This window comes from Dicentrarchus labrax, unplaced genomic scaffold (assembly GCF_905237075.1).
Source record: "Dicentrarchus labrax unplaced genomic scaffold, dlabrax2021, whole genome shotgun sequence".
Classification (NCBI taxonomy): domain Eukaryota; kingdom Metazoa; phylum Chordata; class Actinopteri; family Moronidae; genus Dicentrarchus; species Dicentrarchus labrax.
Genome location: NW_026136704.1, coordinates 24,737,822 through 25,264,384, shown reverse-complemented (window position 1 = coordinate 25,264,384; position 526,563 = coordinate 24,737,822). Strand labels below are relative to the sequence as shown.

Here is a 526,563-nt window from a genome sequence, read left to right as displayed (position 1 = left end):
AAGTATTGTTTTCTTACAAAATGATAGTTTGTTTCAAGATATTACCAGTCATTTCTAGAGGCTGTCTTCCTGCGTGGTGCTATATATAAACCTATGACTTATTCAGAACAGTCTTTTGTAGTAAGAATATATCGGAAGCTAGGGGATTTTACAACTAACTTCTGGAACAATATCTGATTCATTGTGGAGGACAACATCAAGCTGAGCTCTGGAGAAGCTGCCCACCTGAATAACCAGGCGGCTCATCATCAACAACCTTTTTGGATGCAGCTCAGTTCAGTGGCCTACAGTCAACAGAGCCTCGACTTGATGTTTTGTCACAGGATTTGGATCAATCTGAACTCAACCCACCAGCAGAGCAAATTATGAGTTTGTCACTTCAAAATCAGCTTGCTCATCTAATTTCTAACATGTAGTAGGCTGTAATCCTGTTTATGTAAAACGTTTCTAAAATCAGCTGCAGAATCACACCCATTAAACACATGCACTGGGATGATTGCCGTCTACAAATGTTGGTGCATAAATTCTTGGTAAAATATTACCAGAAGCTGATTGTGGCGGGTAACATGTGGTACCCTGCGGGTCATGTGCTCAACTGGACAAGCGTCGGGTAAAGTAGAATATAATAGGAGGGTGTGGCGATGAATTATTGTCTTCTCAGTTGTCTCACTCATACATTTTAAACAGCTTGGAAAAACACAATGGCGCGACACAAATGGCTTACCAAAATTGAAAGCTGAGCTCAGACCAGATTCTTCATTAATGTTGTCTGGAAGTAGATTGTCACATTCGTGCATTTTGATTAGTTAGATATATTGGCTAATATTGTTAAATATGTAGAAATGGATGCAGTAGCCTTACTCATAAGTTGCGACTGCATGTGTCACATTTTGGCTAATAGAAATATAGATAGATGGCTGACAACCAGTATCTGTCTAGCCTGGTGATCTAAAAAGTGCCTTTTAATCATTTAGAAAATGCCACACATTAATGCTATTCAAAAATCTTCAGACTTATGTATATCTGTTGATAATCTCTCACGATTAAAGAGGAAGTTTCTTTTTTCCCCCTTATGTCAAAGGAAAAAAGGACAAAAGATTCTATTTGGCTTCAAAATTGAATTTCTATATTGATGCATTTATGTATTCCATCATCCTCTTCAATCAGTCCATCAATTCATGCATTATGCTTTCCATTTCTTTTTCTCCCTGTTTGGCTATTCAATGCTAAGCCATTTTGCACTCCAGTGTTTATTTTATTTTTTTTACAATCTCATGTATTTCTATAAGGGTAAATACGGATGTAACCTCTCCCCCTGTCAATCATTGCTGAGGCTGGCTTTTTAGAAATGGATTGAGCAGACATTCAGGCTGCTCCTCTCCTCTCCCTGCATCTTAACAGGCCTGTCTGGTGTGGCCAGAGAGGTCATGTCCAGAGGGAATGGAGGACGCCAATCAGTCCTAATTCTACCCACGAACTCATAATCCCACACACGGACCTTTAGTAACCTCATCATCTGCAGGTTGCATATGGTGTCTGTTAGGCAGGAGTGCCAACTGGGTTGGTGTTTCATGTCTAAATCGATTTAAATGCATCAAAGCGATAAGAAGTGCTGTCGGTTCAGTTGTTTAATAACAATTATGCTTCATTATATTTTAGGGTAATTAGTTTCAAGGTCCTTGTTTGGAGGTTAACATGACAAATGGATGTCAATATTGAATTGGACAACTGCGTACTGCTAAAGTGAAGTGGTTTATTACCAACATCTCACCAATGAGCAGCACAGGTGTAAACAGTGCTAATAGGAGAACTGCTTTGGGTCTACTGAGTCAATATCCACTAAGTTTATAAAGAAAACTCTCTAACAACCAAATGTTTTCCTGCATTCTTCATTTAGTGTTTTACTTTTATTCTTGTGTGAAAAAGACAGCCCAATATACATTCCAGCTCCATAAACCTGTAAACTTGAACTGAATTGCTGTGAATACTGGATAGATTCTTTGTTTATATTATTTCTTTTTGGGTGTTCACTAAAACCTGGATTAGACATACATACAACATCATTTTGTTGGACATTTGTGATAAATTAGTGAAAAGATTGGTGGTAAAGTTATAAATTAAATCAAATTGTTAATACTAAATTGTTGCATGTTGAAGGTAGGAGGATAGACTCATGTCTAAAATCTCTTCATATCTTTCTCCTGGTAACTTGCCCAACTAACAATGGTTACATACTAAATTGTCCATTCAGCACTTCCTGGACTTAAAGTTGCATTAGCTGATTGTTTTGGCCTCTTGGGGGACAAGCTGAAAACACAACCTTACACAGCATTATCACCCTATTAAGTCATTACAGAGGCACATAGCATTAACCTGATGAATGCAAATCCATAATTCACTCTTTTTGGTCTCCAGTTACCACTGAGGTAAATGTTTGACTGTTTATCTGCTAAATGGTCCACTATGTTCAGCAGCTAGTTTTGGGGTTAGTGTTCAGTGGGTTTCTCAAAGCTTTTCACTTAAATAACTACTGCCTACTGCATCTAGAAATCTGGTTTAAGAGAATTGCAAGCTGGATAACCAAAACAATAAACTAAAAGAAGCTAAAATGTTCCATAGAACTGAGGGGAACTTCAGGGGTTGAGTGATATTTTTTAGTATGTCAGTAATAAAGTAGGTAGGAGAATATATGTTTTATAAAACACATTTTAGATTAATTTCCATTAAGAATTTAATTTCTGTTGAAGTTGTTGCATGAATTTTGGATCCATGCAGCGTCATTTCTTTTGTCAGTGACATGCCATCATCAGGTCCTGCAATATGTCAGAATGTGATGTTGAGAGGCAGCTAAAGTTCAAGTCCATTTACATTCACTTTGTGTGCCTGGATGGAGAAGAAAACTGAGGAGTCAGCTGCTGAAAAGATGCTTGATATGCAGGATAAGCGCCTACATCTGCAACTTGTTAATCATATAAAACCATGAAAGCAATGACACACAATAAGGTCAAGTATACATCTTGAATAGGAGAATAATACTCCATGATCTTTTATTCATTTTTTGTTTAAGCACACAGGTGCTGCTGCAGAGAAAAGCTATGTATGATTCAGGCATTTAGCATGTATGAATATTAACATATGGCAGATTTAATACTGTGGTTATAATATCTGTTTTTGAGAGTAAGGAAAGCTGCTGATAGTTAGCATGATAGCTTTGGCAAACCACTGTCTCTCACATTGTGTTGGGCTGGTGGTGTGGCAGCTGGTAGGTGGGAGAGTGCGAGATTAAACTTTTCACTGATTCTAGCAGCAATCTGATCATGGCATCTATTCTTTTATGTTCTTTGAAGATGATACACCATCAACCATAAGTGCCGTCAGCATACTAAAGGTCTGAATTTCACAGGTACTTGATGAAATGATGAATGAAGAATGTTATGCTTTTCAGTTCAGCTACCTTGCAGCAATACTTCTGAAGAAATGTGTGCATGAGCGTGTGTATGTGTGTGAAGGTACGACAGATGGAGAGAAGGCAGAAGCAGTTGCAGATGGGCAATGGTTGACTTGAACATTAACTTGTAGATAGACCGACACAGGTCAGCTTTCCAGGAAGACTGCCACATGTTCAGTTTAACCAGCCAGAAATATCATGCTGCTACTCCAATGCAAAAACACTTCAATGCGCACGCGTCACACACACACACACACACACACACACACACACACACACACACACACACTCTAATGAGAGCATTGCACAGATGTACCTCAGCATCCCTATATTGTACTCAAGTCTGAAGTCAGTACTTCTATATATGACTTTATAACATGCATGGATTGATCTTACAAGACATTTCAATGAGAACAAATCTCATTGCAGCAGTAAGAGTTGCAATACCTGCTGGGCAAAGGGCGATAAGAGGAGAGAAGTCAGACTTGGGAGATAGAAACGGACTCTACGTATGTGAAATGTAACTTCTCTGAGGAGTAAGGAGCCAAAGCTGGTGCAGTCAGTTGAAAAGTACCTATTAGATCTAGTTGGACTCACTTTTGTTTACCGCCTCAGCTCACATTAGGGGGTGGTCTCTTTTCTTGTTAAGACATGTCCAAGGTGTGATGTTTTGGACAAATTTGGCAGTACTCAAAGTTGTTTCTAGTTGTGGTGAGAAAAACTCTGTTGTATGTGCACATCAGAAATCACTGGGAAACTCTTTTTAATCTCTGATAAAGGTATTATTAAAATACAAGAAGTTCTATTATACAGAATACATTGTAAGATAATCCTCAGTACAGTACATCATATTTGTGTAAATATTGAATAAAAAGCAGGAATCAGCCCTATAGTGTACGTATTCACTGCATTATAAAGATCTTTCAGTTTCAAAGGGTTTTGTAGACAGTTCAGATTTAACAGCATCAAGGTGCATGGAGTCTCTTCAAAGGCAAATGGCCATAAACTGGCAAGAATATGAATTACAAGGAAGCAAAACAGAAAGAAATACTTCTTCCTCAAAGTATCAACAACCCTAGAACTGATAACAAAACACTGTATCACAACACAATACCCAGCTTACGTGGTGACAGTGGGAGGAGTGCTGGATGCAGATGTGCTGCCCAAATAAGATACTCTATGCACACTTCTAACAGATTGCATTTTAATGTATGTACACTTACATCAGTGTATTTGCATATATTGTTGAGAATAGAGTTATACGAGTTCTGCTTCAGAAAATGCAATGCAGTGCTAGTTGCATGACAAGTAAAGCCAAGGATGAATTTGTCTTATATGAATCAGACTACATGCAGGAGAAATATATTTGTACCTATTGTGTGTAAATGCAAAGCAATGTTTGTATTGGAATGCAACTATAGCATACTATTCTGGTAGCCTAACCTCATTAATACTTAATACATAACAGGGTTTATTGCTATTAAAAAGTGGCATCAATTGGTATAGTTGCAGACTGCAACTTACTAACTTCACTACGGTGGCCAGGAAACATGCAAAAAAACATGAACGCTCTTATCTAGATCCATTCTTTGGTTTGTTTGTTACGAGCTATGGTAGAAACATGGCGGTTCAACATGGCAGCTGCCAAGGAAGGTGACCCTCTGCATCTATATATAGAAGCTATTCTTATATTCAGGTGATTGTACACTAATGAAAAAATACCTGTGAATATAATATTACATTTCTGCCAATAGATTCCCCTAAATGTTACACACTGGGCCTTTCAAGGTCAGTCTAAGGCCTGTTGAAGTGGTTCTGTGGAGACATGAGTGAGCTAAGTGGATCCTTGTTAATCTGCTCTAACATTGAAGTTAAACTTCAACTGTCAGCCATCCATTGTCTAAGGTTATGTCACATCTGTTGTTCGTACATAATCGTATGGCACCTTTGTTCAAGACTCTTAATGTACTCATTTTATGTCACAGATATAACAGGCAGTCAATCTTTATACCACATTTCTCTTACTGTCCTTAACTGCACCTCTGAGCTGTAAAAAGGACACAGCTCAGATGAAAGCGGAGCTCTTTGAAATGCCTGCTGGCTTGGTGCTCAGTGGGATAAAGACATGAAAAACAGTATGTGTCGGAGGTTTTCATCTACCATCCCCTCTTTTTTAAGCAGTGTGTAGTTGTGCTATGAATCCTGTCCTGGGGTGGTCTCCTCTCCTATCTGACTGGGGTGGATGGAGAAGAGAAAGTCATGCTCTGTCCTAGTCTTTAGGCTCACATGATCTTCTGTCACAATGCGAGGCCTCTGAGCTGATTTCCAACTCCCTCGCTTCTTCCTGCAGTCCTAATTGCTTGGCCCACTTATGACTGTGACGCTGTCATCTCACCTCACGACAGCCTCCAGCGAGCCAGCATCTGGCATAGCATGACAAAAATGCTTTTTTTCCCTCAACCGCCAACTCCAAATAAAAGACCCGGCCTCCTATCCCAATGCCATGTTTACAAAGGAACTGAAGTAGTTGTCACAAATTGATCACAGAGTTGACAGCATTGTGTTTATGTGTTATTTCCACTTCTTCCTGGCTGTGTATGTCTGGAGCCCTGCAGTGGAAACTGCCTCGTTTGTTCAATAACTATTGTGGCTTTACAAAATGTGTGCTATCATTAACAGTTAACAGACATCCCACAGTATAAAGTAAAAAAAAAAAAATCCTTGTATTAGCATACAGCTAACAAACAGGTCAACCAGGAGAATTACTCCTTAACAATATACAAACATACATTTGAGATAATGTAATAAAGAAGGCATTGAGTTGTGCCTTGAGCTAAACATTAACTTGATCTTAATGAAAATGTTGGTGTTTAGCATATATAACATTTACCATATTCACCATCTCAGTTTAGTGTGTAAGCATGATAACATCTGCTAATCAAGCTTAAACACATACAGCTTAGGCAGATGTGAATGCCATTCATTTTGCACGTATTTGACCAGATACAATTTTGTCCTGATGATGGTGATAAATATAGAGTTCAGGGATCAGAAAAGTTATTAAAATTCATCCCAGAGGGGGATATTAATGTCTGAACCAAATTTCAGGACAATCAACTGAATGGTTTTTGAGAAATTTCACTCAAAAACACAAAAGTGAATCTCACTAAATGAGAACTCAGGGGATCGGCAAACCCATATAGGATTCATCCACTGGACACAATGAATGTCTGCACAACATTTTATATCCATCCAAAAATCGAAATTTCCATCCCTTGAAACATGAAAGGAGCACAGTGTGAACAAAAAATAAGAAAGTAGGGTTATAAAATGAGCCTGGAATCCTCTGGTGCAGTTAATACCATTAATACTGTTGGTATTACAATTATTGGAGGGTTGTTTGTATTCTTTATCCCTGGAATTATGTGCCAGGCCCCTACAAGGACGCATTCAGTAAAACAAGTAAAATTCTGAGAAAGCACAGGGACAAATACAGTAGCAGTGGGAGGTCCAAGATGCATTAGAAGGGCATAGCTGACAATGAAGTTGCTCTTTATTCTCCTCGTTGAGAAAATATTTTAATATACAGGATTGCATTGGTAACAAAATTTGGCCCTGCACTTGTTTTACAGTATAGTTAGCCTATTGACAATTTTGGGACTATATAACCTCCTATCATATGGACTGTTCCAACATCAAGGACATTTTTTCCCCCCATATAGCTGGTGGTTCCATTATAGGGAAAATGCATTTGCCAGAATTGCTAAGCCTCGATGTTGAGGTAAAATATTTGTTTTCCTCGATAATTTCTGACCATAGACCTTTCTTCTGGCAGATATTTTGTCTCTGCAAACACAGGTGTAGAAAATAACATTAACAATGGCTGCATTCCATTTATCTGTGCCAGTGCAAAGTGCCCAGGCCCCAGTATTGTCCATGCTGGCTCACTGGTATGGCCACTGAAATGGAAGAGAGCCATCATTAATATTACACCTGTGCTTTTCCTGTTATGACAAGTCAAGAAGTCTGCTGTGAAACATTATTCAGTTCATAAACAGTATTTTAAAATTTAGCAGTATTTTTTTAGCTAGATAAAATCACAGCCAAGTCTCACCACGAAGCAGTTTGCAGTCTTCATATCATTAACAGCAAATGCAGTAAAGCAAAAGGCATGCTGGGAGAATGAATTGTACTCAATTCTATAGTGACAGATTCTCCGCAAAAGTTTAGATTGGATTTTTATTATGGTTTCTGAAGTGCACAAAATCCATAAGCATTGGGTATTTTATAGGTGAGCATCAAAGTTTTACCATTCACCTGGGATGGCCACAGCAGCACAGGGGGATACCCTACCAATCGCCATCTCCCCAGCAAATAGCTTCTTGTATTGGAAGTTAATTCTGCCATGGAATTAAATTATAAACCATGTCCAAACAAATTAACGTCAAGCCGCAAGCAGGTGCGTTTTTTTTTCTTTTTTTGACAGGTTGAGGGCATTAGTAATCTAACGCATGAGCCCTCTCTCCTCTTAGCTCAGGGGGCCCCAGCTTCGAGGTAATACACCCACTGCCCCCGCCCCTCCAATTCCCATTTCAGAAGCCATCGGTTTGGAGGCACACGTGGGAGAGAGGTACTACACTGCAGAGGTATAGATTAATGTGCCATCTGAATGTGGATCTATAGAGAGCTGGTTTCATCCCTGTCCCAAAAGTCAAAGCAGAAAATATTATCCAACACATCTCACTGGGGCATTTACCTGTTAAAACATTTATTTTCACTTTCAATTACAATTTGGTTTCTCATCACAGAGAGAAGAAAATTACCATGTATGATATTGTCATGGGATATAGAGATAAATTGAGCTTGATATTCAGTTTGATATTGCTAAGCAAATAATCCTGATACGAGCAAAAATGTTCAGTGTGCTTTTTCCAGTCTTACAGTATTGAGTTAAAGCTTGGTGCGAGAGAGCTACATGACGAAAGTGGATTGATAGCAAGGCTTTACTCCATAGTTCAGTGGTAGACAGACATACCACCAGCCCCTGTGTCTGCTCCTCCTCTGGGACATTGCGCTCCTCAGACACCAACTATTGATCTAGCAGGTTGAAATCAGGGGGAATAAGTGTTTAACTGACTCAATGGAAGAAGATTCCCAGGGATTCTTACGCAAGTCACTTGAATGCAATGTTTTAACTACACATACATGTTAATGTGCAGGTTGCTCGTTTTGCACAATTAATAAAATATGCATGCTCTGCTGACTGCTTCCTCATTACATTGATAATGTACCCAATATATTCACAACAGTTGACAAATAACCTAGATATTTAACTCTAATGTTCCGTTTGTCTGCCTACACCCTCTCAAAAAAGTGTATTTACACATATTAAAAACTTTATGCAACAAATTACAACAGGATGTGAAGGAGAATTGCCGAAACACCCTCCGGGGGCTTGAAAAGTGGCAATATATTACAAAAAATAATTACAGCAATGTAAGAATCAAGAATCAAGAGCACACATTCATAACACTGAAACTTAACTCAACTTAAAATTAGGACAAGTCAGTATCAAGCGGGCAAAACATGTTATGGGAATTGCATATGCAGTCTGTCATTGTAGTAAGCAATTTACAAAAAGTAATTGACCACAGATGAACAAAGAAAGTGAGTATACTGTATATGTGTTGATGCTATAACCTTGTTTGGTGTAATAACAAGGCTTTCATTTCTATATTTTGTAACCTTAATCAAATATGCAAGCCCAGTTTGTGGCAAAAGGCAAGGTCACCATTTTATTACTTTTCTGCATGCTGGGTATTTTAATAAGATCAGAAGAAATAATGACTTATTATCAACCTTGCTACTACTATTTTTATACATACAGCAGTGGAGTCTGTGGGACCCCAAACAATGGGGAGGTAAAGCTACTCTCAACAAAACACAAGGGTTAACTACATCATATTCTCCTGCATGTGGTCTGAGTCCGATCATGCCTTTTTCTTTGCAGAGGAATATTCCAAGAACACACCAGTTAAGAGTGATTTCATGAGAAAAGCCCAACCTTGACTTCACTTGTCATGCAGCAACTGCAGGTTACTTTTCACTAAAAAGCAAAAGGCCAAGTGTTGAGAGCCACATGAATGTTGAAAGAGGCTCTTGTTGAAACAGTTCATTGAAGGGGTGGGGAAAGGTCAATGAAGGCTTTTTAATTATGATGAACTAAGCACAGCTTGTTAAGTAAATAAAACACAATGAATGTGGAAAAGGGACATTCCCCTGTGGCCTGTGGATTCTTGATCTGACTCCATTTCTGCTCTTGGAGAGTTTCAATATTTTTGTCAGACTAATTAGTGTGTTTGGTAAAAGTTTTCAGACTAATTCATTAGCAGTCAATAGCCACAATAGGAGGAGATGAAATTTAACATCTGTCTTGTTATTCTAAACATGATTTATTTGGTATTTCTCACAGCTCAGCCCCTCTTCTTCAAACAAAAGCGACTTGTTTGCTCTGCCTCACTGTGATCTTCCATGTAAATAACGTTGCCGGCTAAGCTCGAGCACATTTGCATTCTCACATCTCTCCAACATGTGGCCCACAACATGCACAAGAACCCCGCGTAGACTTTGAACTTCATACAGTTGCAGGGGAGAGACTGAGGCAGGAAGAGAAGACAGAGGCAGAGAGTACATAAGGAACATAAACCCTGAGCCCTCCTCCTGGTTGAGAAGCAGGCCAGCAGACATAATGTACAGTCGGAGGAGGTTAGCAGACACTGAGGGGAGGAGAAGATTGAACCAGTCAAGGCTTGAACAGGTGGTTATCTGTGGCAGAATCACTTGTGAAAGGAGCTTTTGCCCTTTGATAGAGAGAAGATGAAGGGTGGGGATAAGAAATGGTTATTGATCGATGGTCGCTTTATCTGCTTCAACCCTGATGACCAGACAATGCAATCTAACTTGGTCCAGAAAGGTGCAAAGGTGCTGATGGGTTTTCAAAGTGCCTTATTCTCATTTGTACAGTTTATATCATCTCAATTTTGTTATCTTCCGTCAGAGGCATTCCACATCATGACTGTTCTTGCTTTGTAACTGGACTTAACAATAAATGGTAAATGGACTGCACTGCCTTTCTAGTCTTCCGACCACTCAAAGTGCTTTACACTACATGTCACGTTCACCAATTCATGCGAGGTTGCTCATCGGAAACTAGGAGCAATGTGGGGTTCAGTATCTCGCCCAAGGACACTTCGACATGCAGAGGGAGAAGCCAGATTGAACCACCAACCTTCTGATTAGTGGATGAGCCGCTCTACCGCGTGAGCCGCAGATGCCGCCTAGATTGTTGACATTCCCTGCGATCATTAAGCTGCACTTACCAACATTTTTATATTTACAAAAAGACCACAGATAATCGCCACAATTCTGCAGCTCCCCTTAGCTCTACGTAGCATTTTCGCATGCTTAAGTTCATTGTTTTGCATTTATAATTTATAACTTAACTGTTTTCTGTGAAAAAGCTCTGATAAACACACTGTACACTGCCTGTTCAGCAGCAAATAGCAGACAGACAAAGTTAATCACTAGCTGTGAGCACAGTGTGACATTTAGCAGCTAAAGACTCAGATATTTGCTTCAGCCGAGTAAGCTGTAAACACAACACACATCCAGCTGTTACAGAGCAACATTATAATGAATCATCGTTCATTTGGAGTCATTTTTCTGGCCACCTGATGACAATGGACAGTATTCACTCTCTTTTAGCTCTGTTTTAGTCTCTATTCACTCCTGAGAGAAATATCTGGCTCTTTAGCTGCTAAATGCTCCACTGTGTTCACCAGTTAGTTGCTTACTTCATCTGTCTGCTGCTTGGTGTTAAGCAGGTGTACAGTAGGTAGAGAAAAAAAAATTAAGCTATGAGAGTGGTGAGAGTGAACCAAAACAGTTAAGTTATGTGCTTGAAAACCAAATCAATGAGGTGAAAGATGCTGCAACACAGCTGAGTGGAACTGCAAGCAACCCCCCATCACATACAAGGACTGATATTGTATAATCCTTTATTACTATAAAAATATAGATTATACCGGCTTTAATATTGTATATCTTCCATGGCTGTTTGTTTATTGCAGCACCCAGAACATCTCGGGACATCCAGTGCATTCATACATATTTTCTGTTTCAGGAATGTACTTTAGTTTAGCTTCACTGATCCAACCTGAATCAAAAAACATCCATATTGCCTGGCTGCACTCAACTATAGCTTATTAAGTGTGATTGCTTGGGCAAAATGCATGGGGCGGATTGCATTTGCATCTTCTAACACATTACCATTCAATAAATAGAAAGCATTGGTATCATGGGAGATGTGTGGTTTATAATGAGGAGCCACATTGCTGTTCTCAAATGTCCCATAGCACACAAAATACACAAATCCAGATATATACAATCAAGCAGGGTACACACACACACACACACACACACACACACACACTATAAAGTCAATGAGTGCGCTCCAATAAAAAGACTCCACTCTCACTTCTCCTCTCTACAAGCAAAGATCATTTTGGGAACACTGATGGAATATGGTGAGCCCATGTGGCTCAGGGTGGATATCAATTAAAATGATGTATGGCCCCAGTGTTTTCTAATTGGGACATGGCGATGTATTTAATAACACACATTAGAACCCTAATTAGAAGTAAATTGAGCTGCATTCCATTGTCTACTAATCAACATAGTAGATTGGGTGGATAAATAACCTCACTTGGAGGGTCTCTGTGCTTTAAAATGCTTACATTTCAAGAGACATCTATTCGTTTTCTCTGGCTCACTTTGTGCAGCTTGTGTTCCAGCAGTTATTGAGCCCCAGGTTGAGTAATTTGTTAGTCACCAAATAATAATGTTGCATCCTTTGCTCCCTTTTGATGATAAAACTTTAAATGGGATACTTTAAATCACGCTCATCTGTTAAGAAATAAATAAGAATATTTTTGATAGATGCTGAAATAGATGAATCATGATTAATCACAACACTTTGTCAGTAATGAAGCTTAAACGCAATTATCCTCTAATGATTCGGCATGCTGGACTTCTCAGCAAACGAAAAATAGTAAAAAAGATAAAGAAAAGGAAAAGTTCTCCTGATTATTATCTCCCTGAAAATGACCGCCCCTTGTGTAACTAGGTGATTGCCAATTATGACCTCATCTCAGAGTGAAAAACAACAAAGTTAAATCAATCACAGTTTGAGTCCCAATAAAGCTACAAAACCTTTTCATTTGGCAGGAGGTGCCTTCCATCACAGATAATTGGTATGAAAAGGATGTAAAGCAAAAAGGACCACATGACCTTTCCAGTGAATTATTAGTACATGTGCTATTTGAACAAAGGCAGCCTTGTAGAATTAATGTGGAAACCTGACATTGTATGTCTTTCATATTGGGATAAACATAACCTTTTGTGTTGAATTTTTCTCCACTAATGCTCAACATTAAATATTATTCTGAGGAGGAAAACGCCCAGGTAAAATAAATATCTGTATCACAGGTTGTTGGATGAAAAAATGTCTTTTGTGCTGTTACAGTATGACTGTTTCTCTGGGAGGTCAGCATACTGTAAATAGTAGTCATACATCCATGCTGACTCCAGCGTAAAACCCCTCTGAGCACATTTTATGGATTGGAGAAACGTCTGACAAGCTCTCTGCTACCGGATGTGTCAGTATAAAGGATTATGTGTTTTATGGGTTCTGGTCTGAGCAGCCGATCGGCTCCTATAAACATGCACTACAATTTAGCCCAAGGTGCGCACTGGAAAGGTTATCCAATCACCCCTTTGAAAGTGCCTCTCAAAATGAGTGAATGTTTTTGGCCGATAGAACACAGTGCTACTGTAACAGCAAAACACAAAGCGATCTTCCATCCGCTGCTTGAAAACTGGTGGAACTTTTACCTTAAAATATTCCAGTATTCTTTATTTCTCTGCCTTCTTACACTGTTTTTCCATAAACAAGCACAACAACTCTTTCTGCATTTTCTCACTTCTTCACAAATGGGAGGAAGCACACCCACGTATTGATCGCAAACTCACTTGTACTGTATTGGTTATCTATATGGTAATGAAGGCCTGCATGTCTCATTTTATTATTTCATCTTTCTCTGCCTCCTCATTACAACAGTGAAAACCGTCTGCGTATCTAGATAAGGCCATTTGAATGGATAACACATTCTCCTCAACATACAAAGGGTTATCTTTAAAAGAGCAAGCCCACCTGCTCCAACAAAGCCATTCATCATTGTACCTCTGTACTCCTTTGTCTTGGGTGGATAATTAGCATAACTTTACAAAGCATCCCTTATTTAGAGGGAGAACGATAGATGATAGATGGATATTATTTGTTGGACAAGCAAAATCTCAGAAACAATATCATCACCAGATATGTTTTAAAGAACCACTTAAACACAGAACCACATAACGGGGGGCCTTTTTGACTTTGGCGCAATCTTCAATCGAAGAAATGGGGGGTTTGCCATGTAATGTGCTGACATTCTGCAGTGGAATCACAGCTCAAATATTCACTGGATGCTTTCTCCAATCTCTGATCGCCCTCCAGATTCTGCCTTCTTTTTTGTGCAAATGAATAAATCTCCAGCACACCCCAAACAAAGTCCGAAGGGACCTATAACAGCCTCACTATAAACAGATTTGTGAGTATAGACTTGAAAGGTGGCTGTAAAAAAAGGTTTGTGGTTTGCTTCTTCACTTGAAACAGAGGCTGTGCTCAGTTAGCATTAGATTAGAGACCACAGTGAAATAAACTATCAAAATGTCATTAGACACTTCTCAAACAACTCCTGCAGCATAATCCACTTCTTCAGTGTCCATCTGTGTACTCATTATGTTCCATACTGTTATATTTTTGTAAACTTTCTTGGCTATGCTGCTTCTGTCACAATTCTTGCATTGCCAGTCAATATCCAAACCTGTTTATATACTTCTAATTTCCAAAGCCAAATACATACAAGAGATAACATAATGCCACCTAAATTAAATTTTTTCTTCAACAGTCGACATTACTACAGTGGCGTCTCACTACAATACGTGCACGTTTGAATGCAAGCTGTCCTAAGAAGAGTACAATTTTCTCCTTTTCGCTTTATGTTACATTACGTTTACAATGATGCCTAGGAAATAGGGAAGAAGCTGTCATCAGCTGCTCCAACAGTAGTGGCAAAAACTGAATGCGAAACACACAAGCCTTTACTTCATGAAGAGTGCCGCACACACTTTACATATCATTCCCTGGGTAAGCAGAGGACCAATATGTTTTTATAAATTTTTTACTAATATAACTGGTATGTGATGATTAAATGCAACTCTAACCACTTTATCCAAGCTTACAGAAGTGCAGTTTACCCACTTACTCCTGCATATGTTAGTACCTACTGTAGGTTTTACACTAGAGAAGTTGATTTTGGTGCAGTGGCAACTACTGGGCACTAGGTGTGACGCAGCGAGAAGACACAGTTCGTTAAATAATAATGGCGGCCGCAGAAATGCAGCTAGCATCAGTTATATCAGAAGAGAACAACACTCAGTGCTTTTCTTGATGGTAAATGGTTTTCTCTTTTCACTCAGTTTGACTCTGGTTCATTGATCTGATTGGTTGAAGTTCGCCCATGTCAAACTGTGATAGACAGATGGTTCACCTCCCAAGTTTTTTTTTTTTTTAAAGTGGCTGCCCTCCAAACACTATCCAACAATGACTTTCCACATGGTTCTGTGCAACAAACCATCTGCTGCAGTCAGGTTACTCCATCGACAATGAAACTGACCACTTCCTCCATTCTTACATCCCTTTCAAGCTCAGAATTTTAGGAGTTGCATTGCTCTAACTAATCTTTTTCTATGAAGCAGTATTGACAATGGCAGCAGGGGACTGTAGCACTTTGAATTTATTCACTGGAATAATTTCCCTGCTTCTTTGAACAAAGACACAGCGGTGAACATCCGTCCCTCTGCACATTTCTATATTTTGTGTTCATCCTTAGATTTGCTCGTGGTCAGATGAACGTAATGAGGAGGCAGGTGTAATTACTGAGTTGTGACAAAGTCAGTCTTTCCGTGCTTCAGGCCTTGTGCTGGCGGCTGTAAATATAGCTAATTACATCCTCTGCTCCACAGCCTCTTTATCTATACTCAGCAAGACACAGACCTGCCCACCCAGCACTTCATTACTGTGAACCAACCTAATAGGGACCTGATGTTTTTAACCACCCTCACAAATTGCTTTAACTGTCAGCAGCATTTAAGAAAATGCGACTGATCTACCCTATTTTTACAGACTCATAAATTATACATATAATGAAGATACAAAATACTGTCGTATGCTACAATTTTTTGTTGATCTTAAAATCGTAACATCATAAATGCTTTCTAAAACGTGATTGTTTCAAAATGACTCGCATTATATGATCTGCTTCCTCTGTGATTGAAGAGTTCGGTTTAGACAATTAATTTTACTTGGTTAAAGTTAGGGCTAGTGTCCATCTGAACTATTGTAAGAGGACAGTCACTAATCACATAAGAGCAACTCTGTCTCCTAGAAATTACGTTTGAGTATTACTAAATTGTTTAAAATTGTGGTGACAATGTGATACATGACTGGATAATGTTCAGAGACAACATTTTTTGAAACATTACATTCATGTTATGCTACAACAAGGTGGAAGTACAAAGTGCAGGACTGTCACACCACAGTCAGGGTTTGCATCCAGACTCCTTCAACAAAAGCACTTTAGCTAAGGTTAGGGAAAGATTGGGATCTTAGTTAAATGTAAATGCCTATTTTGGTGGCAAAATACATTGTCAGTGAACATTTACGTTCAGTATCACCATTTTTGTGACTTGCAAGGTATGTTAATTGAAAAAGTAATTTGGTAGACATTACATTTCTCTCAAACATATTTGAGAGAAATGTTGTTGTACATAGTTGTTGTACATAGTTGCATACAAACAATTTCTACGGGTTAGAGCTGACAAGAGGTTGCTTGTCAGAACATAAACACGACAGGTGAATCTGTCATAAAGCATTTAGACGAATGACTGATGCTGTTGTTTTTCTGCAAAGACAATTATGAACATGACATTTGAAATATCTACATTTCTAAATCAAGAATGCTCATTTATTCTGCAAATTCAAACACAATTCAAAATGTAACATAAAGACTTGCAATGGAAAGCACAAGTTGTTTAGTTGACATACCTTGATTAAATACTTATTTGCTTTACCTTAAGTATTTACATTGGATATAAATCAATGAAACTGACCTGAACTGAAACTCAAACGTTTAGTTTTGATCATTGCTTTCAGTTTTGAACCATTTAATTAGAAACACAACTGTTTAAACCCTGCCATTGACGCCGTTAGTGGTCAAACTGTTCTTCCTACCTGAACTCTAAAGTGTCACAGTGTGATTATAAAGATATTCCTTAAAATGAAGTCCAACATATTCCCCTAACATTGCTTTGCTTAATTTGTTTTTTGGCTGACATCACTGGACTCAAGAAAAGAAAGGGGGGGGGGTGTCTGACAGGAAATGAATGAAAAGGAAAAAGTCGTGTCTGCCGTCAGCTCTTTTACAGCCAGTCCCGCAAGGTCAATAGTTCTGCACATGAGGGAGAGCAAGAAAGAGAGGGAGCGAGCAAGAAGGACTGGATTTCACACAGTTCAACTTCTTCATTTTGGATCACATTATACTGCATGAAAGGAGGATCATCAGGATGACACGGAATTCATTCCCCATAATTCCTCTGTCATATCTGTGATAGAGTACATCTCATTTACAGTAGCTGAGAGAATTAATTTCCATCTTCATTCAAACCCGGCCAATGCCTATTTCACACACTTGACTTTTCACCTGAGCACGAATATACACAGACTGGCATTTAATTAAATGGCAATCCAGTACATATGAATTTGTAATGTATATTCAGATTAATCATAAAACTCTCACATACTTTATTTTCCATTACTCTTGTAAGCAATAAACCATTAATCACATTATTACAGCAATCTAATTATATGTGACAGATGCGTGCAAAGTGTAAATTCAGCAGCTCGGAGGTGTGTTTAAAGGTCAGATGTAAACCCAACGCCTACTGGGCGCTAATGCAAGATTTTTGCTACTAAACAGCAACTTTCACAGACAAAATGTGCTGTACAGTACACAGCGTCAGGCCACTCAAACATGCACTCATGTCATGTTAATGTCAGCATGTTTGACAGGTCAGGTTGTACCGACTGAGCAGCTCATCGATCGCACTGCAGACACGTCTGTGTGCCGAGAAGTCCACAGATGTGAAGGCTGAGAAGACATTTGAGCGGTAAACAGGTCCACAGACAAACAGCGCTCACTGAGCAGATGGAAAGAAGCGGAGCAATAATGAATGGGTGCATTTGTAGTCATTGTGTGAAACATCCTCATTTTCACATTCCAGCACACACACACACACACACACACACACACACACACACACACACACACACACACACACACACACACACACACACACACACACACACACACACACACACACACACACACACACACACACACACACACACACAGCTGTATCCCTGCTCTTCTCATTTTCTCCCTCAGCCCTGCCTGATTCCCCGCGGAAACTGGAGGTCATTGGTGTTGGGAGGGAGAGCTGCAAGTTTCAAATGAAAGAAAGGAAAAGGAAGAGTTACAGGTTCTAACCTCTTAGAAGCTCATATAGCCTCGTACTGAATAGCCTTCACATCAACATACAGCCTTGAGGGTTGCCTTACACATGTCAGCTGAAGCATATAATGGAAATGCTATCATTGCATAATGAAAGAGTGAGCATTACAATTGAGTATCCATCCATATGCAGCTCTGCCTCCTATACTAATTTGCTTAATGTCAAGGAAACGTTATTTCGGTTGGAATTACATCCAGTGATCCAGGAAGTGTGTATGGTGGTCAAGAGAGCTTAATACAACTTCACAAAACACAACAAAATAGACAAAGCATTTTGATGTTTACTTTAACAGAGCCTCTGTTAAAGTTTTGGTGGTGGCAGTGTGCTCAAAAGCAATGGTTGCATTCTGCCATAAAACAGAGAGAAGTAGCTATACACGGCTGATAACAATGGACTAGCCAGAAGGGAATTTTTTTCTCAAAAAGTCTCAAAACCAAGTTTCACATTCCTTTTCAGCACTGTTTTAGGTCATGGCTCAGTGTTGGACAATTTTACAATGTTAACATATAGTATGGATAGGTCCAAAATCTTCAAATCTCCAAAAAAGTTTTGCTCAATGAGGGTCCTGTAAGAGTAATCCTTTATGTTAAAGATGTGATTTCGACTGTCAAATCTTGTGTTTATGCATGTAGAGGTTGTTAGAGACCAACATATGTTCTTGTTTTCAGTCAGCTTTCATAACATAGTTGATGATGTACATGGTTTTTAAAAAACATTCCACAACACAGATATGTAGAATATGTTTTGTGTAGAAAGTTTTGAACATAAGCAGAAATACTGCTGAGACACGAGCTATTAAGGGGGTTTATAAATTAATAAGAATTAATTAATTTATAACTGAGGTGAATAGGTACCACATGCACATTTAAAGAGAATGAAAGAGTGAATCATGCCTACGTGTGTTGACTCAGCAGGGATAGCTTTAAATAAGAAAAGCTGATCTAGGAGAAAGCAGAGCCTTATATTGCATTATATTTTGAAATGTCACCTAGTGCCTGAATTTTGTGTTTTCCTTTCATAAATAGACATTTAAACCCTAAATTAATGTAGAAAACATACAAATTATGGCATAAAAATTGAACCAGAAGGCAGGAAATTAGTTGTTTGACACTTAAATCTCCCAAATCAGTATTATGTGTGTTATACATTATGATGTATATTACATATTCATGTTATTATGAGTGTGATAGAAAATAGTGAATCAAGTTGGTAAAGCCAAAATGTTAAGAACCTCTCAGTTCTTTCAAAAATGCTGTCATTTTTCTTAATTGTATGCTATCAGTGAAACCAAACATCCTCTGCTCATTTCACACTCAGAGATCTACATCATTTTATGCTGTGCAATTGCTACCAAGGAGCACAATGAGTTTGCTTTCCACTCAAGCGAACATAGATCGACTTCCTTTACTATTTATTATGTTTTCACTACGCTTTTCCCTCTCTCTCTCCCCACACAGTCGCAGTGGTCCCTTTCTCATCTTCATTTGGATCTGCCTGTTTGGAAATAAATCACATTCATAGAACACCTGAGCTGGCGATGGGAGCTGGGTGGGATCAGGGTCCCAGATGGACCAATTCAAATAGCATTCAGTTCTTGCGCTGGAAACACACACACACACACACACACACACACACACACACACACACACACACACACACACAAAACAAAGGTTATGGTCAATCAAACCCCATGTCCTCATGGGTCACACATACAAACAAGCCGCTGCACACACATACATATTCTCTGTCTCACTTCTTTGTTTTGTTTTTGTGTGTCTCTCTCTCTCTCTCTCTCTCTGTCACGCACACACAGTCTCTCACTTTCTCTCCACCATTCATTAACTGACAGCTCGAGACTCTCCCAGGTGGAATTGTTGGGAGGTGGAGGATTTGCATTTGTATTTTTCCAATATCTCCTCTGGACGGAGGATCATGGGCTTACCATGGGAGAGAAAAGAAGCAGGCAGGACTGCAGCAGACTGACATTTGTTAAAGACATTCATCTCCCCTCATCTTGTTCTTTTTAGAATTTGAGAGAGGGCCCCTCGACCTGTTGTCAGTGGCTGTTGGGAAGGGCATTGTTGTTGAGAAGATGATGGGTTTGCTCTACTGCGTTGCATACTGGGAGGAAAGACACAGTTTGAACCTGAGGTAGCACAAACGTGACTATAGCTGTCCTCGTTAGCTGGAGCTCACCAGAGACAAAGGCCTGCTGCTGTCAGCCTGTTGCTGTCTGACTAAGATCTCATAGATGCTGGAATTTCTGGTTTGGGAAAAAGATTAAATGAACGTGATCTTCTGTCTGCTTAGTCATAGTCTGGAGAGCAAGTCAACCCCGAGCGAAACAAAACTTAAAAGACAGATGTTGCACAGGAGGCTGATCTTTATTTTGATCCTCTCTTGCAGAGTTCCTGTCATGTTTTTCTCCTCAGTAAAATCCCCTGGACATTGATCAGAGTGAAACAGCAGCCATTGCCTTCAGCAGGTTATACAACCTCTCAACTTTTGTTAGTTTTCAATTTCTGTCGATCCTTTTTGAGAGAGTGTACAACTAGAACTGAGAGTGCACACACTCAATTAGATCATGGTAAATGATCAAAATCCACTTGACAAAGCAATATCACATGACCTTACATAAGACACAAGGTCAATCACCCACATGACCAGCACGGCAGTGCAGTAAAAGGGCACACTATATATATGTTGTTTGTTTATTTCAATCCCTGTTAGCTGCTGTATCACATACACATAGTGACAAATCAATTACATAATGACATTGGAAATTCAGCACGCAACAGCTACACTCATATCAGAAAGTCCACCAAATTAAACAGCAAAATACCCCCATCAATCCCCTCTAGAATGACAAGAAAACTGAATCCATGTTATGATGAGAAAAGGCTATGTGTAAGGTTTGGTTAGGTTTAGGCACAAAAACCAGCCTGGTTAGGTTTAAGGACACATTGTGGTATGGATTACAATTATTACTTCCTCATACAATAATAAACACTTTTTTGGTTAGGGAACAATTGTGTCATTAAAAAGAAAACAAACAGGAGTCTGCCATGTTAGTCCAACATTTTGTTGGCGCATCAATCCACCCTGATCCTCCTCCCCCTACAGACTTTGTGGCACTATAACAAAATCACACTATTTCCTCCCTTGCACAGATAACATCCACTAAAGGGTTTTGTCTCTTGAATGTAAACAAGTATCGTTTTGGGGGCATTTGCTAAAATGAATGTTGATGTCGTCATGCCCATATAGAATGGCATGATATCCATTACATACAATATCATATTACATAAAAAAAAAAAGACTGAAGAGAGACAAAGACAAGCCCTAAAAAAATTTAAAACAAGTCATTATCTTGAATAATCTGCTGAGGGATCGAATTTCCTACACTGAATTGATTGAAAGAGTTGTCTGTAATATAAAGTGCTCTCATGCTGCTAGTGATAGTATGTGTAATCAATACTAAAAATTACATTTTGTACAAAGTGTTTGGGATCTTTACAATAATACTAATGCTAATACTAACACTAATAACCAGCTAGGAGACTGCAAAGAACCAATGCGAGCTGTAGTGAAACAATGTAAGAATACCAATCATTGCTGCTGTAAGTCAGACAATTATGTGCAAACACACACACACGCATCATTTATGTCAACACCTGCAAGGCTCTAAACAATAAAAACAGACTTTGCGGGGCTTGGCAGTTCAATTTGCATTCACTGTGTGTGCATACTAAAAAAAAAATAATCAAGGTTACAGAAACATTATCTCTCTTTCACAGTCCAGCTGCGTAAAATAATTCATACTGCGCCTTACTATTGGTGGCCTCGCTCCACCACAAATCCATCATCGCCTGTTGTATATTCTACCTACTATGAGCCCTGACATTATCTGAGCTCCTTCTTCAAATCAAAAGTAACACCCAGTTCTTAAAGTGAGCGTACTGTTGGAGTAATGTAGAGAGGAAATGACAGAATGAGAATGAGCATTTTTAGTAGTAAGATGACACATCATTTGGTGAATTAGAGAACAGTTATGGTGCACATACCAGTAGATATCAAAAACTTTTGAAATGTGAAATCATGTGCGACTTAGAGCATAAGACGACTTATCTATTCATAGTGAATGCAGGGAGCAATAGGAAAACCGGAAAGATTTGGCTTTTATGCTGGAGGCTGGAGATAAGGTAATCTCATTCATAGTTTGATTTTTGTGCAGAACAGAACAGTGCAGAGACAAATAGCCTGTGGTCAGAAACGTACAAAGAGCAGCCAGGAGTTAAATAGGAATTTTGCAGTTGGAGGATCCATTCTTGATTATACAATGAGCTCTACTGGACTGATCCATTCTGTCTGGCACAGGTACAGGGGCTCAAACCCTACTGTAGGTGCCAGAGCTCAGTAACAAGTGTCCTTAATGCTGACGTAACTCCATCAAGTGACTGGTGTCAGTGTATGGTGTAGTAAGATGGTTTATTATTCCAATTAGACCAATAAGGGGTTTCATTGAGGAGTATGGATTAGTTAGTCGCCACTGGGGGACATTCACTGTTCCACAGTCTGAGCGTATCAACTTCAGATTAATTGCAGCCCTGCACCATAGCACAGTTTTGTCATTTACATCAGCTGCAATGAGGCCAAACACTAAACTGATCAGAATCTCTGGTTTGATGATTTAAGCAAATGATGGAAGACCTGCAGCTAAAGTTTGACATTCCCATTATAGGACATATAGCACAGTTTTATAAGTGATGCATAAGCCAAGTTTACACCCATTTGTAGCTCAAAATGTAACCAAATTTCTGGAAAATCAGAAAAAGAAAATTAACAGCATGTATTAGTATTAATGTGTGTCCATGTTGTGTGAATATTAAGAGTCGGTTCATTGAGACAAAAAGCTGGTGGTGCTAATCCTCCAGTTGAGTGCCATTAAACCCTTACAGAAGAAGAGTGCAATACGATAATATAATTAAAAAAGCGGTCAAACCTCAACTGATGGAAAACATATTTTCAGCGTCTTCAACGGAAGATTCAACTGCGATAATCCAAAAGCACCTACCCACCTTGGTATGACATAGATATTAGACTAGATATTGCCTGGGATTTTGTTTATTACAGTAAATCCTTAAATGTTGCCTTTCTTGACCTTGAAGTTTCAGTACAGTTATGTGATGTATTTTTCTGAACTTTCTGAACAGTGAGTATCTGCCTGCTTCTCCTCTATCCACATTACTTTTTTCTTTTTTTTGCCTCAGATACCATAACAACCACCCTGGATATTGTGTGAAAGCATCAATAGTCATACCCCAAAATAGCCTCAACTATCAACATTGAGGTATTGAGTCAAATATGTTGTGTGATATTTGATTCTGTCTTCATCACCCAGCTCTACTTACTGAAATGAAGACAGCCTGTCTCATTCTCCTCCTCCTCCTGCACAGAAACAGAAACATAAGAGAATAGGTGTTGCACCATTCGATGCAACAGAGCTGACTTCTCTCAAAAAAGGCATTTACAGTGTGAGAATATTGTTAATCTGTGTCATCCACACTGACCAGTACACTGCAAAAAAGAAATATCAATAAAAGTAAAAAAAAAATGCCTTATTATTATTATCATTATATTTTTTGTCTATGCTAAAAATAAGAATGCTTCTGGTTCCTTAATTACACTAATTCTGATTATGCTGTTTGAAGGAATTGTGTCTGAGTTTTCATTAATCACACAACTTGCTTAAATATTTGGCATTTATATGTTTAAGGCCCATTACAGTATTTCAGTGGCTAGATTTTTCTAGCCAAGTACAATTGGCTTACCCCATTGGCAGACTTTTTTTCTCAATACAAGAAAACTTTATTATAATACATACTATTTGGTTTGTTTAAAGAAAGGCTGTTTTTGCAGTGTATACAGTTAAAGCTTATTAATATGGTTACACTGACACTGCACTAACTGACAGCCAACACTAACTATGAACATTCAGGGGATACAAAAGAAATGTATTCATACATTTTAAACAAATTTATTCTTACAGGCATCAAACAGGTCCACATGAAACATGTGTTCAGTTAAAAAGGGGCAAGAAACTCTCTTATAGTGAATATATAGATTTGTAGCTGTAAAAACACCATGCTACTATTGCCTTTGCAGATGGCTTATTCACACAGCCACTAGATGTAGTTTGTCAGGTATTATTGTTATTATAGAGTGCTGCAGGGACTTAGCATCGTCCTGGTTCTTTTGATGAAAAGCCAATGGGATTTTTACATCGGATTTCAGATTATTGCAGAAAATAAGCACTGTGGAAAATAAAGTTACATACATTTTGTTAAGCAAGATAATCTTCACAAATGAAGACCACTTTAATGATTTGTGCATGAATAGTTTGCAAGAGTGTATAAACACTATGAGGCTTTAAAGGCGGACTAGTGAGTAGTTGTTCGGCATGCTTTAATGTCACCGACAACCTCCCATTTAGCCAGTCATTAGCAACCACCTTTTTTTAAGACATGTTAAGCTTAAAAATTTGGGGTGTTATACTGAAATAAGAGCTAATAAAGGAAGTTATTGTCAGTTGCAACTAAATAAACAAACTGGGAAACAATGTCTGTAGGAAGGACTAAGCTGTGCTGTGGCCAGAGGCAATTTCAACACTTTAGGAGTGTTGAAGTCGTTCATTGACAGGGACGAGGCGGCATCTGTTAGGTCGTGCAACTTTCCGAGACGTGTTAATGTCCAGGACTTGTTTTCTAACATAGTGTTTATGTATTATAATCAGTCTGCCTGTGCAAATGCATGCCCAAACAAAATGTGCTGTCAACCATACTATTGTGGTGAAATTACCAATTTGAGTAAAATACTTTCACAACTCAGTTCTGACTAAACGTTACTGCGAACATTGTGTTTACTTAACTTGCTTCATTTCAGTTGCCTGACAGACAGGACATTAAAGAAAACTGTAAATTCTTCCTGCTGGTCCTTTTATCTGGGGTCAGTACAAAAGAAAATGCCACAGTAAAGATTCAAGGCTTTGCTGAAAACATTTAAGGCTTAAGCCCTGTAAGGCCACCACTGGCAATGCATATACTTGGAAGGACAGTCTGAAAGGTGTAGTTGTATTCTTAGAGCATACAGTGTATCATCCACAGCTGCTAACACCCTCATCACTGACAGGAGTATAGAAGGTCTACACTGCAGGAGGATTTTCCAAACTGTGGGTAAGAGGGGGAAAAACAGAAAAAAGCACACTGATTTTCTCATTATTGAAAAGTACTGTAGTTTGTACTTTTGAAGGCTAATGGAAGGGCTGCACACAAATTGCAAGAAGAGCACATGAATTCATGAAGAGGCAGCCACAACTCCTCAATCTGAATCTTTAAATATCTTCAAAAATGTCAATCAACAGCTACATTGCAATGGTACCAATTGTATACAATCTGTGAACAACTGGTCCTGAAGAGTCAGACATGTTGATTTACTTGTTGCTTTGTGCTCACATCTGCACAAACAAAGAACAGAATAGCTGAAGCATGGACAAATTTCAGTACCTCCACACAGAGACACAATAGGAATATGTGTCCTCTTCAGTTTATTGCAGTCTTTTGTAATTTTGGGGATTCTGTGAAGGGTGAACTCTCAGAAATGGATTCCTGGAGACACAGACAAAACAATCCACTCGAATCTGTGTGTTCGCTGTCCTTTTCTCCCCTAATTTTAGTTGTACTTTGTTTGACTACGTTCAAAGTTGTATTGAGTTGTAATACAGCCATCCACAACCACATTACCAGCATGAAGAAGCTGGGAGGAGAGAGGCTATTGATTGTGTCACCTTTCCACAGGCTCCAGGCTGTGAGGGCTCTTTGTGGGTCTGGCTCTCAGTGGAGGACTCAGGCACTTGTACATGAAAAGATTCAGTGTATAAAAGCAGCTGGGGCTGAAGGGGAAAGCTGCACAGGGCTACAAACTCCTCTTATGTCCTGCTGTCTCTCTCTCTCTCTCTGCATGTCTTACTCTCTCTGTCACTCCTGCCTCCGTCTTACTCATTCTCCTCTGTCTCCTCTACTCACTCTAACAACCTTCAAGGGTTTTACTGGGTCAGGCCAACAATATCCTATCCTTTTTTTTTTTAATTCTTTAATTTGGCAATTCTTCTGAGAAATGTTGTCTCCACTCACGCGTCGGTGGTCATGTAACAGAATAGATAGTGTGTTTTTGGCAATAATGCGGAAGGTAGCTGTCTTTTTTTTTTCTGGGAAGTATTCAGATATGAAGGTGGTGGTTGGCGCTGGTTTCTGTGGCAACAGCAGTGCAGCCGTTACTGGCCAGATGGCTTCAATGGAGCTGTTTTACTCTGAACAGAGGCGCTTAAGTGGTGCACTCTCACTTTAATTTGCTTTAGGATTGGACCTGTATTGTAAAAAGAATTCCTTTTGTCTATTTCGCTATTATGCTGTTGTCAGAGAGGCTAATTAGCTCACTCGAAAATGTTTTACAGAAGCCAGGCAGGTGCTTTTAGAAAAAATGAGACGAAGCCTGTGAGGCCATGTTTATCTCGCTGAGGCTGGAGTCATCTGCATTAAAGGCCAGCAATCAGCCTGCAATTACAGTGTAACCTCAGCTAATGGTTCTGAAGAGTCCACTCAAATTCTGTTTACACTGTACACACACTCAGTCAGGTGCTGTGATGTCCGGGTCAAGTTCAGTTTTGATAGAAAAAAATTAAAATACCAAAACAACCAATCAGACGCCGGTAGGTAAACAATTCAAAACACACAAACACAATGCTATAACAAGCATCGTGTTTGTTTTGTTTGGTCTAAAATTATGCAATTACAACCTACTTGGGATGGAAAATGACTTTAGTGGGAATGTATTGTACCATGTAACTGATTTAAAAAGAGTTGTCTGAAGTAAACAGTAAAATTGTTCATGTTTTGATTAACCAAATGGAATGCCTCTCCTCAAACATCACAGATCTGCCTTCAAATGCACAACCTATTTTTTTTCCACTTGAGATCTCAACGTTTCCAAAGACACCAAATATGTCATGTCAAAAACTAGGGAAATGTTGCAAATTATGCAAAAGACACCTCTCCATTTGATGGAATATTTCACTCAGTGTAAACATAATTTAATTTCAGTGAAAGGCTGGAGAAAGCTACAGAACATATACTGTATGTGACACTATCAGTTAATGTGGAAAATATATTTTTTCCAACCTTTAAAGCTATTTAATGGAGAAAATTTGTGGTAAAATTGTAAAGAAAACTTCTAGAAACATTCTCTGTCTAGTCATCCTTCATTCTAAGGTCTGAAGGAGAAGCACTGGATTAATGGAGGAAATTGCAAAGCAAAAGTCTAAACCTGCTTGTTAATGAAGGAGATGCATGTTAATCCTGGATGAATTCATTCTGATGAACTAATTGGAAATGTAGAAATAACATCACAGACATACATGATCAAGGCCCCGTGGTTTATTCTTAGCAATGCTGGACCCACAGTTCAATTACTAATTATCTCACCACCTGCTGTAGTTGTACAGTATTTACACCTTTTTCTTGTACAGCTTTATCAGTCTCTGAATCAGACTATGTCTCAGCAGAGGACTCTCACTCCTACTGTGCTGATAAGGATTATATTTATCACAGCAATGGATAGCTCATTAATTTCTCCAGAAATGCCATCTGGGGACAACATCAGACTGCAGTGCTAGTTGAACAAGGCCAACACACCATAAACTTCCTAATCAACCCAGCGTACACACATCCCACAAAAAAAACAAACCATCCTGCATGCTTCTCTCCCTGTGTGAGTGACGACGTGAACTCACAAAGCCACTTAAAGTCACAGAGGAAAAGGTCAAGCTGATTGAAGGGAAAACGACCTGGCTCAATGGTACGTGGCTGCGGTAACAAGCGCATTCGCCTGTCTTCTGAGCATGCTGAATTGCATTAGCCACCTTGTCAGGTTGGAGACAGTCAGTCCACCCACTGACCTGTTGTGTGAGATGTAATTATCTGCTGCAGTTCTTCTGCTGCGTTACAGGTAATTGATGCTTATTTCTTCAGGAAGGGTTGAAATCTGTATTGATTGTCAACTTAAATAGGCCAAGTTTATCACCCGGCCCTCTTCCTCCTCCTGAAGGAATCAATACAAATTTCACCCAACAACCTCCTTCACCCATCTTCACCATCCTAAGAACTGAAGGTCCCACTCATGCTTATCTACTCTGTAATTCACAATGCCTTCATAGCACAGTGCCACGCCACAAAGCTCTGCTTTAGCCTCTTAACTCCCTGCTCATGAAATCTAATTACAGCCTCACTCACTAATCTGGAATTAATTCACTTTAGATGAAGGTGATTGATAACGGTCCATGGAAAAGTCACCTAGGTCGCCCGTCAACAGTCTGACTTCACAGTGAATAAAGGAGTTGAACTTGAATGATCAGGGCTTATCCAGAGGACAGTGCATCTATGGGAATGACTGTTGTCAGCATGTATTTATATTTCAGCCATGTTAAAGCAAACGTTTGACAATTTGGGAAACAGACTTATTTGCTGAGAGTTAGATGAGAAGATCAATACCATGATCGTGTTTGTATGCTAAATATGAGGCTACCTCTAGCAGCAGGATAACTTAGCTTAGCATAAAGACTGATGACAAGGGTAAGCAGCTTGCCTGGCTTTGCTTGGCCAGGACTAGTTGTCAGGAAATTAATGAAAACTCTGAAAAAGTTACTGGTACCAGCTAAGAAATAGCCAGGAAGCTACACAACACTCCACAAAATGGCCATTCCACTTTTTTTTTTGTACAGATTAAACAAACAAGATGTAATGTGTTAATTTGTGAGCTTTAGAGATGCTACTAGGTGGATTTCATTACCTTTGGACAGAGCCAGGCTAGCTTTTTTCAAGTCTTTATGCTAAGCTAAGTTAGCTGCCAAATGGCTGCAGCTTCATACAGTATTTAATGCACAGACATGGCAGAGGTATTGATCAAGTGTTGTTGTGAATCCCAGCCATCCCAATACAACAGCTCCTACCTGGTTTTAGCAGCTAGACAGCTCTTCCCATCAGTGACTTATAGTGACAGAGATACAGTGGAACACACTGAACAATGATATGGGCCATATCCTTCCATAGAGCTGACAACAATCTAAGATGGAGTCTGTGCCTGATGAACACCTCCTCCCCTGTAGAGTAATAACGTGCGCCGAGCCAGAACCTCAGAGGGAAAAAGCTGCAGGGGTGGAGGGTTGAGCATCCCTGCTCTCCCTCTCTAGAATAGAGGCTCACGAACTGGCTCCAGGGGACAGACTGAGAGCTAAATTATGAGGTGAGGATAGCTGGCCTCTGCTTTGCTATTCTCTACAACATATAATGCATCCTTTTAAATGGTCAGTTCATCCAAATTGCTGTAAAAAAAACAAGAAAAAAAAAAAAAAACAATGATAGATTCCTGTACATTTACAAAATAACACCAAATATCTCCAGCTCCATTATTCTGGATAATTACAGATAATAACTGGGGTGACACTGGAAATTAAATGACAAAACACAAAATATATTGTCAGTTTCTGACTCCATATCGGCAGGGCGACATCTTTTTTCAATGTCTTCCAAACCGATTTCTGAACTGACACCATTAAGGTCTGGTTAGGTTAAAATAACGGTGTAACCTGCGGTCGTGGTTAAAGGAAATCTGTGTTGACTGTCCGAAGACCACTAGGAAGCAAATAGCAAAGTCCAACGTTTTGTTGACCCTTCCAACCATCCTTCCTCCGTATAAAGACTCGTGTCACTCTATAACACCGTCCCATGACTCACGCCTTTGCCGACTTTGTAACGTAATTAATTATTTTTCTTAAGAGGACAGTCTCATGTTATTTTGTAGCGTAAGAAACAGGATGAGTTTCCTTTAAAAAAACAAACCTACCTGCATGGACAGATACTATCTTATAAAAACTAATCTTATTCAGCTAAACTTCCTACGTAATAGTATATTTTGTTATGGCTCGAACTATACCTGAACTCTGTCAGTCAACAGAGACCCTGAAGGCTGGAATTCAGGAACTCAGCATTACTAAGGGCATATGCAGCCATAGAGGAAGATTTTACCTGGAGGCCAAATAACAAATACATGAAGTAAGACACCCTGGTTTCATCCTTCCCTTATTCAAATGTGCAGATATATACACATTTTACAGTCCGACAAGATACCACACTGGTGTAATAGAATACCATATCCAGATGACCAACGAGCTCTTCACTTAAGATCAGCTCAGGCATGAGAACAGAAAAAAATGACAAAGATAGAAAGATAATGGGCGAAAGGCAAAGCATCACACTTCAGATTTAATGGACTCTAATGACTCCATTTAGACACTTCATTTTGCCTCGTTCAATGAATAAAACGCAAACTATTTTGGTAAGAGCTTTGACTAAAGGAGACAAAGCCCAATTATGGCCCAAAACAGAGCAGTAACTTCATGACAGTAGAATTACTTTAAAGAGGGAAATGACACTAAAGCAGATGCTAGTGAGGCTAATATCTTTGTACTGATGTCACTGAACAATTTTCTGGATATTATTGTGCGTCCATGAATGTATTATATCATATAGTAAATGCTATTTTGTATAGACTTTGACTGTTATAGGTTAGCAACGTAATGGATGGATGTTTTAAGTGTATAATTCAATCGAAAGACAGAAGCTGTGATGTTGGCACACACAGGTTACTTTCAGCTGTTCATTCGGGCCTGACAAGCATTTGTATTTTTCATCTCTAAAAACAAAGCTTTGCACTCAATCTCAGGTGTCCTGTGTGGGAATGAGTCAGAATCACTCTCTGTCTACTCTGGCTGTGGAAAAAAAAGGAAACAAAGGAGGAGAACAAAGCCAGGAGTCAGGTTTAGCGTGTGGAAGAGTCATACATCTGTGAGATAATAGTGATGTTGAGGTATTTTTGATGTATCAAATTACCGTCATGTAACTTTGTAGAAAATTAATGAGTTATGAAGCATGCACACAAAGAAAACCTCTTTGGAAACTAATACAGCATCCCATGCTGAGCAGCACTGCCATGCCTTACATGCTTCACTATTCATACGCCTGTGATAAATATGTCTCGTTTCGCTTTCTTCTTCTCCTCAGGAGTGTTGGAGCAATCTCTTTGCGAAAAATAAATTGTGTCTGATTATTCATCCATGAAACATTTTGTTCTTAATCAGCAGACGTACTTAACAGTCTTTTTCTAATAATCCCTGTGTGGTAGATCCATGATGAAAACTTTCTAACAAGAGTGGGCATCAGAAATAGCATACTGAGTATGAAACATTCCCGTTTTGGGTTGTTTGTGAATTATTATATAACTATATAAAGTTATGCATAATTGAGAGTCTGGCTGCTTTGAGTGACAGCGAAAATCCATCTTAGCAAAAAGCAAAAATAAGAAATTAATGGAGATATAATTTAAGAATTTAAATCAATATGCAAAACAATGATCAACACAAACAGGCACTATATGTTTATCTAGCAACCAAGCACTGAGTCTTCTGTCACTCCGGTACATGAACCGATCTGGCGAGCCCCAAAGCACCCGTAGCAGTTTTGTCAGAATTCTGTAGTTTGGTATGTGTGGTTCAATATAGCACTGATGCAATACTGAGTTAACTTTACCCAGTATCCATGGGTAGAAAACCATCTGTCCACCAGTCAAACACACAACAGTTTGGATTAAGCCAGTGTTAGTATCATTTTTTTTACTATTATTACTGTTGAGTTATTTACCCACAATAATAGAGTAGGGTTGCAATCTGTTATATTGCTCATCCAGTAACAATAATAATGCTCTCTTTTACAAAGAAATAATTAATTTGTGACAGTTTTAAGGATAAAACCTTTTGTTGTGTTGTGAGTTTGTTGTGCCTAACACTGGGTCAACAACCCAGCAACTCTGTTAATCCAGTATTGAGTCTGTGTGGATTTTTTTGATGAATATGTTGGAAGGAGAAGATGAAAGCCTTTGTCATGTTGGATTTGGAGTGCAAGGCTGTGGCTATTGCCTGGAAGCAGTACGTACCAGACCTCATATGTACCAAATTTTAAGAAAGTCTCAATACGAAAGTCTTATCTGTTAACACTAGACCATAAGACTGTGAGAGATGCTGATTACCACTGGAGAGAAGTTCTGCTGACTGTGCAGCTCAGTGTTTATCTGTTTATTTAATCTTTAAATCTGCAAGAGAACCAGAAGCTTACCAACATTTTATTTACACAGTGTAATCTGTATGAGAGGTGGCTACCCTGGGACCTGCAGGGGGTTGAATGATTGAGGAGCTCCCTGCTCTCGCCTCTTTTTGCCAGTAATGAAGCAAGGGACTTGTCGAGCTGGCAGCCCACTCAGGGTGCGCTGGTGGGCAGGCACCCTTTGATGGCTACTGATGAGTGGGGAGCGTCCCCAGCCACTGGGGTGAGAGTTGGCAGGATGCAGGGTCTGTCCAGATGGGGTCTCATCTGGCCCTTGCCTCCCCCACCCCTCTGCAGACCAGCTTCACGCACACAATGGGACAGACCGGCAACGGACTCTCCATCTCAAATCACACCAAATGAAGATGAGAGGTGTCTGGTACATCAAAAGTATCCCTGATTGCCAGGCATCTCAGAGAGAGATCCATCACTGACATTTAGAGTTTGTCTGATGGCCAGAGATGGAAAGGTTAGATTTTAGATGTCTGATGCTGAACTGCACAGCATGGGTGCAGCAGACATGGGAGGGAAAGTAGAATATAAATTGGTGAATATCAATAGATGAGAAAAGGAGCAAAGAAGGACTGAATTCACAAAAAAGCAATGAAAAAGTGATATTGTAGGAGGACAGCGAGATACTAATAGGATTTTTCTTTCTCTCCTGAGCACGAAATAGTCTGTTTCCTTATCAGTACCTTTTAAATCCACAAGCTGAGGGTGGAGCTTAAAATGTTGGAAAAAGTAGATGGAATTCCACAACTATAGCCAGCAGCAAACCATTTTCCTCATCTGGCTGGAGAATAATAAACCACAGAATAGAAAAAAAATCTTCAAACCTGATTTGTAAGTCGCTCCTCAGACTGGGCTCCTATTTTGCACATGATAACGTCGCCAAACAACGTCTGTTTCTGTTTATCAAATTGAGTTTTCTTCTCATAGAATGAAAGGAAAACATCCTCTTCCCATGGACACTATAATTTCAGAATACGGCGTTCGACTAAAAGCAATTATTGAAATGTAAATGCTTTGACCAGTCACAGTAATTGAAATCACATTTCACAGTAGCAGTGTTTCCTTTTATCATGTACAGTTTTATAGATACAGATGTCTGAACCGTGGGTTCAACAGCTGCCGTCAGAGTAAAGTTGAAAAAGTTTGTTTAAAAAGAAACACCACAACTTTCAGTGTAAATCTACATCTAGTTATTGGGAATTGTGATTTCTCATTTTGAGCATGGCCCTAATCATACATGTGTCATACATCGCTTAGAGATTAGGTACATTTCCAGATGCCCTATATATAAAGAACTAATGTTTAATTGAAAGGACATTTTTAATAGAGGTGCACCACAAAACAAACCTTCATGACATGATCCATCCATGCCCTTCCCCACCCACCGTGTTTACAAATCAGCATTGCTCCTGTCCACTGGGAACAGCGAGCAGCAATGATTTCCAATGCATAGCAGATCCCTCCAGCATCCCGCCTTTGAAAGCCCACACTAATTCCCCTTCCCTGTGCACACTGAGCTAAGCAGGGTTCCCAATAGACCAGGTCCGTGCAGAGCAGCGTTGCAGCTGAGGTGACTGGCCAAGCATGGGAGTCAATCGATGCAAATCATTGAGAAACCTCCATGAAGAACAATAGGGGAAATGCAATCGTAACAGCAGTATGTGCTTGACTATTTTTCCAACCAGTTCAACCAGTTCATCACTCATCAATGCACTGCAATCCTCAATTTTAACCACTGAGGTCACAGAATCACTGATTGTAAAATCGGCTCATGTTTAGCACATGATATAGCATGTGTTGTGATGGTAAAAGTGCCCAAGTAGTCGACATGCCACTTGTGGATAACAGAACCTCATTATGTTATTCACACAAGTAATGACACAAGTCCACAGTGTTGCGGAACTGAGCTCACACAATTAACCTGCTGCCAGAGAATGAAAGTAATCAACCCCAGCGAATCAAAATGTATAATTAAAATGCAAATCCTCAGGGCTCTCTACAACTCTAAATGGATTATTTCAAATTACCTGTCATAAAAAAGTGCCATTAATATTGCATCCACTGCTAAAAGTTCTGAGATAGTTGGGAGTATGAGTAAGTAAATATTAGACTCTGGAGGAGAACTGTGGATTTCTGGAAGTGATGTTTGTGTAGTATATCAATGAATTTATGAATTGGTGCCTATGTGATCTGAATCTGCTATATTTAGTCAATTATTTACTTGCTCTGATTGAGACTTCTACCCCTGGAAGTTAGAGTATTTAGGACTGAATAATATCTGAATAAAAACTCCAGGACTCACTCGTGGACCGATTATCCATCCAATCCAACTTTATTTGTTAAGCACTTTAAAAACAACCAAAGTTGACCAAAGTGCTGATATGAGACAATGGTCCCCATAAGACACAAATTGAAAGAGAGACCCATTTCGTGTTTCTTTGTGTGAGTTTTATTTATTTTTTGCATCTCTTTGTAGTTGTTTTGCATATCTTCGTGGTGACTTGTGCGCATGTATACTGGTTTATTGGACTTTCCAACAAGAAATGTGAATGGTCACATCAGACAGAGGTTCTGACCTAGGGGCCTGTGTCCAATCAGCCCATTTGTTAATGCCTTCATGTATGTACTACATGATAATTCAACTGCAACAGATACAACTTGACCTAGAATATGGTGCTTTTATAAGCACATAAAACTTAAAAAACAAACAAGCCTTTCAGCAGCCAAAACACTGATCATTCCACGCTTTGTGTCCCCTCTCATAATGAAAACTAAACAGCACATTAAGTCAGTGGTAGACTTCTCGGCCATCTGCTGGCGCTGCAAGTGAATCTGCAGTTTAAACAGAGCAGTGTGGTAAAGCCCATGTGTCTGTTGTTTCACTGTCTCATGGTGAGGATGGGGGAGGACTGTCTCTTGTCTCATCACTGTCACCGGCGAATTCAAATGAAGCGTGTCTCGGCTGTTAGGGGGGTGGCAGAAAGATCGGGGCATTGCTCATTTTGCTTAGCAGATTACCGAAGGGGGGGGCGTTGGAAGGTATTATGAAGAGTGATGAGCAGGAGTAGGAGGATCACTAAGATGTAAAGTGCTTCATCTTGTGCCTCACTGAGCAGTGAAGAGATGGGGGCCAAACAGGTGGTAGAAATCTCCATCAGAGACTTCACACAGTCTGAGCATCTTGACTCAAGGCACTCAATTCAAACTGTGTGGGCAAGCATGTATCCACTGATTAGTTCCACTTGTTCTGTCCGTCCTGAACATGAGATCTTGGAAAAATAATATTGATATTGCTCATATGAATTATTTATTACTTTGGACAGCAGATATCTCCTTTAGGGTAAGATTGCAGAGAATGAAAGAATATTTCATTGGAGGAGCGGGTTTAATAAGTTCTTAGATGTGTTGTTATTCTCTGTTGAATGATAGTAATAATAGTGAAATAATATCCAGCTCATTATTCATATTATCTTTGTCAAGAATGCATTAGAAAACCTATCTGCAGAGGTCTTGTGAGACAGCCACTGTCATCGCAAGTCAAAGCATGAGAGCAGGAGTTTTGTTTGGTATGGTATGAGTACTATACCTGCAACCAAAGGAAGGATACACAGGGCCCTATCTTGCCGATCTGAAACGCAAGTATCAAACGCAAAACGCAAGTAGCTTTGTGGGAGGATCTCAGCGCTGTTGCTATTATGCCGGCGGGGTCCGTGTATCTTTTGGTCATTGGATTTTCCTTTCAGAAACGGGTATTAAAAAACAGGAAACGAGTGGTTATTTGATTTTCGTTTTAAAATACAAAAATTAAAATTGAAATACAAGGCGTTTTTCTTTTTCATTGTCAAAAAGGGATGAGCGAAATATAAAAAAATATTCGATTTTCATTTTCTATTTCATATAATAAAAATTAAAATCACTAGAAAACAGAAACGGAAAAAAGGCCTGTTGTTTCATATTCTGAGACCGGATGTTGTCATTTACAGGACGGTGCTGTGTAGAAGAAACAGTAGGCTAGTAGACTGCGGTCAATCCAGCCGTGAGTCCGATCTCCGTGGTCAAATCAGCCGCACTTAAATTTCAAGTGTACAAGTATTCTCAGCATTATGGTAAATGCGGAGAAACGGCGTATTTACTTCCGGTTTTCAAAATAAAGGTATTTAGAACAGTAAGCTATAATTCGAACCTAACATTACATTTAAAATAAAATATGTTACATTAAAGTGTTTCATGCGCCCAAGATGAATAAAAAACACTTTATATCAAGTATCTTTACTGCACCAGTGTGGAGAAATGCCAAAATAAAAGTCTCATATTTATGCCTCCAGAGATTGCATATTTGACCATATTTGAGGTACTGTAAATACATATTGCTCAATAATTCCTAACTATGGATGGTATATCTGACTTCTACACATCTAAGACTACACACACACTCAATATCAAGCATTTTTACTGCAGCAATTTGGAGAAATTTAAGAATAAAAGTCCCATCTTTATACCTCTAGATTCCATAATTCTTATATTTGAGCTACTGTAAAAACATATTGCTCAATAATTCCTGGTTATGGGTGAAGCATTTTCATTATACTTCAATAATGCTGCAGTAATCATGACAAAATTTCACACTACTGTACTATACAGTTTCTGTTTTCTAGTGATTTTATTTTTTGTTATATGAAATAGAAAATGAAAATCGAACAATTTTTTTAATTTCTCTCATCCCTTTCTGACCATGAAAAAGAAAAACGCCTTGTATTTCAATTTTCATTTTTGTATTTTAAAATGAAAATCAAATAACCACTCGTTTTCAGTTTTTTAATACCCGTTTCTGAAAGGAAAATCCAATGACCAAAACATACACGGACCCGGCGGGATAAATGACTCTTGCGCCCGGCGCAAATCTAAAATGGGTTGGTCTGAAGTAGCTACATTAGTCATAGGTGTGGTTTGGGCGTAACATGCAATAAACCAATCAGTCATCTCACATTCCCTTTAAAAGCAGGCACGCTATGGAGAGAATTTTGTTCCTTTATTATTAAATCAAATAGAATAGATTTGAAACCAAAAAAGAGATTTGAGAGCAATAAAGAGTAAGTGGCAAAAAAAAAAAAAAATGTTTGAGATCGAAACAGAACAGGTTGCAATTGAAAAGAAAATATGAGAGAGCATATTTCTTCAACTTCAATCAAAACTAATGTTTGTAAGTAAAAACATACGACCATTTTGCGTCCTCTTTGCTTGCAAGTTCTAAAGTTTTGTTTGCAAATCAGTCCTCTTTGCTTGCAAATTCAAAAGTTTTGCTTGCGAATTCAACTGCACTTGATGGGCGGGGCCTACGCTGGTGGACAAGAGAAGAGTTTCTATTGGTTGGTTTGACCTGGCTACGTCTTCCACATTACACCCACTTCTCCCTTGTGCTGTGCTGCTTGGAGAAGCCTGTTGCTCTTGAAACGTTTCCCATAAGTAATGAATTGCGCTATATATCGTTGGCTACAGCCTGCCGTACATTCACAACAACAACAACACAAGTAATGAATTATAATGCCCTTCTGCTGCAAGCAGACTGATTAGCAGCAACATGGTTGTCTCTGCTAGTACCGGCCTGAGCAGAGTAGCCTAATGAGTGAGGGAATTACAGGGAGGCGTATACAACGTAGGGCTGTGATTTAAACATTTAGTGTTGCATGGTACTCGCGGTGCCAAAACATCACAGGTCCTACACAACAGTAACCATGGATTACTAAACTCTCTAATCTCTTTTTTGGTTTCAATTCTATTCTATTTGATTGAATAATAAAGGAATAAAAATTCTCTCCATAGCGCGCTTGTTCCATGGCGTATTGCTATTATAACGACGGATTGGCCAGGCGCACACCAGGAGCGGTTCACAGCTGAGGAGACCGACGTTCTCGTCAGGGCCGTGAAATACCGAGAAGTGACATTATTGACATGAAATAAATGTAACACAGCCATACAATAAATCAAAACAATGTAACGCAGCTTGTAGAAAGAAGACCCTGGCCTCGGGAACAGTGCGCACGGGCCGAGCAGTGTGCAAGGGCCAGCTGAGGAGGGAGCAGCGCAAACACCAAGGTGCAGAGGATCCAGACCCACTACACGCCGGAGGACCACCCGTTCCTGCAGCAAACCGGGTTTGACATGCTGGAGCGGGAGCTGTCCGGGATGCGGCAAAGTATTAATGCCCGTCTTGAGTGGGTGGCGATGTTGCTGCTGCCTCTCAGGCGCATCCTTCTCAAGTCTGCGCCCTTAAAATAGCATCTGAATAAGCGCCACTGACTTTAGACTATGTTTTTCCTGGTCTGTGGCGGAATTGTTTTCTGAAACAGCAAAATAGCACCAGGGAACGTTTGCGCCGGAACACGCCTCCTCTTTTCGCTGAACCGCCCCCCCGGAGCGCAAGTTCATTCCCTAATTTAAGGGCGTGCGTCGGTGGAGGGAAAATTCCAATGTGCGTCGAGTGCAAAATAGGAATTATACAAGCGCCAGTGTACAAAGTCAATTGCGCTGAGTGCAAGATAGAGCCCACAGTGCAGTAACATACATTGTAAATGCTAGGGCTGTAGTCTGAGCCCACTGGATACAACTTAGTGAATCCATGGTTGTATTGTGAACGATCAATATTAATTGTCAATTGTCAGAGCCCTACAGTGTAGATTCGAGTGTACAATCATTTTTTAAAAAATGCGATAGGGCTAGTATCTCTGTGTGAATATTTAGCAATGCTACCTTGAGGGCAAAGGAGCATTATGTTGCAACTCATAACACAATGTTAGTTAGAAAATTGGAAAAAGTTACAACATCTTTGGTTATCTCACATGAAAGACCTCTGTGTTGTTTCTTTCTTTTCTGTTGTTTGTTTTTTTGTCTATGCTCCTCTCACTGGTTTGAAGTAGGCAGATCTCAGTTGGACGAACGTGATTTCACATATTTCTGTGCACCAGCTGGGTTTAGGCAACATTTGAATTACAGTTTTATTGTGTGTTTGAAGCAAGGTCACTGTTATTCAAATCAGACCAAACAAAAACACACAGTCCTGATGAATTTAGCTTATAATTATCATGGAATATCAGGTACATTTACTGCCAAGGTACATCAGTAATTGTTTTGTATCTTTGTTTTAGCACCTGAAATGAATATTGAATAAAATCTAGATTCCCAGCCCTAATTAAACATTTAAAATAAAATAATCTGATCTTGTTGGTGCTGCAAGAATTGTTTATTAAAACCCAAATGTATGGGATTTGTTAAATTGCTTGTGGTAGCATCAAAAAAACACTGTGAAGACAGCAACGCATGCCATGTACAAGCGTGTACCAATTTTTCTTTTTTATACAGACAAAAGCTTATAACATCAGAATCAGATGTTATCAAAGGGACTATCTACAAATGGGAGCTTCACAGAGATAAATTATTATTAGGATCAAGTTGAGTCATCCGTGGACTCTCACTGTCTCACTGCAGTATTATATGAGAGAGTTGTCTCCTGATGTCTTCTTCGAGTTCCATACAATAATCTCATGCCCTCTTTAATTACTAACCTGCCAGGTACAGAACCATGCTAAAGCATTTCTCATGCCAATCATTATTCCTACCTAAATCCACTGGCATTTTAAAGTGCCAGCAGTAATTGCCAAGACAGCTCTTGAAATAAAATGAATAAATATAGCTACTGTATGAGTCGACCTGAGAAAGTCTAAGGCTGACAGAGTGCAGAATTAACCAGTGGCAACACTTTGAGTCACACTAACAATTCGACGTCCTCAAGCGAATTGGAATGACTGAAAGAATGACTTATCTATGTATGAGCACGGCTCTCATACCTCAGGGAAGTGATTCTGCATTAAATTGCTAGTTGTGATTGAAAATAATGCAGCTACTGCAGGACACATCACCCTGGACAGATGGGCTTTTCTTCATCAAAGCCTGCAAGCCACTGCCAAGCAAAGAAGAGAGACATTGTGTACCGTTTGTCTCGCAATGTGTTGTATCTTGTAGAGTTGAAAGGGCACATTTTGTCGTAAGGGGAGGCAGACATGTGTACAGATAAACAGTCAGGCATGGGTGCTAAAATGAGTCTCCTCCAGGCTCTCTAGTGTGGATTAAAAGTGGGGATGCTATCTCGCTGATGTCTAGACAGGTGGCAAGCAAAGCCCAGAGTTACACAGCCAGCCACCTCTCAGCCACCTGCCTGCTTTCTGTACTTCTACAGCCTGAGGCAGACTCGAGGACAATGGGCACTTAAGAGCCTGACAGTAACCTGCAGCGCTATTTGACGACAGCAATGAACGCACACACACACACACACACACACACACACACACACACACACACACACACACACGTAAGTAAACAACAACAACAACCTCAAGGTCAGTGGCCTTATCTTTCTGAGAGAAGAGCTGTCTATCTGGGTCCGGCTGTGACGTTATTTGTCAAGCATTTACTGCTGCTCATGTGTTATACTGATGTCTGCATGTATGTTTCATCAACTCCCCTCCCCCACACACCTTCCTCTATTCGCCCCTATGGGAGCAAAACTACGTAAAAGACCCGCACTGCTTATGCTGAAAGCTGTTTTACTTTGCATTCACAGTGATGTTCTCTGACATTGGATTAGCTGCCTGAACAGATTGCCTCAACATGGTGATTGAAACAGCCAACAGTTGGAGATTGCTTCAGCTTTTTACAGATTTTTTTGTACAAAAATGTTTCTCCATGCTGTTACCCATTTCTGGTTGAAAATAGGCTTTAAACTGCGATAATGAAGGTCCTGAGGGACAGTTGGAGTTTGACCCTCTGTGGGGTAATATATGCAGACGATCACTCAGCCACACTAAAGTAAGGTAGGGGGGGAGCCGGTATGTGCAGCTCATGTGTGCATGTCCCACTGCTAGACTTTCCTCCAGCTGAATCACTTCCATGGTACTGCTCACATGAAAGTGCTTGCTGCCGGGCTGGCAGTAAAGATTATGTTATTACACTGTGTTGATCATTAGTAACAGAGAAGCAGGAGTAACATAAATTAACTAAAGGCTGTAAAATGGATTGAGCATGCTGCTGTGTAGTGATATATGTGCAAGGTTTTAATGAGTTGTATAGATTATCATAATACCGTTATGAGAGTAGTTTTGTTGTAATTAATATATGATCAAGGGTTGAACAAGTATTACTTGTGAGAATGTTAGACAAGCAAACAAGGGTGAAATAAATAAGGATAAAATAGTATACTGAGTAGAAGTTATACTGAAACAAAAGTGGAAAAATAATACATGTAAAGTTATATTGGCTAAATCTGTCCAAACGTGTACCTGGGGTTTACTGGCTTTATTCTTAGATACTGCAAATTAGCATTCAGAACCTGTTCAGCACCATTAATTAGTTAGCATAGAGAAAACTACAGCTCCCATGTACATTTCCAAACTCTGGCAGCACAAGTACATGCTTGATTGAAACCTTTTTTTTCTCCCTTTTTTCCCCCCTCAATATATCCATGACATCCGCTCTCGTCTCATGCAATTAGAAAGTACAAATACTTAATCTGTACTTTACTGAAGTATTTATTTTTCTGAAAAATTGTTACTTTTACTCCCTACATTTTTACATAAAAAAATCAACACTTTCTACTCCTTACACTTTTCCATTATACTTTTGCATCATTGCACACATTCCCAACATCAAGGCCGTTGTATATTACGCATGACAGAGGTAATATGAAGAAAACAATGTAAAAGACGTAATGACGTAACAAGTCGAAATAGAGAAGAGAGGACGACTCGACCCTGTTTGAAGTCGGAAGAAAGGTCCTTCAGAGAAACCAAGAGAGTACTTTCTACTTTTGTACATTTTGGAGCTTGTATGTTTCACTTTTACTTTTAGATTAATCTACTTCTACTTTTGAGTCTTTTTCTAACTCAAGTATCTTCTTCTATTTGAGTAAAGAATGGGTGTACTTTTGACACCTCCGCAGGTCGCATATCTCTTACGAGTTGTGAATGTTGTCTGCACAGATTCTTTCATTTTTACAGTTTTTTGAGACTTAAAGAAGTAAAACTCTCCAGTGTTGAGTCGTGAAGAGATGAACTGAACAAACTGTCCAACATTGCTGTGTAACTTCATGTTCCAGGGCTGTAATCTTAATAAGTTCACTTATTACAAACATCAATGTGATTGTGAGTTTTCTTACTCCTGGAACAGAAAGTGGAAGTTACAATTTCACCGCTTCTCACACAGCAGACCACCCTTCAAGAAACAGGTGTATCTTTTATCTAATACAGACAGTCTATTTGGCTGACCAAAATGAAATAGTAACTCCCTATTTTAAATGTCAGTGAAGCAAAAATCCACATTTGTGCAGTGACTGGCTCTTAACTACTGCAAAAATAACCTACTGGATATTATTCCGCCAGCCTCTTCAATCTGCACATGACCAGAGGTTACATTATATGGATTAAAGCCTGCAAGCCACTAGATGCACTCACACATGACACTTTCCTTCACTGCTCTGCATCCACCTGTAGGTTCTGCTCCCCATGTGGGAGAGTTTATTATCGTCACAGCCTTGATGCCAAATATAAACTCTGTGCATACTCTGTATTCACTTAAAATTACATCTTTTCCACTTGAGTTAGAAGTAGAAAAGAGGCACAATTACCTCCAAATTTTCAACAGTCCTCAGTATAACTCATGTATTTAATTTGTGTTATTAAAGTGAACAGGAGCTACAGTATTTTTTTTAGTAAAACCAGTGCCTTTGCAGCTGAATGTTTCTAGAACTACATATACCCATGAAAAGATATGTGAAGCAACTGTGAGGAGAGAGCAGAGGAGGAGAGACATCTGTATTTCCTGCACTGTTATTGTAACCTGCAGGGTGACTTTTTAATACGAACGGTCTTCTGCAGTGGATCAGTGGAGATCAAAGGGAAATCTATTAGAATGGGAGCCTAAGAGCAGCCGAAAGAGCCCCTGATCAGGACCAGGATCTGAATTATCTTTACTTGACAAGTATATTTGCACTGGAAACAGCCGCCTTATCAGAGGCGGTCACCTTTATTCCTGAAGAATGTTAATTTTCAGTTTGTGCAGAGGGAGAGAGTGGAACAGCAGTTTAGTTTGATGAAACAAATGGTTTACTAATAACAAAAATATATCATAAAATAATGATATTTGGGTTGTATCAAGGACCATTTTAGCATTTTGGACCAGAATGTGACTGTGCTGAGGGGAAGGGTGTGATCACAGGGATGAATGCAGCCACAGGAATGTAATCTAAGGTAAAAGTTTTGAGGCAGCAATTTATCTTTCTTACAATGTTTTTTTGTCACAAGAATGACTTTTGATACAAGTGTTTACTGTGGTGGGCAGGGCTGCTGCCAATTCACCCTGCTGTGACTCATGATTGTCAGATTTCCTCACTCTCTGCAGCTCTTTACTGCAGAACACCTGATAGGTAGTTGCCCTGACTCTTTTGTCAGTCAACATTTTCTGCTGTGATTTTTCAACACATTTTGAGGTAATAGCCCCCAATACTCCATTGCCACATTTGCAGGCATGTTGTTGATTTTCATGTTAGATCTGGAAACAAATAAAAAACCAAAACAAACCAGTATTAGTGAAGACTATGTGAAAAATGTTTAGAAAAATAATTAAATAGCAAATGAATAAATGCACATTAAGTACCTTAATGTAAAAATTAAAAGTACCTTGTTTATCTCCTAAGTGGGAGTCAAATAGAGTCCATAAGGTTTTGGGGAAAGGGGTGATCAAATTTAAAGCAGAAGATATAAGTCAGATATATCCTCACATTTTTTAGTATGAGTCAAGCCCTGAATATGGTGCATCCTTCACTTCCCATAATGCAACTTGATGGCCTATTTTCGCTCCACACTCTCAGCTTGCAATGAACACTGTTATAAATTTGAAGTCTTGAGGCGAAACTGAGATAACCCTGATGACACCACATGGGTTATTTTCTCCTTCATAGCCACAGGAAACTTTATACAACTCTTCACAGGTTGTGTAGTTCGGTGATTCTTAAACTGGGGTCCCAGGGGTTCTTAAGGGGGCTAAAGTAAGTCCCCAGAAGAATGGGTAGCATTTTAATTACACAATTATTTTATCGACTAGAAGTTATCCCAATGAGAGAATGTATAAAAATGGCTGTTCCTTTTCATAGGTTTCACACTCTTCATTGTTAATCTGCCAGTCTACAGTATAGACAGTTATGGAGTAACAAAATCTTATCAGACTGGGATCCCTGAGACTACAGCTTATCAAATATGGGTCCATGGCCTGATGGGAATCAATTTCCTTGACACCCAAATGGTTGACAGTTCTCTTCATGACGAATAAGTACAAATGAGTCCATGATGTCGAATGGTGTGCCCCTTAAAGTGAATATTAGTCAAAATGTCACCACATCATAAGGTCATGCATAAATACATGTGACCTATTCATGCGTGACTTGTATCTTTGCCAAATGGAGTGGCGACAGGTATTAAAGGGAGATCAGGTGGAGAGTCGTTCAGAAGGTTTAGCATTAGACATTCAATTAAAACAGCTGTTTAAATGTTCTTAGTTTAATCACATGCAATGTTATCTAGCAGCACCCCCGAGGTTGGTATCCATCATTTGCAAACAGCACTTAAAGATAGACTGAAGAGACAGATATAGGCCAATATTCTACCGATTGTTCACTGAATCTATTTCTATTTCTCAAGTTAGACGAATATTATTCTGTTTCTGTCCTTGAAGTTTATAGTCTGTCTAGGCACAGAGAGAATAACTGCAGAGACTCACTGGTTTAAAAGGAAAAAAAGAACACATGGAGAAAAGTGTAAATAAATCATAACTCCTGTTTTGTTCATATTTCATTAAATAAGAGGCTATCAGTCATGAGCAAGGAAAGCAGCAGAATGGAGTCTCAGCTACTGAAAGTCTACCATAACATGATATGAAGCCCTACTTTTCCACATAAAAGGAGCAGACAAACCTCAAAAGACTGCAGAGCTGAAGTGCGCACAGAAAAACTGTGACAACTGCATCAGACATTTTCCTCTTCAACCAGACACTGCTGTTTGTCTTTAAAATGGCAACTTAATATTGGAAGAACAGACTGTCACATAAGACACAACTCAGATGATGAAATCAGTTACTTTCTTGTTATTAATTTATTTTACTATCTGTACTAACAGCCAGAAATGTAATATAGTATCACATTCTCTGTAACAACCTTCAATGGTAGAAGAACTGTAGAAAAACATGGATGCAACCAATCGTATTCTGAAGGGTCTTTTGTATTTTATTTATTCAAAATAAATGTACTGCATTAGTGATCAAGACACATTTTGCATTTTCTCAACGCAAACATTTTACTTGAATAAATGATGAAGAACTCTGAAACTGCTAAATCTAGTTATTGAAGTAACAGTGTTAACATAACCTTCAAAACAAGCCACAACTTAACTATGAGTGTGCATGCATGACCGTGCTGTCATAGATTCAGTGCAGTACTTAAAAGATCCAGTGTGTAGGATTTAGTGGCTTTTAGCAGTGAAGCTGCAGATTGCAATTAACTGACTCACATCTGTGTTTGATGACGTTGGAATGAGAACAGGCTGTGACACTTGTAGAATAAACTACGATTGGCTGCGAAACCTGCAAAAAAACACAGACACTATATACAGCTGTGTTTGGTTTGTCTGTTATGGGTTACTGTAAGCGTTATTTGGCAGTTCATCATGGCGGACTCCATGGAAGGTAACCCGTGGCCAGGTCCACTCTAAAACAATTATATGTGAGTTAAGTCACTCAAATATTCCCTTTACGAGAGACCAGTGATTTTAGGACACTCAGACATTTCCTAAGGGAATAGTATTTCTCCTTATAAAGTTTACTTTGTACTAAGAACAGGCGATTAATTTAAACCCTTTTTTGTTTTCATCTACAAGTAGGAGTCAGTAGTGTGTGTGTGTGTGTGTGTGTGTGTGTGTGTGTGTGTGTGTGTGTGTGTGTGTGTGTGTGTGTGTGTGTGTGAGTGTGTGTGTGTGTGTGTGTGTGTTGTGTGTGTGTGCGCGCGCGCACGCACAAAGGATAAGAAACATGAGTAAATTTCAGGATTACACTTCCTACCACATTTTGAAACCCACTGTTACTGGCATCAACCCCAAATGAACCCTACACTCCATAGGTCTGATTTAATTGGAGCTGACTGAAAGTACGTCACCCTAAGTTTTTTTGGCTGAGTAAAAGATTTTCGATTTTTTCTTCATTTAGCCCTAAAAAAAGTTCTGCTTATCTGCCACTGAAGTCAAAGTCTTAGGGTTGTCAGGTTCAACTTAAGTGTTTGAGAGTCAGCATATAGCTGTGATAAGGTAATGATACACTGTATAATAATAAAACAAAGTCAAAAAGTAGTTGTGTTGTAAATGTGAGATGCTTATTGCTAATGCTTGAAGTTAGTCATGCAATATAATGTCAATCAAACTATTTTATTTGCTACTCATGGCACACTAGTGGAGCTTCAACAGATTAGGCCCCATAAACTAAAATCTGTCATTATAATGGAGGACTTTATGTGTTAATTGTTATCAGGTTACTGATGTGACTGTAAGTTATGGGGGTGTGGTAATGAATGGATGTTTCTCTTTACAGGTTTAATTTAGCCCCCCCTAAAACTAGAAGGGTCATTAAGTCTGAGATCAGGGCAGCGGTCATTAAAGTCATGGGAGCTATTAAAGTGGAGAAAGAACCTTTATCAGAATCTCCTTCTCCGCCCTCCCTACTTCTTCTGCGTGCTCAATGCAGCATGAAGGGAAAACACCGCTTTATGTGAGCAGCAAGGGCGGCATCATGCATCCTTGCCTTCCATGGACCTTTTTACGGCAACTTCCCCAATTAACTTTAATGGCCAATAATATCATTTTATGCTTTTCACTCTATTCTCTCAATTCAAACTCCTCCATGAATCCATATTATACTCCCCCGTGCCCTCGGCCTCCCGTCCTGCACAGCCAGCCTCCTCCGCCTCCATTCTTTTCCTCCTTTTTCACCTCTCCAGACCTGCAGTCAATGGTTTAAACGGATTGCTCACACAGCCAGTTAACCTTCTCATCCCATAAAAAGTATAATTGGTTTACTATAGAAAGGAGCCTTTTCCATGGTAGGGATAATCCCTCAGCTTGATTAATGCTTCTCTAATCAATTGGTGTCTGGGAGACCCGCCTCTTCAGTCACATCCTGTAAAGGGGAACAGCTGGCCTTTCTAAAGGTCATGGAGAGGGGGGTCACTTGGGGTCAGAAGGGACTGATGGATCAAGCAGAGGGTGTCAAACCACTTACACACATTAACAAAACTCCTGGGTTATTTTTAGGGAGTCATAAAAGAGTGTGTAAAATAATCGCAGGGTTTATGTTGCATTTCTGTGTACGTGTGTGTCTGTGTGTGTGTGTGTGTGTGTGTGTCTACGTGTGTGGTCATGCATGTGCATGTTTTCACCAGATTTTGACTAAAAATGGCTCAATGAAAAGCAGCCATTTTTCCGAAAGATTCTGATTACAAGGGAAGCGGTTATATTTTTAAGCTGTAGGGATTTAACAGAACGGCTTTGAATTTGAAATGAGCTCATGAAGGGTAAAGGTTAAGTTTAGGTGTAGCGATGGGGGTGAAGGTTAAGGTCACAAGGTCAAGGATTGTAACAGGATCTCCCTAAAAGTATATTGCAAGTGTGCATCTATGTGTGTATATTTCATGCACGTGTCGCACTGCACAAATCTACTCAATCTGAATATGTGGCACAAAAAAACAAAGACATGAAGGAAAACACTTCATTTGGATGAAATTGCTCCAAGATGTCTTGTGCATTGACATCGCGCAGAATGAGAAAAGATCCCCGGGTGTATTGCTCTTGTAATTTTCTCTTCAAACAGGACGGGCTATCATCCTCGCAGCCAGTGCTGCTGAGGGGGGTTTGCGCTCCATTCAGAACAGATTTGAATAAGACTTGGAAATTGACACAGAGCCTGCTGCGATGTATGAATATCAATGTCACCTCTGACAGACTAGAATGGCAGACTGGGAAATATCAATTCATTATGAGTTTTGGATTGGGACAAACTATTTCACTTTGAACATACCTGATGTGTTTTTCCCCTCTATGAATAGTCTGCATATTCTCTGTGAAACCAGCCTGGTGACAATGAAGTTATCTTCACAAAACATTGTAATCAATATACAATGTTGCTACTGACACACACTTAAAGATGACCATGCTGAACAAGATGTCACCCCTGAGGACATTGAATAGTAAATAATGAATCACTACAATACTACAATGTCTGTTGTATACATTAGCATTCAAAGTGGACATCTAAATTACTTTGAATCTATACGTGTCGCTTGTCACCCTGAGAAGATGTATGCTTTTGTCTCGACGTGATCCTCGTGACTTAGAAGAGGCGAAATAACTGACCTCACTTACTCTGTGTGAGCTTACATAGACTGGTAGGAAAACCTAGAAATGAATGGTGCATTTATCTCTCAGATACGTTGATGCTAATAATTGTAGACTCATGCAACAGAGGGCAGTGATGAATTATCTCACCAATCATTTGCTAAAGATGTTTTGTAGCCATCAGTTTACCAGCTCTCTCTCTCTTATCTTCTGCCTTTCCCCCTTTTCCAGCCCTTCAACTTTCCACGGGGTGTCACAGCTGATCGGCTGGTGATTTAGTTAAACTTGTAAACAACAGCAGCCATCTGTCTCCATCAACTTTAATAACAGCTCAATGCTTATTCCCTTATTTATAAGAATCTAGAGCGCAAGGCAGCAGGCGCTCAGTGTTGGCATAGGGGGAAATCACAGCGCAGCCCGTGTTAGTATGCACATACATGCCTCTCCTACACACAGACTCACTGCGACAACACTGCAGTGAGAGATGGGGGAGATGGTGAAAAGGGAGTGGGGGATGGATGGGGGGGGGGGTAAGGGGAATAAGAAGGGAGATCTGTTTCTGAATACTCTCAGCATCTCCTTGAGGTCAGTTTGGACTCTTACATACAGGGAGAGATGTGGCGAGGCACACAGCAGATCTTTAATTGGAGCACAGCAAGGTGTACAGAATAAATATTTCACAAAAGGAAAACACAATTGATTTGTAATGGATCTGCAGTGAACTAGTTCGCGAGCCCCTCATTGTGTTGTTTTATTATTAATACTCTTGAGCCAATGGGCTGTGGAATATGCATCGAGTGACCTGCCCTTCCCTCTTCTTATGCTAATCGTCATTGACATTTCCTGCACACAGCGCACCCTTCCTGGCCCCTCTGCAGTGGACCAGAAAACCACCGAACATTAGCAACAATAAAATCCCTCAAATGGTGCAATAATCCACCTTGAGACATTACCATACTGGAATTACTGCCGTCCATATGGTGCGATGTTGACCCCCATATCTCTGAAAAGATTTTGTTGTCATCTCAAAAGGCTTGACGGTCAGGTTTGCTTTTGTATGTGAAAGACTACAGCATTTATCTTCTTCCCATTTATCATTCCTGTCTACTTTTCTCCAGTCCTCCATTCATCTATCCGTCCATTCATCTCTCCATCCATCAGTTCATATCGCCTTTGTTCCACATGTGGATCCATCTGTCATGGCCTCTGTGATGCCTGTGCTTTTATATATAGACATCTCAGTCCAACCGTCCAGCTTTTTTTTTTTTAATTGCTTAAAATGCACAGTTTTGGCTCAGAGGTTGTTGTTTTTTTGTTGTCAGGTTAAATTTTTTTCATAGGAGATTATTTTGTCACTATGACAAAAAACAAGTGGAAAGCAATTTATGCTCCATGGCGTGCAATTCATGTAATTCCTTTGATTGTATTCGCAGTATACTTTGGCACCATGAGTGTAGTCATGAGTGAGTTCAACTGAGGAGCCACATTATGTCCTTCAGATCGCGTGTGGTATTATTTCACCTGCATCACCAGGAAGCCAGTATCCTCTGCGGGGAGAGAAAAAGCAGGATCATGCTGGAGAGGTGAGGAACGGTGATTTTCTGGTTCAGAGAATCCACTCCCATTCCAAGCCACCCCTGCTCCTTTCCCCCCCTCCCACTTTGCTGCCAGCTCGATCTTTTTCTTTAGTTAAAACTTTTAACAGACTAAAATTGGCCTTCGTCTGAGATTTAAACACATTAAAAGTGAATTCAAACCAAGGTGCTAAGGAAACAAAAACGTGCTTGGCTTCTACAATGTCAAGGTTTCTCTGCGACAAGTAACACAGCTGCCACTGTGTCTTTCTTGATCTTATTTGTAAAAACTATTATTTTGTGATCAAAACAAGTGGATCAATGAGTAGATGGAGATGGAATAACAACTCAGCTAATTGTATTTCCTGGCTCCAATACAAGCCAATTAACCTTACACTGAGGCAATTAACAGTGAATGGAGTGGTTCAATATCACAAAAGTGAGGCCCCCAGAAGTTATTTGCAGAATAGTTTATCTCTATTGAACTGCATGGTGCCGGTCTTGTAGCAGGCAATCTACTCAGCCTAAGCTGTAACCACCTCTGTACTAACCGGTAAATGTGACCCCATGCCATGTCATCTTTTAATGATGATTCATGCCGGGCTTTCTGCCCCTGCAGTTGGATACTCCTAACCTCTCTGCATGTTAATGATGACTTTCCTTTTCGACTGGGTGCTGCAGGTTCATCCAGGACAAAGAGTGGTGCAAGGGTTTGTACATGCCTCACCAGAGACCCACCGCAGACCTCACTGTGATAAACACATGATTAGGGAGACAAATGATATTAGGGCCAATCATCTCCCGCCCACTGTGGTCATTAAAACACCACACAGCAACAATAGATCAGTACTAATTGGATGCAGAATATGACCATAACAACACATTACTCCCATCAATCACTGAGTCTGTCTTTGAGGAGAACTTGAGTTGACCTAATGATTTACATTGTTGTTGCTATTTTTTCTTTTTATTCATGAGTGCAGCCCTAAAAGTCAGACAGTGGTGAAGATTGCTTCTGTTGTTCTGACAAAAGATCTGTTGTTGTTGTTGTTTACATGGCATTATATCTCGATTATCTCCACTCTGTGGTTCATATCATACTAAGTGGTGTCTAATGCATCACAGCTTTGTTGGAAAATCATGTGAAAGAAAATATGTTCTTCTGGTTTGAAATTCGGTTTGCTTCTTCGATAGTTTGATAATTTCTATGTTGACAGCTTTTTGTTTTTTAAGGTATTTACTTGATATTTCCTGAAACAATTGTCTCCACTATTTTTTAAGAGATACAGATACAAAATGCATTGAAGGAATGCGTCATGTGACAAACAAGGAACACTGTGGCCAGAAAGAGAAAATATGCATTTCCCAAAATATGTAGCAATTCTTTAACCCTAACATGAACATTATGTAACTTTTCTACCTTAAAATAACAGCTTCACCATCCTCCCACTCTGCACCCCGTACATCTGTTCTTGCACTACGTATCTTTTGGCTCCAGGTTGCAACAAGTGCATAACACTTTACAGCAGTAAGTCACACACCAACAATCTGGTTTTCCCTTTGATGTCCTCTAAATCCCAGAGACTTGAGGTGGAGCAGCTAGATTGCCAAATGGCAAAAATACCAAATACATAGTGACGCTTTAACATGTACGATTAATTTTTCTTCAAGGTTATGAACACATTCCCAGTTTGAATAAGACTTACACTCTTACACTCATCTACCTCCCTCGTCCCCTATTTGTACTTTTCTTGTTGAGAAGTTAACAATAATCACTTATTTGCTGATATAACCAGTTGTTTTCTTTTCTATCTCATTTCAAGGATGTTTTTATGAATTATTGTAAGGCTAACTGTCTCAGGTGTTTGAGATTTGACTCCCCTGTTCCATTGGTTGTTACTGCCTGTGGCGTTGTAACTATGTGCTGTTTCACATTGTAAATTTAATGCCTGTGAAGGTCCACATCTGAAGCCTTGTCTCTCTAATAATGTCAGTGCTGACAGTGTGCGGGGATTCAACCTTTTTTCCTCACCTCACATTATCATAAAAATACATTTTAAAACCCCATAAAAATATTGAAAAATATACAGTGTTGGGCTTTCCAAAAGGATCTGACTATGTAGGCGCCTTTGGCAAATCCATCTGTAATCTCTTTCACAATGTGCTGCCTCTCATTAATAACATATCATTTATCACAACACCTCTGTTGATCAACATGGGATGCACTCCTTCTGGACCGAGAGGAGACATGCAGTCTGCTTCCTCTGCAACGCAGCTTTTTTCGTTTTCTACAGTCAATAAGCTTATTTCTTAGAAAATCAATTTAGGCATGCTTGCCACAGTTCAAGCCAACCCAAGGTGAAAATGGAAATAAGCAAATGATTTATTACTAACTGCATATTAATAACACTGTATGATACATATTATTCAATGCTTGCTTTAAAACAGAATTAACTAATTATGGGCAAACGCTGACATGTATTTATAGTATCCTTAGATCCTTTTACATAAGCTGCTAAACCTTCTAGCCTTGTAATCAGTTGTTACAGTTCTTCTAACACTCCCACCAGGAAGGTGTTCCTGGAAGAACACTGATTTTGCATCAAAGGAAATCACACTTTTAGATATTTTGGGTAATGATAAGGCTAGAATTGGTTCCCAGGACATTATCAATAAATGGGGCGGGCATTCTCTCACCCCTAAATGACCTCCTGTCCTAATGGCACTGCCCGCATACCTGCCTCCATATCATCAGGTCACAGGTAGACAACCAATCACCTGTCAAATGGAATTGACCAGTGCAAAAAGTATGGGAATTCAATGGCAATGCATTGTGATGATTGTGTTTCCACAATTCTGTCAAAAACCTGACAGTCAATTGGGCAGAATCCAATAAAGGTTGAGTCAAGGATGCACTGCTTCAGGGGTCAAATAATAAGTCAAAGTTCCGAGACAGAGGGATTAAAACCTGGATGTGTCTGAAGTTGAAACAAATTGCCAACAGATTATTGACAGGAAAGGCAAAGGTTTTCGTATGATTGCTTTGGTGGTTGAGGATGGACTAGTCGTTTCAGACTGCTGAGAGAAAAGAAAAGACAGGAAACAAAAAAGCATCAGACGGAGAGTTCCTCTGTGATCACTGACTAACAGCTCTTATAGGAAGGAGTTACGAAGTAGGACTGATTGCCTTTACAGCAAAGATGTGATCTCAGGTTTCACATTTTTTAAAGACAAAAGTAACCAGATTTCTAAAATAAAGTGTACAATCACTCTAAAATGTGTCAATTATAATAAATGTGACATGAGTCATATTTTTTTGGTATGTTATGTTACAATAATGCTTTAGCTGTCTATTACTGACCATCATAAACTAAAAGAGTCACAGAGTGATTGGTTGGTTAGCATACCTGCCTAAGGCCTTATTGCCTGAGGCCCATATTATATGGCTCATTTATGTATATTTTATATGTAAATTACATTCTTACAATGTCTATCTTGTTTCTTTTGTTTCTAGGCAAATCTTTGTATTTTATCAGGAATCAGGTAGTTTAAGAAAGAGGGATTTTTTTATTTCTATTTCTGTCAAATTATATGTAATAATAATAATAATAATAATAATAATATTTTATTATATCCCCCCTTTTTTATGTTTCATTTAGTCCATAAAATACTGAAACAAAATATCCGTCACAAATTTCCCAGAGCTGATTGCAATGTTCCCAAATTCCTTGTTTTATATGACAAATAGTCCAAAACCCAAACATTTTTCATTTACAATTATATGAAAAAGAGAAAAGCAACAAATACTGACATTTGAAAAGCTGGAACCAGTGAGAGATTTGATTTTTTTGTTTGACAAATGACTTAAATGATTAATCGATTAACAAAATTGTTGGAAAATAATTGAAAATATACATTTTCAGATGATAATGTCAAATCAGTTACTTAACTAATAATTTCTGCATGATACCTTTCAGAACAGATGAACTATGAGTCTAATTAAAAAAAGTCGATTGGCCATTAATTCACATGACCCAATATAATCCAGCAGGATATATTTTCTTTAAAAAAAAAAAAAAAAAAAAAAAAAGCAGCAACAACTCAGAGAAAAATTGGAGACGTCCAGATTGAAAAGCCTGAGTGTGGAACGGTTCACGGTGCAAACAGGATGACGGATAGGACCTCTGAAGGTATGGGGTAAAATTAGATTGGAAGTGTCCATTAATTTGTATGACAGAAAGCTCTCCTGGATTGTCAGCATGATCTCACCTGTTAGATGACCCACATGAAAATGGCTGACAGGGGTTGGTTCTCTCTTCCATTAACAACGGTGTCATATTGTAGTTATACTGGTAAACTCTCTCAGGCTGGAGCGCAGACTACCTCAAAGGGCTCATATGTTCATGAAATCTTGTAAAAAAAATCCCTAAAAAGTCTGGCATTCAGAAGTGCTGATCTGTGTTCAGTGATGGCTGCCAAACACATCCGTCACCATGCCAAGTCACAATCAAGCCAAGAGACATAATGTACAAACGGCTTAGTTAAAGGCAAATTAAAAGACCATGCTGGGGTTTACCCTTGTTTTAGACAATTAACTACTAAGTTACCATTAGTGCAGAGCGTTTTCCAAAACAGGGAGTTTTTAGCTTTCAGGCAGCTACTGGTTTTATTTCATTTTATTAGGGCAAAGATGGTAGAGATACAGTGCCAACAGTAAACAAGCCGCTGTTTGTTTCGAGCACATGCAGTTGCAAGCAGGAATGTTTCCCCTTGTGGCTGCATTGGCTCTTTTAATATGACATGACACACTTTAAAGGTCATTTATTGAGTCATATAGTAGAGCATGTAATCAAATCTATATGTCACATTTTTATAATAAGTATGAGATTGATGTGGGTTTTTTGTTTGTTTTTTTTAGGGCTGTCTCCTAATAGTTGAGTAGACAAAAAACGGTGTAAAATCTTTCTCTTGTAACATAGCACTGTACTAGCTGCTGCCACTAGCTAGTTAGTGGGCCTCCTATTAGCTGACTGTAGCCAGACCTCGAGCTCAAAGTACCTGGGGGAGGTTTGTTTACACTATTGGCATAGGAGCCTTGGACTGCCGGGAGGAGGAGCGGAGCGGAGCGGAGCAGAATGAGAGAATAGAAGAAGAATGGGGTGAGCGGTTAACAGGCTCATCAGCGTCCCAGTGACCACGGCCGGCACCGAACACAGCCGGCGCCATTAGAGGCCAGATGATTTACAACGGACTAGGCACAGAGGGTTCAGGTGAAAATAGGAGAAGCATTAAGGGAGAGGAACAAGTTTGCTGCGAGTTGATTTGCTAAGTAAGGTTATACATCACCTATCATATCAATAAGCACGCAGGTATTTGTTTTTGTGAAGTTATTTAGTTTTGAACAACGAGACTTGCTTGATGTTACACTGTGTTGAAATGAATGAACTGAATTAGTCTCCTTGCTGGTTGTTCAGCAAGGATTCAGAGTCACTACCGTTTTTTCTGTTATTATCAATCATCAGCGGGGTGTTAAAATACGTACGTAAAATAATTAATTTATATCATTAATGTTCGACGACCAGGTGACATTGAGTTTTAACTAACAACTACTAGTCAACTAGGAAGCTCTTTAGTCGGAGGACAGCCCTATTTTTTATATATATTTTCATCCTGATGTCACTCTTTTAAAGATCAGATGTTTCCAGTTACTGACTTGTATCTCTCTCCTCTGAACAGTGAGCTGTTCAAAGTACAAGGAGGATGAGGTAGGTCAAGTCTAAAAGAGAGTTTCTGAAACCCAGAAATCCCAGCTGCGAGGAAAGTAACTGCTGAGTCACTGGTGACAACATTATCAAATCCCTGATGATTTATTACAGCCATTTGTGCTATGGGCCAGTAAAATCTTACTTAATGCACCTTTAAGGTACAATGGTGCTGTAAAAATGCCTTAGGGCGATGTTAAATCTTTTATGTGTGTGATTGGGGCACATCCAGCCTCTCCTTTTTCCCTTTACTTCTCTCAGTCTAACCTTCTGCAGCTATGATTGTGATGACCGTTGTTGAAGGGCACTCTCGATGAGTTTATTAGAAAGTATCATCAAATGGCACTCAGCTTCAACATCTGACAACTCACAGGTGAGTAACTCCCTTTAAAATAATAGTTTGTCCTTCAAAAACTAAGGCTAAAGGCAGAGATATAGTGCGTTATAGTCCGGTGGCATAAAATGTTTTAGCACCCTTCATAAAACAGCACTTTCTTCTGTGTCCCTCTTTGAAACATCTATTTTTCTCTGGGATCTAATGGGTCTCGTTGGAACTCCTAATTGGCAGTCACTGTACCCACTGTCCTTTGAGCTGCAGTTGCTATATGGGGGCTTTGGAGCGTTCAAACCAGCTTTGAAGTCCTCAAAAGTGAATTCTCTCTTCACTGCTGTGGCAGCAGAAACAGCAATGACCAGATGGGATCGTAATTGAATGGGAGAGGTATAAATGGTGCCAGTGTCGTAAGTCTACAACACTGCGCCGCAAGTCCACAGGAGTGGCTTCTCATTATTACCGTGGCTAAACTGGCGCCAGAGCCTCCACAAAGGCCTCCCATGTTCACTCAGCTCCTATTCCATATGGACCTTCATGCCTCTGTTGGTGTGTCAGAGGACTTGATGTTCAGAGAGAGAGAGGAGGGCCTTTCATGTCTTCCTTTCCCACTTCCTTTAAACAAACTCAAATTGTTAATTGCTTCTTTTTTTAAGCTCCACTGGACCACCGTCACAAGTCCAACAATACATTTCCTTTAACCTTCCAGATTTTCTTTGTGCACAGGTCTCCCAAGTGACCTGATAAGCCAATGTTTAAAGATGAGATCAGCGTGTCAATTACCATTTTTGGCTTTGATAGGTTTTTTTGTTTTAGTTTTTTTGGTATTCTAATTTCAATGAATTGTGTTGTTGTAAAACCAATAGAGCTTCACTTAAATAATTACATTTTGTGTTGCTCTTTGGTCAAAAACCTGTTTAATAGCTGCTTAATGCGGTTTTCCAAAGGCTACATTCCAGCTGCAATCTGCACGTGTTCAGTTATCTCTGGATTTCATCAAAGAATTTATTTTATTTTTATGTTCAAATATTTTAAGTAATCTCATACAATTTACAGATTATAAGGTACAACTATTTCAAACAAATGCAGTACATTACAACTTAGCGATTAAATAAAACAATACATTTTAATTTTAAGTGTTGAATTAATTTGATTGCAATTTTGGAGGCTGTAGTTTGCGGTGCTGTTAAATTGTACTTACTTATACTGAGAGGTGTTCCTAATATGCTGAATGGATAGAAACAAGGTAAGAAACTATGTGAATTATTTTTGAAAGTGCCTGCCCTTTTCAGCTTCCAACAGGAACTTCCCAGATGGTTCGGTGTAACAAACCATCGCAGTCAGGTTCCGACTAAATACAAAATCAATGGAAAGACGCAATTAAATACAAATTTTGCCGGAGCAGCGCACAATGACTCTAAGATGCGTCCGCATGAGTTGTTACAGCTTGAGCCGAAAAACGTGCTGTATTGCTTTGTATTCTGTCTGAACACACATTCAGACGGCATTGATTTTAGCTTGTACCTAATAAACTGAAACTGAGGGCACATAAATCAGTTTTGCACTCTGTAAAAAATCTTTATTCCAATTTCTATACCCTCTTTGTTTCTTTTATTTTGGAACTAATGTATCAGAATATATATATATATATATATATATATATATATATATATATATATATATATATATATATAAGAGAGAGAGAGAGAGAGAGAGAGAGAGAGAGAGAGAGAGAGAAAATGCAGAGAGCATAAAGTGATAATGCTCAGTGCCTGGTATCCACTGCACATTTCTCGAGTACATGACAGCAAAATATGCTCAGGATTACTGTTATTATCAAGGGTCAACGTGCAAACAAAGCATATTCAACCACAAATGTTCTATTTAATGCTATCAACAAAAACCCTCACATTCCTCTGCTCTCTACAAGATGAATCCATTGACCCTGTCTCTCTCTGGCTCCTGCAGGAGTAGGTCTTAGAGTCTGAGAAACAATAGCAGAGGCATAGATGGTGGTTCAGCAGATAGGATTAGGCTTTAAGTCTTCAAAGAAGTCCCTCTCCGCTAAAGCTGCTCACTTCAGTAATGCTAATGCTGTTTATCTTTTCTTATCCGTTTTGTGTGTCTCCCTCTCTTTCTCTCCCTCACCTGCCAGTGGCGAGGAGGGGTAAAACATTATTTCAAGACTAACACTTCAGAAAACACACTGACAGGCACATATTTACAGAGGGGGTGTTTAATACTGACCCTGAGAGTGGGCCAGCTTTAATGCAGCATCTTCGCCTGAGGCGAGGCCAAGGGACCCTCATTCTGACAGTGAACCCCTCCTCTCTGCCTGCAATACAGGTTTTTTTTCTCCATTTCATTTGGGCTTTTATGCTGATAAACTACCTCTCCCTCGCTCTCCTTTGCCCTCTCACTGTCTCTCATATGAACACGTGCTCATACAGGACTCCAGGGGAAATAAACATTTAATCAAAACCTTTTTTTAAAGGCCATTTTATGCCAGTGCTGTCCTTATGAAGTGTTCAGGGAGCTGTTGTCATTCAATCAGTCAAATGTGCCCTCTATCAAAATAAATGTAAGGTAGTTTTATACATATATTATTACACTGCATCTGTCTAAAGAGCAGATCTACCAGGTGAAAATCAGTATGAAAGATATTGATCTGGGTAGTTAATGTTTTAGCATGTGTTAGAAAATTAATCAACTAACAGTACTGTAACTCACTCACTTAAGAGTGCAGTTTGGGCAGCGAAGTTTCCAGTTAGTCCACAGAGCTGTCGGGCATGGAGAATTGAATGCAAGGCAGCTGACAAGTAATTAATATCAATTACAGGAGGAAAGTGTGTGAATGTGACTTCACCAGACGACTGTAGTTTCTACGTCTATACGTTAGAAAACCACACAGCCTTGCTGGCAAATGGATCCCATATATAATCCAATGCACTGTATTTCACACTCCACTAAAGGCGCTTAAAAGCAGGATTTAAGAGTCTCGAAGCCAAGAGTCCCAGCGCAAAAAGCCATCATGGCTGCCACTGCTATTGCTCTCCTCATAAATGCACTCGTGAACTTTTCTCTTTCACAGTGAATGGTGAGAGTGACTGGCTTTGTGCACACCGTCTGATAACGGCAACAAAGGGAGGGGAAGCAGCCGAGTGAACAAAGCATTATGTAATCAATATCGCTGGTCAGTTGGAACAGAGAGGGGTGTTGATCTGTTGACTGAAGTACTGTTTACATAGATTTTCTTTTCTCATGCTGCACGTCAAAGGAAAAACTGAGCCAGGAGAGCAAAAAGGAAGCACCTCACAGAAAAATGAGAAGTATAGTCCAAAGAAAACCCTGAGCTGATTGAAGGAACCTTGGAAGGTGCAGGGGCAGCGATCCATGTCAGAGCAGAGCAAGGTCAAGGCCAAGCTTGCTTATCTCTGTAAATTAAAACTGTCGTCTTGAACAATGGACGGATGATTTCAATTAAATTGTGGAGTGCATGTGGGCAAGATCTCAGGAGTCACTGAAGAACAAACACTATAGCTTTATTGCCGTCACATTATTCCCTGCTGCGACTTAAACCTTTGATGGTCCCTACGGGTCGAGCTGATGCCCTCCGGGCAAATACAAGTGTGTCAATGGAATTTGCCACATTAGATATAGTTTTAATTATGTTAAAAATGTAAGAGAACAAGCTGCTACATAGTTTTCCTCATATGTTAAATAACAGGTTGGTTTCACATGCAATCTCAATTAGGGGTGAAAAACCCTGAGTGTTCCTGTCTTTGTCATCACTTGTACAATAGTTCTATATTCTGTGAATTCATGTCAATTGTATTTCACAGAAAAATTTAAGAAACGAGCTGAAGCATACGGCAGCCCTAAATTATATTCAAATTAACAAAAATGTAATGTGAGAAAATGTCAGAATTAGATTTAATTTATTTTTGAATTAAATAGCCTCACTCTAACCTAATTAAACCACTAACCTCATTAAAGAAATTAAACTTCAAAACTGATTATAGTTTCATTTAAACTATTGCAATTATCTACCTAAAGTACCTAAAAACATGGATAAAAGTTTGTATTTCACTTTTATCAATCAGTAATCACAAATTTTAACAAACAAATACTAGACACATTTTGTGTTATTACATTGTAATCGTAAATTTTGTATGCATTTACTGTAGGGTATCAATAATGTCAATATACAATATACAAAATGTGCATGACAAAATTATCCATTAATGACATTAATCAATGGCCTTGATCTAAAATCTGATTGTTTTTCTGATTTTATTTGAATTGAGCGTACTGACATTGATCCCTATAGTCAAATGTCCCAAAGAACTGTCCTGAGTGATTCAGCAGGCATCACAGCGCTCTTCATACTTTGTTGACATTATATTATTAATTTCTGTGATTAATACTGACGCTTTCGTCCTCCTTGCCATGAGAGAGATATCTGTATTGACACACAGAGATACAGAAAACGTGTCAACAGAATTTAATTTTTCATGTTGGCAGTAATGATGCGGTTTGCAAACATTTGGAGATGAAAATGAAAATTGGATTGCTGAATTTAAACATTGTAATACATTATGTGCACAAATGTGGGGAATGAAATTACAATTTGTTGAACAACTTCAATGGAATAATGACTGCTTTGGATTTAATAACTTAGGATGTGTTAAAGATGCAAGACATGATTTGTGTGACTATGCTTGTCATGAAAAATACAATTTCTTGTACCAAAACCCGCTCACACACAGATTGGCTTAATGAACATTTCTCAGGAAAAAAAGGCTTGAAACATTTGGTGTGCAAACATGCATATCAATGTGTGTGCATGTCTGCAATTATTACTGGCGATATCCAAGAGCGGACATCTAATGGTGTGATCTGACTGACTGACCTTTGTTCAAAAAGTGGCAGCTGTCACTCTGTCCGAACATCAGTAACTATCTGACCTTCACAAGATGTCTGTTGTTTAACCACCAGCACTCTGCTGCTGAGGGCTTTTACTCTGAAGTTGTCCACTAGCTTTTTTTAAATCAACTTTAATTTAAAAGTGTGAATTGATCCAAAGTTATTTTTACTCTTAAAACAAACGTTTAAGTAGCCTTTCCCAGTTGCATTTGTTAGGGTTTAAATTACTGTAAAGGTGAATGGTTTGTTTTCATCACCATTAGGGTCCAATGTGTCTAGAGACACCAATGGATTGTCAGCTGGTCTAATTAAAACGATTTCATGGTTGCCACATTTTGGGGGGATTTAATCTGAAATGCTCCACTGTTCTTATGCAAACCCTCAAAATTAAAAGCACATCCCTTAAAATTAGCTTAATTTGGTTTTTCTCCCCCAACATTGAAAGCCTTGCCTTAGGTAAACTGATGTGCCACCCTCTAGTGGAGCTGAACGTTAGCATTTATTCTTCATAATCATTTGGTTAAAACCTAATTGGCAGAGGCAAGGAGGCATACATTGAGGGACAACATAAGCTACAACAAATATAAGTAGATCAATATTAGCAAATCAGAAATGCATTTAAAATAGAATGAGAGAAAAAAATGCACAAACAATAAGCAAGATAAACAACCGGACAAAGAGGAAACACCCCCTTAAGTGTCCCGCCCTTATGTTGCATGGAATAATACGTTATATGCCGAGACAAGAAGCAGCTCCCATGAAGCATTGCACTTCAGGCTCCTTCCCTCCCATCGCAATTAGAGTCTAGCACATCAGTTAACCTGCATACATATTCATATCCCATCATGAGGCAGATCCATGACTGGGTGCAGCTCTGCAGTCTCTGTGCAGCACAAAAGACTGAGTTCCTCCAGTGGGGAGGCTGAAAGGCTGCGGGCCTCACACCCTGCAACCACCGCCTGGACTGAGGAGGAAGAAGTGTTGGAGGAGCTTAAGGCTCATTTAAGATATCCCGGATTTCTGATGGGTGTCACCTTTGTCTCCATTCAACATCACCAAGGCCCCTTTTAATGAAACTGGATTGCTTGTTCTGCTCAGCAAGCCCTTTGATATTGTCCACAGGAGCCTTATACAATAGCTTGATGTTAATTATGACTAATAAATCCACCTTTTCTCCCCCCCTTTGCTTCCTCCTCCGTCCGCCATCTCATACCGAGGCCTGATCGGTGCCTGGAACGGCTTGGATCGCTGCCAGGGAGCAGAGACGCAGTGGTGTAATGAAAAAGCACAGTGGCAGACACACACTCACACATTCATGTTAATTATTTGTTTAATAAATATGCAATAACTAAAGCTCCTGGGGCGATGACAGATCCAATCTCAGTGGTGCATGTCTCCACAACAGTCAGACTAAGGGAGTGGGCTTTTCAGTGATACTTTCCTTGAAACTTCTGCAGTGGTTATGTTCTCCACTGACTGGATGTTCACATTTGTTACAGACTCTGAGGGAAAGTTGGTCTCTTTTTCTGTATTGTTTTGTGGGGAAGCTTAATCCTGATTAGGCATGTCCACACATCGCACTGGAGACGAGACACACGCCCTCTTTCCTGGTCCGTCTGCTCCACAAATAGCTCCGTTTTTATCGCCCAAGTCTTTAATCACCCACAAGAGCTCAGATCAAGGGTTTTACAAGGGTGATTATGAAAGTTGTGAGCAAAAGTTCTCCAAAGATGACAGAGATCCAGTATATTCATGAGCCTCTATTATAGTGCACCAAGGCTATTAAATTCATATTTAGTATCTGTTGGTGGATGACATCAACAAATATGACTAAATTAAAGAGTGAAACTGTTGCAATCCATTAATATGATTGTCCCTCAGTGTTTGTAGCTTAGATTTAAATGAGAGTGCACAAGTAGTATAGGGCTGTTGGCTACCATTTAAGGAACTCAAATGGTTCAGATAATGAATAATGAGCTGACTTATATAAAGTTCATTGCCAGTTGGCCCTTGTACAAAATCCTGAATCCCCTCTAAACCCCCCTTAGCGATTTACTGCATGCTTTAAATTAAGTGCTGATTTGAATGTCGGTAACATCTGATAGCTCTTTTCCCAATTGCTGAATTGTCGAGGATGTAGCCACATCCGGAGTCTTCCTACATCGTCTGCAGACATTTATACATGTGCATATGTGTGAAAATGAACAGGGTTTCAAATACTCTTATGCTCGTTCCTTGTTACTTTCAGCTCCAGCTTAGGTTACAATGGAGAGTTGTCAGTAGAACATTTACATTATTTTCCCCCTATCTAGAACCAGTGTTCATTTTGTCCACTCTGGGCTACTGTAGAAACACGGTGCTTTAACATGGTGGCGTCTGTGGATATAAAAGTCTCATTCTAATGTAACAAAAAGATAATGATGTAATAGGAATATACATTAATAAAAACATACCTATGGATATTACATTACATTTTTGCCAATAGAGACTCCTAAATGTTACACACTGAACCACACACACACACACACACAGTTTGCCTCACTGTAAATTGTTGGTAAAAACGTCCTCAGCACTTCTTGCAGCTGCTTCACAGTTAAACATCTTTCAGCTGGGGATTGTAATAAATTCCCAACTTAAATCCCTTTTTTAACATGTTTCATTGGTTTAGACATCCAAATAAAACCTAACCAAAGTAATGAAGCATACATGGAGATGTCACTGGTGTATTAGTACTGTGAAGCTGCTACAGGAAATGTTTTTTCACGCTCCCGCAGTTGATCTAGCATTAGACAGCAAGTATTGCTATAAAGGCCCAGTATAAAACATTCAGAAGGATCTATTGGCAGAACATATATCACCTGAATAAAGTAATCGTTATGTTTTTGTTACCTTAGAATGAGCTATTTTAACTTACAGATGTCGCAGGTTGCCTTCCTAATGTTCATCAGGAAGGCTTGTGCAGTAGAGTGTGTCCCCCTGAGTTTGTGCACATAAGCTACACAATTAAAAGTGATCTAATTCTGTATTTTGATATTTTTTACTAACACTAACTTGATGCAAAAAACTCCTCTATGACAGCTTTTCATCCTGACTACAAGATTAGCAGGTGCTATAAAGGTATGAACAACTCGGCACATGACACATTCATTTTAAATCACGCAGGACCCATCCAGTTCACAGCACTCTGTGAACTCATCTTAGAGAGGCTCATTCTTCCCTCTGCTCAGAAGGCCATGAGCAGTTCCGAAAGGTTGAACCTTTCAAATGTCAATACTGTGTCTGAATTCAGTCTCTTGAATCACAGGTCACATACTAATACAGTGCAACACAGTCCTGGCCATGTTTGAGATGCACTCGGTATAGACTCCACCAGATAACTTCTTGTTTGAGAATCCCTGAATTGTATTCACCCTCACAGTTCTCCACCTTCAAATGGACACCCTGTGGGTTTATATTTTCTACTGTCAGATGCTGCCTAAGGTTATGGTTTGCCCTCCGTCTTAGAAGATCCTACACCACAGACCTTCATGCAGTTCTTTGTCACAGCGTGATCGAAGAAAATATTTGGGATTTTTCACATTCTTTTTTCAGCTTTTTTTTTTTTTTCCTTTGGCCGTCAACCCCTATCCAATAACTCCCTATTTTTGTGAAGCTCAAACAACCTGAGACTGAGTGCCTGGAGCACTAACTCATCTGGAGTCAAGCCAGAGAGAAGGTGAGAGACAGAGAGAAAGGGAAGAGGAGACAGAAAGGCAAAGAGATGAAGACAGACGGAGGGAGTCAAGAGAGAGAAAGACTTACAGATTTATTGTCCATTCCCTTTTTTAGAGGAGCAATTGGGACTGAACCAACCTGTTTCACAGTCTTTGTCCATCCTAGTTTTGCAGTGCCTCCTAGTGCAGAAAACCAGATTGCCAACGAGAAAGGCAACGACAGGGAGACAGAGAGAGAAACATTACTTGGTGTATACTCCTGATACTTTTGATTACTTTTAGTTTGCTTGTCATGGTTAATACAAAAATACAGCAAAAGATGATATTTTATAAAATAGTGTGCATCCAACATTGTGTCAACAGTTTGAGGAAGGTTCTTCTCCCATTTCAACATGACCATACCTCCATGTACAAAGTCAGGTCAATTAAGAAATTGTTTTCCGAACTTGACTGACCCGCACATAGCCCTGGCCTCAACTGCACCCAGCACCCTTTGGGATGAACTGAAACATCAAGCCGGGCCTCATCAACAAACATCAGTGGTCGACCTCACTAGTGCTGTTGTGGAAGAATGCGAGCAGATTACTGTGTCAACATCTTGTGGAAAGTTGTTACAGAAGCATATTATGGTTTTGAAATGAGATGCACATATAAGTGTAATATTTGGGTAAGTTGTCTGGGTGTCCACATACTTTGGACAATATAGTGTGCATAAATAAAGACAAAGTCTAATTTACATGTGTAGAGGTTCTTAGATTCATCACTGTATTACAAAGAAACAGTCCGTTACTGAGTAAATCCCCTGTAATTGTTCCAGAAACTAATGTGATAGTTGACTGCGAAAGAAAATGTCACTATAAACTTCTTACCACATTCTCATCAACATTTTTCTAGATTAAATGTGACAAGCTAATTCTTGTCCATAACTGTTGTTTGACCTTCTGAATCATAGACAATTACAGTAAATTATCTGTGATTTCTGAGAAAATTTGATTAGTTACAGTTCTAATAATTTGAGTCCAAATTAAAAAAAAAGTATTTATCAGGTAAATTTAATTGCATCATTTTAAATGCCACAAAGGTTTGTGTGTAAACTGCTGCAACGTCTAACAATTAAATTACAGAATGATTCAATTTTGGGAAACTTTGATACCCTATACTGGAGTTAGAGAAGACAGCATCTTTCTCCTTGCCCTAGACGAGTTGCTGCTGCAGGCAAACAGAATCTCAGGTTATCTGAGCTAAAGAAAAGAAAACAGGGGTGGTATTAGAGAGGGGTAAGAACAACCTGAGAGAAGAAGAAAAGAAAGAGGTATGTATGTGAGACCCCCAGATATTTTCTTCACTCATGCTGTGACAGAAAGCTGCATGAGGGTCAGTGGTGTAACACCTTCTAAGGCAGAGGGCAAACAGAAACGCAGGGCAACCTTGGACAATGTCTGACAGAAGAAAACACAAAACCACGGGGTGTCTCTTTGAAGCGGGAGGAAAGTCAGGACAAATAAGAGTGCAGAAAAAATAATGGAGCTGGTTTATTTTGGACTGAGTTAGGCTCAGGTGTGGGCAGAGTTACACTACAGGTCCAAACAAAAAGGAGCAGATGTTTGAATATTACCAGGTAATGCTCCCGATTAAAAGCACTATGAGCACAATTTGAATTCTGCCCCACTAGTAGTATCAAAGAAGACAATGTGGCAGACAGAAATGCCTGCCACTCCCCAAAGATCAGACCAGGAGACACAGGACGAATGGGTGTAGAGGGACACATGAAGATCAGTACTATTCTGCCTATAAAAACGGGTTGTATAATGTCCTCTGTGGCTCAGTATGGCCCGTAAAGTTTGACAAGATGACCTAGGTTTTTACAGAAAGCCTGTATTGCATGCTGAGGTCTGGAGAAAGGCAAGGTCTAATGTAAGACATTGAGTTTCATTAAGGGAATAATAGGATACTTTTTGGATCTTGACCCATACTGGGATTCATTCTTGACTTGTTAAGAAATGTACAGGCGTCGCTCAGGTAGGTGGTGTGGTCCAGGTGCAAGGGGCACGTCGCCTCGGGTAACAAAACAAGTTGTTGAACAATTAGACGACCCCTGCCTGAGGACCTCAGGCTGCGCTGTGGCTCATAAAGGGATTAAATCTGTCTCCTGACTTTCTGGAAGTGCAGTACTAAATCACTGGAGTAGGCCTTTAAAGAAACACATACAGTAGACTGCACCAATTTTCACTGGGAATGTCAAATGTTTCAACAAATGCAAACTTTTCAGTTTTCACTATGATGGCATAAAGTATGAAATAGGCTAATAAAACTCTGCACATAGTGGCTTTAGAGGACATTTATTGCATATCCTCCTTTTTCTTTCCTTCCCTTTCTTTGCTATAAAAGTTAAAATAAAGTCCAAGGCAACATTTAAGCTTGACTATTCTATTACTTTGGACATCAGGCCCTGTATATAGTAGACTGTATGTCCCACATTGCATGATAGCAACTAAATATGATCAATAATGACACTGTCAATGGAAGATCATGTTTTTTGCTAGCGCACAGATAAACAACCAACACTTTTCACTCTCCTTCCAAGCTTACAGACACTGATGGGACAGAGTGAGTATGAAATTCAAAAGGTCATTGTCACTCATAGCCTCAAGGCCCTGCAGTTCTAGGACTCCCTACATGGACTCTGATTTAAATGCAACTTTCTCTGTTTAAGTTCATCTGAGAGGAAGAAGTTAAACTTTACACAGGCAGAAAGAAAGGTCCTAAGCATCATTGACTTTTTGCTTAAATTCAGGCTGTGGCACCAAACTTCCATTGTTCAGTTGCTGTTTAAAAATCACTCATAAATCATACACTGTAATTTTGTGAAATGCATTTTCTCCCTTTAGAATTTGTGATATATATTTATATTTGTCTTGACACACATAAATATTTATGTTTTTTCCAGATTTAAAAATGTTAGACCATGTGTTTAAGCTGCAGTAAAAGAAAAACTGCATTTCAATTTTTTTTTCATTGCTTTGATTTATGTGACCCTCTGGACATTATTGGAAATCAATTGTTACAGGGAGGGGACAAAAAAACAATGAATCCTCAACAAAATTAGCATTGAATAATTTTAATTAAGACACAGCAATTATTCCATTTATTTGATTGGCAGCCTCTCATTAAACAGCACTTAGGACAAACCATTTCATCTGCATGGAAAGGATCTGTATTTCTTTCTTTCTCTCTGCACACAGCAGCTCTTTTTCATTCCGGTAAGTGATCACAGCATGCAGTCATTCACTGACACGAGCCACAGAAGAACACTCTCACTGACAAACTGCACCACAACCTTTTACCTCTGCATGTAATTATGCCACTGGACATGCAACACATTCACTTACCCTTATTGGAGAACAACAGAAACCAATTGTGCCCTCGTACTCTGAGAAGTGCAATCTTACTTTCTTTCCACAAATATTCTACAATGTGTTGAAGGGTAAAGTAGCTGTTTTCCTTTGGTCTGCTGTTGCATTTTGTCAGACTTGTGGCGTCAGCTAATCCTCCTCGCTGTTCCAGACACTGTCATCACAAGAATAAAACAAGTGGCATTTCTGTCGGCTCCAAAAGCTGGATTACAGTAACAAGAAGATTACCCTTCCAACAACTCCAACAAGCACAAAAACAAAGCTATCACAATGCCTCTCAACATGTGGTGATTAATATTCTCTTCTACACTCATATTAATACAGTCTTATGGTTTACATACCCGAATAACAAAGAATCCCTGTAGTGCAAATTAAGAATAATGTTTAGAATACAGTTTACGATTATTTGTTTTCCCCATCAAATTTCACTGTCTGCTCCAAACACAGATCTTATGCACATACAACTGTTGTTTCTTCAGGGTGGTGCTGTAATGGTGTGATAGAGGACTGAGCACACAGAGGTAGCTTGTCTGTCTAACAAACCCGTGGCTGAAGCCCTCTGAGGTGGTGAGAGTGATCGGCTGCTGCTTTCTTCCTCCAGCCACTCATAAATCAAATAATTACATTGTGGTTCTTGAGGGAGGAGAAAAGTTTTCCCATTAACCAGCACTCATTAACCCACTTCCAAAATGTGCAAATGACTAACTTGAGGGGGGCTGCGCTGTTATTTCCTTCTCACACAGCCTATTCAAATGCAATACATATTCACCAAAAGCTTGGTTTACATGCATAACACGAGATCCTGCTCACTCTGAGCAGTAAGTGATCATTTTGTTATCAATATTTTATGACATACATCAATTAACCTTGAACTGTCTGCGAACGGCAGAAAAACGCTCCCTGGCGACTGTGTCAGAGGAAGCTCTGTCAGGTCCAGCACACGCTGTGCTGCTGTGATTGACAGCATTTTTAAGAGCTGCTTTTGAGGGATGGATCCTACTCTTCTTTTACAGAAACACTAAACGTCGCTCATTTTATAGATGTCTGTAGCCTGTAATCCAGTCTGCAAAGGCTTTTACCAAAGCCCTGAAAAAGACTGGGAGTCGCAGTAAAGGGTCTGCCATATAATAATGATGATCAGTTTTTTTTGCCATCTATTTTATGGCTTTGTTCATGTGATGTGTCTTTAAGGCTATCCTTCTAAGTAAAAGCTCATACTTGTGCATATTGAAATAAGTTGATATTAAAATGAGATCTGGCTGTAAAATCCTAAGGCCAACAGAGTCGAGGCACTTTAATCTTTCATCCCCCTCATTTGAAAGCCATTGCTAAGGAAAGCCAGAGGGTATGAGGCGCATGAAGTGGTCGCTCGTAGGTCTAACTCCTCAATTTCAAAGATAAATATCACACTGGGACAAAGCCCTCGTCTCTGCCCTGCCATCACAGGACTGTCAGAAATGACAGAAGGAATACTTTGGTCCTGTTTGACATGAGACGAGGACAAGACAGGCGGGTGTCTCTGATCACATCACACTGCTGATTACTGAGGAAGGCAGAGGGATAAGAGCAAAGCCAATGGTCCCATTGATCACACAGATGCATTATGGGATGGTAAGAGCAAGCAGGGACAGTATAGCTCCTTTATCTGCTGCTACATACAGGCAGCACAGCCTGGTTTATCTCAAACACTGCCTGAGGGCTACACCTCAGGTGCCCCACTCTCACTATCTTACTGTATGAATTACCTCAAGTCTCACAAAAGCTCTTAAATCAGTATAACTTTGGCACCCAATTTAGTTTTAGTCTTAGTTTGTTCACAGAAATGTACATTAGTTTTAATTATATTTTAGTCATTTGATCATTGTTAGTTGTATGCAACAAAAACCCCTCCCTGAGGATCCTTTTTAATTTCATTGTTGCAGATGAAGCTGCAGCCTGCTTATCCATGGACAGATAATTCATGATGTTATTGTAAAGATCAGCTGTACATGTGATTAGAAATGAGCAGAGTTAATGGATGGGAACTGTGGGAATAATCCCAGTGATGCACAAAGTGGTACCGGGTGTAGGCATACGCATACTGGAGATAATGAGTTGCTCCAACTTCTAAAACAAAATCCCCCTATTCACTCCATCTGAAAGACAACTATTTGGCTGGGAGGGCTGAACAAAGAGAAATGCGGTTTACAAAGAGGTGTGGTATTCCACCAACATGGACAGTACCGTTGATTTAAAATTAAAGAACGACCTGCTGATATTTAAGAATTACTTTGATAGACTATTTCAGATCAAGTATTAAAAAAATACAATACAGATACAAAACTGGCGTGCATTCAGCGATTCATGTTCAGTGATGCTGGATGTCCATACAGCCTCACAGCCATATAGCCTACACAGTCAAGCCTCATAGTCAACACACACACAGGACAAGTGTGCAAGCAATGTGTGTCCCTGCCATTGCTCCAGCAGACCCAGCGGTCTACAACAAAAGCAGTAACAAACAACGCTATTTTTGGCCAACTAGTCAAACATGCCGGATAGCCTGCATCTTCGACCGCCTGTCATCACAAATAACAGATATGAAACAACTTACCAATGATGTTTTCATCCAGTAGCTGTCAGTTTAAATCCAATCAAGCAACAATTACGTGAATCGACTGCAGCCTATATGACATGTTCAAACACTCCCAACACACTAAACATCAAACATCAAACTCACAAGTGTATTCCACCATAATCATCATCATCATCATCATCATCATCATCATCACAGTTGACCTGCAAGGAGTGAGCTGCTGCTCCTTGCTAACATTTTCACCTGCTCGGCTAGTACAGCTAACAAACACATTGAGGGTTGAGTTGAACACAGGTGGCCACTTTTTAAAACATGCTTTTTGAGCTGTAAACTCAATTATAAGACTATACTGTATTTTGTGGCTTAAAAATGGCTCAACACACACGCCCTCTACGTTTTTTTTTTTTTTTGTTGTACATTCAAGGACAAATGCTGAGACAACTATTTGGGGCGATTCTATGCAACAACATTCGTATAGAAAAACTGTGTTATAGGCCTCTAATCAGAGGCAACCTCTGCTGTGAGTGGGAGTCTGACGAAATCGCTGTGCTCATTTTCAAACTTATAGGGATCGAGACACATCATTCACAGGAGTTTATGCTAGTTTTTGCTAACCCTCTACTAAGTATTTTTCTTTTCTGGTGCAGTGGTTCAGACTTATGCTTTAGAGGTCTATAGAAGCACCATCAGACTGCAATCTTTACCTTGATCTCGCGCACTGAGAGTGTTTCAGAAGCGGCGTTTCTTCAGAGCGTGTTGCCTGCCATACATTGTTTACTTGTGTATTTTTTCCTTAAAAAGGAAACAAACAGTGTGTTTCAGTGCGTTTCTCAGCTTAAAATCTCCTCTAACCTGCCACTGTCTGATTGCCTTCTGGTCTGGTGCCACAATGTTTATCTAGTGTGAAATTCGATACGCAGTCTGCACACGCAATTTTATTGTGAAAAAAGGCTGGGTTTTCTATTCTATTTCTGCGTCTGACTTCCTGCCAGTGCAATCTGCTCTGTGCTGCTTGACACCAGTGGGTCGTGTTGTTTTTTTTTCTGGGCTTCATTTGCAAAGCAGTGGACACCATCAGCCGTTTCAAGGCCAGGCACGTGTACCCTCAGTGGGAACCTCAGTCCCAGTCACAGAGCTGGAACTTCAGGTACAACACATTTTGTTCAGAGACAGATATTGTCTGTCATGGAATATATGTAATATATGCCATACAAATATAGCAAAACTCAACAGAATTCATCACAGATGATTTATTTGTAATTTCAGGAGACAGTCCATAGACACTGCACACAGTCATATACAAGATACAGAAATGTAACATTTACATACATCATTTATTATTTATGTAACAATTTCCGTTAAGTATTAGGTGCATACCAACAGAATTCAGCATAAATCTTTTACATTCACAGAAGATTGAGGTGGAGTCAACAGGCACTGCGTAATGGAGAGAAGTGCAGTAAAGTAGATTTTGAAAAATGACTGGAAACTGATATTACTTACCTACACATCCCCCTGCCCGTTACTAACTGAACACAATATCATCTGACATGTTGATCAAGGCAACACACACGTACTATACTACAGGGACATCAATGGTCATCCAGGATGTGAAATCTACGCTTCAGGACGCCGATCACGCATTCTGTAAAATACCAATTAGTCTTTTTAGACTCTTTGTGAGCATAAAACATGAGCTCACAAAGCACTGTTATGTGCTATGTTATTGTTATAGCACTGTTATACAAATGGCTACAGTTGTACTCTGTGCTGTGTTGTTTAATTTTAATTAAACATAAGGGATTCAATGGAATTATTAATCATGTGCCTTCAAATTGATAATATTAAATGCTGGTCTAAGACAAATAAATATACTTTACAATATGCATCCAAACTTTTGATTTCATTCTGGACTTTTCACGATAGGCCTATTGCATTTAGTGTTTGTGGTGAAACACTAATCTGATGAATAGTATATGTGCACTGTATGTAGGCTGCTACATTACAGCAGGTACAGTGGTGAAATGAAGCCTCACTACCTTAACATCAGATGCTCTTCTTCTCCAGCCTTTGGACAAGTGGGTGATGCATGACTGCAGGACTACACACTAAATATTTAGTGGTGGTCCACTTTTTGTTACTGGAGTCAGATTTGCTATGTGGGAAAAAAAAAAAAAAAAAAAAAAAAAAAAAAACACAGTTAACATTCAAAAGCTACCTGGCCAAGTAATTATAAATTACATATTCTTTGGCATCTTTACCTGGCTTTAAGGTCCTTTGGATGTTGCGATTTCAAAGCAATCACTAATTTACGTGCAAACAGAGAAGCTGGTCCTCGGTAGACAGAATAACCTGGGTGGGTGGTGATTGATGAACTGAACAAGGTAACGATGAAGACCGTCAAATGCTGCAAAGCTAAGCCCATTCATGGCCCTGCCTGTACACACTGTTGTTGAATCAAACACCATCACAATCACTCCCAGTTCTGCAGTGCAGCATCTTGTTCTCTTCTGGCCTCATCTCTCTCAGTCGAAGGTCTAAAGACAGAGGGTGTTGTATGTTGTACAGATTTTAAAGCCTCCTGAGGCAAATGTAAAGGCTATGTAAACACTCTCCCTTCTTGCCTCATCTCACTCTCTTGCTATGGAGTTTGGCTACCTCTGTGGCAACTGCAACCTGCTACCTGTGTGAAACTGGCCCATTGCTCCGTGCACCATCTTCAGTGGGAGAGGATTCTGTAGGTACCCTTGCTCGCCTTCTTTTGGCTGACAGGAGGTCATTATCAACAGCAGCCTCTCTTATCCTGGCATTTTTGTGGTGTCATAACCTCACTGTAACCCTCTGTCAATTGCTAGCGATGTGGAAAATATGGGACATAATCCGGATGCTTGCAGTCATTCACATGGAAGCCTGAAACTGGTGAATCCAAATGGAGATGCTGCAAATGGCTTTCAAAGCTGTATGAGGGTGTAGTTGCTCACAGCCACTAGCAAGGCTGTACTCTTAGTCTTGTTCCTCAGTGCACAAATTTGAATGTGGGTATGTGTTTGTTACATAATAAAATAAACTAATTTACTTTCATATTTTGGCTAGTTTATATTCCTTCAAATTAACTCAGGGTAAAATTCATCTGCTTCATCTGAAAGTAAGGCCCTAGTTCTTTAAGTTGAATCTGAACAATGACTCCTCACATTTTTTGTGATCTATAAAGCAGAATCCAAACAGCAAAAAAACCCACACACAACAGCTTGATTAATATCATCAAACTTGTGTGGTTGTAGATTCAGTGAGTCAGCAAAGGTCCAGAGAAGAACACCAAATTCTTGGCCAGAAGAAATTAACAGAAGAGCGACTAAGAGAAGTGATATTTCTTAAAGCTTTGAACCCTTTCCAATAACACTGAATTCATGTGACCTTTTCTAGTTGGGGAATAGTTTGCCAAACGTTCACACGGATTAAGCACAAAATCATTAAAATAGCAATGCAGGCAGACAGACTGGACACATCAAAATGAGAGCCAAATGTTACAGCACCTTATGGAGTGTGAAAGGTTAACAGGGGAAGGAGCGCAGAGAGGAAAACCCAAGCCAGAAAACAAGGAGTGAGACATATATTCAGTATTACACTTGTATTGCAATTCAGTTTCTGCATTTATTGTTGACTATTGGTGTATTAGAAGTCAAATGAACAGTATATCCATCTTTGATTATTATCCAGACTTACTTAAAACATATTTTCTTTATTAAATGACATTAAATTTATAAAAGCACCTGTGGCTACGGAGATATTTCACAGGCAGTGAATTATGTCCCACTAAACTTTCTGCCTTTCATCTCCACCTGCCGCCTCCAATGGGAAGTGACTCGGGTTGCACGTCTGCGGTCTTGCATCCTGTTTTCCTTGTGGTGAAGTCAGGGAGCAGGTCCAGATGGTGGCTCCATTAGTCAGAGCAGCGGAGCCACTCTGGCAATGTAAATACCCATGTCACATGCCCAATAATTGATATGGATGATTACAAACCCTCTCTCACTCATTGGCTCCCAGGAAGAAGAACCAGAAATACTCCTCTAATTGTCAGTGAAAGATGCAAACTGGCTGCAGGTCAGTTTTGAGTATTTCCCCGTAGCTTCCTGAGCTACAAACTACCCCGTCAGCCCTGGAAACTGGGGTTAATACCAGTGTACTGATCTGGACAGCTCCCGGCACCGCTGTCTATTTCTCAAATAGTACTATTGATGAGTAATTCCGTGCCAAGGCTACGAGCCTCAGCTGCATCCCAGTGTTAAGCAGAGATCTTCGATTTGACCAGAAAAATCGTAAATTGCCAGTTTATTTTAATGCAGAAATAATAAATAGAACAATGTGAGATGAAGGGAAAAGGATCAAAACGTTTGTGCATTTTAATTACCGAGTTGGAAGTAGGCACACTGTAGCACAGTCAGGACTTTAATATGCTCCACAAATACATAAAACTTCTAAACTGTCCAAACTTTAAGATGACTCGTGTGGTTCTCTCTCTCTCTCTCTCTCTCTCTCTCTCTGCCACCCACCTCTTTAAAGGAAGTTTTTTCTTGCCGCTATCGCCAAGTGCTTGTTCATGGTGGGAACTGTTGGGTCTCTGTAAATAATTTTATAAAAGAGTACGGTCTAGACCTTCTCTATTTGAAAAGTGTCCTGAGATAACTTCTGTTATGAATTGGCGCTATACAAATAAATTGAATTGAATTCCATTCAGATTGCACAGGATAACAAGACGCATATACACCAACTTACTGTTCCAGAGCCATTATTTTTGTTCACTATGTTCAATTTGTATGAGGTAATCGTTTAAGATATTTTAGATAGACTAGATCAAATTTCAATCAAATATTGCTTCTAGATGTGACCGATGTAAGCAAAAAATTCACTCACTCTCATATGACCTGGATTTGCTTAATTGAAGTCAAAATGAAAATTTAATTCTTCTTACTATTTGAGGAAATATCAATTTTAAAGTTGCTGCACCTATTGTGCACATGCTTCCATTTTTCAAGATATAAAACCCTTATCGGCCACATTTGTGGAAACAGTAAACACACTGGTTTCTACACACTGGACATAATGCATCCCAAATTGCAGTAAAGCTACATAACCAGCAGGAAAATCAAGACTTTGTTTAGAGATAATATCATTTTCACATCAAAATAAGGTTTTATAAGTAGCTACTGTTTTTTTTCTTTTTTTTTGTGTATGATAATATATCCTTTTATTAATCCCCTGTAGGAGAAATTCAAATTACACACAGCAGCATTGGGGAATATAGTGCAGTAAAAAGAGTTCAGTGTACATCTTATCACAATAAGATAGAAATTATAAAACTATGAATAAAAAATATATACACTTATGCAATGTGCAAGTACAACAGTGTGCACAATATTTTAAGCAGCTTGACAAAAAAACTAAACTGTACATGCACAATTTAAGATAAATAATATAAGTTTGGCTGAATTAAAACCAGTCTTAGTCAGCGGGGGTGGGAGGTACTGGCTGCTGTGGCATTGTGGAGTCTGATAGCTGATGGTACAAACGCCTCCAAACCGCTTTGAGGCTCGAGGCTGGATCCGTCTGTGGCTGAAAGTGCTCTTGAGGGCACACTTACCAAAATACATTGTAAATCTGTTTTTTTAAAACGAGGCCCTACATGTATCACATGTCCACTTGCTCAGCAAATTCCTGTGTTGGAAGTATTGAAAATTCACCTTCTATACTATAGCTCAATTTCTGTTGCTCAAACCACTAAACCTTTATTTGTCAGCCAATTATCAGCCAGTCCTTTGTGACTTATACTTCCTGAATACAACCTCTAACCTTTAACAAATATAACCATTCTGAAAAAAAGAGAGAAACTGTTGCGCATAGCAACTACTGTTGGTGTTCCCATAATTGGGCTCAGTAAGCAGTACCGTATAACATATAAGCCAATACAACTAGTACTTCTCATGCACATGCAGCCTGATTGCTCATCAGACTCAGAAACCAGCCTCACACAATTATGCAGGCTTTCTGACAGAATTCAACACATTTTAAATTCAAATCAATGCTTAATACTTCTGCCAAATATGTTGATGAAATACTTAGCCAAGATAATTCTGCTTAGTGACGGATGTTTGCCAGCTTTAACCCACCTCGTTCTCTGAGCAAGCACTGCACATGATTATGCAAAGTTTTTAACCTTCAGTGACGTCTTCAGCTTCACTGTTGGCCATATGCTCCATCTGTTTACAATCATCACTCTGTTGCCTGTATACGATTGCTTTGCCTGTTGTGTTTTGTTTGTTAAATTGTCTGTTATTTTACTTGGTGCCTTCTGTTGATTATTTGCATAATCATCTCTTTACTAAGTTGTAATTTAAATAATAATCTACAGCTATACATTATATTTACCTCTTTTTTCTTTTTAAAAGGCACTCTATGGTAACATTTTGTAAGCAGCATCACAAACTGAGCATAAAATAAAAAACACCCAGGAAATCCATTTAAAAATACATTTTTATGCTTTAGTTGGAATATGTTGGGCACAACTTCTGCTCTTTGCAGAAGTTTTTAATCGTGGGTCAAATGGTTGTTTTATGAAGCATAAAAATAGGCTGTTTATTCAAGCTAAATGACTTACATTTCTGTTTTAAGTTCTTATCATTTGGCATGTTTTGGCTCCCAGAGCAGCTAAAATCCAGTCATCCTGCATATTGCTGATGTATTGAGGACAAGGGGCCATTAATCCCAACAGAACCTGTCGAGATAAAGCAGAGCTCTGGTGGATTGTGCGCTCCTAAAACTACAGATTTATTGTTATGGTAGTGATTACTCCCCATGAATCTATTTGCTCATTACTTTGAAAGTCAGTTTATGTAGTTCTACCAGCTTTTGCAGTCGATATGCTCAATGCTGTGCTGCCCACTCCTAACTAGGACAATGAAATACATTTTATCTTCCAAAGTCTGTAAATAGATATTGGAAACTAAGACAACATCTTCACTAAAGGTCAGGGAGACTGTGAGAAAGAATTTATCTATGTTAATATTTTAATGTTTATATTAAAGGGGACCTATTATTCTCCTTAGTTTCTTGCAGAAAGTGCTGTTTGCAAAGTGAAGTTACATATGGTCTACAGCTCCTATACTAGAGACAGTTACATTAAACACCAACACTACTCTGATGCTCTGAGCACCCACTCCGGCTGCACAGCATACAGCAACTACAGTTTGCTGCATGTCACCCCCCTTTCTCTTCCCCTTTCCTGTCTTTCTTCACCTGTCTTATCTAATAAAGGCACAGCAAAAGGAAAAAAAACAGTTGTGTGAAGAATAAGAAAAAGAGAGAACCCTGTGTATCTTCACACCTCTGTACACCTGGTCAGTCAGTACGTTAAGACAGTGTGACTGCCAGTTTCAGAAAGTCACGCAAATTGTTGGAGGCAGCCCACCAAATTCAGCCCTCAAGAGGGGCGTTCCAGATGCTGTTGACAAGCACTTTGTTGTTAGGGGCATACTGAGGCTTGAAGGGTCCCTATTACTACTTAAATTGGGTCTGTATTTGCAGGCTTCAAAGAGACACCAAAATATTGTACTCTGGAAGAAACATTTTTACTTAATTATTGTTAAAATGCCCTCTGGAGCTTTTTTGTAAACAACACACACAAGTTATGTTTGCATTCAGTCTTCCTCACCAAAACACACTGCCTGCATCCTTAAGGGTCTAACAAACAGATTGAATGCATTCTTTTCTCATGAAACCTTTGCAAGTTTTAAGTATTTTAAAAATGATGTTCTTGTTTTATCCATGTTCACTAGCTTGCAGTCTTCTTCTTTGTTAGCTTTGTTAGTGCATTGCTGCATATCTTGGCATGATACCGCCACCTATAGATAAGTGTGAAACTATTTGCAGGAATATATGTGTGTGCATCCTCACGTGTACATGAGATAACCACAAAAACAACCCCATAGCGCTACTAGAGGTCAAAAACTGCACTTCAAAACTAGATTTTGCTGATTGAATTAAAAAAAAAAAAAACTACAAGTAAAGCCAGACTCATTACTCTTTCACTCAAGGTTCACCATGAGTCCCTGATAAAATGCTGACAAAAGAGCCAACAAAATATGTACTTAATGATGTGATTAAATAAAGCAAAGTACAATATTTACGTCAAAATATTTTGAATTACTAAACATATAAAACTACTGTTACAGAAAAAACTACATTGTAGTCGATAAGTATTTCCACGTTTGCTCGTTGTTGTACGATCCCTGACATCTTTGCATACCTGTACCTTTAAGTGTTAAACCACCTGGACTTGTATGAAATTGCATGGTGCTGGGCGAAAGCAGCAGTCCGATTTGCCCTTTTCAAGAATGTGAGTAGCAATCCCTCTGCATGACCCCAGCTTAGAAAGATCCCTGGACTGGGATTTGTTACCTTGGATACCTGAGCGCACACACCCACATATTAGATCCACTTCTTGCTGCATGCATTCAGTGTTACGTACCATGTAGTCAAAGATCTGTGTTGCAGATTATATATCGAGACAGAATGCAGCTAAAAGCCATTGTTCTAGCTGTTATATAATCATCCATGAATCTGTTTATCTATGCATCATTATGCTGCTTCATAGGATAATTGAGATGGTTCCCAGCCCATCCACAGCCTTCTGTAGCTGTGATCAAAGTGGCCACAGTGGTGAGGTATTGTGCGCTTTGGGTTAGGGTCTCTTTGTTCTGCCCTCTTCTCCTCCGAGCTCCTCTTCTCCATTTGAATCCATGCTCCTCATCCCTGATACCTCTCACAGTCAATGACTCCATCAAAGGCCTGACAAAATACAGACAGCCCCCTCTCCATCACGCTCTGCTGTGGTGAAATGAGCTCTGGATCCGTTTGTTCAAGGCGAAGGGGCTTCATGGGCAGTGATGGGACAGCTGGGCCTGTCCCCAGAAACAAATGGCTCGCAACACACCTCATTTTCTTGTCTTTTTTTAGTATTATTGAGATTTCTTACACATAAGACAGCCATCAATCATTGTCAACGCTGCATATTTTTTCTCTATGCCTGTCAGCTTCACAGTCCAAACTAGTTGGCAGTCCAATAATATCCCCAAGATTTTAATGATTTCTGTAGACTAGCCTTCCAAGACAAACTGCAGCACATATGTTTACGTTTAAGTGACTAAGCCCTCTAGCTCCTCTACCTCTATAAAAATCACTTCTGTCTGTGCGGAGCTAAGGAGGAAACCGTGTGAAAAATGCAACTCTGATACAGGAAACCACTGAGTGTTTCCACATTTTTTACTGACATCGGTTTCTTTTTTGTTTTTACCATGACCACAATATTTCCCTACACTTAAAGCTACTGTAAACAATATTTTTATATTGACCGTGGATCACAATACTACTTGTAGGGGCAGCTCCTGCAGCTCTCAGCTCATTGTTTTGGTTTTCCAGACCAGAACTCTTCTCATAATATCGTTTTCAGATGCGGCAAGCAAAGGAAAAAACACTGACTATAATGTACCAAACAAAACCAGAGGTAAAAGAAGAGTGAATATTGGACGCAACAGCTGGATGTGTAAACTCTTTGCGGATGAGTTCACCCTATCATCTTTAAAGAGTTAGTCTACCCTAAAATGTGTAAAAACTAAATGACAATGCTGTCATCAAGCACATCAATGCTGGTATTAAAAACAGACATTAACAAATTAATGAATCTGCATACAACACAGCCGCTACCCTAGCTTGTTTCTATTTTTGTCTAAATTTGTTGGACATAATCCAGTATCGCATTTCCTTCATAGGCAATGTTTATATTTCTTTCTACTTTCAAATTTTTTTTCCCATGCAAGAGTCTCATGTCTCTTTCTTCTGAAAACTAAACCGGAAGCTTATGTAAGATATTGACACTTCACAAATGCCAACAAGCATGCTTTCTCAGCATGTCACAGTGCTGCTAGAAGCTCTCAAACATCTATACTGTAACTCAGTAAAGATTTCACCCTGGACTGAACCACTTACATTATTCTGTTTGTTTGTCATATTGTGTGCACGGTTGAGCGACCAGCTGGAAAAGATTCAGCTCCTGTTGGGGTCCAGAGAATGGATTATCAAGATTTTGCTTCAAAAGATGAGACCATTTCTCACTCCAACAGAATTACCTAGCCACTCCATGGAAAATACTACAACAAAGCACAGAGACTTCAAATATACTGATAGCTCACTTGGCCACTCACTGTCTCTACTTCATTTTTTAAAAGGTGGAAATGCAAAATGCACTAATGTTTACTTACCAAATTACAATAGCCACAACTCCATGCAGGCACTTAAACTGAAAAGTGTGACGTTAATTGCAATTTAAATGGCCTCTTTTTCGTGCTAAATTGTTAGGACTGCCTATATTCTCTTTAACAAGATTGGTAGTTTGGGAAAGCAGAAATGAATTCACGGTGAGATGCTGCTAAGATAGAGAAAAGGGCACAATTAGTTTCCCGATCAATTTGCCAGGAAGGGGAGGGGGGGGTAAAGAAATCAATACTCTGATTACGCATGAGGACGTCATCCGCTTACATTGTGATCAAAGCGTCAATGATCTGAGCTGAAGCAACCAGAGATCCATTTATACATGATCCATAAGTCATGTGTGGAGAGGAGAGGACGACGGTGAGAACGGCTGACACGTATACAAAAGGGTAACATTGAAACAAGATATGTAAATGGTGATATCTTTACCCCAGAGCATATGAAATGATGCAGGCTTTTATTATCTCATTTGTAATCAATAATGTGGAAATTCTCTGTGGGAGCACTTAGAGGTGTCCTCCGGGAGTTCCCGTTTGAATAAAAAAAAAAAAAAAAAAAAAGCAAAGACAAGAGGGAGGGGTCAGGTTTTATCTAAACGACTGGGGGTTAATGGGCAGGATCAAAAGGCGACTGGTTATAGTGATGAAGTCCTGAAACTGGCAGTGAACTTGGCAATGCTGTATATTTCCTGGACAGTCAGGAGGGGATTCAGGCTCTGAGCGAAAAGCCACACAACACTAACATTTACACTTGCTGCAAGAAATCAAAAGGCAGTGACAGATATTCAAATATTTATGAGTTTGAGCCTTTTCTATTCTCCTTTGGAGGTCAGAGGATTAAGATGGAGCCGTAAGATGTTTCTCATATCTCTGGACTGTTATTGTTACTCATATGTGTGGCATTCAAAGGCAGAACAATAAACCTGTGAAAATCTGTCTGGTTGGGTTTTTTTTTTTATTTTATTTTTTAAACACACTACATACCACAGTTAAAATCATTCACTGCCTCCTGAATGGAGTATCTGAAATCGAGTGAGTCTTGTAAATTATGGAGTGTGCCTGAATGGGGCACATTGTTATGTCCCTTTACAGAGAATGGGAAGCAGCAGACAGATAAGTAAGTGAGATGAAAGAGCGGTTGCACCTGGCAGGTCCACGCTCAAACATCTTTGATCCGCTGAGGCAAACATCAAAGACTCTGTTGGCGGCTTTGTGCGGACGCCAGCCCGAGAAGCACTCACCACTTTAAGTACCAATCTGCGGCGTAAAGTGCAACTCACCAAGAGGGGAGGCTTAAGAAAGATGGTTTTTCAGCGGCTGAAATTACAACAATTGTGCAGTCTCTCCAACACCAAAGTAACTCAGACATGATCAATCCGGTGATAATAGGAGTGACATTTCAGTGCAATTACTGTCAGAGGAAGTGTTTGTGGGAACATAAAATACCCATCAAGTGTGTGTGATGTGTTTACGGTTTGCTGGAGGCCTACAAACTCCAAATGGACAAATAGATGAGTATTACTGGGCACTCATGTCCACGTGGATGAGCGAAACATGGAAAACCTGATCACTCTCCACATACTTAATGCACGTCTGGCTCGGTGGTGTCCAAACTTAGCTTGTGACCTTTTCTAGTGAAGCTATACCTACTTATTACCTCCTGTTAGAGGTCTCTGAGTTACAGTGTGTGCAGTCTAAGCAGTGTTACTTTCCAGAAGTTTTATTAGATTACCTTATTCTAATCATTTTTATTGTCTCGAAGAAGTAAAGCCCTTTTTTCTCTCTCGCTAAGAAAAAAAAAGCGAGGATTTTAGAAAAGTCAGGAAAAAATAAACTGTCGTCTTCTTCTGCTTATCCTGTTAATCATCTTGCGACCTCACCAGATTTATCTTGTGATCCTCCAGGTTTTGAACTGTTCTAAGCAGGGATTCAGACTGAAAGCAGCCCTGGGTTAAAAACAGCACAGGGAGGAAGGAAGGTAGGAGGGGAGCGTGTTGTTTAAGTTACCGGTGAGACAATGAAATACGATCCACAAAATCCGCTGAGAGTAACTGATGAATGCGTTTAAAGGCAGGATTTTACAACTCTGGAACTTTCATTGCAGCAATAACATGTTTTTAAAATTAATAAAATGTGTTGAAATTTATTAGCATTTGACTTCAAACTACGTTTTTAGAGCTACTGTTAGTCTGAACGCATCTTAACTTAGTATGAAAGAATATACAGATGAGACCATTTGTGTTTATTGCCACAACAAGAAAACTTATTTTTCCTTAAAATGAACACTTCTGAAAACGTATTTGATGTAATCAAGCAACATAAGCAATTAGGTCCACAGTTGTTGCTAAATCCTTTGTTAGCACAGAAGTACGTGGCATCGCCTTGTTCAAACAGAGTCCTGCCAAACGAGTGAGCGCAGACAAAAACATCTAAATGTGAAATTAATAAAACCGTTCCAGCTTTGTCAGATAATCGTGCTTTCATGTAGGATCCCATCACTTAAAGTAAGACGCTGATTGAGAAAATATGTTTTTAGGGTCTTTAAAGCCAAAATTGACATATTCACAGAAGCTGTCCATACTCTGCTATTGAGAGACTTTCCACTGCCAAGAAAGTCTGCTCAAAATAGAGTCAATACTCTGAAGAGATGCCTTCATGCTTCAAAAATCAACAGCACTGATCAGCCTTCACGACTTGGCACATCTTTTAGTTTTTGCAATGACTCTTTCAAAAAAAATTAATGAAAATGGTACCAGAGAACAGCTCTGCCATCTTTGCTATAAGCAGGAAACGTCATCTCAATGGCCGTACCTCTCACTGCTGGAAAAAAGCAACAGTTCATCTGCCCATGAGATTGTAGGAAGTTGCCTAAATGCTTTTGCTTGCCAACTAAGTGGTCGTATATAACTGCTGATCATTATGTCACATTGAACAGTTGAAGCGAGAAGAGATGTGAGCAGAGTTGTTATAGTTTTGTATTTTACATTAGTTTTTATTTCTATTGGGGTTTTTTTTAATTTGTGTTTTCAATTCAGTTTACTTTCAGTTAGTTTCCAGAGTGCTTTTGCTCATTTCAGGTTATTATTATTTTTGTTTAAAAATGTGTATTAGTTTCAGTTAGGTTTTATTAGAGTTTTTATTATTAATACGTGATTTGAGGTTTGTCTTGGACAAGATTTAAGAAGTTAAGAACAGGCATTACAATACAGACACTGTATAACAGTTATGTTGGCATCCCAGTCTCAATTAACATGTCCACTAGTGCTTCCTCATGCTTGTGGTGTTCACAAATTTGACCAAACTTACTAAAACTAAAGCTATTCCCTGTACATTTATATTTTAGTTAGTATTATAAGTACACAATATAGTTTCAATAGTAAGGTCTAGTTTTTATTTTTATCTCAGTTAAGTAGTTCTGGTTTAACTATAATACTCTGGGTTGTGAGTGTGCTCTTATGGTAAGTTCATCACACAGTTCATGTTTGAAAGCAGTGAGCTCTGCAGAACACAGTGCATCTATTTATGTAGTTTACAACTTGTAGTGAAGTTGCAGATGTACCCGAAGCAAAATGAGCCTTTTATTGTGTAGCGAGCAGCTGTCCGTATGAGGCAGACAGATGTGCTTTATCAAAAGAAATATAGTGCTCACAAGAAAATGAACTAATTAGATCATGCACCGAGTAGATTGGCAAGATGTCTGACAAGAGATGTAAGAAATCCAGATTTTTACGACAGCAATAATGACTTAAAGTTTTCAAAATTAAAATTTTAATTGTCGGAGGCATCTCTCCGTCAACAAGTGTCCATTTATCTTAGGATAAAATTCACATAAATCCTTGAGTATTAAGTTTGTTTGTTTCACTGCAGCCATTTTTTGTGGTTAATGTGACCACTGAGCAGATAATGAAGGTGCAGGTTCTACCCGAGGTTTATCTGCCATGTTCTGTTTAATTTATTCAAATGGTTCTTTTCAATTTGTTTGTAATTTTACATTGTTTTCCCATCAGTGTGATTTAATTAGCTGTGGGAGAACAGGTTCACTCAGTGAGCGGCTGGTATACTGGCTGTGTTGGGGGAATAGTTTGGCTAGATGTAATTAAACTACTAAATTTGCATTAAATTGTATAGTCCTCTGGTGGTTGTTCAACTAAATTATGATTTAAATTGTGTTAATATTTTTCATTTCATTTCCTTTAACCACATCCTTTAACCACATACTGTTTCTGCTAATGAACAATTAATGACTGATTAATTGAACAGATTTTTTAGCTATGTATATTGTACATATACAGTATAGCAAACAGTAGCATGTATGTATACAGAAAACTGACAGAATGTTTGAGATGATGATAGGTACAGTATGAGAATCAATACAGTTGTCTGTGATAAATACATTTTTAATTTTCAATCAACATCAAAATGTGGTCAAAACTTCAAACTACTAAGATATAGTTGAAATCATCTTTTTGAATAAATTAGTTTGGAGACGGGTTGCTTATGAACAGGGTTTGGACCACAGCTTGTTGAACATGTAAACTGTCAAAAAACAACTTCAGGAAATTGTAGGGACAATATAAAGTTAAATTATCCTTTATTAATCCCTGCAGGGAAATTCATTCCCATCATTTGAACCATCCTAAGCACTGGGAGCAGTGGGCAGCGCCCAGGGACCAACTCCAGTTCTGAGCTTTGGTCAAGGGCACTGACTGGAGAATTAACCTAACATACATGTTTTGATGGGAAAGCAGAGCACCCAGGGGACACACACACACAAACACGGGGAGAACTGGCAAACCACAGAAAGGACAATCAAACCCAGTGACTTCTTGCTGTGAGGCGGCAGTGCTAACCACTGAGCCACGGTGGAAAAGTACGGTTTTATATAAACAACACTGCCAAATTGTGACAAAATGGCTTCTAATGGATATAAGACATTGCCACTTTTAAGTTATTTCAAGTGTATTAACCCTTAGATGCACAGGTTATTGGAACCTACACTCATACATAGGTTGGTCAAAAAAAACTTTTGTTTGTAAGGGTTTATTTCTTCATGTTTATCATCAAAGTATCAAGCTTGCAAAATTATTGAAGTGTAACTGAATATGCAACTTAGCTAGCTAGCAGAACTACAAATCGACTTACTAACAACTACGGTAACGTTAGCTGGTTAGACACCATTAACAGCAAAAAATAAAACATTACTCATGTATCAAATGTTACATTGATTTTCTGTGTATGTAGGTGAGTGGTGGTGAGATGTTGTTCCACATTAAATACTTCCAAAAGCCACTCAAAGCAAGAAAAAATGACTATCAATTTCCATAGAACATGCATGCAGGTCATTTGGGACCCTGTTATGGAAAGGTTAAAAGGCCCAGTGTGTAACATGTAGGAGGATCTATTGGCAGAAATGGAATAGAATATAAATAAGTTTGTTTTCATAATGTATAACCACCTGAAAATAAGAATCATGTTTTCGGTACCTGAGAATGAGCCGCTCATGTCTACAGAGGGAGCGGGTCCTATTCAATTCAATGAAGGTACTGAATATCTTCCTTCCACATAGAACAAATTTTCAAATTAGTGTTAGATTCAGACAGTGGAGGATGTAAATGAGGGGCAAGCCAACCCAGTGGTAGATCAACTCATGAGGACACCCCACTGATGGGCTGCTCATTGAGCTGCAGAGTGAAAAGGGCTGACGACTGTCTCCAGTGTAATTGGACAAATGAATCAATTACATCAATAGCAAATTACAACATTCATAATAGATCCTTGAACAAATGCAGTATAGATCATCCCGTTGTTCGATAGCTATACCACAATATTCATGTTACACTGAGCATCTTCAGGAACTAATTAAATCTCAAAGGAGAGGATCAATGTTTGAAGTAGCATGAGAGAACTATTGATCGTAGAACCGCGATCTCTTATACCAGTGATTTAAACTGCATGACATGACACAAGCATTTGTTTTGATTAATTTGTTATATCCTCTCCAGGAAATAATATTTACATAGCAACAAGAGACCACAGCAGTAAGGTTAAAATAGCATATGAAATAATGTCATGTCACATGTATAAGCTATATGAAAACAAATCTCCTGCATCCTTACAGTAACTTTTCATATAAGTTGTATTAACTATAAAACTGCATTTAGGTACTGGATGGGCACTAAGCACAGCATTGAAGCTTTTCAAGAGCCTTCACAGCACTTACAAAAAGAATGTGGTTGTCAGCATGAGAGTTCACTTGACGAATCAATACCACAGACAGCAGGATAAATGCTAATGTCTGGATGCAGGGACAGAACATTTCTGCCTGAAACACAGTAGTTATGAGGCTGCTTTCTGGTTGCTCTCATCACGATAACATGTTTTTGTATCCAACAGCAGATAAATGGCCCTGCTTACTTCTAAAGCCCACCATCGTACAATATTCATATTTTTGTGACGAGGCTTCAGAAGTTGATTGCTTATTATATTACACTGTCGTAATTTCCTTTTTCCCCCCCGTACAACAGCCACAGTCTCCACAATCATGTCCTAGAAAGGCGGAGAGCAGTAACTACAGAGGCAGTGAAGTTGTGAAAAAGAAAAGTTTAAGTTAAAGTTTACAGGCCGACTGGGAAACTGCTTAACAAATAAAAAAAAATGTTTTAATGCCCTGTGCTTTTATAGGATGGTTATTTCACACAAAAAAATCATTGCCATAGAATACAGCCTTTAGATAATCTTCACAGAAAGCAAGGGGGAAATATAGAATCTAACAGCTTCTTTTTAGCTTGTGGTATTTAAAAATATCTTAATCACATCAAATCATGTGAATCATTTCCAATACAGTCAAAAGCTAAAATGGCAGCTAGCTTTTAGCAGGTGCTAGTTGGATGTTTTTCTCCATAATGACTGAATTTAGCGAATACATTATTTAGTTACTTGAAATAAACTGAATTATCAAGATGATAGTTCTGACACCTAGGTAAAAATCAATAGCCTAAGGGGACCTAAGTTTAGCTTTACCATTGTTTCCTGCTACGGAGGAGTCGAAACGGCACAGCCAATGAGAGGGGGTCAACTCGCAGTACGTCACATCCGCTGGCTCCGACAAACGGTCATGGTTCTCCACAAAGCAGTGGGTGATGCCATGATAGGTTCACACTTAACACGGTGGTATTACAACATAACAGTTAACACCAGCACGTCACGCATTTCTTTACAGTATCTTTCAGTCTACAGTATATAGTAATATAGTTTTAAAATTATTATTAGGTAAATATAGCCAAAACTAATTCAGTTTAATGCAACAGCCCTGAAATAAATAAATCCTACCTTCTACCAGTGTTTATTCAACTTATGTCCAACCCACAATAAGGGTATAATAGAAAACTGTTTCAACAAAACACATTATGACCTTCATGAAGATCTCTTGTAGGACTGTTGCATTAGACTGCATTAGTTTTACTTAGCTGTAATAAACTGGCAACTGAGTGTATATAGCCTTGTAAAAAAAAAAAAAAAAAAAAATTCACATTCAGGTCTAGACTCAATTTTAGAGCGTTCTGCCTTTTGCAGGGCAGAAGAATTACTAAGTAGCATCAAGGTTCATCTCCCACAATGGGAAAAGGTTAAAATCCATTTACAGCTGAAATATTAGTCGTGTCATTTAAAAGCAGCGCTTCCGTTCCATTCTCCTCTCCGCTGCTGACCTTTTTCTACTGTCCACGTCTCCGTGCCGGTGGAGAGTATTTTGGCCACACTCCATCTCTTCCCAAATGAGGCCAACCGAGGAAGTGAATCAATGTGTTTTTCCCCTAGTCATAGGAAACAGCTGTCATGCTGTCGTCTGGTACAGAGCTGGGCTGACTTAATGCCAGAACCGGCTGGGAGAGTCAGCGGGGAGGAGAGAGCTCCCCCTCTGCATCCGCTCGTACTAAACCCATCACCTGAGCGAATTCCACTTGCCATGCCTCCCAGCTACACTCAAAGCACAGAGATACAAACAAAGAACCAGCTATGCTCCAGCAGGGTACCTTCCTGGCACTGCTGCTGTATTTCAGAATATCTGTCCTAATTAACTGAGTATCACACTTGTCCTTGGGATCATTTTAACTTACATTCATGCAAATGTTGAAGGTTAATGGTTGCAGGTGAGTGATCTGATATGATTAAAACAGTACAAGCGTGTCTGCTCATATAACTGCAAAGACAGTAGAGGTGGTTGCATGTGAAGTTATATCATGGAGAGAAAAGAAATGTTTCATAAAAAAAATGAGAAGTTGAGAGGGGAGGTTTTCCATGCAAACCTTAAGCATGCGTTTCATTAGCAGGACCTGACCTTATCTCCCAGGACCAAACCTTATCTCCCACAGATACCGCCAGCATGCATAATAGGAGTAGGCCCTTTGCGCCAAATGCTGCGGGGCAGAGCCCATACCCCTCTCCTGGTACAGATCTCCCCCCCTTTTTGCTTTCAAGCCACAGCTGTACACACAAATATGCAGACACTCAGGGATGCAGAAAAGCATACACAGAAAAGACACTCACCTCCCCCTGTGTTCAACACCTCCTTCATGTTGCTCTTTGCTGTTTTACCCCCCAGAAGCTGCCTTGTTATGAGTCAGGAGGTGATTGTAACCAGGCTTACATCCTGTAAAGAGACACAGTGAGGTTTTATTTTTACCAGGAAGCAAGAAAGGAATCTCTGTCAATCATGGAAATGATGCATGCACGTCACAAAACCTACTGTAATTGTTTTAATTAAAAAGAAAGGGAGTGTGCATGTATGTGTGTATATACATGAGCCTCAGTCTGTACGTGCATTATGTGGGTGTGTTTGTGTGTGCGCAGAATACAGGACCAGCATCTGTGCAAATCTCAGACGAGCAGAGGCTACCTGCTCCATATTTATGTGCTTCCCCATATGTGACCCTCCACTGTAAACAAAGAATATTAAACACGGATACTCAGAGGCAGCCTAATGAACACATACACATTTTACTCACAGCGTAATGAATCGATAGAAGTTCCTCTTTCATCAAATATTTATTGAAGTAATATTCCGGAGCCCTTCAAACTGAAACGACTGTGCTGTCTGCAGTTTAACAGCAGACCTGTGCGGCCTGAACATGGCGACTCATTACGAGAGAAATATAAATCCTTGACTTAATGAAATATATTAAGTCCATCAATCATCCCCCGGCCAGGTGAATCAAATCATTACAAAACTAATATTTAGAGGGAGCACTGTTTCCTTCCATCTCACTGTGGAGATTTTGCAATATTAGTGAAATATACATTGCAGTCTTCTACTTTAAAAACCTGTTTACCTTGATATGGATCAAATATTTGAGTCTCATCATCTTCAAATTATCTGTCACAATCAACACACAATCTCATTAATCTTTAGAGGATGTGTAAAGAGCCACCTTACAACTATTGTGTACTTGGAGTCTAGGACACCAGCAGAGCGTGACGGCATCGTCGGGTAACCACACAAAGACTGAAGTAATAGAAAAGCGTGCTGTCCCCCCGAGACCCTTCATCTATTTTTCTGGAGCTGAAGCAAACCAGCTGACAGGTTCCTATGGCTGCCTGGAAACCTCTGGAAGGCTCTGAGAGCTAAAACACCTTGAAAAAGTGACGGACCACAGCTGTCTCACAATCCACACACACACACACACACACCCCCTTCACCACCCATCTGCTGGGACACCATTTCAAAGCTCTCCACCTGGCTTTCAGTGCTTCCTCACAAAGGCCAGCAAATAGATTCTAGTTAGTGTGTGTCAGAGAGCCTGAGCTATACAATTAATTCTTTTAAATAACTGAATGTCTATCTGCGTCTCACTTGATGACCTTTACCGTTAATTTGGGTTTTATTAATTCAATATTAAACCATTCTACATGTAAACAAACTGCAGTGGTACCCCCTTGCCCCGTCTCAGCTTAGGGACAAATAGCTATTGGGCTCCCTCTATTGGCCTTTGTGTATCTATCTGCATCTGTCCAGCAGCAGGTTAAAAGGGTGAAAGGGCCAGTGACTGACTTTATAGGCCAAGATTTACACTGGACTATCTCCCAGGTATTCCTTGTAACATCTACACTATAGGATTTGGTATGCATGCAAGAAACAAAGAGTTTTTTTAAATAAGTGAGTTCATGCTGAAGATTAGGGCTTTTCATTATCATATTATATCATATATGTTGATTAAAATTACACTATGAAATTTCTCAGAGCCCAAAGTGACCGCTTCAGGATGTCTTGTTTTATCTGACCAGCAGTCCAAAACTTAAATATATTAAATTTACAATCATATTTATATATAACAGCATTTTTGTTTAGAAAATTACCCTAATGATAATTATAACCAACATTTTCTGTCAATCTACTAACTTCCTCCCAGTCTACATGGTCTGTCACATCAACACAAAGCACAAGCCCTTAGCCGCAAGCCCAAAGTTGTTCAGTAATGTTATTGTTCTCCTCTCAAGTGGATAATAAAATCAAGCCAAAAAGCTGCCACATTAGATGCTTCTTTAGGCCTTTTTCCCCCCTGAGTGCAAAATAAGACATGCAGCGTACAACCTCTTTAATTTTATAAGCTAATGTTTGTTTGACACGCGCTGGTCTTTGCAGGGACCAGGTAACACCGTGCTCGGCTGATTAGCATCGTTGTATCACCTGAACTGACTGCGGCGTCCTGTTTTAATTAGATAACAACTATCCCTAACAATTTCCTAAGTCATTATTGTTGCCAAGGAGCCAAGTTCTGAAACACAATCTCCTAGTGATGAATTATTCATGGTCTAAAGCAGCAAAGCCCCAGTCATCTATCAACATCAGGGGTAAATACATAAACAAAATCATTCACAGAAAGTCCGCCCTAAATCTTAGTTTAGTCGTTTAGTGTGCAGCCTGTAACGCAGGACACTTACTATTCCCCTTTCAAAGAGGTTGTGAAGCAACTAATATGGATTTAGCCAATTTACCTGGGGCTCAAGGAAGTCAAATCATTTTCTGGACAAGTACAGGAATGTGAGAAGTGGTAGTACTGAATAAGACTTTTATTGGAAGTCACTTATAAAGGCTGTCATGGCCTCATTGCAGAAAGTTTGTGCATTTGCTGTAGCTGCAGAATCTAACTTTCTAAGTAGGAAAGTGAAGCCAGGGTTCAACTAATAATAACACTGGATGGAGCTAACTCGTGCTGCATGTCTATCTCAGAGATACCTTTCAAAAGACACCTGGTTATTTTCAACCCTCTCCGACCGTCTTTGACCACATCCACATCCCTCCAGACAGCAGACACACTTTATAAAGCTGCTCAAGTGTGGTTAACACAGTCTACTGTCTCAAGCTGTCACTCCAAACAGGAAGATTATTTGCACTCCCTGAAGACCCGAAAAGCAAAATTCCAGGGCCACTTTTAGACCTTGACACAAAATCTATAGAGTCCAACATTATGAGTAGATTGGATGTCAGGCTGAGTATTTGATTCTTATGACAGGCCAGAGCCACTCTGCATCCAGCACTGACTTGTGGTGAATTGGTTTCTTTCATTCTCTCAAGCATGCGAGACACCTGGATGAACAAACCAATCGTGTGCGAGAACACATTCAGGGCAGACACTTTCATGTCGGGCCAGGAGATTAAACAACACCCATAATAGAGTCCCGCATCCCACACAAAGTGGTCTGGTGCTTTGTCAAGAGCGTGCTGCCCACTGGAGGGGCCAGTGACATTTCAGATGGGACATATGTTAACCCCCAACATCCATCGTCTCAAATATTTATGGTATATATATGTGGGGGAAACCAAAAAGGAAGCGGGGAAGACGCTGTTTGTAGACTTCATAAATAATTGGACTTGGAAAGGTTACATTTAGCATCAGCTGGACAGACAAAGATGTATAAATTTGGCAGGGGGACATTTATAACCACAACCATGAAGACCCCACAGATATTTGTACTGATGCTTTGTCTTTATGCGCTCTCACACACTTGCACAAGAGAATTACACATAGATTTACATGGATTTTGAGACAAGAGTGTACATTTGCTAGTTTGCTAAACCATAAAATGAAGCTACTATGTTTTTCTTTACCGTCATTTTGTAGATGGGTTCTTTCTTAAACAAAATGACAGTATGCATAGTTTTATTTCTGTGCAAAGCAAGTACACTTTATTCTACACTTCATAAGTACAAATAAAATGACAGTATGTGCTCTAGTGATGAAAATAAATACTGGAATATAAAATGCTAAAATAACCTGTTAAAAACCACATACATGCCTGAATTATTTTATAAAGCATCTGAGATGGTGTAATCTCCGAGTTAATTATTTCACTATATTCTGAGCACTGAGAGAAGACACTTGGGAATCTTTTGCTCAAACTAGCCTCATTTAAAAGCAGCTCAAACCTGGCTCATTTATCTGTTGAAATTATTCAATGGTGCATGCCTCATTAATACAAAAAAGATGACTGCATTCACTTTACTTGCAGGGTAGCAGCACACCATTTAAACACTGTTGCCATACGTACTCTTCTGCTTTGTATTTTCCATTGCCTCTTCTTAACTGTGCTGCCATATTTGTTTGCTTATTTATGATTCATTATATAAAAAAACAAGCCGATTCCAACAAGCAGAATTCTCTTTGGACACTCAAAAATGAGAGAAAGAAATGTGGAGCAGCCTTTATTCTATATAGTCATAAGATGACTATAGGAGGGACGCCAGAGGGACAGGCAGCCATCTCCAACACTTTTCTTTGTTTGACCTTTCCTGCCAAGATGAGGAGGGTCTTTTAAAAGAAATGAAAAGGCGGGAGCTGATGGAGCGATGTCTTTAATGAGGTATGCTGGGGCTGTTGTCTCTCCATTTAATTAGACAATTATGCAGCCTCCTACGGAAGAGGGAGCATTCGGGGTCACAGGGGAGGGGGGGCGGGCGATGCCACAATGGCACCTCATCACATACAGAAGTAAGGAGGCTAAATCACAGGTGAGTCCCTCTGGGGCGAGCACAGACCCGACTCTCCATTTGGGAGCCATTATAGGCTCATCCTATTTAAATTCTGTTCAACTGTCTTTGTCCATCTTCATTCTGTTTTTGATTAGTCTGGTAATTACCATTCCACAAAGACACTGGCAGACACCAACATCGCTGCAGTCCGATGGTGCTAAATGGCCTCTCTTTCGACATTTGAACTCTTCAGCAGACACTGCGGACAAGAAACCTGCACCTCAAAGAAACTGGGGAACTAGGATGACTGCTGAACCGTCTGCCGAATAAACAAAGAGTTTTGCAAGCAGGATATTTAAAGCAAGATTTCATTCCACCAGTCCCTCATTTTGCACCAGAGAATTGTAATTACAGATTCACTGCCATCTGGTATCCATGCTTGTCTCTGCCCATTTTTCACCGGTGCCAAAGCAGGCTCCAGTTTCTTCCATGGTGAATTGCTTTAACCTCATGTCTGCTGTCCCAATGGATGTGTCACTACACTACACGCTCAGACGAGCAAAACCAAAAGCACAACACACAGTAGGTTTAAGACATACAAGTGAGGTGAAGGTTGAGGTAGCACCGAATTCACTTCCAAAGAGGGGCCATAACTCACATAGATGAATGGTCGGAAATCTCAGCAAATGATGAGACAAAATTCATTTTGGTGATGTATGGAACTCTTCTCTGAGCGGTGGTTTTTGTACATATGTCAGCACAACTGAATGTCCACCATTTCCTTTGTTTTAGCTTTTTTCCTCCTCTGTAGTGATAAGCAGAGATCAAGGGATCAATGTTTCACTAAAACTATTACTGTTGTGATATACTCGACATTTTGTAAAATACTCTTACCTGCTTTCTTGCAGTTCTACATACACACACACACACACACACAGTAAAAAATACACCTATAGGCACCTCTAAAGCTCACTATTTAACAGGTACATTGTCATTATGCTAAGCTAAGCGACTGCTGGCTGTAGCCTTATATTTACCACAGATATGAAACTAACTCTGGCAAATAAGCATATTTCCAAAAATAAACTGTTCCTTTAAATAAACAATCTCAAAAGATCTCAATTTCGCTCTCTTTGGCTGCACCTATGTCGGTAACCGGTAAATGCAGGACCAAATAATGACGCATGTGTGACGTCAGCCAGTTAGCACATTTTTTTTTTTTAGGTTTCCTGGTCGGTGGTCATCTTTTCTTTGTTTGTTCGGGCACAGTAACCATTTACCGAAATAACAGCACGCCACTTCACACAGTTTAGGAACAAGTCTGGGTTAGCTCCACCTACCCTCTTCTGGCGGACCAACCACTGCTGGGTGATAGAAAACACGTCACTAACTGTGCGTTGTTTATGATTCTACCAAGGAATCTTTCTCTAGTTTGTAATACTGCAATTGTAAGGGACATAGGCTAAATCACCACTGTGTTACCTTATTTAGCAATAGATGGTGCCTAAGACATTTAGTTAACTGAAAATCTCTGAGACTGTTACTGTAATGCCACAAAACTATTTACAATGCGTGTCTTCACCTTGTGAGAGTATTATTAGGAAGAGGCATCAAAGTCACAGAAAGCTCTTTAGAGTCAACAAAAAAGTGTTAGGCAAAGTGGAAACCTGCTGCATCTTTACACATTTACTTCTACGTCTCGGATAATCACAGCTGCAGCTTCCCAGTTGACCATAAATCATCATCAGCCTCCAATCTTTCCCCGCACGTATTCATATGCAATTCAGAAAATGAGCGACATCTCCCAGGGAAGTAATCGCCCAGCAAAGAGCCTGACTGTACATCATTCCTCACTGCTATCAGTGTAGTTAGAGAGTAACAGACAGAGGAAGAAAACAGTGTCCCGCACAATATCCCAGCATGAAAAACACTTGTTCTGTGATGACTAGAAGCTGCTTTCTAAGACAATTAATCCATCATTACTGCTGGTTCACCCCTAATTCGGGCTCAAGACTGATGATAGTGTACAATCTCAGTATGGTCTGTCTATAAGTGAGTTGGTTAAAACATACTGTGGGGAATTTCCTCCATGTGCCAGGGCTCCAAAAGCACATATTTAAATAGACACAGTGCGGTGGTGGTATCACTTAGTCGGAGCATTATGGTGGCACTAGATCAGTGCGATTGCTCAGCAGCTGTTTTAATAAATAGCCACAGAAGTAAAAGTGAAGAGATTAAGCAACATGATATGAGGTGGCGTTTCATTTAAAAGATGGATCTCTCCAATCTCTTCCTTTAAAGGATTATAACATCTAGTGGGTGTGTGAGAGGCATTGTAAGCATGTAGCTGCTGTTCAGGGTGAATCATTTGAACATTTAATAGAAGAAAAAAAATTAAAAGATACTTGAAGCAGAAACTGGCAAAGCACTCTTTACCCAAACAGGAGAAGAATGGCCAAGTGGACAGTGAAACCTTATTAAGAGTCCAGAGAGGAGAGGTTTTTAAATGTTACTCTTAACCTCTTACACCCTGCAACTGAGGTGTGTCAGTGTTTCTGGCTTCAAGATTTACAAACATAGTTTAAAAGACAAACTTACTTTTGAAGGACAATCTGGATGCAAGCATCTCCACAGGCTCCTCTGTAGACGGGGAAAAACAATCTGTTCCATACTCAGATGCTGGTTGATGTTTTCCCAAACAATGAATGAGCTCTGCTTTGTCTTTTATGTATCTATCTATAACATCTCATCATATCTAAACCAGACGGTGTTGTTGTCGAAGGCCAATAAAAATGAGAAAACACTCTCACTAAGAACAGCAGTGCAGCCACACACTAGCAGCTACTCGCTAACTGCAAAGCATGGTGGTTGGTGAGGGTCAGACAGAGTTTCCTGATTTTCTAATTGGGATTCACAACACCTGTGGAGGCCAGCAGAAATCCAAAATGGAGTTCATACATGTGTGACCATGATTCACTAGAAAAACTAATATTGTTTTAACCATTTGAGCCTAACTGTGCCCAAAAAGGACTTTAAAGGAACAACTGTCAACATTATGTTGATATTATTGGTCAAATCTTAAATCTGCAGCCTTAATCTCAGTAATCTTGTGTTAATGAGTTAAGTTTCAGTGGTGGATGGGGTGATTTTATGTAAACTAAAGCCTCTAATTTCTTGTTTCCTGTTTTTTAGACACTGCATTTGGTTGTTTTTACAGATATTAGTGCTGGATGATTATTATTTTTTTTAATTATATATCTCTTTTTATTTCAAATAACACAAACCCCTCCCAGATGGCAGACAGTAACTCCAGGGAAAATAACCAGCTGTAAGTGTTGTACACAGGTAAAATAAAAAATAAAAACCACCAGCTCAAAGTTTTTAGAACCTGTATGTCAGTTTAAAAAATATATTATTATATTGTCCCCTAATAAAAATGTTTTGTTGCAAGTTTTTATTATATGATTTATGAATTTTATTATATTTTATGTCCTACTGGATGTTCAAGTCTGTCAGTGTGTGTCTTGTGTTTCACCTGGCTGCAGTTTTTGGCTATTACAATAAAGTTAAATCAAAGTTGAGAAGTTGAAGTGTCATTTTTCCACCGATAGTGGGTGCATTAAAATGGTGTTTTGGCAGAACATTTGCACTAATGACAAGTCTGGTTAGATTAGAGTCTTCAGAGTTTGATAAAACATAGCAAACTGTATTTCTGTGTCTTTTACAGAGTTTTTATTCATGCACAATTCAACCTGATATATGGTGTGAAACTTGGCATTTTGACTAGGATTTAAAATGGAGTTCTGTAGGTGTTAACCATCAGCCAGTGTCAAGTTTTACCTGCCAAAGGCTCTGTGGGGGATTGAAAATGTTAAATTTGGATGCTCCTTAAAGGAGCTTTTGCTAAATTTCTCATATTAGTGAAGGACCATTTAATATATATGCACAGAGCGTACAAACACAGCTCAAGCAGCTCCTCTAAAACATCTAGTCTACAAAGCGGTTGAAATTGAAGAAAAGCACAGGTCTTTTTCTCAGGTTGGTATTAGTGTCAATCCAGCAGGACTGGTTCCGAATAATGATTGAGTCCAGTTGGAATCACATGTATTTTTAAAGCAGTCCATCAGTCTCCTCTTAGATAGTGGTGTTGTTATTCCACTCACGTATAATTCAAAGATTCATGTCCCACAGGCTTTGTGTTGGATACTTTGTGTAGTTTCTGAGTTTGCAGCATTATTTTATAAACCACACACACACATACATCTTAGCTGCAGGATAAAACAAGAGATTATGGATCTCATGTGCTCAAATTAATCATAACCAGACACACACATACATACACAAGAGCATTTAACCACTGGATTGTTATAATAGTAATTAATAATGAAAATTCAAATCTTTAGCATTGGACCAAACCTTTTGTTGCATATGAAATACTGCATTCATGAATATCAATTAAAGGCAGACATGATAAAACACTAATTTGTTTATCTCTCACTGGTGCACTGCAATATCCTGGGCTTTCACAGTAATTCATATGGGGCTCCATCTAATCCATTTTGAGCAAAACACCATATGCCAATGAGAGCACACATACGCGGGGCACAGGGGCCTGTGAGCCCACGTCCAGACTCAATGGATTTGTGTTGATTTCTTCTCTGCTCACGGCTCAAGGTCATGATTCTCTGTGACTCTGCATGGCCTCGCGATTCCTGCTGCACACTGTGTTCTCACTGAAGGCCGTGCTGTCTCAGCTTTCTGTCCCACAATCTGCAAATGCTGCCCTTGCCCTCTCGACCTCCCAGAGCTCAACCTGTCAGTGCGCACACCCCCAGAACCCTGCTGCAGTGCAGCATAGTGGGGGGAGTGGAGGTGGAGAAGATATAAAAATGGAAGAAAGAGGGAAAGAAAGATTAAGAAAAAAATGAGGGATGCAGGAATGGGCTGTAGAGCAAAAGACAGAATACAATTTAGAGCGGTAAGAATGGGAAAAGCTGAAGCGCTGGAGATTGAAAGGCCTCTTCCTCTAATTTGCACCGTATTCATCACCTCAGAGGGCAGACACCCTCATATCGCTTTCCATTCACTTGCTCACCCTTGGTTGCAGGTCAAAGGAAAAGGCAATTTCCCCTCAGCCCATGTACAAGCTGCTCCATTCCTCATGGATAAACTGTACTTTTGAAACACGTAGAAGTGAGGGCATTCATCACCAAGCCACGTCTGCCCCCCTCCTCCTCCCCCTCCTCTGCAGGAAAAGCTGGAAGAAGCAAACACATCTGATTAATAACTTTCTCCTTGTGCAGTTAAAGACCGCTCGGCAGGGCCACTGTCAGTCAAGAGGGCGTACTGCCCACCTAATTCGCTTACTGAGCACTGGGCAGCGTGCCCACCTACTGAAGACGCAGAGCAGACTGACTCAGGCTGTCAGACTTTCATCTTGGAGATCCACCATGCTGGGCCTGCCAATGAAGACACCAGGAGTCTGTTACAAATCCGCTCTAACACTCTCCCACACATCTTCAGCTGGGAAAAGAGAAGGCATAATGGCAAATGAAAGTCAACAGAACCGATAAAAAACACATCTAGGATTTAACCAGATGTCAGAAGGACATACTTATATCTATTTGAAGGCAAACAGCGATACAGTGTGTACTGTACCGCTTTATTTAGCTATTAATGTAAAGAAAAACTGTACAAATAACATCCCTGTCAAGGTGGCGGCCAGTGTGCTTCAAAAGCAAAAACAAACAGTCACGTGCGAACACAGTACAACCCTTCTTCTCTGCTATCGCACCAAATTTCCATCTCTCGCTCACATGCCGAATTCCTCTCTAAAACATCACTTCTACTTCAGAGAGATGGAGAGAGGGGAGCGAGGGCTGGAAGTAGATGGATGATGATTATTCAGGCACACTCTCTCTACTCTTCCTCCTCTCTCCATTGATCCCGTCCCATCAGAGAGGCTATAAATATTAATAGGAGGGCTTTGTTTTAGCAACCTGTGTGAAGATCAGAGCACAGAACAATAGAAGTATCTGGACATGTTTTTTTTTTTTTTTTTTTTTGCAGGCAGACAGGCAGGCAACCTGCCGAGTGTCCTTGGGGGAGGGGAGCCCGGGGGGGGGAGCCCAGCCCTCAGCCCAGTGCCTCAGGCTCAGTGCGTTCAAGTCAAGGGCAGCTCAAGGGGAACTGCTAATGTGGGAGACCTGAGTGTGGTTCAAAATTAGCTCTTCACAGGCTGACTCGTGGTGCATGAAAGAGTAGACAAACATACATTATGGTGCGTAGAAGATTCAAAACATTTATGTATTTGTGTCCGATTTTTAATGCAAAAGCATTTGTACCACAACAAATTAAACTGAAATGTTATTTTTTAACCTGTACAAATAGTGTACATGGGTTTGAGTACGTAACACCCGTAAAATGGTGATTGTCATTTTGACATTTCGGTTTATATATGGGCTAAGGAAACAAGATATATTGAATTAATTAGTGAGCTTTACAGGTGCTGGTAGTTGCATTTTGTAACAATCACACTGAGCCTGGCTAGCTGTTTCCAGACTTTATGCCAAGCTAAGCTGACCACCTGCTAGCTGTAGGTTCATATTTACCTATTTGATCTACATAAGTGGCAAACAAGTCCATCAGCGAGAAGATCAGCTATCTCTATATAGTTTTTCTTAATGCCTGCCACCAGCATATATAATAGAGATATTGATCTTCTTATCAAACCCTCCACTGTATTTTTAATGGATTTTCCCAAAATGTCAAACTATTTCTCTAAGTTTGCATCAGATATTTCCTAATAGAATGTGGATATCTTACTTTACTTAATTATTAATTCATTGGTATTACTCTTAATGCCACACAACCATTATCTCTTTTAATCTGATTTCTTTAAATGATTTAGAGAACTAAATCTGAACTGACTCTTTAGTTCTTAGTTTCTAATAATAACGTCAGATTGAATGTCTCCATCTCGAGGTTGGCAGACTGTAAACACCAGGACAACGATGAGAATAAGTCCAGTATTGCTTTTTCTCCTACATGTAAGTCTGATATGTTGTGATTTCATAAATATATTTGATTGTTGACAATTAAACAAACCAAGAAAAGATTTTGGGGACCAAAGCTATCTTCATGGATATCACTAGCGAGTTTAATTTGATTTGAGTGAATTGACCCTTTAACTTAATCAAAGGAAAACAATACAGAGATGAAATGGGACAAATATGAGCATAAGTGGATTTGACCCTCCCTCTCTCTCTGTGTCATTTAGTGTCTTGGAATAATATGTGTTTGTGTGTTATGTGACCTCCATTTTCTCATCCTGACCTGAATGATAGTGTGAGCGTGTGGGGTCACGGTGCCCCTCCACTTGGTTAAACATTTTAATGTTGTACCTGACATCATTGTGTTCACAAACCAGAGTCCTCCCTCTGATGGTGGAGACAGTGATGGAGGGTCTGGCCTGCTGAGGTTGCAAAAATAAAAAAAAAAAAAAATGAAACCAGGACAATGCTATGACCCAGGACAAAGAAAGAGGGAGCTGGTGTCTGGTGGCAGAATGGATCCCTCTGGTTAATGGGAGTGTATGATTTACAGCAGATGTTGGCTAACTCCTTTTCAATCTAGAAACAATATGTGTGACATGGGGCCCATTTCTAGAAGGGGACGAATCGATGCTACAGAATGGTGTGGATTTTATGAGAAGTTGTGTTGGCCTGGCTGTGGGGGTATGACTGATGCAAGCCATCCAAGCTGATCCACAGAGCACACAGGGGCTGCCTTTGTGATGTGTGGAGGCAAAGTGAGGCAGGAGGCTGGGTTAGCCACAGTTTGTGCCACTCATGTATTACCATTACATTGAAGTCACAAAGCTAAGTCAAGGGGGGGAGGCTATTATATGGAACTTTTTCAAACCTTGAACCTTTTTTTTTATTTTTGAGAAAAACTAAATAAAAAGACTTGACAGAGACAGAGCTAAGCATCAGATTTTCTGAAAAATAAATACCCTACGATCTTTGAAAAACCCAGAAGGTCATTTAACGACACTTACCATTTTTCTGAAGGTATTTCCATCATTTTTAAAGATTCTTCAAATGCCTGGATGACAAATTATTCTGTCTGTTGCACGATAATAAAAAAAATGTTTTAACTCGTTTTGTCCTTCCTATATAAACAAAATATTTATTTATTTCTTGCTATTTTGTATGAAACATTGAAAAGAAACATCTATATATACTAATATAACCAGATAACATTTTCAATTTTGCAATGGTAATAAGTGTGTCAACAGCTGAGGAATGATTTAATTTCTTTCAGGTTTTGGAGTCAACTGGATTGGCTCTCCCTGTCTCGTGAAACACGTATTACCTCTTCTTTTTCTTGTGTTGTTTAACTACAGATTGCATCCAATTAAATGTTGCGTTACCACTGTTCATCCTTTTTGCTGATTTATTTGCCTTTGATGCAGACATAAAGTTTAGTGAATTGATACAACACTGCCTCTCATGTAAATGTGCAATCAGAAAGGGTGAGCGTTGCCTTCAAGTACAAAAGGAAAAAACAGGGAAGCAAACAAAAGAGTCCTGTGGTGTATTTGATGAATTCTGCCTCTTATTTTCAAAAGAAAGTTTGTTTTTAATGTTCATCAGCATGACTTGTATGATGAAAGAGGATTTATTCACACAGTTGAAATGAAATGCACGGCCTTGATTTTATACCCAGTGCAGAAAAAATGTAAAATGTGTATGACAATAGCAGTGGGAGGAAATAATCAGGGCTCATTAGAATGTTATGAGAGAGAAGGAAACTGAAGCCTTAAATCAGCAACTAGAATTAAGAACAGTGGGGTGTGCTGTTGACGGTGAACCTGTCCAAAAGTTTGAGAAATGATGTGACATGAATCTTGCAGGGCGAGCAACAACAAAAAAAGGCAATTTTGGTACCGAAGATTCGATTGTAAGAGCTAAATAGAGGAGGTGGAAGAGGAGTGCAGCTCTTATTCAAAAGGCAAGAATCACTAGAGAGCAGAAGATGCACAAAGAAATCAAGAGCGCCATGTCCTCCTCTATTGTTCAGACCATGGGGTCACAACACCAGCCACAGCCAATCGGAGGCTGACTTTACAGTAATGTATGTACACTTGACCGGTTTGGCTATATGAGGCTTTTTCTCTGCTCCCTCTTAAAGCCCCATTGAGGGAACCAGCAAGGTGTGTTCTTGCATTTCATTTACTGCAAGTAACTTGAGAGTCTCCAGTATGTCCTGTAAACAGGTTACTCTGCATCCCAGCCAGCGGTGTGCCAGTGTCGCCTGTCTGCAACAGTGCCGAGCCAAGCGTCGCCCATGTCACGCTCCGATAGCTCAATTTAAATGGAAATTGGATGAACTGCTTGGAAGTGATCCAGCCATCCAGAACAATTAACCCATATTACTGGCAGGCCTTGAAGGAGTAATTTGACTTTGAATGAGAATGGGGAGGGAAGCCAGTGGTATTAAATACAACTGGAAACAAAATAGCCTCAAGTTCAGAAAAGAGCATGTTTGCTGCTATTAGCACCAGAGATTCAATGATTTAATGCCAAACATTGTCTTTAAATCTTTTTATATAAAATGATGCTAACAGTTATCCATTGTCAGAGTAAAAGTACTTCACCAAATAGGATTTAAATGAATGATATTTTTCACTAGACTATTTCATTCTGGGCAATAATAATAAAACTTGGTTTAAAAGTGGTTTCTGTTACTGCTACACTGGATAAAAGGAAGCTAACATGCTTATCTGCAAAAGTCACTACTTCGCCGCTGTCTTTAACTGAAATTTACAACCAGTATTAAAAGAGAACAGTGCCCAAACAGAGCTATGGTAACTGTCTCTTATTGTCAACAAATCTCATTAAAAGACCAAAAACAAAACAATCTATGAGTCCGTTTCTTTCATCTTCTCCATTCTGTGTTGTCTGCGGCACTCAGCTCCAAGCACAGTGGCTCCTACTAAAGATGTATACATTACATTTGTAGTACATTTGGAAAACAGGTCACAAATATATACACTTACATTTTTTTAAAAAGCTCATTAATTACCAGTGTAGCCCGTTTTTTAGCTAACATTACTCAAACAGGGGTAAAGAGAGCCTATATGGGACTATTTTCAGCTGCGAAAGAACACACATTTGGTGCTGTAGTGAATTATAGCAGGTGTATGTCAACTCAAATCGTAATAAAGGAACACGCCATCCAGTGACAACAGCCTGGCTCATTGATGTGTTTTTAATATTTTTCAGACAACAATAAAGCTCTGTGGCACAGAGGAATAAGCTAGTTGTCATTTGTCGTTTTGATTGGTTGCTATCAAGCAAGCAGACGCCAAAGCAGAAGGAGAGTATGACAGATGATGAATGATAACCTTCATCCCTAAACTCAGGGCCATTTTTAGGCACACAAAGCTGTTTTCTGGTACAGCTGTAAGGCTTAGCAATAATTAATTCCCTCTTCCTACCACGCAGATCCTCACACTGTCCACGTGGCGTTAATATCTTTTAGCGTATGAGCGAAGGTCCACCTCCTGAAAATCTGTGACCAACTGGACTATATGACGGCTAGAAAATGTAACTGGACGCTGGTTTGATGCATTGTAGGTGTGTACGGTATTCCCCATCCCTGGTCCTGTTCTTATTAAGCTGTCGCACATATCATTGTTTTTTGACTTTTTCTTGTTTTTCAGCCAAATACAAACAAATGAGCTCTTCTTCTTCTTGCTGTCATGAACTCGCTTTGTTTTCTAGTGCACATTCGGATGTATGTAATTCCAGGATGGCAGTTTGTATCAAAAACGTGTGTGCCTGGTCTATAGTGAGATGTTTTATAAATAGCAGAAAGGCCAGTATTGTAAAAAAAACAATTTCATTCACTTCCATTTTATTGGGGTGGCAGCAGATATCTCAGATACAGATATCTCACAACCTGGCTAGATAAAAGAACAACTAACTGCAAGATGAGATACCAGTAGTGGTAAGAAAATATGCTTTTTGTAGTTTGGGTGATCCAAACTTTCAGCTCTACAAATAGAGTCACTTGGAGTTGTTTCGAGGACAGAAATTGTTCAAGGATTAGATTGTTTTCAGACTAAATACTGTTTAATTCAAAAAATAAAACACAGGTCAAAGGCAGCACATCATATCCATGTGAGATCTGGTTTTACTTTTATTTTTCCTACTCATCCCTTTATCTCTTCACATTGCTCATTTTCAAAATAGGGGCAGATTGAGTATGTAAAATTTGACTTAAAATGTGGGCACGACATTCTGCAATCTCACTCTGAAGACTGGAAAGTACTGTAACATTAGCAAAATGTCCTTTTTGTAGACTTTTTAGACCCTTTGGCATTGATTGCATAATCAAAGTCCCACAATATAATACTGTAATTACCGTAAGTATAGCCTTTAAAATTCAGTGATTTGAGATTAAACATGCAGTCACAACAACTTAAACTCATTTTTACACAAAGCACATCACTGTTGTAGTCTTAAAAAATGGAGTTTGAGATTTCCCATGTCCCCCTGTGGTGTTGACAAGAGAGAGTTAGATGAAAGGCAAAAGGAGGGGGAGAAGAATGGCAAAAGCAGTTGAAATCACAGCACTCTGTATGCAGGGGACTCAGGCGTGTTGGACTTTTGAGTCAGTCAGGTAATGGGTGAAATTGCGTCTGCTGCACAGCTTATAAATCGCAGTGCTGGCAGTATTTATCTATGTCTCAGACAATCCTGCTGGGAGATGGGAACGGTGAAATGAGAATCAACAGCCTGCTTCTCCACCCCTCAGCTCCCGTCAGGTCATTTCACCCCCCAACCCTCCTCTCGAATGCAACGTGTGAGGAGAAACTGATAAATATAAAGCAAGCTGAGAGCTGCCTGTCTCTGCCCCTCTGCATTTTGCCACAATTCCTGAGGTCATTTTGATGTATTTTGTCCAAACCTAAAGGGAACTCGACTAAGCCGCCTCTCTTTTGCCGAAATTCCTTGCAAAGATATGCTATGATGAAGTATTTATTCCTCTTTTAAAGCACTCCCTGTCTACCGCTACTACATTAAAGGCCATCAAGTCTAATCCTCCATAACATTTCTACTCCAACTTTGCATATTTCATCTCCTAAATCAGGGTTTTTTTACACTCTGGTGATGGCAGGTGTGCTCTGTAATAAAAGATGGGGCAGGAGCTATTTCCAGTCTCCCATCCTAGACAATTGCCCTTTGGCTTTGTCTCCAACAGTCACACCTTGTTACCACATCTCCGAAGGATAGAATAGAGGGGACAGACGTGGGCATGAGGAAAAGGTTGGATGGAGAAAGAGGACAGGAACACAGGGAGGTAACAATAGCACGCAATTTCAGGCTTCATTGTAATTCCGCTCTCATCTCGGTCCCAAGTGACAAGCGGCGAGCCGCCCAGGATTCTAATCATTCCTGTTGTCAGATCGGTACCCCAAGTGAGATTGAGTTGATTGCTTGAACAAATTTGCAAAGTAACGATGCAATTTGCTGCAGAATGCCTTGGGAGGGTTTGGGCCGTCAGATTGGTGGTCTGTGGAGAGGCTCACGCGAGATAAGGCTGGGAAGTTGTTGTCTTCTTAGAGGGACTTGTCTGCAAATAAATTAATCTCACTTTTAATCATTACACCTGTAAGACAATTAGCTGTTTTATTACTGCATGGGCCTGACTGCAGCAACACAGAGCTACAGAGAAGCAAAGGATATTTTTGACATTTTGGGAAGTACACTTATTCAGAAGATTGATACCACTCTCCTATCTGTCCATTTAATACAAGAGCTACAGCCAGAAGGCGGTTAGCATAGCTTAGCTCAAAGACTGAAAACGGGGGAGACAGCTAGCCTGGGTCTATTCAAAGCTGTCAAAATCTAAAGCTTCATTCATACTTCTGTGGTAAGGTGTTACAGCGTACATGCACCGCCTACATGCTTATAGATGATAGCTACACCGCAGCATCTATCATAAATCCAGTTTAAAACTCACCAAATAACACGTAGTATGTTGTTTATTTAAGATGTACAAAGAAGTACAATATTTAAGACAATTTTAAGGGGATTATGTGCTGTAACATTTCTTGGCCAAATGCAGTGACTTCTCCTAAAAATACTCACTTTGTAACAGATTATTAAAACAACATACAACATGCTAATTAGTGAGCTTTAGAGGTGCTGGTAGGTGGATTTTATTACCTTCAGTCAGTTGTTTCCCCCTGTTTCCTGTGTTAAGTTAATAGCCTGCTGCCGGCTGTAGCTTCACATTTAAAGTACAAATATGAAAGTGGTATCAATCGTCTCATCATCTAACACTCAGCAAGAACTAAGAGTATTTCCCAAAATGGCAAACTACTCATTTGAAGCTCAGAAGATTTGTGTGAAATGTTTTATTATTTGACAATCAGGGAATGAGGAAACATTCAAAACGCTGTGTCTCTAACAACCTCTGTAACACTGTTGGAATGTTTCATCCTCATGTATAATAAGACATGTCATTTTCCACTAACTCCAATCATTGAACATTACAGCCTGACAAACCCCCAATCATCACACAGTATGAATATGAATTGGTTGTCTGTCATCTCAAGTTTAATGATTAAAGATTCCAGTGACATGTCAGTGCACCAAATATAAAGACCATTAATTTCCAGTTTGTCAGTTGCTATTCTTCATAGCCATTACTCTATTATGGAATTTGACAAATTTTAATAGAAATGACTGATTGGAGGTGGGAGAGAGGCGGCCAAGGTCCGTCAGAGAAGTATATTTGTCTTGGAACAAAGGGACTTGTCAGTGAGTCATATTGAGATCTTGGCGACATTTCCATTCATGCATTTCTTGCAAAAACGAGTCTGTGACCAGCTCTAAAAAGATTAATTCAAACGCAACTGGTGGGAAGATCCGTTGAATATTTGTCAAACAGGTACATTTTCCCCCACAATGCATCTCTCTTTTCTCTCTCAAGAATGCAATTTTAAAATAATATCTAACATCCCAAAACTGCAGAGAAAATGTTCATAGCCAAAGTCAGCCTTCAGAGCTTTCATCGCAAGCAAAAATTAGGGCCACCTGAAAAGCAGCAGGTAAAACTGAGTATTCAAGAGGGTCGCACTTTTATTGTTGTTGCTCCTCGACATTGGAAAAGCCTCACGCAGGGAAGCCAAATCTGTGCCCAAGCATCTTTATATTCCCTTGTTTTCGTTCTGCTTTTCTGTCTGTAAGAAAAGTGGAAAGTCAAGTGTGTTATTTTTTTCCAATTCCATACACTGTACCATCCATAAATGTATAATAGTTTGCTCTCAAAATAAGATCCAGTGGGTATAAGGGAAATAAAAAATACCTACTGTAGCACATCGCAGGTCTGTACTTTCACATATGGATGCAGGATTTCAACCTGTAATTGATTATTTTTACACTGTTTACTGTCACTCAAGTAAAGGAGCTAAATACTTCTTTCTCTACAGGAAATAACTGATATAACTCTCTGTGTGTGTGCTGGAGTGAATCTATAATGTATGGTATCTTGGTTTACACTGTCGTGGCTGCATGCTACAGAACAGCAGAGTCAGTAAAGACAGTGCCTCCTCTCAGATTGGGATGTGTACTGAACTGCTACTTAACCGCCACTGAGCTGCTGGAATCGCTGGAGGACCACTGGAGAAACGATTACTCAGACACCAGTGGGCTGCTGGCTGCTCCCACTGGCAAAGCAATCACTGTGTTATTTGGGAGAGAATGAATTACTGAACATTTTGAGATTAGACAGCTTAATCCCCAAATGAATGCCTCGGGGTGTTAATAGAGATTATACCAACATTTGTGTCTTGTAGTATTCTCTATCACCTGTCATTCCATGTTTTTTTAATGTGTCTCATATTATGGATTTTATAAGACTGTGGAAGCAGGAATTGTTTTCTTATAACACTCCCCACAGTGGCAGCAGAGAAAGCATTATCCTCTCCTTTGTAGTTGATCCAATTCTGTGCCTTCACACATCTCCTGTGGCCGTGTTTGATTTGCTGTGGCCCTGACCATAGCTCAGCACTCGGTGGTGTCATCCCCGATTACCAAGAAGCACAGATCTCTGCAGAACCAAGAAGTGGGCAAAACACACACACACACACACACACACACACACACACACACACAAAAAAGCAGCAGAAATCATAATGGGTAAGCACTGTTGAAATAAAGGCTGCAGAGGATATGAGAATCCATGTTCAAAGAGGTGATTCTTGCAATATGAATCAGTGGGAAAAGGCCCTACAGGGATTTCCATCAGACCTTGATACCAGGTTGAAGATGGAGCTTGCACCAGCTCCTTTTATCTAGCCTGAGATTGGTGATTAGATTGAAGAGCCCAGCAGAGGAAACACAAGTCCTCTCCTCCAGACTGAGAGCAAAAGCAATGTTCCACAAGACTACACATTCATTACTCAAAATAAATCTCCATTAAACAAATGCCATATGCATAATTAGGCTATAGGAATAATTATAATTGTGATTCGTTTCTCCATGAGCAGACCTATGTAAATTGTGATTGACACCCGGCGAAAAAAGAGTGCATAAATCTGGTTACAGAGATACACGGACACACACTGCAGCACAATAACAAGAATCAGAATACAGAGGCGACAGGGATTTAGGGCATGGGTGGCTGTAAACATGCCACCACCACAGTCATAATCCAAGCTATACAAACAAGACAACCACTGTATGTTTATTGTATAAGGGATAAAGAGTCAAAGAACACCTGGACCTACTAATACAGTCTAATTCAACAGTCCCGCAATAAATCGTGCTTTGATGTAGGTTATATCCAGTTTTTGTTGAAGCTGTTTGTATTCTCCTATTCATATGAATAGCCCAACAACAAAACACAAAGGAACAAAACAGTGGTTGATAAAAACAGATTATGTTGGTGAGACTTAGACAAGACTCAAGCTGTGTCCCAATTTCACACCACATACAGGACTGTACATACAAAGCTCAAACAGCCAGCCCTCCATCCTACCTCCCTCCGGCCTGCGATCCAGCCTGTAAGAACCTGCTACCCCTTCATATACAAATAAAAGAAGAACACAATTCTATTTTAAAAATGTATTTCGATTGGTGCATACACTGTGTTCCAAATTATTATGCAGATACTGTTTGTGTTCTTTTTCTTACTAAATAGTTGATATAATTGGCAGTCAATAGGATTTTTTATTCCTCAACAATTATGTCGTAATCTGGATTTATCAAACACAATTACCGATTAATGATGACAATGGCATTTTTTTCGCAAAAAATAACTGAAAATGCAGTGTTCCAAATTATTATGCAAAACAGAGTTTCAAAACACTCAATAGTTTCTAAAGGATTGAAAACCAAAATCTGTTGTATTTTTTGCATTAGAGGGGGTAGTTTTTCTTAAATCAAAGCGATTTCATCATCTTTCCTCCATTGAACTTGTCCATGTACAGTTTCTGCCTGGATTTCCTTTGAGGATGCCAGAGTTGCCTCCCAGAGCTGGACCATCCAGTGTAGCACGGCATACATCAGTGAATAAAACTGTTAGACAGTTAGTCTTTCACCCCCACCCCTTGTAGCTTTTTACATCTCATTGGACCATCCAGTGTAGACGAAAGGAAAAAAATTTAGAATTTTTTTTCTGAACCCACTGCAATCATGTCTCCTTGTGGGCATTGTTTAAGGGTGGCCGAAATACAGCTTTATGCACATCAGCAAGCCTCTGGAGGATCTTGCGTCGAGAGGATCCTGGGACTCCAGAGGCACCAGCAACTTCAAATACCTTTTTTACTACTCATCAGTGGCTTTTTCACAGCTGCTCACTTAATACGATGAATTAGCCTTACAGAAACTTTCCTTAACACGCCTTTACCTGAACAAACCCGCCTGCGCTCTGAATCAGACACAAATCTTTTCATAGGACGATGATCTCTCTTAATATTATGTAAAATATCCAGTGGTTTCATATCTATTGAAAGATACTGCACTATTTCACGCTTTTCTGTGACTTGCCCAATAATGTGGAACAACATCCTTAAGTAGTTTCCCATTAATTAGGCTCATCTGGCAAACTAATAAAGACAAACCTGTCTGAGTTTGATGTCAGTGATCTAAACAGACATGGGAAGCAGCACAATTGAAAACTTTCATTGAAAAACAAAAAATCTAATGTTTTTTTAATTGAAATCATATTTGCATAATAATTTGGAACACAGCGTAATAATGGCAAATGTGAGCAAGGCTTGAGCAAAGGATTGAAAAGAAGAGAGCAGGTCTCGGGCCATCATTTGGAGTTTGCCTGCCAACAACAAAGATGATATAAAAATGTATTGTAACTGTTGTTTGCAGTATGATGTCTGTAGTGCTTTCTTGTAGAACTTGAATGTTGAAATATATATAATATCAGCAGTGGCCCTAAGCCAATTTCAGTTTGAAACTCCTGTTTTATAGTGTTTTGTTTTGCAGTTAGTATACAAGAAATGTATGATGGCAGAGGGAAACATTTATTAAAAAGTGACAAATTAATTTCAACAATTAAGCATTATAACTTTCATAAAAGTAGGCTTTATTTCAGGGCTGTTGTATTAGACTGCATTAGTTATAGCTACTGACAATAATCTGACAACTGAGTGTAAATATGAACTATAATCTGCCAAGAGATGGTAGAAATTCACAGGCACATTGTGGCGTAAACGTGGGCAATACGTTGGCCTTGTATTAAAGGAGCCACCATTCTTATTGTACACCACTGATGCAACAGGACAGACTTTAGCAGCGGGCTTTGATGATACGTTTCATTTATACAAACAGAAGTCAATAAGTCACCTGGCACAGAGGTCCCAGTCTAGCCCTTCAAAAGGAAGCGATTATAGCCAGAGCCTTGATCTGTCCCCACTGCCCCGGGATCCCACTGGCAGGGCAGTCCTGATATTTGTGTGGAGATGCTGAAGCCAATTATTGCCAGTCTGCAGCTGCTGTGGATTCCACTTGATGTGCACCTTTCATCTCCAAAAGCCATCTCTTAGGGAAACAATAAGCTGTTCTCCCCATCCTTTTGAACTCACCAGGTGGGGGCAGCAGTGCTGATATGAACTGAACAGGTGACTCGAGGGTGGGTTGCGTATTGCTTTTTTTTTTTTTCTTCGCACACACAGTGCAGCTGGTCTGTCAATACATATGATAAAACCCGTGTCAGCAGGTTTAATGCATATGCAAAAAGCCCAGACAGGTTGTGTGGGGCTTCTTTTACATTTTAATGGAAACGCTGGGAATGACAGATAAAGCCATTAATAGAAAATGGAAGGAAAAAATGTCCATGCCTCCACAACCACACACCAAAGGAGACATTTTCAGGCTCGAGGATCCAGACCTGCCCTTTGGAAGACAATCAGACCCACTTGGCTTCACACAACCGAGGTATTAAAAGACCACAAGATAAACAGGTATGATATGTTCACATTTATTGTGCAGTGACTTTTATATACATACATTTTATACACCTAATTTACATGAACAGAAATAAATTAATCTGCTAATGTTCTTTAACTCGTCTGGCTTTAGTGTTGCCACTGACTGGACACATCAAACTTTGAAGGAGAATAAGCAAAATAGTTCCAAGTGACACATGAGTGACAAGGCAGTAACATGAGTCAATGTAGTCTAATTTTCATTAGTGTTATATTTTACACATATAAAGAAGCAGTTGGTAAGAGTTTTAGTGTTTGATAACTTCTAAAATGTTAAAAATCTAAATCTATAGGAATCTATGAATCAAAGTTTGAGAAAGGCCAGTCATCACAAAGCACTGCTTTGCTTTCAAAATCGGCTGACAAGGTCGTTCAATGAGGTCAGACAGCAGAACAGACTCCACGACAGCTTTAGAGTTGGAAATCTGTCTGAAACAGTGTCACACTTCTCTATAATCACATGGGATTCATTTCTAATCCATTTGTTTCAAACATTATATATTTTTGTGGCTATATATTTTACAAGTGCCAAACTTCTTTCAGCACTCTTTTGAGGACACGTCAGATTTCAGCTTTTTGCAATGTAGAAAAAATATCAAAGATGAGACATCTAGAAAGTTAAAAGATAAAAACAAATTCTGAAGTAGTGAACAACTCAATGCAGCTAAATGAGACCAGAGACCATTCTGCACCAGTTATATGACATGAAGTCTCACTTTTTAGTATCACCATGATATAGTCAATCACGCTTTATGTGTATTTCTTGTTTTTGTAAATACAAAGTTGTATTTGTTATACGTGTATACATTCCTTTTTACAATATTTAATTGTAATTTTACTGAATAACAATCATTGCTCTAAAATAATCTTTAATTTCTAAGAAGACACATTCTGATGTGGTTCTGTCTTTTTATGTAGACATATTTGTATCTTTATGCAGTGGAGTCAGATAGCCTGAGGATACTCTTAAGTAGCTACCAATGTCTCCAAACAAATGCCCTGCAGAGGTCAAAAAAATCTTACAAACTGCATCTTTAATATTAGAGATGACTATTACTATTGTGCTACATACAGTATTGATCACTGACAGACACAAAGATAAAATTCAACTTGGCTAATTAGTGTGTTCTTTATAAAAAGTAAATCTAACGAGCTAATGTGAAAAGCATCTTAAATTGTGTACATTGTAGTGTGTGAAAACAATAAAAAATACATTAAGTGGAGTGGCCGGGGCCCACACATCTCAAAATGTGGCCATGGAAAGAAAAAGAAAATAAAAAACACTGGAGAATGTATCTCTAGGTTTCCCATATACACAAACTGTAAATACAAACATTAACCTGCTCTCATCTTTTCAGTCTGAAGTAACTGACAGGAAGTCTAACTTTCTACTGCTAGCTTATGATAAACACTGACACTAACTAGAGTGACATGCCTATGAAACACGAAACAACACATCAACTCCAGCCTCCTCTTACCATACAGAAACACAGTAAGAATTTACAGGATACATTGATGGGTCTTAAGCACTAAACCGCTGCAAGCAGCAAGAACTCTAAGCTATCAAAACATGCAGCTTGTGGTGAGTTTCTACAGTACTATTCAGTAGTTGTTGGTGGTAAACGGCTGTGTGAAAACCCAGAGTTTGTATTTTTTATTACTATTATTTCTATCACACAATAATGATTTTTAACATGGCTCTGTTGTTCCATTAGCCTCGCACTCATCTAGCCAGACTCTCTCATTAAAGTGAACAAATAATCACATGGCAGCCATCGTATCACCACACCATACAGGAACATCTGATTATTGCACACTAGCACTGAACTTGCAAATGTTCATGCAGAATGTATGAGAAACACACTACACTCAAATCAGTGGTTGCTCACTATGTGACAGATGACCATACAGTTCTTTGGAAGACTACATTGTTCGGGAGGGTCGGGGACATATAACTACGTGGCACACTACTGAGACGCCTACAGCGCTTGTATTACAACCTAAGGTGGTAGAGAGAGGGGTGCAATGATGTTTTAGAAAATCAATATTAGGATACTTGACACCAACGACTGTGTTACAGTACCTTTGTTAAAAGTAGAAAAAGAGGAGCGTTAGAGATGAGAATTGCACCGAGGAAAATAAGGGAACGAGACCATTTCTGTGAGAGGATCTAGCAACGTCTTTTTCAAGCAAATTCTAGCGTCTGCATGTAAAATATATTACATCCATATCCAACATTCATAGCATTTGTTTCTGTTAAAACACAAAAATAGTTAAGACTCACAGAAAGAATCCCAGCAAAGACAATACAGATGCCAGGGATTCATCTGTTTAAAGATGGGAGTTTAAAATTGTTGTATAAAGTAACAGCCAAAACAAAAAAGGAAATATATGCAATCTTTTCAGACACACATTTTCCCCACAAACTACTCCACACACTAGACTAGTGACTAGACAAGTGAAATGGTCGTAAGGCGAAACTGTGGCCGAAGGATGATAGGAGGAGGAGGAGGAGGAGGAGTGAGATTGAGAAAGGGGCTGTGATGATGGACCTTGTGTTTAATGGACTGTGGATCATCTTCATTCCAACTCAGGGGGATTGGGAGCCTGACCTGTAGCTCTTAAAGCTGCCTAGCAGACTCTGCACCCCCTTTTTGACCCGTCGAGCCACCGAGTCAGCAGGAGGAGTGGGCAGGCAGGAGGCTAGACTGGGCGGACGTGCATCCAAACATTTCTGGTAGCGAAGCTATGAAATGAAAACATGCGTTAGAAATGGTGTTTACAGACGCAAAACTCAAACACTTGCGCATATAAAAAAGGTCCAGCGTGGATAGATAGATATCATGTATTTGTTTACGACTCACCATGCAGGCAGCCTGTACAGCCTCACTCAGACTGGCAGCGTTGGGTTCGCACCAGAACATGTGGCAGGTGAAATCTTGGGGACCCTCTGCCATGATGAAAGCGAAGGTGTGGACGTCCTTCCCCACACCCATGAAAGACAGGAAGCGCACCCTGCACTCTGACAGCACCTCCTCATTCTGGGGTTAGAAATAAAAATGTCAATACAATATTTAAAAGTATAACTGAAATACTGAATAGTTCAATTTATATTCACAAATCTTAAAAAAAAAGGAAAAGGACAAACTAAATAGTCTTTTTGTACTTTTATCATCACAATGAAACTCTAGCCCTTCAATTAAAATCACCATATCACCTTCTCGTGTGTCTATGTCATGTTCAGTTTGTTGTCTGTTACCTGTTTTGAGAGTATTGTAAGGGTGGCCGGTGCGACATTCACAGACACAGGAGTCCACTCATTTTTATCTTTGCGATTCACTGCTGCCTCTAGTTGGTCATTGATTATATCCATACCTGAGAAGAGAAATACACACAGAAAACATGAGGCAATACATCAACCTTACTATAGAAAAATCTTTAAAAAAATGTTTAAATAAACTATTTCATACTTGAAGGTGTTTTCTTACCAACTGGCTTAGCCACAGCCTCACAACCAAGATAATAAACATGGAAGTGCTGGAAGAGTTCATTTTTTGGAGCAGGAAACTCTGTAAGGAAAGGAGGAAATATTAAGTGACTGTATCCACACTTTATATATATAGGATATAAAAAGTGTGGAAGATCCTAAAGGTACTTCAGCTTTACCTTCAACAGGGATGACCACAGGGTTATTCGGGTCAGAGTTGAGCCTGCTCACCCCTGGTTTGGTTGCCTTTCTCTCCATCATTATCTTCAGTCAAATCATGAGAAGAAAACAGAAATAGAATTTCAAGTAAGAAATCCATGGTCGACTATGAGCCAAGAAACTGCACCAAATTAACAGTGAAACTAAATTAAATCAAACAGTAGCTGACCTTTGAGCACATCTCATGTAAGCTGGTGGCTATGTTCTTGGCAGGTGAGTCACAGCGGAAAACATGACACTTCAGTACTTGGGTCAGGTTGTCTCGAGCCACATAAGCAAAATCCCTGCAGGTGAAATTAGATGGAAAAAGCCACATTCACATATTAGCACAGCATAACTGTGTGAGCCAATTTGAAAAATTATATGCTTAAGTGCAAATAAAGCAGTAGGCATATAGGTTAAGAACAGCACAAAACAATAATTTTATAGAACTTTTAAAATAATAATCATTGATGTATACCTTTCCCTGTTCATGATGGAAAATGCAGCATGAAAGAAAAAACACGATTGTTAGAATTCAGTGAGACAAGAAGCAGGCAGAAACAGTCAGGGTTATCTTTATCTGCAATGTTCTCAACTATCCAGCAGAGGGCAGCAGCATACAATTAAAAAAAAAAGAGCACACACACACAAGAGTACTATGTGCTCCTCATGACAGATTTCCTAAGGAACACCAAGGCTCTGAGTCATAAATGAGTAATGACTTCAGGAGGCTGTACATTATTTTAAAGGGGAATCAACCGCTTCATGCAGACTGAACAGGATAATGGCAGAACGTCCAAATGAGTGAGAACAGGGTTGTCTGTCATAAGTCAGTAAGAATATCTAACACTGTAAATTAATAATAATGCAACTACTACAAGGAAAAGTCACAGGTCGGTTAATTGTGAGCAAAATTTAGAGATTTTTTGAAAGTGAGCTCACTAGAAACATGTTTTACAATCACAAAAGAAATACAACTGACCAATGATCAAACAAAGTCTTTCTAAAGCATGGCTTGTTTAAAGCAAATCTAATAAGTTAGATAAATAAATCATGCAGTTCTGCCATCTTCATTTTGGCTTTGTAATGTGGATACTGACCGCCCGTTGTCTCTGCCAACACCCCAAACACGGATGCTGCCAATTGGCTGAGCATGAAGCAGAGTCTGGCCCAGTGGGTCGATCAAGTTCATAGTGTCGTTCTTCAGGACCATCAGCATGTCCTTACCCTGTTGAGACACATACTCTTAGTATGAGCAGCGTGGCTTAAAAACAATTCACCTATCACAGTAATTTGTGTGCTATTAAGTTAAGATATTTATGCATGTATTAGTACACAGTAGGGGTGCACGATAATAATCGGGGCGATAACAGGAAATTATTACGTCATTCCGATAAGTCCGATATCATGACGAATAACCCCGATAACATATAGAATTTTGTCAGCACGGCAGTGCCCCGCTCTCACTATGAGACCTGAATGGCCTGCAGTGAATGCTGCATTCAAGTGACGTTGGCATAATCAGAAAAACTCTTTCTGACTGGGAAAATTCAAGAATACTCCCTCATGTCGGATAAGAACTCGGTCATAATTTTGGTAGTTGCTGACTTGAATTGATATCCACAGTATTTTTCCACGTTACACATAAACAATAGAAACATGAACTTAAAAAGGCCGAAAGAACGACTAGCAAACGTGGGAACAGGGAATTTCTGTCACACCGTGAATGCAGCACAGCGTGCTTACGTTTGAAAACAGACAACATGGTGTCGATTGTGTGGGACTTTTTCAAAGTTTCTGAAGAAGACAGGTCGCTTGTTATTTGTAACAAATGTTCCAAGCAAGTTCCATGAGGAGGTAAAAGTAGCACGAGCTTCAATACATCAAACCTGATAAGTCACCTGAAACATAGCCATCGCTTCGACGGAGTTTTGAAAGCATATGAGGACGCCCGGGCTACTAAAGACGCTAGCAACTTAAAGCCAGCCGCAAAGAAGCCACAGGGACTTCACACATCGGTGAGGCTTTCAAAAAATCAAAGAAATTTGCCAGAAATAATCCCGATGCATGTATTTGAATCAGTTCAAGGGGCCTTTATTTTTTTTGAGAGGCTTGCCAATAGTTTTTCATTGGAAAAAATAAATATCTCCATTTAAAGCGTCAAAAGTGTTTTTGGGTTTGTTCATAGTATTAATGTCATGATCATAGGTCATGATCATATATATGTATATGTGTGTGTGTTATCGGTATCGGCCTTTAGGAGCTGAAAGTTATCGGTATCGTTTTTTTTAAAAAGCTATCATGCATCCCTAGTACACAGCCATAGAAACGTTTCTGAACAGCTTTAATGTACCTAAAAATACATTCACATCTTCTCGATGGCAGTAGTAATGTGATTTTGACAAATAAACAGCATTTTCAAATGTATCTACATTAAAGTGGACATTACAGGAATTGTTACAGGAAAGATGTCTGAGTCTCCTCACCTCTCCCCAGATACCAGCGGTGTCATGAAGGTTGTGTTTGTGATAAGAGAGCTGCCTGATGCAGTTGTTGACCGCAACACTGCTCTTGCCCGGTGCCATGTCCTCCTCAGACATCTCAACCCAGCCCAGAGAACGCACTGCAAAACACTGACAGAACAAAGATGCAGCACCACATTAGCACAAAAGAAGACTGCACAGGGAAGGTGAACAACAATAAGTATTGGGTCCTCTATGATCTGGACCGGGACACACCGTTGCTGCACTGCTGCATCTCACACGCCTGTGGTGTCCGCACACAGAGGGTTTCTGCTGCTGCCAGCCCTGTCTTTCTACACTGAGTTTGCCTTTGACAAATACAATTCAATGAAAGCCTTGATAACAAATGGATGCTGACCACAGAAAAGCTAGAGGGCTTTTAATCTGAAACTGATACACAAGGTGTTAAGTTAAAAACTATATATTTTTTACTGTCTGTGACACATTCTACAGATATAAACATTGAAACTGTAATGAAAAGGTGTATATGTTGCTGGTATAATGTTGACTTGAGACACGTTGCTCAAGCAGGCAGTGTTGCTCTAACTTGTTATTATGGGTATTGAAATAAAAGAAAGCAGCAGGCAGTATTTCCCAGCTGTTAATGCTACTTATTTCCCTCCTTTGATGCTCATTTAGCTGTATTGGTTACTCCATATGTGAAAACAAATCTTACAACAATAAAAAAACGTCATCATTTACTACTCAACGTGTCCAAAGAAGTATAAAAATGCCAATTGAAATACACTTATCCATATGTCCAAGTTGGAGAAAATAACGAATACTAACACATTTGGAAAAACATTTAAGGTATTCTCAATGTTTTAGTTTTCAGCCACTGTGCAGCGTCATGGATCAGTCTTTTGTCTCAGTAACAATAACAGTATTCTTGACACATCTTGGTTTTAAGACCCTAATTAACTCTCAACACAGTGGATAAATCCAAGATAAAACACTGATTTACCTTAGTTTCTAAATCTGTGCAGAGTGGAGCGAGCTTCTCTTCTTCCTCAGACTGGGAGCAATTGTAACTGCAATGACAAGAGAGAGAAAGAGATCAGGATAAGCTACATTAAGAGAATAAGAACAGATGTACTAAATACTAACTACTAACTCATAAAAAAGCTTTAACTGCACATACTTCAGGTTGATGGATGCATAGCGTAGAGTTGCTCCTTCAAACTCCTTCAGACTTTGGTCAGATGCAACCTCTCCCTCCTCCTGAAGAAACAGAACACAGTTAACAGTGGAAATTTAAACTTATCCCAATCAAAGGTTGTTAACTTGACAGACAACATTTACTTCTTCTAATATTATATATTATTATAATAATGATTTTCAGCATCGGGAGAGCGAGGTATTTAAAGTTATATCCATTCAGTGAACGATTAATATAGCTGAGTGAATATGCTCAGAATGAATCCAGAACGACTTATTGTCGCCAAAATGTGAAAATATTTACAAACTCATCTGCCATGTATTTTGAGCACACTCAATTACATTCCTGCCACGACTTACCCTCCACAGTTCCCCTTCACCAACTCCTTCATCTGTGCTGGAAAGCTGAGCCCAGGATTCCTGGCAAATATAACAGAAGATATTAGACTCTACATATTTACATGCCATTGCTTCTATGCAAGCAAAATGCATGTTAGACCTCACCTCATGCTCCTCACAGGGTGTAGTCTCAAGGGACATAGTCGAGGACATCATGGAGTCACCAACTTTACCCAGGGGTGAAGGAGGCTCCCACTGGGTGGTACCTGTGGGGATGTGCCAGTAGTATGTGCCCGATGTATCTCGCACCCTCATCCATCCTGAAGGCAGGTCTGTGTCTGTCTCAAAAGCACTGGAATCCCAAAAGGACTCTGAAAGGCAGAAGGCAAAGTGGAAACAGAGGAAAGGACAAATGTTTAATTTCTGTTTGAAAAAGAAAAAAACAACACTCTGACCATGTAGGAAGGAAAAAAAAGGGACAAAACAAAGATTCTGCAAAATGTCAATGTCAACAACAGACAATGGGATTAGATTATGACTACAGTTAACTTCATTGCTATATTTAACTACTATACGTCTCTATATACTTTAACAGTACTGAATACGGATTTATTTTTAAAACAGACTGCACTGGCATCACCACCTGACTACTAATACACAAGATTTAGTGTTTCATCCCACTCCACCACACAGATCAATATAATAACAATAAAATGAATTAGAAAACATTCCAGATTTAGCTTGAATTAGTTTTAAGATTATTCAATGTAGTCAAGGGCCTTGGGCTCATTCTATAGGCCAAAAGGACTTGAATCTTAAGTATAAAAGAAACGAGTACAATTAAGGCCCACGACCCTTAACACCACGTATGGTACAAGATAAAGAGAAAGATTTGCTGCACAGAAAAGTTCATCTTCCATACATGCCAGCTCTTATCTTTTAACATCTTACTTTAACCCCCATTTACCATTGATAAGCAGTATACAACCACTTGATAAAAAGTTTATAACACACCCTTATGTATAGCTATAAGGACATTTTAAACTTTAGTAATCTACAGTATCTGTCACCAATTATAAATCCTCCTGCGAAGGCATATTTGATATGATTACAACTGTGTTTTATTTTATTGTCATTCATTCTCCGTCTATACAGCAGCCTCCAGTTATGGGTGCTCATGAACACAACTACATCATAGTGTGTTAGAAACCAGTAGTTTTTCTTATTTTTCTACAATGTCCTCTCCATCTACAAGAGTATGTTGTTTTGTGCAGCATTTTTTATTTTCTGAATGCCGGTTGTCTTCTACCATAAATGTGAGGCCTAAAGGTCAACTCTATGTACTTCTCTTTACCTCTGTTGCCATTGGGAGAGCTGTCGGCTGCGTTGTCCTGAGACACTGCCGGCCAGCTGGACTCTTCCTCATTTGGTGACCCGTTCATGTTGGAGAACAGGAGGCAGGCATTTCTCCCCACAACACTGCCCTCCCTCTGAGACTCCACGTTGCTCTGTTCCTCTGCCACTCCTCTGGTATCACCTGATGTCTCTTCATCATCCTCTGATGTCTTTTCCTTCTCTTTGCCATCTTCCTCTCTCTCTTTATCTTTCTCTTCTGTAGACTCCAGAGTGTCAATGAGTAGCGGCTCATTAAGGATGTTCTTGGACTCCTCCTGACTGAGACCAGGGGTCATTGCTATTTTGGGAGACTTGGTCTGCTCCTCGTTTCCCTGTTGTTCTTCCTGAGTGGTGGTCTGTTGAGGGAAGTCTTCCTTGTTCCCATTCTGGCTGATATTGCAGTTGTGGTCCTGGTCCTGTTGGTTCTCGGACACTTTCCGCAGCTGGTTCTGGCCTTCTTTGAGCCACTTGGCATTATTGCCAGTTGACTCCTGGTCGCACCAGTGGCTGCTGTCATTCAGCTTGTTCTTCAGCTCTTCATCTTGTTTTTGTTTATTTACAACATACGACATATCTTCATCATCATGGCCACCCATGGTAACTTTCCATGTAACTGCTCTATTGGGAGAGAGAGAGAGAGAGAGAGAGAGGTTGGTTAGCATTGCCGTTAGCATGCTAGCTAACAGGCTAGCGATTGATATTGGTGAGATTAAGTCGAGTTTTTCTTTAGAAAACGATAAAACGTGCAGTGGCGGCTGGCTACGACTATACCCAGACGTGATAACGATGTCAATATCGCTATAAAATGCAAAAAGTGACATTCAGTGTTAAAGCTACTAGCATCATTACGATCCAAAAATTGAAGTCAGGTTCGTGTTCGATATTCCGGGTTGTCCATGACTACGGTTACTTTCACGGTTGGATTTTTCGGACGAACATGAAGCGTACTTCAGCAGCTTCACCTTACATTTGCCAACACGACCTTTTTTTTTTTTTTCCTCCTTTAGATCCTGAGCTCAATGTGGAGCCCGTCCGGAGCGAGTCGGCTCTGAACTACAACACAATGCTTAAAAAAGGTAACACTAAGCATACTGAGATACAGCGACGTGAATCGGGTTGCCCCCGCCGCAGCTGCACATAACGGGAGACCCATCCGCCATCATCACCGTCGTCATTTTGGCTAGGCTAACGTTAGCTCCTCGGCTAAGCTGGCTAGCGTTTCCAAAACACAGTAAAAATGCAAAAAACAAGCGCACTGACAGCGATTCACCAAACGTGTGCTAAGAAATTCGACTTACCAGCTTCCACTAAGCTTCCCCCCTTTTTTTGTTGTTGTCGAAATCGTCTGAATTGTGCGAACTAACTACATATTTCCATGAATCGTGCGGGCTCGCTCCGTTTCTAGGCGGTGTTTGCTGCCTGCGGGCTCGGCTGCTGATGGAGGGCGAACCTGCGTCACGGATCAACGTCACGGCCCCCACTGCGAGACAGGAAACTTGTGTAAGTAAAAACGACTTGTGCTACTGTTTTTGGACATATTGATCCGGTGCTGCACGTTTTACAGCTTCTTTCGCCGGTAGAATTATGTAAAATATGATATTTGATAGATATTAAGGTTAATGCAAAGGTTCTGTACCAACAGGAATATCTACTCCCAAAATAGCCTCTGGAAAACAGCTGCAGGGCATCTGGATCAGATCCCATTTACTATTCATGTACATTTTAAAGTATTTCATAACTGCTTACTTAAGTTTATTATTCAGAATTGACATTTATAACAGAAGATGACTCACTAACTTTGGCAGATGGCTCATTAGAAACCAGTGACACTTGTTTAATATTTTTATTTTTTAGACTTAATACCTTATTAGAAATTAAGAAACTATTAGTGGCTCACCAGCTAGAGATTTTTCACAACCTGGCTGTTGAAAAATTGTTCTTTATTCATCATATATGCAGGGTGACTACTTTCTTACTTTTTTTAATAGACGTGCCCAAAAGGGAAATGATAAAGTAACAGTAACAAGGTATAAAAGGTTATTTCTGGAATTTATTATTTAATTAATTCATTATTTTTTAGATTAATTTATATGTTTTAAGATGAGTAACCTAAACGCACTCATAAATACATAGAAAATAGATTAGGAATACACATTTATGTATGAAATATTGAGCTGAGATAATAATAATAATTTAGCTTGGGTATTCTAAAAATAATATATAAAAGGTGCTCTACTGTTTCAGTATTTGAAAATGTAATTTAATTTAATAAATCTTATTGATTAAAGGGATCATTTTCATTCACTTTAAAATGCCTCTCGCTTTAGAGCTAATGATGGTTAAGTAAGATGTCTATTATAAGATATTCTTATCCATCACTTCACTGAATATTTAACTTTTCAAAATTAAAATAAGCTGCTGGATAATATTCAATACTATTCAAAGGCCAGGATGAGCCTCCACATAAAGTTATTATTAAATTATTGTTCTTGCGTATTGCCATTAGTCAGTGATTGAATGACATTGGCCTGATATTGATGTTGCTTTGTAATGCTGATGTTTCACATCTCATAAAATTACTCATTTGGATTTCCAAATGATCCAATAATGTCCAACCCCCACCATAAATTCACACATTCAAGTTGCCCATATTTGTCCTTTTTAATATACTTATATATAAATACATACATTTGTATAAGTCATTCTTGATTTTGGCTTCAATCTGTGATTCTGCACAAACAAGCAAAGCTGGTGGAGGCACAGAAACAATGCACGTAGAAGTGACAACCCATGAGATTGATATAAAGTCAGAAGTCATCTAGAGGATCAAAACAACAAAGTGAGAAAATAATGACAGTTAGCAGGATGTGAATGCCATCCCCCTTAATGTCCCAGTCACCTTCTGCTGGCAGCAGCTTCTGATGTAGCCATAAACTTGAGGAAAAGCAGTCCCAATGCTTGAGAAGAAAACAATTATAGCCGTCCATGAATAAATTACAGTCTGGGTTGCAGTTGCAGACACTACAAAGTATTACATGTTGCATTACATAGATCGTCCATATTCAACATGAAAATAACACTTGAGAGTTAAGCAAACTGTTAAACATGATAAGACAAGATTTGAAGAGAAAATAATGAAAATAAACTAGATTACAGGAATACACTTGAGTAATCTAGTTAATGACATATTATTAAAATTATGAGGAGAAAATCAGCAATCTTGCAATGCATTTTTTTAAGTAATCCTCACAAAATTGCAATGATCAACACTGACATGTTTGCTGCATCAAACAAAAAGTTTCTATGGCCAGTTTTACATCATGGTCAGCAGGTTGAACAGGATACAAATCAGGAGCCAATGCCCAAGACAGGTCAAGCTCTACACATCACTACACAGCCAAGCTGAATGGTACAGCACTGCTAAGTACTCTCATTGGGAACACTCATTCATATACATTTTCTTAATCTTACATGTTTAAATGCTCGGTTTCAGACACTTGTCATGCTTGCCCATTTGCATACAGTTTGTTGCTGACACAACAAGCAAACTTTTCCCCACAAGACAAGCTTTGAGTTAATATGCTATTTGTTTTATTAGGAGCCACCTATATTTTTCCTTACAGGGTGACTTTTTAATAGTAAGCCCACTCCAGTTACAAAATAAGGCCTTAAATCCACTGAAGCATCGCAGCAGACTGTCATGCTGACCTCCACAGGTTATTCAGTTGAAGAAGATTGTACTCAGTCCACCTGATTACAGGTTAGAAGATGAACAGTCAATATTAAGCTCCTGCAGAGCCAGCATCAGGGGATCACTGACAAAGATGAAGACACAAATAAAATTTTATATCACATTGAAAAAAGAAAAAAAAAAAACAATATAAAAGAAGTGACTGCTGCTGAATTCATCTCAGAAGCAGAAGCTACAGTGGCGTCGAATGCAGCGGCAGAGTTTAAGGCAATACTGGTAAGCACCACACCACCATCTGGGGTAAAGATATCTGGTTCAGGAGGGCAGAGGAGGATTTTCACTTGTCCTGCATTTTTTCCAGGATTGGCACAATCATGTCAAATTTAGGCCTCTTTGCTGGGTCTTCGTTCATGCAGATCTTCATGAGCTTGCAAATGTGGGGTGAAATGCCGGGGGGGATAGTGGGCCTCAAACCTTCCAAGGCAACCTGAGAGCAAAAACAGACAGACGTTTGGTACTGTAGAAAAGATATTCCTGAATGCATTAAAGCTATGAAACAGATGATTTGCAAACATTTGCTACTCTGTTGGTAATCTAATGAGCCAAAGATAGCTCCGCTAACCTTCATGCCAATTTCCATGTTTGACAGGTCAGCATACGGCACTTCTCTGGTCACCAACTCCCACAGCAGGATAGCGAAGCTCCACATGTCTGCTGACCGACGGTTGATCTCTTCGGGCTTTTTCTGCAGGGCTGGAAATCACAAAGAGCAACAAGTGAAAGTCATGCAGAGCAAACACAATGAACTCCACCCAGGGGTTCCCAAGCTTTTCCGAGCCAAGGTCCTCCAAAAAGCATTAGTTTATGGCCGGGGTCCCCCTTTAGTAAAGTAAAAGTAAGGCCTAAACTTTGAAAAACCCTGAACTACACCTACTACCTTCTGCAAAAAAAACACTTCTGTTCAAGTACAAGTTTTCATTATTATGCAGTTATTCTATGTGTGGTCAAATATTCATCGATTGACAACCAGGGAACTGAACCTGTGGAACAAAATTATCACAAAACACAAAATCCTTCACATCATATACTTCAGTAATCATCAATTCTCCATGAGTGGTATCATAATCATAATACAGCGTGATCATGAGGAACTGCCTTTACAGTTTGCATTTGCTTTAGTAAACTGTGGTAAAATGTGACACTTGGCTGAAGAGGAGACGATGTAAAAGTGCTTGGTAACCATAGCATCCTCAGTAGAGTCCCTTAGGCTATATAGAAATAGATGGCGGTAAAGTGAAGTAACTTATCTCCGCTATGATGCAACTAATTTCACAAAAACAGCAGGTTTATAGCAGATAGCAGGAAACGGAGAAAAGTGGACAAGAGAAATGGAAATAGACTTATCAAATAAACCTTTTTCTATTTATCTCCTAAAATGTAATGTCACCTTGAATATATTTACTCAGTCTCCCTTTTTCTATATGAATCAACACAATGAAGTGAAAATATTCTATTGTGAGGGCTTGGCTAAATGAAAAAGAAAACAATGATAAAAAAAAAACTAGGGCTGTCATAGAAAAGTACTTTAGAAATTCCTCTGTAAGAAACCGGTTGTGGTTTGTTTTGTTAACAAAATCATATTTCATGAGTTAAGATACTATATTAAGATATAAAGATAAATATTATCATACTGTCCCAGCAATACCAGTGATTGACAACCCTCAGTGTCTGTGTATCCAAATTCAATCTAAAGCTCCTTTTTTTCCCACATGATTTAGGGATTTCCATCTCTTCCAATAGAAATAGTTTATACATAAATCTTGACATGACAACATACATTTATAGTTTAAATATTACAGAGAAATCCTTGCTGAAGATTTGAAGGCGTATTGTAATTCACCATAGCAAAATCTGTACGTTTGTGCCTTATCAATAGCAACGCTCTCTGTTTTCACTACCCACGCTCACTACCCACTATATGTATTACTGTATGGTTGTTTCTATGGTAACTGGTAAGCTGTATCCCACACAGTCCCGCCATTCTGCTTTATACACAACTTAAAACCCTTTCTGTGGGTTGCTGTTACTGTTTGCATCCCTGCTGCAAAGGTTCCCTGGTTATTTTCATATTCTGTAACCAGCTTATGTTTCAGACTTGCTCTGATTTTACTGTATCTCAAAGGGAAATCAGCTGCAGATTAAATTTAGTTCAGAGACAGTGCAGAGTCCCTGCATCCATCATTCACGCTGGAGCTTGAGTGGTTCCAGCTGTCACTGTGGATCTGTGCTGTATGAGTGATGCCTACCCTCGGGGGCTACCCAAGCAGGCGAGTACATCCTGCCAGGACACTGGAAGGAGAACTTGACGTCTGCCATGCTGATCCTGGCTGTCATATCTTCATCTATCTGTGGAGACAAGGAACACTGACTGAGATGGGAACGAACATCACTTTCATTTTCTGCAGTTTTCTTTTTAGGCGACACAATTTTCTTTGATCCTTATGATCCTGAAAGCTATGCTGAAACCACACTTCTTCTTACCATGACGCTCTTGCTGTTGAGATAGTGGCGAGGGATCATGGGTTCAAGTGTGTGTAAGAAGGCCATTCCACAAGCAATGTCCAGAGCAAACTTCACCGCCTGCGTCTGGTCCACTACAAAGTCTGACAGCAGGATGAGTGACAAATCAAAACAGGTTTCAGCCACCCGTACTTTCACCACATAACAGGATGACAGTTGCTGTACAAAAAGTGATGGCAACATAATGACAAATGCATAAGTGCAATAAATCACAAATCCCTGCAAGTACGGGCTTTGTGACCAGAGTAGAAGTACTCACTGGTGCCTTCATGCAGCACGTTGTAGAGGGAGCCATAAGGCATCCAGTGTGTGATGATGATGGGGTGAGGGGCGGGAGGAGACTGACATGCTCCCAACATGGGTAGGACATTCGGGTGGGAAAATATCCTGGGATGTGGCCAGAGGGAGGGAGGGAGGAACAGGAAAGAGAGACAGACAGACAGACAAAAAGAGGCAAACCCACAGAGGATTTGACATAAACAAACGGCTTGTGTGAGATGCAACACCCCCAAAAAGAAAGAATACGTAAAGTTTGGTTCAACACAATGCAAACAGACAAATGAGTGATCACGACAGCGCAGAGCATAGAGGCTGTAGAAAAGTCGGGATTAGATAATAACCTGAGTTTGGGATACTCCTCATTGAAGTCTCGGCTTTTCCTTGTGGTCCAGTCACGGACTTTTAGCACCTTAACAACAACTTCATTTCCTTGCCAGCGCCCTTGCCACAGCTACCGATGAGAAAGACATATAGAAAAAGTGAAGTGAACGACCTTCAACGGAGAATCGGCAGAATGGGAAAAAAAGAAAACAAGAATATAAAGTACCTCTCCAGACTGGTTCTCATTTACTTTAGCCAGGAGAGAGAGCTGTTTGTAGTCAATTCCTGCATGTTTGTTCAAAGTGCCATTACCTAAAAACACAAGATTGAGACAAACATCAGTGACAAGTTAAAGCTCAGACAAAAGCTGCATTATTCTGTGAAATTCAGCACAACAGCATGCAGATGGAAAAGCAGTGGAAATTTCAAACGCTACATTAGGACTGGTTGGGAGACCAGCATGGAATATTTTTCCCTTTCAAGCAGCACTCTAACTGATGGAAACTGGTCAGCTAATAAAGCTTTATGTGTTTGAGGGACTCACGGGGTCGAGTTCTGGTGGTGCCTTTCCAGAACGTGTCCTTGAAGGGAATTTTAGCTAAACTCTGTCCCATTTTCTCAGCTTTGTCTGTGCGGTGGAGGGACAAAGAGAATTCAATGAGAAAACTGAACACAAAGATAAAATACATTTGAACCTGCTGGAATGAGGTGAGAGGTAATGGAGAGTCAGGATACCTCTGAGGAGTTCACGCAGGTGGGGTTTGGCTTTGTCCATGGGAGTTTCCCCATATTTGTTGCAGATGCTCACCTGAGCCCCATTAGTCACGAGGTCCTGAGAAAAAGACAGATTGTTTACAGCCACATTTTTAACAGTTTGTCGAGATGGGAACTTGTCTCAGCGTTATCACCACCAGGGGGTGCACTAACCTCAGCCACTTGGTCTTGGCCCCAGAAGCAGGCATAATGCAGTGGTGTGTTCCCATGTTCATTGGCTGCATTAGTGTCTGCTTTGCACTGGATCAGCTAAAAGAGAAGCAAAAACAAAGGATTACATGCAAAACAAGACTGGCCAGATCTTGTTTGGGCTGTATACAGGGATGAGTGTTAATGCTGCCAACAAAAATCATGGAGGTTCGTCTTGCCTGTGGATACATACCAGAGGTATTGAGACATGCCTATCATTAAACTCAATAGCTGCCTGGCAGCTATTCTAAATCAGACACCCTCGAGCACAAGCCTCACATTATGGCAAACTCATAGATACAAGATATCCTTGCATTTTATCAGAGACCAAAATTAAACAAATACTATAATTTGACTGGTAACTTTCAGTGTTTTTACCTTCAGTGTCTTACCAACCAGACCTGCTGTTTTACAAAATCTACTATAATACTTTTGCAGCCACATGCAGCTCCACACAGCACAGTGCATGTTGCAACTCCAAACGTATACCTTACAGAGCCTTTAAACAGGACATACAGTGTGCCCATGTGATGAATCTTAAAAGGCTGAGGTGGAATCCTGCAGGTGCAGACACTATGCATGAACGAATCCCTGTATTTCTGGTTGCACTGCAGCTATTGATTGTTTTCTGCTTTCTGTGAAGTTTGAACTTATTTTGGTGTCCTGTTTGCTAACCTCTTTAGGATATCCATGTAAAAAGAACAAATGGTGGTACTTAAAATAAAGCCTCTATGCAGATATAATTGATATCTATATCTTGAGCAAAATAACTACTTCTTACATTGCTTGTTCTTTACAACTATAATAGTAAGCACGTTTTATAATCATACTTGCAGCCATTACCTTACACTTTCCCTCGACACTGACAAATTGCTCTCCCTTCGTTTTAAAATTGCTGATGGAGAAACTACAAGAACAGACAAGACCTTTGTCTTTATAATTCATGTTCAGGTGACATCATTTCAGGTTTCATAATATCCTGCATGTATGAAGTAAACTTGAAGTGATACACCATTTTTCTCAGTGAGATTTGTGTGTGCAAAGAAGGAATGTGTGTCTGTTTCACAGCCCTGGTGTCAGTTTTTGACTTGATTTCTTTGGAGGAGAACATGTTTAACGTTAATACAAGATCTAATCTGACAAATAGACTATAGAGAGAGTGTCAGTTAGTGGATGACCACAGGAACCAGGAAGGAACCTCTTCCAGCAACACTGTGTGCATGTGTTTACACAAATCATACCTTTCCCACAATGTCTCGATGTCCATGGCTGGCGGCCAGATGCAGAGGAGTGTCGTCTCCACGGTTCATGACGTTAATGCGAGCCCCTCTCATGATGAGCATGTCCACCACGCTGGAGCGGCCCTCCCTGCATGCCCAGTGGAGAGGGCTAAAGCCGTGGTCGTCCCTACAGCGAGAGAGGAGCATTCATATTCAGCACAGGTTTCACTAAGACCTTCAGCACAGCAAGGACTTAGAAGAACCGCAGGACAGGCAGGAAAAGTTTATGACTCGAGGGAGAAAAAAAGTACACCAGCAACTTCAGACCCTGGGCTATCCAAATTAAAATTTTCCCCGCAAACAACTCTGTGGTTTACTTGGCACAAGGCCAAGAGGTACAGAGTGGGACTGTTTTTTGGAGCATATGGGTTTTGCTTTGACAATCAAAATACCACTTTTCAAATAAAGACAACAAGTGTGCATTCCAGAGAAAAACTGGGTGGTCAACATAGAAAATACATATTGGTTCAATAAGCTGTATTGTTTATGGCCTATTATATATAATCTGTTTATAAGGCTTAAAAATAGCCTCTGTTGCCAGTTTACGGGGTACACCTATCCAACTAATGCAGTCTAATGCAAGAGTCCTGTAACACTGCACTTAATAAACTGACAACTGAGTGCACTTAATCTGAAACTGCAGCATTAAGTTGCTTTAGGCTGTTCAGCATAATAGGAATTTGTTCATTTATACTTCTGTCATCTTCCTCTAAAAAAGAAAAAGGAAGTTGATGCAACTCAGACTGAGACAACAGCTAATAGGCCTCTGGCACTCATCATTCCTCTTTGTCTCTGTGACACTGGCAGTGACACATGTAGGACAGTGGCCTCGATTACATGACAGAGTGACTGATGGTGTACCTCCTCAGAAAAGAAGAGATAAAGACTGAGAGATTAAGATGCAGTAAGTGACAGAGAGTCAATCAGAAAAAGAAAAAAAAGGCTCAGCATTCGCTGCAGCCCTTATAAGGCCTAGCGAGACTTCCTCCAGCAGCACTGCACACGCATTAACTCCAGCTGTTGTGCGCGATTGTGTCATTCTTTATTTCTCTACCCTCTCTGCCTGGCTGTGGTCACCTCCTCCTCTCTTACAAAGTTCCTTCCCTCATCAGAGTCTCTCCCCTCCCTCGTCCTCTCATTCAAATCCTTCCTCCCCCTCTAAGTTCCACTATTGGACTGTATTGATGATACATTCCACTTTCCATACACTTTCCTTTTCCATGTGGGCTTTACTGTTCGTCAAGACACAGAACAATCCTCCAGATAATGAAGTTATGCACTTGCTCTGAAATTATGAGTAGGCAGACAGAATAAAAATGTGATCTGGGAACTGAGAGAGTATTATGAATCTGCAGGAATCTGAACCCTCTGCCCGACCCGCGATCAATTCACTGGCTTGTATTCGCACATCCTGCAGAGCTCTGCTCAAAACAGCATCAAGAGCCCCACAGAGACCCTCAGTCCCACAACACACTTCTATCTGTGCATCTGGGTGACCTGCTGCAGTCACAGCAGATCTGCTCTCAGAGGCAATTTCCTCTAAGACCAAAAGGCCAAATCTTACAAGTTAATTAGCTTAAGTTTACAAGAGAAAAGCTCCCAACAGACTCACCTCTATGATTTTATTAGTTTTCTGTGTTAAGCTTGAGTCTGTTTCGGGGAGCAAGCAGAGTTGTGAAGTCAATGGCTGTATCCTTTAAAGCATGTGTGCACAAATAAATGTATGAATGTATGTAAACTGTATGAGATTAGATTCACTGTTTGCAAATAACTAGAGCTCAAACAGTCAGTTCATTGATTGCCAATCCACATAACTATTGCACTATTTTTAAGTTGATTAATTGTTTAAGTCTTTCATCTATACACTGTTAACTGACTTTAAGCTTTGAACTGCTGGTTGGACAAAAAAACACATTTAAAAGACTTGGATGTTCATTTGTTCACAATCTGACATTTTGTAGAATGTGTATATATATATACATATATATATCATATATATATATAATATAAAATATATACATATATATATATACATATATTATAAAATATATATATATATATATATATATATATATATATATATATATATATATATATATATATAATATAAAATATATACATATATATAATATAAAATATATACATATATATAATATAAAATATATACATATATATAATATATATATATATATATATATTATATTATATATATATATATATATAATATAAAAATATATATATATATATATATATATATATATATAATATATATATATATATATATATATATATATATATATATATATATATATATATATTTATATATATATATATATATATATATATATATAATATAAAAGACATCAATCGATGAAGACAATAATCATTACTTGCCGACATGGACCAAAAACACATCAGGTACTTTCTTTCTCTCATTCTGTTTTTCATCAGAAAATATGTATTTAGATTTTTGGGGTTTTTTAATTAATCCTTTTTGTATATCAACAAAAATAGTGCATTGTTGTTTTTCTAATATCATTCAGACCTAATTGGTAACAGACTTTTTAAAGATCTTTAAACAAAACAAGCCTAAAATGTACTACTTACAAGCCTCAAGTGAGGCCCAGGCCTCTGTTTCTGTGTGTGTATTTCTTTTTGGGGGTCCTTTTTATAGGATAGATTTTCCCTTTAAGCTAACTTCATCCCCGCAACCCAAAGGCACTTGAGTGCCAGGGTTTTTCTCCTGCTCACCCCCTCCACACTGGCTGCGGTAATTTATTTCAGGCACTTCCACCTGCCAACAGTGCTCAGTCTGGCAGACGGAAAAGCCCGAGGAAGAGCGCCTGTCTGCACCCTGTATGTCTCTGCCCCGACATCCCCGCCAGGTCATACAACAAGCCTCAGATGAGGAAAAAGGAATTCACAGAAACATCTAACAAAGGAAAAGAACCTCCACAGAAGAGGAATGAACAACATTCCCAAGATTTTGTGTTTATGTAGTAGGACTGACTCTTGCTGTCATTAAAGTGGTTGGTGCAACAATGTTTTTACATTGGAGAAAATGAGTCTTTGCTTCTCGTCTGTCACCATCATGAAACACTTATGGTTCTTTAAAATAATGTCGAACATACAGCACATAAAAAGAGCAGAATTTATGGCACTGAGGGCTAGAAACTACCAACAATATCTGCTCTAACTACAACTACCACAGCCCACAGGGATGGACAACTTTTATATTTTAATGGCTCAGTATTGGCTAAAATAACAGTGATCAAATTCTCATTCTTTCTTTACTGTACTGTGTTTTGGACATTTGTTATTTGTATAAGACTACGTGGACTACAGCAATTAGTTCAATGTGTCAGACACCTACCGCTATTTAATTAATATTTAAGTAAATATAAGTATCAGACACAATGGATCTGTGGCTAATACATTACCCTCAGATAATCTGCTAATGGAATTCTAGCTGACAATTAAGTCTGACAATTTAGAGCCTTTTCTGCAATAGCTGCAGACTAGAAGGACTGATCCTGAGAGTATTAAGTAGAAATCTTCTGTCAGGACTGTAGAAACCAGTGAATGAGATTAGCAAAGCAGAAAACATGGTTTGGGGCGTAATTTAAGGTTCCTTATGAAATTCTATATCGGTACATTTCTAATGATCCATTCAGAACATAGCCGAGCCGCGACAGACCGTGTTAGACACAATAATTTGTGCTGCCTCATTCACAAAAGCTTCTTCTTCTAAAACCATTGCTTCCTGCTTCAACAAGCCTCTACACCACTGGCTGCTTGTAATAGTAACCATTGCAGGGCAACAGGCTCATACTGCTGGCCCCCACCACAGAGGTTATATATATAAAATGAGTATTCACACTGTCAATCTACCTCCTTCCCAAACAAGGAGGCTAGACCCTAACAACATGGTGAACTCTATAAAAATAATTGCCATAACAATCATGAGTGGAAGTGGTCAAACTGTCATTCACACATGCACAGGGCTTCTTTTGGATGTACATTTTAATGAGGCCAAATACAGATAGCCATCAAAGCCACAATAACACACTCACAGGCCAAAGAAAACACAATACTGAACTCGGTCTTCTGTTTCAGACCAAATAACACAAATAGGGCAATGTGAGGAATGGAGAGCGGCACAGGGCCTCGTAACCCATACATTTGTAATGAACAATATTTTTATGCAACCAGGGCTGTAACAAACTATTTTTATTTATTAATGTGGCAACTATTCTCAGTTCTCAGTTAAGCGTTTGTTTTATAAAACATTAAGAACAGAATCACAATTTCCTAGAGCCCAAAACGACAACATTTGTTTGGACTTTGTCTGACCGACAGTCTAAAGCCTATAGATATACGGTATTCAATTTATTATTATATTACGTAAGACAACAAAAGGCAACTAGAAACACACAACTTAAACCATCAAAGCTGCAGTAGGTAACTTTAACAATTTACTTTCACTATATCCTGACAGTAGTACATGAAACAGATAATCATCTTTAATCAATTGTTAAAATATTGGCATTTTATGCTAATTTATTAATTTGAGCTGAAACAATTATTAGATTAATTGATTACTCAACCGTGAGAACATTTTACTGTAGCTGTTTAATAATAATTATAATTGTTTATCATTTTAGTCCTTTTTACAATCACAAATTCCACACATCTTCTATATATTTAAGCTTTAAAGCTTTGTGATATGTGATTTAAGTATTTCTGATTCTGATAGCGTAGCCGAATGAGAAAGTAAGAAAGAAAAGTAAAAGCTCTACATATAACCTGAATTTAATTTCAAAACCAAATAGTTCTAAAATGGTACAAAACCACAGGTTAGCCTCACACCCACAAAACTATGACTCACACTATGGAGCAACAAGCGCAGTGACAGTGTAACACACATTCAGGAAGGACCAGAGATGATGAGTATATAGTAAACACTTAGGAGAGTTTGCTTTAAACTTTGCAATTAACTCTTCTGAGCTTGGAGGAAATGTTGAGGGTAAATGAGTGGAGCTATTTAATACCACTGGGAGACAAATACCGGAAACACATAAGTGGAGGAGGGGAAGGTTATGTGCTCTGCTACAGCCTACTGTGCATTTTTCTGTTGAAAAACTCACTATTTGGCCACACACACACACACACACACACACACACACACACACACACACACACACACACACACACACACACACAAAGATTCTCTGTCTCCTCACACATAACTCTTTCAGTCCTGCCCGACTACAATAATCTCCTCTCCTCCCCCCTCCCTCTGAGTTTTGGTAGGTGGTAGACGATCCCCTTGAGGCCTGTGTGTTATTCCTTGTAAGGAGATTCAGCATTCCACTACTACTCTTAGTCTGGGCGTTATATCAGTGTAAACACACTGTCATCGAGGAGCACAGAAAACATACTCTGACAGGCTGAGATATAGTGGGTTTACTGGAACATAGGCAAAGTTCTGTAAGGGAATGAAAAGGCAAAAATAAGTGTGTTTCACCCACTGGGGGAGATATATCATCCGGAAAAGGGAACTTGACATGCAATCAGCTAATGGACGAGTCACATGTAGGGGTGCATGTATCCACCCTGGCCGGATGCAATCATTCAGCCAAGCCACAATGAGAAAATGTAAACTAATGAAAGAGCACAAAACTGCTATAAAAACACTATTTAGTATCCTGCATGTGCTTACTTACTTACTATACTTTGAAAATTATAATATTGTAATATAAAAAGGTATGAATCCGTTTTATCTATACAGCAAATATAAAATGTACCTAGAGACATCTCTCTGCCTCAGAAGGCAACAAATCAATTCTGTTTTCATATCCTCTCCTATTGTTAATCGCATTATTACTAGGTTAAAATTAACTACCTCACTTCTGGATGTTATCACACCTCTTAAACAAATCCATGAATCATTTTCTCACATTACACAGGAAATTAGATGGTTGACACATTACTAGTTGTATATCTTTATATTCAACTTTGCAACAGTAATTAAAGAAAATGAAAAAAGGCAAATTAAGTGTTTCTTTGAAACTTCTAAAACTTGACAACTACATCCTTAGCAAACAGATTATAACACAATCCAACTAGTTGTTACTGTGCTCCGCATTCTTACCATAAATGTACTAAAAGAAATCATGGGAGAAAAAGACAAAACGAGAGCAGAGCTCCAAGGCACACAGTCATCATATTAAACAGATAAATTAATTCTCTCTTTGCTTGCTCTGAAAACAAACAGCAGTAGTCTAAATCTAGGACAGAAAGGTCCAAAAGAGAAACTTCCCGGGTGGTCATCACTACTTGACTGGCAACCTCTGCCAAGTTTTTCTTTACGGTGTCAGCTGAGGATACAGAAGCTTCTCCACGCTGACTGATGATCTGTAACTATCAGATATTTTGTATAATAAACATGTCAAATCTTACAGTAGCCTGTACTATTCTCTGCATGTATGTGCTTTTTTAAAATGTAATTTCTTCAAGTTCTAAATTTAATTGCAGCCACAACTGAAAGTGGAACTAACTCTGCCATCACAGAAGGTTTCCTGTCCAAAATCGCACTGTTGAATTATTCTGCTGGCATTCTGGACATAAACATGTGCCCACAAGGAAATGGGTTCAATCACAGGCCACGATCTCGCTAGGGAATGAAAAGGCGGGCTTTCATCCTGCACCAGAAACTGGGCTTGAGAATGCAACATTTAAAAGTCAGACACTGCAGTGTAACTCATATTTTCATATGAGATTCTGATTCACCTTATCTAGCATCACAAATTCATGTTGTGGCAAGTCTTGTGCAGATTAAAGTACAATTGTGCAAAAGGAATCATTGACTGAACAGTGAAGACACAGCAGAGATAACCCCCCCCCCCCTTCGGGCATCTCAAAACACCAAGATAGTGTCTGATCTTCAGTCTGTAAAGATATTTTGTTTAAAAAGAATACAATCAATTTTTTGTGTGATATCATTACTGACTAAAAGCAGCAAAAGGAGATTATTTTGGCAAGTTAAAACACATTCTTAATGACAGCAAGAGACTTCTGGACACGAGTTACCAGTCATGCTTAGGGGTGTAGGCTATTTTAATATTGCATTTAAGAGTTCATTTTGTAGTGCGTTTCGATCAGCATTTGATTAGCCATGGATAGAAGTGATATATGACATCGTCCTGACAAGACAATACACAAATAAAGAAACCTTGGCTCACCCTTGATTGAGGTCATTCTCTGTATTGTCCAACCATAAGCGAACTGCCACTGCATTGCCTTCCCGGCACTGTGTAAAGATATCATCCATTCTGGCCTGTGTGTTCTTCTTCTCTTAAGGAGTAGATGCGAAACTGAAGTGGGATCGATGAGCGAGGCGACCCGAGGGGTTCAGCAGGGTCCTGGCCAGCATCAGTTCCTCATTTGGGACAATGAGGGACACAGTCAGAGGGGCTCAGCGGCACTCACACAACGCCTGAAAGAAAGGACAGAAAAGGGGGCGGGTCCTCTGTTAACACATTTTTCAATCAGTCCAAACCTTCAGGTGAATCCACTCTGGTACAATTCTGTTGTACAAACCTAGAAAAAAGAAAGCTAAGCAACCAAGAAACCCAGTGTTGAGTAATCTTATCCTCCTTAGTAATACTGGGTGGGTATGCAGTTTACAGCATTGTGACTCACAACAGTTGGCTGTGAATAGCACCCTGTGAACCAGGGTAGATAAATATTCCTATCCGTTGTCATGCTAAATTCTGTACTTCCTTAATATTTTAATTAGTATTGAATAGGGCTGCCACTAATGATTATTCCTATTATTTTCTGGATTTATCACCTAGTCTATAAAATGTCTGGAACAAAAGTTTGTTTCGTCAGTCCACAACCCAAATATATTCAGTTTAATATAATATAAAACAGAGAAAAGCAAGAAATCTCCATATTTAAGAGGCTGATTACAGCATTTTCTGTCATTATTGCATTAAAAAGAAATATTCTGAGGATTTACTGCTTTTTCTCTGACACGTTTAATAGTAAAACAGAAAATAACCTTGGATCAAACACTTGAAGATGTCATCTTGACATTTTACAGACCAAACCATTAACCAAGAGACAAACCAGCAGATTAACCGACAGCTCAAATCTGATTATCAAGCTGTAAAATGGCATTTTAATAAACACAAGAGAGACAGGGAGGGAAAGTAGATGAAATATGCATAAGTCACACAGCCTGAGCTGTGATTAAACGACTTGTTGGCTAAATAAAAAGCATAATTGCAAGTCATTACTTTAGCAAACAGATAAACAATTCATTACAACCACATCTTAACCTGACAGTCTGAATAAACCAAGCACTCAAACTATAAAAGGTAAAAGTTACAACAACTACAGCTGCAGTTCAACCTAACATTAATGCCATTAAAGCGTGACTTTAACTACAATCAGCCTTGGAGGTTGACTTTGTGGTTTAGTGGGATTTTATTCATGTTATAAACACTGCAGCACCCTGGTGTCACAGTAATGACTTCACCGTGAACAGCAGCCTCTCTAGCTGCACTGCTATCCAGCTAACGGAGGAGGGAGAGGAGGGAGAGGAGGGAGGAAGAAAAGCTAATTTAAGTTACCTAACTTAGCGGAATATCCCTTCCACTGCTGGCGGTACAAAAATGCTCCTTCACGGCACTCTTATTAACTCAAAGTGACTCGATTAGCTGCACACATTGGCTAGCATCCTCTGCTTGAGCAAATGAGACACAGGCACAGGTTTTGGCTAGCAGGCTAACTAACTAACTAACCAACCCTCCGCCGCGTCTCCGTTTTTTCTCTCCCTTGACGCCGACTTGAGATGAACGCTAATAAAAACAAGTCGTGGGTTTAAACAGATCAAACTGCAGACTCGTTTGCCGATAAACTTACCAGGTATATTGGCCTGTTGCCGTGTAAAAGCACAGAGCAGAAGTTATTAGCGGCGTTGTGTTGTCTCCGGTAGATTGAATGCTGTGGGACGTCCACACCCTCGCCGCCGCCGTACGTACGTAAGTTACGTACGTGGTAACGTCGAGGCGCGGAAGAGAGCGCCCCGCCCCCTACAGGCGGCAGGGAGAACTGCAGGCGGTCAAAATATTCACAGCCTCAGGTCATAGTTTTTTTAAAGCGTCAATAAAACATTAATTACATTAATGTCCGTGGTCTAACCACAGTTTATATTATGGTATTATGTCCTGTGATTTGATATGATGCGTGTGGTTTTGAATTGGACATTAAAGTGAGGATGTACAAACATAAAAAGTCCCCAGGCCACTCACTAATGTCACACAAAATGTGTTTTGTGTTTATTTATTTATATTTTTTCCCGCTTGTGTAGTGGAGTTGAAGGAGAAAGTGGCATGGAAATTAAAGACTCAAGTAAATGTGCACGTATTTATTAAGGCCTTTTTGTACATTCCACCATTGTCCTCAGCTGAAAAGTTTTTTCAAGTTTATGATTAGGCCTAAAAAAAAAATGTTGTCAAAAAATATTTTGTCTTCAATACCACAGGTTAATTATAAAACATAAAAGCATCAATAACAAAAACATATGACATGAAGCGCATATACTATAGAATATAAAGATTACTGTATAAATACACTTATGCAAGTATAAAGTAGCAATACAACCTGATGTAAGATGCTTAGGTGAGTGTGTTTATCATTGACAGTATATGTGAGTGTGTGTGTGTGTGTGTGTGTGGGTGTGTGTGTGTGCGTTTATGGTATGTTTTATTTGATTGGGTAATTACATCTAAATGAGTTTTATTTAAGGTTGGATCTTTTTTGAGAATAGTTATAATATCCCAATATATATATTTCTTTTGTTTTGTTTATAAATCTGTGGGGGAATGTTGGAAAATTATGGTTTATAAACGATTATTATTATTATTATTATTATTATTATTATTATTATTATTATTATTATTATATGTATTGTTATTATTATTATTATTATTATATGTATTGTTATTATTATTATTATTATATGTATTATTATTATTATTAGTAGTAGTAGTAGTATTATTATTATATGTATTATTATGATTATTATTATATGTATTGTTATTATTATTATTATTATTATTATTATATGTATTATTATTATTATTATTAGTAGTAGTAGTAGTATTATTATATGTATTATTATGATTATTATTATGATTATTATTATATGTATTGTTATTATTATTATTATTATTTTTATTATATGTATTATTATTATTATTATTATTATGATTATTATTATGATTATTATTATATGTATTGTTATTATTATTATTATTATTATTATTATTATTATTTGTATAAGTATTATTATATGTATAATTATGGTTTTTATTATTATTATTACTATTATTATTATTTTTTTATATATATTATTATTATTATATGTATTGTTATGATTATGATTATTATTATTATTATTGGTTAAATTCTGCACAATACAAATCTCGAATAACAACAGAAACATTATTAATCTATCTGTAGTTTCATAACTACGAAAAACTCGATGTCCCATAAGTCTCTGTTGTGCATACGTCATCCAAACGCGTCTTGTAGTTCTGTTTTGCTTCCTTCACGCACATGAGACAAACCAACGTGGCTTTTGCTCTTGACGAGAAATTCCCGCAGCCATTAAATGTAGTTTATAGAAATTAAAATAAACATTTTGACACAAACAACCAAACAAGCAGTTTTGTCGCGTGACTCTCCTGGTTTTGTTGCCGTGGAGACGAACCGGTGAGTTGATGAATTAGCAGAGTTAGCGCGGTGAGAAGAGAAGAAGAGACACTACCGGGGTTGTTCTCGTCTCCAGGAGGGATTTACAGAGGTGTGTGTGCTCCTTACAGTCTGCTGGGAAACATGTTTAATGAGGATGAAGACTGGAATGACGAGAAAGACGCTCAAGTCCTGAGCAAATCTGTCTTCAAAAACCCCCAAAAGGCGAACAGCAACTCAAATGTCAAGGTAACTTCAATGTACATTTAGTTTTAGTTGCACTGATATTAGGGACCCTGTCCGTGTTCATTATGTGCTAATAATAATAATTCACCTAATTTACTGCTACTACTTTTCACATAACTACATTTATTTAAGAGCTAACGTTACCTAACTTAGCAGTTCTTATTCAAATTAGGATTTTACATATCCAATCCAATCCAACTTTATTTGTTAAGCACTTTAAAAACAACCAAATCAGTTTATAAAGTATTGTTGTGGTAAATATTCAAGACAACAAGACAAACAACTTTTACAGTGTTGTCACACACCTTTAATGCTCAGAGCATGTTACACAAAACAAAGATTGATTCATAATGTGCACAATGAAAGACATCTTCACTGTGTTTGTGCTTTAAAGCGTCCTATACATTGACAGTGTATATATATATATATATATATATATATATATATATATATATATATATAATGATACTGTCTGTCCTCCTGACCTCTCCCACTGTTGTAAATTAACCACTTTCTCTAATATTTAGTCACAAGAAGAACAATCTCTCTCAGAGGTAACATTGTTTCTAATGTTGCTACATGATAAAAATGTTATATTTACCTGCACTCAATGGCTCACTCAGACACCTGGTATGGGCTTTATAGAAATTGTGTATTATTACTGTATAAAACCTCTTAAAGACCACCAGGTCGCCCGTTGTGAGTAAATTCTAAGCTGCTTAAATCACCTACACAAATATGTTTAAACTTCATGTCAATATGGGCGTGCTACACACCACCAAAGTATCAAATGATTAAATTAATTATTTGTAATTAATAATGTTATTTGACAGTGTAATTATTTATGTAATATTCATACTGATTTAAATAAACATAGTGTTACTATTTCCCATCTTTGCTGAGGAAGAGTTTAAAGGTCTGTCTGCTCCAAATAAAGGCAGGTTGAGTGCAGTGATTAAAGCAAATAAAAGCCCAGAATAATAATTTTTATGCGTTAATTTCCCACACAATATGCAGTTCAAATTAGTTCAGCCACAACCAACCAGAGCACTGAAGTTTTAATGAGTCTGATTTATATCAGATGATGTCTGCAAACACAATGAAGAGAGGATAGTCGGGAAGTTTAACAACTGATGTGTAGTTTGTTTGTTTGTTTTGTTAATAATTCCTGTTCTGGGGGAAAGTCAAACATGGAAACATTTCATATCTCACAGTTATACAGAATAAGAAAAAGATAAATAAAGAGACAAACAAATATACAGTATAAGTGTGGACATACACACAAATAAACACATGATACCAAAGACAAAAATGTTCCTTTACCAAGCAAATTTGGCAACATAACAACAGCAAATGTAATATTAATACAATATTAAACTAAAAAACTGTAGCACAAGAAGCCATTAAACAGACAGGTCTTGGTACAGTGTTAAAACCAATTAAAAGACTAATTATATGATTTGTATTGATCAGTCCAAGGTTGTTGGGAAGAAGAGCCTGCTGCGGACCCTGCAGACTCTGGGGTCAGTACCAGACTGGAAGAGCGACGACCGTCAGCAGGACAGCGACAGTGAGACAGAAGTGGCTCCGTCGCACAGTAAGAAGAGGAAGAAGCGAAGGAAAAGGCGAAAGCAAGCGGAGACAACAGGAGAGCAGCAAGAGAATGGCGACTTGGATCGGACTGTTAAGGAGGAGAAACCTGTAGCAAAGAAGAGGAAGAAAGACAACAGATTTGGTGAGTTCATTCAGTTCATAATTTTAGAGTTTTAATAAGTATTTAATGGATTCAGAAACAGAAATATGTTGATAGATAACATTTTCTCTCTTTCTAAAGGGGCCCCGAAAGTAAAAAACACATCTGTGGGAGAGACAAAGGATGAAGAAGTGACAGAATCTGTTAAAGTGAACATAAACAAACCAGACAGCACAGATAAACTGAACAGACAACAGTGGAAAAACAAAATGAAGAACAAGAGGAATTGTAAAAATAAATACAGACAGGATAAGCCTGCGGAGGAAGTCAAGAAATCAGAATCGGCAGAGAAACAAAAAACAAAGGAGGACGTCAAAACAGATTCATATGGCAGCAATAACAGCAGTGAAAAAATCAGCCAGACAGCTGCTAAGAAAAATGAGCATAGACCACAGAAAAGGAAAAAGACTGAAGAGGACACTGACACATCCCATCCAACAGAAACACAGACACTCAGGGAAGAAAAGCAGCAGGTTGCAAAGGAGAAGAAAACAAAGGGTAGCAAAGTTGAAAAAGGTGCAACTGAATCTTCAGCTGATAGATCAAAACAGAAAGCAGATGACCCTGAAGTGGAGGTCACAGACGATCAGCACCAGCTACCCCTGAAAAGACCGAAACCCGAGCTGAGCAAAGAACTGAGTCTGAAAAGAGAGAAGCTACGGAAAATGCTCCGCAGCCAGGAAACGGACCAACGGGAGATTCCTGCAGAGACGAAAGATGAGCCGGCGGCACCGGAAGAAGAGGTAAAACCGGACCGCTCTGCCTCCCTCAGGTCCCGCATGGAGCAGCGCTTGGAGTCGGCTCGTTTCCGCTACATTAATGAAGTTCTGTACAGCACGACCAGCGGCGAGGCCAAGCGCATGTTCAAGCAGGATCCGCAGGCCTTCGGGATCTACCACAGAGGATACACGGCGCAGGTTCAGAGGTGGCCCGCCAATCCAGTGGATGACATCATCTCGTACATTCGTCAAAAGTGAGATATTACAGTTCATGTAATGTCCTGCATGTAACTCTGCACCTTTTGAGGAATGCTGTGAGGTAGATATCGACCAATATGGGTTTATCGGGGTCGATACAGACTGCATTCAGGGTCTGGAGCTGGCTCGGGAATCCTCAGGTGACCAAAGAGTAGAGCTTGGGTCACATCATAACAAATATGATGAAGTCTCACACTACACATGATTTGAGCCGGCTCCAGTCGCTGAAGAAGACTGTGGGATGCTGTTCGAAGCTACAAAAACCTAATAAGTGGACCTATGATTAATTTGTTACACATTTAATGTCTGAAATCAACACATTTGTTCAGACCTTTTCTCATTTCTGTTGAGGTTTGTTGGACATTCAAACTCAACACATTTCAAGGAATATTCTAATTAACAAAACTCACAGTTAAGTCCAGTGTGTGCTGATGGAGTTTGGGTCGAATACATTTTCATAACAGCAGAAGTGCTTCATGACTGGGAATTCATTTTACCATATTTCCTAAATTCGAATGCTTTCTAAGCTGCATATAGTTTCCGATTAAAGAAAGCCAGTGCTTTACAACCCAACCGGGAGAAAGACAAGAGATTCTGTGTCCTTTAGCTCAGCATCTGCACGATTCAACACCTTCTGACCAGAAAGTGTGGGTGCACAGTCCGATCCTTGCATTGCTTTAATACAGTATAATTAAATGCATAGTTACAGCCCTGTCAGTTAGACACACTGGTTTAGTGTCCTGTCCTAAAATAGGGCCACTCTTTACACTTTTCTGCACTGTATGTGTTTCATTTATTCTTCATTTGGCTGCTGTGAGAAGATGCTCAACATTAGTGTATCTGTGTAGATCATAACTCGTCATAACTTTAAAGGTGACATGTTCCTTTCAGCTGAATATCGAGTGATTGTAAACCCACATTGTATCTTCTATTTCAGACCTTCCTCTCTGGTAGTTGCAGACTTTGGTTGCGGTGACTGTAAAATAGCGCGCAGTGTGAAGAACAAAGTGCACAGCTTCGACCTGGCAGCTACCTGTGAGCTTGTGACAGTCTGCGACATGGCCAACGTGAGTCTGCCATTTTCCTGCGTGCTAATTTACGTACAGTGTGTGTGATTGTCAGAAAGTAAAACGCACACTGTCTCTGTGTGCAGGTCCCGCTTCGTGATGGCTCTGTGGACATCGCCGTGTTCTGCCTTTCTCTCATGGGAACCAACCTGGCTGATTTTCTAGCAGAGGCTAATCGTGTTTTAAAGACGGGGTAAAACATGTAGCACTGATTCAGTAAAGGTGTCGCTGTTTTGTATATATAATTTATGTGTGTATAACTGTTTTACACAATTTTTTTCGTTAAGGGGTGTCCTTAAAATCGCAGAAGTGGCGAGTAGGTTCGAGAACGTGCGGAGCTTCGTCACTGCGCTGGCAAGTCTGGGATTCAAGCTGGTGTCCATGGTGAGGCGACAAATAAGATAACATTAGTGACCATGTTTACACTCTCCTATTCATGTACTACTTTTAAATTATTGAATAAATTTAGCGCATGCATTGTCACAGCACTTTTTTAAGATGAAACGTAAATGTAAATATCTATATTTTACACTTTTTGTTTCCAGATGTACCTTTTAAATTAATCATACAAAAATATACAACGTGTTTAGAACAGGTTTCATAACTTTTGCCTTTTTAAGAAGTCAGTTTGCTCAAAGAGGGAGTTAGTAGCTGGCAGCTGCATCTTTCATTATTGATAGCGTGTGGCTATGGTGCTGTGGGCGGGGAAACCTCAAGTGAAAAAGAATATTCAGTAAACTGGTTTGTTGTTGACAGCAGAGAGACTTGGTTAAATGTGTTAAAGGTAGATGAGCATCATTTCTGAACAGCTCAGTCTGAGGGAGAGTTTAGGCTCATGATTGCCGGTAGCAAAGTTAGTACAGTTGTACATAAAACATCTCAGCCCAGAGACTGATCGTATGTAAAGAACGATTTTGCTTTTTTTTCTTTAGGACACAGAGAACACTCATTTCTACTCCTTTGAACTACTGAAGACGGGAGAGGCTCCAGAAAATAAAAAGAAATTTGGGCTGCAGTTGAAGCCTTGTGTCTACAAGAAAAGATAATGTGATACGAGTTCACTCAGTGTCTGTGTTTGGTTTACTGTTCAAAGCAGTAGTTGTACATTGTTCTTGGTGGCTACATGTTGAAGCCTCTGGAATGTTTTTTTTTTTCTTCCCAGGTTTTAGTTGAATTATGTGCTTTATTTGTACATGAAGTGTCATGTCATACAGGGCTCTCTGATCATGTGCCATCAGTATCCAAGAGCATGCAGGTTTTACTTTCGATTGTCTCCAGTTTAAGATGATCAGTGACATAAGACTCTGGACACTTTATACAGACCACCAAAAGTTATCTAAATGTTAAGATTCTTCAATTGAAAAATGCTAAAATGTCTTGAATAAATAACAAATATATACATTTTTTAAATGAATCTGTGTTTTGACTTTATGATAAAGTATTCTTAGGGGCTCTAACACTCAATTGTTTTCATTTTTTCTTGGAAATTACAGCAGTTGTGTGGCAATAAACCTTCTACACACTGAAAGATAGCTTTTTATTTGTATTTGTATTTGTATTTGTATTTGTAAGACATTTTAAGAGCAAATAAATCTTTAAGGGATTCTGAGTTAAATTTTTAAAGGATGACTTGAGTGCAAAGACTGAATGGTGACATTCAGTTGTATGTTCAGTTGATTGCCACAAGAGGGTGTAACAACACCACAGCCTAATGTGAGCGTCTGAGTCTGTCTGCATCTGGATGTACACTGTGTGAGGATTTATTTATAGTGTTACTCCTGTTGTCACAGCAGATGGTCCTTCACTAATGTAGTCAACTAAAGACATCACAAGGGCAGATGGTGTCTAGCTAAAGTCACAGCCAAGTCTGTCAGTCATCCTTTGCTATATGTGGAAATGTGTTTGTTGTAGTGCAGTCATTCAGTAACAAGTGAAACAAAACAGCAAATTGAGGAAAACATTTGATATATTGATGATTTTATTGACAAATACTGGAAAAATACAATGTGCATACAGTACAAAATTCAAGTAAGATTAAAAAGTGCAAAAGTAATGTATTTAAAATCATTAATGCCAATCAATCAAAACTAAAGAACATATTTCAGAACATAAACAGAGGATCCTTTCACGTCTAATGCTGAAAAATACACTCGGATCATAAACAATGCTGCAGTTCCAGTAAGCCTTCATATCTAATTGTGCACAATTTGAAGCTGAATGAGAAATCAAAGCACCTTTTGTCTTCACACTGTGCTCTTGACATCAATGACTATGGAGTAACTGACCAGCTGAGTGTATTGCTGGCCGTCTTTTTCTGTCACCGGTGGCTTCTTCACCTCAGGAGAGCCAGGCTCCTGCATCAGAGTTGTCAAGGCCGAGAGAGACTCCGGCTTCTGGATCACAGAGGGAGCGTGCAGCAGCAAGAGAGAAGGAAAAAGGTTAAAGAGAGTATTGATTTTGGTTTCGTGAGCAAAGAATTTTTTTACTGAGGAATAAATTCTCACCTTATATTTTGTCTTGTTACTGACTATGCTGTGAAACAAAACAAAATTGTATTATTCCTTTAATTTTCTTTTTAGGAACTTGTCGTGCAAAATATCACCACTAGATGGCACTGCGACACTGAGTCAGTTCAAATGGTCAAGTTGCAGCTGTGAATGTGACAGGGATATCAATGGAGACGAGTGGTGACCCGAGTCCTCATCATTGATCTTTCATGTCACAGGCAGCAGATTACTTTGTACATTATGACCTCAGTGACATCAACTCAACAAAGATCTGCTGCTGTCAAAAAGTGTCCCCAGTATTGGAGTGGAGGTTGAGAGGGGGGTTGATGTTAGTCCCAAAATAGCTTTTCTCCTGGGGAGTCATGTTTTCTTGTGTACATTGTGCGACTGACCTTCCCAAATTAGCCTGACAGGAGCCTCCCACTGGAGCGGGGGATAATAGGACCGAGGCTCTATCAACCAATGGCACCTTGACCAAATGTTCTGACCAGAGAGGAAGGCCTATTGAAATAGCTTCTGAACCACTGTTGTGCCGCACGGTGCGGCTTTATTCACAGCGAGACCCGATCGGATCCTGACAAACATTCTTGAGAGAAGTTAGATTTGGCAGTGAACATGGAAATGTGCAAACTTCTGCAGGCAGAAACCATAAACAGTTCTTGGATGGTGACAGATATCTCACATCAGTCGTAAAAGACAAGTGACTCACTGATTTTTTCCAACAGCAATAAGATTAAGAGATGGAGATGTTGGGGGTTTTTTTTGCTGATGAATGGCAGCTCGAATTTCATTATACTAATAACTTCCGAAGATGTGGACTTTTTGAACCTTTTACCTTTGTTTTTGCAATGTGGCATTGGTGATAATGAGCCAACTAACAGCAGTCTACTGCAAAAAGTGCCAGAAGTAACACTGCTAAAAGCCAGAGCAGGAAACTGGAAAATAAATCTGTTGTTCTCACTGATAAAGGGAACATTTTCTACCTGTCTACAAGCAGGGTATGCGGTTCGCAGAGGCACCTGTCTGCATTCAGCCACATTACTTCCTGTTTGTGAATAATATACAGGATACTGGGGTTTTGGTGAGTAGGGTTAGCGAGCCGCATCCTGTTTGTCTCGAATTGTATGGCGCCAGCAGCGTTGCCCTCATTTGCCCGTCAACACTTCACCTGCAGAGCTGCAACCTGTCACCTGTGGAGGCATTTAACTCACCAGCACACCCAGAGAGTGACGACGAGCATAAGCATAATAGCCGAGGCCGAGGATATGCAGATCATGGTCACCAGTGCTGAAACACATGCATACACACAGCTGTCAATGCCACACATTTTGGAGTCTGATAATACCTCAGCATGCTGATATGATCAGAAGATATAGAGTAGAGAGTAAACAGGTTACTCCACTTTATGAATGTAGATGGAAAATACAACATGGTTAAGTACTCACCAAACAATTTGTCCTCGCTCATGACCTCCACTTGAATGTTGACTGTGGCCGTGTGGTGATAGAAGGATGCCTGGCAGGTGTACAGGCCTTCGTCCAGCTCTGTGAGTGCTGACTGGAAGACCATTGCAAGCCCTTCCATTTGGACAAATGAGCCATCACTCCTGAAACACAAGCAACTTTTAGCTGAAGAGAAGGCTGGAAGTATTTTTATATTCTTCTTATTGTGAACAAATCTCTTGAAAATACCAAAACAAACAATGTGTCACTCGATTCCAAGCCCATCTGTTCATCTATCCAAAGGCACAAATCATCAAAATAGCACAAAAATTATGAAGTTTGATTCGTTTTAGCTGTTATGTAACAGGAGTAAATGTGCATTTGTTTGGGGCTATTTTCAGCTGCAGATTAATACACATTTGGTGCTCTAGTGAGTATTTACTGGAGCAGGATGTGTGCCTGAGATGGACTGAAAATAGCCTACAGTGCTCATGTCTTAAAAGTAGAACTATGGTACAGAGGAAGGGTTTGGATGCACAGACAATACTTCATTGTTATTTATTGGTCTTTTAATTTCATGGGATTTGTTGACAATAAGAAAAATATAGTAATAATCCAAATGTATACTTTAATGTAAGACTGACATCCATTTTGTGGAAACAATCCAATTTACATTTAGATTACATTACAAGTGTATTAGCTTCTTTAAATGGGGAGAACAATGAATTTGTAAAGTACACTGTGTCTGCAGGTGCTTCCTCCCAATATTTTGGTGGTAGATAATAGAGGATACACCACCTTCTACAGTTGAGGTTGTACTCTGGCATGTTGCCTTCGACTCGGAGCAGTATTTTCTGGTTGTGATGATTTTCCTGGAGAGCCAGCCTGTGTTTGATGGGTTCACCACCGTAGCGGCTTTGCAGAGGAGTTGTGTGGTTTAGGACTCTCACAGCGGAGATGTCTGCATGAAAAGACAGTTGAACCTTGAAAATTAACCTTGTATCTTTGGATCTCCCAATGCATTCATGTGAATTTTGACATTTGCAATAACTGAAGTATACAGGTGTTCATAGAGGTATTGTTTCTGTTAAACTCACAGTATCTGGGGATGTGAATCTTCTTCTTCTCGGTTGCTCCATGTTCGAAATGATAGATACAGGTGAGGTCCTGCCCCTCATGAAGGGCCAGAGGAAACTGATAGGTCAGCCTGGCTTTCAGGACTTTGCCTTCATACTCTGACTGCAGGGATGTTTGGCTTTTAGCATTTTCGGGAAGAACCCAGGCGAGGTTCCGCCCGACACCCTCCCCTCTGCATTCGCACACTGCCAGCCAGAGGGTAGAGCCGTGCTGTCTTTCCACAGACACACTCAGCAGAGGGGCTTCTGAAAAAGAAAACAAGGGGATGAGCAGCTGTGTGAGTTTGTGTGTGTGTCACAGAGAGAAATATCTCAAAGAAAGAAATAACGTACCGTGCACAAGAATGTGTATTGTTCTTTCTTCTGGTGCCTCCAGGCTCGGATGCTCCACCATGCAGGTCAAATTCTGACCAGAATACAAAGAAGACAAGATGTGCACAGAACTATGGGCCGATACCAGTCCATCAGCCCGATCTTCTGGAGTCTCTGACACATAACTGATGCTGTTGTCATTGTTTTCAACGTGCCAGGTTATGGTTGCTGCGGGGGCAACACTTTCCACAGAGCAGTCCACCTTTGTGTACTTGTGACCGTCTTTCCACTCAGTGCTGGAGTTGATGGTAATATTTGGGGGAGCTGCGTGAGAAAGAGAAGTTAAACCACAGGAAGTGAGAAATTTCTTTAGAGAAACTATTAAATCTATAGTGAGCTTACACGGCCAAATATGTCCGCTACTCAGACAAAATTATCAATCGCCTGATTTGTTGAACATACCGCAACGAGGGAGTGTTACGCTCCTGTTCTCTGGCTCCTCAAATGCAGGGTGATTTATCACACACTCTGCAGTGAGCTTCCAAGGCGAGCAGGCAGGGAGGAATAAAACTCCCTTGACAGAGTGGCTTCCATTATGAGAAGTGAAATTGAACCAAGAGACTCCAGACACACCCTCTGGTAGAAGCCAGGACATGTTGGCTGCAGGAACAGCATCAGCTGCTGAGCACTCAATCACCCTGCGTCCATCTTTGGTCTGCGAATCAACTCGTATTGTGGGAGGAACTGAGTGGAAGGGTGCGGACAGAATGTTCCACATCAATATTTCATATAATGCAGAAAATTCAAAATGTATTCATGAAAGTCTTTTAAGAAATATATGCAAGGATTCCCACCTACCAGGCTGTATAACTTGAGGTTTAACTGTGACATTAAACCTCAGCGTTGCTTGGAGATGGTGATACGAGACCAAACATTCATACAGGCCAGCATGCCGATGGCCCACAGGACCCTGAACTTTGAGGCTGCTGCCAACCAGCTCCACACCCTCAGGCAAGGGTCCATCATCTCTGAAGGGGAAACACAAGCAAAGAGGAATTCATGCTTCAGTTTACTAATATTCAGTTATATTACAGTTAAATGTTGAATAAATTATTATTTCATTCAGGAAACATGTCTGAATCTGTATCCTGCAGTCTGTCACTTGTGGTTTGGTGCCACCGAATGTGTTACCACATCCTCCACAAGATATGTAGGTTGTTTCAGTCTATATGTACACAGGGACAACACAGTGATACCAATATCATCTGTTTCTGAGTATTTTCCAACGTATTATTCTTTGTTTTTTTTCAATGTGAAAGAGAGAGAAAAAAAATGAAAATGCAAAACCAAAAAGAAGAAAAAAAATAAGTCAGAAAAAATAAATTTACAGGCCAGAAGTTGCCAGATTTAACATAAGGCTTGTCTCCACAGCCAACCATGTATTGAGTGACACAAACAATGACACAAAAGATATCGCTGATTAAAGTAATAAAAAGTTGACATTCTGTCTTAAAGGGTTGTGCCAGAGATTTAATGTCACACTTCCAAAACTCACAAAAGGCTGCTAAAAGTCCCTAGAATTGGTCAAACTCCCAAAATGCTGGATCAATCATCCTATATTTCCCATTATGCAGCTCAACAGCATATTTTCCTATGTCTTTGACAGACTTTTTCATACTCTAAGCTCCTTCAGATCAACAGAAGAGTTACTGTTCTCACAGGTTTGAGTAGTACTCTCCATGAAAACTGAACTTTATGTGTACATTTCTCCTTTAACTCCAAATATTTCTTACGTTTTGCAGGTAACATTGTAACGTGGCACATTCCCAGTGATTGGCAGTCTGATGAAGGAGTCAGTCTGTCCTTCCTGCAGCTCTGAATATTCAGAATCTTGGAAGTCACCACTGTTGCTTCCCTCCTCTGAGTTCAACAGCTGACCTCCTGACAAATCTGCAGAATAAAAAGAAAGCACATCTCTGTTTACTGCAACTTCTTCCTCACAATCATCAGTGTTTTTCTGCATGTGAAATACTCACAAAAAGACGGCAGTGTGATGACTTGTGACACTTTCTGTGTAAATTTGGGGTGGTCAAACACACAGGTGACATTGTGCCCCTCATAAACTAATGCAGGGAGGAAGACTGAGCTTGTTTGTATGTCTGAGTCTGTGTTGTTCTCTGTCTGCAGCTCTTCATCGGTGTTCAAAGCCAAGGACATGTCAGTGGCAGGTCTCCCTCCAGACGAAATGCAAGAGACCACCCAGAACTCACTTCCTCCTTGTTGTATCATCTCTGCTTTAATGGTCACATTTGGCCTCGCTGCAGAGCAGGAAGAAAGGCGAGAAGAGTTATTCTTTCTCAAGGTCTGATGTTTTTTCCAGCAAATTAAAAAGTCAGATAGCAAGTTGAAGCTCAGGGTGTTTTTGTTAAATGGGAAGCTGTGGCCGGATGAGCAGAATGTTAGCTAAACACAGGCCGTGAGGGGCTTCTGCTTGGGTTTTGGAGAGTGCTGACTTGGGCTTATCACCTGTCCCATCTGTTGGCCGGGCTGCAGCTGAGAGCAGATGTCTGGCCCAGCTGCTGTCCAACCAATGCTGAGAGAACCACAGGCTTTAATACAGGGAATCAGCAGAGATCAGAGTCTATTATCAAATACATAAAAGTGGTAGTGTCATACAATAGCCAGCCATCCCTAATGAGTAAGAGAAGTAAGCTAACACCTGATAATAGCTCGGCTGCTGGGGAAAGTATGTACGATTAAAGTGAGTTAAAGCACTTTGGCTTTAAAAATTCCATCTGTTAACACCTACAGTTAGTGCGGATTTAACCACAGCAGTTTGGAAATTAACCCCAAGCTGCAATACTTCACCGGAGTGTGAATGTATCATGGACAAACGAGCTGGCTGGCCTGGCTCACGCTAATGGAATCGTTACCATAAATTCTGCTGTATGAACATTTACTGCATCCATGCAGAGATTTAAAGTGTGGATGCCATTTCAAAAACATAGTCAAACAAACAAAGTAAACTACTTAATTTACTACAGAAAGCTTAACACGTATGGACAGATTCAAAAGCAAGTCAGCCAGTGAGTAGCTGTGACCACCAGGGGGCATTTCAAGAACAATTTGAAACGTAAATGTAAATTTTTGGAAGTAAATGTAATCTGTGTTAGTATGGTATGGTGGTACAATGAGAGTATTTATAGGTTGAAGGCCGAACTGGAAGGGTTCTATCGATCAGCATTATGCTGCACTGTAGAAGAGTATTTACTGGGTTTATTTAGTCTTGTGTTTGCTAGAGGCTGTGCATATACCATGAGAGTCAGAGCCCACGTGTGAGGTTGAACATTGCTGGGTCAGTTTCTGTTCCTTAAATACTGAGGTGACAACAAAGCCAAATTGTGTTGGTGTTTGTATCATTTTTAACAGCCTGGGTTGTATGTGCTAAAGTTTTGCTTAATAGTTTTACAGTCGTGTTTCACTTAAAGATGTATTTAAATGAATTGTCAGCTAGAGAATAATTATGACACATAAAGAAAAATAAATCTGTAAATTTATTTAAATATTGAATTTTAAATCTGCGTTATCATATTTTTTTGCAACTTGGGGGCAGTAGAAAGTCAGCAAACAACTGCTTATTTACACATTCAGCATACACAGAGCAACATTATCATTCATCTGGAGTCATGTTTCTGGACACCTGACAAATTTCCAATATTCACTCTCTTTTTGCTCTTGAGGGAAATGTCTTTGCTTTTTAGCCGCTAAACGCTCCACTATGTTCACGAGGTAGTTGCTAACTTTGTCTGTCTGCTGTTTGGTGCTGTGCAGGTTGCCTGCAGTGGATTAATCAGTTCTGCTCAAAAAAGCTGCCTGCTGCGACTGAAAAACACGCTGGTAAGAGTAAACCAAAACAGAAAGGTGTGGGCTTGAAAAACAAACAAAAAAAACAGCTAAAAATACATCAAAATGATCTCTAGAACTGAGTGAAACTGCAGAGTCAGGCCATAATTTCTTCAAGGACTGACCTCTTTTTAATATAGATGTAGTCTTTTGATCCAGAATGAAAATATTGAGAAGCTTTAATGTTGTAAATTTAGCATTTTTTGACTAAATAAAGTGAGTGTGCTGGATGTCTATAGTTCCTTCTCACTCAAGATTCTTTGTTTCTTTGCACCTATCATCAATACTTTGGTTGAAGTTGAATTTTGTAAGATTTTGAAAAGAGTTTTTTACCATTCTTTATACATGAGTCAAATTATTTTCGTAAAAACAAAACTGAACTGGAGAAATGCTGTAACCAGACTGCATGCTGCACTGTGGAATGATATTGTTACTAAGTAGTTACTGAGGTTGTTGCTGCATTATGATGCTCCATATGCTCGACACCAGTGAAAGAGAGCATTCCCACATGAATGCATTGCACTGCGCAATGTGATTTATGGTCTGTCACTGTGTATGTGGAGCAGAGTGAGAAGGAACAGCCAGCATGAAAAATCAGCAGGAGAAACTTATCGTGTTGTGAGGTGCTGAGTCATGATGCATGATTACAAAACTCTGACTGGTGATGCAATACAATATGTCACTTATTGGCGACACAGATGTAAAACAAAAACCACCAACAACACGAACGTTCTCAGCTGTGAGTGTGAGCTTACTGTACGTTTCCACCCTGACTGTGGTGAGTTTGGGGTTTGGGAGGGTCGGGTGTTTGATCACACAGGTCACGCTGTCCTCGTCCAGCAGGTGGGTGGGGAAGTGGAGGATACTGCTCAGGGTGGAGGTGCCGTTTGAGTGAACAGTATCAGTCACGTTCACAGTAAAAGGGTAATCTGAAGGAGGAAGGCCGTTGACTAGCCAGCTGATCTGAGGCGGAGGCCTGCCGGCGACGGCAGAGCACTGCACCGACTGGTAGTGAGAGCCGTTTATGGTCTCTGCATTCACCTGGATCTGGATATCAGGCCGAGCTGTGATTGGAGGAACAAGTACACATGTCCTTAAATGATGTAGGCATGTCTTAGGTCAAACAAGTAAAATCAGACTGGTGTTGCAACCTTTTAGATTTAGACATTACTTTATTTTTTTATATTATTACACTACTAACATTATTGGCTTGACTTACCTACTACCGTGAGGAATACGCTGTCAGAATTATAATCAGCCGTTGATTCAAACTCACATATGTATTCTCCCTCTACATCCACACTGGACACATCCATCTTAACTGTGAGGTTGGTGATAGAGTCTGGGGCTGAGAAGCCAGTGCGGTTAAATGGCAGGCCATTATCAAACCCTGCCAGTCCCGCAGATTTACGCTTAGAGTTAATCTGGCGTCTCCACTTGGCACTCTCAATCTCACTCTTGCCCAGATATCTACAGGGCAGGTACACATCCTCTCCCAGGACTGCTGTGATGTTGTGTGTGATCTCCACCTCTCCATCTGAGACACAGAAAAACACAATGACAATGAGAGGTCGTAAAGCCACCTGAACAGTCCTAAAATTGCAAAAACAAGCAAAGCAGAAATGCATTAAGGGGGAAAATGCGATTGTTCTTCTCCCTGAGAGGACGGACAGACGCTGATAGATGTCTACTGTTGTGCCTATGAAAGGGGTTTCTGCACATCCCATTGTGATTCACTACTTAAGTGAAACTGTGATGGATGAGGCAGACTACCCGGGTCAGTGGTTATGAGGTTCTCAGTCATGTTATCATAATTAGAATGTGCCGATGACGAATCAATATAAACAACACAAAGAGCCTACAGCTAGTTGTGCTTAAATTAAATGCTTATGTCAAAATGAAAATGAAAAAAACATATAAAAGAGTTGTTACCTTCATTTGGTATGTAAACCAAGGAACTGTATTGGACAAATTAAAATTTTAACCTGATGGTGGCGCTAGATGAAAAGTCAGGTCATTTTCTAAAGTTATTAGAATTCCTTCTGATGGCAACATGAATATTTAAACTAAATTTGAGAAATTTCCCTCAACAAATGAATCACAAAGAGGAGAAGTAAGGGCATGATCAAAGTTATTAGGTTACATCCTCTGGGTACCATGAATATGTGTTTTCCACCAATCTATCCAGTAGAAGTTGAGATAGTTCACTGGATAAAGGAGACATTTGACCTGCTGGTGGTGCTAGATGACAAGTCAGGGGATAACCAAAGTCATTTGGATTCATCCTCTGGGGAACATGAATGCCTGAACAAAATGTCATGGCAATCCATCAGATAGTTGTTGAGATATTTCACTCTGGACCGAAGTGGTGGACTGACCCACGCTGCCATTGTAAAGCCACACTGCTAAAAACACATGGAGCTGCAACCCAAACAACTTGATGAAAGTATAAGTTAAAGATGAAGTAGCTGTCTAATACTCAAAATTAGTGAACACTGGAATTAGACTTTTTGCACACAGTGACACTTGACAAATGTGGCCTTGTCCCCTCAGTGTATATTTAATAGAAGACTCCATTATGTTAATGAAATGAAAACAGTCCAAAAGTTACGCCCTGATCTATACCCAGACACCGACGACCTCTTCCGTCCACACTTGAGAAATCAGCCATGATTAGGGGAGGTTTCAGAGGAAAGGACATTTAATAGAAGCTGACAGGTTTTAGCACTTGCAGAAAGGACAGTGTGCAGACTCCAATGCATACCAAGTCCTTTTTATCCTGCTTCCTCTGCTGACTTTATCAAAGTGCACTTGAGGACACAGTTTGCTCTATTGGCCAGGTAAAGCCAAGAACGTTTTATTCACCTTTAGATACATGATGAGTGAAATGATGGCAATTTGCTGCTGCATTGCTTCATGGAAAACTATTGAACCCACAGCCAGCTGCTGCAGTCTGAACCAAACTGTTTGCATCAAACACTGTTTGAATGCTGGAATGCTGTTGGTCTTACTATACATCACAACAAATGGAAACAATGTGGAGAGACTCCAAAGCCTTTTAAGAGGAAAGGACACAGAGGGAGAGAAATAAATATGCTGTACAGGTTCAATTATGCCTTGTGGGTTCATAATTCATTTGCCCTTGCAGGTTATTGCCAAAATAAATGTCAGCCAAGCATGGAAAAGGCACACCTTAAGGATACAAACTCAGTAATAACTGAGAAAGAAATCAGGTATTCATGCACTGCATCATATTTCCTGAGCCCCACAGGCTTCTATTTCTCACCAAACAGCAACCATTCACCCGTGGTATACACAGCAACTCTTTCCTTTGCAGGCTGGGGATGTGGTAAACAAATAAGACTTTCGACTCTTAAAAACAAAGCTTTTTCACAAGTTCAACTTTCATCTCCAGCTGGGAGTCTCAGTTACTCTGCAGGCACAAAGACTTCAAACTGAAAACTATGCAGTAGGATCTGTCAATAAGTGTAGCCTGCAGAGGGTTTTCCCCTTACACAAGAAAAAAACCCTTAACGACCCTCATATATTAACTTTAAAAGGCTGTAAAGAATCTAATGTGGTTTTAGGTGGCACCACTGATCAATAACAATGAACTGCCAGAGTGACAATACCAACATGTCATCAGCAATATACTGCAGAAATAGTTATTATTTAGTGCATTCAATATGCATCCAGCATGTGGTTTTATTGCCTGTGTGCATTTATAATTGGACTAATCACTTAGGAAAACCATAGCAGCCCTGTTTAGTGTGAATGCCACAGGTTAAACAAGACCTTAAGGGCCAGTAAAATAAGCCCATAAACAGCTGACAGTCACAGACGGATTGTAACCCTGCAGACTTACCCAGACTTTCCAAGCAGTGAGCAACATTTAGGACAAGACCCAAAATCAGCAGCCCTGAGCATCCCATGATGGTGTCATTGAGTGAAATAAAGTTGGACTGACTGTATGGCAGGCATAAAAGGGTATTTAAAGTGTGTATTCTGTGGTTAAGCTTATGGTTTGGTACACACCCATACAGCTGACACTGACGTCTGTGCATGTGTCTTTGTGCGTACTGCCACTCATACCCCCACCTTATGGATGTGTACACACACATGCACGTAGCTGTGTGTAAAACCGCTTCTCCCTTTTGTTTTCTGAAACTATACCTGTGCTTCTGTGCACAGTATCAGAGTAGGTGCACATTTCAGTATCTGCTCTCTGATTCTGTTTCACATGCACTATGTGTCTGTTCAGTTACTCAGCCACCTCATATAGCACAGCGCTTTGGGAAGTGGTAAAGCCATGCATCATTCATACCATCCTGTCCCTGCTGGGGCACTCAGAGACGGCCTGTCTGCGAGACAGCTCGCTGCTGCTCATGCCCTGCAGTTTGGGAAATCACTCACTTCTGGGTATTGTTTTATGGCATAATGCTCCTCTAATTCACTTTGAGACTGTGTGTTTTTTCTCCAGTCAGAATTATTTGCTGAGCACAATTTGTCACCCTGCTAAGAAAACTGCAAATGTAGGTGAGAAAAGTAAAGACATTTTGCAGGGACTCAGCATTGCACAGCATTTCAGGACAGTCTATGTGCCATCTTTTATTTCCTGTTGAAGTTGATCAACTTTAGTGTTGAGTCACCAAAGCCACAGTATAGGATGACAGTGAATTAAATGACCTGACCAAAAAGAAACTCAAAATCACATTTTGATTGTGTGTGGTTTGTAACGGCTTTTTGAATCATAGTTATGAAACTGGCACCGGTAGTGAGACTTTTTGTATCCTGTGAAAGTGGGTTTTACAACAAAGAAAAATACTTGTGTCATCCTCTTTTGCTCTCTACTACTACACACATTCTCACACACACAACAGCAGCAGGGCCTGTACTACACAAACATGCCTTAAACAGCCTCCAGTGCCTTTTTATCCACACATCTCCTTTATGGTGCTGAATTTAAAGCCTCAGTCGGGTCTTTCTTTGCATGGTAAGAGGCTAAGGCCCTTAAATAGACCTTAAATTCAGGAGTTAGACACCAGAATCAATAGCAGAGGAAAGAGCATCAGCTACATTTAGGGCCTACCTTTTGTTTGTTCACAATGAAATTCAGATGTTTAATCCCTTAAAAGGTAGTTATTTCATGCACCTCTCACCTTAACCTCCAGTTGAAAGTCTTCAAAGGGTTTTTTTTTTTTAGAAAATAGGCATCCAAGACTTAATCAAGCCAAGTATCATATCATGGTTCCTTGTTGAGTTTCTTTTATTTTGTTATTGAGTTATTTTGTTTAATAAGACAAATTTAGAAGCAGATGAAAGAAAGCAAATTAGTATTTAAATTACAAATAACAGAAATCAGCTTCTTAACCGCACATATAAATGGGGGAGGTTTTGTCGGCATCCTCAAAGCGAGAGATTAAAACTCTTATTATTTCCAGTCTTGCTCCCTGACTTGTTTTTGACTGTAAGAAGATTTTATCTCCGGAAGGTAAAACACAGTTCAGTCTATTATCAAAAAATTACACGCAACATTTGATTTGGAGGGCAAACACTTGACACAGAGTCAAGTTTATCTCTTAAAACCCGGTGTAATCACATGAACGTGGAGCTGGTGGTCATTTTTTCAGCTAATTAAATTACCTGAAGTGGTTATTCCCTGAAGGTAGGAGATGGAGAGGAGTTTGGAGAAGGAGTCTGGAAACCTTCAGTCTTTTCCGGGTGTGCCCTACTGTCTGCAAGCTAATGCATTTTACTGACAATGAATTGTTAACATTTCACAGACAAGGTACGTATAGATTTCACAGATGTCCAACTGGCATCCCTTTCACCTTGCTGGCTTTCTCTTTATCATTTTCTCAACGGACACACATGCGGAAATTCAGTACGGAAAAAAAAAGGTTGGTGATCAGCCAGCAATAATGTGTGTGCAGTAAAGCACCAGCAAACCTGGATGTGAAAGGCTGTGTGGTAACCTACTTAACTCCGTGGAGCCTTATCATCACTTTCTTCAGAGGAGGAAAATCACTGATCATCTCTTCCTGCTGTTATTCATTTACGGCTGAATTATCACCAAACCCTGCAGCCTTCCCACACACACTCACCAACACACACGCAAGGGCCCTTGAACAGATTCCACACTGACACGAAACTTGATTGATATGCCACTATCAATCTGAGTCACATACCAGTATTGGCCTGTGACACTGCTGGCATTCGTGTACAAAGAGAAATCAAGAAAGTAGATGTATCAGTACCATCAGCACGCACCTCTCTCTGGGATTACATACTGTATCTTGAAGAACAATCTAATACCACTCACGTTTGAAAAAGGCACGTGTGGTCTGCGCCACAGAGACAGGACAGAGAGTCTGGTTGGAAAGGCCTCTTATTTCACTGGCCTTGTCTGGAAAACAAATAGGAATAAAGGAAAAAGATTGGTCCAGTGTGTAACTTTTTAGCAGGATCTAATGGCAGAAATGGAATATAATGTTCATAGGTATGATTTAATTTGTGTATAATCACCTGAATATAAGAATTGTTGTGTTTTTGTTACTTTAGAATGAGCCACAGGTCGCCTTCCGTGGAGGTCGCCATGTTTCTACAGGACAAACCAAATACTGGGTCTAGATAGGGTCGTTCTCCTTTACACTTTGAAAGGGGAGGAAGAAGCAAGGGAGTCGCAGTCTGCAACTACACCACTAGGGGCCACTAAATCTTTCACATTGATTCTTTACTTTTAAATAATTTTTATTTTCTTGGTGAAGCAGCTTTTTTATGCTTCAATGTGTTGGAACAGCCTTACATTTTTAGCCTGGCTTTACCTCCAAAGGTTTTTTTGTCCTGAGATATTATGATCCAAATGTACTTAAAATAATACATTTTCTTACCAAGAGTCAGATGAGGAGATCGATACCACTCACATGTTTGTTCAAGAAAATATGAAGCCAACAGCTTGTTATCTTAGCTTAGCATAAAGACTGGAAACAGCTAACCTGGCTCTGTCCAAAGGTAACAAAATCCACCTACCAGTGCCTGAAGCTCTCTGATTAACATGTTATATGTTTGTTTAATATGCACAAAAAGTGTTAGAAACAAGTTCTTGCCAGAGCCAGGTTGGCTATTTCTCCCTGCTTACAGTCTTTATGCTAAGCTAAGCTAACAGTCTACTCACTGTAACTTCATATGTTATGAACAGATGTAAAAGTGGTATTGATCTTTTTATCAAATGTTCAGTATTCCTTTGAAATCTACCTTTTTAGCTCTGCACTTGCTTATTAAGTTTTATACAGTATTATCAGCCAAATGTACATCTCTCAGTCTCAAAAGTAAGTGCAATATTATTTTATATATGATATTATTGTATTAATACTACTTGATACAACTGTATGCACTGTTGGGTTGCTTGACCTTTTGTCAGTAAAACTTTTACCTGCAAAGCAACTAGTAGAAAATGTATTGAAGTAAAAAGTAAAAGAAAAGTTGCTTTCTGCTTTGGTTTTCATGTTTTTTTTTTGTTTTCTTTTATGAACAGGTGAATATTCTTATTGATTTTATTGCCCTTTTATCATCTACTGCCTGATAATTTGTATAAGTTTCTAAGATTTGGTTTAAGTGGGTTAGATCGATTGATTGACTGATTGTACTTTCTGCAGACAAACAAGTGCTGTATTTGCACCAACTCTGATGAGGAGGTGCTGACCACAGAAAGCAGCTGCACGCTCACAACACCTTTGTTCACTTTCAACGCCTTCATAAGACTACTGTATTTTAAATGTATCTATAATGCATGTAAGGACACTCACAACTTAAATTCATTGACAAAACATCCTGACCTTGTTTTTAAAAGCACATAATGGTTGCTGATGCATTTTATCAGCCCCTATAAAACATTATACATCCATAATAAATCATAATCATCTCATGAATGTTTATGACTTGTTGTCTGACAACCTTCTAAAGTGCCATTATGTTTAATGCTTTTCAAATGCATCATTCAACAGTATGACATTACCCAAAAAGAAAAATGGAGATTTCACACAGAGTTGTGATTCTTGATGAATCGTCGTTTTCTACGAGCACTCTGATGTGTGTTTATAGCATAAGGTGACTCATATTGAAATACCGCTTCTTATAATTTCCACAACTGCCAGGAAACTTCTGAAAGCTCATTAAATACATTCACATGATTGAAATGCAGCATAGAATAGAAAGTTTAATGCAACTGCAAAGCATACTGAGAGTAAAAAATTAATAAATTATCATCTTTACAGGATAAATAGTTTAAAATGATGAAAAAAACTCCTGCAGCAGGTTTGTTATTTTCTCTGTATGACTCATAACGTCTCTGATCAATCTCTTCTTCTCTAATGTCCCAGTGTGCTTTAACGGTTGAGGAGCCCAGGACGCTGAGTGCTTAATGGTTATTTAGTTGGTGGAAATTACTCAAACAGTGATGCTCCAGTCTTGAAGATGATGCATATGATGTTCAGGTCATGAGCCATTTATGTACTTCAACAGTTGAGGCTGAACTGCTGAGTGCTTAATGGTTATTTAGTTGATGGGAATTACTCAGATACACTCATGAAGAGTAGAGAGGCAAATCTGGTCATTACAGTAAGTAGATGATGGACCTCGGAAGAGGGTTTGTGATAAATGATACTGCTTTGAAATACTTTTCGGGGAAGTATAGCTCTTTGTTTTCTCAGGCAAAAATCAGAAGGGTAACCACGGTGTCCGGCCAGCTGAACCCGAAGCTTTGGTGGCTCATGTGAGGACGGGAGGATTAGTCTCGTTCCAGGGGTGAAAAAAGCGAGCCGCTGGCAGAGCATCAAGTGAGAATGTAAGTGAAATGGACAGCAGATGGCTCTGGTTCGTGCACCGGTTGTTTGGGACGTGCTGAGCATGGCTGGGCCTGTGCACCCCTCCAGACCTGGCACCAGTCCTGGCTTCCCCCACAACAGGACTCTTCAACCAGCAGGCTGTGAGTCTGTGCTAATGCAACCTGTACAACTCCCATCAGGGGAGGAGGAGAGTTCCTGAAGCCGGTCCAAGGAAATGGTTCCATTTATACTAAAAAATAAAATAAAAAAGAAAATTCATAAGGCCCAAAATCAAGATCTCTTGCACCTAAAGTTTGCGGTCATTTTTCCGTCATGATACACAATTGATTAAGGGACTAACACTTGAATCCTACTATATCTTGTTTTTATACAGAAACCACAAAGCTGTTGTTGTATTGTTGCAGAACCAAAAGGCCACACCTCAGTAACCACTTCCAGTAGTGGCCGCGCGAAAAGGTCGATCAGCGGTTGCTTTGCAGCGCTCTGACGACGACTTGGACGCCAAAATTAAAGACTTACAAAGGCTTGTTTGGTGAAATATAACAGCTTTAAATTCACATGTTCAGAGTTAAAACATTGCTGCCAGATCAACACGACTTTCCATGACATCATCTTTCTCAGGATGTCACTGTTGTGAAGTGTTGGATGCAAACACGATCCAAGAGGTGAAGTATTGTGTGCCTTTATTAGAGAGCTGATAATAGTAGAGAAATGACAGGAAATGAGGGGAGAGGTGAGACCACATGCAACCAGACTGAAATGGCAGTTGTTGCATTCATTGTCAGCAACTATGAGGTGATGAGTGCACCTCATATGTTTTATTCTTATTAAAAAAAGTAAAGTACTTACGGTTTGTTGAGGTGTAGCAGATGGATTTTCTTTGCAGCAGGCCTGAGTTGGATGTAAGTTGCAGATGACATGTGACATGTGATCCTGATAGCAGCCACATTTTAAACTGGCTGCCTTCTATATCATGCATCTGGTGTGACCCCAATCTTACATCAAAAACTACAGCAAATACATAGAAATCTAAATTCATAATTTAGAATGTGAACTACTGGCACTGCTTTCTACAACACACTGCAAATGGGAAATATGAACTTCACATGAAACACTCAACACCCCTGCACTAACTACTACTTGGTATCTCCTGGATCCTTTAAATTGTTGTTCGGATACCTTGGGGACTCTTTTAGTCTGAGCACTCTGGAGACATGACAGCACAGTTAAGTGATTTGAACAAAGACATCGTCTTAATTACTGCGTAAAACATGTAAACATTAAGTCATTCAATTCAATCATTTTGACATGAGTTAATAACAATAAAGACTTCATTCCATGTTGAAATAACCAAAATGGTCAAAGTGTGTGTTTTCCTTCACAGGGCAGGCCTTCACTTAGTTCCAGCTGGGAGGCAGCTACAGTGTCTACAAAACATCAGGAGGATACTGCAGCAGCCCGGTTGGCCTTCAACCTACCCAAATTCTCTCACACTACACTGCTCGTCTGCACCCTGCACTGCTTACTGGTGGCTGCTTGATGATTTAAGACATTGGTTAACACTGGTTAACACTGGTTCTTGCATCGTGCCTGCGAGTGGCTCAGGCCCATCCTACGTCCAGCCAGAGCAGCAAGTGAGAGTGTAAGTGAAATGGACAGCAGATACTGTCCACTATGCTCTGCTACTGCCAATCGGCTCGCTGCTCCCTCACTATGAGGGAGGCCCAGCTACCACTCAACAAAATCACAACTGTTTTGTCTTGGCTTCACAATGCTGGAACAAGCTCAATGACATCAGGGCAACAGACACTGTACACATCTTCCATCACACACTGAAAACTCATCAGTTTAGATTACACCTTGGTCCATTAAAGGAAAGCTTTCTTCAACTGTACTTGCATGATTCTTGCAAATTTTGCATTGCATCTTATGGTTGAATGCACTTATTGTAAGACCCTTTGGATCAAAGTGTCTAAAAGATAGATAAATGTAATGTACAAAACACTCCACCTCATTAATACACGTAAAAATGCAAATGCTAAATCTCAAAGAAATGCATTAAGCCCCAACAGTTTGTGCAATAATTCCCTGCTTTATGTTTATCTATATAAATTGACAGTGCAAATCTATGTAATGTGCTTCAAGGCAATCTGTACAATGTGCTACAAAGAATGAAAAGAACCTTAATTTCAGTGTCACCCATTTGTTTTTGTTTTTATTTGTACATCTTCAAGAATCACCCAGGTCCACTGGATATTTATTTTAATCTTAATGTGAAAAAACCTCAGATTATGTTCAAATCCATTCAATTTTCATCCAACTATGAGACTGTGACTATGGTTAAGTTCATGAAAAGATTGTGGTTGATTATGGTCATGAAAAAGAAATAATTGTTATGGTATGGTCAGGTTTAGGCAACTAAAACACTTTTCACACAAAGTTTGTGGTTATGATTAATAAAAAGGCAAATGTTAATTGCAGGCCTGTGATGGGACACTGTCTCCTCTTGTGCTACACGCCCAACCACATCCTAACTTTCTTCCTTGCTACAGAAAGGACAAACTTCCTGTGTTGGCACTGGACATTAATTGGGAGGTGTAGAAACACAATATATCCTATACATACACTGTGGGCCATACAGGGATACACACAGCCATCTGACTGTCACAGTGAAGCACTTCTGCCTTCATGCTGTCTTACATTATATAAAACCCTCATATTCTGCTCTGAATTGTCTGTTGCAGATGTTTTCGTGACAAAGTTACTGTGGAAGATGAAATATTGCGTATTGCCGTTTGGAGATGCCTACTGCAGGAGGTAATAAATGAGTTAAAGATGTTGCTTTCGTTGACAGCAAGCTCTTAATTAAAGCAGTGTGGGATAATGAGAGTTCACCTCCTCTCAAGCATGCACTGCACTAAACTCAGCTGACACAACAGAAAATTCACATGCAACCTTAGACCTGGGGGACAAATTACTCTGGCACCGGCCAGGCAGGGACTGTGCAGGAAGGCAAGCAGCAAATCAATACAGTTTTATAGACCTGAATCATGCCTAAATGTTCCTTCTTAGCTCTGCTACTGTCATTCATCTTTCTGTATTATGGCTGTACAGGAGAGAGGCGACACTCCCACACATTCAGACTGCTGTGATTGAGATGACTATGTTTTCCCTCTCCATTAGTTGATGGGGAGTCTCTATTCTGACTTTTGGATCTTGTTTTATAGTTTATAGAGTCCATTTCACATCGATCTGTACCGGTTCAGGTTATAAATGTAAAAGACAAAAAGTGCCTGATGCAAAGTTTGTGCAACAGGACTGTTTTGGATTCCAGCTTAACCAAACTCATGGCTGCCATCTACGGGCCCAACTGGTAACTGATAAGAGTTTTGAGCAGCAGCACTGTTCCCCCTGTATTCTCCATCCTGCCTGTGACATAAAGTAGTTAAAATTGGCCCCACCTTTACCAGCTGCAACATTAAAGTGATTCTTACACATTAATGCATCCATAATTATAATTCAATTTTATGATATACCTTATTCTGAAATGGGTGATTCTGCATAATGAGTACTGTCACTTCGGTAGTTAATACATTTTTGCTTCTAATACTTTGTAAGACAGTATTTCTACACTGCTGTATTGGTACTTTTACTTAAAGCAGCAACAAGGAACTTTAATTGTGTTGATTGTGGTGGCCCCTGTGGACAAAGGCAGGAGTTTCTACAGTCACTGATTTCAAGGGGAATCTGAAAGAATCTGACACCTTGGCAGACACGAATAATAATAATAATAATAATAATAATAATACGAATAATTATATAGAAACAGACAATCTTTTCAATGATAGTCTTGTGTTAAAAGCTCCTTGCAGGTTTAAGTAAAGGATCTGAGTATTTCTTCCACAGCTGCCAAGAAATGAACACATGCATCTATATTCTGAAGGGCAGTGTCACCTTGATTCTTACCTTCGTATTGTTAGTGTCATTGATCAGACTGTTAGTGTCATTGATCAGATTAAATTAAATCAACCAAGCACGCAGTATGTATATTTAAAAAGCACTTGTTTATGATAATAAAATTGGCTCCTGAGGTGAGTATTAACCAGTGTGAGCAGTCATGAACACACATAGAGGGAGGCCCTTAGAAATCCCTGTGGCGCCTCTTGTGTACGCAATGACCGCTCAACCAGTGCATTCCTGCAGCAAACTGTACTGTAGGGCTGCCCATGTTAACACAAGTTCCAACACAATGACAACAGAATCTAAAGGGACATTCCCACACTTTAAGCCTCTAACAGGAGAAATCGTATATCTGCCAGCCGTTATCAATAGTTTCAAATGAGACTTTCAGCCTGGAGGTGTCTTCAGTGTCCCAGTGTGACCGCTCTCTCTGCCTCTGCCAGTAACACACAACCTGACCTTCATTTTACCTACTCTGACTCAGCATTTGCTGCTGCCTAATGTTAAGTGATTATGCTGCTGGTGACGCCCGGTGGGTGTGAGAGGCATTTGTCAAGGATCAGTCCAACATCCTCTTAACCACAATTTAAAAGCCTAAGAAGCCTGAGGCCATAAATGCCAACTATCTGGACTCACTCATCAGAAGCTAATTGATTTCTTTAATGGGTAAAAGTTAATGATGAGCAGTAGGTATTCCACTATATGTTTATTGTGAAGCACAAAGTCCCATTTAAGTGAATCCTCCGATCAATACGTCTATTTATGTTGTAACACATTTTTGTTTTGTTTGGTTTTTTTGCAGTTTTTGCTGTCAAAACTCAAATGTAAAGAAGGGGTAGTCGATTCACCTGAAAATAAGAATTGTTGTGTTTTTATTACCTTTTCACAGACGCCGTAGGTCGCCTTCCATGGAGTTCTTACTGTACACACTTCATCGTCAAATACAGACATGAGCAGTGTCCAGTTGTTTTAAATCTGCAACTTCACTGCTAGATGCAATTAAATCCTACACATTTAAATAAAAAAAATATGGGTGCTTTAAAAGTTATTTATTTAGCTCTTTTTCGCTTTTTCAACTCAGTTTCAAGGATAAAAAGGCAAAGTGGAAATTTCAAAAAAAGTTGTAAAAACTTGAGCTGTAGGTGAAGTACAGAAACATTAGATGGACTCACCTGAATCCTGTCTTGAATGGAAGCATAAGAAATGTAGTATTTTTTACCACAGTCCCTGAAACCTTACATGGAATCGTTCTCCTCAACATTTGACATGATCTAATACATTACACCTTCAGTTTACCTTACAAAACCTTCTGTTCTTGCTTATAATTAGATTTGGTTCATGTCAGGAGGAGAGGGTCATTTTCAGCTATGAAGACTGAATATGTGATACAGGAAGTAAGGTTAATATTTGAGGGTCGGGTTACAGTGACTCAGGCTGCAGTGTATGAAATGGATCTGTTTTAAGGAAACTGAAGTCATCAATAGGTTTCACATTTTCTGTATTGTGTGGCAGCATTGAGTCTGTCACTGCTGCACAGATTCTGTGAGGAACTCAAGTTGAGTTTTATTTTTAGGGATGGAAAGTTATACTATTCAAAACAAGGAACAAGGATTTCTTTCGCCATGCTGGCTGCTTTCAGGAGGGTGGTCGGTTGGTCCACCACTTTGATCCAGACTGAAAGATCTCAATAACTATTGGATAGATGGTCCCCAGATGAATCCTCAGGACTTTGGTGATTCCCTGATGTTTCCTCTAGTGCCAACACAAGGGCCACATTTAGGGTTTTGAGTGAAATGCCTTAACAACTACTGGACATGTTGCTATGCAGTTTGATACTGCTCCTCAGGATGAATTGTAATAACAACAATAATAATCATAATAACAATCAGGTAAAAATCTGAATGTGTCTAATACTTTGGTTTATAAAAACTAAGCGGCAAAATGTCCCATCAGTCTCAGTTGTACTTTATGTTTAGTGTTCAACTAAAATGGGGAAAATGACAAACATCAGGATTGTCATATGTTAGCATGTTGCTCTAAATTTCACTCTGCCTAAGTATAGCATCACAGAGCTAGTAGGATAGTTGCAGTAAATGTTACTCTATGTGACCTTTTTTAGGAGTAATATACACGTTTAGTGCTCCAGTGAGTGCCTCAAAATAAACTACAGCGGCCATGATAATGATACTGAAGGGACATGTCACCTATTGCAAAAGTGTCTAACTAATGTGTTTTTAATATTTTTTGACAACAGAGCTCAATGACACAGAGGAATACGATATATCAGGCTGTAGCTACACAGTCAATACTAGAATCAATTCATTGTTGTTAAAATTTTGGTGTTTTCAATATGGATCATATAGAATATCACAGGCCTTGTGCTTTAAAACAGATAATCAATATTTTTATCATAGCAATGTATCAAATGACACTTTGAGAACAAGGTGAGAATTGTCACCTGAATCTGCAGCTCCAAAACTCCAACAGACACAGTCAACAAACATTTAGTAGCCAAACAGCTAGATATCTCCCTCAGCAGTTGGTAGAGACCAAAAACATTTGCTACAAGAGAGTTAATATTGGACTTACATTGGCCAGGTGGACAGAAACACAGCACATGAATGTTGACGTTGCGCCATAACTGCTGGACGTGTAAATAAGCAGCTGTTTCACTTATAAGGTGATAATAGGCGACGCTGTGTTCATAACTTGTTTCTGCTGACCCCAAGTGACCAAATAAAATCAGTTACTGCAGTCTAAAGACCACAAATTATATTCATGCATACAGTGGCTTCTCCAAAATGAGAAAAACAAAGATTATTTTTCCCTCAAAAGCTCAATGAGTGATAACTTCCTCTGACTAAAACTATTTTAGTCATAATATCCATTCCAGTTGTTACTTATGTTTACAAAATAGCAAGCATGACAAGTAGAGGACAGTGCAGTTTGTTTTGAAAAGTTGACCAAAACCAACTGTGAGATAATGTCTAAACCCAGAGACACACTTTCTGCACACAGCTGCAACTCCCTCGCCAGGGTAAACACAGCCTAACCAGACTGCAGTGACCTCTGTCCCCGCTGGTGTCTTGGTTTGGTTGAGATGCACTCCCTTATTATAACACATAAGTCTCCCTCCTCCTATATAATTACTGACTCGCTCCTGGCAAATAGCTGTTTAATGACATCTCAAATTTTGGAAAGAAAAAAAAAAGCTCTAAACTTCTATTTTGAGATTTACATTCCACTTAATAATACTGAAGGGGGGGGTGGACATTTTTGTGAGTAAAGTTGGTCTGACTGGAGCCAGACGCAGGGGCCAGACAGTTTTATTGCATTGTGGGATTACTAGCTGGCTGAAATGAAAGTGTATCGTCACGGCTACCAGACCCCCTGATCCTCACGGCTGCCGAAGGGCCAATGCATGACCTCTAAAGGTAACACAGCCCGGGGAGATTCTTATACAAGAACAAACACGTATTTCAGCCAAAATAAGAATGCCCCGTGACATTCGTTCTGATATCTCCACAGGAGACACCCGGACATTCAGCTAATTAGGAAAGAAAAGAACCCTGGCTGTGCAGGATAATGTGAAATTCAAATCAGGTGAGATATTGTTTAGTTCCAATAAAACGCTCCTAATAAAACGGGTCTAATAATACATATTAATAACAAATACACAAAATGCCAAAATAACACAGAAATTGTTATGTGTTGTTTATTAAACCTTTACTTAACCTGGATATCTCTTGGGAAACTCTATTTACAAGACAGACGTTTCTAAAATGGCAGGCTACACATAGTCACACAAAAAAAATTATAAAATTCACATGAGGAAAAATTAGACAGGACCTGAGAGTCATGAAAATGAGAAGTTGGGTTATTCAACACAGTAACACTGCTTGTTGTTTAAATGCCTGATATGTATCTGTCAAGGAAGTACTCAGATTTATTATTTAAGAAACAATATCACGCAGTCAAAATAAATACATCACGTAAACCCTCTGCACTGAAAACAGTAAAAGTACATAAGCAAACTTACTTTGAATATCAAGTAAAAGTACTAAGTGCTGGAAAGCATTCAGTACTGTATATGATATTATTGGATAAATATTATCAGTGATACTGTTGTGAAAGTTGAGCTAATGTAAATTTATTGAGGTAGTTAAGTCTATTGTGATGCAGAATATTTTATAGACAGGTTATAGATAAACAGACATATTTGTATCTATAATAAAGTAGTAGCTGTCAAATAAATTTAGTGGAGTAAAAAGTACAATAATTCCCTCTCAAATGTATTTCAGTAGAAATATATAATAGCATCAAGTAAAATACAAGTACCTCAAAACTGTATCTAAGCACAGTACTTGATTAAATGTACTTAGTTATATTTTATCAATGCCAATATGGAGGCAGAGTTTCCAGATTAACTATAATTTGTAAAGTATGTAGAGTAAGTTCAGAACAGACTATGGAGACACTGAAGATTATCATAATGTATGACAGCTGTTGGAAACAAGATAAATCATTTGGATGAAAACATACATATGAATCTCTCTTACTATCTTACTGAAGGGCTTCCAGTTAAGACATTATATCGACGAGTTTGTGCCATTAAAATAAATACACAGAGATTAATGGTAGACCAGATCAAGTTTGTGCAATAGCAGGACTGTAAAGAGGTTTTTAGATATACTGAAGTCATGAGCCTAGCCTTTCCAACACATACCGGATCCCTCAGATATTTTGAAACTCTAAAATGTTTTAATTATTTGGATTTGACATTTTCTCAGTTAATTATTTATTTATATTTTATTTGAATGCTTCAGTTACATATATACGGACACAATATGGTCCACAAGCTGATGTTCATTAAATGTTAAATCCTTTATTCATTCACTTTTTTCAACTTTTAAATTATTGTGTATAAAAATACTAGAACCAATTGTGTTATTTTTTACTTTACTTGTAGCATGTAATTACCTTGGTTACTAAAAAACCCAAATTCCTAGTGAAATACAGAGCACATGTTCATGAGCTGAACATGTGCTCTGTATTCAATACTGAGTACGATGCAAGGTATATTAGCTTTAGTATGAAGATACTTTTTCCTATTCAATTCCACCTGTTTGTAATGTTAAGTAGCTTTTGCACTGAACCAGTGTGATTCCTATAAATGTGTATAGGCTTTATTTCTGTGCAATTGTTTTTGAATTCTGTTTGAATTTGGTATTGTTTGGTTCAAGCAAGGGAGTTGAGTGTATCATCTGCATAGAAATTAACCTTCAGCTCAATGTTTTTAAATTGTTTATAAAAACAGAAAACAGAACAGGTACTATTAGAACTTTGTTACACCTTTTGTGATCCTCATGACCTTGGACATGATATTACGTTGACACTTTGTGTTCTGTCTGAAAGATGATACCCAGTACCTAAAATGGGCCAGTACTGACCAGTACTGATAATTTTTGTCCCCATGAGTACCCTTACTTCTTATTGAGTACTGCCACCTCTGTTAAGAATGGCCGTACCCACCACTGAGGTATTTTTTTCCAAGGTTTATGCAATAAACAATCTACACATAACTACTTTGATGCTTTGATGCCCCAATCCCCCCTAGCAAGTTCAGTTTTTGGACCTCAGTAAAACCCTGCATACAGCAACGCTGACGAGGTATTCCTAAACGCCTGTGTAAGTGTGTCTCCATATAAACACCTAGCTAACTTAACGCTAAGAAAACAGCACTGAAAATGTCCTTGTTAAAAAAGATGAAAATCACCAAAAGAATTAGGGTTATGGTTGTGCTGAATTAGGCTAGTAGCACCTTTTTTAGAACCAATTCAGGCACTGATGATACCATTTTGGCTTATTTGCTTTAATTAAATATGATATTGCTCATATTTTCCACCGCTGAAGCAGTAAAGGCACGTCTGAAGCCTGACATCTCAGGAGGAAGTAAAGAGCAAAGGTCAGCATGTATATCCTTATTCTCATTCACTCCATCACACCTTCTAACTAATGGAACTGGAGCTTCTCCCCACCTCTGATCCTTTTCCAAGTAACCGACCCCTCCCCCCTCCATCTGAACTGCAAGCATTAACATGTGATTGGTCAGCGGGGAGTAACCTGCGATCATTACTGCCAATAAACCCGAGTGTGCATGAAAGTTCAATCTGACAGGAGGGATAAAAGGTGGAAAAAAACTGTAATTTGTTGGAAATCCACCTCATCCCGATACCAAGTGGAGAACAGGATGAGGGCTTAGCTGCTTTTATCTAACAATCCAGAAATGAAATGAAATTTAATAAACCTTTTACTTTCCCTCCTGTTGGCAGAAACAGTGGAAATGTTCTGTTTTTGTCTTCAGTCTTCAGTCTTCTCTCCTTCCTCTGAAGCCGCGGGAGCAGCAGCCTCCGACTCCTGACCGTCGCAGCATGAGCACAGTGCTGGCCAGTGTTAAGTCTCAGTAATTAAGACTTCACGCTGTTCGACTTTAAAAGCTCCTGAATGGGCCTCCCGCAGCCGACCGACCCTCCTTGTTTAAAGTAATTTATTCGATTTGACATGAGTTGTGCTTCACCTCATCCTCGCCTCTCTCGTAACACACGCCTGTGTTATGGTGGAACAATGGAGTTCCTCTCCTCTTTTTGTCTCTATTTGCTTTTGTCGTCCCTGCTTCTGTATATAAAGTGGCAGTGTTTAATTAAGTCAAAAGTGCCTCCGTTACAGATGTGGTCATAGACGATTAGGAAGTCAAGTGGTCAATCAGGAATCTATTGTAAGAAGAGAAAAGTCTAAAACAAAGAGAGGAAATGGTAGATGAATACCATTTACAATTTACATGCACTGATATTGGAGAACGATGGTGATTGTAGTTTTTCAGTCCATTATACTCTTGATAACACTTAATTAATTCTGTTTGTTTAGGTTGTGTGATTCATTAAAATAATTGTAAAGAATAACATCTGTACACTGACCCCAAACCACAACTTTATTAAAATAAATTGTTAGGTCAACATGTGTAAATATCCTCACGCCTATATATCAATAGGCTTAGGGACAGATTAACCCCACCATGGGGCCCGGTGAAAAAATAAGCTGTGGGTCCTTGTTGACCCTCTGTTTCTCCAACTCTCTGTGCCCTGTGTATGTATTAGTTAGAAATTAGTTTGTGGTAACATGATTAAACTTAAATTTAGGAATATGCCCTACAGAGGTCAGAAGTACAGCAACACTTGTGGTATTAAGAACAACTTCTTGTGAGACCAGTGAGTTTCAGTCACCGGCACGCTCATCATACAAAGAACATCTAAATAAGATGTATGGGACAAAAATGTAAAAGTTACACATAAATATTAACTAATGAGGTAAATGTCCTTGATAAACACAAGATAATGAGAAAAAAGGCTTTTAAATTACATTTTGACTCAGGGTCCTTCTACAATGTGCCTCCAGATTACAGGAGAATGCACCTGTCACCTATAAGCGCCTGAAACTTCTTGTGTTGACATTGACATTGTGGTTTTCATGCTGAATGCATGTTTAACGGTGTCCCCATGACAGATGTAAATAACCATCACGCCCATCCAGGGTGATAAGCATGTAAAAAAAAAAACTGTTCAAATTGTGTACAATGGAAACTCAATTTAGAAGTACATTCATCTCAAAGAGAAGGAGTGCAAAAACATGAATAAATGAAATACATCAAAGGTCAAGTAGAGGGTAACATTTATGCCCTCCATGGAGACTCTCATGTTGAACCATCATGTTTCTACAGTAGCCCAGAACAGACAAACACTGGCTGTAGTTTCTCCCTCGTGCTTGGAATGGGAGGGTAACACAAGGGAGTTGCAATCTGCAACTCCACCACTAGATGCCACTAAATCCTACACAAGGATCCTACAACTGTAAGCTACATGAAACATTATGGCACACATCGCAAAGATGTAGATGTAAGGAGACATTTCATTTAACCTTTACAATGGACATCAAGAGGATTATTAATGCGTTCTTACAGTGCTTCTTTGTCATGTATATATATATTTTTTTCTTTTCGTGTAGCATACCACAGTTAATGAGAGAGGCAACACTTAAAAATGTATTATCTCGGGGGGGAGATGTCCACCAAAGATGTAAGTGGAGTCTGTGTTTGAAAAGATAAAAGAAGGGGGGAAAAAACCCATTTGTTCTTAAAGAAAAACAAGCAGCATAACAGAGAAAATGGGCTAATATGTTAACAAGAGTCATGAAATTAACAAGGTTGTAATGATGTAGGCCTCTATCTGCTTTAGATATGTGAATGCTCTGTCTGCCCCTGCAGTAAATCAGAGCTATAAATCAGATATGTTAAGGCTGTGCTGATGTTGTTGTAACAAAAAAGCACATGTCCTGACTGTAAGCCCGAGCCTGGGTGATACATCATCCAGCCGAACAGCTGAGCGTGACAGGCTCATCTGTCCCAGTCAGGAAAGGTCTCCCTGTTAGATAAAAGACTGAAGAGGAAGGCTGGAAAATAAAGGCAGCAAACACAAATCAGAGTTAAACAGATGATAAAACAATATAAAACCCAAACTAGCTGACTGATTCATAATAAGCTGAGCTTGCAGAGGTCTAATGTGAGGTGATGTTTTATGACCACTCATCTGCTCCAAGGACTTGGAACTAACAACAGCCTCCGGTGGTGGTCTTCTGGCTGCTGAGCTCTGACACTGAGGCAGGCAGCAGTCACATGACGGATGCAGTTACGTGCACAGATGCACACAGTTGGTGGTGGCAGAGCGGACAGTGGACGGCCGGTCCGGCTGTCAGACTGCATACACACGACCAGGTCCAACTGTTCACAGGAGGCACGAGGAGGGAGTGGTGTGGTCAGTCAGATGAGATGCTGCTTCTTGGGGCCTCGTAGGAGTCGTCGACTGACAGACACAGGCAGGTGAAGGAAACAGAGCTTTAACACTAAAAATAACAACGGCAGCCGCAGAGAACAGCAGACATGCAGACAGACAGATAGACAGACAGACAGACATACAGAAGGCTCTGAAAGATAGATGGTTGAATTCTTATGTCAATTTGAAGTCTTTTTTAGCCGTGCTAGCAGCGCGGCAATGGTTAGTTGGTCCACCGCTTTGGTTCAGACTGAAATATCTGAACAACAATTGGATGGATTGCCATGAAATTTTGTACATACATTCATGGTCCCCAGAAGATTAATACTGCTGACTTTGGTGAGCTTCTGACTTTTCCTCAAGTGCCTCTGAGGGGTTGACAGCTCTAGTTCAAAGTCAAATATCTTAGCAATAACAATTAGATGGATGTTCAAGATCCTTGGGGATCACCAACAACTTAATTCCCTGACTTTTCCTCCAGAGCCACCAGCTGGTCAAAACCTTTGCAAAGAAATAACAAAATCTTCTTCATGAATCCTTATTATTATTTTGTGATCCCATGACTTTTCGTCCAGCACCACCAGCAGGTTGACATTTCTATTTTCTATTGACAACTACTGGAGGGATTGTTCTGAAAATTTGATACAAATATTCATTGTTCCCAGAGGATGAAGTATGAAGGATGTCCAAGTACAGACTCACAGAACTGCTAGCATGGCTGCAAAGGCAAACTTCCTACAGGCACCTGACATATTCTTCCAGCATACATGTATATTAAGTTGCAGATCAAGTCCAGTCCTCGCTGCATTTACATCTGCTCCATTCAATTGTGTGTTGTTGTTTCCTTTTTTATACCCTGCGGACATTTCCCAGGGAACATTGCATTGTTTTGCAGGGATTAAAATTCACTGAAGATTATATCTGCTCCAGCACTGCAGAACAATGCAGGGGGATGTAGGGGTCTCCCTGTCACAGCCCAGTAAGATGGCTGCCCACCCATTCTGATCAGAGCCTGTGGCATGCCATGAGCCCAATTAGAGGCTGATCCATAAGAAAAACTTAGTCTCTTATGTAAAACCATATAACTGTCTGCCCCTTGCCCTCCAACATGTGCATGTTTTTGTCTTTAGATGTGCGTGTGGGTGGCAGAGATGGTCGCTCTGCCAAAAGGAAGAATGATCCTATGGATATTTTCTTACCAAATCTGTATGTTTATATCTTATTTATTAGGCCCTAGAGAAAACCACTCTATCATCCCAGTTTAATTTCATATTGTGCAATAAGATATGCTTCTCTCAGTACTTTTCTTTAAACCGTCTCTGGAAAACTTTCTGAGTCAGCAGAGAGAAACGCAGGCTCACAGTGTTTCAGAGCAGCAAGCTTTTCCACGGTGGCAGAGTGAGCTGGGAACACAGCACACAGGATCTGATCTGTGAATGGCCCTCAGTGCAGCCTAGAGTAACAATGCGGCTCATCGATGAAAACCTTCATTGTCTTTGCTCTCGGTCTCAGAGGAGTTGCTGCACAAAGGGAGTTTTGTCACGGCGCCCAACCTCTCGTCTTTGTCGGAAGTGCACATCTATACAAGTCAGAATTTACTGCCTAAAGGTGATACGTGTAGGCGGGTTTATAAAAATGTCATTATTTAGATAGGAGCTGTTTCTCTATTTTGCTACTGTGAGATTTTACACCATAAAAAAGAAGATTCTTTACTTTCTGTCTGTGATGGTAAAAACAAAAAAAAACCTACATGAAGGGTTTCAGAGATCACCACTGCAGCACAAAGCAGACTGCCTGCATTTGACTGTCATGTTGGTGATATACTGCATCGTTTAAATGCTCCATTATACATTACAATGAAAACCTACACTTGTGGCTTGTACATCACAAAAGGCAGAGTGAAACAGTAGCAGTCTGCAAACAGACAGATCGGAGGCCACATGTTTCTTTTGGGTTTTTTTCCACAAACCTTGAAAGAAGAAATTGAAGGTTTACTTGTCTATTTGTTTTTGTTTGTATCTTTTGGACTTTGTATTTTATTAGGGACAATGGTTGTTCAAAATGCTTCTTTATTTACTTTACTAGCACATTTGTTTAGGGTGGCCTTTGTTTAGGAAAATATATATAGCATATTAAGTATTTAAGAACAAAGAAAGAAAAACCAACAAGGCCGGATAAAAAAAACATCTGTTGACAGAACAATTTAAATGCAAGGTCCTTTTAGTACTGTTTGATGGTATAACACAATGTTCTGCAGCAGATGGAGCATTCACAGTTTTCATTATGAAATGAAATTTTTTAAAAGCACTTTAAGGTTCGAAATCCTTAAACCTGCAATAACTGACAAGCTGTAAACACATCATCATGTCAATGTCAACCTTTTTAAGTTCACATGGTTAACTTGTTAACAAAAAGTTGCAAAGTTACCTACCCAGCAACATTATCACTCATTTGGAGTCGTGTTTGTGTCAGTCCAATAATAATTAAGTCCAATAGTTGCTCTCCTTTTAGCTCTGTTTTTGGTCTCCACCAACTCCTGAGGTAGAAATCTGCCTCTTTAGCAGCTACATGCTCCACTGTGTTCACCAGCTTGTTGCTAATTGTGTCTGCTGTTTGATGCTGAGCAGGTAGTGCACAGTCAGCTTTTAAAGCTTTTTTTTCTGTGAAAGATGTTAAGCCATAAAAAAACAAAACAATGAGCTGAAAGACACTATAAAGGATGATAAAGCTGAGAGGAACTGCAGAGTCAGGTGATAATTCTCTGTGGGTTCGTCACTATGAGCCTTTCACATTAGTAATTTGACTCATTGTTAACGTCCAAATATTGATATAGCAGCTTTATGTTGATGTTTCAATCCCAAAATAATACTAATAAAAATGCTTCTCAATATTCTGTCGGATAAAAGGACAACACTAACTGCTCATGACCGAATCTGACCGGAGATTTAACATTTTTTCCCCGGTGCTCGCCACCACTGTCTCGGCCACAGGTGGCTGCTGCCCTGAAGCCTCACACACTTCACACCGAGACGAGGGCCAGCGAGACCGCAGGCCATGTGACAACATTTTTGTTGTAACTGCTCCGCACTCTCCCACCCGCTACAGCATTTCATTATTTCCAAACCCATGAGCTCAAACAATTTGTCTGTTCAGCTCAGTCAGCTGTGGCCTTTGATGTGAGCTCCCCGGTGCTGCGTTCGTGTTCATTAGCTAACAATCAGTGTTTTTGCAGTGGAGGAGGAGGTGGAGGAGGAGGAGGAGGAGGAGGAGGACGGTAGGAGCACAAAACAAAAGTGGCCACCTCTCTTTTCTTCAGTCTGAATTAATAAATCAAGAAAGGTAACAAAAGAAAACAACACTGCTGATACACTGGCAGGAAGAAGGAAAAAAACAGGCATTTTTACAAGAATAGTTTCTAAAGGTTAAAGTTTGATGCTCTCCACTGCAGCTTCTTTGGGTGGGGTCTTTAAGAATGTTTTAAGACCCGCTGCTGTTTTACGAGGGAACAAAACCAAACACATTTGCTGACGGATTCATTAAGTGTGAAAAAATGCCCCTCGCAGCCATCTGCCAAAAACTTAAGAAAGGAAAAAGGAGAAGTAACCCAAGCCCACCAACACAGCATTATTTACCCACACTGCCTGCACAAACATGCAGATGGTAGCAGTGATGGATTAGGCCGGGGTTATCCCAGTCAGGCAACACAGTGATAATAGAGTGAGTGCTTTTGGGCTGGGGCGACGTGGACGCTGAAGTGATGAAAGTGAAGTCCAAGAAGGGAGATTTCTGTCCAACATGCCACAGAGGATTAAGTATCTGGTTTCTCCTCCAGGTCTTAATCTGGACCAGAGGGGACGATTGTCACTTTGCTAAACAACACATATTGATAGTGCTTGTGTCACCTCCAAAGCCAGGTTAACGCTGGGGATTAAACACAGGCACTTAGAGTGGGAGGACCTGGATTAGGGGGTTCCATTCTAAATTCCTTTGTAAATGTTTTGAGGGCATAATTTAAGTGTGATAAGTTGACAATATTTAAGGAGGCAAATCTCACTCTCGGAGAACTGATGGGTGACAGGAGGGAGCTGTGGGTGGTCAGCGACCGGCCCGGTCGATGCAGGTGTGACATTAAAACGCGACGGCCTCACTCGCTTCACTCTGTGAACCGGTGATGAAGAGGGTGCTGAGTTAGACAGGATGGAGAGTTGTGTGAAATGGGTCAGTTAGTTACTATCACAGGTGTGGACAGTGCGAGAGGATGAAGGTGACAAAGACTGATGGCCACCGGCCTAAAAGATAGAAACACCTTTACCTTGTATGGGAGAGAGCTCGCAGTGTAAATATTTGCAGCTCTGCAAGTTGCCATATGTAATCTTAAAAACCTATTTAAAGAAACTGGTGGTTTTCTGATTAACTGGTTAAACATTTCGTTCTTGTCAAAAAAAAATTCCAGATCTGATGGTGTCGTATTTAGTTTGCTTCTTTTGTCTGTGCAGCAGCCCCAAACCCCAAAGATATTAAAATTAAAATGAGATAAAAAAGGAAAAAAGCAACAAATGCTCATATTTAAGAGGCTGGAACCACTAAAACACCCTCATGGATTATGTAGATTCTTTCAGAAAGCAGCTAAAGAAATACCTTTTTAGACCTATGTGCACCACATTTGCATTTTCAGTATTTATTGTCTTTTAATTGTTTCATTTTTATTGTATTATGTATTGAGCCTTTTTATGTTGTACATTGCAAAGCCCTTTGTGACTTATGTCTGTGAAAAGCAATATATATATATATATATACACACACACATTTTACTTACTGATATTTTTGAAGACTTAAGCTTCAGCCCATGATACACTGTGTATGTTTAAGTAAGAAAGAATGAAAATGATGAGATTGATTCCTTTATTTACCCTGTGGTGAAAGACAGAAGATGGAGTTTAATTAAAGCAATTAAATGAACAATTAATAAAAAACAGATGAGACTCTACTGATCACCAGGGGCCAATTCAAACTGGAAACTAAAAGAGAAAAACATGCAAACGGCATACTGCTGACAGGTCAAATAAAGAAAGCAAAATAAAAGATCTATCACATCACTTTATATATATGAAGAGTGCAGTTTGTCGATCAGTTGATCAATATTAGTTGAAATAACAAGTGTGTGGTTAAGAGGTAATCCATGTTAACAGCAACGTTCGACCGCAGACCTCTGGCTCTCTGCTGCCATCCAAAAAAGGCGAAATGCAAACAGTCCTAACACACTTTTCCTCCAGAGCTTTCAGCCACATCTCGTGGGCTTCATCATCAGATGGAATTTGCTTTTTGGTTGTCATGGAGATCCTGACCTTAGCATGGTAACAGTTGGTTATCAGCAGTGGTTAGTGCGGCTGAAAGCTCTTGAAGAAGCGTAGCAAGTGGAATTTTCTCACCGCGGTTCCTGGAGCTTTCGATTGCACCACATCACCTTCCTCAGTTTGCCCAGTTTCCATGTGAATTACTTTGTTTCTGATCACTTTTTAAGGACTTCTTGTCGGTTTTTGGTTCATACTGGTGAGTGAAAGTCCACTCCTGACCTCGGAAAACAGCAAATGACAAAACCATCCCACCTCAAGATCCATTAAATAGCTGTCCTTCAGTTTTTCAGCAGACCTGAGGAAGACTGTGTGATACGCTATGACATTTAAACACTCACAAATCCACGACAACTGGGAACAACTAACTAAAAATCATGCTATTCATCAAATTGGCGTTACCTGCAGGGGTACTGCACTATTTAGTAAATTGCTTTAGTAATTTTGTCCTCCCCTGTGTCTATTGGTAAAGCTCTAGATGGATGTGGGCAATCCAAATACTATATTCACACAGTATTCATCTAAAAAAGCTGATGCGAGTTAAAGAACTTAATAAAGGGAAATAAAAAAGCTCCTCTCTGAAAGCAGAATCCCAGGACACATTTGAGTGCAATAATGATGGACTTTTATTGCAAACAAAGGAACAAAATACAATCTACCGCATTTTCATCTCTGATTCCTGCGAGACATCAATCATTCAAAGAACAACATACAAAATAATTGGTCAGAAACTCTCCAGAACAAATATAAAATGCAGTGAAAACAGCATCGCTCTCTATGTTATCATGAGACAAGAGCTCCTCGAACACTCGTAAGATAAACTAATACTCTGTGAAAATTACAGACCTCATACAAAAAATAAGATTTTTTTTTCAATAATAATAAAAAAAAACAGCCAGCATATTTACAGGACAATAATATTTTCTATGAATCTGGCTTGCCTAAATTCCCAGTGAAACTTTACTTATTACAATTTTCTCAGTAACCAACTTGTTACATGTGTCCTTTCAAAGTGTATAAGGCAATGACAATCAACCTTTTGTCTAATCTGATGTTTCAATAACAGCAAATCTTAAATATCCAGATGGAAGACATAATAATGGACCAGTCAGTCCTCCTCTTTAATGATATTAATACCCTTTATATCAATGCTTTCAGTAATTGTCATTTTTCAAAGTTTCTGTGCATTGCTCTGCCCATCTAAGGCACCAACTATTCAGTAGGGGAGTCCAGAACAAACTGTACATGAACACATAAATCAAACGGCTAATCCTACGCTAACCTATCAGCATTATGTACATGTAAATAAACACTGGTGATGAGAAATAATGAACCTAGTAGGTAGCAAATAACTTAATTTACATGCAAAGTGAGTGGTGAGTGACCAAAGCTGAACTTTACAAAAACATTCATCACTTCAGCTCATTTTGCTTTTGTCAAACAGTCTTTAGAGATGAAGCAGAAACAAAAAAAAAAAAAAGATAATTTTTGGAGCAGAGACAGCAGTTTGCATTGAGCAACTTTACCAAATAAGAAACAAGTTGACAGCAATGAATCAGATGTTTAAAAGAAAAAGATGTGCGTGCATGCAGACACGGATGTGGTATATATCACCGAGTTCGAGCACTTCACTTGCCAAGTGCGATGAGAAAGAAACAGTTGATTAAAAAGCTCCCGGTTTGAGGCGAGGACCGCTCTTTGAATGTGGGCTGCAGTGGCAGATGTGTGGCGGCTGGGTGCGTGTGTACGACGATGAGAGTGAGAGCGACATTAAAGTAGTTTATTCTCAGACATCTAAACCTTCGACCAAAGCCCTGGCATGAGAAAGTGAGGGTGGAGAAGGGTTAAACAAAAAAAAGAGAGAGAAACTGTCCACCCACAATCTATAAAACCCCAATAAAAAAAAAAAAATCCAACCCCCAGTCCTGAACCGACTGTTACACACATATATGGTTCCTTCTTCTAGCAACAAACACCCTGATTGACTACACGGGGATCTTTCCAAAAAGGGGTACGCTTTCCCTTTCATGTGAGGCTTTGCAGAGGCCTCTTTGATCCATGTATCATTCCCGAGGAAACGAAAAAAAAATAAAAAAAGAAGCACTAAGTGGAAAAGTGTAAGGTCAAATCAAGCAGTGAGAGATGAGATCACTGATGATGTCAACTCTTTTGTTTCAACTTAAAGTCACTGGGTTTGTTGTTTGTAGGAAAAATATATATCCCTTGGGGAGCCATTACACAGACAGCTCTAACCTAGATGGTTCTTAAACCGATTTTTTCACTCATGGATTAAATTTCTACTTTCCATGATCGCTGTATATCCTAGAGGAGCTGCTGAGGAGCCAAACCCCAACATTATAGCCTGTTCTGCGCTCAGCAGTGATGTCAGTCGCTCACAGTGTTTCCAACTCTTCTGTGAGCTATTCGCGCAATCATACTTCAAACACATACAAACTGAAGCTGAGGGATCACTTTATTACCGCTCCCTTCTCTGAGCTCTTTGACCTCTTTTTCAACAAGCATTCTGCTTATTTACCATCATGAATCACGACCGTAGAGTGGCAAGCGGGAGCAGTGAAAGTGCCGGTGGTTCATGGAGCCACATCACGTCAGATGATGACAGCTGTGATAGTCACATCTGGTATTTATAACGCATTACTTTGATCCCACGTTTTAAAATAAAAAATTATAATGACCAATTGGTGTTAGTCGTGCAGACAGAAATCAGAGGATACAGAGGAGGGAAAATGGAAAAGACAGCAATGCAGCCTGTTATCATGGCTAAGTGGAGAAGGCCAAGGCCTGGTTGGCTTCCTTTGATGTGTACTGACAACTGTAATAACAGAGTTGTGCTTTTTCACTGCAAGAAAATGACTGGATTAACACTTTCAATAATGATAATAGTGTGTTTGGTTAAAGTAATAATCCTTAAGATTTTTATGAAGTCAATAAACCCATTTTCGATAGCATATAAGGTCGACAATAGTCATTTAAATTATTCACATTCAGTATATCTTTATAGATTTTAATGGGAATGGCGGAGTCTGCGATTCCCACACTAGAATCTGATTGCCTTCCTGAACAGGGATTCAAATTAAACAATGCATGTATGTACTCCAGCGCATTTTATCTTGATATCAGGCTCACTGTTTACTGTTAGCATTCTTTTACACTGTGTCAGAGCTGTATTACGTTACTGCTAATGCAAACCGAATGTTTCCCACTGCCGCTGTTTCACGTTAAAAGCATTCAACTGGCGAGACACGGGTTGGCTTTTATTGTGAAGCACCCGCAAAAAAATATAAAGTATTTGTCACTGTGGTTAGTGTAGATGGCCAGTTATGGAGCAAGAAGGAGCAGCAATCAATGAGCTGTTCGGAGGTGCAGGTGACAGGCAGCACACCTCCAACACCTCCAACTCCACAGTAAGCTAACCAGCTTTACTGTACCCTGCTGTTGTGTGAAAAACGACTCATGCCGCGTGCCGCATTAATCAGATCGTGGTCACAATTATTACTGACTGACTTCTTTATTCGCCAGTTTTTATGGTTGCACTGTACACAGATAGACCAGTTGCTCCACTTGTATTTCTAACATAAAAGCTGTTGAAGGAGAGTTTGCTGCAGTATTAAGCCACATCAACCAGGACTGAAATCTTAAGGATAACAACTGTAGGAACAGAGATATCTGTAAAGCTGAACTGAAGCTGAAAGTAGAAGTACTTCCACAGGGAGAGAGTTGTCATCTCATCTTTACTCTCAGATCACAGGCTTTTCATTTCATGAATAATTTACAGATGATACTTAAAGTTTGCAAAAACCACTGAAGAACTCAACCAGAGGTTTACAAGGGGCAGTGTTTTTTTGTAATGTACTACTGTCAGCCAGCTTGCTTTTCCCTCAGTACAATGTCTGTGTAATTCTCCCTTTTTAAAATCCCGTGACTGACTTTCCCTTTAGCTTGATGATATATTTTGTTTTGTTTTAAAAAAATCATGCAATACCATTTGCTTTAAATACTGATTGCAGCCATGATAAACACTTCACCTGTATGAAAACGCTGTGCAATCAAGAGACCATTTTTTCAAAATGCCACAGAAGTTGTGAGGTTTTATGGGAGCAGAACTCAGCCAGTCAGGGATATAAATACTTTACTAACAAGGGTCTGAACACCTGACCTGTGACCTTTGTTAAAGACAGGTGCAAACACAAACAAGCACAATACAAAACCTCATTCACATCAGTTGAAACTTCACTGTAAGCCAAAGCCCCTTAAGCCTACATAGAAAATACCGGTGAGGCATTCCAGCTTATTTGTAGCTCCTCGAAATGCTACAAAAGTGTATTACAATCCACATACACGTCCTTAAGGTTAAGTGGTTACAATCAAGGCAGAGCAGTATTGTTCAGAGAGCTCACTGTGAAACTGAGCTGAGATTGTATTCCTCCTTTAACTGAAATGACACACCCTTTAATGATATTTATATCTGTCATTTGTTAAATTATTCTCAGTCAGTCATTTGTCCATTTTTTGTTTTTTTTTGCTCCTTTTCTCAAACATACCACTCCCTGCGTGAGATCACAGATCCGTCCATGTGGGACACATAGTCGCTGTCTGTACCATTGTCATAACAGTCCTCCGGCAGGTAGGGGGAGCCGTTGTTCACTATGGGGCTGTGCACAGGAGGCCCGCAGGGGTGCATGTTTTGGGTGTTGTAGTGATCTGGGTAGTAGTTTCCCTCCTTGAGACCCCTGTGGCCATCCCCCCTGTCAGCCCAGTCATCCCTATCCTTGCGTTCAGGGGTGTAGTCGGGGTAAATTATGTCTCCCCCCAGTTTGGGTTTCAGCTCCTGGCTGCCTTTGCTCGTCTTGTCTCCGTAGACCTCCTGCAGCTCATGCGGCTGCAGGACGTCCAGCTGAGACTCCTTCTGCATGTCGGAGGGTCCCAGGTACTGTTTGGTGTAGTAGTCTCCTCTGAAGGTCCGGCGCTGTCGCATGAAGCAGGCTCCACCGAGGATCAGCAGGAGAATCAGGAATAAAACTCCACCTACAGCACCGCCAACTATAGTACCCAGGCTGCTGTCGGGTAAGGAGGCCAGCGTTGGGGAGGTGAACAGGGTCCCCTTCTTGTCAGTGCCGGTTCTAGAGGTGTCGTGGAAGAGGGATGCAGTGGTGCTGGGGGCCGCCGTGGTGGGGGGAGGATCTGCAGAGCGAACATATGATGAAAAGATTTAAACAGAGAGGAAGGACGGCAGATGGAGTGAGGAGTCATAAAAAAAAAAGAAAACGGAGAAAGACTGCACTTTATGTTCTGTAACGACTGACGAAGCAAGTGTGAATGGTTTTTAGATTCATTTATAACAACACTGTGCAGTATTGGAGCAGAGACATGACTCTCTTGAGACTAAAGAATCTGTTGAAAGCTGTGCTGTAGAGCAAAAAGGGGGAAATAAGAGGGGCAGAAAGAGGTTAAGTGCTAAATGTCACTGTGTGCGTGCATGAGAGGAAGACAGAGAGGGATCGGAGGACGGAGGACATGCACTCATGAGCATCTGAGTGAGCGTGATTGGCTCTCCCTTCTTTCTTTCTAAACCCTGCTGTGGGGAAGTCATGTGAGAAGATGAAGCGCTGTGTGATCGATGTGGTTCCTGCATCTGACGTTTTCCTCCGGCGGCCAGCGTTCGTGATAGCAGCCAGAGCCAGAGAGAAAAAGGGCTGTGCGGAGCTCAAGGTCAGGATAAGTGTCTCCATTTTGACCTCCAGCCTCTGGGGCTAAGAGCAGCCTGATACCACTAGTCGATCTCTGCACAGGCAAATCAAAGGCCTGACTACAAAGCAATATGACTCGCACTAATAGAGGTCTGCATCACCAGGAGGTATTTAGGCACTAGTTATCAAAACCGGATTCCCTGTAGAGCTTATAATGATTTCCACAATTTGTGTAACTGAGTAAGAATCTAATTACCTGCAATTATACACCGTGTGTGAGCCTGAAGGATCAGGGGTAAAGTAAAAGCATGAGAGAGGATAATGGGGACAGATCAAGGTCAGTGAACTGATATACAGGCAATCGCCTCCTTCGTCAGTCATCAATCCCACCCTGCAGCGCGACATTTTAACCTCATGTAGGTTATGAGCATCTGCAACCATGTAGCTGATCATCTGAGTGACGCGGAGCCAAAAACCACAAGGCTGCACAGACAACTGGGAATGTGAAACAGCTACACCACGCAGGCACAGAGGGGGAGGGAATATAGCTGAGCTCAACCTGGCTATCTCCACAGGGGAGGGAAGTGAGAGGCCGCATGCCCAAGTCTCAATATTTGACAAGAGAAGCAAGATAATTGCTCAGTGTAAGTCCGTTGTGGACAGGATGTCAGCTGTGCTTTCGTTTGGAGCAGGACTCCAAACCAGGCCTGTACACAGATGGAGCCTGACAGCCTTTTTTTGGGGCTTCTCCAGCTCTTTCCTCTCGACAGTGAGAAACGAAAAGGATTGTGTGTGTGTGTGAGTGGAGTACGTGTCCAAAAGCAGCAGTTGCTTTGTTTGGAAAAGGATTAAAAAGGAGCAGAGGAGAAGTGAAAATAAAAAGAGATGCAGAGTTCTCAGGATCCACACCCTGACTTTACAATGATGAACTCATGTTGCAAACTGTGGATAGAAAGAGGAAGCAGACGGGAGTTTGGTATCCTGTGAGTTTTCTGACAAGGATTTATGTCAATGACTGAACGGCATTTAACGAATCCAAATGTAGGGAATCCCCTTTCAATGATTCAGGGAAGTCCCGTCTCTGGCTATTAGTTTTAGTCTGAGAAGTGCTGAGGTAAACTAAACACTAAACGAAAGTAAACGGAACAGCTTTAAGACTACAATATACTGTTGAATAACAAACTTCGAGGAGTACACAAATATACTTCTGTGTACTTCAAATCTGTGAACACAATTCATTATGTCCCGCTGTGAAACCTGATCTTAAACAAAACAAAGAAAAAGGTTACATGGGTGCTTACTTTGCTGAACCAGCAGGGGTAAACACCCTCTTCCTTATCTGAGAAATCTAATGTTGCCAAAACCACAACAGTGGAAATGTTTGGTACTGATACTCTTTATCTGCGCTCCGTGCTCCTCTGTTGCCAGGAATGTGTGAAAGTGGATCTGGGCAGGGACATTTATATGGAGGCTTAGCTCTGCTAGAAGTGTTGAACTGAGGGGCTGATCTTACTGAGAGGGTAATCTTACATCAGAAAGGCACCATGAATGTTAAAAAGGCACAGACTCCACCTCTTCTTGTTAATGTATTCAAGTAAGCAGATGGTTAAAAAAAACATCCAATAGCACTTCAAGAAACTGAGTGAAAAATTTAAAACGTACCTTGTACCCAGAGGTTTACATCTTGACTGTGGGAACCGATGTCGTTTTTCACGTCACAGCGGTATACTCCAGAGTCATTGCGCTCCAATGGGCGGGTGAAAGCAAAGCTATTGTTTGAGATCTCAACACCCTCAGGCATCAATCCATCCAACCTGTGCAAAAACAAAATGTTACATAAATCTCAGGGTGTACAGTACATCATACACAGACCTGCATCCACAGACACAAAGTTCATACATTATGTTATTACTGAGACATAAGTATAATTGAAAAACCTCTCCACGACTTGCAGTGGCGTCACTGTTCTGCCGGTTGTGTTGACTTGTAGGCCTGTTGCAACAATTATATGATCACATGACTGCGATAATTTAAGCTGACTGCACTTCCATCAGTCGAGGGGAAAAGCTTTCTACATGAACACAAGCTTTCAACGTCAGGGCAAAAAAAAAAAAGAGAAAGAAAGAAAGAAAGAAAAAAAAAGGAAAATAAAGAGCTTGGCTGTCTAGACTTTACTGGTACTGTCAGCTCAAATGAGACCATATTTCTTGTTTTCAAAGCAAGATGATGACAAAGAGCTGCCAATAGGCCAGTGTTGTTCTGATGCATGAACCAGTTGGAATCTTTTATTTATAGCAGGGAGTCTTCCCGATGGGTGCAGCAGTGCATTCGACAGCTCCAGTGTCCGGGCTCCAAAGTTATGCTAGTGGTAATTTATAGACTGACGCTTCTTCACTTCTGTGCTTAATATAAGTTTGTTTAAACCAAATTTAGAGCTGTACAACTAGAACAAACAGCAGCTGATCTGTCATGTAGTATTTGCTATAACATTAGTTTCTCAACAAACATGTTACTTTTGTTTGTTGATCAACAAAACAAGGATGTGAAACAAAAATGACAACTCATCATCACTCATTTAAGCAAGTGTTGCCAAAATTTGTTGTTGCAGCCAACAAAGTGCTACATACCAGAGTTAAATTCAGTTTCATTGAGTGTGTGTGAGATTTAACTTGAACGCATGATGAACTATTGATGAAACTGTCCAGGCTTAAGAGAACAAACACTGGTGTTTATGCCTGGCCTCCATTATTTACATTCTACAATGGCTTTGTCAATGGTCCAGATCATGTTATGTAACTTAACATTAGCTGCTGACAATCTGAAGACAAATACCAAAAGTTTTTTCAAAGTTTAACTACTGACTGCAGTCCAACACTACTGAGGGCTGCAAAATATAAAACAGTTGTGTCCCTTGAATTGAACCGCATTATTGCATTTCTCCCCCCTCTAGGACTTTTTTACTCCACGTTCGAGTGTGGCCGTTTGGAACTGCTGTAAACACGTTTGTCTACCGATGTAGTTGGATGTCCTGTTGTATGGTACGTTCTAGTTATTTTCTAGCATAACGCGACCCTCTGAAGAACACTATTATCTACTGAGACCTTGGAAAACATGTGACTGTGTATTTCCGATGTCACTTCAGTAGAGTGAGGTTTTTAGTTTCCAGCAATAAGCCACTATTAGAGAAACTGCATCTTAATGCACTTATTCAATTGTTTTCAGCATTAAGTCATAGAGGTTCCCCTGCTTACACCAGAGTATGAATGTATGTGTTTGTATTTTGTTTGTGCTTATTACAGATGCAGTGTTATGAGAGTGGATGTAGCAATCTCCAAAAACTACAGACGTCACTGGAAATCATGGATTGGGATCATAACATTATTGCAACACCTATCCTCAGGATGAAGTTTTTCCACAGGAAGGCAGTTTTCAGGGATACTGACCTGGTCCATGTGAACTGACTGGCAGGTGGGTTGGCTTTGGCACCACAGGTGAACTTCACATTCTCTTGACCCACGTGCCAATTTTTGTCAACTCCTATTATCGATACCACTGGTGCAACTGTAAAACAAAATAAAACAAAAAAGGTTATAATATTAAAGGTTTGCATTATTTACTGGGATTTTTATTTAATGTAAGGCTGTGTTATTCTTTTACCACTTAAGGTTGGTCATGCTGACTAAAATGGATTTTATTTTTTATTTCAAGAGGTAAAAGAGTAGGACTCAATAATCAGTCACTGTGATCCCAGCAGCCTGATGACAAATGAGCTTTTCCAGAGAGAACAAAGCGTGCATTATAAGCACAGTAGCAAGTGATGACAAAAAACAAAGACTGCGCAGGACTGGAGCAGGGTACAGCATCTTCTGGTGAACGAGAGCCAAGAGAACAAACAAATGACCCTGGGTTGCTGGAAAGAAAAAAAATGACACTCACTCAGACAGTAGATGTACTGCAGCTAATAATAAACTCCACTGCCTCACCATGACAAAGACAAAAAAAACAAAGGAAGGCAGGAGGATGCCTAAATGAAGCCCAGAACATGCCACTGTAATAAAACATGGCAAACACTGACTTAGAGATCCAATTTTTCATTTTGATTTCTCTGGAGGACAAATGAGGAACTCATTACAGCACACAGGAAGATGCCTCGACTCATCGTGTCCACTGACCCTTTTCACGCAGCTTGACGTTGAAATTGTGCTTCTTTTGCACTTAAAATCCCTTGCCTCTGCATTTGACATGATTTATTGAGCTGGAAAGCCTCTTTCTTCCTGTATTAACCTTGGTTTTTCTGCGTCTCAATCCGCTGCCCCCAGCAGCCTCCTGCTACTTGTGTTGCGGCTGAGGTCTGATCAATATTTCATAAAATACCTTCATTAGCTTACACTCACACAGTCCAAACACAGACTAACCCTTAGTACTTGCCAAGGAAGTATGCATCAATGATTATAACATTAAGATGACTCTTAAATGGCCCCTTTATGGGCGAAGAAGGAAAGGTAGTGAGCAGGCTATTCATAAATCAAGCCATCAGCATGGGTTAATATCAATAAGATATGCTGTACTGTTAGGGCTGCACCATGAGAGCTATAATAATCATTATGTTGCTGAATACAATCATCATGATTATTCTACTTGGTGAACAAAATCATTTTGCTCTGTGGACATTCAAAATTCAATTAAAACATTTGATAATAACTAAAATAAAAAAAAAAAAAAGATTACTTCACTAAATTCAAGGCGGCGAGCAACATGATCAGAAGCAATTTGGTGAAATATTGTGATTAGATGATGCCACAAACCCATTCAGACTAGAACCTCAGGCTAAAGATATTCTATATTGATGCTATTGCAGTTTTTAGCAAACATTTCTGAAACAGCAGTAAATAGTGCATTTGTTGGGGACTGTGGATTCAGTGTGTTAGTGAGTACTTACTGCAACAGGTTTACTTAAAGTAAACCACAGAGCCCATGGTCATTGTCACCCAGTGCAATGATGTGACTCACTGATGTGTACATCAGTGTGCAAAACACATGCCCATCTTTCTGCCTCCCAAGGACTCACAGCACTGTTAAATGCTCCTTTCATTCTTTACATTTCAGAACATTGGGGAAAGGACTTAGTTATACATGCTGCTGGACCTGAAAAACTGGCAATTTGGGCTCAAAAATGAGGTACGGTACTTTTAATAGAATTAATAGGATAAATTGTTGGTTTTGGTCTTTTCAATGATAAAACCACACTTATCCTGTCAGATGTAAGAAAAGACACCAGAAATGAATAATCCAGCACTTACACTGAACATTTAGTATGTAGGGTATGCGAAACTCTGTTTGCAGGGCCGGATGGCGAACCACACAGGTGAGCGTCTTCCCCTGGGCGTAGCTCTGCGGTTGCCACATATAGTGCACATGTATGGTGCTGGTGCCGTTGGGCTCATCCTGACTTTGCTTCTCACTTCGTCCATACAGCTCGGTCTCCCAGAAAACCTCAGCAGCTGGACGGCCACGCTCTGCTATGCAGGTGGCCACCAGTGACTCATTCCCACCGTCCAGCAGAGCTGTGGGGCCAGCGGACACGTAGACTTTTGGCTCCACTGTGAAAAAAGAGAGAAGAGAGGAGCAATAGAGAGAAAGGGGGGAGGACAGGAAATGACAGAATGGAGAAAAGATTACAAAATGAATATTGATCTTTTGTGTATGTATATGAATAAATAATGTCAATCATGTTGTGTATGGACAGAAGGAAGTGGCCTTAGTATACTTAACTGCCAGAGAGGGCAGATTGACTTCTTCCATTTCACATATATGCATTAAAAATTGATGAACCATGCTATTCAATCATATGGAGGCATTTCAGTGGAGACGTAGCTGTCTTTCTTGTTGTGTGTCAAACACATTGTGTTTGAGGAAGGGTAATCTATTGGTCCTACTGTAGGGCTCTAGCAAAGCATATTAGTGCCTGAAGTATGTGTATGAATTTGGGGAAAAACCTTTAATATTGCAGAATCAGAGGCTACAGACAGTAAACAATGTGATGTGTTTGGAGTCGACTGTGTTGTACTGGAAGATGAGGAGCTAAGTTACTGTACACTGCTCAGCGCCGAAGAGCTGGGGTAATGTTATACCGGCTTCCGGAGAATAACTGGTCGTTTAGACGCAACAAGGATTTTTTTTCAACAGAGAGGCAAAACAGATCCATTCAAGAGGGACATGACCAGAATAATGCAACCCTCTACCTGTTGTGCAGAGCAGTAACACAGTTTGTCTTTTGCTGCACTGGCCTAAAAACACATATGGGGTGGTGTTTAATAATCACACACTGTCAGAAATGACACTCTGGAAAGTTCAGCGAGACAAAAGAGGAGGCACTCGAAATACAAAAGGTACTCTGCTGGGGCTGGGGAGGACACAATGGAGTGGGTAGTGAAGTAAACTGGCTACACAGGTTACACAAGGTTACACTTCCATGTACCATTGCTAGAATTACCCCCTTGTGTGTATTTCTTCTTCTTCTGTCTTGCAGTGCACCACCTCCTCCATCTCTATCCCTCTTAAAATGCTAACAGCTGTTCCACTTACTGCAATAGTGACAGTTTTAAAGGCGGCACGTGGAGGCGAGCACCAGGCTAATCCACAAGACAAGGCCATCACCTTTAAGACATCTGCTATCCCACTCCTCCGCAGCCGAGCAGGAGCCCCAACAACAAACTCAAATAACTCCTGGCACCCCCTTTTTCCAAAAATAAAACCTAGCGTCTCCTGTACCGAGTGCAGGGGCGGGGACGCCGTTCTCAGTCATCCACCTCACATTCTTCACTCACTTCTCTCTGCCCCTCCTTACAGGCCTTGGACTATAAACAGTAGCAGCTCTATGTTAGGAGGCGAGCTGGCTAAAGCTTCAGAATAACTAAATCAGAGAGACGTGTTAATTTGGAGTTGCTGTCAGGAAGGGAGGGGAACGCTTTGGACGAGTGGAAATGCTTTAGGGGAAAGGGTAACGATTTCCCTTCATCAAACTGGCTGCATTGGCCCTTTCCCGCCCACATACACACTGATCCACATATGCACACCGAACACTGACGTCATACTGGGAACCCCTGGAAAAAGGGGGATTTAACTGGATATTCAATGATTATGCATCATGTCTGGACATTTTTACAGTAAGATTTAGTATCAAAAACCTATAAATTGGCCTTTTTACAACTTAAAGCAGTCACTTACGGTATGACGGCAGTTACAAAATCAACAACCATATTTTTTGCTTAAGATTTTGGATGCTGCGATGCAAAAAGTCGGAGGTTAGATTAAATGCTGTCACGCACCAAAACAAAGTTTTTGAAGCAAAACAACCATTGTGCAAACGAAGCCACACATAGCAAACAGGTAAGATCAATGAAATTATATGCAAGTAAGCTGTTAGGGAAGGCCTCATTAGCTGACAGTTGACAGAACAAGAAAAGATATACATCTTAGGACGTATAGCATTGTGTAAGCAAAATATAGCTTAACAACACATACTGAAGAGAAACTGGGAGAAATCCAGCAGTATTTGAATAAACTGTAAGGAGAAAACATTTTTACCACAAAAAAAAAAAAACTAGTCAAATTTTGGCTTCAACGAGTAAGCAATTTTCAACATCTCTCTGTGGGGGCGATTGCTCTATTGTATGACTCAGCAAAAAAGACAACTTGAAGAAATGCAGTTCAAGTTGGAGAATAAAGCTCAAACACTTGGAGCTTGTATAGTTAAAGAATGATCTCTACAGTAATGCTGCTTATCAATAAAATCTGCCTTGCCATCTTAATGTGTGTGAATGTTGTTTTTTTTTAGAAAGTCGATTGCTGTTTTCCTATTCACCTGTCAGCACTTTCAAACAAAGGGTCATTCTAATTCATTCACGTTATGTGTCATATTTTCCTCCTCTGGTTCCTTCCTGTTGCTTACTGGTGCAGACTTTTGGCTCATGTACTCTAGCACAGTTCCTGCTGAACTGTTCCTTAAATCCATGGGCCTTTTTTCTATGAGAAGTTGCAGACACAAGAATGAGAGTGAGAAATTGTTGAGCCAGAACAAATACTGTGTGTTGAGTGTCTCATGACACTTATTAAACACAAAGAAATTAAGTCAGTGTCCACTGCACCTGTTAATCATTATGATGGGTGTCGTGACTTAGGCCTATTATTCTTGTGTTTGAGCCTTTTCATTGATTTACTTTAGTTCATTTGAAAGGAATGAAAATGAGGTCAAGTGCTCTCTCATAAACCTCAAAGTATAAACATAAATCAAAACTGGGAACTTTGAGCATTTAAACTGAAACAAATGCATTGTGCACCGTGTAAAACTGGGTTTAACGTAAATATATTAATATATACTGATGTGTTATGTTGGGCTGCAGCCACCTTGTCCTTTCAAAAACAGCCTTGTGATGAAATGTACAAGTCAACCTAAAACATGGCAGAGACGAAGAGGCCTCTCTTCATCGCTGCCTTGGGAACTGCTGACTTTAGGTCTTGTAATTGTGATGTACTCTCTAAGAAAAATACCCTATGGGATAACCTAATTCCAACATGACATGTATCAAGTTGCAAAGAACATACATTTCCTCCATAATTACACCGTAATTACATCTCAATTGTAAAGTAGGCCTAAGCATATATTTGTATATGGGTGTGCATGTATGCGTTTGTGTAAGTAAAAAAGCTGCTCAGAGGACAGCAAGGTGTAGCTGAACTCTGCGACATCCCAGACACTGTGGCTGTCACAGCAGCACTTATGTTACCACTCATTAGTCATCAGAGTCTTCTTCAGTCTCTGGAGGGAGACAAGAAACTACTGCCTACAGTGCAATCTCCTACTCTCAGCTCTGCCTGAGTGCAAATCAACCACCCATTTAGGGCATGACCACAGAGAAAGTTCAACGTTCATGCTACTCAGAAAGGAGGTTATGTGTCAATACAGTGTGGAATATGTGTACACTTGGTTATACTGTATGCATAACAAGAAACAAGATATCAGGAAAATATGGTAATGAGAATATGCATCACTTTCATATAAATAGTAATAAAATCCATGATGCTGTGTTGTACATTTCTTATTTTGATTTGTTTGGTATTTACTATAAACTGTGGCCATGTTTATTTTGCTGGGGTTACCAAGGTACGGCAAATTCTTACATATAGATGTCATATCAGCAACGACAATGTGCATAGTTACATGTGCAGATACCCAAAGGTATAGCATCTTTCTTTTACAAGTTTGTCATCGGTTTCTTCACTGCCTCTGCGAGCTTTATAAATACCAATAACGCCGCCTGAGCCATCATTTCATAATTAGTGACAAAGGGTAAGGAGGAAAGAACAAACAACAACCCTCAGTGTCTCAAGGGAAATTTCTACACATTGTAGTTTTAAAACCAGCGCTACAAATTAAACTTTTTCATGCAACTTTTAAATGCAACTGAATGTCATAAGAGTCACGTTTCATCACACCCTGCAATTAACTTCTTGTTGCATGCAACTAGTTACATCAAGTTGGGGCTGGTTGACCTTTCTTGTCCTCTGTTTACATGGCTGCTACATGAGAAGAGACTCTGCATATTCCATACAAGTGTTAATATGTGCGCTTTGTGTGGCGTATGCAAGTGGCCTTATGAAGAACATTATGAAGACTCAGTGAAATTCATTTGAACTTGGCAGTAGTTTTTCACATTGAGTGACACTGGGGTGAGTGAGATGAGTGGGACCGCACCACAGCTGCAGATTCCTATGGGTTTAACTTCACATGGCCTCTGTCCAGTAATTTAAAAAGCTAGGTAGCTTGAGGGAGCAGTTTATTCCTTCAGGGCAAACACTTAGTGGTCACCCAAGCTTTGCTTAATCACAACCAACAATGTCCTGCTTTGAAAAGTCACATGTAAGAACAGCATGAAGGAGCACTCAATACAATGAAAAAGGAAGTGACAGAGCTTTACCTAACACATTCACCAAGGTTGATGCTTGTGTGTTGCCCAGAGGAAATGTTGCGACTTTGCAGATGTAGGACCCGATATCTGCAAAGCTAGCTCCTCCAATGGTAATGGTTGCATCTCGTACAGAAGGGGAAACAAACGAGATGCGTTTGGCATACTCTTGGGAGATGGAGATCCCAAACTCGGGGTTGAACACTGCCAAGGTAATGGTGCCTGAAGGAAGACGACGTTCCCATGAGCTCTGTGTGAGACTGAGGTTAGGGCCCACTTCTATTCTGCAGCCCAGTGTGATGTTCTTCCCCAGCACCGCATTTACATTCTCAGGAACAACCACCTGGTTACTGCTCACACCTGCTGAGAGAAAAGGAGAGATTCAGATAAACAGTGACGCGTCATTGTTGCAGCTTTAATTAAACGATAAAAATACATTGAATCCAGTAAGGCGTGATGAGCAGAGATTACAGTTTTTGTTCTCTAGCGGTGGAAGAAAATTGTCTGTGAATTAAAATCTAGATTCAAGCAGAAGCTTAGCTTTCTACAAGCTGCAGTGCACTGTATCACGCATTCATGCCCCCTCACTCATTATCAACATTACTCGTCCTCCCACAGTCTCATTAACAGCCATCAATTGTTTCCAGTAAGTTTTTACTGAAGTTGAAAAAAGTACCAGACTCTGCGTTACTCTGAGTGCTTTGCCTGCTAATAAGCAACACACTTTCACCACAGGACACTCAGACTGTCCCTCCTGCTAATCATCAGAGCACCTTTTAAGCAGGAACGAAAAAACTCTGGAAGGAGATGAAACAAAACAAGCAATTTGATGGGTTTTTTTCCTCTTTTTATGAGGCCCTTAATTTGACTCGAAGCCCACCGCAGGGTTTTTCTGAATGAGTTTTTTTAAACTAATGCAACATGTAAACTTGGTTTTGAACATTAATGGCCATTTTGAACGCTGTAATTCCTGAAAGCAAGTAAAGACCAGATTAGCATGTGACAACAAACCCGAGTTGTCACAACAAAAAGAAATCACCACTGGAGAGAGTGTGAGTCAGAGGTCATGATGTGCAAGCTGTTTGGGCAGTAATGTGCATGTCACGGTTGATGGACGTGCTACTGGGTTGTAGCAAAAACAAAAGAACAACCAGCTCAGTGGGAATGAATGCAGTATCTTGGAAAACTAACCGGAAATAAATCCTAAATTACAGGTTATGGCTACAGCTCTGAATGGGAAAAAAATCAGTCCTAGGGTCCTTTTTTAAAATAATCTTTTTAGTATAAATCATACAAATGAGTCATTGATAGAATCATGTATGCTTTTAAGAGTCTATACAAATTCAAAAGTGAATTGTTGAGTAGATCCACATTAAACCTTATAAAAATGTTTGTTTTATAGATAAACTGGAAAAAGTTGACTTCATTCAAAATATTCAAACATGCGTCTCAGTTTTTTTGACACAGTTGCAGTCGGAGTAAGCTATATTTGGGGGTCATAAATTTCCACTTTGTACGTAGTCTCGGATGTGTATGGAGTAAAGCTTATAAAAGTGGTCCACTGGCTGGTATTTTCAGTCTTTGGCATGAATGTGAGCGGTAAGCCACAGCAATGCTATCTTGGTTTGTGAGGAATAAAGCCAAAGGAGGCTGAGGCTCCCCGTGCTCCATTACGTCCCCTGTAATTTTAGTGATTACACACACACACACACACACACACACACACACACACACACACACACACACACACACACACACACACACACACACACACACACACACACACACACACACACACACACACACACACACACTTCCAAAATAAGGAATAAGAGTGTGGCTATGTGTGTAAGAGTCAGGCATTTTGTTTGAATGGCTGCTGAGTCCTAAATGTATGTTGCATTGTGTTGTGAAGTGTCATGCTGTGCTATAATAGTTGGGCTTTCCTATTTGTTTTTTTGTCTCTGCTGACCCACATTTTCAGAATATTTTCCTTGTGTTTCTTGCTTTGCTGAGTAAACTAATCTCCTACAGGTCTGCACCGTATTTAGGCTTTTAACCTATTAACCTGAAGTATTTGACTCAGCCTGCCTTATATGTCATTCACTTAGAAAGACACTGTGGAAAGTCCCTTTGGATTATTATTCCATTGCTCCAAGATAACTTAGGGATCGATTTACATCTTTTTCCCACCTTTGAATCATGACCTGGTCTAAAAAAAGCCTGTGCTGCTATAATGTGCTTTGCAGTGCATGTGTTACCCTGTGTTTGCATTGCGTCTGCCAGAGTCCTTTGGGTGCACTGGTGTGGGGGAGAATCAGGGTCAGAGCTGTGTGGATTTTGCGTTCTCCACTACACGGTCATCTGAGCTGACACAACAGCTGTTTGTTGTCACCTTACTAGTGCAACTCAGTTTCTTTGCTTGCCAAAATATAACAAGATGATACTGCCACGATAAAAGCTTGACAGTGAGATAAATGTTTGCAAATATACATCCATAACTGGTATAAAAATATAGATGGCATGCTGATAAAAATCCTCCTGCCGCATTTGCTGTCTGAGTAGTAAACTAACATGCCTGGCATGTGTGACATTGCGTTCATGCACGCAGACACGTGTCTCGGACCAGGCTTCACCCTAACATGCTCTACATACTGCAGCTACCTGACACGACACCCCAACTGCTACCGTACGTGGTTTGTCTATCTCGGTGTGTCAGCTTTCAGGGCTGTCAAAGCATACAAAGAAACTAGACTCCATCCATGCTATGTTCTGTTTGTTTTACAGTAAGCATTTGGGAAAGTAAGTAGGAAAGGAGGGAGAGAAAGGGGGGAAGTGCTTAAAGAGGACTCCACCCTTACCATTAAGGGAGGAGAGACAGATGGCCTCTGCATGGGATACCTAAAGCCAGGAGGAGAGTGGGGAAACTTGGCACTGCTAGCTGAGACCATGAAGAACACAGCCAGGGCTCACAAACTAGAGCACCGCGAAATATTATCTAAAATACTGCAGGCAAATGAAATGTAAGCAGTGCGTTAAACAAAGCTGTTGCTGTTTCATCAAGGAAACAGGCGTACTGCTACAGAGCTTAGGCACAGCTCAGGGCTGTCACTGGTTTTATTACTAGTTATCCATCGTATCCAGTAAACAAATAAGGTTAAGAATTTTAATAGGATAAACATGAAAAGCTACATTTTGTTGGCCATCTTTCTGCTGTGTAACTGTTTTGATACTTTGCAACCCAGTTAGTCAACACAAAGTGTGACATCCTGCACCAGAGAACAGGAAGAACCCTGGTCTGCAAAACCTAATTTGACCCAAGAGAAATAAGCTGCACTTTTGTTGCCCCTTTTTCCTTGAGAAACCCAAGGAAAGAATGAAATCATGGGAAGGCTATGCTCACCCTTTGAAGAAATGCTTCATATTTGTTTCTTTCCCTCCTGACATCACTAATTGCGACAAGCTGCAGGAAAGACGCAATGGTAAATCAAAACCTTCCTCTTTGCCTGGCAACCGGCTCAAACATTCCACGTCGACCGCTTGATGAGCCAAAATCTCCACCTACTCAGCAGACCTGACCTAGCTTCAGCCCTGACCTCCGCAGAGGAGGCTGTCTCCTGGCTAGAGGTCCTCGCAATGAAGCCTGCAGCTCTTGTCAGACCCGTGTGAGACAAGGCGTGATCCCGGGCCAGAAACATTCGCAAGCAGCAACAAAATAGACAATATGTCATGTTCCTGTAGACAAACTCCATGCATAGATTATCATGTCAAACAGCACTCATGAGGGACTGATCTGAAGACCTCACAGGAGAAGAATGCAGACATGAGATCTGTGCAAGAGGGAGTGTGGTTTAGGACTAAAGAAAACGGAAACTCAGTATTCAGAAATGAATGCAGTGAGGCAGGGATGAATAAGGACACAAAGCAAGAAATAGGGCAGTTATTGAGAGGAGGTGCAGGGGTGAGACGGGCGAAGAAAAGACTCCCAAAAGTGTGAACTATGTGAGGACATAAAAATGTAACTAGGGTGGATCAATCATTTTTATAAACTCATATTAATACGTGACAGGCAATGGTAGTTTGACAGAGTGGTTCAGGCCACAAAGTTTGCTGGCGAACCAGGTCAAAACTGCTGATACAAACACGAACATTGTGCACTACAAATACAGGATGGTTGATATGTCCTGCAGAGTTTATAGTGCCTGCATTTACAATTATTTTATAACGCACATTGTTTGTTTAGGAATGCACAATGACATCAGCACATTATTGTATTAGTCGATAAAGGCTGTAAAAAGAAACATTGGCAATTTCTTCCGACTATACTGTTAAATAGGCTAATTGCTCGAATGCTGTGTCACATCCTAAGAGCTGTCATCCTGATCATTACGACTAATTTGTAAAGAACAAAGAGAAACTGGCAGCAGTGACAAACACCTGTTGGCTCCAGTCCATACACAAAGCCAAAAAATAAGGCTGCGACCACCCGAGGCCTAAAGGCATCAGTCAGAAACGCATGTACAACCAACCAACCGTTTTCCTTCATTGACGATGTCAGGATTTGTGGACTACGTTGAGCCACATGCTACACAATGCTCAGTCAGAGTAACTCACTAACTTAGGCAGATTTATTCAACAGTGTGAAAAAGCGTACACTATACTAGGGCTGGGCAATATGGCTTAAAAATAAAGATCTCAGATTTTTTCACACCAAACCCGATTTACGATTGTAATCGATTTTTTTGTAGACTGTTTTTTAGCGGGTGTTTGTGGGCTGCGGTCCTGTATATCTCACAGAGAGCAACATTTCTCCCACTCGGCTGCATGCCTCTGCTTGAGGTGCTGGAATAAATTTGTCGTACTGCTACCTTTGGTTGCAACAGCTTTCAAACAAACTTTGCAGTGGGTCGTGGTTTGTTCGCTGTCGGACGCCACAAAACCAAACCAGTTCCAAACAACCGATGACACTATGCCTTTTTTGGGGACGAGCTCATCCTGGCTTGCTGCCATGTTGTGTTTATCTGTGGAGAGGCGGGGGGAGGGGTCAGCGCACTCTGACCTACGGGAGTTAGGGCTTGTGTCCACCAAACGTGTTTTTAGCACTGAGAGCACTCAAAAACTAATTTTTAGAGCGCCCAGCAGTGTTAAAAGTTGAACAGATTTCAACTTGAAGCGCTCTGAGCGCTGCGCTAAAAGTCTTTTCGAAACCAAACCATTTCCATGCCAGACAGGTAGACCCACGTCTCGGCACTAAATCATCTGAAGTACCGGTAGCTTCAGGGACTGGAGGTGCTTGCATTTTCTCTCTACCATCACAACGCGCTGCTAAACTGTTGCAAGGAGGATGCTAGCGAGAGGTCATGTGATCACGTCATGTGATCACTTAGGCCCACTAGTCGTGTGACTGAATCCTGCCATGCTATAGAAAGCGTTGCTGCACCGTGTATTAAGTGGGTGTGAGGAGTTTCCGCGTGCGTTTCAATATTTTTGGCAAAGTAATTTAAATACTTGATAATGGAAATTTGCACATCGTCAAAACAACAATGATGATATTATCGCAAACAATATATATCGGCCACCTCTAATTTCAGTTGGCTTTAATTGCCGTACAGCTGTGGAATGCACTTACTTTCACATGATCCCTGTGGACAAAGGTTACATTTTGTTTTGCACTTTGTATAATAGGTCAAATTTGCCCTGGTTGTTGTCAGGATTGTCTCAGGGAGAGCATCATCCAAGCCTAAAGTAGGATGAATTTTACAGTTAGAATGTGAATGTGTACATCTGCCAGTGGGTCATCATGATAACAGTAGGCATAAAATGTTAATTCCACTGCAAGAGAGACTTAATGATCTATGCAATGAGGTTGAAAAAAATATGTGCATATATTGGCCAAAATGAGCAGACAGTTTAGCCATATTATCTACAACTTTATTTGGAGGTAAAACTGAAAGTCAACACAGCCGTAATGTCAGTGGTAATCCCTCATTGCACTGGCCTGTGGACAAGTACAACTACAGAACCAGGAAGTTTGCCTTCATTTTATCTCTCATCTAAGTTTGGCTAACCTTGTATTATCATTTGACACCTGGTGTTTGTTACCCTGTTGCTGTGTTCCCAGTTCTCGGCAGTTATTTTGAGGAGTACAATGTTATTATCATAACCAATGGCAAAACCTACAAAAATAAGATCCAATTAGTAATGAATCAGAATTATCCTTTTAAGAGTAATTAAATACAAAACATATATTAATTAACATAAATTAATATATTAATTTGTTCGAGTTAGATGCTCTCTCCTGGTTTGGAGATTTAACCCTGTCCACCCTGTCTGATGAGATTGCATCAAAAGATATTTACATGCCAAAAAATGTTCACACCCTGAATTGGTGGAAGGTGGGTTTGACTATCATGTCACTCTCCTCTCCAAAGTGTTAGCAAGCAACCTGGGGAGGACCACACCTAGCCTAGTCCTCACCCTCTTCCCTGCTTCGGTAATTTTAAAGTGTGTGTAGGAGGTGGACACAGGCTGAAGGGCAGTGTTTCATTACTGTTTAATGAGCACAGTAATTCATACTCCTTACAGGCACTGAAGTCCCTTAGTTTAGTGTAGGCCAACGGCAACATTAGCTGACTATTAAACGTCCATCTGATTCTCAAGGTCACAATTCAAAAATGTTCATTAACGTGCATTTGCGACTGAATTGGCAAAGTCTGCCAACCTCACACATAGCATCCAAATGAATCTACGAGTATGGATTGATGACTGCTAGATATAGTCGTAAAAAATAATTATTCAATAATAGCAGCAATAACAGCAACCCGACCCAATCCAAGCAAGGGGACAAGCAGAAAAAAACTTGAGATGGGCAACTGAAAGAGAGATCCCCATTCCTTGTGTGCAGCAGCAGCCATAGGTGGTAAATGTGTATAAAAAAGTATAAAAAAGTTTGTTATTTTATAATTAAATCTACACGAGCTCCTGTGTTTTCTGAGTCATCTGTGCCTTTCAATACTGCAGACTAAAAGAAGTCAATAGGCAGTGTGGAGCCATTTGTTTGGTATTGTTCATCTCTTAAGAGGTTGACCAAGAAAAAAAAAAAAAACAGACAATGCCTGTGTGCCTAACACAGGCCCCCAGACCTTTGCTTTATGTTTGTGAGGCCTATAACTCTGTCTCAATCAGTTAGACACAGGATAGGCCAAGTGGTGAATTGCCCAGTTTATAGCATGTCTTTATCGTAAGAAATATTTGTGCAGTGTGAAGAAAACATTAGTTCGTACACCAGCTCCAATCTACCCACTTCCTTCCTAGCATTGTATCCTGTGAGGGTGTGATGCTTTTTCAGTGGGCTAATTCATGGTGGAGACAAACACAGGCTGACAGGCCTTTAAAAAGGGGCAGGCGGGCCTCTTTCACATGTCACTGTCCTCTTCAAAACCCCTTTCTCATTGCTCCCCCATAGAAATGTGGACTTCTGTGTCCTTCTCATCCAGGTCACATTTGATTAAAGATCCATGCTTAAAAGAAAAAGATCAATAGTGTTGACATACAAAGTGTCAGGATAGGTTACAACCCCTCATCAGAGTCAACTACAGCTATGCAGTAGAACTTGTGAAGGACAATGTCTGCCAATGTGTATCAAAGCCACACAAACACTCCTACAGCATCCTGCCATATTGTGTGGGATTTGTTGTTTGTTGTGGGGGTTTGAGGTATTTCATTATGTACACACAGTGCTACGGACACCGAGATGGGCAGAAATGTTATTTTCCCATGCAGACAGAAAATTTACAATTTCTAAACAGAGAAAACAACTGAAAAAGTCACATATGCAGTCAATAAAGGCAAGTAAAGGAAAGGTATTTTTCAAGGTGCTGTGTGAATAAGTAACTTAATTTTGGAGGTTTTCTTTTTAAGGGTAGGGTCTCAATTAGAGCATAAGTGTATGACATCCCTGACATGTTGATGCTAATGGGGACTGCACTTAACTCACCATCACTGCACAGTAGTGTTAAAAAACTGCACTGGGGTAGAAATGTTGTTAATGTCAGGGTCTGCTAGCTCATCAAGTGCATCCACACTGCTCCTGTCCTTTTGCAGATAGCTGAGTGTTCGCAAAAAAACCTTTATCTTGTCTCAGAAGCTGACAGCCATGAATTAATGTTTAGACATTTACTATATAAAGCAATTAGCCAGACATCACGCTAAGACAACTGAAGCGACTACACTTTCAGAACAAGTGGTGTTTTATGGTTGTATCTGTTTAATTGATTTTGGTAAATTGTTCACAGCTTCAACAGAAATCTACCATCAAGCCAAACAAAAACAACATACACAGGATACCTCGTGATAATTGGAGGTCCAGCCCTTCATATTAGCCTTCGACCGATATATTAAAACCGGTATTTGCTCAACTTTGACTCACTGCAGTTTACATCTGTGGGCTCCCATCCCTACCAACGGTGCTTCCAAACAGTTAGGTGTAAAGCAGAGAAGTAATAGCAGTAGCAGTCTCCTTAACGCTCGAGTGTAAACACAGCAATGACCCATAAAGTCAGCTTCAGTCAAGACACACGTTTTCAAAACATATGCAAAAATACTGCCATTTCCTGATAATAAATCTCATAAAACCAAGCTCACTTTTCATTCATTAGGACAGAAATAGATCAGGCCCTTGTTGGGTGGTAGTGGTGGTAGGTGGAGCTTTGCAGGGAAGAGAGAATGGGTTCTGTACTAATCACAGACTCCGCTGCCCTCGACTGGGTCTAAATGGGCTACTGTACTTTCATTAGGCCGATCTAACATAATGGAAACATAGTTTCCCACATGCCACAGAGACCCCAGAGGGAATTAGACTGTTTTTCTTTAAAATCATTCCCATGATTGTCCAATTTTAGGTTTCTTGCATGACGCCTGTTTCTGCCAACAACCAGCAACAACATGTAGTTGTTTTTTCAAGGGATCGACATAATAACAATGATGTTAATCATTGTCACTTCATAGACTGGACTAGCATTATCTTGGAATGTGCAATAGATTTGTGACATGTTTTGGTGCAGCAGAGATAGAGGTAAGTATACTGGTGGGCGGTGAACAATACATTTATTTTATATATAATGATTAGGGCTGCCCCCCAATAGTGGACTTAACCGTTGATCGATGATAAGGCGTTGCGCCTTGTCACTGAGACCTAAGTATCAGGGGATTGACAGGAAGTCACTTACTGGTGCACTTGTTGTATGCGCGGCCCCATTACTGACTCTACCCAAACTGGGAGCTCAAAAGACACGGGGAGGTTTTGTTGTTTGTGTTTACTAGCGTAGGAGCAGGGGGACCTAACGGAGAAAACTGCCAGGGATGAGCAACAGAACCAGACCTGGGCGACATATTTACAAGGCCTTTTTATTGATAAAAGAAAACTGGTCAGTCATCCTATCTTATTTACATCCTCTGAAGGGCCTGGAAGTTATATGGGATTGTTTTCTATGTTTAATACATAATTTTATCTGGACATTGCATTAATAGTAACAGAAGAAAGATGCAGAGCAAATTGGTATTTGTTGACATGACTGAATTAAAATGTTGTTAAAATAGCAAATTTACATGGATTTTGTGCTGTACTAGTTAGAAGTGTGAAGAAGTTAGGATGTTTTGTTATATAAAAAAGTACTTTGACTTTGGATGCAGCTCTCTCCACCAATACAGTCTCTAGAAGTGAACAAATATACAGTACAGAAATACACTGATGGAGGAAACTGCTTCAGACATTCTTGAGTAATCAGCGTCAGTGCACATGTCAGCATCCACCACTTCACAACAGGGGAGGAAGTAAAGCAGTCCAACAAAAAATCTTCCTCTGCACTGTGTGTATCCAGTGGTCAATAAAAACAGTAAGTAGTTTGGTCACTGTGGCATTTCAGCAGCATTATCCTGGTCAGAGGGAGTTCATTTTCCCGGCACACCCATTCTTCCCGACACACACTCTCACCCGGTTTCTGCAACAGATTAGAGCGGCACTCTTGATTCACACTTGCCACCCACTTTGAACACTGAAAACAAGGAGATTTGGGTGCCTAAAAAAGTCACAGCTGACTAAAACACATTCATAGTGACCTAACAGAAAGTCACAAACACATGTATTTGACAACATGCCAATGCAAAACATTTAGCCAACTGCTTTATCTTTGATTACATATTGCCTTACATCCTGTTCTGTGCAACTATGTCTAGACTTCAACTGAAGAGTAATATTGACAACACCCCTCTTTGCAATGTACTCAACACTCCCCTCGTACAACTGTAAAATCTATAGAGACAACATCCAAGTGTATTTTTCTGGCACTCAGGTTACACGTCTGGTTTGACATAGTGTTCCCATAATATGAAGCTCACCTGGATGTATAAGACAAATATTTTGAGAACATAAAGGCAGTAGTACCCCATTTATTGTCCGTCTAAGAGCTCTGGGTTGCAGAGTAAGTAAACCTTTAAACTGTGATGCCCTGCTCTTTAAAATGTAATGCAATCCATGCAATATCCAATATTCTAACATTGTTTTTTAAGCCGTAAATAGAACTGGCCGCTTGTTTTGTTGTGACCCTTTTCGCAATCCAAGTAGAGGCAAAAAATAGCAACCACATTGAACTATCATGTTTGTCAGCGGTGAGCAGTAATCTATGATTCTTCCCCTGTGTGACAGAGCAGCTTAGCTATGGAAAAAGGACAGCATATGCTCTACCTTCCTTCCTTCATCAATTTTAAATGATAGCAAAACCTGCAGTCTATTTTATCTTATTTGCTTTAATCAAAGGGGGAACTGTATTCAGCTTTCTATTCTAAAAATGACTAAATATAACAGAAGCATGAAACTTATAAAGTATAAGTAAGTAACTGTAAGGGGGTAATGTGAACATGGGTGGTGTAGTGGGGACAGCAGGGGAATACTGAATAATTTGGCTGAGTACCAGCAGGGATATAGTTGTGCAAAATCCTATTCAAGCCATTACTGCAATATATCTGCATCAAGGACCAGGGCTGCTCTGCAAGCCAAATCAGGGAACTCTGAGGTAGGGCACAGGTCTTTCTTTCCCTGGGATTTGGTGCCTGATGTTATCTCACACAAAATGAGGACAGAGAGTGGGTGCTGAAACCTAGAGAACTTGGACTAAAGTTCTAATGTGAAATCTAATGGTGTCATATCCGATTTAATTTTGTCAGAGGCAGTCTGCTTCAAATGATGTGTGTGTTCCTGACTGAAATATGGGAATGTTACCCTCAAAACAACAAAAAAACAAGTCCATTATTGTAAATAATGCATGCAGTGAACATTACCTGCTGACTTATGGTGAGCACCTGTGATTCTGGGACATCAAGGCCAATACTGTCACTGCTATATTCAGTTATATGTCATATATATCAATATTTGTTGATAAAATATAAGACTGAGAGATAAGATGAGAGTTAAACAAATGCCAGAGCAGTGTTAGAGATGTTTGAACTATAATGTAGGTAAGTGTAATACTGAGGGATCCAAACTGCCAGCATGGCGAAAGCATTGGCAGAAAAAGAAGAGATTACTTCTATTAGCTACAGTATTTTCCTTTGTGTACAAGCAAATAGGACAATACTAGAGATATCTGACTTGCTACAATCAGCACTGCCCACCATTTAACTGGTGGGTGTTAATAATCTCCCACTTGGGTGGTAGGGGGGGTGTGTCAGTGCATACAACTGACTGTGTGCTCTTCCCAAACATCATAGCCACCTGACAGCTGAATGAGTGAAACAAATAAGACTGAGTGGTGAAAAGCAGCCACACCTGTTTCCCATAACCCCAGCACTCCCCTCCTGGGGGATTCAACTGCTGACTGTGCACATCCTGCATGTATACCTCTTTAATATGGACTGTGAAGCCACAGTGTATCCAAGTGACCCTACCCTCAGTCACATACTGTGATCTGTTCTTCCAGGGAAAAACCTTGACTCCTGAAAACAGCAGGCAAAAAACGGTTTAAAAGGTTTCCCTCTGTTCATTCACAGTAGGTAATTAACCATGGAAATATCTGGAAGCCATTTTTACAGCACAGTTTCCTATGAGTCAGTGATTGAAATGGTCAATTCCTGTCTACCCAAGATTTATTCAGTAGACAAAACATGCTAGCTAACACAGTGAAAAACAGCATCCCTAATATTAGCATTTTCTGTATTTCTTTGCATGTCCCGCCTTTTCCTCCCAATTTTGAATGCCTAATTACCCATGCAGCGTGGTCCTAATGACGGGTAACTCCCAATGTTGGTCTGGGGAAGAAGTAGACTGAAAACAATAATGCCACTTGAAGTAATGTGACCAGCTCATGAAACTAGACGGTTGGGTTAAAGGTTCAGGCTGGCTTGATTCTATATTTGCAATGCTTTCCAACTTCCCTATGCTTTCTGTGGCACTCAGCCCCAAACCCATTCATTCTTACCGAAGATGTAAATCTTTAAAAGCCGGGCCACAAGTATTAAGTAAAAAAAAAAAAAAAAAAGAAAGATATTTCCTAAAACAGTTGGGCACTGTAGTTTTTTAGCAAACATAACTCAAACAGCAGTAACTATGCAGTGCATTTGTTGTTGACTATTACCTCGCATTTAGTGAACTGGCTAGTCTTTATGGCTCCAGCATTGTGTGTGTGGGATCGACTCAAAATAGCCTACAGTGGCCACATCCATGGTCACGTAGGTACATGTCATCCAGTGCAATGGTGTGCCTCAACGATGTGTTTTTCATTTGTTTGTACACAACAATGGAGGAATAAAACGTACCAGGCTTGGCCTACAAAGACAATACTTGTTCGCACAACTAATCCCTTGTTGGCTATATTATTTCATGGGATTTAAGAAATGTATATCATCCGGCATATCCCTCTGGGTATAAGATTAAAAACTGTTATGGCTGGTTACAGTAAAATCCATAGCCAGAGAGGTCTGTAAATCTGTTAACAGGACACTTGTCAAACTGTGAAAAGGCTATAAAATATATTTTTATCTGCATATGATCATCATCTCAACATTAAGTCTATGGGACATGCCAGTAGGTACAAGCCACTAATGCACATACAGTATGCAGTGGACCACTTAACACGGAAGAAAGAGGAAATATTTTTGTGGTTTAAGTGTTGAGTGAGTAATCTTCATTGGAATGAATGGGAATTGGTGCTATCCTCAGAGGCCCTATTATAAAGTATAATATAGAGTATATTTAGTTAGGGTAATTCAGGTTAGAACAGGTTAGTGCAGGCAGTCCTAAATTAACTTGTGAAAGCAGTGGGCTGAGAGTAATCAAGCCCAGGGATAAGCTAGAACTGGGGGTTACAGCTCTAAATTTACTAATGGACCACCAGGGAACAGCTTGCCATACAAAGCCTCTGACAACCAGTCACATCTGTCAGGGAAGAGGATGCAAAGGGTGGAGTCAACAGAAGCTGGTGACCACAGCCTGCTCCCTGAACCCCACACACAGCCTCCATGTCCCACAATAAAGCAGTCAACTCATCTGCTGATGGCCTTCCTTCAAAAAGAAAACACTGCATGCATTTAATGTGATTAGGAGTTTTCAGTCTGCTGCTTCACAACTGAGATTTAAGATGATCAAATGAGAGGATCAGATGAATGCTACAGCTGCGACCCACAGATGTGCTTCCAAATGCTAAATCTTACTTTTAAAACCTTTCTTGCATATAATTCCAATACCAAATAACCAGTGTGGATAATTAAGACCAGGCATCAGCGAAATGTTGGCATCTGCTGAGTGCTGACTATTTAGTCAGTGGATCACAAGTCAGTCTCCTTTACGCTTAAAGTCCACCAAAGACTTGGGTGGAAAAGTGGTAAGCATATGAAGTGAATCGACTAAAATTAATTGTGACAAGTTTCTTAGCTTGATAATATGTTATATTTTTCAGGACAAGCCAGGCAGGACGGCATGTAACTATATTTCTACATCTCTAACACAAATTTAATGTTCACACTGACAAGTTAGGATATCCAAGCACCTCCCCCCAAACTAAAGGTCCAGAGAATGGTTTGCCCTGATCTGCCCCATGCCATGTGGTCACAAAGCTGTAGCTATCTGAATTATATTTTCAATGACATGCCTACTTTCTTGGCAACATCTAGCTGTCAATTAATAACCACTGAAGCACATCAACCTCTATAAGCACCAAATTTGCTCAGTCAGTGCACTGCTTTTTCAAATCTATTTCTGTTTTGAGTCTGTAATTTAGGTGGCTCCATTACTACATTATTTATTTAGATTATGAATCATGCAGCCCCAAGAGAAGAAACCTCAAAACTATGGTCTTCAATTATAGACCTCACAGCCTGTAGCCACGCCTTGAATGAATCCCCTCCTCAAAAGCCCGTCTACACTACAGGGAATCTGAAAATGACACAGTGAAGGAAACTGGCATCAACACTGTTTTAGTCACAAAGTCCCCCTGCACACTTGTGCTCTGCTAACCACACAACAGTAGGCCTAGGACACATGGGCTCCAACCATATGTTATTGAGAGACAAAAACCTGCACTCATTTCTGTTCCAAACATGACACCAAAACTAACGTTTCACCGGCTTTTGTCCTCTGTGCTAATAATCAGCGAATTTGGCTGTCAGGGTGACTAGTTGGATTGAAAATCTGCATCCACATGGCACCAAACAGCACATGTTTGGAGGCTAATCAGCTTAAGTTTTCAACAGCGTGTTGTTTATCAGTTCGCCGAGTTGATTTATGAACCAGTGTTTAGTGGGTACAGACAGAAAAAGTATGGTATGAAGAGGACTCTGTAAAAATTGTGTGTGTGTGTGTCTGAGCAGCATGACAGAGATGACTCTGGTGGCAGCTGTAGAGACACTGCATACTAGAGCTTGACCGATGAATCTGCCGGGCGCTCTTATCTTATCACAGACGTATTAGTCTGTAAAAATGTGAAACAAGATATTGCAGTACAGAAATGCCAAAGATATGCTTGAGTTCTTTCGGAAACTGTGTCTCCAATAAATTATTTGTCCGCTAATGAACACTAAAGAAGTTTGTTTTTAACTGATGATTCGTTGCATTATGGGTTCTGTTGTAAAAAGATGAATATTTGACCCTTATTACAGATCTTAAACTGACTAACATCAATATCAGTATCAGACAGACAGGAGATGTAAAAAATAGTTGATGTCAATACACAGAAATTTAATTGGCAAACATTTTAATAAGAAATAAATGCCACAGAAATCTTTGGTTCCAGATTCTTAAATGTAAATATTTGTTGGTTTCCTCAATCGGTGCTGATTGCAAACACAAATATCTTGTATCTGAATAACTTGGTTGGACAAATCAAGACATCTGAAGACTTCTCCAAGGGCTCCAACAAACTGAGATGGACATTTTTAAACATTTTCTGATGTTTTTATACACTCACTGATTAATAATTAACTGAGAAAAGAATCATTACTTGTAGCTCTACACCAAAGGTCTTGACCAGTGTCAAGTTAAAAAATATTTTCTGTGACTGGCACATTTAGGAATGTGTCACTTATAAAAGTTAGCAATGCAGGAAATGTTTTTAGGGTGCTTTTTAGAAACTGCTACCAGGGCATATCTGAGAGGACTTTATTGCCCTTTGCATTACAAACAAATGGTGCATTCCTGGGCAGCGTTTACTTTAGTATCCATCAGTGGTATGTCTCTCTTCTTTTGTCTTAGCAGGCCTGTAATGAATTGTAATCCCAGCTCAGGACTGGGCTCACTACTCGGGACAGCGTGGTGACTGGAAGGTGCTCTCTGGCTGGCATGCAGCCCAACTGCAGGTCAATACTTCCAGAGACTCTGCGACTGCAGTGCCTCCCTTGAAAATATGTCTTCATTTCCCCCCCTGCCACCTCTCACGCCCAAAGCGGTGCCTCTTCTCTCTCTCTCTCTCTCTCCTCTCCTGTATCACATAACGTTTATCGGCCTCATCTGCATCTAACCACTTGTCAAACTTTTCACAAAGGAGCTCCCTCCTTGCTCAGCAATGAAGTGACACCCAGAGTACTCCATTTCGTTTCTATTTCTGCTCCACAGTGTTTTCAATCCAAGCCGGTATCCCCCCCCCTCCTCAATAACTAACACTCCCTGAGTAATATCAGCTAACTCACGATGTGACACATTAGCTAGAAAAATAAATCCGTGCTGAGCCTAAAGTTATCTTCTGTCCGAGTGGACTCACTTTGAGGCTGACAATCTAATTGAGTTAGCTTTGTGTGTGTGATTAGCAGATGGCTCTGTGTGGTCCAAGTGAACTAAAAACTACCACCAGCAAAACGAACTTGTTGTATTCAATGGGGGGGGAGCCATGCGAGGTTCAGCTAGCTAACGGAGCTACTTTACCACCCCGATGTAAATGTTAAGATAACTGTCCACAGACAAGAAACCGTTAGCTTAAAATACAGCTAGCTCTGGCTCTGAAGGGAGCACAGAGCGAGAACCAGCTCCGGAGGGTTTTTTAAGACTCCGAGCAGCTTCACCGCAACTTCTTTCACTTTTTTAAAAAACAACAACAAAGTAGCCCAAAAAAAAAAAATAACAAACGGAAACCGACAACTCACAGGTAAGTCCGTAAAAGGTGAGAAGTGATGTTAAAAGCCGCAGTCCGTGAGATGGAAAAGTCCTGAGCGGTGATCTTTTCTCCATGGTTCCCGTCTGTCTGTGCGCTCCGGCACTCTCGTGTCCGTCCTCCTCGCTCCTCGCTCGTTCCTGCTCTCTCTGGCTGACTCGCGCTCCCGGGGAGCTGCTCTCCATAGCGACTGACCCGCGAGGGCTGTACCACTCCTGCAGGACAACACAAAAACAGAAAACACACGTAGTCTACGCACGCACTCACGCACGCACTCACGCACGGACTCACGCACGGACAAACCTCCCCCACAAAATCATCCCCCGTTTGATTTGAATTTGTTTCCCACTTCAACACTGGACCTTTTCTTCTCAGGTGTAATGAGCAGGGGGATGTGGTAAGAGAATTTGTGGTGGTAACTTTGTGGTATTGGTTGGATTAGTAGCAGCAGTACTGAACATATTAAAAAAAAAGTACTTTTTCTGTTAGTCAGTGTTGAAAAAGCCACATTAAATCACCTCTGATTCAATGCTATAAAAAATACAGGAGTGAAAACATAGTGACGGGTAGTACACTATGGTAGGGTAGTAGCCCGGATCAGAGATGTAGGCTATGTATTAGGAGTGGTGGGATTATTAAGATCCTTTAAGGATCAGATAAGATAGACTTTATTGATCCCACACTGGGAAAAATGTGCTTGTTACAGCAGCTGAAGATATAACACAATGGATAAGAAAAATACCCACAATATGAAAATAAAATATAAAATACAAGATGTGATAGAAATAGAAAAAAAGTGCACTATATACACCTTTTATATATATATAGTCATGTATGATGGAATATGGCACAAAGGCAATTGCACGGATTATTGAATACACATAAATATGCTCTTAAAATATGGATGACTTTAAGATTACACCAGAAGGTAGTTGCAGTGTAAATAAATATAACTGCAAACCACACACACACACATAAAACAACAACTTAAAGACCCCCTCCAGACATATGTTTTAGTACCCTGCACATTAAATTATCCGTCTTTTTTGCATTGTTGTTTTTATTATGGTTTACTGTTTGTTTTATGTGAAGGAAGCCTTTTTGTGTTTGTTTGGTACTTTTTGTTTTCCTTGTTTGTGCCTCTAACTGCAAATCAAGTTTATATATTAAGACATATATACAAATAGTCTGATTGGAAAAAAAAAAGGGATCATTTTTACATTCAAATCCTTAAAAATGCTTCTACTCCTTCTACCACATAAAAAAACCCAGTAACTATGGATATGCACATTTTCCTGAAGGTTTTCTGGAAACAAGATGTCTCCTACTTCAGTTCATTCTCAGTGTCTGTGCACTGGTGGCTTCAAGTTTCTACATCACACTTAAGTTTAAGGTATAAGTTTCATACTGGACCAGGGTTGACTTCCTAACTATTTGTGATGTCACAAATCACGCTTGCAGGCTCCGCCCCATACAAATCAGCTTTTCAACTTTCAGCAGATGAGTGTGAAAACATCCTTCTAGAGTCAAACTGTGCACATACATCATTCTGCACCGTGAACCTCCCACACCCAACTCTAGGAACAAGACAAAAACAAGAGGTGTTTTTGAGTGGAGAGGCACTTTATGTGAAAGTATCAACATCACACTGCAGAAATACTCTGTTACGAATACAAATATTTAAAATATTTCTTAAGTAAAGTATGTATTAGGAGATTTTTAAGAAATAAAAGTACCCAATGAACCCTGTGCATATCCCTGTGAGGCTGTATTATTTTAGTATTAGAATATTAATTATGATGCATTCATGTGTAAAAGTAGCATTTTAGTCTGCCGCTATAGCTGTCAAATTAATGTCTTGGAGTAAAACCTACAACAATATTTCCCTCTGAGTTTTAGTAGAATAGAAATATAAAGTTGTATGACATGGAGATACTCCAGTAAAGTGCATGTTCTTAGCTATATTCTACCACTGGTAGTAGTAGCTCTATCAGTGGTAAACATTATATAGTTATAGTAACAGTAGTAGGCCATAGTAGTAGTAATAGTAGTTTTAGCACTGGCTAACGTACCGCCTTTCATGAGACTTGTTAAAAACATTAACTTTTCCTGTTGGATAGGACCGTGGCTGGTTTACCATCTGGGCAGCGTTAGCAGCTGCCCTGAGGCCCCAAAACCTCCGGGGGCAATTAGGTTTTGGTAATTTGATTAACTGAACATTTGTTTAGTAATACTGTTTGCAACACTAAAGCACAGCATACACTGCCATGATAAGCAGTGAATAATTTTGGGGCCCTAAGTTAAAATCTAATTTTGCAGCCTTTATAATATCAGTTTGCTTACATTATACATATTCTTTAGTGTGTGAGAAAGAGGGTTAGAAGGGTTAGCAGAGGCCCCTAGAGCATTAATCTGACCCTGGATGGAACTGACTATATAAGTAAATATCTGTTTAATATTTACATGGGGGTTATAAAATACACATCTATAAATGTGAAGTTTTGTTTGAATCAGTAGGAAACCCCCTTGTTCCAAGTGCATAAATTGGCATTACACGCACGCTTAACTGCAAAGAAACTGTTAATTGTGTAAATAACCGTTTACTTTTTAAGCATGATTATCTTCTTCACAGCAGAGACTGAACAGATAAAGGCTCATTGTCTCGCTCAAGGAGACACTGAATCTTTATCTGTTTTTATCAAGTCCCATGGGTGTTGTGGAGATCAGACCCGCAACTGGTAACACTGTAGTCTAACCACCAGGTCCAGCTTATTTATAGATGGAGGTTTTGAATGGTAAGCTGATATAAATGTTGTTTTCACTTTACACATTTGTAAGGGGCCGTCAGACTCTTATAGCAGATTCGATCAATCACAATACAGATAGCATAGGTTTAAAGCCTGAAAGGAAAATATAGAAATATACGTATATATATATATATATTTGTACCTATATATATATATATATATATTTATTATCACTCGCCTTTACCACATCTAGCACATTTATTAAAAAGAACCAATCACCAGGCGTGATTCTACAGAAATATCTGAATGAATAGACCACCAACATGAAGATAATAATCAGTGTGTTGTACTGGAGATTGTTAAGGCACATATTTTTTAGACAATGTGTAACCGATGTCATAAAAGTATTCAGAAACTGAGGGGAAAAAACAAGGAAGTGAATGTGAAAGTTAATATAAAGCCCAGGAGACCAGCTACTGAAGGACAAAGCAGTCACATGCGACTAAAGCCCTTCACTGATTTCTGTTTCTGAAAAAGTGCGTTCTCACCAGCTTAAACACTGTGACTACTCTGTCCTAAAACAAAGTGGTAATGAAACGTTCCCTTGCATTGTTCTTTTCTTTGAGATAATTACAGCTTTTACACATTCAGGAATCCGGCGTTGTGTGCAGCACAGTGTTATTATCGTGCTCTGCAGCTTGAACTGATAAACATGCTCCCTCAGCAGTTTTAGGCGGACATCACATTTATTCACTGAAGATAAGCAAAAATGCTCGTTTCAATGTGATTCTTTCACAAGTCGAGCATTTCACTCTGCGGTGACGTCTTCATAGCCTGTATTAGGGTCCTCATCAGGGGACGTGAACTCTCCAGGGAGCCTCCATCTCCTGCAAAATTTAACCCGCTCCCTCTCTCAGCGCTACAGCCCAGCTTCACTGTGATTAAAGCATGACCCATGATGTGTCACCACACTATACCCCCTGCCTTTATACCCTCTGGTGGTTTATTTATATCCTCAAAGAGCTATAAATCCCCAGGTGAAAGTGCTGCCCTTTTCACCAATCAATCTCCCCCCCTGGGCCACTTTGTGTTGGAACAGTAAAGCTAGTGCAGTGAGGAGGCTTGTGTATTTATGAGATGATAAATCGCATCTTGTTTTCTTCCACAAAACATTTAATGTGTTAATGATATCACCAATTTGGGTGAAATAGTTTCAGTGAGGCTTATTATACGCCACTGGCATAGTTTGTGCTGCACAAATGCTGTATAAATGCCCCAAACCCCCTCAGTTGTACTAAATTGTTTATGAGCATTTATGGCCCATGACCTTTGTAATTGTGGTTACCTCATTGAGGTTTTAAGCTGCAAAAATACTCAGTAAGCGCTATTACATTTCCCTGCAAGCAGGCAAGGCTGCACTGGCACCACCTCCCCTGTGACCAGTGGGTGCACATCCACACAGACTGTCTGGGACATTTGGTTTTACATCCTGTGAAAACAGCCTTTGTTAAACACAACATTCCTCACTAGTCACATTGGTGAGCCAGTCCTTGCACACCTCAAAACCTTCCACCCCCTACCTCCCCCCTCTGTAGCCACTCTCATGGTTTCATCCCCTGCCAAGGCTTGACCATCTAGAGCAGGGAGAGGTCACCTCGCTGCTGACGCTACACACTTATGTTTGCAGCTCCACATAGGTCTTCCCCATAATGAGCTCCCAATGAAATGACCCTCTGCAGTACACACTGACCTTTGGAAGGCATACGTGAAGACAATAAAGGCAGCATACCTGTTACAGAGCATATTCACATTACTGAAGGATAAGGCTTCTCCAGTGAGAATGGTAATAGACTTGCAGGCTTGGTGGATGTTTTGAAACAGTAGTGGATAGTGTAAAAGGATGCACACAAATGATGACAGAAGTGAGTGCTGTACTGGTGTACTGATGTGCACATGCTGGTTTGGAGACAAAATGCCATTCAAACACGTACAGTAAACTATAGGTACATGCAGGCAGTATGTATTTACATGAACGGCCCTTCAACAATCTGGGGATCTCATTTAATCACAACCTTAAACATATAAACATATCTTTTGTAACGAAACAGTAAGCACAATGTGAAAAAGTGAAATAGTAAATACATTTCAACTGACTAGAAATGAAACAGTGAATCCAGCTGTAGCAGTAACAAATACAAATGTGTTATAATGGATCTAGATCGCCATCTGCTGGAATTAATGGGTAGGTTTACAATTCTGTCTTCATTGTTGTCTTCCTGTAATGGTTCCTCCTGGCCATTAAGAGATCTCTTTCTAATGTGTGTCCAATGTCAGTGATGGGGGACAAAATCCACACTTCAGTCTGTGTGAAAATACATCGCAAATCTCTAAAACGCCAGTATGAAAAGGAGGAAAAACCTGTTTGTGTGTACAGTGGGCACCTGACTGTTGTTTTAAAATATTTTTGGGGCTTTTTTGCCTTTATTATACAGGACAGCTCAAGATAGACAGAAAATGTGGCAGAGAAAGAGGAGATGACAAGCAGCAAAGGGAAACAGGTCAGACTTGAACCAGTGGCCAATGCAGCAAGAACTATTGTTTTAAGACAGACTTAATTAAACTTATTTAAAAATAAAATTGTAAACCTATCCTTTAAGCCAGGAGTGCCCAAACTCCTTTTCTTGGAGGGCCAAAATTGAAACTTAATGGCCAATAGCATATACCTATTGTATTGTATTGTATTGTATTGTTAGGATGCAAAAATTACTTCTTGCACAAAGTATCACTCTTCTTGCTGTGCTCAGATTATGAAAAATAAAAATAGTTAATGATTAGATGACCAAGTTGAAACCTCAGCTTTAGGCAGCCCTGCTGTAATCTTTCAAAGTAAGGCAGTTATATAGAATAAGTCTCCGGTCCAACCTCAGCAGAATAACTTTGTGGTTTGTTGTCTGAAATTTAAAATAAACTGTGTGTTGCTCTGGGAAATTTGTCCAAAGTGAAATCCTACATGCATGCAAACAAGGCCAGACGGCAATGATCTCATATACAAATCTGACCAGCTGCACACACCTTAGCCTAAATCTGATTTGTGACAGTGTGGAAAGAGGTGATGCTGTAGATGAAGTGATGACAGGGAGGGGTTGACAGATGGCCTAAAAGCTTCACAGGAGAGAGTCAGGACATGGGTAATTTGCAGTTAAGGAAGAGTTGTTGAGTGAAAAAGAGAAATACAAACAACAAGTAAAGCAACACTACCTTGAAGATGTTCTGAGTTACGTGAGTGGGAAATTAATTTGCAGGTTTAAAATTGTGTGGATGGCATATTCACATGTAAAAAAAAAAAAAGTGGTACTACCAACTGATTGGTTTTATTTCACGATTAGGTAGTCAGCCAATTGTGAGGCATCTCTGGGTTTTATGCTGTTTACGGAGTGGCTTTGGGTCACTTTAGTTAACCGAATCTGTCCGAAGATGACCGCAGGGGACATTCTGTTCACATGGTTTGCACAAACACCTCTCATGCATAACTCGTTCACACCAACAATTAACTCAGAAAAAATCTGGCAAATGCTGGTTTCAAACTCTCATCCTTTGGCAACCGCATTGAGTTTTCTCTCCATTTTTACCTCTGGTTAAATGTTTTTCAGTCACTTGGATGAACTTGATGTTACAAAAACAAGCCCTAGAAACACAATACTGAATCTAATCCACTGGTTCCTTCAAGCACGTCAAGGAACTTTAATTTTTTGTTGATTCTGGTGTCCCTTGTGGACAGAAGCGGTACTGTTGTTACCGCTTTGTTTCAGTGATTTTAACAATCATACATTCTTAATAGGGTTATTCTTTGTTCTATTATCTCTTTGGTTGTTTTAAAATTTCTAATGCATGACTCGGCTGTTTAGCAGAGAGTGAAGGTTCTGCGAATATAGCTCGGGCTTCACTGTGTGAGATTTCTTTTACATTTATATCTTTGATAAAAATTCAGACTAGAAAATTATTTTATTGAGGCATTAGTATTCGAGTTGAGACCGTTTAATAACCAGTTAAAAACTCATTGTAGTTGGTTTAAGTTCATATTCATCTGGTAAAGCCTTTGCTTTTCTCATGCTATTGCTACAGGTGAATACCAAAAATAAACAGTTGAATGTTTTTATTCTGTGTTTGACTTTATTACAATGAATTTGGACAAAATAAAACACAAAAATCAGATGCTTGTCAGGTCACAATACAATAAATATTGGAGAGAAAACAATCATCTATGCTGCAGAAGCAGTTGATAAACATAATTTAAAACAATTAAAACAAATTGCCTAATAGCTCACCTGATAGAGCTGTCGCCCCATATCTTTAAACCATTAGAATGAAAATACTGTAGTTATGAATCTTATCCTCCAGATTTAAGACACGTTTGTTTGGTAGAGACTCCCCAAAATTGCACACCATCATAATTTTAATAGTTTTTTTGGGTGAAAATTTAATTTGTGATGCAAAAGTTTAATTCCCACAACAATCTGGAATCATATTGCAATTGCAATATCTGTCAAAATAATTGCAATATGATATCATTACCATATCATACAGCCCTAATCAAAGAGTCAAACTTGGGACAGACTCAAGAAGAAAGAAGACATTGTAGGGATGACAAAAAGTTATTATTTACTTTGAAAGTGAACTTTTTATGCTTTCTTTTGTTTTCTGATACCCTTTCAGTCTTCTCTTAAGTAAGCCTCTGGCACTTCTTCCTCGTCATTCTGTAAGGTGGCTGCATATTGTGTCATCCTTTCAACCTCCATTACTTTAGCTTCGGCCATCTTCTTATCCGCATCCACTGACAGTTTCTGTGCCTCGTGCACCTGCGACTGGGCCACCTGAATGTTCGTCCTCACTGTGACGGACGCATGTTCAGCTCCTGGACACACACACAGATGCAAAAACACACACACTGTCAAACTGTCAAAAGGGTTCAAAGGTTGACAAAACACCACCTCAAGTTCAGACATTAGGTGTGGTCATTAAGAAGGCACTTGTGTCCATCATCTCCATTTTGTTTTACACAAAGCCCCGCTGAGTGACAACAAATGATCCATACACAGTCCAAAGTGTAACACTGAAAGCAGCTGAATGGGAACAGGTACAGACAACAGGGTGAACAGCTTTGAGAAGATGATACACAGCAAAACACTTATTTATCATTACTAGAGCCCTGAGAAAACCTGCCTCAACACTACAACCATGACACCCCAACTAATCACACAGCCACAGAACCGCAATCAGACATGTTCTTTTACACACCTGAGGTGTATGCCGCCTCCGCTGCAGTTTCACACAGCTTGACTGCGTTGACCCAGGTTAACTCAAAGCGGTTGCATTCCTCTCGTCTGTCCCTAACCTGTCAGGACAGAGAATTTTAAAACCCAAGTCAGATAAAACAGCCCATTTGTAAGGTTTGCAAGTCTGCTGTCATATTCATGGTGTCACAATCAATAAATGAACAGAAAAATTGAATGCTATGCGTAGGTTTGTTTTAAATATACTTTTTTTTGTCAGAAGAGGACAACATAAACTAACCTCGGCACGCTGGCCAATGATAACCTGCCAGATTGTATCCTCTTCTGCTTGAGTCAGTTTTCCCAGTGATTCCAAATACCGTCTTTGGAGAGAAATGAGTGTGTGCACAGCCTGTTAGCAAGCAGAGGGAGGACATACACAGTGGCACGGGAGGAAGAGGTGAGGAACTCAAAATCAAACCAAAACTGTCTACATGTCTTTCACTAAGGTGAGTAAATATATGAGTGTCAGTGAAATTATCTTTTAAGGTTTATGGCTATACTTGACAAAATCCACTAAAGTCTGTGCACAATTCTGTAGATATTGCCTTCGCTCTGCCTTTATCCCTGTCCTATTTTAAGTTAGACTAAGGCAAACAAACAAACTGTCAAGGGCTATTCTTTTCTATATTCCTTGTATTATTATACTGTATGTACGTTATTATGGTGGCATGTGCACCAATAGCTCATACACTGTCCACACTATACTAGAAAATAATCTTTATGAAACTAAATCCTAAGATATAGTAAAAAATCTAACAATGCTGTACAACAACAACAACAACAACAACAACAATTTACCTTTGAGTACTCTGTTATGGCATCTATGAGAGCCAAGGTGGCCTGAGAGAGAAAAGTGCTTGAACTGTCTGTTACCAGAGAGGCTGCTCGTCTGATCAGAGAGTCGTGCGAGAGGGTATCAGCCTGCAGAAGAGACACAGAGGGGAGGACAAGGAACAGAGAAGTTATATACTGTAGATGGCTTCAATAAGATATAATAGACACATGTTTATCTCCGGTAGGTGCCAAACTCGCCTGTTTGAAAGGTACAGCACACAGCCCACCGCCGACAGTTAAAGACCCTATACTTCTGTACAGAACACCTGTCCATTGCCCCGGTTTAGAGACTGCAGGTTTTCTGGTGCTGAGCAGGACTCGAGCAGAACTCCTGAAAATAAACAGTTTCAGCTTAAAACAGTCACAGATGAAAAAGTGATCCCAGGCTGTCTATAGGCTCGCTACCTAGCTCTGAACGAGGGCTGCACGATATGGCAAAAACACCATATCATATAATATTAATTCAATCACAAATGACATTTTCACAAATATTAAAATGATCGAAACTCACAGTTTTGTGACATTTGTAAGCCAGGGCATCTCTGCAGCACTACACGACTTCATTTACATATAATGCTCACACATTTAAGCTTTATTAAAACATTTGCATACTGATTCTAAACTCAAAGTGTCGATTGAGACGTGAAAAACGAAACTTATTTAACATTATATGTATATTTTTATTTTACTGAGTCATTTCTGTGTGGTGCAGCAGTACAACTATAACAGAAAACAAGCTCATTTCAGGCAATTAAAAACAACTTCCGGTTGTCTTTGGTAGCATTGTTATTAATTAAAACATGCTCATTTCCCGACATTAAAAGTCATTAAAGTCGACGGTCGCGTTTCATTTTAAAGAGACGGTTAGTCTAGTATAGTGTGTATACATTAAAGTATAAGAGTTGTCGGTTTAATGTTATCTAACTGTGATACACAGCCTACCTGAGGAGACGAAGGTAGCTTGTTATGCTCCTCAGCGAGGCCATCTTGGTCCGCTACAATAAAATGTTCGTCATCACGGAGCAAAGGTTCCCCTGCTGTCAGGTTGTGTTCCGTAGGATGGAAAAGGCCCTATTCTGCCTCTGATTGGCTTAACCGGACATCCTTACCATAACCCCAACCAATCTCAGTCCTCATACCTCCTCATGCCACCTCCTCATGCCTCCTCCTCATGCCTCCTCCTCCTCCTCCTTCTTCTTCTGGCAAACCAGCTTGTAGGTGCATTACCGCCACCTGCTGGACTGGAGTGTGAAGCAGTAGACAAAAACTAAATCCTCTTTATTATTCCTGTTAAAATAATTATTAAAATATAACATTAATTATCAAAATCATCATGTATTTTTTATGATTTCTTTGCAAGTACATTTTCTAGTATAATATTGTGTCCCTCATCAAATGCTGATAATTTAAATCTACTTTAATATTATTGTTGTATGTATGTATGTATGTATGTATGTATGTATGTATGTATGTATGTATGTATGTGTGTATTTGTTAATGTCACTGGTGAAGATTTATGATGATCTATTTATCATGTTTGGCATTTTCTGGTTTATTACAATGAGTGCATAGTGATGATATGGGGGTGTGTGATTTAATCCTGTGTCCTATTCTCAGACAGGTGATGACAGTCCTCATACCTAAAGAGACACAGAGCAGGGTGGGTCGTGACTTCGCCACCCTGGGGGTAAAAAAAAATATCTGGCTTTGTGAAGCTGTCACAGAACAGAATTGTTGCCCCCTTGTGGTGAAAACAGCAAGATTATCTTGTGCTCAGCCATGTTTAAGATAACACAAGGTAAACTTTTATTGGTCCCCTGAGGAAAGGGTAGGGCGTTGCAGCAGCACAAGGACAGAAATAAATAAGATATTTAAAAAAACTAATATTTAGAAGTATAAAAAATAAAATTAAGAATAGAAATAGAAACTCTATAAGAGCTTATACTCAAATTACAAGGCAACTAATGGCACAGTACCATGTCAAGCAAAGTGACATGGTGGTATAGTACAACAATACAGCACAGAGATGTGATGAATATAGCATAATATAGAACAAACTATAATAAATATGATATGTAATTGGTGTGAAATATATGCAAATAAGTCTCATCATTCCCTCTAAACATTACATAGCTCAAAATGCATTGATGTGTTCAATATATACACATATATTTTGTCCAAATGCAGAACCTGGTGAAAGTAAGACCTCTCTCTCTATTTTCCTCTCCCCCTGTGTAGTTGTGCAGTTTGAGACATGAAACCAACGACACATAAAATAAAATTACCAAACAAAAGTCAAGAAATGAGGGTAGAGCATTAGTTTAAGATAAGACATGCAGTGGCATACACTCCAGGCAGGCCCTTGACAGTCTCTTTTTTAGCTTTGCACTGTACCGTAGTAAAGGTTGTGCCTATGACCCTGCAGTTGTTTGCCCTCATTATGTTTAGGGTTAGAGCATGCAGTTAATGTGAATGTGTGAATGAAGATTAAATGTACCCACTTCCATGATAAAGAACCTTTATTTTGCAAATGTTAAATAAATAAAATATATTTTATTTAAAGTGTATTTTGTTAAACTGTTAAGAAACAAATAATTACAGATGTATTTCTTAGCCAAGCCAACATAAACAGAGCAGTCTTTAAATAATTAATGATGCCACACTTTTAATTAGTTTCACTGGAGTTTGATATTACACTCAGGGATACACAGAGCTCACTAATTGTCATCACATCATTACATTACAGAAAACATTGTCTGATGATGGAAAAACAAGCCAAAGCTTCAGACTGTGTAATATGCCCTCATGACATCGCAAAGTTAACTATCAGAAGTTGATGACTGTGCAGATCACACACTGCAGCTGTGCAGTAAGGTGTAAAAGTTCAAAAAGTTATCCAAATAAAAATAAAAGAACAGAAGAAACAGAAAAGTTTGCAATGTGTCGTGCATATTACAAATGTATTTACTATATTTCAATCTATTTAATTCACTTTACTCTGCCTGTGCACTCAAGTATTTACATCCTACTTTGAAAAAAAGTCAGTTGTGCCGAACTTTTGATAGAATTTAGATTAGTTATGTTATTCTCTACCTTTTACAAACTTCCCATATGTTGAGTCAAACCAAGAAAAAACCCAAATGTAGTGTTTTGTAAAGAAGACAACTGTCATTCAAAAACATTTCCAGAACTCAGTGTATCCAACTGAATGCAGTATGAGGAGCAGATTCTAATGAGTGGGTACGTTTAGGCTGGTTTTCCATCAACATTAGCACTTTGTCCTCATTCATTACAATCAGTTCTTTATGCAGGGAGAAAAGGGCTCTACCAAGGCAAATGCTGATTCACAGCTGTAATACAACAAATAAGGCTTGCATTCTCGCAACCAGACCCAGAGCCAATGGCGAAATGCTTCCCCCCAAAACAAAAACAAAAATAAAAAAAATGAATGTCCAGCACCCTTAATCCCTACATACTCTCTGTGTGCTGACAACTGCACCATAGCATTGAAGTACTACTATTAGTCATTACACTTCCGTCGGTCATACACTGTAGCATAGACTTACTTCTGTCTCTATATATTGTCTACTATACTACTTAACAGATATATATTCTCTATGTGTGCTGACAAAGACACCATAGCTTTACAGTTTTATACCATAGGTGTGTTAATGTAATGTTCAATATTTGTGAACACACATATACACAGACAACTGAGTCATAATGGCTCAAACCAAGAAAACCCCCAAATGGGGTGCCTGGTTAGCTCAGTCAGTAGAGCTGGCGACCCACGTACGGAGTTGGTGCAGCGGCCCGGGTACATAACCCGAGTTTATTTGAGGATTTTCAGTCAGGATTTAGAGTTCATCACAGCACAAAGACAGCTCTGGTTAAAGTTAATAATGACCTTCTGATTGCTTCCGACAATGGACTTGTCTCTGCACTTGTATTATTAGATCTTAGTGCTGCATTTGACACCATTGACCATGATATTCTTTTACAGAGACTTGAGCATCAAATTGGCATTACAGGAACTGCCCTAAGCTGGTTTAAGTCATACTTATCAGATCGTTCTCAGTTTGTACATGTTAACGATGAATCCTCCATAAATACTAAAGTTAGTCATGGAGTTCCACAAGGTTCTGTACTTGGACCAATACTATTTACTTTATATATGCTCCCTTTAGACAACATTATTAGGAATCACTCCATTAACTTTCACTCTTATGCAGATGATACGCAGTTATATCTATCAATCAAGCCCGTGAAATTTATCAATTATCTAAATTACAAACATGTCTAAAGGACATAAAATCCTGGAGGAGCTGCAATTTTCTGATGTTAAACTCAGAAAAAAACGATATTCTCGTACTTGGCCCCAAAAACCTTAGAGACTGAGTGTCTAAAGATATAGTTACTCCAGATGACATTACCTTGGCCTCTAGCACCACTGTCCGGAATCTTGGAGTTATCTTTGATCAGGATTCGTCATTTAATTCCCACATAAAGCAAACCTCTAGGGCTGCCTTCTTTCATTTACGTAATATTACAAAAATTAGACACATCCTATCACAGACAGATGCAGAAAAACTAATCCATGCATTTGTTACTTCTAGGCTGGATTACTGCAACTCTTTATTATCAGGCTGCCCCAATAAGTCCATTAAAACGCTCCAATTAATTCAAAACGCTGCAGCACGAGTACTGACAGGAACTAGAAAAAGAGATCACATCTCTCCTGTACTAGCTTCTCTGAATTGGCTCCCTGTAAAATTTAGAATAGAATTTTAAATCCTCCTCTTCACCTTTAAAGCTCTTCATGGTCAGGCCCCTTCATGTCTTAAAGAGCTCATAGTACCATATTACCCCTCTAGAACACTACGTTCTCTGAATGCTGGGCTACTTGTGGTTCCTATAGTCTCTAAAAGTAGAACAGGAGCCAGAGCCTTCAGTTACCAAGCTCCTCTCCTGTGGAACCAGCTTCCAGATGTGGTTTGGGAGGCAGACACCCTCACCACATTCAAGAGTAGGCTTAAAACATTACCTTTTGATAAAGCTTATAGTTAGGGTTGGATCAGGTGAGTCCTGAACCATCCCTTAGTTATGCTGCTATAGGCCTAGGCTATCAGGGGATTTCCCATGATGCACTGAGCTCCTCTCTTCCTCTTTCTCTCTTTCTGCACTCATTCATGTCCCATTAATGCATGTTACTACCTTCACTTCTTCCTCGGAGTTCTTGTGCTTTCTCGTCTCGCAGCTTCTCATGGATCCTGGTGGAGCCTCCTGCCATGGTCCTGCTTGACTGCCATTGCCAATATGACTGATATTAGTGTTATTATTATTATAAGTATTATTATTGCTACGGTTACTGTTGTTGCTGTTGTCATGTTCATCATCATCAGTCACTACTATTAATGTAATTGTTGCTACTGTTGTTGCTGTGCACCTGTCTGTCTGTCTGTCTGTCTGTCTGTCTGTCTCTCTCTCTCTCTCTCTCTCTCTCTCTCTCTCACCCCAACTGGTCGAGACAGACGACCACCCACCTAGAGCCGAAGGATCTGTCCTAGGTTTCTGCCTTTTAACAGGCAGTTTTTCCTTCCCCCTGTCGCCAAGTGGTTGCTCATGGTGGTACTGTTGGGTTTCTGTAAATGTTATAAGGAGTTCGGTCTAGACCTGCTCTATTTGAAAAGTGTCCTGAGATAACTTCTGTTATGAATTGGCGCTATTCAAATAAAATGTAATTGAATTGAATTGTATGTCACCATAATAAATCACAGACAAAAAAAGTTTAAGATTCCACAAGTTTATTTTCTGGTTCTAAGTGTAAAGCAAGACTTAATTCTAAAAAAAAAAGCCATACAATACAGTATGAGGAGCAGACTCTAATGTGTAGGTACGTTTAGGCTGGTTTTCCATCAACATTAGCACTTTGTCCTCATTCATTTCAATCAGTTCTTTATGCAGGGAGAAAAGTGGTCTATCAAGGCAAATGCTGATTCACAGCTGTAATACAACAAATAAGGCTTGCATTCTTGCAACCAGGCCCAGAGCCAATGGCAAAATGCTTCCCCCCAAAACAAAAACAAAAATTCAAAAAAATCAATATCCACCACCCTTAATCCCTACATACTCTGTGTGCTGACAACTGCACCATAGCATTGAAGTACTACTATTATTCATTACACTTCTGTCGGTCATACACTGTAGCATAGACTTACTTCTATCTCTATATATTGTCATTGGAGCTTCCATAGTTGGTCAAGCCAAGGCGATTCCCATAGAATTTATACGTTAAACAAAATACTACTTAACAGATATATATTCTCTATGTGTGCTGACATAGCTTTACAGTTTTATACCATAGGTGTGTTAATATAATGTTCAATATTTGTGAACACACATATACACAGACAACTGAGTCATAATGGCTTTGGGTACTGAGTCAAACCAGGAAAACACCCAAATGGGGTGCCCAGTTAGCTCAGTCAGTAGAGCTGGCGACCCACGTACAGAGTTGTTGCAGCGGCCCGGGTTTGAGTCTGACCTGGGGCCCTTTGCTGCATGTCATCCCCTCTATCTATCTACCCCCCTTTCCTGTCTATCTTCAACTGTCACTTTCAATAAAAGGGCAAAAAAAAGAAAACCCATGTAGTTGTTTGTAAAGAAGCCCAGCTACTCTCAGTCAAAAACTTTTCCAGAACTCAGTGTATCTAATTGAATATAGTATCCGTAGTGATGACGACATTGTGATGCAAATTTGTTTCCCACTCAAGACTATAAAGTTTCTCTTAGAAGGCTCCACAGAGCTCAGCTCACATTTGTCTTTGTACCTGTGAGCCATGATGCCATTTGAATACTGGGAAGGTTTGGTAAACTGAGGGATCTTATGGTCTTTAATCTAATTATCTGTTTATGCTTATGTGTGTAAAATATTATAGCTGTGTGTTTGGTCTGGTCAGAAGTTAGAAGGTTTCTGAATTTTAACAATTACTTAACTTTAGGTTATTATTACAGACAGTTTAGATAATGATACATTATTTCTTGATTTTTACTTTAACTTCAGGGCCAAATCCTTCTGTATTTAGTCGCAACGTTGAAATATATGGCTGATAATAACTCAGTGGCTGGTGGTCAACCCGTAATGCGAAAGATCAATTATCAGGTCATTATAGTTCAGGTTTTGGTGGCAATTTTCCTTTGCATCAACTTTATGTTGATCATAACCTTTTCTATGAAGGATTTTTTCTACACAACCATGCGCTACATCTTATTTGCTAATACTCTAGTGTCTGACTGTGTGCTTTTAATTGTGACAGATTCCATACTCATCCTGAGCTACTTTCGTATTACTATGCAGATGCAGTTTTGTCTTTTTATAGTTATGTCGTCATCTATGTACAATTTTGTCACACCAATTACTTTGACTGCAATGACTCTGGAGCGATACGTGGCTATTTGCATGCCCCTGCGCCACTCAGAGCTGTGTTCCTCACGCAGTGCTCTGCCCACTCTTCTCATCATTCAGGGCCTCAGCTTTGTACCCTGCTTTCTTATTCTGTCCACCTTCTTTGCATTAGCCTCCCTTAGTTTATACAAAGAATACAAGGTCTGCTCTGTTGAGATGCTCCTTTTGCACAGTTGGCAAGGTCATTTTAGGTCAGGTATAAGTCAGGTTTACTTCTTGATCATGTTTATTGCTATTGTATTCTCTTATATTGAAATAATGAAAGTGGCCAAAGCTGCATCAGGAGAGAATAAAAAGTCAACATGGAAAGGGCTGAGAACAGTAATTCTTCATGGTTTCCAGCTGCTCCTCTGTCTCATCCAGCTGTTGTGTCCATTTATAGAAGGTGCTGTACTTCAGATTAATTTCTTGTTATTTGTTAATGTCAGGTACTTTAACTACATAATGTTTAGTCTTGCTCCAAGATGCCTCAGTCCTCTTATTTATGGCCTTAGGGATGAAAAGTTTTTTCTTGCTCTGAAGTACTATACTCTCTGTGGCTTTGCCAAAAATAAATCTTTAGATTTGACACATTAATACAATAATTCTGCCACAGAAATGACCATTTATTGCATACAGATGTACCTTATTTGTTGAAATGCTTTCATTTAATTAACAAGTAAGCAGTTAATATGCCCTGACTGGCTCCAGCATCCCCAGTGGGTCATAACTTCAAAAAATGAAACATCCTTTTGCTCATTAGTCAAATGATGTGGCCTAAAATGTCAGAGTTAATGTCTGTGACCTGTTTTAGTATTAAATAATCATTCAGAGCTTTTTTTCTGTCCTTTTTTTCTTTCTCAGATTTATTGACACAGATTCCACAAATACAACCCTGACCTTACCTTTTTTAAATTGTAATATCACTTAACATCTGCTATTAATTGTTTATCATGTGTGGTTCATGGTTCCACAAAACAAACACGTATAATGATGAGAACGCCACAGCTTATGTTAAACACTTGTGTTTTTCTTGTATAATTTTGGAGCAGTCTTTGCTGCTCTACATTGTCTGTCATCAGTGCTTATAACAATAAAATTACCGCTTTTTTATCGTTGAATCCATTTTAATATTTTTCAGTAAATTACTCTCTTGGAGTGTTCTGTCACAATGTGTTCAAGCTTTTTTAAACACAAACAATAACAGACAACATGTAAATAGTTTTTAGTGCAATATATTTGGTCAAAAAACATGAAGGCGAACATATTAACACTCAGAGAGTCCAGTTAATTGCGAAGAGTTTGCAGAAATTGGAAAATCCACAATTCTGGATTGAGCTGGAAAAATCACATTGCTTAATTATATATATACCCACCATAAAGTGATGTTGTGTCAGCGTAACTCACTGGGAGAATAAGTTTTGAATTTGGCCCAATATTGAGTGAGAGCCCTGCAGCCGAAATGTTATAATAAGTGTCCAAGTTGCAATATTCCAAACTTACCCTTTAAGCCTAATTAAAGCATCTTGATAACACTGAATTCTTACAGAAACTTCAAGACAAATCAATAGTTAATTTTAACTTTTACAAACTTTCTTCTACCTTTCATGTCATCCAACTAAATCCAATTAATGAAGCTATCAATAATTACTTTTAATGAGTTTTATAGGAGTTTATTTGCCATAAGAGAATAGGGTTGATCGGCCCATTACCATTGCTGTTCTTTTTTGACTCTAAATCCACATGGAGAAAAACAAACCATGACCTTCAAGTGCCACCAGCACCATCATATTCCCTCATGATACTGAGTACACAGGCCAGACAATGACAACAATCCAGATCTTCTTCCAAACATTGTTTGAAATCTGTTTCCTCAACTCAATGATTTGTGAGCATGGATTAAGGAAAAATCTCTATACTATACTATACCTTTTATTTCCTACTACATTACATGCATGTGTGCATATCAACAACAACAAAGCAAAGTATAAAGAAAGAGTGCTGAAACATGTAACATCAAACTATATAAGAAATAACATGCTGAGTAATACACCTGAAATAATACATTGAAATTATATCAACAGTCATCATTACGGATGAGTGGTCATGCAGTGCAGGACATGCGTAGGTATATGGAGTATACCCACTTTTTTAAAATCCTCCCTGATATGCATCATTCAGTATTGTTATGCTTGCTGAAATAAGTAGCTGTAATTAAACCCCTTCTTAAAAAGCCCACTCTTGACCCAGGGGTTTTAGCCAATTATAGACCGATTTCTAACCTCCCCTTCCTCTCTAAGATTCTGGAGAAAGTAGTTGCCAAAGAGTTGTGTGACTGTCTACATAACAATAGTTTATTTGAGGATTTTCAGTCAGGGTTTAGAGTTCATCACAGCACAGAGACAGCTCTGGTTAAAGGTAATAATGACCTTCTGATTGCTTCCGACAATGGACTTGTCTCTGTACTTGTATTATTAGATCTTAGTGCTGCATGTGACACCATTGACCATGATATTCTTTTACAGAGACTTGAGCATCAAATTGGCATTAAAGGAACTGCCCTAAGCTGGTTTAAGTCATACTTATCAGATCATTCTCAGTTTGTACATGTTAACGATGAATCCTCCATAAATACTAAAGTTTGTCATGGAGTTCCACAAGGTTCTGTACTTGGACCAATACTATTTACTTTATATATGCTCCCTTTAGACAACATTATTAGGAATCACTCCATTAACTTTCACTCTTATGCAGATGATACGCAGTTATATCTATCAATCAAGCCCGATGAAATTTATCAATTATCTAAATTACAAACATGTCTAAAGGACATAAAATCCTGGAGGAGCTGCAATTTTCTGATGTTAAACTCAGAAAAAAACGAAATTCTCGTACTTGGCCCCAAAAACCTTAGAGACTCAGTGTCTAAAGATATAGTTACTCTAGATGACATTACCTTGGCCTCTAGCACCACTGTCAGGAATCTTGGAGGTGTCTTTGATCAGGATTTGTCATTTAACTCCCACATAAAGCAGACCTCTAGGGCTGCCTTCTTTCATTTACGTAATATTACAAAAATTAGACACATCCTATCACAGACAGATGCAGAAAAACTAATCCATGCATTTGTTATTTCTAGGCTGGATTACTGCAACTCTTTATTATCAGGCTGCCCCAATAAGTCCATTAAAACGCTCCAATTAATTCAAAACGCTGCAGCACGAGTACTGACAGGAACTAGAAAAAGAGATCACATCTCTCCTGTACTAGCTTCTCTGCATTGGCTCCCTGTAAAATTTAGAATAGAATTTAAAATCCTCCTCCTCACCTATAAAGCTCTTCATGGTCAGGCCCCTTCATGTCTTAAAGAGCTCATAGTACCATATTACCCCTCTGGAACACTATGTTCTCTGAATGCTGGGCTACTTGTGGTTCCTATAGTCTCTAAAAGTAGAACAGGAGCCAGAGCCTTCAGTTACCAAGCTCCTCTCCTGTGGAACCAGCTTCCAGATGTGGTTCGGGAGGCAGACACCCTCACCACATTCAAGAGTAGGCTTAAAACATTACCTTTTGATAAAGCTTATAGTTAGGGTTGGCTCAGGTGAGTCTTGAACCATCCCTTAGTTATGCTGCTATAGGCCTAGGCTATCAGGGGATTTCCCATGATGCACTGAGCTCCTCTCTTCCTCTTTCTCTCTTTCTGCACTCATTCATGTCCCATTAATGCATGTTACTAACTTCACTTCTTCCCCGGAGTTCTTGTGCTTTCTTTTCTTGCAGCTTCTCGTGGATCCTGGTGGAGCCTCCTGCCATGGTCCTGCTTGACTGCCATTGCCAATATCACTGATATTAGTGTTATTATTATTATAAGTATTATTATTGCTACGGTTACTGTTGTTGCTGTTGTCACCGCTCATTGTCCCCCATCGTTGCTGTTGTCATGTTCATCATCATCAGTCACAATTATTAGTGTAGTTGTTGCTACTGTTGTTGCTGTGCACCTGTCTGTCTGTCTATCTGTCTCTCTCTGTCTCTCTGTCTCTCGCTCTCTCTCACCCCTACTGGTCGAGACAGACGACCACCCACCTAGAGCCGAAGGATCTGTCCTAGGTTTCTGCCAAGTGCTTGCTCATGGTGGTACTGTTGGGTCTCTGTAACTGTTATAAGGAGTTCGGTCTAGACCTGCTCTATTGTCCTGAGATATCTTCTGTTATGAATTGGCGCTATAAAAATAAAATTGAATTGAATTGAATTGAATATGTCACCATAATAAATCACAGACAAAAAAAGTTTAAGATTCCACAAGTTTATTTTCTGGTACTAAGTGTAAAGCAAGACTTAATTCTAAAACAAAAAGCCATACAATACAGTATGAGGAGCAGATTCTAATGAGTGGGTAAGTTTAGGCTGGTTTTCCATCAACATTAGCACTTTGTCCTAATTCATTTCAATCAGTTCTTTATGCAGGGAGAAAAGTGGTCTACCAAGGCAAATGCTCATTCACAGCTGTAATACAACAAATAAGGCTTGCATTCTCGCAACCAGACCCAGAGCCAATGGCAAAATGCTTCCCCCCAAAACAAAAACAAAAATTAAAAAAATGAATGTCCAGCACCCTTAATCCCTACATACTCTCTGTGTGCTGACAACTGCACCATAGCATTGAAGTACTACTATTATTCATTACACTTCTGTCGGTCATACACTGTAGCATAGACTTACTTCTATCTCTATATATTGTCATTGGAGCTTCCATAGTTGGTCAAGCCAAGGTGATTCCCACGGAACTTATACTTTAAACAAAATACTACTTAACAGATATATATTCTCTATGTGTGCTGACAACCGCACCATAGCTTTACAGTTTTATACCATAGGTGTGTTTATGTAATGTTCAATATTTGTGAACACACATATACACAGACAACTGAGTCATAATGGCTTTGGGTACTGAGTCAAACCAAGAAAACCCCCAAATGGGGTGCCCGGTTAGCTCAGTCAGTAGAGCTGGCGACCCACGTACGGAGTTGCTGCAGCGGCCCGGGTTCGAGTCTGACCTGGGGCCCTTTGCTGCATGTCATCCCCTCTATCTATCTGCCCCCCTTTCTTGTCTATCTTCAACTGTCACTTTCAATAAAAGAAAAAAAAGAAAACCCATGTAGTTGTTTGTAAAGAAGCCCAGCTACTCTCAGTCAAAAACTTTTCCAGAACTCAGTGTATCTAATTGAATATAGTATCCGTAGTGATGACGACATTGTGATGCAAATTTGTTTCCCACTCAAGACTATAAAGTTTCTCTTAGAAGGCTCCACAGAGCTCAGCTCACATTTGTCTTTGTACCTGTGAGCCATGATGCCATTTGAATACTGGGAAGGTTTGGTAAACTGAGGGATCTTATGGTCTTTAATCTAATTATCTGTTTATGCTTATGTGTGTAAAATATTATAGCTGTGTGTTTGGTCTGGTCAAAAGTTAGAAGGTTTCTGAATTTTAACAATTACTTAACTTTAGGTTATTATTACAGACAGTTTAGATAATGATACATGATTTCTTGATTTTTACTTTGTCTTCAGGGCCAAATCCTTCTGTATTTAGTCGCAACGTTGAAATATATGGCTGATAATAACTCAGTGGCTGGTGGTCAACCCGTAATGCGAAAGATCAATTATCAGGTCATTATAGTTCAGGTTTTGGTGGCAATTTTCCTTTGCATCAACTTTATGTTGATCATAACCTTTTCTATGAAGGATTTTTTCTACACAACCATGCGCTACATCTTATTTGCTAATACTCTAGTGTCTGACTGTGTGCTTTTAATTGTGACAGATTCCATACTCATCCTGAGCTACTTTCGTATTACTATGCAGATGCAGTTTTGTCTTTTTATTGTTATGTCGTCATCTATGTACAATTTTGTCACACCAATTACTTTGACTGCAATGACTCTGGAGCGCTACGTGGCTATTTGCATGCCCCTGCGCCACTCAGAGCTGTGTTCCTCACGCAGTGCTCTGCCCACTCTTCTCATCATTCAGGGCCTCAGCTTTGTACCCTGCTTTCTTATTCTGTCCACCTTCTTTGCATTAGCCTCCCTTAGTTTATACAAAGAATACAAGGTCTGCTCTGTTGAGATGCTCCTTTTGCACAGTTGGCAGGGTCATTTTAGGTCAGGTATAAGTCAGGTGTACTTCTTGATCATGTTTATTGCTATTGTATTCTCTTATATTGAAATAATGAAAGTGGCCAAAGCTGCATCAGGAGAGAATAAAAAGTCAACATGGAAAGGGCTGAGAACAGTAATTCTTCATGGTTTCCAGCTGCTCCTCTGTCTCATCCAGCTGTTGTGTCCATTTATAGAAGGTGCTGTACTTCAGATTAATTTCTTGTTATTTGTTAATGTCAGGTACTTTAACTACATAATGTTTAGTCTTGCTCCAAGATGCCTCAGTCCTCTTATTTATGGCCTTAGGGATGAAAAGTTTTTTCTTGCTCTGAAGTACTATTCTCTCTGTGGCTTTGCCAAAAATAAATCTTTAGATTTGACACATTAATACAATAATTCTGCCACAGAAATGACCATTTATTGCATACAGATGTACCTTATTTGTTGAAATGTTTTCATTTAATTAACAAGTAAGCAGTTAATATGCCCTGACTGGCTCCAGCATCCCCAGTGGGTCATAACTTCAAAAAATGAAACATCCTTTTGCTCATTAGTCAAATGATGTGGCCTAAAATGTCAGCGTTAATGTCTGTGACCTGTTTTCATATTAAATAATCATTCAGAGCTTTTTTTCTGTCCTTTTTTTCTTTCTCAGATTTATTGACACAGATTCGACAAATACAACCCTGACCTTACCTTTTTTAAATTGTAATATCACTTAACATCTGCTATTAATTGTTTATCATGTGTGGTTCATGGTTCCACAAAACAAACACGTATAATGATGAGAACGCCACAGCTTATGTTAAACACTTGTGTTTTTCTTGTATAATTTTGGAGCAGTCTTTGCTGCTCTACATTGTCTGTCATCAGTGCTTATAACAATAAAATTACCGCTTTTTTATTGTTGAATCCATTTTAATATTTTTCAGTAAGTACTAAGTTACTCTCTTGGAGTGTTCTGTCACAATGTGTTCAAGCTTTTTTAAACACAAACAATAACAGACAACATGTAAATAGTTTTTAGTGCAATATATTCAGGAAAAAAACATGAAGGTGAACATATTAACACTCAGAGAGTCCAGTTAATTGCGAAGAGTTTGCAGAAATTGTCAAAATAATCCCTACATACTCTCCTTGTGCTGACAACTGCATCATAGCATTAAAGTACTACTATTATTCATTACACTTCTGTCGGTCATACACTGTAGCATAGACTTACTTCTATCTCTATATATTGTCATTGGAGCTTCCATAGTTGGTCAAGCCAAGGCGATTCCCATGGAACTTATACTTTAAACAAAATACTACTTAACAGATATATATTCTCTATGTGTGCTGACAACCGCACCATAGCTTTACAGTTTTATACCATAGGTGTGTTAATGTAATGTTCAATATTTGTGATCACACATATACACAGACAACTGAGTCAAATGGCTTTGAGTACTGAGTCAAACCAAGAAAACCCCCAAATGTAGTTGTTTGTAAAGAAGCCCAGCTACTCTCAGTCAAAAACTTTTCCAGAACTCAGTGTATCTAATTGAATATAGTATCCGTAGTGATGACGACATTGTGATGTAAATATGTTTCCCACTCAAGACTATGAAGTTTCTCTTAGAAGGCTCCACAGAGCTCAGCTCACATTTGTCTTTGTACCTGTGAGCCATGATGCCATTTGAATACTGGGAAGGTTTGGTAAACTGAGGGATCTTATGGTCTTTAATCTATTTATCTGTTTATGCTTATGTGTGTAAAATATTATAGCTGTGTGTTTGATCTGGTCAAAAGTTAGAAGGTTTCTGAATTTTAACAATAACTTAACTTTAGGTTATTATTACAGACAGTTTAGATAATGATACATGATTTCTTGATTTTTACTTTGTCTTCAGGGCCAAATCCTTCTGTATTTAGTCGCAACGTTGAAATATATGGCTGATAATAACTCAGTGGCTGGTGGTCAACCCTTAATGCGAAAGATCAATTATCAGGTCATTATAGTTCAGGTTTTGGTGGCAATTTTCCTTTGCATCAACTTTATGTTGATCATAACCTTTTCTATGAAGGATTTTTTCTACACAACCATGCGCTACATCTTATTTGCTAATACTCTAGTGTCTGACTGTCTGCTTTTAATTGTGACAGATTTCACGCTCATCCTGAGCTATTTTCGTGTTACTATACAGATGCAGTTTTGTCTTTTTATATTTATATGGTTATCTGTGTACACTTTTGTCACACCAATTACTTTGACTGCAATGACTCTGGAGCGCTACATGGCTATTTGCATGCCCCTGCGCCACTCAGAGCTGTGTTCCTCACGCCGTGCTCTGCCCACTCTTCTCATCATTCAGGGCCTCAGCTTTGTACCCTGCTTTCTTATTCTGTCCACCTTCTTTGCATTAGCCTCCCTTAGTTTATACAAAGAATACAAGGTCTGCTCTGTTGAGATGCTCCTTTTGCACAGTTGGCAAGGTCATTTTAGGTCAGGTATAAGTCAGGTTTACTTCTTGATCATGTTTATTGCTATTGTATTCTCTTATATTGAAATAATGAAAGTGGCCAAAGCTGCATCAGGAGAGAATAAAAAGTCAACATGGAAAGGGCTGAGAACAGTAATTCTTCATGGTTTCCAGCTGCTCCTCTGTCTCATCCAGCTGTTGTGTCCATTTATAGAAGGTGCTGTACTTCAGATTAATTTCTTGTTATTTGTTAATGTCAGGTACTTTAACTACATAATGTTTAGTCTTGCTCCAAGATGCCTCAGTCCTCTTATTTATGGCCTTAGGGATGAAAAGTTTTTTCTTGCTCTGAAGTACTATACTCTCTGTGGCTTTGCCAAAAATAAATCTTTAGATTTGACACATTAATACAATAATTCTGCCACAGAAATGACCATTTATTGCATACAGGTGTACCTTATTTGTTGAAATGCTTTCATTTTATTAACAAGTAAGTAGTTAATATGCCCTGACTGGCTCCAGCATCCCCAGTGGGTCATAACTTCAAAAAATGAAACATCCTTTTGCTCATTAGTCAAATGATGTGGCCTAAAATGTCAGAGTTAATGTCTGTTACCTGTTTTCATATTAAGTAATCATTCAGAGCTTTTTTTCTGTCCTTTTTTTCTTTCTCAGATTTATTGACACAGATTCGACAAATACAACCCTGACCTTACCTTTTTTGAGTTGTAATATCACTTAACATCTGCTATTAATTGTTTATCATGTGTGGTTCATGGTTCCACAAAACAAACACGTATAATGATGAGAACGCCACAGCTTATGTTAAACACTTGTGTTTTTCTTGTATAATTTTGGAGCAGTCTTTGCTGCTCTACATTGTCTGTCATCAGTGCTTATAACAAGAAAATTACCGCTTTTTTATCGTTGAATCCATTTTAATATGTTTCAGTAAGTACTAAGTTACTCTCTTGGAGTGTTCTGTCACAATGTGTTCAAGCTTTTTTAAACGCAAATAATAACAGACAACATGTTTATAGTTTTAAGTGCAATATATCTGGTAAAAAAAACATGAAAGTGAACATATTAACACTCAGAGAGTCCAGTTAATTGCGAAAAGTTTGCAGAATTGGAAATAAAACATTGCTGATATGGATATACCCACCATAAAGTGATGTTTTTGTGTCAGCGTAACTCACTGGGAGAACAAGTTTTGAATTTAGCCCAATATTGAGTGAGAGCCCTGCAGCCAAAAAGTTATAATAAGTGTCCAAGTTGCAATATTCCAAACTTACCCTTTAAGCCTAATTAAAGCATCTTGATAACACTGAATTCTTACGGAAACTTCAAGACAAATCAATAGTTAATTTTAACTTTTACAAACTTTTTTCTACCTTTCATGTCATCCAACTAAATCCAATTAATGAAGCTATCAATAATTACTTTTAATGAGTTTCATAGGAGTTTATTTGCCATAAGAGAATAGGGTTGATCGGCCCATTACCATTGCTGTTCTTTTTTGACTCTAAATCCACATGGAGAAAAACAAACCATGACCTTAGAGTGCCACCAGCACCATCATATTCCCTCATGATACTGAGTACACAGGCCAGACAATGACAACAATCCAGATCTTCTTCCAAACATTGTTTGAAATCTGTTTCCTCAACTCAATGATTTGTGAGCATGGATTAAGGAAAAATCTCTATACTATCCTATACCTTTTATTTTCCACTACATTACATGCATGTGTGCATATCAACAACAACAAAGCAAAGTATAAAGAAAGAGCGCTGAAACATGTAACATCAAACTATATAAGAAATAACATGCTGAGTAATACACCTGAAATAATACATTGAAATGATATCAACAGACAACAGTCATCATTACGGATGACTGGTCATGTAGTGCAGGACATGCGTAGGTATACGGAGTATACCCACTTATTTTTCATGGGTATACCCATTTTTAAATCCTCCCTGATGTGCATTATTCAGTATTTTTATGCTTGCTGAATTTTTTCCCCTAGAATGGCATAGGGATGACAAAACTGTCCAGTTTTCATGAGTAGATAGAGTAAGGAATAAGGAATACTATACTAATAAAATGCATTATTATTTAGTTGTCTTACCCCAGTCTGTGGGCCAGAATTTATTGCTTATCGGTAGTTTTATATGTCACTGTTAATAACACAGGGGTTTTATCCTTTACTGGACAGCCGCTTAAAAACAATTTAGACATGAATACAGAGTATACCCACTTCTCCAGGTACCACTACACGATTATGGAGTCCTTCTCCTAATATATGAAAACAGTTGACTGTTTTTCTTTTTAATGCAACCAGAGCTGTCGCAGCAGCTTCACTTCTTGTCATCTTCAATATGTTATTTTCCGTGCAGGTAGCTATTCGTCTTCTTCCTATGGCAGTAATGCAGACTAGAATACTTGTAGCCAAACTCAATGACGCAAAATCACCAGTTACTGAAATTGTGCTCCCTTGATCACTGGGTAGACTTGCAGTCACTTTCATAGTAAAACACACATTCTTTTTGATATCGCCTTCCTTAATTTGATAGGACAGATCAAGGGAGAAAAAAAGTTTCTCATACCAGAGGGGTTGCTAATTAGTGTCTACTGGCATTCAGACTAGGTTGCCTCAAGCCAGCTGGGCCAGCCACTTTAATCTAACCTGAGCAGATACAATGGAATTACATTTTAAAGCTGTGCCATGCTGCCAATTATCAGCCCTTCGCTTGGGAGTAGATAGGATTTAAGGATGCCTTAAACTTGTGGTTCCCAACCTTTTTTCTTAAGGGACTCCTTTTTTAATCATTGCCTAAACTGATGATTGCCTAAAACTCCTCCTTGGTTTCCCTGTGTCTGTGTTAGGACTCCTCCCACTCTCCTTGATTACCTGCTCACCTGTCTAACTGCTCAAACCTGCCAGCCATCAACTCATCTGCCCTGCAGTATTTAAACCCTGGTTCTACATCCACTCTCTGCCCCATTGTTGCATCAACAAACCTGATAGTAAGCTTCTAGGCCAAGTAGGAGTATTTAAGAGAAGTGCTTTTTGCTACAAACCCTAACCTTGTTTTTTCCCTTGTCTCAGGATCATGCCCTTCACTGTAGCTACCTGCCCGCTGCCCGTTGCTTCCTGCCTGCCACGCTGCCAGTTCCACTCTTCCTAGGGAGGCTACACCTCACCATTTCATTCCCCGGATTTCCAATAAAGCCTGTCTTTTGGAATTGTAACAACTGAGTTTGTGGTCTGCTTTTGGGTTCCTCTGTTTAATGTAACAGGATATTGCATCAGAGATGAATTTTCCTGATATTTTTAGCAATTTTTTTATACAATTTTCAATTGAACAAAATGCTGACATATAGCCCTTTTGTGTCAAAAGTTTTCTTACACCCCAGGTTGAGAACCATTGCTTTACAGGTACACCGTATTCTTTATGATGCGCTTGAATTTATCAATGGATATAACTGTCTAATTTTAGATCTTTTTGCAGATTATTCTATGCCCAAGGTGCATTGTGAGAATATGCAGTCTTCCCCAGATCTGTCAGAACCCGGGGTACATTAAAAAGCAACCACTTAGAAGAACGTAGCTGGTAACTACCAGAGGTGAGACAGAGCAGGTTACAGAGATATGCTGGAAGTTTACCCAGTATCGCATTATAGATAAAAATGTACAAGTGCTGTTCCCTGTGAATGTTCAATGATGTTCAACTCACCAAATCATAAAGGATGCAATGGTGAGCAAGGGACTTGGGCAGCTGTGGTGCAGAAGCAGAGCGGGTCGTTCCCTAATCGGAATGTTGTTGGTTCGATCCCCAGCTCCTCCTGCCACATGTCGAAGCATCCTTGAGCAAGATGCTGAACTGCGTTAGTTTCTGTTTGCCATTGCTGTGTGAATGTGTGTGCAAATGGGCGAATATGGCATGTAGTGTAAAAGCGCTTTGAGTGGTCAGAAGACTAGGAAGGCTATACAAGTACAGGTCCATTTACCATTACTTTGAATTTGAAATGAAGCATAGAGATGCATGGTACCCTGAATCAAGGCTCCGTAAAATGTAGGAAGCAGCATGCATATACAATATATCACCGTAATAAATCACAGACCAAAAAGTTTATTAAGATTCCACAAGTTTCTTTTCTGGTACTAAGTGTAAAGCATGATTTAATTTTAACCATAAACTTTGTCTTCTGAGCATTTAAAACCAATTTTAGACTTAGCAGGGAAGTTTGTAATGACTGAAATGAAATCTGAAGCTCTTGCACCGCCTGTCCTATGGAGGGACCAGCTGTGTAAATTACAGTGTCATCGGCATAAAAGTGTATTTTTGCTTGTATGTCCTTAGCGAAATCATTTATGAAAATGTAGAAACAAATAGGTCTCAAATGCACTGGGGGAACCATTTATTTTTTTCAAAAAAAATAAAAAAAAGCCCTTTTCCTAAAAAACCAAGCCCGCTTTCTAAAAAAAAATTTAAAAAAAATGGAACAGCCTGGGGGACACTAAACCTTTAGTTAAATACATGTTTGGACTGCCTTACTAAATGTTAGTTTTTTGAAAGGACAGACTTCAAAGGTTTAATTTTAAAATGCAGTGGTTTTGAGGGTTTTTTAAGGTGTATTGTGGGTGTATTAATTAAATCAGCAAGGTGGAATTTTTTTACTTTAGTAGCTAGATGGTCAGAATGCTGCAGAACAGGAGCAAACATTCTGTAACACAATTGAGTCACAGGAGAGCAGGTCCCAATTTAAATCACTCATAAGAATGAAGTGTCATTAAAACTCATCTAACTCAGGTACTGACACACAAAGTGCAGATGGGCTGATCTATGGCTGCCATCCATGGTGATGTGAGAATCTTTGGGTGTATTGAATACTAATACTTCATAGGTATGTTTTCATTTCATGCTACGCACTACACCTTTAACATGAAACTGGGTTCCATAGGAATGTTCACCCAACTTTTGGTACATTTTACTTTGTATCCTCTGAAAATGTTAGTACATTTTCTACTAGCCACATAGTAAAATTTATTTATCAGTTAGATACTACACATTTAGAGACCTTAAGTCACAAGGCATGAGGCCTTTCTCAATCAGCCAACAAATGTCCCCTTTACTCACATATTTATACAGTTTGGTTGAATAGGTGCTGTCTAGTTACAACATAGGAAGTGTGTTAGCAGACGATGACAAAATTGTGTAGGTAAACTTTCATTTGGTGTCCCCCTTGTGTTATTGCTGCTCCTATAAAGTCTTCATACACGATCATCTCTCAGAAGGCTGCATGCAGCTCAACAGAAGACATCTGTCTATGGAACTTGGTGCCACAATGCTGTGTTGCAGGGATGGTTTAGTAAGCTTATGCCCTTTGACCTGTTGATGTGTTTCTGTCTGTGATTTATTGTACATTTATGTCACATGCTAAGGGTGTGTAAAGTTGTTTTAGTCAATGCAAATTCTACCAGTTGCAGCTGTGAGATCTTTCATATTGAACTTATTTGACCAAATCACCACAGGAAAGTTGGCAGAGATTAAAACCTTTAAAACCAGAGAAAAATATGACTAACAACAACTCATTGGTTGGTGGTGAATCCCTAATGCGAAGCACTAATTACAGAGTCATTTTAGTTCAGGTTTTTGTATCACTTTTCCTTTGCATAAACTTAATGCTAATCACAACCTTTTTTATGAAGGAGTTCTTCTATACAACCATGCGCTACATCTTATTTGCTAATACATTACTGTCGGACTGTCTGATCTTGATATTAACCAATTTCTTGCTCATCTTTGACTATTTTCATTTGACCATGCAAATGTGGTTGTGTCTCATTTTCTACATTTTATCATCTGTGTACACTTTTGTCACACCAGTTACTCTGACTGCAATGACCCTGGAGCGCTATGTGGCCATTTGCATGCCCCTGCAACATTCAGAGATGTGCTCCACACGCAGGTCTCTGCACTGTATCCTCATCATTCACAGCCTCAGCTCTGTACCCACCATTGTGGTCCTCTTAATCTTCTTTGCATCAGCCTCCCTTAGCTTCTACAAAGAATACAAGGTCTGCTCTGTGGAGATGTTCATATTTCACAGTTGGCAGGATCATCTTAGGTCAGCTATAAGTCAGTTTTACTTCTTGATCATGTGTATCATCATTGTATTCTCATATGTTAAAATAATGAAAGTGGCAAAAGCTGCATCAGGAGAGAATAAAAAGTCAACATGGAAAGGGCTGAGAACAGTAATTCTTCATGGTTTCCAGCTGCTCCTCTGTCTCATCCAGCTGTTTAACCCATTCATCGAAGGTGCTGTACTTAAAATTGATTTTATGTTATACATTAATGTCAGGTACTTTAACTACATTACTTTTATTCTTGCTCCAAGATGCCTGAGTCCTCTTATTTATGGCCTCAGAGATGAAAAGTTCTTTAATGCACTGAAATACTTTGTTCTCTGCGGCTTGGATAAGAACTTACAGCCCTAATTCTGCTACAGAAAGCAATTTTTTTAATGATCTACTCTCAAATTACTATACCTTACTGTTGCATATGATAATAATTCATATTTAGATTTAGATGTATTTATTTGCACATTAAAACAAAACAGCAGAACCACAACAACAAAAGCAAAGAAGCAAATGTGTGCAGGTGAGGTTGAAAAACCATTAGAGGGTTATAGAAGGAATGTCTTTGTTTACGGCTGTATTAATAATGCTTTTTGTAATTTTGCTTTGTAATGCTATGGTTTGCTTTTGTACTTGTTTAAAATAAATGTTGATTGCACAAAGACAATTCAAGCCCCAATTGAAGCTGGATTTTCTTTTAAAACTCAGTCTATAAGGATATGACGTGTGTCTTCAGCACAGACAAGGCCCCAAAACTGACAATGTTAAGTGGGCAGATGTGTCAATTCATATTAAAAACAGATTTTTAGCCACTATTGTTATAAAATCCTGCGATTTATCTTGAATTCTGACTACCAACTATTGTGTGTGTTAGTAAGCTTAGCATGCCACTTGGCCCAAACATGCCATTTGTCATCCGGTCAAGTTGGTGGCTCAGGCGGTATGCTGGTTATCTTAGCACAATGATAGCATGCTAGTTAGGTCCTTGTGTAACTGGGATGTAGCTTCATCCAAAAATGTGAATAAGCAGTTGTTCCAATATGGACATGTTCCTCAAGTACCATCTCTGCAAGTTAGTGTCAGGAGCTACGCCATTTCTGGCCAAAAGCTTCCAGAACACATTAATGATTCCTCTGAAATCAGGTTTGCACCATCCAGGTAGATTCAGGTAGGCCAGGAGATTAACAACTCTCCTGGACACAGGAAATATAATGTTGGGCTTTTCCTCTCTAAGAAACACTCAAATGAAACTGAAAATTAAAAAAAAAAAAACTGAATAGCACACTTAAATGTGCTATATGTAGGGTTTGAAGATTTCTGACTTTGGTTGTTGGTGATTTGGATTGCTGGTAGTTTCACAACTATTAAAACTATCCAATCCAATCCACTTTATTTATATAGCACGATTTTAACAAACACAAGGTTTCCAAAGTGCTGCACAAAAAGAAAACTATTTAACTGTTATTTCATCAATTTTGAATCAGAAATTTGGAGAAGATGGTTTACATAATTAATAATTCAGTTAACCGTCAGCATCAGTGAGTTTGTTCCCTATACAAGAATAGAAATAATTGGCTAATTAGCATTGCCACTCTGTCTGCAATCTAAATCCACATGGAGAAAAACAAACCATGACTACATAGTGCTACCATCAGTGCACTATCCCCTCATGACATGTCTGTGTAAGCTGCTGCTGGTTGCTGAGTACCAATGACATACACTAAGAACAATCCAAACGTTTACTGATAAATTCATAGTCATAGATTCATATTACCTGGGTCTTACTTTAATTATTTACTTTATTTTGGTGACTTTTTACTCACCAACTTCATTGGTAGTATCTGGGGATGTTTCAAACGTCAGCAGGGCAAGAAACCCATTTTCAGACAAACAAAAAGTTGTAAGCAAACTGTTTTATCATAAATGCTAAGAGGGGAAAACAGCAAATGTTAAAATGATTACCTAATCTGGGGTGTCCGGGTGTCCCAATGGACCATGTAGTTGCCTTAGTATTCCATCCCTTTGTCTGAACTTCAAAGTGACAGTAATCAATATTTTCAGAACAACAACGTATCAAATGACAATGTGAAACCAATGTGATAATGGTCACTCAGGGTGATTAACCTACAGAGAATTATTACCAGAATCTGCAGTTCTTCTTCGCCTTACTGAGCTTTATAGTGAGTTTCAGCTCATTGTTTCGTTTTCCGTCGTGGTTCACTCACACCGCTGTCATCAGCGTTGTTTTTGGACGCAGCAGGCAGCTGTTTTCAGTAAAAAAGCCAAAAGAACACACTGTAGACTTCTAGCCCTTTTCCATACACATGTGCTTGCTTGGCTTGACTCAGTTTGACCAGCACCAGCAAAGTGCCACAATGATTGAGGGAGTTCAAGATTGAATGAAGAGAGGGACCGCTGTTAGCAAGAACGAAGCAGTGACTCAAATAAATAAATGGTGGTTACGATCTACAAATAAACAAATAAACAGGCCCACCTTCCTCCCTGCCATATGTAGACTTGTTTTTTATTGATTATTGGCCGCTAACTAAACTCCAGTTATTTGGTGATAAACACATTTCATTCCCTATAAAATCTTCACAACAATAGTCGCTGGTCATTTTGTTTTTTAAATGCTTTTATTATGAAGCAGCAAAATCAAGGAAATGCTGGATCTTCGTCAGCAGCAAACAGGGACGCAGGAGAGAAACTAAAATTCAAAGAGATTCAATTAGAAGTTTCAAAAGCAATGAGAGTTGAACTTTTAAAAATGTCTTCTGGACAGACACAAGTTGAGTCTCTGAACACAAGTTTGTTTGAGGGGGAGGTCACATGTTGGTGGTAGTCGGCATGACGTTACCGCACCCTGCTAGTAGGATGGTCAGGGCGGCACAGTACAAAGTACCAATGGAAAAGCCCTATACCTGCTCAGCATCAGGCGCAATTGGCATCTGGCTAACATAGTGGTGCATTTAGCAGCTAGAGAACCACATATTTCCATCAAGATGTCCATTTGGGACATTTATTAACATTTTTGCATTTGGTTGTATAACACATAACCTCGACCCTAAAATTTGCCTTCATACTTCAACCTACAAACCTGACATGTGCAAAAGGAGGAGGAATGAGCAGTGTTTGGCTACTCAAAAAAAAATCTTTATTACTCATTACTCCTTTAAAAGTAATATTATCACTTTATTTATTACTCCCTGCCAGCAGTTATTAGTTGCACTACTAGTTATACTGTTATATTTATTTTCTGCTAATTTTGTCATTGTGCCCTTTCTCCTCAAAATTCAGACTCACAACAATTAAAATCCAGTTTTGTTTGTTAAAATCAAAGTAATGAGAATATTTTTCCATCTTTCAAACAAGTTTCTTTCACAATTCAGTAGACGGGGGCAACAAAAGCAAAATTTTGGGGGGGATAACCGTAATAGTATAGTAGTAATAATATTATTACATTAATTAGTTACACTACTATTTTCAGGGTACAGTAATATTGTTAATGTAATATAATTACTTGTAATGAGTTACTGCCCAACACTGGTTATGAGTAGTTTTAATCACAGTCAAGTGAGTAACTATAGTTACTATCACCTGTGAGGTGTGTTGTTGACGACATTGTGGTGGGCAAGGTTGGATTTGGTATTCCCCTTGTGTTATAGTTGCCCCTATAAAGCTCTTGTTATTTTTTATTCTGCCCTTTCTGTATGCTGTTGCAAACTACAATTTTCCCATTGCGGGACAAATAAAGGTTTTCTTATCTTATCTTATCCGTTGCTGTATGAGTTGTACATTTTCTACCAGGCAGCTGCACTTTGTGTTTAGTGTTGATTTGCTAATGTTAACCAATATAAACCATTAACATATATTATCTTTATCTCAATTTCAAACAATTAAGATAAAATATATGTTTAATGATTGCAATCAGTCTCTACTAGAACACAATTAACATTGGAATTGCATTTTTTTTGTCATGAGGTTATAATTGATAAAAAATCCACTATACTCAAGACTTGTCATAAATCATGCCTATCTTGGAAAAAATGAATGAAGACCATCCAATCTGTCCATTCTTAGACAAATATGTCTGTGGGGCTCTTCCAGTGGCTGGCTTTTGGGCTGCTCCAGCAGTCGCCTGTGCTCCTTGTGGTACATATTATTATTAGTTAAGGCCATCTTTAAATTCACTTTCAGAATCAAAATACTATCATTATATAATATAATATATATATATATTAATTATCTCTTTTGTCCCACCTCCTAGATGTGCAGGTGCGAGGCATATAGTGCGAGAAAATAAGGGCATTAAGTTTTCGTCTTGTAAAAATTTGAAATGTGTCAAATGACCCGAATACCATACAAGGGTTAAATTAAAGTCTTGGTAAGGATTTGGGAAAAATATTGCGTTTACAGTTAATATTTACTGAAAGTCTGTTATAAGACACAAGCTGTTCTTGTGTATCCACCAACCTGACCTGCACAACATGGATCTATCACTTGAAAAGAAATAGCTGTTCTATAATAATTTTGTCCAAAAACTAATTTGGGAGAAATATTGAGTTCACTCAGAGACTCTACAGCATTCGATGTATCTAACATCTATTTATAGATAATAAAACAGACTTTAACAGACTATGCATAAAATTAACATCATAACTGAATTAATGTGTAAAATGTGCTTTAAAAATTGGCTGTTTTTAGTTAACAGACATTTTGGGGAAGCTTTTCTGTCAAAAATAAAAGTCAGACGTCACACTCCCGAGACCCATTCAGAATGAGAAAGCACGTTCCAGTCAATCCTATAAAGTGTCCATACACAGACCGGAAGCCTGCACACAGCTCAGCACTAGAGGAGACTGTGTGCCACAATGCAGGTAACACGTAACGTGTTCAGAGATGGTTTGAGATTGGATTTGGTTATAAATGTAATAGGGCTGTCATCTTATTTTAATATCAGATGGTATGTCTTAAAACACTTTATTTAGTATGGCACTTAACAACTCAATAGCAGGTGGTGAGTCCTTGCAGCGTCAGATCAATTACCAGGTCATTATAGTGCAGGTACTGGTGGTCATTTTCATTTGCATCAACTTGTTGCTGATTGTGACTTTTTTTTCAAAAGAGTTCTTCTACACAACAATGCGCTACATCTTATTTGCTGTTACACTACTGTCTGATAGCATAATATTAATTATATCTGATATCCTGCTAATTTTGAGCTATTTTCAATACACTATGCAAGTTGGCTTATGTGTTGTTTTCTATATTATTTCTGTGTTATGCACTTTTGTCACACCAGTTACTCTGACAGCAATGACACTGGAGCGCTACGTGGCCATATGCATGCCCCTGCGCCATGCAGAGCTGTGCTCCATACGCAGGTCTCTGCACTCTATCTTCATCATTCACAGCCTCAGCTCTGTACCCTGCATTGTTATTGTCTCTACATTTGTTGCAACAGCCTCTCATAGCTTGTATATGCAATACAGGAAATGCTCCATGGATATGTTTGTCTTTCTCCAATGGCAGAATCATGTTAAATTAGCTGTATATCAGTGCTACTTCTTAATCATGGCGATTACCATCATTTTCTCTTATATTGAAATAATGAAGGTTGCCAAAGCTGCATCAGGAGAAGATAAAAAGTCAACAAAAGGGCTAAGAACAGTAGTCCTTCATGCTTTCCAGCTCTTCCTCTGTCTTGTCCAGCTGTGGTGCCCATTTATAGAAGTTGCACTGCTTAAGATTGATTTAATGTTATATGTTCATGTCAGGTACTTTAATTACATAACATTTATTCTAGCTCCTAGATGTCTGAGTCCTCTCATTTATGGCCTCAGAGATGAAAAGTTTTCTCTTGCATTAAAATACAATATCAAACTTGGATTTCATTGCGTAAAAAGCAATATGCAGATTGGTTTTGTTTGACAAATTAGTGTCATGATCTGATACATCATTGTGGATTGTTTGTTTTAGGATTTGCTGGATCATTGTTGTTATTGTCTGACCCAATTAACCAACTTTGATTATGAGTGTAATATTGCATTCAATGAACATCTGCTGCAAGGTCAACGTGCAATATGTGATGGCTTTTGTTCAGGAAAATCACAGTTGTGTGAATAATAACTACACATAAACCTGAGTTGTGGAACATCATACTCTGCACTGTTGACAGGTCAATATGGCACATTACTCTGCGCTCATCAACAATTGATTCTGCTCCTCTGCTCTTTTCTAACCAAATGTACAGCAAAAAAAAGGACCATCTTTCGATCATCGCAATGAGTGGTTTCTCTCTTTTCTGCCTATGTGTGCCTGCTCTCTGTTTAGACACAACTGACAAATATGTGAAAGTACATAATTAAAAAAATACAATCACAAACAGCAATGATACTGTTTCTAATAAATATGGTGGATGGGCAGATTTCATCGTGGGGGTAAATTGGGGGAATTGAGCCTAAAGCTGAACACGGTTGGCAAACATGAGATGCATATTTAATCGTTTATCAAAATCAAATAATTTAACATATATTTATATTGTTTATAATTCAATTCAATTCAATTCAATTTTATTTTATTCGTATAGCGCCAATTCATAACAAAAGATATCTCAGGACACTTTTCAAATAGAGTAGGTCTAGACTGTACCTCTAATTAAATTAGAGGTAAAGAGAGAAGGACAGAGACAGAGATAAAGGTGCTCAGCAACAATTATAGCAACAACTATACTAATAAAAATGACTTGTAATGATGATGATGATGATTACGGCGATGATGACAACAATGACAATAGCCACAACAATGGGGAATTATGAATAATAATGACTAATGACTTATGGTTCAGGACTTACCTGATTCAGCTCTAACTATAAGCTATATAAAAGAGGAACTTCATAAGCTCTTAAATGTATACATAAATAGCTCTTAAATGTGTAAAGGGTGTCTGCCTCTTGAACTGAAACTGGAAGCTGGTTCCACAGGAGAGGAGCTTGGTAGCTTAAGGCTATTTGGAAAAGATTAGCAGTAAGTTGTCAGTACAAGCTATGGTGCATAGCCTACATGGAGTATAAGCCATCAGCTGTTGTGGGCTGCCCCAGCCTCCTGGGTCTCAGCTACCAGCTCAAGATTTTTCTATGCTGGCCAACAACAGCAAAGGCATAAAGCATTCAACCTGGAGGCATCAGTGTTGACCCGATTCCACCACTCACAACTACCAGCGACCAGGCAGGATGACTTGGAGGGGGGTCCAATATGGTATCCTCTAACCGGCGTGCCTCCCGAATCACTCGTAATAACCAGTGGCGGACTTTCTCTACACCAGATGAGGCCCAGTTCAGTTCAGTTCAGATCAGTTATGTATATTATCCCAAATGGAAAACTTGATTTGCAGTCAGGGTCACAAACAACAAAAACAAAAAACACAGTAATGCCAAAAGTAAAAGAAAAGTGGAGGTGGAAGGGCTGAGTAGTTGAAGGAGTCTTGATGCATGATAAGATAAAGCTGAAGAGACTCAGCCCCAAGTCTGTTGTTCCACTGTTCAATCACAAAAGCAGGCTCTTGAATCAGTTTTTCTTGAGTAAGCTACTTCAAGATTTCGTCAACGTTATCTGCTGTTGGAAGCCTCTGGAAGTTGTGGATATCAAAACCTTAACAATCTGAATGAGAAGATTCAAAGATCACTTGCTCAGACTCTCAAAAGATCACTCTCCGCAAAGCCCAAAATAGCTGGTTTCAGAAGAACAGATGCAAGGTTTACAGAAAGGTAAAATGTGATTATTTGGCTTACACTTTCCCATTCTTTACCAAAATCATGACGTAGGCAAAGGAAGCTATTTCCCCACTGCTGATAAAGGTCACTCTGGTTCTTTTAGAGGGGTTTGATGCTCTCTCAGACATATGATCACCTTTGCTTCTTGAGTGCTTTCCTCTAAGTCACTCAAAGACCTTTGACTTGCACCTGTTTAGTCCTTTTTCCCTTCCGTCTGCAGTATCCACAAACAGCAAATCGATCACCATAGGGTGTAAGATAATTCTCTGTCATGAGGTGTATGGCACTGGAATCAATCTAAAGAAGCAATGTTTTGAGAATTATTTGGCCAAATGTTTTAAATTATTATAATGAACAACCTGCATATACAGCAACAAATATTTATTTACAATGCTTTTGCAAACATTTTTAATGTTAATGTGTGATTTGTGAAAATCAAGCATTTCCTATATAAACTACCTTCACCTGTTCCGTTCACTGTATGTCTTCCTTAGGCCTATGCCATGACCTTAAGTAATCAATTAGCTCATCCATCCTGCAACTTTCATTGTTATGCAGATGATACCCAATTATATCTATTAATCAAGCCAGATGAAACCAATCAACTAAACTTCAAGCTTACCTTAAGTACAGGAAAACCTGGATGAATTTTATGACGTTAAACTCGAACAAAACTGTTCCTGTACTTGGCCTCAAACAACTCCAAAACACATTGTGTAATCATGTCCTTTAAATCCTACTTAAAACAAACAAGGACTGGGTTTTTTCACCTACGTAACATTGTACATCTTGTCACGAACAAAAGGAGACAAACTAATCCATGCACTTTTACTTTGGCACTAGATTCTGGTAATGTATCAGGCTGCCTCAATAAGTCCCTTAAGATCCAATTGATCCAGAATGCTGTAGAAAGTATCTATAAAAAAATAGAATTTAAAATTTTTTTCCTCACCTACAAAGCCCATCGTGGTCAGTACCATTACAACCTAGAGCTCATAGTACCTTATTACCCCACTAGAACACTGCATTCCCAAAATGAGAGCCTGAGCCTTCAGATTTTCATAAATTTAGTAATAATGACAATTTTAACGGCGGCATTGATGTGTTTAATCACAGAATAGTCATAAAATTAAGTTCACAACTCAAAAAACACATTTTTGGCATGCAGTACCTCTTTTAGTATTAATTAATTAAAATAAAATTTGATTTGCTTGGAATGCTGTGTGTGTGTGTGTTTGTGTGTGTGTGTGTGTGTGTGTGTGTGTGTGTGTGAGGGGGGACTGCAGATTATATATGTGGATTAACACCTGTTTTTATGATTGTCTTGTTTACTTCTGTACTTACTGTTGACAAACTTAATTCCCCTATTTGGGATAATAAAGTTTACGTTGATCGTGGCCTTGGGGTACAATCCAGATTTGCTTGCTGCTAATCTCCCGCTGACGGAGACTTGCAGGAAGTGGCAATGAGGACACTGTGGTGAGAAAAATGTAATTAGCTGTTACTCTGCATGTACTCTAGTCGCTCCTATAAAATATTCATGCACAGCCCTCGCTCAGAACACGACAAAGACGTTTACAGACAAACATCTGTTGTTGGAAAATGTGTGCAACAACGCTATGCTATTGCAGGGAAGGGTTTGGTCTTTTTGTGATAGGAGTCTCATTTTCTTTTTACTGAGACATTTAACAGAGAAATTAAGAATTTAACACTTGGAAGTACCTCAATAATCTGTGTATTTGTTTAAAAAGTGATGGCTGATAACAACTCATCTGTTGGTGGTGAGGTCTCACTGATGCAGATCAATGACAAAGTCATTATTGTGCAGATCCTGGTGATTATATTTCTTTGCATCAACTTTTTGCTCATTGTAACCTTTTTCAGAAAGGAGTGCTTCTACACAACTGCACGCTACATCTTATTTGCTGTTACACTTCTGTCTGATAGCTTTATATTGCTCATGTCTAATATTCTGCTAATAATGAACTACTTTAATTTTACCATACAAGTTTGGTTATGTATCATTATCTCTGTTGTGGTACTTTTGTATTTTAACGTCACACCAGTTGCTCTGACAGCAATGACTCTGGAGCGCTTTGTGGCCATTTGCATGCCCCTGCGGCATGCAGAGCTGTGCTCCACTCGCAGCACTTTACATTGCATCCTCATCATTCACGGCCTCAGCTCTGTACCCTGCATTGTTATTCTCTCCGCCTTCTTTGCATCAGCATCTCTTAGCATGTACAAACACTATAAGGTATGTTCTGTGGAGATGTTCATGTTGTACAGGTGGCACGATCATCTTAGGTCAGCTGTTAGTCAGTTTTACTTCTTGATCATGTGTATCATCATTGTATTCTCGTATGTTAAAATAATGAAAGTGGCCAAAGCTGCATAAGGAGAGAATAAAAAGTCAACATGGAAAGGGCTGAGAACAGTAATTCTTCATGGTTTCCAGCTGCTCCTCTGTCTCATCCAGCTGTGGTGCCCATTCATAGAAACTGCTTTGTTTCAGATTAATTTAAGGTTATTTATGAATGTCAGGTACTTTAACTACATATTGTTTAGTGTTACTCCAAGATGTCTGAGTCCTCTTATTTATGGGCTCAGAGATGACATTTTTTTTTGTGCACTGAAAAACTATGCCTTCTCTGGCTTGTAGAAAAAACATTCTTCAAGGAAGAGTAATAATTTACTAACAGACAAATTGTACAATGCACGAATTAAAGATAATATATGTCTGAATGCCTGAATTAATTTGTTCTTTTTATATTCAATATAGAATCCAAAATCGGAAAATGAAAAAGCCATTTGCTATTTTATTTTATGTCCAAATTAAAAATAATGAGTCATGGATTTAATTAGATTTGTGTGACCAGGAAGGTAGGTTACTGACATCTTTGCCATTGCGCTACCTGATGTAATGAATATGAACTTGGACATAAATTTAAGTGTTGTGTTGTTTACATTTTGGAAAATTAAGTTGGCCCACTTAACAATTCTTTGCTGTGTACTATTGGATGTACTGACAACTATCACTGAACTACTGTGATATTGAAGATATCATAAAAACTGGAGGATTCTCAAGTAAGTTCTGAAGTGTTCCTGTTCCTATCCAAGTATACGCATACAGCAAGTTAGACTGTGTACTACCAATCGAGCCTTGTTTTTTTATTTTCCAAAATAGAAAACATGTATGCTGATGTTCAACTTCAAATTCATACCTTAAATTAGCTACCGCCATGGCCCAAGTGAATTTACTTCATGTGAGTTTATCAAGTGAAAAACACAATGAGTCAGCAACTTCCTGGTCACACAAATCGGACACATTAAAAATCAAAATCAATTTCAATCCGTGGCCAGTTTTCTTAATTTCCTATTTTGGATTTGAGCATAAAATGTAAAGTGTGAAAAATAAGTTGTTATTTGTTTTTTTTTCTGTTGGATTCATAAATTAACAACACATTGTTGCTGTTGTTTGATATTTTTTGGGAGCTTTTGCCTTCATTAGATAGGACAGCTGCAGAGTGACAGGAAAGGGGGAAGAGAGAGAGAGGATGACATGCAGCAAATGGCAACTGGTCAAACTCGGACCCTGTTAAGTTATAAGTAATATAACATAGGGGACACAGGAAATGATATTTAACTTCTTCATACAGTGTCCAATAATTATTAAATGTCAGTCAACCTCCAGTAAATATATTGCTACTTTAATAATTTACTTTAATTGCCCTACTGGCAACAGGAAGTGAAGCCTAGGTAACACATAGTTAATCACATCTATACAACATTTCCAACATGTCTTGCTCCAGCGCCACATACTCCACACAGGAAATAATATTTTATTCATTAACACAGTGTCTCATACTACTGAAAATTATGAAAATTCATTTAACGCTGCTTGCCTCTTCAATTGTTTATTGTTTTTAAAATGTTACATTACTTATATTTTGTACTCAAATTGCTTAGATTCTGTAGTTTTTATGGCTTCCTGTCTCATTTATTCTTTAGAAATATGTATGATTCTTAAACAGAATTGCACCATTTGAGGTTGATGCCATTGCAATTTTGTTGTGCTTGCACAATGACAATAAAGTTCTTTATTCATGAATCCTGAGAGTCCCATGTACAGAATCTGTAAGGGCCCAGAATGGACAATCTATCGTAAAAAACTCAAACCTTGTCCATATATACCTGGACAACCAACACAAGAGTTAGTCCCAACAATCCACCAAGCCCTTATGTCCAAATCTACATTATTTTACATTTCTATAGATGCCTGTGTAGCCTCACTGGAATTATTGAGAGAAGAGAACAAGAAGCAACAGGTATTAATTCAATAGCCTGACAATGACTGAATATTGTACTTCTTCACCTTGACCAGCCTAATTTCCCTACTTGGGATAATAAAGTTGACATTAACCAACAGCCTGGATGTGTCTAGTGATAGTCACTCAGGGAGACTTGCAGAAAGAGGCAATGATGACACTGTGGTGAGCAAAGTTTAATTTGCCCTCACTCTACATGTGTTCTAGTCGCTCCTATAAAATATTATTGTGCAGCCCTCACTCAGAACACTGCAAAGACCTCTACAGACAACATCTGTCTTTGGAAATGTGTGCCACAACGCTATGCTACTGCAGGGAAGGGTTTTGTCTTTTTGTGATAGGAATCTAATTTTCTTTTCACTGAGACATTTAATAATAATAATTTAACACTTGGAAGTACCTCAATAATCTGTATATTTGTTTAGAAAAGTGATGGCTGATAACAACTCATCGTTTGGTGGTGAGGTCTCACTGAAGCAGATCAATGACAAAGTCATTATTGTGCAGATCCTGGTGATGATATTTCTTTGCATCAACTTTTTGCTCATTGTAACCTTTTTCAGGAAGGAGTGCTTCTACACAACTGCACGCTACATCTTATTTGCTGTTACACTTCTGTCTGATAGCTTTATATTGCTCATGTCTAATATTCTGCTAATAATGAACCACTTTAATTTCACCATAGAAGTTTGGTTATGTATCATTATCTCTGTTGTGGTACTTCTGTACTACAACATCACACCAATTACTCTGACAGCAATGACTCTGGAGCGCTTTGTGGCTATTTGCATGCCCCTGCGGCATGCAGAGCTGTGCTCCACTCGCAGCACTTTACAATGCATCCTCATCATTCACGGCCTCAGCTCTGTACCCTGCATTGTTATTCTCTCCGCCTTCTTTGCATCAGCATCTCTTAGCATGTACAAACAACATAAGGTATGTTCTGTGGAGATGTTCATGTTGTACAGGTGGCACGATCATCTTAGGTCAGCTGTTAGTCAGTTTTACTTCTTGATCATGTGTATCATCATTGTATTCTCGTATGTTAAAATAATGAAAGTGGCCAAAGCTGCATCAGGAGAGAATAAAAAGTCAACATGGAAAGGGCTGAGAACAGTAATTCTTCATGGTTTCCAGCTGCTCCTCTGTCTCATCCAGCTGTGGTGCCCATTCATAGAAACTGCTTTGTTTCATATTAATTTAAGGTTATTTATGAATGTCAGGTACTTTAACTACATATTCTTTCGTCTTACTCCAAGATGTCTGAGTCCTCTTATTTATGGGCTCAGAGATGAAATTTTTTTTCGTGCACTGAAAAACTATGCCTTCTCTGGATTGTAGAAAAAACATTCTTCAAGGTAGAGTAATAATTTACTAACAGACAAATTGTACAATGCACAAATTAAAGATAATATATGTCTGAATGCCTGAATTAATTTGTTCTTTTTATATTCAATATAGAATCCAAAATCGGAAAATAAAAATTTGCTTTTTTATTTTATGCCCAAATTAAAAATAATGAGTCATGGATTTAATTAGATTTTTGATAATTAATCCCTCTGATTTGTGTGACCAGGAAGGTAGGTTACTGACATCTTTGTGATGGCGCTACCTGATGTAATGAATATGAACTTGGACATAAATTTAAGTGTTGTGTTGTTTACATTTTGGAAAATTAAGTTGGCCCAATTAACAATTCTTTGCTGTGTACTATTGGATGTACTGACAACTATCACTGAACTACTGTGATATTGAAGATATCATAAAAACTGGAGGATTCTCAAGTAAGTTCTGAAGTGTTCCTGTTCCTATCCAAGTATACGCATACAGCAAGTTAGACTGTGTACTACCAATCGAGCCTTGTTTTTTTATTTTCCAAAATAGAAAACATGTATGCTGATGTTCAACTTCAAATTCATACCTTAAATTAACTACCGCCATGGCCCAAGTGAATTTACTTCATGTGAGTTTATCAAGTGAAAAACACAATGAGTCAGCAACTTCCTGGTCACACAAATCGGACACATTAAAAATCAAAATCAATTTCAATCCGTGGCCAGTTTTCTTAATTTCCTATTTTGGATTTGAGCATAAAATGTAAAGTGTGAAAAATAAGTTGTTATTTGTTTTTTTTTCTGTTGGATTCATAAATTAACAACACATTGTTGCTGTTGTTTGATATTTTTTGGGAGCTTTTGCCTTCATTAGATAGGACAGCTGCAGAGTGACAGGAAAGGGGGAAGAGAGAGAGAGGATGACATGCAGCAAATGGCAACTGGTCAAACTCGGACCCTGTTAAGTTATATGTAATATAACATAGGGGACACAGGAAATGATATTTAACTTCTTCATGCAGTGTCCAATAATTATTAAATGTCAGTCAACCTCCAGTAAATATATTGCTACTTTAATAATTTACTTTAATTGCCCTACTGGCAACAGGAAGTGAAGCCTAGGTAACACATAGTTAACCACATCTATACAACATTTCCAACATGTCTTGCTCCAACGCCACATACTCCACACAGGAAATAATATTTTATTCATTAACACAGTGTCTCATACTTCTGAAAATTATGAAACTTCATTTAACGCTGCTTGCCGCTTCAATTGTTAATTGTTTTTAAAATTTTACATTACTTATATTTTGTACTCAAATTGCTTAGATTCTGTAGTTTTTATGGCTTCCTGTCTCATTTATTCTTTAGAAATATGTATGATTCTTAAACAGAATTGCACCATTTGAGGTTGATGCCATTGCAATTTTGTTGTGCTTGCACAATGACAATAAAGTTCTTTATTCATGAATCCTGAGAGTCCCATGTACAGAATCTGTAAGGGCCCAGAATGGACAATCTATCGTAAAAAACTCAAACCTTGTCCATATATACCTGGACAACCAACACAAGAGTTAGTCCCAACAATCCACCAAGCCCTTATGTCCAAATCTACATTATTTTACATTTCTATAGATGCCTGTGTAGCCTCACTGGAATTATTGAGAGAAGAGAACAAGAAGCAACAGGTATTAATTCAATAGCCTGACAATGACTGAATATTGTACTTCTTCACCTTGACCAGCCTAATTTCCCTACTTGGGATAATAAAGTTGACATTAACCTACAGCCTGGATGTGTCTAGTGATAGTCACTCAGGGAGACTTGCAGAAAGAGGCAATGATGACACTGTGGTGAGCAAAGTTTAATTTGCCCTCACTCTACATGTGTTCTAGTCGCTCCTATAAAATATAATTGTGCAGCCCTCACTCAGAACACTGCAAAGACCTCTACAGACAACATCTGTCTTTGGAAATGTGTGCCACAACGCTATGCTACTGCAGGGAAGGGTTTTGTCTTTTTGTGATAGGAATCTAATTTTCTTTTCACTGAGACATTTAATAATAATAATTTAACACTTGGAAGAACCTCAATAATCTGTATATTTGTTTAGAAAAGTGATGGCTGATAACAACTCATCGGCTGGTGGTGAGGTCTCACTTAAGCAGATCAATGACAAAGTCATTATTGTGCAGATCCTGGTGATTATATTTCTTTGCATCAACCTTTTGCTCATTGTAACCTTTTTCAGGAAGGAGTGCTTCTACACAACTGCACGCTACATCTTATTTGCTGTTACACTTCTGTCTGATAGCTTTATATTGCTCATGTCTAATATTCTGCTAATAATGAACCACTTTAATTTTACTATACAAGTTTGGTTATGTATCATTATCTCTGTTGTGGTACTTCTGTATGTAATAGTCACACCAGTTACTCTGACAGCAATGACTCTGGAGCGCTTTGTGGCTATTTGCATGCCCCTGCGGCATGCAGAGCTGTGCTCCACTCGCAGCACTATACATTGCATCCTCATCATTCACGGCCTCAGCTCTGTACGCTGCATTGTTATTCTCTCTGCCTTCTTTGCATCAGCATCTCTTAGCGTGTACAAACAATCCAAGGTATGTTCTGTGGAGATGTTCATGTTGTACAGGTGGCATGATCATCTTAGGTCAGCTGTTAGTCAGTTTTACTTCTTGATCATGTGTATCATCATTGTATTCTCGTATGTTAAAATAATGAAAGTGGCCAAAGCTGCATCAGGAGAGAATAAAAAGTCAACATGGAAAGGGCTGAGAACAGTAATTCTTCATGGTTTCCAGCTGCTCCTCTGTCTCATCCAGCTGTGGTGTCCATTAATAGAAGCTGCTGTGTTTCAAATTGATTTAATGTTATTTATTAATGTCAGGTATGCTACCTACATATTGTTTAATGTTACTCCAAAATGTCTGAGTCCTCTTATTTATGGCCTCAGGGATGAAACTTTTTTTAATGCACTGAAAAACTATGTCTTCTTTGGCTTGTAGAAAATAAATATTTGACATGGTAGATAAATAATTTTCTAGCACAGAAACTAAACAATGCACTAATTAAATCAACTGAATATGTATGCAATTCACTTTTACTTAATTCTAGTTTATTGTTATAAGCCTGACTATTACTGCATTGTTATTTAACTTATTATGTAACTTTTCTACTTTAAAATAACAGTTTCATAATAATTTCGACGCTACACTGACTTGTCCCAGTCTTCAGCCTGGACTGAGAGCTCAAAGCATATTTGGTGGTGTATTTACACGGCAAGCAAAGGAGCTTCAGACCAACAGGAGAAGAAGGTTTTCAGGCCCACGGCCAGCGAGAGCCAGTGGGGAAAGCTGACACAGAGCGGAGCTCATGTTATGCCAGAACCAGAGCTGAAGAAGAAGCCACAGGACAAGAGTAAATCTTTGTCGTTGGTGAGAGCTTTGTGAATTAAAAGGTTGCAGACAGATGCCGAGCTGGCTTTCTTGTTGTCAGTAATATTAGCTTGTTATGTCTTATGTTGTTGCACTTTCTCAATGTTTTGCCATGTTAGCAAAGACTCGCTGTATGCTGATGCTCAACCTCAAATTCATACCTTAAATTAGCTACCGCCATGGCCCAAGTGAATTTACTGCATGTGAGTTTATCAAGTGAAAAACACAACGGGTCAGCAACTTCCTGGTCACGCAAATCGGCCACATTAAAAATCTAAATCAATTTCAATCCGTGGCCAGTTTTTTAATTTCTTATTTTGGATTTGAGCATAAAATTTAAAGTATGAAAAATAAGCTGTTATTTGTTTTTGTGTTGGATTCATAAATTAACAACACATTGTTGCTGTTGTTTGATATTTTTTGGGAGCTTTTGCCTTCATTAGATAGGACAGCTGCAGAGTGACAGGAAAGGGGGAAGAGAGAGAGAGGATGACATGCAGCAAATGGCAACTGGTCAAACTCGGACCCTGTTAAGTTATATGTAATATAACATAGGGGACACAGGAAATGATATTTAACTTCTTCATGCAGTGTCCAATAATTATTAAATGTCAGTCAACCTCCAGTAAATATATTGCTACTTTAATAATTTACTTTAATTGCCCTACTGGCAACAGGAAGTGAAGCCTAGGTAACACATAGCTAATCACATCTATACAACATTTCCAACATGTCTTGCTCCAGCGCCACATACTCCAAACAGGAAATAATATTTTATTCATTAACACAGTGTCTCATACTTCTGAAAATTATGAAAATTCATTTAACGCTGCTTGCCGCTTTAATTGTTAATTGTTTTTAAAATTTTACATTACCTATATTTTGTACTCAAATTGCTTAGATTCTGTAGTTTTTATGGCTTCCTGTCTCATTTATTCTTTAGAAATATGTATGATTCTTAAACAGAATTGCACCATTTGAGGTTGATGCCATTGCAATTTTGTTGTGCTTGCACAATGACAATAAAGTTCTTTATTCATGAATCCTGAGAGTCCCATGTACAGAATCTGTAAGGGCCCAGAATGGACAATCTATCGTAAAAAACTCAAACCTTGTCCATATATACCTGGACAACCAACACAAGAGTTAGTCCCAACAATCCACCAAGCCCTTATGTCCAAATCTACATTATTTTACATTTCTATAGATGCCTGTGTAGCCTCACTGGAATTATTGAGAGAAGAGAACAAGAAGCAACAGGCATTAATTCAATAGCCTGACAATGACTGAATATTGTACTTCTTCACCTTGACCAGCCTAATTTCCCTACTTGGGATAATAAAGTTGACATTAACCTACAGCTTGGATGTGTCTAGTGATAGTCACTCAGGGAGACTTGCAGAAAGAGGAAATGACGACACTGTGGTGAGCAAAGTTTAATTTGCCCTCACTCTACATGTGTTCTAGTCGCTCCTATAAAATATTATTGCGCAGCCCTCACTCAGAACACTGCAAAGACCTCTACAGACAACATCTGTCTTTGGAAATGTGTGCCACAACGCTATGCTACTGCAGGGAAGGGTTTGGTCTTTTTGTGATAGGAATCTAATTTTCTTTTCACTGAGACATTTAATAATATAATTTAACACTTTAAAGTACCTCAATAATCTGTGTATTTGTTTAGAAAAGTGATGGCTGATAACAACTCATCGGTTGGTGGTGGGGTCTCACTGACGCAGATCAATGACAAAGTCATTATTGTGCAGATCCTGGTGATGATATTTCTTTGCATCAACTTTTTGCTCATTGTAACCTTTTTCAGGAAGGAGTGCTTCTACACAACTGCACGCTACATCTTATTTGCTGTTACACTTCTGTCTGATAGCTTTATATTGCTCATGTCTAATATTCTGCTAATAATGAACCACTTTAATTTGACCATAGAAGTTTGGTTATGTATCATTATCTCTGTTGTGGTACTTCTGTACTACAACATCACACCAATTACTCTGACAGCAATGACTCTGGAGCGCTTTGTGGCTATTTGCATGCCCCTGCGGCATGCAGAGCTGTGCTCCACTCGCAGCACTTTACATTGCATCCTCATCATTCACGGCCTCAGCTCTGTACCCTGCATTGTTATTCTCTCCGCCTTCTTTGCATCAGCATCTCTTAGCATGTACAAACAACATAAGGTATGTTCTGTGGAGATGTTCATGTTGTACAGGTGGCACGATCATCTTAGGTCAGCTGTTAGTCAGTTTTACTTCTTGATCATGTGTATCATCATTGTATTCTCGTATGTTAAAATAATGAAAGTGGCCAAAGCTGCATCAGGAGAGAATAAAAAGTCAACATGGAAAGGGCTGAGAACAGTAATTCTTCATGGTTTCCAGCTGCTCCTCTGTCTCATCCAGCTGTGGTGCCCATTCATAGAAACTGCTTTGTTTCATATTAATTTAAGGTTATTTATGAATGTCAGGTACTTTAACTACATATTCTTTCGTCTTACTCCAAGATGTCTGAGTCCTCTTATTTATGGGCTCAGAGATGAAATTTTTTTTCGTGCACTGAAAAACTATGCCTTCTCTGGATTGTAGAAAAAACATTCTTCAAGGTAGAGTAATAATTTACTAACAGACAAATTGTACAATGCACAAATTAAAGATAATATATGTCTGAATGCCTGAATTAATTTGTTCTTTTTATATTCAATATAGAATCCAAAATCGGAAAATAAAAATTTGCTTTTTTATTTTATGCCCAAATTAAAAATAATGAGTCATGGATTTAATTACATTTTTGATAATTAATCCCTCTGATTTGTGTGACCAGGAAGGTAGGTTACTGACATCTTTGTGATGGCGCTACCTGATGTAATGAATATGAACTTGGACATAAATTTAAGTGTTGTGTTGTTTACATTTTGGAAAATTAAGTTGGCCCAATTAACAATTCTTTGCTGTGTACTATTGGATGCACTGACAACTATCACTGAACTACTGTGATATTGAAGATATCATAAAAACTGGAGGATTCTCAAGTAAGTTCTGAAGTGTTCCTGTTCCTATCCAAGTATACGCATACAGCAAGTTAGACTGTGTACTACCAATCGAGCCTTGTTTTTTTATTTTCCAAAATAGAAAACATGTATGCTGATGTTCAACTTCAAATTCATACCTTAAATTAACTACCGCCATGGCCCAAGTGAATTTACTTCATGTGAGTTTATCAAGTGAAAAACACAATGAGTCAGCAACTTCCTGGTCACACAAATCGGCCACATTAAAAATCAAAATCAATTTCAATCCGTGGCCAGTTTTCTTAATTTCCTATTTTGGATTTGAGCATAAAATGTAAAGTGTGAAAAATAAGTTGTTATTTGTTTTTTTTTCTGTTGGATTCATAAATTAACAACACATTGTTGCTGTTGTTTGATATTTTTTGGGAGCTTTTGCCTTCATTAGATAGGACAGCTGCAGAGTGACAGGAAAGGGGGAAGAGAGAGAGAGGATGACATGCAGCAAATGGCAACTGGTCAAACTCGGACCCTGTTAAGTTATATGTAATATAACATAGGGGACACAGGAAATGATATTTAACTTCTTCATACAGTGTCCAATAATTATTAAATGTCAGTCAACCTCCAGTAAATATATTGCTACTTTAATAATTTACTTTAATTGCCCTACTGGCAACAGGAAGTGAAGCCTAGGTAACACATAGTTAATCACATCTATACAACATTTCCAACATGTCTTGCTCCAGCGCCACATACTCCACACAGGAAATAATATTTTATTCATTAACACAGTGTCTCATACTACTGAAAATTATGAAAATTCATTTAACGCTGCTTGCCTCTTCAATTGTTAATTGTTTTTAAAGTTTTACATTACTTATATTTTGTACTCAAATTGCTTAGATTCTGTAGTTTTTATGGCTTCCTGTCTCATTTATTCTTTAGAAATATGTATGATTCATAAACAGAATTGCACCATTTGAGGTTGATGCCATTGCAATTTTGTTGTGCTTGCACAATGACAATAAAGTTCTTTATTCATGAATCCTGAGAGTCCCATGTACAGAATCTGTAAGGGCCCAGAATGGACAATCTATCGTAAAAAACTCAAACCCTGTCCATATATACCTGGACAACCAACACAAGAGTTAGTCCCAACAATCCACCAAGCCCTTATGTCCAAATCTACATTAATTTTCATTTCTATAGATGCCTGTGTAGCCTCACTGGAATTATTGAGAGAAGGGAACAAGAAGCAACAGGCATTAATTCAATAGCCTGACAATGACTGAATATTGTACTTCTTCACCTTGACCAGCCTAATTTCCCTACTTGGGATAATAAAGTTGACATTAACCTACAGCCTGGATGTGTCTAGTGATAGTCACTCAGGGAGACTTGCAGAAAGAGGCAATGACGACACTGTGGTGAGCAAAGTTTAATATGCCCTCACTCTACATGTGTTCTAGTTGCTCCTATAAAATATTCATGCGCAGCCCTCACTCAGAACACTGCAAAGACCTCTACAGACAACATCTGTCTTTGGAAATGTGTGCCACAACGCTATGCTACTGCAGGGAAGGGTTTTGTCTTTTTGTGATAGGAATCTAATTTTCTTTTCACTGAGACATTTAATAATAATAATTTAACACTTGGAAGAACCTCAATAATCTGTATATTTGTTTAGAAAAGTGATGGCTGATAACAACTCATCGGCTGGTGGTGGGGTCTCACTGAAGCAGATCAATGACAAAGTCATTATTGTGCAGATCCTGGTGATGATATTTCTTTGCATCAACTTTTTGCTCATTGTAACCTTTTTCAGGAAGGAGTGCTTCTACACAACTGCACGCTACATCTTATTTGCTGTTACACTTCTGTCTGATAGCTTTATATTGCTCACGTCTAATATTCTGCTAATAATGAACCACTTTAATTTTACTATACAAGTTTGGTTATGCATCATTATCTCTGTTGTGGTACTTCTGTATGTAATAGTCACACCAGTTACTCTGACAGCAATGACTCTGGAGCGCTTTGTGGCCATTTGCATGCCCCTGCGGCATGCAGAGCTGTGCTCCACTCGCAGCACTATACATTGCATCCTCATCATTCACGGCCTCAGCTCTGTACCCTGCATTGTTATTCTCTCTGCCTTCTTTGCATCAGCATCTCTTAGCGTGTACAAACAATATAAGGTATGTTCTGTGGAGATGTTCATGTTGTACAGGTGGCACGATCATCTTAGGTCAGCTGTTAGTCAGTTTTACTTCTTGATCATGTGTATCATCATTGTATTCTCGTATGTTAAAATAATGAAAGTGGCCAAAGCTGCATCAGGAGAGAATAAAAAGTCAACGTGGAAAGGGCTGAGAACAGTAATTCTTCATGGTTTCCAGCTGCTCCTCTGTCTCATCCAGCTGTGGTGCCCATTAATAGAAGCTGCTGTGTTTCAAATTGATTTAATGTTATTTATTAATGTCAGGTATGCTACCTACATATTGTTTAGTGTTACTCCAAGATGTCTGAGTCCTCTTATTTATGGCCTCAGGGATGAAACTTTTTTTAATGCACTGAAAAACTATGTCTTCTTTGGCTTGTAGAAAATAAATATTTGACATGGTACATTAATAATTTTCTAGCACAGAAACTAAACAATGCACTAATTAAATCAACTGAATATGTATGCAATTCACTTTTACTTAATTCTAGTTTATTGTTATAAGCCTGACTATTACTGCATTGTTATTTAACTTATTATGTAACTTTTCTACCTTAAAATAACAGTTTCATAATCATTTCGACGCTACACTGACTTGTCCCAGTCTTCAGCCTGGACTGAGAGCTCAAAGCATATTTGGTGGTGTATTTACACGGCAAGCAAAGGAGCTTCAGACCAACAGGAGAAGAAGGTTTTCAGGCCCACGGCCAGCGAAAGCCAGTGGGGAAAGCTGACACAGAGCGGAGCTCATGTTATGCCAGAACCAGAGCTGAAGAAGAAGCCACAGGACAAGAGTAAATCTTTGTCGTTGGTGAGAGCTTTGTGAATTAAAAGGTTGCAGACAGATGCCGAGCTGGCTTTCTTGTTGTCAGTAATATTAGCTTGTTATGTCTTGTGTTGTTGCAATTGCTCGATGTTTTGCTATGTTAGCAAAGACTCGCTAGTTTTTGGCCATAAATCATGCAATCATAAACAATGCACGTGTACAGCTGTCCATATTTACGTCAGAGGTATCAGACAATATTGCTAAAATCCCCAATCTTATATAATGTTTCTTTACATTACAGTTTAAGCTCAACACTGTTTGTATTGTTGCATCATTGTGCATTTGAGGTGCCCATGTTTTTAGTTTTTTTTCTGCCTTTCATGTTAAATTCTATTAAATATTGATTAAAGGTCCTTGTTGCATCCAAACCTAGCAACAAATATGACACACAGAGTGCTTGGACTGTATTAACAATAAACAACTGCTGTGTTATATATTGTGTTAATATTAAAGTTGTAAAGCTATATAAGCATTTTACATACTTTGATTTTGACTGTAATGTTTGTTTAGAGGAAAATAAATTATACAGAAAAGAACACATTGCACAGTGATTGACACCAACTTAAAATGGCCCACAAATTAAAGACTTGAGCAAAAATGTTGTTTTAAAGTTGACCTTTACCTACAACCTGGATGTGTCTAGTGAGAGCCACTTAGGGGAAACTTGCAGAAAGTGGCAATGACGACACTGTGGTGAGCAAAGTTTAATTTTCCGTCACTCTCATTTATTTGTGCTCTTGTCGCTCCTATAAAATATTCATGTGCAACCCTCACTCAAAACACTGCAAAGACCTCTACAGACAATATCGGTCTTTGAAAATGTGTGCCACAACGCTATGCTTTTGCAGGGAAGGGTTTTGTCTTTTTGTGATAGGAATCTAATTTTCTTTTCACTGAGACATTTAATAATAATAATTTAACACTTGGAAGAACCTCAATAATCTGTATATTTGTTTAGAAAAGTGATGGCTGATAACAACTCATCGGCTGGTGGTGGGGTCTCACAGAGGCAGATTAATGAAAAGATAATTATTGTGCAGATCCTGGTGATTATATTTCTTTTCATCAACTTTTTGCTCATTGTAACCTTTTTCAGAAAGGATTGCTTCTACACAACTGCACGCTACATCTTATTTGCTGTTACACTTCTGTCTGATAGCTTTATATTGCTCATGTCTAATATTCTGCTCATCTTGGCCCATTTTGGATTTACCATACAAGTTTGGTTATGTATCATTATCTCTGTTGTGGTACTTCTGTATGTAATAGTCACACCAGTTACTCTGACAGCAATGACTCTGGAGCGCTTTGTGGCCATTTGCATGCCCCTGCAGCATGCAGAGCTGTGCTCCACTCGCAGCACTATACATTGCATCCTCATCATTCACGGCCTCAGCTCTGTACCCTGCATTGTTATTCTCTCTGCCTTCTTTGCATCAGCATCTCTTAGCGTGTACAAACAATATAAGGTATGTTCTGTGGAGATGTTCATGTTGTACAGGTGGCACGATCATCTTAGGTCAGCTGTTAGTCAGTTTTACTTCTTGATCATGTGTATCATCATTTTATTCTCGTATGTTAAAATAATGAAAGTGGCCAAAGCTGCATCAGGAGAGAATAAAAAGTCAACATGGAAAGGGCTGAGAACAGTAATTCTTCATGGTTTCCAGCTGCTCCTCTGTCTCATCCAGCTGTGGTGTCCACTATTAGAAGCTGCTGTATTTCAAATTGATTTAATTTTATTTATTAATGTCAGGTACTTTAACTACATATTGTTTAGTCTTACTCCAAGATGTCTGAGTCCTCTTATTTATGGCCTCAGAGATGAAACATTTTTTCATGCTCTGAAAAACTATTGCTTGTTTGGCTTGTAGAAAATAAATATTTGACCAGGTAATAATAATAATTCATAATGTATCTAACATAAAAATTGCATGCAGCGCTAAATTAAAAAATTAATATACTGAATATGTCTGCAATTCAAGCTGAACACTGCTTTTATATTCTGACATGATTAGTTTTTGACCAAACATCCTATTACGGTCGTAACTGTGCATTTTAGATTTTAGACATTAATGTTGTTGTTATTTTGATGCAGTTGAATCAGACTGTGAACATTTTATGTCATTAAATAACTAAAAATGTATAAATGTGGCACATTTCTTTTATTTTAATTACCTTACTGTGTGTTCAGTATGAAGGAACTCATTTTGTTGTACAGCATTGTGTTGTATAATGATAAATAATATTCTTTGATTTCTTGATATACCACCGCACATATAATTGAAGACATCTGACAGTAACCATCTGAAAAGAACACACAACCGATCTGGATTTCTGATTACACCACACCTTTTTTAATTACACTGATAATGACATCTAATAGCAGATTGTATTTCCTGTGTATTTTTATTCACCTGTGTCTGTTATAGCAGCATAATGTAACACCACAGTCCACAGTTGTTATCCAATACACATCTTTGTTTTTGGCATTTTGCTTTATTTTTGACAGGACAATACAGTGAGTGACTGGAAAGGGAGGAGAGAGAGAGGGGATATGGCAAAGTGCTTCAGGCCGGACCATTCATAGTATATACAATGGACAGAGCTTCCGGGTCTGTGGAGTGAAGCCAATGCATCAGTGTCTTAAACCATCATGTACTGGCCAGCAAGGGGAGCTCCATTGGCTGCAATAAAAGACAACTAACATGCAGTCTTATGGAGATTTATTGGCTGAGTGAACAATTTCCTAATGACTTTATGGTAGAAATCTCTAGCTACACGCATCACAATGTTCATTTTGTAAATTATGATCCAATTTAGGTCCAATTTAGGTCACTGAGGTATTCACAAAGGTCATTTGTGGTCATCTACCAGGAATTAATGACCACAGAAATACTGAAGACTCTGAATATTGTAGGACTGTCTTGACTGACATTTCTCTTCAGTGTTGCTTAGAGGTTGGGGACAGTGCTATGGACTTTGTCCATATACTCCTTGATAACCAATACAAGAGTTTGTTCCTCAACAAACCACTACAGAGGTGAGCGATCCGCTGATCCTTAAAGACCCCATACAAATCCCAGTTCAGCCCCAGCAAACAGCAGTTCCATTAATGGTAGGCCTTCGAAAGCCATTTCATGAAGCTGCACCACCTGAGCCAAATGACTCAACCCAGGAAGCTGCAACACCTGATGCCTGAGCCCCAGCATCCAGAGCAAACTCTGAACCAGCAACAAGTGAGCCCACCCTGCAGATCAACCTGTGTGAACTTTGGTGTAATACGAGCCTTATTATAGAGGGGGGGTTGTAAGGATGACAACCATTACAGCAACATTATATAAGATTTGGTATTTGTTGTGATTTGGCGATAGTGCAATGCCCCTGTCGCAAACAGGGCCAGCTGTACATGTGCAAAAAACTAGCAAGCCGACAATTTTGCTAACAGCCAAACATCAAGCAAGTGCAACAACAAATGACATAGCAAGTCAGCTAATATTACTTATTAGTCTAATACCAAGAAGGCAGCTTGCTGCTGTCTATATGAAGCCTTTTATTTCATAACGCTCTAACTTATACAGTCACTCTCTACTCAATGTCCTTTGTCTCTTCCCTTTTGTGCCACCAGTGTAAATACTGACATTCCCCCCCAGTGCTTTGAGCTCGCAGTCCGGACAGCACAGTTAACTGTGAGCTAACTAACTTAAGACAGCTACATTTAGCATTGCTTTACCATCCAAGAAACTCACTGAGAGTTGAATTGGAGAGTTGAATCGGAGCAGCCAGAGGACATCATAGGAAAAACCAGAAAAGTTTCACCAAAATCTGTGACAAAGTTGATGGTGTGTGACTGCTGGTTTACAGTGTTACACACTTCTCGCAGGACCTTGTAGCCGGAGCTAAAAGTTACATGCAGGAACAGACCTATGGGGCACAGAGCCGGAATGACAGAGACACTATTCACCCTATTACACAGTAACATCACCACCAAAAAAGTTACATAGTGTTGCTTTGGGGGTAATGGCACAATTTGTAACAAGACCTTTAGTTTATTTGGTTGTGATTTCTTTGTTCTGTCCTGGTTTCCGTGTTTCCCTTTAGCTTGCCATGGATATGGCGTAAAGAAAATGAACTCTTATAATAATATTATATTTGAAGCAAACTTGAAGAAGACCAACTTCAGTCCCCAGAGTCTCTCCAGATCTCTATCTTTCTGACTATGGCTAGCCAATGAGGGGGACTGGCCTAGCAGTCAGTTATGATGACGACAGTGGTGAGTAAGTTATTCGGAGACGTTCTAGTCTTTAAAAAGTCATCATGCGCAGCCCTGTCTCAGAAGACATCCGTGTTTGGAACAGCAGGAAGGGTTGGGTGCTGTATTTTAACCAGCATCACCACTTCAGAGAAGTTTGAGATTGGAATTCATTTACTGAAACAATCTCAATTTCTTTTGACACACATATTTAATAATGACACTTTAATGCTAAAAACTAATAGATGGCAAATAACAGCTCATTGGGTGGTGGTGAGTCCTTGCAACGGCAGATCAATGACCAGGTCATTATTGTGCTGATCCTGGTGATAATGTTTCTTTGCATCAACATGTTGCTCATTGTGACTTTTTTTAGAAAGGAGTGCTTCCGCACAACTACACGCTACATCTTATTTGCTGTTACATTACTGTCTGATAGCTTGTTGTTATTCATGTCTGCTATACTTCTCATCATGAGCTATTTTCGTTTCATTATGCAAGTTTGGTTGTGTATTATTATCTGCATCGTTGTACTTGTGTATCTTACAGTCACTCCAGTTACTCTGACAGCAATGACCCTGGAGCGCTACGTTGCCATTTGCATGCCCCTGCGGCATGCAGAGCTGTGCTCCACTCGCAGCACTATACATTGCATCCTCATCATTCACGGCCTCAGCTCTGTACCCTGCATTGTTATTCTCTCTGCCTTCTTTGCATCAGCATCTCTTAGCATGTACAAACACTATAAGGTATGTTCTGTGGAGATGTTCATGTTGTACAGGTGGCACAATCATCTTAGGTCAGCTGTTAGTCAGTTTTACTTCTTGATCATGTGTATCATCATTTTATTCTCTTATGTTAAAATAATGAAAGTGGCCAAAGCTGCATCAGGAGAGAATAAAAAGTCAACATGGAAAGGGCTGAGAACAGTAATTCTTCATGGTTTCCAGCTGCTCCTCTGTCTCATCCAGCTGTGGTGTCCAATATTAGAAGCTGCTGTATTTCAAATTGATTTAATTTTATTTATTAATGTCAGGTACTTTAACTACATATTGTTTAATGTTACTCCAAAATGTCTGAGTCCTCTTATTTATGGCCTCAGAGATGAAACATTTTTTCATGCTCTGAAAAACTATCGCTTGTTTGGCTTGTGGAAAATAAATATTTGACCAGGTAATAATAATAATTCATAATGTATCTAACATAAAAATTGCATGCAGCGCTAAATTAAAAAATGAATATACTGAATATGTCTGCAATTCAAGCTGAACACTGCTTTTATATTCTGACATGATTAGTTTTTGACCAAACATCCTATTACGGTCGTAACTGTGCATTTTAGATTTTAGACATTAATGTTGTTGTTATTTTGATGCAGTTGAATCAGACTGTGAACATTTTATGTCATTAAATAACTAAAAATGTATAAATGTGGCACATTTCTTTTATTTTAATTATCTTACTGTGTGTTCAGTATGAAGGAACTCATTTTGTTGTACAGCATTGTGTTGTATAATGATAAATAATATTCTTTGATTTCTTGATATACCACCGCACATATAATTGAAGACATCTGACAGTAACCATCTGAAAAGAACACACAACCGATCTGGATTTCTGATTACACCACACCTTTTTTAATTACACTGATAATGACATCTAATAGCAGATTGTATTTCCTGTGTATTTTTATTCACCTGTGTCTGTTATAGCAGCATAATGTAACACCACAGTCCACAGTTGTTATCCAATACACATCTTTGTTTTTGGCATTTTGCTTTATTTTTGACAGGACAATACAGTGAGTGACTGGAAAGGGAGGAGAGAGAGAGGGGATATGGCAAAGTGCTTCAGGCCGGACCATTCATAGTATATACAATGGACAGAGCTTCCGGGTCTGTGGAGTGAAGCCAATTCATCAGTGTCTTAAACCATCATGTACTGGCCAGCAGGGGGAGCTCCATTGGCTGCAATAAAAGACAACTAACATGCAGTCTTATGGAGATTTATTGGCTGAGTGAACAATTTCCTAATGACTTTATGGTAGAAATCTCTAGCTACACGCATCACAATGTTCATTTTGTAAATTATGATCCAATTTAGGTCCAATTTAGGTCACTGAGGTATTCACAAAGGTCATTTGTGGTCATCTACCAGGAATTAATGACCACAGAAATACTGAAGACTCTGAATATTGTAGGACTGTCTTGACTGACATTTCTCTTCAGTGTTGCTTAGAGGTTGGGGACAGTGCTATGGACTTTGTCCATATACTCCTTGATAACCAATACAAGAGTTTGTTCCTCAACAAACCACTACAGAGGTGAGCGATCCGCTGATCCTTAAAGACCCCATACAAATCCCAGTTCAGCCCCAGCAAACAGCAGTTCCATTAATGGTTGGCCTTCGAAAGCCATTTCATGAAGCTGCACCACCTGAGCCAAGTGACTCAACCCAGGAAGCTGCAACACCTGATGCCTGAGCCCCAGCATCCAGAGCAAACTCTGAACCAGCAACAAGTGAGCCCACCCTGCAGATCAACCTGTGTGAACTTTGGTGTAATACGAGCCTTATTATAGAGGGGGGGTTGTAAGGATGACCATTACAGCAACATTATATAAGATTTGGTATTTGCTGTGATTTGGCGATAGTGCAATGCCCCTGTCGCAAACAGGGCCAGCTGTACATGTGCAAAAAACTAGCAAGCCGACAATTTTGCTAACAGCCAAACATCAAGCAAGTGCAACAACAAATGACATAGCAAGTCAGCTAATATTACTTATTAGTCCAATACCAAGAAGGCAGCTTGCTGCTGTCTATATGAAGCCTTTTATTTCATAACGCTCTAACTTATACAGTCACTCTCTACTCAATGTCCTTTGTCTCTTCCCTTTTGTGCCACCAGTGTAAATACTGACATTCCCCCCCAGTGCTTTGAGCTCGCAGTCCGGACAGCACAGTTAACTGTGAGCTAACTAACTTAAGACAGCTACATTTAGCATTGCTTTACCATCCAAGAAACTCACTGAGAGTTGAATTGGAGAGTTGAATCGGAGCAGCCAGAGGACATCATAGGAAAAACCAGAAAAGTTTCACCAAAATCTGTGACAAAGTTGATGGTGTGTGACTGCTGGTTTACAGTGTTACACACTTCTCGCAGGACCTTGTAGCCGGAGCTAAAAGTTACATGCAGGAACAGACCTATGGGGCACAGAGCCGGAATGACAGAGACACTATTCACCCTATTACACAGTAACATCACCACCAAAAAAGTTACATAGTGTTGCTTTGGGGGTAATGGCACAATTTTTAACAAGACCTTTAGTTTATTTGGTTGTGATTTCTTTGTTCTGTCCTGGTTTCCGTGTTTCCCTTTAGCTTGCCATGGATATGGCGTAAAGAAAATTAACTCTTATAATAATATTATATTTGAAGCAAACTTGAAGAAGACCAACTTCAGTCCCCAGAGTCTCTCCAGATCTCTATCTTTCTGACTATGGCTAGCCAATGAGGGGGACTGGCCTAGCAGTCAGTTATGATGACGACAGTGGTGAGTAAGTTATTCGGAGACGTTCTAGTCTTTAAAAAGTCATCATGCGCAGCCCTGTCTCAGAAGACATCCGTGTTTGGAACAGCAGGAAGGGTTGGGTGCTGTATTTTAACCAGCATCACCACTTCAGAGAAGTTTGAGATTGGAATTCATTTACTGAAACAATCTCAATTTCTTTTGACACACATATTTAATAATGACACTTTAATGCTAAAAACTGATAGATGGCAAATAACAGCTCATTGGGTGGTGGTGAGTCCTTGCAACGGCAGATCAATGACCAGGTCATTATTGTGCTGATCCTGGTGATAATGTTTCTTTGCATCAACATGTTGCTCATTGTGACTTTGTTTAGAAAGGAGTGCTTCCGCACAACTACACGCTACATCTTATTTGCTGTTACATTACTGTCTGATAGCTTGTTGTTATTCATGTCTGCTATACTTCTCATCATGAGCTATTTTCGTTTCATTATGCAAGTTTGGTTGTGTATTATTATCTGCATCGTTGTACTTGTGTATCTTACAGTCACTCCAGTTACTCTGACAGCAATGACCCTAGAGCGCTACGTTGCCATTTGCATGCCCCTGCGGCATGCAGAGCTGTGCTCCACTCGCAACACTATACATTGCATCCTCATCATTCACGGCCTCAGCTCTGTACCCTGCATTGTTATTCTCTCTGCCTTCTGTGCATCAGCATCTCTTAGCGTGTACAAACAATTTAATGTATGTTCTGTGGAGATGTTCATGTTGTACAGGTGGCACGATCATCTTAGGTCAGCTGTTAGTCAGTTTTACTTCTTGATCATGTGTATCATCATTTTATTCTCTTATGTTAAAATAATGAAAGTGGCCAAAGCTGCATCAGGAGAGAATAAAAAGTCAACATGGAAAGGGCTGAGAACAGTAATTCTTCATGGTTTCCAGCTGCTCCTCTGTCTTATCCAGCTGTGGTGTCCATTTATAGAAGCTACTGTACTTCAAACTGATTTCTTGTTGTTTGTTCAAGTCAGGTACTTTAATTACATAATGTTTGGTCTTGTTCCAAGATGTCTCAGTCCTCTCATTTATGGCCTCAGGGATGAAAAGTTTTTTCTTGAGCTGAAAAGCAATGTCTTCTTTGTCTTCTATAAAAAAAATATTGTTTGACAAATTAAAGAAATTGTTTTCCAACAGAAGCATGTGTGTAGTATTTACCATATCTATTAAAAGTATTTTTAAATATTATAATTTCAAACCCTGACCTCATCTGTGGCTATTGGCAAGTAGAGATGGGCTAAGCAAGGAAAAGACTGCACTCCCTATAGCATTATGATTTTGAGAGAAGCAAAGCTCTAATTAACTATAACTTTAACTAAGATTTAGACAAAAAGTGTTCTTCAAATTCTGTTTCTTATTATAAGAATTCTTATTTTGCGTTGTAAAATGACAAATAAATTACTTTATATAATTTTATCCTTTGATATCAGTGACAACATACACAAGTAATAGTAGACTCTCTTTTAAAAACAATCACACATACAGTAAATTAGAGGACCAGGCAAGGATGTCATCTCTCTCCATCCCTTGTTACAAAAGTCAACCATCAACACATACATTCAATCAGATTGATTTTATTATTTTGCTTTGTGAAAACAAATAAACAACTGTTTTAGAAAAAAATGACTTTGTTACAATAAAACATCCAATAAACAACGTTGTCCCACTGCCATACAATATATACTGGAGATTCAATAATCATTTTCCAGAAACTCCAAAAGAGGCTGACATTCACTAATCAAATAAATAGTCTTAAATAATGATTTATGCAGAAGTAAAGAATTACAAAAATAGAAGTTTATTTAATTTCCTTTTCAAATTTTGATTGCAAACTTGTAAACACCTTAAAGGCTAAAAGCAGAATAGAGACATAATCTGGTAATAAAAGTTTAATAGCTCAAAGCTTTCAAAGGTGAAAGCATTTTTTCACTGTCAGTATCTCTATTTGTCTTAGTCCTCTCGAAGATACGCCTCGTGCACCTCATGCTCCTCACTATCTTCTCGAAAGGCAAATTCTGCCCTCATTTGGATCTCTTCTACTTTAGTCTCGGCCAACTTCTTATCTGCATCCGCTGACAGTTTCCGTGCCTCCTCCACCTGCGACTGGGCCACTTGAATGTTTGTCCTCACTGTGATGGACGCCTGCTCGGCTCCTGGAAACATACAGGCGCAAAAAAGCATTTGTCAAATTGGTGAGGAAGTCCAAGGGTTGACACAACACCAGCTTAAGTGAAAACATTAGATGTGGACCCTCAGAGGGGCCTGCTGACCACTAAATCCATTTTTTAAATATAAAGCTCTACTGAGTGACAACATTTGCTCTGTACACTTCCTACTGCTTATCTGCTTTTTGTAACAGATCCCTTCAGTATTCCACCATTATAAATACAACAGTATTTCAACATTACATCAAGCCTCAATTAATCATATATTAACTCACCTGAGGTGTGTGCTGCCTCAGTTGCCATTTTACACAAGTTGACAGCTTTGATCCAGGTTGACTCAAAACGTTTGCATTCATCAAGTCTGTCACTAACCTGTTAGGACAAAGAGAATAACTCAATATAACTCAATATGAAAGCTGATCTGAGCAGGAAAAACTGAATGCTAGAGTAGATATAAGTTTGTTTTCAACGTTTCTCAAAAGAGGACAACACACACTAACCTGTGCACGCAGGCCATTGATCACCTCCAGGAGTGAATCCTCCTCTGCTGGGGTCAGTTTTCCCATTGAGGCTAAATACCGTCTTTGGACAGCAATGCGTGTGTGCACAGCCTGTTAGGAAACAGAGAGAGGACAGACAGTCAGGGACATTACTAGACAGTTTTTTTAACAATAATGTTGCAGTAGTTCTTGTCCACCTGATATGATGTCAATAATATGTGATTCAAAATGTCAATGTTTGAACAAATGTTACTACTGATTGCATCAGATCTGTGCCTTTTCCCCTAATAATGTGAATGTTAATTAACTGATTTTTTCCCCCAAAAAAATAATGAAACTCTCAGCCTGTGGTAAAAAAAAAAAAAAAAGGGTTGTAAAATATGGATATAATGCTTCACATAAGATGAAAACCTACCTTTGAGTAGTCTCTAAGCGCATCTATGAGAGCCAGGGTGGTCTGGGAGAGGAAGGTACTTGAACTGTCTGTAACCATTGAGGCTGCTCTTCTGATCAGGGAGTCATGAGAGAGGTTTTCCACTTGCTACAAACAGGGGAGAAAAAAAATTTGCATTTCAACTCCTCTCTTCAATTTCTCCTCGTACGAAACAAGAAGAACAAGAGCAAACTATTGTGACACAAGATTTGTGTAGCTGCAGCTAATATGTCTGGTGCTGGTACCCTGTTATGCTATCTCTGGTAGGAGACTGACCCACCTGTGAAAAAGGGAAAGCAGAAAGCCCGCGACCAACATTTAAAGATGCTATGCTCATGTGTGAAGTATCTTTCCATTCCCCCAACTTCTGGACTCCAGGCTTCCTGTTGCTCAGTGGGGCACTCTCAGAACTGTTGTAAAAAAAAATAGGAAAGAATAAAAGTAGGTTATTAAAGTCATGCTCAATAGTATTTGAGAATCAGTTACACACGGTACATTTTGACTGTACTATTGGATAACATTTTCCATTATACGCTTTCTGCACTACTAGCAATTCAGGCTACATTCTGGTAGTTTCAGCAAGCTTCAGCAAAGATCTATGGCACTGACAATTATTCATAATGTACCTCAGGCGGATGCAGGCTGCTCCTCTCCTGAACAAACTCTTGTTGGTCCGCAGCAGTGAAATGTCTGTCTGATTGCGCAGAAGTGCTCCAGAAGCACGGCTGGCACACACTGAACACTGCACAGCTTGCATTTTGCAGATTAGCCCAGCAGCAGTAAAAGTAGTTTTCTGACTGTAGGTTTTCTGTTTTTCCGCAATTAAAACTAGGCTGCTGTCCACTCACTGTTGCCTTGGATTTGTAAAAATCTGAGAAATAATCTTGTTCCCTGCTTGCACTCTTGCAGTCTGCTCTGTGATGATCAACTGTCATGTCCTGTGGGTATTTGTAAGGCCCCAGGACCATTTCATTGCGTAAAAGGCATTGATCTGTTGACTCTGCTTGCAAATGTACGTATTTGGTGTTATCTGAAAAAGCTCACAGAGACAGAAATTACGTGCAGGTTTATCTCTCTATCTGTCTCTTGCTCTATTCTGCATAAGAAATTGCAATTCAGGTCAAAATAGACCTTCCAGAAAAATGAAAACTATACTTATCTGAAAAAAGTTTTGGGTTAGAACTGGGTTATTAATTAGGTTGTGTGTAAGTTTGTACTTTCACGCATGACATGAAAAGTGGCTCTGGAATACTTTATAAATCACATAAAATGAATACAAGGTGCTACAAATCAAAATGATAATAGTATAATCATCACTATGTAGTTCCTTAATCTCATGACATGAAAAATGGTTGTAGTAATTTTTTATATATATATTTGGTTGGAGATTTTATCTATATCTATGACTGTATGGAGTAGGATTGAGCAGCGAGTATTTGGCTGAAATGAGTATCCGGTACAGATGATCAATATCTGTACTTGTAAATATACCAACTTAAATAGTTTTCTTACTCTTGTGATCAAAAACATTGCTCCTCTTCAGGTTTAACCCTGCCTCTTGCGAGCACAGACACGAATACAGATAATGTAGCTGGTTTAACAGATACAGATAATGTTATACTCGCTCATCCATAGTATGAAGTCTCCCTTGTGTTGCTATCTTCCATAGTGATGCTCTGCCAGGCCTGCACTGCAGCGATCTTAACTTCTTACTGTTAGTGCCTTTCTGGATTCAGCCTGGTCTTTAGCAGAAACACATGGTCAGTTGTATTGAGGTCTGGTAACCAGGAATGGATTTTTTTTTAATACTGGCTGCTTAATAATAAAATAAAAGGCCCCTGTCCTGTTTGATTCTCTGTAGTACTGTCCTATGTGCTCTTGCATTCTTGCCAGCCCAAATAAACATTTAAATAGTTATGTCCAACATTTCAATTAATGATTTTGTTGGGGATATTGGAAGACACTGAAAAAGAAACATACAGAGCCCCTAAAGCCCCCAAAAGGAAATATAATATATATTTATATATATGTATATATATTTATATATCTTATATATAATTTACTATAAATTCATATGCATCTCTAACGGCTTCAGATGCACACAGCCATCATATAATGGAGAGAACTCAGTTTATCAGTTTTATTTTCACCAGAAATTTTGTGCATTTTTTGCAAGATAAGTAACTTGTGCCCACAAGATTAGTTACTTGTGCCCATAAGATAATAACTTGTGCGCACAAGATAAACATTTTTTACCTTTTGGGACTTAAAGGGGGCCATCGGTAAAAAGAAATGTAGTTACAATCACTCCTTGATGCACAACTTAAGATAAAAAGTGACTTTAGAGTCTCTTCTGAACTCAATCTATGCCAACTATGGATAGCCAATGAGGGGGACAACCAGTAAGTAGCAATTATGACACTGTGGTGAGCAACGTTTCATTTGGTGTTGTTCTTGGATGTTCTAGTCTTTAAAGTCACCATGCACGGCCCGCTCTCAGAAGACATCTGTCTTCTGCAGCAGGGAGGGTTTAGTAAACTGCATCTTAGTACTTCAGAGAAGTTTGACATTGGGCTTTACGTCTATCATTTTGTAATAAGAACAAGCGTTACAAATAACATTTGATTCAGCAAGTTGTGTGTCTTCTTAGAAAATATATGGCAGATAACAGCTCATTGGTTGGTGGTAAGTCCTTGCGACGGCAGATCAATGACCAGGTCATTATTGTGCAAATCCTTGTAGTAATTTTTCTTTGCATCAACTTTTTGCTCATTGTGCCCTTTTTTAAAAAGGAGTGCTTCTACACAACTACACGCTACATCTTATTTGCTGTTACACTTCTGTCTGATAGCTTGATATTATTAGTGACTGATATTCTGCTTATCTTGAGCTACTTCCAGTTTACAATGCCACTTGGGATGTGTATTATTCTTTGTTTTACATTATATCTCTACTTTGTAGTCACTCCAGTTACTCTGACAGCAATGACTCTGGAGCGATATGTGGCCATCTGCATGCCCCTGCGGCATGCAGAGCTGTGCTCCACACGCAGCACTATGCATTGCATCCTCATCATTCACGGCCTCAGCTTTGTACCCTGCATTGTTATTCTCTCCACTTTATTTTCATCAGTCTCCATTAGCTTCTACACACAATTCAAAATATGCTCTATAGAGATCTTCCTGGTTCACGCATGGCAGGATCATCTTAGGTCAGCAATAAATCAGTTTTACTTCTTGATCATGTGTATCATCATTTTATTCTCATATGTTAAAATAATGAAAGTGGCCAAAGCTGCATCAGGAGAGAATAAAAAGTCAACATGGAAAGGGCTGAGAACAGTAATTCTTCATGGTTTCCAGCTGCTCCTCTGTCTCATCCAGCTGTGGTGTCCATTCATAGAAACTGCTGTACTTCAAACTGATTTCATGTTGTTCGTTCAAGTCAGGTACTTTAATTACATGATGTTTGGTCTTGTTCCAAGATGTCTCAGTCCTCTCATTTATGGCCTTAGGGATGAAAAGTTTTTTCTTGAACTGAAAAGCTATGTATTTTTTGGCTTGTATAAAAGAAATTACTGAGAATGGCCTCAATTCAATGTTCTATGTCTGAAAATAAAATATTTTTACACTATTGTATGGCGCATGACTTTGATTACATTACGATGACGATTACGCTGTTAACAATCTATTAACCCCACATACAATGTAAATTCTGTTATTCAGATATGAACAACTTAAACTATATCAAGCTGTTGTGCTCATTCACACAAACAGCTGCTCTTTACATTGGTTTCATGTTATGCATAAATGTAATAACTTTTATTCCTGCTCCGAGATGTCTGAGTCCTCTTATTTATGTTCTCACTCATAAAAATGTTGGTATGGTCACAAGGAAAGCTTTTATAAAAAAAAATACATCTTCTAATAAAAATATTTTCTTCTTCTCTCTTGGTTGTTGTCAAATGTATTTGAAGTTTTCTATTTATTAATGAATTATAGAAAAATAGTGTGCACACTTTTACAATATTCAAATTTTAGTCACATAAAAACCACAATTCTGGTTTTAAAAAAATTGACGTTTGTCAAAATGTCAAAGGTACTCACAGATGCTTTGACAGGAGGAGAGCAAGTTGTGGGCCTTCATTTGTTGTTTGGCTGTGAACAACAAAGATGGTATAAAATTCTGATATAAAATGTATAGAAACTGGTGTTTGCATTTTTTTCTGTTCAGTATGACTTTAGTAATGTAAATATTTTCAGAAATATTGCACTTTCTTATAGAACTTGAACGTTGAAATGGCCCTCCATTGAGATGACGATACCAGTGGCCACAAGCCAATTTGAGTTTGAGACCCCTGTTCTGATGTTCGTAAATGGAAAAGACCCCATATATCCATTTGCAAAACCTACTATTTCTTTGTTGAGAGCACAATATTGTAGTCCTGGGCAATATACCGGATGAACCGGTACACTGGTTTAATTTCTTTTATGATGTGAATGTTTCATATACTGTGATACTGGTGCACAGCTGAAACGACTGCTGTAACTCTTCAATAGGCATGAGCACTACCGCCAGCATGTAGCATGTATTGAGAGGGGAGCCATATTAACTGTGTACCCTTCTTACTAACAGTTATAACTTTATAACACAACAATTAATAACCCACAAAACTCTCTTTAATGTATAACAATTGTTTTCTTGTGCAATACAATATTTGAGAAATATCTCTTTGAATACTTAAATACTTTTAAAATATTTTAGGTCAGTTTATTGTTTTTGTACAACTATTTTAAGATGTTTTCTTTTTTTTTTTAAGGAAGCAATGTTAAAGTTAGGCATATCTTTAATTTTATGGGGCGAAGAGAAAACCCTACAGTAATCGAGGCCTTCGGTGTATACATGATGGCATTAAAAAAAATTGTATGTGTTTTATGTCCTCCTGACAGTAGAATGAGCCACTAGAAATCTATATAAAGGCCCAGTCATCCAAAAATAACAAAAACAATTCTTTGATACACATTTTTGGTCATACCGCCCAGGACTCGAATATCCTGTATTGTATTAATATAATATATAATATATTAAATACTCCCTATGTTGCATATCTATCCATTACTTATCGTTTTGATTCTACTACTCAGGATTGTAGGGGAGTAGAACCTACACGCCCTTTTTCACAGCAGCATTTTGACATGTAATTAATTATATTATTATGGAACAGATGCATCATTAATCTCGACGACAGTCATTTTCTCGAGAACACAGGATAAATAAAAAAAAAAACTTTAATGAGCATTAAAAAAAAAGTCTTTCATATTTTTCTTTTTTTCTTCTTTTTCATATTATCTAATATTTATAGAGAGGCAATTACCTTCACACACAATCACACATACGGGCAGATTAGTTGCTGATTCACCAGGCCTGCATGTCTTTAGACTACAGGAAGAAACCAGGATACCTGAACATAGAGGAAATGCCAACTCCTTTGTGTTAAAGTCAGGCACCTTCTTGTTGTGAGGTTTATTTGCATGGTTTGTTTTTACAATGACATTTTAAACACAGTAACACACTATCCTAAACAGGAACAAAACAAGCACATATAGAGGTGAGGAACACCTGCTGGATGACATTCAAGGATAATACTAAGGGACTCATAAACAGCACCATGATGCAATAATGGAGGTGTTTTTTTTAAACCACATTAACCTATTTTATTTCACACAGTTCTTAAATTGTGCCAAATTCCTTTGGGTCAAATCTGCATTGCACCCATACTGGACGCTTCTTTCATTATTTTACTGAAAATAGCTTTGCTGTTTTTGTCACTTCTCCATGTAATTTAATATTTCATTAAAACTTCTGTTGCCAAAAGTTTGGCAGTAGTATTCATTCTGTCTGATAGCCTGCAAATAAGTTATTTGCTGAGGTGGCATCCGCTGGGGTTCAGAGGCAGAGTTTGTTTTGGACACAGATCCTGGTCCAATCCCCTGCAGTCCTGATTACTGACGTAAAACTTGCGTAAAGAGCTGATGAGCCCCAGTGAGATGCTCTCAACAGAGTCAACTTGTTTGCCAAACAAATGAAAACTTCAGGTTGCACAACTACACTCAGGAGCTTTATGTTAATAATCAGCCAGTCTGTTAATTACTAAGCAGGGGATCTGCTCTCTAACCATACTCTGGAGATAAGTGCTTCTCTCCAGTGCTGAATGTCAGTCACTGAAAGTACAGAAACATCTCATTATGGGTTGCATCATCTTCTTAAAATAATACTGATGTTGCACCTTCAAGTTACCTTTGTAGAGTGTGATTAATGACTGACTTTAATAATGTTGTGTAAGCGTGTGACACTAGAACAATGCAGATCCGTGTTTTTCAAGGTGTTTGTTTACCTTTTCCACTGCATTTCACAAACATCTCATCACCCTTACAGTACACGTACACTACACTATAAATCTGAAAAACCCTGGTTGCAGTACAGCACTGAGACAAATAAATGTATATGATACATTATAAGGCAATCTACTGTGTTAAACATTAACCACAGAAGCATAGAATAACATGATTACCGACTTGATTACCAATATACGTATTGGTTAAAAGGAAATAATAAATCCTTAGAATTTAGCACATTTTCTTGATTCTCTAGTCCAGAGAGATTTAGATAACAAGCAACCAGTAGACAAGTGCCAACATATAGTGGTCTGATATATACATTTCTGATCTTTGCATTGACTGTCAACAACATTTACCCCCTCCGACCCTGTTAAAATATGTCCTTAAACCCTCAAAACATGATCCTATCATGCGCCTGACAGTAACCCATGTTGTTTATGTTCCTCAACTTGATCGTAACCAGCACTCTACTAGTAGTACTTTGAGCATATCAAATAACTTATAGCATATCAAATATTATATTCTGACAGTTGACATTGTACACTTTTTAGTATATCCTGAGGCCAGTGTCACAAAGAGAGACTGTGACTCTGGATTAGATCAAACTAACAGTCAGATTTCAAACTTTCTAGTTTGACTCTCTGTTTACACGCGTAAACAACTTACAAGTGTCAATAACCACCAATATGCATTATGATCAGATTTGCAGAGGTGGTCTGGGACGCATTTGATCATATAATGCATCCTTGGCCCCATTGAAACACAGCCAATTCAACTGACATCCTGTATATACACACAAAAGTGTGTATTTAGTTCACTGTAATGCAAATTATTTTTCTGGACTCTTTTACCTGCCAAGATAAACAGGCTTTTTTTTTTTTAAAACACTGTTTCAACTGATTAACAAATAACCAGGATCACACAATTTTGAGAATTGCTGAATGCACATAAACTTTATACTTTAAGTTTTATTATTTGCAAATTTGGCAGACACATTAATTAATGAATTTATTTATTTATTTGTGTAAAAAACAATTTGTCCCAACTTGTTGTTCTAGGGCCAGGCAGGAGAGATGCTGTATGGTGTCAGCAGGATGCACATTTACTTTCTCTGGCATTGATGCCTTTCTTTGTCATCTGTGATGTGAAAACATCAGATTTCCACACAGTTTGAGAAAGTAAAAGTGTGTGTCCTGCTCACATAGTTCACTCATAAAATATCACTGCCACCACAAAGTGTCTCTCCTGCAGGGCTGCTGATAGCGCAGCTAAAACATGAGTCTCGGACTGATTTAAGACCGACTGACATAAGAGTTTGGTATTTAGTGTTTGTGATGCTGAACCGAAAAAAAGAATTAATATTAATATTGAACAGCCAAAAGGAGAGTAATAATGAACACTGACTAACTAAATTCTGAGTAGGGTACAGCCCTATAGTGTTTACCACAAATGGTCACTTGAGATGCATGTGTAGACAGATGACGAGCTTATATCTGTCCACATGTAATTAGATCATCCAAGACACATGTCAATACCAGGTCTAAACAGGCTCTTAAGTAGGACCTGTGTTGCTGACCACATACAGCTTCTGTCACTCCAACTGGAAGGTTTCAACAGTTATCAGTATGTTTTACTGGTACAATTCAAGAGCAACAATGGAAAACAATTCCAGTAGCATAACATCTCAGACCTATGGCTGCTATGGGTTTTCATCAAGTGACTGATAATGTCCTCAGTGCTGTATATTTCCAACAGGACTCTCTAGACACTCTCTAAAAACTCTTTCCCTTATATGGTGCCACTGGACCGCAGGCATAGCTGATTGTCACCATGGAGGCATGGCTCTTAATTCAGAGGGTAAGCTTAAACAAGTCTTTGTTTCTGTGAAACTGTCTTTCTTACAAGAAGAGCAAAACTATGACTGGCCTGACAGTACAGACAAGTCTTGGTGAAACCATCCCTGATGATACAGTGATACCCATTACCAATATAAACTAGGAATCACCACAGACAGTTCTTTAATTAGGCCCAGGGCCTCTTTTGTTGCACTTCACTTCACTGACAGCAACATCTGCAGCTCACAAACTTCCACAGTCACACTAAATCTAAACTAAAATAAAAAGCGTTGAAGGACACTGCTAAAACACGGTTCACAAACTGCATTATACAAGACACAGCTGGAACAACTGAACCTGCTCACTTGACTTTGTCCACTCAGCAGAATACCACAGTGCCAAAAATCAATATGAGAGCTTCCCAGTCCAGCTGGAAAAGTCCCAGTTAAGTGACTTAGAAACTGCTCTGCATCAGCAAGAAAATACTTAAAGGGACATTTAGTCTGTGCTCGAGTCATATTGAGTTCCCCAAAACTAAAATCACCTCAGTGCTATTCAATTGCACACAAGATCAGAGTCTGTCCATGTGTACTTTATTAGTATTACATAATAGGGTTTCAACATGGAGGCAGGTTAAGCAGTTTTCCACCAAACAGAGACGCTTTTTATATGGTGGGATGAAAGTTTATTATTCCACTGGTTTATGAGCATTTTGTTAAAAGGGAACTCTATTTTCTTTCTTTATTAATTTTTGCACTGTACATACTGTATGATGTCAATACAATAATATTTCCAACAATACACATATTGAGTGTAAAAATAAAATTAAGTTACACTTTAAGATTCAAGGTTATTTTATTGTCATTTACAACATAAGGTTGTAATCAAATTTAGATAAAGTGCCCTTTAGGCTACTTTTAAAAAACAAATAAATTATTTAGCCATACAAATAATAAATAAAAAATACCAATTTGTATGATGAATTGTTGAGGAAGATTATTTTACTATTTATTGGGATCATTTACATAATTTAATTAATAAAAAAATATATAAAAATATATATTTAAATATCTGAATTGTATTATATATTTTGGGTTTACATTGTTTGGTGTATTATATTTGTGCTCTCTTTATGCTTATCTTCTTTGTTATGTTTGTAGTGTCTTGTAAGCCCATGTGGGCCGGGCACGTTTTGGTGCATATAAAAAATAATAATAATAATAAAAACATTTAATAATGTAAAATAATCTACAGTGTCCCCTGTACATACACAGGAGAAGTAATTTTGTCCTATGTGTACAGACAAAATCAGGAATCAGGGAGCCCAAACTTTTCTCCTTTCCACATAATGCTTTATGAGAATAGCATGTAAATAATGTATCTCTGGAGACTTGAGTCAAACAAATATGAATGAGGCCAAACACTTCAGATAAGGGGAGGAACATCCCAGAGACGTTGCTCACTGAAGACATTTTATGATTAGAAGAACAGAAATCTAAAGCTTGGTCAACACATTTGGCTGATGAAGACATTCTTAGGTGAGAGGAGAACTCTTTTATTCTGTATGTTGGTTTTATATTCAGTTACAGTGCAAATACTCTGTTTTTTATTTTCACAAGATAATATATTTTGTCTTACAAAGTTTATTTGAATTATCACTCATTTATATACAGTATGCTGGTTTTTTATCTTAAGAGATAAACATTCAATAACTTCTATTCTCATTGTATATCTGAGGTTGTATTTTAGTGTGTATATGGACCTTTAACTTATTTTCTCTTTAACAGGTTAGCTTCAGTCCACTGTTTCAAAATGCAGAATCTGACTGAATTTCCAGGCAATGCAACTTCTCACAAAAGCCTGTCTGTGATCATCAAGGTGTGTGTGGTTATCCCCTTCTTCTGCGTCTTCCTCTGCTGCATTGTCGTCATGCTAAACATCTTTGCATCTCACAGGCAGTTCCTGGACACATCACGTTACATCCTGTTTGCCTACATGCTGATCAATGACACCCTCCAGCTCTTGTCCTCTGTACTGCTCTTCCTCTTTGTCATGGGCCAGGTGAAATTTGCCCTTGTCTACTGTGTTCCCCTGCTGTTTATATCCACTGCCACTTTCCAGAACACACCGTTAATCCTGGCCACCATGTCACTGGAGCGTTATGTTGCAATCTTCTATCCCCTGCAGCGCCCAGCAGCCTGGCGCTCTGACCGAATCTGGATCATTATTCTGTCCCTGTGGCTCATCAGCTGTATATTCCCTATCATTGACCACACCATCGGGGAACATGATCCTGCTGTAGATGCCCTATCTACCCCTGTTCTTTGCAAAGCTACTGTTGTGAACTCATCTCCAATTCAGACATTGTTCAAAGCTGTTGTGAGTATTCTCTTCTTTGCAGTAGTGGCTGTTATCATCCTCTTTACATACATGAGAATCCTGCTGGAAACCAGGAAACTGAGACAAGATAGAGTGTCTGTGAGCAAAGCCATGCACACTGTGCTGCTACACGGCTTTCAGCTGCTGCTGTGCATGTTGGCCTTCACCAGCCCCATCACTGAAACTCTCATAGTGCTGCACGCCAACTGGCTACAAGAGGACGTCGCCTTTTTTAATTACTTCTGTTTCATCCTAATTCCACGCGTTCTCAGCCCGCTCATCTACGGCTTCAGAGATCAGAGTCTCAGGGGCTACATTGCGAAGACATTCCTCTGCTGCTCAAACAAAGTCAAACCCTGCATCAGAGGCAAGCTGCAGGACGTATTGTCTGCTTCTTGAACTGGCTGATGTAGAGCTGTTACAAAAGAGAAACACTGAGCATTGTTTCTTCACAAACAGGTCTTAGGAGGTATTAAAAATCAATTCCCCGCCCCAGCTGTAGGCCATAATGTTAGCTATGAAATGTTTTGTATCCAATTGTGGGCTGTTGGGAGATGTTACACACTTATAAACTAATAGTGGGATTATTTTGACAGTGTATTGTGTAAACAGATGGTAAATTATGAATGGACTTGTATTTCTACAGTGCTTTCCTGGTCTACCAACCACTCAAAACACTTTACTACACCTGTTGCATTCACCCATTCACACACACACATTCATACACTAAAGGCCATGCAAGGTGGCTGCTGATACAGCACATACACACAGGAGCAATTTGGGGTTTATTATCTTGCCCAAGAGCGTGTTGACTGGACTGAGGGAGGCGGAAATCGAACCTGCAAACTTCGGATTACTAGACAACCTGTTCTGCCTGATCCACTGCCTTACATAACAAGCTCATTCTGTCATTATGGGCAAGTTTCCTTCCATTTTATGCCAATTATCAGGGTAATAATATTATTTGAAATTCTTGTTTGGAGAAAATGTAATATAATAATAAATATGTTTCCATCATATTTTAATATTTTGGTCGTTATGATCATGAAACAGGTATTCAGTTGCATTCTTTGTATCAACAAAGGTCTTAAAAAGTCTTAAATTGAACTTAGAAACCCTGTGAAAATATTTACTGTGTTCATACAAAAATGGACTGAAGAATAATGTCCATTCATTCTAAATCTTTACAGACTATTAAAATAAATAAGATAACAGCTAAATCTAATCTTTGAGCAAGAATAAATCACAAATCGATTAAACCCTCTGGTTTTGTGGATACATTGGCAACGTTTTAGCTTTTATAGATTTACTGCTGTTAAACATAAACCAGACAGTGACCGTATTTCTGTGCCAGCAGCACCAATAAAGATTAATACTCAACTGAGTGAGTAAATTTAGGGCATCCTACATAAAGTCTGGCATTCTCCCAACAAGCATGCAGTGTTGATCGTGCAGGATTTATGAAAGTTATTGCTTACACAGCCGTCTATATTACAGACATTTAAAAGCATCAAATCACACAATAAATATCATGGGCATTGTCTTTCAAGCTCTTCTTGCAGATTAGTACACTGACACAAGCATGCTCCTCCTGGGTGCAAATCTATTGCTTGAATGCATAATACTTGTAGTGTTTGATGCTGGTCAAAATTGTGTGTGTAACTCTGAAAGCCACTGAATTATAATTATACATGTGAAAATGTGTCATTAAAGTATGTATTAAAGGAATATTGTTTTGTTTGTACTTATTATTGTACTTATTTTATATTTGCACTTCCCATAAGAAGGAAGCTACACTGAACAGATATTTATAGATATAGAATAATTTATTTCATTGTGTATGTTTGTGCCTTCCTATCATCAAGTTATTATAAGATGATTAAGCATTTAGAAAATATTGAAGTGGTTACCTGTAAATTCCTTGTATACTGCTTTGTTTTGAACAACCCTTATAGCACATCACATCCCAATGCCACTTGTGTTTAAATATCACACATAATATTAAATATTATATATAAATACAAATTGCAGTGTGGTTGTTATACAGAGCATTCACCAGCAGGTGTCACACTGACTCTAAACTGAACACCCATTCGTTCAACTTTTTTTTGTCAGGGTGCCAATGGGCCAGTCATTTCTCCTATTTAAATGACTGAAAATGACAGAAAAAAAGTTAAAGGAAAGTGGTGAATACCTTTATACCATGTTAAAAATCAATTGTGCATCATTTATTTGCACGAATCAAAGCTCAAACTGGATGGCCTCATTTATCCAGCCTCCACAAATGGAGCCAAACTCTATAAAGTCTATATGTATTCCTGTTATTATAGAGCAAATTAACCTGCGCAGGTTCGTGCTGCGATGAGAAACTAATCCCCCTGACTGGATCCAGGCTGAAGGGTCTGTCCCATGAACAGATCCTGTGGCTCCTCCACAGACTGTGAATGATAATGGAACAAGTTTGTGGACATCATGATGAAAGCACATGTGGAGGTGTAACTTGGATATGGTCACATTTTAAGACCCACAGCTGCATTTAAATGAATCTCATTTGGGTGAAATTAAATAAAAGTTATGTGAGTTCATGTCTTGGTGCTCTGATTTACAGCGATTATTGAGAAAGATATTTGACTTCACTGTTCAAACTCATGGGAATAACACAGTTCCTGTTTCAGGGTGGGTTTTTTTTGCATGAAAACAATTACATCAATAACTGGAATAAATAAGTCTTAAGGTTTTATTGCCAGCTCTTTCTTCCAGTCAGAAAACCCTCACTATGTTAGAAACAGGACGACTGATGGGGAATAAGTCATTTCCCACCAATTTATGCTCATGATTCAACAGTTTCTCTGTGAAAGTGACTGCCTCTGACTTTATGGAGGAGCCTGTTTGACCGAGACATTTTAAACAGTAGCTTAATTGTGGTAGTTTTTTTTTTTTTTTTTGTGGTGTGAGGTTGGAAAAAGAATAACTTCATGCACCAGCTTTATTCAACAATATACTGTATGATGGTAGTAGTAATATATAACATCATAATATATGTAATATATGTATAGATAATATATATATGCTATAGGTACTCTGTAGCAGATATACAATTTTTACTATTTCCAGCCTGATGAAGCCTCTGGGAGGTTGAAATTGGTTAGTCTTTTTAAAGGTCTAGTGTGTAGGACTTAGTGGCATCTGGCGTCTTTGTTGCATATTGCAACTCCCTTGCTTCACTGTCCCCTTCCATGTGTAAAAGGACAAACTACAGTGGCTGCAAAACACACAGAAAATGTGAACGGCCCTATCTAGTGCCAGTGTTCAGCTTGTCCGTTCTGGGCTTATGTAGAAACATGGTGGTTCAACATGGCGGCCACCATGGAAGGTGTAACTATGATAACCAAAACACATGGTTCCTTTATTCAGGTTATACGCTCATGAAATCATAGTTATGTATATTATATTCCATTGCTGCCAGTAGATCCTCCTGAATGTTACACACTGGAACTTTAAACCAATATATTTGATTAAACTGTTTCTTTTCTTTTTCAAGAGCACCTTAAGGTTCCCAGGACTCACTTGCTACTTGTGAAACTGAAAGTTTCTTTTTCCCATTTTCACATCTGTGTTCTTTCCCACAGCTTTTATGTCAAAGTGTCCGGACTGCACACTGAACTTTATAAGGGCCCGGCGACTGCGATGGCAAACCCGCTGGTGGCCTTCACTCTGATCAAGCGGCTGCATTCAGAGTGGCTGAATGTTGTCTACAGCAATGAAGCCCTGGAAAACGCACAAGGTTGGCTCACTGCCCTCTTTACAGAAACATCTGGTGGTGATAACTAAAGACCCCCCTTACCTCTGCTGTCACCCCCCTAACACTTCACCTTTTGGCCCTCTGTTGTCCAGCCCTCAGGTCCAGTTACGAGGAGGAAGAGGCAGATCTGCCCAAACTGGAAGACCTCCAGGGGGCCGCTAAGGGGCTGATGAGGCTGCAGGACGTGTATGCTCTTCAAGTTGCGAGCCTCGTAAGGGGACGTTTCCAGAGAGTCACTAATGGCAAGCCCATTGATATCTACCTGCCTACAGTGTCTGTCCCTTTGTGTGATGATGACTGCTTTCTGGTTGGAAAGGTATAATCAAGTGTTTTCCTTTTTTGCCTTCTCCCGTTGTTTTTCCTCTTTATTTCCTTTGGTGGAAGAAGTAGTGTGTACTTGTGTGAAGAACTATCTAAAAAAGTCCTGCATTCAGAATCCAAGAGGTTACAAGAGGTTTGATGAGAAAGGAAAGTACAGAAAGTAATCTTGTGAAACATTGAAGAGTTTTATCTTTTTGGGCCTCAAACATTTTTTTAAATGAAACCATCTGGGAAGTTTAAAGGAGAAATGTCTCTGTGGTGGAACTGCTAACAACTCAGAGACATCTGAAACATGAAGTGGAGACCCAACAAGCTTTTATTGTGAGGGTTCACAAGCCAAAAAGGTTGGGAACCACAGGTTTACTAGTAACTAGAGCTTGTAAAGTAAATTGCCCTGTAAAATGTGTAAGTAGATGACTAGAGTAACATTAAATGGAAGTAGTGAAGTACAAATACTTCAAAATGTTACAGTACTTCTACATACTTTTCACCTGTATTTCCTAAAATATAGTAAGTAAACATGATGAGAGTTTGTTGAAAGACATCTGTCATCCTTCATGGTCATTTTACTGAATGAAATGGAGAGATATTTGAAGAATATATTTAGAAGATATTGCTGTGAAAATGCCCTTCCCTAATTAACATCCCATACCAAAGGTCTGCAAAATAGTTTTATCCCAAACCTGTCAGTCATTGTGTGCAGGGAATCCAGACAGTCAGCCTGAAAAAAAGTGGAATTCTTCCCATTGCGTGCCTTGGAATCCGTTTCATGTGAAGATAAACAAGTATGAAAGGAAAACAAAAGGTTTCCCCTCAATGAATTCCACTGTTTACGTAGAGTGGTGATGTGTAAGGGCAGGGCACAGTGAGGGGGAGACATCGTCTTGTATGGAAAAGACATTATCTCACGCAGCAGAAGCGTTAGGAGCGAAGAGCAGAGCTTGCCTTCACTTGTAGTCAGGCTGAGATTATCTGAGGCAGTCTGTACACAGAGATGCTTAGTTTTAGGGTGTTGTCAGTAAAAGACCTGCGTGCACATGCTTTTATATGGCTGTTAAACCGGTCCTCAAAACCAGGGTTTGTAAGGAGGAAGTTTGTACCATGTCTATTTCATTTGAATGATTTTTACAGCTTGCTTCCCTCAGGAAATACTGAAATCTGCTGAATATTCACTATTTTTAAGAATTTATTGCTTCTTTAAAGACTAACTCCCAAATTATGGGGTATAATGTTGTGAACTGGGTATAAAACCAGGGGTTGGGTTGATACATGAGTCGGTGTGTGTGATTAGTTGAGTTTGTGGGGTTTAATGGTACACTGGAATTTTTGTTTGGGTGCTGTCTGGAGGAGTTGTGGATATAATCTGTGATGGGAGGAGCCACATGTCACCCTGTTTCTGTGTGGGTGCTGTCAGACCTGAAGTCAGCACCTACTTAATCAAGTCAAGTCAGCTACAAAAGGGATTTGAGACCAGGTAAAGAGAGAGACTGCAGCCAGTGTTCGTGGCTTTCTTCGTGTTAAAATAATGCTCAAGGTGTAGCCAGCTAACTGGATGTGGATTCTTAGCTAAAATCAGTCCATCACCCTAAAACTGATCCAAATCTGGCAACCATGCATGTATATGAACGAGAGCCAGCTGACATTTGGTTCTTCAGTCTAGTGCCAGAAGACAGCTGAGCGTGTCAACACTCCGCCTTCGGAATTATTCTCAGTAGTACTTAAAAAAGTAACCCGAGTTTTATTTTACACAGGTGGCCTACGAGCAAGAAGACTACTACCACTCGGTGCAGTGGTTGGAGGAGTCGGTGCATCTCTTCAGGGGAACAGGACACGAGTGGAGCCCAGAGAATGAGGGAACTTTGGAGGATGGATGGATGGATCCTTGGCCCCATTGAAACACAGCCAATTCAACTGACATCCTGTATATACACACAAAAGTGTGTATTTAGTTCACTGTAATGCAAATTATTTTTCTGGACTCTTTTACCTGCCAAGATAAGCAGGCTTTTTCTTTTAAAACACAGTTTCAACTGATTAACGAGTAACCAGAATCACGCCTCCCTACGCCTACGATCTGTGGGGGGGTGGAACTATGACTGTTGTTTGTGCTTATGCACCAAACAGCAGTGCAGAATATTCAGCCTTCTTGGAGACCCTGAATGAAGTCCTGTATAGGGCTCCAGTAGGGGACTCCATTGTTCTCCTGGGAGACTTCAACGCACATGTGGGCAATGATGGAGATACTTGGAGGGGCGTGATTGGGAAGAACAGCCTCCCCGATTTGAACCAGCGTGGTGTTTTGTTGCTGGACTTCTGTGCTAGTCATGGATTTTCCATAACGAACACCATGTTCGTACATAGGGATGCTCATAAGTGTACGTGGTACCAGAGCACCCTAGGCCAAAGGTCTATGATCGATTTTGTGATCGTATCATCAGACCTGAGGCTGCATGTATTGGACACTCGGGTAAAGAGAGGGGCGGAGCTGTCAACCGATCACCATCTGGTGGTGAGTTGGGTTAAGTGGCGGGGGAAGCCACTGGACAGACCTGGTAAACCCAAACATGTAGTACGGGTGAACTGGGAACGTCTGGAGGAGGCCCCTGTCCGAGAGACCTTCAACTCCCACCTCCGGCGGAGCTTCTCCTACATTCCTGTGGAGGCGGGAGACATCGAACCGGAGTGGTTGATGTTCAAAGCTTCTATTGCTGAAGCTGCAGCTGTCGAACACGGTGGTGGACACCGGTGGTCAGGGAAGCTATCCGACTGAAGACGGAGGCCTTCCGGGATATGTTATCCCGGGGGACTCCTGAGGAAGTTGCAGGGTACCAGCAGGCCCGAAGGACTGCAGCCGCAGCTGTGAGGGAAGTAAAACAGAGGGTGTGGGAGGAGTTCGGAGAAGTCATGGAGAAAAGGACTTTCAGACGGCACACAGGCGCTTCTGGAAAACCGTCCAACACCTCAGGAGGGGGAAGCGGGGAACCATTCAAGCTGTGTACAGCAGGGATGGGACACTGCTGACCTCAACTGAGGAGGTAATTGGGCGGTGGAAGGAACACTTTAGGGAACTCCTGAACCCAACTAGACCAACAAACCCGCCCTCTGTGATAGAGGCAGGGCTGGAGTGTGATGGGGGATCTACATCAATTTCCCTGCAGGAAGTCACTGAGGTCGTCAAACAACTCCACAGTGACAAAGCCCCGGGGATTGATGAGATTCGTCCAGAAATGCTGAAGGCTCTGGGTGTTGAGGGGCTGTCTTGGTTGACACACCTTTTCAACATTGCGTGGAAGTCAGGGACAGCGCCGAAGGAGTGGCAGAGTGGGGTGGTGGTTTCCCTATTTAAAAAGGGGGACCAGAGGGTGTGTGCAAATTACAGAGGCATCACACTACTCAGCCTCCCTGGGAAGGTTTACTCTAAGGTGCTGGAAAGGAGGGTCCGGAAGATTATCAAACCTCTGATTGAAGAAGAACAGTGCGGGTTCCGTCCTGGTTGTGGAACAACAGACCAACTCTTTACTCTCTCAGGTGTCCTGGAAGGGGCCTGGGATTATGCCCATCCGGTATACATGTGCTTTGGGGATTTGGAGAAGGCATATGATCGGGTTCCCCAGGATATCCTGTGGGAAGTGCTGCGGGAGTATAGGGTGAGGGGGCCACTTCTCAGGGCCCTCCAAGCCCTGTATTTCCAAAGCGAGAGTTGTGTCCGGATTCTTGGTCTTAAGTTGGACTCGTTTCCAGTGGGTGTTGGCCTGTTGGTTTTGTTGTGAGTGAGGTTAGAAAGGAGCAGGAGATTGCCCGGAGAATCGGGGCAGCAGGTATTGCGGTCCCTGTATCATTGTCACGAAAAGAGAGTTGGGCCGAAAGGCGAAACTCTCGATCTACCGGTCGATCTTTGTTCCTACCCTCACCTATGGTCATGAGAGATGGGTCGTGACCGAAAGAATGAGATCCCGGGTACAAGCGGCTGAAATGGGTTTCCTCAGGAGGGTGGCCGGCGTCTCCCTTAGGGATAGGGTGAGAAGCTCGGACATCCACGAGGGACTTGGAGTAGAGCCGCTACTGATTGACTGACTGATATAAGAGTTTGGTATTTAGTGTTTGTGTCGCTGAACTGAAAAAAGGAATTAATATTAATATTGAACAGCCAAAAGGACAGTAATAATGAACACTGACTAACAAAATTCTGAGTAGGGTACAGCCCTATAGTGTTTACCACAAGTGGTCACTTGAGATGCATGTGTAGACACATGACGAGCTTAGGTCTGTCCACATGTAATTAGATCACCCAAGACACATGTCAATACCAGGTCTAAACAGGCTCTTAAGTAGGACCTGTGTTGCTGACCACATACAGCTCCTGTCACTCCAACTGGAAGGTTTCAACAGTTATCAGTATGTTTTACTGGTACAATTCAAGAGCAACAATAGAAAACAATTCCAGTAGCATAAAATCTCAGACCTATGGCTGCTATGAGTTTCATCAAGTGACTGATAATGTCCTCAGTGCTGTATATTTCCAACAGGACTCTCTAGACACTCTCTAAAAACTCTTTCCCTTGTATGGTGCCACTGGACCGCAGGCATAGCTGATTGTCACCATGGAGGCATGGCTCTTAATTCAGAGGGTAAGCTTAAACAAGTCTTTGTTTCTGTGAAAGTGTCTTTCTTACAAGAAGAGCAAAACTATGACTGGCCTGACAGTATAGACTAGTCTTGGTGAAACCATCCCTGATGATACGGTGATACCCATTACCAATATAAACTAGGAATCATCACAGACAGTTCTTTAATTAGGCCCAGGGCCTCTTTTCTTGCACTTCACTTCACTGACAGCAACATCTGCAGCTCACAAACTTCCACAGTCACACTAAATCTAAACTAAAATAAAGGACACTGCCAAAACACGGTTCACAAACTGCATTATACAAGACACAGCTGGAACAACTGAACCTGCTCACTTGACTTTGTCCACTCAGCAGAATACCACAGTGCCAAAAATCAATATGAGAGCTTTCCAGTCCAGCAGGAAAAGTCCCAGTTAAGTGACTTAGATACTGCTCTGCATCAGCAAGAAAATACTTAAAGGGACATTTAGTCTGTGCTCGAGTCATATTGAGTTCCCCAAAACTAAAATCACCTCAGTGCTATTCATTTTCACACAAGATCAGAGTCTGTCCATGTGTACTTTATTAGTACTACATAATAGGGTTTCAACATGGAGGCAGGTTAAGCAGTTTTCCACCAAACAGAGACGCTTTTTATATGGTGGGATGAAAGTTTATTATTCCACTGGTTTATGAGCATTTTTTTTGTTAAAAGGGAACTCTATCTTCTTTCTTTATAAATTTTTGCACTGTACATACTGTATGATGTCAATACAGTAATATTTCCAACAATACACATATTGAGTGTAAAAACAAAATCGAGTTACCCTTTAAGATTCAAGGTTATTTTATTGTCATTTACAACATAAGGTTGTAAATTTAGTCTCTTTTAGGCTACTTTTAAAAAACAAATAAATTATTTAGTCATACAAATAATAAATAAAATTTACTAATTTGTATGATGAATTGTTGAGGAAGATTATTTTACTATTTATTGGGATCATTTACATAATTTAATTAATAATAAAATATATATATAAATATATATTTAAATATCTAAATTGTATTATCTATTTTGGGTTTACATTGTTTGACATGTATGGTGTATTATATTTGTTCTCTCTTTATGTTTGTTGCTCTTGTTTGTTATGTTTGTAGTGTCTTGTAAGCCCATGAGGGCCAGGCAGGTTTGGTACATGACACTTACACAAAACATAATAATAAAAACATTTAATAATGTAAAAGACAGTGTCCCTTGTACAAACACAGGAGAAATGATTTTGTCCTAAATTGTACAGACAAAATCAGGGGAGCCCAAACTTTTCTCCTTTCCACATAATGCTTTTATGACAATAGCATGTAAATAATGTATCTTTGGAGAATTGAGTCAAAACAAATATGAATGAGGCCAAACACTTCAGATCAGGGGAGGAACATCCCAGAGATGTTGCTCACTGAAGACATTTTATGATTAGAAGAACAGAAATCTAAAGCTTGGTCAACGCATTTGGCTGATGAAGACTTAGGTGAGAGGAGTACTCTTTTATTCTGTTATTCCTTTATATACAGTTACAGTGCAAATAGTCTGTTTTTTTATTTTCACAAGATAATTTGTCTTACAAAGTTTATTTGAATTATCACTCATTTATATACAGTATGCTGGTTTTTTATCTTAAGAGATAAACATTCAATAACATCTATTCTCATTGTATATCTGAGGTTGTATTTTAGTGTGTATATGGACCTTTAACTTATTTTCTAACAGGTTAGCTTCAGTCCACTGTTTCAAAATGCAGAATCTGACTGAATTTCCAGGCAATGCAACTTCTCACAAAAGCCTGTCTGTGATCATCAAGGTGTGTGTGGTTATCCCCTTCTTCTGCGTCTTCCTCTGCTGCATTGTCGTCATGCTAAACATCTTTGCATCTCACAGGCAGTTCCTGGACACATCACGTTACATCCTGTTTGCCTACATGCTGATCAATGACACCCTCCAGCTCTTGTCCTCTGTACTGCTCTTCCTCTTTGTCATGGGCCAGGTGAAATTTGCCCTTGTCTACTGTGTTCCCCTGCTGTTTATATCCACTGCCACTTTCCAGAACACACCGTTAATCCTGGCCACCATGTCACTGGAGCGTTATGTTGCAATCTTCTATCCCCTGCAGCGCCCAGCAGCCTGGCGCTCTGACCGAATCTGGATCATTATTCTGTCCCTGTGGCTCATCAGCTGTATATTCCCTATGATTGACCACACCATCGGGGAACATGATCCTGCTGTAGATGTCCTATCTACCCCTGTTCTTTGCAAACCTACTGTTGTGAACTCATCTCCAATTCAGACATTGTTCAAAGCTGTTGTGAGTGTTCTCTTCTTTGCAGTAGTGGCTGTTATCATCCTCTTTACATACATGAGAATCCTGCTGGAAACCAGGAAACTGAGACAAGATAGAGTGTCTGTGAGCAAAGCCATGCACACTGTGCTGCTACACGGCTTTCAGCTGCTGCTCTGCATGTTGGCCTTCACCAGCCCCATCACTGAAACTCTCATAGTGCTGCACGCCAACTGGCTACAAGAGGACGTCGCCTTTTTTAATTACTTCTGTTTCATCCTAATTCCACGCGTTCTCAGCCCGCTCATCTACGGCTTCAGAGATCAGAGTCTCGGGGGCTACATTGGAAAGACATTCCTCTGCTGCTCAAACAAAGTCAAACCCTGCATCAGAGGCAAGCTGCAGGACGTATTGTCTGCTTGTTGAACTGGCTGATGTAGAGCTGTTACAAAAGAGAAACACTGAGCATTGTTTCTTCACAAAAAGGTCTTAGGAGGTATTAAAAATCAATTCCCCACCCCAGCTGTAGGCCATAATGTTAGCTATAAAATGTTTTGTATCCAATTGTGGGCTGTTGGGAGACGTTACACACTTATAAACTAAAAGTGGGATTATTTGTACAGTGTATTGTGTAAACAGATGGTAAATTATGAATGGACTTGTATTTCTACAGTGCTTTCCTGGTCTACCAACCACTCAAAACACTTTACTACACCTGTTGCATTCACCCATTCACACACACATTCATACACTAAAGGTCATGCAAGGTGGCTGCTGATACAGCACATACACACAGGAGCAATTTGGTGTTTATTATCTTGCCCAAGAGCGTGTTGACTGGACTGAGGGAGGCGGAAATCGAACCTGCAAACTTCGGATTACTAGACGACCTGTTCCACCTGATCCAGTTTCCTTCCATTTTATGCCAATTATCAGGGTAATAATATTATTTGAAATTCTTGTTTGGAGAAAATGTAATATAATAATAAATATGTTTCCATCATATTTTAACATTTTGGTCGTATGATCATGAAACAGGTATTCAGTTGCATTCTTTGTATCAACAAAGGTCTTAAAAAGTCTTAAATTGAACTTAGAAACCCTGTGAAAATATTTACTGTGTTCATACATAAATGGACTGAAGAATAATGTCCATTCATTCTAATCTGAAGATTTACAGACTATTAAAATAAAGAAGATAACAGCTAAATCTAATCTTTGAGCAAGAATAAATCACAAATCGATTAAACCTCGGGTACCCTCTGGTTTTGTGGATACATTGGCACCGTTTTAGCTTTTACAGATTTACTGCTGTTAAACATAAACCAGACAGTGACCGTATTTCTGTGCCAGCAGCACCAATAAAGATTAATGCTCAACTGAGTGAGTAAATTCAGGGCATCCTACATAAAGTCTGGCATTCTCCCAACGAGCATGAAGTGCTGATCGTGCAGGATTTATGAAAGTTATTGCTTACACAGCCGTCTATATTACAGACATTTAAAAGCATCAAATCACACAATAAATAACATGGGCATTGTCTTTCAAGCTCTTCTTGCAGATTATTATGCTCCTCCTGGGTGCAAATCTATTGCTTGAATGCATAATACTTGTAGTGTTTGATGCTGGTCAAAATTGTGTGTGTAACTCTGAAAGCCACTGAATTATAATTATACATGTGAATATGTGTCATTAAAGTATGTATTAAAGGAATATTGTTTTGTTTGTACTTATTATTGTACTTATTTTATATTTGCACTTCCCATAAGAAGGAAGCTACACTGAACAGATATTTATAGATATAGAATAATTTATTTCAGTGTGTATGTTTGTGCCTTCCTATCATCAAGTTATTATAAGATGATTAAGCATTTAGAAAATATTGAAGTGGTTACCTGTAAATTCCTTGTATACTGCTTTGTTTTGAACAACCCTTATAGCACATCACATCCCAATGCCACTTGTGTTTAAATATCACACATAATATTAAATATTATATATAAATACAAATTGCAGTGTGGTTGTTATACAGAGCATTCACCAGCAGGTGTCACACTGACTCTAAACTGAACACCCATTCGTTCAACTTTTTTTTGTCAGGGTGCCAATGGGCCAGTCATTTCTCCTATTTAAATGACTGAAAATGACAGAAAAAAAGTTAAAGGAAAGTGGTGAATACCTTTATACCATGTTAAAAATCAATTGTGCATCATTTATTTGCACGAATCAAAGTTCAAACTGGATGGCCTCATTTATTCAGCCTCCACAAATGGAGCCAAACTCTATAAAGTCTATATGTATTCCTGTTATTATAGAGCAAATTAACCTGCACAGGTTCGTGCTGCGATGAGAAACTAATCCCCCTGACTGGATCCAGGCTGAAGGGTCTGTCCCATGAACAGAAGGCGAAAGCTGATCTCAGAGCAGATGAGGAAGATTCCCCGTGTGGACAAAACCTGAAGATCCTCAGAGCAGCTGAGGAGAGAGGAGCTGAGCCACTGGAGCTGCTGTAGGAGGAAGGCAGCAGATTCATTTCTTTGAGCTGGAAATGAAGTATCCTGCATGTGTTTACGTGAGTTGGGGTCTGCTGACTGTAGCTGTGATCCCCGTGTCTGTAGGCGAAATGTATACGTCGCTGCTGAACGTAAAGCAGGCGATCAGTGTTGAACGGAAGCTGATCGATTACTTGAGAACCTACATTGACCACGAGTTAGAAAGACTGGAGGACATCAAACGGTGAGTGACATGCATGGTGACAAACTGAAGATGGGTGATTTATTTCTTCCTCCCAATTTTCATGTTAGAAATTAAAAGATTGGTTGTTTTTTGGAGGTTGCAAAGGAAACTGCACTGCACCTCCAAACTGTGGGGAATTAAAGGACAACTCCGCTCTATGTCGGTTTAAGTTGAAGCAGAGATCCAAGACTGTGGTGATGATATCATCCAGTGACAAATCCTGTGGCTCCTCCACAGACTGTGAATGATAATGGAACAAGTTTGTGGACATCATGATGAAAGCACATGTGGAGGTGTAACTTGGATATGGTCAAATTGTAAGACCCACAGCTGCATTTAAATGAATCTCATTTGGGTGAAATTAAATAAAAGTTATGTGAGTTCATGTCTTGGTGCTCTGATTTACAGCGATTATTGAGAAAGATATTTGACTTCACTGTTCAAACTCATGGGAATAACACAGTTCCTGTTTCAGGGTGGATTTTTTTTTTGCCAGTGTTCAGCTTGTCTGTTCTGGGCTTATGTAGAAACATGGTGGTTCAACATGGCGGCCACCATGGAAGGTGTAACTATGATAACCAAAACTAATGGTTCCTTTATTCAGGTTATACACTCATGAAAACATAGTTATGTATATTATATTCCATTGCTGCCAGTAGATCCTCCTGAATGTTACACACTGGAACTTTAAAGGATATATTTGACTAAACTGTTTCTTTTCTTCTTCAAGAGCTCCTTAAGGTTCCCAGGACTCACTTGCTACTTGTGAAACTGAAAGTTTCTTTTTCCCATTTTCACGTCTGTGTTCTTTCCCACAGCTTTTATGCCAAAGTGTCCGGACTGCACACTGAACTTTACAAGGGCCCGGCGACAGCGATGGCAAACCCGCTGGTGGCCTTCACTCTGATCAAGCGGCTGCATTCAGAGTGGCTGAATGTTGTCTACAGCAATGAAGCCCTGGAAAACGCACAAGGTTGGCTCACTGCCTTCTTTACAGAAACATCTGGTGGTGATAACTAAAGACCCCCTTTACCTCTGCTGTCACCCCCCTCACACTTCACCTATTGGCCCTCTGCTGTCCAGCCCTCAGGTCCAGTTACGAGGAGGAAGAGGCAGATCTGCCCAAACTGGAAGACCTCCAGGGGGCCGCTAAGGGGCTGATGAGGCTGCAGGACGTGTATGCTCTTCAAGTTGCGAGCCTTGTAAGGGGACGTTTCCAGAGAGTCACTAATGGCAAGCCCATTGATATCTACCTGCCTACAGTGTCTGTCCCTTTGTCTGGTGATGACTGCTTTCTGGTTGGAAAGGTATAATCAAGTGTTTTCCTTTATTGCTTCCTCTCGTTGTTTTTCCTCTTTATTTCCTTTGGTGGAAGAAGTAGTATTTACTTGTGTGAAGAACTATCTAAAAATGCTCCATTACACGTAAAGTCCTGCATTCAGAATCCAAGACGTTGCAAGAGGTTTGATGAGAAAGGAAAGTACAGAAAATAATCTTGTGAAACATTGAAGAGTTTTATCTTTTTGGGCCTCAAATATTTTTTTAAATAATACCATCTGGGAAGTTTAAAGGAGAAATGTCTCTGTGGTGGAACTGCTAACAACTCAGAGACATCTGAAACATGAAGTGGAGACCCAAAAAGCTTTTATTGTGAGGGTTCACAAGCCAAAAAGGTTGGGAACCACAGGTTTACTAGTAACTAGAGCTTGTAAAGTAAATTGCCCTGTAAAATGTGTAAGTAGATGACTAGAGTAACATTAAATGGAAGTAGTGAAGTACAAATACTTCAAAATGTTACAGTACTTCTACATACTTTTCACCTGTATTTCCTAAAATATAGCAAGTAAACATGATGAGAGTTTGTTGAAAGACATCTGTCATCCTTCATGGTCATTTTACTGAATGAAATGGAGAGATATTTGAAGAATATATTTGGAAGATATTGCTGTGAAAATGCCCTTCCCTAATTAACATCCCATTCCCAAGGTCTGCAAAATAGTTTTATCCCAAACCTGTCAGTCATTGTGTGCGGGGAATCCAGACCGTCAGCCTGAAAAAAAGTGGAATTCTTCCCATTGCGTGCCTGGGAATCCGTTTCATGTGAAGATAAATAAGTATGAAAGGAAAAAAAAAAGGTTCCCCACAATGAATTCCACTGTTTATGTACAGTGGTGATGTGTAAGGGCAGGGCACTGTGTGGGAGAGACATCGTCTTGTATGGAAAAGACATTATCTCACGCAGCAGAAGCATTAGGAGCGAAGCGCAGAGCTTGCCTTCACTTGTAATCAGGCTGAGATTATCTGAGGCAGTCTGTAAACAGAGATGCTTAGTTTTAGGGTGTTGTCAGTAAAAGACCTGCGTGCATGTGCTTTTATATGGCTGTTAAACCGGTCCTCAAAACCAGGGTTTGTAAGGAGGAAGTTTGTACCATGTCTATTTCATTTGAATGATTTTTACAGCTTGCTTCCCTCAGGAAATACTGAAATCTGCTGAATATTCACTATTTTTAAGAATTTATTGCTTCTTTAAAGACTAACTCCCAAATTATGGGGTGTAATGTTGTGAATTGGGTATAAAACCAGTGGTTGGGTTGATACATGAGTCGGTGTATGTGATTAGTTGAGTTTGTGGGGTTAAATGGTACACTGGAATTTTTGTTTGGGTGCTGTCTGGAGGAGTTGTGGACATAATCTGTGATGGGAGGAGCCACATGTCACCCTGTTTCTGTGTGGGTGCTGTCAGGCCTGTAGTCAGCACCTACTTAATCAAGTCAAGTCAGCTACAAAAGGGATTTGAGACCAGGTAAAGAGAGAGACTGCAGCCAGTGTTCGTGACTTTCTTAGTGTAAAAATAATGCTCAAGGTGTTCTTGATCAACAGATGTGGTGTAGTTCAATCCATAATGTACTTGCTTGAGAAGTCAGACTGGTGTAATCTGTTAAATTTATATGCTGCAGAGAACATGTATGACAATAAGCCAGGCAGAGAAAGTATTACTCTGTATTTTATTTTTTTTTAACCAAAGAGATTAAAACTGCAATATTTAGTCCATTGATCAACAAGTACATCATAAAATGAATAGACTATTTTGATAATCAAATCTTTTCAGTAATTTGTTTTAAACCAAATATTTCTAAATATTTCCTGGTTCCAGCTTTTCAAATGTGAGGATATGCTGCTTTTCTTCATCTGATATGATATTAAATATAATGTCTTTGGTTTTGACTGTTGGGCAGACAAAATATGCAATTTGAAGAAATTACTTTGGGCTCTGGTAAAGCATTTTCACTGTTTTTTAAACAGATTAATCAAATAATCAATTAATAAATAATGACATCATGAGTTGCAGCCCTGGATGAGCCAGAGTGAAAATGGGCAGAAAATCATGACTGAATTAAATATAACACTCTTAAAAATAACACAAGTGATTGTTACATCCTGTAGTTACTATTTAAGTCAATTAATGCTAATGTAATTATAACTTTAATTTAATCAGGTAATCTCATTAAGATCAAGACCAAGAAATAAGAACTGAAAAAAAAACACAATAAAAACACAGCCAGTCACACACAAAAAGCATCAGAAACAATCACACTGCTAAAAAGGTACAAAATCCAAAAGTTAAATTCATCTAATAGGATACTTTCAAGTTTTAAAGTTGGTTGTCTGCTTTATTTCACGTCACACTTCTGCATTCCTCCTGCCTGCCATCACTGGGAAATGCCATATTTTCATAATTAAATTCAAAGGCAGCCTAAAGCCGGCATGCTTGGGTGACAACATCATGCCAGCTGAATGACGTGAAGAAACTGGTCTGATTCTGGCTGGCTCACAGCTAGCCAGCTAACTGGATGTGGATTCTTAGCTAAAATCAGTCCATCACCCTAAAACTGATCCAAATCTGGCAACCATGCATGTATATGAACGAGAGCCAGCTGACTTTTGGTTCTTCAGTCTAGTGCCAGAAGACAGCTGAGCGTGTCAACACTCCGCCTTCAGAATTATTCTCAGTAGTAATTAAAAAAGTAACCCGAGTTTTATTTTACACAGGTGGCCTACGAGCAGGAAGACTACTACCACTCCGTGCAGTGGTTGGAGGAGTCGGTGCGTCTCTTCAGGGGAACAGGACGCGAGTGGAGCCCAGAGAATGAGGGAACTTTGGAGGATGCTCTGGACCATCTGGCCTTCTCTCACTTTAAAGTACAAAGAAGAACACTTAAGTGCACATTTGTAAGATAATCGGTGGATTGCACTGCCCTAAATTCCTCTCATTGTTTCAGACAGGAAACATCTCCTATGCTCTCAGTCTATCTCAGGAGTTACTGCATCATGGTAATTCTTTCCATTTAACTTCTCCCTTCCCTTTAATCCTGTCTGCTGTGCGTAAACAGTTCTTTGAAAACCGTCTTTATTTCTGTGAACAGCATGACCTGCCTCTCTAAACTGAAGCCTGTAATGCCCGATAATGTATGACTACTCTGTTTACTCATTTCTTCTCAGATCCAATGAATGGAAGAGTTTTGCAGAATGTTGAGAAATACGAGAAGCTGCTGGTTTCGAGTCCCAAATCACTCAGGGGCGATGGGCTGAGGAGACCCACCTCTAATTATTTAAGAACCAGGGACACTTACGAGAGACTCTGCCAGACCCAAGGCTCTCAGGTATTTATCACATTTAATCATTCTCAACACATACTGTGTGTTAGGAAAATATCTGGAAGGGATCAGGGATAATTTAGGAGAACCAGAATATTCTTAATTGTATAATACCAACCAAATGTGCCATGAAGCTTTGCGTTTTCAAGAGCACATCTATCCCTTAAGGGACAAACCAATAAATCCTATTTTTTCAAATGATGCTGATCTGTAATGGTACATTTGGGTATATGTTAGAGAAAATATACAGTGCATTATGTCTTGCCCCTGAATATGTAATGTTATAGGGCACAACTTGTGTATAAAAGAAAATGTAGAAAGTGGCTTCAAGAAAATCATTATTTCCCTGTGTGTTATTATTCCAGCTCTGTTTTTAGTATTTATTTTATATAAATCACATTTGGAGGTAAAGTCTTAGGCACAGTGGTGCTATGAGCTAAACGTTAACATGTTGATGTTTAGCAAGCATAATGTTTATTATGTCGTTGACCACCTTAGTTTATTGTGTTTGCATGCTAATATTTACTAATTAGCACCAAAGTAAAGTTTTGCAGACAGTTGGTAATGACAAATTAAACCTTATGGTGGCGCTAGAGTAAAAGGCAGAGTAGGCTTCATCCTCTGGGGACAATGAATGTCTGTACAAAAACTCATTAGCAATCAGTCCAGTAGTTGTTATATTGAGATATTTAAGGCTGAACCATAGTGGACTGACCACCATTGCCATTCTTAAACCCCATAGCTAGCATGGCTAAAAGTATTTAAAATAAAAAATAATATAAAATCATTTTAACAGCTCCAAGTAGTTTGTCACAGATTTGTCAAAATTCTCAAGTTTCAACCTTTATTAAGTGTGTAGTTGGAGTTTTCCTTCCCAAAAAAGTGTAATTGTTTGCGGATGAAAAACAATTCTTGTTTTGATCTTGTTAATGGACCTCAGCTCTTTCTCCTAGCAGCCAATGCATTTTAAAAATCCCAGACTATTCTGCGACTACTTCACCAACGGAGACCCCGGACTGCTGCTGCTGCCAGTAAGACGTGAAGTGTTGAACCTGCAGCCGTATGTCGTCCTGTACCACAACTTCATCACGGACACAGAAGCTGAGGACATCAAGGGGCTCGCCCAATCAGGAGTAAGTGCCAGCAGTGTGCAATTTCTCTCATCACATGCGGGTAAAAAACAAAACATGTGTCGCCAATATGTCAGCTTTATAGGATTTTTTAAAAAAAGAGCCATGTTCTTACAATCATGCATTTTTAGTTCATCCAATTAGGTCCTTGTGGTTCTGTAATCCCTGTTTTGTCGAGTTTTCTCAACAAACAGAGGAGCTGTGCTATTTCCTCCACATGGGACTCACAAAAAGCGAAGCTGCAAAGTTTTTTCTTGGCAACCGCAGGAGTTCAAGAGAGTCTGCTGAAGATTATTGAAGTTAACAAATAGAAGAACCATGGTAGAATATTAAATATTTTTCTATTGCAATGTGAGCACCTTGTAACATAGTCTCGCATTGAAGAATCAGGTCTTTTCAAACTGGTTTCTCCTACAATTTAAAATAAACCAAAACCAGGGATATTGTTTGTCTTTATGGCTTTCTGCCAAGACATTGCCCTCTGTTGATGTTGGCTATCACTGTTATTTCAGGATGTTTCCAGGCACAGTTTAATTTTCTTCAGGCCACCCGGACAGATGCCGAGATGTTAGTTTTCCATTTCTCTGAAATTAAAAGTGTAATGAAATTGGCAGCCTTTCAGCAGGACTCTAAAATTTTACATTACACTTGTAGTGCAATCTTGAATGAAGATATTTACTGTGGCCTCTGTCCTAAAGGGGACTTCCTTGTGTGAGTCCATCTTTTATAGACTGCCTTGAGTATAGACACACACTACAGTACTGTAAATGTCCAGTGGTACAAATTGCATAGGCAGGGACACTGCAGCTGATCTTTACTGATTCATATAATAATACTCATAAGGTATCACACTTTATGATACTGGTCATCCGCTACAGCTTCATCACTCTCAATATTATTGATGTTTTCTTGCCTTCTGACTCTAAGCATCCTGTAACATAACTGCGTGTTTACCTGCATTGGTTCTGTTTGCCTCAACTTCATCACAGAGTTTGTGCTCTTTGGAGGCAATACAGTATTTAATTGTTTAAAAAGTTATAAACAAAGCGTTTATCTTTGTCACTAAATACATTTACTCAAGTTGAGGTACTTTTACTTGAATAATTCCATTTAATGCCACTTTTATTTCTCCTTCACTACTGGGAAGTATTATACAAAACATTTAAGTTGCACTTTGCAGGTTAAAACTTTATATACAAAACATATTATTAGCCTCTAACATATGTGAATTGTTATAGACTAAACTTCCAGTGTATAACTACCTACAACTACAAATTAGCTCCAACTCAACCAACTACGACAGTAAAATACTGCTTATAAATGAATGCATTCATAATAATAATGCAATAATTGTATAATAGTATGTTATATATGTATTATGGTGTAAGTCTCTGAATTGGGCCATTTTGCATAATGAGAACTTTTTCTCATTATTAAAACATTAGTTAATACAGTTTGATGATTATACTTTGTCATTGCAATGAGTGCATCGAATAGGAAAAGTAGTTTGAAATCAAGGGGCAACATTGTGCTACAAGGCCTTGAATTAAGGTTGAAATTTGTTTTGTATTAAGAGTAAAGGTGCCTACATATAGAATATTTTTTCCTAAATACGCATATATTACTCTGCTCTGCTGTGGGGCTGCTGGGGTCTAAGCCAACCGTGTACCTTTTCCGACTGCAACGATCCTGGAAAGACCTTATGGAGGGAGAGTTGGTCTGCTTCCAAACATTTAGCTAGGCTTAAAGGAATGAGGGATACATTACTATGAAAACTTGGCTAATGCCCTCAAACTATCCAAATTACCCTGCTGGGCTCCAATGGTAAATATTCAGTCTACTATCATCGAGCTTCAGTATCTATCTGAAAGCAACTGAAGTTTCTGCTCATTTAATGGAAAGCTGCAGTGCACTGTCCTCACAGTTCTCTGACTCAGTTACTTAAGGGAATATTTGGTGGGCTAACTCAATTGGTGCCCTATAGTTTCTGTGAGGTTTTGGCATTGTTCCGCGAGTTTTCCATCCTCTGCTCAGATGGAAACCCCTGTATTTATTTCATCATTATGTCAGCTTGTGGTTTATTGAAAACAGGCCCGGGGTATGGCATTAGTCTGAAGCAGTGTGCACAGTTTATACGCTGGAGCCTTATTGGAAGGACCCAGTATGTACACTAGCAGTAACACAGAAATGTTGTTCGAAGTTAACCGATCAGTCATTGTGTTGGTTATAATTATTTTTTTCAGTTTTTATTAACAGTTTCCTTCTTTAGAAACTGCTTTGTGTGAGCCCTGAATGTGTTGAATGAAGTAATGTCCCTTGTGGCCATAAGGAACTCATCAGTAGTCTGATCTGCAAAATTAATCAGAAATGTTGCGTGACCAGTTTTCTACGTAGAACACTGTGCCAGTTTGTGCACCCACTGCAAATTGGAAAACGTGTATGAAATAAGCAGAATGCAGTGTGACGATTCAGAGGTCCAAATAAATCACAGAGGCTCAGTTTTAAGAAGTGCAGTCCAAAACATCTGGACTTCCCCAGACTCCCTTCCAGACTCAGACTCTGAGGTAATGGATCTTCAAACTGATACCTGTAGAGGAAGTAGGGTATCTTAAATCTAAAAAAAAGGCTCCCATGCACATTTTTGCTTAATTTGTGGTCAGAATAATAAGATAAGAAGTTGAAGAAGGGAAGAATAATGGAAGTTTGTCCTCGCAGCAGCTTTGGAAATTGTACACTACACTTTTTTAATCCACGTTTGTGATTTTGTCTTATGTGAGTATGGTTTCATGCTATTACTCACATTTTGTCATTGCTTTGCAGCTGGACATCAAAGCTTGGCTGCTGTAACAATCATAAACATAAAATTGCTGTTTTCTGTCTTTGCTGTCAAGTTGAGAAGATCTGTGGTGGCAACTGGAGAGAAACAAGCAACAGCTGAGTACCGCATCAGCAAGAGGTACAAATTACTTAACCACACTTTGTTTATGACAATCTGTTTATCATCAATTACTTAATTCAATCTAGTTCTTGGAGCAGGCTGGACCATTGCTGCAGTGCAATCAATATTTCTTATTTTCTAGTGCATGGCTGAAGGGCTCAGCACAGTCCACTGTTGGAAAGCTGGACCAGAAGATCTCCAGACTCACTGGTCTATATGTGAAGCATCCATATGGCGAGTACCTCCAGGTGGTGAATTATGGGATTGGCGGCCATTATGAGCCTCACTTTGACCATGCTACGGTAGGTTGATTGTTTGATTTGTTTAACTAGCTCATTACATGTCTTTGCATGTTGTCTGTGCTTACATTAATAATGATAAATCAACTTGTTTTGCAGTCACCCACAAGTCCTGTGTTCAAGCTGAAAACTGGGAATCGAGTGGCAACCTTTATGATATATGTGAGTGAAGTCTTACTCCAACCATCCTATGACCCTGTATGACCCAGATAGCAAACAGAGGTTCCTGGGCAGGTTCCTGTTCCTGCTTTTCCGAAGCCTTAATTAAAAACACAGAGGTCAGGCCTCTGCCATGAGTGCTGCAAGACTTTGGAACAACCTGCCTCAGAAACTCAGACTAGATCTGACCTCACTACCTAAATTATACTGTTCTGTCATGCAATGAGCTTAAACCAAACTCTTATTTTGTGTCCCTGACCTCCGTTATACAGCCTACTCCTGCATTTCTGCCTTTAAATTTCTGTTAATTCATTTGTATTTTGTAACCTATCATTAAGAACTCAATGTGGAAAACTGGGTATGATTGGATAGTGATTTAAAAAAAAAGAATGGCTTTTTTGCTAAGGCTTTGCAAGCTTTTCATGACATGAGCACGTAAACACAAGACACAACTCTGAAGGAATTTCCTTTTCCACAGCTCAGCTCTGTCGAGGCAGGTGGGTCCACAGCCTTCATCTACGCCAACTTCAGTGTTCCTGTCGTGGAGGTAAACACTCACAATGAGCTGAAAAGCTGCTTCTTTTGTCTTTGTGTCATTTTTGCCTCAAGCTAGATTATTTTCTCCTCACTCGCATTCTCTGATGCAGCTGTCAAAATGCTAAAAGGTCAGATCGTAGCAACAACAGCTGTGAGATTCTTTGCCACAATACTGCTATTGTAGAGTGGAGCCTCAGTGAAGGTTGAAGCTGATTATTCGGTTGATAAATGAGCTTCAGTGGAAAGTTTACCAGGCCATTAACCTTACACCTTTCATTTTATTGAGTTCTCACCTGGCTCTTTATAATGAATAGAACTGAACATAAAACCCCATAAAAATGACCAATAAAATGCTGTAACTGCAGGATCTCCTTTACATTAAAGCTGAATTAGTCGATCAACAGAAAAGTAACAGTAATAACTATTGTGATAATCGATTAGTTTTAATTAATTAATTAATTTTAAATGACAAACAAACCTTAGTTATAGCTTAATGGAGATACTTTTCTGCATCTTATAGTAAACTGAGTTTCTTTTGGACTGTTGGACAAAAAAACACCAAAAGATTTGATGAAATCACCTTGGATGGGAATTTTTCACTACTTACTGACATTTTATATACCAAAAGATGAATTGATTAACCAAGAAAATAACTAAGACTAATCGATAGTGCAAACTTAGTTTAGACCAAACTTACTGAGAGTAATTTATGTTGTTTTTCACCTCACAGAAAGCTGCTGTCTTCTGGTGGAATCTCCACAGAAATGGTCAAGGAGACGAAGACACGCTGCATGCTGGCTGTCCTGTGCTTATTGGGGACAAATGGGGTAAGAGTCAGTAGATTCAGTATGATGTGATGTGGCTGTCAATAGGAGCCAACTGTGACGTGAATAAAAAATAGCAAGTAACAGGAATTTATCAGACTCCTTGTTCTTTTTAAAACAGATTAGGAGTTTTTTTTAGGATTATCGTGGTCTGTTTCTCACAACAGTCATTGAGTGTTCAGCTCATCTGTTATACAGGAGCTAATGTACAAGAGGCAGGCCACATGTGTGCTGCATTATGCATTTAGAGATGTTACAGAGTGCAGTTGAGACACTGAGTGTTCATCTTGGAAGCTTAACATCTGCTGCTGGTTGGCCCAGACCATCGAACTCCCAGCGCTGAACCGTGTGCTAGGGACCCAGTTAAACTAACAGAAGGATATCAATCATAATAAAGCAGCTGCAGAAGCTTTAGGTGTCTGTGTTGTTTCTAGCAACCATATATTATCAGAAATTAATGTTACGACTCTACACAATTATCCAAAGCTTTAAAAGGCACGAAAACTTTCATTTATGCTTCATTTTATTCAGATATTGAAACACAGTTTGCGTCTTTCTGTATGTTCCAGTGGCAAACAAATGGATCCATGAGCATGGCCAAGAGTTCCAGCATCGCTGCAGCCTGAATCCTGAAGAGTGAGAGGGGTGGAGCCATAGCTGGGCCCCTTTGGAGTACAAGAGCCAGCCTCTACAATTGAGAGGCACACTTGCAGGCGGAGAGAAGGAGGGAGCCAGAAAAGTGAGCACACAGGCAGGGGAGTTAAGAGCCTGCATCTGTGATTGGAGCCCCAGGCCCCAGGGAGCTTGAAGTGTACAGTGCTGCAGTGGACATGGATAGCACAAGAGGCGGGGTAGAAGAGGAGTGGGGCAGCTGGCAATCAGCCCCCAGAGGCCAAATGCTCTCTTGCTCCTGCTGGCCAGTGCCTGCAGATGGAGAGAGGCCCCTGCTTTCACACACTGTGCTGGTTTCAGTTAACTGTACAAGGCTGTTTGCCTCCTGCTTGCTTAAAAACTGACATTTTATGCAGCCCTTCGCCTACACTGGGCCCACTCTAGGGTCTGTCATTGCAAATCAACACAGCTGAACTCTGTACAGAGTCTCAGAACTTTATTTTCAATGTGTACATGCAGAAGTTTAGCCTGCATGGTTGAATCACAGTGACATGTTTATAAAATGATGCATGTGGAATCTAGAATTGGTTTATTTAATGTAATGTTGCAACCAGAAATAAATTTTGTTTTGGGGATTTTAATACACAAGTGGATTTGTTAATGCTTGCATGAAGTGCTGGAACATACAGAGCATATGACATACAGAGTGGGAAAAAGAAGTTCAAGGTGCTCCTTACATGTTTCCACATTCAGTTAATACGTTACATTACAATGTACCATCAGTAGAGGTTTTAGTTGAAGTTCTTCTATAATGTGTCATATCAGACCTCCAGACCTCCAGTTCAGACTGGTGTTATGAGTCACAGGAACCAGTCATTGTGAGTATGCCTGTTTATTCCCAGCTGACTGAATGATGTGGTCATCGCTGCCTGTGGGAGACTCGTTCAGTTTGGTTTCATTTAACTGTTTAACGGAATAGATTAACCAGATCTTTCAGCCTCTTATTGAACGTCAGAGTAAATAATCGTGTTCTGTACGCCAAGCAATTGGAATCCTGTCTGCTCCAGACTTCATGTCTGAACTCACACAACTAAAGCCGTCTGCATACCACTCCGATATCTCAGATATCTGTGTCTAAGTAGGTCATAACCCATCTTAAAACATTGAGGTGGGACTCAGGCACTAAGGAGCCTCTGTATTTTGGGGGCATCCTGCTGATTGAATGAAGGAGTGAAAAATAACCGAGGGACAGAGAAATACTACCTCTGCTGGCCCACAGTGATATACATTTCCTTCTAGCTCGCCACAGCATTCACAAACAGACACGCTCTCCAGGCACGCACTGACACACAGGAAACATAAGAAATGGCCATATACTGGAAGCATGTTGTACATTCCTGAGTGCACACTAAACAGCAGGATGTGATTAATTTCCTTTTGAGGTGATGGATAGGACAACTTTTCTAAAGCTTTTTAATCTGTTTCATTGCAAGTAAGATTCATACTATTAAAAACACCGTTACATTTAGACTCATAACATTGTCTAAGTGTCTAAACCACAAGTTTATTTTATATAATAATAAATATTGGCAATAATATGTTTGCAACTACTCGTATTTATAGAAACACATATTGTAGCTACTAGACTTGAAGTTGGGTGAGGATGCTTTTTTACACAAATCAGAAACATAAAGAAATCCACTAAACCAGAGAGATTTAAAGAATTTCCCAGAATTCAAAGGGCTTTGTTCTGCACTCTTCCTATACACCCTCAGTGGCCCTCACTGTTACTATGATCACCACAACAAACATGGCTGCAGAGGGACTTGTTGCTATGCAAGAGCATAGTTTAAAGGACCTAAAGCATACATGACTAGAACATAGGTTTACCTCAACACATTGTGAAGTACATGCAGTAATTCTGCACTTTAAGAAGCATAACTGTTAACACTTTGGGAACATTTGGGAACTAGTTTTAGTTTTTTACTCATTACATAATTAGTGTGCACATTTGATAAAAAAAAAAAAAGACTTCAGTACGTTGCTGACTGACAGAGAAGCTGCTCAGCAACAGCAAACAAAAGTAAAGAAGAAATACAGCAAACCTCTTTTAATCTCTAAATTCAAGAAAGAAAGAAAGAAAGAAAGTCACCACATACTCCTGCTGGTGAGCAGCTTTGTAACAGTGATGGGAAGATCAATGCTCCCCTCTGCTGGTGATGTAAGAGAAAGCAGCATTTTATTCATTTTATAAACTATTTTACTGGACTGTTTTACTTTATTGCCTCTTTATTTCCCTTGCCAGTAAATGTGTCATACAAACCCATTAAATGAAAAATAACTGCCTTACTGAATTAAGAGCCTATTGCACTTTAGGATTAAATGAGACAGTGCCTGTGTGTCACAGTTTAAAAATAAATAAATAAACATTCTACCAAAGTTTTAAAAATCCTATTTTATTTTTTTTTATACAATCTTTAGATTTTAAGAGATTAGGTGAAATTTTAAAGACTAATTTGATCATAATATTTCACTTATATAAAAAATATCAATACCACAGTGAAGAAATATTCTGTTACAAGTAAAAGTCCTGCATTCAAATGTATAGTATAATTACAACAAAAACATACCCGAATTACAATAATGCAGAATATTGCTGGGTAGCTTATCAGTTTCTCCATGGGATCAATAATGTCTAATCTTTACAATTTATTTGTTTATAATATTTTGCATTATTAATTTGTAGTAATAAGTAACTAAATGTATCAGATAAATGTACAATAAAATTACTTTTCAGTGTCACAACCGAATGAACTCAATTTCCCAGAATGCCTCTGTGACACGCAGCGGCAGCAGAGGCGGCACGTTCGGAGTTTTGTTGCTCGGAAACAGTTTTGCGCGCTGCCGTTTGTGTGTGTGTATATGTGTGTGTGTTTGTGTAGCTCTGTTAAACGGATTATTAGTTTTCTGGAGTGTGATAAACACCATGCCTGCCAACAGTTCAGCTCCTGCTTTGACCAGGCGACCATTCACTGTCTATAATATCTGAGCTGAGGGATGAAGAGTCGAAAACAGAGGTCTAAAGCTGGAGGCGGCAAAAAGAAAGGTAAACTGCTGTTAGCTTAGCTCTACCTGGTACAGCTAACGTTAAGTAGCATCAGCTGTCAGTTAGCTTCGTATGTTAGCCTGCTAGATAATGATAAGTGTAATTATAAATATGCTCCTCGCTTTCTCTTGTGTTTTTTTTGCACGTGTTGTCAGTGTTATTAGTGCACTTTAGAAGGCGTTTGTTTATTAACTTGTAACTCGGTACTCAGAGCTTTTACTTTGTTAATTTAGAGCATAAAAAGTCTAAATAAAAACATGGAAATGTGTTCTAACATTGTGGTGTTCCTGTATCTGCTGCTGTGTGTAGTCTCAACCTTCAGTCTCGTTGTTGATAATATGTGCTGCTGCATGTTTTGGCTGGGCAATTGACTTTAGACTGTTAACTAAAGATTAAAATAAAGATTCACTTTTATAACTTCAAGTCATTATGAGACACTTTTCTAATTATTTAACCTTTAACGTTACATTATTATTAATGTTGTCAATAATACCGTGCTTGTTTAACTCATTGATTTTACAGTAGCATATTTCTTGTAAGCTTTCTGCATACCTACAGCTGTGAACAGAAGGGAAGGGTAATATGGCTGAAATAATAACAGTGTTAATGAGAATATTGTTTATCTTCAAACTAATGAAGTGTGTTTCACTGTTACATATTGCTTAAACTCTTCATATGTGTAAATCAAAGTTTGTTTTTATTGACGGGATGTTTAGATCATATCATCATAATTTCATTGTACTGAAAGTCAAACGTTAGTGTTGAGCTATTGTACAATCCCAGTGAACAGTACATTATATTACTGTTATTAGGGATGCACCGATATATCAGCCTTACATCGTTATCGGCCTATCAGAAAATAAAATGGCAATTACTTATACGAGTTGTTTATCTGTTGTTTTGCATATATTTTGCACTGGCTAAATGTTGTGTTGGTTATTTGCAATTATTACTGGCACGTATTGCAAATACCGATGTCAGTTTCCCTGGCACAAAAGGGCAATTAAATAACAACAAAAAAAACATCTGTATTGGTCTCGGCTCAGAATTTCCCACTTGTTACATCCCTTACTGTTATACCAGCCAACATCAAGCTAAAATCTGCAGCAAATGCTACTCTGGTCCGTCCAGTTATATGGTTAGTATTTTCAGTGTTTGCATTGTTTGTGTCAAACTTTCCTGTATTCAAAAACAACTCTTTTCAGTCCCCAGCGATGTGTCGCCCTCCACCGGCCTCCCTCCTTTGGTCGAGGGCCAGCTAAGATGCTTCCTGCGGGTGACTATAAGCCGGGTACTATGGACAGTTCACAAGCCTCCGTCTGCAACCTTTGTCAGGCTGCGCTGGTGGGGAGAGTCTTCCAATGGGACACATTTCTTTCCAAGAGATGGATCGCAGACGTCACAGAAGGCCATCAAGACCACAGCCCGCTTCGCCATCCGCTGTGGTCCAAAGCAGTTTACCTCATATCTTACAGGTAACTAATAAGGCTTAGCATTTGAGTTTCCTATCCTGCAAGCACATGTTTAAAACCAACCACTAATTTGTCATTACTGAACAGATATGGGCTCTATGGTGCTGGAAATTCTGACAAAACCGGATCATTTGCCGATTGCACGGGCTCAGGTTGCGGGCATTTCTCGTCTCTCTCTGTCGCACCCCATCAGTGGATTTTACACCCTCGTATCTCCAACATCTGAGAAGCTGGGAGAGTTACAGGTCAGTGGAGACAAGCCATTGAAATCACCATAGATAGTTAGATGGACAGCAAAATCACCCCTTATTAATTTCAAGGTGTTATAATGTTGTACCTGTAATAGCTGATAACATAAGGATTCGTTGCCATCACCAGTTCTGTTTTAAATGAAATAACTGGTCCACATTTTGGCTTTTTTTTTCAGGTTTCCCTTAATTTGGAGGCTCTGACAGAAGCCTACGACAGCAGCAGCTCAGGTCCCATCACAGATATCAGCATTGAGGGACCACATGTCAACCAGTTGCCTGTGCCCTCGCAGCCCAGACCGCTCTCTGTTGGCAGCGGGATAGAATCAGCCGGGAGCAGCAGTGGAAACACACCAAGGTTTGAAGTTGTTGCTTGTCCTAATCAAATGGCTGTGTCTTGTTGTTCTAAGAGTTTAAATCTGAGCATAATAGTATGTATATATTGCTGTAATATTTTCAGAGGGAAAGACCACTTATATTTCCAAAATGCCCAGAAAGACAAAGGTATCAAAGAATCGCTGGAGAATCAGATGCCAAGAACAAACAAATCTCCGAACAGTCAAACGGCTGTGAATCCTTCAAGCCAGGAGCCTTGTGACCAAACCAACAATGATATCCTCTCAGGTTGGTTGAAGCATGACATCAGATGTACAAACACACACAGATCTGACAAATCTGTCTTAACAAATGCCCAACATTTTCTCACATCTCAGTTATTCTAGAGCGTGGGAACAAGCTTAGAAATGCTATGGTGGTATCAGCTTTGAAATGTGACATGGATTCTGCCCCAACTCTGAAAGACACTCCTCTGCCTCTCCCAAAGGATAACATCCTGCCACCGTCCAAGTTAGTGTTACAAAAGTTTGTTAAAATGTTTTCAATATCCGCATAATGCACTGTCTGTAATACTTCATTTTTGTGTCTGTAGGCCCTTCCCTTCTCCCTCTGGGATGTTTCTTCAAAATATTCTTCATGCTGATTCAGCTCTCAAGCACTCTGATGATGTTGCTCTAATCTCAGACTGTGGCTTAGACTGTCCTGCTGACATGGATAACAGAGCTGTGGATCTGCTCCTCGGCAGGTGTCTATGTGCACATTTACTTATAAAGTTGACACAAAATCTAAGCAGTTTTTTTCCAAGGTTTTTACTCTTTTTTTTTTTTTTCCAGCTTAAATACATCACCCCTACCCCTTTGGGATGGAGAGGACTCCTTCCACGAATCTCTCTCTGGCCATAGCAGTGTGTGTGGGGATAGTGAGCTTAATGATCCACAGTATGATCAGAGCTTACTGGAAAATTTGTTCTACAAAACCCCTGTAAGTAGACAAGAAAAACGCATGTTTTATGTGTATTATGAGTATAAGTTAACTTGATTTTTTCTTTAGCAGCGGGTTATTTTAAGTCATTCTTGTCTTTCAGATGTCAGATATCAAACCAAATGACACTGAGGTACAGGGTCGAGAAACACTGTCCTCGTGTAACAAAGAGCCAAAACAGCTGACGCAGTCTGGACCCAAGATTAGTGGAGGGTAAGGGCCTTTACATGCTTCTTAAGCCATGCTGCCTCGACAGTAAACAGTAAAAAGCTCCTCTCAGAAGATCGGGTGGGGGTTGGGTGGTTTTTTAATCCTTATACCTTCAATTTTAGCCACTGTAAAAACGTACTTAATGACGACTGAACTGGCTCTGAAAGGGCATATCTTCACGGTATTCTAATTGATTAAAATCTGTTGATAAGATAAGGAAATGGACCAATAAATTAATAATAAACCAATTACACATGTTGTATGGGATACATACAAGGTACCAGGATAGCACAGACAAAACATGCACTTTTTGTACATTGAATTATTCACCATATTTTGTGTCTAGTCCAAATTCAGCGCCTCAGCGGTCTGCCAATGCTGGTGATATCCTTCCTGGCCTGAGTGCAGAGCAGTTGACTTTGCTCAGCTTGATCCGGCTGGCGAGAGTCACTGTTGACTCCCTGACTGTACCTACAGGCAGTACAACCACCACACCGAGAAAAACCTTGAGTAAAGGGAAACCTCCTCGACCATTAACCAGCAAGAAGTGGTAGGCAAAACATTTAACACTATTTTTTTTATCTCATTTTAAAATAATTATGTAAGTAACAATGATATCTTCTCTCTTTTTCATCAGCACGTATTTTATCGAGTATGTTTTCCCGATGGCTTCCACTTCTAGTCGACATGAGCGTCGTAAAGGGGGAGATGGGGAAGTGACCAGAGCTGTTGCCAGTAAAGTCACAGGAGGAGGTATGACCTGTTAGAATATCTGCTTTTATGAAACCCACCTGAGTGAAAAACACTGTTTCTGTCAGATTTCTGACTGTGTCTGACATAAGCTCTACTGTGTTTTTTAGCGGTGAAGTTCCACCACCACTCTATGTTTCCTGTCCACCTCACTACAGCAACGGTTAAACAATGGTGGGGAACTGATCTGATTTTCAAGATTTACTCACGGAAGAGCGACCAAAAGAAAGTAAGTAGCTTTGGACTAAACATTACTCATTTGATTGGTTAAAAACAATAATATTGGCTTGGTGAGGTGCCTGCTGAGATCCAATAGGATACTGAAAGACAGCACCAATCCCAGCCACAGCCTGTTCACCCTGCTGCCATCTGGGAAGAGGTACAGAGTCTCTGCTGCCATACCTAAAGGCAGTGGTTACATTCTCCCTCAACAATTCATCATACAAATTTGTATTTTTATTTGATGACTTATTAAGCATAAGTGCATAGTGTCTGAATTTTATTCTATAACCTTGCACTTTAAATGACAATAAAATAACCTTGAAACCTTTTGGATCTTTAGTATCTACTGTATTCTTTAACAAAGGTGTACCTTAAGGTCACACTGTTACATTTGGGTTAAACTAAATGTACGTTGTTCTGCCAATAATGACCGTCATCTGTTTGCATCAACCAGTATCCTTGGGGTCTCAAAAAGTCTAAAATCTGATCTGAATCTGAATTTTAGATCAATTATCTTAAAAATGATTTTGACCGGTCTTAAAATGTATTGTATAAATAAGGTTAACATTACTTGTATAAATGTCAGTCTCCCTTTTAAATGTGTTCTTGGGAAGATTGACCATGATGTTACTGCACGGAACTAATATCGATTTTCATTCATATCCGTTGTACTTTTATTTGTTAGTATGGATGTAAAATAAAATAAGATAGGTCTGAAATTGTGTTTATAGTCTTAAAAAGGTCATAAACCTACAGAAACCCGAACATCACAGGAAAAAAAAAGTGTTCTCTTTCTACTAAAAGCCTAGAAACACAGATGTACATAAAATTAAAACTCATCACTATAAAGTACTTAAAGGAATAATGTGCTAACCTCAGCTTCTCTTTTTGCAGCCTGTTCCCATCGGTGAGGCGGTTCACCCACTGCGCTTTCTGCTGCAGAGCAAGCAGCTGAGTCAGTCTGTTGTCTTACCTGTACGGAGTGTGGAGGGAAACCGTGAAACACAGGAGATTGGACCTCTCAAGGTAATTTACTGTATTTTTTTATAACCTAGGAATTAATGATTGAAAGCCTGGTATTTGTTACCCAAGTGACCGTCATAGGAGTAATTTTACAGTATTTTTCAGGTGTCGCTAGATCTTGCTGCAGACAGCAAAGATTTCTCTTCTGAAAAAAGTAAAAGCAAGCTGGCGTTGAGAGACACATCGCCTTCACAAACTGCACACAGTCCTCGGAGAGAGACCAGCTCCAGATCTCAACATGTTGATGTTGGCAGGGAGGAGTTACCAGCTGGCTCTTTTGAGGACTCCAGGCTGAATGTTTGGAGTCCTCAGAGACCATCGAAAAAATCCTCTCCCCATCCCAGCCTCCACACATCTCCTCATATATCACGGCTGCAGGTGGAGGAAGAACCTGAGGTCCTGCTGCACACTTTACTTATGGTGCCAGACGGAAAGAACTTCAGCTGTGGGCCCATGCAGGCTCCAAATGTCTACTTGAACTGTAAACTCTTTTGGTGCGATGAGACGGCTAGATCTGTCATCAGCTGGGGTCAGGCTAATCCTTCTTTCAACTTTGTTCAGGTAAGCCCAGGAGACCGAGTCTTCTAACCATATATAAAACTTTAAATCAGGCTACAAAGGAGGCAACATTCTCCAGACTCCTGCTGACCCACATTACTTTTTCTCCATCCTTTATCTCAGGTGACACCTGTGGCCTTAACAACTAAGCTGCTGGAGCGGATGAAAAATAATATGATGGTGATCGAGGTGTGGCAGAAGAAAGGAAGTTCAGGACAGGATCGACTCCTCGGCCTCGTTAAATTACCTCTTCATCAGTTCTACATGTCATTTAGGCAAGTTTTGGAAAGATGATTGTTTTTAAATATTTCAAGTGGTATTGGTAGAAGTGAAATTAGAGTTGAAACGAGTAGTCAATTAATCCATTGTTTGTTTGACAGAAAATCAATCTGTAATTTATTTAAATAATCTATTCATCATTTAAGTTGTTTTGTTCTGCAAAAGAAATTTACAGGCTCTGACCTCTAAAATGTGAATATTTGTGGGTTTTCCTCTGTTATAGTAAAATGAATGAAAACTAATTTCTGACATTTTATAGACTAAATGATTAATCAAGAAAAAAATAAGCAGAATAATTGTTAATGATAATTATCATTTGTTGCACCCTGAGAGATTACAGACACAACTGTGATACAGTGTCTGAGTTCAGAGTAGGCAAAAGGCTAAGAAACTTAATGGGGATCATTTACATCCTCTTTTATTTAACCTGCCTTTTGGATGGTGCTATTGTATGTCTCCTCTAATCTATATCTAAAATACACCAACCAATAGACCAATAACTCTCCTGTCTTTTTTTTCTCCCCTCCAGGGATCCAAATATCACCCACCTTCTTCTCCAGGCGCAGTACCCTGTTTTAGGGGTGGACTGCTACATGCCAGTCATTGATGTGTTCTCAGGTAGTTGTAAGGGAAACCTCCGTGTTGTTCTGGCTATGGGCCGATCAGAGCAGATAGTTGCCCTGCAGCGCACGAGGGATGAAGAATACGACTCTTTATCTCATCTTGTGAGACCAGTTCATCTGCTTGATCATCAGCCACGTTCACAAGCAAACGTCAGTGTTTCTTTTGGCTACAAAATCAAAAGCATGTTTTTTTTTGTCTTTGTTCTTATCAAACAGATAATTGCAGCTAGACAGCTCCTTCCAAGGCTATTTATGGAAATGTTCCTTGTGAATTATACCAGAAAATGTTTGTGGATGAACAATGAAGTGCTAAAACTGTAATGCAAATGTAATTTTTTTTTTTAAATACCAAAAACTTATAATACTGAAGATCATTACATTTGTAACCACCAGAATCAAGGATATCTTCATAACTAACTATGATATCTGAAAAGTTTCAGACCTGATGGCATGAACAAAAATATATGCTGACAAGATGTGAAGTCCTATTGACCTGCTTTTTTTTCTCGCTCAGGCGATTGCAACACGAGAGGAAACCATGAGAGAGCATCTGTTTGTAATAAGAGTGGAGAAGGTAAATGGGCTGACACCTCTGCAGTCCACAGTGTGGGGTGAGGCTGACTGCTACGTCCAGTACAGTTTCCCTTGTCAGGAGGGTGACCCTGCTGTGAAGGTGGACCAAAACCTCATAGAGAGCAGTAAGGCCATTTTGGAGTAAAACCTTTAACCTTAAAGTTTTTCTTCCCTCTGTTTCACTCTGACCTGTATCTCTTCTCCAATAGGTGTGAACCTGAAAGTTTTTCGTACCACCACAACTCTCTGTGTGCCTGACCCGATGTTTGGCCACACTGAGACTCATGTGCTTCTCGCCCCTGATGGAGTGCCTGTTCAGAGGCTGCTGCTCAGCTCTCTTTCAAGTCAAGGCCTAAGAGGTGGAGGTGGTGTCCAGTTTGAAGTTTGGTGCAGGTTTGTTGTTGTCAATGTCTCGATTTGCTGAGCCTAATTCCTGAAGCTTTGCATCTATGTGTTGCATTTATTACGTGCAGAGGCTCTGTAGTTATCCTGCGACCTCCCCCTACAGCGTGTGAATACAACATGGAACAGGTTTTAGGAATATAAATGGTTTCCTTTTCAGTAAAATTAGACAAATATTTGTCACATAGCAAAGCCGTATCTAGTCCGAACACTCTCCTATCTGCAGTTATCTTGTAAATGAAAGAATGTAAACACCATTACTATGTGTACATATACAACAGTGCCCATTTATACACAACACATTGATTGTGAGTTCATAGCTTAGAATCTTAGTTGAATGCTGGTTTCATATGAGGGATTTCTGTGTCTCTGTAGATATTATTATCCAAATGTTCGAGACCAGCTTGTGGCCAAAGGAATGCTGCCGTTGTCCAAACTGTGTGCCATGGTCACCATGCAGAGACAGCATCCTGACGAGGCTCAAATGTTCTCCCTGCCCCTGATTCCCAGGACAGACAGTCCCATAGGACATCAGCCTCAGCCCTCAGGTACACAGAAACACACGGAGCAATGGCAATATAATACTGTACTGACACATTTGGTGTGTTAAATGTTAACTGATCTGTTGTGGTTCTTAGGCCTGCTAGATGTGTGCATTCGGTACAAGCACCGACCAGTGAGACCTGAAGGGCAGAACTCTAAAGGAGTTGCCTCTCGTGTCGTGACACTCGTGGTTCAAGTGCACAGAGCATCAGGTCTGCAGGCTGCAGCAAGGTACATCACCAACACTGTCCTCCTGGAAGCTCTAAATGTTTTTATTTTGTTGATGTGATAGTCAACAGATTTTACACAATTAAAATTGGAAGTGGAATTCACACAGATGTAGATAAAACTGGAAGGTTTTTGGAATATTACTGATGGGTGAGAAGGGGCCTAAGTGACATTTTGGGCAAAAATTTGTTACCAATCCAGAGTTATTAACCAAAAACAGAAAGAAAAAATGCAATAAAAACCATGTGAAATGGTTCCAACAAGTACTGAGGTTCTCTGACAACAAATTGAAATGACATTCAGCTCCATTTCTTACTGCTCTGTTTCAGGGTTGTATCTGAACAAGACGAAAGATTCAGTTACTTTGCTGGTGTGGGAGTGAACGCATATGTCACAGTCCAGCTCTCGTTCTTGCCAGAGAGCGAGAGGAGGAGCACCCGTGTAGCTGCCAGGACCTTCTGCCCGGAGTTTGACCACCACATGGAGGTGTCCTGTGACCTGCTGGTTCAGAGGAGCAGCGGAGAAACCTGCAGCCTGGCTGAACAGCTGGACGAAGCATCTGCTGTCTTCACTGTCTGGAACAGAGACAATCGCAAAGGTTTAAGTCAGCTTTTTTTAATTCCACAATTTACTTTTTAGTTTGTTTAAGAATATAGAAGCAGTATTTCTTTAAGTGTTTTAATGTGAGTTCATAATATATAAGTTACTCATTTGTTCTGTGCCCCTTGTTGCAGCAGTGCTCACTCATAAGCCTAAAGATGTGATGTTGGGCACAGTGAAAATACCACTGGCTGATCTCATCCATAAAAGAACAGGTATGTTGCACTCAACAAATAATAGATCAATAGATTTCCGGTTGAATAAACAGATGTTGTGTTTCTTTTTTCAAACATGAAGGTATTTCTGGCTGGTTTGGAGTTTATATACCTGAGGAAACAAATTCATCTCAGCACCAGCACATTTTGGTCGGGGGCCTCGAGATCTCCGTAAACTTCTCCCACCACTCAGACAGGGAAAGAGTCATTAAAGCTGCTCAGGGTGTGGGCTGGGAAATAGCCCAGAATGAAGTGCAAGATGATGAAGAAGCCTGGGGAGACAGCATGAGAAAAATATCTTTGATTTTTTCGATGCCTAGAGCATGGATACCGGTCCACTGCTTGCTTCTGCCAGGCCACACTGAGCTTCAGCGCTCCACCTACTGCTACTTTAGGTACAAGTTCTACGACCAGGATGCCTTCTGCTCACAGATGAAACACCCGTCTGTTGAGGTTGATGGGGAGGAAGGTCAGGCCAAGGTGACTTTCCAGGGAAGTAGGACTCTGGAGCTGAGGAGCACTCAGCCCTTGATGTGGTATCTCAGAGAGGAGAGGCTGGAGGTTCAGGTGTGGGTTGCGTTTAAAAAAGACAAAACCCGAAGACCCAGAGACACAGACCGACTGGTGGGTTCAGCATTTGTCGATCTTTCCTCTCTTGCAAAGACGCCCAAGCAGAAGCTTACTCTCAGTGGTAAGAAATCATTAATTGTGTTGTCATTTAACTGATTGTTATTGGCAATATTTCTGAGTGTAATCACAGTGTCATGGTTTTTAAGGAGTCTACCCGCTGTTCAGACGCTCAGCAGCAGATCTGCAGGGCGCTGCTCTCAGGGTGCACATCACCCTGACAACAGGTTTCGTCCCTGTGGAGCACTCTGCCGGAGTTGATACCCTGCAGGACTCGGACAGCCAGGGGGAGCTCTTATCAGAAGAGGTTGAAGCAGCAGATCGAGCCCCCTCGCCCATTACACCCAAAAACTCACATCGTAGACACAACAATAAATCCTCCAGGACACCTCCAGACATCACATCTGTGCAGCACACAGAATTGAGCGTGGATGAATCTTTCCCTGTGACTGTTGCAGTGGACCGGGCGATGCACCTGAATCTGAAAGGTGAGCTTGAGACCTGAAATCTTTTTTCTCCCACCCTTTTTTTTCTATAGACAGTACATTAGAGGCTTTCCATGCAGAATTTGTCCATTGCTGTTTATAAACACACCATTCTTAGCTGGCCCCTCCTCCCCGGCTCAAGAGAGCCAGAGGGAGCACCTTTGGTCAAGCTACCTAGACAATAAAAGTTTATTTTCCCGATTTTTTTCACAGCAGTTACATTCTAAAGCCCAAATAAACATGGCCACACCTCTGCACAATCCTACAGGAAAGTGCTATATTTTTGGATTTTGTGTAAATACAGTTGAAACGTAGCTTCATCCTGTCTGCCCTTGGACAAACTGACACACAGACCTGCAGCTCGTTATGAATGTATAAAGCAGACAGGGAGAGATGGACAAAAGTGTAACCTGGCTGCTATGTTTTTGTGGAGTCTCAAACTCACACCTTGCACACTGCCCAAAGGTGGATGCCCAGAAACATCCTGCATACAGCAAAATAAGAAAATACAGGCAGAGGGCAGGGTTTCTGCCAATACAGACACTGCCAATTCTAATGGGTCATTGATTGATTTGGGATTATGTTTGCATGAGTCTATACATTGTTTTTTAGGAACTCTCTGCATAGTTTTCCTTTAACATTAATGTATGTGTTGTGTTTCTCTGGCAGGCTGCCCTCTAGCAGAGCGCAGTGAAGTGTCACCATGCTGCTGTGTTTCGTACATCACTGCCAACTCCCCAGAACCAGCATCCACTGCTGTCATAGCCAACACTGACTGCCCTGTGTGGGACCATCAGCACGAGTGCAGGTCGAGTGAAATCACAGACATTAACTTAAATGTTTGACGATCTATAATACACATCAAATATCAGGCTGATGATTTGTTTAACATTTACAGGCTTTCAAAGCAGCTACTGGTTGATCCACAACAATCTCTCGTGTTCAAAGTCTGGCACAAAGGAGGTACAGGAAGTGGTTTCACCTCATGATATGTGTTACATTGATCTGTTAGATATATTAATTCACTATTGACTTGTTTCACTTTGACAGAAATGGAGAGGGTGATTGGATTTGCCTCTGTAGACCTGTCCCCCTTACTCTGTGGGTTCCAGTCAGTATGTGGTTGGTACAACATCACAGACTTCAGTGGTCAGTGTCACGGCCAGCTCAAAGTGTCCATCACTCCACTAAAGGGGGTCCAAGACCTCCGAGGACAGAGAAAAACTGTGAATGAGGAAGCTACCAAAAACTCATCAGTGAGAGAAAGTATTCATGCATGCTGTATGTCTTAATTTATTTAAGTAAACGATAACTTATTATAAAAACATGTTTTATTAACAGGGTTTATTTCAGACACTTCCTCTCAGCTACCATACCACAGCCACATACAGCTGCTTCCCCTCTCACATCAGCCGATACTCCGAGCAGAAGATCACGTCCCCTGACCACACAGACAGGCTGTTCTCTGAAAGGTTTGTATAACCACTACCCAAACATTTTATATACACATTATTTAAAATGTATTTCCACATGCTGAAAAAAAGGTTCCCAGGTGAATCATTGTATTTATTCATCGCCTTTACAAATGTTCAGATCCAGTGAGAGTGACCGCCATTTTGAACACATGGATAAAGTACGTCTTTACCATCAGAGTCTGCAGGAGCAAACAGCAGCTAATTCTGTTTGTAGCAGTGCTGGTGACATCAATCCCTCCAGCTCTTTCCTGTTTTCAGCACTCAGGTATCAATCCTCTGACAAACAATCCAACACCTTTGCTTTGCTTGTTTTAAAACATTAAAGTTTTGACTCCGTTACTATGTTTTTACAGAAAAAAATTAAGTGAGCTCGACAACATCCAGAGATACTTCAGCCGTAAGCTTTCCACTCCCACATTCCCGTCCATGAGTGAGCAGGACTGTCACACCAGGCGTGAGGAACCAAGGGACACAGAGACGGACGCATGTCAGCTACTTTTTAAGTCCAACCAGTTAGTGGGAGAAGTCAACAGTATCATTAGTGGTGAGCTTCTCGTCCATGCTAAAGAGGATGCATTGATTGGGTCTTAAACTACCAGCCAACAAATGAGCAAATGTAGCAACATTTTCCATCAGAAGTCTTTAGTGAATACATCATTTCAGCATTTGAGTCGTTAAGATGGATGGTTCACTCTTTTAAAAGTGTCCAATGGTCATTTTACCATTTAAAGATCATTCTTGGCAGGTAAACTTTGTTCTAGTTTACCCAACCCTGGCATTTGACCCAGAGTTCATTGCAAACGTAGTCTACTGTGTAGCTTACACACTTTAACCATAAATGGAGGCATCACTGTCTGACTTCTTTAGTCCTCTGAAGAAGCACCAGCTGGTGCTGAAATGTCAACTAGTGGAATAAAGTCAACGCTGCATTGCTGTCACTCTAAATCTGTGCTATTTTTATCAGGTTATTTTAGTACTTTAGGGCTGCAACTAACAGTTAATTTCCTTGAGGTAAGTGGACAGTTATTCTGCAGATCGTTTTCTCATTCAGTTAATCTGTTGTTTTGTATATATAATGTGGAAAATGTCCAGTGTAATTTCCATGGTGATGTATTCAAATTGACCAACAGTCCAAAACTCAAAAAGACAACAACTAAAAAGCATAAAATTCTCAAATTTGAAACGTTTTTTTGTATTTTCACTTGAAAAATGACAAAAATTTATTGCTTATCAATGTCTGTCAGTTGACTCATTTATCAACTAATTGTTGCAGCTGTAAAGTACTTGTTAGATCATTGCTGTCGTTTTTGGACACAGACAACAATGGTTTATGACAACCTAACTTTACCAACACTTAGAACATGAAAAAGTAGTTCTTCAATATTATGACATTGATTGCTGGGAGAAAGAAAACTTAGTCACATCTTGTCAAGAACAGTGTTGCAAAAATTTTGACTGTCCTCTTCACCCAGGTCTGCAAGGACACCACCTAGAAACAATTCCCTCAGACCCACAGAGCAGCTCAACTACTTCCCCTGTTGGAGACAAAAACCTTCAAACTATCCCTGAGAGTACCTCCAGTCCACGCAGAGCTTCAAATTCCTCCCAAGAAGATGTGTCAAAGATGTCTGAAGACCACACAGACTCTGAGCCTGAAGAAGAAAAGGATAGACGAGACCACAAGGTTACTGAGTCCGAGATTGAAAATGAAGAAGGAACGGACGGAGATGAAGATGGGACCGGTTGCAGACGGGACAAGGAAGCTGACTATGATGAGGAGGAGGAGGAGGAGGAAGATTACGATGAAGTTGTGGTCAAGCCGAGGCCTCTCAATGAGGTGACCTCTTTAACAGATAAAACCAGTCCTTGGACCAGCATCCTGTCAGACCCTGACCTGGTGTCTCTGGAGAGCCTGGAAGCACCAGACGAGCCAGATCTGAGCCAAAACGAGGACGAGAAGAGGAAGATGTTAAATCTGCAAACTCACGACTGTGGTGGGGAACACGGACGAGAGGAACCTGACAGTTTTTGTAGCTCAGCGGGAGACACTTCCGATAGAGAAGATGAAAGGACCCTACAAACTTTAGATGAGAGACAAGCGGAAGGGGCCAACAGCCCCGATGAGGGGTCAGGTGACTGTTCATCACACACCACACAGCACGCCACAGATACCCATGATGCTTCCTGCTCCCTGGACAATCCAGACACTCCACTCCAAACGTATCCTTAATCTGTATTTGTTGTTGTCTTTCTGGCTGTCGGATTAGTTTGTGCTGTTATTAGTTGCTTTAGAAGGCTGCTTAAGATCAAAGATTCAGGACAAAACTAGTTCACTGTGTTAATTATCCTTCAGCTCGCAGGGAGCTTAGAACTGAACATTATAACCTTCACAAAGGGAGCATTTACTGCAGGACTGTTGTTTTAGACTGCATCAGTCTTAGCTAGGTAGATCTGACAGGCTGTAACACTGCATTATTTTTTAATATTTATAATTCATAAAACCAGCAGACTATGGAATCTGGATTGATACATGGACGTCAGTCTGATATCCAATATGTGAATCAGGTCATTATCAGCACCCTGACATCTAATAGTGATATATTTGTTTAGTGTTGGTATTGACAACTACAGTTTGTGCGTGTAAGAGATGATGCATAGATCTCTGCCTATTTTTTCCCCCATTGTAACGCTCAAAGTCGGATCCACATCCATTTTGTGTCTTTGATGTGCAGTTATGATCACATGAACAGATGCAGGCGGCCACCCTCCGTCACTGGTTGATCATGTGATGCAGTTTGACCGTCTATTACGATAAAAAATTATAAACACTGTCTTTGCTTGTCAGCTTGATGTTCTTAAATGAGTTTGAAATGTCCTTTTTGTCTTTTTTCTTTTATTTAATCTTGTAGGATATCATAACACTGAATTTATTTACTTTAACATTCATACATTAAGCTCGGTCCCTGCAGAGGTCCCCAATTTCTTCCTCCCCTCTCACCAACTGGAGGCATCTATGAGAGCCATCCGATTAGCTCCTTCTTTCTCCAAGTCCACCAGTGACCCGGTGAGTATTTGTCACCGAATCTGCTTCTGGCATACACACTCACTCGCCCTCTGTCCACCTGTACTTTTCACTCACTCTCTCACTGTGTACCCGAATATCTTGTTATTATATTAACTCTAACCTCTTAGTTTTTATAACATGCAGTCCTCATGGAAGGAGAGATTGCTTGACAAATAAGACATTAAACAGAGTAGAATCTCTTGTTGATATCAGGAGCCAACTGCAATGCAAAAGCAGTGTGTTATTAATAGGTCACTTTAGGCTTTGCATGATGCATGCTGAACAGAGGCCAGTCAAGAATAGTGACGCTATGTACCAACTTAAGTTCAGTGCAATTTAATTCCCATTTGTGCAGATATAACAGCTTCAGGTCCACCCATTATTACACAATCTGACTTGTACAAATATTTAAAATAGGTGCTGTACTCAGTAGTTTAGGATGATGGTCATTGTTCCATCATTGTTCTCTTTTACAGTGTGTGAGCAGAAACACATTTTTCTCTGTCACATTTACGTACGTTGTGTCCGTAGCCTTTTATCTTTGAGAGAGGAGTTGACAAAGAATAATGTGTGTTTGTATCCCATCTGTCACCTCCAGTACACTCTATTTAAGGACACTGCTGTGATGTAACCAAAGGTCTGCGTGGTGGTTTTACTGCAAGAACAAAACACCCCCCGCTGCCCCGAGTATTAACCCCTTCCTCAACAGTCAGGGCTCAGGCGTCTGTGCCAACCAAATATTGTTACACAGTAAAACCAGACTGGTAACAGGTGGTTTTGTTTTTGAAGTGTCACATCATGAGGTTGTGACTTTTAAATTGCATAATACAAATATATAAAATAACTTAGTAACCTTGTTATATTCACTATACAATTGTGTACAATTACAAAGCAACTTGGCCTGTCTGTCCCTCTAAAGAGTGAACTAGAGTTATGCTATGTTAGTTGTTTTACTTGTAATACTTGTCTTTAATTCTGTATACCAGTGCCACATGAGCACAGACGTTGTTGCCACAATAATCCGTAATGACAGTGGAAAAACATGTTTTTAAATTTCTTATTTCAAATCATAAAGTGAAATCTTAAAAAGTTAATGAACTCCTTACCTGAGCCCAAATGCATCCTGTTTGCTTTGATTATCCTCTTAAATATCTGTAAAACTTGATTGGTGGCAAATTCAATTGATTGGACATGGTTCAGAAAGGCACACAGGTGTGTGTATATTCAGTGTGTACAGAGTGCCTCAAAATTTTAACTCCATGAACGAGTAGGCTTGGTCTGCAATTATCATGATTACCATCATCTTTAGCCAAATCGCTGCCTTGTTAAAATGTACTGGAGTCATATCAGGTGACTCTACATTTTCAAAACTGAGGAAGCACGTTAATATTATGCACACATATTTGCCCAGGGTAGTCCATAGAGTCACACAGTTGTGAGCTGTGTGATTCCCAGTCAGTTGAGATGGAAAAGTATTTCTGCATCACTCCAGTGTTCCCTACCATGGATCCAGTTACAAAGAGGGTGTGGAGATACCAGACGTTCATGTAGGTGTTTGAGTTTGAGGTGGGCGGTGATGTGTCTGTGTTTACAGGATGGTGCTTTTAAAGAACCGGTTCAAGCTAGTTCTGGTCGCTGATCTCCAGATTGTACACTGTGTACTCCAGATGGACCCGAGACAAGCCCCTCTAACAGTATACACATTAACATGAACATTAACCAAAGAAGGGCTTGCTATGTTTGAGTGGTGACTCGTGTGACCACACACACCTCAGACACACAATAAAATACTGTTTGACTAATTAGAATGCTTGTTTTGAGTCACGCCTTTTAAGTATGTTACCTTTTCAAGTCCTGTTTATTAAGTACAATAGTAAATATACAATAGTAAATATACAATAGTCTTCTTAGGCTCGTAGTTGTATTGCAGCACTCACATTGTAAGTGTGTTTTTGCTGTGATCTTCCCAGGAGCAAAGCTCTCCAGTTTACACCGTTCCACATCGCAGCGGTCCTCGACAGCGTCGCGACATGTCGCCATCATCCAGGAAGAAAGAGACTGAAAGAATAGCAAAAATATTTGCAGCCCACTTTGATGACATTCAGTAGAACATGGTGGCTTTGTTTGCTAAGCATTTATGATTACATTTGGACTGCTCCGTGGTTTAAAAGATCATGTAAATTAATTATAACATTTTGTATTTTTATAAATAAATATGAACTGTTTTCAACACTGGATGCCTTTTTGAATTTTGTTGATATATGGGATTTGTGACACCAGAACCTGCTTCTAGGAAACAGGGAAGGCCAAACAGCTCTAAACTACAACACAAGTCAACACGTTGGCACATTTACAGCACATCTTTAAAGTACAGTGGAAACATTTACATGTTAACGATGTGAGCAGGAGAATGTGCTGTGGTGCTGTTAAAGAGACCTCATAGTTTCTAGTTTGGTGATAAAACTCAATATATTGGAATTGGTGTTGCAGGTGCATTGCAGAATAATACAAAACAGTGTATGTATGTCCAAGTATATGGTTATATGTGTTTGGAAATAATGTTAAGAGAAGAGGAAAACAAGCTCTGCATAAGAGTAAAAACTGATTTAAGCTGCTGTGCTGTGTTTTATACGTCTCTTGGTATGACTTACTTATAAAGATAGTGGTTGTGTTGGTGGGGCACGTGTTGTCTTTAAAGCACTGTACCCCAGCTTGTAACAAAGAGTTTCCATTCAAAAGTTGTATTCTCGAGGCCGAAGCCGAGATAACGCTGATGACATTGCCCAAGTTATTCCTCAGCTCAAGTAATATTCACTACGACAAGTCAACTGAAAAGTCTGGATTGTGCCTATTGAAATGGTAAAAATTAAAAAATGCAACCAACTCTTATCTGCTGCAGTTTGATTGTGAAATTGGGACTGCACTCTCTTTGAAGGACCTGAGCCGGAGGTTTATTTACCAAAACAACCAGTTTGTTTTCTTCCTCAAAATCTTTTTTGTAAATACTTAAAATAATGTTTGAAAAAAAACTTATCTTCTAAATCCTAAATGTCACCTTTGCTCTCCTTTCCAAGCAAATACTTTAAATGCTGCATCTTCTTGGGCTCATCGTGGGCTCATTACTGCCCCCTAAGGCCACAGGGCAGAGGACACCCACCGGTATCTGATTGCAGATGAGAAGCACACTTGTGTTCTCTCTTTACTCTTTAACTGGATCCTCATCAGCTGGTAGCAGACACTCCTGTAGTGGGTGTTACACCAGCTTAGAACAATTGTCCAACACCAACAAGACCATAAACAAGGTATTAGGTTGTTGAATGGGTGTACATGTTTTAATGCAGGGTGACATTAAATTATTATGACTGGTGTTTGTGGGTTTTAAGAGCAGGTGAATCACGATGAGCCAGAAAGACTTCCTGGCGACCAGAGAGTCCTGTTGGCCGTCCCATAAGTGTGTAGCAATTCATTAGCGTGTGGTGTGTCTGGTTTCCCTGCAGGGTTGGTGCAGCAGCAGCTTTCTATAGAGGAATCAACAAGTGTGCAGGAGGGGCTGGACTCGCTGAGCTCCGTGGCTTCGGTCTTGTCGCTCACATTGCGGATGTGTGCGGTTGCTTGAGGAGGCTGGCTGTTGTTTTTTTTTTTTTTTTTTTTTTGTTTTGTGTCTTTGCAATTTAAAGTGGTATGAGAGCGTGGAGCTTTTGTATGGCTAATGGCACAAGTAGAGGACTTGGTTTTCAAAATACAAACTTTTCAATACCTGAAACTTGACGTTGGCTGGACCTGTAATGTGATTAGTTTGTTCAGATGACTAAATTGTATAGTGCTTTAATGCGGACACGGAACAGAATCTGATTGGCGTCTAATTGATTTATGGGCTCAGTTTTTATTTAATTTTTTTTTGTTGACTGTTGATCCTCTGACCTCAATCATTGATCATGGTCGGTGGAAGAAGTGCCGATCTGGCCCCAACAGCCGCTGTCAAGGTCTTTTCAGCTGGAACAGCTGGCTGTGTGGCCGACCTGGTCACTTTCCCCCTGGACACAGCCAAAGTCAGACTGCAGGTGAGGATAATTTAACTCTATATTGTGACCAGCCACCTATAACATCTGTTTTAAGTTTAATTGTATTTTCTGTATATTTCATCTCCCTGCAGGATGGATTAAATGCCGCTAAAGCACTTTACGCAATGCCAGGATATAATTCTGGTGCAAAATGACTAAATTTCAATTTATTTGTTGGCATAAAAATAGCCACATATAAGAATATTGACTCTTAGCATCAGAAAAACTCCCCATGTGTACTATGTGTAACTGTGAACTCAAACACCTCCTCAGGAACAAGACCTCAGTGTCCTCAATGGTATTTGCAGCCCTGCTGGTTGCATTTGATAACACACTTGAGTGCATGTTGCTACATGTCAAACCAGACGTGTTAAAAAAACAAACAGAAAGGAAACTGCTAATATGCATATAAACACGAGATACTGATTTATTTATTAGACTGTTGAGAAACTCATTCAGTACCAAAACTGCTGTGAGGGATTTTTAATATAATTTATTGTGCATTTGTGTTACTTTAGATTCAAGGTGAATCCAAACCCTCACCGGGAGCCCAGAGAGCGAGATACAAGGGTGTTTTTGGTACAGTCTTCACCATGATAAAGACTGAGGGCCCGAGGAGCCTGTACAGTGGACTGGTGGCAGGACTGCACAGACAGATGAGCTTCGCCTCAGTCCGCATCGGCCTGTATGACACCATGAAGCAGTTCTACAACAGGGGGTCTGAGAGTATGTGACCAAATGTTTCTACAGTCATTTAGTGGAGAGACTGAAATATGTTTAGCTGAATGTCGAATTGTAATTCGTGTTTATCTTCTATCACAGTTCATTGTGCAATTTTGTTAAAGATGGACAGATAACTTTTAATAATCCCACAATGGGGAAATTCACTTGTCACAGCAACATTTGAGTGAAATAAATACAGAGGATACATACAGCAGGTCAAGGTCTTATTGTCTCTGGTGGTGGATGTGACTAACTGGTGGAAAGTTGGGAGTGTGGAAATCCAGTGGTCCAGTGTGTAACATTTATGGAAAGAAATGGAATATAATATTCATAGGTATGTTTTCAGTAGTGTATAATCACCAGAATATAGGAATTGTTGTGTTGTCGTTACCTTTAGAAGGATCTGTTTTTGTCTACAGATGGAACAGGTCCTTTTCTGCATAGTCCACCATATTAAACCACCATGTTTCTACAGTAGCCCAGAAAGGACAAATCAAACACTGGCTCCAGATAGGACCGTTCTAATTTTTTCGATAGTTTCGAGTTCACTGCAGTTTCTCATACACTCTTGGAAGGCGAGCGGTTTTGAGTTGGTTTCAATCTGCAATTTCTTCCTTTAAATTATTTGATTATAGAGCTGCAACTAACAATTAATGAATTAATCTGCTGATTATTTTCTCGATAAATCAATACATTTTATTATTAAAACTATTTCTCTCTATTCCCAAATATATTCATTTTACTATAGTATAAGACAAGACATCTATGCAAATCTTCATATTGAGAAGTTAGACGTTGAATATTTGGCATTTTTGCTTATAACTGCCCCAGCAGCCCACACTGGTTAGAGCACATACCAAGGCTGAGTCCTGCGGGGGTTTGGCTCCAGCCTGAGGTCCTTTGCTGTATGTCATCCCCTCTCTCTCCCCTGCCCTTCCAGTCTAACTCTCTACTGTCCTGTCATAAAGAAAAGACTAGTGCAACAACTCAACTAATGGTTGCAGCTCCAATCATTACTTATTATCGCCTGCAGTTGCAAACATAAAACAATGACACGACTAAAAGAGAGCTGGGATTTCAGGAAATGTGAGGCAGGTCAGACTGGGTCATCACAGCATCTTAAATAAAGTGAAAACAATTTGCCTAAAAATAAATGTTAATGAAATAGGAACATGCTCCAACAACAGCCAGTTAGGTCAAATTATACTTCTAGTTTATTGAAGTAGAGCTATGATACTGTTCAAACTCTGCCCCCACATGTCAGAAAATGTTACACTAAACTTACATTGTAGGATAAGTTTAAAAAAAAAATAAATAAATACCTCCAGGCTATAGGACACAGGGCAGATTCCTCCTTCAGAGAACATAATTGTGTTTACGCCAGAGGCCTCAACTGGTCACTCTCATCAGACATTGACGCCTGCAGTTAAGATTTCCAAGTTCACCCAGTGCTTATCAGCGAATAACTAGTTAAACCAGTTTGGAAGTTAACAAGCAGAGTTGCTTGTTGTTTTTTTTGGGGTTTTTTTTTGTCCGTTAATCACGGTAGTCATCATCTTCAGAACTGCACCCCCGTTCATTGTCTAATCACTGTGCTCATTTGTTTGTGACCATAAAAGGAAAGCAAGAGTTTCATGCATTGCTCGTATCACAGATGCAGGAATCGGGACGCGGCTGCTGGCGGGCTGCACCACGGGGGCGATGGCGGTGGCCCTCGCTCAGCCCACTGATGTGGTGAAAGTCAGGTTCCAGGCTCAGGTCCGCCTGCCTGAGAGCGGCTCTGTGAAGAGGTACAACGGCACGATTGACGCCTACAAGACCATAGCCAGGGAAGAGGGCGTTAGAGGCCTCTGGAAAGGTAAATGGGGAAACAAATAAATGACATTTGTAATTATTTCTTTAATCTCTGAATGTTAAGCAGCACTGTAGTGATTTTTTTTTACTTCTCTTTTTTTTATCACATTTTTTTTTGTAGTGTGTTTAAGTTTAAAAAAAAAAAAAAGTTTTGTAAGTGATGTTAAACTTGAAAAAGCTCTTAAAGATGAACTCCACTGATTTTACAACAAAGTTTGTTTAGAGGTCTTGAAGAATACTGCATATGTAAGAACAAAGTGGCCAAAAATGGATAAAAAATGACTCAAGTGATGTCACATGAGTCAGCGGGACTGAGGACTACAAGTTTGATTATTTAAAAAGCTGACCAGACCTCCTTAGGCTGCTCGTCATCTGTGCTTGAGGCCAGCAGCTCGAGGCTACTCTAACCACTACTGGCACAACACACCCAACTCTTTGACAGAAGTGTCAGCAATTAAGTTGCATTGTGGGTAATGTAGGTGACAAATTGTGACAAGGAAGAAGAATGTGAGGAATAAAAAGGATATCTCTGTTGCATAGATTAAATTTTTCTTCTTCTCTTTTGGACTTTTAAGGTTCCTCAGGTTGAATTTGATTGTTTACAATGTAAAATATTTTTTTCAGGCTGTCTGCCAAATATAACTCGTAATGCCATCGTAAACTGCTCCGAGCTGGTGACTTATGACATCATCAAAGAGCTCATCCTGAAGCACAACCTGATGACGGGCAAGTTCAAACGCTTTAGATTAAGCCCTCTGCCCTTCAGGCTCTCCTCTTAATAATTCCTGTTTGTCTTTGTGGCTTTTAATAACTAATATAAATATTTTGTTTTCAACAGACAACATGCCGTGTCACTTCACGGCAGCCTTCGCAGCAGGTTTCTGCACCACCATTGTAGCGTCTCCAGTGGATGTGGTGAAAACGCGCTACATGAATTCAGTGCCTGGCCAGTACAGCGGTGCCATTAACTGTGCCTTAACCATGCTGGTTAAAGAAGGACCCACTGCTTTCTATAAGGGGTATGTAGTGTAAAAGTAAGCAAAAAGTCAATGATAATTTGCCATTTTTCTTGATTAATCTGATTTTTTTTTTTTTACAGATTTATGCCCTCGTATCTTCGTCTGGGCTCCTGGAACATTGTGATGTTTGTGAGCTACGAGCAGATCAAGAGAGCTGTGGTAAGATTTCAGCAGTCCTGGGATTCCCAGCTCTGACCTGTCTGACAGCTGTTTTGACACTGCATTGGTGTTATTCGTGTGACAGAGCCGGCACTGTTTGTGGCTAGCCGCACATTATTCAGAGAGGGGAATGACTGCTGCTGCTGGTCCGGACCTGTTCTTCCTCAGGGATAGAATACATGCTTCGTCTTAAAGAGGCAGCTCTCAAAAGAATAACTGCAGGGTTGATTAATGATGAATGTTTGCTGACTTGTGCACATTATTATTATAATTTTTATCTAGTATTTTTAAATGGCCTTTTTTGCAGAAGACATTTTGACGTGTCAGAGGAGGAAAAGTACAGGTGTAAATAATGAAATGAATGAAGCCAAATTCCATTTAGTTTCAGAGTCCTTGTATTGTGCTGCTGTAATGACTCACTTAAATAGAACAGAGACCTTGTTAATGTCCTTAGTAACACCTGTGCTTTTCCTACAGTCAAAATTTCTGTTCAGAAAAATGTTAATTTATATTTACAGAGTAAAATCTGGTGTGGATGGGGATGCAGAGTTTCCTGCTATCAGCTATTAACAGTAACTTACTGGTTTTCCAGGTCTTAGTTGGGTTTTGTATTTCATGTCTGGTTGCTGTTATTATGATCATGTGAAACAATGCAGTCTTTCATATGAATTTTAAGACATTAGGATTAAAATTAAGTTATTTTCATTATGATTAATTAATTTGTCTTTAAAGAGTCATAAAATAACGCTAAAATCTCATTTATTAAAAAAAAGGTCAAGATATTTAATTTACTGTCATATAAAACAAGAAAAAACAGCAAATCCTCACAATTGAGATGCTTGAATTGCAGAATATTTGACATCTTTCTGTCAGTCGACTAGTTGATTTAACTTACGGTTTCAGCTCTATAAGGAATGAGCCAGAGTTATGTAATGCTAAAAATAAATGTAAATAATGTTACAAATTATATAGATATGGGAAAATTGAAATAATATGTAGTGTAATAATATGGGTATTGGTGAATCAAACGGAGACATCATCCACAAATGAAATACAAACATATAAACAGAATAAACCAGAAACATCCATCATCCAAGTCTGTTTTAAAAGGACAGAAAAAAAAGAGGTCAACCAACACTGACCCACATTCGGACAGGATGAACCCCACCACGTGTCACTCCATACCTGCTCTACTACCGTATGCTGATATTGATACTCTACTGTATAATCCAGTTTACATGAGACCATTCAGGGGAACAATGTGAAGATAAAACGCCCTTGAACTGTGAGACACGAATCAGTACTAACAGCCAATGAAAATGCTTTTCAGACATGACTTTTTTTTTTTATGACCGTTGTGTTTACATTAAATATATGTGTTGCCATATGTTCTGAATATTGCCCAATGTTGTTTGTGTTTTTTATTTTATATATATATATATATACTAGTAATTTAATGAAATAGAGACTTTCAGCAACTGTGGCTTTGTTGTACTGTTATAATTTGAGAGCCATTTGAAATCTAAATACTTTGTATACACCTTCATTTACTACATATTTGTGTGCAAAATGAACCAGGTTCTCTATCAAACAATGCAAAGGCACGGAGGTGAAAGAGGTGAAAAGCACAAAACAATCAGCTGACAGACAAGAAAATTGCCCAATTTGAGTGTTGTGGGACAAAAGAGGCTGCTGACAAAGATGTAACTGAAGTCTGTGGTGTAACAAAAGCCTTTGAATATGCTCCACCTTGCTAATCATCTACTGTAGTGCCAGTGAGGTTTCTCCATGGTTGAATTAGTATGGCAAGCTGTACTGGGCCATATGGCACTCTGGCTAACCCGAGTTAATGGAGGGGGAAACACAAAGATACTGGGCAAGTGATGAGTTTTACAAGATTAGTCTTGGCCTTTTATGAAAAGACGCACTGGTAAATATTAGGATCAACAGTAACTGTGAGCTTAAGGTAAATAAAGTGTTGTTCGTGGTCCTTTGCTGACCTTGGCAGGAGTCTCAGCACACAGACGCTGAGAGATATCGAGTGTCGGTGAGCAGTTCAAGTTCACTGAACCAACTGCTCACTATTTGTCTGACTCAAGAAAACACATATGTCCTTAACAGATACCATGACACTTGTCTTTTTCTTCCTTTTGTGTAATCAGCTGTTTAAAATAGGTATTTTTTATTTGTTACCACAGTCTGGTGTAACCAGTTTTCTCACTTTTAGATGTCTTTAACAAACAAATACACATCCAGTAAGTGGTGTTTAGTTGAGAAACACTTTATGCACAAAAGGATCAAAGTTTGTAACAAAAACTCTTAAAACAGCTATTGATGGGGCACTTGTGTTCTACTGTTCTACCTTCTACAGATAAGTGACCCGATATACATTGTATTACAACGCACTGAGATGTGTTTAGTGTTACAGTAAATTACGGATGTCTTTAATATACTATATGGTACTACATTTCGAGCCCGTCACTAACTTTTGGTAAATGTCACCAATGTCAAGTTGGCAAAGCAACCTGAAAAACTGCAATAGGTGACAGTATTTCTTTACAGAGTTGGTGCTGGATTATCAGATTAACAGCCAGAGTTTGTATTGTCTTTTAAGTGTTCAGAGTCTTTATTCCACCTCAGGATTTGTGTGGATGATTCTAAAGGGGCAACTCTTAACGTTCGAGTATTCAGTATTTGTCAGCAGTTTAGAGTATTTAGTTTGTTTTCCTCACTCAAAGAGGCTCTCTTCAGGAGAAACTAAGTCAAAAGTACAAACTATATTCCCAAACTTGCTTAAAGATTCTACATAAATTGACAGGTTTATCTCAATCTAATATAAATTATGTAAACATCTAAAGCTCTCAGTGTGTACTCATAACTTCTGTTGTCTCAAATCTGACTGCAGAACAGTCTTAACTCTATAACGTAATATATCATGATGAAAAACAATCTTTTACTGCCTCTATAATTAACATCCATGCACGGTCTATACATTGCACTTTTTTAATACCACTGCCAATATACCTGAATTCGAGATGTATAAATATTTTTTCTACCTTACAAAATATGCCAAACATCTGTCCATCAGTGTTTAACGTTGTCTGAACACAAACACTCATTCAAGAACTTTGCCTAAATAAAAGTAAGTAAAGTTCTGACTTTGATTAGGAAATATCTCGTCAAGACATAAATAGAAATTAAAATAAAGTCTAAATCTAAGAGCATTCACTTTGTTAACCTATCTGCAACTGGATTAGACTTCATTGCGGTCCATGTTGCTGCCTTCTCTGCTGTACCTTCAGCGGCTGAAGACGGACGGGTCTTGCTGGCCATTTGAGGCCTCGTCCATGCACTCCTGCACGCAGGGACTCAGTGTAATCATGACAAAATGGTACATGCTGCAGACACTGGGCAGCGTTTACATGGGTGCCAAAGGGCAGCAGGAACGGAGGCTGGTGGCAGCATGCAGGTAAGAGGACAGCTGTGGTTAGACCGCAGACTGGGAGGCAGGCGTTATGGACTCGCTCAGGAAAAGTATCGGGGTGAATCTCACTGACAATTTGTGTTGATTTAAGTTCAATCGTGTCCTGGAGTTTCTTCACCAGGATCGACCTGATGTGTTGGAGTTTCCGTGAGCTGAGAAAGGACTCCAGGAAATTTGCCAGAGGCGTTTTCCCCTCTGCAAACCTCTGAAACAGCAGCTGTTGGGAGAAATATCTAATTATTTTCAAGCACACAGAATGGATATTATGTTACAGCAGATTAGACCTCTTCTTCTACCTTCTATAACAGCCTGACAGTTTGAGCATATTGGATTTCTTAAGTATGAAAAAAGTAGGCTGACATTTATTATTTGTCTGCTTATGTCTCTTGTAAACCAGCTGTTCTCTTCCTCCAGGCCTTTTTAATACAATAAGTGGTGGCTTGTTACTTCCTCCACAGAGGGTGTAAGAATATATAATGATGTATAAACAGTTTCAGATTTAATAGACACACCCATTATGTAAAGTTTATTTGCAGAAGGAACATATTAGTTTGCTCATGACCTTTAGCAGTTATTGGCTGCAGATCATTTTAATGTATTATGATAAGATAATTTTTTTTAAGCACAATCTCATTATCTAGTGTGTATCTACAAAAACAAATGATTACTGATATATCTATGCTAATCAAAGTAATATTTATAAAAAGAAGTGAATACTTACTTCACACTCCTCCTCTGCATGATTGATCTTCTTCAGGAGACACCACTGAGCATAATGCAAGCTGTATTTTTCTGCTGCAAAACATAATGAGCAAATGTAAATGGCAGCCAGATTAAATATTACAGAAAACAAACAAAACTCACCAAGTTGTTCTTGTTTGACCTGGATGATGCTTCTAAGTTTTTCCAGTTCCTTGTACTTCATTGCAAGTAGCAACTTAGCGTCTCTAAATTGAGGTTTGTGAGAAAGACCGACTTTTGCCATTTTTTGATTTGAAACCAACATCTTCTCTGCAGCCCTCTGCAGACCCTGAAACTGGAAATGACCACATGTAAGAAACAGTGAATCCACCGAGAGGTTTGAATGAGGAGTCATATAATCAACATAATATATGCACAATTGTTTTTGTCTGCAATCCAAATTATTTGTATTACAAATGGAGCATCACTTACTGAAATCCGTGAAATCCGACTTCAGTCCCTCAGTCAGACACTCACCTTGTCACTACACCTGATGATGTGATTTATTTTGTCTTCATCTTCCAGCAGCTCTCGCAGCTCTCTGCTCCTCAGAGCTCCAAACTGCACCGACAGAGACATGATGACACTGGATGCTCTTTGCTTCATCAAAGTTTGCTGCCTGTTTGTTCCCGATGCGTCCTGCTGGGGCGCAATGTGAGCTGTTAGTGCTGCATTCACTGACTGTCGGAAAGATTTACGGGCTATACTATACAAAAATTATTTGGGGGGTAACATTTGGGTGATAGGGATAGCACTTCTTATCATTAATTTAGGCTAATGTAAGCATATATATATATATATATATATAACACAATTTAATTAATACTTTGATATAATTTCACGTGCACTGTTTTCCTGTTCATGATTATGAATTAAGACTCCCTGTTCATTTCTGTTACAGTCAGTACATTTATTACTGACTGTAATAAAATCTGTCCACAATTACAGTATAAATGACAGTATAAAGCTGACTTTTCCAAGCTGAAAATTACTTTGCATACTTTTTTTCTGCTACAAGTGCAATAACTGTATTCCAGGCTGTTAACAATATAAACTACAGACACCGCCTGATTGCATTCACTCAAATGAATTTATGTTGTTCATAATTGTAATTTATTTGTTTCCTCAATTTGTGACATTTTTCTCTCAATGCTTCTTAAAGCTACTTTAATTTTAGTGTTTTTTCATGCTTCATTTGTATATAGATGTTGATACTCTAGATAGTATCAGATTTTCTTTTAAAAGCCTATAAAATGACTATATCTATGCTTCTGTTCTTTTTCTTCTGCTGATGTGACACTTTTTTTTCCGCTGGGATCAATAAAGTAAATCTAATCTTATATTTTGTCTGTTTACTAAGACAGAAAACAGATTCATATATATTAATGGTTTGTCAAATTTAATAGAGAGTTTACAACACAGACAAAGACAAACACATAACACATACATAGAAAGGAAAGGGAAATGAAGGGGAGGAGATTTCTTTTTATGAGAGCATTTTCCACCTCCGGAAACTCTTCTTCTGCTTCTTTTCCTCTTGAAATAAGTTGTAGAATCCAGAAGATGAGCTGAAGCTGGATGTTTATGTCTGTGCGGCGCTGGAGCTCCTCTCTCCTCTCTGCCTCCTCGTCCTTCAAGAGCTTCTTTTTCCCCAGCACCAGCAGCATCTCCTCCAGCTCTGTCTTCTCTTTCTACCACTGCTGTGCTCTGCTCTCCCAGCTTGCACACAGTTTAGAGAGCTCCTTTCTGGACATTGCCACTGGTCAGAGAGCTCTTTAAGGAAGTGCTCTTCTTTCTCTGAGAGCCCCTTCCTGATTCGTTCAAGCTCTTCTCTTTTCATTGGCCCTGCTGACCCGTCTGTCCCTCTCAGAGAGGAGATCCTTCAACTGGAAGACCCTCTTCTGCCACCTCTCTTTCACCACTGTCTTCTTCACCCCACTGGATTCTATAAGAGGCTATCTTCCTCTCAGCTTCTGTTAGAGTGTGGAGGCTCATCTGCCTTCTCATGCTCTTTCCTCCGGGGAGTGATGGTTATATTGTACTCCTTCTTCAGTGCAGAGAGGTGGTGGTGAAGGGAGTCGATCTATTCGTCTCTCCTTCCAATGTCCCCTTTGGGCTTCTGGATGTCGGCTTTGCGCTCTCTCTCTTAATTGACAGACAGCTTCTTCTACATGGCCTTTTTTTCTTTCTCATTCTTCCAGAGCTCTCTCTGGTTGAGGACCATGATGTTCCTCAACTTTACCTCCCTTTTCCTTCGTTCCAGCTTCCATCTGGCTCCTCACTTTTAAACACTTGTGCAGAGTAAAGAAATACATCTTTTTCATATCACAGAGTAGGAAATCCGATGTTTTTTTTCCTTACAGGAGAACAGTGATCTGTTAAGGATACTGAATGGAAATATGTCATATTTAAATACAAGTCTGAAGAGAAACCTTACTTTAACCATTAAATAAATTCTTCATTTATTGTATATGAATTCAAATACATAATGAAATAAACTGCTGTATATCTGATGTATCAGTTGGTCTTATACATTTTCTCCTTTAGTTTAATCACATGTTACACATAGTTTTAGGACTATGGGCTTCATATGTGACTATAAATGTTAAAAATTCTGAGGCAATTTGAAAGCCTCCTTTAATGTTCGTAGGAGCACAGTCTAAAAATAAATTATAGCTGAATGCAAATTCTTCTTAAATGTATCAATGATCACTAATATATCGACACAAAAGGTCTTTTTGTATTCTGTTCCTGTAATTGTCAGTGTTGCAGGCAGTCAACTATAACTGCTAAACACGTTTATTTTACTTATTTTTAGTGCTGTCAAATGATTAAAATATTTAATCGCGATTAATCGCATTAATGTCATAGTTAACTCGCAGTTAATCGCAATTAATCGCACATTTTTATCTATTCTAAATGTCCCTTGATTTCTTTTTGTCCCATTATTTTTTCTCATGTTAATGCTCTTATCAACCTGGAAAAGTTTGCTTTGTGCAAATGTTGTTTTTATTGAAAACAACATTGGCATATACTGTAGTGTTCAATTTCACACTAACATTCTCACTTGGAGCAAATAATCTCTCACACAATGTAACACTGTCCATCAATAAAAGGGTGAAAAAAATACTTTGTCACACAAACAGCCCCTTCAACAGCCCCTTTCTAAGGGATCAAAGCAGGGCGATACAAAATAAAATTACAAAGTGCACATGTAAGGTAAACTAGGACTCAGCCTATAGTGCAGTTAAACCATGGCTTAATACTTAATACAAGTTTGCTTTGAACATAGCAGTCAGGCTGCTGCTCTTTATTCACCAGAGGCTCAACCCAGCCTCTTATTTCAGAAAGAATGAACAGTAACAGTTACCAATAAAAGGTAAGCCTGCTGCTTCTTTGCTTAGAGCCAGTTACTCAAACAGACAAGCCTGTTGACATTTTCAGACAACAAGAATCCATCCATTTCAGCGTCTCGCACTCTCCATCCACTCAAAACGTAACATCTACTACTCTTAAACAAGTGTGTGTGCGGCGTGCCTGTTGTTTTTGTTTCCGGTCTAGCTAGATCCGGTGTGGTGTTGTAGTTTTTCTAACGTTACTAGTTGTTGCAATAGCATGTGAAAAAAACTACAAAGTGTGCTAGGCGTTAATCTCGCGATAAAAACAATTGACGCCGTTAAAATGGGTTTGCGTTACCGCCGTTAATAACGCGTTAAACCGACAGCACTACTTATTTTTGATTAAAATTAAAATATAGGCTATATACATTTTCAACATGTCTTATGATGTTATTATTGTTTTAATCTCATATCAGTTTTGTGTATATATATATATAATTGTGTTTTAAACTAGTTAAAAACAGTAAATGTCTATAATGCATAATAAAATATTTAATAAGTATACCAATTATTATTACAGCCTAATATAAAAACTATGTATTTTCTATATTCATGTTAGGTGAAATGCAGCACAGTCATTAAAAAGAAATAATATTATATGTACTTGTTTGGTATAGTTGTTCCACACACACTAACCAATGTGTGTTGTTGACTGGTGGAGTTTAGACCATGCAGGTCTCTCCTAATGTCACCACAGCCCACTCTTCAGGTGATCACTGCCGGCCGACCTCAGAATAACTGGGCTATATGCAGCCTCAGTTAATCCTTAAGAAGAACACTGCCTCCCTGCTCGCCAGTGAAAGTCCTGCACTGAGACAAAGAGGACTTTCCCCTCCTGAGATCAGCAGGACAGCATGAGGATTAGCCACGATCCTCAACACAGGACACCTCCACTGTGTGAGTAAATCATTTACCCCTTATTTTATTTTATACAGTACTTTATTAGTGTCAATATCATTATAAGGGATTCTGGTTAGCATGAGGCATTCATTGCATTTAACTAGCTCTTTTTATCATTTCAAATACAAAGGTTTTATAGCTTTACATGTTGTAAAGGCATGCATTTGTGTGATATATGTACATTCTGTAACAGTCTTGTGTTAGTAAGTAATATGTAGTAGTAGGTATTGTGAAATGACTTGCCTGTTAAAGCTTTGTACCTTGTTACATAAGAAGCTTTTCAGTTCTCCGTATTGTATTTTAGGCAACAGTGAGTCGTGCTCATCAGGAGCTAACTCTTATCTGCTGCTATAGTCTGTTGTCAGAGGGTGTGTTTTCTCATTTCCTGTGTTTCTTATTTCTAATGGTACACTTAATTCTTACCAGAGGCTTGTGCCATCTGTTAAAGGAAGACAAGAAAGCAGAAGTTTACAGGTTTCAAGCTGCAGTCTGGGCACTCAGAGACTCAAATGATGAGAAAAACACAACAATTCACAAAATATTCATGATTTGGATACAACTAGAGACTACTTCTATATTGCTGTTTAAAAAGAAAGGTTGGCATTGGCAGTCTATTCATCCAAGGCAAAGCAATAAAAGGGAAAAGCACTTCTGAAATAAGAAATCTGATCCTGTATATGGCTGGTAAATAAAATATCTAACTAACGTTAAGCACATTGATTGCACAATAATTCAAGTGTAAAAACACTGGTATTAGTTGATTTCTGAGGTTTGTATTGGCACTAATTTATGAATGAAATGAGGTAATATTTAGATTTAAGAGAATGTTACAATTTTGGTATATCATTTGTAGTTTCCTGTGTTTTATCTACAGATTATTTATACTCAACGCTGCCAAAAACAGCCTAGATCATTATTTCTTTCTATTCATGCCAGCTTGTTTTGAAGATCAACTTGCAGGAAGCTGAAACTTAACAAAATGTGAATGTTTAGTTGATTAATTTCCGCATTCAGATTTTTATATGAGTATTGAACATTTCTGTAATACAAATGTAGACCAGGAGTGTTTTGAAAACTTGTGAATGCATTTAATGTCTCTCCGTTTCTTCCTTCCAGTGCAGTGATGTATCCTCTGGTACTTTCACCAAGCCGGGGAGTTCATTTGTGAGTGAACCAGAACTATAACTACCATGAGCACTGACTCTATCTGCAGGCCAGAGCTAGATTTGGAGAACCCTGGCGAGCTGGCCGACCTGGTGGCAGCCATGAACGTGACCGCCAACCGCATGACGCCTCCTAATGGCTACAGGCCCGGTCCCCCGAGGACAAACAGCTCTCACAGAGGTCGAACATCAGACAGGAAGATGTCACTGCAGGAGAAGGGGAGTCGCATAGCCCGACAGCGCACTATCGAGACCAAACGTGTGTCCATCACAGATGCTGATGTGAGGAGACTTGAAATTTTACTCAAGAGTTGGATTTTTGATTTAATTCAACATGTTATTAATGAGATATTTTACTGATTAAATTCTGTTTTTATTCTCTGCAGGATTGTGTCCAGCTCAACCAGTATAAGCTGAACCGAGAGATTGGAAAGGTGATCAATCAGTACTATACATAAGCAAGCTGAAACAAAAGTGAATCATTAATAATGCTGTTGTTGTTATTTTTTACACCCAAGGGTTCATACGGAGTGGTGAAATTAGCTTATAATGAAGATTCTGAACAGTACTATGTAAGTTTAAGCTTATAAATTGTTCATTTAGATATTTAGATTGTTTAGATTTCACCTGAACATCATTTGCTTTGTCTCATTTCCTTAGGCGATGAAAGTCGTTTCAAAGAAGAGGCTGATGAGGCTGTGTGGATTTTTTCGTGAGTGAAAAAAACATTTAAATGTCTAATGAGCTTCTGTCCTTTTTGTGGTGTTGCTGTTGACATGTTTTTGTCTTTTGTGTGTAATTTCAGGCCGCCTGCCTCCTCAAGGATCAAACTCGCAGCAGGATCCGTTCCCTAAAGCCTCGTTGCCTCTGGAGAAAGTTTACAAAGAGATCGCCATCCTAAAGAAGCTGGACCATCATAATGTCGTTAAACTAGTTGAGGTCAGTCAGAGTGCTGTAGTCTTACTGCAGGTTTAAAACACATGTAATGCAGCATGCATGCGTATCTAGCATGTTAAATAGTTTGAGGGCCCCGTCAAAGTGCCTTGGATAGACTGTAGTTGGACATGTTTCTATGATAAATAGAATATGATTGGAGGTTAACCTGTTTACTCCAAAGGTTCTCAACTTTGTTGGATGCCTAAATGATACACACCTGACCAAAACCCACAAATATACTACAATGATTATTTTTATGGTGCAAATTAATAACTGGACCTCATATATTTGCGCGTGGGATATGAGAATTAATGTGTGTTGCAGGTGCTTGATGATCCTGATGAAGATGGACTTCATATGGGTAGGCATTCATTCAGCCGTTTGTAGTCATTTAATGTAGCTGTGTCAGTATTAAGTCATTAAATTGTGATTATTTGTCCTCAAGCCTTCGAATTGATGACAAAAGGGTATGTTTTTGTACATTTATGTATTCTGTCACATTCCTAAACTGTAATTTAAATTGGCTTATAATATAAAATAAACATATTTCCTGCCTTTCTCCACCTCTCTTGTCGGGCAGTCCGGTGATGGAGGTTCCTACAGACGACCCTTTCACAGAGGACCAGGCTCGCTTTTATTTCAGAGACGTCGTCCTGGGGATAGAGTACTGTAAGTTAGGAGTTAATTATAAATATTTAATAGAGAGTCAAACTACAAATGTATTAATAACTGGCTCATTTTACGCTATAAAAGTGGCTTTTTTGTGTAGAATCTGAAAACTTCCAACTTTGGTGCTTTAAAGCAGGAGTTCCCAAACTTTTTCATGTCAAGGACTCCCACGATAGATTCACATTAAACCACAAAGTATGTTTTATTTTTAGGTTTGAAGATAATAAAGTCTTCATAGTCAATCAGTGGTCAAACTGGGATAAAGGCAGATAAAAGTACTTGCACAGTGGATGGGGCAGTGACTGCTTTATTTATCTACCATTCAAGACATGCTGTACTGTTCAAGACAAAGCAATATATTTTATTATTGCTGGTATTTTTCCTTTGTACTATAAAACGCATGGCAGAGAACCAACATGCTGACTTCTTTGCACTCTCCACCAGTGCACTACCACAAGATCATCCACAGGGACATTAAACCCTCCAACCTGCTGCTGGGCGACGACGGTCACGTCAAGATCGCAGACTTTGGTGTGAGCAACGAGTTTGAGGGGACGGACGCCCTCCTGTCGAGCACCGCGGGGACACCGGCCTTCATGGCCCCTGAGATGATGACCGAACATGAGCAGTGCTTCAGTGGAAAGGTGAGACAGAACCTCCTCTGTAGGGTCAACCGGGAAAGACATAATCACTGAAGCACATATGTTCTGGATGTGACTCCTCGTATCAGACTGAGCTGAATTGTGAGAAATTATCAAGAAATTATGTCCAACCGCCTACTGAGAGCTTCTCAGTAAAGGCACAGCCCAGATAATCAGTGTGTTTGTTTACCAGGCGTTAGACGTGTGGGCGATGGGAGTCACACTGTACTGTTTTGTCTATGGGAAGGTAAGAAAGTTCAAAATACAAAAATGCTAAATTCATTTAGAATTAACAGCCAGAAAACATCTTAACTATTTAATTGTGTCTGTCCTGTCCCAGTGTCCTTTTTATGACGAATACATCGTCTCTCTGCACAACAAGATCAAGAACAAACCTGTGGAGTTTCCAGAGAGGTAAGCAAACATTTACAATAATGACATGATAATTTTTTTATAGGAAACATGTTTGGGAATCTGGCAGCAGATGACTTTGTTATCACACGTTGTAAAGGTGTTACAGTAGATGTGAATATTACAGTATTCAGACTTTTAAACATATTTTTCTTAATTGGAGAGAAAAAAGTGATTAAATAAGCAGAAAATGTGTTTGAGTGATATTGGTGATTGTAAAGCAGCATTTCATATTCTCTATTCACTGAAGTTGTATTTCTGAAAAATGTCCTGTGGTGATTTAACATACATATGATCATAAACCAGGACTCGCAGTCTTGTTTCTTTTTTGTTCACACAAAGCACAGCTGGTAAAACACAGGTGAAATTAATGATGTTTGTTTGTGTAGGTATTTCTGCCATTCTGCACGTTCACACATTTAATTACTAGAAAAAAGGTTATTAAAATACCTTTCACATTCTCTGCTAACAGGAGATTTCTACTTTCACCCAGGTTTACGTGCATGTTTTAACAAAATCTCTGAACAATATGCACTGGCAATGAATTCCACATGACTGACTGAGACTGACTTTATGTGGCATTAAGACTTAAAGGTGGCTTCCAGAAATTCTTACTATTCAATGCTGCCAACAATGATGTTACAATGATGTGCTGTGAAAAAGATCTATTCCACTTTTTTCCTCTTGGTCATGTGTCAGAATCCACTGTCAAAATCATATTTATCTCTAACTTTCCTCACAGGCCGCTGATAAGTAATGAATTAAAAGAGCTCATTGAAAGGATGCTGGATAAAAACCCTGAAACAAGAATCACCATCCCTGAAATTAAGGTGACTGGAAAACACAAATTACTACAGCTGATTAATATTATATGAAAGACTGTATGTTTTTTACCAGTTTGTGTTACTTTTTCCATAATAATGGTGTGTGTGTTGTTACAGCTCCATCCGTGGGTGACAGAGAACGGCTCCAATCCCCTTCCTCTGGAGGAGGAGCACTGTACGGCGGTGGAGGTCACCGAGGAGGAGGTGCAGAACAGCGTCAAACTCATCCCCAGCCTTTCCACTGTGGTGAGTTGGATGTCGCTCCCTCTCTGGTCACTATGTAACGCTTTAAAGACCCACAATTGGCTGCTGGTTTGAGAATTTAAAATCCGATATCTCAGTTGCAGTATCTACATTGACCTCTTTCAGCTGATTGTAGGCTCCTAGAAATGGTCTTTGCTTATATGAAATCTCAACCATTTACATCTAAAACACTCTCATGATCCCTTTAAAGTTTTCAAATTAAAACAATTATATGACAGGATAGGTGTCATTATATTATGGCATTTAAAACTATGAAGAGTAAGCACTCAACAGTTGCCAGAAAGTTAAATAGATGGGTTTTTTAATGGGATTTCATATTTAAATAACACAAATAGGATATTTAAAATAATATATTTGATGTGGAAACTTCACAGGCAATATGAAAATGTTCTGTATTTCCATTGAGACTGTCTCTGATGTCCACTGCAGATTCTAGTGAAGTCCATGCTGAGGAAGCGGTCTTTTGGTAATCCCTTTGAGTGTCAGCGCAGACGGGCGGAGAGGTCCATGTCTGCCCCTGGAGGTCTTCTTACGTAAGTAGCCTACTCTGCAAATCCCGCCTGCTCCACTCTGCCAAACTGCCAGCTCTGCGATTAGGCATCTAACAAAACAAAGCAGCGAGCAGATGCTTGGATAAAAATAGATCAGTTACTTACATACTTTATACGTGCAGTGAATCTCTCATATATTAAATCTACCATCATATCTAGACCCTTAATCTTTGAATACTGACTAGCTCTTATACTGTATTTGTTTTGTTTTGGTCCTTAAATTAGCAGCACACTCAGGCAGATAAAAGCATTTGTCCCTTCCTGATAAGCTAAATGGATGCCCCTGTGGCAGCAGTAATGGCTGTGCTGCTTTTGTTTTCCATTAACAAGCCAGTTCTGTCTGTGGGGGGCCACTGGCACAGCTAATTACACATCCATGTGAAGAGATGTGGAGATGCAGCTACAACCTCCTCCACACATGCCCAGGCAGCACCACCAGTCGTACAGCGCTGCAAACTCCCACACAGTGAAATCTATGCAGATCAGGCTATCTGTCCATCTGACACATGTGATATATGTAAATAGTAAAATCCTACACAACAGTATTTGGATATAATGGCTTAAATGGGATGCTATAATCAAAGGTAAATATTTTACAATTTGAAAAGGCATAGTTTGGCTCTACAGCTGGCTTAAAGAAGAAGATCAAAAATGTTTTAATTTGATCTTCTTGGAGGGATGATGTATTGTGGCACTGTGTTCCAGTGATCAAATATTTCGCCTTTCTGCCCACAGTAATAAGGGCGATTTATTCAAGGTTAGACTTTATGTTCAGATCTGATCTCTGGTCAGATCTTGTTATACAGAATCTGAAGGTCAGCCTGTACGGAGACCCAAAGTGTTCAATATTAAATAAAGTAATTATGAAATAAATAATCATGTGAATAAACACAGCCAAAATGCGTAGTTTATGAAACTGCAACATAATCTAATCATACATATTTAAAACTCAGCTCATTATTGTGAAATGCTATTTAATCCAGCTTCTTTATACAATTACAGAGTTTATTGGAGGTGTTATTTTTAACCCTTCCAGCAGTTGTAAGTAATTATCCAATTTCCAATTTCCTAGCAGAGCAGAGCCATTAATGTGATTGGCTGTCCACTCTACAGCTAATCACACAACAGGATCAACTGTGTTCAAAGAGTTGTTGGAAAAAAGACTTTAAAAAAAACAGACCTGCAACTCTGTTAAAATGTTGAGCTAAATGTACACATACAACATGTATTCTATGTATATATACATTGTTTTATTACTTAATTTGTCTATTCATTCACATAATTAATGTCCTATTTATGTATTTGATATTGATTGTATTTATTTTATTTGGGTCTCCACATGTTCTCCAGTGTAAACCAATCATCCATAGAAAAATATACGGATTTCCTGTTAAGCTTAAAGGAACCGACACTTTGGGAAACACACTTTATTCACTTTCTTGCTGAGATTAAGATGAGAACATTGATAAAACGTTTACATTTGTCTGTTAAATAAGCTTCAGCCAATTAGCTTAGCTTAGCATGAAGACTGAAAAAAGGCTCTGTCCAAAGGTAACAAAATCTTCCTGTCAGCACCTCTAAAGCTAAACTAATTAACTAAAACATTATATCTCATTTGATTAATTTTGTATAAAAAACAAAGTATAAAAAAATTGTGGCCTTTAGTCCACATGACCTATTGTTATTTACATTAATCAGATTAGATTCATTAGTGAGTTTTACAGGTGCTACTAAAGTAGGGTGACTTTGTTACCTTTAAGTGGAGTGAGGCTAGGTGCTTCCCCTGTGGTTAGAGTCTTAATGCCAAGCTAAGATAACTGGCTCCTGGCAGACACACACCCTTAATAATGTTCTCGTTAAACTCTCAACTAGAAAGCAAATAAGCTTATTTTTCCAAGATGTCTATGTCTTTAAACTGCTGCAGTCCTGCTACAATAAAATCTGTTTACAATGAACTGTGTTGCAAAGTAATAAGAATATAAATACATCTCCTTCTTGCAGCGGTACTTGGGGCTTATTGGGGTCTTCGGCTCACCTTCATCCTTCCTTGAGGTAAATTCTATAAAAGCATTTAGGTTGAGCTTATGTACTCCATAGACATCACAGCTCATCAGTGGTTTGTTCAACCCTAAGAGGATTTAAGAGAGACGAGACAACACAAAGCTCTCAACAACGAGCTGTACCCAAAATAAATGCGCACACACGCTTGTTGTCGAGTGCTTTGTGTTAACTTTCCTGTCCCTCTTGAGGTTGTTGTGGATAAAGAGTGATGAGCTGTACTGTGGAGGGCATGTACTCTTTGATATTTTCAGCCCCCCCCTTCTCCTCCTCCTCATCTGCAATCTCACTTAGTACCTTCAGCAACATGATCGAGCATTTTTCACCCGCAGGAGCAGGGAGGGGAGCAGAGACGGAGAGTTGGAGGACTTGTATGAAGATGATACATTTACAGAGTGTACAGAATGAACTGAAACGTGCACACAGATTTAAAAAAAAAAAAAAAAAGCGTGCAGAAAATAATTTGTTTTCTACATTTCTTCATGTCTTTAATTCTCTCTTAAGTTTGCTTTTGCTTCCTGCTTGCTGTGCTTGCATGCTTTTCTCACTATAGTGCATCAGGCTGATAATTATGTGATATATTAAATATTATAAAGATTAATAGATCATTAAACACTTAATAATTAAATATGAATATTATTTAAAATATGAATTCAATAATTATTCAATTATTATTTAAAATATAAATTAAATAATTATTCTGACCCTCGGCTTGTTTACTGTTTTGTTAATATTTAAATTACAGATGGCATGAGTGGTGAATATGATTCATTTACTTTGGATTGTTGTTAAAAATGTAAATATGCTCTATAAAGAAGATATTTTTACATTTTCCTACAGCTGTTGAAGATAATAAACATTCTAATTTCAAACAATGACTTTGAATGATTGCACAAACAAGCCAGTGATGTTTTTGTGTAAATGCAACTTCTATTACTTTGCAGCACCATAGCAGTTCTGTTGTGTTCAATGTGAAACACTAGATGGCAACCTTGTGACAACAGGTGCATTGTGTTTGTTCTGTCTTGGGTTTGTCTCTCTGTTAGTTCCCCATTCAAAGTTTTTCCCCTTTTGTTTTTTTTAAATTTACCACAATAACATTTAAAAATGTCTTTATATTGAAATACACATCGCCATGTATTCTCATCAAACCTTTAAAGACGCCCTGTAGTGACGCAGAGGCTCTCACATCTGTAAACTCTAAAACAAACTGATTTTATTTTATTCTTAAAGTATCAAATGCACTTCATTCTCCAGACCAGCAGAGGGCAGAATTGTGTTGCAAGTAAAGAAATCAAGTACACCAGTAGGCTTTGAGTTTGAGCCCTTTAACAGCAATATTCTGCCCTGTTGAAGTGCCATTGAGCAAGGTACTTACAGCTCCAGGGATGTAACAATTAAAAGATGTTCAAAAACAGCATCCAAAATTAAACACAAAATACATTTTATTTGTGATGACATAAACTTATTCTTGCAGCATGTGGTCACATTCTTGGTTCAGTAAAGGAAGAACACATCAGAATGACTCCTCTGCCCTCCCTATGGGTGCAAAGAGTTAGACAAAAGGCAAGTACCCTCTGGAGTTCCCTTCCAGTAGAGAAGAAGTGTTATATAGGCACTAAGACCAAAAATAATTTACCTCTACATGCCTATAAATGGTTAAATAGTTTGCTGTGTGTTTTTATTACAGAGTTTATACTTTGAATTTGAGTCACATAATAAAACAATTTTAATCTATGGTTGGAGCTGTTTCACAATAAATGCATCACAACCTCAGACAGCCTGAGTTCCCCCCACTGCGCTATTTACAGTATGTGCAGGGTTCGCTACCAGGATTTATTTGTGGGGATTATTTTAATATTTCTCATGTCTCCAGGAAAATAGGAGGAGAAAAATGAAAGGTGCATTAATTTGTGTTGTTTTTTTTCCCAAGGATAATATCCAATGTGTTATATTATTGGGATATTTCACAGACTAAAATCATTCAAAACAGCCAAGCCAATAACAAGTTAAAGAAATACAATGAAAGATTATAATAAAATCTAAATATCTAATAATAATAACTACAATAACTGTATCCCAACACTGCTTTCTTCTCTCCTTTAATTGTGCTGCAAAAATAGATGTTTCAGTTCTGAGGATAAAGAGGAGGCATGATGTTGCAAAATGTACAATCTCTGAGTGAGAGTGCCACTGCCAGTCACCCGCATACTGATCAGCACAAATGTCAGGTTTATCATGTCGAGCTGTGGTTTTGGAGTCGCAGGCTTTATTAAGGTAAACCTACAGGTCCAAACAGGGCCCGAAGGAGGAGGTGTGTAGTAGGTGGAACAATATCTCTGATGGTCTAAGACAGAACAGCACAAAGTGGAAAAGAGAAGACGGCAACAAGCACAGAGTAGAGACAAGAGCCTTTGGATGTATTATATAAAATAAACCTGTTGTTTAAAGCTTAAACATTTCACTGGGAAACAATGTCAGGTCCATTCATATCTGATCACGTCAACTTACAAGTAGATAGTTGCATTTTGGGGAAAATGCTTCACTTTCTTTACTGTCTGTGTGGTAAATATGAAGCTGAAGACAGAAGCCAGTTAGCGTAGACTGGAAGCAAGGGGGATAACAGCTAGCCTGGCTCTGTCTGTTTATGATGTGTTAATTGGTGAGCTTTAGAGGTGAGGTCTAGAGCTTCTCCTCTCACTCTAAGCGAGAAGCGAATACATGTGAATGCATCATATCAACAGTATCAGTGGCACACTTAGCATTATGTAGCAAATACAGCTGGTTAGTGCACCTATGTATCATTTGCTCTCAATTTGATTTTCCATGAAACTGGGAGGAATAAAGTCATATTATTGTAGAAAGGAAAGCTTGGTGGCGTTTATCATTCAGGACTGACATTAAATGATCTCAATCCTGAACAGTTGGAGACTTGGAAGCTGTAGTAGCACATATTCTACCACAGATTAACATCATTGAGTGCCCTACAGTCTAAAAATGGTTAGTAGAATAAACTACAAAAACTCTCATGTTAGATTTTGCATGTCAGCTGCTCCAAAATATGTTAAAATATGAAATAAAAACAACTCTTAAGCCTCTGCAGGCTGAAATGGTTTATGAGACCATTTGTATTCCTGCAGTCAGCCCATTTTTCTGCTGTTGCAGTTATGTGAAGACCAAAGAGGAGTGTTTCTGAGCAAAGATTTCTGTGGAAACTGTTGCCATGCAACAGCACAATACTGCACTCATACAGAGTAGTAACTTCACTGTATGACTGCTCTTTTTCCTGAGCTCACTGCCTGAGTAGTAATGCACCGTTTATTCTTTTCTATTCTATTTTCTTTATTTTAAAATACAAAATAAGGCCTTTATTTTTGGGCTGTAACTGTGGGTTGTCATTGTTTCGTGGATAGCCAGAGGAAACTTTGCTTCAACGTCTGGTTCCACACCCTCACTCCCTTTAGTTTCCACACCCAGAGCCAGCAGCAGTTCAGCCTCAGATATTTAGCTAAAGACTGACCCTTGGCTCTCACTGTTCACCCTGTATTCCTGTCACCACACCACGTTTCACCCCTTCAGCCTCAGCCGGCTCCACGTCACCCCCTCCTTCTCTCTCACTCGCCTGTTATTCACCACGACTGACCCCACTGGCCCGCTGTCAACGGAACTGTACATCCCCTCAAGGCTGCAAAGAGGAGGAAGGGTTTTCTTTTTTCTTCCACCTGCACTGTTGGGAATCCCCTGTGCCCACATACATGAGTCACCAGCTCAGACATCAAGCAGACCTACAAACACTGGAAGGTATAATTTGTCAACCAGTCAGCACCTGAGGAGCTAATTGTAAAACAAAGCATGACTGGCTAGACACTTTAAAGGTAAAAGAATACACAGACAGACAGACAGACAGACAGACAAGACACCTCACACTGAGGAACTGCAGCACAGACAGGACTCTTTCAGGAGCGAATACACTGGAAATACAAAGCATGAAATGTAGAAAATATTTAAAAGCGCTTCATGATGATGTGCAGGAGTCATTTATTAAATCCTGCATCAACACACAAATCCACAATATCAAAAGTCTTAACAGTTCATTATCACATTGTGAGCCTGTCAGTGGAGGACTTCCAAAATAGACATTACATATAATGTGCAGATTCACACCACATCCTGTGAGATAAGTGATTTATTTCATTCTCACTTTTTTTTTCCTGTGTAAAAACATCCATGACAAGCATGACTTTGACCAAAAACCTGAGAGAAATATGTCAACTTTCTCATCCAGATGAGGATAAATTCAACACGAGGCGTTGACTGTTTGACTGGGTTAAATGAACTTATCAGGTTTTACAGTGTAGAACGACAGACAGAAAGAACAGGTACAATGCACATTTGTCAATCAGTACGTTCGAGAGGAACAATGACACAAAATGAAATGATTAAAAAGCAAGTGACTGTTTAAACACAAAGCAAGCATGTTATACTTTATATTGTCCAAGTGAGAGACAGAGCTGTTGTAAATTTCACAATAATAACAAAAACCCATGTTCTTTTTCTGCATTTTAAAAATCTTAATACGTTTGCAACCTTGTACCTAACGCATTTCCTTCTTCTATCTGACCTGCAGCTGTTCTCCATTAGTACGTCAGTGACTGCATCAGAGTTTTTTTTTCTGTAACAGTGGGACTGAAGATGAAACTAGATTTCTGCCAGCTGAACACGGAGAAAAAATAAAATAATTTTGTGTTTTTATAGGTAATGCAAGATATAGGGCATTCAAAAGGAAATCAGAATCAGGTTTATTGCCAGGTAGGTTTTCACCTACAAGAAATTTGCCTTGGTAAAATGGTGCAATACACATACAGTAATATAATGCAAGACCAGTCTGATTTGTGTTATGTCTGTTCAGCGTTCTTCATCATTACTCCACCTTACATGAACATAAATGGTGACAGGTGACAAGTTTTTTACTTAAATGTCTAATCACAGAACTATCTATATCCTTTACTTTACTCTGCACACTTTAATATTTTTGTTTTTTGTCACATGTCTTGCAGTGGAAATTCCGCTTCTCAGTGAGCAGGTGGTTGTGATGCATAAGATCTTTATTTTTAAAAAGTATCATGGGAGGAAAAAAATCCTCTGAAACCGTATTTTAGAGGAAACTGGTTAAATGTTTTAAGCTCAAATCAGAGTGTAAATAATAAAGTTTGGGCTCACTTGTGTTGTTCTGATGATTATGTTATTCTGTCTGGGAACGTGGTGTGACTGTGACTCTCCTGCAATGGGAGGCCTTGAAAGAACATGCACAGTGACGTAACTGTGAGACAGCGGGAGGAGGGGGGGGGACTTAATTTTAGACTCACCTTTTACAAACTTCTGTTCATCACACAAGCCTCTGTAGTTAAGAATAATCACCTCCGGTATTATTAGGAATCAGTTTGATCATCAAAAACGACAATAGCAAATTGCTAGAGATGACAGCAGTGTTTCTGTATGTTGCAGCCAGATGGAGAGCATTCATTTGGGGGGATGAAACTCTCCAAAAAAAAAAATCATGTGATGACACTTTCCCACTGCCTGTATCAGATGCAATGTATCCTGCAATGTTTTGGGACAAGTGCTCCCTAAAATAGTCTCTTAAAACCTTCAGCTGAATGTTGTGGCACTTTTTGATAAATAATACAAAGTCTAAATGTTAGCTTGAATAATTCATTTTGCAGCAGTCATGCATAACAGCTGTCTTTGTGCCTCAAAGAGTCCACAGCCCTCTTTGTCCTATCATGACTTAAAGCTGCGAGAGAGAAAATAAATAAATACAAGTGGATTATTTGTGTTATCTGTGTAATTTCATGTAATGTGTGTTTGTTCAGCTAGGGGTAAAACTGATGAATCAGACTCTCTTAACCGAAGATATGAACTCTCACCATCCATACAGAGGCAGATAGTCTCTATAGTGGAGGGGCTGTCACATTGATGTCTCTGGTCTACTCACTGTCTACTCACAGGCTGCAGGGAGGCCTATTTATAGATCTGTCTCTGTTCTCTGCTTCTACATCGGTCCTTTCTCTCTATCTCTCTTTTCTCTCTCCTTCCCTCCCTCTAATGGGTTGATATTTCTGGAGCTGTGCAACTATTAAACTTCTTTGCATCTTTGAGGTGCAGATCACGTTGAATCAGATCATAAACTTTTCCAAAGTCCAACGTGTCTGTCTGTCTGATTTATAAGGATCTGTGCTCAGAAATATAATCTCCTTGTGTTTGGTATCAGTGCTGAAAAATAATGATTGACTTAATCCGAGACTTTATTTCTAACACCTGATTGGTGTTAGAGCTGTAATGTTTCACCTCCAGGCCTCCAAAGCCACAAAGCCATCGACCGTTATCCACCCACTTTGAAATCAGACAAAATATTCTTTATGCGAACGTCTCAAGTTTTAATTACTTGTGAGCCAAACTTCGGGCTGTTTGTTCTCCAGACACTGTCATCCGGCGTCCAGTCCACAGAGCTGTCACTTTTGCCCCAGAGCAATTGAGCTAGTCATGACAGCCATGCGGTTTGGTCGATGATGAATAGCTCAACAACGACTGTTAGACGCCTGAGCCACAGGAGGTTAAATGCCTTTTAGTGCAGGAATTTGTAGACAGCAAAAAGTGCTGCGTTCAGTGTGGAGTTAACAAAGGAAATCAATAGACTGCAACAAAGCTCAGACCTTGTGATGACCTTTTGACAAAAATCACTGACCTCATGTCTGCTGAATAAAGAACGGCAAACCAAAGACCTGAGAAAACAGGTAATGCAAGTTAAAAAGTCTGAATAAACAACAAGACAAACAGGTTGTTAATGCCTTTATCTGAAACAAGAATAGTTTACAGCCATGCGAGCAGCTATGTGAGGCTGTGGCCTACAGGGGTAAATGCTAACACGCTTGTAAAACATGTTTACCCTCTTAGTTTAGCACGATAGCGTGCTAATGTTCGCTAATTACCACGAAACACAATGCATTTAATAATTGCCAACTCAAAAAATGTACACCAGTCTAGACCAAAGTAGAGGACTAACCATTATCATCCCTATCACCACACCATTAGCATGCCTAAATCATATTACGTTGATGTTAACAAGTTAAAAAGTGATATTAGATGATTGATACCACTCTCACGTATAATATTAAATAAGTAGCCTGACTCTGTCCAAAGGTTTGCTTCATCAATACAAAAACCAAAATGCAAAAATAATGTATTACATGGGGGATCACCTGCTGAACAATTTACATATGGTCTCCAGTAATAGCTGCCAGAAGCAATAATAACCGGGTGCTGTTTGCGGCTTCTTGTTTACTGGACAAACATTAGAGTGGTATTGATCTTCTCATCTAAGTCTCAGCAAGAAAGCAAATAAGAGCATTTTTACAAAAAACGTCAGAAGTGTGTCTTTCAATCCACTGCATTCATACTCTCCATTTTCCTCTCACTGAACCTGTTATCTTGTACCTGACTGAAAAACAGGAAGGGATGTGCACACACGGCTACCTTTCTACAAACTTGAAATAGCTCATGAAATTCAGAGACAACAAAAATAACCTACCTGTATCATCTTCTTCATGGCTTCCACGGTTTATTTTTAATCCATCATCAAAGTTATAGATTATTTTATGTCATCGGGACATTTTCAATAGGACGCTGTTGGAAGTGGCATCACAGTGAACATCGACTAATGCTAACAAGGATTCCGATCCAGTGATTTAGAGGCCGTTTGCCTTTGTGTGACATAATTATGGCTCAATGATCACTTGTGTCTTGTCATCTGGCCTCCCCTCAGGGAAATAATGCTTCATGTGATGAAAGTGATCAGAAAGTGCAGTTATTGTAGACGAGGAAGAGCAGCACGGCAGCACAATTTCCTGTTTTGTATGTATCCTGTGACCTTTAAAACATAATCTTCTCCAGGGATCTAAATTACATTGATTAAATTAACTGGTTTGAATAGATATGTGCGTTTAATGTAAACAGCATTATTTATACATTATTTAATGAGGGATATGTATTTAGTTGTATCTTGATTTGTCATGAAAAGTGCTAAATTGAATTTGTAGCTGCTGGAGATTCAATTACATGTCCATCAGTGGGCCCCAGTCTGTTTCGGGATGTGTAATGTCACCGACATTTACCAATAACGATGACACCGATGTCCCCGAAAGTGTAGCAGTGCATTAAAAACACAGGCTGGAAGATAGGTTGGTGCTGAATCCTAATGCCTCCTGTGTGCTTTGAGCTTTCATTTTTTACAGGATGCAATAGGTGTCTGAGCAGTGCAGCAAGGAGCCGAGCTAATAGTGGGATACTTATTATAGCCCTAGCAACAGGAACGGGATTGGTGGCTGCGGAGAGGGAGCCTGTCAGCTATTGGCTGCTGAGGAGGACCGCTCAAAGCACAGAATTTCATCTCATGAAAGGTTCAGTGCAGCAAGCTGCAGCAAGAGGCTGCAGTCTGAGGGTGGGCGATCCAGCAGTTTGCCACTTCAGCTTATCAATCAGTGTGAGGGCTCAACTCCCAGTTTGAAACACACAGATATGCATAATTACTCAGATAAACTCGAGCTTTGGGGTGTAAAAATACGACTTGCACGCACAAAGAGAAGCAGATTCTCTTTCCATTGTTCCTCGTGAGATGCAGGATTTTGTTTTATTGCAGCGCTCCTCTGCTGTGATCATAAAATCTGTTGTCTTTTGAAGCAATATTCTTTGATCTACGCCCTAATTTAGTTAATGATTAGCAAAGTGGCCTTAAAAAGAGCCTCATTTAAGACATACTATAGTTGTTGTGTTAGCTGGCAGTGTCTCTGCACTGCAGCTAATACAGCCTCCATCTCATACGTTCACCCACAGACCCTCAACACAAGCAGTCGTGCAGGCATATACAGTACACACCATCCAGATATGGATGCATGCACACAAACATACCACACACACCTGTTATGTGACCCACAAAGGGTTACCTGTTGTCAAACGGACTTCCTATATCAATGTGTCGGCTTTAAAACTCAACAGAAATGTTTAAAATCAGTTCACTAATGAAAAGGAATGAGCTGCTGTGTTTCTGGTATGACTGTAAATGGCTACATTACAGAGAGAAATGAAAATAAAGAATAATACCGATAAACAAATAACTTTAATGGGCAACAGATGGCAACCAAAAATTCCTCAGAGCATACAATTTGTATCTCATTTTCATCTATCGCCCCCCCTTCCCCTTGCTAATTTCCAGTAGGTCAGCTCTTCTCAAATCTGATTTGTGATTAAAATATAATTACTTTTCTCCTCATTTCTTGTGTTTGTATGTTTTTCATGTCACATAAAACAAGGATCAACATCCAAAATAATGAAAACTTAAAAATAAAAACACAAACCACAGGAGGAAAAAGCCCCACAAATGAATTAAAAGGGAACACAATGCATGTATTCTTGGCAATGAGTGAAAGTCTCCTGACATGGTTCTTCAAAACATATTGAAACAGAAAAAGAAAAGTGAGAAAAATAAATTCAGTTTCCACTTGTTTTAACAAACAAAACTTAAACATGAAAGTGATTTGACTCCATTCAAATATTCATAAGCAGTGTGAGCAATTGTGCAGATTGGCATTAGGATTTCATGCTATTTGTCTGGCGAGCCTTTGAGACCATCAGCTTTATACTACGTTAAAAATAAATCAAAGCAGCTGTGACATACAGTGTGAGCTCATGGAGGCTGACTCATGACGGTGACATAATTGGCATACATGAACGAGGTTGTGTGACTGACCTTAAGGCTTCTGGTTTCTCTCTTAAGCCATCACATCTGAGATAAAAAATAAAAGTCCCCCAAAAACTGCCATCTGTATGAATATATTAATGTAATAATCTATAGAACTAGCAGCATTATGAAGACAAATCCGTTCAGCAGCTTTCTGTGCTCTTAAGCAGCTTCCTAGTGTCTAATGTTTGTTCTGAAGAGTTCTCACATTTGCTGATCAATAACCAATTCTAGTGAATTGCCTACATGCTTTCCCTGTGACTCTATTTGTGCATTGGTGTTGAATATTCATATCTATGTGCTGTACAGAGAGCAGTACCGTCCAACACACGTAAAAGTGAGGAACCATTGAAGGGAAAATATTACATCTTGCACACATGCTTGCAGGAACTTCAAATACTGGCAGATAAATCCTTTTTTTTTTCTGTAAAGGTTAACTTGCAAATGAGGCATATCAAATAATGATACAGGCACAAACAGAAAGCACATACTGTACTCTGGGCACAAAACAGAAGTGTCAAAACATTTTTTTTTTCTATGAAATGGTTTTCCTTAAAAACAAAATTGTCTTATGGGTGACAATACAACAATACACTAGACCACCACGGAAATGGTGCATGTATAATTTAGTCATATTCTTTTTTATTATCATAGCTATTATTTCGGTTCTTGTGCAACTGCTACATAATGACTCACATTCAAGATATTTTGTCACTCAGGAACAGCTAAAATGTATAAAAACAAACAAACAAAAAAAAATGTATACTGTCAGAAATAAAATATGGTCCATGTTTGTGAATTCATAACAGAAACATTGAGCCTGAAAACTTCACCATTAGTAAAACTGGATAGCATGACAGAAAAAGTACTTAAATACTGTTCAAAGAACAAAATATATCATAATCATACTTCAATGTGACAAACACCAGCTGGTAAGATTAAGTGATCACTGGTGAGTTTTTATCTTCCTTTTTTTTTTCTTTCATTAACAAATTAAATACACATATTGCATGTCACTATAGCAACGCCCATTACAGGTAAATTTTTACGATCACCATTTTGGTATAGCAAATCAAAAAACCATAACAAAACAAAATAAATTAGAAATTAGAAATCAACATCAGACAAAGCCTGTTTTTCTCAATCATATGAATACTTAACACCCACAGTATAAGTTAATAAAGTCAAGCTACTGTATATAAATACATCACCAGCATGCACAATATTGAATAATCGATATTATTGTTGTCATCATCTTACACTGAAGAAACAGTATAGTAGGCAAGTGCATTTAATAAAACAAACACAGAAGTAAACCACAAACTCTGAAGCTGCTTTTATTTATTTTTTTTGTAATTTTTTTTGTTTTATATTGTTAAGTCTCTGCCTTTAGTAATCTTCACCTCCAAAAGAATCTATGGTTCCAGTGACATAACAGAATAATCTGCGAGATGCCAAATACACTTCAGACAGAAGAAGGGGAATTAATTTTACTCTCCAGTCCTCATTTTCACTCCCGTGTAATTTATCCTTTTAAATTTATTCTTCGGGGGGGTTAATCGGTTTAAAACTTTTCTCTTTTTCTCGTTCTGAGCGTGAGTTTAACATCAATGGCTTTCAGGGCCCTTTCTCATATATAGACTACTACTGGAACCAATGCAAACTAGATTTGTGAGGCATTCCCATTCAAGCATTTTCTCTCTCAAGTGACTCAAATGCATCTCTATCACGCAAAAACCTAACTAAGCAGCTTATCTTGACAGAACAAGATCAGTTCCTATGCCAGTGTGAGGCTGCCATTTCAATCCAACAACAACCACTTCAGGCTGATTGACTGACATATCAGTGGTTTTGGCAAATGTCAAAGAGAAAATCAAGAAGACGGAGGCCCCTTTCAACTGAATATATATTTCTATATATATTTAAACTAAGATTTAACCTCCACTCTCACCTCTCTTTTGATTCTTTTCTTTTAACACATGGAAAAATAAAGAACTGCTGCTGCGGTAGTATCATCGGCAAAAGCGGCTGCCAAAGTCTACCGGCCCTTCATATATTTTTTTTCGAAGTGTGGTTTCTCTTTAATTGTTGCCCTCCCCTCCCTCGTCATCCTGCTGGTCACTTGTCCACAGTGTCAAGTTGTCTCGAAGCAGCTGCATGATGAGAGTGGAGTCTTTGTAGGAGTCCTCGTTGAGGGTGTCGAGCTCGGCGATGGCGTCGTCGAAGGCGGTCTTGGCCAGATGACAGGCCTGCTCCGGGGCGTTCTGGATCTCGTAGTAAAACACAGAGTAGTTGAGAGCTAAGCCCAGGCGGATGGGGTGGGTGGGCTGCATGTGCTCCTTGCTGATCTCGTGGGCCTCATTGTAGGCCTTCTCTGAAGACTCCACCACCGTGGCCCTCTTCTCCCCCGTGGCCACCTCGGCCAGGTACCGGTAGTAGTCGCCCTTCATCTTCAGGTAGAACACCTTGCTCTCGTGCTGCGTCTCGCTGCAGTTCTTGATCAGGAAGTTGTCCAGAAGGTTGAGCACATCCTGGCACACGGCCTCCAGCTCCTTCTCAATCTTCTCCCGGTAGGCCCTTACCATCTCAATCTTCTTCTCATTGCCGTCGGCCGAGGTCTTCTGCTCAATGCTGGAGATCACCCTCCAGGAGGAGCGACGGGCCCCGACCACGTTCTTGTAGGCCACAGACAAGAGGTTCCTCTCCTCGTTGGACAGGGCCTCGTTCAGCTCTGTTACCTGGAAGAAGGAAATGGACCATTTAATCACAAGAGCACAAACCTTGATTCACGGCAGTGGACTGCATTGACATTATACAAAAAATAATCATCCAAGAAAATCTGGCATTATTACTAGATCTGGCAACTCTTTTTGGCAAAAATACCAATCATTTTATGGTTCCAATTTCTCAAAAGTGCAGATCTTCCCGTTTTCATTGTTTTATATCTCAGTAGTGAATATCTTTTAGTTTTTAATTTTATGGAAAGAAAGAGGCCATTTTAAGATAATGGGGGACGCGCCACTGTGGCTTCCTTGTTCCCTTGTTTCATCTCTCTACTAATGTCTTTAATGAAGGTATAGAAAATACACTTAAAAAAGAAATAAGGAAATTTGCAATAGGTATTTTTCTTAAGTTTTACAAACCAAGTGATTAATCAAATAAAAATGATCAACAGAATAATGATGAAAAAATATGATGAAAATAACTGTTAGCTCCGGCGCTAATTATTAAATAACACGTTCTTTTATGTGAAAGACTCTGGACTAACAGCTCAGTTCACAGAAAAGAAGATGAGCAATATTAAACTTGTCATGTGCAATTCCCAGTTTCCATGCCAATCCATCCATTTAGTGCACCAGTAGCTCTAGCTGCCACATGGACAGCGAATGCTAGTTAGTGAGAAAAATATTCAAGATAGTCGGTGGCGGTGGGGGGTTGGGAAGGGAAAGGAAAGGAGGGCTGGGGATGGCTAAAATGTTCCCACGAGCACTCCAGGGCAGCTGCACTGTAAGTGAAAACCATCACTGCACAGGCGGTTCACGTGTCCCAGTGACCTTCTCTCTGGCTCAAACTGACCTTTTTACCTGTCTAAAACACCACACCATGACATCACTCTGAGCTAGACTGTTAAATTTAGATTTTGACGGATCAGTTTGATAGTGGGTGGTTTTCAAAGAGCTTATGTTACTATAAAAAGGCTTCATTACTCAGGGTTATTTGATTGGAAAAGCAGCCTTGATTTCAAACATGGCCTCTGTCAGATCAATAATCAAGGATACATTTATTAATAACTGCTCAGGGACTGAAATATATTTTAAAAAATAAAAATATAGCTTGGGTTTCAACTACTTTTTATCAAAAAAAGCTCCTCCTTGATGTGCTCATTTTTCTCATTTGTCAGTTTTGACATTCTCTGCTCAGGCAGAGGAGCACAAAGATGGCGCAGGATCGCCGACGTCACACACACTGAGTGGATGGAGAGCCGAGCTCAACCTATAGAGAAGGAGGCGCCTTCGTTCTGCCTGTCCAAAACTGTAACACAAACCTACACATGCAAACGATCAAACATGTGAAATTTACAGTCGAATGAAGCCGATTTGTCTTCGTCAAATGACTCAAGGAAACAAATAGGTCATCCCTCTAAATATAATGCGCTGATGTTTGGGAAGCTTACTACTGTGTCAATTGGATTACAGTTATGCTGATAAAAAAAATAGCTGATAATGCATCAGACTGACACAAATATTGTGATTTCAAGGGCTGACATTAATTATAATCCATGGCAACTACCATAAACCAACATGCACAATTAGTTGATTGAAAGAAAACTAATCTGCAACTAATTTGATATGTGATGAATCATTTTAAGTATTTTGTCAGGCAACCCTCCACCAGTTTCAGCTCCACAAACGTTAATATTTTCTGTCTTTGATGGTAGTAATCTACCTTTTCTCTCTAATTGGTAGATAAAAAAACTAAAATCTCTAGGCTATATTTTCCAAGTGACCTTCTTAAAATGTCTCAATGTCTCTCGAACAGTCAGTTAATCAATAATGAATATAATCGTTAGTTGCATATCCATAAACCATACATATTTTCCACGAAGAACACCAAGGATATCACTGTTCTTTTGTCATTTCTGGCTGCAATGGCAAGGGATTCCCTTTGATTAGAGAGTGAGAGTACACACCCCTGCAAAAGGGCCCAGTTTGGACCGCACTGACAAGGCAGATTGTTTAAAGGGAAAGGAATCCCTCCCTGTCTGCATACACATCATCCCACCTCCTGCAACCAGAAACCCTCGATGACAAACCGTCCACGGGGGGCTCTCTCCATCTCCCCCTGAGGAACATAAGGCAAAATGTTCCTCGCTTATTTTATTTTTTTTAAGTATGTATGACGATTTTAATCTACATGTGAGCTCATACAGGCCCGGCTACGACTCCCAGGATGCTATCGGTTCCAGTATGAGCTGGTGTGACACAGTTTTTTTTTTTTTTTTTTTAACCCACTAGTGAATCCAATTCCCAGAATTTCTTAAGGGGGCAGAGAAGAGAAAGGGGGAAAAAAAGCAGACAAAGGCTCTGTCCTCAGCACCGGCCAATAAGAGCTGAGAAAGCTCCTGTGAGGCAGGCCACCCATGTCATCCTCTTTGCATCAAATATTACAGTACTTAATCAGAGTCATTAACCCAAAATGACTTCAAATGGCTGCTGGATATCAGGAGGAATCCGCTTCAGCCAGAAACGGATACACAGATACACGTATGAGCAATAAAGTGAACAAGAGGGGAGAAAACAAAGCCCACAAATCAAATCTGATCATATTGACTCACTGCAATATGACAAAGAATATTCTAGAGAGATTCTACTGCCTCCTACGTTTGTTTGGAGGAAAGAGCAGTTTGAGGGCTCCTTTTGGAGCATTTTTATAAAGCAACCATGCTCCCCCCCAAAAAAAGCCTCAAAGCCTTGTATACCAGTCTGAAAAATGAGCATATTTTAAATGATGTATAGTATTTTTAATTAATGTGACAAAGAGAGGAGGAAGAAGAGGAGGAGGAGGAGGAGGGAGGGGGCAGCAGTTGATGGGCTTTTTCCGAGCAACCTCACATGGCTCCCAGCAGCAGCAGCTTTTATAAAGGAAGGAGGGGAGGTTGGTAAAAAGGAAGAAGAAGAAAAAAGTAAAAAAAATAAATAAAAAAAGCAGCAAATGCAATAGAGCAGAGCCGTTATAAGATATGAGGCTCTGATTAACCGAGAGATGAAGCTCAGGCCTGTGTGCATTTCATTGTAATATCCCTTCATTGAACGGCAACGGCCGACAGAAAGGCACCGCCCAAGGAGCAAACGATTTGGACTCGACTCAGGAAAAAAAAAAAGCACTGAGCTCTCGATGAATTGGCGACGAGACAATAAAGATATTAAACATAATTAATCTAAGATGTCTAATTGCAGTGCGGTAATATCAAGCCGGTGTAAGCAGCCGGATTTTACAGCCAACACAGTCAAGAGATTGCGGGACGAGCCTTAACAAGAGCGCACAGGTAAAAAAAAAAAAAAACCCAAAACATCATCCATACACATTAAGTCATAATTATCATCTTTTTTTCCCTTTTCTTTTTGAATGGACTTACCGATTTCATAGCAGCTGCCATATCATCATATCTCTCAGCCTGTTCAGCCAGCCTGGCTTTCTGCACCAGCTGCTCGCGATCAACCATGTTTTAAATGATATTTAAGTTGCTTTGTCGAGCTGCTCTACTTGGGGTTTTTGGGGGTGAAATGATTGATATTTTAAATCGCAATGCAGTGAAATCCTACGCGAACCTAATGCTGCAGCTGTTCCCTGCTGTCTGTCTGTTTCTCCGTGCAGACGGGACACCCTCTCCTCTCTTCCCTCCCTTCCTCACCCCTCCTCCTCCTCCTCCTTCTCACACACTCTCCCTGGGCTGCGTCATCAGTCAGAAAGGTGGGTGTCTGTGCCAATGATGTAACACTCCATACATGGGAACCAGAGGGTATAGGGGATGGATGGATGGATGGATGGATGGGAGCAGCTGGGCGAAAGGCCTTGTGGGTAATGGAGTCTCCTGGAGCCAGAGGTGTGTACAAACTGATTGATGATGGGGGGTGTAGGTGTGACACAGCATCTTACTGTGGGGGCTAAAGTATGATGGTTCAACCTGCATTTGGCTGCATTTTTTGGCCCATGTCGAGGAGCGAGTCCGATACAGAGGTGGCACAAATTCATTGTTCCACATGAAGCCCACATTGTCCAAATCGGGACCAAAAATTCAATTTTATCCAGAACTGAACACAATTTTCAGTGAAAGCAGGAGCTTTGGAAGAAGTGTTTGAATCCTTAACTTGAGTAAAAGTAGAAATACCACAGTGTAAAAATACATCATATAAAGAATAAGTCATGCATTCATAGTATTGAATAATATAATATCATAATTATTCTAATTGCCTGCCACTGGGTCAGATTTGGTCGAATTCCTGTTGAAATCAATGAAATGAGGGGGCAGAAACACTGCCGCTTTTGTCCACAGGGGTCGCCAGAATCAACACAAAATGAAAGTTGCTTGTTGCTGCTTTGAAGGACCAGTGTGTAGTTGCAGATTGCAAGTAACCGAATACCACTCACATCTGTGTTCGACAACCTGGAAATGAAAAGGGGCTGTGAAGCAGGAGACACTACAGAGGCTGCAAAAGGCACTATCTACAGCCAGCGTATGGTTTGTCCATTCTGGGCTAGTGTAGAAAACATAGTGGTTCAACATGGCGGGCTCCATGGAAGGCAACCCACGCCGTCTGTAGATTAAAAAATAAAAAATAAAAATAAAAAATATTTAATGCTGTCAAATAAATGTAGTGGAGTAAAATGTACAATATATATTTACTTTGTTTTGTACAATAAAGTAAAAAGTAGCAATGAAACAAACAAAAAAATGAAATACTCAAGGAAAGTCAAATTTTTAAGTACAATACTTTGTATGCACTGAACGGATGCACTTTGTTACTTTCCACCACTTGTTTTCCCATGGCTAAAAAAGTGCAAAGGTATTTTCAAAACTACTGAGTGATTGGTTGATCGATTGATTGATTGGTTGATTTAAGGATGAGTTGACAGAGAAATACTAATCCATTCTATCCAAGTAAAGCACAAGACCAATGTGCATAACCTACAATGAAACGCTGGCCAGAACAACAACACTGAACCGACATCATATCAAATTACCATCATGATAATTGTAAAATCAATGACACAACAAGACTTGACAGTGAATCAGCACTTTTTATAATGTTACAATGTTTTTACTGTACAGCATTCATGACGTTTCATGTCTAAATTTAACATTAAAACAAAATCTCCTTCTGGCTTCTCAGTTTGACAATAAATTGATCTTTTTAAATGTTTCCCTGCTTTTCCCAGAGTCATATTTTAAAGGTAAAATAAGGTTTGGTCTGAGGGCGGGACTGAATTTAAGGAAGATGATCATTTATTATTATGAGCATAATGGCACACAGATTCCTGGACAGACTCCCACATTTTGACCTTATATCTTCTGTATTTTTTAGCCATGACATAATCATATTTGCAGGGCAGCTCGCAGGGCGTCCCTGAAATGTAATCTGAGATCACACCATTTCCTGTCCTCAAGGCCAAATGCTTGTGAGTGATGCAAAGAGCAAACTCTGCTGGTGAGTTTTGGATTTGTGCAGCTATTTTATTAACATACTGAGAGCAGAAGATGCTTATTAAAGCCTACAGTTTTTTATCACAGCCCCTTTTTCATCTACCACCACACACCTAGAATCACTTGTTACAGTGAGTGTACATTCTTTTATCAAATGAGCAATATGAGATACTTAGACTAGATGAAGAGACAACTGCCCGCAGCTCCCTCTTCTGGCCAAAACTGGAACTGAAAGTAGTGGTGTTGTGAAAAAACTTCTGAAACCACAGGACTATCTTTTGAAACCTGCACGAATGAAACTGTTCTCAGGTTATAAAGACGTACTGACCCACAGCAGTGAAAGAAGTATTCTGATCCTTTACTCGGGGTATCAATACCACATTGTGAAAATGTTCCACTACAAGTAAAAGTCCTGCATTAAAAACTTTACTTGAGTAAAAGTTTTAAAGTATTATCTGCAAAAGTAAATGCAGAAAAAAGTGTTATTGATGTTTTTGATTTAATATCACTGTTATAATATGTGTATGTTAAATGCTGTGTAAATTTGAGCTAATTTAAACGACTTTATATACTGTTGGGTAGTTTAATCAGCAATGCATCATATCCTATAAGATCATCTAATGTTTGTAACGTCACTGTGAGAACCGCAAGTAACAAGGTTTTTAAATAGTCACCAAATTTGGAGTTATGTGGTTTTTACTGGAAAGGAAGAGTATGAAAAACTGTAATCTGAAAAGTAACTAGTAACTAAATCTGTCAGACAAATGTAGTGCAGTAAAAAGTACAAGCTGCCCTTGAGATTTAGTGGAGAAGAAGTATAAAGTTGCATACAATTGAAATACTAACTAAAGTACAAGTATTCTTTAGAATTTATACTTAAAGGTTCAGTGTTTAACATTTAGAAGGATCTATTGAGATAATGTAATATACTATCCATAGGTATGTTTTAATTTGTGTAAAATCCCCTGAATATAAGAATCATTATGTTTTTGTTACCTTAGAATGAGTCACTTTTATCTACAGACGTCACGGCTACCATGGAGTCCGCTATGTTGAACTGCCATGTTTCTACAGTAGCCCAGAATGGACAGATCAAACACTGGCTGCAGATAGGGCCCTTTGTATTTTTCCACACGTCACAGCCCTTTAAGTACAGTACTTGAGAAGAACTTTGTTATATTCCACCAGTGCTGACCCAGAGCAACCATTAATTGGCAGGAAAACAATTCAATACAATTCAACTTAATTTATTCCTGTAAGGACAATTATGACAAGTATGCGGCAGCTCGCAACCCACGTCAATACAAACACAGTCGAAAGGAGAAGAAAGAACCACAATCAAAGGCTACAAGATTAAAAAACATAGAGTTTTTAATCGGTACTAAATAAACAAAGACATATCTAAAGAAAATTGATCTAAAAGATACACAAAGTAATGAGGTCATACAAAAACATGAGCAAATGAGACAGATGAATGAACCAAAACCTAATTAACAGCTAAAGGCAAGTAAAAGAAAATGTTCAGTGGTTCATTTCATCAACATCTCACATTTTATAAAACATCCATGTTGCCAAAGATGAGACTATATGTGGAGATTTGTTAGTGTGGCGCTCTCTAATGTTTATGGGTTCAAATGTGAAAGGTAAAAATAATAATAATAATAATAATAATAAAATAAGAATTAATAAAATAGCTAATAGCTAAATTTTTCTGAGAGTCGATAGAAAAAAAGCACAATTCTGTCAGATGTGTCCCCAGTTTGCACCTTTCTGTGTTTTTTCACCTACATCTCTTAATCCTCTCTCTCTCTCTCTCTCTCTCTCTCTCTCTCTCTCTCTCTCTCTCTCTCTCTCTCTCTCTCTCACACACACACACACACACACACACACACACACACAATTGTTGACGCTTCCCTTCTTCTGCAGGAGGAGATTATCACCTGCTGACCTGGCCTGAGGTCAAGAGAGGAAGTGTTGACTTTCAGTGAAGTGTAAACTGGGTCAAGGTAGGAGGAGGAGGAGTCTAGAAAAATACCCTTTGTCACATAACCACAGCTCGACATTTCAAAGAATGCGAATATTGTACTAAAATGTCTTCATGGAATTTGAGTTTTATTTGTTTTTTTTTTTCATGTGTTGTGTGGTTTCACAGTCAAAATTAGCTTTTTGACAACAGGAAAGATCATAGACCAGATCCTATGCAAAAAACCCACAAACTTTAATTACGTTTCAACTTAAGTGTTTTCTAAGACAATCAATTAATCTAATAGTGATTTAAGAGAAAATTAAAGGGTTCAAAACCTTTTTCTTTACCTATATATTCCAGTACTGGGAATTATCCTGACTATTTTTCAATCCACACTTGGAAAACCTGTATTTGAGGGCAGAGATACATTTATTATACTCTCTATTAATACAATCTTAAAAGAAATTCATGTTGTTATCTTCCCCAGATAACATATTAGTGGTTTCTTTTGCAACGTTTTGAAAAAACCATTACTTTGCATTGCACAGTCTTACAGTGCAACCGACAGTGCTGAACTAATGAATCTCTCTCTCTCTTGCTTCAAAGAGGATTACTGGTCCTTCTGCTTAGCTTAGTTACCTCAAATTAGGATAAGGGTAAGGAGAGGTCTGCTGTCTACAGCGGCCATCTGTCTGTGGACAGTCGAGCGCTCACGCTGCTGTAAATGGAGACGAGTCTGGAGTTGGATGTTTTGATATACCCAGATGAAGTGAGGATTCCTACTCCGGAGGAGCTTGCAGAATGGGAACTGGAGACTGCGAGCCAGGTGTCCATACCCACCGTCCGACTCTTTGTGGCCCTTTACCCATACAACCCTGCTGCAATGTCTCCCAACTATGAGACGGCTGCAGAGGAGCTGCCTTTTGTACCAGGCCAGATAATCAAGGTAAAAACAAATGTGACGTCTTTTACTTTTGCAACTCGATGTTAAAGTCGTGCAGGTAAATGGTGTACAGTGTTTCATGGTTCTCTTTAAGTGTGCTGGCATGTATAACTCATATGTTTGAGTTTTATTTTCTCACTTCATTACTTTTGAAAAGCTTCTTTGAAAGAACATGATGGTGTTTCCTGTTTGTGCTAGATTCAGGGCAGCTGAGGGTGCACAAAGATATGAGCTTTTTTTTCTTTATTTCCTGTCACCATTTCCAACTGATTGATGTGATTTGCCACCTTTTTACTGTCTTCTGCTGCAACAGGAAAATATTTACATGCATTTCTCTTTCAAATCCTAAAAAACAGTAATAAAACCAACTGTATCTACATTTATCAGGTGTGTGGAGACAAAGACTCCGATGGTTTCTATCACGGTGAGTCCGGTGGTCTCTCCGGTTATGTGCCAAGTAACATGGTGGCTGAAATCCCAGTGGATGATGAGTACCTGAAGCATCTACTCATGCAGCAGGGATTCCTTCCTGTGGACCACGCAGGTATCGGGCCTGTTTCTGTAGGACACTGTGCTGTAGCTGTAGGGGTGAGAGGCGGTTTGCACTGAGCTGCTCTCTGGATGAATGTTTATAACTGTAGGAAGTTGCTAAAGTTAATAAAAAAGATGCTACAACATATAATAAGTAGAAGTAACACACAAATCACAAGTGTATATTTGAATACATTCTAAATGATAAATTATTTCTTTCAGTGCACTTTTTCAAAGTTAGTTTGTTAATGTTTTATGGTAAAATGCTCTATCTGACCCCTGTGCACACTGGTTCTCTATTTTTATTATTTTACCATTAAAGTTAAGTGATTTCAAATAGAGTGTTTGTGTGTTTTGGCCCACAGGTATGTCTTTCACGCCAGATCTGAGCGACATAGGCAGTATCCCTGATGATGTAGTTGTTCGACGAATGGTGGCCTTATTTGACTATGATCCATGGGAAAGTTCACCCAACATGGACAGTGAAGTAAGCACTATAATGACACATGAACCACATTATGTATTTAACCACGTTTTACACTCTTATCTCTTGTTCAAAATACAAAAAGGTGGCTTGTGGTGATGTTTCAAAACATTAAAGTTTTTCCTCTTTTTGTCTCTCAAAGGTCGAACTTGGCTTTCGTTCAGGAGACATCATATATGTGTTAGGTGACATGGATCAAGATGGGTTTTACTATGTGAGTGTCATTGCAATGATTGTCACTTAATTTTTGCATTGAATTTTGCACACAAGTTTAACCGTCATCTCTTTTTTGTATATGTCTATCTTTTTTAGGGGGATCTGCACGGACGGCGAGGTTTGGTTCCATCAAACTACCTTCAGCCGTTGCCCTGGGATTAGAAGAAAACACCACGCTAGGATGTTTGCTACAGATGCCAAGTCTCAGACACAGTGAGAAATAAGCAGTTTTTATTTGAAAAAATAGTTAAATTGACATTTTATGTGTCAAAAAATATATTTTTTATTTATTATTATTATATTTTTTTTATTATAGTATGGCACTGCACCTGCTTTAGATTGCAAGCCAATGAGGGTTTGTGCAGATAAGCAACTAATTAAGCCAGTATTACCAGTGTAAATCAGGATAAAAATAGTCCTTATTATATTGTCAGATAATTCATTTATTGAACATTTTTGACAAAAATGACAAATCATACATGTTTAAAAACTCAAAAACCACATTAAAAAAATGAACTCACTTTCACGGTGCTTCTACTTTATGCACTTTCACAAAAATGAATTTACAAAATGAAATTTCATATATGTGTATTATAATATGAACAAACTGTAATTATTTCAAATATATCGGATGGCAATGGATACATTATTTTAGCCTTAATAATACACATTTAGTCTCAGTTTTTTGCAGACCACAGTGTATTAATATAGAATGTTCATATTTGCCTTATATCCTGTTTATGTATTTTCTATATTTGGCTCATAGTTTTTGAGTTTTGCAGCAGTTTTTATGTAAAAAAAAAATCTCAACAGAAACTTTGTATAAAAGAAAAGACTGTAATCATGTTATCAATGTAATAACTATAAAGCAGAAACTGAAAATAAATAAATAATCTTGAATTTGTACAATGCTTACCTGCTTTCTTTTAACCAGATATCTCAACTACTTGTTTGTACTGTCTACAATTTTATTATAGTAGTAGAAAAATCATTTTCTATTCTGATAAAACATTTACATTACAATATCAATTTATCAATTTGTAATAAATTAATACAATTAAATGACAAAAGCAACATAGAAATTCAACTGGTTTTAAAATCCTTCTCACAGAGTCCGTTGGTTTCTTCTTTACATTTCTCTGCAGCCAACAGTATACTCATCCATAAAGTAGGAAACACTACACTGTGTAATGAAGTTTAGTAGTGCTTTCTACTTTATGGGTGACAACACTGTACATCAGTAGTTTCTGGTCGCTCCGCCGCAAACACTGAAGACATGACGGGTTGAGTAAAAGCAAGTTTTCACAGATAAAATGTGACACAAGAACGTTCTCTAACATCATTTTATAACTGGGAAACATGAAAACAGTTTGTTAGCAGTTGCATCCACAATATTTGACAGTAATGTTGCTTAAAATAATGCTGACATTGTACATGTACATTTAATGACACATAAAACTGTAACAACTGTATATTTTAGTGCATTTATATTGGACATGTAAATCAAATACAAGCAGCGACCAAAAGTAACTTGCTGTCAGGGTCTTACCAGTTTGGACTCCGAAGAAGAAAGAAAACCCAGAAGTGAACGTGATCTTTATATTAACCCCCGTATGAGCCACGTGGTTCACACAGGAAAAGCTCTAACAGTCACACACACACACACACACCCACACATACACACATACACACACACACACACACACACACACGCATGGAAGTGTATGCAGATGTGTACATTCATGCATGCACACACACACACAGTGGTGGGAAATAGTATTTGAAACATCTACTCAAGTTTGTGAACATTACCCTTTAATTTGAGTCATTTCATTGTAAAATATATTACATGTTTTTATGTTTTTTGAGAAATAATGATTAATGCTTAATTGAAAAATAATAATAATAATAATAATAATAATAATAATTAAAATTGTATGTATGAATCTGTAGATGCTCCAGGTGGATACTTCATATACTTTCGGGTAATGATTCTAACAATACTTTATATTTCAGTGTATTATATATATATATATTTGATGTACAATATTACTCTGTAAAGGAGCCCTTCAGATAAATGTACTACTGTGGAAAAAAGTTTCACAATCTAGAAATTCGAGAAAAGTAACAGTCTCTTAGAATTTAACTTTTTTAGGAAGTGTACTTAGTTACTTTACACACACACACACACACACACACACACACACACACACACACACACACACACACATATACATGCAAATTCAAGCTGTTGCCAAGCATGAGCTCATCCCTTTTAAGGACATACAGTTAAGAGACAACACATTGCTTTTAAAAAAGAAGTCAAAAGACATGTAAGCAGATAGATATTGATCCCAGTAATAATTTAAGTGGATATGTACCAATTATCTTTGGACAAAATACTCCTTAACAATGCAGCATTGAGGCTTTTACTTTGAAACAGCAACATAATGATAAAAGATCAAAGGAAATCGAAAATTATTAGCAGATATATAGATTAAGTGAGCTCATTTTAGAGACGTTGAAGCGGTTTAACGTTTTCAAAGGGAATATGGTGCCCCTTAGCACTCTCCTCACATATTTTATATTTTACTGGCATGCAAGTCCAAAATCTACTGTATGTATTACAGGAAGCGATTGATATCTGTTTTATATTTCTGAGAACTCATTCACGCCTGCATGTTTCTGACAAGGTGTGGGTGGGGGATGGTGGTGCAAGGCTCTTCCCTATCCTAGCAGCAAGTGTGCAATATGCTTGCAACAACAGAAACTTCGCAAATAGAATAGAGACGGGCCTGTGTCCTCCGTTGTCACGACAACCTAAACCTCAGAGTCACACCAAGTGAAATAAGAGGAAGTGGGGGATGGGCGGTGCACACAAACCGAGAAAAGATGTCCTTGTGAGAAAAAAAGAAAGAAGAAAAGACAAGCAGACAGTAATGTAGCAGATTGCTACAAAAGGTTGTGAATGCAAGAATTGACAAGAGCTTAATTTGCTGCAGGGAATCCGAAACTAACAGTATTAACACATGCACGCACACACAAATAACGGTTGCATTTTGGGGGGATAATGAGTTCACGTGTGTCTTGTTCAAGAACACAAGGAGTGACCCTCTGCAGCAGGCCAGCATGACTGTGCATCCTGCAGATTATCTCAGCACTGTTGCGCTACAGGATGTGCTTGCATCAGACATCTATTCCTGTGCAACATGGGATTATATCCAAAGTGATCTCCTCCAGTACTTAAGGTGATATAGATAGCGTCAAGGTGCCAAAAACAAGCGCAGCATCTAATGACACAGTAGGTATTATCCTCCTAGGGGAACTGCTTAGGACTGATTAAATTATGTTTTACCTATGATGACTGATCTCAGACAGAGATCTTCTGTTGTGTAATGGCAGCTGTGAATGTAGATATTATATCTAAGTGATTGCCACTGAGTATTGCAATTGTTTATTCAATCAGAAAATGCCCTTAAGACTGTTAAATTGAATCATGTTTGAACAGTTACAACCTTTGGCGGCAACTGGAAAGAAATATATGTGCACACACATACGCACATACCACAAAAAGCCACAATTCCTGTTTCTGGCCAGTCAAAAGTCGAACTTTCTCATTACATCATGGCTGTGGGTTCGATAGCGAGTCACCAAACGGGAGATAAAACTTCTGCAGGGCTCCTAAAGATAGAAATAAAAAGTTACACGATGTGCATGCACTTTTTTTTAAAGACTATATGCAGTGATGTACTCACATCTTTTAAGGTACCAAAATACTTTGTCCAACATTAAAGATTTCACTAAAAAACTGCTGATGTATTAACAGCAAAAAGTACTTGTTGGGCAGAATGGTCTCTTTCAGAAAGTTACTGTATATAATTATATACAACATATAATTTGAATATTACGGATGCTTTAACATGTAAGTAGTATGTAAATGTTGCAGCTTTATTTTATCTATAGCACATATCATATTTTAGAAACTGATCATGTGTTTTGTTTGTTACTGTGACTGTAGCTGTCACATAAATGTAGCAAAACGTACAATATTGCCCTCAGATGTGGAGTATACGTATACAATGGAACTATTCAAGTAAAGTAAAAGTACCTCAAAATTGTACTTAAGTACAATACTAGAGTAAATGTACTTAGTTACTTTCCACCACTGACCACCAACTGCAAGCCCGAATTGAATGCAAGCAGAATCAGGACTTCAGATTTGTTCGGTGCTGCCACATAGTGGATCTTGGTGGAAGTGACTCTTGCAGCTCTAGCCTGGACTAGAGAAGATTTTCAAAATAAAACTGAGAGTTTTACAGATACATATAATTCAATTTTACTTTATTTGGATCCCCATTTGCTTTCACAAAGTGATTGCTAGTCCAGCATGCATGTAAGTATATGTGAATTAGCTGACAATGTGAAATTAAATTAAGTTTTTAGAAACTTCATTTCATTTGTTTGCCCAATTAATTTTTTTCCTCAAATGCTGATAACTTAACACCTAACACCTCAATTTTTTTATTTATGTTGAATAATATAAGTTCCCAAAGTTATATAAATTTCAGTAATACCAGTGCAAAGTATATGCAACTGGAAATAAAATAGCAGTATATACGACTTTAGGTCATAGTATTTCTGTAACAAACACCTAAAAAGGCAAAGAAAACCCCGAACATGTTTTAACCAGCAGGAATCAGGTGTATACTTTTATTTACATTACATGTAATACATTATTTGCATGATGTACAAATAGGTGAGAGGAAACAGTGTACAGTGCACTTTGCCCTATGATTAGCTGGCACGAGCTGAACTAGAACAAAAGAGAGTTCAAATGTCTGCAAGAGAGGAAGGAAACACTTCATTATCAAAAGTGAAATAACTGTGATAACATATCACAAGAGACAGTTTAACTATATCAATTAGTAGTCCCCTAGTCTGTGAACTGTTCTCGGTCACCATTCATTTTACAATCAAAAGTTAAATTTTACAATCAAGAAATTAAAAACAACTGATTGATCAGTCATCGTTAAAACGGTTTTTATTTCAGAAATCAAAAAAATACATCAGTTATGAGATGTTGAGATGATAAATATACAACAATAGGAGGATCTATTGGCAGAAATAGAACATAATAGGTATGTTTTCATTATAATCACCTGAAAAGCAGAATCGTGTTTTTGTTACCTTAGAACGAGTCTTTTATCTCTACAGAGGAAGTGGAGCCCTTCATGTTGGACAAACCAAACACTGGCTCTAGATAGGGCCACACAGCCACTGTAGTTTTGTCCTACACACTTGGAATGAGAGGGTGGGGCGAGGGGGTTGCCTATCCTACACAAATCCTACACACTGGTCCTTTAAATATACAATTCATATTTGATACAAAACAAAGAGAGAAAATCCTTATGACTTGTGTTTTGAAGGATGAGGTTGTCCTTGTAAAATCACACACAGTGCATACAGTAGATTCACACTTACATAATTTACATTTAGATATACATTACAGTTACATCTTGTGTATTTGACAATCATCACAGTCGTGTAAAATTAGACAGAGTTTTTATTCTGTAGTGTACACGGAGAGTGCACTGGATACCAGCACTGATATGATGAGTAGCACAGAGCTAACCACAGCAACATGGCTCCCGGAGTAATACACCTGCCGTCCATTCAAGGTCTGCACTGGTCTGTAGGTATTAACCATGTCCTTTCCATTCAGAAACTGAAGCTGGGAGAATGCAGCAAGCTGGAAAAAGGGGGGGAAAAGCACTCAATAATGATAATGAAACCATGTGGATGTGGTGAGTTTGTCTCATATTTAATGTAAAATCTGAATCCACTCTCTAAAGTACTATGTGTTGGAATAAAAGAACCACGTCCAGTACCACAGCCACTTATGTGCAGCGCTTCAGTAAACGTAAACTTTCCTCCTCTAGGTAGATGATGCAATTTTGTAAGGATAATTACCTGTTTCCTGCCGAGAGGGATGGTGTTTTCAAACAGGCTCCAGACGACAGCTTCTGCACAGTTAGGTGTAGTGAGGGAGCCATCATAGCGAAAGTACTTGGCCAAATTCTTCTGAGGAGGAATGAACATTTCCAGGGATACACCTCTCAGGGTTGTACTGTTGGCTGGTTTTACAAAGGATTAACAAGTAAGCATAAAATGATTAAACAATAAAGTGGTTCAAGGTGACAACACTGTTAACTCATTTATTGTTGGTTTGTAAAAAAAAAGGTTTTAGGACAGTGTGTTATCTCAATTGCACTTTAGTCTAGCACTGGAACAATCAGCAGCAGATTTAAGACACTATATTCAATGTGGCTGGAAGATAATGAAGCACAATTATCTTATTTTTCCATGACAGCAGATAAGACGTACTGGGTTGTGTGATATATTTCAGAGCATTTATCAGGGGGTCAAACTTCTTATTTGCAGACTCGGACACCTGAAATTAAAGAATAAAATGTTCAAGTTAATCACGTTTTTGTAAAAGTTGGGACAATGTACAATAAATATTGAGGTACAAAGAGCTGCATCTTTCAGGGCTTATCATCACATTTTTATATTGTTTATTGAAGGATCTACAATGCTTTCCTAAAATGTTTGCACCTTTCATGCACACTAACCTTGTTGTAGGTTTATTTCTTTGTTACTTTTGATAATAAAGGAACAAGAATGTCTTTTCCTAAACATTAATTCAGTTTTTCTTAATCGTGCGATCTTTAAAACTGCCCTTTGTAGAGTTATTTATCAACTGATGACTGCAAATTCTTATGAATGCTTTGTTTTACAAACTTTCTTTTGTCTAATTATTTTTTGGTGTACCTCAAGGCGTGATTCTTGGGCCATTTAATTTAATGACAAGCCCATAAAATGTAAAAGAGGTCTGGTGCCAGTTGAATAAAAGCAAACCGAAAAGTCACTATTTTGTTGTGTACTTTGGGATCAAATGACATATTCTTGTGCGCGTACCTTTAAATTCCCAATAATGGATTTTTAATTTTGGACACCTTACTTACACCAAACTTCAATTTTTTGCAAGATAAACAAATAAAATGACAAATAAAATCACCTGAAAGAAAAATCCAAGAACAGCCACACCTGTGCGGTCTCTTACAGCCTGGGATAAAGAGTTGTATTCGTCTTTTATGTGGACAATATGCATCTGTAAACGGCATAAAAGAATTCAGTATTTCATTTATTTTGATATAGTTGCCTACACAAAATATATCCCCATGATTCATACCTCCATTGGAAATTGTTCTCCGTCAATCATGTGTTCAGATCCCGGACCTCCATCTTTACCCCAGTGCAGGTGAAGTTGAAGTGCCCTGTATGGTGCAGCCAGATTTCCTCCGTTGATCCTTATACTTTGGGGCAAATCCAATTGAACTAGAAAAAGTCATCATTTCAAAGTTTAGGCTTAAAAAAAGAAGAAGTAAGAAATTAAGAAGTCCAAGAAAGATTTTTTATATCTTTTAAATCTATCTTCTTCAGGCTCACATATCTACGGTTTTCTTTTTTTTCTTCTTTTTTTTTGCTATTATTATTCATTCTGCCACGTCTAATACATTATCTCATTGGTTTACAACAGAGGTAATTACCTTACAACTGTTTTACAGCCAGGTTACTTAAGACAAGGTAATTCCGTCACACAGAGGCACACTGACTTTTCTTTTTAACCAAAGGAAATAAAACTGCAATTATCGCCCAACATACCATTGTGACCAGTGTTTATGAGGCGACCATGAAAAGTGTCTTGATAGCCAATGAACTGAAGAGGAGTGAGTCGTCCATCTGGTAGCACTCTCTTTGTAACAACGTTCACCGGAGACTGAGATCTGCCGCGGCAGTGCTGTGAAACTCTTCCCCATGCGTCTGGCCCTGTGGATGAAAAGAAAAATATCTCCACTTTTACATATTTTCTTCTCTTATTCAAATTGTCAATATCAGTGGCTTATATTGAGGTTTACCTGGGCAGGCGTTACTGCATGTAAATTCAGACTGGTAGCACCAATCTGCAAGAACAGATTTCATATAAGTCGAAACAGCAGGAACAAATACAAGCCCCAAACAATTATTAGTTCAGTTTCATTTGATACCATGAATGCAGCATATTCACAAATAAAACATGCAGAACATTATAGAAATCTTATTCATTTTTACATTTGTATTTTTTTAGAGAACGAACCTGCCCCTGAGACAATCTTTATGGAAGATGCAAAGAAAAATAAAACTGGTGCAAGCAGCATTGTAAATGTATCTGTCCAAGTCTGCATGCATTGAAGGTTTTGGAAGATGATGTCAGAAACAGAGTTCAACCAGACTGTTATAAGACAGGTAGGCCCACCTATCAAACCCGCCCACACTGACCGCTTTGGTTTTATGACTCCTGATCCCAGTGACTATGACAAACAGAAGATATCTGAAGACTGACACTTCACAGGTTAATGAATTGACCCTTATTCACAGGGTTTGGCCTGAAAACAATACATTTCAATGATGTAGTTTAGATTATGCTGCTATGAGGCAGAGTTATCAGTAAATGACTAACTTATCTATGATTACTACAACTGTTGGAAATTTGTAATTGACTCTGCTTTCATGAGTAATATTTGTAGGCAATGTTTATTTCTAGTATTGCTATGTCATATTACTGATATTATTATTTATACTCTCCTACCATTAGCACTTACACAACTGCATCCTGCTCAAATTAATAATTGAAGTTCATCTTTTTGGCTAACAATTATGACCATGTAAAGACAATATAGTCAGTAAGTGTTATACAGGTACAGTTAATAGTTTCAACATTAAGTTTATTTGGTTTGAAACATCATGTATGATTACAAGCAAGCTGAGTTGATGAGAGCCAAACACGGACAGGCATTATGTCATAATAAATGTTCTTATCACGTGTTGGAACAAAAAGGCAACCAGTGGACTAGACAGACACAACACAACACTTGTATGTGTATATGAACAAATTTGCTATCTGTTTACATTATGCAACATAGGTGTTTTATGAATGTAGCCTACTGTATGATAAGATAAGATAAAGTTTTAGAAGGACTTTTTTTCTGCTCAAGATGATCAATATAAACAAACACAAAGTACTCTATAAGAATAATCCCCCATTAATTATGTTACTGTATGAGGTTTAAAGTGGCTATAATCAATATTTCCATAATGTTTTAAAATGTATCAAAGGACTGAAAATGTGAAAGGGGTCACTCGTAGTGATTCACCTGCAGAGAATTTATAGTGAGCTTTATAGTTCAGGTCATTGTTGACTAATAAACAAAACTTTGCTGTTGAAGTTGTCATTGGTGGAGCATTTAGCAACTAAAGAGCCAGAGATTTCCCTCAGGAGTTGACAGAGAACAGAACTAAAGGAGATTGAATATTGGACTCCAGTGGCCAGAAACAAGACTTTAAATGAATTATAATGTTGCTTCGTAACATCTGGATGTGTAAATAAGCAACTATTTGCTAACAAGTTCATTATATAAACTTAAAAGGTGCTGATCATCGACATATATAACGATGTATGATTTCTCTGAAGTGAAGCTATGACACCTCGATCGCCCTCTGGTGGCTGACTGCAGTCATGAAGCCCACTGCCTCCATGTTAGCAGATGGGCCAAACAAAACAAAATCCATGTACACAACAAATACATTTTTTTCCCAAAGATGGTTTCTGTCATTTTAGGTATTTCTTATTATGCTGATGTAAGTTTAGATGTTTATTTTTTTGAATAGGGTTCATTATAATTACTTATTTAATGGGGTTTCACATCATGATTAACAGATACCTCAGACTCTGGCCCCGAATTACGTAACCAATTTTTGTACAGATGGACGTGTTGTTTGCCCAAAATTTTTTTTGCAAAAAACAGTGTGTTTAATGATTTTAGTGAGTTTCAGTTTCAGTAGAAATTGAGCACCCGTACATGGCCAACTCAAAGTTAGGCAGTATCATATTGCAACAATCAGCAAAACTGAGTGATCTAGCCCAGTGGTTCCCAATCGGGGGGTTAGGACTCCCATCAGGGGTCGCCAAAACATCACAGGGGTTTGCAAGGCCTTCTTAATTTTAAGGGGTATATAAAAACCTTTAAAATACACACAGTAGGCATATATTTCACAGGGTAAGAGCATGATGAGATCTGGAAAACAAACAATGGCCAAGCATCAAACAGAAGCCTATTAAGAATGAAGCCATGATTGAAAAAAAAATCATAATACAAACAGTGAATTGAATTAAAAAAAGTACCTACAAATATCAGGAAAACTCATCTCTGATGCAATATTCACAGAAAATAATCTGCTCGAAATTCATCCAAATAGTTTTGCAGTTACTGTGTTCAGTATTTGAGTTCATTGTTTATCAGTTGTTCTTTGCTGTTATAGTTATGCAATGAATATAAAAATATCACTTAGTCAGAGATCGTCAGTTTACACAATGATAGGTTGGGGACATCTGACCCGCTTTAACGAAATCCTACAGTTCGTAGTTGAAGTGAATGCAGCACGGTGACGTATTGAACCGCATCCGTCGTGCTGCGTTCAGGAGCCCATTTCCGTATGAGCAGTGGATCGGTTCTGCTGCCACTTTCCTCTCTGTTGTGAGGAGGTTTTCTTGTTGTGTTTGCTGCAGGTTAACGGTGTGTGATGGACCGCTGGAGGGGCAGAGTGGCTCTAGTGACCGGAGCCTCGGTCGGGATCGGGGCGACCATCGCTAAAGAGCTGGTCCGGTACGGTATGAAGGTGGTGGGCTGTGCCAGGGACGTCGAGAAAATACAGGTTTGCTCTGAACTTAAAACTTATTTATTGCACTTTGGAGGAGATTCAATCAGTAGCAGTCTACGTTAGGTGAGAACTTATATATATATGTATATATATATATATATATATATATATATATATGTATATATGTATGTATGTATGTATGTATGTATGTATGTATTTATTATCAATGGGTGAGAATTACCAACTAATGTGACAGTAGCAGAGAGGTGCATCAAACAAAGCCCTAATGCCATGAGGCCTATTGATGAAGTATGAAAGTGAAAGTGTAGAGACAGAGGTGAACTCGTTGGTAAATGTCAGTGCACTTTTAAAGTCTTCCTCACTGTAAATTAACACCAGCTATTGGCTTACTCAAGTGTTCTGTATGCTGCACAATAAAACACAAATATGGCTCCTGCACAAACTTAAACTATATTAAAAGTTTCTGGGTTATACAAATATTTTTTTGCTGTGTCAGTGTTATGTAAGATAGAGAGGGTGGGCAGCTACCAAAAATGTGATGATTCTCGTGATCTCTTTGGATTAGGCACAGTGGTGCAAACTAAATCAAGGGATGGCAAAAACATGAAGTATTCCTCTTTCCCTTAACTGTAAATATAAATCTCCATTAACAGAAACCTCTCTTTTCTAACCTTACTGTGGTTTTGATAAGATAATACATCATCCATCAGTCAATGGATGAGTTAACACAGTGTTTTTATAGTGGAGGAGGGCCACCTCCACTAACGTCATAAAAACAGTTTTATGAAATAAAAAATTTACCTTTTTAAAGAGGCAGAGCGGTTTTATTCCACACAGACGAGACAATTAATTGAATGAGTGTACCAGTGGTCCCCAACCTTTATCCTGAAGGGACCCCTTTTCACTGACGACCACTGACTAATTGACACGCACTTGATGGATATTTCATATTATATTCAATGCATAACAATAACAGATGATAAACTGTACAGTGAACCCAAATAACTGCAGGAGGTTTGTGTAAAACAAGCAATTCGGATGAATTTTTGAGCAGTATAAAAATACTGCATGTATTTTTACAAAAAATTTAACAATCATAAATACTATCTAATTAAAAAATTTCATTTAGTTTTCTCCACAGTTTTCTTACACTCCTTACCAGTAAGTTATTATAAAGCTGATTTGCTTGACATCTTTTTTTGTTTTGATTTCAGAAACTGGCAGCCGAGTGTCAGAGTGCAGGTCACAGTGGTGTTTTGGTGCCTTTCAAGTGTGACTTGACCAACGAGGAGGAGATTCTGTCCATGTTCTCCGCCATCAAAGCGCAGCACAAAGGTGTGGATGTGTGCATCAACAACGCTGGCTTGGCTCATCCAGAGTCACTGTTAAATGGCAAAACCAGCGGCTGGAAGAACATGCTGGATGTAAGAACTTATTATTTTAATTTAGAAATGAAATATAATGCATAGAATTAAATATGTGTGTTTAAACTGCAATATTTTTGGCTTCTAGTTGGATGGCGCTCTTGTTTAACCTCATCTCTTAGAGCAGCCATATAAGCCGTTATTATTATAGACGTTATTAATTTTAATTTTCACTGAATATATTTTGACACATGTGTACATACTGATGGATGAATTCCATTTAGCTGCTTCAGGTTCAGGTGTTAAGCACTCTGGTTCACTGACACACAGTCACAACTTACTGGGACACTTGAACAGAGCCATTGTTATTAGTCGCATCTGTGCCTTCCTACTCCAAGTCAGAGTTAAAGCTTCAGTATTAAAATAATAAAAAGATATAAAAATCTTCAAAATTCTTCAAAAATTCTTATTTAAATATCTGTGAGATTGTGTTGCCTCTGGATCTGGATTATCAGGTATTGAAGAACCAGTGTGTAGAATCTAGTAGCTTCACCCTCCCCTCCAAGTGTGAAGGAGAAACTATGGTGGCCACAAAAGTAAAAACGCAAATGCCCCTATGTAGAGTCAGTGTTTGGTTTGTCCCTTCTTAGCTACTGTAGAAACATGCTGGTTCAACATAGCAGACTCCATGGAAAGCAACCTGTAGCATCTGTAGATAAAAACAGCTCATTCTAAGATAATGTAAACACAATAATTCCTATTTTCAGGAGATTATACACTAATGAAAACGTAGTTATTAATATTGAATTTCTACCAATAGATCCTCCTAAATGTTACCCAGTGGACCTTTAATGCCACAATCTTTCCCTATTTCTGACCTTTCTGCTTGGTGTCTTGCAGGTGAACGTTCTTGCATTGTCTATCTGCACACGTGAAGCGTATCAGTCAATGAAAGAAAGAAATGTTGACGATGGGCATATCATAAACATAAACAGGTACAGTTTTATTTACTCGTGATGTGTATTTTATTATCACAGTGTAATTTATGGACCTAACTTTTCGTATATCTTCTTTCTGCAGCATGAGCGGGCATCGTATCGTTCACAGCGCTGACGTACATTTCTACAGCTCCACCAAGTACGCTGTGACAGCCCTGACGGAGGGCCTGAGACAGGAGCTGCGTGAGGCAAACACTCACATCAGAGCCACAGTAAGACATTAATCACTGTCTGTCTGCATTTAAAAATATACTTTTGTGCTTTTGTGCGTCTAAAACCAAGCTGAACCTAAAAATCCTCCCCAAGCATCATTATAATTAGAAGACAAGTGAACATGACTAATTTTTGATAATCCTTTTTTTTCAGTGTATTTCTCCCGGTGTGGTGGAGACAGAATTTGGTCCACGGCTCTACAAGGACAATCCTGATAAAGCTGCTGCTTCATATACCAAATTTAAGGTAAAAAATATGCCTACATCCAGAGTATTGTTGGTATAATTACTAGAATAAACAGTATCTGGACCTTATAAGTATGTTATTCCACTTCTCTTACAGCCTTTGGAAGCCATCGATGTTGCAAATTCTGTGACATACGTCCTGAGTGCCCCTCCCCATGTGCAGGTATGTGAATTCATCTCTTTTGTACATAGTTTTAGTACTTTCTCTAGTGGTTTATTGCATTTGTTTTCAACCTTTGCTCTTTTAATGTTGAAAATCAATAGTTTACCCATACTGAGATAACCTTTACATATCTTTGCTTTCAGATTGGAGATGTGCAGATGCGACCTGTGGAGCAGTTGTCATAGTATTGCACCACATGACAGAAGACCTAAGTGTACTGACACGTTCTTCATCGGATTGGGACAATAATGTGAAATGAATTACTTTATCTGATCATGGAGTAACTTTTGAAGGTTGCAGCAACAGAATAAAATGTCTGATTTGAAGGTGAAATTTGTTGCACTTATTATACATGTGCATGTATGCTGATTTGTAGCGAGGCAGTAAACGCGTATATCTATATATATATATATATATATATATATATATATATATATATAAAAACTTCCCTCTCACCCTCTTGGGGTGGTATCTGTGTCATCCTCAAGCTCGGGTCCTCTACCAGAGGCCTGGGAGTTTGAGGGTTCTGCGCAGTATCTTAGCTGTTCCTAGTACTGCGCTCTTCTGGACTGAGGCTTCTGATGTTGTTCCTGGGATCTGTTGGAGCCACTCCCCCAGTTTGGGGGTCTGCCCCGAGGGATCACGCTCGCATTTACCTTCCACATCTGCTCCAGCTGTTCTTTCAACCCTTGGTACTTTTCAGCCTTTCCGTGTTCGTTCTTTCTGATGTTGGCGTCTGCTGGTATGGCCACATCTATCACCACCGCTTTCTTCTGCTCCTTGTCTACCACCACTATGTCCGGTTGGTTGGCCAGGACCTGTTTGTCAGTCTGGAAGCTGAAGTCCCACAGCACCTTGGCCCTGTTGTTCTCAGCCATCTTCTGTGGTGCGGCCCATTGGGATTTGGGTACTTCTATTCCATACTGGGTACAGATGTTCCTGTACACTATTCCAGCCACTTGGTTGTGTCTCTCCATGTACGCTGACCGGGCTAGCATCTTACACCCTGCTACTATGTGCTGGACTGTCTCAGGGGCATCTTTGCATAGTCTGCACCTTGGGTCAGATCTACTTTTGTAGATCTTGGCCTCTATGGCTCTCTTGTACCTAGGGCCTGTTCTTACGGCTTGTCCCTCCAGGTTGTCTGCTCCTCTTCCTCTGCACTCTTATCGGGTTTCTGTTGCCTGAGACATTCCCTTAGCAGTTCATCCTTTGTGGCCATATATGTATATATGTAAGGATGTTTTATTGATGTTTTTTTTATTTCTTTTTATATTTTAAAGAAAGTATTTGAAATTTTTATTATTAGTAAATAAAAAAAATGTTATTAGTAAATAAAGGAAAAAAACCTGTAAAATGTTTTAAAATATTACAATATCCTAATAATGTTTGTGAAATATTGTACAAAAGTGACTAAAATATTGCTAGAAAAAGGAAAATGACAAAGAATATTTAATAACATTTGCTTATCGATTGAAAGGCACTTTAAAATAAAATAATTTTCCCCTTCAGTTGTCCTGCTGAAGTCAGGAGTATCTAAAGTACATTAGCGTCACCCGAAGACCGTCAGCGAATGGCTTAAACATTATTTACATTTGATGTATTAACATTGTTTTGCCATATTAGCAGTTTGCATAGAGCAGTCGGTCTGTCCACCACTTTTCCAGGCTGGAATAATTCAACGGCTACCAGAGGGATAAAACTTACTGATTTTGGTTAGAAATGTTTCTGCTAAGTCTCAAAATAATTCCTGTCTTTGAATGTTTTCAGGTGATTTTGTTTTTTTCTGTGCAGCAGCTGTGTTGCTGTCCTGCTTGTGTCTCACCTCTATCAGATCCATTCCTGCATTCATTCACTACCATCAAACACTCAGTATTGACTGTATGAAAAGGTGTCCTAAAGGGTCTAATGAGAGTAAATGAGATCAATTAGTAAAACTCCTTAATATTTTAACTAGAGTAACCAGAAGTGCATTCACTCAAGTACTGTAAATTTGAGGTTCTTGTTCTCTCCTTGAATATTTTCTTCTCATACCACTGAGATTAATGCATTTCAGATGGATATGAATTTGTTTTTTAATACTTTTGAGATTTGATTATTGGTTGGACAAAACAAGCATTTTTTAAAAAGTAATTTTACTTTTAATACTTATATACTTTTACTGAAATAACATTTAAATGCAATGCAAGACCTTTACTTGTAATAGTTTATTTTACTTAAGCAAAGGATCTGAGTACTGCATCTACCACTGAGAGCTGGAAAATGTGACATTTAAGCAAAAGCTCGAGTATCTAAGAAACTGTCCTTTAATGTCCACTAGATGTCACTGAAATAGTTTGTTGATACATTGCAGTATGAAATGTATGCTTGTGTGTGTGCATATAGATATACTGTGTACTGCATGTGTGTGTATAGTATAAGAGAGCTTGATGTTTCAGATTCAGAATCTCATTTATTTGACATGAAAACAAAAGCACAGTAAACTGGTGCTGCAGTCACACAGGTGCATTGTGACTATGTGACACAGTAGGCTGGATTTTAACTGAGATCCCACTCACCTTTTGTATGATCGGACAAAATCAGATGTATTTGCATCAGTGTGTAATTTTTTTGTCACTCTCTGAAATTACAGGACTGACTCCTACACGGAGGCTCTGATGGTCCATAAGTTCACCCACAGACCCGTGAGTGGGTGCACAAGATGGTTGTTAAAGCTTTGAAGTGTGGTGAGTCAGTGGAAAATGGCAACTTGCAAACGTTGGAGTGACACAAAGACCTGGAACTGGATTATTTTGCTGAGGAGCCGCATTTAGTTATACTTTGTAGGTCGGAGTGTTATTCTATAAGTTATATACATCTATAATATTAGGATTTAAGGTTATTTTATTGTCATTTACAATGCAAGATTTTGATTCTTGTGATGGAAAAACTGAAGAAGATGAATCATTTGTATTTGTGTTGACTTACACTCCAGAATTTATTGGGGCTCAGCCGAGGAGAACAGCAATACACGTGTAACACAGTGCAAGTGCCAACCCAATTCTGAAGATTAACTCCTGTTGGGGGATATGTAACCGCAGCCTAGACCTACAAGATCTACTAGTGTCCCAAATATGGTCATAACTTACGCAGCTACAAATGTGTGAAGATCCAGTTGGGTAGTGGTTCAAAACAAACTCTAAGCCTACCTACACTACCCTAAGTCACGTTGAATGACACCCACACAGAGTCACACACAGCGCATAAAGGAGACAGTCAGTCTGTCTGTTAGATTGTTCTTAACCTTGGTCTTCCATAACAAAGTGGATCTACGATATGTTGGGTGCTCAGTGTTCAACCTTATCGGCTGCTCTGCGTAGTCTAGTCAGCCAAACAGTCATAGAGGACGAAGAGAGGCACAGGCTGTGACCTCTGACCACCTTTAAGTTTGTAGACAACTTCACGGTGGCAAGTGGAAAACTATACCATTTCACTCTAATAGTAGTGAAGGGAAATTCCTTCACAGTTCCCTTTATGCTATTTAAAAAATAATAATAAATAATAAATTATGAATTTTTAAAGAAGAATTTAGCAGTCTCACAGCCTGAGGGAAGAAGCTGTCCTTATGTCTGGTTGTACAGCAGCGGAAGCTTATGTGTTTTTATTGATCCTCTGGAAAAGTTAGAAAGAACACGGCACAGGAATTTTGTTTCCTTAACTTAAGTCGTTTCTGTGCTTTCTTAACCAGGGTGGAGATCTGACAAAACCATGACAAGTTTTCTGTAATGTTGATTCCCATCCGGTTTAACTGTTCACCTGCTCCACCTCAGCTCCACTAATGTAGACAGAAGTGTGTGTCTTTTGGGTTTTTAATCAATCAAAAGTTTAGTGTCTGAAAAGGATTAACATACAGACAATATTGGTCATTTGCAACTGCATGAAGTTAATGCTTTCATATGTGATATGTAAAATATTTTCTACCACCTGTGATGGTGAGAGTGGATACTCTACAGCAGCCCAAAGTTGGCCCACCATAAAGGTTAGGTTGGGCCTGCCAGATGGTTCTAACGAAAAATAATTAAAAATGTTATCTGGAAGAAATCACTGTTTTATTTTGTGGGGGTAAAATTGCTCTCTAAATATGTAGTATCCCTAATTAGTAATTATTTTTCATTATCTGAGCACACACTTTGAGGAGGATGCCGGTAGGGAACTTAGGATCCTTTTGTCACTTTTTGCAATTTTAATAATGTAATACAGTAGGTGTTTGCTTTTGGCCCACTCACTGTTACATTTTGGTTTTGGCTGTCCAAGGAGAAGTAAAATGGCACTCCTGCTGTAGAGGTTTAACTCTAACATACTGTTCCCTTAAAATCACCAGCTGCTGTTTTACTGAGTAACAGACCACAGAGGAGGCAGAAACCTACGGTCATCTCTTTCTGCCTGCAGAGAGCTGCTCAGTTTCCTCTTCAGAAGAAAGCCAAGGTTAGCGGGCGACTGCCAACCGCCACCCACTGTCTTTCTGATGATAATGAACATCCCTTTACACAGACCATACATTAGATTACACACACACAAATGTTGACAAAACACTTGGCTCAAAGTTTTTTGGCCAGTCTGAAGCACCCAAACAGAAAATGTGTGTCACAGAAATGGGGCTGTAGTCTTGAGACATTGTCTACAGCCAGAAATAAAGTGTGATTACTGGGGGGAGGTGTAGAAGCAGAAAAGGGCATGTTGCTGTGTTATATGGTCAACATCAATAAGCAGAATTTAATATGAATAGATAAAGAATTAGAAATTTAATTTCATATGTGTGATTGTTGCTTGCAGATTTATTGAAAATCAGCAGAGGAACACTGTATTGTACACCATTAAAGGAAACGTAAGCCTTGTTAGACACAATCATTTTGTAAATGCTCAGCAAACCTCTGGAGTGGCTAATAATGTTTCTGCATTCAAATGTGGAGCCAGGTCACAGTCATAGCCACAGTCACCAAATGGTTTAACTGGTTTAAGGATAACTACCAGCATAACGTTTTTGGGGTTTTTTTTATCTCAAGAGCATTTTATTGTTGCTTTCTTGCCCTGATTCATTTTTATTCTTTACCAAATGCAGCTTGTCTTTGATTTAAATTATAACAAATGTTTTTTATTGTCTTTTTGTAACTGTGAAGCACTCTGTAACAGTTTGTTTGACAAGTACAATATATATTGAGCTACTATAGCAACACGTAACCTACTTTGGAGGACCAGGATTGTTGATGCGTGGTCTTGCTTCTTATTTCAGAAGATCCCTCTCCCTCATCAATCAGTGCGACACCAGCCAATTAAACCACCACAGGGTAGTTTCTCAGAATCAATAAATCCTCTCCTGTGTTGGTGAATATAATAGATTATTGGATTCTTCTCCTAATAGGATGCCACAGACCGCGATGTCCTCTCATTATCCCACATGGACTGTACAGTATATGCTTTGTGTGTGTGGCTCCCAACACAACCTCTCGTATATTTCAAAGCCATCTCTGCAGTGAAGAGCTGGGGTCAAAACCCTAACACGACCTCTGCCCAGTGGGCATCCAGCCAACACACTGAGGGGGAGGCATCAGCTGAGCCTATCACATAGATCCGGGAAGGTTTCTACATTTTCTTGCAGTAGAGCTCAGTGATTTCTGCTTTTAATTACTTAAAATTACTTCTAATTATTCTGTTTTAATGCATACAGGTGTCCACCAAACAGATGCTATTCGTATATAAACCACAGGGCATCAATAACCCCCCTGCTGCACCCTTAAGTCCTTTCACTGCTGTACCCCTACCTGCTTTAACACATCTTCACCCCAGTTACAATCACAGTATATTACTTAATACCCTCCAGAAAGTATATACAGACTGATAGCGTCTAAACTCTACCTGCTCAGTAACTAGCTGGTGAACACAGTGGAGCATTTACAGCTAATAAGTGAGATTTTTCCCTCAGGAGTTTGTGGAGGCCAAAAACAGAGCTCAAAGAAAGAGAGTATTAGACTAGAATTAGATTCACCAGGTGGCAAATGAAGTTCACCATATTACCAATATACCAACTTAATAGGTGATGGTGAAAGGTCAATAGGTCCCTCAGTTTGTTTTCACTGCCCCGAAGTGCCCCGAAACAAATCAGTTATTGCAGATTGTTAAACCTCTTCAGTCTCCACCAGATTTCTTTACACATGCAAAAGACAATGTTAAACGTCTTTTAATGAAAAGAATTACATATTTAACAAAAAAAGGGTGTGGGCACGTTCTCCAGCTATTAACCAATGTGTGTGTTTGTCACTGTGTGTATGTTGACCTCTGTAAGTGTGTTAATCGTTCTTCATCCTCTTAAGTGTTTGATTTCTTATTTTAAAGTTGTGTATGTGTAATCAATAGGGCATAAATAATAATATATTAAATACTAATATTTGTTATATTGGGTATTCTGAGTTTAAGTTTTAAATTCCCAAACTGGAGTTTCCATATGCATGTTGGGTTTATTAAGTTAAACCTAAACATGACCCCAAAATATATTCCAAAAGGTCAAACGCTGCAGATTAAAATGGAAAATTCCTGCCACTTTTTCTTCCCTCACTGAGAGAAATGTTTTTTATCAGAGATCCAACTGTATTAGTCGTTCTGCCATTTCAGCTCATGATTGTTTCTGAATGCCAAGCTCCTTTGAATGCTTGGGTGTCCTCCAAAAAACTTCTGGGAACTTTATCTGTAGCATGAAAGTCTGCATTGTTACATCATTCCAAGGTTAGCAGGATTTACACAAGCTAATCTGATGATGTAAGGCAAAAATCTTTTCCTAAATATGCCTAAATGCATTTTACATGTGTGGGTGGAGATGTAATGTGCACATCTCACCCTTTCAGATCCATCCAGATAAATTCATCTTAGATGTAAGCATGTGAGAATCAGCTGACCTGGAGGATTTCAGCCTCTGCACTGGGTGTTACAACCCTCATGGCTGAGAGGTGAAAGTAATGTGCAAAGTGAGCAGCTAATCTGTGTGGAGAATGTGACCCTGTTTTAAATCACATAGGCAGGCAACTATAAGACTAAAGACCCCTTGAACAAATGAGCACAATACATAAACCTGCAGAATTTTCTTGGCGTGGTTTCAGTGCACGCAGTATGGAAAGAAAGGTTCACAAAAAAAATTAATCAGGTTAAGCAGGTTAGCGTTAATCCTCTGAGTTTTAGATTTCCAGTTTTCTCCTTTTGATTAAATATTTCCAGCTGAGATAACAAGGGAATGTGCACCCAAAAAGGATTTTAAAAATAACATTTAGAGTCTATCTATCTTGTTAGCTACCTAGCTAGCTGTCTCTCTCTCTCAGTTCATAATATATTATAGTCATATTTTATCTCAGTATATTTAATTTCAGATATCTATAACAGTGAAAGGATTGACATTGTGGAAATACAATTATGCACTTTCTTGCGGACAGTTAGGCCCCCTTATTGCATAAAACGGTAAACTTTTGTTAACACAACAATGGCGTTTTGGGGGCCTGAAAATGCGAGCTTTTGAAACCGGGTTCCAGAGTTGAGTCCTTTGGAAACGCCACCCTTACCGTTGCCGTGTAAACTGTCTGTGATGTTGAGTTGTAAAGTTACACCGCCACCTACTGGCTAGGCATGCATACTACAATGTTTTTTTTTTTGTTGATCTGTGTGCGTGAGCATTGTTTTCACAATGTGTTCATATGAATGCTGAATGGAAGTCTAAATATGATGCCAGCCAGCAGCCATTAGTTTAAATTAGCTGAGCTCAAAGACTGGAAACGGGGGAAACTGCAAACCTGGAACTCTCTAAATGTGACAAAATCCACCTCCTACCACCTCTAAAGCTCACCAATTAACATAAATATCATCATCATCGTCATATAGTTTGTTCAATTTGTGTAAAAACCAAAGTGTAAAAAAAGACATGTTGTAGTTTTGAGCTAACAGCCGTTGGTGGTAACTTCTGTACACGTCAGATGGAAAGTAGCATAAATGTTCTTAGCTTTCTAATTGAATTAATGCATTTCCAAAAAACAAATTCATAATCATTCAGAAATTTTATTACAGACATGCAGAATGCAGTATTACAAAACAAGATTCTCACATTACAATCAAATACTATCAAATTGTTGTGATTTAAATGCTGAAACTGAAAAGCTCATAATGTAAATATTTTGATGTAGTATTTAACTCATCCTGAAGCAGGTTTATATGATTGACAGGAACTAGCCTAGCCACCTAAGTTGCCTTTTCTTTTTTAGCCTATCCTGCTATCCTTGTCCCACACTGCTCATTGTTGTCTAACAGACAGTGCTGCTTTCCTCCTCTTCTTCCTGCTAAATTGTGCTTTTGCTTTCTCAATAGATATCTGAATTGGACTCATGACGGGAGTAGCTGAGGTAGTCATGCGGGGCTTATCAGATCTCTGTCGACTGAGCTCTTCAGTAGTGGCGTCTTTGGATGGCGTGGTTGGAAATGCCACTGGTGTTTGTTCAGTTTGTTTAGGGATAGAAGCTCCAGCAGTGAGAGCAGCGGGTACAGCTTTCTTAATTGGTTTTCTCTGCTGTCTGATTGTATGCCTGTGTCTCTTTGTAACGATAGAAGGGGCTGTTGTGATGGTAGTAAAAAGTCTCCATTCACTGTGAGTTCCTGTTTCGTCTATAGGCCTGATAATTGCAGCAGTGGTTGCAGGGCTGTTCAGTGCATCACTCGTCTCTGGAGTCGGAATAACGGGAAGCACATTTTCAGAAACTGGATTTTCACTTGAAAGAGGCAAAACTGTTTCCCTCCTTCTGCTTCTCAGTCCTCTCACTTGTGACTTGTGCCTTTTCAGAACACTAAAGGAGGAGTTCAGTGCTGTAACTTGGACGGTCGTCCTCCCTCCACTAATGTCCAGCCTGTGTGAAACCTGCCGTTCTGTGGCAGCCACCGATCGTACGGTGGGAGACCCAGCAAGAGGGATCACTTTCAGATTGTCCGCAGAGGAATTTTCATGGGTAGTGGCCACAATAGGAGAATCTGAGCCATCTTTCCTCTTTTTTTTCCTCCCTTCTCTGTCTCCTCTCTCCTTTGACCTGTTCCTTTTGACTTTGGGGATTACAATAGGGGTCGTGGCAGTGCTGACGACAGGTCGCTTTTCAACGTTGCTCCCAAAGCTTTGTTGCTCGGGCTGTGCCGCTGGGCTTATGGTAATGATGGCAGGGACAGAAATGGCTCTAATGTTGTCTGAGGTGTTTGTTAAAAGCTCCTCAGAAGAAGAAAGAGGAATTTTCTTGTTCTTCTTTCTCCTCCCCTTTCTTCTGGTTTTTGCTTTGTGTGGAACAACAGTTGTCGTGCTTGTTGGGGTAGAAAGAGTGCTTTCTTCTGCTGGTTTCTTCTGGATGGTTGTAGGTGACGTAATGGAAACAGACTCCTTATCCATCGCTGGTTCATCTTTCATGACTTCATTGGAGGGCTCTTCTTTTCCTCCAATCTCATATTCAGTGTCACCGACTCTATTTGTGTTTCTACTTGGCTGGTCCTGTTTGTGTGACTTACTGATGACTTTACTTAGAGCGTTGACGTCTTCTGCTTTGCTGCCAGAGGTCGAAACTGCTGCTCCCTCCTCTAATTTAACGACTGCCTCTGCTTTCTGCTTTCTCTTTCTCCCCTTTCCTTTTCCTTTTTGTTTTTTGGTGGTTTTCTTCTTCTTTCCTGTGTTCTTCCTCCTCTTCTTCTCTGAGCTTTGCGTCTCACCTTTGTCAGAGTCGGTGGTGGAGCTTTGGGAGGTGGAGACAGTAGCGAGGACCTTGATGAAGTCCTCAGCAGCGGTGACAACATTTCTGAGAGAAGGCTCTTCAGGGCCTGACATTGTAGACTGTGTTGCACTCTCTGGTTTCTCTTCTTCCTCGCTTTTCTTGGAATCTGTCCTCTTGGGAGGAGCCAATGTCAGCTCATCGATGACGTCAATACCACCAAAGTCATACGGGACCGCCTCCTTCAGCACAGCAATGGGAAGCTTCTCATATCGTTTACACCTATGAGAGAGAGCGGATGAAATGGAGGTTGTGTGTGGTGATTTCAGAAAGTAATACAGCTCAGTATGTTGTGAATCTACTTAAACACCTGATACTTACATGCCGTACCAGTGCCGCTCTGCACACTGTTCTTCATAGACAAATTCAAAGCAAGGAACACCGATGACATTGAAGAACGCCTGACCAACCACCCTGGAAGATGTGTCGTTCACTTTCCTCAGACAATCTTTCAACCTGCAGAGAGTGACAGAGAGAACAAAAATTCAGGACATTTGTTTGACTTGTTGCTATGATTCCACTCCTGCAGATAACGTTTAGACCTACAGACATATCCTTTAGTGCATTTGCAAGGTATCTACAGTAGTTTAAAGTTTTTCAGAATTTAGCATTAACCCCCAAATTAAATCTTTGGCACTTCTTACTTTATTCTTGTCCTTTGGTGTCTAACCAACATTCACACACTTATCCCTTGATCCTCCTGATATTTTCTGACATTATGCATGCATGTTCAATACACTTTTAATATTATAGTTCTGTCTCTATGGACCTAAAATTACACTATGTTAATTTGCTTTGCTTTTAAAAACTTAAAGTTTTGCAAAAAGTTACCAATTTTGTTTCTTAAACAGCTGTTTATTGATTAATGTCTGAAGTTCACTGTTCTGATGTCTCTAATTAATAATGTTGCTGGTGCTTTTAAACCCCCTGACGCAAAACGCTGATGCACAATGGCACACCGTTTTTATGAAAATTTAAATCACCATATTTCCATTGTTGTACATGCTGTCGTACATCATTTACATCCCAGTAACAAACAGTATTCAAAACTCCTAACTCTGTATGCAGGTCCCTTTTCATCTCTTCATCTCAGGAGTTTAAACACAGAGGTGGTTGCTTAAAAACATCACAGTTAACTCAGGTAACAGTGACTTGAGCTACATGTAGGCAGAAACTACCTTTGTCTAATGCATGTAGGTGCGATTTAAAGTGTGTGCTGTATGAGTTGTATCAGTATAATAAAGTTATCTTACTCACGTATTATCACAGTCACAGTGGCAGATGGAGTGCCACTTGAAGTTAGTGTGGCCATAATTTGAGGAGAAGGCGTGGATGACATGAGGACAGTGGTCATGGGTCCGGCAGCAGCTGTCGGTATCCGCAAATTCTCCTGCAACGAGGAGGTCAGAATGAATAAACCGGTACATATTTGGCACAAACACACACAGACACACTTAACTGAACCTACCTAGCTGGTTATAATTATCAGCCATGTTTCCAGCTCCACACCACAGGGTCCCAGGATAGGTAAAACCCCTCTTTGATCTTTTTAAAACCTTGTCCTGGAGCGCAGAGTCATCACTTTCGTCTCTTTTCACCCTGCCGCTGCGAACCAACTTCTCTTTAAACTCCCGGCACATCAGCTTTGCTTCATCCATGCGCGCAAAACGCGTCTCCAGTTGCCGCCCGGCTCTCTGCTCTTTCAGTCCCAACCTGCACTCATGCATGAAGGATTTCACCTGCATTTGGTTCACGATGACAGAGCAATTAACGAGCTTCCCGGCGGGGCTGACGACGGAGCGCACCACCTCGGCACCGTCTGACACCTGGTAGAGGAAATTCTCCCCGACGGTTGACATTTTTGCGCAAAACGTGCCATTGAGCATGGAGAACATTTCTTTGCTCTCCTTCTCTGCGTCCAGAGCGAGGCTCAGGAAGTCGCCCTTGACGAAGTTTCTGTCCAGATAAGACAGAAAGACAAAGAAGACCGACCACATGATGCGGTGAGTGGCACTTTCAGCACCACGCGTAACGGAGACAGGTCCTCGCGGTTTTGCGGCGCTCTCGAGCAGCCCTCCCACTTTTAAGGCAAAGCTCAAATGGTGTGATTATTAATACGATGAATGGCAACGCTGGGAGGAGTCAGCCGAATTAACCTCTTTAGATTCCCATCCAGTGGGTAGAGTATCTTTATCTATTACACAGTCGCAGAGCGCGGACACACTCTGAGAGTAGATATTACCCATCAGTATGTTACCTCACTGAATTTGAACGTGCAGAAGGAAAGGAAAGGGTTAATGTGTGGATGTGTAGAGCATGAGACCCCAGCGTCTTTCACTGCAGAGAGAGATGACCGCAGTTTACCTCCCAACCCCCTCAGCTCAGCCCCCAGAAAGTGGAGATTTACTTTGGGAACGCGCATGGAGGAGGTTCTAACTCGCCCCGCTTCCCATGGTAACAGGCATGGGGTGATTGTGCCAACCCAGGAGATTGGACATCTTTCAAATGCCACAAAACAGGCACTGAATTGGTGATGACCTAAATCACAATGTAGGGACAAAACTCTTTCATTGTGGAATGTGGAGAAAGGTTGGCTCTGTCGCACGCAAACCCCACTGACCGACTGAAGGGTCTCGGCAGCCCACACGGTTGAACTGATGGATTATCGGTAAAATAATGGAGGGATCGATTATCCTGAGCAGTTGACATGAGATACCTATTAGCCATATTAGTCCAAAATGAGTGCTTCATATTGCCTCTATAGGAGATGTTGCATTTTTACCCCACTCCCATCTTTTTTTCTGTGTATCACTAAAAACGGTGCTTTGTTTAATGGACTTCATCTTGTTAATATGTGATTAATTGTCTTAATCATTAAGCAGCTGTATCTATAATGTATCACATAGATCAAAAAATCTAGGATGGTATGTTTCCTCTACAGCCACTAATATTGGCAAATTCAATTGGTGTGATTTTGGGAGAAGTGAAATGAGTCCAATTTCTGTTTTGTATTGTTCTATAATGATTTAAAAAAGTTAATTCCCTGTCAAATGTCTTGAGGAAACCCTGAAGAATTGTGGTGTTCAGATCGTCAAAAATTGGGAAGGTTGTTCAAGTTTGATGTGTCTCAAAATCCTGGAAAATGAAGCAAGATGGACTATTTGATAGGTATTTATTCGGATTTATATTGTGCTTGTTGTGTTAGTGACATAAAGGTATGAAAATGATGAATTGATTGTGTTGGACTTGTGATTCTGGATCTGGCATATGGTACATTTGTGGTTTAGTATGCATGACACAATCATAAAAACTTCACTTTTTTCAGTCATTAATGTATCCACAGCTGCAGTGTTGCTGCACTTTATATCATCAGCTCAGTCAGGAAGGTTTTGTAGGTCTGTGTTTGATCGTTTGACCTATGTGGCCTAACATGGTGCACGGCAAAGTCCTCTGCATCTGTGAACAAGTGCCCAAAGAAAAGAAAAACCTCTTGTCAGGTTGGGTCTCTAATCAGCCCAGTGTTTTGTCACATGGTTGGTCTTACAAGGAGCTCTAGAGGCGGAGATCCAGCCTACTCAAGGCACTGAAATCGGATTGTTGGAAGGCGGAGATAAATGATGTAAAATCACCAGAGGCAACATTCGACCAAATCTTGAGGGAGGAAAAAAAAGAAAAAGTAAAGAGGTCACTGCAGGACGGATCTGGAGCAAAATGAGCCCAATAATCCTGCTGTTCACCAGGAGATATCTGGAGTCTCACCTAACACAGGGAAACAGAAAGGTGACACTTGATGAAATATGTATTGTATATAGACTCCTGTTGGGTGAGGCTCCTTTTCATCGGACCCACACACATCAGCTGCAGAACAGCGCCCCCTGGAGGAGTTGTGAAGTCAGTGTCTCACGTCTCTGTGAGCTCATTCGCCATCCTGATGTGCTGACAGGGTTTACAGATGTAAAATGATTCTTGGTTGTTCATTTGTTAAGTTTATTCCTCTATTAAAGCTAAATTGAAGTGTTAAAAGTAGTAAAGTAGTTTAATGCATTAAAGGGTTAGTCCACCCAAAATATAGAGAGAGACGCAACAAGTTAGTAATAGTTTTGGTTACATGTGACAGGAGTTTTTGGTGACTTTTGAATACTTTTGAAAAACGGTACGTAGTAATGGATGAAATATTCATATCTTAAGTAAAAGCACTGTAGTATACTCCGCCAAATACTCTACTACAAGTATAAGTCTTGCATTGAAGAATGTACTGAAGTAAAAGTACAAAAATATAAGTAACAAAAGTACAAAAAGTATGACAAGTACTACTCATTAGGAAGCAGAATGCCCTTTGTCATTGTAATGCTACCAGATCATATATGATATTGTCCAAATATTATAACATTATTATTAATGTTGTAGCTGGTCGAGGTAGAGTTAATTTAAAAAAAGCCATTATAAACTGTACTTTCCACCATCGACAGTTTCCTGGTGTCATAATCGACAGACCTCAGTGTGAACAGTTGTTTTTACTGTAACCTTGTGAGTAACTAAGTTAGATATATCAAAACTCTTTGCTTCGTCTGTTTTGGGTGAATGGACCCTTTAAAGCCGCTATGAATAACATTTTTAGAATACAATTGGAAACCACAGAGAAATGTCACCTGACTCTGTAGCTCCCCGCAGCTCTAAGGAGCTTTATGGTGTCTTTCAGCTCATTGTTTTGATTTAATGACCCAAAACCTTGATTTGATGTAGTCTCACTGCTCTCATCTGTTTGCTTTTTTCAGCAGAAAAGCTCTAAAAGCCCACAGTAGACTAACTGCTCAGCACCAAACAGGAGTCAGATAACGTTAGCAGCTAGCTGGTGAACACAGTGGAGCATTTAGCCCCGAAAGCTGAGATAAGGTGGACAGAAAGATAACGCCAAATGAATGATAATGTTGCTCCATAACTGTTGGATGTGTAAATAAGTTTGTTAAAAGTTGGTAATAGTCTGTCAGTGTTGTGTTTATGCTGCCCTCAAGTGGCCAAAAATGTGTTACTGCAGGTTTAAGCATTTCTCCAAAAGATATTTCAAAACCCTTTAAACCAACACCATGAGCTCATACAGCAAGTCAGATACGTGAATATCTGCTGACATCTGTTACTATGTAAATCCTGTAAGTGTGCAAACAATGTGCAAAAAAGAAACCACATGAGCATTCCTGCGTTAACCTACATTTACTGTAAGTTCAGAAGGTTCAAGGTACATGAAGCAAAACTGTGGGAAAGTACTATTACTGTTGGCAGGGATATAAACACTCAGCTTGAACTCTGTTGCACAAAACTGAGATGAAATTTCAGATCTGTTTATTTAATAACTGTAATAACCTTTCCAGTCTGAGAGCTGGGAAATATACTGTGAATACAGTAAGAAGATGGACTTTGTTGCTCCAGCAGTGAACAAGTTCGGAACCTGAGCTTATTTAGACACCAATCCTCCAGTGATTCTAAACAACTGAAGTCGAACGCCTGAAGGCCGCAGCTCGGAGCAGCTTTTAGAATAACAACCTGAGGAATGCACAAAGTGGAAAATGAAGATTTTCAGAGGATCATTAGTCACAGTCTCTCCAGTCCGGTGTTGATACTCAGTTATAATCAAGGAACTACAGTGTTGGGTTTGTTTTTGGTGCACCATCTCACAGATGCACCTTGAAGATCTACATTTCACACTTCAGAGTTTGTTGGCAGAAATCCAAATAGACTCATTTGGGATGGTAGTAATGTGTGGAAACTAATGTTAACACCAACCACAGATAAGGAAATCAATTGTATTTAAACATTTTGCAACTGTGATTTCAGTGCGGACCTAAAAAGCCATTTCACATAATGATAATAATATTTTTTAAGTTTAGAGCGATTGCAAAATCCACATTAAATGCTTAACAAAAAATGTTATATACATGAACAAATATACACAACAACGTAACGTAACATAACATTTAGGAACTAAAATGTAGTTAATTCAAAGTTAAGTAAAATCAGGAATGAAAAAAAAAATGTTTTAACAGGGGGACTTAAAGGTGATCACTGACTTAGCGGACCTGATTTCCTGATTTCCATAAGAGTTGAAGCTGTGTCTAGATATAATACAGAAAAAATATTTCTTTAGAGGATGCAACACTGACCCCATGTGAAAGGTGGCTGCATTTTAAACATAATTAACAGCAAACATCTCTAATATCAAATCAAAACAGTATTTATCTCATTTATTCACTGTAGGAGCCAATAGCGAAAATTATGTAATTGATTTGTTTATTATCATTAACATCACACAGTGTCTTTCCAGTTAACCTGATGATCAATATTGAAATACAACATTGCAATGCAACAACAAATGTAACATGTACTGCAAACCACAGATACCTAACAATACCATTTACAAATGCTTAAGTATAAAACAGAGAATAAAAAGCATCTTTCAGAAACGTGAAAAAGTTATCAAAGTTATCATTCTGCTATATAGTACTGTATTATCATTCATGTATGTCAGTTTGACAAAAAACACGACTGTAACTCCTGAAAGTTTTATGTCTCTGCAAGTTTAGGTTCTAATACAGTGGGGACATGAATGGAAAGTAGTAGCTAAAAGTAGCAATACTACAGTATAAAAATACTCTGTTACAAGTCTTTCATTCAAAATGTTAAGTAAAAGTACAAAAGCATTAGCATGAAAATGAAAAAAGTCCCAAAAGTATCACTACTCACTATCCAGAATGGCCAATTTAAGTAGTAAGTAAGATCAACTACTTGATATACTGCCAGATAGCTTAATCCATAATAATGCATCACAATTTAGATTACATTGAAGAATCGGAATCAGAAACGTAACAAGTAACTTATATATAAAGAAATGTTACGGAGTAAAAGTATGCAGTAAGTACAGTAGGAAACCCGTACATGGAACTTTCTTTCTTTTTTGTTGTTGTTGATTCTGGCGGCCCCTGTGGACAACCGTGGTAGTGTTTCTACCGCCCTGTTTCATTAATTTCAAGGGGGATCTGAACCGGTGACATACTTTAACAATAACCAACCTTCTCAACCTTTTAGTAAATGAGCTAACTCATGCAAAATAGCAGTATGGTCTCTTTAATGGCAAAACTACCATAAAACAAGAAGGTGCTTGATACCTAAAAAAAAAATCAGGACACATCTCCTAGCAGAAAATGTATTATCTAAGCTTTTGGTGACAAAGAACTTGGCTGAGACTGGTCATCAAATCATTAGCTGACTTGATTTTGAATGAGAAATCCAGCACCAACACCAGAGAGAGTATAAGTAACTATGTTCAGTGTTATTAACAGCCGCCTCCCACCCACCACTCCCCCTGCTTGAACTTGATATGGGCAACTCTTTCTCTCATTCACGGTCCAGTTCATTCTCCCTAGTTTCTCCCTCTAACAGTGCAGACACTGTGTTGTTTTTTTAAATGGATGTTTTGGCCGTTCCTGCAGACAGACATAAAGGATGGTACCTTTCTCTGATGGCACCAAACACAAAAGGACCAACGTTTGCCTGGTTGGACCCATCCAGACTCTACTGCAACTCACAGGTACGATTCTGTGAGTTGCTTTAATAAAGGATGATTTCTAGTTACTTAAAAGGTTTGTTGAGCTGTTGACACTGTTTCTAGAGTGTTCCATCTCACTAACACAAGCTGTGTGTGTATTTTATATGCACGCTTTGTACTTTGTGCATTTACTGTCTTTGCACTCGATTCAGGCTCTTGCAGACTGTGTCAAAGACCTTGTCAGTCCATTCCACAATGACACCATTGACCTGGTTGCCGGGATAGATGCAATGGGATTCATTCTGGGTAAGAAAACAAACCAATTCATTTTAAGAAGTGAAGTAAATGGTAGCTTAAGAGCAATCACACTTTGTGTCTCACACTAGTTTTATTTTAAGAGGCAGTTACTCTAATAGTACATGGGTCAGGAAACCTAACCCCTCTAGCAAAGATACTAAATTTAGATATTTAGGCTCCTCCAAACCCTGCTTCACATGGCATGACAATGCATGAAACCAGTCAGTCATCCTGTTTAAACCAAGGGAAAACCACAGATAATTTCTGATATATCATTCTGTCTGTGAATGTTTTTTCAGGGGCGTCTGTTGCCACCACCCTCGGAAAAGGTTTCCTGGCAGTACGTAAAGCAGGACACCTGTGTGTCGCAACACAAAACCAAAACTACACTGACTACACAGGCAGAGAAAAGACTATGGAAGTAAGACTGGATGTGCTAAAACCAGGTTAATTTTCCTTTGCTTTTTACCCTTTAACCATGTCAGTTATTGTTTATCTTGAGAAGATGAATGTTTACCCAGCTGACCATGTTTAATTAACCTCATGAGAGAAATATATATTTTTTAAACCAGAGACCACACTTAAGTTTGAATGTTATGTTTTTTATATATTCTTACAAGGTTATCAATAAGTTTATACATGTGTTATTTATGCTTTTGTGTTTTCCATACAAAAGGCAAAACACAGCTTCAGTAATGACTTAGATCATCATCTGCCACCAAAACTCTGTCCGGAAACACTTCAATGCACAGCTGTATTAAAATAAGGATAATAATAAACATATAAATTTTTTAGGATGATCAGGCTATAATATACTTATTTCTGTTATGTATTAAAAATTAATAAATCAACAAAGGTTTTCATAATCAATTAATCTGACCATATTTCTTGTTTAATGTCAGAAAATAGTGCACAACAACAATGTCTATGATGCTTTCAGCAGCCCAAAGTTATGTTTTAACAGTCCAAAGCCCAAAGACTTTCAGTCAATATATGACAAATAAAAGCATCAAATCCTCATATCTGAGCTGGAACCACCAAATAATAAATGTATTAAATGTTTAAATAACAAACTTATTAATCAAAAAATCACTGCAGCTCTAAATTCAACCTAACACCCGAACAATACATGATCCAAATGATTTAAACCAGAAGTTTCTTCAACTTTATATCCATTTATTCCCTGTGTCACAGCACCCTCTAGTGGTAATATGTGAATTAAAGACCCAGATGGCGCTCAAAGATTTGGAGAAATATCTTATCAGCTGTTATGAGGGCCAGTTTAGAAGACTTTTATTAGAGACTTATTTATTTCTAACATGGAGGATTGGTGCAGGAGCAGACAGATGTTACTGTTATATTTAAGTTTGATTATTTATTTCATTCTTTTTTTGTGCAAATTTACATTTGTACATGCAAGCACTAAGACTACAACTAACAGAGTGCCCTGGTAGCTCACCTGGTTGAACGTGTACCATTCAGTCTTTACTGCAGTGGCCCAGGTTTGCTTTATGTTTGCTAGATACATTATAACAATATTTCCTTTTTAGTCTCAATTGTATATATATAACGTAACGCCCTCTTTAAATACTTGACTTTGTTAACAAAGTGAACACTTCAATAAGGATAGCTTTTTTAAAAAAAGTGAAGAGCTGACGTGTCTCCCTCCTTCAGGTGTGAGGGTGCTGCTAGTGGACCAATGGATAGAGACTGGAGGCACTATGAAGGCTGCGATCCAGCTGGTGGAGCAGCTGGGAGCCACTGTTGTGGGTCAGTTAAGAGGGTTACGTTATAACGCCAGAATTCAACGATCCCGAACACCATTAAAGTCAATATCACACTCTTGTTTCCTGCAGGTGTAGCAGCTGTGGCCATCGAGAACACTGAAGGAGGAAAGTGGATTAAAGAAAATTACAAATTCTCTCACTGCATCCCTGAAGAGCTCCAGAGCCAAATTGACCAGAAGTATCTCAATTCCTTCAAAAGCTTCAAAAACTGAACCTGAAAAGATGATTTCTTACAACTTCAGTAATGAAAAAAAGGGGAATAATGATATTTTTTAAGGCTGAGATGGTCAAGAAATAATTTTATCTGCATAGACATGATGTATTTTTTAAACAAATATAGTGAAATCCCCATTTAATGATGTTTTAAAGTTATACTGTGAATTCAACTTAACTGTTCTTGAAAATTTTATTTTTAAATACATGTTTGTTATTTTCAAAACACTTATTTTTCTCTTTTTAAATATTTTTATTACATGTCAAACATACCATGGTAAATTTTAAAGAAAATAAATGATAGATATTCGTACAGTAACGTTTTTTTTATATAAAATCCAAATTCATTCATTGATTTGATTGTAAACAAACAGCAAAAAGTACCTATGAAGCATTATTAAAATTTCCCAGTCTGCATCTACAACAACAGTTCCCACCTGGAGGTTGGGGCCCCACAAATCTGGGGGGGTCGAGAGATGATTAACAGGTAAGAAAGCAGAAAAAAAACATTCCTGCTACATAAAATTCTGTTTATTTTTTCAGATTTTCCTCAAATCTTTTACTACAAAATCTATCTGCTCACAGAAAGGTTGGCAACCTATAAGAGTATAAACATTTAAAACAGCAGACTTTAACATAAACCAGTATTATTGTGAAAAAAAGTCTTAATTGTTGAAGAAACTACAGCAGCAAGACAGAATATTTAATTCAAGCCCTAAGTAAAGTAAGCAGCCACACATACATCATGATATAAAACATCCACAGTCATTCTTTGGCATATCTGCAGTACCAGAACAGGCATTTGTGTGTCATTTCTGTGTCACCCTGTAACTCCAGACAAGTTAAACTGAGCAACACCACAAGAATCCACATCCCACAGAGTAAAAACTCTCTCCAGGCCAGGAAAAACTGAACTCAAAGATGTCAGGAAGCAAAACTCCAGCGTCCCTCCTCCTGCTCTGACCACAGAAAATCCCTCCCATGAGCTGGAGAGCAGACAGTCTTTTTCCACTGAGAAAAATCCTCATTTTCAGTCCGCACCTTTGACTTAAAACTCCTGCTTCCATCCTTACTGACAGCAGTTCGGGTGTTTCTTCTTCGATCCAGGGTACATATTGTTTGAAGTGCTGTTAATCCCTGAAACAAGAGATCAACTGGATGTTAAACTATGTGACAAATGTGATGGTTTTTATTATAACAGAGAGATCATTTGGGTACTCACTGACAACGTCTCCAATTTGCCTCGATCCACTTTTCTCCAACTCAGCGAGAACGTTAGTCTCAAAAGCCAACGATGCAACTCGGAAGAAAAACTCTCTCACGTTTTCCCCTACAGCGTGAAAGAAAGATATGGATCAGTGAGGGACTGCCACAACCTCCTCAACTAATAATTCAAACAATCCCCAAGTCAATGGTCGAATTACTGGTCATTTTACCGTATCCACCACCAAAAACTCACCAGTCAGCGAAGACACAGCCCAATACTCGGCTCTGATCTCTTGTGCTAGTTTGAGGGCATCTTGTTCAATCTGAGAATACTGAGCAGGAGACTGCGAGAGAAACGAGAGGCAACCAAGTTAGATACAATGTAATCGAGTTAAAACTGCGGCCACAGAGGTCTGGTAAAATCCCTTCTACCCACTATGCAAACATATTTATTTCATTTTCCAACTTCCTCAGCCTCAACCAACACTGACTGGAGAGCATTTGAGGTACGGCTCTAAAGCCACCAAAGGCTTTATACAAGTTTTTTAGCATTTGTAGTAGTATTACATTAGACCTGTGAACAGACTTTGATGTGTAAAATTGACAGAGTTTCCCTTTAAAGTATTCATTCATACTGTAGGACTTGCTGTTGACTTCAGAAAATCGAGATGATAGACAGATACAATGTATACCACAGTAGACAGGAATGATACCGGGCTACAGAAATTAGAGCTGCAATTATTAGTTGCTTTATCATTATTTGGTAACTGATTAAGTCATTCTTCAGAAAAAATTATGAGGATGTCAAAAGGTCGGACAAAAGAAGACATGATGTCACTTCGGGCTCTACGAGGAAATTGGTTATTGTTGGAAATTAGAGCAAATAAAGACTCATTAACTGTATCAACAAAAATTGTAATGAAGTAAAAGAAGAGAAACATTTCCAATAAATAAAAATAAACTTGAAATGGAAAAGTATCCCAGGTATCCACATTAAACAACTATGCTTCTTACTTCCTAGCACTGATTAAATACAGCTAGTAATGTCTTAGAAATGTCTGTTTGTCCATCACTTCAACTTCTCTCAGAAATGTGTTGGAGTCTAGTGAAGGATGGGGAAACTACATTCCTGAGGTTTGAGCCAGCACACAAACGCTTTGTGCTGCTGGCGCCGATCCAAACCTCTGACATTTGACTCCACTGACACAGAAATGTTCACAGGCATGTCCACTTTAAACAACAAAAGACGTACGCTCAGGTCTTTCTTTGTGCCAACGAGGAACAGCTGAACCGCAGTGGGGTCGTTCTCTTTCAAGGCATCTTCCAGCCACTGCCTACAGACAGAAAAAGGCAAAAAAACAAAAAAACCTTCAAACCCTCCAGCTGGGAAAAACTGCAAGAGTGCAAATAATCAGCTCATAATAAATAAGCTTACCTCACATGGCCCAAAGAGGCAACATCATTCACATCAAACACGATGATCACAACTGGAAGACAAGAAAATATTGCTTTATTAAAATGCTTCAACAGTTTTAAGTGGGTTTTTTTTTTTTTACTCTGGAGTTTGCAACACAAACTCCAGAGGAAAGATGAGTCTTTAGTACATTTCTTATTGTTCTAAAACACACTAATCTCTCACCCTGGGCTCCTCTGTAGTACGTAGAAGCAATGCACTTGAACCTCTCTTGTCCCGCAGTGTCCCACCTGTAACAGAGAGAGAGAAACTGGTAAGCAATGTCACATCAGACTGACTATGATTTATGTATAATAATGAAGACTTACAGCTGGAGGCTGAAAGGAACCCCCAACACCTCAAACCGCTCCATCTCAAAGTCGACACCGATCGTTGCCTTGTAGTTCTTATCAAAAGCATCTTTGCAAAATCTGAAAACATAAAAACATGTCTTCAGAAAACCCAGGGAATACACAGCTCCGAGTTTGTAACTGATGGACATGGATTGGCAACTTTTGAAGGGTTGGTTCACCCAGTGTTCAGTGTGTTCTGTGGATTTTTCAAAGTAAGGGCACACTCACACATGCACGAATGCAGGCCAAAATGTGGGCAGTGCAGGATGTGCCGCACACAGAAATCAGTTTGTTGACCGTTTTAGGGGTCAACCACTTACTCATACATTTGTTGTTGGCTTAGGCTGCGACTTGCAAATCTGCTTTGCCACCTGGTGTTTTTTTTTTTGCCCTTTTGCTCACACAGAATGAAAGTGGGAGGTGAATATTTGCCAATGCTGAATTTGCGTCTGTGTGACCGTGCCCTAACAGGAAAAAATATGCTGCCTTTTTAAATGTTTTAACCATAATTTTAATGGTTTGAGCACAGGGTTGTAGTGGTATGAGATTTTCATGGTATGTCTCATAATCATTGTATAACTGTATACAGTATAACACCATTATTACCATTATCATCAGTTACAATCACCCTTAAAGAAATGAAAACAGAAGGATGAACAAACTATTTACTATAATTTCACAAAATATTATGTCCTAGATTTTTTTCAAATAACTTTAATATGGTAGCAATTTATATTTTCTTTAAACAATTATAATAGAGTAGAATTAAATACCAGTCTTTAAAGCACGGTGAGATAACAAAGGCATTTTTTAACATTTCTACAGTTTTAAATATGACATTGTGCTTCTTTGTAAGGAGCTACATGAGCTCATTCTTCTTCTTCTCCTTCTTATTCAAGTTATTTATTTCCCAGAACTGCACCTCACTCTGCCTTTGTGCATTAGGCTACTGTGCTTGAGCTTACCTATTAATCAGACAGGTTTTCCCCACGGCAAGGTCACCCACCACAATCACCTTAGAGATTTTAAATCTGCTGAGAGGAATAAAAAGAAGGTGCAACAAGTAAATAAGTGCCACAAAACATCACATCCAGTATCATCTGGTTTCTGGTTCCTGTGCTCACCCCACAGTGCCGGTACGCTGCTCCTGGCAGGCAGTCTTCACTTTATTGTTGAAGTCCTCCTTAGTGTGCAGAGCTGCCTCTTTCCTGAAATACTACAAGAGAGGAGGATGAATTTGTGAATTTGTGAGGCTGCACACTGTTTCAGGTAGACACCTAGGCTGTAAGAGTGCTATATGAGTTTACCTGAGGGAGCTGAGCGATGATACGGTCCCTCCGTACCGGAGGCAGAACACTCATTGCTGAAATTCGCACAGACATGAAGCTTCGAGGTGAATGTTCAGCAGAGGGACATGTAGTGAGAAAAAGAGAGCCACATCAAAAATCTGACATTTTTTACTACTGAAAGCTGTTTCATAATAGTATCTAGACTGTGACAGAGTGATTTTAAGGCCCAATCATCAGTCCTGGTGCTTATTATTCCTGTTGCAAAACTTACAAGACGAAAAAAAGAGGCTTGTAATAAACAAAAATATAATTCTACAAGCATTTCTTGTTATAGTCGAGGATTTGTTTTAGATCCTAAATCAGTTAGTCAATCAACTGCAGATCATGAGACAACTATTTTGATAATCAATTAATTGTTGTTTAATTGTAAATCATTTTTATTGAGAAAAGACAAACACATATGCTCTGGTTCCAGCTTCTCAAATATTAGGATATGATGCTTTTCATCATTATATATGCATTTATAATGTATACTGTATACTATACATACACCATAATGCACTGTATGCATACTGTTACTGTCTACAGTATTTGCAATTGTCAATCAAATATCTTTGCTTTTTGAAGAAGACTAGGGCACCAAATAATTATTTCTTATTATATATTAAGAGCCCAAAGTGACATTTTCAAAAAAAGATATTCAATTTACAGTTACATAAAACAGAACAAAGCCAGTAAATATTTACATTGGAGCAGTCGAACCAGTGGATTTTGGGCACTTTTGCTCAAAAGAGACAGAAACAATCAACTGGTAATCAAAATAGTTGCAATAGAAACCTGCTCAGCACATTTGTTGTTTTTTCCCCTCCAACTTTTATCAATTATGAAAACAATCATTAGTTGGAGCTCTACTGAATATCCTCTAGAGCTTTTTGGCATGTATATATATAGAAAGATACATAAACAAAATGTATATCTAATGTAATCAGTTCTAATGTTTGCTCTTAATCTGAAACAATGTTGACTATTTTGATAATCAATCAATTGATTGTTTCTGTCTCATTTAAGCAAAAGTGCCCAAAATCCATTGGTTCAACTGCTCCAGTGTAAATATTTACTGGCTTTCTTAGACTTTTCTGATACTAAAATGAATATCTTTGAGTTTTGAACAGGACAGACAATTTGAAGACATCCCCTTACATGATGACAATCAATCATAAAAATAGTCTACAGATTACGCAATAAAGAAAATACTTCTTATTTGCACTCTCTTGTCATAAGTCTTCTGCTTTTATTGTGTTTATGTTCTGGTTTTATGTACTTGTGGGACAATAAAGATCTCAACTGACCTAAAGTGACTGAATGAGTTACCATAACAGCATCACCAAATTATTTTAAATATTTGTTCTTAACACCACACAAATCACCACTTTTCAGTGAAACAAACTGCATCTGTTCCTGTTAAACTTCTGACAAATTGACCATCTTTATCTTATAGGCTTTATATTTGTTTTATTTACCCAGGCAACCAGAACATAGACTGTACCCATAAAATCCACACACACTCCTGTCAGTCCCAGTGTAGAAATAAAGAGACTGGCAGGCAGTGACCCAAGTTAAACAATACTGTAATGAGAGAAAATAATGTGTTATCCATTGTGTAGCTACATGACCACATACAGAGTCAGACCAGACAACTGTAATCAGAGTTGATCCACTTACTGTGTAGATCTGTTTTAATCCTATTGTTCATCAAAGCTTCTGGTACAGAAAAAAACCCCATCTAATTTACTAGATTGCGTTTGGTCCACCATAAAAACTAACCACCAGGCCACTTTAAAACTCAAATTTCCACTCAGACACCGGGTTTAGTGTCTTATTATCCCGGTTAAAGTTACACAATAAGAGAATTATACATACATGACCAGATAAAACTTTTAAAAGCAGCGTGTTTGAGCTGCAGGATACCTCAACGACACAGGATGGTCCGCTCAACTTTCCTCTTCTCTCTTCTGTGATCCGGTTTGTTGTTTTTTTCTCCCAGAGATGACTCTCTTTTTTTTAGAGTAATCTCAAACCCTTCGAGCTCATAGTTGAGTATTAAAGTGTTGAGTTTGTGCTGAACGGAGCTGAAGTCGATCCGCGGAAGTTGAGGGGGAGCAGAAGACTGGACCCGCTGCTGACTCAGATCCCTGGATTTTCTTTTTTTTCTTTCCTCCCACATTTTCTGTGCTCGGTCCCCTGCTGGAGAAAGAGAGGAATAGGAAAGAACAAATGTCTATCTATCTATCTATCTATCTATCTATCTATCTATCTATCTATCTATCTATCTTTATGTCTGTCTATGTGTCTGAAATGTATGTTCTTGATGTTCTTTTATTGTTTCTTTGCGTTTTTACTCTTTTTATTTATTTATTTATTTATTTATACTTATTTATAAATCTATGATAGGCCTTTTTTTTTATCTTATTTTGCTCTGTTTGTAGAGTAAAAGAGTAAAGATAAGACTGAGAGTAACACACAGGTCATTAAGAAAATATCAGTAAAATCGTCTGTAAAAATAAGCTTTTTCTTCTACATAGCTTCATTAAGTTACTGTTTTATAAGATGAGAGTCATATTTTTATACTTTTCATACTTTTCCATAACGTGTCCTTGTTTCTGCAATAAAGGAGGAAAAAAGTGAAAATACTTTAAGTTTTATTTAATACTTTTTTCCCTCTGTACGTCCATAAAATAGACCGACTACAGAGGGCGCTCTAAGCCTCTTCTTACTGACCTCTGCCTGGTTATAAACACAATTCATGTAGTGGAGGAAGAATTCAGATCCTTTTACCTTAAGTCAAAGTACTAATACCACACTTTAAAAAGTCCTGCATTAAAAGAGTTACCTACTAAAAACTAAAAGTGTGTAAATATAATCAGGAAAATGTACTTTAAGTATTTAAAGTATACTTAATGAAGAAAGATTTACCCTGTGACTGTTATATACTATTATTACTCATTTTACTGTTGTAGTTGGTTGAGGTACTTTGCAAAGGAATGCCACTAATGATTATTTTATTTTAATTATGGATTAATCTGCTGATTATTTTCTCTATTAACCGATTGTCAAATAATGGTTGTTTCCAACCAATAGTACAAAATTCTAAATCATTCATTTAAATTTAAAATAAGACTAAATTCTTACATTTGTGAAGCCTTGAAGTATTTTTTCATGAAAAAATGCAAATTATCAAAATAGTTGCCAATAGTTTTTCTGTTAATCGACTAATTGATTAATCGACTAATCATCTTGGCTGTATTTACTGTCTTAATTTTAATTATTTAATCAATTAGTTAAAGTAATTATTAACTAAAGCTGTCAAATAAATGAAATAAAAAAGTGCAATATTTTAGTAGAAGTATAAAGGAGCATAAAATGAAAATACTCAGATTCAGTGACCAATAGTTAATAGACCAATTGTTAAAGGCATACTATGCAGTTTTCCGGTTTTGTCAAACAGCTACCCCTAGAGTCGCTGCGGAGTACTTGTATTTAACGTTAACTGTCATAAATACCACTCACCAGAGCCGTCTCTATATACGGCATCTCTGCACTCACGGCCTGATCCCCTCCCCCCTGTATACCGGTACATGTTCAGTAGGATGGAAGCTCGGCCATCGATCAGGCAAAAATAGACTCCGAAGATGTCTACTGACCAGGTAACGTCTGAGTGAATGCCTGCTAGTGTCTTCCATTGAGGCTGCTTCTCATGTCGCTGATGTATGTGACGTCGCGCCGTAAAGCAATTTGTGATTCTCGCGAGATTTGGCGGGACGCCACCTTTCAGACTTGCATTGCTGGTTCTGCCAACGGCGTCCCTCTCCTGCTTTGCTATCGGGATGATTTGCTATACTAAGAGTTTGTTTACCATCGAAATGACTTCGAAGCTGTTATATTATGGCAAAAATCTTGCATAGTGTGCCTTTAATTTTAAACCCACTGTAGTGGTGGAAACTGAGTAGTGAATGTGAGTGACGACATGAATGTAAAACAGAAACCGAAACACGACAACAAACCCTGATCGGTAGAGTACATTACAAAGAATATACACCAACACCCCTGTGATTTGAAATACTCTTTTAATTCATGGTATCACTCAACCATCCAAAATACGGGGCTCCTAAAAAAACAGTTGTCACTTCAGCACAAGACACACTATCGTGGTTAAATGGTGGAATTGATTTACAATGTTTGTCTCAAAAATCTCTCTATTTGGCCCAGCTTTTACAAAAGTATACATATGTCATTCTGCACTATATCTATACTTCCTTATTATCTATATCTGTGCTTTGTTGTTAGGCTCTTTTCTTTTTTTTAAAAGGCACTGAGGTAAAGGCACTGAAGCACAGGTCAGACACATCTAAACTCCTGCCCATGTCTGTTTGGACTTTCTTGGCGTAGAATAGAAAGTGAAATGTACTGATCATTAGTTGTTTTTTTCACAATGACACTCAGCACTTGTGATTCATGGAATGATTAGATTAGGAAGCATTTAAAGTCCACTAACGGTGTTTACTTGTATTACTATTTGAAATATATCAAAAAAGGAATGCACATTTCAGGACATTATTTACAAAATGCTATATGCCCATTTCTGAGGAAAGAGGAGGACGAGGAAACACACCTTCATCTAAAGGTTGTCATTCAATATCCTAATGCACACAAGCAAAAAAAAGCCTACACAATGGGGATACTCTTGTATTATTACTCCACATTAAGTCTAACTACACATGATGCAACATCAGTACTGATTGTGCTACTGCCTGCTCTTATTTTGAAGGATTTCTCATGTGGGCCCACTTCCTGATGAGCTCAAGTGTCAGACTGTTAGATGGCAGGAAGATCCAGCTTCAGCCTCACTTGTGTTAAATACCAACAGATTTCACACATGAACCATATATTGTCCTGCGTTCTTGTGTGTTAACAGTTAAATTGACAACATTGTGTGTTATGTACCAGTTCAGTCACAGCTCAGTGTCTCTTCAGCCACAAATGGCATCATAGAGACGGAAAGAGAAGACGTACTGTACAGCATGTACACAAACTATTAAAGTGTGCGTCAGTTGCTGCTAAAATTCAAAGTCCAGAGTCGGAAAATCCCAGCTGGAAGGTTGTTCATACACTCAGGGAGGGGTCTACATGAGAACACTGCTCCCCACACAGATGTTTAAGATATAACAACATATGTTTAGGTTTAGGTTTAGTGTCAGCAACTGCAATATCACAATTAAAATGTTATCACACAGGTTTGTTTTTTGACTAATCGAGAGACAATTTCTGGGGAAATAAGCTTATTGGGAAGATTGATTTCTACTCTCGTATCTGTACACTAAAGCTACCACCAGCAGCTGGCTAGCTTATCTTAGCAAAAAAGACTGTAAAAACAAGAGGAAACAGCTAGCCTGGCTCACAATATACTTACAGCACTACAGCTGTACAAACTGAAGGTGCATTTCTGTTACCTTTGCTGTATTCCCTGGTTTCCAGTCTTTATGCTAAGCTAAGCTAATTGTCTGCTGGCTGTATAGTCTCCAGATATTAGTAGAAGGCTAATACTTCCAAATTCTGGAAAATATGCTTATATGCTTTGTTGCTGAGAGTTAAATGAAAAGACTGATACCACTTCTATGTCTGTACTTTAAGTATGTATAGCTTAGCTTAGCATACATTTGCATTAGAAACAGTCAGAAACAGTTAGCGTGGTTCTGTCCAAAGGTATCAAAATCCACCTACCAGCTCCTCTAAAGCTCATTAGTTTACATGTTCCTTTACCCTCAGTGTATAAAAAAATGCTAAGCTAAGAGGCTGCTAGCTGTAGGTTTATTTTTACTGTATAGACATGACGACTCCCCAAGTGTATTTCCCAAAATGTTGATCTATCCCTTTAAGGTTACAGGATAGCCTACTAAAAATGAATTGTAAATGCTAAAAATGGTAACATCTTTCAGGGTTTGAGAAATATCGGGTTTAACACAGAATTTTGGCTTCAATTAAAGCAGTGTTGCATTGTATTTCTCCCTGTGAAAAAGCCAAATTTCAGACTTTGTAACATGTCTGGAACACAGTTCCCGAACAAGGCTACAACTTGTTCCACCAAAAGTTGTTTTGGGGGGATTTGATCTTTGGCAGTGAGACACAACATAGGGAACCTGTCGTCACAAGGAGTAGGGTCAGTTACGGTTTGAGAAAGACAAAATGTGTAACCTCCCACCCTGAAAAAAAAACATAAAGCAGTCCTATAAACCTTCCTCAGTCAATCACTGAGAAACTTTCTGGAGTTGTTGTTCTGTCCCACAGAGCTCTTTTTACTCCAGAAGAAGTCAGCACGGAGCAGGCGGTAGAAATAAATCAGGATCATAATATTCATCACTATCATGGAGGCGAGAAAGTATCCACCGTGGTCCAGCCAGGAGTAGTTTTGGACGATGTACCAGGTGAGGTAGAACTGTGTGCACAGACGAAACGTGACGTAGGTGAAGAGGTTGGCGAATTTGTTGATGAAGTACATGTAGGAGGACTGAGCGCCCGCCAGCTTCAGCAGCAGCCTCAGATGCAGGGTGACGCTGTTGACCTCTACAAAGAGAGCCACTACAGCGCCGGCTACATACAGCTGAGTGTAGAGGGAGTAGAGGAAACACCAGATCACCTGAGGAAGAGGCAGACATTGTTAATAAAAGTGCTGCACAAAACAAGTTTCATTCTGTGGCCACTGTTTAGCAAAGTGAGATCAGTACGCAAGCAATTTAAATAATTTATCCACAGTTAAGTATGTGCAGTCTGAAAGTGCAAGTACATTTCATACATTTTAGTGTTCAAATAACAAATTCCTACAATTATAACAAATAAAATGCAATGTTTTCTGGCTCCACTGGTCAGAAAGTCAGTCAAGAGTCAGAAACCTTTTGTATAATATGTCTTTTTGTTAGTATGAAGAATATATATATTTGGATTGGTCCTATAAGAGTATGCATTTTAATTTTATTGTGTATTTTATCATACATTTATTTATTTTGAATAGTTGTAATTACACTTTCACAATAAACTGAATATTCTCATCTAAAATCACACTTCTATCAAAAAGAAAGAGTCATTGGCTCTGGAGTCAGCTTCTGAAAAGAGAAAAAAGCCCGGCTTCATCTTCATCAACAATCTAATCAACCTCACTAACTCACTTATCAGTCAGACAATGTGGGCTGAAAATAATTTAATTTATGGCGCTCACATCGAATGTCCCCATTACTCTCCAATGAAATCCATTCACAGTGAGGTCTGTGGATTATCCAGACTAACTGGGTTTCTGGAAATACAGGTTGCTGTTGATATGTATAGATAAGGTTTTTAAACAGCTGAATAAAACTGAAACTGTTTCTGGTGCTTCTGTACGAGTGTAAAGCTCATTAGCAGAAAACAAACTGCTGCCGGGTGAAAAAAATACAGACTAAAAGCTTTTTTATTCTTTAATCCTTACCACTAATGGTTTGTCCTGACTTGATCAGCATGCAACAATAACATGACTTTGACCAAATAATAAAGAGCTAATTAAGTTTTATGTCACTGCAAGTTTGGCTAATATACTGTATGAAACTAAATACCACTGTATGTAAGAAAAGCATATTCAAAGAGCTAAATATCTATGGTGTGTTTGCAAAGCAGTCATGATTAACTTTATGTTTCTGCTCTATTATCATTACAAATGAAACTCTCAAAATCAGTGTACATGCATTTTACGTAATTTAAACTACCTATATTTTTCAGCTGATAAACGATATACTATACATGATCCTGTCTGACGTGATGTTTTCAACCATAAAGCTATTTAAAGGTCTACATTTTAACGTGTTTCAGGAATAAACAGTCATGATGCACTTAAGATAACAGTTCGTCTCATGAGTTACAATGATCTGCCTAGTGGCAACATGCTGCATTCAGCTCAACTCAGGTTGCAAAAACAGCCTATTATTTTCCTGTAATTATTCTCCCCACTCAGGACTTGTTTGTTCAGTGGATACTTGATTAATAATTAAACGGTAGTCAGTAGAGACCGACAACAGCATATACAACAAATCTTTAAGCCCTAATGTACAACGCAGGTAATGTACGACACGACCGAATTGGCAGCATTTTACGTTTAGGTTATTCTCAGAGTAACACCTCACTTTGTTTTCCTCTCTGTCTTTTACATACGTGCAAAGCATTGTACCTGTGAAGATCACCTTAATATTAACTCTCTTTTGTTGAGTCTCGATATCTTATCTGAACCAGAAATACAACCTTGATAGAGTTAAAAATGAAAACATGGCCACGCCTTACCAGTGCATGATGGACTAGGAACTCCCATGACCCTCTTGCATGTCCTGTCAGGATAATATCTCCTGCATCTTGCACAAAGTATCCTAAGAGGGGAAAGTCATGTAGGGTGAATCAGCAGAATAAAAATGAGGAATTTCAGCTTTAAGAGACAACACGTGGATGAAATAATCTCTTAGATACTATTCCTTCAACATGTTCCCAACATGACAGAATGTTTTGTCCAAATTAACAGCAGCTTTAAATTCACAGGAGGGTTTTCACGTGTGTCTTATTGGTGACATTACAATGCAGGATTTCCCCTGTGTCACTTGTTGTTAATCAGCCGGTCATAAAGAGACATTAACTAATCTGACAGCAGAGTAAAATGTCTCTCTTCTCCATTATTTTTAGAAAATGCCAGCTAAACAATTCACAACATAACCACAGCTATTAAACTTTGTAGGCCTCATTTAGCTGGAAGAATTCAAGTGACTCAAGAGTCCTTCTGTGCCTCTGTATGACTGGCACGCTGCGGCTACACAACCAGCCCCTGTCTTAAAGAGCATGACCTCCAGTATCTGGCGGGGTTGGCCTCAGTGGAGCTAATAGCTGTTTGCGGTTGTTATGGCAGATCTCCACAGATTTGTGTCTTCATGGTAACACAAAGATGCGCATAAGACCCAACCTCATCAGAGCACAGCTCAACCAGACCACCGAGTCCTTAGTGGATTATCTTTGGTGTCCATGGTGATGTAGAGACAACGCCCGTTTTGTCTGTTCTGAGAATCAGGTGAGAGGGGCGGATCTTGTTCTCTCTTTGAAATTTCACACCTTGTCTTTCAGGGTTCAGTTCAGCTCAAGTGTAGAGAAGAAAATGTTGTCAATCGAAACCTCTCTTGCATTTCCCTCTCATGCATTAAACCAGAGCAGAGTGGTCGATTAATGGTTCTAGCTCCTCAAAAGTGAAAATTTGATCCTGTTCTTTGTAATAAATGATATGTCTTTGAGTTTTGGGCTGTTATTTAAACAAAATGACATATGAAGACACTACTTTGTTCATTGAGAAATTGTACTTTTTCCTGTTTTCTGATATTTTAATGAAAAAACCAGTGACCAAGAAAATAATCTGCATATTGACTGATAATTAAAGTAATCCTTTGTTGCAGCTTTACATTGAACACTGTGACCAAGTAGATCTTTAGACTACAGATCACCTACATACATACATAGAAATTTCTGTGTACCAAAAAAACAAAAATGCATTCTGTATGTGACATCTTTGCAGTTGTAATCCTTCTCCACGATGCGTTTACTGACCTGTTGAGACACAGACGAGCAGGTAGGACAGAGGGGTGTGGTAAGAGTGGATGTTGTTCAACGTCTCAGGCCAAACCACCACACTGGAGAGGGATACATGTTATGGATAGATGGGTCTGTATTCGGCTCACTCAGACATACATGCGCTCACTCCTGGAGAGAAAAGCCTGACTAAGCAAAGACATTAATATCAGGTGTTTTGGCTTTTTCAACCCCCTGACCAAAGATATCTCTCCTGTTTGTAGTTTCAGAAATTGATCATTTTAATACTATTTACTATCTAGTTTCTATCTGTGTCCATATATAAAAGTCTAAAAATAGACTTTGCATTTTTCTGTGTGACTTCCTGCTGCTGTGAGGTAAAAGGGGCACACCTCAAACAGCCAAAGCTTCTGTGTCCCCTCCTTGTATAAACATACCATGGCAGAATTATTGTTAATAAATGGCCTATAGTCTTTCTGTGACATGTGAAGTAGTGTACTGTTTAACATGTTGCTTTGGCACACCTTTGAGTACACAAAAACTTTGAACTTTTGAATGTGAAAACGAGCTTCTTTCACCCCTCAATCGTTACTAATTCACAATGTCACACATTAAATGCAGCAATAGTAACATGAGAGTACAGACAGCTCAAAGAATGTGGTCCCACCTTGTTAACGTTAAAAGATGAGTCACAAGCATAGGTCCCCGCCCCCAAAAATAGTTTCCCATGATGCTTTCACAAGAAAGCCAGCAGCCAGCAGGTTTTTCCAGTTGATACCATATATCTGTTGTCTGAAAGTAAGCTAGAAAAGATTTGTTTCTTTACACACGTTCTCCAGTCCAAGCAAATGGCGAAAACAGCCTTGTGTGGCTCATACTGCCCAGTGGCATTTCCCTCCCCACTTATAAATGCCATTGTCTCCCCCGTCCCTTGCCCTGTCTGAACATGCCCTTCTTCTCCTGGCTGCCACAGGCTGTCACTGCTGGACACACACACACACACATCCCCACACATAACACATCATGTGGACTGTGAATAGACAATGGTGTCCCAGTGTGGACAGACAGATGTTTTGATGGAGACTTACCAGGTCAGGGCCCATGCCCCAGTCAGCAGGGAATGCACCATTGAGACGGAGAGGTTCCTCCACTTCCAGGAATGGAGGTCATTCTGCTTCACCACCTTGGGCACAGGCAGCCTTTGCAGCAACTGGTGGACCACCCTGAAAAGCAGAGAGCACACCAGTACTGCCAGGCCTGGGTGACTCTTCAGCACAGGAATCAGGGCGTCCATCCTCCCCACCCCTGCTCTCCCTCTGTCCCTGGGCGCTTGCTTTTACTCTCTACCTCCCTTCGTCCTTTCCCCCTCTTTTGTCTTTTTTCGCGCTTCTCTCTCCTCGGCCTAGTGATGGACAGATATGCACGGTAGGCCTATGTCATGGGAGTGTACTCCAGGACAGGGGTCTGCAGAGAGAGCTGATCCTGTTGTTTGTTTGTTTTTGTTTTTGTTTTTTGTTTTTTTTTAGAAAGCAGATCTGATGTCCGAATGCTGCTGGAGCCTTTTTCTTGTCACGTTTCCAGCGTGCCGAGCCCGGAGGGAAAGTCTTGGAGGGGATCCCCGTCGCAGCTCATTCCAGTGCGACGGTGTTTGTCTTTACGCAGCGCCTTGCGATGTTGCAATGTGCCGCCGCTCTCAGCCCGCCTGTCTGTGCAGAATGAAGGTGGGAGTGGTGGAGAGGGAGCGGGGCTGTTGCTGCTGCTGCCTTTAACCAGAAACAAGGAGGGGCAGACTGCGATCAAGTTACGCAAGTGACAAAATCACGGAGCATAGCTGCAGTGCCGAGAAGTGATTTGGGGTAAGCATGTCGGAAAAATACATAGCCTATAGAAATGTTAAATAGCTTCACTGTAAATGGCTGCCTGCGCACGCAACGCGCTGTGCGTAAAGTCCCCTTCTCGCTGCCTCACGCATTTAATTTAATAATAACAACAATACTAGCTCTAACAATTATCTCCAACGCAGGATGTGTCTCTTTTGTCACTAGCCTAAACGACTATAACATAACTACTGATCTATAAGCTGATGTCCACAGTATTTGGAGCAGGGAAATCTGTTGTGCTAGTGGTGGATGAATTATACAGATTATTATTTTGAGCACATTCTATATTTACAAATCTTATTTTTTTAAGCAAAAAGCCCAAACTTTTAAGAGCTCATTGTCCGTATCAAATAATACACTTTCAATTCAATTCAGTTTTGTTTGAATAGCGCCAATTCATAACAGAAGTAATGTCAGGACACTTTTCAAATAGAGCAGGTCTAGACCGAACTCCTTATAACATTATTTACAGAGACCCAACAGTACCACCATGAGCAAGCACTTGGCGACGGGGGGAAGGAAAAACTTCCTTTAAAGAGGCAGAAACCTAGGACAGATCCTTCGGCTCTAGGTGGGTGGTCGTCTGCCTCGACCAGTTGGGGGGGGGAGACAAAGGTGCACAGCAACAACAGTAGCAACAACTACTACTAATAGTAGTGACTGATGATGATGAACATGAAGAAGACAACGACGACAACAACGATGGTAGACAATGAGTAGTGATTATAGTAATAATAGTAACTGTAGTAATAATAATAGTAATAATAATAATAACAATAATATCAGTAATATTAGCAGTGGGAGTCAAGCAGTACCATGGCAGGAGGCTCCACCAGGATCCATGAGAAGCTGCAAGACGAGAAAGCACAAGAACTCCGAGGAAGAAGTGAAGGTAGTAACATGCATTAATGGGACATGAATGAGTGCAGAAAGAGAGAAAGAGGAAGAGAGGAGCTCAGTGCATCATGGGAAATCCCCCGATAGTCTAGGGCCTATAGCAGCATAACTAAGGGATGGTTCAGGACTCACCTGTATCACCTCCTCTGTATCTGAATGTACAAACAAAAAGCAGTTAAAACGTTTAGACTATTTTAAGCTTTATAAAATGTTTATTTATGGAGATACTTGGAGAGTATGGAGATACTTAAGTAAAGTACCAATACCTCAAATCTGTACAGTACAGTACTCTCTACAGTACTTCACTGCTGAAGTTGGGAGGTGGTGTACCACAAAGGCTAAATGTACGCCACAACTAGGCCACATATTTCACAAACATGTTTTGATGATACACAACTGTATTTCCCCCTTAAACCAGGTTATTCTATTAATGTAGTCAGACATTTGAACTGACTTTCTGATCCTTTAGTTTGACAGCATGTGTTCAGGGTGTTTTTCTTTAGCTGAGGACAATAGTTGAATTAAATAACAACAGTGTGGGATTTTAAGAAAGTTGGCGCCTGCAAATCTCTGTATTCTGACCGAGGGCAGAGGTCAGTTGCTTGCCTTCATCCCATTTCTAATTTGTTTGTAATTATTTTCCTTATTATAATCATGTCTTACTTACTTGACCACATGCACTCCCTCAAGGGGATATAAAAGTTCACTTGTGACTCAACTCAAGTTGACTCACAGCATTCATAGCATTAAATACATTTAACACATTAGATGATCAAATACAGAATTAGATTTTTATTTAGGTCCACTGGTGAGGAGGTCAGCAAGAAGCGCTGTTACTGTAAATATAGATTGATAATATAACCATACCCATCTTTGTTATGTTTGGAGCAAAACAATATAAGTCTGGTATGTTAAACAGGCAGCCCAACAGTAACACCCTCCTTCCTTGGTCATAACTCGTTCCATAAACACAGCGTGGCTCACATTCCCCACAGCCGGCCCCTCTGCTGTCCGGTGGGGGAAAAGGAAGTGAGCTGAGCAAAAGTCTGCAGCTAAGACCCTTCACCTGCACCACAGCTGTGAAATATAAACCCACACACCAGGAGTTTACTTTTTTTTTTTTACCCATAACTTGTAACATTTTCTTCAGTTAATTAATAACTGATGTATTCATTTAATCATATGAGAGGTGTTATAGTTTTGTGTTTTTCATTAGTTTTTATCTTTTATTTCATTTTTCAGTTCAGTTTAGTTTCAGTTTAGTCTCCAGGGATGGTTTGCTTATTTCATTTGAGTTTTTATGGTTTTTGTCGGGGGGGAAGATTTAAGACGTTCAGAGTAGGTCTTACAATACAAACACAACACTGAGTTAAGGTTATTGATTCACAGTCACATAGAAATCCAAGTTTTATGCTTACTGAGTTGACAAAGACTAAAATTAACACAGATAGTTTTGCAAGTACACAATTACTGTTAGTTAGTTTTTTATTCATATGTTGATTTCTCACATCTGTTCCACATGTACTAATGGACTGCATGCACTATAACAAAAACACATTTACAGTACATTAAAATACTTTCCCTAAATCAAAACGGACAGTGTCCTTATACAACAGAGTTAAAATGATCTCTTCAGTGACGCAGATTCAGGCCAGGGATCTTTATTGCATGTCACCAAGATCCCTCTCTCCCTTTATTTCCTGTTACCTCGACTTAACTTCTATCGAATAAAGGCAAATAAATTGTGATTGATTGAGTGATTGATATGGGACATTGCTGTGACCTGTTAAATGTTCCATGTCAATCACATCTGTAGATAAAAAAGCTGTAGAAAGTGAACATAATACTATCTTGTATTTTTCAATTGTATTTTTTTATTTAATGTGTATTTTCTCATCTGTTGTGTTGTATCTGGAGCGGCTGTAGCAAGAATTGGTATTTCTTATCTGATCTCATCAAATAAAGGCAAATAAAGAAGCAGTTATCATAGCTCGAGTCTGCCCCCTACATTCAGGATGAGTATAGGTTATAGTTTTGAAAATACACCACGAGATGGCAGCAAAACCTCAAGTGAAGAACAAACATCTCACACAGACAGATTCTGTTTTTCAGCTCAGTGGTTTTCAGTTCTCCAACAAACCACATGGGGGCGTCTCTCTGCTGAAAACCTCCAGGAAGACCCACCTCTCTGGTGTGCTGATTGTTGAGACATGCTAGAAAATTCCCCGTGATTAATTAAAGCTGCATTTCTTTTCATGTCAAGTTGCACCGCTCTTACAGTAATAATTGCAAATGGAGTTAATTACATGAGTGTTTGTGTGAGAGAGAGAGAGAGAAAAAAAAAAGACGAGGAAGAAAAAAGGACTGAATATGTGTTATCAGTGTCAATAGGCCTAATGCTCCTTTCTTTTTTGCCAAAGTATGAAACTTCAAGCATGAAACATGAGCCATATAATTATTCTACTTTCATCCATTGAGTACAGGGCCCTCTGTAACAGAACACCCTGCGGTTAGACTGAGAATTGTAACTTAATACCATTTCTTGTGTCTCCCGGTTGCCTCACTGTGGTTATTTTGTTCTTGTGTGAGAGAATGAGAGGCGTTTGCTCTCATAGTTTTATCATAGGAACCTGTAGTTCCTCACAGCTTCGTGTTTCCAAAAAAAAAAAAAAAAAAAAAGGTTTCATACCGTAGTGGCTGCTGCTGCTGCTGCTGTTGTTGTTGTTGTTGTTGTTGTTGCATCCAGGCCAGAAGGTCCCCCAGTATCATGTGAGAATCTTTGTGCCTGGCTCAGCACTGAACCATATTGATCTTTGGTGTTTTTTTTCTTTCCTCTGAGGGCTGCTGAGAAACGGCCACTGTGGGGACTCTGCGAGCAGCCGATAGAGAAAAAATCTCTGGGTTAATTGATTTCCAGAGAATGCGTCATAAATAGCCAAACAAAAATAGGTCCTGTCTTGGACAGCGGAAGATTCAGTTTCTTTCTATTTTCTATTGTACGTTCTTGAAAAGTATATATTAAAGGTCGAGTGTGTAACATTTAGGCGGATCTATTGGCAGAAATATAATATAATATTAATAGGTATAGGTTTTCATTAGTGTATAATCACCTGCATAGAGGATTTGTTGTGTTTTCGTTACCTTAGAATGAGCTGGTTTTATCTACAGATGCCGTGGGTCACCTTCCATGGAGTCCACCATGTGGAACCGCCACGTAGTAGCCCAGTTGGAGCCTTACGCATCATTTGCAAGTTTCTTGGCCACAATAGTTTGTCCTGCTCTTTTCACAGACTATTTGTAACCCTCAATGCGTCGTGTTTGAACAGTTACAGGTGTTAGAAAGAATGGTCCAAAATAAGTAGAATATTTTATAATATTTTATAAAATGTATGTAGAAATGATCTAATAGTAATTAATTACTAAAATAAACATCCAACAAGATACATCAAGTGAACAGTGCAAAGCTTAAAAAGCAAGAAAAAAATAATAAAATACCAATAATCACGCACATACGATATATATAAATATACATATAAATACACACATACATATATACATATCTTAGTGAGTTAAAATAAAACAATGAGAAAGCCATTGGATAAAAGGTTTTTTTTTAATCTTTATCAGTTTCAGTGGCCTGAAATCTTTGCAAAGGCGATGTAGAAAAGCACAGGTGTTATAACATTAACAATCCTCCTCATTCATTTTATAATTAATTATTATTGTTATTTATTTGTGCCTGTGCTTTTCCAGGTTCTATGACCTCTCATTATGTGTGAAACAGTGTGAAACATGTCTAAGATAAGAGAATCAGGTGAAAGCAACCTCACCCACAACTTCCTGTCATGCCTTGCAAAATCTCAAGAGATAAATGGCTCCTCATTCATGGGTTCATACCTGGGGTTTAGCATCAGTTTCACTATCCTACACAGAGCATTCCTGGTCACTGACTATTACATCTGGAGACAGATCTAATGATGACAGGAGACAGGCCAAATATGTCACTAAGCTAGTCTGAGGAGTGGCATATATACTGCATGGCTCCTTCAGGTGTACCTTTGTTGAGATATTATACCCCTGAGAAAAGAGCAAACTGTTGTTTGTTACACCACCTACTCGCCTAGCTTCCCTCCACCTAACTTCATTTTAAAAACTGCAAATTGTAGAGAAAAGGTTCAATTACACAAAGATCACTGTTTGTGGTGATATATCATTATTTCAGACTGATGATAATAGTGGAGGTATGTACTTCAGCACAACACAGAGCAGGCTTTGTCACAGCACAAAGCATTTATTATCCCCACCGTGGCAGAAAGGGGAAACAGTGCTCATGCAGCCTCCTTCCTGCTTATCTCAGACAAGAGGAAGGCGCTTTATAATCATCAGGCGTCTGAATGTAAGACTACAGCATGTGAAGTCCATGCTCAAGACGCTACAGTAATTACATCTGTCTCACTGTTTCTCTCACTGTCTCCATTTGAGTTTCCCCTGACTTAATATGTTTCCTGGCACAATTGTTAGACAACACTGTAAATGCCTTTTTCAAGTCAGTACACAGTAAATCATATAAAATGTACTTGTACTTTTCAGAAAGGAGATGATGTTGGTTGGACTACAAATACTAGCAGGACAGACTTCATACTGTCAGTGGAAAAAGTGGAAATTAAATGATTAACTAAATTAAGCTGCTTTCTTTGTCTTTTTCAGTGTCCACTGTGGCTGCACGGCTGTACACTTTCTGATGGTTAAAGAAAACATTAAGAGCCCACTCAGAAATAGTGACTTTAGAAATATGCCAAGTAAAGGTAAGCAAACAATTACAGGAGTAAATATATTACCAGAAAAATGTATCGTAACAGGTCATGATACTAAAACAGAGGGAGGAAAATACAGGGGGAGGAAGAACTGCTATTTATATTTTGACAATTAGACTGTAATAGCCCAGCCGTAAATAATAATGAATGATGGCTGCAATTCTTTTAGCTGCTTCGGTTCCAGGGTAACAGGCTGGCTCACTGCCACACTGTCATGACTTACTGAGAAGAACTGAACCATCAGTAATGTTACTACTAAAAACCTATGCTAGGTCTACAGTATTAATATATATATATATTTATATATTCTTCTCTGTCTGGTTAGGATTTGCTCTCCAAACCATTGTTCTCATTAAAGCACACAGGGAGGCGTAAAATCAAATTTGTTGCTTGTGCAATATTCCTGCTTAATTTAATATAATTACATTTTTATTATTTAAGCATCTTGCACATTTTTGCATTGTTGTTTTATTATGATTTACTGTATGTTGTATATACAGGAATAATAATAAGGCAGTTTTTGTACTTTTTGGTTTTGTCTGTACTTTTTATTTTTTGTTTGTTTGTGCCTGCAAATCAAGTCTCCCATATCGGATAATAAAATGACTTAACTGAACTAAACAGGGAGAAGAGTGGAGAAAAATATATAGTTGTATCTAAATGTCTTCCTCTGTATCTGAAAACATTTATTTTTTTAAATATATGTCTCCAACAGTAGTCATTACAGTTACGTCTGTGAGCTGCTCTTTGAGTCTGGCAGTTTCGCTTTGTTTGTCCCTCCTCCCTTCCTGTAGTACTGGGCACGGGTTGCCTGGAGACGGCGGAAACGTTTGGGAGCAGCGATGGAGAAATATGAGAAAATCAAAGTTGTCGGAAGAGGAGCTTTCGGGTAAAAACTCTGAGTTTACTTACACTTCATTACATATATAAGTTAAATATATGTATAGTAGAAAACACGGAGTTGTCAAAGCGTGTAGTTAGAAAGCTGAAAGTCCGGGAGGGCCTCAGTTTTTACCCCAAAATGTGACCTTAATAACGGGATGCGTCAACAGAAGAAGACTGGAAAAGCTTTGAACAGACATTATAAGAAAAAGTGTGTTTAAAAAGCTCGTTAATGCTAGTTGTGTGATAAATCTGAAGTCACACACTGTGTTTTCTAATTTCCGAACAAACTTTTGTCAACTACAGTTTGTGTAGGGTTGTAAGATAACGTTAGGTTGTTATTTAAGGAGAGGAAGTTGTTGGATAATGTCTGCAAGATGCGACATGAGATTAACAACTATACGCTGGTCTGGAGCTGGATTTAGCTATCATACAGTTGAGCAGATTTATTTAAAACTATTTAGAAATTAGCGAAATATCAAAAACTGTACAATGAAGCCAAACAGTGAACTCGGTAGCTGCAAGATGTTTGTGTAAAACGAGTGATTTGGATGAATTTTGTGCAGATTATTATTATTATACAGTTCTCTGTCAGTATTATGTACTTTCTTCATCATTTTGAACAAACTTAATAGGCTTCTTCTTTGACAAATCCAGTGTTTTCCCCTCCCTGGTGCTTGGCCATTGTTGTATTAGACAATTAACTTTATTTTACTTTACATTTCTTCACAGAAGTAAACCAAACACTGAGATATAGGCCCACTGTGTATGTTTTTGAAGTTTTCTTACACCCCTTAAAATCAAGAAGGCCTCGCGAAACCCCCGTAAAGCTTTGTCGACCCCCAGGTTGAGAGTCACTGCTGTACTGTATAAGTGTACATTTTAAAAGTGGTACCTGAGTAAAGTACCATGTACATAAAATACTGTAATTTCAGGGTCATTTCAGGGTAACTTTCTGAATATTACATTACAAAGTTAATCTGTGGATTTAAAAGGTTACACCAAACACTCATAAGGTACACTTATAACATAGCATATGAGTTTTAATGACATGACAGGAACGTGTCTAAAAGCGTTATTAACTTACTGTAACGTGCAGCAAATGTAAATCTGTGTTTTTGTACATCTTTGTCTGTGCTGAATGTGTAGTGATTGTATTTGAAAATCAATCTCTGATGTTAATATATATATATATATATATATATATATATATATATATATATACTATATATACATAAGTAAAGGACACCAGTACTTTTACACCACTGACTCACTGTCATACAACTTTTCTTGGCATGTCTTCTCTCTTCAAATCAGACAAAATGCCAGTAACAGCTCAGTAACACTGGCACACCAGATCAGCCTGCTATATTGTTTATGGGACAAAAAATAAATCTGACTTTTCTTCATTTCCCTCCCCTGTCAGGATCGTTCACTTGTGCCGCAGGCGCAGCGATGGGGCCTTTGTCATCCTGAAGGAAATCCCAGTGGAGCAGATGTCACGAGACGAACGCCTGGCAGCTCAGAACGAGTGTCAGGTCCTGAAACTGCTCAACCATCCAAATATTATAGAGTACTATGAGAACTTCCTGGAAGACAAGGCCCTCATGATAGCTATGGAGTATGCGCCAGGTAAGCTTACTGTAATATCTTATTACATGACCCCCTTTTGTTCATTGTTTGGTACACTTTTCCCATAGCTGTAGGGCTGTAGGGCTCCATACCTTTTCTCGTTCCCATGTCAGTCCTGGGACGGCCAAATGAGAACATCTAATACCAGTTAGTGTGGTGGTGTTTTGAGGGACAATGTGATCCGGTAACTGCAATATTCAAGGTCTAATGTAAAAAAGGTAGATTGATTCAAAACTCTGCTGCAAGACCAAGAGCTGTTATTCACTGAAATCCTTAAATAAGGAGCTTTAAGCTGATAAGACTGATATACTGACATTTATTTGGTATATAAAAGAGAAATACAAAGTCATCCCATATCTAAACTCTTACAACTACCTTACATCACTTGGCGTGTTTTATTCTCATTGCTTTGTTTTAATCATTCAACTGTCACCCTGCCACCCTACAATTGTTGTAGTTGCTAAGTTTGTTTTAGGTTTTAAAGGCTTAAACGCACTTAAACAGGCACCAAAAGTGATGCGCCTCTAATGCTGTTGGTGCATGTTGGGTCATTTAAAACACAGGTGTACTTTAGTCTTGGACTTGTGTTTATTGTGTCATCCTTTACATTTCTGTAGTTGTCTATGATGTAATGTCCTCTTTAGTGCCTCAGAATCTAATTTAAACCAAATTAAACTATACTAAATACCATTTTATGTTACATTCCTGGCTTTGGTAAAATAGTTTGGTAAGATCCTGTTTCCTGAGATTGAGGCAAATCATTGAAGGAGGATGTAGAGTTTTGTTTTTTACATAGTTTTGGGGACTTTTATTGCCTTTGATTCATAAAAGCTGAAGAGTGACAGGAAAGAGAGAGAGGGGATGACACGCAGCATGAGGTGCCAGCTCCACCAGGGGAGCTACCAGGGCGCCCAAATAAAAAACATATTTAATAATATTACACTACATGATTTTGTAGATCCTTTTTTGTTGACATTAACGTTTCACTTGTGCAACAAGAGCTCTGAACTTAAAGTCTGTTAAATCCATTACTTATTGGCTTTGATATCATCATCTCACTGCTATTTACTCAACCCAGTAACTTAATGGATTTCTAGGATATTGCGTTTTTATTGAACATGAATCATCTCTATTGTTTTTATTCTTGTTTTCTTCATGTAGGTGGAACCTTGGCTGATTACATACAGAAACGCTGTAACTCTCTGCTGGACGAGGACACCATCCTTCACTTCTTTGTACAGATCCTACTTGCCCTGTATCACGTCCACAACAAACTTATTTTACACAGAGACCTTAAGACACAGAATATTCTTCTTGACAAACACCAGATGATTGTCAAAATTGGTGATTTTGGCATCTCCAAAATCCTTGTCAGCAAGAGCAAAGCTTACACTGTGAGTTGATTTGCTTCTGGTTACTTCGACATACATGATACAGTATTATAATCATCTATCAAATCAATGCTTCCTTTTTTTTTCACTCTGCAGGTGGTCGGGACCCCATGCTACATCTCCCCAGAGCTGTGTGAGGGAAAGCCCTATAACCAGAAGAGTGACATCTGGGCTCTGGGCTGTGTGCTCTATGAACTGGCGAGCCTTAAGAGGGCCTTCGAGGCGGCTGTACATAAAACATTTTCTTTACAAAATCCCTCGCTTACTTGGATATAGTGATTTAAATAATACTTTTTTGTGTTAACTTTTGAACTAGTATCACTTTAATTCAATATGTACTGCAGAAAAGATGGCTGTGCACAAAGGCAATGAAACATAACAACCATCAGAGCTACGCTATGTACACCATGGGAGATGGATTCTTACAATTTCTCAGAATATTTGATATGAAGACCCCAGGCTGTCTCATGTTTAATTCTAAAGCAGATTGCTGGGGCTTTTGATTTTAACACAAATCAATAATTCACAAAATTTCACATAAATTTAGCTTGCTCTCGAATCTGTCTTCACTGCCAATTCCGTGTGAAAATATGAATGTGAAAATCTGAATCCTTTGGCAGGGGTTTTGGGTAGGGAGTATATATTTTCACATATATATAATGCATTATGTCATTTTACTCGATAACACTCTTTAATTTTGCTTTCAGAATCTACCCGCCCTCGTTCTTAAGATCATGAGTGGGACATTTGCTCCAATTTCAGACCGCTACAGCCCCGAGCTCCGACAGCTCATCCTCAACATGCTCAATCTGGATCCATCCAAACGGCCTCAACTCAATGAAATAATGGCTCTTCCCATATGCATCAGGCCCTTGCTTAACCTCTACACTGATATAGGCAATGTCAAAATGCGCAGGTAATGCCTAAATACATGACTAATTTGTAATGAGTTGTTTCCTTCTTCTATATTTTAGTAAAAACTCACCTCCTCTGGCTTTTTCCAGGATTGAGAAACCACTGTCTACTGTGCAAACCGGTACTCAAGGTAGACCTGGAGGGAGAGTTCCTACCAACAGGTCTAGAGGTCAGGCACATAATACCAGTATTTGACAACAGAGCTAGCTGTACCAGGTTGGTTACAGAACATTAATTTGAAATTTGGTGGGTATTTCTTGGGCTCAAACAGATGGATCAGTCGGTTTAGGATCAGGGAAGGTGCATTCCCTCCCGCTGTCCTCTGTGTATACGTGGGGAAGTGGAATCTCAGCTCCTCTCCGCCTGCCGATGCTCAACACTGAGGTGCTTCAGGTGTCTCTGGGCCGCACTCAGAGGATGGGGGTGACTAAGTCAGGCCGTCTGATTACATGGGAGGTTTGTATAAACCCTTTTTTTTTTGACTGAAAAAAACAAAGCTGCTTATATACCTCCCTGTCTCTTTCATGTTCTAAAATGTTGATTTTGTGATAGCTTTGTGATGTTTTTTATGTGAAGCAACAGATTGTAGCAGTGTGCCCAAGACAAAGAACAATAAAGTTTAGTAGTAATGCATTCTAAAGGAAAATCCTCCCTGTAACCGTGACCCACTATCAGAGAACAGCTGTGGTCTACTCTGCACTCCTGGGTCAAGTTGTTGATGCACAATGATGTATTTTACTTTTTTATTTTATTTTTCTGGCCAAATACAGTATCAAAAATGTGAATTATTTAAAAAAATCTGGTTTGCCCCTCAGAGAGCTTCTTAGTTAACTTCTTCTAGTAAACTCAAAGACCACATTAGAGGGGAAGAGACAAATGCAAAATTCTACACCAGCAGTTGTATCAGTGCAAATGGTCACAACCAATTTACTAAAGCAGCAATTGTAGAGGATGTAAAGTTAAATGTGGCTGTCTGGGGAGTATGGGTACTTAATAATAAAGTAACTGCTGGAGGGCATTGAACATCACACACTGTTGGTCCCTAATGGTGTATCATAGAGTGGATTTTTCCATTAACATTTTTTGTTGCTAATGTTTTCCAGGAAGGAGTCACATTCTCACTCTTTTGCCCCCATTAAGACTAATGATAATTTATTGTCACAGGCTCCATCAGTGGGATCAGGTGAGGCCAGTCTGCCCGGTGTGGTGGAGCAGATGCAGCCTCAGTTCATTTCACGTTTCCTTGAGGGTCAGTCTGGAGTCACCATCAAGTCTGTGTCCTGTGGCGATCTTTTTACCACTTGCATGACAGGTTGGTGGGCCGTTCCGCTTTGTATAACCTTTGGAGGCATCACATTTGTGCCCAGTGAGCTTAGTAGGAAGGAAATCAGTGTTTATTCTCTGTTTTCTGCCTTAACACACTGCACCTCATGAGCATTTTAATGTACATATGAAAGTGTGGATACAGTCAGCTCTTTTTCTGTGACTTAATCAGATAGTGTGGCTCCACTTGTAAAATAAATGTCTGCATGCTTGCGTAGCAGTTTGGAAGTTGTTTCTCTTTAGCTCAAACTGTGGTTCTGTCAGTCAGTGCACTTTAGGAGGCTGTTGTCAGTCCGTCCAGCATTGCAAAGCAGATAACACAGGATTAAAGACCCTTCCTCTCAGCTCAGTTGCCTCTTTTTCATCACGTTTCACTGTAGTGACGCAGATTAGCGTTTCCTAGATAGGGATTAGACGCACTCTATTAGTCCACATAAGAATATACCCACACAACTAATCAACTAATAGTGTCTTTAATCCCTTCTTTTTATTTTCAATTTGCAGACAGGGGCATTATCATGACGTTTGGAAGTGGGAGTAACGGCTGTCTAGGACACGGCAACTTCAATGATGTAACACAGGTACATGTCCACCATAAATGTAAACCCAGTCACCAGTTTATTAGATACACTTAACTAAAGCAGTCTATTTATTTCCTTTTAAAGATTTTTTTTGTTAATTAAAAAGAACATAAACTGTAGTATATTGATTCCTTTTCTTTTTGCTTTGATGTATCTTAAGATCCTGTAAAGGTTTTCCCATATACAAAAATGGATTAATCTGTAAGTAAGATAAAGTATTTCTCTTCATTAAGGTAGTTGTTTTACAACACTGCTGCATTAGACTGTATTAGTTTTAGCTAGGTGTATCTGATAAACTGGAAGCAGAGTGACCTTTTCCAGTATTTCTCTAGTATGTTAACAGATCTACAATATAAGTCAGTACCTAGCGTTAAATAATGTGCATTAATACATCCATGTGTCTCCCAAAGTTTGTCTTTACTGACTGGAGGTTTTTGCTTCAGTCTGTGTGCAGCAGATACTGTGAATGCTATGATTTGTATTTCCTGTCTTAATATGTGAGGAAAAGCCCTAAATTATGGCAAACATGCCTTAAATTAAAAAGTCCCTCGACTGAATCCAACCAGGGATTTTGCAAAAGTAGAAAAGATAAATTCCTGCACACTGTCAAACTGACAAAACATTAATTCACAATGTTTTGGTCCTGCATCCTGCAGTTATGTTGTATACCTAATAATGATTATGTGTCCCTGTAGATATTTTATACAAATCTGTGATATAAACATTACAATGATGACATTTCTTTCCCCTCTCTGTTTTTATACTCAAGCCCAAAATAGTTGAGGCGCTCCTCGGCTATGAGCTGGTTCAGGTGTCGTGTGGTGCTTCCCATGTACTCGCTGTGACCAATGAAAGAGAAGTATTTGCCTGGGGAAGAGGAGACAATGGTATCGTAAATTAACTGGTTCTTGAACTCACTCAATCTATCTTGGCTATTTTTGGTGTTTGTTTGTATCAGACTGATTTATGACTTACATCATGAATCACATCAGCACACAGCTTGATTGTTGGGTCTGTGTTTCTGTTCCTGTGTCTCAAAGGTCGCCTCGGGCTAGGCACCCAAGACACCCACAACTCTCCACAGCAGGTATGTTTACCTGTGGAATTTGAGGCCCAGAGGGTGGTGTGTGGAGTTGACTGCTCGATGATTATCAGCACCCAGCACAGCATTGTGGCATGTGGAAGCAACAGGTAGTTACTCCATATTCTCACACCCGAAACTGTGGTCATTAGTCTCTGTAAACATGTCACTGTCTGACATGAGCTAATAATCACCTGTGAAACATTTCAGTTCACATTTAATGAGAAGACATTGTATGTTTTCTATGGAGGACACGTTTTGATGATGAAGTGATCTTTTATGTTACTCCCATAGGTTTATGTTATAAACTGATTCATATGCACAGGGTGGTGATAGAGATACTTTCAACCTGTGAGGCAGCATTCTACTGAAATGACAAACACTTTTTTTGTCATTGTTAATCCCTCTCTCTCAGAGAGGTTTTGGACCGGAACTAGAGCTGTGTAGGAGTCAGAAAAGCAACAGTAAACACAACAGCGTTCATTTCAGGTTGGAGTAAGAGCAGCATTGTTCACATACCTGCAGCTCAGCAGATACCTGCAGCAGACAAGGAAATATGAATAGAAAATGTTAAAGGTATTTGTGATAAATATAGATTATATATTGAAGGAGTGGTTTGAAATGATAGAATAAAGGCAGTTGTCCTCTATTCCTCTGTTACAGATACCTTGATTTTGTTGTTTTGTTGTGGTCAGGTTCAACAAGCTCGGGCTGGATAAAATAGCAATTGGAGAGGAACCAAATCCCTCACATCAGGTGGAAGAAGTCCATTCTTACGCTCCGGTCCAATCAGCCCCGCTCAACAGTGAGAAGATTGTTTACATTGATATTGGGACAGCCCATTCTGTTGCTGTAACAGGTAAAATATTGCCATTTTTAATCTATCTAATGAAATTCTGCCTCCATAATGGTACTAAATAAGAGAAGATACCAGATTAAGCGAAAGGCTGCTTGGAAAGATTACTTCAAGCTTTAACTTGTGTTAAAGCTAAATCTTAAGGCTAATCTTTTTTTTCACACACAACTCTTCAGTCAAATCAAACATGGTTTCATTTATTGTGCCCAAGAAATTTGCATCACCACTTTAATTCACATTTTCCTTGTCCAGAAAAGGGTCAGTGTTTTACCTTTGGCAGCAACCAGCATGGCCAGATGGGCTGTAGTTCACGTCGTAGCAGCCGCGTGCCCTACCCGGTGCCCGGGCTGCAGGGCATCACCATGGCTGCTTGTGGAGACGCTTTCACCTTAGCTATTGGATCTGGTGAGTAGAAGGGACTATATGTGAAATCTTTGTTTTTAAAGGCCCTGCACACCTCCATAGGTGAGACCTTTGCTCAGGTTGAAAATGGGCAGACATGGGTGAGGTCTTGAACTACTAAGAATCATAAAGATTTAATTTGTCCCACATAAGGGGTGCAACAAAGCTAACAGGAGAATCAATGAGACATCAGCCAAGCACAGTGTCACATGGTGTGGCAGAAGGCAGGATGGGACAGGAAATATTGGTATGAATGAAAAACAAAATCCAGTCTGAGTGAACCATTAGAGGAAGTTAAATCCTCTATGTGGATGTAGCAGAGGTGTGCAGGGCCTTTAACAGTCACTACATGCTAATGCTGTTGCATACAGATACTGGTTTGCATTCAAGAAAACCCTGACAAAGCATTTCATACATGTGCCATGTTGTTTGGTATTTAAATAAATAATATTCACACACACAAAGAAGTATGATGAATTTTATGGTTTTGTATAAAATGTTTTTTGTTCTGCTGCTGACTCGAGACTGCAGTTACCAACAATCGCAGCATTTTCAAAAAGTCTTTATTTTCCCTCATTGTTCATCCCAAGCGAACAAAACAGGGTTCATCTCAGCTCTGAGTTTAGACAGCATTGCTCAGATGTCTGTGGTTGAGCTGTTTTGGAGGAACAGAGGAGGATTCTGGGATGCGGAGGGCGGTGCATTTTCATGAGAGTCACCCAGGTTTCACAGTTACTGCGATCAGCTATGTGACCACACAACAGTAGTGTAACTTTAGCTCAAAAACAAATATGATCAAGTGTTCACTGTGATGGATTTTGTTACTTGAACAAGTTTATTTTCATGTCAAACTGAAACAAACAAAGTTTAAAAGCAATGGTTATATGGAACATACAGTGTGGTTTGGAAAAAGGGTTCACAGTAATGTAAACTACACAGGGTTTTTAGATAATGGGCTAAACACACAAAACCATCAGTATGGTTCTTTAAACACATGGCTTAACAGATAGGTAACAGATGTTGTGTGTGTGTGTATGTGTTTATACTTGTGTGTCTGTAAGTGTGTGTTTTGTTCTTTAAGCTGAGGATAAAATGGTAAAATGTCATATTGTGCCAGCGATTGGCTCCCTGGGGAGAAAGCCAGCAGTGCCAGTCATGCTTGTAGGTTTTCTTTGTTGAGGGAAGTCTTTGTTCAGCTTTGACTTCCTACAGATAGAGCCATTATGCTGCCACTGCAGGAGAGGCAGAGCTGTCAGTTAAAGATTTGTGTGGATTAATGCATCCTGAGGTTTGTGCTGTGAATGTGGAGAAATGGTGACCGGCTCCTTCTTCTCCTGCTTTCTACAGAAGGTGAGGCGTACACCTGGGGAAAGGGGGCCCGCGGTCGCCTCGGAAGAAAAGAGGAGGATTCTGGGATACCGAAGGCGGTGCAGCTCGACGAAAGTCACCCATTCGTGGTGACATCAGTGGCTTGTTGTCATGGAAACACTCTGCTGGCAGTGAAACGTAATATTTCGCTTATTACCCCTTTGTTAACAAACACTGTGAGATGTTGGGATGTGGTGAAATCTAACTGAGAGGGTACTAATCCCCAGATGAAAGACAGGCTGAACTTGAGACAAGCTTCTCTTGATAATGTCGACAGAGACGCATGTTTTTCCGTGCAGAATTGTGAAAGGACTCGATTTGTAAGTTTGAAAGCTGACTGGCTAAAGCTTCGTTTCATACAGTCATACACAGGCGGCGTGTCAAAGCGCTCTTCTTCACATTAACAAACTGCTTACTTTCAGCTATACTCTGCCAACTCGTTCACAACCTTTCTATCTGCGTGCCAGTAGTGATAATTCAGTCCAACCCTGCATCGTCACTGTTGATTTTTAGACTGTCATGCCATAGACCTCTTACTGAGAGGAATGGAAAGCAGCAATTTGTACCACTTTCTCCCGGCAGTGACGGTGCAAAAGCCACAGATTCTAATGAAAACCGAAGAACAGTGAAGGTGGGATTAAATCCTCCCTCTACACTCCAAATTGAAAATAGCTGCAGATTTAGAGAAGATTAAACTGCATCACAGTTTAATAAGTAGCAGACATGTTGGTAATCCTGGCTACAGGCTACAGCGCTGCTGTTTAAATGTTTCTTTGACCTGCACTGTGACAAGGACATGGAGACCACATGGACACCGATAGAGGTCATTAGCAGGATCTACATAATAAGCATAATACTAAACCTTAATACAACAGTCCGGATGACAGTGTTGATATATGTTTTCATTCACCGTATATACTTTTTATGGGGATTAAAATTCAGTGTATAAACACTTAAAACCCCCAAACTCAATGATTTTATGAAAGAATTAAATGCATACTTTATCAAGAACACAAAACTGTTCACTTTGGACCTTATTTTACTTACAGATCCCCTCTATTGTCAGTTCAGTTAGATGTTAAATCTGATTTGAGTCCAAAACCTTTGTTTCTAGTTAGATTCAGGTGTCACTGTACAATTCTTTCCATGTTTTCTGCAGATATTGAAGATCTTGAAATCATTTTATAACAGATATTTGTCCACATTTTTATTCTTGGCGTAAAATTGATTTGAAAAACACAATTTAGACTGTCATCAGACTAAAACTCTTCACCACATCTGTTCAAGGCCAGAGAATTAACTATTCATTCACTCAGTCAATGCAACAAAAAACCATTAGGAATTCACAGGTAGTGCAGGTGTAACTGTACAATCTTTCTTGTTCAGGAATCCAATAAAGTTATTGGGATTTCTGCCTGCCAAGGACTCGCAACACCGCTGAATGCTCCCTTTAAAATTCCAATTTATTTCTTCACAAAAAGTACAAGGTCTCAGTCCCAAATTAAAAAAACAAACAAATGTAATTTAAGCAATTGAGTTTCAAACCGTACTGTGTGTCCTTGTGGGAAGGTTAAGCTGTGTAGCCTTGTATGTGGACAAACACAACAAGCTTGTATAGATATTTAATAAATTGTTAGCCACTTTCTCATTATTGGCTAATTGATTTATCAACTAGAGATTTACAAGAGAACTCATGTGCTGACATTTATGGCAGCAACTAATTATTTTTATCGATTAATCTGTTGATTACTTTCTCAATTCATTTACGAATTGTTTTGTCATATTCAGATTCCTTGTTTTATCCATCAGTCCAAAACCCAAAGATATTCAGTAAACCATCATAGATGACAAAGAAAAGCAGCCAGTCTTCACAGTTAAGAAGATTGAACCACTACATTTGGCTTTTTTTCAATCAATTAACTGACTAATCAGCTAGTAATTTCAGCTCTGTCGACATTTTACCCTTGTCCCTTTCTCCCTCTTGTTTCAGCTTTGCTTGAGGAACCTGTCCCGAGATGATTTTGTCCTGAAAACAAACCCCCCTCAGCGCTGGCGATGGAATGAGGTGAAGGACAGCTTCCTCTGAATAACTCCTCCCAGAGGCCCATCTGTGCTGCAGTTGAAAGATTCCCTTTCATACTGCAGCTGCAGCCTCAGACTTTAACTTAGTCTTCCTCTATCTAGTGTTTTTTTTTTTCCTCCTCCAGGAATGAATGTTTATTTCATTCGGTGGTTTGATATCATGGAGGTCAAAACCTGTGTGTTGCAGCAGGTGTATGTCACAACAGGTTAGTCTAGGGGATGTTGCAACACAGTCACTGAAGCTGGATTACAGGAAGTCATTAGGCAGCTTTCATGTGGTGAACTATTGTCCTCTCTCACGTGCAGGGTTAGCATGATAAAGACCAGTAAAAGCCAAACTGGTTTGAGCTCTCTTAAGCCCACTGGTGAATGACGATACAATGCACAGAGAGGAAAAGAATGAAAGCCACTTGAGTGTTAAGTAACTCATCAGTCAAATGAACCAAACACATTAATCTCGATCACATCGTCAGTGGTCACATTGTGCTTCATTGGATTAGTCCTCCAATACTTTTGTTGCTTGAGAGCAGCGTTCAAACCAGATAACGATTTGTGTTGTTTAGGGTTCAGGTGATCATCTAAATGAGTTGTGTCTTAAATCACTCCCTTGTTCACACATTCACTGCTCCCTATATAATACACACTTAACAGTTTATAACGAGCAGTGGGGTAATTTCAGAGACAGCCTTTTGTGTTTTTGGAAGATTCTGTGTTATAACTCACTGTAAATGTGTATTATATTTGAAATGAGATTATATGTATAAATATTGTGTAAACTGTATTCATAGGATGACCTACGACTGCCAAAGCAAAAGCCAAAATGTGCCTATCAGAGTTGAAAGAAGGACTCAGGTCTTTTACTTAAGTAAAAGTATAAATAGCACATATAATAGCACAAACAATCCTGCATTTAAAGTTTTACTTAAACCTACAAGGAGTTTTTAACTGGTTACCATACAGTCCTAATTTAATACTGATGCCCCTACGCGACCTACGTAAACAATAAACAAACAAGACCATCAGCGAAAAGACAGGTCCTTCGCGTATTCTGCATGTTTCGTAGTTTCTCCTTCGCGCTTGGAAGTGGAGGGTGAGGCGAGGGAGTTGCTATCTGCAACTACACAGCTAGATGCCACCAAATCCTACACACTGGACCTTTAAGTAAAAGTACAAAAAACCTCCAAATATACCAAAAGTAGAAGTACTAGTGCAAAATGGCCCCTTTCAGAATAAGATATATTATAATAATAATCGTAGTATAGTATTTACTATAGTAAAGCTGGAGCTAATTTAAATTGCTGTGTACACTGCCAGGTGCCTTAATCTATAATAATGCATTATAATGTGATTGTTTATATTTTGTATTGATAATCTTAATAGTGTGTGGAGTATAAGTATAAAGTACCATGTAATGAAGTAAATGTATATAGTTACTGCCACTGGTACCAAGGAGTGTAGTACATCGTTAATACATATTTTTATATTAACTTTTTTTACAATATTGTCATCACCAGCTACCACGATATTTTCTGGTGTTAAAGCTTTTATTGTCAAACTAAAAGAAGGAATGATCTTAACAGGTGTCTGTTGTACAGACTGAAAATTAAACATCTTTATCATGACTGTGAAGGTTAAAATAAATCAGGTTGTACGTCAGCAGTTTAAAATGAACCTGTGGTATAAAGTCTGACAGTCTGATTACCTTTGTGTAATTCTTCCCCATTATTCTCACATTAATCACCCACTCACACATTAATCTGTGTAATTGCCACAGAGCTGTTATTATTGTTACACTGTAGATTCATATTCATTTTTCCCTAATAAGAAATCACCTATTTTTCTAAATGTAATTACGTGTTTACAATATTTTACTCCTTATTTAAGATGCGTTCACACCTTTCTCTGAGGACACGGATCGATTACCATTGTTGTCTCGTGTGATGATGTAATGATGATGTAATCCGGTGGCAATAGAGCAGGTGAAAAATGATCCATATATGTGTCTGTGTGTAGTATTTCTACTTCCATTAAACGATGTAGACCCGAAGTTTGTTTGTTTGTTTAATGAGTGTAATACTGTATGTGACGGGTTATTTTTATCATGTATTTAGAAACATTTTAAGATGAAATAAAGGGAGAAAATACTGTATTTATTCATTTTGTATGTCTGCTCTACCACCAGGGGGCACCTCTCACTCTACTTTAGACTCCTGTAGTAGGTCTGTTTTTATAGCCTATTTATTTGAATTAAACCTTAACAACAAAACCCTCCTCGTCTCTTACTTTACTAATTAAGACTAAATATTTTAAGTATCTCTAAAGTCATGCCCAGTTTGTGCACACATATTTAACATACAAAAGTCTTCTATCTGTCAAATAAATAATAAACATTAAACATGAGCATGAAAAACAAACCATGCATTTCATTAGAGGGCCGCTGCAGCCGCACAAAAGCCCCATTAAAGATCCATAAAGAGAGATCAGAGGGATAAAAATGGTGTGAACTGACTGTTTCAGCTCCTTGACTCCTCCTGCATGGAAGGAGGAGGCGGGACTCGGTGCACCTAAACAGACGGAGGGGTTGTGCATTGTGCTCAATGTGTCAGTGCTGCATCCACTGAGGAGAGAGAGGGCCACACACACACATCACGGCCACATTAACCCCGAGCTGTAAACCTGCACACACACACAGAGAGAGAGAGAAAGAGAGAGAGAGGACGAATCTGTGATCATCTCTGCAGCCTTTCCCCGGACTGTCTACCGCTTTTGTTGCCATCAGTCGCCGGGGCTGCACGGGAGGAGAAGCTGGAGGGGGGTGGAGGAGGAGGAGGAACTCGCCTCCTTTAAAGCCCGATCGGTCGGCGGCGGAAGGGACGTGATATGAACCCCTCATCGGCTTGAACGGCAGTGCAGCTAAATAGCCCCGTTTTCCAGGAGGGGGGTGGGGGTTATTTAACGGAGGATCAAAAGAAAGGACATTTCTACCTTTAACCTGCAGCTGAAGGCCGAGAGGAAAAACACCCACGGAACCTGTAGCGATGCCCGGGTTTGATTACAAGTTTCTGGAGAAGCCAAAGAGACGGTTCCAGTGTCCGCTCTGCAGCAAGGCGATGCGGGAGCCGGTCCAAGTGTCTACCTGTGGACATCGGTTCTGTGACACCTGTCTGCAAGAATTTCTAAGGTACGGCATGTGTGTGCGTGTGTGCAGACGAGAGAGCCACCTCTCTGCAGGCGATACCGGAGAGTACAGCCCTTGTCTAGTTTCGGTCGAGCAGCAGTAAATAAAGGATGTGTAGGTGTGTCCTCCTCACCTCTCCTCAGCAGGGTTTTTATATTCATTTTTAGTCCTGTGATTAATGAAGCAGCACAATGACTGGGACAGTGCATGGGGCCTGGTGAAACTGCACATGTATTGAACTCCCCTCCTTTTTTTTTTAGTTGCAGGTGTTAATTCCCCCTCTGCACATATGCAAGGATTTGAATGCATTAGCGAGCCACTGTGTCAACATAAACAGGACTGAGGATCCGGTTGTTTTGGCTCAGTCATGCAGGTTCTTTCTTGAGAACAGGTAGAGGATGTTGTCATTGTTCTGACAAAGGAAAGAAGCTTTTTGTTGTGGCTGAATCATGCATGAGTCAAAAAAGAGAAAAAAAAACAGAGAGAGAGAGAGAGAGAGAGAGAGGCAGGCTTGCAGTGATGCTTGTTAGTTATCTGCAGCTTTTGTCCAGTTTTAACTCCTTCAGTCTTTTAGGGTGGAGTGGTTTTAGTGTTAATATCCTTCATGTTGTGGTGTTTGTGTCCTGCAGAGGGCCCCTGCTTCCCTCATCCTGTCTGTTTTTGCCCCCAAGGGGTGGCTGAGTCTGCATGGGTCTGGGGTTGAGGATGATGAGGTTGAGGATGTGTGTGTGCGTTTGGGAGTCTGCCCCCCTCCTCACCTCCTAATCTGCTGAAGTCTGTGTGAAGACTTGTAGAAAGAAAGTCTTTGTTTTCTCCACACTGTCCTGAAACAGTCAATAATTATCACACACACACAGAAAGGAAACTCGTGTGATTCACGGAATCTCAGTTTTAATACCAACAACAACAACTTACCTGCAAAGTGTGTCTCCTTGTCATTAAGTAAACTTCTATTAGATGTGGCAGACAGAGTGACTGTGAGGTTTTCTCTCTATGTGTGGTGTTTACCAGCAGTCAATCACAGAGTTCTCCATGTGCAGAAGAGCTGTGTTCAGTCTTTTAGGAGGTTGATATTCTGTATGGACACAAATAATTTGTGCTTTTATTGAAGTCTGAAGATAAAGTAATCATATGTTATGTCTTGTTAGATCTAGATCTTTAATTGCACAGATGTAAATGGTGTTCTCAGGCACATTCAGTCATGTTCAGGAGGTAAACAGATAGAAAAAGAAGAAAGTGAGTCCAGTTTTCTTTACAAAACAAACTAGTAGAGCCAGCAGATGAAGATTCATATTGGTTGTCTTGCCCATTATTTGCTAGATTAAGCAATTCATCATCTAAAACGTGTAATATAACAACAAATAACAAAAAAGAAATGTCCATCAAAGATCAAACTTTCCCAGAGTCAAAAGTGATGTCATGAAATGTATTGTTTTGTTCTCCAACAGAACCGTCCAAAGGTATTCACTTTACATTCATATAAAACAGAAAATCCTCACATTGGAGAAGCCTGAACCAGAGAATATCAGCAAATTAATCCGAGGATTAATTGATAATCTGAATAGCTGCAGAGTAATTGACTAATTGTTTCAGTTCTAGTACAAACTATGATGATTCAAGGGAGAAATTAAAGCAAATATGCCAAAAAGTTTAAGTATCAGCCTCTCAAATATAAAGATTTGTGTTTATATCATCATAAAGTGAATATCTTTTGGGTTTTTGGACTGAAAACTGGCCTATCTGGCTTATATTCATGGAGTTCATGGTTTCTTAGAAGCCTGTGCAGGCTGGACATAGTTGTATGCATGATGTATTCTTCACACACAGAGCAACCATACTGTTGTTTTCCTATTATTGAGTCATATCTAGCTGATACAGAAGAGCAGCGTTTGTGTTGCAGATGAACACAATCAAATCAGAGCTTCAGTGATGAAAGATAAACTGAGAAAGACAAAACAGAAACTTGCTGTCTGTTCATCTTTGTTTGAGTCACTCTGTGGAGAAGTTAAAGCCTGAAATATATAGTTAAATATAGCATTTTAATTGTTAACGTCAGATTTACAGCCCATTAAAACACTGCGGCTTCTGGTATTTCCACTGAGAAATCAACTCAATCTGACTGATCTGCAGTTTTATTTCAGTTGGTCTTATTTAAATGTAACCAGTGCTGAAAAAAGATCTTAAAATGTCTTCAGCTTTACTTGATGAAACTTGAAGACACCCTGAGGGAAACTCAAAAGCAAATAAAACAACACTTGCCGTCAGCAAAAATGAATATCTAATTAAATATTAAAATATCTTTTATCAACTTTTTATGCTTTTCAAAACCTTCTTGTGTCAGAAAAACAAGTCTACTAGTCGACAGGAGAGATATGGAGATGTGAATTCATGTTCTGAATACATAAACAACTGTCGTGAGCTCCTAGTTTTCAGCACCTTGAGTCATCAGGAAGCCTCCTATGGCTCACTAAACAGCAGCAAATTGCATCTGGTTGAAAAGCAGAAACTCAGATGAACAAAGAGAGCGAGGGAGGAACAGTGTTCGCTGCTGATCAATGAGTTTGGCCCGGCGCTTTGTCTGCCTCATCCTGCCCGCCTCTGCCTCCGTCCTCAAGTTTACGGTCTTTTTTTTTTACTCCCACATACTGACTGAATTTAACTAAAGTTTCCCAACTTCTGAAACTTTTTGTTGAGTAACTGTTTTTGTTTAGTCGGGATGTGAGTACAGATATGAGTCTGATTCCTCCCTGTCTGACCTGCATGATGTGAAGTTATGGAGCAATATCTGTGTTCACAAATTCCTCTTTCTAACCTCTTGTAAAGGAGTTAAAGCTCATAAGTACTGGCTTTATTTATGGTTAATAAATAATTTACTAACGATTTATGCTATAGATGAGTTGTAACTTATCAATAATCAGAACAACCTTTGACTGGTGAGATCACGTGACCACTTATTTCTAGAAAAATCTGGACCAAAATCAGTTTATTTACAATTTATCAGCACTTCAGATTTGTGGATTAAAACACTTTGCAGACATGATAATTGAATAATCGATTATAACATTTATAACTGCATTATTACCAAATGGAAAGTTTTCACAAAGTGGCAACCTAAAAGTATCTAGAAAGCCTTGTCAGTGATTTATTAACCATTAATAGGGCCATTAGTTCCAACCTATAAACTTTTCATGAAGTGCCTCATTAAAAACGTGGTACCTCATTATCATTAAGTGATTGAAATGTCTGAACAACTTGTTTCAATCATTCAGATTTTCCAGATAGATGTAAAAGATCACTTTGTTTCCCAGTTAAATCAGAGGTCCTGGTTCACTTCTCAGGTAGAATAAAGCATAAATAAACATTCATATCAACAGCAGTTGGTATTTCAGCAGCTTCACTAACTTTCACTCAACAGAAAGAAAGCCACTGCCAAGGTGAGCGGCTGCGTATTCGCATAAGCGTGCCAGCTGAAGCCAGTTTCAGCCCTCTCGGCCATCGAGCACGTGCATCTTTTGTGAAGAGGGTTCGAGTTTATTGAGGCTGACAGAGAGTAGTTAGCTAATGTTTCGCCCATTGTGCAACTAGGTTGATCCTATTCCTGTAATTATTGAAGGCTGTGTAACGTCCAGTCCGGGCTTGCCAACCGAGTCTGCCTACTTTCACATTGACAGCTCTGTCACTGTCTCTGGAGTCCGCTGCTCTGTCGAAACAAGCCACCTAAGAATGCTACTGCATGGCATAGCTTCAGAGTTAATCATCCTCTCTCAACAGCAAATCAAATATTACTTAATGGTAACACTTTACTTTAACTCCCCCTATTTAGCCATTATAAGGAGTATATAAACAACCAATAAATGGGTTATAACACACTGTAATGTAGTTTTAAGTAGTGTTTATTAATGTATTTGTCAACAACTATAACCTCTCCTGTGGTCAACCGTAAGTGGAGGCTGTGGTATAAACAGATAATAAAGGCTAATGTACATTTGTCATAATATAAAATGTGTGTAGTATAAGGACATGTCATATTTTACACTATATTGTCATTCATTATCTGTTTATACTTAATTTAATTTACTTTAATCCTTAAGTGTGCAGTTATAAATGTAATTATGTCACCAATAAGGAGTTTTAATAAGCAATTCTTCAATTAGAAATGTTAATAAGTCATTATAACAGTTGTAATAGTGTAAAATATGTCTTATAAACACTTAATAATGCAGCTGTAAGCAGATATAAGGACATTTTAAGTTTATATTAGTTGCATTTATGTTATTACAACTGTTCTTTACTATATTGTCATTTATTATCTCTTCATACACAAGCCTCCACTTCAAGTGTCACCCAGTTCTCAGTCAGTTATTTTGAAAAGGCTTAACCTTGTATCTTGACTTCAAAGGATGTCAAAGTAAAGTGGAACTTCCCTGAGAGGCACTCGAGGACACACATGGATTGTTCTTACTTTACCATGTCTCCACGCTAAAAAAGAGCTGGTATGCCTCCTCTGTGTCCACAGGCATGTTAGCATGTGATGCTAATGGGCTGTGTTTCCGCCCCGGGAGGAATGTGTAAATACTTAGCAGCAGCAGTCCTGGAGGCTGCCCCAGCTCCGAGGGAGAGTCATGGGGTGAAAGTGGCCCAGCCCTGCAGCTTTAAAACTCCGCTGCAATCAAATATGAGTCACATGCTTCAACAATTGAGTGTTGCTGACTGGGGCAGGCCTTTGTTTTAGCAACACTGCCCCCTTAATAAATGAGAATCAACACTTAATGGTAGGGCTTATGGCCGTGCCAAACATGCCAGGTCTCACGGCTCATCGGCCCTGGGTCTCAATGTGACAGTGGTGTCTCTGTGGGGATGATGCAGTGCTGTGCCACGGCCTTGACAGGGGTGTAATTGGGTTGTTCGGCTCGGAAGCGTCCTCCTGCGGGCCTCCACGCAGTCGTGTAGTGCTGCAAATGCTGACTTACCCAGTGTCACGCGGAACTCCAAAGTGGGCTAATATGAAGGTTTTTCACGGCTCGATTATTCACTGTCCAGAAGCCAGGGGAGTGTGTTTTTTGGAATGAGCCGTGATTCACTGTAACTTTGACACATCTTCTGTGTGTAGTGCAGTTTTTTCTCTCCTCATTGATGTAGGTGATACTCACTTTTTCTCCCACGCTTTTATAGCCTGAATGCCCTGATGCATAATCACCAGCATTATAAGTACTACAGCCGAACGCCTCTTACCTCTTTACTCTTCTTCCACCATCAGCTGTCTGTCTAATTTAAATATGTGGGCAGAGATAAATCAATACCACTTTCTGATAAGTCACCTCTCATGAAGTGTTTATAAGGTGTAACTAATGGCTCTTTTTTTAATGTTTCATAAATCAGTCAATTAGGGCTCCAACTAACGATTATTTTCATTGTCAATGAAGCTGTTGGGTAATTTTTCAATCAATCGGTGAACTGTTTAATCCATAAAACCAGTGATACAGTGATATAATACAGAGCAAAAGAGAGAGATTAATAACTAATAATGTCACCATTAGATCAAGAAATTATTTACTAATGCTTAACATTTCAGTTCTAGATCTGTTATAAGCCTGGTTGTGTAAAATCCTGTTATTTGGTATTTGGTGATATAATGTTGGTAATTTCTAAATAAATACTTGTCTTAATAAGCCATAAAGTCTGCAATCATACAAAAGCAGACTGATACCACTCTCATGTGTCTATATGGTAAACATGAAGCTGCAGCTAGCAGCCGATTAGCTTAGCTTAGTACAAAGACTGGAAACGGGAAGCCAGATAGTCCGGCTCTGTCCAAAGGTAACAAAATCCTCCTATCAGCACTTCTAAAGCTAATTAAACGAATGAACATGTTGTGTCTTGTTTGTTTAATCCGTACAAAAACTTCAAACAACAACTTGCTGAAGTCCCTGCTCTCTGCCAACAAGTAATCCAGCACATAACCACAACTTGACCTTTTTTTTACCGTCTGATTTTTATACGGATTAAACAATTTAATGCTTCGAGGTGCTGGTAAACAGATTGTATTTCTTTAGAGCCAAGCTAGCTGTCTCCCCTTGCAGTCTTCATGTTAAGCTAAGCTAACTTCATATTCACTTTACAGATGAGAGTGGTATCATCTAAGTCTTGTCAAGAAAACAGTTCCTTTACAGAGCTGAAAAGACAAATGTCTTGCTGGAGGTTAAACACCTGCCAGAGGAATCTGTCACAACCCCAAAAGTTGTCTAGATTAATGGCTGATAACTAAAGCAGTAGAAAAAGTGATTTAAAATCAAGCACCAGATCTGAAATGCGTTTGGCTCCGTCAACATGTGGTAATCTATGCCATTTCTCTCCTTTAAACACATGATGAATCCACTTCTGTCCATTGTGCGTGCAACCGTGCAGAGGGATGTATAGAGAGGCACTTTGGCTGCTGTGACAGGGCGTTTCTTAAAGGGCTAAATGGAGCTGTGTTGCATTGATGCCCAATGTTGTGTGTAAGTCTGCCACTTGAGGCAGCTGGGGCTTTGTCTCTCAGTGGGTATCTGTATCTGAATGGGAGCAATGCCATGGATGGCTGATGAATTACTGTGTGTTCATTACCATCCCCGTCCCTCAGTCCCATCACAGAGACATTCACAGTCCCCCGCAGGTGTCCGAAGGCTGCACAGGCATCCTGGGTCCAGATCCGGAGAATTCGGGGGGACTCTGCTGTCCCATCCTTCTCTGACGACAACGGTGGTCAGTGAGCTGCACACAGAGAGATGTTGTGTGTAGTTGAGTGAAAGCCCTCAGGCCTCCGCTCTGCACTTCGGGGTCTGTGAGGGCCTCTTAGAGCTGTGCACTGAGGCTGCTGTCAGCTGATGTATTTGGGGTGACGGAGCTGGAAACAGCCCAGTAAATTTTAACACATCAATGCATAGAAGGAGTCGCTGACTCGGAACAGAGAGACGTGCAGAGAAAAGAGATGCTGCAAGATACAGCAGCGTTTGTCTGGGAAAATAACAGTCAGTTCTCTGTACTCTGAATGCACCTACACTCCCATGATGTGCAGTACCTGTAAAGTCAAGAGACAAGAGAAGTTGCGCCGCCCACTTGTTTTTTCTTATTCTAGCAATAGTGACTAGTTACTGAATGTTCCTGAACTTTACACGTCATCGTGGACTTTGGAACGAATGATTGCATGAGAAGTCACTGATCTTTAAAGTTTAACATGGATGTTTACTTCCTGCTGCTTCAAACTTATTTATGAATCGGAAATAGAGTTCCTGCTGCAAAGGCACGTTAGTACAGAGCCTGTTGGAATGTTTTATCCAAAATGTGGACTTTGATTCATGGAGATTGGTTCAGTTTAGGAAGTTAGTGTACTTAATTAATGAAATGATTATTTAATTTGTCTATAAGACTTAAGAAAATAGTTTAAAATGACAAGAGTTGCATATTCAATTAACTTGCTTTATCAAAAAAACTGTAAAAACTGAATATATTCACTTTACACTGATACAAAACAGAGAAAAGCAGGAAATTCTCACATTTAAGAGACTAGAACCAGTCTATGATTAAAAAAAAACATGACTAAAACGAATAATTGTTTATTTAAAAAGTTGCAGAATTTTGAACAATGAAATTTGAACTTGGACACACATTAAAGTGACTGCACTAAGCTGAAAATGAGAGCCTGAGAATGTGAAATCCAAATAAACAACAGGAAACGACCCTAAATCACAGTGTTTTATGTGTGTAAGGAAATGGATTTTGACATCAGTAATTACCCGTGTTTAGAAAAGCTAGCATGAAAAAAAAAGTCAAACTGCAGTTTTGACCCACAAAGTGGTTAAAACTCTCACTCTGTATCAACACCAAAAAAGGCAGACTATTATAGACAATCAAATAATTCAGTTTTTCTTGCTAACACCATGACAAATGACACGTGAGCCCATGTGACTTTCATGCCCGGGTTCACCTGTAAACAAATGGTCCACCTTCCCACTGTGGTTGGAAGTAAAGCAAACAAACAAAGAGCAACATTTTGCTTCATTTTGTGGCTTTGATGGGCAATTGCAGAGGAAACCTGCTTAACTTAATACCCCTGCTCTTGTTATTTGTGAATGTGATGTGAAACGTTTGTTATCCAAGCATTTACACAGAGCTCCGTCTCCCCCAGAGACAGACAGACAGATAGACAGACAGATAGACATACAGACAGATAGACATACAGACAGATAGATTATTAGCCGGCCTGTTTCAGGATAAGGTAATCGTGGCAGATCTCCCGGGAGGAAGCTGAGGGGCTTTAGAGATGCAGCTGTGATGATGACATCGCTGAGAGAAAGTGCCCTGACCATTTCACACAGCTGCAGAGGTCCCCCAACACACCAGAGATATGTTATTATGAGACTCAGTATCGTGGCGGCTGTTTGTGTGAATGTAAAGAAACGAGAGCGGGAAATCACTTAAAAAATTTGTCTGTGCATTTTCTCATTGAGCCTCCAGTTGTGACGGGGCAGCGCTCCCCGTGTCGCTTTCAGGTCATCCCTCTGCTGCGATGGAGTTTATTAGTGACAGCCAGTTCGAGCATAATTCATCGCTTTTGAAAGACTCTTGAAAGTGACTGACTTTATTTGATTCAAAAGCAAAACAGCCTTGAGAGTTCAGCCAGCTGCAGCTTCAGACAAGAATACATCCTAAATATCCTCCGACTCGTTCATTTCTGGGTGCTCTAGTTGAAGTCCTGAAGCGTGACTGCTCGGCCAAATCAGTGACCACACACAGTGTCTTTTCACTGCTGTGTGGTCGAGAGCAACGTGAAAGTTTAGACGAAGGCAATTTGTGGTTTTTTAGAAAGTGTTTAAGCCGTGACTCAACTTCCACACACCTGAATTCACTCTCAGAGAACAACTTCAAATTACTGCAATTACTGTTTGACTTCACGTTACGCGAAGAGATGAACTCATCGTCGCAGGTGGTTGGCTGTGAATGAAATACTGCATCTCTGGGCAATTATTGTTTTCTGTCTAAAAAAAAAAGACATAAATTGTGGAATTTGTTTAGTAGTTTAAAGTAAAGCACGATGAGGATATGATTTGATTTACACATTCATGGTTTCGTTCATGGTTTATTACATCTAGTCGCTAAAAACAACAAGAGGTTGACAGGTTGTAATCACATAAACAATGACAGTAGTTCTCAACCTTTTTGGTGTCAGGGACCCCCAATTTGATACACATTAGGCTGTTATAGACCTGTATTTGATAGGATCTTAAGGTCTCAGGGACTGTCTGTACAGTAGACAGGCAGATTAACAGTAAAGAGTGAAACATATGAACAGAATAGTCATTCTTATACATTCTCTCATTGGGGGTCCATGGACCTCAGATTGATATCCACTGATCTAAACCTTCTGATATGGAGGGATACATATTATATTATATAGGCTAGTAAAGAGGATGTCAGTATGTGTAATAGTGGTACATTTAGTTTGACTGTAGCACAAGAGGATAAAAGTTATCAAGTCAGCAAAATGACTTAATACCGAAGCATTCTACTAACAGTAGCTCTTATTACACATCACGGGTCATACCAGACCAAGTTAAGGTCAGTAAAGTGGACAAAACTGCTGAGTGTATTGAATTGAGCAAGTTTGCGTTTTATTTCTTATGAATTCAACTTTTCATTTGTAAAAGGAGGAATGTGTCATTTCTTCTCTCAGGAGTCACAACTTCACTCTGACTTCTCATATGTGAATGTCTGCAGGGTTTTTTTTAGTCTTTAGTTTTTTAAGAGTTGAGACAGTTGGTTCGACAAAAACAGCCAATTTTAAGATGTCAGCTGTGCCAACTGTGGCAAGTATGATTTGAGCCAGAAAGACAGTCTGTTGATGTTCACAGTGGACAGTGTGGGTAATAATTTAACCTTCAATGTCTCTTCTAAATAAGTTTCTGTCTGATCATTCCACCGCTCATGTTACTGTGCAGGTGTAGATGTGAGGTGTATGTATCAGATGTGGTGTGGCGATATTACTTGCTGGGTATTAATTAGATTTATTTTAATATCCCTTAATCAAATGACAATGAATGAGCAGCAGCAGCACTGTGTATGCAGCCGCCCTATAGGAGCCAGTTATAGACATGCCTCAACTTGCCCTCCACTATAAGAGCACCTTTAAAACGAATCTCCCAGCCTTTTGGGCCAAACAAAGACGGAAAACATTCCAGCTATGCGGCGAAGTACCTTGCCCCTCACACAGCGAGCATGCTGGGACCAAGCCACCAAAACCCAGCCCTGCTGCTGGACTGCAGCCAGTTGGCCCAGATCTGAAAAGCATGGCTAGTGCTTACACGTGCCCGGGTATGCATGCTATGTGAAACAGCTTAGATAAAGGTATGTTTATCATAACACATACATGCTCTTTTGCCTGTTCCCACTGCTGCAGCATAAAACGCCCCGCCAGAAGTTTGTAATGACGGTTTGTAGTTGGGGTGTTAAACAGCAGATATTTTCAGTTCAAAACAATTTCAGTGCTCAGTCTGGGTTCATCTGCTCTCTGCTCCCTATTGTACTAACTGCCCCCCTCCCCATTCCCCTCCAATCTGTTGTGCACAGGTCACTGAACCAGCTAGAAAGCTGACAGAGTGCATACGCATACAGCAACACACACATGTTCAAGCTCCCACAGAAATAATTCCAGCAGGATGCTTTTTGTTTTTCTGAGCGGGGCGTTAAGTGAATTCCCATCTGAAGAATACAGAGTCAGACACCATCAAGCCCACAATTAGGGCCAATTAGTTGATTAGTCTATTAACAGAAAATTAACTGGCAACTGTTTTGATAATCAATTAACTTGCTTTTCTTTGTCTGATCTGATAGTCGGTTGTATAGCTTTGGGTTTCGGGGTCGGACAACAAGCTATTTAAAGATGTCACCTTGGGCTTTTTAGGAAATTGTAGCGTGCATTTTCTCTTGACATTTTATAATTTGGCAGATTCATTAAAATAAGAAAACAATTAAAATAGTTGTTGGTTTGCAGTGTTACCCCCAATTATCACTTGCAATTTCAAATTAGGAAAAAATAGTTCTTCAGTTGATTTCTCTTGAACTGGTGATTGGAACAGAAGTAATGCCATGTTTTTATTCATATAGGAAGTGAAGCTTACACATACTTTTGGGGAACTTGGGAAGCCATCTAGCATAGAATGACAAAAGTGCTTTAATACAACATACAGCAGCATATAGCAAGTTATCATAAACACACTGATCCAGCAGTATTAGTGGACCTAATGGGAAGTGCTCCTATGATGCTCTGGCAGAGGCCTTGTTAGGGAGTTGTCTCTCTAGTAGCCGGCAGCTGAGTGACTGCTGCAGTGGTTGCTGAGCTGACAGGAAGGCATGTGAGGAATCTGTGTCTGAGGTCTGAAAGGAGAGCAGCTGGAGCAGAGCGGAGCAGAGAGTGCGGGGAAGTGGGCGGCTCGCTGCCGAGACACCTGTCCTCAGTGAAAGGCTCCTCTGTAGAGCTGAACAGGTGTCGGTAGAGCGGTTAAGCTCTCCACTTGAAGTGAACACACTCTGAATTATAGTCATTTATCCACAGGGGCCCCATCAATGTTAAGGTCATTGCCCAGTTGCCCCTCAGCCTTTCCGCCCTTTTTCTTCCAGCAATGAGGGCTTCCTTCCTGCCAAGAGTCTTCCATCTTCCTCTCATCAGCTGGTGTGTTTACTGTGGTGGTCCTTTAACCAAACAGCTCAATGACTCTGTCAAGTACACTAACTCCCTTGTGTTGTGTCTCGCAGCTCATTCTCAGATATGTCAACACAGCGTTAATGCTCTGAACCTCCGTCTTCGTCCCTCTGCACAAGCCAACTATTGATTCCATGAAAGGGGGCTGTGCAGGAAGTCGCTTTGTCAGGTGCACATCCGGATGGATCATTCAGTTCAGGATGAAGGAGCCCTTGTTTTCTAGACTTTCTCAGCTCACAGAAAGGAAACGTGACTGGCGGATTGCGGCAGTAGATGAACAAGCTAGACACCTCACTTCGCACCAAGTTATTTTTGACTTTCTCGATAAATCAGTTAATTGCTTGGTCAATAATCCAATTTGACATCCTCAGATGAGCTTGTTTTGTCCGACCAACAGTCCAAAACCAAAAGAAATTGAGATTACTGTCACAGAAGACAAAGAAAACCAGAAAATGTTCTTAATTGAGGACTGGGTTATTTATATATATATATATATATTGCCATTGATTATTCCTAAGACAATGTAGTAAATAACCATCTGGTCAACCCTTCAGGAACACCTCTGCTTGTTTAACCAACTTGTTGAAGAATGTAACTGTGATCCTCACACTGCAGCTAAAGCAACAGCATGTAATTTAGCTGACAAAAAAAAGAAGAAAAAAAACTGCACTTCCAAAAACAACGCTCTTCTTTGCTCAAGTGATTTATTCTTATGAGGAATTGGTGACATCTCTATTTGTTACTAATTCCTCTTTGTATTTTCCTTCTTTGCTCCTCCGCTGCTCTTTTATGCACTGATTGAAAAATCTTGTCATTTATCTCATTGTTGCTCCCAGCAACAGGGGCAGGTTGAAGAATTCATGCTAGACGAACAATGCAGCTCAGGCGTTTTGAAACAAAGGAGGCGATTTGACGTCAGCACCTCGCCTCGCTGAACAAAGAAATTGCATCCACAAAGCAGAGAAGTGGACAACTGCAGGAGGCGCAGCTCTGAGCTGGCTCACAGTCAGTCACAGGAGGGCATGTACAGGCCCGGGGGCGGGTTTCTCTATTGTGTACTTTATCTGCATGTACTCTTCACAGATTCAGCCTGATAAGACCAAACAGAGCCAGAGCATGTCTGAGATGTGATTATAGCAGCTGATAACAGAAGCAGCAAAGCAGTGATTGTTTATTTTTTGTGAATTAGTGCATGTGTGTGCTCACTGTCTGCCAACTGCTCCCTCACACACACACACAAACACACACACACACACACACACACACACACACACACACACACACACACACACACACACACACACACACCTTAAAAGCCCTCACCTTCCCTCCCAGTTACCATGGACACAAAAGCACAGGACCTAAAATTGTCACTGCCAGTGATGTGCACACCTCACAGACTGACAAATCAGGAAAAGGAGCTTTTCCGCTCGCACTTCAATGGAAATGCAAATGAGCCGGAAGCAGAAATTCACATTATGTAACGCTGTTTTCTCTTTGTATATCTGAGAGGAAAGCGAGGCATCAATTTGACTATGTTCTGAAGGTAAAGCAGCATCTAGGAAGGAAGTTAAGACGAGGCTGAGAGTAATAAAAGTTTGCAGTTTTTCTGCGTGAGAGGAACACAAGTGACTCATGACACATCAGACTCATGGCTGCGCTTCCCGCACTCGGCTGTGATAACGGTGAATCACAGCGAGGCAGGTCACAGACTTTGACAAGGGAAAATCCAAATCATTATCCTATCTCCATTCTGCACCGTCTTCAGTTCACCCTGACCTCAGACACTCTCTGGCAGTTCAAGTGATGCAGAAACTAACGTGCTTATCAGTTTCACAACATTTGGATTGAACAATCAATGAGGTTGAGCCACTGTGTCGACACATAAAAAACATTTTCCATTTGTACTCTTAATGATTCTGTTGGGTTGGACGCCAGCTAATTAATGGGTGTGTCACTGAGGGCATTGCACTTTCTTTTTTTCCTTTTTTTTCCAAAGGTGTTCTTGTGGGATCGGACTAAAATAACTCCCTCACACAGCAAAGCTGATAATGGTTTACCCACACCTGCTATCTGGCGCACACATAGCAGGTCAGCTCGAGAGGTGTGTGTGTGTGTGTGTGTGTGTGTGTGTGTGTGTGTGTGTGTGTGTGTGTGTGTGTGTGTGTGTGTGTGTGTGTGTGTGTGTGTGTGTGTGTGTGTGTGTGTGTGTGGAGTGGAGTGGAGTACTTATCTATGAAGGACAGTAAAGAAAAGACAGCTGGTTAATGACTGCAGTGCTGCTCAAAAGCACCAAACCAAGTAACGATGGAAGATGATCCTTTTCTTCAGACTTACATACGGAGCACACAAGTAAAGTTTCCGTCCAAATGTAGCCCAAATTTTAATCACATTACCAGAATATCGGCAAATTAAAATGTGCATTAATACTTGTTTCCATTCACCAAAGTAATGCGATTAGATCTGAAGTTTCCACCTCTTTAGTGGACATTTAAGTCACATGCTCCATGTTTATTATGATTTATTTGCTAAGTCTGTCTTCATTTCACTTTGGGGTTTTTATTTTGCACAATTTTTGAAGGTCTGGCACATGACGTAACACAAAAGCTGTAACATTTACTTTCAAAACAACCTTTAAACGTATTTTTGTAGCGTTTCACAAGCAAGAATTCTTTTGTGAAAACCTTTTTAAACAGATAAAAATACTTGAATTGCAAGCTTGATTGCAGATTTCATTTCCTTTTCCGGTGCATGGGGTGAACAGGTTCAGGTTAATTAAAAGATCTGTTGTCCATAAGATGTTAGTGGTCGGAGGGATTATCTGCACTGCCCACCTGCTGCTCTTGGTCGCAGAAATGGCGTGAGATAATCTGCTCTCCTTAAACCTGATATAAGAAGTTATTATGGTCTGGGTTCTTCTTTTTTTTTTTTTTTAAATGTCAGTCCGGTTGCAGATATTGTGTAGTTTGCCTTCTCGGCTTGTTTACAACTCACTTTTGCTCCACATATTTTCAAAGCGGTGACAGTCACTCAGCAATAAAAGAATAGTTTTAATTGAAGGGTGATGAGAGCTGTGTTTCTCTGCAGGCTCTTTCCCTCTGGGACATCTGCGTGCATTAGAAAGAACAGTCTGCTTTGTCTGCTATTGGCTTTGGCATTGAGAGAAGACTCCATAAACGAGTGAGCTGAGGTACTCTGCTTACGAATTGCAATAAAATGTGATTCATGATGAGAGCATGCAAAGCAGCAGCTCGTCCTTCCCTCTTCTGGTGCCATGAGCTCGTGTGTCTATAGGTGCTACTAAATCGTGAAACTTTACCTCTAAGTGGCCTCTGATTGATGTCTTGCCTTTGGTGGCCGAGAGCAGAGTAAATTCTCTTTAAAGGGAAATTGTCCCTCTTGGCTTCTGGGCTGGGTGAAATAGATCTTGGTTTTGAAACTCGTAAAACGCACCCCACAGAGAGCAAAAGGAGGTTGTTACGCAGGAATAATGAGCCGTTAGGACCAGCTAACAAGCCATTGGCATATTCCTCTTCATTCTTCCACAGGAGTTAAGACCGTCTTGACAATAAAAGGCATTTTGACACATAATTCGCGCCGAAATCCACACCGCTTAATTTAGGCAACGGCTTGTGAATGATCCTACTATGGGATGACCTCATACACGCAGTTTTAATTGGTTAAAGGAGCATGAAACCTCGGGATGTAAAATCCTTTTTTAAATATTAATGGCTTTTTAACACAAACGCCTTGTGGGAGTTTGTGTAAGGATGGATATTTTTTAATCTTTATTACTGCGAGGGAGGACAGCAGAAAGACTCTTAAAAAGCTTGATCCTGTCTAAAATGATGGAGGGTTCATGTGGAAATCTTGCAACTCCCCTCTGGATGCTTGAACAGAAACGTTCCTGACATTTAAATCCTGTATGATTTATCTGCCACTATCCTTGTTTGCTAAATAAGAAGCTAATGTAGCCAGTTAGCTTTATTTAGCATACAAACTGGGAACCGGTTTTGCTGTACTGTACTGTACTGTAAACAAATACAATGTAAAGTAGTTAGTGAGTGAGCTTTAGAGGTGCTGGTAGGTGGATTTTGTTTGGAAAGACCCCGGCTAGCTGTTTCTTCCTGTTTCATGCTAAGCTAGACGGTTGCTGGCTGTAGCTTCATATTCAGTAGACATATATGAGAGTGGTGTTTTTTTTTTTATCTAAAGCGAATTAACATGCTTCCCAAAATGTCCCCAGCTATTGCTTTAAATTTAAATAAATCCCATTTGCAGATTAAGATTCTGTACATTTGGATCTTTTAACAGGAATTACCTCAAACTAAGCACTTGCACATTAGCAGGTTTCTGTTTTCTGGATTATTTTTTGCAGAATTCACATACTGATTGAAAATGCACCACATCCACTTTCTGTTATTTTGACAGTTTGTACAATAGCCCGAAGCGCATTGCTGCTTCCACACTTAATCTGTATTAGCGCTGCGATTTCATGCTGTGCTTCTTGACGATTGTGACTCCAATAGCTGATTCATTAATGCTGTTTGAAGGCGACTGTGTCTAGTACCGCTTTCCCAATGCCATATGCATACAGTTGGCAGGCAGCTCTCCTTTTAATAGGCCAGGCAATGCCTTGGCAATCTCAGAGCCCCTCCGTCCAGTGCAGGCATTCCACAGGATTAGCGTGGAAGCGCGGCAGCTCCTCGAAGCCAGCCGCCGTCGCTGCAGATCGCCCTTTTGAGCAGAAATCTGCCCTCTGAGGCTGAGCTAAAATTAGACCAGCCATCTGTGATTAAAACAGCTAAAATTCACACGTGTCTGGAGAAATTCATAGCATGTAACTGCTTCCATTTGGGGTTAAGTTGGTGAATAACAATCACAGCGTTTGAATCTTCGCAAATATGTGACAGTGGGTAGTAAAATGGAGGGTGGGGTATTTCACACCTACTGCAACCTTGTCGGCATCTTTTAGCACTTTTTTCACAGACCAGTAGGTCCTTCCTTCTCACATGTGCGACATGTTAAAGCTCAGGACTTTCATTGATCTCTGGGTGCAGTCCTCCACCCACCCCGCCCCTCCACAAAACCGCCCTTCAACCAGATCAAACGGAAAGCATCTCTTTTCAAGCCCTCTGTTCCTTTTAATGTACGCAGTGCAGGCCCTCGTGCGTGTGGGTACGCCTCCGTTATGGTGATCTCTTTTATTTATTTTTTTGCTTTGTACTGCGTGGGTGAGGGTGACTGCACTCGTGCATGCATGAGCTCAGTTCCCGGTATAACTGATAGGACAGACTCTCTTTCTCAACCCCCCACCCACCCTGCACCCTGCACCCAGATCAGCAGCAGTTAATGAAAGTGGATTGATTTTCCTGTACCTCCTGCATACGGCGTATAATCTGGGGGATGAAATCGACCAGGAAAACAAAAGATCCTACAGCATTACATTACATTTGCAGTTTCATTTATCCGATTGCCTGCCAAACGCTGTTAAAAAAAACCAATCTGTATGGGTAACTGCAACACTGAGACTGAAATCCATATAAGTTCAAGCAGTTCCTTCAACCGGGTGATAAAGAAAATGTTTGACATTTTGGGAATTGTGCTTATTTTCTTGCCAAGCGTGCGATGAGAAGATTGATGCCGCTCTGTATGGTAAAGCTTAGCCAGTTAGCTTAGCTTAGCACAAAGCCTGGAGCAACAGCTAGCCTCTAAAGTTCACTAATTAACATAATATATACTGAAAAAGGTTTATGGAGGATATCTGCCAGAGGATTTCTTGGGTTGCTGCTCATGTTATGTTTGGGAAGAATCTAGCTCGCCGTTTCCCACCTGTTTCAAGTCTCTATGCTAAGCTAATTAAGCTAAGGTGACTTGCTGCTGCCACTATCTGTATGTTTAGCCGACATATCTAACTCTTGGCAAGAAAGTGAATACATATATGTCTGTAAATGTTTAATATATAAGATCTATATCACTTTTATACCTGTAGAAGCAACAGTAACCAGCTGTTTAGCTTAGCTTAGCTTAGCACAAAGACTTGAATCAGATGAAACAACTGGCCTGTCTCTGTTTAAAGGTAACAAAACCCACCTGTAAATGTAATGAATTAACTTAAATCTGTTTAAAAACCTTCAGCTAGAGTCAGACTAGCTGTTTACAGTCTTTATACTAAATTAGGCTGGCTCTAGCTCCATATTTTGACATATTGAGAGTGGTATCAATCTTCTCATCTAACTCCCCGCAGGACAGCGAATGTCCCCCAAACATCAAACTAGTCCTCTAAATTCATACCATCATAGATGCGAGTTGGAAGGAAGTCCTGAACAACTTGAACGCTATGAATTCATAAAGTCAACAACAAACAAACTAAGAAGAGGCGGATTAGCATTTCATGTTATAACCCCTCCCCTCTCTGATAAACACTCTATGTCAAAGCCTGATCACACTGATGGAAGGAGACAGTGCGAGAGGATTAGGAATACTTGCAAGCGCTGTCTCCCCTCCTCACACACTTAAGGATGGATTATGGCATCTCGCTTGCAGATGGCTGCTCCTCCTCCCTCTGACCCTCCCTCCATCTATTCATGTATCCTTCCTTCCTTCCTTCCCTTTTTTCCCCCCAGTCTTCCTCCTCTTACTCTGTTTTTGGAGCCAGCTTGTCCTTTGGCAGGTGGCTCCTTCCTTTACGGTTTGCTATCATGGCAGTGTGTCTAAACTGCACCTCTGGCAATTTGATGAGTCATCGTCTAATTGCTCACAAATTCAAGCTGATTTCGCCTCGGCAGCTTCTCGGAGATACTTTTATACGAGCAATATTTCCATCCAGGAAATGTGGGTCTTTATTATTCATAATTTATTATGTTAACAGGATTATTGCACCATTAACTGTAACACATGTTGACCACATGTTCCTCTAGTGACAGTTTTGGCGTATGTTTGTTGTATGTCATATTTTGGGGGTGGTAATTTGTTTTAATAATTTGTGTTTGCAGCCAAAAAAGTGTTTATAAAGAGATTCATCCTGAGCCAAAAGATTATCTGTGATTTTGCCTAGGTATAATGTAACAAATGAGCAATCAACTTCTGTTCCAAATATTTTCATTACAACTACAACAGTACATTATGAAAAAAAATCAGGACACACTCAAATATTTTTGGTTTGTTTACAGGTCGAAATGTGAATTAATCTCCACCAGAGTCGTTAAACAACACAGTACACACAGTTATATTACTCTTTATCTGCTGCCAGGGCTACTGCAAAGCTGACATTTAAGAAAAACAAACTGAGAATTTGTTAACCTTTGGACGCTTTATAGCTGTGTGAACTCGCTCACAGATGGCTCGTGCTCACAAATGTCAGCATGGTGAGGTGAACTGCAAGGAGAAATGAATATCATTACATAAGCGATGATGGCATGAGCCAGGATGGCCTCAGGTGTCCTGACAGCCAGAATCTACAGTGTATGTTTGTGTGGTCGTAAAAAAAAAAAAAAAATCTCTGCGTAGGAATATTGCAAAGGAGAGGAAACTAAATCCCAGAAGCATCGAAACCTGCTTGCTTTTGTTCAGGTTTTGTAGGTAGTGTCAGTGTAGCTCATAATAAAAGCATCATATTAATGGTTTTTCTATCTTGGTCCACATTTGGTCCCAGTGAGTGTGTTACATGGGGTGCTGGAGATGAAGCCAGGGAAAGAGGCCAGACATCCACCCACACACACACACACACACACACACACACACACACACACACACACACACACACACACACACACACACACACACACACACACACACGTCCACTCTCGTAGTAGTGCCTTTCTTCCACTTGCATCATTTTTTTTATTTTCCCTTCTATGGCAAAGCAACAACAGAAAAAATAAAATAGTATTGGTTTGAATAGGGAAGCATAAAATAGAGATTTTAAACTACACTTTAAAAGTTCAGCTCTGCTTAATTTATAAGAATATGTGTAATCGGAAGCGGTTTAATTTTCCGCCTGTCTTTTTAGCTGTTGTCTGACACGGAGTCAGATGTAATTTATTTCTCTCTTGTTGATGACCATGACCTGCGGACTGTCAGCCATTGTTGCTTCACATAAAACAGCTGCCGGTGGCTGTTAGTGACGAGGAAGTCAGATGGGATTTTACAGGTGTCATATTCTGAGCGGGCTTCTGCTAAACTCAACAAACGGGTTCCTGAAATCCATCAGTAATGTTACTGTAGAAATATGTTTTAAGGGAATAATGCACCAGACTATAATTAACAGGTAATTTAAGAATTTATCTCTGTCGTCTGTTTTATATAAAGTCTGTGTCTCATTCAAATTTACTGACTCTCTGATCGCTCCTTTGCCAAATTAATAGCTTCATTAGCCGTTTGGCAGGGGCGGGGGCGGGGGGACTGACATACTAAATCACACTGGATATTCATCAGATGACCATGTGTTTGGTGAAATATGGTCAGTAATTAATGGCCATATTTGTACTTTACAAAGGAAGGACAGAGCAGATTGGAACAAGATTAACCACACAGATGACCTTCAATAAATTGTATGAAATTACAGGAGGACAGCAGGTTGTACCATGAAATATAAAATGGAGATGCTCTTTTCAGTCTTCCTTTTAAGGATTTAAGTAGCTGTCTCTTAACTGGCTGAAAGGCTTTGCTCAGTGCCAGAAGGACAGTAATAAGCTATAGGTTACAGAAAGAAGTCGGTTCTGCAAGGCTTTATATTTGCTTTGTTCACAGGAAAGGTTTTGTAGCACGCTAACATTAGCTAATTTAGAGCCACACTGCTCACAATGACAATGCTAACATGCTAACATTAGCTAATTCTGCAGCATTAGCAGGTCTGAGTTACCTGCAGGAGATCTGAGTCCTGTAAGTGTTAGTTATTGAAAGAGAGAACCATCAGGGCTAGTTGTGTTTGCTGAAAGGTGACTTGTTCATTAGCATTGCCTTCCTATTATTAGTGGCAGAAGGGACTGTCACCACAAACGTCAGAGAGAGCTTATGCACAATATAATCTCTAGCAAACCACAGGTATGGACAGCTTATCTTGTAGGTATTAAATCCCACACAAGAAGCTGTCACAGCATCATTCTGTGTGGATGTCCCACACAGGAAGCCTGTGAGGGAGCAGTCGATCCTCCCGTGGGCTGGTGTGTCATCGCACTCCTGTGAAAGTAGGTAGCTGCTCCTCCCTTTTCAGACAAATGAGAGGGCCGCAGAGAGCTCGGCTCAAAGCCAAAATCAGCCGTGGGCGAAGGGAGCTTGGCACTCATGGTGTATCAGGTTCCACAGGTCCACACTCAACCTCATTTAGGGGCCACTTTAGTCGGACCAACTGCTCACATTAGGGGGGCGTTAATCCATATAGTCGGGAGGATGAGAGGAAGAGCTTTTGCAGGCCAAACACCTTGTGCAAGCTTTATAGTTGAGGTAGTGAGAGCAAGTTGTTTCAAGGATGGATTGTAAGTGGGTTTAAGAAGTAGTGCAGCCTGTAGGGGCTGCTCGAAGGGGTCTTTTAATCTGTGTCCCAATTCCATACTAAAGACTATTTCAAACTTATGAGTGTTTAGTGTTTTCATGCTGCGCAAAAATTAACTAGCCTACACGAAAAGGTGACGGTACAAATATTAAATACTTTATTCTGGAGTGGATGTACACTATTGTTCCAAATTGCCCGAGCAAAAGAAATGCTGAGCTACTCAGATTTTCATTTGGAAGAAATGAAAACAAATTGTGGCTTGTGGTGAGACAGCTCCAGAGACAGCTGGGAAAACATAAAAATAAACCATTAAATCTTTGGAAAAACATTTAGCTTTCTCTTTGTGAAGTTTCCATAATTAAAGTGCATTGGCTGTCCAAAGTCACGCATAATTTTAAAGCCAGTACAGAACTGCTAAGTACTGTGATTTATTCTATTAAATGCCAGTTTGTTCAGATGTATTTATGTTTATTATGTATTTATACAGTGTGTTTCCATGCCATAGCCTGGCACTGTGTGGTCTTTAAAACATGAGAAACCTTGAACATTTCTGTGAATTCTGGTAATACATTTCCTAAAGATCAAGCATTAATCACCAGCAACAGTCCAAAACCCAAAAGTATTACATTCAGTACTTATATTGTGAGCAGAGATAAAGGGCAGATTCTCCCATTTCATAAACTGGAACTGTCAAATTAAAAGACAAATCAATCAGTTTATCCGTCATTGTCAAATGAGGTATTTTTCACCTGGAGCGTAACCGTAGAAAACACAAACCTTTTAAAAGATAAGAACGACAAGAAAAAACTCAATTTCATGACTGAAATATCTTCAGCGTCACAGACTGAAGATACATTGAAGAATATCAGTCACACGCTCTATAATGTGTGTATAATAATCTGTATTCATTATTGTTCACAATAGGAGGCTCAGAGGAAAGACATCTTGACTGCACACAGTGTTACACACACAAACTTTAAACCAGATTGATTTGGGAGATTATAGGAACTCTATCTGGGATAAAACAAAATTCCTGTTTTCTCCCAACTTCCTGCGAGAGAGAAACGGGGAGTTTGGTTTCAGCTGTGAGACCAGAAGCCTGCACGGAGGGCACTGGTGGAATTTAAGGTTTTGTTTGTGTATATAAAAGTTAATCCTGGTTATAACTTGAAAAGACAAAAAGGGTTTAGCTCGAGGATGAACATAAAAGCCGTTAGTGAGCTCCAGCAGGAGATAAGCTCAGTCAAGGCTCCTGATGCTATCTGAGTCAATGAGAAAATACCTCGTGTGTCAGAGGTCTGTTTAAAGTGTTAATGTGCCACAGACTTGTGATCTCCAAAGGCCTCATGCTTTTGATTTAGTTTGTTTAGTGTGTCTCGACAGCCTTGTCCGCTACAATGGCAAACACAGGGAGGTTTGTTTAGGAGTCTCTCTTTCTGTTAGTTGATATAGAGTGAGCAGGTTTCAAGGTTACTCTCTTGTCACCAACATGTCCCCTCTGTGTGGCCTGCAGGCTGGTCGCTGTCGCTTGAAAAACACCCCTCTGCTCTGCACCGGTGAGATTAAACCTGAGGGATTTGTGCGTCTCACCGTCTGCCTGTCAGGAGCCGTGTGCAGAGTGACGAAGCATGTTGTGACGGCTGTCCTCGTGGTATCAGCTGCATGAATGGATGGCTGTTTAATCTGCGCCTGAAAAGAAGATTTGAGGCCCCCGGGAGAAGAGAGGGGGGCAATAAGAGGCAAAGGAGATTCAGGGTCCAAGGCGATGATGGGTTTGAGTAGAGGGTTAGCATTTCACCTGCAGAGGGGTGAATGTGTTTTCTAGAAGCTAACACGATGATAGCTTTGTCAATTCACTTGAACGCGATCGTCTCCTCAGCAGAGCAGCTGTAGAGCCTCCACCGCTCTCGCAGTATGAGCGGACAGAAGGAGGCAATGAAACTTTAATGAGGTGATTGTATTATACCATGTACGCTGTCCGGTCTTAAGCTGCTCCCCTGTGACATCCCAACACGACACTGAAACACTTGTTTATCAGCCTCTCATCCTGGATGTTCATCGACGAGGGTGTGAACTGTGTTCAGACAAACATTTGTGGGAAACCTGTTTTAAGAGAGGCTGGTTGTTTGTGAGGTGCAAGTTCCCACTTGCAAGGATTTGCACAAAGAAGTTTTCCCTTTGGGCTGTAACAGTTATGTTTATCCTTTAATGACTGCATCAGGGCTGCAACTAGCGATTAATGCCTAATGATTAATCTCTCTGTTATTTTTATGATTAATCTGAGGCCCAAGGTGACATCTTCAGTTGCTTGTTGTGTCTGACCAACGGCCCCAAATCCCAAAATATTCCAAAACAGAAACATTTGAGAGTCTGGGAACAACAAAGATTTGGCATTTTTGCAGGATAAATAACGTAAATGGTGAATCAACATTGTTTTCTGTCGTTCGGCTAATGTATGTTCTACAAGTGATTCAGTCGATGTTGGCCTTGAGTCAAATTCGTGATTAGAGTGGAAAAGATCAATTAGTGGATCAACAGCTAATTTGAAACAATTCTACTAATCTGTTAATGGTTTTATCAAGCAGCAAGTAGAGTCTACTGTACTTTAAGCTAAATGCTAACAACAACATGCTGACCAATGCTAACATACTGATGTTTAGCTAACAACATCTCAAAGCTTCTCAGTGTATTTGCTGCTTTTTTTTTTTTTTATCATTGTGAACTGATCTTTGGGTTTTGGACTATTGATCAGACAAACATTGATCCAGACATCATTTGAATCTGGGAATCTGTAGTAGCATTTTTGTTACTATTTTGTAGACAAAATAATTCATTATTTGAAACACAAAGTGATAGATTAATCAATAATTTGTGGTGTTCAGTAATTTATTATCATGCTGCTCCCGTTTCTCTACTAGAAACTCTGTAGTCAGAGAAATTGTTAGCCAGAGAAGCTAGATGGAACGTGGAGCTGTGTTACACATCGGCCCCACCTTTCACTGCTAATTTGCTGTCACAAAGCGGCAGCGAGTTCGTCTCAAGAGCGACCAAGAGAGTCGGGCGGTATTATCAGCAGTGGGGCCGAACACATGAATGTGTGGCTGCGGGAGCTTCTCTGCGACCAGGGAAGGAATTATCCTGACAGTCTGTGACTAGGCTCTTTTCGCCTGTCTGCCTCTCTGTGCGTCAGATACGGGGGCCCGAGCTGGACGGGGCCTCTGGCTGTCCCCTGTCCGGAGCTGAGAGCCTGTCTCTTCCCATCTCCTCTTGCTGCGTGGTTGTAGGACAGGCAGCGCTCTCCCTATACTTCTCCCTCCACAGTGTGAGATGATTCCTTGGTGATGGCGATGAGCACTGTAAATGACTTCACACTACACATGAGATGCTGACTGGGCCCTTCTAGCCTCTAATCGATTGACCCTCTTTTACAGCCCTTGGTGGCTTGTTAATTGGTCTCCAGCTCCCTGCTGACACAGTGACCCTAATGGAGGAGAATTACTGCTGTCTCGTCATGCATTAACCTCCCTCCTCAACCCCCCCTTTCATCAACCCTCCCTCTCAGGCCTAACCTCTGTTCCCATCCCCCCCTTCTTTCAGCACACTCCCTGGATTCATAGCAGCTGGGTAGATGGGGTGAAGTGCACATGCACTCCCGTCCTGTCACATGTCCCTATGCCTCTGGGAGCGTCAGTCAGGTGACACTGCAGCCAACCAAATTAAAGCACCGAGGGGCAAACACTTACTGTTTGCACACTGTTGTCCCTTAATTAGTTTAAACATAATTTGGGCATGCGGGGTTATGAGAGGCCTCTTTGCATAGGAGGTCAGATCAAGCTTCAGGGCTTGGGACTTTTGACCAAAACACATTCCTGTGTGCATCTCTGTTGTCTGTAGTTTCAGTAGATATTATTTTCTCAATTAATCAATAAATCCCCACGTTGGAGAAGCTGGAACCAATGAATCTTTGGCATTTTTGCTAGCGCAAATGACAATCAAAATATTGATGACATCCATGAGAGCATTTCTGATCCAGATACAGCATGGGGGCTCGAGACAGCCATGACCCCGCTGATGTCTCAAGAGATCAGCCACCCATGGCCTTTTCTGTTTTTTCAAGTAACCTTTGTGTCTGGATGGGCCTGCTGTGCAGCTTCAAGTGTAGACTCTGTGTAGCAGCCATTGACAGTAGGTAGCAGCTCACCCCTAGTGGCTGCTCCCTCCATTATTTACAAGTGTGAATATTTCATGACGACATCAGGGAAGAGACGTTTTAAGAGGGGCTGCCTTAATGAGCTGTGGCACTCGCTCATCTGGCCCTAAAACAGGCTATTGAGGGCTCCTCTGTGGCGCCACAAAAGCTGCACAGGGGCATGTTGTAAAATGAGAGTTCAAGTCTTATTTTGGAGGAGAAAAAGAACAGAAACGTCCCTCTCGCACTAGCAAACTAGAAAATTGTCATTTTTTCCTGAGGAAGAGCCTCGAGCAAGAAGGCGAGGTTTACACTGCTTTATTCTCAGAAAAACAGAAGCCTGTTGAAACTAGCACACTGTTATCTAGACTGCGAAATAAGGGCAAAAATTAAACACTCATTCGAAGCTGTGAGAGAAATGGTAAAAGTAGCTAGGAAATAGATCATCAATCTTTCCTTTATGTATTATAAATAAACCAATCAGGCTCCAACTTGTAGTTTTGTCCTCTGCAGTAATAAAAATCTGTGCAGACGAATCCTCTGAGGGGGAGAAGATGAAAGAGTCAAAGTCATTAAAGCCAGTGTCTCAAAGATCTGACTTTATCGTGCTGTGTGTGCATGTGAGTGTGTGTTTGGACGTCATACAGTGTGATGAGTCAGAGAGCTTCTCTTATTAAGAGTGTTTGAAGAGACAGAATAAAACTAAGGGCAATGCAGTGCTGCTCTCACAGACTGTCAAAGAAGTGCCTTTATGCTCCGCTTGTTCTCAGTCAGATTCAGAGTTAGTAATCTCACTGAACGCTGAATGTGGTTTAGAAATGTCTGATTGTCCTTGTTGAGATGCTTGTTTTTGTCCACAGTCATCTTTTATTCTGAGTGATTCCAATAATAACAAAAAAAATTTCTGCTTTTTTTTGTTGCAGTGAGGGTGTCTTCAAGTGTCCAGAGGACCAGCTGCCGTTGGACTATGCCAAGGTACGATAACACAACACACAATCGACCGAGCCAGAGCCAGAGCCAGAGCAATGCCACTAGCCTGGATAGTAATGCTAAAATAATAATACCAAAACAATTTAAAAGTAAAACTACAGCCCAATATATCGGCCTAATATTGACCTATCACAGACATATCGGCATCATAACGATATTGTCATATATGTTATCCAGTATGCACCAATATGAACTTTTTTCAGTATATAATGCAAAAAGGCTTGTGTGTTTAGCTATTTATTTTAGTTTTATTAGCTTACATTTATATATATATATGTTCTATATTTCTAGAATTGGTTGACGTTGTAAGCCTACATTTAAAATGGACTATTTAACTTACAAATTAAGTTCAATATTCTTTAATAAAGCAGCCTTCTGAGTACCTTTTGAAAGGTCATATCGCCCACCAAATCGGTAATCGGTCTCAAAAAACCCAAAACGGTTGGGCTCTAAGAAGAACACAAAATGAAACAATAAAACAATGAGGAACATGCAGAAAGAACCAGAACAGATTAATGTCATTGGTAAAATTATAGATCCCCTCCAGACATGTTATAAGACATAATAAAAGTAGTATACTAGGAACAATAATGTGTCGCTGAAAAAAAGTATAATTTCCACTGTAAAACCCTTAAAAAGGCATCAACTCCTTCTACATCATAAAAAAAAAGTTTTCCTACTGGACACAAGATGTCTCCTACTTTGCTGTAAAGTCCATTCTCAGTGTCTGGTGGCTTCAGGTTTCTGCATCACACTCGTACAAGTTGCATACTGGACCAGGACTGACTTCCAAACTATTTGTGCTGTCACAAATCATTCCCAAATCCCCCACCCATTAAAATCAGATGTTCAATGAGCACAGAAAAACTTTCCACTTTCAGCAGATGAATGTGAAAACATCCTTCTAGTGTCAAACTCACTGCACACACATACGTATGCACAGTGAAGCTCAAACATCCAGCTGTAGGACCAAGAAGAAAAACAAATTTTGGGGAAGTGGAGAATGGTTTTCTGATAAAACTGATTTAAAAGATGTTTCAGATTTGCCAGAAATGCCATAAATAGTCACATTACAGGTGCTGCAAAGAATTTAAATAAACTTGCATGTACCTGTCCAACCAGGAAAAAATGCAAATCAGAGAGACAAGCAGCTCCGATAGTGAAATAAATATAGTCCTGCTATATATAGATAAAGATACAGATTGTCAGACTTAAAAACAATTTAAGGATGGTAACTTTGACTTTAAAATAAATTAACATTTGTAGTAGTGAATCTACATACAAGCAATAATGTAGATAATCAATGGTCAGAGGTTGTATTTCATTTTCATTACAGAGGGACAGTAGTTAATCTGAACCAATATGTTTCTTTCCCCACATAAATCTCTCGCAGTCCAGAAAAAGAGAGCTGTATCTTCATTTCAACTGAGCTCTCTTCCTCTTTGTTTTTTAAAGGCGGTTAATCAGATTGCGCCTGGGGGCGTAAAAGATAGTGACTAACTGTATTCAGAGTCAGAGGATGTCTCTCCCCCACGTGATAACCCTGCTGTAAAGTGAGAGAGTGCAGCACGAGGATTAACTCTGAACTCTGCACGAGAGACTAACCAATGAACAGTAAATGATCGTCCTTATTTCTGAGCAGCTTTTGGCATCGATTGAAAGTAGACGGCTGTATAATTCTTCTATTCAGTTAGTTAGTATTAGCCTGAATTAGCCATTACCCAGAGCTGCAGTGCAGGTCTGCATGCTGTGCTGAGAGCGATGGAGGCGCCTGTAATAGCAGGGACTCCCCACGGGAAGGAGGTGCTCATGGCACACCTGTCAGACGTTTGTTATTTACCCTCGCAGGCTCCCAGTCGCCTGCAAATTACCCCCAGTCCTGGTGGTCTACTGTCAGGGTTATTGTAATGCTCGCTGCACACTGTCCTTCGAAAAAACGCGCACCAACACACCCTCGCTCCAACAGAACTAGAGTGTTGCAGTCATTAAAGGATTGTGCTGCTGTAGTAGTAGTAGTAGTAGTGTGGGACTAACAATGGCTAAAGCAGACAGAATAAACCCCCAAGATGGAGTTCCAAAGAGCTTAACCCCCCCCCGATCTGCCAGGGACTAAGTTATTAAAAGGTCATTATTGCCGTCTCCCTGCAGATTCCAAGACTGGAACAATGAGAGAGTGTTTCACTTTGCTTTGGAGGATTTTTCCCTCTTTGCCTCTCCTGAAAGAATGTGATTATGGCAGCAAAAAAAAAATACTGCCTGTCTGCTCCGAGTGTATAAGTGGAGAGTGCAGCAAGTCAAGCATGTGTTTTAATGTTAGATATATCTGTGTTTCTGTGGAGCATATTTAATGAGCTATCTTATTTAGTCTGGCGGAGGCGTCTATCTCCCCACACACAGCAGCTAGAAACAATGAGTGAGATAAGTGGAAGTGTTTTATTGTAGATCATTTTTCCAAACGGCTCCCGTGTTTCGGTGCGGAGGCTCGTGAGCTCAGGCGGGCTGTTACTGAGCTGTTATTTGTTTAGAGGGCTGTTGTGACATTTTGAGGAAGTGGCTTTTCTTGTTTGACCAGTGCTCAGCTCGTGTGACAGCATGGGGGATGGAGATGCAGAGCAGAGCTGTAAATCCTCAGGACGGCGTACTGTAGGGGAGGATTTGGGGTGTTTGGGCAGAAAACTGACTCATCCCCATCGCTCAGTGACCGAGGAAAAATAAATCTTTTCCTCTGCTCCCAGTCCCTCTCTCTCTTCTCTGTGTCTCTCTCAAAGGTCCTTTAAACCCATGAACTAACTCATTATCACTGCAGTGGCTGAGTCGACTCACCGCTGCAGCTTTCTAACACAATCGCAACAGTTTGACTTTCCTGTGTGTGTGTGTGTGTGTGTGTGTGTGTGTGTGTGTGTGTGTGTGTGTGTGTGTGTGTGTGTGTGTGTGTGTGTGTGTGTGTGTGTGTGTGTGTGTGTGTGTGTGTGTGTCTGGAGGAAGCATTCTTCGTGTAGCTCAGTGTTCAGTCTGGTTTGACACGATGTAGAAACCAACATGTTACTGTCATTGTAAAAAACAATATTTAAAGGGATATTTCTTATTTGCTTTCCTTGCCAGAGACACCCATCTGAACTCTTAAGTACAGAGCCGCTGCTGTGGAAGAGAGTGTGGTTAGCCTAGCTTAGCATAAAGACTGGGAGCGAAGGGGGAACTAGCCTACTAGCTAGCCTGCCCAAATTTAAAAAATACACCTACTAGCATCTCTAAAGCTGCCTCTACCTTGTCGTATATTTAACAATAATGTAAAACTGACAATGTCGGAGTTGTTTCATAAACCAACTACCCAGATAAAGTGAACTTGGAGCAAATATGTAGATATTTGGCATTCAGAGCAACACTTTGATACTGGTAAAACAGTATCAGTTGACATAGGTCTATATGACCCTGCAGGGTTTCATTAAGCAAAAATATTACAGCATTTCTCCAAAAAACCTGACAAAGCGAGGGAAACAGAAACCATGAGCAAGCGTGACAAAGCGAGCATGAAGAGAAAACTTATGACAGCAATATTCTCTCTATCTCTGTTATTGTCAATAATCCATTAGTCCACGAGGACTTCCCTACTATCTGTGTCTCTTAGTACTGCTCGCAAATGTTGAATTTAATTTAAGAAACTAATGAATTGTCTAAAATAGCCGGGCACTGTACTTTAAGCAGACATTACTCAAACAGGAATGAAGCGTGTATTTGTTGGGGACTATTTTCTCTTGTGGACTAATACACATTTAGGGCTCTAGTATTTCCAGCAGCAGGATGGTGTGTTCATGGTAACAAAGGAACATGTCACCAAGTGCAACAGTGATGTGTGGACAATGGAGGAAGACGCTTATATCTGTTCATAGCATTTGTTTTGACTCATCCTCTTAAACTTTATTTGGTATTAAAGTACTGGTTTAGTGGTGTATAAAACTAGTCTGTCAATGCTGACAACCACAGATTAGCCTGTTTTCCAATATCATGAACGGGTCAAACACTACATTGGTGTCCTGTTAAAACCATGTATCACCACAATGTCAACTTTTTGTACACTCAGCTTCATAACCTAGCCTTTTTCAGCCTATCGAACAGGTTTTTACATGGTTTATTTAGCTTAAGGAGAAAAAACCTCCTAACCCATGAAAGAAAATCACATTTAGTCCCATGTTATACTCCCTTTTGCTGCATGAAATTGATATATTACAGTCTTGGAGCATGACCTGATCAGCCCTTATAACACCTTGTGGCCCCGTCTTGTTTCTCTACTTCAGATCTACCCGGACCCGGAGCTGGAGCAGCAGATCCTGGCGCTGCCCATCCGCTGCATCCACAGCGAGGAGGGCTGCCGCTGGACCGGCCAGATGAAGCAGCTGCAGGTGAGACTCTTCCCTTCCTCTATATACCCTCCATCTTTTTTTAGTCTCTGCTGACTTATCAAACACTGTGACTGGTGTATTTCCTCTTGATACCCGTTGCCTCTCTCTCTCTCACCTGTTGTTGATTTCTGGCAGCAGCCTGGCTGAATGCCCAACATGTGGGAGTGTGTGTGTGTGTGTGTGTGAGTCTGATGCCTTTCTGATGTTGTGTCTCCCTCAGGGCCACTTCTCCACCTGCGCCTTCAATGTGATACCCTGCCCCAACCGCTGCTCCGTTAAGCTGACTCGCCGCGACTTGCCCGACCACCTGCAGCACGACTGCCCCAAGCGCAAGGTCAAGTGCGAGTTTTGTGGCAGCGAGTTCACCGGTGAAGCGTATGAGGTAAACACCAACTCAAAACCTGTTTTTATTCCATTTTTTTTCCCTCTTGCAACACAGCGGGAGCTTGACGTAAACAACCCGAGTGACACCACATAATTTCCACCCCTACATGAAAGATGTCTTTGTGAAAAGGTGCAGGAGAGACTAATGCACATGTGTTGGGCTGTTATGAAATAACACGTGTGTTGGCAGAAGGAAAAAAGGTTTGACTGGGTCTTTCATAGTGACGGTGTTTTCCTCCGTGAGCGGGCTCAGAGTCTCCTCACTAACACTTCTGTCATTCCCACCATACTGCCCACTTCTCTGTTTACTCTGGCCCACATGGTCCCGCCTCTGCACACAGTTACAGGGGCATTAATCCACCTTTTGGCTCTCACTTTGGAATTACACGGTCATGTTTAAAACTGTGTATCGTTTCAAAACCTTTCAAAATCACTGACAAATAAAACTTGAGTTTAAAGTTTTAAAGTGTGGTGATGAATGGTTTAAAAACAATGATACCTGATATTTCCTTTGTCATGCTGGCTTACTTTTTATGTTTGTCTGGACTGATTAATACATTTTCTTAACTTCTGAACTGTTTTAATTATAAGTCTATTAGTTTAATTATAGGGAAACACAGACAATTCATCCATTAAAAAGCCATCAGAGTAAATTTAGGCCAGTAAAAGTTTCGCTAAATTTACTATAAATATAGCGTAAAGTAATTTTTTTTATTTAAATAAGGCAACATTTGATTAAACAATATGAAAAGATTAGATCTGTCCAAACATTCAGTACCAAAGCTTGGCAGTTCTTCAATACTTTGTGTATGTACTAGAACAGAGATACAGTGTTGTGCCCTTTGTTGGACATATCTCTCTGCATGAGCCCTCTCTAATGTTATTGATGTCCAATATCCAGCACTAGATCTCATCAGTAAACAGCTCATCATGAGAAACATTATTTTACAGGTTACTAACTTCATATTCATCATGGACAAGTCAACCTGCAGCCTCACAGATTTCAGAAATGTTGTTTATATATATATTTTTTTAAATGTAGTTTTAAGCTCTTTATATTTCCTTTCTATCCCCAGAACCACCAGGGTGTGTGTCCTCAGGAGAGTGTTTACTGTGAGAACAAGTGCGGAGCTAGGATGATGCGTCGGCTGCTGTCCCAACACGGCTTGGCCGAGTGTCCCAAACGCACACAGCCCTGCAAGTACTGCGGAAAGGAGTTTGTCTTCGACACAATCCAGGTCAGTTTCACGCAAACTTCACTATGAGAATCTCTCATTGTTTCCCAAATGACTGCTTAAATTCTTCCTCCTGTGAGGAAACTGGATGATTGAGCCATTTAAGAGCAGAGATATATTTTCTCTCAAAATGTGACTGTTAGTTTCACTGTACCTGTCACCCGTCCTGCGTGTGGCTCACAGAGGGTTTCCAGCCTCAACAGAGTAGCTGTAGGGTGCTGCCATTCGTGGTGTTTCTGTCCTGTGGCAGCTGGAGTTTAGTGCATGTTGCTGATTTGCTGTCTGGGCTTTTATGTGGAAGCACCTGCCTCCACATCTGGCCAGAGGCTGAGCAGTCAGTGTCGCTCTCCTCCCCCACATTTTGGGGCCAAGATGTAATAATAATCCAGTCTTGTTTTATAATGCATTTATTATGTTTTTATCCCAGTCATTTAATTTCAGTGTTCTCTTTACACACAGCATTTTTTCAGAGGGCATTTAGCCTCCTGATATGATGTTCAGTAATTATTTTGGACTTTATAGTGGTATGAGATAATACATTTGAATTGTATGATGGCAAATTAACATTAAAAATACATTTAATTTATTATATTTACGCAGGTTCCATTCTTGTCACTTTTTTACCATCTCATTGTGGGGATTAAAAAGTATTTTTAAATCTGCTTTTCACGACATTATATTATTGTAAATTAAATATATATTTAGGTTTTGGACGGTCACAATGAGTCACTGGGCTTTGCATGTGTTATTAGCAGCGTGGTCTAAACATTTTCTATGGCTCCAGGCTGCATGATTAGTTGTTTTCTATTTCTGTTCTATTTTTGCAGCCTAATTTTTAAAACCAAATGTATTTTTTGAACCCTTCAAGGACATTTTTCCCTGTGCAACCATTCATTTGTGACCCCACTGTGCAGCATGTTTTCTTATCACTCATGCTGTCGGTCAGCAGTGCACACATTAACACTGTTCCTCACTCCCCTGCAGAACCATCAGTACCACTGCCCTCGGTTTCCTGTCCAGTGCCCAAACCAGTGTGGCACACCCAACATCGCCCGAGAGGATCTGGCTAACCATGTGAAGGACAACTGCGGCAGCGCGCTTGTTCTCTGCCCCTTCAAAGACGCCGGCTGCAAACACAGGGTGAGACTGACATCATTTAACCTCAAAAGATCATTTTGGCCGCCGGAGGAACTTTTCTGTTAAGACTTCTTATCAACGTGGGTGTTTATATGTTTTTGTCATTATATTTCCTTCATATATCCTTGCTCACTTCGCCGAAGTGATGATTTTTCTCTTTACAAACATACAGCCTGTAGGGTCTATTTTAATGAGAGCAGCACTTCTATATTCTGACAGCACTTTTCTGTCTATTTTGAAACTGATGTCAATTTGAGAAAATGTGGACACGCTTGAGGAAGAGCAGCAGATGAGCATCATACTCTGTGTTGTCGGCTCCTCGCTCCATTAAGAATTACAAAGCATCTGCAAAGATTAATGTATAACATTTATAGATGGCCTGGTGCAAAGCAGAAAACATCTATCCACAGCTGCAGTATAGAGATCATCATCATTCCAATATTTAAAACATCACTTTCTATTCTAACAGTATTCATTTCTTCCCAGACCATTAAGTATAGTTTTTAGACCTTTAGAAGTTTTTCTTACAAATCATGCTTTATTATTTGATGAATTTAGGTGCATGGTTAAAATATCATGTTGTTTTTTATACATATAAATAATGTAAGGTCAAAACATATAAGTTTTGACCTGAAAAATTAGGCAATCTAGATGCTCTAGATATGATATGTTTGTGAAATGAACAGAAACAGATAGTCGCTTTATGTTACTTTATATGGCTGTATACGTATAAGTCATAATTAATCTCTTTGCTGTCTCTCCGGCAGTGCCCCAAACTGGCTATCGGTCGTCACCTGGAAGACACTACTAAGTCACACCTGACTATGATGTGTAACCTGGTGGGCCGTCAGCGGCAGGAGATCCTGGAGCTGCGGAGGGAGATGGAGGAGCTGTCCGTCAGTCACGATGGTGTTCTCATCTGGAAGCTCAGCGACTACTCCCGCAAACTCCAGGAGGCCAAACTCCGAAGCAACCATGAGTTCTTCAGCCCACCCTTCTACACTCACCGCTACGGCTACAAGCTGCAGGTGTCGGCCTTCCTGAATGGTAATGGAAGCGGCGAGGGCTCCCACCTCTCCGTCTACATCCGCGTGTTGCCCGGAGAGTACGACAGCCTGCTGGAGTGGCCCTTCTCCTACAAGGTGACTTTCTCCATCCTGGACCAGAGCGACCCATCGCTTTCCAAACCCCAGCACATCACCGAGACCTTCAACCCCGACCCCAACTGGAAGAACTTCCAGAAGCCCTGCAGCAGCCGCAACTCGCTGGACGAGAGCACCCTGGGCTTCGGCTACCCCAAGTTCATCTCTCACGAGGAGATCAAGAAGAGGAACTACATCCGAGACAACTGCATCTTCATTAAAGCTTCAATAGAGATTCCCCAGAAGATAATGGCTTAAGATCCAACCTTTTTTTATCCTTTTTATGAAGGAGAAAGATAGGTTAAAGACTTGAACACCTTGAAAACTTCTACACACTTACCCTTTAGATACTTTCTGCCCTTACAGCCTCTCAACCACAGAGCTTGAAGCGAGTCTGTTTGGCTGTGTGAGCTGACTCGGAGGACCTTGATGTATAACAGAGGAGAAAGTGTTTGGTCCGCAGAAACCATCACTCTCTGGTGTTTCTTTTTATTAATTTTTTTATCTGTTTGCTGACCTTTTATCACAGTCTACAACAAAAAGCCTTGGAAATCAAACAGTGCCTAGAGAGTTTATGTTAAGTTATATTTTTGTTGTTATTTCCACAGTACAGATGTTAAAGATTATGGAAAAGATATAAAAAATAGGGGTGAAGGGCTTCACTAAGCCTCTGCACTTAGAAAGAAAGTTAGAAGCTGGTTAGAGACGTCCCATTGTGGTAATTTAAAGAAGAGGGAGCTCAACAGACTCAAGCTCAAGCCCAACTGCCTTTTGTTTACATGCTCATACAGTATACTCCCACTGATCCCTTAACAAACACAGAGCCCTTGGTAGGAGACTACTCGTGAGGTTTGTGCACACACAAATATCAGATCGATGTTTTCAAGTGAGAAACTCGCAGCTTCAATCTTGGTGATTTTCATGTTTTAAAGGAATAGTTTGACATTGTGGTAAAGTTGAATGAGAAGATCAATACCACCCTGTATCCTTACACTGAAGAGCAAGGTATGAGTGTGGTGTCAGTCTTCTCACCTAACTCTCAGCAAAAAAAGCGTATTTCTCAATGTCAAACCATCACTTTAACTAAAATTAAACATGTCTCTCCTAATGCTGAGAAAATCCTACAACGTTCAAAGAAGTTGACAAGTTTTTTTACCCGACAACATTGAAGTAACTTATCTGTCTCTTCTAGTTAACTGCTCCCACCACAGGAACTGTCTGTGACTTGTGTTTGTCAATAGTTCGACCCAGTCATAAAAAGCTTCAGGAGCGTGCAGATGTACCAAACACACGCTTCATAGCGACTCTATGAGGCTTCGTGTCTATTGTGGAGTCCACCAATAGGAGGAGGAAAAAAAGCACCTTTTCGTCGGTCTTCGAATGAGCAGAGCAGACAAAGAGGCCAGTTGTCGGAGTACACGCGCATTTAATAGTGAAGGAAAAGCCATGTGGCCTTTTTATACAGTATGTCTTCGCATGAGGGTTTAAGGGGTGAGCAGGGCAACATAAACACATGCATGCTTCATGTGCTACCACCTGGACCACATTTTTGTACTGTAACCTGTATTCTTGAAACCCTCTCCCGTTGATGGCTACTTTGTCTCTTTTTTGGACCTTTTTGAAAGTTGACAAATTGTCAAAAAGAGTAGTTTTTTTTAAGTTTTTTTTTGTTTTATATACAGAAAATGTGAACGCTGTTGGTAATATAACCTATAAAGACAATGAACACTTGGCTGTGAAGTGTATTGTTTTACATAGCCTGGGCATGGACGGTGTACTGTTTGAGAAGATGGTTAATGGACGTGGTCTCTGCAAATATGTGGCTGTCTTGGGACTGACTACACCTTTGTTGTTACCATGGTCACCGGTGTCTATCTTCAGCTCGGCACACAACGTGGCAACGAGGAGCATTTGGAGGGACGCAGCCCTGTGCGATAACACCTGTCTCCATCCCAGCACCATCAGAGGGTTGGAGGACTTTGATGATACAGTACATTCATGATGTATGTGAATACTAATGTAAAAATGCAGAAGCACATTCTGTCTTTTTATTATTATACATGGAAAAATTCATGATTTCTTGTCATAATACCAGCTGATATTTTACAGTGATTTAAAGAAGTGAGAAGATAAAACTTTTTTGTAAGATTCTGTATTTTTAAAAATACTTGCTGTTTTATACAACACTTTTCGTTGGAGAGTCGGGGTTGACTTTGGGAATTTTCAGACCCTTTCGTCTCTTATACATTTGGATAATTTGTTTGTACTTGTGGTTTGAGCCTCACATATTCTGTCTGTATTATTTCCTCTTAAAAGTATTTATTTTAAGGAGCCGTCATGTGAGTTTGCACAGACGACGCAAATGTTTTAATATGTTGATTGATGAGTGCTTGTCAATTTCTTAATTGAAATAAAATACCATATATTATAGTTTGTTTACCTATTGGTATTTTGTACTGTGCAGAGTCTGAAGAAACCAAAAAATCTGCATGTTGCTGATAACTTGTACTCACTTGTTTAAGTCCTCAGAATTTGTTTGGATAAAATTCATACAGTCCAACAGCACTGGCACCACATTTGGGACTAGCCTTGGTACATGGGGCGCCAGCTCTACCAGGTGAGCTATAAGGCGCCCATTGAGTGTGACACAAAAGCTGCAATGGACCTGTGGAAAACAATTAAATAAATACATTTTGAAATCCAAAAGGGATTTGAAGAGAGTCAGACTAGATCTATATAAGCTCAAGAATAATTAGTCCCGACCCCAAATGTGGTCGCCAACAACAACAGAGAACGCCAACACTGACAGCAGTAATCGAGTACAACAGCATGCATGTTATTATTGCTTCACTGTTCACGCTCTTCATTGACCCAAACCCAAAACTCAAACTTGGCAATACAACAGGACCGTTCCCCAAATCTGCCTTCAGCTCAGGCTTCTGTAACTAGGAAATGTAAAATGTGTGAACTTTTCCATTAACAAGGAAAAAATTGTTTTGTTACAGAAATATTTGCTGATTAATTTGCCAATTAAAATGTTTATCCAGGATAACTGCTTTAATATATTTGTATTGAAGAAGCTTTATAGTGTTTTCCTGAATTAACTACCGTACAGACCACTGAGAAAGCCCTGAATTAATTTAAAACATGAGCATGGACTTAAAACACCATTACATTATTGATGACACATATTATCAATGTTAATTCTTAATAATACTGAAAGCTCATCTCAACATTCACATTCAGCTCAGTGATGCAGAGTTGCCAAGTTATTACTTTAAGTGTTTGTTTGCCTTCATAAAAAGAAAAACATACCTCTTGCCCTGCCTTCTTTACTCATTATATTCAAAACTAGTTGCATGTGTAGGATTTTGTTTAGTAGCTTCACATCCCATCTTTATAATACACTCAGCTTTCCTTTCGAATGTGCAAAGCTGTGCTGTTTTAGTAATTATTAAAAGTGAACAGTGTTTATTAGAGCTAGCCATGAGTGTACACCAATATTTTCAGTCCACAATCCACAGAAGCCAATTTGTTTTATTTCCATTTCATCACCCACTCAGTGATCTGGGTTAGAGGTGAAAGCAGTTTCTATCCTTTTTTTTTGGTTAGTCTTCACTCCAACGCTGCTCGAGATGGAGAGGAGCGAAGGAGCAGAGGAAAGGGGGCAGAGGAAGCGAGGCAGACACCAGCCCGGCTTTGAAGCAATGCCAGGAGTTTGCATTAGCTTGCAGTTTGGATGATGTTCAGTGCAGCAGCATTTAGGGAGGGGGAAAATGAGCTTTTAATGTCAAAGTCACTGAGAGGTCCCTCAGGAGGACAGTCCTGTTTTCCACTTACTGTACAATAGCTGGCCAAAGTCTTCCTGAAAACGTATAATCTCAACTCACTCAGACTAGTTTTTTTCCCCCCTTTAAAAATGAAAACAACATCTGTTTTAGGAATATGGCATGACTTCTCTTTGCTTCTGTACAATGTCTTCCTTTTTGAGCATATTGCCAATTTCCTTGAAAAAAAGAGGCTTCAGGAGTGAACTTATTTTTCATTGAGGATAGTTGTTTCCCCACAGTGAGAGGGGTCATTCATTCATTTCAGGGAGGGGGTCCTCTGGTCAGGACAGTCCTCTCTGTCTCTGCTCAGACCAATACAGAGCTGAAGTTGAAGAGACTGCCTGACAGCCTCAAACTTTCCTGGCACAGGGCGTACAACCAACAGCCTGTGCTGCTTCAGGGCTATGCAGAATGAAAATAGTAACAGCTAATTACATGTTAGCAAGCTCCATGTTTCCCATGCAGAGCAGAGTCACGTGCAGCTCGGTGTACAGTGCTGCCCTTTGGCTTTGCTCTCTTTCAAATGACCCTCCGCTCGCTTGGTAAATGATTCACAGATACAGTCACGTTCTCATACACTCAGTGTCGTTCCTGCTTGGTGAGCTCACCCAACCTTTGGTCAACGTATGCTGGAAGTTAGATGCCAGCTGGGTTAAAAGGAGGAGGAAGACGAGAAGGAGGAGGAGGAGGAGGAGGAGGAGGAGGAGGTGGTGAAGGCGGAGAAAGGCCCAACCCATGAGGCTTTCCTCGCCCATAAAAAAATAACACATCAAAGAGAAGCTGTGGTTTATGAAGCGGGGCCATACTGTCGTCCCTTGTACTGAAGTTAAACAATTCTGCCTCATAGCGCAGGAACTGAACCAGGGTGGTGTGTGAGTGAATCGGTGTCCTACACACTCCCAGGAGTGATAAAAGCTGGAGTTCACTCACAATGTGGACGAATTGTCTCACAAAAAACTCACTGGTTGAACATTAACCTTGGAAACATAAAATACTTAACTCCAGGCAGACAGTGAGATGTGATTGAAAGCTCTGGTAAAACCTTGAGTTAAGGCTCTTTTGTCAATCTCATTGTGGTTTCATTGTGGTGAAATTTTCAGTGAGGCTTTAGATTACAGCCCTGTAAATCATTTGTACGTTTAGTGTACTATTGAAATACTTACAGGGTACCTTCCTATAGGTAGAATGGGAGAAGTACAAGGAATCAGGGGCTAACAAATTGTCATTTAGGAGGGACCTAGAAATAAATTAAACTTACTTTGTTACCCAGTATTTATGACATAATTACAGGTTAGATCAGTCCCTCCAGGCTTTTTTTTTTTTGGCTGTTGCAGTCTAATATGTCTGATTTCATGACAGCTTTTCTTTGTTTGTCTTATGTTTTGGTAAAATTTAAAAAAATTGAATTACATTATCCCAAGTGTTACCTTGTTACCCGGTAAAAATGTAATTGTATCCTGTCAGTACTTGCAGAACAATATATTTCAAACTTAAACACAAAGTTATTACCCCCTTATTCCCTTGTATAACCTCTTGTCTTATTACCTTGCACTTACTGTACATATTTGTCACAGTACCCAGCATGTTACTGATATTATCACATATTGTGGGCTGAAATGTTCAGGAGTGAGTCTAACTCAAAGGTGTTGAGAATCAGAATCACCTTGTCAAGTAACTTGACCTTCTTGCGTGTTCTGTCTGGGATTATCCAAAATCTAATCTTCTATTACTCACAGGCAGCTCCACTCTACCCATCCCTCAAAACCAAAAGGCATTAGCTGTGAGTCATTGGTATAATTCCACTTATGTGCTACAAACTGGAACAGCTGCAAAGGTATAAAATGAGTGTATAATTTGTGAATATTGTGACGTGAGCAACAGTATGTAAGCAACACGCATACACCCAGCTGAGACTAATGAGTCATCTAATTTAAGGAGAGGTCTGTTGCAATATATTTTATTTTCTGTTTAACTCTACATTAACTCCCATCAGCGTGTTCCCAAACATCTTTCTCCTGGATCACAGAGCAGCTGACACAGAGCTGTAGACCACAACTGTTCATGATAAGGATGTCTGACCTCCCTGATCCGGCTGGTTTCTGTGCAGCTGGACTGCACTGAATCTGAGAAAACAGCAAAATACAGCTGGATGATTTATTATTTGGAAAGAAACAGACAGCCTCTCCTGCGTATTGATTTATGCATTGCCTGTGATGTGCATCCATCCAGCGGGTGATTGATAGTTTTCATCTCTTTTTAAAGCCAGTCGAGCAAGACCAGAGGCAGTGACCTGGGGCCAAAGGTCACTCAGACCCACCGTGGCTACCTGCCAGCAGTATGATGCTGCCAGCCCTGGATCAATTACTGGCCTGGATTACTGGAATAACACACTGGCCCTGGGGGGAGGATCCTGGAGGCATTCACAGGCTCACCAATACACATCAAAGAGATCTATGATTTATCATGATAAATGTGCTATAAATACTGTATGGTGGATTCTACTAAACCGGATTACAGGGCAAATGCTGGAGTAAATCCAGCATCAAAAGTTACAACCACAAACATAGCAGATAAAATATACAATAATACAGCCCAGTCTCACACTCCGATACAGGATACAAGGAATCAAGGACATTTATTTATCATTATACAAGATTGTATAACAAAATGAAAGCACGCTCTTTCTTCATGCTACACACATAAACAAAGATAATTAAATTCATAGAATAACGTAGAAAATAAATGAAATATACCCACAAATACAGATATGTATATTCACATATATACACGTATACACCCAGTAAATAATTCTGTATGTAATGATAATATAGTTTCATCTCCACATAAAAAGAAACAGTGTCCATCCACTTTGACAGCGTTTGAGTACCAAGCATCAGAGGGCTTGATCCGGGATGCTGATGGAGAAGGTCTCTGTAAAGATGTGGGCAGAACAGTCTCTGATCTCCTGTTTTTTGGCCAGTCCCATTTCGGCAAGACCGCACATTAGCCAGGAACAGCCTCAAGTCCAAACTGGGCCAGCATGGCTCCTATCCAGTACACTGTTCTTTAATCCAAACCCCAACGACTGCAGGCTATTTCTGTCACAGGTAATATGTGTTTCAGCAATAGAGCCGAAAACAGATTAAAACAAAAACAGAGAAGTGTGAAGAACTCTGAATCCAGTATTCAACAATTTTGGCTCAGTCCTTAAAAAACCAAATCCAATCAGATACCATTCAGTGATGTCCATACAATAAAAACATAAATTAGATTTTCACTTAAGGATTGTAGGTATTGTAGTACTTCTCTACGAGATTGTGAATAAAACGTGCATTTGAGTATATATCATCGATTCACAATCTCATAGCATGTGCTATGTCTAGATTGGATAGTTACGACATTATGCCTATAATCAAAATTCCTCAATTCAGAATATGAATGAAATTTTTTACTGGAGCCTCACAGTTGCTCTCTATATCAACATATGTCAATACTGTTTCTGCTGCCCCCAAGTGACCAGAAAATTGCAGATATTGCAAGTTTAAGTATACACGGCTTTATGTTATCATCTTATAAGCATGCGTTTTATGTTTTTCCTATTTTCTTATAAAATATGGATTATATTTGCCCGTCATTGTTCTCAACTCAACTGTAAACATCAGTTGAGGATAATATTCCTTTCTTCTGAATTGTTCTATAACAAACTGCTAAAGAAAGAGGTACTGCACATGAAGTGTGCTCATCATTGATATTAAGCCGTTTCTAAGAGACACGCCATAAAACCAGCCAGTGTTTGACGCCTCTGTGAGAATACCAGAGAGGTGCGAGAGTCTGTCACCCGCTGTTTGCATGCTGCGAGAGAGAAAAGTCTGTTTTTCAGATGTGGTTTCTTGAAATCTGTTTCTTCCTCAACAATACACAGCTCAAAAGAGACACTGTAAAATTAAAAACAATGAGGGTGCCTTCAATTTTACAGAAATTACGATTTATATGTTTCATTATTTCATAAAAGAGAAACATTTATGTTTATAAAATATAAAAGAATTAATACTTCATCATGCATCTTAATACTAGTGGCTGTTAAGTGAACTGCAGTCATGTTGCTCCCACTCGCACAAACTAAGCCAACCAGCTGCAGGATGAAGCTAGATTAAAGTATTTAGCTACATTAGCTAGCAACTAACGTTACTCAGATAAATGCACAATATCACAATATATAGATGTTATCTTTCACTTTGGACTTTTTGTTGTGGTGGGTGTCAGATGTTTGTTGACATTAGTAGACTCTATTTATAGGCTAAAATTAGCTAGTGTTGCACAATGTTGACACTGTAAAGAGCGGAGAGAGAGAAGGCACGCCGGAGCGCACATAAATCTCATAAGGTCTAAGTAATGTTACACATTGCCAATAAAATTGATTAATACATAAAAATAAAAAAAATGCTTCAGAATCTTTAACAAGACACATTTTTAAATCCCTAATGTCCAGCTTTAATATTTCTCTAAACTATTACAGCATGCAAAGCAAAACTAAAAACTTATTGTTCATGCTGCAAGAATTATTTGTGAGAAAAAAGCAGGACAGAGGTCAAACATTTGCCTCACTGCATTCGATTAAATGTTGTGTGGGAAATTCTTTTTGTTTAAGCTATTTTCTCTGTGTTCACGTCTGAGAATATAAAACTCACTCTCTGGGTTTGGCATCTTAATAAGCACCTTCTCAGATAAAACAGTACATGTTTAACTTTCATGGTCACGTGTACAGTGTGCACGCAGGAGGTTTGCGGTTTGACTCGGTGAAGCTGAAAGGGCCCTTTGGTGGCCACTGCTTACATGAGTCGACATTCATGATGACAAATCATCCCAGCGGCGTGTGAACCTCTGGAGGCTTCCTGGTCATCCACATCAAAACCTCCGTGGAAGAATGTCACTCTGACTGTACAGCGTGTCCCTCTGGCTTGGTGTCCTCTACATTATTTTCCACATGGACCTTCGATTTTCGTCATATCCAAAGTGAAAAGGACACCCCTCTGTTTATAACTTGACATGAATTAGGCCAAAATAATACACATTTTGTCGTTTTAAGTTCTCATTCTCACAGTGACAGTGTATCTGCAGTGGGAAAGAGTGACTAAACCTAAAAATACAGGAAAATATCCACCTAAACTTGTCAAATTAGGCTTTCTGGAGAACTTTCATGGGTGCCGAGCTTCCTGTAGCTCCCCTGTATTTTAAACTGAATCCCAATAAATACATTTTTCCTACATTTTCCCCCAAAACAGACTTATTTGTATCCATTCCCTGCAGACATGTAAACAGGATGTGGATGTGAAGTTAAATAGGATATGATTCAATTGTTTTTTAATATTAAATATAACATTAAATCAACACATTATTTGAACTAGTGTAGACAGACCAGACACCCATATTAGAAGAGCCATGCAGGTTGTACAGAAGGTTATCTTTCTTGGACAAAACTGTGTGCATTTTATCATTTTAACCACGATAAAACAATGGCTCTTAAACAACCACAGCGCCAATGTGGTCAGATAGCATGCCACATGAGCCATTGAGCTTACTTGGAATATTGCCACTATAAATCATTCCTATGTTAATGGGGAAGTATCACATTCACACTCGAACAGAGTTAACAGGACAAACATCACACATTTCCCCAGAAATTCAACAAAAATGCTCATCCAGATTTCAAATTAGCATAATCTTGGACTTAACCGTTGCCACCCCAGAATCCTCTCACTATTTAGCACTGTGTTGTGTTGTGCTTGTGAAAACAAATCTCTTTGGCCTGAAGTCCTGCAGATAATCTTAACTCCTGCCTTTAGCCCCTAAGTAATGGCTTTCTGTGGCTCCAACCAAGCAACCCATAATCTGGCCGTATGGTAAAAGGCCACATGGCAGATACATGAGCAGAGCAAGGCTTTAAGATCCCTGAGTCCAGACTAAAATAGACATTTTATGGTCTTTTGGCCTATTTTTATCTCCCATTTTCGAGAGTTCAACTGTACAATTTTGAAAGATAACTAGAAGGTATCGGCTAGCTAAAAGTGACATATAAAGTTATTTTTGAGCACGATGAAGCTCTTGTCTTACAGATCCCTTCATCCTAAACCTCTTACCCCATAGATGCGGGATTAGTCTGATTAGGCAACTAAACTCATGTACAGTAATGCCAATAACTCGGAGCTGTCTCTTAAGATGTGTGCATGTGGTCGATTTTCAATATGTGTTAACATGTGTTTTTGTTCTGTGCATTGATTTTCAATATTAACAGTGATGTCTGTTGGGAGGGCAAGACATGATGTCTCATACAATATTGCTTTGTTTACAGATGGGACATTCTGAGAACTTGATTTTTAAGAAGTTAATTTTCATGCTGATAAAACAGCAAAACAGCAAATTAGGTTTATACTTCACGCTGACGTTCATGCTTTTATAAGAAAAATGAAAGAAAGCATCCATAGCATTGATATATCAGATATCAGCACAGAAAGACTCGTTTGCAAACCATTGTCTTAGAAATACTGACTTTTTTGCCTTCTGTTAAGGGAATCCAATTAATTTCCATTAGTTTCTGTTACATTAGCTATAGAACACATCACGTCTGCAGTTTAGATCAGATAAGATAAACTTTATTGGTCTCAAAGAGGGAAGTGTTACAGTAGCGAAACAATCCTAGTAGTAACCTGAATATGAGTGTCTACTATACTAAAAATAAAGCATAAAAAATAAAAAATAAAAGGTTCTAAATGTTCTATACAAATATAAATAGTAACTATAAAGTATTGAAACTAAATAAAAGGAGGAGAAAAGGACTTTCATCAATAATTAAATACTAAATACATTATTATTGTTAAGTAATGCGTCGCAAACTTCTCAAGTCAATCGGTTGACTTCATATCACTGAGATGAATTATACAACTTAAGCAAGTGTTAGTTGTTGACAATGAGGAGGTGGAATGGTTGGAAAAATACTGAAAAACCTAAAACTAAATAGCATGCATTTAAAAATGATCAATGGACATTTTAAATTGTACATGATTTGCAGCTAAGTGGCTAACAGCGACTATCCGACTGCTTTTTTAATCTTTAATTTGGGAAAATACATTTGTCATTCCAATAAATTTTTTTCGGGAATTGTGCTAAATATGCAGCAGGTTGCATCCTACCAACAGTGTAACTCAGTGTTGCCCTCATGGAGTAATGCCCTGCAGTAGCGATGTCACACTCCTGTCAAGCCCAGTTTAATCCTATTACAACCACTTTCATCATCACCAAGATATCTAGATTAAATTTCCTGTGTCAACAGCGATTATACTGGTAGGGCAATGGGATTGCTGAAGCATCCAGATGGGCAGAAGCAACTGGAAGTGATCAGTAATAGTGTAAGTATAGATTATATAGTTCACCACTGGCCTGCGATGCTGCACAGACTGCGCTTTCTGCTACAAATGCCGCTCAATTAGTCAAATTCAAAGTAAAATCAAGAAGTAAACAAAATGCATGAGTCCAATTCCATTTCAAGACATTTTTTTTCATCATTTCATGGGGAAAAAAGAGTAAATCTTGACCAGATGGTGTGGTCAAGATTATCCTCTAAACATGGCCTCCCAGTCTCGCTGAGCCCCCAGTGGCAACACTGTCATTTCAAAGAAGCAGGGGAGTAAACACATGCAGCTCTGTGTCAAGCAGTTCTCTCCACTGGGGGTCTGTGTGTTTAGTATCTCTGTGTATATTTGTTCCTGTGTACAGATGTGTGTTTGCTAATGCGCGGTCAGGGAAGGGTTACTCAAATAAGTGTGGTTTGTCTTTTTGACCCAGCTGCATTGAAAACACACAGCACCACCCACACTTGTCTTGAGCTGTATTCCCACATCTGTGCCGTGGCTCAAATATCACTGCTTCCCCCACAAGCATCTGCTATAGGCAGAGGACGCTGCCTTCGCACAAGCCCCGTCTTTCAGATTGTCTCATGTTTTACTCATTTGTAGTCACCTCCCTCAACCTCTGAGATAACCTCTCCTCTTAATGTGGAATATAGACTCTTAAGCCCTGGTTTATTGGGGGGGAAAGGCCTCCCAAAAAGCTGGATATAGTATGTAAAACACACTCAATCTCCCTCCTCTGGTAGGTGAGGATTCACCTCATCCTGAGCTGCGGGAACGGCCAGTTTCACTTCACTGGTTGGTGTTATTTTGGCCATCTGACGGAGACAGAGAGGACGGTGTGAGGGGTGTCAGTGAGCAGAGGTAGAGTGGAGCGGTTGCCACGGTGAACGTGCTCCTTTCCACCAAGCCGGCCTCTGATTGGCCGCAGCCCTGGCTGAGGGAAGGAAATTCTGCCAATTGGAAACAATTGATGTTTTGTTGCCGGGCCAAGCTGTCCTGACACAAAGCTGACATTTATTGGCAACAAGATTGCTCCTCAGGTTTGAAAAGGTGACACTTAAAAAAAAAAAAAAAAAAAATACAGTAATTTGCGCTGCTGTTTGAATGGACACATTGTTTTCTTTTTCCTACTTGAAAAGTGACAGACAATCCAATATCAGTGGTGGGAGTAAGGTCTGAGATTTTACTTAAGTAAAAATATAAATACTACAATATACAACTTTACTTTCAGGCCACTGTTTATCATGTGGATAACTGTTATTTAAACCTCTAGTCTAACACAGTAAACTAATATTCATGTGCAGGAGTCATTTTTGCCAAATTCGTATTACGTTTTTGCACTCAGAACCAAATGTTGTCATTTTTGTTCCTGGCGCCCACATTACCCACAATGCAACTCTAATGGTCGACAGTTCTGTCAGAGATTCAGGTGTATTATGCTAATGTAGCCTAGCCTAAAGCAGAGATGAAGAGCGGGCTAGCGTGCTCACATCTTTCAAACGCCACGCCTGCAGATATTTTTGGTTTTCAAACCAACCAACGCTGACTCACGTGACATCACTTGAGGCAATTTGTCAAAGTTCACACAGCTCCCTCCGGAGCCACAAAAGGATTTAAACAACTTTGTTCACATATGCAGTAGTACTCCCTAAGACCTGTAAACAGACTTTGATGTGTAAAAGTCGGCGGCGTTCCCCTGGGTATTGATTACTGAGGGCTGCCAGCCAAATAAAAAATCAAACTTGTGCATGGAGTTCATGTGGCACACGGAGCCTGTGTAACATCAAAACCCTTGAGATGAGCAGCTAATGCTTGTATGAAGTATAAATATTATTAAAAAGTCTGTACTGTTGCAGGTTTAGCAAGATGCTGATCTAATCTATTCTTTATAAAAATGACAGATTACCTTCAAATTCAGCTGAACATGTCAAACAAAACTACAAACTGTGCATTTCAGGTTTGTACTACATAAGATACAGGAATTATTTACATACTTTATTAAATCTGAGCAGTTCATACAAACAGATCCTCCCTACCTTTAATAAAATCACATCCCTCTGTGATTTCAGGATGTTTGAAGCGGTGGGACATGAACTTTCTGAACTTTGTGCAAAAGATGAAAAACAATGAGCTCAGTATGCTCCATGGAGGTTTCTCTCCCTTCTAAGAATTCTTACTTTTTATTACCTCCTTTATAACTCGGGCGTGAGAAAGAAAACATATTTACAAAAGACTTTAATTTTCTTCTTGAAATGTAAAACTGTAAAAGGAAACATGATAATAAAAGCCCTCTGGATGTTACATTAAATAAAATATTTGTTGCTTCTGGTCTCATTTACTAGATCGTGTTAAAATTACAGCCAAAACATCAAATAAAATGTGCATCTTGTGATTTAACTCATCATTAATCAGTGAAATGTTTTAGTTGACATGAAAAGATTTCTCCATATGTTATTTAAAAGGAATCCGTTGTTAGTTTGACAACTGTGTCTGTAGAAACTCGGACGTGCAGTAATGCAAGGTGGAAGCGTGTCCTGATGTCATTCATTAGTCGTGCATCTCAAACAGCCAGACAGTAATTGTCAGCTGCACACGAGTAATTGAATTGGGCGGGCGGGCTTAAACAATTGGCTCTAATTGCATTACTCTTTTGGACCATGACAACTATTGTCAGGCTGAAATTTGCCCCTTCAGCACTGCTAATTGCATATGTAAATCAGCATTATTTGGCCCCTAACAAGAGGGGAGAGTTAATGCGATAAAGGAATTCGTCCACTGAGGTTGATTTACAGCGGGACTGGGCAGGCGTCCACTGGTGGAGGCTGAAGCAGACCACTGTTCAACTTTGTTTGATTACTGTATCAATCAGAAAAGATGATTTCATTGGCTCTGTTTTGGGGACTGTATGAAAATTACTAATGGAGGGGAGAGGGGTTAGAAAAGGGGGAGGGTATTGTAGATTCTCTTTCGATTAAAGGATGAGTCATCTGATGGAGGAGCATTGTTTTACTAATCAGGGGCATTCAGTGTGTGATCCAGCAGATGCATGCGGGTTGTTTATTACAGCTTTTAAAATATGATGCTGTAAGTGTCACTCTGGTGTCATTTCTGGACACGTCTGCCATGAAAGTCAGGTGACCCAAACAGGAGGCTGCTGTTTGTGTCCTGTGTGAAACCAAAACAAAACTATGTCTTTGAAGGAATGTACATAAGTTACATCAGGTACACTGTAGAACTGGATGAGTTAGTTCATCTCAAATTGTTTAAGGTAACAACTGAGCAACAGCATCAAACTGTACAAGAAACTCAAGTATTTATTGTTAAGGTAACTTGGGTACATTAAATGTAATTACCAATTTCATTTTGTTAGCTGAACTTAAAACTAGTAAGTATATTACACTCATAAACTCATTTAAAATAGGTTATTTATCTTTATAAAGTAACTACTACTACAAATGCATACACAAAGTTAAGCAGAATCAAAACAAGAGTTATTACTTCAACAATTCACTTTTGAGTTGGGTTTAATTTATGGGATTGAACGACTGAATAAAAATAAAATTTAATGTTAGGTAACTTCTTTTATTAAGATGTGTTGTTACGTTTTACAGTATACGTTATATAAGCTATGTTTTATTTATGTACTTAAGTTACATCAGGTGCGGTACGTATCTCACAACCTTTTCCTAACCAAATAGTTTTAGGGCCTAAACGTAACAATGCACCTCCTGAAATGCGTCATATGGAACAAACTGCAATATTTGTCACATTGCTCAGACACAGCAGTGAAAACTGATAAGCAGCAGACAAAGGAAACATTTTGACAGAAGTAAAATAATCGTGTCAAATCTAACTGGTTGAACTGGTTGAACATTCGGTCAGCTGATTAAGTTGGAAGCAGGAAAGGAAAATAAATATAAATACATTCATGAACTTTTGCTGAGCTTCATTTCTTTATTCTTTTCCTCTTTTTATTAAATGAGTTGTTTAAATTCAACGCACATTATTTTGTGAGAACAGTGCTTTAGTGAATGGAGGGTCCAAAGAAAATATTAGTAACACTGGGCAAAGCGTTTATTTTTCAAAAAAGGGTTAGGGTAAAGTTAAGCCCATTTTTCTCCCTACCCAAATAATTTTTGTACAGTCCCTTGAATGTCAGGACTTCTCAGAGTGAGTTATGTGTCACACAGGGCGGTGCAGGGAGCGTTGAGGACGACGGGCTGGAGGAGGAGGGGGAGGAGGAAGGTCACGTTTCAATTTCCTCGTAGCGGTCCCTCCTCCCTCTCAATCCTGCTGCAGAGTTTTCCTCATCCTCTTCCTCTGGGCGTGTTGAGCAGTCCTTCGCAGAGAGAGACAGATCACATCTGGAGCCGCAGCCATGGGGCCAAACATGGCGCCAGCCAACACCACAGAAAAACACACACACACACACACAAACACACACTTGTCTCTGTATGTCCCAAAATATTGTTGTGTGGTGGCACAAAAGAGTCTGTTGCTCACACTTATTATGCTCACACTTCACTCATTATTTATGCATACAGGAGTTTAGTAAATGAACATGTTATTTCAGTAATGCAAGGAACAGTTTTCACTCGACAAAGAAGAAAAAGAGTCCCTCTACTTTAAAAATCCCTCCCACAGAAGTGCCCTTAAAAGCTTCTTAAATTAATCCTGAGAAATTAACATAAGCAGATACCATTCCTTTCTCAGTGAGGCAGGGCAGACCCTCATGCATGTTAATTGTTCACAGCTTTTATAATCCAGTCTTCCACATGTGGGACCTGATCCAGTCTGTCTGTTTCTGATTAAGACGCAGCCACGTGGGACGGGAGATGCTGAGAGAGGGATCTGCGGTACATTTTTCTGGGTTTGAGGGATCCAAAACTATTGTCTTGATTGGCCGGCTGAAACTTCACTGTCATACTCAGAGTTGTGATTATTGCTAATTTTCCCAGCTGAATGAAAACGATACATGCCAAATACAGCTGGGTAATTACATCTCTGGAAAAGGCGGGGAACAAAGAATGCAGATCAGGATTGGATGATTATTACGTTTTGGGGGGAATATTTTGATCCTATACAACCATAAAACCATAAAACTCTTGTGTTTTACTTTCATGGGAATCCATTGTTCAGGAACTGCCTGTAAACTCTTGTTATCCCTTTCATTTGCAGGGTTACATTTTAATTTGTCTAATGTTTGGATTTATAACCAAATACCCGCAAAACCAATGGCATTCCTGCAGTCTTAGCTATGCTTTGATTACTGCAAATACACACATGCTAAGATGGTGAACATGGTAAACATTGTACCAGCTTGCATCTGCATGTTAGCATTGCCATTGTAGCACAGAGCCTCAGAGAGCTGCTAAAGAGGCTGTAGTCTTTAAATAACAAGTGTTGGTGTCAGTCCCTCAAGACCATTGTTCAAGGCTCAACATCAACATTTTAAAACAATATGAAGATCCATTGCAGAGATATGAATTTCACCACTAACCATAATAAAAACTATTTTTTTTTGTGTGTGTTTGTAGGCTACATGTATCTTGAAAAACCCCTGCAGCTATAGCTTTCTCCCAACCTGAAATATCACTCTCTTGAGTTTACAATCCTCTGTTGCTATTGATCTCTTCATCCAAACATATTGACATGCAACAAGTTCAGGCAATGTTCATCCAATATTTTATGTTTGCCAGGAAAAATTACTTTGGGAAATGAAGGAAATTGCTAAGACAGATGGTAAAACAAAAAATCAAAAAACATGACGATGACACCTCAGACAACTTTATTCAAAGAAGACTGTGAGATGCAGTTGAAAGTTCATAAAAGACCAGTATGTAGGATTCAGTGACATCAAGCTTTGAAGTCGCAGATTGCCACTAACTGAATATCGCTCGACTTCCAAGAGTGTGGGAGAAACTATGGTGGCAAAACAACACAAAAGGTCAAATCTAGAGCCAGTGTTTGGTTTGTCCGTTCTGGGCTGCTGTAGAAATATGGCAGACTCAGTATAAGAGGACCAGCTCCTTTTGTAGATACATTTTAAGGTAACAGAAACACAACTATTCTTATCTTCAGGTGATTATACAATAATGAAGACATACCTGTGAATATTATATTCCATTTATGCCACTAGTGCCTCCTAAATGTTACGCACAAGACCTTTAACTGACCCTGAAAACCTATCTCACATTTTAATAATTCTCTTGAAACATTAAATATTTATCGCTGAAGTTAGGAAAATGTCTTGAATTTATAAAATATTTACTCATTAAAAGTTTCACATTCAAAAACTTTTTGATTCAAATGTTGCAAAAACTCTGATTGGTGCACTGAAATACTTGACAACTGAGTCCGGCCACTCACTGGTAAGGAAAACATTTTTTAGGGCTTTTTAAAAATGTTCAATCTATTGTTGCCTGGCTGGACTGTGGCACCCCGTGGTCTCTTGCTTTATGGCCTCTGGCTGTTATAGCCTACATGCTGGAGCAGACCGGGCTGCCATCTTGGGGAGGTTGGGTGATGGAAGATGAAGAATATGTGTTCATTAGGCGGTGCTGTTGTATACTGATGGCTCACAGGGGAGCCCTCCATCACTGACAAGACCGTCCATCCTGTGGTGCCTCCATTCTCGGTCAGTCAGTGTGTCGGGTTACAAGCACATGGATTGTATTAGCTGCATGTGACACTTTACCAGGGCGATGTCCACCACACCCTGACTAAGCAGTGACTGGTTTGTTAGGAGGTCCCACTTTGTTTTCTCTATAAACACAATGTACATTTAAGACCTGTTGTTGCAGCATGGTGTCCATTTACTGCCACCGAGGCTGCTGTTGTTAAGCCGTCTGAGGAATGTTTCTGGAATTTGGCACCCATTGTGGAGAAGGGGAGTAATTTTGTTAGGAGTAAACCACAGTCAATTTGTCTGGGGGTTCATTTTTTCTTCCCTCTGCCACTTGGGGCAGCAGAACAAGTTGAAAATACAACACTGACTTATTATCACCATTTAAAGTTGGTATATGTGTCAGCAAACCTGTGCACTCATCCAGCAAACATGTAGCATTAGCATTTATTGTATTAGTTGTGTTCAGTGCACTTTACAAGAGCAGTTCACAGTTCACACAGCAAGTTCATGTTCATAATTCACAATCTTTGTGGCAAGTGGCTCATTGTCTTACCCTCTGTTAATGATTTCCTTGTGATAATCATTCACTCGCAGATATATCCAGACACTGTCCGGATGTTTCAACTGACTTGCCGTTTGAAATACTTTGGCAATGTGGCTGACGTTCTGACTGTTTTGTTATGATTTCTCTACTTATTTGTTCATAAAACACCTTCAAATATTCATATGAACTGGCGTCAACAGTACCAGTACCTGTGTCTGATTTGCCAGTGGCACAAGACATTGCTTTGCTGCTCACGTTCATTAATGCAAACAGATTTCTGATCACCGTTCACCAAAAACATGTGCACGTTCAGTGAACACATTTTAATTCAAGTTCAATGTTCACTCTCTTTTAGCTCTGTTTTTAGTCTCTACAAACTCCTGAACGGAATATATAGCTCCTTAGCTGCTAAATGCTCCCTATGTTCACCAGTTAGTTGCTAACTGTGTTTGTTTTTTGTTTTTTGTTTGGGGGTTATTTGTTAAAAACAGCCAACTAATGGAAAGGAGGTTGATGAGAGTGGACAAGAGTGAGCCAAAACAGTAAAGCTGCAGGCTGTAAAACCAAAACAATGCGCTGAAAGATAGTAAAAGGATTAGAATTATTAAAGCATGAACTTGAAGTTTCCAAAAAATCCAAAGTACTGCACACATGTGAGGAGTGAGGGAGGGAAATATATCAGAGGGATTTAAGTGCAGGGTTAGCTATACAGTGCAGGGCTGTGTGTATTTTGCTCAAGGACACTTCAGAAATCCTGTGAGACTTAATTTGGCTTGTGTGTACATTGCACACTGACTACATAGTTGGCTTTTATCCTCCCGTTTGGACTGCACTCAACATTCCTGATTTTCTCATATATACTGTAGTGACTCCAGCGTCCTTTGTGTCACTATAAAAGCTTCTCGACATGATTCACACATTCCATTTGTATAGACGCAGACTTTTATAGCCAGGGGAAGAGTAAAACATTAAACCATGTTCAATAGTCGAACAACTCAGGGACTTTCAGCCTGTATCATGGGCCACCAATGATAAACAACTGGAACCATTTATTAGCACAACATCAGTGGAGAGCATGCTTGGCTGCAGTCCCAGAGCCTGAACACAATGGACCTGAAACTGCAAGGTGTTCTCCCACTCTTTATCACAAGTGTTTGAAGTCAAATTAGATAAAAACTAGTGTTCTGTGAAACTCCCCATGGTGAAAGAGGGAGGTGATGAAGCTGTGAGAGTTGTCAGGAGACCACAGTGTAACGCCTAGTGTCCAATTTCAAGCTGCACTCAGGTTGCCTTTTAACACACTGAACTCTTCTCCTGCTTGGGTTTAAATCAGTGAGCTGTTGTACAAAGACAAACTGCTTTCCAAACATTTTAGAGGGTCAGTTCAGCTTCAGCAAGTTACAAAATAAAAAATCGATTTTCTTTGGTTTTCTTTGCCAAGGTTGTGAGATTTCTGACACCAGAGAAACAGGTATACAGTGTTTTTTTGTGGGACATATTGCTGTTTATTTTATTAAATGTAATTTTCACATCTGTAAGCACCGCAAACAAACATTTTTACATTAACTCATTGTATTTGAGGGTGGTGTCAGAAGTCTCAGAAGCAGTCTCAGGAACAGTTTGGGATTTTGGGAAAAATTATTTGCTTTTTTTTGCTGTTAGATGAGACTGATAAATGAAGCTAACCTCAACTCAGCTTAGCATAAAGACTGGAAACAGGGAAAACAGCTAGTCTGGCTCTGTCCAAAGGTAACAAAATCCACCTACCAACACCTCTAAAACTCAATAATTAACAGATTATGTCTCTCTTTTTTAAATGTATACAATAACCAAGTGTAAAATTGACACATTGTGGTTTTACGTGGTAACGCTGGATTATTTCTTGGCTGGGAGCAGTGATAGAACTAGATTCATCCTGAGAACATTTGTTGTTGTGCAGCGGTTGTACTACAAGAAGAGCACAAATATAGGGTGTAAATACGACACCAAACCAACAAACAAGGTCATGCGTTAATTAATGAGCTTTAAAGTTGCTGGGATAGGCATATTTTCCCGTTTCCAGTCTTTGGCTACTGGCCCTAATTTCATATTTACCAACCAGACATGAGATAGTATAATTTTTTTTCTCATCTAACTCTTAACAAGAAAGAAAACAAGCATATTTCACAAAATCTTGTACTCAAAACCATTCCTTTAAAATATTTAAAATCTCATGTTATTTGAGTTACATCAAAATTGTAATTCATTTAGTTTTCTCTCCTTCACTACTCATGCAAAAAAATCTGTGATGATTTCATTTGCAATAAAGAGAAAAGGGCAAAACTGAATCCACATGAATAAACACAGACCAGGAAAACCAATGTGGCACATTAAAAGTGTTGCTTGAACAGTCTGCAGCCTGGTTACAATCCAGGATTTATATCTTTAATAATCACCAGTAAAGATGAAAATGAGGTGATCAACACTGAAGAGGAGTTTTTACATTCTGCAAAGGATGAAAATTGTGCCTTTGTCACTTTCCTGTCTATAACCCCTCTCCTCCACGTCTCCACGCTGCATACATAATAACAGACTAGACTCCATAAAGACAACTGAAAATAGATAATGATGTGTTATCTCAGTCACTGAGGCTGTACAGTATGTAACGCTGCCAGTCCCCAAAAGAAAACGTCAGCGAGGATGTCTCACATTTCCATCATGTTCCTTTAGATGCGGCTACGCTCCGTTCTGGCTGACTTATCGAGTCACATACGTCTGTTACAGTGTCACACTGACAGGATGTTCATGTGACGGAGGGCACAGCTAATACTGTCTGGCGTGGGATCTTTGAAACACATTTATGAGTGACTCAGAGATGTTTATCTTTAGTCTGGAAAGTAAACACGAAGAGGAGGTCATTCACATCTCTGATTCTTTCTTCCTTAGTAGTGAATCTTGTGAAGCATGAGGCTTTAAAGAAGGCAACCAAATGTATTTAGCAGGTAGTTTTTGAGATACATGCCTGAGATTTCTGGAAGGGAACAGACTCTAATTTCGGAAAATAGGTCTATAACATTAAAATTAAACTTGTCTTCCAGATACAGCCGGATAATCCACAGAAAAGAGATGTTGCTTGTGAATTTTTAAATGCATTTTTTAAATACTATGAGCACCACAGGCTGGGTGGAGGCAGAAATCTTTGAGGCAAAAACCTTAAAACCTCAGCAGAAAAGGAGAGAGGTATCTGAGAAAATAGGCTTTTTTTTGTAATTTGTGCAATTTTTAAGGCAGTTTATATGAATAATTATTACCAATTCTGCATCCATTTTTAAAGCTATAAACTATGATTATTAGCTTTTAGTCTTTCTTCTCCTAAATTGTGTGAATCCATTGATCTGGGTGGGGAGCTGCTGCATATAATCGCCCTTACCAGGATTAATAAAGTTGTATTGAAGTGAATCAAATCTTTAAGCAGTACATAGACAGTGAATACTATAAAAGGCATGAGCCTATAGGAGAGTGAACATTTAATAACCATAAAGTGGAGACTGTCATCCTGAGAAGAATGACAGCATCAGTCTTTTCAGCCATCGCCCCACAACGAAATCTGTTTATGTGACAAATTCCTCTTGTGGCCGTAGGACAAACGTTGGATATTACAAGACAGAGTCAACGTTGCTATTTCTTTGGGAGCATGAACACTATTATTCCTTAACCTTAACTAAGTGTTTATATATATATGTGTAAATATGATGACGAAGGTCCTGTAACCTCAAAGAAGTAGCCATTTCAACCCAAACCACAATGTTTCCCTACACCTACATAAGTATATTTTCTGCCTAAAAACCATAGCGTTGTCACATCATAAACAATTTTATTTAAGGCACAGACAAAAGATGTTATCCTGCTGATAGTGCATGGACAAACAAGATATTTTGACTGTTTAATGGAGGATTTGTTAGGGATTCAGTCTCTTTTTCAGGGATTGTTCCTGCTGTTCAACATATAACATAACAGTTAGGTTGATTGAAGTCCACCGACTACAACAATTTTAGTTGATGTTAAAGCACAAAAATAGGCATTCATTACACCCTTTTTGTGTAATTTCTCTTGCGTTGTGTATATCTATATCTACATTTAATGGACATTTAAAGTATTTTCTTCTGTTTTAAATTCAGGACAGATAGACAAAGGTTAGAACAAAGGTGAGTGTCACAAAACATTTTCTTCCAGGCAAGTTTCAACAATAAAAAAGCCAAAGACAACATCAGATGTACACTCAGTGACCACTTTATGAAGTTGCAGTTTACAAACGTTTTAGTTTTTTTTGTCCTGATTTACATACACAATGGGGTCAGAATGTTAGATATATAACACTTGAATATAATGATGAAATTGTACAGTACCTAAGAAAGTGGCCACAGAGTGTACTGCTCCTAACAAGCAATAATTAAATTGTGAATAAATAATAGTTTTTCATCTCACATCGGATAATAGTGGATGTTTAAAATAATCAAAACTTTACACAAAGTTCGGACTCAGCGTCTACAAAACTTCTTCTTTCATACAGATGTAAATTGAGTTTCAATCTCTTGCGACAACCACAGATTGTAATCGTTTCACAATGCATTCAGTCCTCTGAGAGAGAAAAACAGACCTCCTCTAACAGATATATTACACGTCTTAAATCCGCAGGGGAAAAGGACATCCTCTCCAAGTCAAACAACGACTCTACTGTAAGTCTCTCTAAACTGGGTTATGGGTGAGAGACAGTTGCCCTCACATTCTCAGCCACTCACCGATTAAACAAGTAAGTAATGTGTCAAAAGATGGTGAGAAATTAGGGCGATAACGTTGTAATGGCCTTGAGTGGGTATAAATCTCAGCTGAGGATGAAGGCGCTGAGGTCAGAAGGTCATGAACTGTCTTTATGAGCTTTGTGGTGACAGATTAAATAAAGACAGATGACAGGTAGAAGAGGTGACTCAGGGATGATGAAGAGGAGAAACCTAAGCTGTAGGTTTGATTTCAGCTTGCAGATGGACACAGTCCGCTGACTGGCAGAGAGGGCCCTGACCTTTGACCCCAGCTGGATGCCTATTCTTGTAGGGGGGGGGGGGTTCTCCCTGCTGCTGGCGTGCTGCTGTTTTGACAACATAAGGAAAGAGTCTTTCATCAGGGGAAACAGCCATATGTCTTGTAAACCCCCGCCCAAAACGGGGAACACCTCACATCTTCATCTGCTTCTGTCAGGCGAGTATTGATTCTCTCTGGAGAGATTGAGATCATGTGTCAGCTGTGAGTAAGATTTACGTAATGGCAGTCCAGTGGCCGCTGACAAATACATTTCGCAGAAAGATTCACATGGGCTGCATGTAATCTGCAGGTGAAATATTGAACAACAGGGTGGGGATAGAGGAGATAATGCCGTAATCCCCACCTGCAATTTTGAAATCCACTCGCTTCTGGGTAATCCTCGTTAAAATACAGAGTTGCAGGTTCATGTAAGCGCATCAAAACAGTGCTATCTGCTATACATTTAATCAGTGTGACACTATTTTTTTGTGAGTTTGATTTGTTAATTTTCATTTTTTATTTTGCTTTTGTTTAATCAGGTAAAAGTCAAGAGATTCGAATTTAGTTTTCAACAGAGAATTGTTACGTAAACAGACCAAGACAACTGACATATACATACCGTATGCACATGTATTTTTAAACTATCTACAAAGTAAAAACAGTAAAGTCAAAGACTAAAATTTGAGAAAGACCTATCCATCTACTGATGAAGATTATGTGATGTGATCAAAAGCACCTGTACAGCTTCTAAATAGACCCTTGGGTGAGATTGTTTTGGCAACTTTTTTCAGCTTTTTTAATGCACTAACAAAATGAATGCTTCATGAGTCCTTAAGGGCCTCACACACCAGGCTGACAGTCGGCCATTCGCCAATGTTTGTCTCTTGTTGGCCGACAGAGCATGCTGATGCACATCAGTGAAGAGAAACAAAAGTGAGCAAAGCAGCAAACGACTTTGTCAAGAGGAAAGGAAACTTCAACTCATCAGAACATTCAAATGCACAGATTTTTCTTGACTAGAAGCAGCTGTTTTAAGAAACTGTATGAGCGAGAGCGGGCAAGCATATGAACCCTTTGTGGCCAACACACAGACGTGAGGCAATACAACACTCAGCTTTTGTCTGCGCTAGTTCTTTAGCGTCGGTTTGGTGTGTCAGGGCCTTAAAACCCATAATTTTAGCACTTCTTGAATGGGTTTTTGGTTAGATGCCTGTAATAAGGTATGTGGTTAACACAGGCTTAAGAGATTTTCACGTTTTGTTTTACAACATAAAATTCGACTAAAGTGACTAAATAATGTTAGCTTTTTATTTGCATTCACGCTTAAAAAATCATAAAAGTGATGTTCATTTGTTAAGATTATCTTGCTGAACAAACCGTGGAAGCATAAAGTAAATTTTTGTTCCCCACAGAGCTTATTTCTACAACAATCCAAAGTCTTGGACTTTTGTTGAAAGTGCGATACTTTCACCCAACTAGTTTTCTCAGCCTCTCAGTTAACTGTTAAGCAATCCAGTGACTCCCAGACTGCCATGTCCCCACCTGAGTGTGTACTTTGGTAATCTTTCTGTGAGGTTCATGAGGACCTGAAGCTGCACGATTACCTCTCTGTGCGAAGCACCACTTCACATGCACTCAGGCAAAGTACAGCGGCTCTCGCTGAATAACATCACCGGTCGTGGACGACAGCAGAAAGTGTGGACAAGTATTGAAAACAAGCTTTTACACAAAAAAACCCTCTACCTTCATGTTTACAGCTGTCAGCCTGCCTTGTTTTTTACTCAAAATGCTTTTTTGCTCTGCACTTATGTCACCAACCTCCAGTGTTAAATAATTGAGGTGGACACTTTTTGGCAATGTAGTAAAGTAGTTGCTTTTTCTCCTCTGATGCATTTAACTTGAGCATTAAAGCATCAGCGGGAGTCATGGCCTCTTCATGAATTAAACATTGTGCCATCAAAGCCCAGAGGGAGGGTTACGTTGCTATCCGCAGCAGAGAAGGACCAGCTGGGTGTGTCTGTACAAGAGTCTTAAAACTTTAAAGTCAGACATCGCACTTAAGTTGCATCATCTCAACGACTTTAGTATTTATAGCTCACTGCAGTGAATCCTAAGGCTTATTTGAAACATTAGGCTTCATGAGCAGCCTCAGCACTTCTTCCCCCTGATTAACACACAAGATCAGCACTTTTATACCACACACTAACTTTTGGCACACTTTCTTTATCTCTTTGTTCTTGCGGAGAGTTTGCCAGACTGAATTTGCTGTGGTGGAGGTGCCGCTGGTGGTCCTGGTTGGCCTGCAGCTTTTCCTGATGCCCCAAAACCACAAGGTCCCAATGAGAGCAAATGATCACTGAGAGGCTGGAGGGGAGAAATAAACAAGAGACGACCCAGCAGCCCAACCCGGGAGAGCTCTGTCAACACAGAGGTAATATGTCAATGTCACCAGATACAGGGAGCTGGCGCTCAGATGTTGGAGAAGGACGACAAGCACAAAAAAGAAAATTTCAGTATACACAAGGGCATAGGTTTGGTTTCAGATGTAATGTTATTTTCCTCATCTATACAAATTTATCTGGAAAACCATAAATGCTTAAATTGGTCCCCATCCTTTTCATAATAAAGTAGCAAAAAAGCCACAAAAATGCTGCATTGTTATGAAAAATGAACCCAATGAACCTGGAAAGTGAATAAGATAGATAGATAGATAGATAGATAGATAGATAGATAGATAGATAGATAGATAGATAGATAGATAGATAGATAGATAGATAGATAGATAGATAGAATTATTCTTAAATTCTTAAATAAAAACTAAAAAATGTAGAGGAGTTGGGGGACTCTTTCCTTTTAGCCCTGATTAGTGTCCTTACAAGTTGCATGTAGTCCCTCCGCAAAGCATAGGCTAGCTTGTATGTTGCCTGAGCAGCAATATCCAGGGCAAAAGAAATAAATCAGTTGCTGCGGCTGAAGGCTACCCATCGATTTCAACATTTTGATCCCCTTAGATCTGCAGTTGGTGATTAGACAACACAGCTTTGTGTTTTTTAGTGAACTTTTCAAACTGGAGCTGTTAAAGTGGGTGGGAAAATATATTGAAAAGTGATTTCTAATCCAGTGATGGTGAATATGATTGCTTGAAGTTACAAATGTTTTGTGTTGTGTGATTCACAAGAAGCGTACTGACAGTTGGAATGTGTTTTATGTGTGTACACCAATTAATCTGTCACTGTGTGCCGAGCAGATAAGAAGACTGTTGAGAGATTCAGTGCTTCCAGAGGGTTGCGAGGGAAGTCCTCTGGGTTATACAGGAAGCACGTAAACTGAGCTGGTGTACAAACAGGAAGTGAGTGATGGATTTCAGGTTTTGTTGCAGCAGAGAGAGGAAACGCTTGAGAGTTCCTCAATCGCTCCAGCACATGGTCGAGTTGTTAGAAAGCTGTAAAAGTGATGCAATGCAGGAAAAGAAGTAACTGTGGTGGATTCAGGAGGTCACAGTGTCACCCTGCAGTTATTTTAACTGTTTAGACTTGAAGTGTGTTTTTTAACTATTATTTGAATCACAACATATATTTATATGTATTATTATTATTATTACAAATTATTATTTAAACTTTTGTTTAGAATGAGGAAATTAAGATACTAAGATTTTAACAATAAAAATACGAAATACTCCTGTACTCCAGCTACGGTAGTGTTTCCAGTTCTTGGTGGTCTTGGGGTCGTGGCCCCCTGTAGTGCAGCAGAGACATGTGTTGCCACATTTTTTGCATCCTGTTGCATCTGCTGCAGACAGTCGTCCTCAAATTTAAGCAACTGCTTCATTATGTGTCTCACCTCAGAGTTCAAGCATTCTCGATGAGCGTTTCATGTGTTTGTTGGGCTAAAAGTCTATTTGTCTGTGTTCATTTCAGCTGCTGTAGTATGGCATTACCCAGATATAGTCTGTAACTCAATCAGAATCAGAATTAGGTTTACTACCAAGTAAGTTTTTACACATACGAGGAATTTGTCTTGCATTGGTGCATAAAATATAAAAATCACACAAAAATTAAATAGTTTTAAAATATAAATAAACAAAGATAAGAAGTAAGTAAGTAAGGGTTAAGATTTTGGAAAATCTTGGGAAAACAAACAATAAAACCATAAATATCTTAGTTTAATAGCAAACTAGAAGTTATGGAAAGGGTTTCCTGGCAAAGAAAGAAATTACATTTTAGACATTTTGCCTTTACTCCAAGGTGGACAGAGAAGAAATGAAGGCAGAGAAAGGGGATGTGACATGCAACAAAGGTCCCTGGCCGGGTATTAAACAGAGGAAGTTGAGGTCTTAACCACTAGCCCACCATGACGCCACCAAAGCGAGCCACCGCTGACATTTTCATTCATTCTCATGTAAGCATTTTAAGTACCTCCCACTATTTCTTAATGTCCCAGTTGTATTGAACAAACTTGGTTTATTTAATAGGATTAAACTTAGTTAGTTAAACTTATACTTGTTTAATCAGTAACATCAGCCAGATGAGATGAGTTACACCCCTCCTCTTCCCTATTTACCTTTATTAACCCTTCATTTTATTTATGGTTAAACACACAAAAACTTCATAATTTAACTGAACACCAAATTCATGTGCCAAAAAGCTTTCTCTCAATTTCAAGAGAGTTGATCTTTTATGATTAATTCAGGATCCAATAAAAAGCGAGCGTGAAAAGAGACCAGGGATCTGAATAGAAGGCTGATGCTGTCTTTTTATTTGTCAGGGTATAAAAATGCAGCTTCATGAGCTCTGTTTCAGAGGATCAACAACTGAGCCAAACCCGCTGATGAGACAAACAGAAAGCCTGGAGGTGGCTGGAGGCTCTTGATAACAGCAGAGCTTTCATCCTGTTTAAAGTTAAATGCACACATTGTATCTGTACACATTTCCTTATCCCTTGACATTTATTGTATTCATGCATTTATACTTGTGCAATGGTAATCTGTCTGGAAGAAAGAGACAGAAACATACTGCACAGTCAAGTCTGGCATGTTCTCAAGCCTACAGGCAGACACCTGTGTGTGAGCTTTTTGTCTACGACGAACTCTCCTTGTCGACTCTTTACCCCCAGCCAGTTCATAGGTCATACCTCTTTTTTACTTACGTATGTCTCTGGTGTCACATTCCCCTGAAACAGATATAGCTGACACAAAAGATGGACTTACTTTCTTGACACTTTTCAGCCGCAGCTGCAGAGGTTCAGAAATAGCAGTCACGTTCACAACTGACACACCGGCGCCAAAGTGAAAATCACTGACTCACTGACACTGTGAACCTTTGGCATCCCAAAGTCTTAACACGACAAACTGCTCCTGAAATGCACTCGTTCCTGCTCACATTGGAGTCTACTTAAGATTTTTTTTTTTTTGCAATCAACATATAAAGCAACTAAATGATTCTGCTGCTCATATCACCTCCAGGCAATAAAGAGTCAGCATCACCTATGGCAACTCTCGTTCACATGACCTGTTGCCATCAGTTTCCAAGGGAGCATCATACATTGAACAATACTGCAGCAAGAATCTGCCCACTATCCTATTACAGTGAGTGGCATAATAATGACTTTGAGCATATCTGCGGTGCTGTGGAGGCAGAAGCACAGCCATGGTGTCTCTGACACAGAGCAGGATGTATGTGCACGCCTGTACAGTCTCTCTGTAATCAGCATCCTGGCTGCTGGAGATAAGGCACAGTGCCACAGTGTGAGGCTGCGGCTGGCTTTCTGCCAGGAGATTTCAGGTTAAAGCATCCACACCAGCAACACCACTGTGGACACCTCTGCCAGTGAAGACACACAGCCACTATTTTGCTCCTCAGCTTGTCACCCAACATGTTATACCACCGTAACACCTTTGACGTTTATAGTAAGTACTGAAAGACCTTGAAAAAGACAAAATGTCTAGAATCAGTCATCGAGGTCAGTGATGTCGAGGTACTTCTGCAGTTGCTAGGGGGTACGTGCGACATTGTGGAGTAGCTCAGAATTATTATTTTATATTTTTAAATTATATATCGACATATTGAGTCAGCCACAATGTCTGAACACCACTTGTTGTAATTAAGAATACATGAAAATTAGTTAGCAAGCAATCAGGCAGGTAACAGCAAAATGTAATAACTAGTAGTTCAATTGTTTTCATAATTACAGTGTGGTGACAACGTAATACCTGCCAGGATTACGTTCATATAAAACATTACATTACATTGATGGCTTCACCTCCACACTCCTGCAACAAAAGCACTTTTCGTTAAATGTCAATAAAAAATCTTATGTCTCAACTCACTGCTGACTTTTGAATAATGGCAATGGCAAATACGTTGTTGAACTTTTTACTGATTCAATATTAACATTTTTGCAACTTACCAGGTACATTAATGAACAATTTCCTCATTATGTTATTAGAAAATAGTTTCCCTTGGCAATTAGTTAGACAGTTAGAGTAGTTGGACAGAGCTGTCCAAAATTAATGGATACACCTTTGAAATGATCCCAATCATCTGAAATGATGAACTTTAAAGGATAAACAGATGAAATACTGTAGTAATGGATAAATGGTGGAAATATCCATCTTATCTTCTATTCCAGGTTGTAGTACAAATGCAAAAATGACCAGACTGACCTAAATTTACATTAAAAGTTCAACCGTTACTGTAAAAATATCTTTTGTCTAATAAATATCAAATGAACATATTGAAGTGGAGTTGATCAGTTTACCTGATATGGCTGTGAGGGTAAGGTTGGGAATCTGATCAGGTTGCTCCTTTGAATTATTCCTGTTTGTGTCTGCGTCAGTAAAACCTGCAGATATCAGGATTTGTTTACCCTGTTTCCCACACGACAATCAATTTCATTTTTTTTCCTTTTCTCTTAAAGTAAGAACATCTTCCACAGATTTCAAAATTGCCTGACCTACAGTAGACAATCCATCATGGTCAGATAGGAAGGCTTAATTTGATTTTGTCATTTTCTGTGTTGGTACTATTTTGTTGCACCTGAGGTTTGCTTTTTTCACGTCAGTGCACACATCATGTTACACTGAGCTTCCTGTCAATCACCTGACAGTCTCGGTAAGAAAAGATCCCGGCCAAAGAATAATCCCTCAAAAACATGTTCCCTTGTAAACCTCTGTGTTATTATTTATGGCATTTTGTTGCCAGACATCGGCTGATTTTCAGCTAGGATGGACAACATAAAACATAGTCCATATGCACATAATCCATATGCACTACACACAGAAGAAAGTCCCACATGAAATGGAAACCAGAGGGCTATTTGCTTCTGGATATCCATGTATTTCCTATAAAAACAGGCAGCTAGGAAGAGCCTCATCGAGGTAGCCAATAGCGCTGTGTATTACATCCCCCAGTGCAGCAGCTGTAGCAGACCAATTAGCTGCCTCTGCCGGGACTGGGAGCTCCCAGTGAACAGCACGGCAAGACTGGGACTGAAGGCAGCATCTGATGTCTACTGAGGACAGTTTGGCGGCAGGGAATAAAGTAACGAGGTGTTTTTGGCCGGGTTTGGTTCCTGCCACCCCGGGGCGAAGTCAGATAAAGTTAGCTGCACGAGTTAACTAGCTTCTAGCAACTAACATTACATCTAACATTAACTTCTTATAGCAACAAGTCCATCTGGAACCTCTGTAAATCACCAAACTGGCCCCTGTCTGTCTATGAGGTTGTGTTCACTGGGAGGCTGCTGAGCCCCGTTAGGTTGCAGTAAGCATTTAGCCGAGTTGAGGAGAAACCAGATAATATTCTGTCCATATGATCCAGTTTCACCCAAATCACTGATAAAGTTGTGCTTTTGTAAAAAGAAAAAAGGGGTGAAAATAAAAAAAAAAAAACGAGGCCCCCCCCCCCCCCCAAAAAACCTAAAAAAAAAAAAAATTTTTCCAAAAAAAAAAAAAAAAAAAAAAAAATTAAAAATAAAAAAAAAAAAAAAAAAAAAAAAAAAAAAAAAAAAAAATTTTTTTAATTATTTTTTTAAAAATTTATAAAAAAAAAAAAAAAAAAAAAAAAAAAAAAAAAAAAAAAAAAAAAAAAAAAAAAAATTTATAAAAAATTTAAAAAAAAAAAAAAAAAAAAAAAAAAAAAAAAAAAAAAAAAAAAAAAAATAAAAAAAAATATTTTTTTTTAAAAAAAAAAAAAAAAAAAAAAATGAGGAAGAGGTTCATGTCAATTTTCTAAACTAATAGTGGCTCTGTAAAGTATCTTTTAGCACCTCTCAACAGTCATCTTTCCTTGTCGCTAATTCACTTTTAATAATTTTTTTTTTTTTGGGACTGTCAACTCAAGGAGCGCTTTTAGAAAACAAAGCCCCATCTCTGATACAACAATACTGTACTTAATCAGTCCAAATTAGTCAGGGAAAAGGGCTCCATGTGGAAGTTGTACTCTTGCTTCAGCCAAAATAGTGAGGGTTGGGGGGGGGGGGGGGGTTTCTGCCAGGGTTCTTGCGGCCGGGGGTTTCACGAGCCCACAGACACAATCACACTGGAACATGTGGTTTTGATCGGCTCACGTGCAAGGCCGAGGCCAGTTAAAGCACCAAGTATACAATGATCACTCACTATGCTGCAGCAATGAGAACCACATGGCAGTTCAAAACCCAAATGCCCTGATCCCAGTCCCTGTTTTCAGTCATGTCCTGTCTCATGGGAGCTCTGTTCCCAAGCTTGCAAACAATGGCGCTGTATTCATTCAACTTTTTCAGGCAGACTCCCCAAACATGTTTTATTGTGATACTAGATTATATTGGCCGTTGTGTTCAATAGTCACCATGTAGAGGAATTTTCTAATTTGTCTGCCATAGTTTCAGGATGTTTTCTCTAACATCGCCACACCTTTGATTAATTTAGATATTAAGATGATACTGAGAGATAAATCAGCCTCTCCTATGTTTGCCTTTGTATTTTCACACCAGCAAGGCGAGATCAGACACGTTGAATCCAAACCTTCTGCTCGTTGTGCAACAACAAACATGATGAAATCACGTTTCACCTGTTTATTATACATATGCCTCTTTATTCTGCATTTCACCACATACAAAAACACACACAGAGGAATGCAAAACAACCCAGAATTAATCAACAACGATCAACTGCCAGTTGATATGGCAAATACATCCAGAACTTACAGGCAACATTGTCATAAATTTGAGTTGTGCTGATGAATATAAGTCGACGCTAGCAACAGTTAGCAGTAGTTAGGAGCTAACTACATGTAACCACTCAATACAAGTAAAGCTAACTCCATACACCACTAAAGGTAAAGCAGCCAGAGGACGTCAGAGCGACAACCAGAGCATATTTTATCTGTAGAATATGATCCAGTTTCAGCAAAATCAGTGAATAAAGCTATAAAGTTGTGTTTTTGTACAGTGACCAGTGAGGAAACACTGCGCTCTCTTCTGATTTGTGATCTGATAATCAGTAAATTCATTACATTCAGTGCCCCATATCGCTGTTTTCCAAGCTACGTTGCAGAAGTTGGCAGGAGAAAAGGGTTTTATGGGAGGGGAGATTTAAAGAGACAAGAGGATGAACTGAGGGAATACATAAAGGGCCAGTATAAGATAAATAAGGATTTTTTAAAAACTATGAATCATACAAAGCTACTCTAGTGGAGTCCCAGAATAAAAATATAAAGCTGGAAATGAGCACAATAGGTCCTCTTCAAGGACTGTCTGCTTCTTAATTTATAATCATTGCCTTTAAAACAATTTGAACGTGACTTTGGCACTGAAAACTTACATTATATTAAATTACCGATGCAAAACGCACACTCACACAGTCTGATTCTTTAATTTATAGACTTTTCACACCTTCTGTCCCACTGGGATGTGCTAGTAAATTTATCCCATTTGCCTGTCCGAGCTTTGATGTCTGGAGCCTGTCTGTGCGTCTCTGCTGTTTGGTGACATTACACTGCATCCACTGACCATGAGCAGATTGTTTTAATAGCACACTTTGTACTCTTGTGAACTGTCAACTAGGGGGGAAAAAAACCTTTAAATTCCCCCACCCAACAGCTGGCTAATCCCCTACAGTGGAAACCCACAGTGGACACCCAAGCTGAGGTTAGTGATAGTTAAGGTGTTTTTTTTTTTTTTGCTGTGTGGTAGAAAGTGGCAAAGCGAACAGGTCGTAACCCTGAACCGGTGGCTGTGTGGGAAGACTGGTGATGTCTGAAGCAACATGCATGTGTCTCTCTCTCTCTCTCTCTCTCTCTCTCTCTCTCTCTCTCTGTGTCTCTCTCTCGTGCTGTTCATTGCATTCCTGCTCTGACCCTGACAGCCATTCAGCGCACACTCAACACACAATCACTTCTAAAGAGCAGGTGACAACCAAGAATACTTTCACTCTGTTGACAAGCCACATACCACTGTGAACGGAGAATATAGTGATGACATGACACATATTTTAGCCACCTAGTAGGCAGAAGACATTATAGATTAATGTGAGGCTCTACATAGCGTCCAATGGGGTCACCCAGTCACGCTCTCAGGATATTATTCTTCTCATAGAAGCTGTAGCTTGAGGGCTCCAGGCCATTTCTGCTCCAGCTACAACAAATCAGCCTTTCATTAAAAAAAAACTTTTAACATTGTCCTGCGTGACCCCTCGCTGTTATTTCTGTCCATTCTCCCAAATGCCACCGTAGATAATGCATAATGCGCGTCATCATTCTTCCCCCAGATTAAGCCGAGGGGGATATTGTGTTAGGGAGCCCTCTCCAACGTACCGAGACCCATGGCAGGCTGAATGGGCTGCAGGGAGCAGGACTAAAGCAACAGGCTTGTGGTGTCTCTCCAGGGCGCCACTGGGAGAGCCTGAGTGTGGAAACCATCAAGGCTCCAGCAGCTGATGTGTTCTGACAGTGTTGTGGTAGATTCGCTCTGCCGTAAGAGGTACATAGGAAACACGGTGTGGTTCACATGGGGAGCTCTTTTTCCATCCACAGCTTGGCCTCAGTGGGGTACATCGTCTATGTGTGTGTGTGTGTGTGTGTGTGTAAGGCAACATTTCCGCATTTCAGCCACAGAAATCTCTTCTCTTAGCTCGCCCACTCTGCCCTGCAGTGGTGGAAAATAGCTGTCCATTTATACTCAAGTACAATTTTGAGTTTTTACATTTTATGTGACTTTATGCTGCACTAAATATATTTATGTTGTATGTTTTTACTCCACTATATTTATGTGACAGCTACCAACTACATCTGCATGACAAACAGACATAATAAGCAGTTCTGTGCATGAACCGGTGTGGAGTTAGAAAGAGCCTGATCCTCATCTCTGCTTGAGGCTACATTGGCCGCTACTAGTATAACAAAACCGAATCTACGACTGAACTGTAGATGGATGAGTTGCATTATGGGTAATGTTTTACAATGAGGGAGAATGTATGGAGTAAACAAGATAATATCTCTGGTCCCGCTTCATTAATTTTGATTTAATTTTTATTTTTGTATCAAAATTCAGTCACAGGGACAATTATCTGCACAATAAAAATAAGTACTTTTACTTTTGATACTTAAAATACATTTAGCTGATAATACTTCTGTACATATCAGCTTAGATTGCAAGACTTTTTACTTGTATTTTTTTTTTTTTACGTTGTTGTATTTGTTCTCTTACTTAAAGGAACTTTTTTGTTGATTCTGGTGGCCCCTTTGGTCAGAAGCGGTTTAAAAACTCTGTGTGGTACATTTAAGTAAAGGATCTGAGTACCTCCTCTACCAGTTGTCCTGCTCTTCAGAGTGTTTGAAAACCCAGCGGCTCCTCAGACACTGTGGCCCTTTGGACTAAAATGTCCATGCAGACCTCATGGAAATTCCAGTTTGCCGCGCTGAGGCCGGACACATGTTTTCTCAGGGCTTGTGTGTGTCGAGGTACGCCGCGTGGGAAACACTTGCATTCCACACCCACTTGTTGACCTCCCTGAACTCTCACTGTGCTGATTCCTCGGTGTTACTTTGGCCGTGGGGAGAGGATGTCCACCAAGCTCACAGGGAGGAGGAACATATGTAGGGGGAATCTCTCGCTCAGCAAAAAATAAACCGATGACACATTTGTGTGGGAGTCATCTGTTTCCATTAATTTATTCACATCGAACACTGCTTGAGTAAATACTAAAGGAAGTCAGGTCATTCTGGTATGTTATTGACATTCATATGGCACTTAATGCAGAGTAATCTTAATTTCTTTAACACCTCGTGGCCTTTGCTCGCACATTAATCAGTGGTGTCAAGTGCTGCATGTCAAAAGCCATTTGAATCCCTCTCAAAACTCATCACTTAACACAATGCCCAGATGAAAGCAAACATGTGCAACAGGAAAATGAAGTTCAACAGCTGCTCCCACTCCCAATGACAAAAATGTGATTCTTATCTAGAGTTTCATCAGCACTCTCTGTTTAAAGACACATATTTCTGTCCTGAGTCACTTTGCACCATGTGAGGATTTCCTGCAAGTAATAGTATGTAAACTTCTCTGTGGCTTTTTTTTTTTTTTTTTTTTTGGTATCATAAAACAATCTACTCACACAGCAAAGATTAGTTTATGATTAACTGCACTGTGATCTCCATGGGTTCAATGAAAGGTAATAAGTGTAACTTCATGCAGTTTTTTGCAAGCCTTCGTTACTTCTTTCAGCTTCAGGGACGGAGGATACAAAGCTTACCAAAGGAAGAGAAAAAGTCATGGGTTCAATTTCATTTCCTGAACTAAGCCAGGGTACATGCTACATATTAAAGACGCACTCCAGTGATTTAGTCTTGCACTTCCATAAGGCTGGAGGATTTTAAAGAGAGAGATTAAAAAGGAATGGTCCAAATGAATGCAGGAGAGTCCAATTATCCTTACCTTTAGTCCCTAGATTAGGTCAAGCTCCAAAAACTCTGAATGCTATAATTCCAATTACGCAACTCAATAGCATCTTTTGTTATATACATATTTATTGGGTTTGGCATTCATGTCTGCTTGGTTTTTTAGGCACTGTAGGCAGAACACTAATTATTATTAAAATGTGTCTTTTTGGTTGATTATATATGCACATTGCAGATATTCATTACTCTGAACATTCATTGGTTAATGTTTTGCACATTCCATCCTCTTAGTTTCAAATACTGTACAGCTCTTTTCATTTAAATAAAAACAGATTCTGATTCTGATTCATTAGGCGCCAAGTAAGTGTAAATAAAGCTTTATTTATATAGCACTTTTTAAAAACACACAGTTACAAAGTGCTTCACGCACACACACACAGACACACACACACACACACACACAAAAATATGGTAGACCAAGTTGAGTGCCGCTATATAAATGGTCTGTAAACTCAGGACCAAACTGTTCAAGTGTACTTATGCAAGGCATTGCATCCCTATCATGTATCAACCACTATGCTGCTGTGTAGGATGGACAAGGGACCACTGAGGAGGGCAAATTCAACTTTATGTAGAATAGCTAATGATAAAAGTTCTTCTGACTTTCTGTAGACTTAAAGGTCCAGTGGTTAGGATTTAGTGGCATCGAGCAGTGAAGTTGCAGATTGCAACTAACTGAGCACCTCTCGGGTCTGTATTTTTTTTTACAACCTGGGAAAGAGAACTGACTGAAGTGTGTAGGAGAAACTATGGTGGCCGCAAAACACACAAAAAACACCAAGGGCCTTTCTATAGCCACTGTTTGTTTTTTTCCCTTCTGGGCTACTGTAGAAACATAGTGGTTCAACATGACAAACTCCAAGGAAGGTGACCTGTGACGTATAACATGAATATTATATTCAATTTCTGCCAATATAACCTCCTAAAATGGATAGGATAGAATAAGACATTTGTGCTGTTATATCACAAGTCAACATTTAGCAGAAGGTTTCATGCATTTTTATTGAATTCATTGTGACCCATTTAATAGGCAGCAGTCATTTTGACATGCAATAATAGGGTAAACATGGGTCAGCTCAGACAGAGTCAGGGTGCTGCTGTTGAGTATATTGGCTCACTAGAACCAGTTAGTATCATTGGCAACCCCTCTGTTTACTATTTTATGTCAAAATGGCTGCTGTGAAAAAGGTCTATAGCTATCTATTCAATGTTTTAACAGTAGCAAGTGTCACAGAAATACAATCAATAGGCCCAATAAAATTCCTTCCTTGGACATTTACTGTTCTCAGAGTGTAATGAATTAATTCCATTGACTGTTCTCAGAGTGTAATGAATTAATTCCATTGAAACCAGTGACGACAGAAAAATACCTTCTCCTGTGAACGCAGCAACTGTATGTTAATTAGTGGTCGTACCCAGATGGGGGCAGGTAGCCTAATAAATCTGAGGTGAAAGCATCCTTTAGAGAGTGATTACGCAATTACCACTGACATGTCCTTAATTTCAAACTAAAGAAAGATGATTTTCTGTGCTGACCTTTACTCACGAAACCAATTTGTAAAGCAAAGCTCTCAACGCTGTATGTCCACTCCAGGCAACCATTCATTGTGTGGATATTGACGTTATCCAGGTGTCTCTTCATGATGTTTTTTTGTCTAAACTTATTGAAGGGATTGTGTCCATTTTACCTCTTTGCCTCTTTAAAGAGCCTTAATCTTGTTTCAGAACATTTCCATGACAGGGGCAGTTTAACTCTTTTTTTTCTGAGCCTCTAAGGCGTGTGCCAGATGCCCTCTTTTCTTCGGAGGGGCCCTCATATTCAAATCACAGCAGCTGGGAAGTGCTTTGGTAAGAGGCAAAGGAGTGGGCAGAGACTGGGGGAGTGTTTTAAAGATGTAATAGGGATGGGGGTGTGCATTTGTTTGGCCGGTGTATAATCTGGCACACGTCTATAACAGAGAAACCCCAAGGCTCTCAGTCTTTGAGCCGCATAAGCAGTGTGAGGCCTGCAGGCTGGGGGTTTCAGGCCTTTTACGCTGGGTGTGAAGGCACAGGCAGCGGAGAGACAGAAGACAGGCACTGTGGGTAGGCGGGGGTGGCATGTGGCTGGAGAAGACAGCAGGTTGTCTGCCCACAGGCAGTGATGCTGTAGCAAGGGGCCGTCGTAGGGGAGCACACATGTCACTCTGTGAGGCTGACATTATTTTCTTTGTTAGTCTCCATGTGGATAATGGATTCTGCCCGCATTCACTGCCAAGATGTGATTTTATACAGTATGCTCCCACATATGCTGACCCTGGCATTTGAAATTGGCTTGCAGTGAGAATTTTGCTTTATTAAAGTCATATGGAGGCTACAGTACTGTCCTTACACAAATTGGGCTGCAGCCAGCATCAGCTTCCCAGCAATTGTTTTTATTTTTGGGGCATTTTAACCTTTTATTATATTATTATATACAGTAGAGAGTGACAGGAAACATAGAAACAAAAGGTTATAAAGGTCACATAGTATTAGAGCACTGGTGCACCAGGACACCATCTTCCCAGGAAGTTTATAAGAACACTATGTACTCTGTGTGAACCATAATTTAAAAAAACTCTCTGGAAGTAAGTGGACATACTTTTGTATACTTCTGGTCTGGGGTTGTTTTGCATGATTTAGCCAAGGCCCCAGAGCTCTGCCTCACTCCTATCTAACACCTTTCAGATGAACTGGAAAACTAAAAGCGAGCCAGACCTTATTGCCCAACATTAGTGGCCGACCTCACTAATGCTCTTGTGGCTGAATGGGAGAAAAAAACAACCCTGCAATCAGGCTCCCAAATCTTGTGGTAACAGCTCATTAAATTATATGTGTTAATTTTCAGTTTTTTAACACATTATTATTTTTTTAAAATAATCCAAATTAAATTGTTAAATTTGGCAGCATTTGACACCAAACTGGGGTGACAAGGCATTTTTCGATATCTGCCCCTGTTTGGAGGCTGTTACAGCAGCATATTAACATCCACTATTTCTGAATGAGATGTTCAAGGATCTCAAATAGGTGCTTTGGTGTCCACATACTGTTGGCCATCTAGTGAACATCCTGTGGGAACAAAAGTTTTAATGTTTAAATAGAGCTGGTGTGAGTCTCGGCGTAGGGTAAGTCAAGGTAAAACTTGGCTTAAAGAGAGCATCTTCATCCACACACCATTTATACTGCTAACTGTCACACAGAAAAGAGAAGTTCCTTGTTTAAAGATAAATAAATCATAACGCTCTCACAGGATCGTTAAACAAACTGTGTTTTGGCTGTAAGCTGGAAATTCCCCTGAGAGGAAAGTACAACTGTCCCTTTATTGTGCACGGTCTGTTGGGAGGCCGCTTTGTCGTTACTCATGGATCTCAGTCTAGCTGACTCTCTCCCCTAAAGGGTCTAAGGCAACCCCAGAGGGTCAGGAGACAGGACACAGGGTAGGCTGCAAACTGAACGCACTTGTCACTGTGCATTGTCCTCAAGGAGATGGCTTAGGGTAACAAGAGGGAAGGAGACCACTCAGCTTGAACCCAATGTGCAGTTTAATAGCCCCCTTTGTAGGGTTTACAGGTCTTACTGTACTGTGAGTATTTGTGTAGATTTTTAAAGGGTATATTATACATTTTGGCATCAAATATAACAAAATAGAAATGTCATAGAGATACAGTTTCTCCCTAAATGTCATAAGTTACACCTTTGAAAGAGGTGAGATCCAACTATTTCCAAGCTGCTAATGTCACATCTGTACTGAATCAAAGGGTCATTTCACCCAAATCACACAAAGAAACACACTTTCTCACATACCTTTAGTTGTTACGAGGCATGCTGAGTTGCAGTTTTATGTATCAAGGTTTTGAGACATTTGTTTTGCCAGGTCCCCTGATGTGCACTCACCAGCAGTGTCCTTGAGTAGCAGGAGTTTTATTTGATTCAGGGGCCAAGGCTGGACACAGGCACTGGAAAATATCAGGGATCATAGATATTTATTGCATTAGAGTTAGTTGTTTTTAAGCCATTTTCAGGGCAAGCGGCACTCCTGGAAGTCTTTCTGTACTCGGGTGGATTTTATTGAGGGACAAAAACAGCTACAGTGCATGGGGGTGTAATGTAGTGCAGTCCAATATCCATTATCCAACCTACAATATACTGGCCTACACAAGGCTCAGGTGGTGGTGTGTGCTCAGAGAAAGACAAAGAAAGACTTGCAAGGCATTCATTGTTTTCTTAGCAGAAGTGGTGCAAGATCAACACCGTGTGGTAGAACGGAGAATGACCACTCTCACCTTTTCCTTGAAGTATGATGGAAATAATAAAGTTCACTGAAATTCAATGAAATAAAATCTCAATTGCATCCAACTTTATTTGTACAGCATCTTTCATACAGTTTAGTGAAATTCAAAGTGCATCACAGATGACTGACGAGCCTAAAAACAAGATACAGTAGATTTAAGAATACAACATAAAGATAAAACTATGACAATACAATACAATAAAATAAATTTTACTGGTATAACAATAGTATTTAGTAAAAACTATACTAGCTTTTTAAAAAGCACACAGAAACTGCTTCCTTTGGACAAATGGGAAAGAGAAAAAGCAATACAATAATCTTTGCTTTTTTGTGAAATACTGGATAATTTTACCCCTTTGGACTAAAAAAGAAGCTTATGGGAAATTCCTCTTTGGTGGAAGTGCTAACAACTCATAGACCTAATACAAGGGGTCCCAGGTAGACACTTCTGGTCACAAGCCAAAAAGGTCAGGAACCAATGATTTAATTTTTAACTTTTTATTCTAAAAGCTTATCTTAATATTGTTTTATGTCAAATATGAATCTGAAATGTAACATATTAATTAAGTAACTATGGCTGTGATTTAAATAGAAGAGAACAAGGCTACAATATCTCTTTCTATGATAAAGTGGAGTACAATGTATGCAAGTAGCAGAAAGTGGAAATACTCAAGTAAAGTACAAATACCTCAAAATTGTCTACTTAAGTATATAAATTGAATAAATTTGGGCTAAAAGATTAGGGTATGGAGCCTTATTAAGGAGCCATTATTGTAGCAAAACTATTTACAAATGTGAGTGGAGGGCTGTGTAACTGCATCTCAATCTGTATGTGTCTGTATTCAGATTTGCAAACGTATTGACATTCGTAAATGTGTGGGCAAATCTGTAAATGCAGGCATACATATTAATAGCTGAAAAGTCCAAGTATTCGCTCAAAGAGCTGGATATATGGACAGTTAATCAGTTACAACTCAGGCGGGACTCTCAATCGGCTCTTTTTACACATGAATGTTGCTACACTTCACACATATCTGCAAATGCGTTTTGTGTGTGTGAGGAGAGATTTGTCTGTGTGCCTCAGTGTAGCAAAATGAATGTGTAAAAAGAGTCAATTGAGAGTCCTGCCTGAGTTAGACCTCTCAGCCATTAATATGTATGTCTGCATTTACAAATTTGTG

At 39.4% G+C, this 526,563-nt stretch overlaps 34 protein-coding genes, 7 long non-coding RNA genes and 2 pseudogenes across 61 annotated transcripts; 26 read left to right on the top strand and 17 right to left on the bottom strand.

Moving 5' to 3' along the window:
* Nucleotides 1–113,063: 113,063 nt before the first annotated feature.
* Nucleotides 113,064–123,625, bottom strand: apbb1 (amyloid beta (A4) precursor protein-binding, family B, member 1 (Fe65)). Of its 2 annotated transcripts, none has more exons than XM_051396916.1 (14): nt 123,487–123,625; nt 122,148–122,806; nt 120,959–121,164; nt 120,815–120,874; nt 120,438–120,517; nt 120,261–120,327; nt 119,261–119,407; nt 117,875–118,002; nt 116,962–117,076; nt 116,753–116,837; nt 116,557–116,655; nt 116,346–116,461; nt 115,951–116,127; nt 113,064–115,832 (listed from the first exon to the last, which is right to left on the bottom strand). In XM_051396916.1, exons 2-14 carry the CDS (start codon nt 122,782–122,784, stop codon nt 115,677–115,679), a joined length of 2,073 nt encoding a protein of 690 aa, XP_051252876.1. In that variant the 5' UTR covers nt 122,785–122,806; nt 123,487–123,625; the 3' UTR covers nt 113,064–115,676. The 2 variants fall into 2 exon arrangements, with proteins under 2 accessions (XP_051252876.1, XP_051252877.1); XM_051396917.1 differs by having other exon boundaries at nt 116,575–116,655.
* A 1,209-nt stretch (nt 123,626–124,834) lies between these two features.
* On the bottom strand, nt 124,835–140,349 carry LOC127361868 (integrin-linked protein kinase). Its single transcript, XM_051396918.1, has 13 exons — nt 140,237–140,349; nt 138,547–138,800; nt 131,264–131,429; nt 129,987–130,082; nt 129,795–129,891; nt 129,604–129,687; nt 129,286–129,371; nt 129,080–129,189; nt 128,719–128,846; nt 128,421–128,542; nt 128,186–128,285; nt 126,502–126,632; nt 124,835–126,366 (listed from the first exon to the last, which is right to left on the bottom strand). Exons 2-13 carry the CDS (start codon nt 138,633–138,635, stop codon nt 126,217–126,219), a joined length of 1,359 nt encoding a protein of 452 aa, XP_051252878.1. The 5' UTR covers nt 138,636–138,800; nt 140,237–140,349; the 3' UTR covers nt 124,835–126,216.
* Nucleotides 140,350–141,915: 1,566 nt separating this feature from the next.
* rrp8 (ribosomal RNA processing 8) lies at nt 141,916–147,716 on the top strand. The gene is made up of 7 exons (XM_051397682.1): nt 141,916–142,318; nt 143,789–144,050; nt 144,150–145,041; nt 145,983–146,112; nt 146,199–146,305; nt 146,400–146,496; nt 147,045–147,716. Exons 1-7 carry the CDS (start codon nt 142,214–142,216, stop codon nt 147,156–147,158), a joined length of 1,707 nt encoding a protein of 568 aa, XP_051253642.1. The 5' UTR covers nt 141,916–142,213; the 3' UTR covers nt 147,159–147,716.
* Nucleotides 147,717–148,072: 356 nt separating this feature from the next.
* On the bottom strand, nt 148,073–159,440 carry si:ch211-149e23.4 (uncharacterized). Its single transcript, XM_051397681.1, has 14 exons — nt 159,278–159,440; nt 156,632–156,949; nt 156,168–156,476; nt 153,546–153,827; nt 153,303–153,459; nt 152,368–152,537; nt 151,972–152,253; nt 151,531–151,833; nt 151,159–151,443; nt 150,860–151,022; nt 150,065–150,225; nt 149,831–149,906; nt 148,617–148,644; nt 148,073–148,505 (listed from the first exon to the last, which is right to left on the bottom strand). The coding sequence occupies exons 1-14, from the start codon at nt 159,342–159,344 to the stop codon at nt 148,356–148,358; spliced, it is 2,751 nt and encodes a 916-aa protein (XP_051253641.1). The 5' UTR covers nt 159,345–159,440; the 3' UTR covers nt 148,073–148,355.
* A 4,174-nt stretch (nt 159,441–163,614) lies between these two features.
* Nucleotides 163,615–165,311, bottom strand: LOC127362222 (uncharacterized). Its single transcript, XR_007884399.1, has 2 exons — nt 165,105–165,311; nt 163,615–164,484 (listed from the first exon to the last, which is right to left on the bottom strand). It is a non-coding gene; the product is annotated as an uncharacterized LOC127362222 (long non-coding RNA).
* A 156-nt stretch (nt 165,312–165,467) lies between these two features.
* On the top strand, nt 165,468–191,604 carry LOC127362221 (uncharacterized). Its single transcript, XR_007884398.1, has 4 exons — nt 165,468–165,897; nt 167,000–167,072; nt 191,107–191,194; nt 191,456–191,604. It is a non-coding gene; the product is annotated as an uncharacterized LOC127362221 (long non-coding RNA).
* On the bottom strand, nt 183,057–215,088 carry nectin3a (nectin cell adhesion molecule 3a). 2 transcript variants are annotated; one of them, XM_051397683.1, is made up of 6 exons: nt 214,742–215,088; nt 198,134–198,484; nt 193,457–193,756; nt 191,600–191,717; nt 189,819–189,970; nt 183,057–187,650 (listed from the first exon to the last, which is right to left on the bottom strand). In XM_051397683.1, the coding sequence occupies exons 1-6, from the start codon at nt 214,932–214,934 to the stop codon at nt 187,001–187,003; spliced, it is 1,764 nt and encodes a 587-aa protein (XP_051253643.1). In that variant the 5' UTR covers nt 214,935–215,088; the 3' UTR covers nt 183,057–187,000. The 2 variants fall into 2 exon arrangements, with proteins under 2 accessions (XP_051253643.1, XP_051253644.1); XM_051397684.1 differs by having other exon boundaries at nt 198,134–198,481; nt 214,742–215,087.
* A 6,546-nt stretch (nt 215,089–221,634) lies between these two features.
* LOC127362696 (diablo IAP-binding mitochondrial protein) lies at nt 221,635–224,769 on the bottom strand. The gene is made up of 6 exons (XM_051398757.1): nt 224,606–224,769; nt 223,862–223,994; nt 223,628–223,750; nt 223,068–223,178; nt 222,792–222,888; nt 221,635–222,408 (listed from the first exon to the last, which is right to left on the bottom strand). Exons 1-6 carry the CDS (start codon nt 224,647–224,649, stop codon nt 222,206–222,208), a joined length of 711 nt encoding a protein of 236 aa, XP_051254717.1. The 5' UTR covers nt 224,650–224,769; the 3' UTR covers nt 221,635–222,205.
* A 5,681-nt stretch (nt 224,770–230,450) lies between these two features.
* LOC127362592 (odorant receptor 131-2-like) lies at nt 230,451–240,664 on the top strand. The gene is made up of 2 exons (XM_051398442.1): nt 230,451–230,664; nt 239,101–240,664. The coding sequence occupies exon 2, from the start codon at nt 239,202–239,204 to the stop codon at nt 240,138–240,140; it is 939 nt and encodes a 312-aa protein (XP_051254402.1). The 5' UTR covers nt 230,451–230,664; nt 239,101–239,201; the 3' UTR covers nt 240,141–240,664.
* LOC127362593 (odorant receptor 131-2-like) lies at nt 230,663–232,228 on the top strand. The gene has a single exon (XM_051398443.1). The coding sequence runs from the start codon at nt 230,766–230,768 to the stop codon at nt 231,702–231,704; it is 939 nt and encodes a 312-aa protein (XP_051254403.1). The 5' UTR covers nt 230,663–230,765; the 3' UTR covers nt 231,705–232,228.
* Nucleotides 236,407–238,182, top strand: LOC127362591 (odorant receptor 131-2-like). Its single transcript, XM_051398441.1, has one exon. The coding sequence runs from the start codon at nt 236,720–236,722 to the stop codon at nt 237,656–237,658; it is 939 nt and encodes a 312-aa protein (XP_051254401.1). The 5' UTR covers nt 236,407–236,719; the 3' UTR covers nt 237,659–238,182.
* Nucleotides 240,665–240,895: 231 nt separating the features above from the next.
* On the top strand, nt 240,896–242,993 carry LOC127362594 (uncharacterized). The gene is made up of 2 exons (XR_007884483.1): nt 240,896–242,765; nt 242,848–242,993. It is a non-coding gene; the product is annotated as an uncharacterized LOC127362594 (long non-coding RNA).
* Nucleotides 242,994–245,048: 2,055 nt separating this feature from the next.
* Nucleotides 245,049–247,314, top strand: LOC127362127 (odorant receptor 131-2-like). The gene is made up of 2 exons (XM_051397490.1): nt 245,049–245,111; nt 245,630–247,314. Exon 2 carries the CDS (start codon nt 245,644–245,646, stop codon nt 246,241–246,243), a length of 600 nt encoding a protein of 199 aa, XP_051253450.1. The 5' UTR covers nt 245,049–245,111; nt 245,630–245,643; the 3' UTR covers nt 246,244–247,314.
* A 3,389-nt stretch (nt 247,315–250,703) lies between these two features.
* Nucleotides 250,704–252,274, top strand: LOC127362892 (odorant receptor 131-2-like). Its single transcript, XM_051399149.1, has one exon. The coding sequence runs from the start codon at nt 250,873–250,875 to the stop codon at nt 251,812–251,814; it is 942 nt and encodes a 313-aa protein (XP_051255109.1). The 5' UTR covers nt 250,704–250,872; the 3' UTR covers nt 251,815–252,274.
* Nucleotides 252,275–255,071: 2,797 nt separating this feature from the next.
* LOC127362292 (odorant receptor 131-2-like) lies at nt 255,072–260,791 on the top strand (annotated as a pseudogene).
* LOC127362294 (uncharacterized) lies at nt 257,866–267,693 on the bottom strand. The gene is made up of 3 exons (XR_007884425.1): nt 267,600–267,693; nt 261,409–261,545; nt 257,866–258,383 (listed from the first exon to the last, which is right to left on the bottom strand). It is a non-coding gene; the product is annotated as an uncharacterized LOC127362294 (long non-coding RNA).
* On the top strand, nt 260,889–269,383 carry LOC127362290 (odorant receptor 131-2-like). Its single transcript, XM_051397828.1, has 2 exons — nt 260,889–261,008; nt 267,063–269,383. Exon 2 carries the CDS (start codon nt 267,495–267,497, stop codon nt 268,401–268,403), a length of 909 nt encoding a protein of 302 aa, XP_051253788.1. The 5' UTR covers nt 260,889–261,008; nt 267,063–267,494; the 3' UTR covers nt 268,404–269,383.
* LOC127362291 (odorant receptor 131-2-like) lies at nt 261,243–266,845 on the top strand. The gene is made up of 2 exons (XM_051397829.1): nt 261,243–261,976; nt 265,006–266,845. The coding sequence occupies exons 1-2, from the start codon at nt 261,441–261,443 to the stop codon at nt 265,376–265,378; spliced, it is 909 nt and encodes a 302-aa protein (XP_051253789.1). The 5' UTR covers nt 261,243–261,440; the 3' UTR covers nt 265,379–266,845.
* Nucleotides 269,384–269,473: 90 nt separating the features above from the next.
* On the top strand, nt 269,474–271,560 carry LOC127362288 (odorant receptor 131-2-like; annotated as a pseudogene).
* Nucleotides 271,561–272,916: 1,356 nt separating this feature from the next.
* On the top strand, nt 272,917–277,829 carry LOC127362287 (odorant receptor 131-2-like). Its single transcript, XM_051397826.1, has 2 exons — nt 272,917–273,880; nt 277,410–277,829. Exons 1-2 carry the CDS (start codon nt 273,345–273,347, stop codon nt 277,798–277,800), a joined length of 927 nt encoding a protein of 308 aa, XP_051253786.1. The 5' UTR covers nt 272,917–273,344; the 3' UTR covers nt 277,801–277,829.
* A 419-nt stretch (nt 277,830–278,248) lies between these two features.
* LOC127362293 (diablo IAP-binding mitochondrial protein-like) lies at nt 278,249–280,718 on the bottom strand. The gene is made up of 6 exons (XM_051397832.1): nt 280,415–280,718; nt 280,069–280,198; nt 279,771–279,896; nt 279,356–279,466; nt 279,131–279,227; nt 278,249–278,843 (listed from the first exon to the last, which is right to left on the bottom strand). The coding sequence occupies exons 1-6, from the start codon at nt 280,543–280,545 to the stop codon at nt 278,641–278,643; spliced, it is 798 nt and encodes a 265-aa protein (XP_051253792.1). The 5' UTR covers nt 280,546–280,718; the 3' UTR covers nt 278,249–278,640.
* Nucleotides 280,719–282,175: 1,457 nt separating this feature from the next.
* Nucleotides 282,176–283,421, top strand: LOC127362289 (odorant receptor 131-2-like). Its single transcript, XM_051397827.1, has one exon. It carries the CDS (start codon nt 282,446–282,448, stop codon nt 283,367–283,369), a length of 924 nt encoding a protein of 307 aa, XP_051253787.1. The 5' UTR covers nt 282,176–282,445; the 3' UTR covers nt 283,370–283,421.
* A 4,603-nt stretch (nt 283,422–288,024) lies between these two features.
* LOC127362573 (odorant receptor 131-2-like) lies at nt 288,025–303,173 on the top strand. Of its 6 annotated transcripts, none has more exons than XR_007884480.1 (3): nt 289,466–289,559; nt 289,809–290,869; nt 301,957–303,173. XR_007884480.1 is itself a non-coding variant. In XM_051398410.1 (3 exons), exons 2-3 carry the CDS (start codon nt 289,834–289,836, stop codon nt 290,797–290,799), a joined length of 840 nt encoding a protein of 279 aa, XP_051254370.1. In that variant the 5' UTR covers nt 289,466–289,559; nt 289,809–289,833; the 3' UTR covers nt 290,800–292,128. The 6 variants fall into 6 exon arrangements, 4 of the variants coding, with proteins under 4 accessions (XP_051254372.1, XP_051254370.1, XP_051254369.1 ...); XR_007884481.1 differs by having other exon boundaries at nt 289,809–291,142; nt 302,228–303,173; XM_051398410.1 differs by lacking the exon at nt 301,957–303,173 and having other exon boundaries at nt 289,809–290,082; nt 290,209–292,128.
* LOC127362576 (prolyl 4-hydroxylase subunit alpha-3) lies at nt 294,088–296,754 on the top strand. Its single transcript, XM_051398417.1, has 3 exons — nt 294,088–294,184; nt 294,295–294,518; nt 296,275–296,754. The coding sequence occupies exons 1-3, from the start codon at nt 294,088–294,090 to the stop codon at nt 296,416–296,418; spliced, it is 465 nt and encodes a 154-aa protein (XP_051254377.1). The 3' UTR covers nt 296,419–296,754.
* Nucleotides 299,107–303,173, top strand: LOC127362574 (odorant receptor 131-2-like). Of its 4 annotated transcripts, none has more exons than XM_051398416.1 (2): nt 299,107–299,151; nt 301,064–303,173. In XM_051398416.1, the coding sequence occupies exon 2, from the start codon at nt 301,104–301,106 to the stop codon at nt 301,884–301,886; it is 783 nt and encodes a 260-aa protein (XP_051254376.1). In that variant the 5' UTR covers nt 299,107–299,151; nt 301,064–301,103; the 3' UTR covers nt 301,887–303,173. The 4 variants fall into 4 exon arrangements, with proteins under 4 accessions (XP_051254376.1, XP_051254374.1, XP_051254373.1 ...); XM_051398414.1 differs by lacking the exon at nt 299,107–299,151 and adding an exon at nt 300,420–300,656; XM_051398413.1 differs by lacking the exon at nt 299,107–299,151 and adding an exon at nt 300,428–300,656 and having other exon boundaries at nt 300,896–303,173.
* A 676-nt stretch (nt 303,174–303,849) lies between these two features.
* p4ha3 (prolyl 4-hydroxylase, alpha polypeptide III) lies at nt 303,850–315,998 on the top strand. Of its 2 annotated transcripts, none has more exons than XM_051398406.1 (13): nt 303,850–304,196; nt 305,015–305,169; nt 305,280–305,503; nt 308,247–308,396; nt 308,477–308,528; nt 308,697–308,857; nt 309,805–309,984; nt 312,873–312,937; nt 313,062–313,221; nt 313,318–313,380; nt 313,856–313,924; nt 314,645–314,741; nt 315,308–315,998. In XM_051398406.1, the coding sequence occupies exons 1-13, from the start codon at nt 304,009–304,011 to the stop codon at nt 315,376–315,378; spliced, it is 1,635 nt and encodes a 544-aa protein (XP_051254366.1). In that variant the 5' UTR covers nt 303,850–304,008; the 3' UTR covers nt 315,379–315,998. The 2 variants fall into 2 exon arrangements, with proteins under 2 accessions (XP_051254366.1, XP_051254367.1); XM_051398407.1 differs by having other exon boundaries at nt 303,852–304,196; nt 309,808–309,984.
* Nucleotides 315,999–318,242: 2,244 nt separating this feature from the next.
* On the top strand, nt 318,243–335,602 carry c2cd3 (C2 domain containing 3 centriole elongation regulator). 2 transcript variants are annotated; one of them, XM_051397439.1, is made up of 33 exons: nt 318,243–318,456; nt 319,662–319,931; nt 320,016–320,173; nt 320,356–320,534; nt 320,637–320,800; nt 320,890–321,022; nt 321,105–321,257; nt 321,346–321,493; nt 321,597–321,706; nt 322,050–322,253; nt 322,341–322,456; nt 322,564–322,682; nt 323,570–323,701; nt 323,804–324,259; nt 324,380–324,531; nt 325,065–325,308; nt 325,673–325,856; nt 325,941–326,124; nt 326,509–326,681; nt 326,772–326,907; nt 327,234–327,502; nt 327,642–327,719; nt 327,802–328,410; nt 328,496–328,834; nt 329,501–329,639; nt 329,730–329,794; nt 329,882–330,087; nt 330,173–330,303; nt 330,425–330,571; nt 330,660–330,850; nt 331,779–332,526; nt 333,262–333,370; nt 335,341–335,602. In XM_051397439.1, exons 1-33 carry the CDS (start codon nt 318,408–318,410, stop codon nt 335,476–335,478), a joined length of 6,633 nt encoding a protein of 2,210 aa, XP_051253399.1. In that variant the 5' UTR covers nt 318,243–318,407; the 3' UTR covers nt 335,479–335,602. The 2 variants fall into 2 exon arrangements, with proteins under 2 accessions (XP_051253399.1, XP_051253398.1); XM_051397438.1 differs by having other exon boundaries at nt 327,639–327,719.
* Nucleotides 335,603–336,536: 934 nt separating this feature from the next.
* On the top strand, nt 336,537–342,587 carry LOC127362099 (mitochondrial uncoupling protein 2-like). The gene is made up of 7 exons (XM_051397440.1): nt 336,537–336,672; nt 336,868–337,431; nt 337,950–338,157; nt 339,809–340,012; nt 340,633–340,734; nt 340,847–341,027; nt 341,108–342,587. The coding sequence occupies exons 2-7, from the start codon at nt 337,306–337,308 to the stop codon at nt 341,220–341,222; spliced, it is 936 nt and encodes a 311-aa protein (XP_051253400.1). The 5' UTR covers nt 336,537–336,672; nt 336,868–337,305; the 3' UTR covers nt 341,223–342,587.
* Nucleotides 342,588–343,451: 864 nt separating this feature from the next.
* On the bottom strand, nt 343,452–346,490 carry LOC127362100 (vacuolar protein sorting-associated protein 37D-like). 4 transcript variants are annotated; one of them, XM_051397442.1, is made up of 4 exons: nt 345,889–346,490; nt 345,535–345,706; nt 345,392–345,465; nt 343,452–344,887 (listed from the first exon to the last, which is right to left on the bottom strand). In XM_051397442.1, exons 1-4 carry the CDS (start codon nt 346,015–346,017, stop codon nt 344,447–344,449), a joined length of 816 nt encoding a protein of 271 aa, XP_051253402.1. In that variant the 5' UTR covers nt 346,018–346,490; the 3' UTR covers nt 343,452–344,446. The 4 variants fall into 4 exon arrangements, 3 of the variants coding, with proteins under 3 accessions (XP_051253402.1, XP_051253404.1, XP_051253401.1); XM_051397444.1 differs by having other exon boundaries at nt 345,392–345,462; XR_007884384.1 differs by having other exon boundaries at nt 345,392–345,706; nt 345,844–345,934.
* A 2,986-nt stretch (nt 346,491–349,476) lies between these two features.
* Nucleotides 349,477–358,101, top strand: camkk1b (calcium/calmodulin-dependent protein kinase kinase 1, alpha b). The gene is made up of 17 exons (XM_051399111.1): nt 349,477–349,706; nt 350,826–351,154; nt 351,259–351,306; nt 351,391–351,444; nt 351,533–351,584; nt 351,678–351,811; nt 352,133–352,169; nt 352,254–352,275; nt 352,389–352,477; nt 352,922–353,121; nt 353,312–353,365; nt 353,459–353,532; nt 354,272–354,359; nt 354,471–354,599; nt 355,047–355,150; nt 357,170–357,220; nt 357,559–358,101. Exons 2-17 carry the CDS (start codon nt 350,900–350,902, stop codon nt 357,632–357,634), a joined length of 1,467 nt encoding a protein of 488 aa, XP_051255071.1. The 5' UTR covers nt 349,477–349,706; nt 350,826–350,899; the 3' UTR covers nt 357,635–358,101.
* Nucleotides 355,091–365,181, bottom strand: LOC127362866 (uncharacterized). The gene is made up of 3 exons (XR_007884598.1): nt 364,815–365,181; nt 363,972–364,008; nt 355,091–355,218 (listed from the first exon to the last, which is right to left on the bottom strand). It is a non-coding gene; the product is annotated as an uncharacterized LOC127362866 (long non-coding RNA).
* A 1,198-nt stretch (nt 365,182–366,379) lies between these two features.
* ywhag2 (3-monooxygenase/tryptophan 5-monooxygenase activation protein, gamma polypeptide 2) lies at nt 366,380–373,348 on the bottom strand. The gene is made up of 2 exons (XM_051397745.1): nt 373,156–373,348; nt 366,380–369,757 (listed from the first exon to the last, which is right to left on the bottom strand). Exons 1-2 carry the CDS (start codon nt 373,240–373,242, stop codon nt 369,101–369,103), a joined length of 744 nt encoding a protein of 247 aa, XP_051253705.1. The 5' UTR covers nt 373,243–373,348; the 3' UTR covers nt 366,380–369,100.
* Nucleotides 373,349–373,402: 54 nt separating this feature from the next.
* si:ch211-105f12.2 (RIMS-binding protein 2-like) lies at nt 373,403–380,271 on the top strand. 2 transcript variants are annotated; one of them, XM_051397748.1, is made up of 7 exons: nt 373,403–373,490; nt 377,149–377,228; nt 377,795–378,134; nt 378,519–378,675; nt 379,028–379,149; nt 379,289–379,360; nt 379,459–380,271. In XM_051397748.1, the coding sequence occupies exons 3-7, from the start codon at nt 377,913–377,915 to the stop codon at nt 379,522–379,524; spliced, it is 639 nt and encodes a 212-aa protein (XP_051253708.1). In that variant the 5' UTR covers nt 373,403–373,490; nt 377,149–377,228; nt 377,795–377,912; the 3' UTR covers nt 379,525–380,271. The 2 variants fall into 2 exon arrangements, with proteins under 2 accessions (XP_051253708.1, XP_051253706.1); XM_051397746.1 differs by lacking the exon at nt 373,403–373,490 and adding an exon at nt 373,510–373,623.
* A 4,114-nt stretch (nt 380,272–384,385) lies between these two features.
* ca4b (carbonic anhydrase IV b) lies at nt 384,386–387,651 on the bottom strand. The gene is made up of 8 exons (XM_051399162.1): nt 387,560–387,651; nt 387,342–387,386; nt 387,088–387,252; nt 386,615–386,760; nt 386,441–386,533; nt 385,747–385,813; nt 385,333–385,496; nt 384,386–385,111 (listed from the first exon to the last, which is right to left on the bottom strand). The coding sequence occupies exons 1-8, from the start codon at nt 387,645–387,647 to the stop codon at nt 384,926–384,928; spliced, it is 954 nt and encodes a 317-aa protein (XP_051255122.1). The 5' UTR covers nt 387,648–387,651; the 3' UTR covers nt 384,386–384,925.
* Nucleotides 387,652–389,921: 2,270 nt separating this feature from the next.
* Nucleotides 389,922–393,457, top strand: LOC127362485 (dehydrogenase/reductase SDR family member 11). The gene is made up of 7 exons (XM_051398252.1): nt 389,922–390,174; nt 391,356–391,565; nt 392,406–392,500; nt 392,586–392,715; nt 392,870–392,962; nt 393,059–393,124; nt 393,268–393,457. Exons 1-7 carry the CDS (start codon nt 390,043–390,045, stop codon nt 393,307–393,309), a joined length of 768 nt encoding a protein of 255 aa, XP_051254212.1. The 5' UTR covers nt 389,922–390,042; the 3' UTR covers nt 393,310–393,457.
* Nucleotides 393,458–401,174: 7,717 nt separating this feature from the next.
* Nucleotides 401,175–405,267, bottom strand: proca1 (protein interacting with cyclin A1). The gene is made up of 4 exons (XM_051398809.1): nt 404,399–405,267; nt 404,188–404,320; nt 403,252–403,386; nt 401,175–403,152 (listed from the first exon to the last, which is right to left on the bottom strand). Exons 1-4 carry the CDS (start codon nt 404,925–404,927, stop codon nt 401,427–401,429), a joined length of 2,523 nt encoding a protein of 840 aa, XP_051254769.1. The 5' UTR covers nt 404,928–405,267; the 3' UTR covers nt 401,175–401,426.
* A 5,019-nt stretch (nt 405,268–410,286) lies between these two features.
* Nucleotides 410,287–413,077, top strand: zgc:174895 (uncharacterized protein LOC100126024 homolog). The gene is made up of 5 exons (XM_051398439.1): nt 410,287–410,509; nt 410,680–410,773; nt 411,064–411,210; nt 412,439–412,534; nt 412,621–413,077. Exons 1-5 carry the CDS (start codon nt 410,387–410,389, stop codon nt 412,761–412,763), a joined length of 603 nt encoding a protein of 200 aa, XP_051254399.1. The 5' UTR covers nt 410,287–410,386; the 3' UTR covers nt 412,764–413,077.
* Nucleotides 413,078–413,279: 202 nt separating this feature from the next.
* Nucleotides 413,280–419,250, bottom strand: rab34a (RAB34, member RAS oncogene family a). Of its 3 annotated transcripts, none has more exons than XM_051398436.1 (11): nt 419,034–419,250; nt 417,084–417,190; nt 416,901–416,992; nt 416,742–416,810; nt 415,753–415,854; nt 415,610–415,674; nt 415,406–415,457; nt 415,223–415,304; nt 414,224–414,314; nt 413,987–414,094; nt 413,280–413,901 (listed from the first exon to the last, which is right to left on the bottom strand). In XM_051398436.1, exons 2-11 carry the CDS (start codon nt 417,156–417,158, stop codon nt 413,834–413,836), a joined length of 804 nt encoding a protein of 267 aa, XP_051254396.1. In that variant the 5' UTR covers nt 417,159–417,190; nt 419,034–419,250; the 3' UTR covers nt 413,280–413,833. The 3 variants fall into 3 exon arrangements, with proteins under 3 accessions (XP_051254396.1, XP_051254395.1, XP_051254398.1); XM_051398435.1 differs by having other exon boundaries at nt 417,084–417,162; XM_051398438.1 differs by having other exon boundaries at nt 416,742–416,807; nt 417,084–417,162.
* A 1,922-nt stretch (nt 419,251–421,172) lies between these two features.
* On the bottom strand, nt 421,173–428,414 carry tlcd1 (TLC domain containing 1). Its single transcript, XM_051398787.1, has 4 exons — nt 427,787–428,414; nt 426,717–426,799; nt 425,421–425,503; nt 421,173–423,756 (listed from the first exon to the last, which is right to left on the bottom strand). Exons 1-4 carry the CDS (start codon nt 427,990–427,992, stop codon nt 423,364–423,366), a joined length of 765 nt encoding a protein of 254 aa, XP_051254747.1. The 5' UTR covers nt 427,993–428,414; the 3' UTR covers nt 421,173–423,363.
* A 42-nt stretch (nt 428,415–428,456) lies between these two features.
* On the top strand, nt 428,457–448,951 carry nek8 (NIMA-related kinase 8). 3 transcript variants are annotated; one of them, XM_051398779.1, is made up of 17 exons: nt 428,457–428,554; nt 434,183–434,280; nt 435,084–435,178; nt 436,598–436,803; nt 437,965–438,197; nt 438,291–438,422; nt 438,902–439,110; nt 439,199–439,278; nt 439,381–439,565; nt 440,274–440,421; nt 440,937–441,013; nt 441,783–441,900; nt 442,054–442,204; nt 442,790–442,953; nt 443,203–443,355; nt 444,700–444,858; nt 446,711–448,951. In XM_051398779.1, exons 3-17 carry the CDS (start codon nt 435,132–435,134, stop codon nt 446,737–446,739), a joined length of 2,091 nt encoding a protein of 696 aa, XP_051254739.1. In that variant the 5' UTR covers nt 428,457–428,554; nt 434,183–434,280; nt 435,084–435,131; the 3' UTR covers nt 446,740–448,951. The 3 variants fall into 3 exon arrangements, with proteins under 3 accessions (XP_051254739.1, XP_051254741.1, XP_051254740.1); XM_051398781.1 differs by having other exon boundaries at nt 435,005–435,178; XM_051398780.1 differs by lacking the exon at nt 428,457–428,554 and adding an exon at nt 429,259–429,470.
* Nucleotides 441,759–442,848, bottom strand: LOC127362710 (uncharacterized). The gene is made up of 3 exons (XR_007884502.1): nt 442,762–442,848; nt 441,989–442,631; nt 441,759–441,880 (listed from the first exon to the last, which is right to left on the bottom strand). It is a non-coding gene; the product is annotated as an uncharacterized LOC127362710 (long non-coding RNA).
* LOC127362711 (uncharacterized) lies at nt 443,127–449,450 on the bottom strand. Its single transcript, XR_007884503.1, has 2 exons — nt 449,312–449,450; nt 443,127–443,352 (listed from the first exon to the last, which is right to left on the bottom strand). It is a non-coding gene; the product is annotated as an uncharacterized LOC127362711 (long non-coding RNA).
* On the top strand, nt 449,422–487,111 carry traf4a (tnf receptor-associated factor 4a). Its single transcript, XM_051398784.1, has 7 exons — nt 449,422–449,983; nt 476,320–476,371; nt 480,679–480,783; nt 481,004–481,165; nt 482,244–482,405; nt 483,387–483,542; nt 484,307–487,111. Exons 1-7 carry the CDS (start codon nt 449,841–449,843, stop codon nt 484,937–484,939), a joined length of 1,413 nt encoding a protein of 470 aa, XP_051254744.1. The 5' UTR covers nt 449,422–449,840; the 3' UTR covers nt 484,940–487,111.
* The last annotated feature ends 39,452 nt before the right edge of the window (nt 487,112–526,563 follow it).

Excerpts from the sequence above, each read along its gene's own strand:
- apbb1 (XM_051396916.1), bottom strand. The coding sequence starts at position 122,784 with ATGGGTGGCCATGATGATGAAGATATGTCGTATGTTGTAAATAAACAA. Across the intron at positions 121,165-122,147 it reads CTCTCCCAATGGCAACAGAG|AGTCCTTTTGGGATTCCAGT; the intron begins GTAAAGAGAAGT and ends TCTGCCTTTCAG. Across the intron at positions 116,838-116,961 it reads TACATGAGATGTGCTCAAAG|ATAATGATGGAGAGAAAGGC; the intron begins GTCAGCTACTGT and ends ATTTGACTGAAG.
- LOC127361868 (XM_051396918.1), bottom strand. The coding sequence starts at position 138,635 with ATGGATGATATCTTTACACAGTGCCGGGAAGGCAATGCAGTGGCAGTT. Across the intron at positions 128,286-128,420 it reads TCAACAGCAAGAGCGTCATG|ATAGATGAAGATATGACAGC; the intron begins GTAAGAAGAAGT and ends TTGTCTCCACAG. Across the intron at positions 126,367-126,501 it reads ACATGGAAATTGGCATGAAG|GTTGCCTTGGAAGGTTTGAG; the intron begins GTTAGCGGAGCT and ends TTTTGCTCTCAG.
- rrp8 (XM_051397682.1), top strand. The coding sequence starts at position 142,214 with ATGTTTAATGAGGATGAAGACTGGAATGACGAGAAAGACGCTCAAGTC. Across the intron at positions 142,319-143,788 it reads ACAGCAACTCAAATGTCAAG|TCCAAGGTTGTTGGGAAGAA; the intron begins GTAACTTCAATG and ends TGTATTGATCAG. Across the intron at positions 146,113-146,198 it reads CAGTCTGCGACATGGCCAAC|GTCCCGCTTCGTGATGGCTC; the intron begins GTGAGTCTGCCA and ends CTCTGTGTGCAG.
- si:ch211-149e23.4 (XM_051397681.1), bottom strand. The coding sequence starts at position 159,344 with ATGGGATGCTCAGGGCTGCTGATTTTGGGTCTTGTCCTAAATGTTGCT. Across the intron at positions 153,460-153,545 it reads CATCACACTGCCGTCTTTTT|ATTTGTCAGGAGGTCAGCTG; the intron begins GTGAGTATTTCA and ends TTTATTCTGCAG. Across the intron at positions 152,538-153,302 it reads TACAATGTTACCTGCAAAAC|AGATGATGGACCCTTGCCTG; the intron begins GTAAGAAATATT and ends TTTCCCCTTCAG.
- nectin3a (XM_051397683.1), bottom strand. The coding sequence starts at position 214,934 with ATGGAGAGCAGCTCCCCGGGAGCGCGAGTCAGCCAGAGAGAGCAGGAA. Across the intron at positions 198,485-214,741 it reads CACCTTTTACGGACTTACCT|CAGGTGTGAGCAGTAACCAG; the intron begins GTGAGTTGTCGG and ends CTTTTCTCTCAG. Across the intron at positions 193,757-198,133 it reads AACCTTGGTGAATGTGTTAG|TGGAGCCAAAAGTCTACGTG; the intron begins GTAAAGCTCTGT and ends CTTTTTTCACAG.
- LOC127362696 (XM_051398757.1), bottom strand. The coding sequence starts at position 224,649 with ATGGCCTCGCTGAGGAGCATAACAAGCTACCTTCGTCTCCTCAG. Across the intron at positions 223,995-224,605 it reads AGCTACCTTCGTCTCCTCAG|GAGTTCTGCTCGAGTCCTGC; the intron begins GTAGGCTGTGTA and ends GTTTATTTTCAG. Across the intron at positions 223,179-223,627 it reads CCATAACAGAGTACTCAAAG|GCTGTGCACACACTCATTTC; the intron begins GTAAATTGTTGT and ends GCTTGCTAACAG.
- LOC127362593 (XM_051398443.1), top strand. The coding sequence starts at position 230,766 with ATGGCTGATAATAACTCAGTGGCTGGTGGTCAACCCGTAATGCGAAAG.
- LOC127362591 (XM_051398441.1), top strand. The coding sequence starts at position 236,720 with ATGGCTGATAATAACTCAGTGGCTGGTGGTCAACCCGTAATGCGAAAG.
- LOC127362592 (XM_051398442.1), top strand. The coding sequence starts at position 239,202 with ATGGCTGATAATAACTCAGTGGCTGGTGGTCAACCCTTAATGCGAAAG.
- LOC127362127 (XM_051397490.1), top strand. The coding sequence starts at position 245,644 with ATGACCCTGGAGCGCTATGTGGCCATTTGCATGCCCCTGCAACATTCA.
- LOC127362892 (XM_051399149.1), top strand. The coding sequence starts at position 250,873 with ATGGCACTTAACAACTCAATAGCAGGTGGTGAGTCCTTGCAGCGTCAG.
- LOC127362291 (XM_051397829.1), top strand. The coding sequence starts at position 261,441 with ATGGCTGATAACAACTCATCGGCTGGTGGTGAGGTCTCACTTAAGCAG. Across the intron at positions 261,977-265,005 it reads GAGATGTTCATGTTGTACAG|GTGGCACGATCATCTTAGGT; the intron begins GTGGCATGATCA and ends CATGTTGTACAG.
- LOC127362290 (XM_051397828.1), top strand. The coding sequence starts at position 267,495 with ATGGCTGATAACAACTCATCGGCTGGTGGTGGGGTCTCACTGAAGCAG.
- LOC127362287 (XM_051397826.1), top strand. The coding sequence starts at position 273,345 with ATGGCAAATAACAGCTCATTGGGTGGTGGTGAGTCCTTGCAACGGCAG. Across the intron at positions 273,881-277,409 it reads GAGATGTTCATGTTGTACAG|GTGGCACGATCATCTTAGGT; the intron begins GTGGCACAATCA and ends CATGTTGTACAG.
- LOC127362293 (XM_051397832.1), bottom strand. The coding sequence starts at position 280,545 with ATGCAAGCTGTGCAGTGTTCAGTGTGTGCCAGCCGTGCTTCTGGAGCA. Across the intron at positions 280,199-280,414 it reads GCAGCCTGCATCCGCCTGAG|TTCTGAGAGTGCCCCACTGA; the intron begins GTACATTATGAA and ends TTTTTACAACAG. Across the intron at positions 279,228-279,355 it reads TCAATGGCCTGCGTGCACAG|GTTAGTGACAGACTTGATGA; the intron begins GTTAGTGTGTGT and ends TTGTCCTAACAG.
- LOC127362289 (XM_051397827.1), top strand. The coding sequence starts at position 282,446 with ATGGCAGATAACAGCTCATTGGTTGGTGGTAAGTCCTTGCGACGGCAG.
- LOC127362573 (XM_051398409.1), top strand. The coding sequence starts at position 289,834 with ATGCAGAATCTGACTGAATTTCCAGGCAATGCAACTTCTCACAAAAGC.
- LOC127362576 (XM_051398417.1), top strand. The coding sequence starts at position 294,088 with ATGGCAAACCCGCTGGTGGCCTTCACTCTGATCAAGCGGCTGCATTCA. Across the intron at positions 294,185-294,294 it reads AGCCCTGGAAAACGCACAAG|CCCTCAGGTCCAGTTACGAG; the intron begins GTTGGCTCACTG and ends TCTGTTGTCCAG. Across the intron at positions 294,519-296,274 it reads ACTGCTTTCTGGTTGGAAAG|GTGGCCTACGAGCAAGAAGA; the intron begins GTATAATCAAGT and ends TATTTTACACAG.
- LOC127362574 (XM_051398413.1), top strand. The coding sequence starts at position 300,921 with ATGCAGAATCTGACTGAATTTCCAGGCAATGCAACTTCTCACAAAAGC.
- p4ha3 (XM_051398406.1), top strand. The coding sequence starts at position 304,009 with ATGAAGTATCCTGCATGTGTTTACGTGAGTTGGGGTCTGCTGACTGTA. Across the intron at positions 308,858-309,804 it reads GCCAGACCCAAGGCTCTCAG|CAGCCAATGCATTTTAAAAA; the intron begins GTATTTATCACA and ends TCTTTCTCCTAG. Across the intron at positions 314,742-315,307 it reads GCTTATTGGGGACAAATGGG|TGGCAAACAAATGGATCCAT; the intron begins GTAAGAGTCAGT and ends TGTATGTTCCAG.
- c2cd3 (XM_051397438.1), top strand. The coding sequence starts at position 318,408 with ATGAAGAGTCGAAAACAGAGGTCTAAAGCTGGAGGCGGCAAAAAGAAA. Across the intron at positions 320,174-320,355 it reads AGAAGCTGGGAGAGTTACAG|GTTTCCCTTAATTTGGAGGC; the intron begins GTCAGTGGAGAC and ends TTTTTTTTTCAG. Across the intron at positions 327,720-327,801 it reads TCTCATCCATAAAAGAACAG|GTATTTCTGGCTGGTTTGGA; the intron begins GTATGTTGCACT and ends TCAAACATGAAG.
- LOC127362099 (XM_051397440.1), top strand. The coding sequence starts at position 337,306 with ATGGTCGGTGGAAGAAGTGCCGATCTGGCCCCAACAGCCGCTGTCAAG. Across the intron at positions 338,158-339,808 it reads CTACAACAGGGGGTCTGAGA|ATGCAGGAATCGGGACGCGG; the intron begins GTATGTGACCAA and ends CTCGTATCACAG. Across the intron at positions 340,735-340,846 it reads GAAGCACAACCTGATGACGG|ACAACATGCCGTGTCACTTC; the intron begins GCAAGTTCAAAC and ends TGTTTTCAACAG.
- LOC127362100 (XM_051397441.1), bottom strand. The coding sequence starts at position 346,017 with ATGAAGCAAAGAGCATCCAGTGTCATCATGTCTCTGTCGGTGCAGTTT. Across the intron at positions 345,707-345,888 it reads TCATCAGGTGTAGTGACAAG|TTTCAGGGTCTGCAGAGGGC; the intron begins GTGAGTGTCTGA and ends GGTCATTTCCAG. Across the intron at positions 344,888-345,391 it reads ATGCAGAGGAGGAGTGTGAA|CTGCTGTTTCAGAGGTTTGC; the intron begins GTAAGTATTCAC and ends TTCTCCCAACAG.
- camkk1b (XM_051399111.1), top strand. The coding sequence starts at position 350,900 with ATGAGCACTGACTCTATCTGCAGGCCAGAGCTAGATTTGGAGAACCCT. Across the intron at positions 351,155-351,258 it reads TGTCCATCACAGATGCTGAT|GATTGTGTCCAGCTCAACCA; the intron begins GTGAGGAGACTT and ends TATTCTCTGCAG. Across the intron at positions 351,585-351,677 it reads GAGGCTGTGTGGATTTTTTC|GCCGCCTGCCTCCTCAAGGA; the intron begins GTGAGTGAAAAA and ends GTGTAATTTCAG.
- ywhag2 (XM_051397745.1), bottom strand. The coding sequence starts at position 373,242 with ATGGTTGATCGCGAGCAGCTGGTGCAGAAAGCCAGGCTGGCTGAACAG. Across the intron at positions 369,758-373,155 it reads TGGCAGCTGCTATGAAATCG|GTAACAGAGCTGAACGAGGC; the intron begins GTAAGTCCATTC and ends TCCTTCTTCCAG.
- si:ch211-105f12.2 (XM_051397748.1), top strand. The coding sequence starts at position 377,913 with ATGGAGACGAGTCTGGAGTTGGATGTTTTGATATACCCAGATGAAGTG. Across the intron at positions 378,135-378,518 it reads TACCAGGCCAGATAATCAAG|GTGTGTGGAGACAAAGACTC; the intron begins GTAAAAACAAAT and ends TACATTTATCAG. Across the intron at positions 379,361-379,458 it reads ATCAAGATGGGTTTTACTAT|GGGGATCTGCACGGACGGCG; the intron begins GTGAGTGTCATT and ends TATCTTTTTTAG.
- ca4b (XM_051399162.1), bottom strand. The coding sequence starts at position 387,647 with ATGCAGACTTGGACAGATACATTTACAATGCTGCTTGCACCAGTTTTA. Across the intron at positions 386,534-386,614 it reads GAGAACAATTTCCAATGGAG|ATGCATATTGTCCACATAAA; the intron begins GTATGAATCATG and ends TGCCGTTTACAG. Across the intron at positions 385,497-385,746 it reads GAAATATATCACACAACCCA|CCAACAGTACAACCCTGAGA; the intron begins GTACGTCTTATC and ends TTGTAAAACCAG.
- LOC127362485 (XM_051398252.1), top strand. The coding sequence starts at position 390,043 with ATGGACCGCTGGAGGGGCAGAGTGGCTCTAGTGACCGGAGCCTCGGTC. Across the intron at positions 392,501-392,585 it reads CATATCATAAACATAAACAG|CATGAGCGGGCATCGTATCG; the intron begins GTACAGTTTTAT and ends TTCTTTCTGCAG. Across the intron at positions 393,125-393,267 it reads GTGCCCCTCCCCATGTGCAG|ATTGGAGATGTGCAGATGCG; the intron begins GTATGTGAATTC and ends CTTTGCTTTCAG.
- proca1 (XM_051398809.1), bottom strand. The coding sequence starts at position 404,927 with ATGTGGTCGGTCTTCTTTGTCTTTCTGTCTTATCTGGACAGAAACTTC. Across the intron at positions 403,387-404,187 it reads CACTGTGACTGTGATAATAC|GTTGAAAGATTGTCTGAGGA; the intron begins GTGAGTAAGATA and ends CACTCTCTGCAG. Across the intron at positions 403,153-403,251 it reads GAGCGGCACTGGTACGGCAT|GTGTAAACGATATGAGAAGC; the intron begins GTAAGTATCAGG and ends TCTCTCTCATAG.
- zgc:174895 (XM_051398439.1), top strand. The coding sequence starts at position 410,387 with ATGGATGTTTTGGCCGTTCCTGCAGACAGACATAAAGGATGGTACCTT. Across the intron at positions 410,774-411,063 it reads TGCAATGGGATTCATTCTGG|GGGCGTCTGTTGCCACCACC; the intron begins GTAAGAAAACAA and ends ATGTTTTTTCAG. Across the intron at positions 412,535-412,620 it reads GCTGGGAGCCACTGTTGTGG|GTGTAGCAGCTGTGGCCATC; the intron begins GTCAGTTAAGAG and ends TGTTTCCTGCAG.
- rab34a (XM_051398436.1), bottom strand. The coding sequence starts at position 417,158 with ATGTCTGTGCGAATTTCAGCAATGAGTGTTCTGCCTCCGGTACGGAGG. Across the intron at positions 416,993-417,083 it reads TCATCGCTCAGCTCCCTCAG|TATTTCAGGAAAGAGGCAGC; the intron begins GTAAACTCATAT and ends CCTCTCTTGTAG. Across the intron at positions 415,305-415,405 it reads GCCTCTTTGGGCCATGTGAG|GCAGTGGCTGGAAGATGCCT; the intron begins GTAAGCTTATTT and ends TTCTGTCTGTAG.
- tlcd1 (XM_051398787.1), bottom strand. The coding sequence starts at position 427,992 with ATGGACGCCCTGATTCCTGTGCTGAAGAGTCACCCAGGCCTGGCAGTA. Across the intron at positions 426,800-427,786 it reads GGGGCATGGGCCCTGACCTG|TGTGGTGGTTTGGCCTGAGA; the intron begins GTAAGTCTCCAT and ends ATCCCTCTCCAG. Across the intron at positions 425,504-426,716 it reads GCTCGTCTGTGTCTCAACAG|GATACTTTGTGCAAGATGCA; the intron begins GTCAGTAAACGC and ends TTCCCCTCTTAG.
- nek8 (XM_051398779.1), top strand. The coding sequence starts at position 435,132 with ATGGAGAAATATGAGAAAATCAAAGTTGTCGGAAGAGGAGCTTTCGG. Across the intron at positions 442,205-442,789 it reads GTGGCATGTGGAAGCAACAG|GTTCAACAAGCTCGGGCTGG; the intron begins GTAGTTACTCCA and ends TGTTGTGGTCAG. Across the intron at positions 442,954-443,202 it reads CCATTCTGTTGCTGTAACAG|AAAAGGGTCAGTGTTTTACC; the intron begins GTAAAATATTGC and ends TTCCTTGTCCAG.
- traf4a (XM_051398784.1), top strand. The coding sequence starts at position 449,841 with ATGCCCGGGTTTGATTACAAGTTTCTGGAGAAGCCAAAGAGACGGTTC. Across the intron at positions 482,406-483,386 it reads TTGTCTTCGACACAATCCAG|AACCATCAGTACCACTGCCC; the intron begins GTCAGTTTCACG and ends ACTCCCCTGCAG. Across the intron at positions 483,543-484,306 it reads ACGCCGGCTGCAAACACAGG|TGCCCCAAACTGGCTATCGG; the intron begins GTGAGACTGACA and ends TCTCTCCGGCAG.